This window comes from Rhea pennata, chromosome 1 (genome assembly GCF_028389875.1).
Source record: "Rhea pennata isolate bPtePen1 chromosome 1, bPtePen1.pri, whole genome shotgun sequence".
NCBI classification, from domain to species: domain Eukaryota; kingdom Metazoa; phylum Chordata; class Aves; order Rheiformes; family Rheidae; genus Rhea; species Rhea pennata.
In genome coordinates this window covers 116,971,941-117,548,656 of record NC_084663.1, presented here as the reverse complement: position 1 = coordinate 117,548,656, position 576,716 = coordinate 116,971,941, and the positions used below count along the sequence as shown (strand labels likewise).

Genomic DNA, 576,716 nt, shown 5'->3' with positions numbered 1-576,716 from the left:
ATGTAATTCAAATCATAATAACACTCAGAGAGGCTCTTGTTCTTACCAATTTATTTTCACAGTGCAATTAACTGGGAATTTTAGACCACAGCTGTTTTTAGAGTTCCCAGAGGTCAAGAGGAATGTCACGTGCACAAGTGATTATAATATCATGATTTATGATCATCTTCACAGTCACTGGCATCACTCATCTATAAGCGATTACTCAGTGCTAACGGAGGCTGTGGAGAAGCACAGACCTAGACAAGAAGAACTGCTGCACTTTTCAGTAGTGATTCATCTACCTAACACAGAAAGGTTTTGGAGAAACCCTCTGCAGCCTTCTTCACAAGAGGAAGGGCTCGCCTACCCGGCCTTGCTAGCCTGCTTGTTGGCGCCTCTTCCTTCCCTAGCCTCGGCCTTGGGCTGTCTGCAGGGAGGCCATCAGAACAGCTCGATTGACACAATGGACTGGGAACCTCATAAGTGGCTTTCTCAAAGCTGTCCAAACCCCTCATACCCACAGCATAACATGGCACCAGCCAAACCACAGTACCCTCAAACTGCTCCTTCTCCCGCCACAGACACTGTGTCTCCTCAGAGGTCTCACGTCATACCCACCCAGCACACCAGCACGGAGGCACCGGAGCAAGCCCCAGCACTAGAGATGAGTCCCACTCGCTACTTGTCCTCAGCAAAGACCATGCCTGCCGCTGGCCTGCAGCTGCCCTCCACCCACACTGCAGTCCTGGCAGCACCAGCCTGTCCCAGCAAGCTTCTCTAGCCACAGTGTGGCATGTCACCTTTTTGTCGCGTGCAAGGCAGTTGCTCCTAATCTTCCCTGTCCCAGCCAAGTCTTCTTCACACACCAGATCCTATGCAAATCAAAGGTCCTGCAAAGGTGCAAACCCAGCCAGCGCCACCTCAGCCCCAGTCAGACACTGGCTGGATCCATGTGGGAATGCATCACCTGCCACACATTGGGCAGTAGCTGTAGTAGTACTTCAAGCACAGCTTGGAGTAGTTGTGCAATCCCAGGTGGTGCCTTCGTGCCTTGGGGACAGAGAAGGAGTCACATGTGAAGATCCATGAAGCACTTCTGGCTCTAGCTTACCCATTTACCAGCTGTGATATCCCCAGTCTCTGCCACAAGTCACCTGCCCTCACCTCATTGTGATTTTCCACCTATATTTAAGGCTAATTCTCATAAGCAGTTCAGGCAGCTGAGGTGGTAGTCTCCATCTGGCAGGGCAGGTGCAGCCAGGCATGCATAAACAGAAGGTGATGGAGGAGTGCTCTTGGGGAAGAGGTGAAGGCAGCAGAGGAGGAAGGAGAAGGGCACACTCAGCACTAATGCTCTCTAACATCTCTACGCACTCCATAATCCCTATGGCATTTCAGAGGATCACAAAATGGGCCATAATTGTCAGCTCCAGTGCAGTCCACTCCTGCAGCATGCACCCAGCCTGATACAACCTCAGAACAACCCAAAGTATCTAACTGTACATTGAACAAATATGCACATATATTTTAAAGCCAAATCTTGTGCCCATTAATCAGCAATTCACAGTCCTTTTGCAATTCCATAACCGCAGAATAAAGTTTCCTTTAGCAGCATTGCAAATATCTCCCAATAGCTCTGCCAGTATACTCAGCCTGGGGAGGAAAACCCTTTGCAGCTGTGTCTCCTGATCCATTAAATCACTTTTCAGTGAAGCTTCACAAGGATGCCAGTCCAAGCCAGCAGTGATTTTGCCATGCGCTGGCAACAGGGACAGCACGTACCTTTCCGCACGTGGTCCAGCCATCAGATCAAAGTAGGGCCAACACTACTGACCTGGATGAAAGTCAGACTAGGAAATTCAGGGTGAAAGTCCCCATGAACAAGTAGCTGAATGTGACCCAACAAATCAATCTCCCACCTTCTAGCTCAGCATGCATCCTGCATAACAAATAAAGCTTCTGGGTCTGGACTTTCTTGAAAACTACTTTTCCAGCCCAATATTACGCAGATTTTCCTTCATGATGATAGTCGTCCTTTCTTTGGCAGGAATCCTAAGCTCTCCTAATGCAGCTCAGATGAATCTGACCAGCATCACGAGTGCATTGGTTGAATTTTCATTTCATTTATTTTTTCCCTTTTGGCTGGGCATCATTGTTATGTAAACTTTTTCATCAATATAGGGGACAGCATTATTTATAGGGGATTACAGGGATTACTAAAGCAAACCCTTTGCACTTTCCAGTGGCTGGTACAACTTGCAGTATCCTACCCTGCCTCATAGTTAGCAAGTTGGAGGATCAAACAATTTTGGTTTGATTCTCCTCCAGCATGCTGACACAGCACAAGTCTTTTGTCTACACTTTGAGCAAGCTGGGCACAGACCCACCAGCTGTTTCCAGCACTCGTCTGTGCAAACATACAGATTGTTTTCAGGGGGAGGGAGAGATGCGCTTTGGTTTCTCTCCCCAACATTCCTCCAGCCTCTGTGGCCTGCACTTCATCCCTTCGGCTTCTCCATGCAGACCCTTTGCTCCTTTGTCGCTCTCCTCCATCATACTTTTCGCCCATCATGGTCCGTTATGACCACGGCTTCAGCCGCTTACAACTGAATGACATATTCAACCCATTCACCCCCTCCTCTCCAGCGCTATCAATCCTAGCATTTCTAAGGTGCCTACCTCCTTGACATTTAAGGAGTGAGTGTATTTCTTTCACGACATTCCCACCCACTGAGCGAGAGAACGGGAAAGATGCCCATGCATTAATAACACAATAAACATCCTGCTCTTTACATTTTCCTCAGTCATATATCTCCCAGACACAAATGCATACAGACAGTACAGATTATATACGACATTTCCAGTCTACCTGTCACAAAAAACAGCAGAGCAGATGGCCTGAGAGAAAACTAAGCAAGCAGCTAAGCCTTCCTCAGCCTGCCTCACCCTACTGCTGCTTTTCAGGTAAATTACAGAGGGAGACTCAAAATTAAAGTCTTTTTTCTTCCTGTGTAATGTTCACATCAGCCCTTAGCAGAAAATTAAGCTAAACTTACTTCCTGACCACTACCAGCTCTGTGAGAGCCCTGCATATGCTAGACATTCCCCAAAGCACATCAACTAATCCACGCTCTGAAAAGCCATGTAAATCCTCCTCAACAAAAGTTCAGAAGACCTCTGCAAACTCTGCTAAGGTGGCTACAAGATTTCTCTTGGAAGACAGTAAATCATGATAGTAACTCACGATACATCTGTTGACATAAAAGTCAGTGAGAGGCCTCTCACTGATTCAGTGGAGCAAATATTCCCCCAAACTATGCCCAACATAAACGTGTCAAAGACTTTAATAAGCCAGATTTTCTATGTGAAAGTTACCACTCTCCAAACAAGGTTCACTTGGCAGCCTAAGCACAATACAAAAATAACAGGAATGGAAACTCTCCTAGGTTTACAGAGAATATTACTTCCCCTTAAAAATGCTTTTAAAGGCAACCTTGAATACTCCAAAACTGGAATCTGTCAGTGCATCACTCCCCCTCTTAACCAGCATTCAGTACGTGGTGACTCTCCCACTCCTCCACAGTATTGCACAAATAGGTTTTCAAAGAGAAGCGGCATTAGCCTAAGGTAGTCCAACAGCTGCAGCCTGCGTGTTTTTAAAGGTCTATTGAAGCAGCACTAAGAAACCGACACTTTACATAGATCTCAGAGACTAACACGTTTTCAGTCTTTCTTTCTTGCAGTTGGGAAAGTGCATGTTTTGGCTTCACATCAACTCTCGCTGTTAGGGTGTCTGAGCCTCAGAATTCTAGGAAAGGAGAAAATAATGATTCTCTTCTTAATTTCCCATATTCTATTTCAGTGGGTATAGGGATATAGCACCAGTCCTAACATATTTATCAAGAATATCATTCGCTATAGCTGTATTTTTCTGAAAGCTCTTCAGTTAGATCGTGTATGAAAATCATTACAGCAACAAAGTTTGAAAAAAGTGAATCACAAAAGCTCAAAATCTAAAAGGCCAATAAAAAGAGTATCACATCTTAAAGAGTACTCATAATTTTTAAGCCAATGATTATACTCCATGAGTTCAAAGCATCTGTGAGGGGAACTTGCCTCATCATTCTTGAATGTTTATTCTGGAGATACTGGCAGTGTTGAACAAAACCTAAGAGCCACTCTGAGAAGTAAGAAAATGTGAAAGAACATAAAGTCTTAAGAAACTTTCTATGAAATAGTATTCCAGCAGAATTGCTTTAAGTTTTGAAGTCTTCCTTCTCAACAGAGTAGCAACTTACTAAACAAAAGCAGATCTCATTAAGTGGCAGGTGATAGGTCTCAGTGATCAAAAACTAGTTTAAACAGTAAAAGACCATGACTCATTACAACTGTTACCATTCTAGTAATTCTTTGGGAGATTTTCAAAGCCATATAAAGAGTGTGCAGCTCTATGTGTTTGTTCTACCCAGCTCAACCTGCTGCTCCAACACTTTGCTCCTAAGCAGAAGTCAAGTTGAAAGATGGTTTTCGGACAGTCCCATTAAAACATTTACAGTGATAGAAATATTCTGCTGACACTGAGGATCTTGAAGGTCTTTAAGTTCACACTGTCAACAAATGGGATTTTGACAGACTATTCAGATGTAGCCAAGAGGCACTGACTCTGGCTCCATCAGAGCAAATCACTGCATGCACAAACTTCCAGGGGTCACATCAATGGCTGCATCACATGTTTTGCAGAGTGCTAAGTGCTTCGACAGTGCAGTGCCCTCAGTCTAGTGAAGAAACCTTCAGAGTGCAAGATTCAGTCAAGTGTGAGAGAGGAAGAAAAAGGAGGCGTTGAAGACATACCTAAGATCTTCCATCATAAAACCACTTGTGCTCATGTGTTTCCTGAAGTTAAGACAGAGAACAGAAAATTATCTGAGCAAGGGGAACTGCCAACTACTATTTTAATACTTACTCTCATCAGAGTATCTCCACAATCCTCAAACAAGTAAAATAAATTGGAGAATATAGGAATATAAATATTTCTCTTGCATGGTCGGGAATGTAACCCAAGGAGGGTAGAAGAGCTTCAGTATCAGCTTCTAAATGTATCTTAAAGTATAGGTATTCAAACTATTTAGGATTTTAGGAATGCCAACGGATTTTGACATTTTAGCTATTTGAGAAATCAACTGTCAACTATCGTAAAGGTGAACTGGACCCCAAATACATCTGAAAACAAATATTTCCCTTTCTCTGAAGGGGGCATCTATGACCATTCAGGCCATAGTTACTAGCTTACTTTCTTCCTTGGCATAATTCAGACTGTTTGCTCAAAACCAGAATTGCTCAGATCTTCTGATACAATCCAATGCCCATTCCAAAGTTTACAGTTATTGAAAGGGAATGTGCATACATGTGAAGTTTCCTGAAATAGCTAACTACTGGTCTGGGCAGCTGACTGGACTAAACAAATTGCAACCCAAGACTCTTTCTTATCCCCCCCACCACCCTACCCCCTATTAAAAAAAAATTATGTTCATATTAGAAACTATCAATTATGAAGAAAATAGTACTCACGGTTGTGAGCCAGCTATTCAGCAGACCTTTTATAAATAAATCCTGCTGCTGAGAAAGTATGAGTGCTTATGAAACCATGCACAAGTCCTCCAAATGTTTCTTTGCTTGTGGCCATTGGTTTCAGTGGTATTTCTATCCCAAAGGCAAAGAAGATTTTTAATCATCCCCCTTTTTATGTTCAATACTTCAGAATACACAACAGGATTGGCACCATCTCCTTATGTCTTGCATTGGGGCCGGCTTTCTCTCAGAGCTGGCACTGCTACATTTCTTCGGCACAAAATGAGGCTGCAAGAGTCTCACTATGGCAGAACCACTCTTTGGGTGAATTGGACTGAGGACTCCAAGTCTTCCTGCTCTTGAAATCCACAATCTTCTGTCAAGATCAAAAAGGAGCCCCACAGAAGAGAGAGGCCTCTAACAGACCTGAGATCCTAATTCGCAACAAATAATGTCATGTTTTTAACATTAAACGCCCATCTCTAATTAGCATGTAGGGTTTTTCTACAGAATGCAGGCCTCAAGCTAGAAATTAGAACACACTAGATGCAAGATTTATTACTACCCTATATTCTAGAATCAGGAATTGAATAAACATACATTTACATGTTTATAGCCTCTGCTGACATCTTCATTTTCTAAAGTTCAAAGCTTACATATTTTCCTTTCTATTCAAATGGAATTCAGGGCCTAAAGTCCTACACAGAAGTCAAGTGTTTTAAGCTACATGTGATAATTTTTTTTCAGAAAATGAAATACTAGAGTAACAAGCTGTACCATTTTTGGTCTCCTAAACCAAAAAAAAAAAAAAAAAAAAAAAGAAAAAAAAAGAAAGAAATAAAACTTTGAATAGCTTGCAACATTTGGTGATACGAAGGAGAATCTGCCTTGTTTTACATACAAAACATCAATGGTTTGTCTTTGTTGTGCAAATGCGTGGGTGACAAAAACTGCAGAAGCATGGTATCACAAGAGCCTGAAACCCTAAAGGAGGATGGGATTTTTGGTGAGACTCTAAACTATAGGCTTTTGTTCTATTTCAGAAAAGCTTCCAAGAAATTTCTGAGTAAAAGCACATTAAAATATTCCTATCCTTTCCTATTTGTAAGCCTTGTGCATTCTATGCTGTAAATCCGAGTTTTCAGCAGCCTATCAAAAAGGGCACTCAAGGACCCAACTCCATGACAAAGACTTAAAAACCTACAGCTCCCTCCTGGCTGAGCTCCCACCTGTACGGAAGGAAGATCTGTCTTACAAGCAAAAATCCTGGGCAAGAAAAGCTTTGCCTGGAGCTGACACTAGTGCACACACCAACCAAATGAACAAAATTGGCAGTAACTACAAAAAAGCACCTAATATAGATGCTTACTGAATAGCTTCAGTAAACACATAGTGTATTCTCTCTAGTCTTCCACTTGCTCTTCCAGAAAAAAAAGAACAAAATGTGACAATGTGACAGTCCTGCTCTTAAGAGGAACGGATTTAAAAAGATAGAAAATCTTGAAAAAAAAGATACACATTTATGTCTCCTGAATAAAGATAAGGAGAAAGAAAATTTCCTCCTTCACTCTTCTACATAATTCACCATTTCCTTTAGGAAAATGAGACACTCAGGAAAAGCTAGTTTTGTTTTGCCCTGTCAGATTTCTGTATCTAAGAAAAAAGGCAGCGCTCCTGAAAAAAAGACCCATCCTACCTCCAAGACAGACAGCAGACAAACTCATCACCAAACAGCACAGTAGAGAGCCGTGAGAGCAACAAGGCCTGTTAAAGCTCTTTGGGAATCTGATGTTGGTTTCTAGACTTGCCCTCCCTTTGGCAACCCATAATGCCAGAGAAGGAGATTTCCAGATGATGCTCATTCAGGTAAAACACACCCTCTTTGTTGTCAGTGTCAACCTATTTTTTCTAAATAAACTACTACACACACATGCTCTCCTTCGGTGGGAGAGATGGCAGGTGCATCCCTTCAGTAACTTGGGGGAAATACAGGGATCCTCTCAACACTGCTGAATTTATTTCACACCTGCAGGAGATTGTACAACATTAATAGTATCATTCATGCACTCCTGTTTCTTCTGTTGTTACAAGAGCAAAAGACAGACAAAATATATGTAAGACCTTTTTCCTGACATTCTTCTCTGTCAAAAATATCCACTTGAGTGCAGCTGATGATGAAACAAAGTATCTTTTATTCTTCTGTTCACACAGAAGCATGGTTTTTCTCTAGTCTGCCACTTGGAAATTTCTAGGTTTTTCTATACAGAATAACTTTTTATCTGTACTTTCACCAGAGTTCGGCAATTATCTTAAAGAAAGAAGTTTGACATGTCTTTTTTGCAGTATAAATTATTTTTTTCTTGTACCTTTTCTGGTCTTAAAAATGAGTCAAGTTTTATTTTTAATCACATTTTTTATTATCTTTTTCAAAAAAAGGCAAAAAAAAATCCTCAAACAAATCACATTATACTGCTATATTTACACTGTAGACTTAATCTCTTATGTAAATATACATATTCTGAAGTAAGCTTTCTTTGGAAAGAAGGCTATTTTTAACCTTCTGATGATGGATAAATCTTCATTATCAATGTAATGCTTTAAGACAGAAAATCCATTTCCAGAGTCATCAAGTATCAAGATAAGCATGCAGATAAAGTCTTTAAGTAGAAAAAGAAAACCCAAACGTTACAATAACTTAAGATAATGCACTGTACCACACACATCACATGGTAAAACCGATTATTTTTCATGAACATTAGTTATCACAATTGTATCCCAACGCAAGGCTAAAATTTTTTTTAATGTTTTGAACATGTTATTTGGAATATTCATTTCTTCTTGGCAGTTAGTTTATCTTCATAGTTGACTGGGATTATGCCACTGCATTCTTCTGTCTTTGATACTGGATGCTTTAAAAAAGTACGTCTAATTACATCAATGTCACGTCCTAAATGATCCATCATGGTCGATACAATCGAAGGTGGGCCCTCAAAGTCTACCAAAAAATACCTGCAATGAGAAACACACACACAATAAAACAAAAGACCTGCACTCCAAAAACTTTAATTCAAATCACTGTGTTGTGGGATTTCTTAAATGAAACTTTCTATTTTTTTTATTTTAGTATCCAAACTGCTTTTGAAGAAAAGCTCAGTATTATTCTGATTTCAAATATGAGTAGTTCGGTTGAAGCATGCTCAGCCTGAACTTTTCTTTGTTGTGTAGCATTGCTTACACGAAGAGGTGAAAAACAGCTTACTCTCTCCTTTTACCTACTCCATTCATTTATACACCTTGATTTGAACAGTTTAAAAAAAGTAAGGTGGCACATTCTTTTCATTTACAACATGCATTCTCCTTCTTTGAATTTACTGCATCTTTTGGGGGGGAACTTCACCATGTCACATTTGGAGGATAGAGCCAGGAACAGGTGTCACAGTGTAAACATCTCCAGTTTATATATGGGCACGTTTCTTCCTTTGAAATTCTGCTCCAGAGCTGAACAGGTATTAGAACACACACACACAAAGAGCAGAAGAAACAAGGAAGTAGAGTTAGGCAAAATTAGGCACATCTCCAATGTGAACATGGCTTAAATTTTCAAACTGCAAGCAGGTGCTGAAGCTGCATGCAAGAAATGCCAGCTTGTACAGTTGGCGCTTGAAGAGCACACTGTTTTGCTGACCTTGACAGGAGTGAAAAGGTCTTACTTCCACACATGCACAGCATGTACAAAATGCGCTGCTCCAGGTAAGCACTTAGCATCCATGACCTACTTGACAGCTATAAAGATAAAAGCTTACATGCAGCAAACAGTGTTGCTCCTGGTTAATATGAGGTCACTGAGGTTACTTCTCTAATAAATTCCTTTGTTGAAGAGCTGCACCTTGTTCATGAGCTCGATTTTAATTTTACAAGAAGCTTTCAAAACTTCAGCACACATGAGCAAGCGATAAGGCCTACTGTAGTTCATGAACAACAGAATCGCTCCATTTCAGACTAGGGACCATGACTATACGCCACACACTGGCTTACTCTCAAGATACATGAATTCACATCCTGTATCTTAATATGAGAGATAACTCATCTGCACCAATGCCTACTGTTCCTGCAAGTTCTCGGTGGCCGACTACCAGCCATTATATTCATGTGGAAAAATGAGTAAGCCCTGTCATTGTCTATCCCTCCTCCCCTGAAATCCTATGAACGAACTAGCATTCTTAATCGAACTGCAATCAAGAAAACTTTTTGATCACTCAGTCTGCATTTGGCATGGCACTAACTACAGTGTAGTTAGTAGACACTGCAACTGTTTCTCAGAAATCCTATCAAAGAGAACTAACAACTCACCTCGTTTCCAAGACCAGCAGCAGTACTACAGAGCTTCCTGTTCAGTTATTTCTTTTTAATCTTTATGAATCCTCTTACTAAAGCTCCCCTTTCCTCCTAGTCCACGCCAACACACCTACCCATGTTTAATAGAAGTGTCAGTATAACATGAAAGTGGCATTCCTTAATTTAAGTCGCATTACATTTGCAAAGAAACCCTACATTACATTTGCAAAGAAACCCACTCCTAAATCACTTGTACCCAAACAGCACCAGGCATCCCAGTTTGATTTAAAAGCTCTAAGAATAGGATTTTGTTCTACAAGAGGTACAGGCTCTTGTTAAGCCAAATACACGGTGAACATCACACCTCACAGTCCAGTTCACAATGGTAATCCTGGTGGTAAGCCCCAAGACCAGAAGCTGAATAGCGGTCAGAAGAGGAAATAGGGGAGATGAGGTCATCAATAGAACATGTTTTTCATGCTGCTCACCATGGACAGAGTTAACTCTCTTCCAACTAAGTGAGTTCAGCTAAGTAACATCAAAAGTATTACACACAGAGGAAAGCCATCAGGTCAGAAATGACTCAAGTAGTGCATGCTGGATTGCTGCACAGGGGTGGGACTTACACATGGAAAACACTGCAAAGAAGATTTTCAGTAGCGAGACATCCCAAATTCTGAAATTCTTGTGCAGGAGCCTACATTAATAGCCACAATTCAGCTCTGAAGTCTTTTTCAGGAAGACAGGATTGAAGCACTGAATTCTCGTATGTGGAAGGTCTGACAGCAAAAAATTTCCCTACAGACGGTACTGAAGCAACCAGTCCTCTAGCACAGATGCCCAGCTGGTGCGGGCTGTGGCAGAGAGTCACTGAAGCCAAGGGACCGCTGCCAGTTCACGTCAGCTAAGGTGCTGCTCCTCCGACTGCAATAAGACTATTGAGAGTTATGGAAATAACCCGCCTTAGGGAAGGTTTGGAGGTGCTATGGTCTGCTTAGTCCTCTGTGCAAATCCTCAAAGGCTTCAACGGGGAACATGACTAGGCTTAATGCATTTGAGAAACTGAGCTGCCTTCTGTTTCCTGGTCTCCAGAAAACAAGAGAAGTCACCCAGTTACAACTTTCGTGAGAAGAACAATTTTTAAGCTTGGACAATGTATTAGAAATACTGCATAGCAACTTCTCAAGGATGCATACCCTGTAAAAAGGAGAAGTCGTATTTTCTGTTAAAGCCATTGGTAAATTTAACAGATGCCACTTAAATCTTCTCTTTTGGAAGAACCCTTCCAAATCCTCTCACAGTTGCAGCTCATAAAACAGGGACAGGGAGGGGGGAGAAATTTTAATTGATAATACAGCAACACTTACCTGCCCCCTTCCCTTAGGGATCTGTCTGCAAGGACATTCGCTTGATATTGCAAATTGTGGCCTTTGCTGTATCATTTTAATCCCACTTCTCTAGAACTGCTCACAAGTTGTATGCTGCTTTTGATTGTGTTCCTAAAACGGCAATAATTTTTTTTTTTTTCTTTTTCTCAAAAGGCTGCTTTGCAACTTTGTGCTTTCTCTTACATTAGCAAACGGTGGAAATTTCCACTGACGCACTGTTGATAACTGAAGGAGAAGTGGGGGATGGGAGGATGAGCTGTTACAGCATATCTTTATGACTCCTCGCAGAATAGGTATTTTATCTGAGGATAAAAAACTGCAGTAATTGGGAACAATGCAATTTTTTTAAAAAAACGACCAGCATTCTTCAACACAACAAGCAATAATTGCCTTGCTCTGCCAAAAAAGAGAAAAGAAAAAGAGGGCCAGCATAAAAAATATATATATTTTCTCTCATTAAAGAAAAAGAGAAGAAACTAATGGCTGCAAAATAAACTACCAAAAGTGAAACTGCAATCTCTGAGGAGATCTAGAATATTCTCCCCCAGAATATATGTATTTAAATCAGATGTCATTAGGTTGTCGTATTTTTTTAAACCCACCTCTCAACAAGGCATGCAGCAACCTTAATTTAAGCCAACGAACTATGACCTGATACAAAATGTTGTTGCTACTGTTTGTCTAGTAAACAAAACCAAACCCCAGTGAGACCAATATGGGGAAAATACAGGAACGCAGGAGGGAAACCACCTCTTTCTTGCAAGCACAAATCAGACAGAGTTTAGGCTCTCTAGGAGTCAGCCGAGTCATCAGGGGAGAAATGCAGGAAAATTCCACTGATTCACTGTGAGACCACAGTTTTATTTTTGTCATTCTGCTCTACTGTAAATAGGAGGATGATTTAAATACAGGACAACGAGCTATCTATCTACTGAAACATCATATTAAAACACTGCATTAACGGAAAAAATAAGCAAAATTGTATGATTGCAAAAACGGAGGACTTGCCCTTGCATATGAAATAAAAATGCTAAACTTCTTTCACTCTTTTCAACGTATCCAAGCCAGAAATTGTTTGAACTTTGAGTCCTAAGAATACTCAAATAGTTTGCTTTCAAATGGACATTCTCTAACTTCAAAGAATCCTGAAAAGCACCTGGATCAAAACTCACTGTTAAATCCTCTTGGAATATGACTCTAAGACTGTGTGTAGTGTGCCTGGGGAGACAAGGCAACAGCATGCATATGGAGGACTTGGAGGAGGCTCTGCAATCCCACAGCTGTGCCCAGAAAATGTGTGTATGCTTAACCATGATAAGCTTGAACTCAGCTAGCTTGCTTTCAAATTTCTCCTGCACATACTGACAGTATGTCTAAGCAAGCTTCGCCAGTGGAGAAGTGGAAATATAAAGGAAAGAAAATGTTTTGATGAACAGGTAGAGCACCTAAGAATGAAACAGAAAACAGTCTGGAGGGAGGGAGGGGAAAAAAAAAAAGGTACTGGTATTCTTGCAAAAGTAGCTGGACATTCGTTCTCATTAAAGTAATCCTTTGTTATTGACATCATTTTGCTACCCGAATGATCACCACATCTTTGGGCCCTTTGCATTTACTCTGAAGAAAGGCACTTTGCTTTTCTTCTCAGCTCTTGTGGTAGCTACTCTTCCTCAGCGGGGCAAGCAGCCAAGTTTATGCTCAGAAAGATTTCTGATTTGTTGCTGGAAGGACTAGTTAACATTTTACTTTTAGCTTTCAGAAAACATATATGGAATAGATTAAGTTCCTTGAAAATTACCAGGACAGCAGCTGGCAAGTACCAGAACAACCCCAAAAGCTGTAGCCAGTAAGTAGGCTGTGCCACAGGAGTGATGCAAATAATCCATAATGAGCAAGTACTTTGGGGAAAATTATTTCTTGCTATCCAGAGTCTTCAGAAATTTCATTTGCCAAATCCTAGACATGGACGTCTGATATTAAGCAAATTAAATAATGGAAAGACATTTTGCAGCACTGCAGAAAAAAAATGTTATGCTGCAGAAGAGAAATCAGTCTGACCTATTCTGTGTATTTGAAAAGTCAATAGACACTTGGTTTTGGTCAGTTCTCGCTGGGGTAGCATCTGAAAAGTTTACAGCCCAGCTTGCAACGCTTTAGCAGTTACCCATGAAGTATTAATTCTGTGTGGGCCACATCTCTGCTTCTGCAGAATACATAGCTTAAAAAACCCAGAATTCCTATCACACTAAGATCATTATTTAAGAGTAATTACTGCATTTAATCAATGTGCTTGCACAAAGATGCTACAGAATTTAGTGCACAAAACTGATACTGGTGCCTTAACATCACACTGTGCCATTTCCTCTGAAATGTTCTGAAATTGTGCAAATTGCATTCCACGGATAAGGTGAAGAGAAGTCACTTCACGGCTCTGTTACCTGAGGCACATGCACGCTTACAATGGCATGTGCATGTGAACAAAAGCACTTCAAGGAAAAGTAATGGTTCGATTCATCAGTGAAGAAAGCCCCATCTAGTGGAAGATAATCAATTTAGCAAAAAATACTGCAAATGTGTCTAATACTCAAATATTCAAACGGATTTAGTTTTCATCCCACTACATTATGGAAACAACTCCTTTTTTGCTGATGCAGCTCCAGGTGCTCTAAAATCCGAGTAGAACAAACAAGACAGGTTGTGCATTAACTGTCAGTTTAATTTGGTAGTATTAAGAAGAGAGAGTTTTTGCCAGCTTTTTCACCTGCTTTTCTTTCTTCCTATTTGGCCTTGATCATTCAATAGCCATGAAAATCATAGAGACATTCTACCCGAGTGGAGCTGAGCATTTGCTACATTATCTGAAGGATGGAGTCCTTTAACTGTGTGATAGTTCGTGTTTTACTTGAGGGAAGGGGAAGGATTGTTAAAACTTGTAAAAGCGCCTGAGAAAAATTCTGATGGGCAACTATTATTTTACTCTTACAAATGAAAGAAATAAAGCTATATCCAGACTACGTGGGTTATTGGAATGGCTATTCAACATCTCTTGTCCATGTAGAATACCATTCTGCAACAAGCTGCTTGTTTAAAAATAAATTGTGTAAGTATAGTTCCTAACCTCAGATACTTAAAGATGAACAGTCTGAACACGTAAAATAATTTACATAGATGTGTTTCCAAAATGTTCAAATCTTTTAACATTACATTCAGTGACTGAAACGCTCCTCTTATTAACTGTCTGTACCTGCTATACTGGGACACTGAGGCACCAGAAATTAAACAGTAGCCAACCATGCCCTCTCGTTCCTGAGCGCTCATTTACACAAAGTGATTTTATGCCCTTCCAACATACAACAAAGGCAAAAACGTGATGGTCCTACAGGGCGACAAACTGCCTCAGACTCTGAAGTGGGAGTGATCTGAGAAACAGATAGGACAACCTCCAAGGGAAGCATTCAGCCCTCGCACCACAGTAGAGGGGAAAATTAAGGTACCAAAGCCTGATGAATTGCTCCCCACAGCCGGGGAATAATTGCAGAGCTGCAAAGCCTAAAACCAAGTTGAGCTGATCACACTGCATCTTTGGGAAAGGGCCTTGCTTTGCAAATTTTCCCCATCACACAAACAAGTCCAGGCGCAACTAAAATTGTGACCCAGATTTTGTGACTTGGTTCTATTAGACACTATATTATATACATATATATATATATATATATATATATATATATTCTGCACTTGTTGGTCTATCTGGCCATCACTAGGGTCCCTGTACACCCCCAGTAGAAAATTCCCCATGCACATGTTGAGATAAGCTCCTAAAATACAATTCAGCGAGAACAAAAGAAAGACCTGAGTTTGCTATTTCAGAGAACAAGTGGGCTGATAACTGGAATGAAGAGCAAAACAAAAAGATTAAGAGACAAGCAAGCAAATAACAAAAGAAAATTGCCATCTTTTCAAAATCAAATTTGAAAGAGAAAATAGAAAAGGCAAAAGAAACATGAAAACTATTATGAATAATCAGAATTACACACCGTTTAACCAGAAAACTCACAAATAAAGTAAATGCAACAGTCAGAAGTGCAGGGAGAAAAGTCTAAAAATTATTAAATTGCAGGTGGATTAAGTTGGGGGAAAGGAAACACATACACAGAACAAAGTAGAAGGCAGGCCACAAGCTCTATTGATTTATCAAATAAGTGAATCTGACAGTGACCAGGCTGATGTACAGCAGAGATAACCAAAATAAAAATAGCAGCAACATTTAAAAACAAAACAAAAACAATCCACTAACAATAAATCTCTAGAGGATAGCAAGGCATAAGGTATAAGGCAGTATTTAAAACTCAGTAAAATCTGATACCCTCTTCTCCCCAGAAAGCCAGCCATAGCGCCTTCCTCCAGTGCACTAGATCCCCGGTCCATAAAGAGTTTGAGCCACCTTCCCCAAGCAGTGCCTGAACCTTGTTTTTTAAAGATCTGTTTTGTAGACTTCCTTGCACCAGCTCCCCTGAAGTAAAAATATCCTATAAACCAAGCACCTCCCCCAAACCAGCTCCTTTGCCTGATGCCTTGAAGCATGAAGTGTCACAAGCATGAAATTAAGTCACAGCCTGGCAGGGCTGAAGACAACTCAGGTATGCCAGAAAGCCCAGTCTGACCCACAGATTGTACTACTGAGATCCAGCATTTTACAAGCAGTTGCTACGTTCTCCAGCATAACACTGACCAAACAGGTAGCAACAGCAGCGTAATTTCATCCAGCCCTTGTCTGAACACTTTATTTGAAAGCTGCTTTGAGGAATTCAGTCCTTTTGTATCATGTAAATAGCAAACAAATCTACAGTTTAACATTCTTTGAATTCAAATACTAATACACACCTTATTTAAATCACCTCTAAATGATTCACCTTTGCTTGTTTCAAAAATAAGCACCTACTGAAACATGTGACACAGTGTAAGAGAAAAAAAATGCATCACTGCATTGAGAATAATTTAAAAACAACTCATTTAAAATGATAAACAAGTAATGGCTAGAAAAACAAATACTCAGAGTAAATACTATTGGCTATTAGAATATAAAGTTGTAAAGTTGGGAATTCTTATTTACTCTTTATAATCTTTTTTTTTTTTGCCCCCTCCCCCTTTTTTTTTTTCACAGTGGCCATGGGCAATTCACTTGGGCTCAGTACCTCAAGTAAATTTACCTACCTAAACCGCACTGGAACCACGGTGTCTTTGTATCTCATTCTACTCATCCATAGGATAAGCAGTAATTACAATTTTGTGAGATGTCACAGAATCTACTTGAGCTATGATCCTAAATTCATTAAAAGGAAATATTAATGTTCTATAGTGATTAACATCATAAATGTAAATTAGTAGCTACTTCAACTTCAGTTTAAAGTATCAGTAAACCAATGATTTAAACGTTTTATTCTTCATATGCATCCACAATTCCTGAAACGTACAATTTTCATAATTACTTAAATTCAGAAGCTGTCAATATTGCATACTGTAAAAAATGAAGGTGTTTTCTGCTAAGAGATGCAATTAAGACAAAGACCTAGATCTGTTTTAATATACCTTCAATACACATGCACCACCTCCTCAGTGAATATTGTTTGCTGAGAAGGAACAAGTCAGTGAGACGTAGGATCTCAGGTCTTCAAAGCTGCCTGGGAGAGCAAAGCTCCCGTTCGCTCCAGCAACGGCCGCGGGCCTCAAGCCCTGATGGCAGGCTTTGAAAAAAATCTCAGCTTACACATCAATTGGCAGTAAAACTCTCACTCTCGGAGAAGTCTCCTGGATATTCCTAAACGTGTTACGCGCCTTTAATGCGGTAACAGCTTTCCATGATGGATGACGCTGAAGCACTGCAGGACTCCTACGGAAACAACTGACCCAGTTGACTTATGAATGTGCGTTTCCCAGCTTAATTCCTTACTATTCACGGAAGACACTACAATAAGCTGGCTAAGTGCACTGGTAGCTTTGCTGTGCACATTGCGCTGCTGTATTGTTTCTGCCAATCATTCGCTTTTACTATATGCTGCAAGTAAAGACTTGAAATGTATTTAAAGTGAAATTAATTAAAGAAACATACAGCAAAGGGTGGGGGGGTGGGCGGGAAGTGGCAGCTAGGCACACCACAGAGCGCATCCCAGCGGAAAATGCAAATAGTTGGCTGATGCCATACGGATGGCCCTCAAGTCAAGATAAGAGAAACAGACTGGGTAGCATTGGGAGAGTTTTATAAAGGAGCAAAACTAGATACTCTACACTATTTTAGATGATAAAATATCAATATATTTTCTGATTTGTTTTTTCCAGGTAAACACTCCACACAGTTGAGGGGATCCTATGCCATTAAGCGACAAGGAGATGGTTCATACAATGGTCACCAAGACAAAAGCTGTCTCTAAGAGGCAGATGCTATTAAGCTGTGACCCATGCTATGAAAGCTGTATTGCAGTAGTTTTCACACCATTTACCAGCCAGGAGGTCAAAGTAATAGATTCAGCATACATCCTAAGCCCAAAAGCATCTACACACTATCAGAAAATAAACTACCTGAAGCCCTGCTGAGAATCACAAAACTGAAAAAAGGAAAAAAGCAAAAAAAATTAAAAAAATAAAAAATTGGAGCACCCTCCTCACAGACACAGCATAACCTGCACTCACAGAAGCTGCTTCGGTTACTCCAGAAAAAAAAAAAAAAAAGAAAAAAAAGAAAACAGAAAACAGAATAATGAAAAGGTGACACATGCTGTACTATTTACATCAAGTTACTCTGTAACACTCTATACTACTCAAGACCAAATGGGTAAAAACAAGGAGGTGGCAAGAAAACGAGTCTTGACTTATTAAATAAGAGTTGGTAAGACAGGTGAGAAAGGAACAATATTAAAAATTCTCTATGAAAGAGGAAAGATCTTAGGATCTCTTAGTAAATACAGGTGCATATTCAACTTACAGAGATATTCTAAAAGCTTGTTTTTTGTTGGGTTTGGGAATATCTTTTTTTTTTTTAAAAAAAAGTCTTGTTAAAAAGATTACTTTTATAGATGCTGTAAAGTAGAACTGAGCAATTTTACAAGGTGGATAGAGAACTGACTTCACTTTCTACTACTAGACTGTCTTTAATATCCCAACTTACCCTCCCAACCTCATAAAATATCAGATGGTCTATCAGGAATCCACCACACTCACACTGCACTGTGATGTCCACAGTAAAATCTACACAAATACGCCCTCCCACATTATCAGATACTAAAACTGCCTGTTGCTTACCACTGCAGTATCTTTTTTCTCCTGAATTTGAGTTTCCAGTGGAAAATACAGACAACTACTCTCTCCAGTAGTACTCTGTGCTAATCAGCTTCTCCCTTTCAAGAAGTCAAGCAATTCAGAACACAGATCTGTCATATGCAAAAACAGAGGAGCTAAATCCAGGGCAAGCAGAATGACTGCTAAAGTGTTTAGAGAGAATTGAATTGGCAGGTGGAGGAGGAATAGCGATGGTGACATTAATTTGACAGCTTCATGCTTATGTATCAAGACATGATTGCAATTATTTTTACTAGAACTCTGCTTGATTCGGAATGCAAAATAAGCCTGCACTGAGGACTCTGCAAGGAGGAGCACTGCAGTCTGCAGATCTCTCCTCCTGCTTACTAAACAGGTAATCTGTTGTACTAAATGAGTTAAGCTGGCTTAGGCGTCTGAAAGATCCCCTGGAGAAATGGATTCCTTTCATCTCTGCTACATACCTCCTGCGATACCAGTTATTGTGTTCTCCCCTTTTCTGGTTTCACAGTTAAAGAACCTGAGACCTGATCTGCAGAAGTGCTGCCACCCAAGTCAAGTGAGAACTGTGATCCGGAGCAGTAACATGTTAGAGCATGTTAAGTGTTCTAGAAAAAAAATCTAGACTGTAGGAATCATAGCTTCAGCATCCAAAATTAATAGAACTTAATCCCTCTGCCTTGGCTCTCCAGCGTAAAACAAGTATAATACCAGATCCTTGTTCTGCTTAAGCAGTCTGAAAAGAATATAGCATTCATAAAATGTTTCTACACCAATAGAAGAATGAAGTGATTAATAATTCTGCCTTCAGAGAAGTCTTTCATTAGCTTCCATGTGTAGACAACAGGACTTCACGCTAAAACACAACTGTCAGAATCAAGAGATGTTTTGCAGGCAGGCAATTACAGTCACCATGAAGGAAGAGTGCATGAAAGTTACAGACATGACACCACATAGGTAAGAGGCACATCATGGAGATTTCTTCTTCTACTCTTTCCATCAGTCCACACTAACGAGCAGCTGTCACGACTCCTACTTCACAGGAGAATAAAGAGGTCTTTAGAAGAAGGAGTGAAGCTGTGAGTCAGCCCTGGGGAAAAGATCTAAGAACGGCTGCAAAGCCTGAAAGCACACTTTTGGAACCACCTTGCACTCACCGGTACCAACTGCATACCATGGAAGACAGCTCGCAAGTTGGCCATCAATCAGCTTTTGCGCGGTTATATTCAAAAGATTAGGAAAAGTGCGTATCTAATTGTTATTTTGATTATTGTGTGCAGCCTCTGTGCAGTCCCAGTTGCCTAGCAACATTTCTCAATCCTTGCTGAGAGCCAGCATTCAATTCAGAGGTAGTATTAAGGAGCAACAAAATACAAGGATGAAATCTACAGTACGTTCGTTCTCCATTTCAGGAGAAACCTGCTTGCTGATACGTTAATTCAGAATCTCAGTTCAGGATAAATGTACTCATTTATCCTCAGGGAAGCAGATCATACTCCCCACAAATGATGTGGTCATCATTAATAAAATCTGTACTATAAACATGCAAATTTTACAGGATATATGTGGTAATTAACATTTAGTTCAGATGCATTAGAGAAAAAGAATCAGTTTTGCCAGTTAGCAGCCAGCAGATTGACAGTAGATTAAATGAGACTTTTATCAGCAGACGTTATGACTGGCTTGGAAAATAGTTACGTAAAAATGGCATAACAGAATAATATTACCTATGGGGAAGGAAGTATTTATGAAGGCCTGAACTAAGACTATTCATAATATGACAACTAAAAACTGACAAAAAGCTAACACTACAAAAAATAAAACCCTAAAATACTTATAATAGCATATGCACATGAACAGCCACAGAACAAACTTATGCAGGTGATAAACATTACAAATATACTCCCAAATAGCACAGGGAAGACCGAACAATGAGAATTACATATGCATATTTTAAAGAAGAATTTGAAATATTTTCAGGAATAATGCATCGTGCATACCCTCCTCTTCTGTGACGCTGTTTGTGCTTGGAGATTTTATAAGGTAGAGACCTTTCTCCGAGGTTTTCTAGGTTCCTCACAACGGCTCCATTCTCCATAAGAGCCTCAACAGTGCGCTTCAGCACAGCTGCAGTCTCAGGCTTTAAGAGAAAAAAAAAAGAAAAAGAAGAAATGTACACAAATCTGGTTATTCCTACTATGCAGTTAGAATCAACACATGTATTTGCACAGCTAACTGCCGGAAAAGATCGTTTAATAATATGAGATGACAAAATGAAAGTACAAGCAGACTTCCCCCTAAAAATATAAGAATACTTTTAAAAACAAACAGCAGCTCCTCTAGGAATTAAGGCAACAGCAAAGCTTCCACTGATTTCCAAGTCATGCCACAACAACAGCAGCAGCAGCAGCAAAAGGAAATGACCAGTGAATTTAACTTACCTGGTATCACTCTGCTTGACCTAGTGCAGATGTAAGTAAATATATACATGGCAAAGAGTAATTATCAATCAGCAATAGTTTTAAGGTGTCTGGATCATTGATGCTAATTAATATTGCTCATTACAACAGTCGTTAACAATGCAGAGGGGAATAGTAATCTGTGGCTCAATACAGAGCCACAATTAGCACTACGTTCATTTTATATAGTCATATCAACTGCATGTAACACATATTTGGACTCTTGGCTAGATCATTGCACATTGTATTGCTTTTACATAGCCAATGTTGAAGTCTTTTTAAGAGTTAAGGAACTGAAATTGAGGGACAGGCAGCCAAAGACTAGTAGGTAAAATGGATGAGATGTTTTCTTGTTTACTGCATATCAGGGCTCTTTAGAGTGCTGAACTGTTCCAGTAACGACACTCGACAATATATATGAAAATGTTAATAAAATACAAATTAAAATATTTGGAAAACATCTGCAAATTTGCTACACTCTCAGCGACAAGAAGTATTTCAAGAAAACAAATCTCCTATAGAGAAAGGAAACTAAATGGATGTCCCACAAAACACAGAACACACTCTATGGCTTTCTTCCCTGCCCCTCCACATTTCACATCAAGATAGATTCCCAAGTCTACTTGTCTGGTGAGATGGCAACAACTGTAAACAGAAAAGTAATGGAAAGCTAGCTAATTTTCAGAGTAGTTGGTATTTTGTTAAATCAAGCCATTATAATGATTTTCACTATCTTTTCTCAGACACAAGCAAACTTGGGTAATCTTTCAATCACCTTATGTACAGAATGACTGAAAGTTAGTTGCCTAAGCCCTAGGCTAGAGATGCAAAACTTAGCTAGGAAAAAGAGCTGTTTAATGCCTAGAAAGCTTAATGGAAATCGGTGAAAAATGTGGTACCAGAATTTTACAATATGCAGCGCAGCCCATGCTCTGGCATGGGAAGTTCCTCTTTCGTATCACCTTGTATCCTCGGTAAAATGAAAGAGCCTCTAAATGCAGAGCAGAGACGCGTAGCATATGGCATCTTGCAAGGTTGCTTGCTCTTCGAAAGGCCTGAAGTACAGACCGTCTGAAATGTTTTCCTGTTCCTATGTGTTTATTGCCCTGTGACATTCAAGAGTCAGTCATGTGATGTATGTGAGGCATGTACTACTCCTCACTATCGGTAAGAAATTTTATTCGCCCCTTTTCCAGTTATGCAAACTCTTGGGAGAAATTATTTTCAACACAAAGTGCCTGATCAGTTACAAGGTGAGCAAAAATGCCTGTTCTTTCTTCAGTATACATGCAGACTGTGTGGTAAAACCATTATGGGGACCAGACAAACATGCTCACAGGTAAAGAGAGGTCGCTACCCTGCCAAAATTTTCCAGTGTATTTTAACTACTGTTTCTCAGAACAAATACTAAAGGTATCTCTATCTCGTCATAATGTGAGAAGTTAGGATGAAGGCATTATTAAGAGAGCTTATGGACTATACTGTAATAATTTAAATGATGTTTTAGCTGAAAATCAGAGATAACATTAGTTTCAGTTGACTGAGGTGGTTATGTCCATTACCACTCTTCCTAAGAAGCATCTTTTATGCTTAGGATCTCCTTCCCAAAAAAATTTGCAAATCTAATTCAGCCTCCTTAAATTCTTTTTGTCCTCCTGCCACAAAGCAAGTTATTCCCACGAATATTACAGGAATCTGATTTTCTGAGATTTCCACCCCTCTATTAGGTATCTACATGTTGATGCTACACCAGACTATACCAATCAACCCGTGAAGCTGATCTTGTTAATCCTTTCACTCCTCCCTTTAAATCCATCTCCCATCTCTCAAACACTTCTGCATTATATGGCTTTTGTTTGTTTTAAAGGATAAAACGTTTCTTTTTGGAGTAAGCACTGTCCAACACTCCAGAATTAGAATCTCAGAAACAATCACAACACAAATAACAAACTGGAAAAACAAAACGAACCACGAAGTAAGTTTGTTTTCCCAGGTTTCAGTTTTTTCCCTTACAAAAATGATCATGAGTCTCTTCTACATGAAGACATAATTTCTGGAACTCCACAGCATAAAAATTCCTAGTCATTATTCGTACCACATTTGTGCCTAGAGGTCTCTGGCACTATCAAGACCCTCCTGCGGGAGGATACATTCCACTTATTAACCTAAGTCTTAAAAGCAAGAGACTTCCTAAGGACACCTACAAAGACATTAAGAGAAGAATACATTCCATTGGATATAACTGGATCTGCAATTTTCTGCAATGGAAAAGGGCCGTTCACAGACACTACAGTTTTTCTTGAAAATGCTCACGGGTCTTTGCAATTCATTTGCCAAAGCAGAAGAGTCATGATATACCAAGTTGGAGGACTAAAATGGTCTATTCTTACGTTTTTACAACAAGAAAACTTTTTTTGTTGTTTTTTTCAGTTAGGAAAGAATATGCAGCACCTAATAAAATTCAATGTTTTTAACCGCCATGATTCAGAATACTCAATCTGAAATTAGTCAAGTAATGAGATAGAAGCTGTTAGTATACTGGAAAATAAGAAAACTCCTATACTGTTAAACAATGTTACATACTAAAATCAATTAAATATATATATGAGTTATACAGTATTTTAAAGTTAGTCCAACATAGTATTAAAAAAACAAAACAAAAAAAAACCCACAAATTAGTTTCTATTGGACCTGGCCTCAGAAAAGGTTGTGGATTTTAATATTTATTTTTTAAATTGAACTGATCAATACAATCATCATCACAAGAGTTTATTACTGCAATGATAACCCTCCAAAAAAATATCACTATGGAACATATGACTGTATTTCTACTCCAACTGTATTTCCAAAACTCTTTCCAGATCTGTTCAAATGATATATAAGCCTGGTCTAAGATAACTATGGCAGACTTGGCATAGATTTCTCTATGCTGTCATCAGGCATCACCCACACTGAGGCACAGGAACCAGTAACACCTTGGAGCAATGAGTTTCCAGAATGCATGGTAGAGTTGCATCCATTCTGTGTGAAGATTATTTTCAAATAATGTCATATTTGGGTGAAATGGCATATCTGATTCCCCTTAACACAGGTCCAATCCAACTCCCACTGAATTTGATGCAAAACTACTATTAACTTCCACAATCTTTTGACAGTGGTCCAGACTTCAGTACTATCAGCTAGCATTTGCGGATATCCTCCTCACCTCGCAGTTAGTAACTATGTAATATAATGATCCATGTGTGCATTTGGTATAAATGGGAGCACAGAGCAAAGACAAGCTCCCCCCCCTTCATCCTGTTGCACTGAAAAAAGGCAGGTAGGTCACAGGAGCACTCTTACTACTACAAAGGAATAAAACCTGGTTTCATGGGATAAGGGTTATGTACACCTGCACTGCCACCACCTATATGGACTACCATCCACACACACGAGTAGTTAAAAATACTGCATGCCCAATGTAGTGCTGAAAAGACAGAGCTTTTTGACTGCCTACATACCCAGTTTTTCAGATAGAATTTATAAGTTGTCTAAGTCTCCTTGATCTGAAGACTGCTTTTTAAAACACCTGTAAACATACACACCTTTGTAAGTGTGATTCCAGTACTTCACCTCGGAAGCCTAAGTTTAAAGCTGTTCTGTAACATTTATTAACAATACACACCGAGTTAGCTATTGGATGACCAACTGTATACTAGTCTAGAGGTCGATTACTTTATCTACCTGTAGATTGAATCTAGAGATCATAGATTTTACAGAGAACCACAAAAGAAATAACAGCTTTAAAAAAAAAAAAAAAAAAAAAAAAAACATATACACATTTTTTAAAAGCACTTTTTCTCTAAATGTTTTATTGAAACCAAATATTTTGGCTTTTTAAACAGCTGCCTAGTTCCTATTTTCACAATTGATTAGCGGCTCCAACGGAAGAAATGCAAGTGCTTGAACACAGTTTGACCAACTAGTCAACATGTAAGATATTGAAAGCCAAGTTCTGGTCCAAAAGCAGGGTACTTTCAGAATATTTCAGCAAAGTATTTCACCACATTAAGAAAAACAAAGGCTGGTATCATGATACCTAAAGCAGTGCAAAAAAAAAAAGCCAAAATAGGAACGTGGTTATAAGACAGCAGTGGGCAAATGCATTTATGGGTATGGGATTCCTACAAACAACCATCTGCCTTATCAATGCTTACTTCTGGATTGAAGGCTGGGAAAATTTTATTCTAAGATAAGAATTTTTTAGGAGTTAATAACAAAGTTCAGATTTCTTCTCTTCCCATGACAGCACCATTTCTTTTTAAAAGCCTTCAGCTCTAAAGCAGGTAGCAAACATTGTTCCTGTGTTGTCTCCTAGATTTATTGTTCATAAAGAATCACTAGCGTAAGCTCACTATAATTCATCAAATCAAATCCTAGAGAGTATCCCATCAACATAAGTATTTTCCTCCAAGACTAGATTCTTAAGTCTTCTCTATATGCTTATATTTTTAATTGTTCTCCCTCCTCTGGGGGATCACATATGCAGTCCCCCTTCTCCACAAACCCAAGGAAAGGAGGGACAAGCAAATACTACTGGGAAGAACTGGGAGGCAGCAGCTAAAGCTGCTCCGATTCCTCTCTCACTACCGCTTTGAACAATATTCAAGGTGTAGGAAGCATCACTGGGAAATCTGTTTCACAGGCCTGAAAGTGACAAACAGAATCAAGATGTATGTATTTTTATGTAATATACTCAATTTCATGATAGAAGCTTTGTAATAGCCCCAGCATCTGTGTTGCACAGACAAGCCAAAGTAGGATACAGAGTTGCCAGTGATATTCACAGTATCACGCTGTAAACACATACAAGAAATCTGTCCTGAATAAAGACGAAAAAACAAGTACTGCTTTTGTGAAACAGGCACCTTCTACCATCCAGAAGATTTTGCCCCTGAAATCAGATTCCGACACTGACTATTAGGATTTTACCTAGCTATGTTAATAATGGAAATAAGCAGTGTTGCCCTGCAGTGAATATTTTGTGCACTGCAATGCACCTGTAGTGCTTCCAACACTAGGCTGGAAAACACATTCTTGGAAAGCAATGGGATCTGCCATTCAAGCCTTCTCCCGCAGGGCCTGCTGTGTGTGGCTAGGTTGCAGGAGCTACCAAAGCACTCAGACATTTATCACAGGAGAAATCTCTCAGGCCAGTGAATAGAAATACTGTTAAGTTTACTGTTACAACTCGTTTTCTACTTGCATATAATATGCTGGATCCTTAAACAGAGCTCTATTCAAAAGGGACCTTAATTCACCACCTTTAGGCAAACAGCTGTATGTCCAGGTGCAGAGCTGTCTGGCATACCCCTTCTTCAGTCAATAGCTGTGCATATTTAAGTTAAATGTTACCGGAGAAGCTTATTCTATTACATCCCTCATACCCTCAGAAGATAGGTAAGCTGTTTGTCTCTTGTATACAGGCCAACAGATCAGCACCTTCCCTGACTGGCACCATGTCCAGCATGATGCGCTGTTTCTGAAGACAATGAAGTCTAAGATAAAGTCCCATATATTTAAAAACAAAACAAAACAAAATGAACAAGAAAAGAAAGCCACAGATTTCTACGTTAAAGATTGTAAAATATTACACTTCTTTGCAACCTCCCCATTTGTGGGAGTACTTTGAAAACATAAACTAATTGTTGGTTTTGAAAGCTTGTCACTGTAATCCCTCTCATTCCTCCTCTCCAAAAAAGATCATGGTTTATCATAGCTTGCCTAAAGCCATTGGCCAAACTATATATAGGCTAGCCTTTGCTAACCATAATATCCACAGACACAAGTTCCTTGGTTTGCCTCAGAGCCAGACCAGTTGAGGACATAGGAAATGGTATTGTCTGGCTCCCAACTCAGGAGCCACAACATTTTTTCCTGAACAGCCAGCAGTAATTCCACTACCACAAATGTGGGAAACAAAAAAAAAAAAAAAGAAAAAAAAAAAAGAAAAAAAAAAGTGGGAGGGGAAGAGGCTATGGAGAGAAAATGAACTTGGTGGCAGGATAGCCATGCTGGAGCGCAGCAAGCACTAAAGAGCAGACAAGTCCTGGTACGTAATTCTCGCTCTTGTTCCTCCTTCTGCGCGTGTAATCAAGCCAGAGCCCTTTCAGCTGGGTTCACCCTTGGCGAACTTAGTTCACTATCATTCAGGCAGGAGCAGTTGCCTCACTTCTCCGGAAGGTACAGCTTTATGCATCCTAACAAGCTATGGAAGAGGAAGGAAGTTGCTGCAGACCTTCCAAGCATTTTTGCTTGAAATGCTGCCTCCAGAAAGAGTAACTAAAGGACAACTATCTACAGATCAAAATTCCTCACTTCTCTACACCCTTCATTTTGTAAAATTGCAGTTGCCCAGAGCTTGTTGCCCAGAGAGTTGCCGAGAGTGTGTTAACTAGCACCTTTCCACAAAAAAATCTGGTTAAGTTTATTTAAAACCTCCACTATTCCCACATGCCCAGGAGTGATACAAAGCCCTGTATGTCACACCAACCACCATCTATGTATGCAACATACCAGCTATATGCACTTCCCTTACAGCTATGGCTTCTCCGTTTCTGTTCACTGGTCTGTCTTCAGTCCTTCCTAGGTAAGACGCAGTTACATCGAGGTGAGCAGAAAGCTTATTTAATGCACAGGTTTCATCAGCATCTCACCAACTTTGAAAAAGGGAAAACAGATGAGGGTACACAATCAAGCTTTATCACCCCAGGATCAAAGTTGCAAACGCACACCTGTAACCGGGAAGCAGTACAACACAGTTCCAACACCCTGTCTCTGACAGGAAATTACTATACACTACCAGCACAAGAATAAAAATTATAGCAGTTTTATCAGTCATACAAAACTCACATGGCAACCAGCAAGCATATTAGATAGGCATAGAGAAAAAATGGGGAATACTCTGATGGTGAAGAATTTCTTGGGGTACTGGAGGCCAAATGGACACAAGCTTGTCAGCCATGAGCTACAAAGAGGACCAGTAAGCCCCATATGCTATTACCCTAGCAGCTCGGAGACAGACCAAAGACTTGGCAACAGCTTGAAATACTGCTTTTATAAAGCTGATGCCTTCTAAAAATATGGAGCTATCCTCCCAATTCTAACAGAAGAGAGAGCTCTGTGGCTGGAATCAGAGCCATGTAAAAAGACCCTTCACTACTACTCAATTTTCAAACTAATTAGCTGGCCAGAGGTTACTCAAGAGAGGACAGAAGTTCAAAAAGACAGAGAAAGCACAATGCCTAAAAAAGAAGCCTTCTCAAGCTACCAGAGCTCCTCTGGAAAGAGTCCTCAGAGAGGCACATCTCCTTAGATTGTAAACAAAAAGAAAACCATCGTAATTAGCATGACAGTTTTCTAACTCCCTTCAATGTGATACTAGCAGTACAAAATTAGGTTTTCTTTTGGTTGTTAAACAGATACAAAGGTCCTTTTGAGATTAGGTTTTGAGAAGTGGAAATCAAAGAATGCAAAATCTATGTTCAGAAGAAAGCTCATGTCAAAAGCAGCAAAACTGTGGGGAAAAAACATCTTCGTCATCGTTGAATACCTAATTGAAGACTAAAAACTTATTACTGAAAATGACAGAAAAACATAACACTTTTTTGAACCTGCCAAGATCAACACTTGCGTAAGAAAGAGGAACTTTACAATAAGAAGCAAGGGGAAGCGGGGAGAGTCATTTAATTGTCACACCCTGTTTCAGTCCACAAGACAGCACACAGATGAAAAATAATCAATATACGAAGACCAGAGATTTCTGTGTCTAAGACAATATAATTTTCCAGATATAAAGGAACAAATGGGAGAATCCAAGTGTTCTTGAATGTGATAACCATTTCAGATTTCCATCAGTTACTGAACAAAAAGGCATGGTATTATTCTAGACGTGGATTTGGTAAATAATGAAAAAGCTAGAGAGGAAAAGTCATAAAAACGAAGTTTGGGGTACTGATCAAAACTGACTGAATTTTAAATAAATATAATACCTCATTCCCAAACCAGGTCTTTAAATAGGGTTCTGATTTTTAAAGGGGATAAACCAAGGAGTTAGTAACTTCACGTGAGGTGAATAGAAAGCCCAGGGACCTGGACACAGAGGAAGCAGCAATCTTTAACGCTAAAGAGCTGCTATTATCTTCACTGTCCCAAAAAACAAAATATTTTTTCAAATAATCTAAACTCCATGAAGTATCTTTTTATATATACATATATATAAAAAATATATTCAACATTTTAAATCATAGGAAATTGTCAAAACTAAGAAACTGAACCAAAACCAAAGCACTGCAAGCTTTAGTATCAAGTATGTACCAAGTCAGGGTTAAATTAGCATAGTACTCTCAACACTGAACCGAGCTAAATTTAATTCATGTTAGAGAGCAGCAACCCTTATAATTCTAAAAAGAATTTTAGACCGTCTGTCTAGTTATAAATCTGAGTTAAAGAGCTTTGCCAACTATAACCAAATCTCTGTGATTCAGAGCCATTTCAAACGTTTCTTATTAGAAAGAGTTAATATAACAATTGACTATAACTTTAGAACTAGTTAAGTACCTTCTTTAATATTCAATTAGAAGCTTATCATCATCTTTTCAACCACAATGCATTACTATATGGACTTCTGCATAACACTCCTAGTCAGCTGAAGTAGTTACTGGAAATTTTCCGAGACCAAATTTACCAGAAACTACAAGTTTTGCTCCTCTTATGACTTTTAGATACAGAATACACTTCATCAAGTTTATGTTAATTTTTTTTAAGCTTAAATAGTCTAAAACACAAAGAAAAAAAAAGTAACAGGGGGAGTTATTTTCAAACACCTTTTCTCCAAGATGTTTGAAATTGCACACACACTCTCACACGCAACTCCCATTGTCAAGTTTAAGATGAAAAAATAGAAGACCATCCAATGAATACACTAAAAAGATAAAGGCAGGAGCAGAAAAAAAAAAAGAAAATAGAAGAAAGGATGGTTTCTTCATTCACATGATACAGGAGCTGGTACTGCAGTCAAGAACCCAAAGCCTCTTTTACCATCTCAGTATTATCTCATGGGTTAACTTCTTCCTGACTACCTTAAGAACGGATGAACGGTTGCACAGTTTGCCAATTCAGGTCATCAGTTCTTCTCTCCAAAGCAATCAGCTGCAGGTTTTAAGAAAGCCTGAAACCATTTCTGACTTCATGGACTTTCCCTTTAATTACTCAAGTTTCAGTCTGCAAGTACCCAGCCTCACAGCTCCACCTTCAAAAGATCCTGAGATGAGCAAGATATAAAGCCTGACTCAACCGTGCAGCCTAGTCTAGTCAAGGTCTGTATCAAGTTATTCTTAGGCAAGTTAAGAAAAAAAGAAAGAAAGAAAGAAAAAACTATGTATGACAGTATTTTAGATGTATGTAGGATTTCAACCACCACAGCGAGCAGAATTTCTTTCTCTTTCCTCTTCCTCATCTTTCAAGACAACAGCTTACTACAAAAGCCCTCTTGAGAAAGCTGGTTATGACTGCTCTGGATAAAAGGTCCTTTAGTGTAATTTTACCTTTTACTAAGAGGGTTAATATAAAATATTATGGAAAAAAAAGTTGCTAAAGAAAAATAATACAACCAACCATTCACTCAATCCAGCAACAGAATTGATATATATTGGAAATTAAGTCTGGAAGCTTCTCTCTCAAGAATGTTACCTATATAATCAAGTTTCTCAAGGTGAGACTAATTTAAAATAAGAATTTTAATTCTGGATAAGACTTCTGCTCTCAGACAAGCTCTTTCTCTCAGTATCTTTCCTCTTACTCAGCCTTATTTTCCAGAGTGCGTATGTGTGCATCGTTTGCTCCCCTACTATTTTCTCTCATCCGTTTCCTTTTTCTCTTCGTTCGCATATTTAACACCAGCTTGGAAGACTCAGACATGAACAGAGGCGGTCCAAAAGAGATGGCTGCTACTCAGAGGTAAGGCGAAGCCAAAAGCATCCCCTTACCCCAGCTGTTTGAAAGGAAAAGGATGCCTGAATGCAGTTAGTCATTCCCCAGCTGCCCATGGCATCTATTTACCGGTTTCTGTTCCAAGTCGGGGAACGGACAGGAATCAAACCACTGCCACGCTGTTGCTGCCACTGCTTCGCTTCCTGAATGCTTCAGGGACAAAGGCAGTGGTATCACGGGCAAGCAGAAGGGCTTCACTGTGTTGCAAATGGCATGCAACATTACAAGAGTTTACCAATCCAAGCAGCGTTTCTGCTGCCCCCCGTCTGCCCTGGATGCACAGTACTGAGTCCAGTACTTTTCCCTGTAGGGAATAACTCCCTGTCTGTCTCTAACAAGGCACACACGTGGCAGCTCAAAACTGGCAGAGATTCTTTCAGTGTTATTGCTCTGGACACATTCAGCCCACTAGGTATTTTTCAAATCAGCTTTCACACTTTGTAACTGAGGGAAATCTGCTCAGCAGCAAGGAAACTGGCACTGTGCAGCTTCCAAAAAACAAACACTAGTTTGGTTCAGAGTCACAAGCTGCAGATGTTACATTTTAAATCCTCTGGGTCAGGGTCTTCCAGCCTTAGAGCTCTTAGCACTTTGGAGAATTATGTGCAACTGTCCACAGCATTCGCTATAGCAATCAAGTGTCAGGACTCTCTTGGAATATATCCCAAATACTCAAGACCAAGACTGTATCACAAGCACCATCTGGACTTGTTGAGGTCACTGAACAACTCCCCCTCTGTAAGAGAAATCTTCCTTTAAGGACTAGAACTAGAGATCTGGTTCCTAATACCGAACTGTTATAGCATCAAGCTCATCCTTACCGTTGTACAAAAACAAAAAAGCGAGGACTAGGAAAAAGCTGAATGGGATAAACAGCCAACTTTCCAAAGAGTGTTTGGGGACCATGGCCATAATTTTTAAAATCTCCTGCTTTTGGAGGAAATTAACTATCTTTGGCTCTGAATCAAACCAGCATTGGCGTGGAAGTCACGTTGGTCTGACCCATTGGTGTGCACCAGCAAAACTGAACCTTAACAATTTCCCAGTCAGCGTCTCCTGTACGCTAAAACACATACATAGAGATAATTCAAAGCTAACTTAGAAAATTAGTTTCACAGTCTAGATAAATATTGAACATGGTTGCTGACTAATTTAAGGGTTATAAGTATTACATAAAAATAAGGTCAAATTGTCATCTTATTCCTGTCAGTCCATGAAACTTGCAAAAAAAAATCCTCAGAAAGGCAAGTCACTAAGCACAACCTGATTAAATGTGCTTGCTAGACAGGCAGGAAAAAAAGCACAAAACCCAAACTTCCTGGCTTGTTCACTTTCCTGGCACAGGAACATGCCTAGTGCAAACTAGGACAACCACATCCAAGGAGGGAGAATTCACTTTGGAGCCAGTAGGCAAAGAGTACTTATTACCACCACCTCCTTGAGTTTTTCCAGCGAACCCTCAAAATAAATGCTGCTGTAGCGTTTATTGAACCTGCCCACAACCTTGTCAGGGCCAGGACTCCACACCCAGAAGACAGAAATGGTAAAGTCTCAAACATTTTTAAGTTGGGCATTGATGGAATGTTTATTAACTAACAAGAATGGAACCAGCAAGGCTTCCTCCACAGGGACAGAGGCCTCTCAAATCTCTTTTAGAAATCCAAGAAAAGGAAAGTTCTCACTGAATAGAGAATCACTTAATACACTAGTCAGCTAAGCAATTAACTAATAGCTAACTAATAGAAACATTGCATGAAGAAAATCTGTAAAACACAAATTCAAACAAAATCAGCAGACAGGAAGTTCTGCTCATCTGTCATCTCAAGTCCAAAACTTCCCCTCCAGTGGTGTTTTGCACCTATTCCTTCAAACAAGTAGCAAAGCTCCTACTTTCTCTAAAACACAGCAGCAGAAGAGGATATGAAAAATAATTTTGATGAATGCATTTTCCCTGTAGCTGAAAATCCAGGTTTAATGTCCTCTCCATAACTTATGGGAACATACTTCTCATCTCTAGCAGAGCATCTTCATTACCAACCCATAGGCGATTCTTACCAGGCCTGCTCCCCTCCTTGCTGAAGTAATGTCACTGGACAAGGGAGTCAGGATTCACATTGGGTTTCCATGGCTATTAGTTCAAATATTTCTGTATGGGGAACAGGTATGAGGGGGAGAAGGATGTGGAAGACTCGTGTTTGCTCTCTGCATTCAAAATGCTTTAATATTTTACTCTTCAAGTAAAAAATAACGAGCATATATTCCCTCCCCCTCGCCACCGCAAAGTCAAGCATCAAAGCAGTGACTACAACAAGCTCTAACTGCTTCCCACGAGGGCCAACTCAGCATCATGCTCAGCATTCGCAGAGCATTACTGTTCGTGTGGGCTCTTTGGAGGACTTGGGCTCTGGGATGGATTTCTGGATCCAAGCCAGAAACAGACAAAAGACATCATGACACACGGACAAGGCTGTCCCTGAGGCCCACCACAGCACAACTGTAGGCATTTAAGAATACTACAGAACCAGGCCCACCCAAAAACTGGTTAAGCAGCAGCTGAACGGGAGCATTAAAATTATACATATCCACACATAAAAAAATACGTACACATACACTATATACATACACACACATCCATATCACATCACAGTTATGGGCTCTACCAAGCAAGGCAGTACTGCTAAAATGACAGCTCAACCCTATTTGGTTTTGCATATAAGCTGCTGCTCTGCTTCTCTCCGCCCGTAATGTGACTCGGCCTTCAGTTTTGCAGCCAAACTCTACAATGATGTTTTGGATCCATAAGTTCTTCTTGCGGTTTTAAAGAATCTGTTTTTTTCTACTTCTCTAACTAAATGCCATTGAAATCACCATCATACTCCATTTCAAAAGGTCTGCCTTTTAATGTGTAGTGTAGAATAGGAGCTATTTATACACAGGGATGCAAGGCTTATTACAAATAAGAACATATGACATAATTATGTACAGGTTCTCCAAAATAGCTTCACAAATATCTGTTCTGTTTTTTTTCTCTATTTTTATTGAAACTTTGTACAGAAGTTTTAAACATTTCCATACAATACTTTTAGACAGGACAAAATGCCATGGTAAAGGAATGTAAACTGCAAGAAACACAGTCTGAAGTATCCAAATACTCTCTAATAAGAGTTTTAGTCTGAAGACTAATGCAGTAGGCAAAATAATATGCATACAGTATACAAAGAACAGTATACACAGGGCCAGCAATGCTAACTATGAAAAATTTGCATCAGATTTACTTCAAAGATTTATAGCAATATGATAATTCTACACACTAGACCAAAATTAATTTATCATACATTGTTTCTATGACAAAAAGCTTGTCATTATGGACAGTAGCAACTTACAAGTATAATTAAGCTGTATTAATCTCATTAACACTTCTAAATCTATATTCCTACTACAGTAATTTTTTCTGTATATTGTCTTATAAGATCTTAACTGACCTTCAAATAACACTTGACCAAGAGAGACCTGGACCCAGTTATAGTGATCTTATCTACATGCCCATTTGGCTTATTTCGAAAAAAGAAGGGACAAAGGAAAGGCAGGTTTCAAATGCTATATGATATCATTTGGTTTTGGTCTGAAATGTATTTTAGTTGAATAGTTAAAAAAAAAAAAAAAAAAAAAAAAGGCAGTCCATTAGCTTGTATTTTATATAAAATCTGCAGAAAAAATACAACAGCGACAAAAAAAACAAAAATACTTCACAGATATCTAAAAAACATCAGAGATACAAGGTAAAGCAGCATCACTCTGACACTGTGCTTTAAAAATAAGATGAATGAAGAGACTGCTCTAGTGATATTAGAAAATTTGCTTTCTTCTTGAAGAAGACTACTAACATTTTGCACAGCAACTATTTTTATAACCACCTCATTTAAAAACGTGTATTCATAGACACAGAGAATTGTCATATCATTACCATTTTTGCTCAAAGTGTCCAACTTTACACAGTGAAACTGATAATGCTAAGTGTCACCAGATGTCACTATACCATGAATTCAATATCAGAACAGAAGTGAAGCAAATGCCTTTAAACCAACACCATAAAAGAAATAATAGAAAGTGTTTTGTAAACAAAACAAACCACTTTGCAAAACAAGAGAGTTCAGAGATCTCACAGTGAAATCAGAAACCCTAATTATATATGTTTACATTCTAGGACTACTTTACCTTAGGCCAATTAAAGCACATTAAACCATTTAATTATATACATTTTCTTAAAAAAATTTAAAACATTGCACACAAGTTTGCTTTTAAACATCACATAACAAGGTTAGTTTTATTTTCAAAACAATTACATTTAAGGGCACAGAACATACAGAATATCAAATTAATAGATGAGTATTTTGCTTCTCTATACATGCTAAATCCAAAGATTTCCTCAAAAAAAGTTAGAGTTTAGTGACTCCAACTTCTTCCATGTATCCTGTTCTCTGAAAGGGAGCAACTCCCAACACCTCCTTTATCTTAGGATTTAAAAAAATATATGTATAAAAAAAATAAAGCTGTACGTTTTAAAGTTGTAAGCATCTTCTGCTTTAAGTGTTCATGCAGAGATCCTTTGATAGCTCTGCCTGCACCACTGTAACCTTGTGGGAATCCTTTACATGACTCAGTTACAGTACTTACATGACTTGCATCAGAAGTCTCATGCTGGCCTTTCTGGGAATAGGGTGAAAAGGGGTACACAGGACTGGAGAAGTAAAAAAAAATATATATATATATATATATATGTATATACACAAGGAGCATACTGAAAGCCATTTTGATTTCTTACAAACTCTCACCATTTCCTTTCAGGTATTAATAAAAGCTAAAAGAAAAAAAGTAACAACTTTGGCAGAGAAAAGCATCAAATCATTCCTTTAAAAAATTAAATAAGAATAGTCTCCCAGAACACACTATTAAGCTTTTAAAAAGCATTCTTCCTTTTTATTTTGCCCCCTTCTCCCCCCCCCCCCTTTTTTTTTTTTTTTTTTTTTTTTTTTTTTTTTTTTTTTAACAATAAAAGGCTCCTAACAAGTTTCTGGGAGAAAATTCAAATACTTTAACAAAAAAATAAGTTAAGGGGAAAAATAACAAAAAAAGACATCACTCCAAAATAAGTTTTTCAAGACTGTCATTCTAAGTTCAAGGCAATAAATAAACCAATCACTGCAGAGATAGAAGCAAGCATCTTTCTGGTTTCTGGGTCTATCTCTGTATGACTAGCTTGTCCCACTTAGGAGGAAGACAGCCATTAGATGTCATTGAACAGACTGTCCATTATGGGAGATGATTTATAGTTTTACAGAACCAAAAAGTTGATGTTTAAACCAAAACACATTAAGCTGGGTTCATATCTCTTCTGAAAAGATCACGATCAGAAAATTAGCAAAGGCATGTTTACGCTATAAAATACCCTGAAAAAGCTTTCTTTGCTATAGTCCGTAACACAGGCTAACGTACTTGCTAACCAACAGACAGTTTGCATGATGTGTTTTTTTTTTTTTTTCTTTTCTTTTTTTTTTTCCTGATAAAGGGCTTTTGTTAAGCAATTATTTGCAGCAAAGAACATTAGCAAGTTCTATGATCTCTAAGACATGGAAACAGTATGACTGAAGAGGCCAACATTAGGCAAAGGGTAGCATAGAAACACATTTTTAAGTGCCTGAAGAGAAAAAACACTGGAGAAATTTGCTTAAAAGCTTGTTCACAATAATAGTTCTAAAGATGGGAGATTTGTAAGTATTACTTTATTAAGGTTTTGACTGACTGCCAATTATTAGTATGGCAACTTGTTAATTTAACAAAAGTCAGAAGCACCTCAGATTCAAAGATTACACCACGCGTTTTCAAAGGATTATGGCTCCAGAGAATGCCCAAAAGATAATTTCATCATGGACCTGATTGCAATTATACTGAACTGGACACATACATCCTGTATATTAACTATTTAAAAAGAGTTCTGTTTAAACAGTAAATGACTTGGAGGGAGAGAAGAGGAAAAACAACCTGAGAAAGAGACATTATATAAGCAAACTACTATTCAGGCAGCAAAAATACCAGGCCTTCAGCTTCATAACCATGTAAGGCACCCTGGGGGAGGGGAACGGAAAGGAAAGGGAAAAGGGGAAAAAAAAAAAAAAAGGATGAAGCAACAGTAGCCAAGCAAAAGGGTCCCTGAGCTAACCTGACTTCACAGGTTTGATGGTAATGCATTCATTAATATTAGAGCAAAGAGGACTGGTCTGGAAACATCCAAGTATCAGCAACTGACAAAAAGACGTGCCAAGTTAGTAAGGGACAGTGCCTGGTATACAAGTCTCTCTTTCCCTGTGCCAAATCAGGCTTCTTAGCCAGATCACAGCCTTTAAGAAGATATCGTTGGTTTGAGACTTATTCTTACCCTCCATAGATTGTTACTCCTCATCCCACAGGGATCAGACATGTTTGGCCCTAGGTTACTTCATCCTGCATAGACAGTTAACTATTTTACATCTCTTTCTACTTACAGTATCATCCTTCCCTACATCACCCCACGGATGAATGAACTTCAGTTTCCATTATTATATTTCACAGACTAGAATTTGATCTTTAAAAAGGATTCAAAAATATTTTTCTGAATGAAGCAAGCCACACCAACTCTAAGAAAACATGTCTTTTCACACTGATATTAACATCAAGACTCAGGTATGGTAACTCTTCTCTCCTCTTCCACATGTATTTCAATACAGCCCCTACACTTATCACCATATTTCCAGCTACAGTATTCTGTTTTCCAGTGGCAACAACCAATAGAGAAAATGGGATATGCTGTCCTCTGTTTAAAATCTCAGAACTAACAGGATTCAATTGCTTAAAAAAAATCCCACAAACCCAGAAGTTGACCAGTTTATCTGATAATATGTACTACGTACCACACTACCAAAAGCTATTTAGACAGTTCATAGCTTACAAGACCACTATACTGGAGAACAAAATTTCTCCAGCAGTCAATGGCAGGATTTACCCAAATTTACTCTCCAGAGACCTAACTCACCCAAAAGGGTTTGGGTCTTGTATATATTAGTAAATTAGCGCTAAGGAAACACTGTTGTACTTCATTTTTTATGCTAATAAACTGTCAGCATGGTCCCTTGGACTGTTTTGGTCTCTCCAGTTATCATTCTCCCAAACAATTCCCAAGACAAGCTCAGGAGCTAAGACACCAGCAGGGATCTTTCTCAAAGGCAATCTGGATATGACCACTCTGTTTTGGAGGCTAAGAGAGTTTAACAGTGTCACCAGACTGCGTCAGCTGGCCTCAAGCCTCAAGACCAGAGAACAGGTCCTGTTTGGTTTGGTTTATGAAAACACATGTAGCCAGACAGAAGCATCAGTAAGTCAGGGCTACGCAGCTAAAAGTGCTGCTCAGTCCTACTAAGGGTGACTAGCATCCAGGATGGTGACACACTCCTCTATTTTATAAAGATAGACATGGAAGAGAAATTTGAAATTTGATTTAGGACCTAGTTCTGCAACCTTTCAGTCTGACAATTCCATCAGATATCTGCACACAGACGTCCTGCAGAATGGAAACCGTCTTGGGTAACCATCCTTTGGGAAAAAAGAACCTAATCTTCTGTGCATGTCTGGGAAAAGTTCATTTTTTTTTCTTTCCCTCAAAGAATCAGAAGAATAAACCTCAATCAGCAAAAACACAGATTACTACTATGTTCACTTTCTATCTCCTGACATGGAATCCCTCACCAGTCACTCCTAAAAGAGGTCTGATGGGGCAAGAGGGGAAGCATGAGAAGACATTAGGTAAAAGAACTCTGGAAAATAAGGAACACTTCCACCTTCTTTCCCCCTTTCGTCTTCTCACTTTTCCTCTCTTCACATAGACTCAGTCTGCAGTAGTGACAGGGTTGCAGAGTACTTCCTTTTAGCTACACATACCAGAGGGGAAAAGTAATTTTTCTGTTGTGTTTACCAAATCAAAGACATGCAAAGGCTAGCTTCACACATCTCTTTTTCTATGTGGTAGAACCTACGTGCAAGTTTTTCCCTAATAAGAAGCTAACCCTAATTATGTAAATGATAGAATATAGCTGAAGTTTTGGAGACTGAAGAAGGTGTTGGATATATATCCTTGTATTTGTATTTACTATAAAAATCAAAGTAAAGAGAGTACTCCTTTCCCCCCTCTCCCCAATTACCCATTTATCCTCTCCAGTCTTTTTCTTCTTTTTTTTTCTTAAATACAGCATTTTTTCTATAATGGCAATTACGGTGCATAAAATCAAAAGTCAGACAAACATTTCCTTATAGAGAAAAATGACAAAAAGCTACTAACAGATATCATGTTCTAAATACCACACAATGAGACAAAATATCATCCTGTTGTTCCCATAAGAGCTGAGAAACTAAAAAAAAAAAAAAAAAAAACTAAAAACAGTGAGCAAAATTAATAAGTAGTAAGTTGACCAAGATAATACAGCTATGTAACAAAACACCTGTACAATGATGTGCATCACAGTCCTGAATTTAAAGTCTTCCGACACAGCTTCAGTTGTTTAGATTTTACACTTACGTAAATGATTACTTTTTATCTTCTCCTTAATGCTGATTGAGCTTTATAACTGACTGACCTCAAACACAGCCACCTGCCTGCCTTTGGTATATATGCTTACATATATGCATACATGGAAAAACGAAAGGTTAGTACCGCAAATGAAGAGCGGGGGAAAAAACCTAAAGGGAAAAAAGAAAAAGAGACACCACACAATACATTCTGCCTTGAGCAGAGATAGCACTACACGTCTCAAATGGTCTATAAATTGGCTAAAGTTGATTTGACAATTATAGCGTAAACAATGCCTGGGTTGCGGTTATGTTATTTGGAAAGAAAAAAAAGAAAAAAAAAAGGAAAAAAAAAAACCTCCAGAGACCTGTATCAACTTCTGTATGTTTAGCCATACCCTTAAAAGTTCACTATTCACTCACAAAGAGAAATAGACAAACATGAATATTCCGAGCGAACAGACACAGACCAGTCCAGTATTTAGTAATAGTTTAACTTTTGGAGTCTCTTCCAGCATTTGTAAACAAACAGTCTCTTCCTCGATCTCCCGAATAACTCTCTTGTTCATGGTTTTACTTTTAAAGCCACAGAACCAATCTATGAATTTCAAGTGTCTCTCTCTATCATCAGTTTCTTCCTCGTGCTTTTTCTCACCCATCAAAGCCGCTTGTCCGTTCGAATAACAATCAACTGGTGTCTCGACTTCAGAGTGACTTACAGAAATCACCGGGTTGCTGTCATCTCTGCAAGTTACCAGAAGATTGATATCCTCAGGTTTAATATTTTTAAGATTTTCTTCAGATTTGCCATTTGGAATGATATGATTAGCGTTTTCATTGCATTTAAAGATGCTCTTTTCTTGTACTTTGTACAGCTCCCCCTTTACAGTATTCTCTTTTACGTTTCTGTTTTTCACAGCCCAAAAAGTGGTCGTTCGAACCTGCTCCTTTGTAGGCGGTGGTGTAAGGAGGCTCACTATAACGGTCACAATTCCAGTGATCCAGAACAGAGCGGTAGCAACATACATGTAATGGATATTTTTGATAAAGCTGGGCCTAGTATCCGGCTGGTTACACTCCGGAGCACGATAGATAAATGCCAGAACCAACCGTATCGCTCCCAGAGCGAATCCAGCCATTCCACCATAGAACGCCCCCTGTTCATTGCAACGCTTCCAAAAGATACCCATAAGAAACAGAGCAGCCACCGGTGGAGTCAAATAGTCTGCCACCTCTTGAATATACAGGTACATCTGACCTCCTTGCATTTCTACTATTATGGGAACCCAGGCAATGCTTATAACTACCATGAAAGCCACAAAGACTCTTCCTACAATCATCAGTTCTCTAGACGTCGCACTCTTCCGAATGAGCTTGTAGACATCAAGCGTAAATATGGTGCTGGCACTGTTGAATATAGAGTCCAAGTCACTCATCAGTGCAGCAATCATCACGGCCATCATAAGTCCCCGCAGACCAACTGGTACAAGTTTCATCACCAAACGTGGGTAGGCAATGTTAGAGCATCCAGCTCTGCTTCCGCAGACTTGAAAACAGTGTTCTGGATTAATACAGGCGATATCATCTGCAAACAGTATTCGTGAAATCATCCCTGGGACAACTATAATAAACATTGGCAGTAACTTTAAGAAGCCTGCCATCAGAGTGGATCCTTTGGCATGAGCAATGTTTTTTGCTGCTAAAACTCTCTGCACTATGACTTGATCAGCACACCAGTACCAGACAGAAGCTGGAGTCTGTCCCAACAGAAATCCAGGCCAGGGAATATCTTCATCTGTTGGCTCACGCAACATTTTAAGAGCATCAGGCTTTGGGTTGACATTGCAGGAATTGGTATTGGAAATGTTGTAGGTTAACAAGATAGATGTAATATTTGGTGATGCTAACATGTACCTTTTTTTAACTTCTTCAAACCCACCAACCTCCGTAATACTTATGATCATAAGTGTGAGGGCACCAATAATCATAAGCAGAGCTTGAAGTGTGTCTGTGTAGATGACAGCCACAAGACCTCCAGTCACAGTCAACAGTGCAGTCATTCCAATAAGGAGGATAACTGACAAATAGAGGTTCCAACCTAGCGATTCTTGAATAAAAAGCGCCCCCGAATACAAGTCAACCGAAAGTTTGGTGAAGATATAAAGAATTAGAGACAATGCTGCAAAATATATTTGAATTCTATGCCCTCCAAAACGCTTGGACAAGTATTCAGGCATGGTGTATACTCCTGACCGGATGTAGACAGGGACGAAGACCCATCCTAAAAGCTGCAAAAGCATTAAGGCGTTGAATTCCCATGCACCTACTGCAAATCCACTTGCCGCTCCAGATCCTGCGAGCCCAATGAAATGTTCACTTCCAATATTGCTCACAAATAAAGATGCACCAATAGCTACCCAGGTCATAGAACGCCCTGCCAAGAAGTAGCCACTTACGGTGCTTCGATTGTATTTCCACATGGCAAAAAAACCTATGCACATTACAAGCACGAAGTACAGTGCCACAATGGCAATGTCTGCTGTTTCCAAAGAAGCCCTCATTTTTGTAAACAAAATGACTTCGCACAGCTGATGTCCAGTTCTCGCCCCCCAGCAAACGTCTTTTAAGCAACACGTGAACCAGTTAACATTTATCAACACTGCGGATCAAATTCTTTGTCCCTTGGTTTGCTGTCCTGATGCTGGTGGTTGTGGTACATTTACTTTCTCCGCTTCTCAAATGGAAATTTGGAACTTAGCACGCACTTTTAATCCACATTCCACAAGAGCATCAGCCTTAACTCAGTTGATGTAGGAGAAATTCTTAGTTGCAGCTAAGTTTAGTGAGGCCTACTGTACCAACCCTGCAAGGCAGCAAAGACAAAAGACAAAGATTGAATTAGAGGAGAATTTCATGAAGTAATGAGAAAAAATTTGAAGTCTAGTAAAACAATGACCGAACACCACAGACTTTTCCCCTTATATTTCCTGCTATATTTATGCAATCCGTAATATACATAATTAAATATTCATAAAGCTAAGAAGTAATGCCTTTTGTAAGTCAACTTTAATGTCGTATACAAGTATATTAAAGGACGCAACAATTCTAGAGTATTAAGTGACCCATCTTCCCCACAACAAGGCAATCAACAGAAATGCATTTTAGTATTCTTTATTGTTGGCTCTTGCAGGATTCAAGCCTATTTCACAAGCCACTAAAAATGCCTTCCTCATTCAAACAACTATAGAAAAAAAAATCACTAAGCAATGTTAACCCGGCTAGTCATTTCCTGGTTTGCTCAAGCACTGCACCCCACAAATCTTAATAGATTCTGATGTCACATGCATGCACTTGAGACACCAGCTGGCTGCTATGACCAAAAAAAAAAAAAAAAAAAAAAAAAAAATCAAGTCATAATGTTGTCAAGAAACAATGCAAGTTTTTGACCAACTAGAGAATCAAGAATATACTGCAGGTTATAGACAAGTTTGCATCTGTCTGGGTTACAGATTATCACAAGGTTACATTTTACTCTGGAAGCTCTTCATAAGCATTCCACAATCTCAGCAAAGAAAAAGAGGCATTCATGCCAAATGACTAAAGCAAAGTTATTCCTGACATCTGGCTCTAGATTATTTCTGTCTGCACCTGCTGGGCTTCACAATTCTTCAGGAGCACTGTAGGGGTACCAGCAGGAAGAACCATACGGATTTTCCCAGCAGTCAGCTGCTAGGATGCCAGGAAGCACTATTCCCAGCATCACCCACTCAGACCCAAGCAAGAAGAGGATCCCATGAACGTCAAAAGGTTTGGAGGCAAAGCAGATCCTGTTGTTCTCCTGAACCCCCAAACCTTCCTAATTCTGCAAGCATTTCAGGAAGCATATGTGTTCATTTAAATAAGCAGGATTGAAGCGAGCTAAGTGAAGGGAAGGGGATCGTGAAGAGCTTCAGTGGCAGAGCAGGTAGCAATGGCAGGGGTACTGAAGAGCTGCGCAATGGCTCCTATCCCCTTTATTTCTGCCTTGAAAAATATCATTCATTGACACCCACACAAAACCATTTAATGAGCTTAGACAGTGCTGGGCACAAGATTTCTCTACTTTCTACACCAAACAGGCACAGCAAGGGAAGAAACATCCAAAGCAAAGAACAAGTTTAGTCTAAAGATCAGAATGCTAATCTTTGACTTTCAAGATTATTACAAAGGACTAAGGAACAGGGTTTGACTCCATTCCTCTTTCCCCACCTGTTGGCCAAAGTAATGTAAGCCTAAGAGTCACTGGTACCTGGTTCTGCCCATAAGATCTATTAGAAGTGCTACCAGCATCAGTTTTAGACATTTCCCTTCCATTCCATCTGCGGAAGCATGCCAGCACTGTGCTGGAGTGCACATTTCCCTATTAATTCATCTGTCAGCAATATCTATATAACCTATATAGATTCTATATAACACACATTAGTATTTGGTGATTTCCTGTTTAGCATCCTTGTAAGGAGTTTATTTTGTTTAAGGAAGAAAAAAGTAAATAAAAAGATTACAGGTTCTCAGATGGCCCAAAATAAACTGGAGCTAAGGTTGAAAATGCATATGCATACGCTCCCTGCCTTACTTCACGCCTTGCTGAAGTTAGCAAAGGTGCTCATTGAGAATGCATGTTTCTCATTAAGGCAGACACATTTTTAAAAAAAGCTTACAGCAAACCACAACTTCAACCTTAAGGAGAAATGCACAATCATGTTATTTGTACAAGCTGGCTGTTTTTCAGTAGTAGTTCAGATCAGAAAAAGATAATAAGGGTTCCCCACCATCACCACAAACCCACATGAGAATGTAGATGTTCATTCTGCTGGAGTTACAGCCAATAATGACAGGCTACGGAGACATGGCACAAAATGGACTGATTACAGTAGTGTGCTAAATTTATCATGTTCATAAGCCTCAAACCACAGATGTATTTTAAATTCTTCCATAAAAGAATTCGCATTGATCCCCACCCACAAAAGGGAGTAGAAGTTAAATGGTCTGTTCTATGGTTTGGTTTAATCCAACACAAAATTATAAACACTTAAGATTGTGTGATGCCATCAGCTACAAGTAATGCATTTTTCTTAGACGTAACTGCTTTTGTATAATATTTTTATAATATTGCAACTTCTATTATATTCCACTAAGAGCTGAAATGCAACTACATTCTAATGTTTATTCCAAAACCAAGTATTTTAAGGGAAGTGGAGGAAGAGATTTCACCGAGACACAGTGAAAAACAAAAAGAACTACTATACAGAAAGTTTAGAGTAATCAGTGAGCTAAAAAAAAAAGTAAAAATACCTGTATTCTCCCTTTCTTATTGTCCTCCTCTGTTACTGAAAAATTCTAGCCTTGAACTTAAGTTAAATTCCAAACTTTTTCCCTCCAAGTTAATTAATGACCTTGCAAAACTATACTATAAAATAACCTACATAAATCAAAACAGTATTCTATGACATAATTTGATATAAGAGGTACCCAGGGCATAGTATGAACATTACAAGTATATTCAATCCCTCTGAAAAGCATGTAAGTAGAAGATGCGGCTGCCCATGAATAAAAATTGCACATTTCTCAATTAGGACACTTTGCCAAACAACTACAGGCTCATTTTAACCAAAATAAACAATACATGAGCAACTTGAGCATTTTCCACCGGAGGGTACAGCCAAACCATTTAAAATAAGCAGTTGTATGGAGTCTTGAACAATCACCTTTGTAATCAACATCCAAAATTTGCAGGGTTCAGCTTGCTTAAGTAAGAAGGTGGAAAGTTTTCAGTCGCCGCTATAAATTTGCTGCACTGACACTAAATTACTGTACTGAAGTGGCCTCTTGTACCAGTTTCTTATTAGACCTAATTCTAAAATAATCCTAGAACTTTTTCATTACTAAAATGAGATTCATCCCTCTGAACTTTCAGCAAGTTATGACCTCAAGTCTTAAGAAGGACTTCTGAGGTGCCCCATGTGAGTTTAATCTCAAATTATTAGAACAGTGTACATTGTGGCACTGACAGGAAAAAAAAAAAAAAAAGACAGAAAGACAGCACTGTTGCCAAGGACTGTGAATTTTTTCCCTAAAACTGTTTTCTGGCTGGATGGTATCAAAGACACAAGACAGTATTTTTCCCTCTTGTCTGAGGATAGAAGGCTACAACTATGGTGAAACAACATGTATGTCTCTCCACCAGACACCTTGTCCTTTCAGAAAAAAAAGAAAGTTTCAAGGAATTCCCTGAAGAGAGATCAGATAATGTGAAACAGATTCAGGGTGGGATTTTTAGGAGGCATTTGTATGATTTTTTTTAAGGGGAAACTTTCTCCACAGTCCTTTTCTAATAGGATGAACCTTTAAATATGCCAGAATCAAACTCCTCTAGCTGCAAAACACTTAGGATGCTGCTTAAGATCTGAATTCTACTTAGCCTAGTTCTTTCTTGCAAATGGGAAGTTTCCCAGTTTACTTCTCTTTTCTCTTACCATTCAGAGTTGTAAGGAATACAACCATCCTTGAACCATCCTTGTTCAATAGCTCATTAACAGTGGAAGAGCAGCCTCCCTCAGCAACATCTAAGGGTTAATATGATGATGCAGGTAGCAACATCTATCACACATAGTCGCACTCACTGCCAACAAATTGAGTATATGCTTCACTTTGTTCACAGGTTAGTGGGTGGCTTTGAGGTCCTTTCTTAGAAACAAGACTTCTCCTCTCTGCTCCCACCTTCTTCATACAGGGGTACGTTAACTCGTACTAATAGCATGATCTATCGAACAAATCACTCGCATGACAGTCAGACTGCCCAGTTCAGTATCTTCTATACAGAAGATGTTAACTATCTCTCTCTCCCAGAAAATAAAGCAATAAAGATCCCAGTACCTCAAGCAGGACTGTACAACATTCAACCCCACAAGTAAGCTGTCTGGCCTGCTCACACTCTAGCCTACTTCCTACAGATACACAAATGAGTTCTTGCCTGTCTATTGCTCCACAATAACCACCTGTATACGGCTTGCTCCACAATAAACACAAGGTTATTTGAGGTCCCTACCTCCCAGGAAAAATAAGCTGCATTTCACTGACTGCAGCATGCTAGTATAGGAAAACATGAATACGCAAACGTTCTTCACAGAACAACTGATACACATCAGCTTATCCCTATGTAGTATGTGACCTTGTGAAAGCAGGGGCCTCCCCTTGCAGGCTGCTAAGCAGAACCCTGAACATTCAGCAACAGCTTCAGGATTTGCTCTTTTAAGGGAGGAACTGGGGCAGATGGGCCAGGGTGGACTCTTACTCAAGGCAAATAAGGTACATATAGCAAGAAGCAGTAAAGCTCAGGGGCATAAGTTCAGCTGTAGCATAGAATAAACAAAAAAGGTCTCAACAGGCTGGAGCAAAAGAGTACCACATTTAGGAGCTACCTGAATCAGCAGTGACTTCACTAACCCGCTGGCCACAGAACAGCACAGACCCACACATGCTCTGCTGCCCCAAAGTGGTGCTGCTTTAACACTTCCACCTGCCTTGGAGAACAAAGGCACCACAGAGACACTCTAAACCATCATTACCCTAGAAGTCTAATTATAGATGCACGCTGCAAAGTTCAAGTTAGTGAGCAGGTCTAATGTTATTATGAGAACGTGACACTTTTTGGTCTAGAGTTCCAGGAATCTCTCCAGTACTGTTCTTCATTTTACAGCACCATCAGAATAAACAGTTTGCTCCATAATACGTTCTTCTCAGTTCTTTTCCTAAAGGACTGCTCAAGAAGGCTTTACAGAGAGAAGTAACTTCACAGTACACAGTTCAGCAGGAGAAACAACCACAGAAAGCTACACTACATTCTGTCTGTTAGAAGTGTAAAGTTACTGTGGAGTATTACAGCAGCAGCAGCAACTGCAGTAACGTAAGGCCAAGCGAAGCTGAAGGACAATGTGTCTACCAGTGTTAGTACAGTGCTTCAAATCAGTTTTCTGCCACATTTCTTCCTCTCACCCCAAAGGTATACACCTATCCGAGGCAGAGGCCAAGTTAAATATTTTATTTAAGAGAATCAGCAGAAGGAAAATGTAGTTTTATTGTAGTGGTCATGCTACACTCTGAACCGAACAGAAGCTGCTGAAAAATCACAAAGCAAGAGGAAGATGGCTTATTTTCTGAAGACTACATTGCTAGCAGTGCCTCAGCAAGCCACTTCATGCCCAGTGCCTCTGGCTTTCGCATTCAGTTGGCTTCTTTCCCTGCAAGTCCCCAGCACTGTCAGGAATAGCAGAATATTTGCTTCCACAGTTCCCGCTAAACCCTTGAACATACAGGAGGAGGGCAAAAGGAACTGAAGAAAGAAGGTAGAAAAGCGTCTTGTTACTTACTAAGAGATACCTGAAATAAAGCCCATGTGCTTCCCACCTACCTGCACTTACTGTAGTCTGTTGATCAGGTCTTGAATTTGAGCTGATAGAGTATTCCTTTGTAAGCTAAACTGATTACTAGTTCAAAGAAAACGTGTAGGTAAGTATTTCCTTTTCCCCTTGCCAAGCCAAAAAAAAAATGATTTATGTCTACACTGGTGATAAATACCACCTAAATTCTCAAAGAGAGTAGAAAGTACCACTGCTCAGCACCACTGAGGAACTAGGACACTTTCCTCTGGCAAACAGGTCTTCATAGTAACTCAAGCAGATGATGACCAGAGACTCAGCTGCCCAGGAACACTATAAACAACTCTTCCCTCAGCAAGAAAACCTGGCTTTTTTGTGAATAGACAGATAGATTATCTTGGCAAATCTGCAGATTGAGTTTTTACTTCTATGAAGCAACTGAAAGTAACAGAGGAAGGAGACGGGGTACAGAGAAGTCATATTGTTTATGGTAATTAAATAAAAAGCACAGCAGGGCATACAGGAAGCTAGTAAGGCATTTTAATAGATGGGAAGGAGGGAGAGGCTGTCTCCTCCAGGTCACGGCAAAAGGTTTGGAAAGATGTCAACTGACATATACAGGCAGCTGCAGACAAACACTGAGCCTGGACACTCAAATTCCTTTTCAGAGACCACAAGGCCCAGATGCATGAACTTTTTTACTGCTACTGGCAAGTAGTATTTACCTGTGGAAAAGTTAGCTTAATGAAACACTTAGTCACTAAGAGCAACAGCAAGAGAATGAGTAAAGGAAGCACAAACATGTAATACTTTATTTCTTTAGAGGATTTGGGACCATGTAACTAAGATTCTGGGTGCAGAGGACAGATGCCATCACCATCAGCAGAACACAAAGTACCAACCTATCTATCAAAGTGGACTGTGTTCTTAGGGGATTTGAAGAGCAACCTCTTATAGGAAGAATCTGTCAGCCTCCTTCAGATGGTCCTCCTGGTCCCAGGAAGTTCACATACTCATTCTTCCTTCTGCAGATGCCACAAGCTTATGCAAGAGCTTTCCAGAATCCACTAGGTTTTTTCATGGCCACAGATAAGCCCTGAATCTGTAAGTCAGAGGTAGGTGTTTTACAAACTATTCATATCCCTAGTGTTAGGAGTGGTGTGGAATTTGGGGGGTATTTTTTGTTGTTTTTCTTTTGTTTTTTAAAGTAAATGTCCATGATTTGAATATTCCTTTCCCACTGTAAATGCTAGAAGCAAGTTTTACAATGAGAATGTTATCCTGTACTTGTTTTTTTCCCCTGAAGGACACTCAAGAGTGAAACTCATGCAATTCTTTGACGCAGCAACATGGATTTGGGAAATATTCATAGCGCTAAAGCAAGCAAGCTTTCAAGAGTCTCAAGTTTTGATAGTTAAAGCTGAAACTTAAGTAATTTTTTAAGTTGGAGTAACAAGCAGAAGTATCTATGTTTCAGCTTAACCAAAAGTAAAGGAAAGGAAAGTAGCTAGCATTTCTAAGGAATTGCGTAAGATATGAACCTTGATCTAGTTGGTGGTTATCACTGTTTACCAGTAGCTGATGCAACTTGCTTACTCTTAGCCTGGCAAAGAAAAATGTGTTGGTCCACTCCATTTGAACAGGATTTTGGCTAGCAGAGCACAGACTTCAAAAGCTATCTGAGGATGAAGAAAGGAGCAGTGGAAGTTGCAGCTTCCATGTGTAACTGGGAAGAACAACAAAGGAGAATATCCTTTCCAAAAATTTCTAGGAGGAGGAAAAAACATGTAATACACACTCTCACACTCATTAAGTTTATTCAGGACTTCAAGTTACCATCACTTTTGTGGCAGCCCACTATCCTTCAAAGAATGTAAAGCCTCACGGGTTTTATTGATTGGTGAGACAAAAGCTTCAGGACATATATAATCCTAGAATCTGAGTCAAAGGCCCTCCAAGCTTTAGTCTGTTAGGTGCTCTTTCAATATTTCAAATGTTTCTTGAGGATTTTAAGAAACCAAAATGAGGCTTAAATAAAATTATCAACATGCTTATGAAACACCTAGTGCTACTCTAATCAAACTTCACAGCTAACTAAGTTAGAAGCTACCACAGATGCATTTTTGTTAGTTTCAAGCACACTGACTGCACTGAACACGGCATCCTCATCCACCTCATGATCAGTACGTAATTGTTTTTAATTATTATTCCTTAGATGTTTGCATAGCTGAAGCACAAGGACTGGCTTGCAAGTTGACAACTCAGGACTAAAAATGGTATTGAGAACAGTAGTTACTTACATAGTTACTCAAATTTGTATTTCTTGGGCACACAACCCTTCTCCTATAGCATCTGCTGTCCAATGCTTATTTTCTCCCCTCTTCCCCACTACATGGGCTGTGTTTCTTAGCACATCATTTCCAGCATCAGTATTTGAACTAGTCTTTCCACAGTACAGGTCCTTAACTTGCACTAATTCTTGCCTTGCTTTTTGTATTTTCACTTCCCATCTTTCCCATCCCCTTTCTACGTAACTTACAGTATTTTGCTCATCTGCTTTGTTTGATTTTCCTCCCCCTTTTGCTTTCTTACTGGCTCTCCTACAGAATGGCTACACACCAGAGATCTTCCTGTTGGCTCCACTGGGCAGGAAGCTTACAAGACAACAATCTGCTCTGGGGGTGTCCCCCACTGCCACAGCTAGGCACTGCACAGGCAGGTACAAGCAACTGTTATCAGACAACTGCTTCCACATAAGCAGCTCTTACATTGCTGCAGATTCATGGTGGAAGAGGTCTGAGCAGCTGTGGCTCAAACAATTTGCAGCCTGCACTGGCTGAGTCTGACAAAAAGCAAGGCAAGTGACTTGATCAACAACCACAGAAGTAAATTTTCAGTGGAAGCTGCCAGTGTTATAGCTCTGAAACAAGGGAATTGGAGAAATCTGCTCCTGAAAGAATATGCAAGAAAGCAAGAACTTCTGTAGTTACAAAATCTGATGTGTATTCTGTACTAGAAAAAAGCAAGCATACACATGCATTCATACTTAAGTTAAAAGGATTATTCTAGGTGTTAAAGACATTTTACAATCAGTGACTCTTGACAGATTTTACAACAGTGGAGAGCAATGAAGTGGTTTGGTCAATACAACAGAGGTTCTCCTTGCTTCTATTTCAAAAGTTAAATGGTAGAATATACTCTCATGCTGAAGTAAACAAGCATCTCCCTGATCATCTACATGATGTGTCAATATGTATAGAAGCACTGCAGACAAATGAGGACACACAGCCAACACAGAACAGCACACTGCTAAACAGATGCAAAGGGGCAAAGGGGAGAAGTCTTATCTTAAAGGTTAAGTCGCATTTCTGCCCACTGAAGAGTTGCTAGCCAAATCCCACTGAAGTCATCCAGCATGGATGCAAGGGCCTGCCCACAGCCCCGCTTCTGTGAGAGTCCCTCAGTGCCCAGGCTTGCGGCTCTAAAGCTTAGGGAACAAGAGTTGCAGAGTTAACTAGTGCATCCCATTACATACATTTGATCAAGCACATTGCCTAATATACAAAAAAGTCTGTCTAAACCAAGAAACTTTTGTACAAAATGAGTACTAAGCTGACAGCAAGAATAAGACAGTCAACTTTGCCAAACTCATCTAACAACTATCTGCTATAAAAAGGTTTGGACCTTTTTCATAGAAGAGAATAATCCTCTACCTCCCCCATACCCAAACCAGGAACATATCCCACACTTGGCAGAAATTTAGAAGAGGCTATTCTCAGATCTTAAGATAAAATATGACAAACTTCAGCCAAGAATGTATTATTCCCAAATGCTATCTGTATCATGCTTCAAAATACAATTATTCTTATTGAAAAGCTTAAGGCAGAAAATAAAACGTTGACTCCTACAAGAAAGTCTACTGCAGACCTCATCATGTTCTGATCTCATTTTTTAGTTCCAATTCTTCAGCCTTATTTCCACCACCACCACCCTCCATATAAAAGTACCACTCCTACTACTTCCCCTTTCATGACACTATATTAAGAATAGCCTATTTCAACCTACCGAAAAAGTCAAAGAAAATAGAAAAAAAAAATGTCCAATTTCAACCTATGAGGCAGGGGGTGAAGGAAAGAAGACGTGTAGAATAGATAGGTTAACCAGAAAGGAATAAATATAAAAACAGTATCTGTCTGTTTACTGCACTCTTTACTTGTACCTCTTATTCCTGCCAACAAAGGTATCAAAAGCCCAATTGCTGCAGATGCCTACACAGCTATTAAGTGTAATAGTCAAGACATCAAGCAACACTGCTGCCCATTGCTTTGGCTCTTCCAAAACAGCTGAGTGATCTACACAGGAGGTAGTGAATTTTTGAAACATGGCAACCTGCTCAGAAGCACACAAATACAATTTGTAACCAAATGTAAGTTACACTATGTGAACAGGGAAGTCAAACTGGGACCAAGATTCACAGTAGGTATTTGCTGAAACAAGATAACTAAGTGTTACACTATAGTTCATCCTATGCATTTGTCCTTTGTTACAGGAGAAGTAGGGAGAGAAGAGCACACCAGTATCAAAATATCAGAATGCTTTCTCTCTTTTTCGGTAAAACACTCTCATCCGAAGTATTTTTGAACTGCCCATTCATTTCAGTTTCAGTTACAAAGTTATTTTGTTGAAGACAGGTATCCCAGCTCAAAAGAGTCGAGCAGTAACAAAAACAGCATGGGAATACCTACACCTCGTCTGTACTATGTGCCCCAGGCTGCCAATTTTCCTTGGAGGGTGTCTCATACTGCCGCCCTGTGGTCAGTCTGCAAAACAGCACAGAGCAATAGGAAGCCATTTCCAGCTCTCCCTTACCCTCCCCCTCCCTTCCTCAGCTCTCCAGAGACTTTACCAGCATCAGGAGGGAAGCAAGAGGGACCCTCCCCAAAGACTTCTCCTTTCCCCAGCAAGCAAAACCTCTTGCAGATTAACTAGAGGGTCACTACCCTTTCCTACTGAAGGTCCTGCTCTGCCATAATTCCCCTGCTGAAAGCCAGCTCTCCAGAGAAGAGGTTAGACATAATTAGCAATTCCCCAACTGCGGTGAATAGTGAAGTCTGGAGTATGAGGCCCGCCTGGATGCAACCCTGTGTAACGTGCTCTAGGTGACCCTGCTGAGTGGGGAGGTTGGACTAGATGATCTCCAGAGGTCCCTTCCAACCTTACTGATTCTATGATTCTGTGAACAACTATGTCATCAGTTTGTGCATCTACCTTCACAACAACTGTAGTCTTTGACTTAAGGCTAATGAGGGCAGGCAACGTGTCTTCATACGCATCTGTATGTTACTGGCAACAGTTAACCAAGTCTGCCATCAAACTTTCCAATCTCATCATATTATTTGTCAGTAGCATATTGAAGAAAGCCACATGAACTGGCAAAATCCATTATTTTCACTTTAAGTTACTGACATTTTACCTTACTGCCATCACACCTTTCTCTTCCTAAACCACCTCCTCCATGCATTCGCACAAGTAGTTATGCAATCCAACTCTCGCACTGCAGTTACTCTTCGGAGAGTACAGCAGTACCACAAAAAGAGTAGAGAAGCATTTTGGGGGGCTGGGAGATTTTTGGTGGCTTGATTAGTTTGGAGGTTTAAATCTTTCCTGCAAGCCACTGACTGGGGTCTATGCTAATTAAGGACTCTGTCCACGGACAATTTACAAAGCTGAATTGATACTTTTATCAAATACTTGTTCACACATGACCCACAAAAATATGAGAGAAGCTTTGACTTCAGAATAAAGTCGTGCTCTTTTGTGAAAAGTACATGAGGAAAACTTGGGATGAAGTTTGAAAACAGAGGTTTTCTCCCTCCACCCCCAAGATTTTGGTTACTGCATTTTAAGACATCAAAAGGAAAGTTGAAGGAACTTTGAGAAAAACTGCAGAGAATCAAAGGGACTCAAAGAGCATTAGGTAAGACAGAGGGGTCATGCTTTCCTACAGAGTCTCATCTAATCATCTACAGCCTATCTGGGTAATGAGAACACCAGCACACAAGGCAGAGTCCACAACTGCAAACAGAAGCCACATGCAAGGGAAGAATGAGAGATCCCCAACTCGAACACAGTTAGTGCTAGGGAGCAACAGAGACTGAAGAAAAAAAATATTTGGGGGGGGGGGTATTCTACCTAGATCTATGAAAATGTTGTAGTAACTATCAAAGTTATTGCTGGGGGGGGGGGGAACCCATACAGTCATGATGCTAGTCTCTAAAGAAAGAGCACTGAAAATCTGCAAGACTAGCTCTAAGAAGGTTTTCACTCAAGCTGCTAGGGAATCTGCAGGAGTTAGCAACAGCCCTAAAGCATAGGGAAGCCAGGCTGCAGGGGCTTATTTTTTGCAAGGCAAAGGGCTGTCAGAGGTGAGCAAGCATGCCAAGCAGACCAAGAGAAAAGCCAGCACTTGAGCAAGTCTCAAGAGTGAAGCAGCTGTTGCAGCATGCAGTTGTAGGGACAGGCATGGTAGCCTGGTGAATATCTAGCAGGGGTAGCTTTATCAGGAAGCAGGAGCATTAAGCAGCAGTGTAATTTATTCAGTACTCCATTAGATATACTAACAGTCCATCTTCTACAGGGAAGAGTTATATAGTCACCGCATAATTCCAGAACATTTCATTAGACTCAGATTCAGGTCTCCCTATTTTGGCTAATGCAAGTTAGCATTATGCTTGATAATGAGCATTGCTACAGGGGACATCAGAGCAACCCATTTGTCAGGATTCAGCAAAATCACTGAGTGTAATTGGTATACCAATGTTTTTGAAGTATTCTCATTACACAAGAAAGGCAACAGCATCAACTTATCTGTATACAAAAATAAGCACCAAACCTGCTGTACTGAAAAAAAAAAGTATCTAGAAATGAATTCTCTAAAATTTATAATTCTAAGGGTAGATTAAGAATAGCAGTATTCCTGAACCAAAATTCAGTATTTTACCATAACCATAGAGCTATTAAAAAAAAATACCTCAAGAAATACCTATTAGGAAATAGAGTCAAACTTCAACTCATAAAAGGTTGCAGATGTTAAGTCTTCTGAGTGTAACAATCAATACCAATGAGAAGCATTTTGCAGCTGAAAGCTTAACCCTGCATCTCAGGACTCAAATCCTAGGAATCAAAGATCCTTTTTCACCAGCACAGCACTCCATAGCATTCTTTAACTGTGGTTACTTTATTAGTGTCTCAGTATCATGTAAGGTTTGCTATACTTTCTCTCCTCTTCCACATTTTTAGTATTTGCACAGCATAAGGGAACTCCGACATTAACAGCAGGTAGGAAAAAAAGCATCTCATCACCTATGGCTTATACGTGGATGAGGGGGAGGGGAAGGGAGATCTCACTTAGACAACACAAGTACAATGAGAGAACAGTGTTTTCTCAGACTAAATGCTGCTCCATGAGGTGGTGCGGCAATGCCAATCTCCTCCCCCCCCCCCCCCATTGCTCTATTTCTCCACTAGGGGACTCACCTGAGAAGTCTACTAGAGCGCCTGCAGTTAAGCCAAGTTAAAAAAAAAAAAAAAAAAAAAAAAAAAAAAAAAAAAAAAGAGAGCCAATCCTGACATGTGGATGCTACATGTAAAATGAATGGAAATGTACTAGTATATGTAGTACATGCAATACATGAAGACATGCTCCAGTAACTATAAAAAAAAAGCAACACTTTAACTTCCTGCTATTCTATTACAAATATACATGTCACATAAACATAGGTTAAACATAAGAGCAAGCACGTTCACATTGGATAAGATCAAAAAGGTTGTAGAGCAACAGAAGTGCTGCTACATTTAGACACCAGCACTGCGTATTAAGCTGGAAAGTAGGAGATAAACAAAGGCCGTAGAAGGTACTAGAGAAGCACCAATATCAGTTATTACCTTCCATGTGAAGGGTCCCACCTACACAGGAATGTCTTTTTTTATTATTATTTTATTTTTTAAAGCACAGAAGCACCATGGGGGTGGGGGTGAGGGCTCTTTGCAATTTAAGAGCAAGCATCGGGGGGCCTCGTTCCGCACCCGCGGGCTATCTCCCCATGGCCAGGGAGAAGCCGCCCGCCGTGTCGGCACCGGGGCTCGAACCGCGGCCGCCCGGAGCCGCGGAAGGGGGCAGAGCGCAGCGGGGCTGCGGGGAAGGAGGGGGGTGAAGATGTAGCGTGGGAGCCGCTTACCTGTGCGCAAGAGGAGGAAAGGGGGTGGGGAGGAGGACACCGCGGCGCTGGGCGAGCAACAAACTCTTCCGAGGAAGAGGGAAGGAAAAGAAAAAAAAAGGGGGGGGGAAGGGAAGGGGAGAAGAGGACGGAGGAAGCCACGCGCGAGCCTGAAGCACGCTGCGCAACTCCCGTTTCAAAACACGGAGGGGAAGGCGATGGGGCCCGGAGGCGGAGGTGGGCGGGGAGGAGAGGGGCCGCGGCGGCGCCGCATGGCAGCGCCGAGGGCGAGCGGCGCCCGCGAGCGGGCAGGAGGCACCGGCGAGCGGGGGCGGAGAAAAGCGGAGACCCAGCGGCTGAAGCGGGGCGAGGAAAGGGTGCACGGGGGAAATGTCAGGTTCCCACCTGGCCGCCTCCCCTCCTGCCCTCCCTCCCGCCTCCCCTCCCGCACTCACCCTTTGCATGGCTTTCAGGATCAAAGCCAGTTCATAGCGGGGCATCTTAGAGCTGGCGGTGGCGGGAGGAGCAGGGAGGCGGCGGGGCAGAGGGTGGGGAGGGAGGGGGGTGGCGGCAGTGCCGGAGAGGGGCCACGGAGGAGGAGGAAGAGGAGGAGGCGGCGGCGAGGCGCGTCCCGCGGCGGCGCTGGCGGCGGCTGCCCGCGCGGCTCCCCGGCTGCACAGACGCCGAGGCGGGCGGGCGGGCGGCGCGGCTTAAAGGGCGCCGGCAGCTGCGCACGCTCCGCCGCGCCGCCCCCTGCCCGCGCCAGGCGCCGCCTCCGCCGCGGCGCGCCCGCTCGCCCGCCGGGCCCCCGCGGGCTGCCCCGCGGACCCGCACCCGGCCCCGGGGCGCTCCGGGGAGGGCGGTGGGGTGGGGGCGGGAGGGGGCGCCGCGGCGGAGCGGGGCTCGGCCTTCCCCCTGCGGCAGCTGCGGGCCTGCGCCCGCCTTCCCCCTTCCACCGCCGCGGCGGTGGCGGCGGCTGCTGCTGCCGCTGCTGTGGCTGCTGCAGGGAGTGGAAATTTCCACCGTGTCCGCCCCTCTCCTCCCCTCCCCCCCGCCGCCCTTCACACACCCCAGCTCGCACATGGCGGGGGAGGAAAGTCCCGGCGGCGCCGGGAGACCCTGCTCCCGAGCCGCGGCCGCGCCCGGGCTCCCGCCTGAAACAGGCCCGCGCGCCCGGCCCGGAGGCACGGCGAGCCGAACCGCCCTCCCCGGGGCGCGGCACGGCGCAGGCGCCCGGGTGGCTGCCAGCTGCGCACCTGGGGCCCACCCAGATGCCCCGGCGCCCTTCCAGAACCTTCCGGCCGCCCCGCAGCTGCCGGGGCCCCGCCGGCCCCCACCGCTGCGCTGTGCCCAGGCCCGGACCGCCGCAGAGCGGGACCCGCCAGCGCGGCTCGCCGGCACCGCCAAGTGTATGGTGCTGCGGGCACGTCCCGGAGGAAGTTGGCGGGTTTTCTTTGTGCCCCCCCGTTCGGTTAAGCTCAGTTTGCTTGCGGCCATCAAGGCCAGCGACGCTGCGGCTGTGGAGGTGCCCTCTTGTCAGCAAGGCGTCTGGCAGCAGCTTCCAGCCCGAGCTGTGCTGGGAACCGAGAGCCACCTGCATCCCAAGAGCAGGCACGTTTGAGGAGCCTTGTGGCAGCACGGGCTTGTTTCAGTCATTTTTCTCCGCAGCACAGCTAGGACCTTCCAGAGGGATCCCCTTTCCATATACACCTAATACCCTAGAATGTGCCGGAAATACCTACACATGAGCTTTCTTTAAAAAGAGAGCCCATGCCAAGCTTTTATTCTAGGTTTTGAAGTCCTCCTTGCCTGGCCCCGTCTGTGCTCCCCAGCTGGTTGTGATAGCGCATTTTGCCTTTTCTGTGTCAGTCCTGTCCCATAAACGGCAGCTCTGCCATTCCTAATGCAGCCCAACGGTACTTGAGGCCGTTGCAGGAGGCAAGCGCCTCGAGTGGGGTCCCTTTCCCTTCCTTTTGTCCTGCATGGTCCAACAGGCAAAGGGTAGCAGGGGTCAGGCCAGAAGTCTGCCTAGCCCGGCTGACTTAGCGTCAGTGCAGGGCGCTTTCTGTCTGCATGTGAGGTAACCTGCATCCTCCTCTGTACTGTGAGCTGCTAGCCCTCCATGAGCAAGGGAGCAGAAGAGCTGGGATGTGAGCATGGGGCAGAGGGCAAGGACAGAGAGCTGGGCAGGCAGACCTTGAAAGCAGACACTTGTGCCTGCTGCTGCTGCAAGGGAAGTAGGGGCACTGGAGACAGCAGCTGCTGCTTCTAGAAAGGTTCCTACAAACCAGCGCTTTGCTCAGCAGCACAAGCAAATCCAAACCTTTGTCAGACCACACAGGCCCAGGTCTGTTGCTCTGACAGAGCATGCTAAGCAAAAATCTGTTTCCCTGCCCCTGGGAAAATACACAGTTGTTTGGTCATTGCTGTGCTTCACTGGGGAAAAGCTACCAGTTTGCCAATGCCTAAACTCAACCATGAGCTTGAGAAAGGTAGGGGAAAAGAGCAGAGCCACCGTGCCAATGCTTAAGGTGAAGCAGGGAGAAATCTTGAGATTAAAAAAAAAAAAAATCATGAAATATCTAGGTGCCTTAGCACCCCAACTGCTTCCTGTGTACCTTTGCTCCTCAGAGTGAAACTACAACCTTGGGCTCTCTTCCTGCTAGAGCAAGCCCTTATTCTCTCCAAAATGTAATGCAAATCTTGTGCCCCAACCCACTTCTTGAATAGTGTTATTGCTTCTCCAGCCAGAACGTCAGCCTCTGTCTCATTCTTTCTTATATACCTCTTCCATCTCACCTTAAAACAGGATCTGAATTCATATCCCACAATTGGCATGTATTTTCACATATGTCCCCCAAAATCCTCAAATCCAGACTACTATCTACATGTTTTCTCTCTCTTACACACTCCTTACTTCTCAAAGAGGCTTCAGCTCCAAACCCATACTCACATCCTCCCACGCCATTATCCTGGAACCCCAGTCATGCCCACCTCCACCAGAAAAGTCATACTGTACCATCAACTCAGCATTGCTTGCTTTTGCTCTGCTTGCGCAGCGGTTGCGTAGTAGTAATGAACTGAATCCAAGATGCAAGTACTGCTAATTGGAAACTTTTTCCAGCACTTCCCATAATGACTCGCAGAACAGTCAGCAATGCTGTTGTTGCAGGTCTTCCCCTTCTTCAGCAAATTTGAGCTCTTGGTAGTTCCCTGCAGTTACTGTGCGGCCAAACAAGGCCTATGTGGGTGCTAGGAGCCATTTCTGTAGACTGGTGCAAATTATCAGCTGCTGTTCAGGGTGAATTGTCTATAAAGAAGTATTTAACATGCTCCCAAACTACGCCCCCCCCCAGCTCAGGTAAACACCTGTGCTTTGGCAGTAATTGTCAGTCAGCTGACAGGTGTAATTTGCTGCCTGTTTGTGCGTACCACTTTACTTTTATATGTTGCTGTCTGGAATGAGCTGCTTTCTTGTTCTGAACAGCTGCCTGGGCAGTGCAGAGGGAATCCAGATAACTTGTGAATGATGGTCCCCAGTGGGGGAGAGAATGCCCAGATATCCCTGCCTTGCTAATAAGAACTGACAGTAATTCCCACCCTCCAGATGTACCCTGCCAGTGATGACATAATCACAGATGAACCACACTGTTCTCTTTCCACAAAACAAAACCCCTACACCCTACTACTGTAGCAGCTACCTGCTTAAAACATTTGTGTTCCAGAAAAATGGAAACTCATTCACCCTTGTTCCTACAGGCTTTCTCTCTCACACACACACGAACAGAATTTTATGCGAATCCCCAAATCTGAAATTTCTAGCACTACTTTCAAATGCCAATATTTGATTATGCTTAAATTCATCATTCATACTAACTTCTCACTACACTCCCCATGCAAGCTCCATGAATATAGACTTGCACATGGCCAACAAACCCTCCCTTCCTTTTTTTCTGAATCCCACACCCACGCATACTTTAGTGCTGCACTTCAAGATCCCACAAACATGATTGAGCCTGAGTCCACTTGTATCTGGGCCTGAGTTTTGGTTATGCACATTGAAACACTTGTGTGTGAGATTTAATAAATTCACTCTTACATACATAGGCATTCCTATATATATATTCCCTGAATGAGGTCTATATGCTTGAGGGTTTCTCCTTACGCATATTAGCGACACAGATGCAGTGACTAGATCTACCTGTGTCTGAATGTCATACTTACATGGACATCGGGTCTCATGCATCCTGCCTGTGTATAGTTACATACACACACTCATGAACTGTCTACTGCATACATCTGCAACATCCTGTATCTTTGTGAAAGCTCCTAACACACTTTCTTGCATACTTATGTAATGTGTCTACCAGGTATGAGCAATCTTGAATCTCACAGGAGCACTAACCACAAGCAAAGACTTTAAGAAGCGCTTGCTTAACACGCTTGCAGAGGAAAACCTGAAAAAAATGGAGTGACCATTCCTTAAATGCTCAGAAAGCAATTATAAAGCCACCCTAATTTGTCATTTTCTTTTCATGCTTTGTCAAACTTAAAATGTTGAGAGGCCTGATTATGACTTTTTCATGCTGGAGGTTGGGGTGCTGCAAAGGCAAATGCTGCAGTCTATATCTTACTGTCTTTCATGTACATCCCTATGCCAGAGAGCAGCACATAGAACACTAATTAATAATGTCACTCTTTGCAATAGAGCACAAATTAAAAATATATCCTTATGCATTCTATAGGTATATACGCTGACTTTTCTGTGGAAAAGCTTTTGGAAATGTTTTAGGGAACTAAAAACGTGGTGCAAAATTTCATAGACAAGCTAGTCCAACATGATAGGATAAAAGGGGAGAAGAGAAAGAAAATTATTGTGCTTTTAAATCATTAATATTGTACTTAATAGTCTCTCTAAGCATAATTATATCACACTTTTATGATCTCTTTCTTATGATGGAAACTGCCCAGATTTGAAACAAGTATTCTATGCGCCATGGAAAAGCCAAATCTCTTCTCTTTCTGACAATAAAAGTTCTCATTTCTAGCTGTGTTAGATTATACAATATCAAACCTTAAATTTATCACAGATTTAGGACTAGGATATTGCCTATCTTGAACTTCAAATCAGGACAGATTTTCAGAGAGTTGTTAGCAGAAAACAGGAATTGTCTGCTGAAAGAAGAAGGGAATAGTAATTTAACTGCCAAGTGTATTTCTGTTTGTTTGCTTGTGTTGTTTGTCTACAGGCATAGACAAACATATAGAGAGATATATAGAGAGATACATACCTGTTCTCCCTAGTATGTGCCCACCTTGTTGGGTGGGTTTGTAGATGAACATTCAATGTAACAGGAGGTCAACTAGCTGGTACAAAGCCAGCCTGGAAACGTCTACATGTCTCTGCAATGATTGCAGTCTAGACAGACTCCAGAAAGGTGATTGCTGGAGGTAGATCAGAACATTGAAATGCTGGAAGTGGTCCCGTCCTGAGGGAGCAGATGAGTGAGCAAAGCTCAAAAGAAGGAGACAGTATCAATAGCGGTTTGATGTAAGCTTGTACATAGGACTCCTGAAGTACCTGGCTGGGAGTACAGCCCTTAGACAGACGGACAGTGGTGCCCCAGGAAGAAGGATTGAATGTCAACAGAGCTGAAGAGGAAATGAAGGAAAAGCAGGACTGGTCAGCATGAAGACTGTGACAAAGAGACAGAACATGGATGGCTGGGACAAGAGGGAGGGAATGTGGAGGGGACTGGGATTTGATGTTCTCAAACTGGGACAAGGATGTAATGAGAGAATATAAAATGGGGAGGTGGGAGGAAGCGTCACAGAATCACAGAATGATTGAGGTTGGAAGGGACCTCTGGAGATCTAGTCCAAGCCCCTTGCTCGAACAGAGTCACCTAGAGCATATTTCCAAATATTATATCCAGACATCTTTTGGGTATCTCCAAGGAGGGATACCCAAAACCTCCATAACATCTCTGGGTAACCTGTTCCAGTGCTCTGTTACCCTCACAGTGAAGGCTTTTCTCATGTTCAGACAGAATTTCTTGTGTTCCAGTTTGTGCCTTTTGCCTCTCATCATATCAGTGGGCACCACTGAAAAGAGTCTGGTCCTATCCTCTCTACACTCTCCCTTCAGATACTTACATACATTGATAACATCACCCCTTCTTCAGCTTTCTCTTCTCTGGGCTGAAGAGTCCCAGCTCTCAGTCTTTCCTTATGTGCTCCAGTGCCTTCATCATCTTAGCAGCCTTTTGCTGGACTGGCTATAGAAGCTCCATGTCTCTCTTGCATTAGAAAGCCCAGAACTGGACACAGCACTCCAGATGTAGCCTCACCAGAGCTGAGAGTTACCTTTCTTGACCTGCTGGCAAAGCTCTTTATAATGCAACCAACCCAAGATACCATTGGCCTTGGCCACAAGGGCACATTGCTGGTTCATGGTCAGCTTGTTGTCCACCAGGACCCCCAGGTCCTTCTCCACGGAGCTGCTCTCCAGCATATCAGCCCCAAGCCTGTACTAGTGCATGGGGTTATTCCTCCTGAGGTCCAGGACCCTGCACTTGCCTTTGTTGAGCTTCATGAGGTTCCTTTCTGCCCATCTCTCCAGCCTGTCCAAGTCTCTGAATGGCAGCACAGCCCTCTAGTGTATCAGCCACTCCTCCCAGCTTGGTATCATCAGCCAACTTGCTGAGGAGGCACTCTGTCCCTTCATCCAGGTCACTGATGAATAAGTTGAACAAGATGGACCCAGTACTGACCCCCGTGGGATACTGCTGGCTGCCAGCCTTCAACTAGACTCTGTGCCACTGTTCACAACACTCTGAGCTCTGTCTTTCAGCCAGTTCTCAATACACGTCACTGCTCATCTGTCCCACAATCCTGACCTTCCCGTGAGGATGTTATGAGAGATAGTGTTAAAAGCCTTGCTAAAGTTAAGTTAGACAACATCTCCATTTTCCTCTTATCTACCTGGCCAGTCATCCCATCGTCGAAGGCTGTCAGTCTGGCTAAGCATGATTGCCCCTTGGTGAATCCATGCTGACTCCTCCTAATCACCTTCTTACCCTTCACATACTTAGAGATGTCATCCAGAATAAGCTGGTCCATCATTTTTCCCAGGGATTGAGGTGAGGCTGATTGGCCCGTAGTTCTGCAGGTGGTCTTCTTGCCCTTTTTGAAAACTGGAGTGACATTAATCTTCTTTCAGTCCTCAGGCACTTCTTCTGTTTTCCATCTTCTTTCAAAGATGATTGAGAGTGGCCTAGCAATGACATCCGCCAGCTCCCTCAGCACTCATGGGTGCATTGCATCAAAGTCCATAGACTTGTGGATGTCCATTTTACCTGGTCATGCAAAATAAGTAAGGGTTCTGGGTCACACAAAGACCAACAAGAAGAAAGAATACTGATCCACAGAGTAAATGAATCCTGCCTATCCTGTGCAGGGAAAAGCAGTAATGACTACACAATCCTTACCACACCAAACAGAACTTCAAAAAAAGTGTCCTATGATCAGAACCAGCCCACTACTGATCTTCTCTAACTTGCAAGTGTAAAGGCCATGCCTAGACAGGCTCTTGACCTTAGTGTCTCCACCCAGGTCCTGGTCTGGACATACATTAGCCCCTGGCAATGAAATCCAGGAAGAATAAGTATGCAGTATGTGAGGTCCTTGTTGGGGGAATCCTTCAGGATGCAGGTAGGAAAACCTTTCGGAAGCATCTGGGGACTCATAGACAGGATGTACATGGAGACTCCTGAAGCAGTGGATGGCCTAGATGACACCATCTTCATGTCCCACCCCGACTAACCAGCTGCTGAGACAAAAAAGCACAGCCTGTCAGAGTAGTGACTGAGAAACCAATCAATGGGTGGGGGGAAAGGCCTCTCCCAAAACCATTGTGCCCAGAGATAACAAAAAGTAGAAATGGTTGGTGATTCCCTTCTAGAGGAAGGGGAGGAGTAAGCATCCTACTGCTCTTTACCCTCACATCCCAGGAAGTGTCCTGCCTACCAAAAACACAAATCAAGATACTGCAGTAAGGTTGCTATAACTCACCCGGCCCTCTCACTGAGCCCCTGTACTGCTTTTTTGCCATGTGTATTAGTAGCTCTGCCATGTAGGACCATGTCAAATAGTCAAATATGGTTGCATGGTGTTGAGAGTGAGAGTGAAGGGGCCAGGGGCTGTGACAGGGTCCTGTTCTTCCAGGTTAGGGTAAAGGTGCCAGCACTCTGTAAATTAATATGTGGTTAGGAAGCAGTCACCAGGAGAGCTTGGGTGAGTTTTCAAGAGCTACTGACTACAGCTGGCGTGTAGGTAAAAAAAGAAAAAGAGGGTTTAACTGTGTAAGGAAGGTTCTAAACTAGGAGCTAGGCAGGTCAGCAATAGGCGTCCAAAAGTAATTACAACAAATGTTAGTTCATGGGGAATACAAAGTTAGAAGAAAACAATCTATAAATATATGAGCAGTTAGAGGAAGACCCCAGAAGAGCTTCAGAGATGCAGCAGACACAAAATCATTTCCTGTGTGCTAGCTTGTAAGTAGCAACTTGTTTAAATCCCAATAACTGGCCCACTGGCCCTCCAGTGTCATGGTACGCTATGGAAAAACACTACAGCAAACTAAGGACAAAAATCAAAGAACAGCGTGAGGACATAGGGATAAAATCAGAAAGGCCAAGGCAAAATATAATTAGCAAAAGAGAGGGTAACAGGAAACACTTCTGTACATTAGAAGGTAGAGCAAGACAATGGCAAGAAATGATCTACCCTTCAACAGGGAAGGAAGGCTGTTAAGAGACAGCAAGAAAGCCAAAGTGATTAATGCCTTTTTCCTGCACACCTCAGTTTAAAAAAAGACTAACTGTGATCAGTTCACTAACCATAAACATCTCTCGCTAAATAACAGAGAAAGAACAGAATAGACTACTTATATAAGTCAGTTATTTTCCAGTCAGCCAGACCTGATGGAACTCATGTGAGAGCACACAGAAAACCGGCTGAAGCAGTCCCAGAGCCATTAGGGAGTCTTTGCCACAACACCTGGAGAACAGAAGACTGGACACAGGTGATTGCAGTACCCATTTTTGAAAAGGAAGAAAAAGCAGCTTCAGTACTAGACAGAGAAAATAGCCTAACTTGAATTCCTGGAAATATATTACAACAAGTAATTAAACAAATTTTTCATATGTGTATGGAAGATAATGAAATGATAAGCAGATGCCAGCTAAGTTTGCCAGGAACAAATCTTGATGAACCAAGCTGATTTCCTTCTTTGACAGGTAGCAGGCCTTGTGAACAGTAGATATGCTATATCTTGACTTGAACAAGCCTTTTAACAGTCTCTTGTGATTTCTTGTAAGCAAGCTGAAACAAAACTATTGTAATGTACTTGGAAAAAAAACATACTAGAAGAGTAATTATCACTGGTTCCCTGTTGACATGGAAGTATTATGAAATGCAGTTCCACTGAAGTCTGTCCTGGGACTACTACCACTCACTGTTTTCGTTAGTGGTTTGGAAGATGGCATACAGAATATGGTTATCAAATTTGTAGAAAAGGTTCTGCAGAGACCTAGGCAGGATTAAAATCTTGACATTGTATTAAGAGCAGACAAGAACTCTTACACTTAGGTAAGAATAAACCTCCAAATGGAGAACAGCTAGCAAGGCAACCATCCTGCACACAAGTGCTATGGGTATTTTGATAGATCCCAAGCTGAATATGAATTCACAATGTCATACTGGTGTGGAAAACCAAGTATTGCACTGAAACATAAGCTGGCCAAGTGAGATGTGTGAAATAAATTTCTCCACTCTATTGAGTACTAATAAGGTACAAGATGGAAGATGGGCTCAGTTTGGTCCCTGAACTCAGGGGAGGAATGGACAAATAGGGAAGTCGTGAGAGCGAGAAGAAGTACCAAAAGTCTAAAAAAAAAAATGACCCTGGAGAGGAATCTCAAAGAACTGGACTTGTTTAGTCTAGAAAAGAAACAACTGAGAAGAAACATGATAACAGTCTTCAAATATGTAAAAGGCAGCGGCTCAGAGGAAGGCAGTAAGGTGTTCTCAGTGCTTACAGAGGAATAATGAGCTTAAATAGTATCTAGAGTTACAGTTTCTTCTATCATCAAGAGAAATTTCCTAGCTACGAGGCTAAGAAAGTCTTGGTGTAAACTGCCAGTGGAGGTCATTGAGTCTCTAGCGCTGATGTTTTCAACACAGCTGAAACAGGTATCAGGAATGGTTTAGATGTTGTTGAATGTGGTTGGGAAGAGGGGCACAGACTAGGCCCAGAAGCAACACCTACGAGACAGGTGCACATAACAACTTATACACATTTTTGAAAGGCATACATAGTATCTGGAGCTCTAAGTCATGGCATGATGACAGTTATCACTGAAGGCAGCATCTCCTAGTTCCCACTAAGTTCTTCCCAGCAAATGTAACCTCTAATTAGGGAAAAAGAAATGGACTCTGATATACAAAGTTTGAAAGGTTGCTGGCCCCTAGATGATTTCTTGCGGTATAATTGTCACTATTGTATAATTGTCTCTAGACACAGGCTGTGCCAAAATGGTTAAATTACTGCTGCAGGGGCTTCCTATCACCAATGAAAAATAGGTGTTAAGCTTTCACTAGTAACTTATCCAGAAAACATTTTCTAGCCACATCATGTGCATTTCAGGCAAAAGGAGCTTGAAATCCCATCACCTGGGAGACAACCAAGTGCTAGCATTTTGCCTTTATGAGGAAACTGAAAGGTTTTGTCATGAACCTGAAAGACGGCTTTGTTCCACTACTCTGCAGACCCTGGGTAGGCGACAGTCCTGGGGGCCTAATACTCCGAATAATCATGCCAAGAAAACGGAGTGAGAAGCAGCAAAGGTACAAAGAGGAGGAAAAGACGTGACAGAAGCCCGAGAGAACATTTTTGGCCTAAGTAACAGTAAAAACAAGGTCGTTCTGGCATTCACACTGGCTCCATCCGTTCTCTTGCACTGCCCTCACACTGGAATAGTAACTGTTTCTCAACAGTTATGTTTCCTTTATAGAGAACTCGTGCGAAGGTTGTGGTGTGTTGGCAAGGGCTGCAGAGTGCATATATTGCTAAGGCATCTTTCTAGTGCCATGAAAACAATATGATCCCGTGCAATTAAAAAGATGCCTCCTACGTGCCTAATGCCCCTCCCTAGTTTTACAGCTGTTTACCATGTTCTATGTGAGGGCATTTGATGATAATAAATTACATTGTAGGAATGTCATATTATCAACAAGGAGATCTAAAATGATCCGATTCTTTAATCTAGTTTAAACCTACATTTTCTCAGAGGAATCCCTAACCCAGATTAATTTGGAGATGTGATGAGATTTAATCCCAACACATTATAAATTACACGTGCAAAAAATGTTATCTTGCTATTAATGGTGTCAGTGTGTATATTATATGTATATTGTGCTAATAATCTCATAAATATATGAGAAAAGAAAAAAAAAAAAAAAAAAAAAAAGCAAGCAAGTACAATTCTCTCCTGTTTCAGTGGACACCACCTGTCTCCTGGGGAGGAAGCCCTGTGGCATGGCTTCAGATTATGCTGTTCCTGACCTCCAGTTTATGAAAGGAAAGAATGTTTAGTCAGCCTTTTGCTTCTGCATCACTTATGATGACAATAACTTCTACACCAAGTTACTGTAGATAAAGATACTGTTACCAATGTCCAGTTACCCTGGACATTTGTTCTTTTCCCATGTAGAATTTTTTTCTGGGCAGAAATTGAAGAGTTGATACATTTCTCCAGGATTTTCAGATATCCAACAACCTGACTGCAATTGGGACTCTGAGCAAGACTGACAGATGCCCAGATATCCTTGACTAGCCTATCACACATCTGCAGACAACTCTATGCTTCATGCATGTTGAGGTCAATATTTCCAAGAAGTGTCAAGTCTATTATGTGTATATTGTAGAGTCAGTCAGCACCTGTGCAGGACTTCTGATGCAACAGGAATGTTTTGGATCTACTGTGCATTTGCAGGCCATCTAAACCATCCATACAGAACTAGTCTAATGATTTCAAAAGCCTCAGATTTAATACAGCTATTACTCAGAGTATGTACATATATTTTCGTCTTGGACAGGCCCATCAAAAAAATAGCATCCATAGGTCTCTGTGGACGTATGAGAAATATTAAAGAAACAAGAAAGACTTAAAGCTAACTCCTAATTTGTACTATGCTTTTTCTAAAGGAGGAGGGGAAAGAGCAGATGATAATCTGTTGAGAAAACGGGGATATTTGGGAGAAATGGTCAGCTTATGCCAAGTATGTTTAGCAGGTGAAGAGGCAAATCCACCTCTCCCCATAGGCTTCCTGCCTGGCAAATAAGCTAGCTGTGACATGTTTTACTCCCATTTGAGAAGTGATACATATCCCAGAACATTCAATCCACAAGATTAAGGAATTCTCTCTTGGCATGACATAAAGAGCATTTATCAGGCTGCTTCTCTGTTCTCTGTCATGCTGCCAGCCAGGGATAGATTGTCATGGGGAAAAAAGGCCTTGCTATTAGTCTTAGTTTCTTTATTATGGAACAACAATTTATAAATGTCTGTAACAAACAGGATCCTGTATTTTTTCCAGTATTAGCTTCAGCGTACAGAGTTCACTGAATTTAGTCCTAGCAATATTATATTAAGAAAGCTATTCCATGCAATATGAATAATTTTAAAATTACAGAATTCTAAATCTTTCAGATAATATAATTATTCATGTATGTGCAACCTACAATAGAAACTTACACTGTTAAAACCAGAAGTTTCTAGTTCAGTTTTTACAGATGACTAATGCAGTTGTTATTTCATGTATACAATTTACATTTATACAAATGTACTATCCCTTACAAAGGTCAGAACAGTTACAGGTGATTCATGCTACTGATATTGTCTACCTGGGAAATCAGATTTCTGCCAGGGAATTAGGTGTGTTTTAAGAATTTGATGATAGCATGTTTTCCAAAACTATTATGAAATTTCTGGTAATTCATATTTCAGTCTGGACTGGAAATTCATTAGCAAAATGCCTTTATGATAGTGTTTCAAAGCACCGTGCAATACTGAAACTTCCAAACAGAAAGTAAAAGCCAACATGTTTGTCTGAACTTCCCCAAGATATGGGATTCAGGAGTAAAACTAGATTCATGTCTGAATTTCCTTTTATTTTTCACAAAAGAAATCCCCAAGTCTTGGACAAGTTATGAGACAGCCTGGGATAAACCTCACTGGAATGACCTAGGGAATAACTTGACTGTTCCCTTCTCAACCAACACAGTTAATCGTGTTGGAGAAATGGTAGAAAGTTTATGAAAGTTAAGCAGGTGGGTAAGGACGACTCGGATACCTCATGCTGAAATCAGGCAAGGCCAACACTGTCAAGGTAGGAAAGGAAAAGCACTGCTAGAGGCCAGGCAGGCACACCAGCTTCTACCACCTTCATTTAGCAAGGAAGCAGGAAATCTCTCAGTGGAGTCACTTCTAATTCTGGCTTTTCTGAGAAATGGTTTCTCCAAGCTTCAGTTAAGAAACTATTCTGCTTCCAGCTAATGAACATGCAAGTATTTTTGATTCTCACACTTACCTCTGCATCATTAGAATAGTCTAACATAGTAAAATCAAGAGCAGAAAGTAGGGCTGCATCCTCGCCTGACTTCGATCTTTTTGCACTTCTCACGTCACACAAGAAAAATCAAAACCTGGCAAAAAAAAATTAGCTGAAGATGAAGGAATTCCTATGTACAAAATTGGAGTTTGTTTCTAAGGTCTTAAAGTTGTCGATACCTAATAAAATTTACAGATCACACAAATGCTATCTAGTGATGGACCAGGATTATCCACGACCTTTTAAAATTAAAACTACAACAAACTTCTGAGCCAATCCCTCTTCCACTCTCCTCTTTCTTGCAGATTCAGCTTTGCCAAAACAACTGACCCAGATCCTACAAAACAAAAATTGTTTATATTTTTATTTGTTTGTTTTTATCTTTCTCATTAATCAAGAAGAGTAAATACTGCAAAAGAGCTAGGAAATAGTGTGTCAGTGGGAAAAAAAATGATGACCAGAAATTGAAGTATTCCAGTTGTTAAATCATTTCAATGGATATAGGGGAAAACACAGTAGGGGATATTTTCACAATGCAAACACGCTAATACAGAAAGGAAAGTGAACCCACATTCTTTCTGTGCCTAGCATAAATTAATTTGGAATGACCTGCCAGTGCTCACCCAGATCCATTCCTTTCTTCCAGAAGGTTCATTTCCCAGTGAAACTTTCCAGCTAAACAATGAATATGCAACATAACAATATTATGTCTGTTCTTGGTACCACTTTGTTTTTACCTGTCCAGTTCAAGTGCAGATCTAATTTAAGTTCTCTTAAGACAAGAAGCTGTTACAATTTTGCTGAAGTTTTCATAGAATACAATACAATGAACACATATACTACCTAAGTAATCTACTGTCTTGCTTTTTATCATATTTTTTAAATTTACTCTAAAATACAGCAGTCTGTGAAAATATGTAGAGCAAGCAATACTATATATCTGCATGGCAAATATATTTAACTATATATCTAATACCCAGCAAAAACAATCAGTGCATGGATCAGGTGTAATTAAATCATAGGTGTATATTCAAACTGATCTGAATTAATAACTTAATGGCTCTGGAAGCTTGTAACAAATCTTCAGCATAACATATTTCAAGTTCCTCAGTGAATGAAGAAATAGAACAATACAATTCTGCATTAGGGAGAATTACAGACCAGTTTTGCATTCAAAACCATGAAATTTTGCATTAATCTGAACTTTTAGATGGGGTTCCACCATGGAAAAAAATGGCTAAAATAGTAATCAGAGCTCCTGTATTTTTGTCTCAATAATTTTTGCAGGAAAAGTGTTCTACCTACAAAAGAAAATATACTCCTTTTAACTTCCAGACCTGAAAGGAGCATGAGCTCTGAGGTTCAGCCTTTGGGTATTTTAGCAACATGAGCATTATTTCCAGTCATAAAGCTTGTCAGCCTCTTTATGCCCTTAACGGCATCTTAGCTATCCCGTTGCCTTCAGTGAGTCTGCAGATTTAACTCATTGTAGCCCAGTAAGCAGCCCTGTCTCATCTGTAAGAGAGAAGAAACTCCAGTCATCTTTTTATTCACAGTAAAGTAACAAAGAAAAAGCCTTGGAAAAAAACACTGCAAGCAAGGACATCTGAATGCGTAAATAGAGAAGATCAGCTATTTCTCCCATACTTAAAAGTAAAAATTCAACATCAATAACCTACAACCATAAAAAAAAAAAAAAGAAAAAAAAAATACAGCCAACAGCTGACAAACAGTTTGCAGCATCCTTTCTTATGGATACCAATCTGTATCCAAAATCTCAAACTTCTTCTTAGCTTTCCAGAAAATCAGTAAGATTTGTTTTCTATTTACAGTCCTGCTGGGTCTGTTCTGCAATTTAACACACAATTTAACAACAGCAAGCTTCGTAAGACCAAGAGTGTGCTACACCTCAGATTACTAAGCATGGCAAGTTGGAGCAAGCATGGAGCTTGGCAGCAATGCACATAGCCTTCACAAGAGCATGTGTGTGTGTATATGATACCACAGGTATCATCAACAGTGCATCCAGTTAAAACAAGAATTTTCAAACTTGCTTCAGCACCTACAAATGTCTGGGAAAAAATCACAACTTTTTTAAGCAGGAGGTGATCTGTCTCGTTTATTGGGACCTTCCACACTGGCAGAGCAATGCCAGTATTGACAATACTACCAAAAATGGGGTGACTCAGAACAGCCTTTTGCTTTCAGAACCGTATATTCTTTCAGTAAACCTGAGGGCTTATGTCACGAAGTTATGATTGGGTAAGTCATGGAACAATATTTTTACAAAATGTGTGTGAAAAAAGCAATATGCTGAAGAAATAGTTACACAAGTAACAGCTGCAAGAAAGTGAGAAGTCAAAGTAGCCACTTGCAGAAATGTTATGAAGCCTGATAAACAAAAAATTATTCTAGCAATTCCCACTTTAGCTGGTGAAATTAGACACAAAAAATGGACACCATGAAACAATGAACTGTATCATTGCTTTATGGGACATGGCATTGTCTGTATTGTGTAATAAGACGTTACAAGTCTGGGGCAGAACAACTTGTGCTATTCTCAGCAGAGTAACTCATGCCATAATAGCAACTCCTTTCCTTGTTTTTAGCAGTAAAGTCTGCATAGTTGTCTCCCTCACAAAATTGTATGGAGAATAAGATACAGTCAGTACTTCTCAAGATCACTTCTTTCAGCTGGCACTTCTTTAATGTTGTACATTCCCAGTTCTCATGGAAAAATCTAGATTCTAAGATACGAGGTACCAAACACCTACATCATGTTAATAGGGCAGTAATGCACATAATTACATCTAGTGCTTTACACCCGCTTCCCCTCCAGTATTGGCAAAGCAGTAGCTGACAATACTGGCTTGTTTCCATTGGCACCACCAACTACTCATGCTCAGCACTGTGCCAACATCCCCTGATGTAAAATTAGAGCAGTAACACCATATCTTGCCCTCCTTTGCTCTCCTATTTAGACAGCGGTCTCTGCTGAGCCTGAACCATCCACGCCTATGCACACAGAGAGAACCGAGCACAAAGGAACTGTGATGCCCAGTGTCCCACTACATGCTGCAATAACACGAACTGATACCAGTGGAGAGAACAAACTCTCCACAGGGGTCACATACCCCTACAGACATTGGTGATGCTCTGGGCCACATTCACGCTGGGGTTTTTCTTTGCAGGCAGAAAGCCCCTGTAACACTCCTTTGGTTTCGCTGCTGATAGAGTATGTGCCCCTGAAGGTAGAGCCTCAGCTGTAGCCAAAGCTTAAAGACGTGATGCTTTCATGGTACCAATACAATGATATTCCAGTGGTTCCTTCAGCTTCAATGGATACAAATACTAGCAATCATCATTTCTGGCTGTAATCATTTCCATGGTAATGTTGTTATTTCTCTAGCACTTTGTATGTGCCAGGCACTCTGTGAACAGAAACAAAGGCAAAGCCCAAACTATTTGCAGTCTGATGACCTGAGTTTGCAGCTTATCATAGCAGGAGTTGGGGGACTTGGTTAGTTTTTGGCAGGATCAAATCTCTGATTTGGCTTAATAAACCGTCAGATAAACACTTGTGCTGGCAAGCAGAGATGGGAGGAATTATCATGTGGAGAGGAAAGAACAGCAGAGGCAAGGTGGGACTACATTTTTAGTGGCAGTGTTAGCACTGATTGTGCAACTGCAGTACAAGATTCACTGTAATCCTTTTTGGTGGCTTAAACTCCTGTGGAACAATTGCATTACACCATATCTACATCTGCTGCAGGAATGTGAGCAGAACACTTACATAAACATTAGTCTAGGTGAGTGCAGGCTGCAAAACTGCGGGATGAATACACAACACAAACAAATGACAATGAAAGGAAAGCAAGAGAAACCTATACAAAACGGTAGCTCTGCCCTGTGTACTTTTTGTGGTGGAGCTTTTGACAGCCACTCTGGAAACATTAATAAATTGCACTTGGAAATACATAAGAAGGGACAAGTCTCCTTTAGCAGAGTGATAAGATGAAATTTGTCTTTCTTAACCTCAACTTCTTAGACTGTAAGCGTTCCTAAGTCTTGATGCTGAACGAACCCATTATCTGTACAAAAATGCCAAAGAAACTGGAATACTTTAACTTTTCTTTCTTTTCTATTTTTCAAAGGGAATGGAGAGGGGAGACTTTTATCACTTTATATTTAGGCTCTGGGTCAAATTGCTGCTGAAATAATTTGAGTTATAGTGATGAAATTGTCCCATATTATAAACAGTGGTCCCATATCTCATTTTTTATGTAGACGATGTATATCTATCCTTTTTATCCCATCTATCCCTTCTTTTGTCAAGAGAAATAGATCTAGCTGTATCTAGCTAGCTACTTCTCTATAGATATAAATATACATATAGATATCATAGAGCAAATGACTGTCAAAGCTCTTAACTGAATCTAATGAAGTTCTGAGATGTTCAGTTTTGGATTTTCCATAATGTCACCAGCCATCATTGTTTATTATCCATACCAGGATGTTCCAGTTTAAACTTTGCTTCATCACGCTCAGCAGGCTGTGTCCAAAATGTCTGGATGTGGAAAGGATCCAAGTAATAGGCTTTTCTTACTGCGTCACATCCACGGATCACTCTTCAGATAGGTGATCACTAAACAACACACCTTTCTAGGAAACTGTATGCTTTCTAATACTAGATCTTTGTCAACAGACCAGTTCAGCTGTTTTTCTATCTGAACTGCACCTGAGAGAACGATCCATTCGTTTTTTGCTCTCCAATTGCTCTTGCATCTGACAAACAGGTTTCTGTTCTGGACCCAGAAATAGAACAAGAAGAATTAATATATAATACATAATTTTGCCTTACATGCTTTGAAAGTCGTGTTTGGAAACAAGGAGAAAGTGAAAAAAACGGTATGTTCAGTGAAGTTTTCCTTCATGTATATATTTTATCTGCAGCTGCAATGTACTGAGGCCAAGTTATTAGAGGTGAACGGGAAACAAAGCAATAAAATGCCATTAACTTTAGTACTTTAGAAGTTAGGGATGGAAATGACCTGTAGGGCCTCTGCCAGAGAGAGACTGCTCTTTATAATAATATAATAAATACACCAAATAGGAAAGGGTAAAAAGCATATGCAAAGTACTTTAGCTCTGCCTTTCTGTGTGCTTGTCCATCCCCTGCATTTCACTTTGTTTCCCTCTCCCGTGTTGTAGGACATTGCAGCAGGCATTATTCTGATGTTGTCATTGCCCACCCACAAATTCTACTATAGCAGGAAGCCAGCTGTGAGGAGAAAAAAGGGGGTGGAAGATGGACCTTCAGCCTGCTGAAATTTCCTGAGTGCTTTCTAACAAATAAACAAATGTTATAGTACAAGAAAATGAGAGGCTTTTCCTCACTGAATATGGATGAGTTATTAAATAGGAAGAAAGTCTACTATCAGTATATAGTTGCCACATTTTCATAAGGATTTGTCCTTTAGATATGGATTATACAACTTTTCTTATTACAGGAATGTGAAGATTAAAGATCCCAAATGCTCTATATTTTAAATTGTTGTAATAAATGTGCCAGGAATCCGGGGAGATTTCCAAAACACATTTAAATCCATAGTAGGCCTGAAGATGTGCACCATAAGCAATTTTCACTGATACATGGAAGTAAATATAAATTACTGAAGAATCAGAAAATCCTGTTCCAGCTAGCTGCTCACAGAGTATTTCAATCATATACATTCTTTTGGAAGGAAGGAAGGAAGGAAAGAAGGTAAAAAAACCCTGTGATAAGCTACCACTTAATGACACATTTTCAAAAGCTAGATGTTAGTTTGTGGATAGAACAGCTTTTCCTGCATCTTCTAAACTGAACAAATAGCTTTTCCATATGCAAACCAACATCTGCTCTATGTACATACCTATATCCAGGATGGTGCATATGCAGAAGTAGATGTAAAAATTGAGGCTCATAATTTTAGAGGCCAAGCTGAGGTTCCTTTTAAAGTTAGTTTTCAGGTACTAATTTAAATACATAAAAGAGAAGAAACTGGGACCTAATCTTTATCCGCTCCCTACTCTAGACTTTTCTTACTGTGTGAGATATGAAAGGGTCTGAGAAGAAAGCATTACCGTAGCTAACACAGAGTCCAGGATCTGAGTCATACATCAGAGTGCTCCCTCCTGCGCGTGGACAGAGGGACTTGTAATACAAAAGGCTCCGTCCGAGGAGGAGGCACAGCCATTAACAGTACGGAGCTACTGGGAGGCTGGAGGTGGAGCTGGCTAGTGATAGCTAGATGAATTGTTTCCATCACATGGTTAATGACTCAGCATCATTATCCCAAAGGATTTTTTTTTTCATCTCTATCAGCTCATCCAGCACACTTGTGTGGAAAAGAATGAGGGGACCGGGTGCGGGGAAGTAAGCGTTCAAGTTTGCAGTCTTTGCATCAGGCATATTTTCCATGCTACTGCTTTGTGGTCTCTAGGGTTGTAACACTGCAAGTCTAACACCGTCAGACAGGTTCCCATTGACTTCAGTGAACCCTGGATCAGGGCTCAGGCACCCCTCAGTGAATGCACCCATTTCTTCCACAGCAGCAAGGAGTCTTAACCTGGTTGGTTGCGCACATGTTGGAAACATAGTTGGAAACCCATCATCTCTGCTGACAACACTGAGGGGTAAAGCAAATGTTGATTACCCAGTTCCTGCATTCTGCAAAATATCAAAAGAGTTATGTCTCTCCATAGCACTGACGACTGTTCGGTAGAAATGGCCATGACAGCAGCAGCAGTAATCAGTCTGTGTGTATTATACATAGCAGCCACAGCCCTTGTTTCCTTCAGGTGGTTCCTACAATGAGAAAGTGATAGCATGTGTAAGTTTATTTTAAGTAGGGCTAGAGCACACATACAGCTAGCTGGTCTGAATACAACCCCCTGCTAATGCTGCTTACTTGGTGTGATATATTATGTCACTACCGCCCCAAATGCCTCTCCTTTACAGACTTAATCGAACACAATATAACTTTTGCAAAACTGTAACACTTCCAATATCCTTTCTGGTATCAGTGGACTGCAGAAATGTTAATGTGGATTTTGGTGCTTATCTGTATTTACTGCTAGCCTGCTGGCTCTCTGTCACTAATGTTCATAAAGACACCCACAGCAACGAACAGTGGAGCCTTGCTAATGCCACCCACCAGCCAAATGGTATGCAGAGATTAAGGCTATAAGGTCACGTATTCCTTCCCTTTCTTTTTTATCCCCCATGCAGTAAAGAGCTGCTATGAAAGGGCACTCAGTTGCCAGTGTTTTTTGGATTGGAAGGTATTTTTCCAGCAGGCAGCAAACTCACTCCCTAGTCTTCAAAACGAAAACCAAAAAGCAAAAGAAGACGAGCCCAATCCTGCACACAAGTGTTTGGAAGAACTGATTGTTGTGGCTGAAGCGTTAGGGCCAGTCTTGTCAAAGCATTCAGGCCCCATTCAGCAAAGATCAGATATTGGTGACTCCAGCTGACTAACAGCACAGACACTGCAGGCCAGTTTGTTTCAGGCAGCCTGGTATCCTGGGCTGCTCCTTGCCTCTCTTTTTAGCACCAACTGATTGCACACAGTATCACAGCTGCCTGTGCTGCTGAGGACAACACATGCGTATGCTAAGAGAAGAAATGGCCCATTAGCTATTTTCTAGCATGTAAGAGCTACCTCAGCATGCAGTCTGCAACATGAGCAATATCTCCTAGTATAGAGAGATTTGGTGGTTGTATAGTCATACTGCATGCAAGGTCACTACTAAACAGAGTTTTATTACCATCTGTGCTTCTCTGCTCTCTTACTTATGGGGGGCAGCCAAAGGCAAAATCCATCTCTTAATTTAGACCCCAAATGTTATACAAAAGTTATTCATCCCAGATGGACTCAGTCCCAGAAGTCACTGTTAAAGCGACTTGTTAGACAGTCGCTTTTACAAATGAAGATGAATCAATATCTCCCCATACTATCTGTTCCTGTTTCTAGGGCTGTACCCTTTATACATCAAGTACACATTCAAGGAACAGAAAGAGCCACCCTGAACTTTATGAATAGGTAGTATTACCAAGTAAGAAAATGGTAGAGTTTGCGTTTCAATTTAAATTTGCCTTTTTGACTCGTTTGCTCATCTTGCATATTAAACAGAAACAGCCTAGTGAGGCTAGAAAGACCATGAGCCAAATTATTTCCTGATGAGGAATATTAATACTTGCATTAATTTCCAGGTAAGAAGAGTGAGATGGAAGCCAGCATTTTGAAAAGCAACACCCATTCTGCATGCCTAACACAAAGTATATTTGGGTCTGTATTTCTCCTGGCAACCACCATTCCCAGATGACACTTTAAGGCCCTCTTAGCTCTGAAAAACAAATCCCAGGTATCTCAAGTTGATAGCTTAGAAATAAAGAATCCTAAACTGTGAGACATTCTTGAAAATACAGATCTAAGTCGGGGCATGTTTAAGAAGTCTGAGAAAAACTGAGGGCAGGAATTTCACCTCCAAAGTCCTATACTGAAGTACCAGACTTACATGCAGACCTAATGGCATAGCACACACTTTGCTGCCTCATCGTTAGCTAGGTTACTAGCACTGGTAGAAATACATCTAATGGTCATATCCTAGCTTTTTACGGATAAAATCTTGGGAAGACAAAAGGGGGAACATATCAATTACATGAGCAAGTACGGTATTTGTCCTCCCTTTAACCTAATGTTCTGAAGCGTGTGAAAGATTAGCATTAAGGATTGCCACAGGCTATTTGCTGTAACCCTATCTAGACAACTTCCTGAAATAAAAGAATAAATTTCAGCTCTTAGGTAGAAGCCTTCAGGCACATGAGAATCTAACCAGAGAATAATTGACCACAAACCCAGGCTACATGTAGAAATGAGACAGATCAGGGGTTTGCCTGACTCAGGAAGAAAAGGTTCTGAAGGCAAACAAGTCTCCTAAAGTGCCTGCAATTGGCAAGTGTAACCTCACTAAGACATCTGAGGTCTCATGATTTTCCTCCCCTCAACATAAGAAAACATAGCGATTTTACTGATAACATTACATGATGGCTGTCGATAAAAGATGCCTTGCAAATACTGAACACCTTACCCAGCAGTACTCTTTCCTTTCTTTTCAGAGAATTAACTCTGGCCACAATAAATGAAAAAAGAATAAATGAAAAAAAGTTGCTTGAAAAAAAAAAACAAGCACAAACAAGCACAAGGCTGGAGCATACATTAATAAATCCCATGTACCTTGGTGAAGTGGGATGCCTACTAATACTCTTATTGTATCAGATACAACAGGTTGTAAGCTTCAGTAATACAGAATTTGTGAGCTGTTTCTCCTTTAAGTGGCCATTTTTACCGGTTTTAGTACCTCACTAATTTTGATTCTTCTCATTCATTTTTCTGAATTTCTAACCAGTCCATTTCCTACATATCTATTTGTTTAAATATTGTTACATTTAAAATTATTTAAGTGTAACAAATCCATCTTCACAGTGTTCATCATTCTTAATATACCTGGCATGGATTATGGGAGGTTAGTTCTCTGAATGCATAGGAACCAGAGGACTCTAGAGCATATCTGGGAGGTCGTCAGCTAATATTTAAAGTGATTATAGGTGACATCTTGATGCATAAGTGGCTTTTGTGGAGCTGAGACTTCATCCCATGTGTTTTCAGAGAATCATGAAAATAGAATTGGAAGGATCATTGCGAGTTCATCTCCCTTATGCCCTGCAGGCCAGTTCACATCATTACATGAAATTGTGAGCAGAATACCAGCCAGCTGCTCTGCAGCAAGTGGTAAAACTCCCAGTGACCTCAGCGAGACCTTTGTGCTTCATCTGTATATTGAATCTGTAATTCACTGGTAATCTGGCTGTGTAATTTCAGTGAGATTGCTCTACCTCGTTGCAGCTTCTCCATTGAGACTGTTGCCCAGCAGCAGGGCCTCCTCATGCAGTCTGCCTGCAGCACTGGTTAGCGGGACCCTGCAGCCCAGAAAGCCGTGAGCAAAGCCCTCTGCAGCAGAAAGGGAGTGAGAATGGGACCCCGCCACAGGAGGTGAGGGAGCAGACGTCGCAGAAGCAGTATGAGGTATAAGTGCAAAACCAGGAGCTGGAAATCTGGGACTCTCTGTTCCTCAGAGACATAAGGGGTTGGTTGAAACTGAGAAGAGCTGCAAGAGGGTTGACAGGGAGGGGAAGAAGAGCAGGAGTAGCAGTGGGAGGCAGAAGTGAACTGCGTGTGTACACTGCGGTTAAGTGCACACAGACTTGCACATCATGCATGGTAGCACATCTGTTTTTTACTTGCACAACTAGGTTTAGCCCAAAGGCAAAAAGCAGCAGTATATTTTTTTCCCCAGCTCTGGGCCTTCCACACTCTGAAAGGGAACAATGCATGTGTCAGTTATTGAAGACAAAAGGGTGAGATTTCATCTGCTGGATGATGACAATTCAGGTGCTCTGCAACAGGCAGAAGCCTGAGGGATAACCAAAGTGTCACTCAGAAAGAGGTGCCTGGAAGAGCTCTTGGCCCCCAAGACTCTCTGAGTATCACACATTGCAGAAGATCCTCCCTGAGCTGACCAGGACAAATTCTGCTAAGGAGCGTAACTATTTTTCCCTCTAATGGAGAAGTGAACCACAAGAGCTCTGTCATCTCCCCACACAGGAAGAATAAGACCAGGCTGATCCGTCTCCACTTCAGCAATGTCTTCAATGTTACTGTTATGTCTTCTCCCTACATCTGAGCTCCCTCTGTCATCCTGCTCCTCTTTGCTGGTTCCTGATTCTTAGAGACCTAGTGTGATGAAGCGTGTGGGGAGGATGTGTCCCATCGGCTGGACGTAGGAACCACATGCTTAAGTCAGGTTTGCACTGACAAGGCACAGGGACCTGCTCAGCCACACACACACACACCTATGTTCTGCAAAGCTGTCTGGTGTTGGCAGAGGGACTGTGAGGAGGGTCCGTGTTGCACTCCAGAGCTGCACAAGAGCTGGAGGATCACAGGGAAACTCTATGAAGAGGGCCTTGCCTCCCCTGGCAAACCTCACTGTTATTTCGGTCGTGCTAGTAACAGTGGCAGAGCAGATCAAACGCAGCGAGAGCATTTGAGGACCCTCCCCTTTTTTTTTAGTCCTGTGTCACAACGATAAAACCCTTTGAACGCTACTCACTGCACCATTTCCAACCCTGCCAGTAATGGCTACAGAACAGCAGGCAGAATTCCTCTCTGCAATTTATCTCTCCTGTGGGAAAGCAGCTGCTCTATCTACTAGAGCAAGTAGGCTTTGTTTTTGCATAAGATAAGAAATAATATATCAAAAAGTTTCTCTCAAATATAGGAGAATAAAACGTAACTAGTTTGGACTAGGGTTTACAGTGTAGAGCTGCTACACCATATATTCCTGGGTTACTTTCTATTTTAATGTCTTATGCTTCTTTTCTGTTGTTGTTGTTCATGTTACACTCGTCTCAGCTAGGGGAGGAAGACCCGGGCCTGTAATCTGAGACATTTCTGGTTCTGAGTCAAAAAACCTTCAACCAAGGCAAAGGCTAGAGCCTCTGGGATTTGCAGCTGTCTGATGATATTGACCCCAGGCCTTCCCAATGGCCAGCGAGCGTGTTTTGAGTTTAGTCAATACCTTACATTCACATCCAGGACAAATGGAGTTCAAATTCTTCCCAACAGACTAATTAGGCAAAATATTTAGAAATTCTGTAATTCCATTCATGCTTTTGCCATAACATTTAGAGAAACAACAATGCTTTTCACATTCGCTGGTACCAAAAGTGTCTAACAGCTTCTTTACACTGGAAAAATACATAGTCCCTGCAATACACACACAGTTATACCCACGTCTTCATAGTGTTTATGACAGAAATGCCTGCTGCCTGCTAGTTTACATCAGCAGCAGCACCTCTGCAGGGAAAATTTGTTCATATGAGCATACCTGAGAAGCTTTCGGTTGGATTCATAAGGGCTTGCATCTATTCAATAAAAGGGTAATATCATTTACAGCAGTAGCAGAGAGATCATCAGGCAGGTTTATTCTCTGCCAAAATGTGCAATGTATATTTACAAAGCTTTTCTCACTCCTTTGTTGTGCATTCTTTCCACACACCATTACAGAAAGATCATGTTAACAGTGGTGGCTGCTGTGTGGTGTCATATTGCCTTTTTAGTTTCTAAATCATTAAAAAAAAAAAGAAAAGAAAAGAAAGAAAAAGGAAAGGAAAGGAAATCCTGGAAATGTTTAACAAACAATTCTATTTTCATTCAGCTGCAACAAAACCGTTAAATACTCTTTTTTCTTTTTTCTTTTTTTTTTTTTTTTTTTTTTTGTGGGCGGGGGAGGGGTCGGTACAAATTGTCTCCATCCTTTCTTTTTTGGTTAGTACATGTCATGATGAAACCATCGCTGCGTCATGATCAGCATGTTTAAGAGTGCAGCCAGCCAGTTCCAAAAGGGTATAAAAGCTAATGCCCAAGAGTTTATAGAGTGACAGGGCCAATTCTAGTACTGATTTATTGAAACTCAAATTGGAGCACTTAGATTTCATTTCTGCCAAATGATGTCGTTGGAATGCCTAGTTATTTTCTCATGCGAATAACTGAAAATAAAAAAAAAAGAAAAAAGAAAAAGCACTGAAACTCTTAAAATTAAAGGCCTTCTCTCTTTTTGCTAGGCTGCAACAAACCCAACACATTTCCTGGCGCTTCTCTTCTGCCAATGCTTTTTAAACCATTAAGGTATTGTTTGTTTGCTTTTTTTTTAACCTAAACCCTGAATGGATCCCCTGGGTCCAGGTAAGCTGCACAGATCCATACAGGGAGACGTGTGCCCCTCCCTTGCCCTGCTCCACTCCTGTTCTCTCGCGCGTGCCTAATCCTGTAAACACCTTAAACAAGAGCTGGCTTCGGATTCGCCTATTTGTGCTATCAAGTGGGAAGGCATTTTATTTTTCTGAAATGAAAGAGCCAATTTATGCCCTTTTATGGACCATTTGAGAACTCGCAGCAGTGGAAACTTTTCTGCGAAAAAGGCTCCCTTGTTTATGAGGGCTTTGTGTTGGAAGTTGCAGTACCGCTCGCTACACTTAGGGAGCATCTTGCAAGTTCTGCTGAGGAAATCAGACCTTCTCATTCCTTCTCCCCAGGATCCAATACCAAAGCTGTCAGTAGTCTGCCATCAGTTTTTTGGTTTTCGGGCTTTTTTTAACAAGGCTGGTGAAAAACACCCGATTTAAACCTATCTTGTTCCACCCATGCCATTAAACAGTCTCCCGCTACATGAATAAGTGAGTATTTACGAAGTAAACAATCCTGGGGAGTCCACTACAGCAAAACATCTTTTATTCAAATATGAAGCCTCCACTTACCCAAAGTCTTGTCGTGTTCACTTAAGAACCACTTACTCCATCCATGTCCTGTTTATATGGTTCCCCATTTGTTCCCCAAAGCTCTGAGATTAAAAAAAAAAAAAAAAATATATATATCATTAACAGGATGAATTCTGCTCTCTGCTAAAACAAATTCTATAGGTATTGATACTGCAACAAAAAGCAGTCTTTATACATAAATGGGTCCTGCTGGAGGTATTCTTCTTGTTGCCTTTTCAGTTTTGAAATAGTATTTTTCTTTCCAATTTACAAAAAGCTTCCTTCACTGCTGAGTGAAAGACCAACCTGACATCCAAGAAAACAAGAAAAATTAGCTAACAGGCTCCATCATGATTACAATAAAAATACAAAACGTGCTTCTATCCACATAAAATTGAAAGAGAGGGAAAAAGATCAAAATATCTATTTTTATTTTAGAATCTCAAATACTACTTAGAACAGTGGTTTGTGGTAGTTACTATATTTAAATGTGAATGAAAATTTCAATATCAGTGATATTCTTTTGACAGTATTATTTAATCACAAAGGACAGAAAATAATCCACTAGAGGAGCTGAGGATCTCTTAATACCATTAAGCTATGAAGTTATAAAAGTGAAGGCAAAATAATTACTGTTGTGCTTCTTGAGTCATAGGAGCTAAACTCCATGTTTCCATGGATATACAGTTTCCGGTTTACAGTTGTGGTCTTTTCCTATTTAAAGATCAGCGCTGTGCTAAGGAGAAAGCAGGATACAATTCAACGTTTCTTTTAGCATCTCAACATCAACGCTTGCAAGTGCAGGGCATCTGAGCACCCATGTGCAAACTGGACTTGATCTGGACCCATGCTCAAATGGGGCAAAGTGACTGAAAAACAGCTTAGCCACCTGGAAGAGGAGTTCTGTTATATTCACAGAAATCCCACTCCCCTTACACTGAACCTCTAGGATCTCTTTATTCCATCCCTAAAACCCTGATATAGCAAGAGGTAGAGGTGGCTGGGCCAAGCCCCTTGGCTTTTGCAACCTTTTTGTCATTTTCTGCGGCTAGCCAGAGTGTGGCTTTGTGATCAGTGTGAGTCAGTCTTCTCTGGTGCACATTCTCACCTCCTCCTGTGTGCTAACAGCTAGCCCTTAGGTGGCCATGGGGATGCTGTGAATCATAGAATTGGTAAGGCTGGAAGGGACCTCTGGAGATCGTCTAGTCCAACCCCCAAGTGAGTGGCCCATACGGGGCATTGACATTATTAGCACCATGCTCTAACCAACTGAGCTAAACCGCAGGAGCACTGGCATGACCACAGAGAAATACAGAATCATAAAACTGTGTCCACAAGAGCTTGTGGGTTTGGATTTCTACTCGCCCAAGCAGCCCTAGAGATGGAGTTAAAGAACCTGATATTCACTTCTCTGTGCCTGTCCCTCAGTGGGCTGACAAAGTGGAGTAGCTCATACTAGACAAGCAAATACCAAGCTACTGCTGTTTTTTTCCATTCTAGGCTTACAAAATCAGCTGGCAATGGGTCAGTGAGGTTATTATTTATTAGTGTGCTTCACATTCAGAGCAACGTTCTGCTATTCAGTATAGAGTATAGAGGTGCCACCCCTACAAAGTCAACAGGGTGCTGGAGAACAACGTCTGTGTTAAAAGAATTACACCTTAGAGATACGTGTGCCCCAGACTGAAGAGCTGCCAGTGCTGCAACCATGACACCAGCAAAGGCAAACAGGTCAGGCAGGAGACTGCGAGAAACCAGCATGGAAGATTAGAACAGCGAGCACTTATGGAGTAAGTGGGCAAAACAGATTTTAAGATCTGGCACTTGATGGGTAGAAAATAGTGACATTTAATGGTGTATTCATTTGTTGGGGAGCAGTGGGTAGCTATAATGCACACATTTTTAACTGACCTAATTCCAGACTTTAGCTAGTGCTATAAGTGCAGTAGAGCAAGGCTATTCAATGCCAGTATCCATGAGTGTGAATAGGGATTGTGGTGTTTCCCAACACTTTCTGGTCCCCGTCTCCTGGCAGCCTGGGCTGTCTGTGTCCAAGTCCGTTTGGTGCCCTCTGTGCACTGCTGCTGTCTTTTCCCTTGCTCCATTCCCAGCCAGAGGGATTCATGAAAAATAGAAACTTTAAAGGAACTAAGCCAGTCAGTTGGACTGGAAGTCCTTGTTAAGATTGGTGGTGTAGATCCAGGGAAGCTGTTCGAGGATTAATGTTATCAGTAGCCATCATATAATCAAGGTCATAAGAGAAAAAGAGAAATGGTTTTATCAGCATGGAAGAGGCTGATCTTCAGCTGTGTAATAGAGAAGCAACCACTGTGCTTGGAAAACCCAGCAGGTGGGGTGACTAGACAGAGGTATTGCCAGCCTAATTTGCCTCCCACTCTTGATCACAATACGCAAGTCTCTGGGGTAGCAAAGGTTTCGCTTCAAGCTGTAAAACTACTTTTTGAATTCCATTATCACACATTCCTACATTTCTGAGCAATTCTCTGCTCCGGCTGAAGTTTCCTCACTTTGTATTAGAAAAGATTTCATTGGATCTTTTCAGCTGAATTTTTGCAAGAACGCAAAATACATCTGCGAAATGTGTGGAACCTCACAGTGCATCCCGTTTTATCACGGCACCAGGAGCACGCGTCTTCACAGCAATTCTCAGAAAGGCTGAGCGCCTGCAACTTCCCCCTCCCCAATCGCAGTAGGAAGTGCGTGGTGCTCAGCAACTTTGGAAAAAATCAGGCTATTTTCACAGAAATTAAGTCATCTTTTGGCTAAATCCTATCAAGTGCTGTTCAGCAGATGTAGAGGGCCTCTTTTTCCGGCCCATAGAGCTGATCAGGTTCCCCGCGCTCAAGAAAGTGCTAGCACAGAGGACCAGCTCACCATGTGGGCAAGCTCAAGCAACAGCTTACCAAGGCATGTGGTTTTGAAGAGTGGCTAGTTTTTTAGGTTTGTTAGCACAACAGCTGCCACTGGAGGAAGGCCTGGATGTGTTTTTGCTTCAAGAACATACTGCCTCAACCATCCCAACGAATCTCAGTTCAGCCAGGAGGAGCTCTGCAACTCAGGGCCTTCCAGCAGCATTTCCTCCTCCCTAATTTGGGCAGGATTTAGCTCTGCAAGAGCAGTGCTGCTGAACCTTGCGACTATTGTTTTTATTATTCTTAAATAAAGTATAATTACACACAGCGCACAGACTCGTGAATCAACCTGTTTCTGTTGTGACAAGTTTAGCTCTGGGTATGTGATCTGTCCTAGAGATCACACAATTTTTTGTTCTTATCCCTTTTAATAGTAAAGTACTCTTTCCTGCCCTCTTTTGCTTCTTATTTAATCATCAGCTATCAAAATGACATGGAGAATAATACCTCCATTTGCCCAAACTGTTCAGCCTGTCGTTTGACATCTTTCTCTCAAAACCACAAAACAGTTTCCTTGTTTACTCTCCACTCTGACATGAACCTTCTGGTTCCTTCTTTTCTTCTTCCTCCTTATGTGCACCTAACACCAGCTTGTTTATTGCTGTCCTGTTCTAGAACAAAAAGAAAGAAGAAAAAAAAATTAAAGACAACTATCAAAAATAGTATCGAAAGAGCCTTCTGTGGAAAAACAGGGGGCTGAACAATTGTTTATGTCTACAAATCAGCTGACAGTGGGCAGGCAGACAGTATGCCAACACCTCTAATCGTTAGGTTGATAAGCATCTTTTCACATCCCTTGGCTTGCTCCTTTTTTACTTCTCTTCTGCACCTGCTTTCTTGTCATATGAATAGATTGCCACCATAAGATCTTTGGGATAGGGACTCTTTTTATTGTTTCTGGTTGTGGCAGCCAGAATAGCAGGATTCTCAAAATGTAAGTGATAAATCGCTCTAATTTATATTGGCTTATAAGATGTTACGTGCAGGTTAATTTTCACTGTATTCCAGACCTAAGGTTCACATGCTCTCACAGGACTTCATCTCTCCAGTACTGATGTATGCCACATAATTCAGCATGCAATAATTGCCTTATGCCCTTGTAATTTTCTTTTTTAAAAATCAATAATACAGTTCTTTTAAAAGATTTTATGAGAGCAGGAATAAATACTGCAAGCTACTGGCGGTCTTCATCAGGCAGAATAAAAACTACTTTCCATCGTCACAAATATGAAAAGATCAGATGGCAGAAGACTGAGTAGTGTTAAAGAGATAGAAATGGAATTTGAATAACCCTATAGTGACCTTTACAGCTCCCTGAAGCAAAAAAAAAACCAACCTGGAGGATATGTAAAATGCCGCTGAGATGTACCTTGAAGAAAGAGACCATACTCCCAAAATGAAGTAAAAGCAAAGTAAGTTCCTGAAGCATTTTCAAAGGTGGAGCTGAAGTATGCCCTGCTGTCCTTGCTAGGCTGCAGCTATTACTACCTCGGAGCTGCAGAGGATGGAAAATCACTGGGTCTAGAAGCTGTCCCACCATTGATTTATTCTGAGGCATTCATTATTGAGCTAATCTCTGCCCTACAAAAAGACTGTCAATAATGCCCTTGGAAACAGATCTCTGCCTACACAGCGGGCACAAACCTATCACTTCTCCAGGTGGCTGGGAAGGAGGCTTAGGCCTGTCTCACCTCAAGTCACCCCATCTCACTGCCACCAGACTGGGCAGGGGTCTTGCTCCTGCATCCTCCACTTCTTCCTTCATTGCCCCAGACCATACCTCAGCACTTACTTGACCTCTTGATGAAGCAGTGCAGCTCACTAAACCATTAGGAAAATCTTTACTGGGTTTGTGTTCTGCTACTGCCTCTTGGCAGGGACACATCATCAGCCTAGCCAGTGTAAACTGGGTGCTGGGAGCAGGGCTGCGGGAGAAAACAGACAACCACCGTGTGGGACTGCCTGGAGTCAGTTAACTGAGCCGCTCTCATTGAACAGCACCCTCAGGCCTATGCCCACACTGGCAAGGCGACTTCTCAGGACTTCTCATTTGTACAACTGCATCTTTCACACCTTCCCCAGCCTTGTGCTCCACCTTGCTCCCCACCTCACTTGTCTGTTTATTTAGTGTTCGGTACTGGCACTCCAACTTGCAGCACTTACCTCTGCCTCCCAGGAGAAACCACCCCCCTCCTGCCAGTACACAATCAGGCCTGTAAAACCCAGGTGGCCAAACCTTCACAGGTGAGAGTGTGAAATGGGGACAGCCTACCCTTAGTCAGAGCACAGCGCTTAGCGCTTGGAGTTAGGTGCTGACTCGTCCACAAAGCTGGCAGCTGCCTTCCCCCCGGGCCACCCTGTGAGTGTGAGCTTCCCAGTTCGTGGCCTGTCTTTGTGCCTTGACATACTTCATTCTGGCTACCGATGTAAGTGACAAATTGGTGCAGTAAATTTTCATCATTACTCTCCTATTGCCTGTAGGTTGTTAATTATACATCACTAAAGTTATAAATTGCTGCAATAAATTGTCATCATCAAGTAATCACCTTTGGATTGTTCATCAGCTAACAGCATCCAAAGGGTAGTCAAAGTGACAAGGAGTAGGTTTTATGACTCCTCTGTTTATGGACACAGAGCAGACAGCATCTTTTCAGCAGCTCTGCACGTGCGGGCACATGCACACACAGGACCACCCAAGCCATTCAGCGAAGGAAAACCAGATGGAGAGGTAGCCTGGTGCATCCTGTCTGGGGACCGAGTGCACCACGGTGCAAAGCAGAGGGGAAAAGTATGGCAGGGTTGCACCTTTCCTTGCATTCTTTTGACTCGGTGCCACATACGAATCGCACGAGATCTGCTCTTGTTTATCAGTTGCACGGGTGCCAGACTAGCAAAGACAGCCAGGCCTCGCGATTCTTTCCACCTCTGCCATTGCCAGCAATCCTCCACCCTCCAGACGAAGGAACTGTCTCCTGTTCAAGGAAGTGCTGCTGGGTTTCCCCATCGCATGGAACAGAACGGCTGCCCTCTGGCAGAGCTGGGCTTTAAAAATAATAGCTACGCTACCATAAACTTTCATAAGGCAAATAAACGTGTCATCAAGACATCAAAAAGTGTCAAGGAACTGGTCTCCTGCTGCTTCTCTAACACTGAAATAAAGTCCTGCTACTCTGGATTTATCCCAGTATATTTGAGGCAAATTTTAGCCTCAGGTTTCCAAATCCTTTTGTTGAATTAAGGGCAGAATTCCTTGTTTCCAAAGTTTCACATCAACATGACAACACTGGAGCAAATAAGAATAGTCTATTTAAAAGCAGGCAAACATTTCATAGATGAAAGACAAACATTGTAGGTATTTGTAAAGGCCCTAATCCAACCAAATCTCTAATCCACTTAGCAAAAGAAAAAAGCTTCAAGCAACCATTTTCAAGACTCTCAAGAACTCCAAGGCATCTGAAATGCTTTACTTCATCTCCTTCCTCAAAAATTTCCATTTACTGAAAACTTCTTGAGTTTTCTGAATACTGCTGTGATGAAGGACCGCAGGACCATTTTCTGATTTTGCAGCATCACATACTTACAGAGTCTCCTTCCCTTTCAAATTCAGACTAGACTTGAAAAACTCCATGAGGTGTTAGGCTCAACATTGTATTGTGGAGTACTCCTGTCTAGACTTTTCCCCTCCTCGCAATGGCTTTTTTTTGTCCAAAAGACGTGGAAGCTGGTGGCCAAGAATGCCTAATTAATTTTTCTCCTAACGGAGTAGTTTTTTGAGGGACATCACCACAGCAAAGTAGTTTTGTCTGCAGGATGCTCCCCCCACACACATAACATGATTAAACATTTCTCTGCCTTTTCGTTTCCTCCTTGGGTTCTTTTTGCTACTACTGTTTTGGAGCTACTGCTCCTTTCTGGAGCAATATGGCAGCTAATGTGGCTTAAGGCTATTTGTTCCCAGCTGAGTCCTTCATTCCTGGTTTACCTCCCTCTAAGTATCTTCAGTTCTGTCTGTCTTCTTCAGACCAATCCAAAATGACTATCGTTAAATCTGAGTTCTGTTTCTGTGACGAAATACAACAAAGTATATGCTTCTGCATCTATTCTGAGAGCCTAGAAAACAGCTGTCCTCAATATAGTTGGTATGGTAAAGAATTTTATATAAAATTCAAAATTTTAATATTTCAGTGTTTCCTCCTAATGAATAATGAAATTTAAGTTTTAGGGAAAAAGCTGTTTGAAGAGCTGCCCAAAATATAAAGTTTTCTGGAATTGCCTTGTTTCCAAGAAGAAAAAGAACATTTGCCTGTTTTTAGATTAGCAGAGGAATAAATACAGATGATTAAATATATCATGAGTCTGAATTTATTTTTATTTTTCTGATGATCAAATGCTGTGCGACTGGCTTTGTTGTGCAAGGTTTTTCCCATTAGTTATTTTTAAGGGTTTTAGATTGTATTTTCCCCTAACTGGTGACATAATGTCTTGTTAGGACAATTGACCCAGATAAGACTATGCCAACTTCATCAGAATTGGTCTTATACATCTGGATTTTTGATATTTTGGTGGGTCACAGACCAATAGTCTCTGTGGCATGGAAAATATTTTATTTTTTTTTTTTTTTAGACTGCCAGCTTCAGCAAGACTCCTCCAAGTTGACACTACTTAACAGTGACCTAATTCAAGCTTGATCAGACAAAGATGCTTGGCCCTAAGGGAAATAGTAATACAACCCACGGAACTCAAGAGTGAGGCAGAAAAGTCTCATCTTAGGGGTCAGCATGCAATTTGAGAGGGTATTGCTGCTTCAGAATACCAACAGCTATCATTTGGGAAAAAGAAAGTCATTGCATCAACAAAAAAGCTCTTTCAGTAGTTGACTAATCAATCATCTTCCTCCTTGCTCCTGACTAAAATATATTTCCCTCCCAATGGAAAGCACTGTACCAACAAAACAGTACTACATCTGCTCTGCCCTTCCTCGTACCAGCTTCCTTGTATAGTCGCTACTATTCAGGGGTTCAGAAAACTGTGAGAACTGAAGAACTTGCACCGTCCTAATATTTTTAGCATCTTCTTACTTCTTCTTCTGTTCCTTTCCCTGGACACAAAACGAATGTAACTACATTGTTTGCCCAACTATTAGTTCTCATAAAAATACTGCATCTGACGGTCTGTTTCTGTGAAAACAGACTGAGAAGGGGAGGCTTCAAAGAGGTGAGAAGTTCCTACGTCTTCCTTTTAACCTGCTGATGGAGAGCACAGGCACCAGTGCTCACACAGGAGTGGGCCAGCAGATCCCGGCACCTCGGGCAAGCTGCGCCGCGCTGCCCGGCCCGCCGGCAAGCGCTCAGGGGATGGCCAGCCGGCCAGCACACCTACAGCCAGCCACTTGCCCAGCCAGACAGAAAGAGAATTTCAGGAACCGGTGGTTAAGAGAGAGGGCGCAAACCCGCAGGAGGCAAGGCTTCTCTCTTCCTTGATTTTTAAAATGTGGAAGTAAAAATATAGCAGTGTGCTTATCCTGCATACAACACAGATTTTAAAAATATACTCCTCATCAAAACAAGGGGGAGATCAAAATAACACGTTGGACTGAGAATGAATCCATTAAACATGTTCAAATTATTAAGTGCTTGGCGCAGTTATTTTAGCTGAGATTTATAGAAAAACTTCAAATTCCCCCTCCTAGATTTTAGTTCAGCATTGATTAGAGCTGGTATTCATTTGATGACTTAATTCCTACTCGGTATTAAGATTGATTTACTTTTTATTTAATAAAGTATTTTAATCCTGGATCCATGTAGTATTACTAATAAACACTTAATACTGATTGTGTGTGTTTCTTGGTTTTATTTACTTTTTTAAAGGGTTTTAATGGCATTTCTAAAATAGAAGCTGGTACTGAGTCATTTTTATTTTGGTATGTAACACAGGTCCAGAATATTTCAGGGCCTGCTGTGGAGATCAGGTTTCCATCTGACTAGTTCTGCTAATAATTCTAGGGGTTTTATACTGTTGTTATATTTTGTTCATACATTTAGAGTTGGCATTAAATTTCTGGGAGCCTTGGTCCCCTCCCTCCTTCCATTGACTCACTTGTTGACTTACATTGCTATCCAACCTCAGGCACAGCCTCCCTCTCCTCCTAGCTTTACTGCTCGCTCCCAAAACCAGGTTTCTATCTACTCATGCATTTATTAATGGGATTACATGATCATTCTTCAAGCAATGAGACTGTAGTTAGGGGGAGCACAAAGCCACTTTGATCCTGACAAGCAAGTACCCTTTTATCTTGATCACTGCAATTTAGCCCCAAAGTAATAGGATCTGTTGAACTCTTTGATTTAAACTCTAGCGATAGAGCAAATCAGAGTTATTATTTTGCATTGAGCCTCCAGAATGCTGGCAAAGTCCAGACCAGATTGCATTATTCATCCCCAGATGAATCCACTTTGAACTTGACTGGTGCTGGAATCCAGGTTCAATGTTAAGAATTAATGGCATTGAAGTATTTGAAATTTGAACTATTTTTGGACCTTGCTGATAGAATACCTGGCTGTAGGTAATGAAAGAAATCTGGGCAGGGCTGCAGTGCCAGTACAGACAAGTTGCACATGTCCAATTGCTCTAGCAACCCCAGTGTTTACTCTAACAAAATTAGTGTCTCCGGGTATCAAATCCAACCTGCTTCCTTTCTGTGGTTGGGAACAGCAATGAATGTAAACTAACTCTTAGATACCAACACTCCCAGGAGATGTACAGTTCATGACTGACCACTACAGCTAAGGTTGCAATGCAGAGTACAGCCCGAATTGCTGTGAGCAGGGGATAAAACCTTTAATACAAGGACAGGTAAACTGCATAAGTAACCTATGCTCATGACCTGCAGTCAAAGCAAATCAGCAATACACCGCTGGTATCTGCAGCTCACTTCCAATGTGATGGCTTGAGCACATTTTGCAACAAGTAGCTCTATTTTTGAAGCTGTGGTGGTGAGCATCCAGCTGATCAGGAAAAGATCAGCGATGTCGCTGCACCTTTCTGGATAAGGATGACTGTGCCACAGTGGCCATCAGTGAAGTTAGCGTGGCAGGTGCTTACAAGCCTATAGGCACCCTTTCTCACAGCATGTCAGTCAAAATGCTGCTGCAGAAGTTAACGCATCCTTTGCCTGGAATGCCTTTCCTGCTCACGCGTGCATTATTGCTGCTCTAAAGCCCTCTGCCCTGAAAAGATGTTCTGGCTCTAAATCATACACATTCAATTTCAGTAGCCTTCAACTTGACAATCTTGTTCCAACTGTTTTATATCATGTCTTATGTGGGCTACAGGAACATAAAATCACAGATCCAAAGCTAGCCAGCTAAGGAAAAGGTCCTTCTGAGGATTCAGAACGCAGGGTTTCCCCCCTCCGCCCCCCCCGCAAAGGGAAGCAATAACCAAGAAAACCTTATTAGTTAGTGTGTTATTTAACAATATAAAGGTATATTGGGCTGATGGAAGGATATCAAAAGGGAAGGGGAACATGATATAACTTTGTTTCAAATTGAGCTATTTACACTGTTGATTCTTCGCAGTTCAGGAAAAGTGTATGAGATTTTTTTTAAAAAATGCCCAGTTGGTACATGATAGAAATAACTAAGCTAACCGCTCAAAAATGAGTCTAGATGAAATATAGGGAGTGTTTACAAAATCTTTATCTTAAAATGGACAAAAGTTCAAGACTATCAGAAAGATTCTTCAAACTCAAAGCCAACAAAAAGCACTCTGAAGGCTCAGTAATGCCTTTCCAAAATTGATTTCCAAACTTTTTCTACATTTGAACTCTGCAGTGGTTTATCATCCCAATACTGTTAACCCTAATGCTAATGCATCCTTTACACACCAGTACAAAGTATGGTTTACAGTCATCCAGCTATTCCCAAGCCCTAAATGGGGTACCTTTACCACTGCAAGTGTTTTTTTGTCATGGTGTAACCGTATTCCCATTAATGATTATACTTTTATAACAGCAGCAAAACAAAACCATGAAAACCCACACTTCTAACTGAGGCAGTTATACTGGGCAAAAAAAATGTAAATGTAGGCCAGTCCTTAGCAATGATAATATTGAAACACTGGCAACTTTATGAACAGACAAATACTCTGTTGAAAAAACTGTGACTAAGAAGGCTGAAGATTAAAAGTATGGCTCAGTGGGATCTGGCTAGCACCCCATAAAACAACATCACACTTCCCTTATAAAAACCCTGCCACTGAAATAACACCCAAACATTACAGCACTTGGGAATGAGCAATGAGGGAATCAAACTGCTTCCCTCCTGCTGAGTATAATCCTTCATCACTCACTCCCACCTCATTATCTCAGTCATCTATGGCCATGCATGAACTGCTCTCTCCTAGATCACAGTTAGATCTTCCAATATCATCCGGTTCTTGGGAGATTATATGTATTTGCTCTTCAGTTCAACCCTGCTGCTCCTCCACTTCCCATCACATCGAGGACCTCCTCTTCGGGCCCACGCTGTTCTCTCAGCTGAGCTCTTTTTGCCTACATGCTCTTCACAGGTATCACCAATACTTTCACACTCTCCCAGCAAACATTTCCAGTTTCACCTTCCTTCCAGGAAGGACACTTAGCCCACACTGCCTGCAGTTCAATAGCTCAGACACTTCAGCTCTTTCAGTTTGCCCAAAGGCGGCTCCCCCTCAGTGCCCACGTTCCTCGTGCAATGCAATGCTCCCACCCAACGCATTCAAGCCCAGGTGGGACGATGGGCTTCTCCCAGCCGTAACTCCTACCTGTAGTAAAGGATTCTGGAACACTCACACTAGTAGTAAATGCTCTCTTTTGGAGAGATGTCATATTTGCTGAAATATTAATGAAATGCTTAGAAATATAAAAGTATTTGCCAGACTGATTTAAAATGTAGTATAGTTTTCTATGCAAAACATAAGTGCTTGTTGGAGGCAATGCTATGGACTGTTGAGATATGTCACCATTTCATTGACTGAGTTAATATATCAAGCCTTTTTAAGCGATGAACTGTGGTAAGTCTCTGTCTCGTTTGAAATTAGGAGAAACTATTTCCTCTGTCTTTCTAAACTCTACCTATATGTTATGTTTTAATATCCTGGTGATAGGCAGGATCTAATAACCCCTTACATGGCTCCACAAGGACCCATCTCACACACATGCTTAACATAATGTGAACAAATAATCTCTGAAGAAGACACAAGCTCATTCATATGACTCAGGTTACTAACTCCAGAAAGCCACTGCTCTTTCCAGGACTGAAAACTTGGTGTGAAGATTATTGCATGATAAAACAGTCTGAATATATCTGTACTAACCTTCTAACTGATGTTTAGAAATAGCTTGGGAATAAGCTGCTTTTAGCATAAAATATGATAGTATAAAGTCAGGGTAATCTACAGTTCAGTGCTGCCGTCTTTTAGTCTGTACGCAGCCCAACAAAAAGCTGAGGAGCCTCAAATTTACAAACACACAACACACAGAGTTCCTCAAAACAACCAGTCAGATCTTGTGAATTTAATCCAATCTTTCCAGAGCTGTCATCTGATATTTTATATACTCCCCTCTGTGTTAAACAAAACCCTCTTCTTAGTATCATGCCACACAGGCCATTAGTCTTTGCAACACCTTGTAAGGAATATGCAGAGCTGATCAAAATTATCACTTTCTAAAACATCTCTCTCTTCCCCATGGGTTCTTGGCCTGGAAAGGCATCCATCCTAATTTCCTGAGATCCTCCGCTCCTGGGCACAGCAAGGGGATAGGAGGGGAGGAACAAAGGTGGCTCCAAGCCACTTTCGTGTCTCATAATCCAGGCCAGGCCTGCTTAAGCTACGCTGGCTCATAGGCAGCCCCCCCAGGGGCCCTGATGTCAGCCGAGACTAACCAGTTGCAACACATCCTGGTTCCTCCCCGCCAGCTCTCCTTGGCTCTGCTTCGTGCCAGGGGCTACAACAGGGGGACAGCGGGGAATCACTCTGCCAGCCCAGGAGCTTTCCCTGCTGCTGCCTTCACTCTGAAGGCCGAGAGCAGCCAGGTTCCCTGCTTCTCTGCTAACCAGGAACAACGCAGAGGGGCCAAATCCTAGCAAAAAAATATGTGGCCCTGTGCAGCTGGAAAGCGGAAGGGGCAGAGCAATGTAGTAAACCTTGTTTTCCAGGGAAATTTTGCTCCAAATACTCATCTGAGGCAGATAAAAGTCCTGTTTCCATGACATAAAACATCACTGTCCCTTAACAGTGCTTATAAACAGGACACACAGTATTGCAAAATGATTTCCAGAGCTAATAAAGTGGAGGAATCACAAGGCTGAGATAAGAGAAGTACTGTTAGTCTCACTGGTCCCCATATTTAAGCCACTAGGTTGCTCCAGTGTCACCTAAAGCCATAGCTTGGATTAAGCTAGAAGCCTTGTTCTCTCAAAGAACTCAAAACATGAAAAAAATGCTAGCAATACATGGTTTCACTTTCTCCCTGCCCCTCTTCTACCTCTGTCTGTTTGCTTGGTAATGATCACTTCAGACATCCATGTTGAAAAAAGTCACCGGTTTGGCCTTTTTTAAAAAAAGAATTGTTTTGTTGGAAACTATGGGAACTTCCCTCCCCGTCCTAGCCTGGTGCTTGGAGACATGTGTTCATTTCCCTATCCTGCAACAGACTGCCCACATCACCTTGTCCAAATCATTTTTTCTGTGTGATTATATAGGAGGATTGCTTCATGTACTGTGAGGAAAGAGGACATAAACCAAGAAAGTAAATTCAATAAAGAAAACAAAATATTCCAGTACCTTACATAGATAGAAATGAGAGCAAATATAATACGATCATTAATTTTCTAGTCACTGGATTAGCACGCTGAATAGGCAGTGATAACGTTTTCTACAGCACCCCATTACCTGTATAATCAGAACTGGCACAGGAGGATTACAAAGCCTGCGACCAAGATTACAAAGACTCCTGATTTCTGGAAGCTTTAAATGTCACTGATAACACGAATCTTTGTTAAGCTTTTCTGGTTTATGTGGTAATGGTGTCAGTGTGGAGAGGAGGAGGGAGAAGAGAAGCTGGGGCACAGGATAGGGAGAGGAAGGGAGTGAGGAGATGGCAAAATGTGTTTCAGTCTCCTTTCTGTGCTGCGATACAGGCTGATCAGAGTTCATTGGAATAAATGGAAAGACTCCCACTGATTTCAGTGGACTTTGGACACAGCCCCAGAAGCTTCAAAATGTAAACAGACAGATATGGGTATGTGCCTGCCAGCATGACTTCCCCTAAATAAAACCACTTCAACAAGAGAAGAGCCCCTCAAACACATGTTGGTGGCAGGCAAGAATGGGGAATAAAAGCATGCCAGCCGGCTGCCACGTGTCACTAAATGCAGAACCGCAGGGAGAGGCAGGTCCCCAAGCTCTAAACAGGGAGCTTTACCATCAGGGAAGCGGTGTCACCCCTAAAGCCATGGTCTGTGCTCCCGTCCATGCCGGAGCTGTCACGAGCCACTTTCCCAGCCCTCGACTGCCCTTTCTCCCGCTGTGGATGTGATATGCACATCCTGCAATTCACTCTCTGGGTCCTGAGGGCACTGACAGGGCTTTGTGCTCCTGCCCACCATCCTCCCGGGACCTCCCTCACTCCTGTTTATGGCCCAGGGCTCCATTTCAGCCCAGCCAGCGAGGTCTGATAGTGCTCACGGGGCCCTGGCACTGCCTTCCCTTCTCTCCTCAAGTGCAAAGGTTTGGCTGTCTAGGAGGAAAGTATCATCTGGATGTGGCCAGCAATCTGAGCCCCTCCATCCTGGCCATTACCGCTGAAGCAACTCCTCTGTTGAATGTCAGCATGGCCTCGAGCCAAGCAGAAGGAAAGCTTAGTAGATGGGCTGGCTTGGCTCCAAATTGTCATCACAAGGTGTCCAATAAAGAGGGGAATATACAACATAAACTGTCATGTCAGAGGGAGGCCAGTACAGATGGACCAGACAGAAAAAGTGTGAATATAAGAATACCAGAGTCAGGCTGCAGTATCCCATTCCCCCTGAGCTTTAAGTGCAGCCAAAAACGCAGCCCTGAAGTGCAAGCTGCTGCTGGAGAGTATTGTATTATGTCCTGTTGTTTCCCTTCAACTGGGTCTAGCTTTCATGAGGCCATGCAAGGGGCAGATTGAGGAACTGATATAGCTGCAAATTAGCCCTGAAAAGCAGTCGAGACAGTCCCCTGATCACACAAATACTGGTAACAGCATGGGAAAGGGCAGACATAACTGGCCAGGGTCAGGCCTTGGAGCAGAAGCTATGGTCAAGCATGGTGGCATTGCACTTTCTGATGCAGAGAACAGCAGTCAGGGTCTAAGGCTGGGAAAGGATCTCTGCAACAGGACTCAGCGCATACCCTCCACAGCCTGAGGCCCTGAGTACCTGCTTCTCCAGACTCCGCAGAGCTGTTCAGAGCAGTCAACCCTACCAGAGCAATGCTTTGACCTCCCTGCTTATAGTGCCCAGGATGCTCTGCTTGCTCCAAAAAGCTAACAGCCTAGCCTAGCAAGAGGAAGGCCAGTGAATGTATTTATTTTAAATTTTTTTATCAGCAGCCTCCTGCAGTAGTGGATTCCTTCTCAGGTATGCTTGTACTTGTCCTCCCAGGAGTCTTGTGAGATCAGATAATACCCTACATTTTGTTCCTCCAGGAAGGGAAAGAGATGGAGATTAGGAGTTTGACCCTGCTCCCGGTGAGGCTAGTGGTCAGGCTGGGATTGCAGCCATTCCCCCAGAGTCCAGGTACTCCTTCTCAGAACCAGCGAGACTCTGAGGATTTGATTCCATGCCTGTACTAGAAAGGATATTTGAAATTGGTGTCAACACATTTATTGCTTCTCTGGCCATTTTGCACCTGTGCCTCATGAAGAGCAAACGACACTGGAGACTACCCAAGTGGTTTGGGAGGCCTGAGATTTGGTATGCAATTTTACCTCAAATCGCATAATTTCTTTAGGAATTTCACACTTGTTTTAGTTGGTCTATTAACTCTAAATATGATAATAATGAGTATAATAATAGCAACAGGAAAATAATTTTGACCTGGCATCAAAGACATAATGATTAATGTCTATATTTAGCTGTTCACAGTAAACATTTTTTTCCCTACTTCCGGAACAGGAAAGTATTTCAACACATACCAGGATTCATTGTAACATCATTAATCATGATAAATTACCCTAGTATTCATGGAGATGCAAAATATAATTCCACAGGAGTTTCTCTGTAGCTTAGCATTAATTTGTATTTACTCTGTAACACCCCTTCTCTTTCAACCCTTCCTTTTTGCCCTTCTCTCAGGTTTTCTTGCATAGTCACCAACTGCAACATTTCATTTATGTACCACTGCTTTCCTTAAGTTTGTATTATTTGTTTGTTTTTACTTTGTTGTTTTCACCTGCTCAGCAACTCACTCATTCCTGTTAGAAATTAACAGGCTATGGCGAAAGCAATACGTCCTCAGCTAAAGTGAGTCATAAATTCACCACAGTGTTTCGCTAAGGATACATGGCAACAGTACAATACCAGTCTCCTCTCTCTTTCCCAGCTCCCCTACTTTAAACACTCAATTTTCTATCCTCAGTCCTGCAAGTCTATGTTATACTTAAGCACTGCAAACCTGCTGTCTTCTGCTGGTACTCAGGGTGCCCAGCACTTCCCAAGGCAAGCACTACGAGTTACAATGCTGAATAAATTACGGAGCTTATCAGAGGACGGGAAATCCCCACTCTGGGATCAAATGAGGCCTCATCTTCACTCGGCACAGCCACATTGTCATTCTCTCCTCCCTCAATTTTAATATGGAAACCAGGAGAGAAGCCCTGGGAAATACCAAAAGACCCTTACAAAAGTTTGAGCTTTAACAAGGTGACCCAAGGCAACTGCTGAAGTAATCTGACAGGAAAGACCAAAAAGCAGGTTTGTATGAATTAATGCAAGGAAAAAAATAAAGAAAATTTCCTCCGCAGCCAAAAAAAAGAAGACTGCTAATACGTCCCAATGATTTGTCCTCCAACAATAGTTTTCGTGTATAACACAAAAAAGAAAATCTTTATTTGTCACAGGCTTAAATAATATACTTCAAAATATGTCCTTGGTGCATAGATGTGCATACAGAACATCTGATTAAGAAGTTCTTAGCCACAGGCACTGTCTGTTTTTCTCCATACGTCATCCTTTTTACGCAATTATATTGCGTATTGTACATTTTTGATGTGTGGAATATTTACGTGAGGAGATGCTAGCAAAAGCATAGTATCTGCCGTAACAGATGAGGCAGCTTGTCCATCAAATCCCACTATCTAGCCTGTAAGGAAAACATTCCCTACTGTTATAGTAGGAAAAATTATAATCCAAGAGAGACCAGAACCAGCATTCTGGATCTGAAACCACTCCAGTTTGGAGAGAAATAGGACCCATATCCAAAGCACTCATTTGGAGCCCTTCTCAGAAAGCCACAAATGCCAGTTCCAAGTCCCTCTGCTGTACCTGCTTAAAAATTAGGGAAGATTGGTTACAGCTTCAGGAAACTACCTAATGTTTGGCTCCTTGTGGCCAAAATAAATAATTAATAAATAATTTATTGTATTAGAAAAACAAAACACAGAACATAAAACACAGAAAACAACACAGAAACACAGAAAACAAAAACAGCACAGTCCAGTTACTATGTGAGCAGTGAAATGAATAAAAGCAGGTTTTCTGCAATTTGTTGTCCTTTATCCCCTATCCACTCGATTTACTGCGCCTTTGCATATGAGATTTCTATTGAACTGAAACAATATGGACTAGCAATATAGCTAGTCCAGAGTTACATATAGGCCAACCAGCCAGCAAAATACTTGCTACCAAACGGAACAGCTAATGCCTGCATTTTTCCTACCTTTCCTCAGTGGTAATGTTAATTTGACCTTCTCTCTCTCCAGATTTGGGTTTTCATGAGTTTGGTAGTAATTTAGAACCCCAATCTCTCTATCTAACATAGCTGAAATTAGCCAAAAGGGTCAAAAGTGGTAGGGAGAGGGAAGAAGAGTTTGACCATGTGACTGCACGAACCTCAATTCCTTAGGAAACCAAGAACGAAATCCAAGACCAGTGTCACTTCTGACCCATACAGGCATTGGCTTAACCAGGGTGTGACGAAGGGTCTTTGCCCTTCCTTTTCTCCTATTAGCAGAGTCCCGTGTTGCCCGTGCCATGTGACATTGCCGTGTGCCTGCACAGGCTGCCTCTTAGATAAGAGCTTATCTTCCCCAGCATATACAGATTGCATCATACGATGGCACTAGATTGCTCACTGTCAAACAGTAGCTCTTCAGCAATCCGTAAATCTTTAGTTACCCTTTTTATTACTCAAAATAGTGAGTAATTACTTAAATTTACTTTGTGACTCGCAACAAATTTGTTCATTGAGTGAATAACCCCCCCCTTGTTTATTATCAGATACAAATTCACTCATGTATAGCGTTTCATTTTGTCCAGACCCATCTCCCACCATACACATAGATATTTGAGATAACCTGTAGAATTTATCTATATACAACTTATGAAATATGAGGTTGTTACTGTTGCATGGTTGTGGAACTCAGCATTTGCTGACAGGGACTATATTAGCTTCTGCAAGACACGGGAACAAGGCTGGTAGTTAAATCCTAACAGTTTATCTACTCAGGCAAGGGCTAGGTAAAGCAAATATTCTCCTGCACTAGAATGGCACTAAATGGCAGATCCATAGGAAAGGAAACAAGATACTGACACTAATCTTCAAACTCCTCTAGGAAGGCAAGTGGGGAGACTCCCAGATCCACTGGGAAGAAGAGAGAAATAGAGTCAACATTCACATGGTCTGGGTTACTTCAGACCATCCAAAGTTAGAGAAAGCCAATCAAGATGAGCTGCACAGTGCTGAGAAGAAGCATGAAGCTGCAGAAAAAGCATCGTGAACTCCTACAGATAAAAAAATCCTTCAGAAAACTGAGGCAGGAAAAATGTATAGCATCGTATGCTTTGGGTTTGTTTGTTTGTTTGGGATTTAGGGGTTTTTGTTTTTTTTTGTTGTTGTTTTTTAAGTAGGTCAGTGTATTTCCAGTGCTATCAAAATAAAAAGCAGTTCTTTTTAGAGCCTGACCAAAGTCTGTTATCTCTGTTATGAGCTGCACCTAACACATGACCTTGAAAAACTATACTGTAACCAGAACAGTGCTATATTGTTGCTCTGAAGGAACACCTGCTTTTGGTAGGAGGTGGGGGTGGGAGATGAATGCTATCTGTATAAAGGGCTGAAAAAGAGGGAGCCTCTGCACTGAAAATGGGCTGGAGGACCTAGCCAAAGTGTTAATGATATCATGGGACATGGAGTGGAAACAAGTGGAAAGTATTTTACTCTCTTGCCAGTGTTTTCTTGACTCAGTCAATTGAGTAAGGATGATTTGTGAGACTTAAAATTGGTTCAACCTTCAAAGACTGCAGAGGACCTAGCAAGAAAAATAACTCAGATTGCGAGCTGCTTCTCTGATTAAAACCAACAAGGCCAATGCCCATCACTGCTGTCATCAAATAATTCCCAAAAGACAAGATAAAGGCACATGCCATGCCACACACCACTTTGCTAAACTTTGAGCTTCCACATCCCCAAGCGGAAGGCATCACGAGGCCCTGATCTGATATCACAGTATTGACAGGAGGTGAATGTTCTCACAGCAACAGCAGCCAAGGGGCAAAGTCTTCCTTCTTAAAGATAACATCACCCAAAACATCTCTATTTTTTTTTAATAGACTAACGGGCCACTCTATCTGGGTGGATAGCATGATTTTTGTATGAGCCATTTAAATTTTATTCAATTATTACTGCATTAAGACAAACTGTTAATGAAGCCAGTGGGAATTTAACCTGAAAGGGGAGTGGGGAGAGGAGTAGGAAAATCATTTATCCCCTGGCCATTTAGAAATAAGAATTTCAGTTTTATAATATGGCAGTCCATAAGCCCTTCTTAAAAGCAGTCAATTTCCATGAGCAGAAAGACTGCCAAATTCTGCAGATGTTTTCATATATGCTTAATTTTACACAGGAGTATAACTGGAGTCAAGTTTAAAAGCTACATGATGGCCTAGTCACATTTTATATTTAGACCTATTTTTGCAAGATTGTGTACGCTGCTTGTTTGGCACTAAAGCATAGAATAAATCCACATTTTACCTTTAGTCTTCATTTTTTTAGGGTAACTATCTCTTGCAGTAGTGTAATAATATTATAATGCAACTTTAAAAAGGTCCAGTTCTGCTTGCCCAACAGTGGCTGGCTTTACTTTGCTATGAGAGGAAGAACTGATCTTAGCTCTACTTGATCAAAAGTGATCATTTTTTTAAAGTAAATTTTAAAGGTCAGATGAACTAAAGAGCTTCAAATAATTGCAAAAGCAGCTGGCATAATAAATAGTTAACTCATATGATTTCTCCAGCACACTGGTAAGCTGGACAAATTGGCAGAATGCTTATAAGCTACACCTCTTCAGTAACAGAGTGTCCAAAACAAGCAAACTCTGCACGGTTTTGTTTGTGTTATTCTTGTTTAATCTGGAGCAAAAAAGGACTGACCAGTGCCCAGCAAGATACTGTGATTAAAAAAAAAAAAAAAAAGAAAAAAAGCGCCAACTTCCCTCCTGATGTCATTTTACTGATTTCAATAGAACACCACCAGGAATGCTGGTGACCTTCAGTAAGTACTTGCCAACAAACTCTGATCAATGTACTACTAAGATAATAAAAATAATAACAAAAACAAATAGAGTGAAATTGGCCTCTTTCCTGCTCCCAGTGAAGTCAGAGTAAAGACATGCTATTTGCTTGGAACAGAGTCAGCATGGATGATAGGAATGAGTGCTAATTAAAGCAGCCATTGGTTTCCTCTTTCATTTTTGTAGTTTGATGATATGAACAACCACTTTTATCTTTCAGGCTTCTCAACAAAATATTCCATTATTTTCACTTGAAAAGCAGTGTGGGCCAGATTGTGCTGCCTCTCACCAATTTTACAGTGTTTGCAGTGAAATTATCCTGTGTTTACACTGGCAGAAATGTAAGGGAGTAGTAAAGCCCTACCTGTAAAGATACACACTAGTATTCATTTACTAGTGGATACTTAAAAGCTACTTACAACTCCTTGGAACATATGCCAGTGTTAAATGATTTGCTGCTGGCCTCTTCAGAAACCCTTTTCCACTTCTCTGTTCTCCCACCTAGTGTGAGGCAAACTGGAGCAATGACTAGGACATCACAGTTGATTCCAGAGACCAAGCTCCCAGCTCAACTATGGACTTTGAGCACAACCTTAATTTTAGTTACCTCCATCTGTAAAACAGAAATAATGAAATACCCTCTCCCAAATAAAGCATTTGAGAGCTACAAAGGAAAGCGATGCCTATAAGAAGTATTCCATGCAAATAGTAATCTAAATAATTTAAACAACTATGTTCTCACACAGTCATAGCTGCTTTCAGAGAGGACAAGAACCAGAAACACTTGAGTCAGCTATGATTTGCTGACCTTGGAGGAGGAACAAAAAGTGATTATCCTGTTTCTTTTGGCATTTATGAAAGACATGATACCATATATAAGAAGGAAGAAATGAAAGAAAATGAAGCACCCATATCTTGATTAAAGGTCGACCGGGCTAAAATTGGATAGTTGATTTCAGTGTGATCAAAAGTGGCTCAACCATTTTGAAACACCAAGTATCTGTTGTTTCCTCTTCTTCCAGGAAGCCAATGAAGAGCTGAGGTGCAAGACCTTTGCTGGAATTAATGACCAGCTGGAGCTGATGAACTGAGAAACAGTGGAAGCCCATTAACCCTAGCCTGTCATTATTGCCAGGAGATTCCCTGCATAGAGGCTGCTATAGTAGTCTGAAAGTGAGAAGGGAAAAACATAATAAGAGATGTGTGCTTTTCTTTTATAAATGATGTAGTTTTCAGTCAGAGTATACTGATCCGTATCTCAAAAATCAGTGTCCTGCAATCACCTGAATCCCTTGAACCATTTTACACTATTTCTTCTATGTTTCATACAACGAATATTTGGGCAGGAAAGTAACAGAAGTGCACTTTGAGGTATATGTATATATATGTGTTTACATATATATGTTGTGTGTGTAAATGTAAAGCATATATATATAACCCTCATATGTAACTCTCTTTGGAATAAGCAGAAGAGAGAACTGAGTCAAACAGCATCAAATTGAGCCTAATTCTGGGCCAAGAAAGGAATTCTGCAAACAGGCACAGTAAACTCTGCCACATCAGTCCACCCTAGCATTTAGCACATTAACTCAGTTCTACTTTGGCCATATTTTTAAGATTTTCCGGTCTGCATCTCTAGAAATTTTCCAGTGGAGCTGCAGACCTCTCAATAGTGATTTGAGTGCAGGGCTACTTTCCTTAAACATCTTCCAAAGAGTACACAGAAACAGCTGCAGACCAACAAGAAGCTCCCAAACTGCAGGTTAACAGCTGCTATCTGCATATATGGAGACAAATATTCAGTGGTGATTTATGCACCTGTTCTTTGTTCAGGTTCATGAAAAGACCCATATTCATTATTTTTTACTTGCACATCCACCTCAGGCTCCTATTCTTCCATCTGGGAAATCTCAACACAATGAGCTCCTACAGTGCTGGATTGTGCTGCAGACACAAGGATGAATCCTGCAGCCTAAGAGCAGGAGGTTCAGATCATCCCAGACGTGCTGGACTCATTGCACAGCCTTTGTACAATTTATTCTATACAGGCACGGTTGCTGTTTCTATGGGACTTCGGATATCCTGGCTATGGCACGTGTAAAGGCAGCTAAGTCACAGCTATGATTGTGAGCGGGCTGCACAGTAGCTAGAAATCCAAGGCAGATGTTTACTTTCCTTCTTCTCTGCCAGCACAGAATTTCTGGGTAGAAAAAAAAAAGAGATATCTGGACATGTCCTGCTTTTGGATGGGATGTTCCATATGCAGGAACAATGGCAAATTTTAACTTATGTTTCTCCTGAAAATAAACAGATTCTCTTTAACCTACATTTCCTTGTTTTGCCCATATATTAGCAGTTATTCAGTCCTTTTTCTCTATATCAGTTTGCACCTAATTAACACTTGAACAGTTGCAGTTGTTGACCACCATCACTGTTCCACTATATTCTACAATTCTGCAGCTGTAGAATTTGTCCCTGCAAAGACTTTGAATGATGAAAAAAGAAAAAAAAAAAAAAAAAAAAGAGAGAGAGAGAGACGGAAACTCACAGAATATTTCCCCCCTCCTAATAAGTAATTACAAATCTGAAATTTGGAAGCTTTCTTCTGTCCAGTCCTTCAAACATCAAACAACATAAAAATATTTACTGAGATCTGGATCCTGAGAAAATTTATTTTATAGGCTTAACTTTAAGCAAATAGACACTTACATTCTTAAACCTGGAGTTAGTTTTATGTAGAAAGAGGTGTCAGATTGCCAATACATATGGCCAGAAACATTTATCTGATTGAGAAATACCTGGGTTTTGGGGAGGCGCTTTGCTTTCTTTTTTTTTTCCTGGAAAAAGATATGCCATACTAGAACTTTCTGTTCCCCTAATTAACCCCATTTAAATATAAATACTGGAAAAAATGCTCACAGAAACGGGCTTCCTTCATTGCATTAAAAGCTTGGCCAGCAATTTTACATCTTCTGTATCAATTTTCCTTTTCTGATATCTTCCAACAGGGCTGCAAAGCTCAGAGAACACTAGCTAAGCTCAAGGGTATTCACAGTGTTTATTGCAATAGATACCTCCTCAGCAGGAAATCACACAGGAATTTTTAATCTGGCCAGTCAGAACAAGCCAGTTAAACACTGACTGGAAAAATCACTTGACAATATCCTATACAGAAGCATCTAAGCACTGACAGGGGCTGATGAGTAAATAGATTTTCCCAACCCTGTTTGCTGGGCTTTGCTCTTCACAGCTATTTGGTGAATTATAATCTACAACCCATAACTGTTTATTTTTACTTACATTTTTTTGCCATTATATTGATTTGGAAGACACTTTAAAGATAAGTGAAATGAGAGTCCTCCAAAGGAGAGGTTATTTTTCATCAGATAAAAAGTGAAGTTATGGGAGAAGATGAAAATATCTGAGAAGTAGGAATGAATGGCTACATGCTGGTCAATGCAATGACTAACTCTTGAAATTTGAAGATGAAAAAGAGTCCTTCAGACCTAAAAGTCAAATTTAACATTGGTTTTAGTGGATTGTCAAGGCTGGAAACAGGACTGCAAAACCCATCAAGAAGAGATTTAGAGAGAGGAGAAGTCAGTGTAACAAAAGACAATTACAAACTCTAGGCTCTCTGTGCAACAAGGAAGTTAGGCGAGGAGCTGGAAGCTACTGTTACCCTGTTTAAGGGAGTAGGAGTGGAATAACAGCATCCAAGGTGAGTGGAATTGTGGAAGATCCACTGCTATGTAAATTAAATCACAAGTTAATTTTTCAAGACTTTCATGTGCTTTAGAGCAACACAACTCCGATGGTTCTGACAAAATTACCTGTGATTTTCATGGGGCTGAAATCAGAATGAAGCTCTCTATTTTCCCAAATGAAAAAAAGACTACATAACTTGTATTACAGGGATTAAAACTTGCTAGAGTAAGGGGCACAGTGACATGCTGATTAAAACATAGGGTGGCGTTGCTTTCATTGACGCACTATCAACAGTGGGCTCACATTACACCTGAACACCAATGTTACTACGCTGAACAGTAGAATATGAAAAGCTAGATCACGTTACTTATCAAGATGGAAACAACAGATTTATTGAGAGAGAGTAAACTGGCTGTAGTAGTATTGCTATTATTCCCGATCAGTAGAGCTACATTCACTAACCAGAAGGATTTCTGAAACTTTTCCAAAAACTGAGATTGCCAGTGAATTGTTAGTTATTAACAATGGCATGGTTTTATACTGTGAGATGGCAGCAACCCTAACACCATTTTAAGAAAAAAATAAAATGGCCCCAAAATCTATGAATTAGCAATCAGTAGCCTCCCATGTATCAGAAAAATATCCAGGAGGGTGTTGCTGTCACTGATCCAGGATCAGAGCAAAAAAATGCATGCTTAGATATTTCTGTAATGCATTTCTGTAACCTTCCAAACCAGTTTTCAGAACTTTGGTATTAAAAATGACTGAATAAAGGAGGGAGTTACACTATTTTCATTTTAATTTTCCTCTCATTAAAAAAATACCTCTTGAAATACCTACATCGACAAAAATCTTGAGTTTCTTTTTCTTCTTTGCTCAGAAAGGGAGAGTATTTCTTCAAGAAAAAGAAAAAACACAAAATTTTTTGTTCATTTTTCAATTCATTGCAAATTGAAATTTCATCACAAATATGAGACAATTTCCAGAAATATTTAAAATTAACTTTGATACAAAGCCTACGTGCACATAATTGTATGTAAGCCAGCATTGACTACCTAGCAACATCAATTCAAAAGCACAAGGCAAAATATATGTAATACATTTAAAATCACAACAGTCACACATGTTGTAGCTCAAACAGAAGTTAGGGGGTTCTATGGTCTGAATTTTGCAGGAAGTCTGATGAAATGATCATGATAGTCCAGATAAGTTTAATTAGCTAGTTAGCACATTTGTATTATTATATCCGTTTAGTAAAAAATCAAATATTCTTTTATATTGGGGACATCTGCTCCATTCAGCGCTCAGTACTGACAGCAGTCAATTAAAAAACAAGTTGACTTTTTCATTTTTATCTTCAATTCAGTTAGTTTGTGGCTTAGAATCATAGAATCAGTAAGGTTGGAAGGGACCTCTGGAGATCATCTAGTCCAACCCCTCTGCTCAAGCAGGGTCACCTACAGCATGTTAGACAGGGTTGCATCCAGGCAGGCCTTGAAGATCTCCAGAGAAGGAGACTCCACAACCTCTCTGGGCAACCTGTGCCAGGGCTCCGTCGCTCTCACAGGGAAGAAATTCCCCCTCACGGTCAGGCAGAACTTCCTGTGCTTCACTTTCTGCCCATTGCCTCTTGTCCTGTCACATGGGACAACTGAAGAGTTTGTCCCTGTCCCCTGGACACCCTCCCTTCAGGTACTTGTACACATTGATAAGATCCCCCCTCAGTCTCCTCTTCCCCAGGCTGAAGAGGCCCAGCCCTCGCAGCCATTAGGCTTCTGCATTATATTCTGCATATACAGTCCCAGTCCTTCACAGAATCCAAACTACCAGGTTTCTTGAAGGCATTTCTGTCATATATTCACCCTAACAGAGAGGTGGCTCATAAACACCATTCGATAGTCAGCACCCACTCTAGGTCCTGGGTGAGGTGGGTATTCTGTGAACAAAATAGCAGATGATTGTTTAATTAAAAGTTTGTCCTAATACACATGTGCAGAGGGCCCAAAGGAACTGGCTAGCCTCTTCCTGTCATTTATCAGCTCTTAGGGTTGGGCTTGTAACTTCAATACTGTTTTTTAAAGTATTCCAGGTAACGAAGGAGACCAACAGCCACACAAGCATATACACATTCTATTTGACTTCTCTTAATAAAATGTGCTGGTTTTCACTCTTTTCTTTTTCAATTATATTTGTTCTCCTTTTCAGGAGTTCTTCCAGGTACAAGTAGCTGACATATAACCCTTCTGACATATCACAGTTTCATCCACATCTTCCTTTAAGAGCACTTCTGCTTCTGAACATAACTGCATGTCATCCCTTATACACATGTGCTACAGTTAAAGACAAATATAAAGAAAAAAGAAACCTATACGTAACTTTTGGAACATAATTGCACTGGATTTAGTTCCTGTGGATTTATCTGCAAAAACCTTTTTTTGTTAGAGTTGTTTTTCAGATTACATCGACCTTGAGTCATTTGGAGAGAGAGATGGCTGTGACGTGTCTTGTGACATAAAGCAAACAGACAGACCTTATTTCTTGCAAATCAATCAAAGAAGGGGGAAAAATGAAGTTCAAATGATCAGTTTAAGGGAGTAAAAGGGGGGTCTTTCTCTAAAAAAAAAAAGAGAGAGAGAGAGAGAAAAAGAAAGAAGTAGTTTCACAATAACTATAGCAGAGCTTGTAGCAGCCTCCTTCCTTCGTTCATCTCAGGAGATGTCTACAAAACTCAGTTACTGGATCCTCTCTTCAAGCCAGGTGGTAATGAAATGATGATACAATATTTCCAGCTGTTAGCACAACCTGTAATTTGTAAAATGCTGAGATGCACCCAGAAAATACAGACAAAAGTAGGTCAGACTACTACTTAATAGTAGTCATAGTAGTAAGACATTAATGATACTGAAAACTGTGTATTTACCACGAAACTGAGCAAGAAAAAGCCCTTCAGCTATTTTCTTTTCCTAGTTCATAGAGATATGCCTGTTTCTTTTTTCACCCTTGCCCAGTACAACACACTTCTGCTTTCTCCCAGGCTTAGACACTTGCATGTGCTGTATTTGGCACTGTTTTGTGGTAAAGATGTGGTTTATCTTTTAACTTATACTGTGATAACTCTCAGCCCTCAAGCGGGGTAAGAACTGAGCCACATTCTCATTTATACTAAGACTTTGAAGAGGTCTTGCAGCAGGTGTAAATGACATTTATGTTCATTATAAAGTACCTTCCTATTGCTGAAGTCCCGGTGTTGGCAGGAACAGGGCATGGCCTGCTTGCTGTCCTAGACATGTGCTGGATCTAGCATTCCTCTACCAGTCACTGGTCTCCTTCTGTAACAATCCACTTTTGTGCTTGAATAACAAGGGGAAGCCTTGGGACATTCATTTCCTTGAGATGTCAGTGAATGTGCACAGCTATAGGCCTTATATTTTTTTTCCTTTGGTCTTCATTCACCAGAAGTAAAACAGCTCAATCGCTTGTCAAATACTTAAGCTGAGAAGATTTGTGAAGTGACGGAAAGAGCAGTAAAAGTATGGTGAAAATCTTCAAATTTTTGATACAATTAAATTATTCTGTGATTGCTGTTAATGTTTATTGAAGCATATTATTGAAAAAATATCTTGGTAAAAAAAAAGTAATAAAAACTGGACAGTCATTCTAATTGAAATCCCTCAAGCTACAAAAAGACAGATGTTAAAATTTCCTTTTTATCTTACCCAACAAAAAACACTGCAAAACCAGAACAAGCTTCTAGATGACACTCATACCTAAAGCACAGCTATGGGAAGGATGATATTTTATTTGTCCATAAAAGTGCTTTCCACTCCAAAGTGTTAGGTCTCAATTCTACTCTCAGCGCAAACTTTGAGTATCTTCTCCTAGGATTAAATTCACCTTTGTGCAAACAAAGACTGAGAAGCTGAACCTTAGGTACTGAATTCATTTCAGTCTACCATGATTTGGGAAAAAACATGAAATGGAAGTGCTGTTACTGCCTTTGTTCTGCTGTTGGACCAATGCCACAGAACACCGTAAGAACAGTTTCTGTATCAAACTGCTGTACTCTTCCTGTAGTGCAAAGACATATCGTTCTACCTTAGAAAAACATGATTTGTCTGGTTCCACCATATCCATGCTGTAAGTTAGGCATATAATAGGATGGATTAACCTAAAAACTAAATTTAGGCTCTCCTGAAAAATAGTTGTAGGACAAAATGCTGTTTTGCTAACTCCATCAGTGTTATCATATGTATAAACGCAGATGAAGTGTAATGCAGCTCTTCATCTCACAAACCTCTGTGTATTTTGACAGTATGGTTTTTCCCCTCTTGTTTCCCTCTTTGCTTGGCTTAAACAATCAATCTATCCACAGCTGTACAAAAGAAAAAGCAGTGTCCAGATGCCAGAAACAATCTGCTGCCTTTTACCAGCTTATTACCATCTCTCCATTCTTGCCACCTGGTAGCAGTATCAGTAACAATATATCCCCAAAAATGAACATTTTAGATCCAAAGGTTTCAGAACTATTCAAAACTGCCCTGTACAAAACCTTCACAAAGGACCCTTTTGTCCTAAGACAAGATAGCTCCTAGTTCTGGGTCTGCACACCTGAAATGAGCTGTAGATACCACCTTCTCTGTAGTTCAGGGGATCAAGTCTCTGTTGTGTATCTTCTGTAACAACACCTCACCTTCTTACAGAACAGCATTGGTTTTCCTCTTTTGTGCATGCAACAGCTGGGTTACACAACCATTTTGGGGAAGGGGCTCAGCAAGCAGTCTCTATTGAAATCACACTCATCAGGAACACATCTGAAAAATCATCAATAGTGTTTGTGATATGAGCTCTCGTGCACAATGCTGTGGTATAGAGGAACCTCAAAAACATTCAAAGTAACAAGTAAATGTCCCCATCTTTGTGTACACGTACATGTGCTCATCACATCAGGATATGTTTACAGGAGTCAAAGAAAAAAAAGAGATGGGAGGTGAGGACTTTTTTACATGTATTTTTATGCCTGTCACACACTTCACTGCTTCTTTATTTATTTATTTATATTAAAGCCAACCTCTACTCCATCTCAGGCACAGAAAGTGTTTGTGTCTCAGGAATCACACTCACTTTTTACTGAGAGGTCAGCTCAGCATGAGGCTACTTGTGATTCCCATTACAGTCAACAGGAGCTGCACCTGTTCACCCGAGAGGGTAGGTCCCTCAACCTCCTGGTGCTGTGTCTATTTGCAAGCAGAAAATTAATATTTTATAGCAGGGCAAAATAACTGAAACCAGCCCCACTACAACATAGTAGCCAGCTCTGTGCATGATGTATAGCATGCTGCCTAGCAATGTTGCTAGGCAACACAGCACCATCCAAGAAAATCCTGCATTAGCTTGTAGTGGCTGGTGGGGTTGGTTAGACGTGACACTTTGCACACAGAGCTATGCAAAGAGAGGTGTACATTGCTCAAGAATATTATAGTAGTCTGTTTATTAATACATCTCCTTTATTATTCTTTCTGCACTGATGAACTACGTTATGATGCAGTGTGCACTACAACAATTTTCCACTGAACCCCCCCCCCCTTCCTGTTTCTTAATTCTCTTCAAACCTGATTTAGAGGGTAGTGGAATTTTACAGCTACATCCCATGATGCTCTCGCTCGCTCTCTCTCAATCCCATGGCCTGGCTCATACCTCAGCCTAACCGTAAAGTCAGATCACAATGATGTGACTCACTATTATAACTAAAGATAGATCTTGTCAACGCAGTCATGAGCTCTGGATGCTGGAGGTTGTTTTTTCAGAGGCAGTGGGTTTTTTTTTCCCCGGCTGTGTGACTTTTGACATTTGGAGGTCTATCCCATGTTACTGAGTGGGTGAGCAGGCAGGTACAGTGCATGCTTTTGCTGATCTGAAGAAAACCATATAGGGCTGCACAGAAGCCTAGCTGAGGGAAGAGTTTAGCATCAAACAGGTACCAAGGGAGAGTTTCAGGGCAACAAGGGCTAGGGATTCCCAAACACCAGGTTGGCACAGGGCAGGACAGCCAGAGACAGAAGGGAGAAACATTTATAAGAGGGGCTGCTTCTAAGACTAACAAACTTTTTTTTTTTTTTTTTAATGTTTACATACTAGCTCTTTCCAAGCATCTGCATTTATCTAGAGTGTAAGACCCATACAGAACAAAGTCGCACTGCTGCAGGAGACCAGAAAGTGAAACAACCTGGGCAGCAACATAGAAACAAGGTCCTCTTGCCTGACTAGCAGCTCCTGCCAATGCTGCAGAACTGCTCAGCATCAGATAGGAGCAGGGAAATGGCCAGATAGGCAAGACTTGCTTTGTTAACAAGCTGCCATTATCCACCCTGGATACAGCAGTGGACAGTGGCCAGGCAGTGGGGACATGCAGCAGGGACATGCAGCTTACAGGCTCCCATGAAGCTCCATTGGCACATCTCTAACAGCTCTGCAGCAGAAACACACCAGATGCCTCAGGAGAAGTTGTCTTGAAGGAGAGCTGCTCCTGCTGGTGCAAAGCAATATGAATTCCACCAGCCTCAGCTGCCCAAACACAGTAAAGGGATCAACTTTAATTATGCTATATACATAGATACAGAAATGGCAAGTGAGGGGGACTGAAATAGTTCTTTGTTTGAACGTACAGGATCTATTTCAGCCTTGTATAATTCCATTAGTCTCAAAGCCATTACATCAGGGATAAAACCAACCCATTATTTTTAACCTGGCCATTTCCTTTTATGCCCCTGATTCAGGAAATCCCTATGCAAGTGCATGTTTTCAGTCATGTGAATATTCTCACTGCAGGCAATGTGACTGCTCATGTACTTAGAGTTAAATACATGCATAGGTACATGCAGGACTGGGATCTAAAACAGTATTGGAGGGAGAGGAGAAACAAAGCCAGTATGGGAGCACCTGAAGAGCAATGTCCTTTAAGGGTCTGTGAAAGGTGTCTGCCCACATGAGGATATCATTATTATATATTATTAAAATCTTTTAGACTTTAGGAAATCTTTAGGAACATTTTAAGGGAATTGCAGGAGGGAAGCAAAGCATCAAAAAATAAAATCATTAAATGTTCCCAAAGTATTTCTAAAAACTTTAACAAAGAAGCTATTTATGCAAAGGTCCTTTGGGGACTGCAATCTACGTCTGTGACTTTCATAACCTTGCCCTGATTCCCTCTCCTGCACTTGCAGGAAACACCCTAGGGGTCTTCAAAGGAAGTCTCAACATATGTGTTTTCCCACATTGCTTCTGGCTTCATATTTTTGCTGTCCCTCAAAAAAAAAAAATAAAAAATAAAAAATAAACACACACACACACGCGCCAAGTCATAACTTACAAACACCAAGAATGATGATGCTGTCCAACCAGTGTCACATGCCAGCAGTGCTCTACAGAAGTCTTCTGAACTGTGAATCTCATATTTATATCTTGCAGCAATCCAGATAGACCAGGAAAGACAGACCAGGAAAACATCAACTAAAGAAATTTCATGGATGAATCCCTGTCCAGCTTGTGTTTATACCCAGACTATTTTTAAAATCTCCATTTGCAAAAACACAGTATTCACCATTTTAGGTGACCTTTTTGAAAAGGTTATGTGCATGTTATAATATCTGGCTGCAAAATGAAACATAATGAAAAAGCTCGACCCATCAGATTTAAGCCTTTAGCATGTGATCTGAACAAGGGTGACTTTCACAGATATCATACCACAAGATAAGTGACTCAATGAGGTTCCTAAAATCAGCAGAGTTACTCTGGTTTACAGTTGAGTAAGCAAGATCAGGACTGTCATAATAAATGAATCCATATGAAGGTGTTCATATACATTGCAAAACAGGCTGAAGAACAAGAGTCAGAGGACTTGCTGAACTCATTTGTCTATGACTCCTCAAATATCTTATTTTTTCATGCTCAGTCAAATAAGGGGAAAACACTATTTTACCATGTGCTATGCCTACCAAATTTCCTCTTGTCTGCATGCAGACTGTTAAAATTTGCTATGAAAACAACCAACTTAGTTCCATCTCAACTTTCAGTTTCAGGTTTATGTATGCCATTCAAGTGAGCCAGGCAAATCCATGAAATTCATTTCACAGGGCATTGAGCAAATGGAATGTGGAATAATGTTCTTTGATTTCTGACATAGAATCAAATGCAAATATGCTACAAGGAAGGAGAAGGAGACACGCAACAGACTTGAAATGGATAAAAACCTCACTACACTAACCCTCGTTAATATATGAACAAAATTATATTGTTAGTATTGGCTTCCCTCTTGTGGTAATGAGCATGCTACACTCTTAATAGCTAACCAAAATCTGCTAAGACACTTGTCTAACACAAAAAGCTGCAATATGCTCATTCAGCAAGATCCTTGCATCCCTGCACAAGACAGTTAAATTCAGTTCAAGGCAGATACAAAGACCTAAACACAGCAAGTGGTTGAAAGGCTGGAGTCTCAGTCTGCCAAAATATCCACTGACATAGATATTTCAGAGATTTACACTGCTGTGACTCAGGCTAGTATCTGGCCCAGGTTTAAACCGAAGAAAGAGGGGTTTTCCACATTTTTCACTTTCACAAAACGTGAAGGCACATTTTCAGTGATGAAAAAGGTTAGATTTCCAGCAGGTGCAGCATAGCAACAACAATGCAATTTATTCTGCCAGGGTGCTTCATCCGGGACACCGACTAGCTACCTGACTGATGGTGGTTCACGTACCAGGCCTGTTCAGTCAATGATCTTTGCTGAGTCTACCAGCTTAGTGGGTACTTCTGTGACAGACCTCCAGTTCCCTGCATATGTTGCCACTCTGACTCCAGAAATGGGACTAGGTTAAAGTCTATTTTCCATGGCAGTGATAGAGCAGGTACGATAGTCCTCCTCCTCTTTATTTTCTCCACAGCCACTTGTATATTACCATAATTTCACTGACATTTGTGAATTTGCTTTTTTTTTTCCCCAGCAACGTGTGAGAAGCTATCACTACTATTAATAAAGTATGTTTTATCAACAGAACTTAAAGCTGTTTATAAAGGATATTGGTCTCATTCTTGCTTTTTTAAAAGGGGGAACTGAGGCACAAAATAATTAGGAGCAAATCAGCAGGCCCAAAGCAGAGCTGAAAACAGATAAATCTCCTGTGTCTCAGTGCAATGCTCTAACTGCTAATCTGCCATTGTGCAAAGCAGTAAAGCACAACTACTAGTACTACCTACCCCAAAGCACATCTATGTTTATTATTCACATACTTTCCAAAAACATTTTATTAGTATAAGACCTTGCTAATAAATACTTATTTTACCAACATATTAAGATCATTTCACAATTCACCCTTAAATTAATTTAGTAGGCTTTACTAGTTTGGCTTAAAAGAGAAACAGCGTTAGCACTTTTGTCAAGGAAGCCACAAGCTCCTAGCTGTGCTCCTCCCTGCCCCTACCAGCCTTTTAAAACAGATTACTGTGATAGCATGGAAAATAAACCAGAACAGCAGGAGCACCTCAGACGTACAGGCTGTACAATAAAATTCTAATTATGTACCATATAAGACTAGATTGAGACCTCTCTTGGATGGCAAGAAAATACAGGCATAGGTGTCTCTTTTCTGCAAGCATCCTGATAAAGAGCTTGTAGTACAGTAGTCTGATGCTAAGGTTGGTGAGTTCAGCCTAACTCATTTAAAAGGTTTTCTGCTCCTTCTCTGAATTCCCCTAACAACTTTTTGTGGTTTTACAATCATTATTTCTGGCTTGGAAGAGGAAAAAAAAAGTGTTTTCCATCCCGTTACTGAACAAAAAACCCTTTAGTTAACAGGAAAATGAGTCAGGTCTTCCTTGGGCAGCTAAATTGTAGTAGGTGGGTCACCATGCCTGTGAAGGCTTGTCTCTGGGAGTTGGTGTGACAGAGCACTTGAACTTACCTGCCCAAGCAGAACAGCTTATGGAGTAGAAGTATGGAAAACAACCAGATGAATTAGATTCAGCAAGAGTCCCAACTGTCTCTGGGGAAGAAAAGGGCAGCCCCCTAGAAGCAAACAAGACTTCCTTCAGCAGCTGCAGGAACAAAAAACACAGCAGCAATAGAGAGCAGAGAAACAGGCTAGAGCTGCCCTGCATCACATAACCTAAAACTGATTCAAGAACCATAAGAGGAAACTCCTCCACTTCTTGTAAATAACATTAACTTTTTACAGAGGTCAGGAAGTTGTTTGCAGCTACACCCTGACTGCTATGGGACCCTCCCATGCTGAGGCTGGGAATTCCAGGCTCAGCCAAGGGGAAACAGCTGGGTGCAATTACTGACTAGCAGGTGCAGAGGAGCCTTCAAAACAGGGTGCGAGCCACTGTTTCAGGTGAGTTTCAAGGAGGGGGAGAAAAGAATTTAGCATCTTTAACATAACTTAACATTTTTGAATCACTGGTATAATTACATTTGTTTTGTTTTGTGTTTTTTAAGGAGGGGAAAGCTTAGCATGTTTTGTGGCACTGACCTGTTATGCACTCATCATTATGAGGACACCTGATGTGCTGTTGACAAACTTCATTTGATTTTACCTCTATATGCTGTTTAGTTGTTTATGGAATGACCTAGGTCTTGCTGTGAGTTTTATGACACCTCACACAGTTGGTCGGTGATTGAAACATCCCTAACACTACTACAGTAGAATCATCACAGTCTTTCTAGAGACATAAAGATGCTGATTACAGACAAATCTGTTGCTGTTATGCCTGTGTGAAGTCCACTTCTTCAATAAGCTCAAAGGTCTGTCTAAATGAATCTAAAGTCAGACCAGTTATTATCAGGCTTTCTCAAAAAAAATAGGAGGGAGGATATATTTTGCAAAATTTCAGTTCTATTCTGTCTTTACAGTGAAAAAAAAAGTGATGTTTATAATATCATTATATTCCGTAGGAACAAGTACTTTAAGATTACAATCCTCTAAACACCGACTTCCATTTAAAGAGGTAGACCCACAAGTGGAGATGTTCATCCAGGTGTTTCTCATAGAAGAGTATGTAAATGGAGTATGTGTTTGAATGCATACAGGTATGGATCTCAGTGATTAAATTGAAACAAGGGAACTAGTCAAATATCAGATGATGAGAGATGCCAGTATGGAGAGTTTAATTATTTTTAGGATTAAAAAATAATAAAAAAAAAACATTAAAACTCGCATACTATTATATTGATGGAGGAATTATTACAGGTATCCATCTACAAGAATAAGCTTCATCAGGATTTAAATTTTCCTTCCAGTGTAAGGTTTAAACTGTTTATCACTTGTGGGATTTTGTATGTCTAAAAATAACCTGAGGGAAGTGCTCTGATTTTAATTCTGGAAAGCATTTTCAGGATCTGACCCAATCCCAAGTTCATTAAAGCATCCTCAGCTCTCAGTTATTTGGCTGGCCTCAATAAGCCAGATTTTCTTATGTATAAAAATGCTACAATATCATATAGTGTTTCAGAATGACACTAATAAAATTTTGGATACATAGCCTTCGTTCAAATAAATCCATGGGTCATGGATCCATGTGCAAATTCATGTGCATTATTTCGAAACATCCATGCATGCACATTATCACAAAAATTAGGCAGAATATGCTCTTTTTCTTAAAGAAAAACAAAGATTTTTCTACATTTTAGATATGCACTTCTTAGTACCATAGATATTAAAATTATTGGGTGTCATGTCAGGCTTTAATCTGTCATGGACTATATATACCTGTATATCTTTGAAAGTCACGACAGCAAGCATAGCTAAAGACAAAAGGAGGAACCGAATTCCAACATCTAGAATAAAGCATATTGGTGATCTTGTTTTATCTCTAGTGGGATGGTAGTGCAGCTTTTTTATTAAGACACTGTTTCCTGCAGAGCATGGTTATAATTCCCTAGGTTTGATTTAGCCAGAGTGATCACAAGTGAGCAGTAGTCTTTCAATTTGTAGCAAGAGCAACATCTAGTGTTTAAAACTCTGCGCTGCATACTGATGTAGCATGCTTGTCATTAATGCAATGCTTTGTATTTCAATAGCACCTCCATTCTGAGCTAGTCATACCACAGAAATAATTACTCAAATTTTGTAACAGCTCTATGAAGCAGTCAATCATTTTACCTCTACTTGTAGAAAAGATGGAAGAATTAAGGACAGAGTTTAATCATTCAAGATAGTGCAGTGGTATGCAGGACCTGAGTGAGCTGTTCAAGGTCACCATGACAAAGTCAGAGCTAAAATTCAGATTGCCTGCCCTGTGCTTTACCTAGAAGATTGTTGCTTTGCCCCAGGAGACATTTGGATCTAGTTTATCCAAGGGGAGGAAATAGCTCACTGTATTTCAGAGAGAGTTTCACTGTGCTAGAGGATACCAGAGATGTACGAGAAAAGCACAGCTGAGATTTTCTCTTTTGAAGAACTTTTACATGGAGATTTTTCTTGGTGCCTCTGAATGGAGGGAAATGTGTTTGTGTGAATTACAGGAACCTCACAGGAACATGGGACTGGACATTGGACACCAAGTCAAATGTCACTTCACTATACTATAATTGCAAGCCCCCCAAGTGATCCCTGTGGCACAGATGACATTTCCCTTCCCTTAGCCCCTCCACCTGCAAAGATGCAAATAATCAGACTGCAGCGACCCAACTGCAAAACACGTTGCAACTGTTCATCTAAGACAGTCGCATACTGCATTTGGGCCTGCAAGGAAAGCAATTGCTGTGGTTACTGTCATCACCTCCAGAGCCACATTCCTATGACTCTTTCTGAGAAAGTTGATTTTCAGCAACACAAGACAGCATGTGGGAAAGGGGACAAGGATGGGGATTTTTCATCTTGAGTTTCACGACACAGGGTGTTCCAGTTACAGCTCCAGCACCTGGAGGCCAGGGATGCCAGAGGCACCTCTGCTTTCCTCTCCTTCACCTTGGGGCCAGGCACAAACCACCACGGCCGAAAAAAAAGGGGGGGGGGGCTCCCACGGGATGAGCGCCGCGGCCGCGCTCCCGCACCTGCGTGCGGCCATCCTTGCCTCACCCCTCGGGCTCCACAGGGCCCTGACTCATGGCTTCTCCCCTCCAACTCCCAGCCAAAAGCGGCTCGGAGGGGCTCGGGGAACGGCGGGCGCGATGGCGCCAGGTGCCGCCGGGCCGTTGGGCGCGCGCGCGCGCCGCCCCCCACCCCCGTGAGGAGCTCCGCCTCCTCTGGGAGGCTATAACTGCCTCTCCCAGGCAGTTATAACAGCTATAACTGCCTCTCCCAGGGTGCCCCGCGGCAAGAAGCACCGCGGGGAGGGAAGGGGGCGGGGCGGCTGCCGGCCGTGGCGCGTGCGCGTGGCGTCACCGGCGGCCGGAGAAGATGGCGGCGGCGGCGGCGGGGCTGCGCGTGAAGGTGAAGGGCGGGGAGGGCGCGGGGCGCCCGCGGCGGGCACGAGGAGGCGGGGCTGCGTGTCGCGCGTGCGGGGTCTCCCGTGTCCGTGCGGGGTGCCGCGCCCCTCCCTCCCCCCTCAAACCCCGTGCGCGCGCCCGCGGCCCCGAGGCGGCGGTTGCGCGGCGATGCTAGCCGTTATCATGCGCCCCGCAGGTGCGGCACCTGAGTACGTCCGCGGCGAGGCCCGTCTCCAAGCTGGTCAAGGTGAGGGGGGCCGGGGGGAGGAAGGGGATCGCCGGCGAGCCGCGAGCTCCCTGGGCGGCTCTCAGCGCCTGCCTGCTCTCTCGCCCCAGCCCCCCATCCAGGTGTACGGGCTGGAGGGCCGCTATGCCACCGCGCTGTACTCTGCCGCCTCCAAGCAGAAGAAGCTGGACCAGGTAGAGAGGGAGCTGAGCCGAGTCTGGGTAAGGCCTAAGTTCTCACAACGATTTGGGGGCTGTGGGGCTTCCCTTTGGTTTCTCATTAGGGGGATGGATTCAGCTCTTAAATACTGTGAGCCTGCCCCTTTCAACCAGCATGGTTTGTCTGCTGTCTGTACCTGAAGTCTGTTTTTGTGCTGTTCCTTTGTGCCTCCAGTGCTGCTTCTCAGCCTGTTAAGCTGTTTAGCAGTGATACAGCATCAGCTGTGAAAGGAACATACTGTAAACATGCAACACTAAAGCTGTTATCTCATTTTCTAGCTGCTTACTTCTGACCTCCCTTTATTCTTGCTCAGCTAATGACCTTGTTGCCCACCCTGAATAGTCCAGCTTGGCCTCGTAACACCTACAAAATTCCTGGCTTTTGTGTTGTTTGTGTATCCTTATAGACTCTTATGAAGGATCCCAAACTATCCAGTGTTGTTATGAACCCTCATACCAAGAGCACAGTTAAACAAAAAGCTGTAAGTGATGCTTTAGCAAAAGAGAAGATGTCCCCTATTACTGTCAACCTGATGAGTAAGTAAGCATTTGAATGTTGAAAAACATCTACGGCTAATTGTTATTACCAGTAGCTAACCAAAACTACTTCTTTTGGGTGTTTTAAACCCTCTCAATACATCCACTTTTTCCAGACTTGCTTGCTGAAAACGGTCGCTTGCGTTACACTCCAGATATTGTTTCTGCATTTGGGAAGATCATGAGCGCATACCGAGGAGAAGTGCTGTGCACAGTTACCACTGCCCAGGTGAGTTAGAATAATCTAAGTTGTGCTTAACAAGTAATAGCATAAAAGGCAAACTTCAGTTTAATTTTGCTCACTGTTCATATAACAAGCTGCTTATGCTACAGAGAGGAAAAATCTCCCCTCTACAAAGATGAAATTCTCTCTCGAACTGGCTTTTTGGTATCCAGTGGTTATTGGTTGGAGCTGTCATCAAGATCATACTGAGCAGGTCAGAGTTAATAGATCAGGTGTCAGGCAGAGCAAGGCAGTTACCTGACTGAAGTAAGAATGCCTGTTGTGCCTGCTACTGTACCTCACAGAGAGTGAATACCTAGCGCAGTAATTCCTCAGTGCCGTAATCAGGATAAATGGCTAACTCTGAAACCATGTAGCCTTTGGGTAGGGCTATAGTGAGCTACCTACCTGGACTAAATAAGTCTCACACATTTCAGGTTGCACGGCTGGCTGTAGCCCACAAGCATGGTCTAGCTGATGACCTTCAGGAATATGTGAAAAGGTTTTCATAGGTTCATGAGTTTTCCCAAATACTTTGTATGTAAAGGTACTTTCCTAGATGTAAAGGTACTTTCCTACAACCTTTTTTTTTTGTTTGTTTGTTTGTTTTTTTGGCTCTCAAACTGTTAGTTGTATCTATTAAAGCTATTTAATAGCTAGCTAAATAAGTTTAAATAATGCCAAAATAAAGGCATTACTGTTCTGTGAAGTCTGTTTCTCTTTCTGGTTCCTGGTCACAGTAATATCTGAGCAACTCATAGGGAAGGCAGAAATAAATTCTCGGTGTCCTTCTCACAGGAATGTCGAATTCTCTATGCCTAAGAGAGTTACCTACCTGATAGTGTGCTGGCAACTGTGTGCCTGTGTCCTGAGTCGCTGTCTAGCACTTTATGTGAAACCATCTTTCTACTTAAACTAATAATCCAAATTGTTAGGAGCAGCAAAATTAATCTTTCTCCACATAGCCTAAACACTGCTGCGAAGTAGATCTCAAGGTTCCTTGTCCAGTGCTTGCCTTTGCAAAAGTGTGGATTCTTGCCATGTGCTGCTTAAGATGGTAACATGAAACTGTTGCTGGGAATATGTTAGAAGTGGTACAGTGTTTAATGAAATTAAATGAAATGACAGCAGCACAAAGTGACTGCTCTTTCTGTACTGGCCCTTTGTTATTGCTATCCAAGAAGAGTGCTGACTCTGCTTTCCTGCAAGCATCTTTCTTCAGTGTTGTGTTTTTTCTTTGAAGATTAATCTAAAGATAACAAGAATCAGTATTTTCTATCACTTGATTTCTTTCTTTATTTATTTATTTATTTTTTGGGGGGGGGGAATCCTTCATTTTCTTTGGCTTCTGTTCACAATTTTTTTTTCCAGCCTTTGGATGATGCTAGCCTTACTGAGCTAAGAAGTGCTTTGAATGGATTCTTGGCTAAAGGAGAGGTCTTAAAGCTGGAGACCAAGGTATGGATTTTTGACTTATAAATAGAATTCATCAAGTTAATGTTAAGCAGGCTTTGGTCTCTGTTCTTTTTTTAAAATTTGTTTTTAAGGTTTTTTTGGGGGGGTTAGTGACTGAATTCAGTAAAATGAATATGTGGAATGTTATATATTTCTATATTTGTAGACTTGATGCTGCAGTTACTAAAATCTTAACTTTGGAATATAGTGCCTGCAGAATAATATTAAACAAGGGTGTTTTAAAAGCTTTTTCTTCACTAGTGTAAACATTGAATACTAGAATATTAGGCTAACAAATCTTTGCTTTGGATTTTTAGAATCTATTCTATATATGTGTGTGTGTGTGTGTAATATATATATATATATGTATATTTTTTTTTCTTCCTTAGACTGATCCATCAATCCTTGGTGGAATGATTGTCAATATTGGGGAGAAGTATGTGGATATGTCAACAAAGTCAAAGATCCAGAAACTCACCAAAATCATGAGAGAGACTGTCTAGCAAGCTGTCCTGAGCATTCATGATGCAACCTGTCAGATGAATATAATAAAATTACTACTTCTTGAGTAGACTGTTTATGTTTCTGAATCATCAAGATACTTTAATACTGAGAAAGATGGGTTGTGAAGCTGTAGGGAGTTTCATTTAGTCCTCAATGACATTTTGTGACCGTTTAAAAATCTAACTTGCCATGGATGCGGGTGAATGTTGCACTGAAGGAAATGGGGAATATTTATATAAGAACTGATGAACGTGGTCACACTGCCAATGAGTTGCTGTCAGCCTCAAGAGAAGACTTTGACATAGGGTATGGTCAGGACTTCCGTTGTTCTACTTGTTACTTCTAATTATAGTCACAGTTTAAGTGCTAATTCCTTCTACTTGCTTTGCAGTTGTGACTGACTATTAAGTAGGCTTGTCATCAGTGCATTCTCAAACGCAAAAGTAAATCAGACTGACTTAAGTTTTAGAGCCCAAATTCACAATTCTGCGTTTGTATAGTTTAATGAAGATTTGTGTATGCTTTACACTAAAATTACTCTCTAAAAGGTTACTAGTAAGAGGTTAAGATGTTTGTAACTTAAGATTACTTACAGAAATGTTTGGAATTAGACTGGTTTACAGCTAGCTAGGACTAAGGCGATGGCAGGTTGTATGTGACTTGGGGTTTTCACTTGGACACCAACTTAGAGTTGTCTTTCAAATGTGTCTCGAAAGTGATGTGCCTCTGTTTTCCATTTAGAGAATCTCAAATAGATTTGAGAAGCATTGTAAAGAACCTGCTTTTTTTCCTGTCAATTCTTAGCAAGAATCATATCTGATAGTCTTATTTCACCAAGGGAGGTGAAGGAGTGTTGACCTGGAAGTGTTAACCTGAATTCATTTCAGTTATGTTATTGTTGAAGCCTGTTAACTAATCACCATCTGTATTTTACCTTTCTAATAAGTAGTCTCTGCATTAGAGAGACTGGTTAGCCCTCCTGTTTTTCTGGTGCTGATTGGCTGCTGTAGTTGTCTATATGCTAGAACTACATTTTCCATCACGGGAAAATGTATGGGCCATTCATCCTGTATGGAAGAGATGTAGGATAAATTCCGTTCAGCATTCAGCCAGTTTTCTGGGAGGAAAGGGGGCCCGGTACAGTGAGCAGAAATGTGGCCGGGAAGGGCCCAAAGAGCCCCAGGGGCAAAGCAAAGTGGTGTTACCTGAGGCAGGGGGGAGCAGCAGGGCCCCTGTAGCTGGAGGCTGCGTTCAGGCAGGGGACAGGAGCGCCGAGGCTCCGGGAGAGGAGCAGGCTCAGTGCGCGAGCTTACTTACACCTTAATGAAGACTTAACGAAGGGTCTCGTGCAAGCTGCCTTCAGCTCACAGTGCTGCTCCGTAGTGGCAGTATCGTATACACGAGGAGCTACGTCTTTCGGGAGCTCAGCACCGCATGGAGGAGATGCAGATGCGTCCTTTCAAGAACTGATGCCAGCCAGCACTCAGCTGGATTAATGAGGCCCGGACAAACTGGCTCTAAATGGGTCAGACCTTTCCAACATGTCCCATCGCATTTATGTTACGTTGCCTGAGATTCCCAGGCTACTGCGGGACAAAACTTAGGCTGCAGTGTTGTCCCGTTGTATTAACCCAGCCCGAAACAGGTGGGAAAAAGTGTGTCCCCACGGTACAGAGATTAGTTGGTTTGGGGCTAGACAAAGAGACGTGCTGCTTAAAGTGCTGATCGTCGCTGTTGTGTGCCCAGGCATATCAGCCTGGGGTGAACCGGCCAAATTCACTAAATATTAACAAAAACTAGGAGAGAGGCCAAAGGGGGACTGCCCTCAAGCAGCTAGCAACGGAGCCACAGGCAACCTCTGAGAAGCTGGATCGACGCTGTAGAGAAAGCACACGTTTATAAACCAGAGCCCACGCAAATTAGTAATACACACACAGCAGTGACACCTGTGTCAGTAAGCAATCTTTTTTTTTTTTCTTTTTTTTTCTCCTTTGCTGCCTCACTGTAGCAGCTTCTCTCAATTTTCCTCTCTGAAAAATGCGAACAATAAGCCACTTCATCTCTGTAACGTATGTCAGGCATTAAATGGTAGTAATTTATTTCCCTGTTGCTGGATCTATCACTTTGCTCATGTCCTAGCTATGCAAGGCCTTTTGTCAAAAATACTAATCTGAAGATTTATTCGATACATCTCTGACACCTTAATACCACTCTTATTCAATGCTTCTCAAGAACATAAGAATACACAGTTAAGCTTTTTAAAAAAAAAAAAAACAGGATTTATTCTTGCATAATTTCACTTGCACAACTACAGTCTCATCTGTGTCAAACATTACACAGAATAAAATCTTATTTCAGTATCAACCTTGGTGAATGCAGTCTGGGAAGTGGGCGTAACTCCTTGAGCAGATGGACACGTTTTAAGGACTTTCATTCAATTTGACGGTTATCTGTAAATAGAATTACATAACCAAGCGTGGCAGAGGAAACAACACAGTCAAAGCAACCAAAGCACAACTGAAATTGTCCTAAGAGAAACAGCGGTGTCTGATTCATAATTCTCCATAATACCTATTACAAATGCTTTAAAAAAAAAAAAAAAAAAAAAAAAAAAAAAAAACTTCACAGTATAGATGTATTACTGTAGAATCGCTGGATATGATTGAAATTAACAATACAGGTAAACTTTATATTCGCTTAAAAAATATTTCTTCTGTCTGGCCAGATCTTAAGACAAAAACAGATAACAGTTATTTTATAATGCCTCCGTAATTTTTAGGATCTTAAGAATACCACATACAGTACAATACTTGCTTTCTTAAGACAAAAAAAAAAAAGGAAACTAGTTGATAACCATTTGTTTGGCAACAAAAAGTGCACTAAAGAGTAACACCACCACCATCGGGGAGCAGTCCCCAAGTCTAAGGATTAACATTGAAAAAATACTACAGCGATCCTTCCCCGCCCAGCGATTTCCCAGTGCTAAGTAAAAAGTTCCCGTTATAAAGTCTGCGAAGGCTATCAGGCGCTAAATACCTTTTTTTTCAGTAGTGTCAGCAGCGAACCGGCGGCGCTGAAACCACCGCGTGCCCCCTCCACCATCACCACCACCCCGACGAAACGCAGCCGGTCCCGGGGCAGGGCGCTCTCCCGACGGCCTCGCGCCACAGCCCGGGTCTCGCACGGGGATGCGCCGGGGGGCAGAGGCGACCCGGCGCGGCCAAGCGTGCCGGGAAGGCCCTGCCGGCGCCGGCCGGGCTGCGGGACGCCAAGCTCGCCCTTCTGCCCCTTTCCCCCCTACTCGCGCGCACCCAGATCACCCGGTTTTGGTTCGCACTCGCGGCAACATTCAACAGCTGCTTTCTGCTCTAAGGTCACAGCCGAAGTAACAATTATTATTTCCTTTACCTCCATGACATTTTTTTTTTTAAGATTCCCGGAATCAAATGCTACATCCAGGGTTAGCAACAAGGAATTCACCTACGGTCACAGCAGGACCTTCTCTGACAACTACATCAAGCGACTAGGCTACTTTAACATCACGCTACTGCAATTTTTTAATACATTTAAATCAGGTCCTAAATATATCCTCATATGTACAGAAAAATAATCTCCCAAGGATGGTCCCTATTTTAAAATATTTAAATGAATAAACAAAATTGTGAGCCTATAAAGGTTTTCTTTCTGTTAGATTTACTCAGTATTTGACAACAACAGTGGTGTTTTTATAACATATATACAAATAATCATATATATCTCTCTCTATATATAAGCTTATATTTACCTATAGATACATTGATATGCATGAGGCCATCATAGGGCATTTGGGCAAACAAACCACCGGGATATATGTGGAATGTACACATGGAGCAAAGCCCTCGAAGCTAAGCTGATTTAACCCGGTTCCCAGCTTTTCTGTGTTTCAAGGGTTTTGACCGCTGCATTATTATATTAACTGAAGGTCCGCAGTGGCGACCAGAGCATTATGAAAGTAGACAGCACTGCTGCAGCAAAAGCTTGGCCTTGTGACAGCTTAGTTTTGAAAAATGTATTTACTTCTTAATAATATTATAAAAACTTCATTATCCACAATGTCGTCTCCCCCCCCCAAGTAACAAAAAAAAGTGATTTTTTTTTTTTAAGGGTAAAAAAATTGTAAAATGAACATTTAAAAAGTTCCCTCACAAAAACTCATATTGAGAAAATATATATAATAATTAAGTGCATCTAGAAAAGCGTCCTGTAATCTACCGGTCGCTGGGCTTAGCGGCAGCTCAGTGACGTGCTCTGGCTTTGGAGGTGCCCAACCGCACGCAGCCTCCCCGGGCTTTACAGACCGGCTCTCCACCAGCACTGCGCTTGGCAAGGTACCGGGTAGGTCTGAGGCCAAGGTCAACAGACTGGTTTACGTTTTACAGTGTTTCCCAAGGTGTTGCAATCCGTAAGTATATGAATTATTATGTGCCCAGTAAGCACAATTCTGGAAAGTTCAGTGGCTGTAACCCAACGCCCAGTCACTTTTGGGAAAGCAAGGAGGAAAACAGATCCAACTGCAGAGAAAATGAACTACTGCGATATTTTATCTTAAGCTTTTTTCTTTCTTTCGCTTTTTATTTGTTTATTTGTTTGATGCTCTGGTTACATCTGGCTCAATGTTCCAACCCTTTTAAAGAGTTCAAAGCAACATCATGATGTTGGCTCCAAACTACCGAAGCGCCCCCCCCGAGCTTTCCGACTCGGCCCCAACCGGCCGGCAAAGCAGCCGGGGGTACGGCCAGCTTTTTAGCTGCGCCTGCGGAGGGCTGCGACCCCGGCCCGGGCGCCTGCCCGAGGCTTTCCGAGGCTTGCAACACCGCGGAGCCAAGCACCGCAGAGCTACAGCTCAGAAGGGAATTGCTGGGAAGGGGAGTAGCAGAGCTGTTCAAAACACCCGAAAGCCCAACTTCTGTAAAGGGGTACATGCAAATTCCTGCATAACTACAGAGCTGCGCTAAATCCTGCCTGGCTTTACCTGTAAGGCCTTCCCGGCTAAGAACAAGCGCATAGTTCATTATTAATCATCACTGTTATTGTTGTTGTTAATATTATTATGGGTTCTTACAGTCCTGGAAAATTGAAGTTCTGCTGTGATACTGTGGATCTGATTTTAAACTAATTTTAAAAAAAAAAAAAAAAAAAAAACTTTCCCTTTCCTTAGATATCCTATCCTGTCTGCAACACAACCGTGCTGACCTTCTGCCTGTCCCCAGCTACCTCCATTTTCCAGCAGTCATTCTAATCATTTCTAAAAATGTTGTTGTTCCCTTCCAGTTTGTGACCCACTAAATCGGTTCTGCTACAAGACTTCTTAGAATCAAGGAAGCGCTAGACAGAAACATCATTCTCCTTGTTAAAATTAATATATATGGTGGGAGAATAAAATTTCCAGAACCACAGTTTGGAAAGCAAGCTACCAGTGCATTTTTTTTCCATTGCATGTTTTCTCATGGCCACAGATTTTGCCGTTTCTTTTCCTGGGCTTTTTTTCTCCTGGTTTATCGAAAGCAAGATCACAGTTTCCATGAAGGTAGCAAATGCATTAGGAAAGTCTCAGAAATATATTTAGAAAGGCTTCAACACCAGCCAAGGAGTTTGATGCTGAAGAAAAACTTCTCAGCAAATGTTCCTCTCCGCTAAAGCACAGCCTGCTAAAAGGTGGACGCTCGCTGTCCGGAGAGCCCGTCCAACGGCCCACGTGCCCGTTCAGCCCCGTCAGCGCCTCACTTCGAGAGCTCTCGGTGGAGGGACCTCGTGCTCCCCCTCTGCACCGGCACAAATTTTACCCACAGGAGAACGGAGGCAGATCGAGAGAGCCAGTCCCCCAGCTCTGCAACACGCACATTTACAAGCCTCTGCAATTTTAATGGCAGATGCTTACCCAAATGGATTTCTAACGGCTCTTTCAAGTCAAAATATAGTCAAACATTACCTTGGGCTTAGAGTTTTGCTGCTGCTGCTATTTGTTATGGCTTTGGGAAAAGTTTACGCACATCTGGATGGGGCTGGAAAGGGGGTCGTGCTCTAAGGAGCGTGATTTTACCGATACAGTCAGAGACGCGTAACCAAGAGTCTGAACTGCAGGGTCTACCCAAATACGGCTATTAAGACAGCAGCAGCACAGACCAGCAGGGTTTGGCCTGGCAGCCCGAGGAGGACGCTCGGCAGAGCACAGCTCGACCTCCCCCCGGTTCTCGTAACGCCAGCTGACTTTGACCAAAAGATACCGAACTGCCTAACGCACTTGCTGCTGAACGGCTCTCGCTCCCCCAGACCCAAGAGAACTGGGTCGTATTTTAACGGGCCCACGGGAGCACGCTGCTTTCTGCACCAAAGCACGAGTGCAGCTAACGAATCCCCCTCTCTCTCCTGTAAGGGACTTTCGGAGCACAAAGTCCCAGATGCCTGTGAGATCTCTGCAGCTCTGGTGGGCAGGACAGCAGGTGACTGCCCTCAGGGCAGCCACGGAGTCAATGCAAAACGGCGTGCAAGACCCTAAGAGCCCCGAACAGGGAGAAACATGCTGGTGAAACGGTACCTTAAAAGTGATGCTACTTTTGAAGCACTGAAAGGAATGGTCACCATGTTTACAGCTACTGAGTAAAATTACGACAGCAATAAAAGGTTAGACAATGACATTTAATGTTACTCCATTAATAGATTTTATCACTTTTTATCCTACCACAACAATGTGTATTTTCATATACATTATATTTAATAAAATGGGTTATGGGATATGGAATTAGGAAAGCATGGGTTTAGTACTATTTACATATTTTAATCAAAACAATTTTCTTAACAACATTGAAAAATAGAAACTTAAAGTTCTCTTAATTGTGTTTTTAGCCAGTTAGTGGTAAACAAATGCATGCCTTGGAAGTTAAACTCCCTCTAAAATGCGTCAGTTGAAAGTTTCTAACTAAAGTGTGTATCTCTGTTTTGTTCAAAAAATACATAAGTATGTCTGTCATTTCTGATACAAAATTCTACACTATCTTCAATAAATAAATAATAAAGCGATTCTGAAAAGTATGAAATGTAAACTTTGTTGTCCCTCCAACATACATTTTTTTCCAATTGCTTGAAACATTATAGTGGTCTTGTAGGAAATTATGATACAGACACTTCCCAGCACAGTTTACACTTATCACCATACTGTATCTAGCTATCCGTTATGAAGATATCCTAATTTCCTAATGGAAATCAATAAGACTTGTAGTGTTAGAGAACACCGCCTCTACAGGAAAGGTGGCAATCAGTACTGAAAGGACATGCAAGGAACATCAAAACCTAACAACAGGCTCCACAAGAACATTCACATGCTCATGAAACAGGTTGATACCTCCCATTTGGAAAGAAAGTCATTACAAAAATACCAGTGTATGCATGATAGGTAATGAGCAAAATGAACCCAAGCAGAACAAAGATGAATTTTACTCTTAGGGATCTACTCTTAGGTCCAGACTCAGCAAAGCACTTGCACATGTGCTTAAGGGAAACCAAGACGTTAGTGCACACTCAAAGCTGGGTGCCTTTACAAACAGGGAAAGTTTGCCGGATGTGGGCCTATATGTGCTTGTGTGTGTGCGTGTATATGTGCACACGTGTACGCACACCCAGAGTTAAATGCATACATAAATCCCAGCATTCCCCAAGGTGACAAGGCTTTTACTTTGGGGTTACCCACTCTGCACAATCACAGCAGTTCTCTCTCTGGTCACATCTGATATTATAGGCACCAAACCGATGATCAACCTGGCTTGCAACAAACACCTTTGTGAGCTACAGTGTGCTACTGCCCTGAAATCAATAACATGATGTCAAATACACTTAGGCACAGTACAATTTAATAACTGACCACCACTGATTGCTCTGCAAACTGGATACATTGGGGTAGAAATTAGCTTCCTGAGCTAGAGCCATGATTTTTTTTCTTCCCCATTGCAGGTGACAGATCATTCATCTGCATTCACACAGTTAAGCAGCAGTAGTAAAAGAAGTACTGAAGTGGTATAGCGCAACATTCAGCAGGGCTCTATATTCATCTTCACTTACTGTGCAAACATTTACAATCCTATAGAAAATAGAAATTTCCAAAGGTACCAAGTGGGGGGACTCTTCTAGAGTGCAATTCATCTCTGTGCAGAAGGCCTGTACATAGTTTATTTTCAGGGGCAAAGTGAGTCATGAAGTGGTATGCTAATAGAATCTTCTCTGTTTATAGATATAGATTATTATTTATTTTCTAAGTCTTTTCAGTACCGCCATAAAGGTCTTCAGAAGGTCAGTCAAAGATCTTCTTACCGCATAACTGCTCATTCAATTCACATAACATTTACACACTACTTTGCCAAGCAATAGGCACAAAATTCCTATGGGGCAAAATCTGCAGAAAGTATCCAAACATACCAACATTGCCCTCTTCATGTAAATTAAAGAGTAGGGTAACTGGAGCAAGCACAGCAACCTATGTGGTCTATCAGCCTTTCAGCCTGGAGCACAACGAACAACTAGGTTATTTCACAAACCCAGGAAACTAATGGTAAGTTCCACATAGAAACTGAGGGAGGTTTCCTCACAAAATTGGGATTCATTTTCCATCGAGAATTATCAAGGCACAAAGATGCTCCTGTTTGCTTTGATAACCCTCTTATGTGTGAAGGGCAAGCAGTAGTTTCATACCAAATGAATAACGACTTCGCGACAGCTTCTGCAGACGTCTATTGCAGTGAACTCAGACTAAAATAAAACATCGGTCCCTTTCCCTCTAAGGCTCATCAAACAATTGCAGGTCCAGTCGTACGACTATCTCTCCTGTTGGGACTTCATGCAGAAGGAGACACTTTGTAACTGGTCCCTTCGAACCCTGATCCTTCTTTATGTCTGCCACACGGATCTCTGTTCTGCCCAAAAAGTCTGAAATGCAAAAAGACAGAATGCTTAGAAATGAAACAACTGTTTTATATTGCAATAAAGTGCTAATTTGTGGAAGGAAGTAAGCTTCCATCTACACACAATAAAAGGAGATAACAAGTCTTCAGTCCACAGTATTTTTACAGTTGAAGCAGGCCACTGGCTGCCTATCTGCACGGAAGAGGATTTTATCTGGACCATATTAGGTGGCAGCAGCATTAGAAATAACTGACCCCCAAAGCAGAATAATCCACTACATATTTCACAGATGCCTTGCTTAAGTGGCTTGTTTATCTTGTGATATGTGGGGAAAAAGGCAAAAGGCTGCTCCACAGTTCAAACGGTGTAAGTCCTCTGGAGATGATAAAGCGAACAAGTGTATTACACTAGTGAGTATGTCAATGGGACAATTGGCACTGGCCACATGAATGAAAGTCTTAGAAAACAGTTCCTAAGAGATTAGGTCCCCAGTATATACTCTCTAATGCTCTGTATGTCTCCCCAAGGTTATCAAATCAGAAAAAGTCAGGAATTGTGAGTTCATTCCTGCCACTGTCATCACCTGCTACAGGGACCTGAAGACATTTCTCTTCCTCCTGCATTAATTTATCCATTTGCAAACAGTATCCTGAGTCCAATCTACAGACTTAGCAGAACTGCAAAGCACGCTTCCAGTATCATGAAGTTGCACGCAAAAAAACCCTCCAAAACCCAAAGGGAGCTTGATTCTCCTCGTCCTGATACAGGCATGACTGCACTGGGGAGGAAGGATGAGTCAGACCCTGGCTACGCAAAGGTGTTCACTACCCCAGCAGGCATGTGCATCATAGAAGGGAGATCCGAGAACAGCTTTGGAAGCGTAGCAGTCTCCTACTTACCATCTGGGGAGAACTGGTCCCTTTCGAACACTGTAATGCAGAGTACGTCCTGCTCGAGGTCTTTGATAAAGAATTGGCAGTTGGAGTTCCACTTCGGATTGAGGGTGTCCTGTATTGTCTTGGTAATGTGGCACTGAGAGCCCATGGTCACCTCACAGTACGGGTTACTCTTTCCTGGGAAGAAGGAAGCAAATAAAAGAGAGTAACCATGCTTTTAGGTGTGTGAATACCCTCTTGGCTCCTATTGTCAGCTAACGAAGGAAAGGTTGTGGCCTCTTTGCCATTTTAATAAACAGGGACACAACTCTGCAAGGTGCAGAGCACCTTCCACTACCATGATTTTAGGACTTTGTGGCTTTCTCCATGGTGGAAACTAAGCTTGCTTGAAACAAGTGCACGACAACTGTATGACTGCTGCTGAACTGCACAAAATCACCTCTATATATTTTAAGGTCATTAAAACTGCTTCATTAAGCAAAATCCATGTTTTGGACAGAGTTTCCCTTAAAATTAGTTTAACAAACGTGAATGTCTTCTTTATAGTGCATATTACGAAAAACCCAAGGCTCTTACCATGGGATCTGCAAGGTTTTAGTTCAATGCCTTCAACAACATTCACCATCAATCTCCCAATGCCTGTTGCTCTTTGTGAGCGAACTGTGGTTAAACAGAAGAAGAGAGACAAAAGTCACTATCATATATTCCTGCCCAGGGGCATTCTCACAAAAGAGGAGAATCCCTGCATCCCACGCTGTACCTAAGTAGGCCTTTTCCCTCTTCTTCTTTTCGGTCTCTATGTAAAGTTCTGAAGCAGCTTTAATTTTCTGAACCCAGGCAGTCCTTCAGAAGGAAAAGAAAAAAAATGTTGCAAAATACCATTTCCATTATGATCCCATTTTTCCTCATTAGAGTATAGCAGAAAAAACAAAACCAGCCTTCTTTCCACAACACTTGCAGTCTAAAGCTCTGACCCCATCCCAGGATCTGCTTTGCTCAAGCTCCCTGCTTAGAAGAGATCTTACTGAAATTCTTGGTACCTGCAGAGATTTAAACATCCCAAGCTAACAGATCTCATCACATCAAGAAAGCTCAAGAGAACCACAAACAGGTAAGGACTTGGGGAGAAATCAAATGGTGGAGATAACAGGCTTGTTCTTGCCAAGTCTTTTGCTTTACTACAATAAGCTAATTTATTGTAACTAGTAGAAAAAAGCCAGAGCATCTTCATTGCAGCGGTGGCTGGTTTTCTTGAACCTAGAGGTTTCATACCAGTGCCCTTCTGAGCCTCAAGACACATTAAGCATAACTCAGGGTGGAGTTTACAAGTGATGAGCGGTTTCCCTACTGATCCCTCAGCTCCCTTACAGGATGGGATCAGACTGTCACATACCCAGATCCTGGCTTCAGCAGCCACTCCTGGCCTGCTGGGTCCTACCGGGCCTCAAGCATTTAGAAGAGCGGCTGCAACACGCAGGAGAGCCTGAGGCATGGGTCAGGGTAAAACGAAAGCAGCTAGAAGTCGTGAATGCATTTTAACATCCCAGTGAGAGAGCTGCTGTTGCACAGTGAGCTGCAGCTCTTTGCACTGGCCTAGACTGGCATTTAAACACTCATCTGCACAGACAGCTTTTTGAGAAAACAAAACACTCAGGGGCAATTCTGTCTTCCAGGCCAACCCTAAAGTTAAGTAAATGGCAGCTTTGGAAGTGTATTAAGGACCAAATTTAGCCTATGATTAAATGGGCAAATTAATCATTCATTGATGCTAATTTTTTGTTTCTGATGTCGTTAATTAAAAGCAAGTAAATGACAAAAGCCTAGAGGTATCTCTCACCTGAAATTCTGCACTTATTTAGCAAGCAGTTCTGTTACAAATCAAAATCAATGGTTGTAAAGTCGTTTGACTGAAGTGCGTAAATTAGGAGAGCCGTCCTGGCCTCCTCTCTGTGGTGAATGGAGAGAGAGGCAGGCACCTCCAGAGGGCGTTCAGGACGTGAAGATCTAGCTGCCTCTTCCACTGATGGTATATAGTGCAGCCTGCCAAAGCTCCCACTGCAGGCACCTCACTGAACAGCCTCAAGGTAGCTGGGAGGAATGTGGTGCTGAGTTCAGACGTTTCTGATTACTGCAGTGGATGGCCTGACACAGAACATCTGATTATTGCAATAGTATGATCTGTGCAACAGATCCGAAGTTTAAAAGGCAATAGAGCTATGCCGATGTTCATCACCAAGGGTCTAAGCACTATGCTTGTTCATTCTGCGGCACAGAGGTGGAAAGAGCACCCCAAAGGATGAGTGGTATCCACTAAAGTACGATCTTTTGCAAGAGAAGTTACATGTACATAAAAAATAATGAAGTAAAATTCCACATCCTGCCAGGCAGGCAGGGAGCAAGGATGTCTTATACTTTTTTTATGCATTAGAATCGATAGGTGTAACACATTTACAAGCCAGCAAAATATTATACCTAAACTATGTTATATATACCTATATCCATATATAACTATGTTATATATGGGCACTTCTCTAATGGTTTCATTAGCTTTTGCTGGACTTGGAGTTTTCATTTTTTAACAAGTTATCTTTCAAGATTTTTATTTGTGCAGAGAAATCTTTTCAACATAAGTCAGTGTAATCCTGTCTTTCTAAGCTTGCCAGAGACAAAAATCACAAGGTGAAGTTTCAGGCTTGTCACTCTTTTGACTGTTTCAGTCTAAACTGACCAAGGTTAGTTTTAACCTTGTTTTCTCTGTTTAACCAGGTTTTCTCTGCTAGGTTTTTGCTTCAAGTTTTAAATTTGACCTGTTCCCGAATCTCATTCAACATATTGCCACACAAATGCTTGCACTGGCACAAAAACAGATGGCTGTTAACAGGGGAAGATAGGATTGCATCTTTTGGCTTCCTTATGACAGTATAAAATGTTCCATAAACATCAGCCCTCTTAACTATTTCACTATTGCTCTTACTAGAATCTGGGAAACATCATTATTTCTCCCTCCTTTTCATACAACAAATATCACAGTATTCTCAGGCACAGGGGATTCTCCAGATAGTCTTGTGACGAACTGCTTTGTAAAGGTTTCCATGGAGATCACTATGCATCTGTGTATCACATACATTTGCATCAGACTTCTCAATTCAGTACTAACATGGCCTGTGCAGGTACTTACCTCTCATTAATGCTTTCAGCCCGAAGTGTATAGACTCTGTCAATGTGGGAGATATGGAAGATGGGCTCATCTCCAGAGGGGTCTGTGGGTAATTTTACTAGTACCTCATTTAGAAAAATGGGCTGTAAAACATTAGGCAAAACCACAGTTCTATAGCACAAAATCTGAACAGTTACATTCAACACAGAGTAAATACAACAGTTTTCCTTTGTGCCTACTGTATCTTTTCTCTATTCTTCCTGCTTCCCATCTTTCTTCAGATCTGTCATTTTTTGAACTTGTTTATTACCAAAGACACAGGTGTCTCCAGAGCCTGGGAACACATTTTCGGAAGTAAGAGGGCAGCTTTACGGCGCATCCCAATCTCCCCTTTCCTGCAGGGGGCAGCAAACACTACTCCCTGCATCACTCCCGGATTGAAGAGGTTGTTTTGGAAGAGCTTCAAAAGAATGTTTTCTTATCTAGCTAAAGCTAACAACTAGTTTGTTCACTATCAGTCCCCGGAATCTCAAGCATATACCAAACCTTTCCTACTTCTTTTTATATGAAGGCTATTGACCACAGCACCAGTGCGGGAGCTGCTGCCTCCTGTACCAAGGTTAGAATACAGGTCACCATGTAAGGGTGATACTTACAGTTTTGTACATTTTATACTGAAGATTAGATTTGGGGCTGAAGACCTTGTCTGTGCCAGAAGAGCCAAGAGGTTTAATGATCTGAGTCAGAAGGAGGAAATCGTTGAACAGAAAGCCATACAGTTCCTTGTTACTCTTGGCTTTATAGAGTTTCCCACTGTGCAGAAACTTGCGCGGTCCCAAGCAGTTTGTAACAGAATTAAATACGAGTTGCTGCGAAAAGTAGAAGAAGAACAACAACGCACTGTATAAAGTAAAACAATCGAGGTTCCCCTGAAAGAGATCAAATATAGTTTTGAGTCCTAACATTGGCTTTAATTTGTGTCACAGGGATGATGAGCAATATGTCTCTCTTGCATATGATAAGCAGTGCAAGTCATAGGAAAGCTATACAAAATTAACTGTAAGGCAGCCCATCAGTTGCACTGGGCAAGTCCTGGACAATCAAAGAGAAGCCAAAAGCATCTGTGCCTCCTTTTGAATTTCTCTGCCACAAACAGGCATTCCCCTGAGTGAGAAATGAGGTGCCGATGACTTGTCCTAGATTAGCAGTAGTTATGCAAATGGCTTCTCCAAATACTCAAGCTTTCTCAACATGGACTACATGAATTAGCAAGTGCTTTTGCTCCCAGTATCCGAATTTAACCCATGAAAACATACTACAGGACTCCCAGATAACCTGTCTTTGTGTGCTCCAATACCTGGGTTTAGAGGACAGCTGCCAATCAGTGGCTGGGGTGGGAAGAATTTATGACTCATCTAGAGGTTGTTATCAGATAAGTAGCAGGCTTACCCTTCGATAGGTTTAATTTTTAGGCTTTTTTCCACTGGTCAGGGTTGCATGGTTCTTGCCATCCTAGCTGGCTGAGCAGGTAGATCTGGAGTGGTTCCTTTTACAGATTAGAAACATCTAAGCCAGAAGACTGGTGTAAGGCTTAACCACTCCATGCCACAGATGCAAGGCTGTTACTGACATTATCATGAAAGCAGCTGGTTCAAACAATATTTTTGGTGTTCCAGGGTCAGATATCATGTACAGAAGACAAATGAACCTGAATCTCTCTCACTTTGGATAGTAGTTATGCTTAAAAGATAGCTCCCAGTGACTTTCACTCTTCTGAAATTGTCATACATGTTTTTTTTCCTTGAAATGTTTAGACTCCATAAGATAAAAAAAGCATTTTTCCCAGTTTTTCCAGTATAAAGCAACCAATGCTTTTTTTTTTTTAACTTCTAGAACCAAAAACAATTTAAAATCAAGTTATGTTCTGTCTGCTTCTATTAGCATCACCAATAATAGGGAGGCCATCAAAAAGTCCTCTGTCCTCTTGTAGGACATACCAACATGATAATTCTTTTGCATTCTCACTAGAGAAGCTTGCCATGGTACCTTTCAAAATAATATGCAGTGGTAGACAAAATGACTTCTAAAGTCTAACAGTAAAGTCTAAAGATACACTTGGTCAGCATTTTTGAGCTTTCAATGCAAAGTCTTATCACAAAAAAATATTTTCTGTGATGAGCTTTAAAGCATCCCAGGATGGTCAGGTATAGCTTCAGGATGAGGTAACAGCAGTACAACAAACACTGTATTGTACAGAGCTACGAAGCTGGAAAGTTGCATTTAAAAATTGCAGCATTTAATCTGGCATTTGTCCAACGGCAGGAAACAAAAGCAGTGTTTATCAAATAGAAAGCAGTAACATGAGCCGCAAAAAGGATAACATGCATGAATGAAAGATAGCCAAAGAAAGATGGAAACATTGAAGATTAAAACATTAATGATTAAAGATTACATTATTTGATTACACTGTTTGTCCCTTGATGCAATGCTGCATGTGAGTCATGGTTTCTTCCTGACTGGTGGAGAAGCACACCCACATTTTGCATTTCTCTAGACAGTACACTGTTTACCTCAGACAGGCCTTCACATTGAACATGAGCCTGGATCCACTCCAGCCTATCTGAATTTTCCTTTTCCCGCACTCCTTCATTTACTTGAGAACATAATTCTTCTGCTTTCTCGAGAGCATGCTTCAAATGACTGTGGTCAGGGTGGTTTTCAGGAGTGTTTTCTATTATCTGCAGATAAATAAAATACATTAGCCTCTTCTGTTAGCTGTAGTTAAAAACATATTCATCTTTTCAGCCCTGTACTTTATTTCTTTATCAGAGATGGCCAATATGTTCCAAATTTCCCCTCTCCCCTTCCCCCCCCCCCCCCCCCCCCGCCTTGAAATACATGAAAAATAGGAGACAAACTCACGGCTTGGCTGTGAACAGCTGAAAAGAATGCCTGTCCGCAGAGCCTTTACCTCAGGACAGAGCTCACTCTTCTGACATAAGCATGCAAATTCTGGTCATACACAGAAATACATCCACGACTGATAAAGGAACCTCTGCACGCCAACATCCAATTTATAATTGGATGCTCTCCAGTTGGGCCAAGTTCACTAACATTATTCAGTACGCGTTAGACAGCAAATGAAAGTTAGCAAAGGGCTGTAAGTTATCCAGTAATGTAAGTTGCGTAGTAACATAACTTGCAACAATTTGGCATTCAGGGTTGCACGCTGAATGTCATTTACAAGACTAGGGGAAGGATTGGCACTGGGGAAAAAGGCAAAGACAGACGAGTGCAAGATTAACCCGTTACTCCTGTTTTCTCAATTCTGAACTTTCCATCGGGCTTTGACTACCTGCTGGTTCTTTCTGTGCAAGTCTCACTTCCGTTTGTAACAGAAATCCGGAGTCATTTTGTTGAAGCCTGATGAGTTACTGCTGATTTGCTCCAACATGATCGAGATAAAAGGACAGCCCCCATTCCCGCATCAGAAACCTGACACTGGCAAAGCTTGACACAGATAGGAAACTACTCTAATTAAGCTACAAGCAAAGCAGCATCAAAACCAGCATCTTTGCAAAAGAACGTACATTTTTAATTATTAGTGGGTATCTTGTTACCCGTTGCATAGGCTTTAGTAGAAAACTTGATAGTGGCATTCCTTTACAGCGAGGATCCATTGCTAACCTCTGAAACATTAGAGAGGTAAAATGGTGTTAGTTAGTTTGTTTAAAACACTGCAAAATAAGCTCCTCTAAGAAGGGAAAAGGTAAGACAACAAATGCTTCAGCTAAACTTATTCTTAGATCACAAACAACGTCAGAGTAGTAGAATTTCTTGCATTTTTCACACGTATTCTTCTCCTGTCTTGCCAGTACAGCATAAAGGCCTCTTCTTATTATTTATTAGTATGGGTACCAGCATGTTACTGCAAATGAAATATTTTATGGCACTATTGTACCTTGAAAAAATGTAGTCCTTCAATAAGTGCTTAAGTTCAAAAGTTCTTCATTCTAGCCCAACATCCAGCACTATTCTAAGACCGTGCTTTGGAAATCAACAAAATGATGATCTAAATGTACTGTGTATAAAATTCATGGTGATTGTTCCTTCTCTTACTTTAACAAACTCCTTGAACTCCGGGACTTCATCTGTCTTCTGCTGGATGAGGGCTGCCCCATTGAGCTGGCAGCTACAGAACCGAATGTAAGGCTGCATGTGGGGCAGCTGAGCCGTCAGGATGTCACCAATCATTTTCACTGGCATCTTTTCTCCAGACATCTTCTTACGCACACGCAATGCCCTAAACAAGAAAAGGTCATGTGTGTTTCACGAGTAACTAGACCACTTATGAATGATTCCCGATTTACAAAATAAATTATTTGATTCTTATTTGTTACTGAAACAAAGAGAGCCCTGAATAATAGAAGATCAGCCACAAGATTAACTCCGTATTGTACCAACATAATAATCAGGACTGCCCTCTCAGCCAACCTCATTTTTCCCTCTTGTGCTCAAAGTATTTTTTGAAATTAACTTGATGCAAAGCCAGATTAAAATGTCAGATCCTTGTTCATTCATTTAGAAAGAGAATACAGGTATGCTCTTGAATCAGGGATGGAAACCTTACTTCTATTTCATGTCCAAAGTTCTTCTAAGTTTTCAGCCTGGTTTCCTAAGGAAAGGGGATTTATTGTCATTGAGCTGGCTATGATTGCCTTGTCTCTGTTATAACTTCTGAACTCGTGGGTCATTTTCAAGCACATTTTATAAAAGAAGAGATATTTCAAAGCTATAAAATCTTTAAAAGTTCTGTGAAAATTAGCAGCTTTTCACCATTTAATGCAGGGGAGGGGGAATAGGAACTTTATTAATCCTGTTGCTTATGAACATGCAAGTTTTACTCGATTCTTATTCATTTCGTCTGGGCAGTCGCCAGATGAGCAATCTGTGTGCATGTACCTCCAGACCAGCCCCAGCATTTACTGTTTCTTGCTGAAGCAGCAGGAATGAGCGAGAAAGGTGTAAGCGGGAGGAGAGGATCCATCAGAAGCCACAGAGGATGGAGGGAGAAATAAGGGTACTTGCACTGTGTGGAGTTTCATAGTAGAGAGTTGGGGACAGTTGGAGATTGTGGTGCGGGGTACACCGGACACAAATCCATAGGAAACCAGGCTTTGTCGGTGCCACTTCTCACAAAACAGCTCATTCAGACGCGATAAGCCTACAATAACTAAAGGAATACATCAGCTAACTCGGAACAAGTGAGACAGAGATTACTATGCTTTGTTTTGCATTCACAGATAACTGGAACTGGGTATGGGCTGTGGCAGAGACAGAGCAAGTAAAAGAATATGAAAGGCTGTAGGTAGCCTTGACGGGCACCGCTCTTCAGGAGAGGCTGATCTTACTTTCAGGAGCACAAGTACACCAAGAGCAAAGAAAGTGCAAATACTGACTCACAAACAACTACTGGATTTTTCTCGACAACAAATAATTCCTAGTAAAGATCGTTAATATTTTGCTTTTTCCAACAAGGAAAAATGCATGGTGTTTTCAGCTACTATTTTCATAGGTGGCAAATATTCTCATGCAGCTAAAAGGAGAAGTGAAGGGAGAGACCCATGATTTTGTTATTGCTAAGTAGGGGGGGGAAACTTACTTCAGTAGTTTAATATTGCACATAATCAGCTCCTTCCAATTAACAAAAATCATAGCAACTTCTTTTTCTGTTAGCAGCTCAGATTCCATTAGTGGTTTCTGGAAGATCTACAGATTCAGAAAATTAAGCAATTTAGAAAGTATATGTTAAGTATATTCAAAGTGACTAAGATTGATGCTCACTTTCTTAGCCTGAAGGTGTGGAAATTTTACAACAAAGTAGTACCAGATACTCACTGGAACAGACTTTAAACATGCACTGCACCCTAGAGATCCATAGCATTTCCTAATAATGCATTTGTGAGCAGGATATTGCTTTAAAAGAGCAGGATCTAAATTTGTGTTCGTAGTGCCACTTATGGCAGGGATAATCTGTTTTAACCATGGGTATTTTATTCAGAGGTCTCCTGCAAAATATCCCAGGTCTACTCTGATAATACAACTGAAAGTACATTTTAGTTTGGACTCCTTTATGGTAGTTCTAATTTATCTGTTAGTGTCTCATTTGACTGTTTTGCCCCCCCCCCAAAAAAAAAAAAAAAAGAGAGAGAAAGAAAAGCGCCTTGCCCGCTGTTGAAGGGATTATCCATTCAGTTGCCTGTATGCATTCCTTTTTTTTTCCACTTAAGAGATGCACTTTATAACATTAAAAAAATAATAATAAGAAGAAAAAATGAATAACTGGGTGTCACTGTGAAACTGGCACAAAATGTGCTTTAAGTTTTAAGAAGTTACACGTGAGAAATAAACATTCAAATTCAGGAGCGGAAAGTTTGCCAGGATAATTTAAACATTGGTGTTTCAGTAACATATGGGCTTATTAGTTACACCCACACCCAGACACATACACACACACACATAAAAATATATATATATATATATATCAACTGAATGCAGATCCTTCCTAGGCAGTCAAACATGGCAGTGATACCAAAGAAAGAATCCCTTCGCACAGTGAAGTTATTGCTCTAATTTACTTTTAGAAGATGAGTGAATAAAACCTGACCCTAAAGCTGCTGTGCGTGCTTACCTCCGTCACCAGCTGCAGATCATTTACGTAGTTCTCTTCCGTGACGATGAGTTCATGGATGTATCCCTGCCTTTTTCTTTCGGTAGGTGTCAGCATATCCAGAAGATGCAAGTCTGCACACCCTGGAAAACACAAAAGGATTGTAGATTTTACTTATAGCCATTTGCAAATCCATACAGATCTGCCGTAGTTCAAATAATGTTTACTGAACAGTAACTACTGCCTCTTCATTTAACTAATAATTCACATGTAATAGCACAAAGCTATTAAAAAAAAAAAAAAAAAAAAAAAAAGAACAAGGCCTTTCTAAATGATGATTTATTATTAAAGCAAGTGAATGAGGATCTCATTTTAATGAAAGCGTGTGGTCTGGAAGCGACTATGTTAGACTTCTCTGTGACACTGGCAGGACTGCTAAAAGAGTGTTTTCTTTGGTGGCAAAGCTTAAAAGTCTCCTTTCACAGAATGATAGAATCAGTAAGGTTGGAAGGGAGCTCTGGAGATCATCTAGTCCAACCTCCCTGCTCAGCAGGGTCACCTACAGCATGTTGGACAGGGTTGCATCCAGACAGGCCTTGAAGATCTCCAGAGAAGGAGACTCCACAACCTCTCTGGGCAACCTGGTCCAGTTCTTTGCATACGAAGGTAATAGTTTGAAAATACTTCCTCTATTTTTCCCCTTCCTGAATGCAATTCAGGAGGTGATTCTTCACTGTGCCACTAGCGAGGTCTGCATGTATCAGTGCTGAGTCGTTCATGAACATGCTTTGGGATGCCCTGCTTCGACTAATCTGTGCTCCAGAAAAAGTAATGGTAATTTGGGGGAAAGGAAGGGAGGAAAAAAAAAAAAAGAGAGAGAGAGAGAGAGAGAGAGAGATATGCCTAGACAGTCACGATAGCTTCCACTGTACTTAAAAAGCTGAAAACAAAACAGATCAGAAGTCTAAGCACACTGGGATGCTCCTTTGAGGTCCTATATATTGCAGTTCTTTCAAAGAGGCACTCTACACTTTTTTTTTTTTTTGAAATAAAAAGGTAGAGTCTGAGAATTATCAACTAAAATGACCCCTATTTAACGCCAAAATAATCAAAAAGTTGCGCACCTTCCAAAACCTTCAATTCTGCTTAATAAATGAGCACTTTCAAAGCCTTTTCTTAGTTATCACATAAAGTAAATCAAGTCTAAACCAGACTTGGCTTTCTCTGTGCACTGTCAACTTCATTAAAAATGAACAAAGTGCTTAACTATTTTTTCTCTAGAGCCTGGGGAAGTTTACTCTTCAAAGATGCTGATGATCTTGGTTTGAAGTCTTATTTCCAACCACCGACATTTTAGAGGAAGCATTTAACATTTTCAATTATAATATTTTACTGGCTACTTTGACAAAAAGTCAATTGGGATTTAAATGAGCTACTCTGAATTTTAATAAATTATGTCTTCTCACACTAAATATTTGATAAAATAACCTACCAGAGCAGAATATGTAGCAGAGACTTTTCTAATACTGGATTTTTTTTTCCACTAGGTGAAGAAGTAGCAAGATTTTTCCCCTTTTTATATAAGAAACAAACAAACAAAAAAATCCTGCATTCTTCTTCAAGTCGAACTGTGAGGCCAAAGGGCTCTAACTATTTTTTCAGGGAAGCCAAAGTACTGTGTAAAGTACTTTTATAAATGTCTAAATTCCACTCACAGCTGTAATAATATCATTGACGAATTCAACTTAGCTATAAGAGACTCCTAGAAGGGAGTATAAAACGCCCTTGATATCAGACGTTTGCACTGACAAATGAAAAGTTCTGTTATAGATAAAGTAGAGGACCTCACTTCAGGACCTCAATTGCAAACATTCCTAATTTAAAGCACACAGTCCCTCACGTATACAGCTATTCAGGTACATAAAATTAGGCACTGGATTTTGTCTTTTTAGTTGATAGAGTGCCCCATTTGCTTTCATATTTTCTCTCCTACTCTGAAAAGGACGGTGTTGGATTCTATCTGAAAGGTTGGAGAAGCTGAATTTGAGCCCTTAACTACAAAATAGCGAGTAAATTCAGAATAGAATGGGGAAATCACAATAGCCAATCCAATGTATTCACAGTGCAGTGAATATTCAAATTTCTGTCCTCTGACTGCATGTATGAATCCAAGCAGAGGTGCTCACATACGCTCACCAGACTGGGCATTTACTCTCTCGGCACCTACAGAGCCACCTTACAAACACTGTAACTAGAAATCTGTGCCAATCTGTTTGGACCAAACTGGAGAAATGTAAAACAAACAAACAAACAAAAAAACTAAAAAATTAATGTCTTGTTCCTTTTCCTTCAGGACCCTGAAAACATGGGTACATGGGTCATTCTAAACGAATCAGTAAGCTTGAAAGCAATAGGCAAGTGGTTCTGCTTCGATGGAAGGAGCTCTGCCATGGGACCCAGTGGTTCAGTATGTGGGCACCACTTTTAACGCCTTCTCCTCCGCGGAGGCTGTTCCTGAACATCGCCGTCGGGGTGCTGAGAACACTCCATTCTAAACACCCCGACAGCCAGATTTCACAGCAAACTTCACACTGGCCCAGGCTGCAACGGCAACGTTGCAGCAGACAAGAAGCGGTTCCGTTACAGGTAACCAGAAGCAGTACAGAAGTATTTCACAGGTTTCCCCCGAATCACGAAGCAGGGAAAATAGCCCTCCTGGCCTGACAACCGTGTCCCTCCGCTCAGAATAATTACAGCGTCTCACCAGGCTCCTCCTTCTTGGCTTATCAGCTAACTTCAGACACAACTATCAATTTCCAGAAAACATCCTGTGGGATACATCCACTGCTGGAAGCCTATTTCAAGCCTTCGCTGAGGACAACTTGTACTCTAGTGATCAAACTGATCTTTCCATCTCTAGCTTCTGTGATGCCAAATCCCATTTCACACCTATTTTCAACAATTTCAGCCTATTTAGAATATCTTAACTGGACCAGTATGCCCATTATCAGTAGAATACAGCACTCCCTCTATAGTTGCTCACAATTTTTTGTTCTGGAAAGGAGGGAAGTAGGATCTAGGAACAAGTCTGGGAAGCCCCACTTGCAAAATATTACATGTTACTTTGTTTTGCCAAAGCAAGTCACTAGCAACACATCTCCTCCCTGTCACATCAATCAGCTCTTATCAGACCCCTGCCAATCCAGACGAGCCAAACAACAGATCTAGGATCGTTTTTAGCAGTTTTCTTTTTCCTTTTTTTCTTTTTCTTTTTATCCTAGAACACACCTAAGTGTCAAAGACTAGCCTCGCAGTATTCAACAATATACACTTGTGATACATTACCATCATCTTCATTTTGCAATAGCAAAATCTTTCTGCAGTGCTTTAGGTAAATACTTTTACCTACCCTGAAACAATATGTTTTAGTATTATAACAAGGGAAGAAGAGGAAGAGGAGAGGCGAGGTGGTAGAGAAGGAAACCAACTAAATCCTTTTAGAAATAAACCGAACATGTCTAGCACTCCCTTTTCAGAATCTACTAGGACAAGAATAAAATCATACGTGTGAGGGCAGGGATGCATCTAAAAATGTAAATTAGCAGAGTTTACAGATTCCTGGATTGTTTTATAGCACATCAGGAAACTTTAAATTTCACTCGAGTTACGGCCCAGGACTTATCTTGAACCTTTGAGCGCCGTATAGTAGTAACAGATCGGTCAAAGCATCAGCCACAGATCCAAGCTGAACCAAATGCACAACCTAACCTTGCGTTGTCTTCAGAAAAAATAAAGATGTTGTATAGGTACTTCCCATGGAGTCAGAAATGTGGCAACTCTTATTCTAAAAGTTCAAACCATTTAACAAGAAAAATTTTACTGATTTTTCACTTCCTTAGCCAGACCTCTAGCCACTGTCTTTCCTGGCTTCAAGTCTTCCCCTAGAAAAGAGTTTAAGGTGAAGGAATCAATCCAGATCGATTGAAACCACTCATCTGGATCCAAAATTACTCCAACGTATGAAAAAGCTCAGCACAGGAAACTACACGTGGCAGAGATAAATGTGAATTAGGTTTCAGCCAACTAGGCCAGGGCACAGACAACCTTTGTCTGCGACACCGGTTTGAGCCAGGGTCAGACTAGTTGCTGTCAGTGCTGGCACGAGGCCACGGCTCTATCCTGGTGGGCATGAGCTGGACCAGCAGCATCGGTTCAGTACTCTGTGGGGACAAACTGGTACTTCGACAGGCTAACACAGAAGTCAGAAAGGGAACAAAATACAAGCCTAGAGCTTCCTTCTTGCTGCCAGGTACAGCTATTGCCCAGGGGGCAGAAGGCAAAAAGGTAGGAAGGATGAGAAGAAAGAAATGGGAAATTTTAGGCTAGAAAACAGAGCCAAACCCTGTGATCAAGCGGCACAATGAGGCTAACGGGAATCCTACGCCTCCTCAAAGCGACATTCACTTGCTGTAGAACAGCTGCGCAACACAAACTTCTTGACATGTCAACAACCAAACAACTAGCTTTTCCATGAAATAGTTAATCTAAATAATTCCACAAGATTAAACCTTTTCTAAAATATGACTTCTACTTCTGTGTTGCTCCATAGGGTTAATAAAAATTTCAGAAGAAGAGTTACAGGTTTGATTGGAGTTAGTTTCAGGCTCTACAAGACTTCACGATCCAAATTTTTGTGCTGAAGAGAAGCATTACAGGACAACAGAGTTTTGTTTGTCTTTTAAGAAGTTTCCAAATTAAGATGAGGGGAGGCAACAATCAGTTATGAAACTTATTTTCACTGGAGAAATTTGTTGCCTATATCAAAATTACGCTTACATATGTTGTTAACACTACCAGGTCAAGCCAGGCAGTTAAGGGAACTCACAATTTCTACTCATGTGAACAACAAAATAAATCCTTATTCAGAGTAAAATATTTCCTTTGCAAGCTATCAAAGGACAGGTAGAAAAGCCCATAAAAATCTATATCCAGGGAATAAAGTCTTCATGAAAAAAATCTGCATATCTAACTGCATCCAAGACAACCTTCTGAAACCATTCTTTCAGGTTTTAGAATCAAAAGATCATCTTAGCTTCTCTTTTTAGTTGAGTAGCAGCTTGTTATCCAGTTGTCTGTGTAAATACACTTAGCTTGTAATAGGGTAATTCAACTTACTTCACACTGATTAGATACCATTCGAGATACGTTGTTCCTGGACTTACTGAGGTTGTCTAAAAAACTTAAAATAATAACATATTATAGTTATAGAACTCTATATACAGAGCTATTTATCAAGAAGTTAAATAGTTAGAAATAAGAATCCTGGTAAATTAAACCAGACTGCTTTAAAAAAACAGATCAAAACCAAAACATGCAGTTACTTTGTTGCCTTACAGTAAGGTTATGGCAATAGACTGCTTAAAAATGAGCTGAACTCAGGGGGAATGAAGGAGATACCACTGAACCACCAAAGAGTTGAAACTATTAAGTAAAATGGATTCAGAATATTAAACAAACCATTTCTGATCATTTTTGAAAACATCTTAGATTCAGAGTTTTCTCTGACAGATTTAAAGTATTAACAACCCCCCTGAAAGCACATGGGTAGAAATTCTTCCTCAGCAGCTGAATAAAGAGGAAATTCTTCTTAAGATAAATAGAAAAAAGATTGTGAAGAAAAAAACCCACCACCACTTACAGTGGTCTCTAAATCCAGTCTCCTCTATATCCCTCAAGTGACAGCTCCTTTTCTTGATCTCCTGGTCCAAAGGCAAAAGATACTTAGCAAATCAGGATTAATATAAAGAATGCACTCAACTGATCGGGCAGCAGTGAGATTGCTCTCTTTTCTAAATGCTGACTTAAAATATAAATAAAATTAAAAATCAGCCAAGAGGTTTCTTATCTGTGTTTACGTAACTCTTCTTTCAGTCTGATTAGTGCCTTTTGGCTTTGCAGCCACAAATCCAGGCACCCAAGAAATAAGAGTGCGGGTGCATTTCCATCACAGGAGACAAGAGTTTCTTTTGTTTTGTTTTGTTTTTAATACATTTGATTGCTGCAGTAAAGATGTGTGGCTTTGGGATGGGACTATGTGGCTTTGGAGGTTAAAAACTTTTCAGGTGAACCAGTAAGGAGAAGAGGAAGTCAAAACTGGATTGAGATACTACCCTGACAAACTATTCTTTTTGATGGAAATAATCTATTTTCTTTATTAAAGAATTGCTTTCATATTCCTTTTCTCATATACAAAAGAAATCCCCACAGGTAACAATGAATATGTGCAATATTTTGTTCTTACATGCTACTCAAGGCAAGTAACTGTTATGAGGCACATTAAACATTACTATGCTGATCATTTATGCAGTACATTTGAGAACTTCGATATTGAAGTAAACAAGCATTATAGGTACTTCAACAATGTATTTCAAGATAAACTGCAATGGTTTGAATACCTTTATCCAGGACATTTTAAATGTGTTTTGCATTTTTTGTGAGTCAACTGTTCTCAACAATAGACTGATTTATAAAGCTGCTGCTGTGCTGAGTAACGCACAATACTCTTCTGTATGAGAGCTCTTGGCAAAGCATATACCAGTGTGTGTGTCTACAGAAGGATAACTTCAGACTGGTCTTTCAGTTCAATGGTAAACTGACCCCAGGAACTTTTAGGGCACTGTGACTTTGAAAATCTTTTATGAGACAACATTCTCCACATTTGTAAGAAGCATGTTAGAAAACATGTAGCCTGCAGATATTATAATAGTTTTATTTTTCTTCTCATTTAAAGTAATGCAAAAAAGAAAAAAGAAAAAGTAGCATCTGAATTCCCTATATCCAAGTTATTATTATTCCCAAGTTATTGCCAATATTTAGAGCAAATGTGTTTCTGGCCTGAAGGCCTAAAAAAATAAACTATCCCTTAGGGCAAATGCTTTTAGTCAAGTTATAAATCTTTTAACACAACCATTCATTACGGTAATGCAGAGATATCCCTTCATTAAAATAACATTTTAATGCACGAAATATTGAAATAGTGGAATAAAGTAACAATGGTGGAATGAAATTTGGCTACATTGTTCTCAGCAAACAAAACAACAGGCACTGAAAATTACAAGTATTAAGTTCTGTTCAACTTCTGTCAGATTCTAGGCAGCATATTCTTCAGCAAGTGGTTATGGTGAAGAAGAAATTTTTTTTATGGCAGAGCAATAAAGAAAAAGATTGTGTGTTAAGTACTACCCTAAAAATAATTAAAAAAAAAAAAAATCTGTGCAAGTGTGCATGTTTTAAGACCAGAGCACTGGCATAAAACACAGAGCCTAAGTCAGTGTAAACCCCTAGTAAAACAACAAGCTATACTTACTTAATCTACCAGCATAATGACAAAAATATCAACTGATTTGCAACATGTAGAAAGCACTGAACAGAAAAAGAAAGGTGCAAAAGGTTGCAGTTAAGCATGATCAATCTGAGCAATTATATTCAAAAAATATCCAAAAAAACAATACAAGTGTCATTCTGAAATTAAATAGGTGGGCTTCAGGCTATTCTGGTGGCTAATTCACTACATGCACTAATGCCACTTGAAGAATTCTGTGTGTACACAGCAACAAGACAACAAACACATTTTAGTCTAGTTTTATATGAAGAATTTAATTATCTATACATGTAACTAATTTTAAAGGCTGTATTACAGTTGTTAAAGCTGCAGGTTTTTATATATTTATATATTTTACATTCATATCGATGAAATACTGAAGTGCAATTGAATAAGGAGCTTCACTCGTTCTTTGCACCGGATGATAGGTGGGAAGGAGGGAGATGAGGGAGGATTAGGAACTCTACAACACTGCCAGCATGAAATTTAGAAATAATGAAATACAAAAAACAGAACAGAACTAAATGCTGAAGTAATTAGTAGAACTACTATATTGTGCTTGAGGCATTGAGAAGAGAGGTTTCTGCACTGACAGCACCAGGCATTTCATCAAGAGCTTGTAACTAATGTTGGAAAGACAAACATGGCTTAGTTACAGCACAGCTACTACATAAACTCGACTGTAAGCTCCATTTAATATTAATTTGTATAAATTCCACAGTCTAGTTAAAAAATGTAAACATTGGAAATTAATTGCAGGGAGATATTTCTATACATTCTTTCTTGTCAAGATAATTACTTGTTCAAAATATGTTGTTCCATAGTCATGAAAAGTAAAAATGAGAAATCAAACTTCATGTAGCCAAGATGGAGGAAAAAAAAAGTTAATTCTCAAATCTCACATGAATGTAGCAGTCTATTGATTTCTGATACGAAAACAGAAAAAACGAAACATCTGAGACAAACACAAAACAGGATGTTTTCTAACGGTATGCAGCTACAAGTAATGTGCAAAATAAAATTAACATAACTGGGATAACAACATTATGCAAGGTTAACACCTCTTGCATTGGAAGGAAGTTAATTCTTCTCTCCACTGTGTATTACACACTCAACAAGGAACACCTGATACATACAGTACAATAACTATAACAAAATACCTTATCTGCAACTGGGCACATATAAAGTTCCTTAAAACTGATTTAACTCCTTCTGTTCTTTTGCAATAAAAATAATAAAAAACAGACATATTGACAACACTGGACAAGTGAACAATAAAAAAGAATGATACATAAAGTCTCAAATTTATGGACATCTGGAACAATTTTAATAGCACATGCAGCATTCCTTGATAGTGGGTCTTTTTGCACAAACAAAATTGCAGTGAAGAAACTTAATTTATACTTTTCCTTTAAAAGGCTAAGATATATATTTAAAAATAATTTTAAGACTACTGAAAGCACCTGTGCAAAGGTGGAAAAATTAGTTTGGTAACTATGAAAGCCACAAAAGGACCCACTATCCTCTGTTTTTGTTGTTGTTGTTCTTTTTGTTTGTTTGTTTGTTTCATTTTAATTTTGCGTCTATGTCTGCAGGTAATTAACTCAAACATTGCGGTTCCGTGCAACTAATGTAAAATGAGGTAAACTGCTCTGCAGTGTGTTCTTCTACTCAGAAGGCAGTAGATGATCATGCTGGAAGTCACATGATCAAGGCTGCATCTCCCATCATCCCTCTGGGCAGTGATATGGGATAGTGGGTCTCTTTGAGGACTTTCAAGCCTGAGTGGGGGATGGACAACATATGATTCCTAGAAAAAGGAGGAAAACAACACATAAGCAAAACAAAACAATGAGCAAATTCAAGCTAGGAAAATGAGTCAGGCATGTAAACAGCATGGTGCCAAAATGGTAAAGGGTAACATGCTACAAAGGGGATGGGAACTAAAAATAAACATAAAATAAGGTTCGCATTACAGAAGGTCTTCAAAGAGACTCTGACAAATGCAGCAGTGGGTGAAGCTTTGAGTTCTGCAAACCACAGCAGAATCACAGCAATGCTGCATGTTTCATCTTAAAGTACTGCACACAAAAATCACAGCACGGCAGCAGAGAGGGTCACTTACATTGCTGGCTTGGGTCCATGTCTGTTGTTAGCTTCACATAGTTGGATGGGAAGAGACCCACTTGTCCGTTCACCTCCCCTTTCCACCAGTCTGGGTCTTCCTTATTGAGGACGTTTATAATCTGGCCTTTATTGAACGCCAGCTCATCGTCATTTTGCGCAGTGTAGTCATACATGCCAATTACTTGGCACACTGGAAGATAAAAGAACAGGTCTGTAGCAGTGGTAATGTGTCACCAAAACGCAAGCCATGCATAAACCTGCTCCAGTCACCGCAGATGCTTTGTATGGCTCCGCGACAGTATACGCTGGTCCAAACCCACACTGCCGTGGTCCTGCCCCTTTCTTCCGGGCCCCTGTACTAGTGCATATCAGAGTCCTCAACAAATTGGCCCAAGGTGATTTAAAAAAAAGTTAAAACTTTTCTAGCAGTTTTGCACTCTCAGTTGGCTTTTTGAGGGGTCAGATTCATACTAGGAAGGGCACTGCATAACAGTGCAAGCTTAGAACAGTGTAACCTGTCTGGAACTGTACCCTAGATATTTTTGTCAGGAAACAGGAGAAGAAAGAAAAGTTTTAAATTTTATCAAAAAGTCAAACACTTTAAAGAGGTTAGCATTCTATTGCCACATCCCTTCAGCTTTATGTAAATTTTGGCCCCAAAAAGCATCATGTTTGTTTTATGTTTATGGAAATTGCATTTTCCATCCTCAACAACCTATTCTAAGCCTATGCTTTCCAATAGACACAGCCAATGGACAGTAAAGTCTGGGAAACATTTTAATTTCCATTATCAGAGCTCATTTCTAATTAGAACAGGACCGGCTCAACTCAGCTCTGTAACTCAAAAGCAAGCCAATGGTGACTGCCACTGAGACGTTAGGAACACAAAAACACTAGAAAGATGAGAAAAATAAAATATACTAAGCCATTTAAGCTACTCTTTTGGCACTGTGAGGCTGCTTTCAACAATGTATTTTCTATTTTCTTACCATGAAACTGGTTCTCAGGACACAGTGGTCTCTGTTCAATTATAATAGAGCATTTTTCTCTCCTTAATTCTCTAAAGCAGCAGGATTGTTTGTTTAAATACATAGTTTCCCCTGCCTTTCTGGTGTGTTCTGCATGCCAAGTTCCAGGGTTTCTGGTATTTTGCCTTAAGACACAAACCTACTATCTAATTAGCCCTGCTGCCAGGTTCTCTATTATATTCAGCCTATATTTTTCTTTTATTTTCATTCTTGTACTCAGTCGGCAGATTATTTACAGTTGTCAAATGGCACTTCTCCCTTTTTGGGATTTTTATTTTTGAAATCATTATTTGTTTTAACTCCTTTTAGTTAATACTTTGTCCTTTTTCACAGACATCATAATCAAACTTCGCATTTAACAAGACCTCCATATTTGGCTTCATTACTTGCAAAAGGGCAAAAAGCTACATAACTGTCAATCACTGTCGCTTCAACTAGCCAAAGTATATATTTGCTTGGCATGTTGAAGATAAACCAGCATTTCTAAAGAAATGTATACTATAGTGTACCTCTGTTTTAGGTAATTTTGCGCTAACACAAGATCAAATATGTGAACTCTACTGATGCTCATATTTCACTTTAAAGGATCTGTGAATCTGTTTTACAGCAGTCTTGTTACAGGTTTATAGGATATTATTAATATAAAGAATGGGAAATGCTAAAGCTACACTATACTAGAATATAGTATCTATATTAACACATTGGTAACCTCTTTCAGAAATTTTTCATTTACATTGTTCTCTACTTCAAAGACTTTTGTGAAATTTGGTGTTGTCCAGCAGTATTATCAGAATACCTAAACAGTCCAACAGGATTCCAAGAATGGGGAGGTAATTTAAGAGAATTCTTGAAGAGATGGGTCTCCTCAGTAGAGTTTAAAGCAGTAACCTTATCTTGATCTTATTTAAGCCTGGTCACAAAGCTCAGAATACACTTTAGTCCAATACAGGAAGATCTTAGAGTTGCCCCAGCAAAAAAGTTTTTCACTCATTTTAAACTCCTAACAGTACCAGCTCCCAAAGCGACGCAGGCAGAGGCAGGCTATAGCCTATCTGCTCTGAGCTTCAGTGGTTTTTTTGTTTGTTTGTTTGTTTTGTTTTGTTTTTTAGTTGTTTCCCCTTTAGAAAGATTGTCCATTGATTAGTACTAGTCCTACAGTAGTGGCAGAGAAGCCAGGTCCTCATGCAAAACCCATGATCAATATAAGCAATGAATGTACAAGAAAAGTCTAAGTACAAGTAAAAATGTAAGGAATTAATGTTTTCATGTTGTAATAATGGCTAGAGACATGTTTCCCAGTATTTGTAATATAATGTATTCCTTACATCTGGCTATCTACAAGCAGCAGTGACAGGCTGCTCAAAACCAAGAAGGATACATTCATTCTGCAAGTTTAAAAGGGAACAGATAGTAGAAGAACAGCAGTAGGAAATTAAGAAAACCTCAAAGTATAATAAAACAAAAGCATCCATGCAAGATATTCTTTTTAAAGTCATGCAGTCAGCATTACAATATGACACACACAAAGCATATATATCAAAACAAACAAAATGACAAAAGAAACAGAAGTTTTGATGATCCTAGTTTCTGATGGATCCCCTACCTTCAACACCCAGACTGTGCAAGTGAGGGCCCACTCTCTGATCTTTTGCAATACACTGCCTTCGGTGCTGTTCTACCCTTATGCATGGTTTCCTTCAGAGCTGCCATGCCTTTTTCACATAGCAAGCCTTCCTGCTAACATAATTCCTCCACGAAGATGCCTCTCAAAAGTCAACCTCCTGCATAAACCCCATAAACAAGTGAGGTCACCTATCATAACAGAAAGACAGGATGGTCCTATTTCTTCTTTTCACTCTCCAAAACATACGTTCTACAATAAAGTCGAATTTGGTAAGAATGAGCGCCATTACAATTTCAATGATCTGCTGGCAATGAAAAAAGTGCTAGAAAGTTTATTTTGTAAAAGTTTTGTTAGCATGTGTATGAAGTCTCAGACTGTCAGACCTGAAATAAAAAAAAAAATAAAAATAATAATAAAAAAAAACCCTCTTCACACTGCCTTGTAAAAATGTGTGTGAATGCTGAACTATAATTTTAACTGCAGGATCCAAACTCATGCATCTTTACAGAAGCTTGACTTTCTGCATCTTTAAGACTATCCCTAAAGGAGCCAGTTTGCACCATTTGTAATACTTGGCTTCTCTTATACAGTGAGTGTGTGTGTGTGTATACATATATATTTTAATAACAATGACTTACAAAACAAACTATATGACTATCTTTATACACATTTAAAGGAGAAAGCTATGTTCATGATCATTTTTTTTTACAACATTATCTATTAAATTCAAATGAATGTTTATGATAGAGCTTAAAAAATGGCCTGGGAAATGTCCCTCCCAATTCAAATCCAAATCCAACCAGTGCAAAAGACAATCATCACCTCAAGTCTTTTTTGTTGGCTTATGAAAGAGAGCACATCTATTCTACACATTTTTGATTGACAAGAGTCCTCTTCACCTGGTACCACACCAACTCACAAGCCCCAGAAGATTAAAGACTGAAGCAGTCACAAGAATTTTTTTTTTCCCTCGTTTTTCAGCCTGGCTTTATGTCTTGCAGGTGACTGGCAGGACTGTTGCATATTGCCTACAGTAAAGCTGTAATGTGTAGCCTTCAAAAAGTACAATGCTCTATCACTCCTGTATGCTCTTATAAACCCTAAAATAAGCAGCTAGGTAGGACAAAAGGCTACATCATCATTTGAGTAGTTTTCTCACACTTAACGTTTGGAAAAACAAAATGTTCTAAATGACAAATATCTCAACTGCTAAGCCAGAGATCATCATGAAACTTTAAAAATTCTCTCATGGACAAATTAGTGCAAATAAATAGGACTGAAAATTTTAATAAATTTTACCCTTTGAGATGTAAAACTACACAACTTTTTTTTTTAATCACTCAATAGATCACACCTGAAGGACCAACACAATAAATATACAAATTAATTGTATACTTATTTGTATGGTTTTTTTTTTTTAATTAAGAGTTTTACTGAATGGCTAATGTGACATACTCTAATATCCATCGTTATTTTTAAAAATCCTGTTGTAAATGGCATACATTACAAAAAGCAGTTTTGTTAATACTAGCACATTGCTTACCTGAAGGTAATGCTGTTGATTTAGGTAGCTCGGTTGGTGTAGTTTTACTGGTACCAGGGCTCAGAAGTTTTACATAATTAGCAGGAAACCATCCTATTTGCCGTTTTTTCCCTCGTGCCTAGTAAGAAAACAGTTCTTTTAAGAGGATTAAGTACATCAATAGATCCTTAGGTGAGGCAATTCAGTCAACATTTTAATTACTTGCTGGCACACTGACTAGAGTATGAAAAAAGTTATTTTATGAGGAAATGATCAGCTATTTTTGTGGTGGTAGTTTAGTATTACTATACTTCCCACAACATGAAGTGGCTTGTATGAAATTTAAACCATTCTGTACTACTAATCTGAGCCATTTTTCACGTAACAGTTTTTCTACATTGTGTTCTTTATAATTAATACTACAAATCTGTTCCTTCTGAAAGATTTCTCCATGTTTTATTTTGGTTTATACCATAATTATAGAATATTAGGCTACCTGTTGTGGTAATGAATAGTAGCACTGAAATGCTATTTCATTATGCAAAGAACTGTATTTAAATCAACACCTGAACTGTGATCGTTTAAGAAAGATTAAGAATCTCCTCCTATTTTTTTAAAAAAGGAATGGTACCTAAAGTTTGTGACAGGCATCTGTTTTAGTCTCTCCTGCCCAAACAACAGACACAGCATTACAAACATATGTTGCACTAAGCGCTAAAAAAACCCCAAACAAATAACAACAAGAACAAAATCAGCAAAACAATGTCAGGAAAAAACAGATAAAGTTTGGATTCAAATAAGAAATTCTAAAGCCATATTCCAACGAAACAAAAATTAAGCTTTGGAAACTATAAATACGTACGGATAGAGACTACACAAGTTATCCTACTTTAAAAAATACTAACATTTTTGAAGGTATATTAGGTATTCTCACGTCTATCTAATCAGCAAGCATCCATATGAGAACGTGGTGCACACACACGAGTATGCACGTGGTCCAAGTGCACCAGCTCAGGGAGAAGCAGCTTGTCATACACCTGACCTACAGCAGGGCTCTAAGTTTCTAATGCAGGGGCAACCAGTCACTATGGGAGACGGGATATTGGGGCAGCTGGACTGCAGCCCCAATCCAGCATGACAAAGCCCACACTACCAAAGCAGGACAGGAGTTTCACATCCTGTCCTGCATCCTGTTGCTTTGACAATTACATTTTTTCATTCCAAATAAAATTAGAAGAAAAAAAAATCTGAATGTAAGAAGGATTATTCTAAAACTTCTAAGCAAATCTCAGCTTCCATATTGATGAAATCTATGCTAAGATTTATTTTACCTATTTATTCTTTTTTGCAGTTGGAATATAGTTAAAATTTTGAGCATGTAGAATATAGCCCTTATAAACAAAAAGAATATTAATTTTAGAGAAAGAAGCCATCTAACGGAAGTATCCTTCAACTACTTCCTTCCCTCTTTTTTTTCTCTCTACTAAAAGAAAAAAAAAAATCTGAGCTAATGTGTCTAGATTATTCATTTTTAAGATATTCTGGAAGACTGCACTAAAGTCAGCAATGTAATACCTAACACGTTTGCCTCATTTTGTATTAACTTTGTTATGTTCTCTGAGAAAAGTATGAACCAAACTTACCTTAGGTCAAAACTGACCTGTACAGATACTTTTAAAATATTTGCTACTTTGAAATTAAGTGTATAAAGAATTTATGAATATCCTTCTCCAGAACCAGTTGTCATTTTACAACTGCTCTTAAAAAAAAAAATAAATAAATTCCTCTACCCATTTCACCATATTTCTGTATAAACCTTTGTATTCACATAACAAAGGAGTCAGGAATTTGCATTAACTGCAATAGGCACAATAGGAGAGTAAAGAGAATAGGAAGGGGTCTGTTAATGAAAACAATACTTGTCAAACTACCCTTGATATAGTATGGTACCAAAGCTACAGATGAATATTTTCACAATAAAAAGTTACACTTTTTTTTCCTTTAAAATTATTTTGCTCATTGGCAGCTAACTGGTAACTTTGAAAACTCTTGCCCAGTGAAGTTTATTTAATGTCTTAAAATAAATTTTAATGTGAGACTTTCAGGTTACAAAACAATAACAACATAGAGGTTACTGAGATCGAAGACCAAAGTAATCCTAGAAGACAGTTTCTTCACAGAGGAAATGGAAAAAATGTCATCAGGAAAAAAGGGCAGGTACTGACGTCAAAAAAATATTTAAGTTTGAATTAGTTCAAACATCCACTTTATAAAAATAGCTTAAACTCTTTCATATAGCGCCCATACTTAAAAAAGAACAAACTTTCTTTCCATGGTATGAAGCACGGCTGAAAAAACACAAGCTTTGCCACTGAAAGTCATTGAGAATGAAAGTTTCAGAATTGTCAAGTTCTACACTAAAAAAAGGGGGGGGGAATTAAAATATTTTATTAAATTCCTATTACAACTTACCTGCTTGCAACAGACACCATTCTTTTTACTTTGCTACATTAAAAATTGAGCCCTTGCTGAGATAGGCCCATCAGAGTTGTAATTCCTATTGTTACATTCTTTAACTTGAGAAAGTGGTGGCCATCTCAAAAACCAGTGGTGTATAATACCTTCAAAATTTTCCAGCAAAAGGGGCAGCCAACTTTCGGTTGAAGCAATGCAGAAATCTTTTTAAGAAGGTCTTCAAGGATCACATGTTCCAGTATCTCTCCCCCTTTCACAGACATACATGCATCATACGATCACAAGCAGGTCCTGCCACTTAACCCAGCAGTCCCACACGCCTCTGTTGCATGACTGCCTTTGCCTCAGCGCCTGATATGATGACTGCTTTTTTGTTCATGTGGCAAATACTTCCAGACACAAGACTGGGAGGATGGATAAGTAGCCAAAATAGTAAGTAAGTAAAATCCACCACCTTCTTATGTCTGAAGGGCCTGTAGAAAATGTACAAAGGAGTGGATTGTAGGCTGGGTCTGATTTGTGAGGTGGGTATCCTGGACTTAAAATAAATCCAAATGGCTTGCTCTTGCTGTCCTCCAAAGTTACCTCAAAGAATTGGATTGTATGTAGATTTTTGTAAGGGAGTTTTATTTCTAATAGCTTAGTTACAGAACCACCTTTTTCAAAATTATTTAGCACTGATGGATTAATCACTTCGAGTGGTAAAAAAAACCAAGATTTTTTATATATAATTTTATTTAAAAAGAAATAGTAACTAACTTGGAGCTCTCCTTCCCACCAGCCACCTGGATTCTTCTTTCTGATAAGAATCAGCTGACCAGGAGCAAGGGTAAGCTGTTCTGGACCCGTTGCTGTGTAAGAGGCAATAACTTGGGCAATTTCTGTTAAAGAAAACAAATGTTAATCTGGAAAAAAAACTGAATACTTTTTGTACAATATTTACTCTGTCATTATCAGTTGCATAGTAAATCCATTTTGCATTTCTTTCCACAAAATTGTTTTGTATTTATGTAGTTTCACAAAAACAAATGGCGATTATATAACAAATTAGGAGTCCATCCTTAAAAAGTTCACAGCAATATACAAATAAACAGCACAGGAGTGCAGCAGCTCTGAAGGTACATATAAGTGAATATTTGAAATACAGAAGAATAATGTCCACCATTAGAGCTACACGGCTATTAAACAAAATCATAGCACTGTTTTCTAATAAATATTTTTTATACCATCAGTTTGGACTAAGCTCATTAGAAAGAGGAGATACCTACTGATGACAGAGTAAGGGAGAAGTTGCAGTAACAAAAGTGCAAACTAACAAACACATGCAGAAAACTTCTCACCGGATTAGATAAGAAACAAATGTTTTAGAAAAGCCACAGGTATGATTCATTTTAAAATCTTAATTATATGAACATTTATTAAAAAATGCTGCCTTTTTTGATCCCTATCAGCATGAATCTGACTCTGTCTGTGGGCACCCAATTACCTGTCTGACACATTAGCCAAAGCAGACAATGCAGTTTACACCATATTTTACAGCAGTTGTGGAAAGACAGGTAATAATCACCACGAAGTCTGGCAGGATTAACCCATTTTTAAACAAATTTGAATCAACAGAAGCTTATAAGCAGAGGCAGGCTTTTTTCATGTCCTGTTGAGAGCTTCTAAGCCAGGTTTAGCTTGTCATTAAACCATGTTTAGAGGGATGGATTTTATGTTTAATATCACTATTATTGGGAACCTTTGGAAATCATAAGACAGTAGATCTGAAAACTGTGTAGGTTTTGATAAGCTAAAGTTTTAATTAAGGATGCTACACTTGAGTAGTCCTTTATTAATCTAAAGGGTTAGGAGGAATCTATGGTGATTTTTTTTTAGCCTTCATTCAGCTGTAAAGTGTCTCAGGCTTCCAAAGAAGCACAAAAGAAGTGTTGTTACTGATGAAAGCTCCACTTTAGGATCACAATACACGGTCATTCATCACTCAAGTATTCTCCTTAACAGAATGATTGGGGGGAAGGAATGGGAATTTGTGGGTTTTTGGTTTTAAGAAAAACCTTTCCCGGAATAGTAAATTCTGGTCCTGTGGCTACGACAAAGGAGATTTTTACTTGGTCATGCCTCAGATAAAATTGAGAACTTTAAAGCAGCTAATCTGGGCATTGAGTCTGGCTGGTTATGGTTGCGGTCTAGAATAAACCCATAGCAGAACAACTAGTCCAGATCACAGCAACATTTCTCAACTGTTTCAGTGCAAGTCAGCCAGCTTAATTTAAAACCTCAGCAACTGTCTGATCACAGCTCAAAACACTGCCTGAGATTTTACCTTTTATTTGAAAATCTTGATTAAAAAAATCTGTGTATCAATTGATTTTCATTTATGTTTGCGTGTAATTTTAGTCTTGGCTATCCTAAACAACTCTTCACCAAACTGGCACTGGAAGACAAAGCAGAAAAAGGTCAGGCCTGCAGCCAGTTTGTTCCTTCATAAGGCAGCAGAAAGCAATGCAACCACGAACGTGAGGTGGGCTAATAGGCAACACTACAGAGACAGCAGAAGGGACTAAAGCTGAAGAGAGCAAACACACAGAAACGGTCTCCAGCTTTCTTCTGGGCAATTATACTAGGAAAAGTAACACAGTGCTGTGCACCATCCTACTTATCCCTCTACATCAACAAGCATCAAACTTCAGTCTCAAGCATCAAACTGCAGCCAAGAGAAACAGCAAAGGCACTTGGTAACAACATATCACCCACAGGCTGGGAAAGGAGGGGGGAGTCTGCTGGTAATGCATAGGAAGGGAGTAATCATTGAAAAAGTAGTTGTAGGCAAAGGAAACCAAAAAGGCGACTCATTTGAAACAGAGGGAGGTTTCCTTCCAAGAAATACAGAACCAAATGTGTTGAAGACAGCAAGGAAAATGACCTGATAGTTTACTTAAATTTTAATAGGAAAGGGTGACTACAGAAAATTAGAAGTGGTCAGCAGAGAAGTATGTAAATGAACAGCATAAGAAGGGTGAAGAGACAGACAGAGGAGCAATCTGAGTTTGCTGCAAATGATCACATACGCAGAATTAACTACAGAGTAATCTCCTTCGTGAGGGGGGAGAAGAGGCACCCAACCATAGGCACAAGGGGCAAGAAAGGAGAGAATCAAATGAGTGATGGGAAGGCTAGTGGCTGAGAGTTAGCAAGATGCTTTAAACTGGGTTCTGGGACTTATACAGTTCGTGTAAAGTCTGAAGACTGAAGAAAATTTTAACTTGATAAAATACATTTCATGATGATAGCAGATCAGAAAGGTTTACACAGAGAAAAGCCAGCAGCAGCAGCACAGTCTGCCCTGTATAATGGCAAGGACAGCAAGCTATTTGTCAAGAAACATAGCCATATTTCTAGGAAGTCTGCAAGCTCCCTGTAGTTGTAGGCATTTCTTCCCTCTATGCCATTCAGAAGGCAAGAACACAAGCAAAGAAACTAGATGTAGCACTTACTGAAAGGAATTTTATATTCGGCCAAAACCTCTCTCATTATCATGACAATTACAATATCAGTTATATCATTTTTATATCATAAGTTGAGAGACCAAAAATCTTGTACTTTTCCTCTCTCTAAGAAAAAGAAATTTCTCATTTTTCCCTGTAAGATGGTGTTCTGCAAGGCCCCAAATACTAGATATCTCCTTTCACCGACCAGCATGAAGAATTTCTATTGGGGACTATGCACTCATTAAATTACAATATGAATTATCAGTTTGACATTGAGCTCTCATGTGCCACTGAGAAACAGGAAGTTACAGAAAACTCTCAGCAAAAAGGTTAAAAAAGACTGAAATAGCTTTCCTTCCAGTAAGGATTTTTAAATTTTGATTTATTTAGATGTGTAATTACTAAGAAGAAATCCAATCCATTTATCCAGAACAAAGGAATGTGGCCTCTACCAAAACAGGTCATATTTAGAAGGAAGAAATAAGGCCTTCTCACAGCTAGAAGTTCATGTTGCTTTTTAAATTTCAAAAGATAGCTGTTTCTTTTTCCTTGCCCTTCAACACACACTGTTAAGAACACCCACTCTTCCTGCTGCTCCTGGAACAAACTGGAAAATTTCACCTCATTTATTAGAATTTTACTTCTATTGGCTGAGTATTTGCAGCTTCTTCTTCTTTTTTTTTTAGTCAAGATACCCATGAATCTCCTTGCTGAAAAGCATTCAGGGCTGTTCTCAACTGTTCTCAAACTCCAAAAGTAGCCTCCATTTTTGCACAAGCAGATTTTTATTCTCCAGCTATCTGCTACTTACATATTATAGTGACTCACAGATTGCACACTATTTTAATATAGACAACAAGTTTTCTTTGGTGCAAATTATTAGAGGACAACATATTTGATAATATCTACAAAAAAGACTAAGAGTAAACATAATACATTTTAATGGAAAAGACTTTATTCCCATTGAAATTTCTCACTGAAAAATAATACTTTAAACAGATATAAGGTGCTGTCACAATGTATGACTCACCAGGTTTCTTCCCTAAGCTTCCCGTTTTTCCAGCTGCTCCAGGAGCCTTGAAATAGAAATTAAGATACAAATTTAGCACTCATATGTTTGTTTCACCTGCACATGAAAACAGTTTTGTTCTGCTTCACTGCACACACTAAACAAGGATCTGAGTAAATAACGCTCTCAGGAAAATGATATCCTTGCAGGATTCCTAATTTTTGAGATGACAATTAATATATAGGAAAAAGTAACAAGCCATGTATGGAAGCAGACAACCTTAATTATATAAAGGTGCAGATGTCTGTCTTATAGAATCATAGAATGGTAAGGCTGGAACGGACCTCTGGAGAGCCCTCAGCGCAGCCCATACGGGGACTGAACCCACAACCTTGGCATTAACAGCACCACGCTCTAACCAACTGAGCTAAATTCTTCCTGCCTTTCATGGATGCAAATACCAATATAATCCCAAATTATATGGCATTTGATTTGTAAATCTGTGTATCTATCAAAATATGCATTCCAAGTTGAGTCAGAACAAGAGTATCAGTTTTCAACTCTACAAATAGTTTGGACTGCAAGTATGTCCAAAAATTAACTAATTATTTCATTATTGTCTTTATTGTGGTTCTAAAATTTTTTATATGGCAACTTAGCACATCTTTACATCTTTAAGATGAGTTATCTGAACTTCGTAGGTGGCAGGTGGCACTTGTCACTAGGACCAAAAGTCCTACAACCATGTTTGTGCCCAGCTGAGTAAACAGGGCACTGAATGTCAAGGTGCTGCCTTTCTCGACAAAGGTAGCTATTCTTCTGAACCTAGATGAGGTGAGATGAGGGATCAATGGTATTGTCCAGGGTAAGAAAAGCCTTTGTGAGCAGCCACGAGAAATCCAGCGAGCAGTGGATTTATTGCAGTTCAGTTATGTAGAGGAAAACAGCGATACTAAAATATGAAGTTAATGTGAAAAGCTTTCATAATTCACTCAACAGAACTCAAAGAAGCATTGCTGGGAAAAAAAAAAAAAAAAAAAAAAAAAAACTTCCCATGAGGTCACTAATTACTTGAAAAGAGCTTTTTTTGTTGTTTCATTTACATGGGTTTTTTTTTAAATGTACACTACGGGTACTGATGTACAAGCAATCAGAGTATTCAAAACATTGTGTGGTCTAAACTACATCTTGCACACCCCTTCATTATCCCCTCTGTCATCTTGCCAACTCTTTTGGTCAACAGACAGTCTGCGACATATCTTCCCCTTAATTGATTACCTCAGTTTGTTCCCATTACACGGCCAGCCTTATCTTCTGCAATAAGAGTCTGATATGGATAACGGCAAAACAACCAATCTCAACTACGCTTTGTTCAGCAACGTTAAATAGCCATAAAAATCCTCCTGTCTTCAAGCAAGGCTCTCAACACTTCCACTCCCTAAATTTCTCCTTTAGGATCCTCCTCACTACTTTGGAGACTGCATCAAACATGCTGAGGGCTTTCAGAACCCTTATTCCCTTATAATAAAGAACATTTTCACCTTCAAAATTCTCTGGATTAAATTTAAAAAATTGGGGATTCTGATAAAGAAACTAATATAAGCAGCAACTAAAAAAAATTAAATAACTAAGAAAAAAGTTCCACTGTAAAAGTATTTATTGGTTTGGGATATCTGTATAGCAATAGATTATTAGGAAAATTCCTCTAATTTAGGATTAAGTATCTGCTTTTTTGACATATTTTGTACATTTTTCAGTAAAGCTATTAAAGAAGCTTGACCTTTCAGGCTGTATTAGTCAACTCAATCACATCTAATACAGGCAACACAGCAGAGTTGGTATTGCCTGCTACATAACTGATAACTGGTAACCAGTAACTGGAAGAGAAGAGTGGGGAGGGGAAAGACTTTTATTTATTTATTTATTTATTTATTTATATGATTTGGCACAAAAAGTACCTTATGTGCATCTAATATACACTGTTTCTCCTTGATTTTTTGCAAATTAAGTTTTGTAAAGGATTGTGGGAAGTTTAGTTTAATTACACTTTAATTTTAATCTAAATGGCACTTGGATACCACAGTCTTGGTGCTTTTCTTGTCACTGTAAAAGACTGATTATAGTTACTTTCTGCAAGGCAACCAAATCTTCCCTTCTTCCCTAGGTTCCCTTCTTTCTCCTCTCCCTCCATCTTTCTCTACAGCCACTGTGACCTGTAATAATAAAATGGTGAAACAGGAGAGCATCATGTAGAGATTAGATAAGACTGAGGTTAGGTCTGGGGAAGAGGAGATGGTCCAGACAGAGATGGTCCAGACAAAGTGACTGGGAGTCCCTCAACAGTTCCATGTAGAGAGACTAAAGGGTCTGGAACCAAAGGTGGCAACTGGAACTGTTATGCTAGTATCATTAACTTATTCTGTTTTGCAAAATGTTTCTGGTAGAAACTTCTCCCCACATAAAGGAGACTTGTTTGGGCCAAAGAACACACACTTTCAAAACATCACTTAGCTAATAACCATGTTATTGTATCTGGGGTATCTGGACAGAGAAAGCAGATCTTAGCTGTGTTGTTGTATCTTTACATTTTACTGGTAAACATATGGAGAATATTTTAAGAGAGAAGTTTCAAAATCACCTTGACCAGGCTGAGTCTTAATTCTGCTTGAGGAATCCCTGAATCCTTGGTAAAAATGAAAGCAAAGAAATATATAGAAAAGTTCTGAAGTACTTCAATAAATAACAAAGTTAATAAATAATGCACTTAAAAAGGACCCAAACTTCTGACCCACTCCGCAGAAGGAAAAATATTTTATATTCTTTTTGTTGGCAAAAACATAGTGGAGAGGACATAGCACATTCTAGTTCCTTTTTGTATACCTGAGACGCTACATTCAGAGATATTTTGCAACAAATGATAAAGTCTTTTGAAACAGTAGAGAGGACTTGCCTAATTTAATAAGACATAGCTGTAGAATTGCCAGTTGTGTTGTATAGTAAGTCCTGTAGAACCCAGGAGATTACCTCTCTCAGACTGTCATTATTTTCAGAATATTTATGTAAAGTCTCATAACTTGAGGTGTCTATTTTTTTTTTCTAAAGTCCTCTATGAGCTTCACATCCTAATGCAAAGGCAATTATCACCAGTTTCAGAGAAAGGCAAGAGAGAAAAAAAACAAACTCATTACAGATTTGCATCCATCTGTATCAATTTAATGAAAATACTGAGAACAGAACATGAACCAGTATTATTGCTTACTTGAACATAAGGACTTCACTTTTGTTGCGAAAACTTCAAGGGATAGGATATTGTGCAATTTAGCAGGTCAAGGCAAATGGATGGATTGGGGCCAAATAGAAAGGAGCAGATTCAAAAATTTTTATTCTAGTGTATAAATCTTTCATGTTTTTAGGCTTAAAACCATTCCTATGAGCTCTGTCTTTGCTATTTAAAGATCAATATTGCCATACTCTATCTTCAGGTCTTGTTAAGTCAACAGTGCAGAAAACATCACATTGATTTACTTTTTTAGTAAGATTTTCCACAATCAGCCAGCTGTCCAAGCACGGCAGCACATTATAAAGTTGACAGACAGCCACTATTGTGAAATCCTCTGTAAAAACTGGCTCTAGAAACAAGCTGAATAGCAAAACACTGTACGTGTTATGGCAATCATCCATCTGGAATTAGAAATATCTCCTGTGGGGCATATGAATCATTCTGTGAAAATAAGCATCCTGGATATCAAGATCTCCATGAGCTCTCTGTGTTCTTTTCTCCCATTCTCACCAAGATTTTATCTGAAGATATGATTTTACCAGCAAAAAGAGTAGTCAGAATTGGGATCAGAGAAACATCAAATTGACCTCTTTCATAAAAACACGTTTCTGTAAAAAAGGTCTACTTGAGTACTTTACAGAGATGCTTTGCCAACAAGTGCGCCCTTTCCCTCTTCAGACAGAACAAGCGTCTGTAAGCCCAGTCCTTAAAGACATACAAAAAACAACTCTCCATACCTGAAAAAATTCCCCAGGCTTTGAGACTAAACTCTACTTAGAATATCTCTAGGTAAAATAGAAACAGTTCCTTCACAAAAGTTCAAAGCCAACTTAATTGCAGCTATATTTTTGTTAGTTAGTGGTAAGTAAATACTTAGAAGCTATTACTATTTACATATGAAATAGAGGTCTCTCAGTACTTTAGAAGGCTGATAGTTCAACCTCCCACTTGCCAACTATACTATGAATTTACAGGTAATACTTAGGGCAATTTCATGACAACTGTATCTTCCATAGGTTAGGGAATTATCTGTACACTTATATCTATTCTTCCAAGCCTTTTCTTTTCCTGTTTTTTTTTTTTTTTCCCTTGATGTACAGCAAAAATCACTGGCAGGGCTCTAGTGTAATCCAGACCCTGAACTTCAGAAGCAGTTCTTTTTTTAACCAGGTAAATTCCCTAAGCTAGCTCACTCCACAGGCTCAGAAAGGCTGTGCTGCTGCAGCTGAAAGGACTGAAGGCGCTCAGAGCAGGCTGAAGATGCTAGCCTTGCGGGCAGACAGTTCACAGTTTCTTGTTTCAAGGGACATCTGGCCTCTCATCGAGCACTGTCCTCAGGATAAACCCATACCCTGCATAGCGAAGGGACACCACAAGTTGCTAGCGTGGAAGAATTTGAACATAGGCTAACTTGTTCTACTTGCCAAAAGGATATGCTAGCCTGCTGTGATGGGCTCTGCAGTGCTACAACCAGGATGCTTCCACTAAGTGCACTAGTGAGGCACTCCTGGTCTAGTCTGAGACCTGATCCAGCTTCATCTACAGCTCCCATTACTAGATTTGACGCAGCTGAAGGGGCAGGAATGAGCACAGACCTATCCAAAACTGAATACCAAACAGAAGGCATGACATTTCACTTCTAAAACAAAGTGAACTGCTTAACACAAATGCCAGCCAGGAGTGCAGTTCAAAACCAGCTCAAGCTAATCTAAGCCGATGCTGTGGTGATCTTGCCTACTCTTCCTCCCTCTCTTCCTCCCTCCCTGATACCAGCACTGACATTTTGCTAAGCCTTGGTGAGCCGATTCAGGGTAGTGCTTAGAAGTACATATATTTTTTGCTAGAATAGTTTTCTGCCCTGCTTAATGTCCTGGACTGGCTTATTAATGGGCCAAATGAAAGACACTGGAGGCAAACAGGAGACTGCCAGGTGGGTATCTGTGCTAGCTTAGAATGGTTTGTATGATCAAGAAATTGCAGTCTTAATTGTGCACAGAGAAGTGTATCACATCACATAAACAACTAACCAAAATCTGGGACTGAACTTATCCCTCATGAAATTAATTAGTTTTCAAACTACCAGTGCTAGAGGTATAACAAAATAGTTACATGATGTGAAATATAGATAAGAAAGTTTTCTAAAGTCTTGCTGAAAACAGTATCATAGTATGATTTTCCCAAAGAACTGCAATGTTAAATATCATTAACTACAAAAATTTTTTTGAATCTTATCTGAGAGGCTGTTACTAAAATTTCTCTTTTATCTAGAAATTTGTTATATTAAAGCCTTTCTACAGCTATACATTTCACTGTTGATTTCATTCTTCATTTTTTTTTAACTAATAGAGATAACTAAGGAGGGACTTTTCTCGAGCCCTATATTGTAGATGTAGTCTATCATAAAGTTGTGCCCCATAACATAAGTCAAGACTTATTAAAAAAAAAAAAAAAAAAAGAAAGAAAACCCCTCTTGATTTCTAAAAATCCAATTAAGAATTTATAGAAGTCTAAATTTATTCTTTTTAAACATACAATTATTACAGACACAAACAAGAATTCTTTCTCACCAAGAGATTAGTAATGTGTTCAGTTATGACCCTAAGCTAATTCCTAATGGGAGGTAAGAATTACCCTCTCAAATAGATGGGGTACATAAGCAAGAAGAAAAGTCTTTTCTAAGAATGCCTAAAAAGAGAGAAAACAATTTTAATATGGATGTGTTCTATCAGATAATTCCAGGATAACATTGTAGGGCAGATGAGATAGAACTTCTATAATTTAATCAATTCTGTAATCAAATGTAGTAGCTAGCTAAGATGTTTTTGCCAAATTTGTTTCCCTGGATTGCAAGGAAACTGCAATAGAAAAAAAGTTGATATTAGACTTAAATATTTTCCTTTATATTTTTTTCTAAAGAGAATGGCAGTAAGATATGACTCAGCCATTAAAAATTTACCAAGAAATCAAAGTAGCCATACCTATTCTGATAATAATTGACAGTTTTGTAGAGATATAAGTTATTCAACAGTCACTTTAATGCATGCTCCACAAAGTTATTTAAGAATTTATTTTATAAACTGCAACTATTGTCATTTTCCCTACCCAACCTCACATTCAGCAAAATTGTAAAAGACCTTTTGCTCCCCTTATGATTCTTATGATTCAATGACTTGCAACTATCACTCTGACACCAAATAAAGTACATCTCCCCCAGCTCAATTTTACAATGCTTCAGTGTCTCTACCTCAGAATCTTTAAGTCTCACATAATTAGATGGGAAAACGCCTGATTTATCACCCAGTGTTCCCGTCCACCAGTCGCCGTCTTTCTTTGTCACAAGAATCATATCACCTTGCTGAAAGGTCAGGTCTCCTTGTTCAGAGCTCTCGTAAGTGTACATAGCAACATACTCTGGAAGAGGGAAATAAATACAGAACATCGGAAAACACTTGATAAACTGTTCAGTTATCATTTGCCAAACCTACCTAATATAATGTAGTGAATCCACAGGCTAGATAGAAGACAACTATATTAATTACTTTCTATAAATAGAAAGCTCAATATTTAACACACAGAATGAAGTGCATCTTCTTCAGGACTGAATACAATATATCAAAAGGCTGTTTCTGAGGGAATCTTTTCTGGTGCAATAATTTGCTTGTATGATTAAAATGAACATAACTTTATATCACTTTATACCACTACTTGAAGAACGTATTTCCCAATGGCTTCCATTCTGTGCTGATCACTAGCATTTTCAGTCTTGGAGACAGAAAATCTCAGTATCTGAACATCTGTAGATAGTCTTCATCTTACGTACTCTGTTTGCCTCTCATGTACAATGAATTCTTTCATTACTTGAAGCTTTGCATGAAGGGTGCACATCTCATTGTATCTTATACAACAGATGGCTGGGAAATGTTAAGACAAAGGCAGAATGTGTTCTGTTCTGTTAAAACATGGTCGACTACTTAGTATTCAAGTGCAAAAAGCACTAACATAGACTGATGTTGAAAAATGCAATGCCTAATTTAATTATAAACTACATGAAAAATTTTTACTTCAAGGACTAAAAATATGATTTCAAACAATTCTGTAACATCTTCTATATGGTTTGATATGTTCTTATTTAACTGAGCATTATCACACTTTATATAGGCATAAAATAGTTTTCTGAAGATTATATCCTCTGCTTCTGGTATTAGCTCTGGACACAGGAGTGGTTCACAATGTTTCAGCCAGACTTTCCTGCATATGTAACAAAAGCATTCAAGATTTCCACTGCAGCTGGCAATTGTTGTATTTGTGTGAACACCAAATCTGACCCAAAAAGCTTAGCGCAGTTGCTAAAGTTCAGCAAGAATTCAAACCACAATTATCATCCTTAACAAAAGCTAAGACATGCTTTATCTGACAACTGCAGTTGAAGAATACAAAAACGTTTGCACACACACGGTGTCATAACCTATACTATGTAGGCATCATTTTTCTTAAATTCCTTAACTATAATAGAAAATGTTAAATCTATAATGTTAAATCTATATTTTATTATTTCTTAGATATAGTTTCTTTGAACTGTTCTACAAAAGTCATGTTCCTTTTTTCATACAAACATATAACCTGAGATATCTCAGACTTTACAAAATAAGACTTAGCATTTCTTCATTTACTTTTTCTCAAATACATAGTTAGCAAAACCAGCTGTATTTTGCAATAATTATCTCCTTTTCCATGGTGAATGGATCTTTAACACTCTCTTAATTTCTGTAGTACCAATGCCAGTGGCAAATTAAATACATCAGCAACCAAATTGACTTTTCCACTTAAAATCATATTTAGAATTGTAGTTAAAAAAAATAAAAAGTAGTGTTCCATAGAGATTATATGAAAAAATTCATTTTTAAATTATATTTAGATTCACTGATTTACTCTGACTGTGATTTAAATTAACCTAGCTGACACTGCGTTGAAGTGGATTAAAAGTGCCCAGACAGTTAACATAGCCTTGCGCAGTGGTATTGATCTCTAGCTGAAGGGCAGTGGCAACCAGGAATGCAAGTTTTTAAAAATCTTTCAGAAGCCTGATAAATACCTGTCTGTGCCCCAAGCTCCATCTTTAAAAATGAGGGCTAGCTTTGAGCATGAGAGTTACAATACTCAATTCAGAAAATTACTATTAGTTATAGAGAGCTTTAAAGAAACACTGCAAAGGAGTTTAGAGGGGAATTTAGACCGTTAAAAATTCTTGCCATAATGAAGTACACATATACTTATGCTTATTTGACACTATGTAAAAGAATTTTTGACCAAGTATTTTACTAAAATATTTATACACGGAACAATATAAACTACAAGAGATATTTAAATGGTATAAATTATTTGTTCTATACACCAAACATATTCAAATTATTACTACAATCATTTTAGACCCTTCTACAGACAAATTAGATTTGTGCTCCAAATTTAACTGGTCTGATCTTAAAATACTAAAATCTGATTCCAGATCAGATCCAGAACAAATTTGTTTGTTTCTAATATTAAACAAATCTATTTCATTGAATTAAACAGTAAAATACTATTAATGCCACTCAGTTTGAATACTTACCTTCACCTGACATAGCCTGTTTTGTTGCTGGTGATGCTACCCTTTTCAGACTAGCTGGACTATCTGAAGAACCAGAATCCATGCTTTAGAAGAGAATAAAAGTTATTTAAGAAATATCTCTTCAGAAAATGTGTATTATATTTTAAAACAAAAAATGCATATCCATAAGCTATTCTCTAAATTTAAAAGAAGAGATGGTAAACATGCAAATTAAAGCTTTTAAGCATCACAGAATAGTAATGGCTAAAATTAGGTAACAGCATTAAATGCACAAGTTGCTACATTTCCTCTTCTCTCTTAGAAAAATATTTAAAATTCATTGTCATTTGTATTATTAATGTTAATGATGTTTTCGCATTACATAGAATCAAATTTCAATTGCTACATCTTCCAAAAATAATGATAATTGGTTAAGTTTTGAGTTATATCTTTTTATTCTGGGGAAAAATAAGCTAAGACTGTAATTCATAAAATCCAGAAAGATTAATTTTTCAGTTGCAAGTCACATGACATTAAGGTATGTACAAGCTTCATTTATCAGCCTGCAATATCTCCACTCTCCACATCTTCTCCATACTTTCAGTAAACATGTTCCAGATCTACAAGTGTAGATTTAAGTGTAGCTACAGGCAACTATAATGCATTTGCATCTCTGATCATATTTTCCCTTTCATTTTAGTTCTATTCTCTTATTTACATTTGATCTATAACTTTCATTCTTCTAGCAACATTTTTTCTGCATTATCTACATTAAACAGACCACCTTAATCAGTTATTCTGTTCCTTAAGAGCAAAAACAGTTTGTATGTTTAAACTTACCTTACCAACCTAAATAAGAAATTGCTAATTAGCTTTATTTACGTTTACCTAAATAGCTGCAAGAGAACAAGTCAGACTTTATTATCATTTATTAATCAGTAGAATTGTTTATCGAGCTCGAGATCTTTTGTCAGGGATGCATGGCCCAGGGAGAACTGATTGGCTTTCATATTCTCAAACTGAATTTTTAGGGTTGAAAATCAACCCCCCCAACACAAAATAAACAAAATAATTCTGCAGAGTAAATTTTAAACTTTAAAATTCAAGTATGCAACTCTTCTTATTTAAGCATCACAGTATAGAAGTAAAGTAAAAGCCAATAAAATACCTTGTTGACTTCCTAATGGGGCCTGAAATAAGTTTCACATACGATTTAGGAAACCATCCTTTTTGTCCTTGAACCTCTCCAAACCACCACATATCTTGCTGCTCCAAAACTGTGATGATATCATTTTTGTTGAAATTAAGGTGGTTGTCTTTCTTTGCTCTCCAAGGATACAAAGCCTGTGCTTGAAGCCCCTCCACTTTCTCACCCTAAAGCAATTTTTTTTTTAAAAAAGAGGGAGAAGTCAGTCATGTACCACCTTTCATAAAGGAGGCTGCTTAAGGAATTTTGTTCTTACACTATGCACTATATAGACACAAAATACAGAGACTTCTTTCTCAAATATATAAAGCCAATTATATCAATTAAAAATAAAAAGTTAAATGAGCAGTGTTTACAGACTTTTTAATGAATTTTTATTCATTAACAGGTAAGTAATGCAATGCCAGATTATCTTTTTTAAAAAGAAAACAAGTTAAATATAGTTTTACAATCAGTTTGACATATATATATAACCAAACTTGATGAAGGCATTTTGGTAGGGCTTAAAGGAGATTTATGGAAAATTACACTTTTACCACAAGTTATTCATTCTACATTCCATTTTTTTTGTTTTGTTCCAAAACACTAAGGTATTTAGCACTTTTTAAAACAACACATTAGCTTACAAGAACTATATATTGTTCAACTGAGGAAAAGAGAATGCCTTAACAGATGGGCTGAATCCATCTGACCTGAAGCTTTGCCAATGCTATGTCACTTAATCCCATAAGCGCCACTGCTCAATTCACTTTGGATTACAGGTTGTTGTCACAGGATTCAGTAAAGCCCCAAGAAAGTGACCCAGAACTGGTATCCTGCTGAAACACTGAGAAGACTATGCCACCCTAGTCTAAACAAGCCAGCACAGAATAGCAGAAGAACAGAAAATTCTTCATGTTAATATCCGTCACAGGTTTTCCAAATGGTCGTAACCCCAGCTTTTCATCAATCCAAAGTGAAATAATTTACCTGTCCTAGGGGGGCTATTTTAAGGAATGGTCAACATTCACATTGCATTTAGCAGAAGTTAATTCCGGATCAGAACAGTTTAATAAACATAGCTGCTCACCTGACCCAAGACAGGAGAGGGAGATGATCCTGTAACGGTGGCAGGAGTAAATGCTGATCTCTGCCGCAGCTGCCCTGCGCTGGGGACAGTCAAAGATGGCTGGGCTGCCCAGGCATCCCAGTTATCAGTCTCTGGTTTCTCACTAGTATTTGTTGGCCATCTGAAAATAACAGAACAACAAGTATTCTTACTGTCTTGAAGTGAATAAAAATAATACTTGTATGGAAAGACTGTGCAGAAAAAAACTCTACATTCCAAGCTAATTTCCCCTAATTGAATATTCTATGAGTTATTACTATCTTATCTCTTAGGTGAAAGTAGTGTAATCAAATATGGAGTTACAATAGTTTTATCTTAAAAAGGCAAATTCTAAATACAGCTGCTAGTCCTTGCTTATTAAGGCCATCTGTTCCTGTAATTTAATTTCATCCTTTAATTGTGCCCCAATTCAATAAAACTAAAACTAGTGCAGTCTATACTATGCTCAGTGAAAACAGGTAACTAAAAAAAAAAAAATCACTATGTTCCTGCTGCTTCTCATTTTCACTATTCAAATCTACACATTTTCTTTTGCTTGAAATTATTTCAAGCTTCTTTTAACCTTTTGAGATTCATGCTACCTCTTATTCTTTGTATGTTTATTTCTTGTCCTTTACAATGCCTAATAAATCTCACAATCCTCATCTTTGCCTCAAAATACTCATTTAAATTTTTAAAAATCCCCCAAGTTCTAGGAGTGTAAACAAAGCACCTCTCTTAAATCTATGTTTCCTCTGCCTGCTTGACACCTCATCAGTTGTAATAATCAATTGTCGCCCACTGGGAACGCAAGAGTGCCCAAACGCCACAACCAGCCCTGAGCCCTGTCATTCCAAGCCATTGTAATTAATATAAATGTTCTGAGATTCACTTCATATTGAAACTGAATAGCAATTTTTATCAAAAGCATGAAAGCATGTATTATGTACATTGGGCAAAAACAGCTTTACCATAAGTCTGTTTATTCAAAACAACAAACCCATTAAGTACCAGTCCTCTCCAGGTAGCTCAAGATTTAGTTTTATTCCTCCATCCCCATTGCCCAAGAAAAAGTACTGTTTGTAGTCAAACAGAACAAGTTTAAATGACTGGTAGAGCTATTGCAACATATTTGATGAAAACTTTAAAACAGAACATATTATATGTATTCTACATATGTACTGTAATATTGCAATAAGATCTTTAGGTTTTTATTTCTAAACACATATCACACGACTAAAGAGGCAATTACGTACCCAACCGCATCTCCTTAGGGTTGATTGATCCTGTATAGAGCATTAACCTGAGTTAAAAAGTTATCTGGGAAGTTTACTATGTGTCTGCTTGCATCACTCTTATTAATGTTGAGAAAGGAAATTAATAAAGCATCTTTAACTGCCACTATCATTTACATAAACCAAGTTGGAAACCCTCGATAAGAGTTGGTATCAACTAATCTAAGAGAAGGAAGGTGAACATCTAAGGATTTCCACCATAATGTCACTATTTTCAGTTAGGGATATCTGCCATTTGTGAAGTTTCCCTCTAAATTGCTAAGGAGGATATAATGGAAGTATGGTTCAAATTCTACAAAACTGCAATTTTAAGTGTTTACTACAAAAAAAAATTTTATGTCAAACACGGTATTTTTATTTTGCAACCTTCATACACTTGCCAGCTTCTTATCTCAAAAGAGGAGTACATAGAATAAACTTTAACCACAGACAAACTGATTATAAAAGACTTCACCACATTTAAGGTGATAATCACCACCCAAACATACGTTGAACTGAAGTCTGCCCAGTTATTGGCAGTTGCAGTACAATCTGTAGAAGTAGGAGTTGCTAGTGATGTGGCGGTTTCATGCACAGAAACTTTAGGTGCAGCAGCAGCCTCAACTGCTGGTTTTACAGAAGCTGGAACTTCATTTTCAGGTATTTTCTCTGCATAGTTTGCAGGGAACCATCCAGTTTTTCCTTTCAATTCTCCACCAAGCCACCCTGGTTCTCCAGTCTGGCTTTCATCCACCTGTAGATGCAGTAAGTTACAAGGTTTAAAAAACATAACATATAAATGGAATTTTTACTTTAAAACCCATCTCACTCACAGTATTTAACTTTCTCTAGTCACAGAGAAATTGCACCATTCTAATAAATACAAAATCCATGTGGGTAGAATTTTGTTATTACTATTAAATTTGTCTTTGGAAGATTATGCTGTGGGCAATTCCTGCTATAGCATATTATAGGTTGAGAGAAAATTTTGCAGCACAATGCTGCTTTTTCAATTCATTCTTTTTTTCAAACCAAAGATCTTCTTGATGCAGAAGAAAAAATTTTAAGTTAAATTATGCGTTAAGTCTTAACGCATAAGCCAAGAATGGGTATTTAAACAGTTGCTGTCATAGTGCAGCAGACTTGGAGATACTAGTTCTCAAGAAATCCACTAAATATTGATATTTCTGGTTTAATGCAAAGTACAGTTTTTAAATAAGTTTTCCTAGATTTCCTTTTGCAGAAAAATAGAACAAAAAGCACAGTGTATTAAGATCAACACCCACAGAACAAATCCAAACAAAATTCACATATATGCTAACATACTTACACAAAACAATTCTATGGTAAGTTTTTGTATGTAAGTTTGCAGACCTCTGTGTTTCTACCTCTTACCCTCACTCTAATACTTTGACAAGCCATAAATGACAAAATGAAGCAGTTATTTTTGCTGTTGTATTTTAATTCCTGCATGTTGATTAACATGAGCTTGATAAACTATGATTTTGCAAATTTCTTATTTACTCATTTGCCTCTTAAACATTTCACACATTTGTTCTCCCACCCAGCTCTACTGACAGTCTACGGCCTGAGTTTGTAAGTCACAAAAGTGACACAGTAACATTCCTGCATCCAGCAGGAATTGCAGAAGAAAAAATAATTCACTGTTGCTATGCCTTGTGACTTGTGAATCAATATGGTGTCTAAATACTGAAAAGGCCACACCTGAAAGTTGCAAAAGCTTTTGAAAAGAAAAAAGGCATTAATTGCTTTACATAATAATTATGGTAAGTTCTGTGGCAAGCTGTTTTATCTACTTACCCCACCTTATCTAATCTCTTTGATACTCCAAAAGAAACTGAGTTTTCAAGCAAGCCCTTTATACATTGATAAAGCTTGCATCTTTGACTTACAAATAATACATACTCTGTACAGGAGTCTGCTGCGCATGCCTGTAGATTGGCTGTATATTTCCCAGCACTGTTCAAGACAGCAGTAAAACCAGGCCAGCAATGATAAGCCACAGTGGTCAGTCTGTCAAAAATCTCTCTCTCATTAATTTAGGCCAGTAGCAGTTGGCATTTAAAAATATGTAAGAGCTTCAAATGACAGCATAACTCAAGAGCTGATTGCTGCAGATAACAGCAGTCAGTAAGAAATGCTTAATTTTAAAATTTGAAATTGCCTGACACTATTTCATTAAAATCACTTATCAGCACAGAGACTTGTTGGTAACTGTGTGCTTAATAAGATAAGGAACTGGAAATAGTGTCCTTTTCAGCCGTGGGAGGTTTCAGCGTATAACATTATACAGCAATAGCATACAGTAGTGTCTTGAAACTACTGTTTTCACAGTTGTAAACACACCTATGAACTCATTCGATCAATTTTCACAAAATATAATCTGATCAGCTGCTCACTTGGAGGAAAAAAAAATGCAGTAAAAAAAATCATCTGTGGCTATGCTGCAACCCAGTTGTTCTGGAGTAAGGCTGGGAACAGTCTTTTGCACAGGAGCGACCCATCCTGAAGCAGTAAAGCTTCTGCCTCTGTCCCTGGGCTGCTCAGTGGAACTGCAGGCAGACTGCGCTGCCGCCTTTGGCCCTTTCACTGCCTACTACAGCCTACCTTTGGCGCAAAGAAATCCATTATTTCTGCTTTTTGTTCACTCTATCTTCTGTCTCTGTCCCTATTAAATCCAAGCAAAACAGAAATAAATGGACTGCATGCTTGACCAGTTCAATGTGGTTTTACTGCAGTGCAGAGCAAAATTTCCACTGCAGCACTGAATGGGACTGTTAAAGAAGCAGTATGAGCGATGGAAGGTCACAGCAGAGGGTGAATCTTGGGGCAGAGAAGGAAAAATGGAGTATCAGCACCTGACTTAAAGTTGAATAATCAAAACCTATTCACATAGTTTTTTTTTGTTTTGTTTTGTTTTTGTTTTTTTTTTTTTTTTTTAACTCTCATTAAGCTGCTCAGGTAGTAACTAGAATCACTAACATACAAAACAGCAGCACTAGAAGGTCAAAAACCTGTTACTGTGATGTTCTGGAAAGGATCTCTTTGAAATGAATCCCAATAATACAAGAACAACTGATTTTTTAGAAGAAATTTTTTCTACAAACAGATAAAAAAAAATCCACCAAGGAGATTTTTTAAAATAACAATTAATGTCTCCTTAGAAGACATTCCTATGTTTATGGATGTCCTAAAACAGCAAATTAGGCTGATGAAATTTATGCTTCTTCAAATTACTTTTTCTAGAAACACCCTATAATCATGAAAAGACTTTTTAAAATACTAATTTCATAGTTAATTAATTTTGTTTCTCAGTTATTCACATAAAATATGATTTATATATTTTTGTAGGAGAGTACCAGAACCATACATAAGTTCCTTTGAACCTTTGTAAAATTCATTTGTTCTAATTTTTGCTTTTTACATGTCTAATTTTCTTATTTCTTACATGTTAAAAAAAATAATAAAAAAAATCAATACTTCTCCAGTGTCCCTATGAGAAACATTTTCCCAGATTATTTTTTCCAAACCACAGCTAGCCATTAAAATGTCTAAAACCCAAACTACAGTGTGTGTGCTTCCTTTTGTTTATTCAACCTTACTTTAGAGCTGCAGCTTACACATTTACTTCTAGCAGCAGGACGCAACAAGTGACATCAGCGCAACAGCAATACAACTCTTAACTGCACCTACTGCTGCCGCTGCCAGCACCTCTGCTGACAGAGATGTTGGCTTTGCAGAGGCCTATTCCTGGCTTGTGTATCACTAGTAGTGCAAGTACATAGAAAGAGCAGCTCTGTTTTACAGTAAAAATTTGTTCTCCTTGTAAAGACAAACACTAATACTCTCAGAAAAGTATTTAATCAAGGCTAAACGGAGTACCACAGTTCTCTTTTGTTCAACTATCTATCCATTAAATCATCATTTTAATTCTATTTTATTTTTGATCTAGATATTCTGAGACTCCTGGAATTCCTATTGCCGTGCTGAATATAAGCTCCCCGGCAAGCCAGAGGCCATATGTTGTTTACGCCTACGCAGAATCCAACACAACAAGGCTTTCTATGTGCCTAATACAAAGAACAGTAATTCTAACTTTCACAATCAACAACCAACAAAACTGACAACAAACTGTCATTATGAAATTGTTTTAGACCTCTCACTTAAGCTTCTTTTATGAACTCCCCGTTTAAGTGATGTTCTGCTACCAGAGTCAGTACAGTTCCCTAATTCAATAATTCAATTGCAGTTCACTGACTTACTCTATCTAAACAAGCTGAATTATATAAAAAGCTGTTTAGTAACAACAGAATCCATTCAGTTACTTCAAGATGGAGCTTAACAGCAGCAAATGCCAGTAGGACTCGTTTTGTAAGAGAACCATCCAAAGGAAAAGAATCCCATACACTGTACACATATATTCATACACATAATAGAAACTTAAGTTCTTGAATGGTCAGAGCTCTGGACCAGGCATGGCTTTCTTGGCTCAGAGTATTTTGGTTCGCACGCAAAAGTTTGGTTAAGTTATAGTTGGGGTTATAAATCAATCCGGCTCACAGGGAGAGAACTTTAAAGTACAAGCAAAGGCAAGAAAAACAGAAAGTAGAAATTCAAGTTAAGATAAAATATAAAAAAAATCCTTTACTTAAAAAAAGCAGAACTAAAAAAAAAGTACAGCCCATGCCACATACACTCTCTAACCACTATCCAAAATACTTAAAAAACCACATTTATCTGAAAGTAAAGCAGAAGAAAGCCATCCTCATGTATACTTTTACAAATACTTTTCCTTCCTAAATAAACCTCATCCTCCCTCCCGTCTCCATCAAGATGGTCCTCAAGATTAATGCACAGTGTAAAACTTTATCACTCCATTGACAAAAACTATTTACAAGCTATACAGCTATTAAGGCACAAGTCCTTCCAACATCATGAATTTTGCAGTCCTATTTAAATCCAAGATTTAGGCCTGGGTTTACACATACGCAATGGATTTGTTTTTCAACTGGATCCTCTACTGATAGCAGTTACAGCTTGGGTAGTATCTCCTTTATAGCTATATGATTACAGAATAGGTTTTCACAAGCCTCTATGGACAAAGCCATGTAACAGTGTTAAAATGCACAAGCACTAAATTTACCGATGTTGGAACACAGTTATGCTAAAAAATATTTATTTTGCTGCACATTGTAAACTCCTAACTGTACAGATCAGCTTAACTAGAGTTGCATTTATGTCATAAATGAGAAATTAGATATATAGTTTTAACATGTAAGCTTGCAAATAATTATTTTTCAAAAAACGTAACTGACTTGCACCTTTCAGAAGCACATGACAAGACAAACATTTAAGGACAGGTAAGAGTTTAGAAGTCCAAATACTCATTATCAAAAGTAAGTTCTTGTCTGTTCCACTTAAATTACTTTTGACAATGTAAGTTCGTTAAGTTTACCCTAGGTAAATTCAAAAACAAACTACATGGTAACAAAATCTGTATTTATAAAAATGAATAGGTTGCATAGACTTCCTAACAGTCATATAGCACACTTACCCATTCCCTTTTAACCTCCATCAGGAAAGCAATGATTTAAAGCAAGGCAGAATTACAACACATTTCACAAAAGTGTCTTACTTATGTTAGCTTTTCTAAGAGTAGCCCATTTAAGTTATTACTACAGACAAGGAGATAAAGCCCACAAAAATCAGTCATCAGGTTTAATTATGGTCAAAAAGTAAGTTAAATAAATTAAAAAAAAATGAGAGCCAGGGAATATTTTTTTCTAGTGTTAACTTAAACTAAAGTCCAAACTAACATACAGGAAGACTTGGATGAACTTTATTTAAAATGCATCAAGCGCTCCTTAAAATCATGTATTTTTGTCAAAAAAAATTTTGTTGTTTCCTTGCGAGTGTACTTCATGGTGATCGCTCTTCCTCAAAAAAATCAATGTTTACTTATATAACTAGCCTACAATCTATTCTCTAAGAAAACAAGATACAGAACTTTTCAATAGCCTAAGGAGACCAATGTGCCTATATCCTCTCTAATTTAACAGACGACCGACCAATACTATTTCCTGACGAAGAGTAACAACACATTTTATTAATCAGGATGGGATTGGGCCTTTTCCTGAGTCATTCAGTGGTGCTACTAATCCAAAATTCACTTTATTATTTTCACAAGCAGATTCTAATGCCACAAACACTTTGTTGTGACACAGCCAATTTAATAATAATAATAAAATAATATTTTTAAAAAGGCTGAGAGATGTAAGCTCCCCCAGAAAACATGCTGCTTGTTTTTTCTCCTTTTTTTTTGAATAGATTCCATTAAAAGTTATGATAGGCTACAAAGTGTATTTTTTCTAAAATCCATCCTCAGTAAATTTTGTCTAAACTCATTAAACTGCAAAAGCTCATAAAATATATTTTGTTGAGTAGAACACTACAATGAATAAACTTTTCCACAAGAGAACAGGATAACATTTCATATTTACACTAGGAATTTTTATTATGAAAAGACTTATGAATGTTAAGAGCATGCTAGCAACTTATTAATATTAAAAATACATTCAATAACTGCAGTCATTAACATCAGAAGCTATAATTTTAGAGATATTTAGGCACAAAAGAAAAATAGCTTTAGAGAATTTGAAGATTAACACAACGCATTAGATAGACATCTCCCAGTAACATCATCTATTAAAAAAGAAGGAAAATGCTTCTCAATGCTTCTCCAGCAGCACATCTACAGCCAAATTTTTAGGTTCTCAAGTTTCCATTTTTAGGAAATGACATTTTCTCTACTTTATCTCCTCTTTTAAAATAAATGGAAAACTACCTCACAAAAGAGCTGGCTGTTTTTAAGTAGTTAAAAAAGGAAAATAACAAGAACAGAACAAATTATCATGCAAACAATTCAAAGTTACAATTATACTAGCTCATTAAGTCAAAAACTGTCACAAAAAATTGTAAAAATTTCTAACACTAATGGAGAAGTATCACCACAATACAAAGACTATGTTAATGCTTATGTGATCTGACAAAAGTGTAGCCATCTCCTAGTTTAGCGTAATTATTTCATGTGGTATTACACTAGATATCACATTCTCTTAATAATAGCAATTTTCAAAATTAAATGTTTTTCAAAAATAAAAATTAAAACACTGCTCCCACATTACTGTTATAAAAAGTTAAATTTGTTATAAAAACATATTTTATTTATCAAAGCCAGCTTTTAATTTAACACATAGCAGCCACTCTCTTATTAAAACATAACAGTAACAATATCCCCTAGCTACTTTGAAGGACAAAAACTCTCTCATTGAGATAATTTTTGTTTAGGAATCTTTGCAAACACCATATACCTCAGAGAGGCACACAACTCATTATATTAAAACTGACACAACCTGCTCATAGATGATGTTTAAACTTTACAATATGGTGAACTCTAAAAAGCTATCCATTATTATAACATTAATATGTTATATCACATCCTGTGTGTTTCAGTATATATTGAAATATTTTTCACAAGTTTGTAAAAAATACTTGCCATATGTAATTTCAACTGCACAAGTGTAAAAGCCTAAGTAATTTTTTCCAAGTAATATCACAATCCCTTCTTACCATGACTATGTCGCCAGGCTGAATAGTGATTTCATCATGGCTTCTTGATTCAAAAGGATACAATGCTCTATAATACACTATTTTTACATCCTCCTGAGCAGAAATGCTTAAAGGAGCTTTTTCTGAGCAAAGAAAAAAAAAACACATATACAAAAAAAATATCAAAACATAATATTTATAAATGCTGGAAAAATGATGTGAAAAACAAAAACAAAAAATAACCCTTATATTGCCCATAAGATGTGCATTATCCCCCATCACACGAGGTGAAATATGCAAATGAATGACTTAAAACAGAATTTTCTTATTATTTTTTCTTCTAAACATCACCTATATAAAATACTACTATATTTTAAATTTCATGATACATACAAATATTTTGGTAGAAATATTCTTGTACTTATGATGCAGCATATATAGTTTTTCAAATATTTCAGCAATTTTGTAGGTTACGTCTGATCAATAAGCCACAGATTCAATTCAAGTAGTGATGTTTTTGCATATTTCAAAGGTATCCTCAAAACTTTTACAGCCTGCTTATATAGCTGCTTCATTTGCAGCCATACTATACTTCCAAAACAGAGGCTTCAAAACATCCTAATACACGGATTAGCTGAAAAGAGGTCACTTACAGATGGTGTTTTAAAAATCACATGCTTGGGTTAAAGACATGTTACTAGTGAAAAGAATACAGGAAAAAAAGAAAAGAAAAAGAAAAAAAAAGATATAAGCTAAATAGCACTGTATAACGTACTTGCTATTTTGCCTGTTCCATCAGAAAAGTGCCCTCTGCTACTCTGCACAAGTAAAACATAGCAAGGAGATATAATAGAGTAAGTCACCTCTAGACTAGCGCTAAAGAGATAAAAGATCATTTCTCCTTTATGTAATCCTTCGACTATGTAAGCAAACGTTACATTCCCAGTCAGTTACTTCTTATGTACGTATCCAAGTCACTTAAGAAGGAACCATGACTCAGTTACTTCCAGTGAGGACAAAAAATCAGGTCATAATGCAGAAGAGAAGCTGTCAGCTGAAAGTGATCGTGTGCACAGAAGAAAGGAGATTAAATCATAGACTTCATGTCATTTGTTCAGTAAACATGCATGGTGAAGGGAGAGAGGGAAAGAGTAACTAAATGACACACTGCTACTACTCTAAAGAAACCCAAAGCATGTATTGCAAAACAGCATAATTGCAATTAGAAGCACCTAAGTAATTTTTGACATCTTACATTAAGATCTTACACTATCTTACAGCTAATATTTTCTCTTCAGCTTGCACTATGATTCTCATCAACTATGCTTTACTCCCTCTGCTGAATACTATATTTTCAGAAAGAATAATGAAACCTAAAAGAGATCAGCTGTTTGGAGTCTAGAACTTAAACATTAAACATCTGATTTACTTCAGTAAAACTACCACTCCACTTTTGAAACATAACACATTTTTGAATTAAATAAAAAGGCAAAGTAGAGGAAAGATTTGTTCAAGAGGCACATGCAGCTGCATTTCCTGACTTTTTCCTCTACCTGCATTTGACCAAGGAGCATGGACAGCTGGCTTGATTGGCTCTTGATGTGGTTGGAAAAGCTTACTCAGTTTTTCTTGCATTTCCTGTTTCCCCTTATCCTCACTTTCCTTCTTCTTGGTTATTTCTTCCCTTTTTTGCTTTTCATCTTCCTGAGTTTTTTTTTGCCGCTGAAGCTCCTCTTCTTGTTGCACTCTATCAAGCCGCTGTTTATCCCTCTCCTGGATTCGCCTGTTGGACAATTAATTTCTTTTTTAAAGCCAGTCAAACAAAAGACCATTAAAATTAGCTGCCTTGTGTATGATCCACAGCATGCAATATACTCTCCAAAACTTCTGTCATATAGTGAGTTATCAACCACCCTGTAGCATTTTCTTAAGAAAAAATCCTTAAGAAATCTTTCTTGATAAATACAGATTCTTACAGGTGTCTTCAGAAATCTGTAAGTGATCTTTGTTCTTTTATAGAACAAAGCAGAAACGTTCTGAAATATCTGCTACAACTGCATAGGTATTCATAAAGAGCAGTGATTCTCAGACAAGTGAGAGAATGATACTACTGTGTAATCTGCTACTAGGTGCAGGACTCTTACCTTGAGTTGCTTTATCTGTACATTTAAATACTATCTCTAAAATTATTCTAAACTGACATAGGAAGTCTGTGCCTTTACAGTAAGATTCCACAGAACTCTAAAAGAGCTGCCTAGCATAAAGAAAAGAATAATACACTAGTTATGTTTTGGGGGTGACTTTAAGAGGAGAAAAACATCTAACACTATTTTGTAGGACAAGGAGTAAACATTTATCAGCATCCTCACAGAACTATTCAAGAACTATTCACATTCCCAACTGTAAAATTTAACAAGTCCCTTCTCCCCACAGAAGAGGAGAAGGAAGAAAAAAAGAATAAGGATACTCTTCAAGAAACATTTTGTACCTAAAGACAGTCTACAGATGTAGAGTACATGTCTACCATTTTGTTCCATGACCTGTTCCACATCCATACTCTTTTCATACTTTCAAAATAAGCGAAGAACACATGACAAGCCAGTCAGTACAGACTTGGCCTACTGAATAGCACATATTTTCTTCAAGGACAATAAAGATTCCTGGCCAAAAAATGGTGTGAAGAAACCCTAAATTCCCTAAGGACAAAAATGCACTTTCCAAACACTGCACTGGCACCAGACAGCAAAGTCTCATCTTCTGCCAGTGTAAGTTTTCAGTTCACAGGAATATTTCCTAGGAGATCTGAAGGTACCCAGTAACAATGGCTGGGTAAGATGGCAGCTGCTTATAAACTCAAAAACTCTTTGGTCTTAAATAAAATCACTGATACCATTTAAATATTGTGCACCAGTACACCATGAATACAGGCAAAGACACTAATGAGTGGGAACGATATTACCTCCTTCTCTATGAATTATTGATAGACTTTTTGGCCTTCAGTGTAAAGTCATTTAAATTAATTTAATAAATTCTCTGCTCTGCCAGCCTCTTCTTTCAAACACTGAATTTGTCCTTTATGTGTTCACTTGCAAAATATTCAGAGCCAATTATTCAGCAGTTTTGTTGTAACACTGAGGCTGCATCAAATGCATATGCACAGCTCAAATTCTCTTGACTTTAGCAGTGTCTTACATTGCTGAGTTCGCTCAGACAGGCTTTAGAGGGTAAGTTGAGTTTTTAATTATGTTTCCAGGAGAATGATTAAGTCTTCCCACATGACAAGCCAAGTTAGCCAACTGCTGGAGTGAGAAGAGCAGATGAAATGTATTAGGTTTTATTGGATGGGGTGAGGGGAGGCATTCTTCCATGCAAGCTGTAGAATTTTCTTCATTGACTGTTATACAAGCTAATATTACATACAGCTGAAGTTGAAGATGAGGAAGGGAATAAGAAGAGACAGAAGCTGAAAAAACAAAAGCCTAGTTGTGAGCTCTGCAGCTTGGGGGTAGGAACAGGAGACTTGAGAGTCTTTTCATTATTTTAAGACTTCTGAAGTGGTAATTATTGTGGACTATGACCTCTAATCTGGGATTTACCTATATTTGTTTCCACTTTTTTAACTTCCTTTTTTCTTTCACCAGCCACATCAAACCACTCAAGCAGTTCTTATCTCAAAGACTGAGAGGAAGCTCATTTTACTCAAATGTTATTCTTTTTCCTATGGATTTCCGACTCCCCCAACCACACAACTCTGCACGATTTAAGATGTTCAAAAAGACCTCAATGGTTCTCAAATATGTAAATATATATATTTGCTTCCTCAATTAAGTTACATGCACAACTCAATACATAACTACCAATAAAATATTGTTTATATGGTTCTCAGTATAAACTAAATATGTCTATTCTTTAAACCAAAAGTTAAAGTGCACATGTTTATAATTTTAGATTATTTTTTTTCTTTCCTGTTACCAGAAATATTAAAATACAGTATATTTTCATAAGTATTACAGGGCAATATTGAGGTTATGAGGTATTACTCATTTACCTGGTTCATTTAGGTGGCTATTAGAAATCAGTAAGATTAGTAGACTGCTCATTATCAAGTATGGCAATTACAGTCACCTAGAAGCTTGAACATCTGGGCTGCATGAAGTTTTGCATTACTAATGATGTCTGAATGCTCATCTAGCACAAAAAGTCAGACATGAAATTTTCCATGGCAGAAAAGTGTTCTTTGAATCCTTTTTGGAAGAAAATAGAGTATTTTAAAATATTCTGACATGGAGTATTTTAATGTTCCTATTCCCAGTACCCAGCAGCCTTCTCAGTTTTGTGGAAAGTTCCAACATAATTATCATATTCAGTGTAGTCCTTCCTTCATCACAGAAAGGTGCTTTTGTTGCTAGGAATTTTTCTGAAGCTGATGTTTAAGAATTTTAGAGGCATAGACTTTACACAAAATTTATCTAAACTTACCTACTTTCTAGGTGTAAGATTTCTGTTTGAAGATAAGGTTTTCATTGAGATGCTTGTTCTGGTTTTGCTTGAAATGTAAAAATTTGACTCAGAAAGTAATTATATCAATTTGCTTGAGATCATAGTCTATGTAATGCTGTAACCAGCAATTTAAGACCCTTGGTTCAAGGGCCTTTGTTTTCATCTACAGGCTAGATGAGGAGACAGTGAAGTAGACTGTAAACTGTCTGAATAGCAGACCTTAGAGGGTTGTGATCAGTGACACAAAGTCTAGTTGGAAGCCTGTAGACAATGCTGCCCCACAGGGGTCAGTACTAAGTCCAGTCTTGTTCAACTTATTCATCAATGGCCTGGATGAGGAGACAGAGTGCCTCCTCAGCAAGTTTGCTGACGATACCAAACAGGGAGGAGTGGCTGATACACCCGAGGGCTGTGCTATCACTCAGAGGGACCTGGACAGGCTGGAGAGATGGGCAGAGAGTAACCTCATGAAGTTCAACAAAGGCAAATGAAGGGTCCTAGATCCAGGAGGAATAACCCCATGCACCAGTACAAGTTGAGGGCTGACCTGCTGGAGAGCAGCTCTGTGGAGAAGGACTTGGGGGTCCTGGTGGACAACAAGCTGACCATGAACCAACAATGTGCCCTTGTGGCCAAGGCCGATGGTATCCTGGGTTGGTTGCATTAGAAAGAGCTTTGCCAGCAGGTCACAGGGAGAAACTCTAACTTTCTATTCAGCTCCGGTGAAACCAGATCTGGGGTGCTGTGTCCAGTTCTGGGCTCCCCAGTATAAGAGACAGGGACACACTGCAGTGAGTCCAGTGAAGGGCCAAAAAGATAGTGAAAGAACAAGAGCATCTCACATATGAGGAAAGACAGAGAGCTGGGACTGTTCAGTCCGGAAAAGAGAAGACTTAGAGGGGATTTGATCCATATGTTTAAATATCTGAAGGGAGAGTGTAAACTGAATAGGGCCAGATTCTTTCCAGTTGTGCCCAGTGACAGGACGAGAAGCAACAGGCACAAACTGAAACACAGGAAGCTCTGTCTGAATGTAAGGACAAACTTCTTCACTGTGAGAGTAACAGAGCATTGGAACTGCTTGCCCAAAGAGGCTGTGGAGTCTCCATGCTTGCAGATGCACAAAAGCCATCTGGACAAGATCCTGGGCAAAGTGCTATAGCTGACCCTGCTTGAGCAGGGGACTGGACTAGATTATCTCCAGACGTCCCGTCCAACCTCAACTGTTCTGTGATTCTGTGACCAAACATTTGTCCAGATCAAGAGTATAAAAACACCACAACTTTACAACTTTACTTAAAGCAAAAAGCTACAGCTAAATGATATCAGAAGAACTAATTGCTAGCCTACATGCCATTCATATCTTACAACAAAATTTCTTATAATAAATATACACCTGAAAAATAAATTCCCCAATGTGTAGCAAAAAACATGTCAGCTCTGTATTTTGCTTTAATATAAAAAGATAGTACATGCTACTCTGTTCAAGAACATCTCTAGGTTTAGAAGCAGACTATGCATTCAGGTAGCTCTGCTGAAATTTGTAAGCGTCTGTGCACATCATTGATGGTGGAGATTGCAGAAAGATGTCCACAACACACTTTTCACTCAAAGATAAATCAAGAGATTCCTCCAATTTCAAAAGAGGTCATCTGCACTAAACTGAACCCGGTCCCGGTCTTAGATATTCTTCTCATTTAGTGACATATTATTTGAGATCAGATTATGTTTCTGGGAATGCAACATATTATACTTGCTTGCAAAACACTTTGCACTCCAGTACCTCCAAAAAGACAGCTTAAACTAGAGTAGTTTGTTACCTTTGAGCTTCTTTTTGCTTTTCCAGTTCTACTGTCTTCCTTTCTTGTTCCTTCTGCTTCAGTCTCTCAGCTTCCAAATTTTTTTGTTTCTGTAGTTGTTGTTTGTTATGTATTTCTCTCAGCTCCTAGATAAAAAAAGTAAAATACTTGTAACCATATACTACCTGAATCATAACAAATGGCCCCTTTTATTTCATCGTGAAATAATAAAACTCACAAATGCTTGGAAATCTCTGTTCAAATTTTCAATATTACAAAATGCTAGAGCAGATACTTAAGACAGATTTTAAAGCTCTCTAAACCACTTACTGTGTACCTATTTCTACTCATATTACTTGAAAGGTTAATGACTTAAGAAACAAGTAAGACTTTTTAAAATACGACTTTCTTTTAAAGTTTGACAAAATTTCATTTGAAAAGCCACTTAATTTTATTTTGTTTCCTGCCTTCTTGAATTCACTTATTAAATTCTGTTAAAAAAAAAAAAAAAAAAAAGAACATAGCCTCAGAGCTGCTCATATTAGCAACTCTTTTTATTGTTTTTATTTTGAAGTTAATGGCAGTTTTCTTGTCAAATAAACTGCAAAAGAATCTTCAAGATTGTTTTATACTCAGAAGATTGAACTTCTTAAGTAATGTCTTTGGGATGAATTTGTTGCACAGACAGCATTCATCCATACAAAAGTTCTAGTTTTGCTCTAATTAGCTTGAAATACTTAGAACATAAAAATATAATAAAAATACTACCTTTTCTCATGATTTTTTCCAAAAGAATACCAAATATTAACATAAATATAAACTTTATCCTGAATATTCTTGTATAACCTAGAATTTTGAGTCTAAACTCCTTAATGTTTTAAGAAAAAAAAGGATAATTTACTTAAAATTCAAATTTTTCATTGAAAAGAGCCCCCCCCACAAGAGTTTGATGAAAATATTGTGCACGCAAAAATATTCAGTAAAAGTCTGTAGCAGGAATTTGTGACCAAATTCATATCTTAGTAACAACTAATTTTATTGAAATATATTATGAGATAATACCAGATAGGTTTTATTTAGATAAACATTAAGAAAAAATCCATCTTAATTCACTCAGGTATTGAAATAGTTAATCTTTTAAGTATTATTCATACATTACAATACTTTCTTGGAAACTCGTTATCTGGTAAATTTGCCAGATAAAATTTTCATACAACCATTGTCATGCATTGATCAAAACAAAGAAAACTGCATAACAGCAACAAAGAGAACTAAATAGTAAAAGTGATTCAGGGGGCAAAATGAGAAAAGTTTTAATAAGCTAATTTGACAACATTATTAGTAACTTTTTAGCTATAGTTTTGTAAGAGTTATAATTTAATTTCTTTTTAATTACAGATTGGATTTGCATGTATCTGAAAATTTTTGTTAGTGAAATATATGCATGCATTAGTGCTTCAAACTGCACACCAGGCAACACTAGATTTTAAGCTAATGTCAAAATAGCTACATAATGAAGAGTAGTAGCACATGACCTTTGCATGTGTTAAAAACACAGATAAATGGATGGAATTTTAGAAAAAGTTAAATTGAACCTACTGTCCTAGCTCTCAGTCTTCTTTTACTAACGATTATCAATTTTATCTTTAATGAAAACTAAATTCAACATTGCTACAGAGATAATCAGTTTTTATATAAGTTTTTCCTATTACTACTTTGCTAAGAACTACAAAGCTCACTGAAATATTGAGATAATTTGGGCAATACCACATTTTATGACCGTAGTTATTTTCCAGAGTCACATTCAAGCTTAGCAGATTCTTAGAATTTCGAATAGGTATTACAGAATGTAAAATAAACGTTTTTTTGCAAAACCTCCATAATTATGCAGGCAGGATAGTGCCTTTGGGAAAATTTTCAAACCCTGAGTACACATGGTTATGAACATTCATGCATAACCTGATTTTGGACTAGGGAAAAGGATTACTTAAAAAGAAAAAAAAAAGGAAAAAAAAAGTGTTAGCAATCTTCAACATCTTCAACATCATGGGTTCTTAGCCCGTAAAAAACACTGAGAACAAGGTTTCAGGAGACTACAGTGAACACAGCTGATCAACTGCATCTAGAGCTAGAGGCAGCCTATGGTTAAACTCTACATTGCCGTAGCCCTAACTGAGGTGGCCCTTTTCAATAGCTCTATATAACTAATTCATTTTTTTTTAATGTTGTCACCCTTGTAATGTATTGAGGCACAAAGAACTTGACCCTCATTTCAAATGAACTTCTCTGTGGGAATCCAAACACAACCTTCCCTAAATGATCACCCGAATTCTTATTTGTATCAAAATATACACGCAGGTGCAAAGGAGAAATATATCCATACAACCATAAAAACATCAGCAATACAATAATTTACAAGCATTCACCTAAAAGGACAGAGATTAGAAAATGGCACAAATGAAAGCAGATTCCCACCTGGCCAACAGTGTGATGAATTTCTGTAGCTTAAAAAGATCTCCAAATGCACAAAATTAAGCATGTGCAAAGCTCCTGAAGCTCAAAATACTACCGCTGTGAAACACCAAATATCTTGAGTAGTATTAACCATTTTAATAAGTTGTTTCTCTTTTCTGAGTAAAAACACTGCCATTCAAAGCACTGGTGAATTTTTGACTCCTAAATTCAGTTAAGCTTTAGTGCTGGCTTCAACTTACCCATCCTTTGTTGCTCTGCCTTCTCTACTTTTCCTTCATATTCATTCCCTCTTCTATCATTTAATTTTGTATGCCACAAGGCCTAAGTTTCTGAGCAATATCTTAAGTTCTAGCCTATGAGACAAAAGCAAACTGCAGTTGCTATTAAACAGAAAGATCTGAGATAGTCAGGTATTTTTAATAAGGGAACATCAAAAATAATTTGTTGCTACTTGCAAAATTCTAAGCTATTTAGATAACAGTGCTTTCCAGGTGTGCACTTTTTCTTCCCCTTTACATTTCTATCCCATTCATTCCAGCATTTGAGTAGTTAAATAGGAATAATCTCTAGGCAAAGAAAGTGGAACTAAAATCCTCAAGAGTATTAAGGCCATCAGAATTAAAACAAGCAAAAACCCAAAATATGGCAAAACTCCAAAAGCTTTAAATAAGACAAGCCAAATGCAAGTATCTGAGGTTAGATTACAAATTTCTTATTAAAGAGTAATCTGTAGAAAGAAAGATCAGTTCTTCCATACTCAGACTCAGGAGGACTCTAACTTCAAATATTGTTTTTTTCCTCTTCACAAAACCATCCCTAATTCTCAAATCCATAAAAGCAAGTCAAAACTTGCAAGACATCTGTGCACCAAACATTATTTTACTTCCACTAAAAGTCCAACTCCAAGGCTAGTCCAGACTTTACATTTTAATTACAGCTTAGACATCTCGCTGCTAAGCAGAAGACGTATGCCACTTTCACCCCCAAAATACACAGCGGTGGATGTTCTAGCTATGAGCACTGTTTCCATGCCTGTCTGAAGAAAGCAGCTTTGCATACTGAGCATATGCAGCCTGATTATTAACTGCTGCATCACAGTCGCCAACATTTGAAGCTGTCCAAACAGCTAAACAGTTTTGTTTGCTTATTTTGCACCATTATCCATATGTTAAGTTTAGGACATCAAGGGGACAATTTTATAATTAATAAAGTTTTCCATAGACATTTCAGTACATTACTTCCTCCCCACTAAGCCAACGTGCTAGTTCCTTATTTTATGAGGAGATTTTGCAGAGTGACATACCTAAAACAGTTCAGAAAATCCAAGCTAGTTTATACAGCTAGCACTGGATGGAATAGTTTTGGAGGTAAAAATGGAATAGACACCCTTCTTTGTATCAGCTATGAGGGAAAAAAAAAAGATCTGATCAGCATTCTGCAACAGATCTCTGTTCCTTTGCCAGCTACCAGTGAGAGGATGAGGGAGAGAAAAGGATCTCCCACAGTGCTATAGGACACCAGTTGAACAAAATTATAGTAACACTTCAACAGTCAACAGAATGAAACTCAGCACAATCCTATGCTCACCTGTTACAAAGACAAGCAACTCAAAGTTGTACATTTGCAAATTGTGTATTTTAACTCCAAAGACATAACAACACTTTGTTAATTTGTGGTGTACGGGACAAGGCACATCTTACCCCAAAAGCAGAAAAAAACTATTACCTTTCTACTTCATTCAAACAGACCAATAAGTACAAAAGTAATTTTTAGGTATTATAATAGCCACATTTAGGCACTCACAAAGTATTTAATACGAATTAAAACATGGATTTCATATAGCAGAGTAATATTCACCTCATACAGCCAAGTCATACTGCTATGAAAACTTGGACTTGTTGTAATATAATGGTTAAACACAGATTTTGCCTTTTGACCAGAAGATGAGAGAGTTTAGGACACTATTCAAGAATTACATCCCAGGGTTTCCATCATCAGTTCTCCTCTTGAGGTAAACCAAAGCATTTGATTCCAGGGAAAAGAACCCTACAGTTCTGTGCTCACTGAGGCTTTCCCGCAGCAATGCTCTTCTAACTCACTCCTCAACTCTCAAAGTCCCTGTTTGGTCCTTGACAGGGTCAGTTCCTCCTCTCACCCCATATTACAGTTGATTTGATCCAGTTTGGGATTTGATAAGGGAATGTATTGCCATCTCTCTCATACCCAGAATCACAAATTTGCACTGCTCTGTAGGAATACTTAATATAAAAATGTTTTCTGTTTAAAAATTCTGAACATCATGACTAAAAATAGGCAATTAACTTAAAATCTTAACATGTCAGATACGCAAAAGAAGTTACTAACTACTACCTTGCCGAGGTTGTAATTCAAGCCATGCTCCTCATCTACGCATTAAGGATTAGACAAAGAATCAAATTACATACTCTTATCTTTGCTATGTTTTAGTGCTAGCACCTCTTACTAAATACTAACTTAGTTAAACACTGCACACTCATCTGTTTATGGTAAAGTGAAGCACATAACTGGAGGAGGTTCATCACTCAGATTGATAGTGGTGTACTGCCTGAGTATGGCATGGAGACCTTTAGAAAGGAGTCTAAGTAGTTGACGCAGCCCAGGAGAACTGCCAGGCACTGCAGCATTGCATCTTCCATTGCCACTGACTGGAAGAAAGAAATGCTCAAATGTAAACAGGCATTCATATGCAAGACTTGTCCAGTGCACACTGACCAGACAGGGACTGACAACAACTGCAACATGACACAAAATGTAAAACATTTTTAAGAACTTGAATCTGGATGTTCACCACTTCTTCCAAGCACTGAGAATAGCTTCTCAGCAACATTAACATGTTTCTGCTACCGCACTTCAGTGGTTTTCTCCTGCGCATTAACACAAATAAGCCCTAAATATGTGATTCTTCTACGTAATATTAAATGGTTATTTGATCTTTGGAGACAAGAACTGTATTATTTTAATTGCTTTATCTGACATAGTTTAATGGCTGATCTTTGTAAAACTTAAATGTAAATTTAAACTGAATTTAGAAAGAATTTATAAAGCTAAATTATAGTAGAATTACACAAATAGAAAATCTAATACAAAAATTGCTATTTCAAAAAATTATTTTATGAAGCAAAGGAAATAAACAAGAGTCTATTACATTTTACTAATATCTGTATCAATATTGAGTTAGATTTCTAGGCTAGGATTTTTAAAGAATATCTAAATCTAGACTCGTTGAACCAAATTTAAGCATAAAAATAAGTGGCTGATTTTCAACCTTGTTAAAGACTTGGTCACTTATTCTATAGCCAAACACAGCACAATCCACAACACTACTACTTTCTTTGATAAAATGTCTCAATCTGATTTAAAAGGATGTCTGCCCAGTTGGAAGCTAGCCAGAATATGTGTTTCTTTGCCAAAAAGTACACTTTTCCAATAAAGCACTTTAGCTTTAAGCTAAAGGCATAGTGGTGTTTGACGGCAACATCCTACCAGTTTCTCCCTCAACCCATGTGGTTGTAGCTCTACAGACATTCAATAAAGAAATCTGCATCTTATGCAAAAATGAACACTAGATACTAGTGAAATTGCTCATTTTATCTTGTACTGAAAGTTATCTCAGCATAGTTTTGTATCTACTATCAGTAGATCAAGTGCAGTCTGTTTCAAGAGAAACAATTAGAAATCTAGTTCTGCAAAATTAAAGGCAACAGATGTTTATAGTCAAAAGGATACAGGATAAACCTCAATATTGATGATCAAATGTTATCATTTAATGTTGCTGTCAGTTTGGCTGTGTTTTAAGAATTTCATGAAAACTAGTAAAATACTTTGGCATATACCTTGTGGTCAGAGAGCAGAGGCTTATATATTTGCAATTTTAGTTTTATTTTCTATTAAAATACGCATTTTAGCTAATTAAATATGTATTTCTCTCCCAGTAGGAAATATTTGCAAAATGCTACAAGATGATACGTACATAAAACAGTATTTAGACATGCTTCTTTTTCTGGCAATTCTCAAACAGTAGCTGTGCCACATCATTCTGCCTCTAGTTCAGACATTATGTTATAAAAAATGAGGCAACTTGACATTTGACAGTGTACGAAAGCTGCACGAGGCAGTGCTAAATAGGGTGCTGCTGTCCTAAAAGTCACCTCACCAAATACATATCTCTCTTAGTGTACTAGAGCACAAAGGAAGAGTAGCTCATCACAGAAAAAGCCAATCAGTTTTAAACCTCCAAGCCAAATTAGGAAGTGCATCGATTAAAAATGGAGTTTTAACCGTACTGAAAGAATAAAATCAGATTTTAAAAAAATATATGTAAGTTTTCACATAATCCCCATCTTTACAAGATAACAAGCATTTATAATATTTAAAATTCAGACATGGTAGTAATTTTGATACATTTATTTGAAAAAGTTTTCTATTTAATTGTCAACATCATAGAGTTGACTTATAATTATATAAATTGAAAAGTATTGTAGCATAAAAAGAACCTGCTGCATTTACATTACGTAACTGGTGACTATGTTACCAGTTACTAATAAACAAACAAAAAATTCCTCTGTCAACTAGGGAAATTATTTATTTGGCAATTCTATATAAGCAATTGTCTATCAAATTCAAATATCGGAGCCATCTTTCCACTGGCAACTGCCAGTGACAACCAAAAAGTTGTCAAAGACTTTTGACTGTTTAGGTTAAAACATTCTGAGAACTATTCAGGTTCAGACCACTTTGACTTGAGCAGTATCACTATATAAGAAACAGGAGTGTTCTGACTTAGTACGAAAATAGAGCTTCCACTGCACACAAAACCCTAAAGACTAAGAGGACCTCCAGAAAACTTTCAACTTGTTCTGTGCGTAAGATCTCACATTCAGGGTGTTCCGAGAGCTCCCTCCACAAGAACGAAGGCCATCAAATCACTGCTGCATACAAAACATCTAAGCGGTTTCTCTGCTAGCGAGAGTACTAGAACAATTCTATTAGTATGTTGAATCCAAGAAAAGGCAGCAAGTTGACATTTAAGTCTAATAAGAAAAAAAATCAGGTCCCCCACCAAATACATCTTGCAAGTCTAGTGAAGTTGTAGAAAGAAGTTACAAGTCTTGCTGAATTAAGCTCCCATCTCTGTTTCTATAGTGCAATTGTCCCATTAACTTGCTTTTCCTCTTCTTAAGCTCATCTCTTCCAGCAAGCAAGAAAGCTGCAGCAAGGCAGAAACACTAACATACGGCATCACAAAGTGATCCTCCTATTAAGCACTTCTTCTACTACACACTATGAAATCAAGATTCAGTATCTGGGGTCTGAGAAAGTCTGCTGAAGCCTTCCTCAAAAAAAGTTCACATAACAAATTTTTATCATTTTAAGTGATAATTCTAAAAACTAAAATTTTAACATTTCAACTGAAAAATAGTTTACAGCTAGACAATGTATTCTTGGATGGATAACAGCTACTTCAATAAACCAATGTTTTTGCTTAATTTGAATTTTCATTTTTTAATTATCATTAGCTTGTTAAGTTGAGCTGTTCAATATCTAAATAACTGAATTTGAATTATTTTCCTTAGTATCGTGGGACTAAGATTATTCACTCCCTAACCATTTATAAACTGCTTAGGTCACTCATGATCAAATCAAGCACTGACACTGATTTTAAAATCAATGTGCTTTGATCATATTTATCTGCAAAGCACTTCAAAAGGATTCACTCAAAAAAGTCACCCCAAAAGCACGACATTTAAAGATGTGTCCAAAGATCACATGTAATTGAGTAAATTGTTCTGTTTCCTTAAAGTGAAAAAAACATGTTTTTATCTCTTATGATTCTCCCTTTTCCACCTCCCTGCCTAAAATTACAAGAGTATCTCTAAATTGGCATGGAAACTGCTAGTGGTATGGTCTACAGCTTTTAGTTTATTCCAAACTTATTAGTAATTTTAATATTAATTGTTGCTTAACTCAAAAACACTCCTTTCACTCTATAGCATATAATGTAACCATAGCTGATATGATTTTGAAACAACTATGGAAATATTAACGTATTGATTATTGCTCTTTTCCTTTTACATACTTGTAAGCACAAATTATTACATCTTGCATTAAATTGAATATTTTTCTATCCAGCTTTCAGGAGAAACCATTGGTTAACTTAACAGACAGAGCACTTCAAGTATCACATTAAGAAAAAAAGAAAATATGACTGCTATTAAAAATTTGGAATTGAAGAGTGGTTTGGAACTCCTCTCTGAAGGATACTCTTCCTCTACTGACTTTTGCAAATTCTGTAGTTTTATTATGCAAAAATAAACAAATCACACAGTTTCAACAGCAGACTGATCAATAAAGCATGAAACCACAAACAAGACACAACTACGTTTAGGAACAAGTATGAGTTTATAAAGACGAGATAAAAATTCTGCAAATAAGCAGAAAAATCATGTCACAACTATTTGAATTTGAAGCACTGATTCCAGCATATTCCCTGATCTACTATAGCCTTGCCCTCCTTTGATGCAAAAGGGCAGAAATTGGCAATTTTACATGTCATCTCAGATCTAGAATCAGAGCTCAAATTTATTCTTAAGCAGATTCTGTTGATTAAGTTGATTCAAACTCTTAGATTAGATGCCCAGCAGTACTTTCTTTAAACAAAGGAAAGAGCGATTTCAGAATGTGCCTAATACTAACATTCTGAATCAATCATTTTAGCTCAATGTAGTTTCCCAAGATCAAGGTAGAAAGCGATTAATTGAACATTTAGAAGAGCGGGATAAAGACTCTACAATTACCTTCAGTTGATTATTGAAAATATCAATTTCTTGAAGTTTAGACCTAGTTTCTTTTTCTACTTCATCTAGCTGGTCTCGAAGCTGTTGACGGGCTAGTTCCTTGGCTTCTAAGGCTCGTTTGATAGTAAGAAGAGAATCTCCTGTTTGTAAACATATTGTCAAATAGGTATTTTCTTACAGAGAGAATTTCAGGTCACAGAAATTACCATTTTTCAACATGCATCTTGCAAGATTAAAAAAAAATACATTACGTGGTATGTTGTGCAATGTAAGAGCGTATGCTACACAAACTGACTTGGACATATATAAAAATATACTTACTATGCAAACTGTTCTGTTGAACTTGCTTTAATTGGTCATTGAGTAATTGCTTTTCTGGAATCAACCTTCCAAGCATCTGCTGAGATTCCTGAACAAAAAATAACAGAAGAGGGAAAAATGAGAAACAAGGGAAAAAGTGACTGATGACCTTTGTTGTACAACTTATTATTATCGAATTATTAGATTACTATTATTATCTAAGCACTATCTGTGTGGTAACACCACTCAGAAATAGTTGTCTGCCAATTTGCCCTAGCTTCTGCTTTTTTAAAAAACAAAACAAAAAAGTGAGCATACCAAATTCAAGCATATTACTTCAGAATTAATCCCTACTCAATATGTACATTGCTTTAGAACTAGTTGAAATTTAGAGCAAAAAAGAGAAGGATAGATTTCAGAAAATGTTAAAGCAAGCACTTGCTAACAGTCTTGTTCTCTCTTTAATAAGTAAATATTAACTTTGATCAGGAATAGAATGACAAATATTTTCAGTTTATTTTTAAAAAAGAGAAAGAAAATAAAAACTCTCACATAAAAAAAAAGACCTTATGACAAAAAGCTACGCAACACAAACCCTGTTAGATGAGAATACTTGAGTTCCAGATCTGTTTACTACTCTTGAAAGAAATCAGGGTCTCTCTCAATTTCAACATGCATTCATCAGACTGTGCACCAACAGATTATAGGAGACCTTGCAGATGAGGAGGTCCTCCTTTGGTGGATCGCATGTAATCCTTGCTCTTTCTGGAGGACAAAGTTCTACTTCATACATCTTTCAAAATCCTTGACCTCCAACTTGAGATTGTCAGAACAAGTTATAGAAGCCTGATATGAAGCAGTTTAATTTATAAAAACTGTCAGAATGTCAACATCTCATCTTCTCAGACAAACTAAGTAATTTATTTCAGCGGCTGTCTTGACTTGAAGTCTTTTGAGGAACCGACAATCTGGCAATTTCAATTTGTCACGAAGGGCTGGGAAAGGCATAATACAACCCTAGGAGTAATTGTTATCTAAATGCCTAATTCCAGAGTGAATTCCATGACACTTTTTATTTTTTTTTTACAAGAACACAAAGCTCCCTGCACTGAAATGACTTCAGAGTTGCCTCACTTCACTCATGGCTGGTTTTGATCAGGCCATAACTGTGCTTGTCTCAGGTTTTAAGATTATGCAATAACCGCAGACTACTGTAACTTCTTTCATTCCAACAGGCACACTTCGGTCTGCAGCAGAATCAAGAACTTTGAATTCACAAAGTATCAAAACTAAGATAAACTATGTATTTGACTACCAGGAGTTACACATGAAGTTCACTGTTCAGCTGCATTGCCTATAACATGAGTAGATCTTTTTCAGCCCTTCAAGGATGTCAAGAAAGACAGAATAAGATATCGTATTGCTATCACAGGACTACCAGTCCTTACCTAGAACCAAATGAGAAACAGCAATATATAAGGCAGCATTTTCCAAACTATTTGCCAAAGGATCTGCCTCCTTCCCAACAACCTCAATTAGTGTGATGTTAAAAACACATGCAAAATACTGTGTCTTGTGTTCAGCACTTGCACCTTCTACCACCTCCCCAACCCAAATACCTGCATATCCTACGTCAAAGTTTGGGATGCAAATTTTAAATAGTGTTACTAAATTAGTTTAGCACACAGGCATCATGGAAATGAAGTTTTCAAGTAGTATGACCCAAGAAATCAGCTTTCAAAACACAGGGTATCAAAATCCTACCTTTTCACTTTAAGAAGCAGTTAGATAAGACAAAGACAAATAGCAGAACAAATCTCTTAACTGAGAAGGAGTTTACACATAAATTACCATTCTTGAAGCATAAAAGCCAGTATAAGGCAATATTTCAGGGTGAAGTGTAATCCTAGACTGTTTTTTTTTAAAAGGCAGAATACATCTAAGTTTAAGACTAATGAATTTTAATACACAGAATATTTTGGAGATTTTGTAGGAACAGAAGATGCCAAGGGATCACAAGGGTGAAGTTCTGTTCCCTTTAATCCTAGATAACCCTACAATAAATACCTAGTCAAAAAACTATCAGCAACACACTAGTTCTGCTTTCTGCACCCTTTAATTCAACTGAAGACACACACAGATCTATCAGACACTGGAGCATAAGAAACTAATGGCATCGTTAACACTATATTTTTATGCAACGACAAGAATTGAGTGATGTCCCATGTAACAGCAGAAAGCAAACAAAGCAATTAAAACCCAGTTTTTTTCAATCTAATGGGAGAAAACTCTGCTCTGACCCTAAACTCTGAGCAAGAGGCATCTCAAAACTGAGATATTACTAGATACCAGGACTCTCTGCCACATACCTCATCTCCAGTGCTTCAGAAGAAAGCCAAAGTACTTGAGAGCCAAACCGTGTATTGAAGGAGGCAAATATTCCTTGCAGATAACCAGCAGAAACCAGTAGAAGCACTCAATATATTATAAACATGGCTCAAACATATACACTTAACAAATGGGAAACTTGTGTCCTTCCAGCCACCGCTGGTAATATTATTCTACCTGATACCACTGACTCCTATAACTAGCACAAATTTTCATCACCCACAATTCTCCCATTATATAATTTCTTCCACAACTTTAATCAAGTTCCATCTTGAAACTAATTACTAAGTTGAAGAATAATTACTTGTTTTAATTATCTCATCTTTCCATAACAAGTGTCAGATGTATTAAACCAAAGTATTTCCAGATAAAAGACAACACCCTACAAAGAATTGTCAATATTTTTTAAACAATATAGAGTTTAGAGCATGAAAAATCTCCTTTTAGAACAGTTATATATGCCTTTATTTTTTCCTCTACAAATTAAATAGTAAACTTTAGAGCATATTTGAAAAAACTGACCATTAAGGCAAAAAGGATACATTCAATGTCATCATAATTTCTCAATCTGCTCTTTTAGGTTCTCCCCAAATAAAATTTGGCCTTTTCTACTAATTAGTGACACTACTGGGCTTATGTTGCCACTGTGATAGATCCCTTGAGCAACAACAATTGAAATATTACTGGTGAAGGTCAGTGATCACCTGAGAGCCACAGCTACAACGGAACTTTCAATATGAAAAAAAACTCCTCCCCTGCCCCCAGCCAAAAATCCAACAAACCAACCACCAAGAAAGGCAAGCATGGCTTTCATTACTGTGGAACATTCCTTGTGAATAAAGCAATTTAGAAAGCAAATAGTGAAAAGTGTATTAACTAGGCTGCTGGATACATACTGTCCAGCACCACTTACAATGACTAGGGATGGTTAAAAATCACTACAAATATAGTAATGATTCCAAAACAAGTGTAAAATTTAGATAACTGTGCAAAATTCACTCTGCTTGACCTGGATGTTTCAGTAAAATTTCAGTGCAGTAAACTAATTAGTCTTCTTCATAGACAAAAAGCAATTGTATGTTGAACAGAAAACAGACAAACAAAAAAGCTATCTGCTTTTCTACCATTGTGATTTGGCAATGAGTGGCACAAGCCAAATATTAGAGAGCTGAAGAATCCTTCTACCCTCCTTCACTTTTTCCTTTCATGATTACACAGTTAAACCCAACACATGAAAGAATTAGGTAAAGAAGGCAGATCTACAGTCTGCCAAGCAGATGATTAAAGAAACTAGAAAATGCTAAAGAGAGAGTCTGTAGAGAACACCGACACTGCCATTTGTTTATCTAGCACTTTTTAATAAGCTACTTAAACACATCTCCTTGTAGATGGATGACCTCTCATATTACTTGTTTCCGAACAGTTAGTTTCATATTTTTTTTCCTCCCCTGTACCTTCTTTCATTTATTCCAACTATGAAATCTCATTCTAAATTCTTTATAACAGCAGCTGTATTTTCCTACAGATTGGTACAATGTCTGTCATAGTACAGTCTCAACTGTGGGATACTGACCTTTACTATTACATAAATGACTTAACACTTTTTGCCATGATGTATCATTGTTTCCTGTTAATTTGTTATATTATGACAAAAGCAAAGGAGATGCTTTCTATTCTCACTGGAGTTGCCAATGGAAAAAAAAATGCCAGCAGTTAACAGAAATGATACAAAAAAAAAAGAAATGGATTTGATTCAATTTGTTGAAAAATGCAAGGGTTAGAATAGCATTTACCTTCTTGTGAAAGGTGCAACAGTGCACGCAGAACTTCAATAGAAGTGTAAGATGTTTTAAGAAACAAGGAAACCAGAAAATAGTCCCCAAAATTCTCATGCATATAATAAAAAATCTGAATATTTGAGTGCAGGTTTTGTTCACATGAATGAACTATATTAATTAGGCTTAGAAATTTGAAATGGAATAGTAGGTTTAGATTTTAAGACAGGTTTTTTCTTAAGCCCTCATAACAGAAGTGTCAGATCCTCTTTGATAGAATAGAGACATACAGAGTGCCTGCAATACTGGCCAGAAATTTATTTCAGGAAACATAAAATACATAATAAAAATAACATCCCTAAATCAAATATTATAACTTATCTAGAAACCTTTAACAAGTGTAAAGAATACTCTTTCATTCAAAGCAGACTTCAATTCAGTCCTATCTATCTCTAACTCGGCAGAGAACTTTACATAAATAGAAGGAAAGACAGTTGCCAGGATTAGACCAGGAATTACTGCATGGTTTAACTACTTCCAATTTTGAAATGTCATTACTGCCTAATAAAAAAAAAAAAAAAAAAGCAAGTCACCTTACTGAAGTCATTACTTTCTTTAAACACAGAAACAGCAATCACTGCAATAAAAATATATGCCACAACATTTTGTTCTCTTCATCACAAAAAAATCCTCTTAACTTCCTCAGCTAAATAATTTATTTACCACTCCCCACAAAAAGATTCCACAAAGTGATAACTGCAGCTATATCTTCAAGTGAAGAAGCAACTCCTATAGGCGTCTGAAGAATCAGTACAGAATTTTTCTTTTTTTCTCTTTGAAAAAGAGAAAGAGAGACAAACTATCAACAACAACAATTGCTCAAGAAAAAGAAACAACACATTATATTTGGTATCAAATTTACTTAGCACACTGATGCAGGTGAGGAAGACAAAACATAAGCCTAAAACCAAAATTAGAGAAAACATTTCCTCACCTGTAGCTGCTGTTGCAAATGGGTAATTTCTGCAATTCTCAGTTCTCTAGATTTGTTTGTACTCTCAATTTCTTGTCTTTGGGTAGACAGCCGACACCTGATATCTTGAAGCTTTCCCTCCAACTGATTTTTTTTATCATTCTTCAGGAAAAAAAAAATTTTTTTGTTTTACCAAAATGGTTTGCCATGCAAATCAGGATTTTGTATATTTCTGAAAACTAAAAAGTACTTTTATTTTATACTTATAAAATTATAGACAGTATACCTGATTATATCACAGTCATTACCGTGCTCATGTGTTTTATCTGCAACGCAATCACTTACTAGAGCCTCCAGCTCAAATTCTAAGGTCTTCTTTTTTGCCTTCAGAACAACTATGTCCTCTTGCTCTTTGTTTCTTTGATTTAGTAGTTCTTGCCGACGATTACGTTCCCACTCAAGTTGTCTTTGCCTTTCAAGCTCCCTTTTTGCAGCCTTTAGCATTTAACCAAAAGAATGAAAGAAGAAACATATGAAAGATCTATTTTGAGAAACTACTTTAATCACTAATATTCCAATGTGCAGTTAGAACATTACATACACACTCTGCAAAACTGTGGTCTAAGTATATATCAATATTTTAGCAGAGGAATTATCCAATTATTCAAATCCTTATTTGAAAGCACTAGTGAAATGGGGCTTCACTCTCTAGCTGATAACGTGATCAACCATAATATTCTTCAATTTTAAAACACTTCTCAAGATTCAATTTTCTTATTTAATAAACTTTCATATTAAGACTTCAAGGACTCTCCAGGAGAGCATCAAATCTTCCTCCAAGATTAAGCATTCTGCAGCTTTGCAAAGAACAGTCAAATGCCCGATTCATTCATTTTGCATGAGAAGTGCAGGAAGGGATGACCAATTCTTTCCTTACCTTCAAAAAATCCAGAAATTTAAGTTTGTTCTTTAAACGCTTGTCTACTAAAAATACAGAGGGTAAAGTACGTAATGTGTACTTTCTATTTTGTTCTAATCAAATATATCTGCTTTCTGTAACATAACCACCTTCTCTACATATCATTACCTCTCGTCTTTCTATTTCTTTCCTCCTTTCCTCTTCTCTCTGCCGTTCCAATTCCCGTTGTTTTTCCAATTGCTTCTCTAGTTCCAGTTGTCTTTTACGTTCTTGCTCCTGTCGCTCACGTTCTTTCCTTTCCTGCTCTGCCCGTTCCAGTTGCGCTAGACGCTCTTGTTCTTTGCGTTGCTGTTCCAGGAGAGCCTGCCTCCGTTTTTCAAGTTCTAGATTGCCACGTTCAAAGTTCTCACGTTTTTTATCTTCAAATGTGACTTCAAAACATGGGAACAAATGGCAAAGGAGAATTAAACTTTGCTACTGACTTAAAAATCCATGAATGCTTAATCAAAATAGTCTGCAAAGTGAAATAATCTTCCAACACTACTACAAGCTGTTCTCAACTACTAATAATGTAGCTCTATGGGTAGTTCTAGGTTTTCTCATCAGCATTTATACTGTAGCTTCCTTTAAACCCGTACCCTTAGGAAACTAAGGCAGGAATTTCAGGTTCAGCTCCAAGTTCCTCTGTGAAGCTCAGCAAGGTGGGTATAATTTAGACAATCAAATCCTGTGTACGGACACAGGGCCTGGAATTCCACCGTACATTTGGTGATAACAAGGGTAGAAGAATCAACATCTCAATTTTAAATCCCACAAGTAATGCATAAAATTCAGCTGAAGATATTATCAAAAAGCAAATGCACATGACCAGAATGTACTTAAACTTTGTACTTTCATAAGATTACTCACTACTGCCAAGAAAAGGAATGACTAACGTAAATTCTGGTGCAGCAGAACTCCTAAACTCTGGATTCCCATACGTTCACACCCTCTATCAACTCTTCCCTCAGCACTGGGTCCCTGACGTTCCTCTGCAATGTAACAGATTATCCTCCCCCTGATCCATGTTCCCAGGCCCTCTCTTACAGTTCCTCCATTTCTCCAAAATCACTCCCTCTGCATCACCTTCTTTTTCTTTTCATATCCTCTATGTCCCATTTCCACCATCCATATTCTATATTTTGCTCCTTTCATGCCCATCTCATATTTTTGGCATGCAGATCAAAGAGAGATTCTATCTCAAAGAGATGTACTAGCTATCAAAGAGATAGTACATGTTTACTTCAAAGCATGAATGCACCATTGTTTGACATGTTGACCCAACATCTGCTGAACCACCTGAATTCTCCCTGTCTTTTCCTGAATTTGGGCCTCTTCCCTATATCCAACCACCACATTTAATGAAACTTCAAGAAATTTAATCTTTTTGAGATCTTTGACTCTGTCAGGTCCCATTCAAATTAGGCACTGGGTTCAAAGGACATTCTGATATTGACTGATACAGAATATGATCATAATACCTAATGATCTAAGAAGGTTGGAAGAAGAGAGAAAGCGAGAGAGAGAGAAAGCGACAGAGAGAGATGTGTGTAAATAAAGCCAATCAGTTAAAAGGAATAGCCAGGACAAAATGCTGACAAGCAGCATTGACATTGCTTAAGATATCTCATTAAAGGCTCAGATAAAAGATGTAACACCTAGAAGCAACACCAAGGTCTAAGAGGAGAGCCCAACAAGCTAGAGTAGTTACTCAGCAAAAAAAGGTAGCTATTAGAGCTAAGAAAACAAAGCATATCCAAAATACAAAAATAGAAGAGATTATAGCACATTAAATGAAATACACAGTTACTGGCCTGTGTTAATGTGTCTAAGGGAAAGCTACTAAAAACTCATAAAAGCCAACTTTCAGATGACTCAAAAGAAAAAATACAGCTAGATTTAGTAAAACCAATGAAGAAGGAAAAAAACATTTACTCTATGAGAAATCTTTATAGTGGAAAATCTACACATTAGGTATAGTGAAATGTTGATATATTCTAGTTCTTCTAAAACTGGGAACAGAAATGGCTTTAAAACAAAAGCAAAAACAAAACCAATAAAATGAAGAGCAACAAGCTGCCAAACCCAGACAGTGCTAACTCATAGCTCAAATACAAAATTCATGAACTACTAGCTGTGCCATGCAATCCATCCTTTAATCAACCTCAGTGTTGCAAGACAAAGATGACAAATACAAAAGCAGTCCTTAAGACAGAACAATGATCCTGGAAGCCACAGACCTACTGTAACAAGTCTACTCCCATACTGGGGAAAGCAGCAGAGAATTCTTGCTATTAACTATACATGACTAAATATAATACAATGTGGAAGAACCAGTGGAGAAAAGAGCTGCCTCTCAAGTCTAAAACAGAGCTGGGCTCTCCCCCGACCCCTTTCTATCAATAAGCAGGTTGACAGAGATCAGGTCAACAGAACAATCCTTGAGTGTTTTTAAAGCCTATTAAAGAAACTAAGCCAAGGCAGTGATGAGCCTTCCTGACACTACCAATTACATAGCCAAATCCTCAAAGTCCAGAGACACAAGACATGGTGCCTCAAACAGCCTATGCAGGAGTGTGGTATCTCACCTGTGACCAAACATTTCACTGTCAGACAAGACTAGGCAGAACATGCAGATGCCCCTTAGCAAGGTCCACTTCAGCAGCCCCTGCAACCTCACTCCCTCCTGCAGCCAGGAATTACCCAGCAGACTGCCAGTGGCAGTTAAGTGCTAAAATATAAATCAAAGACAAGAGTCATATTTGAATTGCTCACATGTAGATTCAAGAGCCCCCTGAATAAGCTGACACAGGAAGAGACAGAAGTCCCTGGGAATTACTAAACTGTTGAGGGGGGAAAAATGAATTAAAGGGCGAAATTAATTACCGATTTTCACAACACTAGAAAGATTCTCAGTAGCTTCCTTCAAAGATCTCTATAGAAATTATGCTATCTAACATACTCAACAATAACTTGGAATAGAGTGGGAAGTAATGTCTGGAGATGATACTAGATATGCAAGGTTTTAAAACAAAAAGCTGACTGGAAAGACCTTTAAAATCTCAAGACTAAGTGATCTGGCAATGAAGCAGCAGAGGAAATTCAAATATTAATGATTATAAAATAGTGCATACAGAGAATAAATAGTAATCCTAACTATAGAGTCGTGAGATTTAAAACGGTTATTATTGTGGAAGGATGTTGGCATTACTGTAGATAGTCTACTGAAACATCAGATCAATCTAAGCTGTGATCAAAGGGGCTAGGATTTTAGAATAAAACATAAAAGCATCATTATCCTCTTGTATAAATCCATCATGTTGCCACATCTTTTACTGCGCAAGATTCTGGTCACCTTATTTCACTGCAAAATACAGCAAAACACCACACAGAGAAGAGTGGATGATCAGAAGGAAGAGTGGATGATCAGAAGTATAAGAAAATTTCCTAAGAGGAAAGACTGGGGGGAGGGGGATACAAACCCAGAACAAAACAAATAAAAGAAACCTTCTATGACCCAAGCTTCTAAATAGCTCTATTTCAGTTGAGGAGAAAAAAAAAATCAAAAAAACAGAACAGAATATGAGTTAGAAGAAGTATCACTTAGCTTTCTAGATAGTAGTGCTCATAAGGTAAAATGGGAATGATTAATTATCTTTCCTCTTATTACAGCTTTAAGGTACAACCTCAGTGCTACCTTACAGTAGTTTTAAAAACAAAAATACCTTCCATGTAAAATGGACAGTCACAGGGTCAAATAGGTTCTAAACAACTTGATAAATTCATGGGGGTTAGGTCCACTAGTAATTAAACCCAAATTTCAGTGTGGATACAGCCTCTGGTTCAGAGGTGTCTGTCTTGCAGATTAATAAAAGTTCAAAGGATGAAGTAAACATCTGCTACCAGCCATTATTGAAAACTACATGCTAAGCAAAATTAACTTTAGTTTGATCTACTACAGCAATGCTTAAGATATTTAATATTAAATATCTCAAATTTATTTATATAAATAAAATATTTAAAACTTTGAATCTTTAACGAACATTTGATAGCGTTAAGCATTAATGTATTAACTTTGACACATGCTAAAACATTTTAAGAGCAATTTAATTCCACTTTAAATGTACTCCATGACCTCAAAATTTTGTTGCCATTCAGGCAAGATACAGTAGGGACTGACTATAACCCACATGTTCCATTTTGTTTTGGTCACAGGTAGCTCAGACTTCGAGAATTACAGAACTTTTTCAATTCCAACATTAGCAATGCCTTGTGTAAGTACTGCAAATGAAATATATTCAGGTGAGCATAGTGCACAGGCCTGCTATTCCTGCTGCCCCCATCTGTCTGGTGCCAAAGAGAGAGAAACACCAACAGTAAAATTTCTGAGCAGAGCAATGAGCAGTAGTTTCAGTGTCCTGAGACAGAATAAAAATTGTTTTGTTCCTCTAACAGAACTAGAAACATGCTCTAAGAACCAAAGGTTTGTCTCAGATTGCTGCTAGCTCTTATTACTCTTTTCTAACAGCTGAGGATGGAGTCATTTAGCATCTAGGACGCTTTACACCTTTTTTTTTAAAAGCAAAGCTGATATAAGTTGTACAAAAAGAGTATACTGGTACACAGACTGCAGTAATACAGGTCTTTGTATGCATGCTGTGATCTTGTATGAAAGGCAAACTATACTCCATCTAAGTTAGAAGGTGGAGGTGGTAAAAGGTTTTTTCCTTATAATAGGACCGTTTAGTTAAGAGTACACAAGAAAAGTAGCCTGAAAGCTGTTCAGGCTACTTGAGCAGTATCTCATACGTCATGTCAAAAGCATGATATGCACAGCATATAACCTGACAATAATACCTCTCCGATAACAGCACACAATACATCCCCATTTCTGCTTGCTCACCTGGCAATTTCTTTTCCAGTTGCTGCTGTTCTTCTTCTAAAGCTGGTTCTTCTGGTAACCTTTGGTCTACAGATACTGAACTTACAGCTGTTATGCCACTACCAGAGCGTACTCTTCTGTCAATAGAAGGATAATTCCAAGCTGCTTAAAAGCACCTATGCTTGTCAGGTTTACTTATGATTTAATGATGAAACCATAAATTAAATACAATGATGTAACGTTTAATCATTTTCCTCAGTGTTCCCCTTAGCACTTTACTCTGCCATCTCAGTTAAAGTAACAGTCCGCTCCAGAGAGCGGACACTCATGTGCTCAGCAACCTAGTTCAAAGTTGACAGCACCACACAGCTTCCTGATGTGTTCACCCTGTCTCCAAGACCTTTAAATTTATGGCCAGCCTGTAGTTTGGAAAAATGGTGACTTAACCAAGAGCAAAAGTTGCAAAGGCAGAGAAAGAGTTCAGTAGTGAAGCTAAAAAAAAAAGACACTATATGGAATAAACAAAAGATTGTTATCTTCAGGAGTATACTCAAAGAACACAAAGCTATGACTTTATGCAAGGATTTGTCTCCATTACTGTTCCTGTCTTCCCACCCATTCCTCCACAAAAAAGTGAAATGGAGAAACAGAAGTTATGACTCAGCTCTGATTCACAGACACAATTGTATCCTCCCCCCCCCCCAAAAAAAGAGAAAAAAGAAAATGCTACAATGCAAATTCAGTGTGTTTTGAATTCTACTACATCCCATTTGCTGTACAGAAGGATGTACAGAAGGATTCACATAGCCAGACTGAATAAGTTTTCAAAAGGTATGGTAGCATAAAACATTGACAAGAACTGTATTCTTACAAGGACTTCTTGTGACACCTATTTTCAGTATCCAGTATTTTTAAGAAAACCAAAAGCCAAACAAGTATCTCCCAATTACAATCATTCTGTGACACCAATATAAAGATAAGGAGGGATATTTTTCACCCTTTTGTTCTTTACATTCACAGGACAGGTCACAGGTTTCCCAAATGAAACAAAAAATTAGGAGTGAGATTACAGAATCATAACCATTTACCTAAATGAAGGTGGAATATACTCTGGAGGCAGTACAGGTGGCAATGGCTGACCAGACATAGCTACATCAATTAAGTGCATAGCCAGAATAAACTCTTCTGCGGTAAGTTTTCCATCCTGATCGATATCTGAAAGATTCCTTTTAAAGGAAAGATGCAAAGTAAAGATTAAAAACCACTCTTAGAAAGCGCAATTTTGACATATTCAGGTCCTAATTAATTCATTTTTTTCACTGATTTTCTCATACTACTTTATTTCTTTAACATAAATTTAAGAAACAGTAAAAAATATATCATTCCATTTCCCACATTCCTGTGTGTGCCTCTGCTAGTGTACATCCTTGGCAATATCATTTCAGTCATGGCTTCTACTTTGCTTATTCTTTGTGTACTACCCATATCACAAGCAGTGTAAGTGAAGTTTATCAGTGGAATTTTCTTGCACGCCTCATGAACATCCGCTACACAATATCATTCAAAAAAGGATTGGTTCAAATGTTCTACAGAAATTTTTGGTTTGGCCTCTTGCTTCCCTGGAGGCTCCTATCTCAACTGCAGAATAAACATTTGCATTAAAATCAAAGCCATTAATGTTCTAGCGTTGACAAGGCACAAAAACAATTTAGCATTTTGTACATACAAAAATGATGCAGGAAGGTTTCTGGACGGCCTAAACCTGACAGAGGCATGAAATGTCTTTATTCATATTAAGGTGATATCCAAAGCATAACAGTGTAAGCATCAGCTTTGTTCCCTAAGACGCTGCTGAATCCTATCATACAGGTAAACCTTCTACAATACTGTGAAAATCCGTGAACAACTGAGATATTCTTTTGCTATCTCAAAGGTACAGGACTCTGCACCTTTAAGCTTGGCAGACTGTTACAGACCCATCTGATCCATGCCTGTGATATTGAGCACTTCAGGCTGGGGCACAGGAACAAGATACCAGAACAAAAAGCTAGCATGCAAGCATACAACTGATCAGCTACCCTAACTGTCTGGGTCCAACATCTTCATCAGGGAAATACTGAAATGGCCGCTACTGAATAGCTGGCTTGCTGTACATCTATACTTCACCTTATGTGCCTATAGTGAGTCAGTGAGTCTACTCTCAATACAGACCAACAAATCTTACCCTACAGTACAGGAACAGTGATCCCACTGCCACAACTAAGAATCAGGAAAAGAAGAAATATTCAGGCTGCAGAAGCTGTAAAATCCATTCCTTATTACAGTAGAGTTGGCAGTTTTGAGTGTCAAAAATTAAAACAGTTATGTTTAGAACTGGAGTATGCTAACGTCATTTCCCTGCCCACACAACCTACTTCAAGCACTGGGAGCAAGCACAGTATTTTTTGGCTGATCATCTGCTGGATGACTGAGTTGCTATTTTTTCCTTATAGTAGCTTTGTTAGGAAACAAAGAAGGAGACAGTGCTTTTGAAGAGATAAGAAAAACATTAGTGTTTAGCAAAGAAAACAAGTGCAACTGAACCACTAGATTAGAGCTACAACACAACTGACAGCCTCACACAGCATAAGTCAGGTGGGTTAGTGAGCTGACAATGGTTTTCAAGTAAGTATTTCCGCAGTTAATTAGAAATAACTTGCATGGGGACTCCAGAAATTAAAAATATACAGAAATGGTATGAAGGCCATTTGAGAAGCTACCAAAGGTAACCATAAACCAAGAGTAATCAAATACTACCACTACTATAATAAAGTAGAAACACTACACAGTACAGAGAAGGTATAAGCTTCCAAAGTAAAAAGGAGAGAGGCCAATCCATGTTATGATAAAGGAACAAAACAATCTTTGGCAAACAAGAACTTGGAAAGGAAATGAGAAACCAAGACAAATCCTCCTTTTAAAATCAGTGATTTATACGAGATAACACCAGCCCCTTGGAAATAAACTCTTAGAAATTCGCATACAATCAGTGCAGATTCTTTGGGGCAGATGAGCCCCAAAGAAAATATGGTTCTGCAATAAGTTTCCTTTTTGTACTACCTGTGGACACAAATGCTATGCCATATCACACATGAGACAATACACTACTGTTATATCACATATGGCAGGGAAGACAGAAAAGGGAGAAGGCTGAATATGTGCTCTGTCTAAAAACCCCATAATTAATATCCAGCATACAAACTATCTATGTCCACAACAAAAGATATGTTTTTTTGTAGGCTAGAGTAATATCAATATATGGACAAGACTGTAGATTTTGTTTTATAAAGTTATGCATTAAAAACAGCAAAGCTTAATTATCAGTAGAGGGAGAGAGAAAAGGAAGAAAAAACACAGTATGTAGCATAGAGGTGTAAGTACAGCTTTTAGTTTGGTAGAAATCAATAGGTTCATCTTTACCATATTGTAGCCAACTGAGCCTGGGGTAAACTTGATTGCATAAGGATAGTTCTTGCTTGTGGACCTAGCAAATTAGAACAAGAGTTAACAAATAAAAGAAACTTCTTTCTTCTCATGCCTTACCAGACAGTTATTCCACAAGCAGAGTTTAGTTTTGAACAGGTAACACTGAACAGAGGAGTTTTCTGCACGAGCAGACTATACCTACCGTTACCCCTAAGCTCACCCAACAGGAACATACTAAAATAAATTAAATAACCCTTCACTCCTCCACAACATTCACTTAAAGAAAAACAAAACAAAACTATCCAACAGAAAGAGCTGATCCCAGAACTAGTAAAATGAAGCCACTACTCTATTTTCTTTTGGAAACTGGGCAGGCACTGTTACCAGTGCGTGAGCTGAATATTGTAAATGGCTGCTAATTTCACATAATCCAATATATCCTTTCCAGGAATCTGTTTCCCACAGCCAACTTACTTGGTCAAAAAATGAAGGAAAGAAAGTGAGGAAAGGATCCCAACCATGATGAGTGTTCCACCCCAAGATAAATATGTTCTCACTAGCAAAAAGGAGACCAACTGACCAAAAAACATAACAGACCAACATAACCTTTCCAAAAGGAAAATCCATTGATGGCCTGCTATTGGAACATTCATATTTTCCAGTAGTGAAACATTTTCACCCCAGTAAATTCCACCATATAGATAACAGGTTGTCAATCAAGAGAGGAAGAAAATTTTCCATTAGAGTTTTCTCCTCTCTGTGCATGTTCAAGAAATCTGTGTGGCTGTAAAAGCAGGTGACAGATAAGTCAGGCCCTTGTCTTCAGAGAAATAAAAAAAGAAACAATCCAGCCCCTTAAAGTAGAAGCTGTCTGTGGTCAGAAGCCCAGGGTCCAATAGCCTACCGATTTTACAGTTCCAATAGAGAGATAAACACAAACATATAATGTAATGAGGGGGGGTGGAGAGAAGAGAGGGGGAGAGAGAAAGAAGAAGAAATTATGCAGAATCAAGTTTTTTACTCATGGGTTGTTCCTATCCTTTACATATTTGGTTGATGTGTTTCTTGAATACTAGACTCTTGCCTACAACTGATTTTTAGTACCAGCAGTATTCAATCACAAAATTACAAAACTGGACAAAAATTTGAAAGATTTCACCATATGAATGCTCACCATGTGAACTCTCTTTATAAAGCAAGACCTGTCATGCAGTCTACTTCATGAAAGCTTTCAGTTTTGTTGCTTGCTAATAAAGGTCAAAGAAAATAATTGTGTGAATAAGATGAAAAAGAAAACTGAAAGGGTGAAGGAGGAATGAAAACAAGTTACACGAAATTTCGGGTATCTATTTCGGGTGTTTGGTAATCCAGCCCTACATCCAGATGGCTGCAGGGTCCCTCTCCCAATCCTCTCCTATTTTTAAAAAAACAGCAACCATTCATAAATGACTATTTTCTCCTAAACAAGATCATGAAGCAGCTGGAAAATTTTAACAAAAAAAACCAGTCTAACAAAAAACAGAGAGGCGACAGTCTCTTACAAAGGCAAGTTATTTTCTAAATGCTGCTTTAATCAGTCTTTTACAGTTAAAACTGATACACACACAAAAAAATTCAATACCTGTTAAATGTCCACTCATTGTTTTATCATGGCTATTGAACAGTTGTCTGTATTTCAGTCTTGATGACTGAGGTACAGCCCATTCTGCCACAGGAGGCACACTAGAATTAGAAAAGGGGTAGAGAGGAGAGAAGATACATAATTTTAAATTTTATCACATGAAGCTACAGGTACAACATGATGAAGTGCTGCACAGAATTTTATGCCTAGAATTGTCCTTTTCTTTTTAACAATTATTCCCTTCTTTTCCTGAAAACGTAGCACCTTATACTTCTTGTTTGAAAACATTCATCATGGTTCAGTGTCTTAAGAAATGGCTTTCTGTAAAGATGACAGGCCTTACAGTTTTGCTTTTTTCTTTACTAGAAGATAATTAAATAACCCAAATAGCTTAGAGGAACTAAAAGCTTTTATCTAAATATATGGTAGGAAATGCCTCACTGTAGTCAGCAGAAGTAATATCTCATCTTACTCAATCATTAACTGGTTGTCTTAGCCAAATCACTCATAAGCTGATTTAGGAAAACAAAAATGTAAAGCATGCTGAAAACGCGTGCGAAAAAAAAATATAAACACTTAAAAGCAATCAAAGTATCTGTGAAAGGCACTCAACTGACAAATATAATATTCCCAGTTCTAATTCATCTACATAACAGGTTGAGTGCTGCTATTTGTATATATCCCTTCCCATGCTTGAAGGCTAACAAGTTGTCATACTGAAAACCAGTGAGTAAGGTTTTTCCATCTTTACACACATTCAGACTTTGTCCTTCTTCGTGAGGGTGGCACACACAAAAAAGTCAGACTATATGTTTTTGTGATAGGGTGCACTTGTGATAGAGTGCCAAATTACGGTAAAAATTGGACCAAAACAGTCAAATTCCCTTTCCCTGGTTAACTTAGCAGATAGCATAGTATGACCTTTCAATGTTGAGCTGAAACAATTACATGAAAAACCTAATTCACCTTATATTCTATTTTCATGTTACAACAGCTAAAACAGTTAATACCTCTACTTCTACTCCTTTCCAAACACTGTTTTAAGATGTTTTTTCATGAAAACAAAATAAAAACATTCCTCTTGAATAATGAAAATTAGAAACTTTTATTTATATTTTATCTGTATGAATCCCTTTCTCATTAGTTTTGCTAGACGTAGAATTTTTACATGCTTTACTTTTTATTTTACATATATATGTGGCTTGACCTGTGAGATAAGGTTATTATATGTAAGTAATGAAACTCTTCTTCATGGATACTCAAATGGTAGCTGGGTGCAAAAAATTCTGGAAGACAACGCAGTTGACTCACGTCACCCAAAAATTATGTATGCCAAGAGTTTGTTCCTGATGTCTTGGGAGACAGAGTGATTAAAAGCACCGCAACTAGAATTTTGGAGTTCATCTTTTTCAAATCCAAAGAATATCTGAGCTTGGAAAAAAGCATGACTTTGACTTTGTTCTAACTCCAATATAATAGACTTAGCTCTTCTTCCTGTTCCATAAACGCTGTAGATCAATTGCCTTGCTATCTGTTTTCTCCAAAATAATACTTGAAGACACATGCCAGATGTCTGCATTATCAGCAGTCTGTCAAGGAATACCTCCTTCACTGCTGGTAGACAATTCAGAGTTACTGAAGAAATTATGATCGAGCTAAGGAAACTCCAAGCCAGGCCCAAACCTAGTCAGAGAATCAAATCATGTAATTTCATCTGTGAAAATAAGTCATCTCATCTAGCGTTCAGGCCACTATGGGCAATAAAAGTGACCAGAAAGATTCAAATATAGTTAACCCCAAAACAATGACAGCCCTCTTATGGAATATCTGGAAGCTGTTACAGCTGAAGCTTCTTGAGCATCACTCATTGTAGATACTGAGTGTTACTGTGGACAGACTGGATAACTTCTACCTGTGGGAATTACACCAGAGCGTCACTGCTATGTTCCTAGCAGTACTAGGTTTCAAACAGAAGCAAAATTGCTTGTTTTGAAAGATTCTTAATCCTCATTGTCAATAGTCAGCAGTGCCACTATCTACTACTAAGGCACAAGAAAAAAAAATCTGCAGCATATAAATTAAAATAGGTGACTAAATATCTTCTCAACTCCTTTCTTGGTAAAAAATCTTTAGTATAGATCTGTAAGAAAGTTTTCATTAATAAACGCTTTGGAAAAATTACTACCCTACCTCCTACTAAAAAAGTTTTATTTTCTTAGATAAATTTCTTCAGACTATAGTAAAATACATTTTGCCTAATGGTACATTTTCCTAGCCCTTATAAATCTAAAACTGTAAAATCTTGTAAATCTTTTAGGCAGTTTGTAATGCAGAACTTCAAGAACATAAAAGAAACAGTTATGTGGTCTGCATTTGAAATGACAGCACTATTAAATATATTACTTTCAAAAATAAGCCTAGAATTGCTGATTTTTAAGCATACTACTTCTTATGTCTCCACACTGCCAGGAGTGCCCATACAATATAAAATAAACCAGATAATGTTTACAGAAGCACATTTTTCTAAAAAATGAGTTTTAGAGTGTGCATAAATAATATCAACACACACTGCAGTAGTTAATTACTATATTGCAATGAATCATTTCTCATGAAGCATTCCATATTAAACCACAGCATCCTATGAAATTCTGAAGTAGTATCTCAGCAGGAACTGATTTCTGCAAGTAAATAACATTTCAAATAATATCTTTATTAAAGAAAGGCAGTTCTGTTAACTTTGGGGAATTAAATACACACATATGTTCATTCCATACCAACTTACCTAGCCACATCAAATGATTGGGCCTTTTGCAGTTTTGTGTTTAACTGCGATCCTGGACCAGATCTACTAAAGGAAGAGCTCTTTGGCAATGTGGCTGTAAATAAGGCAATACACATTTTTTCAGTATTAGCATTTTGAACTGTAAACTTTCCATAATACTCAATTATTTCCCAACATCACAAACAAGCATTACAGTTCTCCTAATAGCTTCCCTTTTAAAAATCTTGAAATAACAGTGTCTAACAAAATAGGTCAAAATATATGGGTATTTCTCTCATGCCTTTCTGTATTTGCAATTTTACGTCATTTAATGCAATTTTACGTATATGCAATTTAATGTCAAATTGTACTGTGAGTAATGTTAAAACACATATATATTTTAATATTTTAAAGTTATCCCAACAAACAGCAGTACTTCAATAGTTACAAATAGGTGTGAGAGGATTAATTTCTAGGCCTCAGTATACGGGCAAGCTAGATTTATTACACTGTTATAACAGGGTTAATATTTTGCTCAAGATGATTGACAGTTACAGTGTGCTATGTCCATGTTTCTTTTAACCTTTATACAAGTTGGCTAATAAATTACATCAGGCTAATCCAAAACACTGCCCTTACACAAAGCCATTCTCTAAAGTAAGTTAAAATGGCTAACGTGGAATCTACTGTTCCCTGGATCTAAAGAAAATGGCAAAACAATTTGTTAATAGCAAGAGAGTAAACAGTCTCAGTGTGTAGCATACCAGGATGAGCGAAAGCAGGCAGCGGCTGTATAACAGCAGGAGCTCCGTTAGCCAAGGGGGGCACTGCTGCTGCAGGAACAGAAGATACTAACGGTGGAGACATTCCTACTACTGGAATGGATGCCATTGGTACTGGGGCAACAGCTGAAAGAGATGGCATGCTGGCAATGCCCCCAATACCTACGAGCAAGAAAAGGAGACATTTTTTCTGTCTGAGAGGCTCCTAGTAGGATAGCACAGTTTGTTTAACTGCAGCCTGGAATCCATCAGTAAACATGGAATCAAACAGCCAACTGAAATGGAAACTTTCACACATCCCTTTAATGAACTCTTACAGTATGCTGCACCATTAGCACGGTAGGGGAGCATAAAACAATGTAGAGGGAACAACATACCATTTTATAATGTATGTATATAAGATCACACTAGATGCAACACTGACCAAAAAAAAATCCATTAGCATTTGCTGAAGAAAAGAATTGTTTGCCTTGAACTGAATGAAGAGCAGCACTGTCAACTTCCAGTGAGTAATGAGCCCAAAGTCCACATTTAGCCACAGCTGAAAAGAACAAGCTTCAGGAAAACTGCTTGCAGCCTATTGTCAGGATGAAACAGTGCAAAGCTAATAGGGTGAAGCACAGTAATGAAGTATTTTAGGTGTAAGCACAGTTGCATGGATAATAGGAAGTTAAGGAGGTCCAGTTATGCCAATGGGAAGAATGAGCCTCTGTGCAAGCAGCTGAGATCAAGTTTACAGGAGATGATAAAAAAGAAAACTCTGGATTTTGCTAGATTTCGGGGGGGGGGGAAGAAAGGGGGAACTGACTTTGTTATGACTTCTCACTTAAATCTGGTATTTGCTCTGTTCAATTTCACTGATTTCTTACGGTCGGAAATAAAAATTCAGTTTGTAAAATCTGAGAAAAAGACAACTGATCATGCAATAGTGTTGCATGCAGTTTATCAAATGTGCTACTCCCTTTCCTTAACAACAGCGGTGATTTTCAGGCACTAACCAACTTGAGTCACTGCAACTACTAAAACAGAAAGATAAAGAAAGATATAGAGTGGGGCAGAACATCAAGATGCCAAACATAAGGCTTCATTAATTTATTTTCAGCATCCTCTTACTATCCAATTTTACCTACTCCTTTCCTTGAAAATACAGTGACTTTTGCAGTAGGTCAGCTATGAGTACTGAAGTGGTATTTGTTCTAGCTATCATTAGCATAACTCTGCTCACAAAATAAAAGTGGAGGGGTGTATTACTATCTTACTTTGTAAAAAAGTCAGAAAAAACACAGTTACTATTGCCAAAACAGGATATCCCTTAGTAGAAAGTAAAGATGAACAGCAATAGGGTAGTTTATTTAAAGCTTCATTATTTCAGAATGCACCAGCTCTTCTGCCTGGATGATCCTTTTTCCCCACAGATACTTTGTAGGTTGGAACATATGGGGAATCGTGTAAGACCCGAGGCAAACAGGATGTCAGCTTAAGCTATTCACTGTGGTTGGATGCTAAAAGTAAAGTTTATGGAGAATTTTCTTTTGGAGAGTGTGCATGCATGTGCATGCATTTGTTTTCGACAAATTCTTTTAGAAACTGCAAAATGAAAATCAAATTAAACTTAGGTTGCTGCAGTACAAGCTAGCAAGGAGGAAAACAAAGAGCTTACCAAACCCTGGCGCACTAGGCAGAGCAATAGGTGGTTGCTTCATGACAGGAGGCAGCGCAGATGGGAGTTGATAACCTTGTAATTTTAGTTTGATAAGTTTCATAGCTATTGAAAACTCCAACTGATCCATCCTCCCATCATTGTTCATGTCAGCTAGAGCCCTACAAAATAAGCAAATAGCAATTTTCACATTTATAGTCTTAACTAAGAACTTTAAGAACTGACCTAGAACTGTTCACACACAGGCATATATATTCAAGACTATTTCCACTCAAAACAATTATGCCAAGCTAAAAATGGTGATCAAACAAGACACTGTTTAACCTGAGAATTTCTTTATTCTTCTTTGGATGATTAATTATTTTTTTTAAAGTCACTTTTCACCTCTTAGAGGAATTATAGTACAGCAACCTCAAAGAAAGGATTAATACAGTGCCAAAAATTTGCAAAAATCACACAAGAAAAATTACATGGTATTACAAACAGCACTGCAGGGATTCAAATGAGTTAGTCTGCAAATTTGTACCTTAGCTACTCTTATAATAAAACACTCTTTAAATTTGTGCACTGTCATAAATAGTTATACGTACAAGCATACAAATGTGTTCTCAGTTAGACAACAGTACTCAAGGATAAAATATTGAGGCTAGATTTTTGAATAGCCTTTCATGTAGAGTAGCCTGACTTAACAGTACATCAGAGGAAGAAACAAAAAGATGACTGTTTAAGAAAACCATGCTCAGCAGGGAACGGTGTTTGTGGGAGAGCTGAAGCAGGAAGAAGAAAGTTCTTGCAATTGAGAACCCCCAAAATAGAATAAATATTAATAATGTAATCAGTTGTAAGCTTTTTTTTGCATTATATTTATTTGCACGCACTTGAAGAATTAAGTACATATTTCAGTATTATTTTAATAATACACATTAAGTTCATGTATATGTTTACATGTTGCAGACATGACAACAGAAAGGAGCCAACCAGTCAAGTTAAACTAGAAGTTTATTTCTGATGAAGTCCCTGTCAAGGAAAGCTTCCATGCAAAAAATGTCAGAAGCTGTCAAAAAGTACTGCAATCAATTAAAATCAGTATCTATTATGAAATCATTCATAATAGATACTTTAAATAAGTATACAGTCAGGCAAGTATGGTGGCAAAGCATTTAGAAAATGACAAGCCTCCCATACCTCAGCTAGAAAAACCCAAAGAAAATCCACAGAAAGATAGATCCCAACAGGGGCTGCCATAGGTCAACCACACATATTACAAATTTCCTCTGGTTTAGACTATCAACAGCATTTCCCCAAAATGGGGACACTTCAACCCATTCTAACATTCACAAGATCATATTTTGAGCAGTGTAGCTGTCTTACTCTACCAACTCCCATGTCACAAGGCTAAACAACACTACTGTGAATCTAGTAGCAGCATTTAGAGAAGGAGAAAGCCTAGTCACAGGACAGTATATTCTAAGGCTTACAGTTAGGAAAAGAAAGCATGCATCGCATCACTCCATGAAAGGTATTGGACTGCTACGTACATGTCTTTGGAAAGCAGATTTTGGCTGTGAGAACTTGTAGCTGTTGTTTTCTGAAGCTTCATATCACAGGGCAGTTTAATTTATAGATGAAAACTGTCTAGTCTTCAGTAACTTCAAACTTTATTCTAATCCCTCTACTGTCTAGTCTTTGGAGGTCTAAATTTGTAGTCAAACTGATTCTGCAAACCCAGGCAGCATAATGTGTTTTGGATGCAAGTTTCAGTTGCTATCACTTCGGATGTGGTTTATTTGACAAGTAAACAGTTAAGAAGATGCTGCGGTAGAGGTCAGACTGCCTACCTGGTGATGCAGCCAGCAGAGGGAAGAGGGAAGATCAGCATGGCCAACCTGAACCAAGGGAAGTAAGCACACCTTTGGAACAGGGACCTCCCTTCTCGGGCAAAATGCCATCACCGTCAAGACTCAGCTTCTGACCACTGCTCCAGGGAGAGCAGGCATAACGCTGGTACCTCCTGATGTACGGGCATGCTAAGCTAAAACGCAAAATGTTCTGAAGCAACTTGCACAAATGAGAAAATTCTAACAAAGGCAGAAGAGCCTTTCTCCCAAAAGTTTCAAGCAATAGTAAGGATAGATTTCAGTAATTATTAATAAAAATGGATCTTTTTGAAGTGAAAGGTATAGTTACTTCTAGAAAATAGTGGGTTTGGGTTTTTTTTTTAAGACAATCTAGGCTTCTCACATCTTGTTATTATCTATGTTCTGTTAATTCTGACATGTCACAGCTTTCTCTGGACATAAAAATACTGAAAGCTTACTAGATTCCAGCAAATCTTTCTGTCCAGTGGGTATGTATGTATATATGCAACAACACACCAGGTACAACCTTCATACAGAGTTTATCTTTTCCTCCTATGCAATGAAATGGATATAAATCTCAAAAGTACATGTTTGCGTATCTCTAACATATTTTTCCATCAGAAATGTTTCTATCAACTTAAAATTTCTGTAAGAAGCTCAAAGTTGCTTTGAAGAAATTCATAGTTTAACTATGACAAAAACAACAAAAAAAAAAAGTCAAGGTAGATACTGCTTATGACAGTAACATAAAAATGCTCCCACAGCAGGCTGAGTAATTTTTGCTGTCCCAAATCATCACTCAGGCTTACAGAACAGCATTACTCAGTAAATTTTAATTTTGCTCCTCACACTTCTAACTTTTTAGAACAGAAACATTTCAAATAATGCACATTAGTCACAACATTTAAACAGTCACGTTAGATTTCTAATGGTCTTAGAATAAACTTATGCTGCAGGTCTAACAAGTCTGAAACATTCATAGGTACAATGAAGCAAAAGGCATCAGAAGTGTTAGAATTTCAGAAACTGAATGGCTAATTGTCCTTTCTGAAGTACTCCCTTACACGGGTTTTGCACTAGAAAGAAGACCACCATATAGTAAATAAATACTGAGGTAAGATAGCCTCATTAGAAAAATTAGAGTATTAAGAACAACGGAAAGAGGGAGCAGATAGTTAGCTTCATTTATTTGATACTTACAAACAGAATCACACCTTTAAAGGCAACTAGAGACAATTCAAAAGTACCCAACAGGGAATATGTGATGCTTTTACGAAGGTTTAGTCCAATGCTTGCTTAGCCTTTCTCTTCTCAGATCCCTGGTGGAAATGAAGAGCAAAAGCCAGGCCTATTTATCTAGCCATCTGAGGAGATATATATATGTGTGTGTATATATGTATATGTATACACACACACACACACACAATGTCAGAGAATGAGATCTGGAGAAACATATTTCAGCAGATTTTTGATTGCTTTCCAAACAGTCAGTGGTCTTCCCAAAGAAAAGACTCTTTCCTCAACATACGGAGAAGTCAGTCAGCTCCACCGTGGCCAACTGGCACTGTCAATTCAAACAAATAAATAGTTGCAATGCTCCTTGTATCTCCGCATTTAAGCAAAGTAATTAGGCAAGATGCATTTATAACAGTGTTATTTGCTCAATTCAAGTGGCTTCTACACCTGCAACTACTTTGATTTATAAAACTGAATGCTTCCTATTGCTAAAGCAGATGCAGAATCCCTCAATCTGTAAAGTGCTTTCCAATGAAAATGCAGCAAGTGTAAATATCACCCTGTAGGTGACCTTGGTTCTCCAGACACTACTTAAAGAGAGCGTACTGCTAGAACACAGCAAGTGTTTGAATTCTACATGAGAAAATATTAATTGCCCACTAATAAGAAACTTTGATGTGCAGCAGTCTCATTGCTTTCACTGAACTCCTATCCACTTAATCAGCAGTAGCTTTTAATTTAGTTTAATGTCTGACCTTCTGTTCAACTCATTTGCTCTACATCAATGGTTTTGTTATTTACATTGACAACACAAATTTCAGCGAGAAAAATTATGTACACACTGCAAAATTTATATGTTTTTATAGCACACTAACAAAAAGAATCAGCTTTTGTCTGTCAAAATCTGTAGTGCATAAATAAGACAACTTCCATTTCTAATTATTTTTAAAGAATCTAGTCTCCCACTATTAGATTGCAGTGCTACTTTTGAATAAACATCACCTTAAATGTGGCAAGCGGCCGACAGTAAACAATACCTAATTTCACTGTTCTGTTTCTAATGAAACTTGAAAGAATCTAATGTCCTTTAATTCATTTCAGTTAAGGCCTGGCCGGAAGCCAGTGCAGAGAAGTAAATGGATTAAACATTGATTATAGTTCACAGAACATGCCTGTGTTTGTAATAGGAGTTTCCTAATGAGAGTAATTGCAGGGGGCTGCATCATAATGCTAGACATCAAGTTCTGACAAAACTCTCCCCCTAGAGATCCCTTCCCTCTTCCTTCTCTCCTTTCTTCTGCAGAACACAAAGACAATTGGTAATTTCTTCATCTCTAAAAAACAGAAACTGAGCATGCAAGATTTTTTTTCTTCAAATATCCTTATTATTAGGCTACAAAGTATCTCTGTGAAAATAACAGAGTTATTAAAATACAGACACCACACTGCAGTTCAAAAATCTGGACTTATTTAGCTTTACATCCCCATATTAGATTACACAGTCCCATATTGCATTATAAAAGTCAGGCATAATAGGAAAAATTAGATCTTTAGTGTCAGTCACTTAATTCACGTACAGTAGAAAAGTTAAAACTTATAGCATTGCCACCCTTTCCTTTCCACACTTTACACAAATTTAAGAAAGTTGCGAGGGAAGCATGTATCAGAAAAGGGTAAATCAAGTATTAGTTTTAATTTTTACAGAAAAAAAACTGAGCAACTTGAAATGTAAAAAACAGCTGGCATCGATTTTAGTTCCCATTTGAAACCAGAGAGACAGGGTCTCAATGGAAGATGCTTTTCGAGGCCACCACCTATGAGAGCTTTAGAAGAAAGCCAGATTATTGCCTACTTAAAAACAGTTATCTTCTGAGCCATTGCAGTCTTCAATTCAAAGCCTGCTTAGAGGCTTCTTAATAGATTACCAGCTTGGCAGACTACAAAGCTTGTAAAAGGTAGAACAGTAAATAAGTTGTCATGCTGGACCATAACAATTCTACTGATTTGCTCCATTGAGCTCCCAGAAATCCTTTCTTCCTTAAATGAATGCTGAGTAGAAGGGACACAGGAAATCTTAATGATAAAAAAGCATGCAGCTACTGTTTTTAGGGAACATAAATTCTAAGTAACGTTTGATTAATAGCAGAAATTAAAATAAAATATACTCTTAAGAATATAACCTTAGAAAAAATTTACACCAACTGCAGAATATTTTCAAAGCAGCTCTTAGGCAGAAGACAGTTACTGATATCTCAGCTAGTTTGCATTTCAGGTTTTAGTGAAAACTTCTTTCTGTGATGAAAAATAGCGATTCAATTTTACTTAAAAAAAATAAAACAGAAGATAGCTATTATCCTTACACACAGTATGAACTGCTGACTTATGTAAATTAAGTTCTATCATTCTTGAGACAGTACATTTGGCAATTCACTAGAGGGCTTGCTCTTTCTGCAGGAAGCTCTGAAAGCAGTATGGCCAACCACTCATTTGGCCGATTCTCTTGCAATTCATTTCTCAGTTGTGTTTTCCTAGACAAGAAATTTCACAGTCAATAAAACAGATGAAACTTTGTATTAGGATGGGCTTGTCTGTACCACTATAGGCTAGCCTTCCTGAAACAAACATTGGGCTCCGGTCTGGCAAACAGATTCATATAAGCAACTGTATTCAAATCAGTAAACTCATTAAGAATGGGAAAACAATTCCAACACACATGTGCAGACTTCTGTATTTCCAGAATCAGAAACTTAACCTGAAGATTGCAGGAAGCTGCTCTAACTGAAAAGAACAACTTTGTTTCCTTAAAGGCTGCTACACCTCCTCTTCTCTTCTGCTAATAATCAAAAACTTTAATCTATTCAGGAAATAAAGTACAAAAAACGAGTTTTATGTGGCTCTTTTCTCCCACAAAAACTCTAGGCCTATTACTCTAGAACACCCTCTGTGTTAAAGTACTCATGGATTCATATCAATGTTACTAAAGATTTAGACAGTCAGATGATGTCTAGAATAAGGCTATTAGCTGTTCAATCCACGAAGCAAGGGTGCCACTTAGAGATCTGACCCCTGAGAACCAGGGTAAACAATGATTAACATTTTTCAGTGCAGCCTGGAACATATTGTTATGCCCTCTGAAGGCTGCAAAGCGCTTCTTGCCACTGAACAGTCTAACTTTCGTTGTTTCTTTGGAACAGCAGTAATACGCAGTAGGCTGCATACAAACGTTCCCTGATTCATCAAGAGTTAAATCATTTGAGTTGTGGGAAAAAAAGTTTTTTGGGTTATTTGTTTTTTTGTTTTGTTTTGTTTCAGCGGTCTCTTATTCCTACCACTATGTGATTATTTTCTTACTTGGTTATTTCAACTGGGAAAATACACAAGCTGATCTAATTTACTTCTCTTAATTCAGAGATGATCCAAAAAGGAAGAGAGACAGACAGTGAGAGTGAGAGAGATGTCTACATGCTTTTTTATGATTTATAAAGGCAGCATGAAAAGTTTTAGTTCAGCTTTATTTTAAAAAAAAGTGCAAGTTCAGGTCTTGTCTCTATGACAACTACAGAACTAGTGCAATGATTCTCTCCCTCTCAAGAGACTGAAAAACTGAATAATTCAGAGAGGAAGAGATTTCTAGTCAGACTATTTACAACTGTTTAGTTTTGTTAACACCTATTTAAAGCTAATGCCTAGGGAACATTCATAGAGAAAGGATGTCTTGTTTAAGACAAAACTTGTTTTGCTCTTTAATTAAGAGGCAAGCAAAGTTCCAAAGGGACATCTGAACTTTCAATGAATCTTCCAGCAAATAAGATAACCAAATCAGATTTGATATTTGTAAGCCAAAGAGAAATAATTGAAAGAAAACGAACTATTTAAAACAAAAGTCATGTAATCCAGCCCCTCTTTAAGGCATGTACATTTCTAAATCAATTCTTTTCTGGCAGTAAACTAACTCTTCTCTTTCTCCAGCCAGAGAAAGATTCTGCCTTTAGAATACCTTACTAAAACTAAAAGTTGTCATATCTGCAATAAACTACTCTCCCTCCAACAATTAATGTTGGAGGAAAAGTTTACAGATTAAGTCCAAAGTCATCCACATACACTCTCTGCCACTTTTTCCAATCTAGAAGGAAAAATAGTAAATCTATTTCATTCTGTCCAGCATAAAAAAGTTTTAGTAGTGATGCAATTAATGCATATTCCAAATGATCTATGCAGGTTAGCACTTCTGAATCCTGAAGGATCATATAACTTGGAACAGAAACAACTGCAGTCCTGCATGAAAAAAAAAAAAAACAGTAGATTCCAGAAAGGTTTGCGTTGTTGTATTGTACATATCACAGATTTTATTTGTCTAAGCTCACCAACAGATAGTAAAAACAGATCCTCTTTTAAGCTGTATCGCTAACTACAATGGAAATATTCTATGCTAGTCTTCATAACAAATTTTGCAAGTCTTATACAGGCTGTCCCAATAGAAAGATTTTTAATATTAATTACTGTGCCTAATGATTGTATTAGTGTTGTTCTTAACAAAGTTGAACGCATTCTGGTAGTCTGAAGTGAGTGATACAAATCACCAACATTAAAACACCACTTTGCAGAAGGATGGCTATGTCCAATAACTGAACTAATAACTTAAAAGTTCAGCTGTATCATACCATAAAGCATATTTGCCTTTTAAACTTCTGGAGAGCTAGGTGAATAAAACGATGGTTTTAAGCCCCAGATTGTGAAATATAATTACTATACAAGTCTATTCCAGTAAACTTCATGCTCATACAACTGCAATTTCCCCCCTTCCATATACTCACCATATCTGTGCTAACACCGGCTGAGGTAACCCAGATTGAAAAAAAAAGTTTCTAGCTTGATCACCTATAAAATAAATAGGATATAATTTCAAAAAATGCTAAAAATATCAGTAAGAAAAAAGAGGAAATCATGAGTCAAGATGTCTAAAACAGAAGCAACAGTAAAAGCATAAATACTTAATGCTAAGCATATGTAATAGAGTATAAGGTTTAAACTCATTTTGCCACTAGAGAACCTACATACTTCCAACATGCACATACTGTTTAAATCTCCAATTAAACCAGCTGGATATGAAAACTTTGGACAATGGGAAACTCATGGTTCCCAGTTCCTAACCTTTATCAACAGCTCCCTCTGCAAGAATTACATACCTTGTAAGAACAAGATTTTTTTTTTTTCCAGAGAAAGTATGTATCAATATAAACGCTATTCTAGCTTTTTTGCAAATACAATGCCAATTAGCTGACATAAACTAAATAAACTTCACGTGATCCTGATGTGAACCTAACAAGCCACCATTAAAGAAAGTAATAGTAAATTTCAAAGTCATTTTCCAATAGTCAATTCAAAGCAAGTCTAGCAAAGCAGTTACTAGAGGATTAGGCACTAGGAATTCTTGTACACTCTATCGAAAAACTGTAAATAGACTAGAAATAGCATTAAATATTTAAGAAGGTCAATAAAAGCAATGCCAGCTTACAAAGAGAGCTACTGCAGATTTTGTATCATGTCCATCATGTAACAGGAGCAGAAACAGAAGCAATCTAATTGTGCACCTAAAGGCACACATGGCTGTGATGACACTGTTAAGAATCTGGTTCTGATTCCACAACAGGATTCCCATTCCTCTTGTTGGGAAAGACAGCAAGGAAGGTAAAACACCTCTATACCTTTTATTTCAACTGAGTAAGGACTGACTTTAGATAGCATTAAAGAGAATTAAACGCACTTTCCCCATCAAGAAGTAGGCTTCATATTGCCTTTAAAGTAAATTAGTGGTGTTTAATGAAAATTCAGTGGAAACAGTGCAATGCCCCTACTTCTTGTCTTGCTTTCCACAACTTAAATCAAATTTTGCCAATTACTAGATTTTTTTAAAAAGGTCAACAAACAGTTTCTAAAACATATTCTAGTTAAATCTGCATTTCTTTATTTAAACAGATTTCTCTGTCAGATTAATCTAATACAGTGTAACATTTCAGTGAGGACATTAAAGCACTACAACATTACCAGATATCAGGGGGATTCCACGTCCTGACTTCTAATTCTGAAGTTTAGGAGTATCAACACAACACAACTGCTTTATAGAGCCACAATCATATACAATTTTAATCCTACTTAGAGTAAAATCAAGTGGCATAAACCAGGGATATAGCTTACAGTAAGATATTGGAAAAGATGGGATTGACATGGCAAGGTATATGAAAGATGAGATATAAAATGAAAAAGAATTTTTCAAATTCTTACGCTCAAATTTCTCCCAGGCCACTCAGTACATTTGATTTAGTACATTTGCATAATTGATTTAATTAAATGAAATTGGAAATATAAACTATTTAATTACCAGTGATAAATCCAGATGTTGGTTTCAGACTATGGAACTGTTGATCATGTTTAGCTCTCTCCTCCACAGTAATAGCCCAGATATCCAGGTTGCCTAGTTTTAAAAAAAATGGAGAAATAGAATTAAGAAATGTTATATAAATATTCCACTATTTTCATTTGAGTATGTTATGTCATATCTATGATATGGTATGGGACTACAAAAATAATATACTAGATACACATAGAAGCCATTAATGCAAAGTCTATAGCTGAAAACTCCATGAGTCCTTAAAAAGTTAGTTAATAGTTACGATAATACTAGACCGAGGTGTCAAACTAAGATGACTGCTGAGCACTTTCCGGCTCCTAAGAATCTTATATTACAGCTAAACTACTCAAAGTGCAATCAAACTTACATAAAGGCTGTTAAAAGACAACTACATAACAGAAGGCAAAATGAAACTTTATCCCGTTAGATGTTTAAGGGGGTCAACTGCCTTCCACAGCACATACAATCATGCTCCTTTAACTGAAAAGGTACCTGAACTCATCAGTTGTGTACTACATAGCTTTTACACTATCATAAGAAAAGATCTACTTATCTGTCTAGAAAAAGCATGAACTCATCAGTTGTGTACTACATAGCTTTTACACTATCATAAGAAAAGATCTACTTATCTGTCTAGAAAAAGCATGAACATGCAAACAGATAGTAAACATTTTTCATGGGCAACGATAGCCCAATTCAGGAAAGCATGCTCATTATTATTCTGAAAATGACAAATCTGAGCCAGAGAATGTTACACAGACTAGACTCTTCATACCATACTCAGAAATTGGAAGTCAATATTTACTTCATGGTGAGATTTACTACTCTTTTACAATGCTGTGCTTCCACAATGCTTTCTCCAGTTCTACCTTCATTTTCCCAGTAGTTCTTTCTCTCCTCCTCCAAACATTTCACTTTCATCCTGCAGATTATTTGTACTCAGAGAAAACATTTCACCTTCTGTTTGAGACCTTCTAATGAATTGTCTAACATTATTTTTCAGGCTAATCTCAATTTTTAGACTAGTAATACAACAACATGATTTCAACATTTGTAGAAGTACACAATCCCGCTGTAATTTCTGTTAACTCCTACTGCATAGGCACATAATGATCTGAAGGCATCTATGTCAACGAAATCACAATTCTGTTGAACAAATATTAGAAGACAAAATGTAGACCAGTAGAAAAATAAAAGGGAGTTCTAGCATTTACTAGTAAATTCTCAGAGATTAAATTTCAGGTAACAAGGCCTACAAATATTCATAGCAAGTATTCAAATTGCTTGCCGTTCAAGGCAAAAATCAGATTCAGCAGTTATGGACAACATGAGAATTTCCTGCCTCCTAAATTTCTTCTATTAAAAATCTACTTTTATATGGCAAGGTATACTGTGTATGGAGAGAAGAAGAATTAGAGAAGGAGAAGAGAGCATCCCTTTAAATGGCAAGTTCCACCTAATGAAAGAAAAGCCACATTCTTGGTTAAAAAAACCTATCTATTTTGGATAATCTATATATTTCTGGGAAAAGGTAGATTCATAATACTTATAAACTCATTCATCAAAGAAAGGACATTTTTCGACAAGTCCAAAGAAAGAGAATTTTAGTGAACAAGTTCAAAGAGACACTGTAAAGAGGTTTTATAGCTGTGTTCCCCATGGAGATGTAAGATGACACTTCTTGGAATATGAACATCCCAAAATGCTACGGTTGACATAAGTAATTATATCCTCCATTTTCTCAAGAACTCTTGACAGGAGAAAAGAAATGGTGTTGATTAAGACTTTGTGACTAATATTCAGAAATAGGCAAATTAACAGCAGATGAAAATCTCCCTGTGTTGGAAAATGACTACTCTGCCCTACGATGCTAAGGCTGGATGTGGAAGCTTACATACAGAAGGAATACTTCTTGAATATAACGTGGAGGAGAAGAAAAATCGCCATGGCATTTGTAATGTCTCTCTGACTCCCTCTCTCAGTTTGAGCTATAAATGCCTTACCACAAAAACTCCCAGCTCTTCCCATGCTCTCTGAAAGAAGGGAATAAAATCCAAAATTAAAACCTGTAATGGCATGAGACAACCAAAAACGTACTCTATTAACCATTTTAAAATGAAATCTGTTTCTTCTCTGGAGTCTCTGAAACTGGAACAAACGATCATCAGTATTTACTCTTCTAGACAGAATTTTGGTTGTATTGAAACAGTACGTCACCTTTGTGGGATATGAGTATCAAAAGAGCCAGTGTTAACACAAGCAAGCCACTGGGCTTTCAGCTTCATTGGTCAGAAAAAGTATGAATACCATTTCCAGCGTTGCCTCATTTCCCTCTTTTATTATTTAGGGAACAATGAGACCTATGGGAGAGCATGAAGTAGGATCTTACTCAGCACTGAGACATCATTCAGGACTTCAGACCCTGGATCCCAACTCGGAGGCTGTGGGGCCTTTCAATACATTTGAACGCAAAGCAGTCAGTCACCAAACCACAGAACTGACTCATAAGAAAAGTATTCTTGAATACAGCAGCAAGCCCTACAACCATCTTTTCTTACACAAAGTTTGACAATCATCTCATCTGGAACAGTGAAAGTGTGTGCTCTCATATTTGAATTGGACAATATCTTCTCCTGGACAAACAGAACAAAAGGTCGAGCAGACCACACTCTTCTTAACAATTATACAAATTCTTTCACGCATATTCATTCTAATCCTTAAAATGAGCAGTGTTATGAAACATCAGTAAGTCACCCGATTTACATGGTGGGTTGTGTTCTCTTCTTGGTACCCATATCCCAAGCTGACATTGGAAGATTCTTTAAAAACAAAAAAGAACATAAACATAATTCTTTGTATTTAGATGCAGAGGAATGTGGATGGATAAAAAAGGATAGATAATACATATTTGCAGTGGGGACATTCCCAAGAAGGAGACTTCATAAATCACTACTGAATCTTGTTCAGTGATCACAGGTAACAAAGCAATGTTGCACTCTTGAAAGGAAGACCAAGCTTTCCCATAAGGTTTGAAATTGTTTTTACAACACTGTTTCCTTTCATGACAATCTTAGACTTTTACTGTCATTATTCTAAGAGAAGGTATGACAGCACTGGGTAGACTTGGTTCAAGGAAGGATATTCTAAAAGACTTGCCTGACATCATGCTTCAAAACAGAGATATTCCAGAAACTACGTTAATCATGAACTTATTTCACCTTCCTCTCTGTGCGAAGACCAGAAAATTTGTTTGAGAAGAAATAGTGAATTCCTTCCTTCCTAAAGCCATGTACTACAGTTAACAGGATCCTGGAAAACACATGCAAAATCAAATGGTAATTATACAAAGCTGAAAAATGAAAGCTGCTATCCATCTCTAATGCAATAAGAACTCTCTGAAGATAGTAGAAGAGAATGCTTTGAAGACAAAATTTTCATTAAGAATGTATACATGTCTAAATATTGGTACATGCAAATTACAGCCCCAAAAATGTGCTAGTCTGAACCAGAAGATTTCCTTCACATCATGATTTCTTTTAGGTTGTGAAAATCAGGATGAAACAAAAAGTTATTCACAACTTTTTATACCACCTAGATGATGCAATTCCAGGGGGGTGGACTTAAAGATAACCAAGATAAAAAACAGTAGCTTCCAATTACACACTTGTTCTCATTACCACTTGTGAAGAGAAGTTTCTTTTGTTGTGCTTCACAGACATTTTCATACTGTCAAAGGCTGTATCCAATCAATCATATTAAACAAGAACTGGGTTTCTCTAACAACATACTCTGAATTACATGATTTTTTTCTCAAAGTCTCTCATTGAAACACTAAATATAAGTCTAATTTCTAGTTCAGATGTCAAAAACTAGAATCCCATATATATATAATGCATATATACCCACAGATACACAATCAGAATCACATCTGCGTATCCAGAGGAAAGCCCTTTAAATATGCAACATTCAATCTAAGTGGAGCCAAGCTTGTAATGCTATCCACTCATTTAGCACTGTCTGTCCCAAAAACTCAAATATCTGTTTGTTCTTGCTGACCTGATATTATCTGAAGGCTCTGTGCCCAAATGAACTAAAATGCTGCCAGTCTGGGTTTTATCTTCTGAAAAAAGATGCCTGTAAAAAGTTTCCTTTCAACAACTCTTAGTCATCCTACCCCTGTGGAAACTACTGAATCCATGACTATTGTCTCTCTTTGGTAGCAAAAAGAGATTGAAATTTTACCACTGTACATTGAGGAATGCTCTGGGTCAATAAAAGGCCAAGGTAGTGGGAAATGCAAGTCCCTTACTTGCTGCTGATTTCTACAAACCTGAACAAGCTAAACATTGTGGTAACTGGTTACTTATTTTCAGCATTAATATCCATCTTTGTAATCTTTCTTCAGACTGGCTGCAAAAATGGCACACAGGTTGCTCAAAAAAAAAATAATAATAATGCATCTCACATGGATTGCAAGACATATGTCTCCACTGCACTAACAGGGAACTTTCTGTGCCTTTTGAAAAGAGTGAAGTTCAAGATGCTCTACCTTCCACTGTTACAAATGGAGGGTTAAAAAAAGCCAGCATTTCTGCAGAATCTAAACACAGGCTGTGGAATGACACAAAGAAAAGGTGAAGTGACAGCATCCAAACATATCCACTGTCCTTTTTGACACTGAAAATGTCCACGAGTCCCAAAAGAAAAAATGAATCCCCTTCTCTGCCACAGCTAATGCTCATTAAGCAAGAATTCATAATATTTAAGCGGCATTTTAGAATTCTCTTTGGGGAAAAAAATGGAAAAGGGAAGCAAGATTGTTTTGCGAAACTTAAGACAGGCAGATAAAACCGGATAACTGCAGAATGAGGCTATGCCCTATTGCCAGTGACTGAGCAGCCTGGATCTGTCCTACAGTTACCAAAAAACTGTAGGACTTCGATGGACCAATGCACAAAAAGGGATTTTGCTCAACTCTTCTGAGATGTCTGTGCAAGATTCGTAGTGTTTTCTACTGGCTCTACAGAAGCGTCCCAAGTCAGATAAAAATATCACCTCCGAAAGATACACGTTCACAAATACACACTCCAAATATATTTGGAAAGCAATGTATTTACACAAAATTTTGGCTTATAGCAATAGTTCAGAGTAAGCTATCAACAACTTACCCCCAAAAGGTGTTGGAAACTGAGCCATGGTTCAGTCACTTTTTGCTTGTTAATAGGTGCCTAAAAAAGAAAAGGAAAGCAGATATTCACAAACAATTACAATATTTTCCATTTTCAGTATATTTTCTTTACCACTATATAAATGATTTGGATGGGAAAAATAAGGGCAATGAAGAAGCAGTCTCATATAAATATTAGCTACAAAAACTGTTACTTACAGGAAAACTAAAGAGCTCATTTTTGCAGTACTCTGTACATCCATAGGTGTGTTTCCATACTAGGAAACAGCTACCTTTCAATTTTGTTTCAAGAAATCCTCAAAAGCTATCCTTATTTAAAAATAATCCGTGATGTAGTAAAGAACAGAGTTAAGTCAGCCACAACACACAGTATCTCAGTGACAGCAAAGCAAGTGTTGCTCAAAGCTGCATTACTTTACTGGGTGTAACAGCTCTACTCCTATTTAAGGGCAAAATTGACCCTGCTTCCAGCTGCTGAAAACATATATTGTCAGTAATTCATTTTTAACTCCTGACAAAAAGAAGTTTATGAAATGCACTGTCTTACTTACTTAGTCACCTTTTATGTTCAGCAGAAGCACATAAAAAAAAAAAAAAAAAAAAAAAGAATCTAGATTGCCAGACTCCTTTACCTCAGTTATTACCCAGCAAACTTAACAAGCCCATCCAAATTAACAGAGTGTTAAAGGTGACATCGCAAGCAGAAACATATTAGTTGGTGGTAGACACTCTTAATTTAACACTGCTTACTTTGCAAATAAAAGCAAACTCCAGAGTCTAGAAATTTAATTTTAAAAGAAAAAAAGAAAGAAAAACATTTTTCTTTCTTCACATAAAGAGTGACATGAACTGCCTGAGTCAAGAAGACAATACCGGCAATAGAGCTACAAACAATGAAAGAGCAGCCTCTTGTCCTGCTAGATTCCACTCATGTTTTCCAGGCAACAGAAGAAAAGCAAAAGAAAACAGAATCAGAAAGAGAATAATTTAGACCGCTTGAACAGTGACAGAAATTTATCAATATCATTAAGAAAAGGCATTAACTTGCATCAACAATTTCCTTTTGTCTGAATTTCTTGTTTGCCCCCCGCCCCTATCCCCCCTTCCGCACTTCCCACATACTCTCCTGACTTCCAACTTAGGAATCTACTATATGTATATGCTTGACAGATGCCACTGCAAAAAACCACATCACTTTTGTAAGTCAGTCTCCCCATCAGTTGTAATTTAGAAAACTAGTGGGGAAAAATGAAATTTTGCACATAATTTGGCAGAGCAATCAAGTGTAGCACATGACTCAGAAACCTTCTTCCAAATACCAGGTGACACAGCTCATAGCAATTTCATGCAAAGAAAGCTTTATCTCAAAAGCTCAAATTCACATATATACTGACAAAGTATTATCAGAATAGATTTTAAATAAATAGCATGATTCTTTCAAAAGCATTTCCAACTTAAACTAATACACTCTTCAACCTTTGCTTATGTTTTCCTACTGTACGCTGCTGTAGTCAATATCTCTATTATTTTGCTTCTGATTTTTAAAACTCCAATCAAATCCAAGAAAAAAACAAGTTCTCCAAACGTCCAGCTCCACAGCTATACTACTGAATCTTAGGGCACAGACAGCTGTACGCTCATTCAGAGCATTAAAAAGGTAACAGGAGAGAGACCAGTAGAGCACAGATTCTCTTCCTAGTTCAGTTTCCCATAGCGTGCAGGACAGGAAAAGCACTGGGGGCAGCCAGGGGAGGACAGAAGCAGAAAGACAGAAAGATGAAACACTCACTTGAAAAGGAAGAGAACTAGAGGCTCTTGAGGCTTTGGGGGTCTGGGGGTGGGGGAAGGTACAAGGGAGGGATTCACTCAATTTGCAAGCTAAGAAAACTTAGATATTGTAAATATCAGGAAAGAAGAGTGTAAGTAAAGGATCAAAGAAGTTCAGCCACTTAAGGGAAAACATGCTTATCTAATTTACTAGTATTCCAAAGCAACTGGTAGCTTATTCCTCCCCTACCTTGAACAAATCAGAGGCAGGGGAGAAGATAGGGAGGGAGGATGAGGGAAGAAATCCTGAGACTAACCCTGGGCTGGATGTCAAAGAAATCATAAAACTGTTCTGAAGAATAAAAAGATTTCTAAAAGAAAGAGGGAGTTGGCCAAAAGCAAATTAAATAGTGGTGGTATAAACAGAGAAAAAGAGCACAAAGTTATGTTTAAACTTGAGACACTGGAAAAAACAAAATAAACTAGACTGCAGACAGACATACAACAGGAAGCAAACAGAGGGAAAGATCAACATACTCCAGTAAAACATAGTAATTTAAATTTGCTGCTTATTGCCAGTGTAAAACTTATCTTTCATAACCAGGGGTTTGATTTTATATACCTGAGGTGATGCCAAGGGCCCTAGTTTTGCAGGAATCAAATTTTGCTACTATGGACAGTTAATTCCAACAGCTCAGGGTTCTTTAGGTATGAAAGTGTTTTTAAGAAATTTGAAAGAGGAATTTCACAGCATTGTAAAGTTGAGTGACTTGGTAATTTTTTGTTTACATGGGTTTTTTGTGTTGAAGCTCTTTGGGATACAGACAGGGTATTATTTACCTGAAAACCACCTAGCATAGTCATTATGTTATACATTTATTATAACTATGTAATTGTTTGTAATGGAAATGCAGGCATTCACATTTCAGTTTGTAACATTCCTTTAAAAGAGTAACAATTTGTTCCATGAATAGTAGCATTAATTGAATCCAGTTTCCTCTAGATCTTTGCATCCTTTGATATTAATCTTTACCAGTCTCACAACAGTCTTAACTCCTCCACCTTCTTTGTCCTTTCTGACAGCTCTCTGATAAGAATGAACGCATAGTGTGGCAAAACAAAAATTCTGTAGGAACCAACTGACCAGCAAGCTGGCAGAAAAACAGAATGGGTAATCTGAACTCTGTGCCTTTCCCTTCAGGAAAGTAATAATTTTCTCTCTCTAACTGCTGCTTTCCGTGATATTTGCAGGAACTTAGTTATCTTGGCAGCGTTTAACTCTCCAGTAAATTCAATTGGAATCGGCCAACAGTTCAGAAGTCATTCAAAAGAAGGGGGAAGAAGGAGAAACAAGATGGGGAACCACAACGGCATCATCAGTCAGTTTTAAGCACTGTTTCCTTAGAAAATCAGGCTAAAACTCTTGCCATAAACACAATTTCACTAGCAATGAGTTCTTCAATAACATTCCAAATGTTGAGTCTATTTTGGAGACTCAAGAATCAAAAGATGCATCAGCTATTTGTGTTGCTTTTAGAAAGGGCAATAAAGAACATTGGGCCACTTGCCTTCACTTGTCCATAAAAAGCTTAAGCCATCACTGCACTGACACTTGAAAAGAAAGAGATCCCTCAGTTAAATACTTTCTTCTAACGTACATCTCAATCTATAAACAACAGAGGGATATACATCTAATCCGCATACAACATAAACCACTAAATTTTAAGATCATTCACAAATTCTGTACTTCACTCCCAAAAAGGTACACATGCCAGCTTTCGAGTTCACAGCGCGGTGCCCACACTAAGCATAGCATGTGCCCTCACCCTGCAAAGCTCTGCGCACAACCAGGACGCACAGGTCTTCTCAGGCCCGTGAAAGAGGCATAACGAAAAAAGCAACAGCCCAAGAGACCAATGACCTGCAAGTGCCAATCTGTTAATTTACTTCTGCTCTCTGTAATCGATGAGGAGTCTGCTAGAAGCTTGGTTGCCCAAAGATTTGATTTCTTTTCCACTCATGGTTATCGTACTAGGTTGTTACGAGTAAGTAACGGTCTTCTTTTGGGACAGTCCTACCAGAATAAATAAAATCCTCCCATCCATGATTTCTCACAGACCTAGAGAAGGGCACAAGAAGGTTTTTCCCACGGATGAGTGTGGGGACTGATGAGGTGTCATGCTGGCGTATGGATGTGAACTAGGACACAGGCATTCAGCAAGATGAAAAGAAAGGATGATCAAACTTTTGTGTTCTATACGATTACTCGGACATATGCATAGAGCATTAAAATACACACGTGAAATGCATACATTAATTTTCAAGAAAAACTGGCTTGCATCCAAGGTTGAGGGAGGAAGACATGAGGAAATGCCCAGCCATCTCAGATGTTAATGCTCTCCTCAATTGTCAACTTACACCTTTCTAGATAAGCCCAGTAATACTTTTTATTTCACTTCCCTCACTCTAAATGATTCATTCTTTTCTCATAAACCAACCCTCTTCTCTATATACAAAAAGTACTCTTCCAAAATTCTGCTCCTCTATGCATTTAAAAAGCCTTAAATTTAAAAGTAGAGCTTTCTTAACTAAAAGTTATTCATTCTAAAATTTAAACTTAGAGACTAATTCCATATGTAGATAAGCCCAAATTATATCTAAATTTAATTACTGATGTATGTCTTATCTATGTTTTTCCCTTGGAAAGTGGTCAGATTGAGAATAACTATACCATGAACACCCACACATAAAAGTCAGACATGTATGAAAACTCCCTTCACTGCTAATTATATATGGACATTAACAGTGTGACTCAAAACTTTGTTCTGGTTTCTTTTTAAAGATGCCTGCACTCTCCTAGGGACAAGTTTCATAGAAAACTGCAATAAAGCCATAGGAGATATAAATTAAGAGTGATTTAGCTATTTCTGTGCTGTGTGTCTTTATATGGACACATCTGATTTGGGGCAGGGGGGAGGGGAAGAGCTATTTTTATTTTGCTTAAAATGCAGCACAACATTTCTATTCCTAAGGAATCATCCACAAGATAGCTTGGGCATACAATCCAAAAAGTAGTCCTTGAGGCAATTTATCAGTCATGTTTCTCCTCCCACAGGAAAAAAAAACAGATTAAAAATACATCCTTTTAAAGAAATCCAAATTCTTACAGATACCTCAAGCAGGATGTCATGTGAGAATATTACAGACTAACAATAGATTTTGTTGTTTTCCCCATGTTACCTTACCTTGGAATATCTTTTAATTTCTGCTAATAAAAGGACTCCAACAGTTTCAGTAAAGCCTGATTATATTAGATAGATATCCAAAACCAAAAATAATCTAAGATATTAAGAAATTAAGATACAGGGAGTCTGATTCTTGCTCTTTGGAGATAAGATGACTAATACAGTCACCAGTTGCAGCCAAACTTTTCAGTGCTTCAGCTCTTTACAGTTACAGGGAAAAAAATAATATATATATATATATGTATGTATGTATAAAAAAATGTAAACACGCTCACAAATGTTAAGAATTTCTAGTGTTTCTTTTACTTTTTGCCAAGGACCAGAAGGAGCTTAACAAGGCTTGTCACTATTGCAAATGCTTTTCAAATTCTTGTGGCAGCATTCAAACCGCTGAGAGGATCACTTTCATACTCATAGTATCTATCTTCTGCTATGGAAAGCAGAAAGAATAAGCTGACAACAACAACAAAAAAAAAAGACTAAAAAACCTCAGCAAACAGATGTAGTACCAAAGCATTCTTCCCTTTCCTGTGTTCAGGACAACTCAAGGGACAAACAGATTTAAAAAACCAACCTTCTTTCTTAATGAGAACATGAGAAATGGAGACTTTTATCAACCTGATGTCAATAGTTGTGGTATAAGCCACAGACTAAGGACAAGAACGGTACTTGCGTGTACAATGAACTTGCAAGCAGTTAAGAACACTGCTTATTTTCTTGCTGTATCGCTTTATCTTTCTTAGTGATCCTTTAAATGCTTTTGTAGGGAGGTCCTCCACAACTGCTTGCAGGAACTATCAGATTTTTGTCTCCTTTTGCTGAAATACTGTATTAGGAACATTGTCCAAAGCACATTTTATTACTTCAGAACCCCAGAGTCAAACTTCAAGAGAAAGGTTACGAAGGACATTCTTGGTCAAATTAGACCTCTTCAAGGCTCCCAGCGTTCCCAGACAAGTTTTCTTAAGACCTATATACTAGACTTTTTCTTTTTTTTGCCATCCAGACTAATCACTGGCTTGCTTTTTTCCAGAATTTGTCTTTCATCAAAACATTATTCAGTTTTCCAGGCTATATTAACCTACATGCTTCTAGATGAAGGTATTTCTCATTTGTGGAACTGACCTGTACACATTCATATTAGTATCTGTTAATTTAACCAGTAAGCAAGGAGCTCTGTTTTCTGTTTAATAAAAACACAAGACTATTTTTTCAGCGCTTTAATCTCCAGAAATTATTTAGTAATTTAAAAAAGAAAAAGTGTCAATTACATAACTTTATTAGCATTAATACCATCCTTCAAAAGCAAATGAGAAAAATCCTCATTTCAAAGCTGAGAAAGCTATGGGAGAAAAGCATCATATTCAAGGTAAAATTCAAACGTGTAACTTGAAACAGAAATCTAATTCAGTCTGATCATTAATGACCAGAATATATTTTGCACATAGATATTACAAGTAGCACAGAAGCCAAATGATAACATTGGAAACGATATGTTAAAGAACCATATATCTTTTCATATGATTACCTCCTGCTTCTATTCCCATGCAAGAAAAGTTGATTACTACCTATTACCAGCAGTACTCAAATCCCTCCCACGCTCTACAGTTAAAATACTTCAGGATAGTAAGGGATATATATGCAAACCAAAAGTCTCTCTTTTAAGGTGTTCCAAATCTAATCAAATGGAATTAGTATCAGAAGGAAGGCAAGCAGAGGCCACAATGATAAGATCATTCAAATGGTCTAGCTAGCACAATTTGAATAGCTTTCTACTCTTGCACATACATATATTTATTTTTTTTAATCAGGATGGCATTTCATCCAGTAATTCTAGTAAATTGCAACTGAATTACAGTATCTTTTTAAAGAGATTACTGACTTCAATTTAAAAAGATTTTAAGTGATGGAAAATCCAGTACGTAATAAGGATTTTAGAACCAATTGAGTTAAGAAGTAGAATAAAAATAGTGTTTTATTTTCACTTTAACGCTTGCTGACTTTATTCTCAAACACCAGATCTTGTAGGATAAGAATTCTGATTTACTTTTTTCCTTTTTAAAATGAGCTTTTTGTAGTTTCTTAGCATTTACACCTTTTTTTTTGGGGGGGGTAGTCTTTGCTTATGGAGATGTAACAAGTTGCTTCCTTTTTTTTTAATGTTGTTTTATTAACACAATTACAGTTGTCAAGTTCTGACTTTCCTCCTATCAAAACTTGTCTGCTATACTAAAAAAAAAAATCTGAAACATAAGAATTAAGTTAGGAATACATGCCACACCTGCAAGATAGCCTTAATGTTAGCCCGGCATTAACTTCAAGAAAATTCAGTAAGGAGGACGAGGAAACGCATGACATAACTGCTAGATATGAAGCTATCATGTTCTCTTAGACCTTCCAAGTTTATTTTGTTTCACAAACATGAACTTTAGCAGTTACCTCAACTGCCAGTAAGTACTGGTTTACAGTTATACTGAACGGTGACAGAATCAGCTAAAGAAGATTGGTTCTGCTATTTGCATAACACAAAATGAGACAGCCCTGTTTCATTTCAGAACCGTTGTTTTAATAGTAGTACATCGGTATCTCCTCACTATGTATATTGTCACTACGATGACATACATATATCTGGTAGTCTCAATGGGTCAATGATCACTAAGCAATGACCTTGTCTTAGAAGTTAGAAGAAAAGAGAAAGTAGCCAAAGTCTGGAGTCCAGCCTTAGCCAAAGGAAAGTACAAGTAGTCCAACAAAGCCTGAGTGCTCTGTATCATCCAGGTGTTAGCTTTTATGTTATTTGTGTATTAGAATATCATTCTAAGAAGAGACTGACATTCTCCATTCACACTGACTTTCTCCATCTCTGCCCCAAAGCAACAGTTACACTGGGGGAATGGTAAGAAGGAAGGAAAAGAAAAGCCTGTTGTTTCTTCTCAGTTCCTGGAATCAGCATAAACATAAGTTGAGAGTGTTCAGGATCTATGTGTCCGTTCCCAGCCCTCCCACCCCGTGCCAAACCATAACATAAAAAGACTTATTGGATCAGAGTTGGGCAAGAGTTGGTGATATAAGAGAAGGCACAAAGAAGGTTTTTAAAACAGTGCTTTATTAGGGAAAGTTATTCAGTGTCTATCAGAGCATATCTGCATCTCCCTAGTTGTGTCAACCCACATAGCTATTTGGCTGAAGTAGCCAACATCTCATGTTCCTTCTGTTCAGAATCTCTTCATATCTCCACCACTACAACTCTTTGGAAAGACATTAGGAGCACTTTCAGATGCAGGAACAAACATTTATTATGTCTCAGAGGCAAACATTGCTGTTATTTGCCTTTCTTCTGGTCACTCTTGATTCTGCTGTTCAGACAGAGGTTGACAGCAGTCATTCTCAATGGCATAGTCCTTCATTTTTCTTCTTCTAATTAATCATAGTGATTTCCTTGATAATGTCAATTTAAGCACATCGACTCCAAGGCAAAACTCTCAGAAAGAGACACTGCAAAGTCATATAAGCATTCCTTGAACCTGCCCTGAAGATATCAGCAAAGTAGGTCAGAAGCATCCACCGAGCTCCTAAGTAACTTTCCTGCACCTTGCTGAAAGCCTGTCTCCTCAGTGGAACTAGAAGTATCCTGCTTAAGGTCTAGTAGCAGATAGCAAAGATCAGTTAAAAGCATCGGGGCCATAACTGCATATAAAGATCACGAGAAACAGGATGTTTTGAAACCTTTTGAGCTTTTATGTTTGTTCTCAGCTGCATCTGAAGTCTCATTTTTATTTCAAACACAGCAAGGCTTGAAAGATGTAGATTCTACAGTAGTCATACAACACACTAAACTTGCAATCCTAGAGCACACCACCACCTAAAATAAAACGATGTATTCTACTCTTTTCCTTTGTTTAATGTTACAATTCTGACAAGGCCATACATTAAAAACAGTTCTCAGGTTACTTCAGATCTCTCTTCCACCTTTTCATTTGCTAACTGCCAACATCATCCCTTCCAGAAATTCAAAGCAGCATTAATGAAACAAAATGGACAAATTTACAGACAGAAGAGATCCAAAAATCAGTGAAGGTGAAGAGCAAAGACTTGCTCTCCTTTTTGTTTGTTTTTGTTTTGTTTTGTTTTTGAAAAGCAAAGGGAAATCACTTATCAGTGAATTCCCGAACACTACTGAGCAGAATGTTCTGAGAAAAAGCTTGTTCTCTGGGGCAAGAATAAAGCAGGTAGCAAACCAAACCCTAGAGAGTTGGAGAGCTTCCAAGAGAAAGGGGGCACAGAAATACATTGTAAAAAGTTATAACCACTGTTGTAGGGTTATACTGACTAAGCAAGCACTTGACAAAGTTCTCAAGAGTTGGTGAAAAGACTTATATTGAGCTAAAAGATTTTATTGTCCTATAAAGCCACTGACGCAGAACAGGCCAGCAAATCCTCAGCCCTATGCAGCCAATATACACATACAGTCTCCAAAGCTGCAAGAATGGCATTCACCAGAGTTATCTGGCCATTATGACTTCATGAAAAGCAATATATATTATTTATATGTATTATTTTATAGCTTTTTACGTTTAGTACAAACTATATATATACTTCATATATGTCTATATGTTGGTATATCTACAACAGAGTGCACAGTCACTTACCATAAAACAGTAAGGATAAATCCTTGTTATAAGGATCAGTGTAAACAGTTAAACTGCTGAACGCTAACTATAAGGAAACCAGCATGATGTCTGTAGATAATCCTGACCCTTTAGGAAATACTAGTCTATACAAAAAGCTACATATGAAATGACACAGAACTATAACAAGCACGAACAGCGAAAACTGTTCTGAATTATGAAATTAACTGCAGTTGTTGAATAAAAGTATTTGTCAATTGACTCTCACAAAGATTACCAAATTTTGGCTCCTACTCATCTGGCACACAATAGGCTTTAAAAGGCTCAGCCAAAGTACTCTGAAAAGGTAACAGAGTGAACGAATTACCAAGGCTACATTTTAGTCAAGGAAACTGACAAACTGAGCTTAAAAAAAGAGACTAAAGAAGAGGATAGTGCCTCTTTTCTACTTCCAGGTATGACACCCACACAATAAGCAGTACATGTTACACGGGATTCAGTAATCCTCTTTAATCTCTCTCAGATTGAAGAGCACCTGGAGACAGACCCCTCCAGTAGAATATTTAGAGAACTTTAGCCATAAAACAATACAAATAGTATTTTCCAAGGGAATACAGAGAATACACTCGAGCCTGAAGCTATCAACTTACCCAAGGAATGAGTTATTGAAGCTTCATTTCTTTTAAGAAGCAGACCATTTAATTTACTTAGCACAGTATATTTTCCTCTTTGTTCTAAGATTTGGAACTCTTTCCTTGCTATGAGCAAGATCAACGGATCTCAGCTTTACGGAAAGTATGCAAAGTGAAATATTTTCTTTTAAAACCAGCTCAACTAAAGCAATGCTATGCTGTTTGACACATAAGCCTTCTGGAAGGAAGGCAGGGCGGGGCGGGGGGGGAAGTTTCTTCCAATGACAAATCTGATGCTACTTAAGGACAGTAATATACCACTTAACATAAATACGCTTCCAAAGACCTAGCTGACAATGAAAGATAAAATAGCACTTTAAATAGCAGTTTTATTAGGAAAAAAATGCAAGTGCTGGATGAACAGATACAAAAACTTCCTGTGCTGTTTTTCACATAGTGTTAAACAGATTCTCAAAGCAGCACAGACCCTTGGGCATTTGTAAAATTAAGATATTATCTTATACTGGAAAGGTTGTTTATCAGACATTACATAGTGGAAGAAAAAGGCATCTCCTACAATGCCAGGTAAACAAAAACTGCATAAAGCTTAAACAAGGAATTAAAGGTGTTAAAAACTGAATTGCTAGTGGTAATGTCTCCTATTTAAAATATGTTTAAGAACTCACTAATGAACTGAAAGAAAAGGGGCCCAACTGCATAAGGCAGGCTATTATCTCAAAATAAACTTCTATTTTTCCTGTTTGCTTGGTCCAGCAAGGATACCTATTCTCCTCCAAAGTACCCAGTACCAAAGTACCCCTCATAAAAGAGCAAAAACATTTCAAATGTGTCCACAAAACTAGGCAATTGTTATATGCAATAAAGAAATGGCAAGACAAAATATTTTGCAAGATGAAATAGTAAAGGTTTCCCTTTTAGAAGAACATAAGCATGCATTCCATCAACTCCACATAAATCAGCCTCCTTCATCTCATATAACCCCCCCACACATCCTACCAAAAAATATAAGCCCCAAAAGTTTCAGTCCTTGGTAGGGGTGAAAGATTATTCAAATGTTAAGATAGGAGCACAGGAATCATCTTACTGAATATATTGGCAGTGGTAGTCAAAAGTTTAAAGGCAAAGAAAATTATTAAATGACAAAAAATTAAAGCTTTCCATATTTTTCACTAGAGCAGAAGTACAAGTATCTGTGCAACTCAGACTCCCTCAAAACATGCACTGAACGAAGTTGCCTAAGGTTTTCCTTACTACAAAAAGAAGTCTCACAGGTGGAAGTAAGTTTTTATTGGAACAGATTTCAGTTTTTGTCAAAACAAGCTGGATATTGGAGACACTATCCCACAGCAGCACTTTCTAACCTCCAAGCAGTTAAGGAGCAATAAGGATCATTCAAACATAGTGCCAAAGTACCAGGCTACAAACCATCTGCATTTCTGCCAAGGATGGAGAATTATTTCAAGCCTATGCATAAGAAGGACACACATAAACCCCCTTCTCCGCCCCCCCCCCCCAAAAAAAAAATCAGTAGATACAGAAGATAGAACACTTTTAAAAAAGATACATATCTCAAGCAGTTAGAGTAGATGTACTCACTATTAGTGCATACATATTCTTTAGCTAACAACATGTCTTCTCTTAAAAACGGAGATGTTAAAGGGAAAGGACAGCATATGCAGTAACCGGCATTTTTCATACTTAATTTGGAGAGCAGGCTACTTTGTTATGCTTATTTTGTACATGACGAAGTTTGTACAGTTAATCCTGAAAAGAGTGATTTTGCTGGACTTAAATCTTTTAATACCTCTTTCCAGGATAAAAATTCCTTTCATTAAAGAGGCTAAGAACATTAACATTATTGTTAGTACTAATGGTTTATTTACTGCAGGTTACAAATCGGCAGTATGGTCAGGTTTATTCACTGTAGATTACAAAACTTCTCCCATATGGATATTTCAGAAGTCATCTGTTTTTCAGTACTTAGTAATCAGGAAAATGCTTTACAAGGCGCATTAAGGTTGCAGTGCTCTCTTCAGCTAGCAAGAAATCAAATTGAAAACTTGTCATAAAACACTAATTTCACAACATAATAGATCTGCAAAAAAAAAAGGACTTTTGAGTTGAGTCAAAAGGAAAGTGAAGATGGCTATGAAAACAAGCCTACTGGACTCCTTAAAACCCCTCGCATTTGCAAGTTTTTAAATATGCTAACTACTTATCAGTGCCCAGTTATACATGCAAGTACAATTCTGTTGGTTTGTAGTAGTATAATCCTTACTCAGTAAAATTGTGAGGTGGCAGCAGACTGACTACTACGAAGAGAAACTCTGAACTCTATGACCTCAGGAGACTTGTTTTCTCAAGAAAGATAAGGTAGGGGAAAGAAAAAAAAAAAAGAAGAAGAAGTAGTGAAGAGATGAAGAGATTTGTAAGGAGGGTAGTAAAGAAAAGGCACAAAGGGGAGTACCAACAGAGAACAAAGCAAGACAGCGTGATAAAAGCACAGGAAGGACACGATTCTGCTGCAGACCTAAGGTTCATCCAACTCAGTCAAAACACAGTTCATCAAAACACAGTTCATCCCATTCTTCCATCAAATTCTCATAGCTCTTGCAGCACACTCACATAAAAGCTTACAAAGATTAGTCTCTCCAAGTTTCACACTTGGAGAGTGCTACAAAGAGACCACTCAAATACACTCAGAAGATGATGTCATATCTATCTATCATCCACTGACGACCCAATAAAATGATCTGGAGATAGAACTATGTTCTAGGATCTGGTTTGCCTAGATACTAAGTTTTCTAGAGTTTTTTTGTTTGTTTGTTTGTTTTTGTTTTTTAAGGAAAAAAAGGGGGGAGTCATCTGTATCTGAAGACCTTCTTTTTCACCTTTCCTCATAACAGAAGTCTCGAAGTTCTTGCAGGACACAGGCATCGAAGAACTGAAGGATGACTTTAGTTTCCTGTTTCTACTTTAAACTCCAATCCTCTTGTAAGACACAGGAACCTTAAACAAGTTTCTATAGAAGTCATCAGCACTTACATCTCACCAAGTCAGCAGTTTTCTATTTTTCTGTTAGTTACCATGACACTACTTTGGTTCACTGAAAGTGTCTAATCAAGAAACTTAGTTTCTGCCAGGATGAAGCAAAGATTTGCAGGGAATGAAACACAGTAGTCACCTCTAGTATCAATTACCAAGTGAAATCATGGGATCAAATCAAGACATTTATAACATCTTCACTAACATGAGACTGTACAAATTTGTATTTATAGACGGAGAAAAGAAGAAATAATCACATTAATCAAGGAACTTGTAGTGTTTAGGTCATATCATTACAAAGACTACGAAGCACCCTAACTTCTCCCCATTTTTAATCTTGCCATCACTAATAAAATAAGAGAAATTGCAGTATTTTATTTTCAGTGCTTTGGTAACAGTTCTAGCTCAACTTCCTGAAAAGCTGGTTAAACTTGTGCATCTTCAGTATATTACTTTCTTTTATGGTTTCAAGTTGGATAAGATAAAAGACATACACTGATAGTGGTCAATATACTGATGTGCCTCCCTAAACCAGAAAAATGTTTAGTCCTTACACTGAACCTCAAAATAGTTCTTCCTTTTTATCCTGTTTTCAACTTTAGGATAAAGTAACACGCCCAAAGCACAAATATTTAAAGTAAACAGCTCACATACTACATATATGTACATATATGTAGTAAGATTTGAAGAACATTTGACTACACGTGACAGAAGGGATGCTAACCATACACTACCATAATGGAGATATGTTAGTAAATATAATTCACCTGAAGCAAAGACTATATTCCAATTTGCTCAAATTTTAATAATTCTGAAATATAAGCAAGTGAATTTAAGAAATTCCAATTTTTTTGTAAGGCAGTTTGTTGCACGTTTGTTGACCAATTTTGAGTTGCTCCTAAAATGGAATTTACACATAGGATTCTCATTTTTTCTAGCTGTTCAGGTGACTGTAATCTACTAATCTAATTTGACTAAATAGTTCTCATAGGTCAATAAGTTTCCAGCCCAAAGAGCACAGTACTTGTGACAGACATACATTATACTTAATTCAGCTATCACTTCTCACAAATTGCAAACAGTATCCTAATCCTGTGAATAGATTTATTCTAAAAGATACAAAGAAAGCAACACCATTTTTTTCAAGATTCTCCACATTTTGGCCTTTTAAACAGGCACTTCATGTTAACAGAGCAATAAAATAACATTCACACAGATCAAAAACAGCTTGGAGAATGAGGAACCTCTTTTTATTGGAAGAATAAGAAGCTACTTTACTTGGCCAACTCGATCACATTTATAGCTCATAAATCAAGTTTATGTATACATATTTATACATGGGGAATATATAGCAGGTTTAAGATCACAGACTGTATTTATTGCTACATACAAGTATTTGAACACATCTTCATGTGAGAATAATAGATATGAAAGTTTGCCCAATTTATAGTACAGGAGGATGCATACAAGTTTGCACAATTTATAGTTCACACTTACAGTAACAAATTAAAACCTGACAGCTAAAATGATTACTATCTCCATTCATTCAACCTGTTCCTCCAGAAGCTATTGCAACTTTTAAGATGTTTTCATTCTTGAATCAGTTTTATTACCCAACCCAGCATTTTAAAAATAGGGACAAGTTTACCTCGGAAATTGAGCCTCATGTGACTCAAACAGAAGATAGTTTGAAGGCCATGCTCTGTAGCAGGGACATCATCAAAAGAGGCTTGAAGACAGCTGTGAAGGAAGCTCAAAAGAGCAGAGGCCAGCATAATTGGCAGTGCATTCAGCAGTCATACAAAGTAATTTCTCAACTCACACTGGCTGGCACAGCATACTGTAAGTGTTGCCAATCAGCAAGATTTTAAAAATACACACTGGAGACTAAAAATATATTTCTGATTATTTACCTTCTGAGTTAAGACTTGCAAAAGAAATGCGAGAGAGTATTGAAGCTTCCTCTCCTCCAGTCATTTGAGTTACAAGTTACCTCCTAAAATGGCAAACAATATTTTCTTGCAGTCACTTCTCCATAAGAGAATTTGCTTAAGATAGTTGTCAATATTTCAGTTATTCAAAAACTGCATGTACCTAAGCACTTAAAAATCAAACCTCCCCCACATGAAAGAGCCTTGGATCTCAAAAACTCTACCACTTTGTTCTAAACTCTCCTGAAACGCACACACGGCATTTACTGAAAGGTAAAAGGCAAAAAGTGAACTTACTGAAAAGAAGAGTTGACTGTTTGCAGAGGATAGAACACGAACTTTTGCCTCAAAATTAACTTTTCCCCTCTGGGGGGAATAATACTCAACAACCATTTGACATCAGAACAATGCACACATGCCTAATCAAGAATCCGAGTGGTATTTAACCAGTGGAGGCACCAAATATGCCAAGTATGACATATGGCATTTTCTATTAGAAATGTTCTGTTTCAGAGCTGGGAACTGTCATAACAGGTCTCACAGAGCAGTAAATCAAATCATAATAGATGTGGGACAAAAAGTACTAGTGAAAATAACTGATTTTCCTAAAGCTACAGTATTATTTTCTATCACTTTAGAAATCTGTGCGTCTTGATGCCTTAAAGTAGCACTTGTACAAATAACATAAGTCAAACCGAGTTTACTTTCTCACATAAATGAGCAAGAAAGTACCCACAGAGAAAAAACAACCTGAACATTTCAGTTCTCATCTGCTTAAATACAGAGGTTAACAGTTTCAGAATCCCAAGTACTGAAGTACTCCTTTAAATGTGCAGCTATTCTATTGCCACTCTTACGCAGGAGAACTCAAATTATGCAGGAAAAAAATCCAGTGTATGTGCTCAAAAAAAAAAAAAAAAAAGTAACAAGTAATCCTCAATAAAGCCTGTCAGCAAGCATTGCCAAGAGATGTACCACTGACATCCGAGACTGAATAGGCCATTTACTTGCACCTTTGTTTTTTTGTTTTGTTTTTGTTTTGTTTTGTTTTAATTCTCTAGTGAATGTCAGTGACAACTGCATTGAGCTTCAGGAGTTCTACTATATAGCAGCAGTTATGTTCTTACTTTAAAACCTGCTGAAAAATCTTACTAGGTATTTTGATTACATGTTCTTAAATTCTAAACACATGATGTCAATTGAGAGAATAATACAAGTACCCAGGATATAAGTTTCTCTATGGCTCTTTGCCTGTACAGCTGAGAATTGTAATACTTGGAGGCAAAAAGGTGCCTCTAGCTCATTCAAGATGTGAACAAAAGAGAAATAGAATTTTGAATTAGGGCCTGCAGAAAGATCAGCAGCTTCCAACTCTGCAATCATTACTTCAGCCTTCTGAAAAGTTCCTGTTGGTTTAACAGCCCAGAAATGAAATCTCAACAGAGGCCTCAAGAAATCTGACTGCCAGTAGCCAGTACGTTGTCAAAGCACACAGTGTTAAAAACCCTCAGAGCTGAAGGTGCAAAATGAAGAATCAAGTTGAAATGGAGACAAAGGACTTGGGTAACAATGCAAATATATTAGACTAATACGAAAATGTAATACCTCAGGACGCTGCGTATTATTTAGTTGTTGGGAAATACTAGGAAGAAACCTACTGTCTATCAACAGCAGTAAGAGAGAGAGAAACTTGCCTGAAACCCTGACCAGTGTGTCAAAAGCTAAAGTTAGAAGTGACAGCTGTGTCCAACATCAGGCTATGCAACAGAGAAATAAGCAGGTTTTCTATTGTACTCAACTATTCCCTTATATCAACTTTCTCTGAAGTTTGGGTAGTCCTGCACAGCACTTCCTGGGAATTTCATTTTATCACTGACAATCAGGAAACCTCTTGGACTGCTTCTAAACTAAGAATGTCAAGACAAGGAGCCAAACGTATACCTGCCTGAACACATGTGAGCAATACACAAACATTAGACCAACACGTGTGCAAGTTGCTTTTGAGAGACTGCTCAAGCCAATGCTAGAGAGAAGGCCACACTCTAGAAATACTAAGGGGATAAAGACAAAATGCATGGACTATCCTGCCAGTAACCTATGCTTCAGACTGATTTATTTCTGAACACTAAAAACAGCTTCGATTACATATACAAATTCTTAAGAGATGATCTTCTAGATGCCTACGTACTGGCAATTTAATTGGACCTGGGAAAATACTCTCTCTGTGACAAAAGAATCGGTTTGCTTTGAAAGACAACTTTTCCAGACTATCAAGCCCCAGCAATACGCCTGAATCATTCGTGAATTGAGCACTACGCAAAAAAAAAAAAAAAAACCTAAAAAAAAAAAGGGGGGGGGGGGGATAATCATAGCTGTTCCAAGTGATATCTAACATTTACAAAACAGATGTAATTTTGGTTTTAGTGCAAAGTTAAGTGTTGCAGACTTAGAACAGAGACTCAGTTCAACCTCATTTTTAAATGCGTATCTCTAAAATGGCACATCATTTCAGTTCATGTATCAACTGAACTGAAATTGATATACAAAGATGCAAGACAAAATGAGCCACAACATTAAAATGCTACAGCCTGGCCAAAAATATGAGTAACCAGAAACACAATGCCAAAGGTCACAACATCCACCAACAGCACTGCACATGCAAGCCATTGAAAAACAGTAATAAAAAAAGTCCTACAGAGAGGCAGTAAGCCAGCATCACCCCAAGAGAGAAAGAACTTAACACATTTTTCAGTTACCTTGCCAATAACCTCCCCACTGTATCCAACCCACTAAACATTAAAATCTGGAAGAGATATAATGATTCTATAGCAACCAGCTGCTGAGATATTTTTCAAACAGAATAAACTGAATACAACTGCCAAATACTTTCTCAACACATTTAGCCTATTCCTAGTGGGAAGAGAAAAGTATGTTAGCCTCTGCAACTGAAGAGACAGTGCAACTCTGAGGTCATTACAAAACCAGGGCAATTTAAAATAAGTCAAGATACCAAGGAATAGGCAAATACACAAAAACACAAATCCTAGGAATGCAAGTTCCTACTACTTAGCAAGGACTGATATATCACACAAGAAGCCCCTCCTCTGCAGCAGTACCTCTGTGAGACTTTTTTTCACACTGGTTACTCCAACACTACCTCACTAGAAGACCCATTTTACTAATACTTCCGTATTTCACTCTAATACTTATAGAGTCTATGAAGGAGTCTTCTAGAGATTTAGAAATAAGCATATTAATGTAAACACACGCCAGCTCCACAGTGGAAGTTCCCTGTGGCTGTAATTTACTTTCTAAACTCTCAGAATAAGGAAGTAATTTGGACATAACTGCTCCTGCTATAGGCTTGCTGAGGTACGTATCTGTAATAAGGTACACCCACTCTACTGTACACCTACAAGCACATCAGCTATAGCATTTTTCTCAGCAAAATTTGAACCAGAGACCATTAGAATTTTAGAGAATGCCTCCCCTTAGTTTGTATACAAGACAATGGAAATTTCAGATACCTTGCAAAAATAATTAAGAAAAATCAAGGCTAATACTAGGTTTATACATGTTGTCCCAAGTATGTAGCCCCTGTAGAAGACTTTTAGGAATATATAAATCAAAAGAAAGGTGGAAGCCAACTAACTAGACAATCTCTCTCTCTTTTCCATTTATTGCAGTTTTGTTTTTATTTCAGTCTTCACAGAATAAAGTCTTTAACCTTTTATGACAGACAATGCCAATTTAATATGAGATGGAGATACTGGTGGACTATTTTAATCTTGTTTCATTAAATAGTACAGGGACCACAACTGAACTCAACAGGTAAGTGTCTAAAATATCCTATTTAAGATAGATGCCCATTTTTCCTCTTCAGATAATTTTCCTTCAAGATAGTTACTTTGGCCTAGTGTTTCTCTACCTCTCTTCTCCAACTGTAAAGCATGGCTTGTCATAAACATTTAAGCTACTTCAGAATGATACCTGAGGGCTGCCAGAAAAGTCAAGAGTTTCCTCTTGTGTTTGGCCTGGTACAGATCTAAATATGACTACTGCTGCCACCTTCAAAAATAATAATCAAAGCAAACTAAGTTTGGAAATCTGCAGACTGGCCATTCTCTGTTATCTGTAGCCTTTTGCCACCTGCTCCCCTATGTTTTCCATCTTTTTAAAATCACTCTAGCTATGAAGTACCATGAGTGGAGAGTAATCATATGCATTGTTCTCTCTGGAGAATTCAATTAAATATATATATACTTACTTATGTTTTCTGAACTTGGGAAAGGAAAAAATCAGCACAATAAACCTCCACAGAGAAGGAAGTCAAGTTTCACAAGAATTTCAATATATGCAGGCTTCCTAGGTTTCATTTCAACACAAACAGTTTAGCTATGTCAGCATTTCAGATTCATAATGCTTGCAGGGTTTTTTGTTTTCAAAAAGACAACTAAGGACTAGTCCTAAGTTTCGTGCACTGTTTTGACCTTCCTAATAAGAATGCCCTATTTTAGTTTCAAATATAACAATGCTAGAGACCTAAGTACACTCAGGAAAGCTATTTTAATGCAATTATTTCCCTGTCTCAACTAGCCTGTAGGTTGCTTTTCCCAACAAACCCCAAGTGCTTGAAATCAGGATCGGATAAAGGTAATCCAGGAAATGCAGGAACTTGGCACTGCCAAAACAATTAAATCCCAGAAACTCTAGGACAACTTCGGCAGAGAATCCTATTTTCCTTGGAGCTATGGTTTTCCTGTTTGAAGCATGCATAGCAGAAAAAGGCAAAATGATTTCTCCAACTTCATGTGATTTCTGGTCATAGAAACCTTATTACTTACCAAAACCACCTCCAGTTAGGGAGGAGGAAGAATCCTCCCTCTTACTTATAAAAAGTCCTGAAAATCCCATGGAAAAAAAAAAATAGACAGATTTATTATTCAAGTATCAATGGGGCCTACTAAGTATGCAGAAACAACAGCCAGCTGAAAAGACTACAGTTACAGGTGCTGAGATTTCAGCTACTGTCATCTCTGGACCACATTCAATTCCTCAAACCAACAACCAGTAAGAGCCACCAGTACAGAGCACCAAAAAGTCAAAGCTCCATTTCTCTTATCCTAACCTCCCAGTACGTGGTAAGACTAAGAAAAAAAACCACAATTCTACATATTCTTACTCTTTTTAGACCTACACTTCTCCTCCTTTCTCAATAAGAACTCTAAAGCCTCCATCATCACACAAGCAGCAAAGTACAACTAGCTCAGATCCTCTCAGCTTCTTATCTGGTCATGAAATTCTGACTTCTAATGCTGCAACCTAAATATTTCTGCTGCAGTGTGACAAAGAAGCAACAGCAGAAACAAACAGTGATGCATAAAGTCTCAAAGAAACCACACCACATTAAATTCGGTTATTGCTGTACAAAGACTGTCTTTAAATGAAGTGCTAGACACTAGAATCAGATGATGTTCACATGGAAAAGGCTTGTCTTCATCTACCTTAAAAAAAAGAAAAAAAGTAAAGTTTCATCAAATACATTCAAGCTTTTCTATAGTTCTACTACAACACCTGTTGTTCTTATCTGGGGACACTAATACTATCTGATACTAAGAAGGTTAGTCAGATAGCCTGTACACAGATACACACAGACACAGTGGCTTTTATTAAGCTAATATTCCTTTATTTCTTTCCTATTGATACAGTATGTCAAAGACTACTATCTTATTCTGTACTACAAGTTTCTAATGAAAATGTGGCTATTTAATCCCATTGAACTGCCCATACAAATGATACCATCAATGAATCCACAGTCTTCATCAGGATCTTCCTCATCAACATTCTTCAAAAAGTCTTATGACATTACAAAGAGAATAAAATAATACTTGAGCAGGGAAGGCAAGAATAGGTAGGAGCACCAAAGTATCAAGCTGTTACATAAGCTTGTAGAACACATCAAATCAGTTCATGCAGGAGTATTTTATTTATTTAGAAGACAAGTTTTACTCAGGGATACTTCAGGGTTGTTACATAAGTACTCATGTTTTTATCTGTAATTTGCTTTGAAATAAAAGCAGTTTAAACTCACTGGGTTATACTAACTCAACTATTTAATACAAATAATCGGTCTATTTTTTAAAAAAAGTCATGTAATAGTGTTTGTCAGTAGTCTGGAGTCATGAAAGAGCACTTTACTCAGAAAGACCCTTTTTTTTCCTCCTCCCCCAAAAAACCTTAACAAGAGAAACTGTTTTGCTTGCATCATCTACAGATAGCATAACTTCCAAGCAATTCCACCCAATTAAAACATCAAGTTTAAATAGTAGCACCAAATGTACCTCTGGGACAGATTTAAGGAATCAATTCTTTACTGCACTTGACATGCTAAAGTCAGCACTGAGCCTGGAGTATTTCACATTTCTATTGCAGAAGAGCAGATTCCAATTATGTTGCAGAGCCAGATGACTTAAGGTTCACCCATAATTTCTGGTTGTGCAAAAAGGATGACTGACTAATCAAAAAAGCATAATACCGTTAAAATGAAACTGCTGCACAAGCTTCAACTTCACTCAGACTATTCTGATAAGAACTGCGGTTTCAAGTCAGATCAGAGCATGGATAATATCCCTGGCCAATTCATATCAGCAGATCTGGTTCAGAAATGATAAAAGCATGAGGTTCAACTCAGCTAGATGTAAACACTGACATTTATTTTATGCTGGACTCTAGTCACTCTTTACAGACATGAATCAGAATGGCTAGGAAGCAATTGGGACAAGATCTCAGCAAGCAACAGCATTAGCCAACCAGGAAGAACAGCTGGATTACTGAAGACTCCCAGAGAGCATATCCGAAGTGCACAAATGTGAAAATGCAAAAAATAAAAGATTCTGATGCTTTCATCGTGGAGAATATTCAAAGAAAAAGGATGGGAAAACGTTTTTACAAACTATTATTTTGGGAAAATAGAGCACACAAGGGAGGCTGGAGACAGATTATTGAGAAGAGTCCAAAAAGTGCAAATGAAAGAGTCTCTCCCTAACACACTCCCTCATCTTAAATGCCTAGTCATCAGGCATTGATAAGGTCTACCAGCATTTTATAGAGAGGTTAAAATTTTATTTCTCAGCTACTATCTTACAACTAACCAACTGCAACGGGAAGAGCAGAAGGTAGCACCACTTTGAACCAACTATTTGAGTCCTGTGTCAACTGAAGATTTCTCCTGTGAAAGTCCTAGATCACTCACTTTGTATTACTAGTGCCATACGGAGAGATCTTAACAAACAGTTTTCAACACTAAGACACAGATGCGAACCAAGCCACTGACTTCTCCTCAGGAGGAGGCTTGACTTCACAGTCAAATCTTACCAATAATTCCAACATTATATCTAGCTAAATACTGTACCACACAAAAAAAATGAAATTGTATTTGTCTTCTTCCCTTGCCCATATTATCCTGTAGGTTGCCAACACTTTCTTGAAGCAATACCATTCCTCAGCAAAACACTATCAGGCACACTTTGCTTCTATCATGTTTCTAAAAAATAATGTATTACGTGTGTAATACTAGATTGCTGTTTATTCTTTTATAAGCATAATATTATGTACGCTTTGGTTTTAAGTACAGTAAGTAAGGAGAAACAGAAAATGCAGAAGTATCTAAGTAGGATAATGGATGCTTTCAAACCATCATTAAACATCTCCAAAATCCATGATGTCTGACCATCAGTTTTTCAGACAATCTTGCCAAGTGAAAATATATCTTAACATTTTAATGTTTTGGACTTTTTTCTGAATTTAACTTTACAAACTAGAAATGGAAGAGACAACCATATAGAACAATTGGAAAAGGATGGGGGGGAAGTCCTGCTATACATCTTTTTTCTAAACGTGGTATTTGTTTGAATATCTGCATCAATTTACTTCCACACTACTTCACATCAGCAAAAAAAACCTTCCCTTCTTCTATTTGTTGTTGATTATGCTACCTATTTTGCAATTCAAACACACATACTGAAGAATAGAGGTATTAAAATAGAATGCCTCTCCATGAGAAAATTTTTTAAAGTATTTCAGACAGCTCTACAAACTATTTCCAGTAGTTCACCTCACACAACCTTTCCTCATTCAGATTGGCTCTTATGGACATCAACAGAAGATCTGGGAGAATATTCAAAGTATGCTATTTAGCTTTCTTTAATTTTATCAAAAAGTACATTAAAAAGATCAACCAGTTGCCCTGTAAGGTTTCAAAGAGAAATTAAAGAACTGCAGCCTTTTCTTTCCCGAATATGTTAAAAGTAGTTAACAAGGTAATATCTATTTATTTTAAGTAATATCTAAGAACCTCAGTCATTATAGAGAACCTTCTTTCACTTCTACACAAAAATAAAGAAAAGAATGACCTTAACAGATCTAAGCTAAGAAGCAATGCATGGACAGAATCCTGAGGGACAGAATCCTGAGGGGCAAAACAAACAGGCATACCAGTGCCAGAGGAGTACATAATAAATATTAAGCACTGAAGGAGGATCTCCACAGCAGGAAAGTGCTTACTTGGACAGCATATAGAAACGCTTCAAAAAGTACAGAGCTTAGATGGGAAAGAACACCTTTCAGCCTTCAGATAACAGCAAGACACGTAGGACAATAAAAGTAAAGAAATATAGACACAAGAGAAAAAAGAACGAGTAAAAACAATGTTGACTAGTGAAAGCACTAATTTAGGAAAGCAATCATTGCAGTAGCATTGGCAATAGATGTACAAAAGGATCTGGTTACAGAACTGCTATTTAAAAAGCCAATTACGCTGCGCTGGATGCTCATACAAAACAAAAAAAAAACACACCTCGGAGTATCACAGAAATCCATCTACTGCAGAATAAAACAAAGTTCGAAAGTTCATGCAACTGGAATCCACCCATGATTTCTGAAAAGTCATTATTTCTCTTTCCAGAAATAAAAACCACCTCCTTTTGTTTTGGTACAAAATTAGATTACTGGCATTTTATTACAAAATACAGCTCTGAAACTGGCAGTTTTATTTCATGACCATTCTCTGTGAGGAAGAAAGACTCTCACTTCCTCAAAATACTCTGAGGACTTACTGAAGTTAATCGAACCTCCATAGTGAAAACCAAACTGGATGTCAACTTACCTCTCCTCTACCTAAATCATACTGTTGCTCTTCTCTCTTCCTTAGTCCACAAGGAGCTTGCTACAATCCTACAGCATAGTCACCCTCTGTATCTATTTGAATTGCTCTGTGAAAATATTTTTATTACAGAGAATTTTACTTTTATTACACAGAATTATAAATTAGCTGAAAAATACCATTTTCAGAATTTGCTCTTTGCAATTCTTCACCCAAAATTAAAGTATCTTATAAATCCCCATTTAACTTATAGGTGCAAGAATACACCTGAAAGTTCATCAGACCTAGAAATCTACCAACATATGACAAAATTAGAAGAAAAAAATAAGTACTAGAAAAAAATCAGACAGGCAGTATGGGCAATTTTAAGAGTCTCTTTCCTGCAGAGAGTAGCATGAAACAAGGACAGATTTCTCCAGCGGATCCTACTGACATCCCTTCCTCAAAACAAAAGTAGGCAATTGAATTTTTGTCTAAACCATAGAAAATTGTACAGAACCTGTACAGGGCTGAAGGCCTTGCCTGCAAGGAACTCTTCACACATGCATCTATGTACTGTGACAGAGCCCCATCAATGGTCAGTTTGGTATGGCTGTGAGCACATGTTCGTACAGAACAGCTTGCAGGATCAGGGATTAACAATGTGAAGCTAATGTCTAAACATAGCGTAACATAACTGGAACCGGGCAACTGAACAGATCTTCTCAGTCTTTTATCTTCTTTTATTGTAGGATTGGCCAGGGGAGGAGAAAAAAAAAGTAAGTTTTCACTGGTTCTGCCATGACCTGTTAAAAATATTTTTAAAAATATATTAAATATGATACCTCATAATTAGGTTACTGTACAGCCCATATTGTTGTGCTCATGAAACTCAAATTGTTATATATAGCCACAACAGAATACCTGAAAATTCTGTTTTTAGTTACTTGCAATAAAAGGCCTATTTTTAATATAGAAATGGTAACCCCAAAACACAAAATTAACTTGACTGTATCTTTAGTCTTCAGATCAGGTAATATGAACACGTAATATACAAGTGCTACGCTTCCAAAACATAGCTGTAGGGATTCAGTTGTAATATAATACGAAAATAGAAATCATTGATAAGTGTCAGAGTGTACCTACATAAACTGAGTTTGACCTTTGAAAATAATATATGCAGCTGACTGCATAGCTTCTTCAGCTAAATGAACACACACACACACACACAATTAGCTTCCTAGGATTCAGTATTTGATTTCTCCTTTACAGTTCAAATGGCAGGCCAGCTAACAAAAAAGATGTATACTTTGTAAAATAGTAAAATTAAAGAACTATGCTGTACTGACAACAGGTAACTTGTTTGTTTTGAGCTGTATGATTGCATTCTTAAACGCACAACTAGACATCATTATAATAGTTTTTTTCATATACTGTTTTTGGATACTCACACTGAGACATTTAAAATCCTATCAAAAATGGGTATGAGTTCTTACTTATCCAATGCAACTCCCACACGGATATGATTGGTTCTCAGCTGGCCTGCAGAATCACATAAGAAATGCAACAATTTGATTTGCACATCTATTACATTTATTGACACACTGATTACTTTATAAAATGTTGCAAAACTGTAATTAATTGCTTAAAACAATTACTATCTTATTTAAAAGTTCACATATGGTCTTTAACTCAATTGTAACGTGGTTCTACAGATCACTCTGATCAGAGGGCAAGGGCAAAGCAGATGACAGCTGCCTGTTGGTAAGCTAATACAGTGGTGGTCTCCAAAACCTAATAAAGTTATCAGTACAGAAATTCCTGACGTCAGATTTGAGAAAATAGAAATCTGTGCTCTGCATTAGATGTCACTCAGTACCTTCAGTAAGCTTTCTAATATATACAGCTTTAATTTTAAAGCAGATTATTTTAGTCCTGCAAGTCTTAAAAATTCAAAATATATGTGGGTAGTTAACGCAATGAAGGTGATTTAGTTATCCCTAGCATACTGTTCAGTAAAAATATACACAGATCATAAAAACAAACAGTGATGCAGAAATTGCCTACTTCTTTCTTTAAGAAATGGGGGACCAGAACCAGAAGTTTTTACTATGAAGTGTATGATCAGCTAAAAGTTTCACTTTAATTTGATTTATTTTCAGTTATAAAATCTAGAAATTACTTTTGGAAAGCATCTTTGGAAAGTAGAACAGCTAACTAGCAAACCGATTCAATGATACTACTTAGTTTTATTATATATGGTTTGAGTTAGGAATTTTCTAAACACTAAATAAAGCCCTTTGATGTAACTCATGAATGATTTTATAGGTACAGTTAACTGTTGCAATATTACTTACAGTTATGTAAGAAGGAACAGAAGACACTGTGCTACAAGGGAGTTCACTCTGGTGAAGACCTTACTATTTTAGGTGGCTCCCATAAATATTCTTTGAGGAGCCCCAGATTTAAACTCAGCTGTACTGTGTATTTTTAAGAAATATTAGTAACTATAACCTACAAGTTGTATATTTATATGGAGCCTATAAAACTGTACCTTAAGATGATGCAAAGATAAACTACTGTCCAGTTGTTTACAGTGAACTAGTGATCTTCAGGAATAGATCCATAAAAGATGTTTAGGTAATGAATCCTCATGAAAATCAGAAGCAGCTAGACATCAAAATACAAACAAAAACCTTGACTTCTGAGTCAGTAGGTCTTTGCTGAAGTTATTTTAATAGTATTATCAAGGCTTGCTTGACATACCATATTAATACTGAGAACCATAGGTAACACACTTTCAAACCCAGGATTTTCAAGTATAGCCATCACACAAAAACTTACTCATGTAACTCAACAGTATTTTGATTTCAACTGTCAAAACCATGACAACCATGAATTTCCTGTGGACACACACAACCATGAAGGGGAAGGAGGATGAGACTGGTAACTACTGCAGAAGAGAAATACACCTCAGGGATTTAGGCCATTAATTACATGCTCATTTTTAAATTCTAAATACGCATTTAACACATACAAATCTGATGACAAGTTGATTTTACAGAGAAAAGGAATGACAACTACTAAAATGAAATTGATATTAATTCAATCATCTCAGAAACAATACATGAAAAAGCCAAATACCTAAGTATGCTTAATAAATTTCAGAAGAGAAAAAACAAACATGCAAGTTTTTCTGAATTTTTATTGATCACAATGAAGAAAATATCATAAAAATGCAAAAATTACTCACTTATTTTTGTTGTATCATCTAGTCATAGTGTTGTTAGGACACGCTAAACTGAATGCAACATCCAAGACTGAGAAGAATATTACCCTTTTTAGATTCATTCAGTAAAATTGACTGACACTGCCAAGGTCACTCAGGGAGCTCTTGGCAGATCTTTAATTAAAAAGCTCTCCTCATTCTTGTGCTTCTTTATACCAGGAAGAAAATCACTATTATTACTCTGCTAACATTATTAAGTAACCCCTAATAATAGTAAAAAACACAAGACAGACTGCTTTGAAAGTTTCTAGAGATTCTTGTAACTGTTCTAAGCAGTCTGTCTTGAACTGTTCTAATTCCACATTAAACACCCCACAAGGGGATGCTGCACTTCAGTGAAGAGTTCCTCTTGGAAAGGGGTTCACAATGACTTCTAAATAGGTTTTCACAGTGGAGATTTTTCCACCTCATTTATGCAGGCTTTCAGATCTACAGAGCAGCTTACTTATCATGTTCAAGGAAAGTAGTAAAGACAAAAACTACCCATGTTAAGAAAATTGCTGCAGAGATACAAGAGGAAAATTTTTCCCACGGTAAGGTAGCTAGAAAGCATAAAAATATATCAGAAATAACAGAAAAATAAACCTTTATTTAGAGAAAAACATAGGGTACTTTTCTTCACTCCTCCCATGGAAAATTATTTCATGTCCAGTCATTTTCTATTCTGGCCAAGAAGTTATTCTTCTGATGCACTGAGCTAGGTAGATAAATTCCTATTTCAAATGAAGGAAAAGTCTTTAAGATCAGTGATTAACAATCATGCATAACTAATCTTTCCTATATATACAGTGCATACTCTTATTAAAAACTTGACTACCTCTACCCTTTCCACACACATAGCTATCTAGGCAGCTGATTAACTAGGCATCTACATGCATACTCCAAAACTATACAGTTTGTTATTATGTTTTATGAAGGATTTTGAGTGGCAAATTCAATTATAGATATGCAATCTGTAATTAAAATATTAAACATTTTGACACATCTGGAGTAACAGTGTCACCAGAAGTCAGTGGAACCTATTGTATTCCTTTTTTATTTTAGAAAGTGTACTTTTAAAGGGAGGATAAGTACTTTTGGCACATATCATACAGAAGTTTTGGCATTCCATACTCAGGTTTTAAGTATACAAATGATATATCACTCGCACTAGCCCAGACATCTAATTGTCTACCATACAACCCATTGTCATACTATGCAAGGAAAAAGAAAAGCAGCTTACTGTATAGGGACCACTTCAAGTTCAGCAGCTATATTAAATGCAATAAGCATTCAAAATTTCTAGTAGACAACAGGATCAAAAGCAACTATCTTTTTTGGTAACAGTGAAACACCCCCAACCAAAACACATACAGCAAACAAATCTTTGTGCTTATGATTTATTCTACTCTATCTATTACTAAAGACAGCATAAACAATGTTAATAGTTGACAATTGTCCATGATGATCTTCTCAGATTTCTTCAGGCTGTTGCTGACATTATGCTCAACTTTATTTTCCTCTTTATTCTACAAACAGAACTCTCACATTCCTATTTCCCCTGCATTATCCTACTGAAAACTAAAATTACAATCTGTGATTAAAGTACAAAGATTAAAATACCAGAAAAAGCTATTCATCATCATCATTTAGAATGATTTTATCGCTAGATGTATCTTTCTTGAATCCAAATCCAAACTAATTGCATGATTAGAGGTATTAATGAAAGGGCGCACACACTTTCCACCAAGCAGCTAACAGTAGTGAGAGAACAGGCACAGCAGATCATTGGTTTGTTCTGAGATAACAGTTCTCACTTTACTACATCTTAGTAGTTATCCCACTGAATCAAGTCATAACAGAGAACTCTTTAAGAAAATACAACTACTCTGAAAAGGATCTTATGTGGAATTAAAAGCAGTGGGATATTATACAGGGAACATTAGAACTGAAAGAATTAAATGAAGTTTCTGAAGCAGCAAGTGGAAACCATGGCCTGCCCAGCTCAAAAGAAGTTCAAGCCTAACACACTGGAGAAAATTTTCAGAAACAGTTCATCTGTACGAAACCCCTGTAAAGCTGCCAAAATCAGTGAGAGCATACAAGTGCTAATCACGCAAGCTAAAAAGGGCCAGAGATGCTTTGACTTACATGCATGCCTAAACCTACACAACAACACATCTTAAAGTATAAGTTAACAAAAGTAATGCAATTGTTTACCTGTATTTCTATACAGTACACCTCCTCATCATCCACAAGCAAATACAGCCTTCACTTCCGTACTTGCAATTCTGAATACAACTGACATATAAGATTCCTCCTTCCACATCTCATCCCTTCAGTAGAACTTTGAAGATGTAGTGCAAGGATTTTATAATGGAAAGAAGAATTTAGTAATCAATTCATTAGTATGTTAAAAACTATACTGCATAAAACCTTCACCAGTATACATTCATCAACAAAGTTATTGGTAACAAGGAAAAAAAGGCAAAATAAAGAAAGATTGTTTAAGATTGAGTGTGGAATAACATTGCAAAAGCTAACACTTTCCAGAGCTATTAGTGCCTAAATACACCGCTTCTCTTTGATTTGGGTAAAGAATGCATGCACTTGAATGTTTACTTCAAATATTGTTAAAATACGCAGCCACCACCTTAAACATATGTTGCAGTACAAGCTCTAAACAAAAAGTATACCTTACAAACAGCAGAGGAGGAGAGAAAGTGCCAGCAGAAAACAGACTGATTCTTGCTTTAATGAATACCAAATTATCACATCTGGAATGCTAGTTATTTTACTACCAAGATGTATTTACTAAACAAAACTCTCTAACAATCTATGGAAGTGTTTTCCCTATCATGATATCCACACCCTACTGAAAGGCAGAGTTCACAGGAAGAAAATGTTTCCTAAAAGCAGAAACAGCATTTCTTTCAGTATAAAGAAGCAACTGAATAAGAACAAAAGATGCCCCTAGGAAATATTATCTATAAAGTCGTCTGCTAATCTAAGGTAAATAGAAATGAAGGGACAAGAAAACGACCATATACCGGTTTCCTTTTCCTGAAGCCTTAACAACATTCCCTTTTTCAATTGGTGGTGTGCCCTCTTCAAGCCATAAGGGATGGCATTCCTCCTTCCCTTCGCACCAGGGCGGACTGTATATGTCGAGGGGGAAGGGAGCAAAGAGGACGGAGGCAGCAGGAATAATCGTTATTTAACGCGGTGAAGGGAAACCCGCTACCGCGGCCGCACCAGCCATCGCTTCCAGTCTACGTCCGAGGTCCCCCGGAGGACACAGGCGGCTGGGGCACAGCTCCCTCCGGGAGCGATGGCTGTCTAGTGACGGCGAGGGCCGCGCTATCAGCGGGCCAGCGCACAGGAGCCGTGGCGCTCCCCCCGCCGCATTGCCCCGCTTCCCTCTACCCACCAAACCGCAGCAGCCAGAACGGCACGCACGAAACCCGCCCGGCGAGGCACAAATAAAAGCAGTAACTAGAAAAGCCGAGTCCAAGCAAAGCAAGCAGCAGCGCCCGCGCCGGCGCGCGGCAGCCGGGGCGCACACACCGCCCGCCGGGGCCGGACCCGCACCCGCCGGAGGAGGCGGAGGGGAGGTACCCCGCGGGCGCCCGCCTCACGGCTCCGCGCCCCCCCCCCCCCCAGCCGCCCGCAGCGGCGGCGGCCACGACAGCGAGAGGGAAAGCGAGCAGCAGGAGTAGCGAGGCGCCTCGCTCCGCGCCGGGCACCCCGAGCCTGTCACCGGGGCCAGGCCCCGAGACACGCCCGCCGGTACCGGGCAGAGCGGGGGGGGGGGGGGGGGGGAAACGAGGCGCCGCGGGGCCGCGCGCGCGCCGGCAGCCGTTGGCCCGGGGTGAACGGTCGCCCTTCCCGCGGGGGTGGGGGGTTGCCTTCCCCCCCCCCCCCCGCCTTCGCCCGCTCCCGTCGCCCAGCCGTACCTCATATCTGCGCGGGCCGGGGGGCCCTGCTCACACCCATGGCGACAGCGGCGGGGATGGAGGAGCCGGAGCGGCGTCCGCCACCGCCTCCGCCAGACACACCATCCCCTCCCGCTGCCTCCTCAGCCACCGTCTGGCGGGGGGGGGGGGGGGGAGTGGAGGAGGGCGGAGGGAGGAGCCCTGCCTCGCGCTCGCCCTCAGAGCCGCCGTACTGACGCGCGGCAGCTCCCCTGCCTCCCGCCCTCCCCTCGAGACCGGCAGGCGCCCGCCACCAATCGGAGCCCGGCAACGCCGCGGGCACCCGGCTCCCTCTGGCCAATCAACGCTCCGCCACGCCCCGCCCCCCCTCTTTTCCTCCTCCTCCTCCTCATCGGCCGCGGGACGTAGAGGGGCAGGAGGCCTCTGCGGGGGCGGGGCACGGCCGTGAAGCGAATCAGCCCGGCCCGCTCCAGCGCGAGGCGGGGCGGGGCCGCGACTGGGTGTGGCCTCGGCTAGTTTGCATCAAGGTAATTTAACCTCGCTGTCGCAGCCGCCGCCACCGCCCTCGGCGGTCACGTAAGGCAGGTGCTGAGCGCTGCATCCCGGGCACTGTAGTCCCTTCGGCGCCGCAAAGCCTCCTGGGCCTCGTAGTCCGTTGCGCGACCTGGGCTCGCCGCTCAGCCAATCCGGCCCCGCACTCCTGCGCTGAGCGACAGCCGCCTTAGCCAATCGTGAGCCGGCTCCCGGCCTCCCGGCAGTCAGGTTGGGCGCGGGGGGCGGAGCGTGCGCTCGCCGCAGGGCACGGCGGTGGGAGCGCGGCGGAAGTAACGGTTCGTCATGGCAACCGCGCGGGCGGCGGGCGCCGCTTCGCTGGGGCCGCGGGGCGGAGGAGGTCGGAGGCGGTTGCTCTTGTATTTCCCATCGCCTCGAGCGGAAGCGGGCTTGGAGCCCCTCGAGTTGCCGCCGCGCGAGCTCCCTCCGCGCCTCACCCGCGGTGCGGGCGGGGGTTTCACGGGTGGGCGAGGGCGGGGGAGGGCGGCGAAGGGCTGCTCTCCTCCCCCGCCGCGCCTGCCTCTTGCACCAAGCTGATAGCGGTGGCGAGGCCGCGGCGGCCTCCCGCAGCCAAAGGAGCGGGCCGCCCTGAAACGGGCGCAGCTGCCCTCACGCCGCGCCTCGGGAAGCGGGCCGGGCGCCGCCGCGCTCAGGCGCCCTGGTGCGCGCAGCCGGCTCGGGGCTGCGCCTTGCCGCGGGGCTGCCGTGCCTCTCCGAAAGGAGAGGGGCTTCGGAGCCGTGCCTTCGGGCTCGAGGGCCCCTGCGCGGTGACGAGAGGGGGCCACGAAGCGCTGTTAATGTCAGCCTTGTTTCCTGCAGTCTGCCCGGTGCTTTCCTTATTCTTGTAACTTGAAGAAATGCTCTTGCATTAAAAAAAAAAAATCTTTTTGCTCAGGGCGATATATGCCAGACAAGTGCAGTGGGAGAACAGAAAACTTGGGCTGTGATTCTTAGTTCAGTCATGTGTAAGGCTCCATGTGTACCTGCACTGGTTTTATTGTCCTTTAGACTAACTTTGAGCAAGTCAAACTGTGTGCCTTTTGGACTGGGTGGCAAATTTCTTGTCTGCACTGGGTCACTAACTGATAAATCATGTGTATCGTTGACTTTTGCTGTACTTCAGCAGTTCCTAATTTTTGCTGTCTTATAGTCAATACTGATGTAGTAACCTGTTGCAGGTAACATTGTATCTTGCTCTCCTTGTTGATCTGCTCTAAAACTAATGTGTTGGGATGATTCTTAGGCCCTATGTTCCCATCCTGTGGCTTGCAAACAATTGCTACTCAGCTTTAAAAGTACCTTAAAGCTTTAGTTACTTGTTTGTTCTACAGATGTTGCATATGTCAGTTTGCTTGCTCTTTTTTCAGATCAATATGAAAGCCCTGTATTGTCAGCAGAATTCACCTGGAGAGGAAATGACATTTGTCTTCCAGGAAAGAGTGAGTTCCAATCATAATAGAGCTATTAATCATTCTGTGGAAGAAGGAAGTGTGACTGAATGCTGCAAGGGTATTAAAACACCTAACTATTCTGAAAACTTAGAAAAAGGAGCCTGTATAACCTTTGGACATACAGGCAGATAAATGAAGATAGAGTAGAAATGTTTTACTGTCATTATGCAGCACTTGGCCAGGCCAGTCATTTTGGTATCCATATTTTAAAAAGTAGTTGTGCTCACAAAACAAATGAACACTGGTTTCATACAGATTAGCATCGTATGGTTGGATTTTCTGGACACTCAAAGTAAAATGTTGCTTGAATTTTACCATATTTGCAATGTTCCTAATATTTTTCTTTCTTCTTTCAAGGTCTTTGCTTTATAGAATTGACCTCTCAGAACAGCCTTTTTCTCAAAGGCAATGATAGTCTTCTCTGTTTAACTACCTATCTTTCTGAAACTTACAGGAACAGCAATATCTGGAAGACCACTACTGTTCTGTAAAATTTGGTTAAAACTATTGTGCTAAAAAACCTCTGTCAGTTTGAGGTAAACACTAATTGGACAAGTGTGCACACACATCTGAGGCATAAGGCTAAAAAAGGATGTTGAAAAGTGCACATCAGTATGAGTGTCTGAACAGAAGTAAAACGCTTAAATTGTTTTGTGGTTGCAAACCTTTTTAATGAACCTGTTACATATATGAAATATTAATATAGATAATATAACTCAATGAGCTGTGCATCAAAATGAAACAGTGTAATATTGGTATGGATCTCCAGGTTGTAAAGGTGCAGTAATAAAACATACTGGATGAATTACCTGAAAAGAAGGGTACGTAAGAAGGTTTATTATGATATAGCCAAGATGAATATTCAGGGTGCAATCTTAGGTCAACTTAAATTGATTGTGAAACTGCTTCTGCTGAGAAAGTTTGTTCCTGTCTCAAGTGCACACTTTTACCCTCTTCCCTGTAATAGTTTTAGCAATTGTTCCGTTATAAGATGTGATAAATCAACTTATTTATCCAGGTGAAAACTACTAATTCTTTTATGAATTAGTTTAATCTGCATGGTGGCTCCATGACTGCTAGCCTCAATCCAAAGGAGAGGATAGGGATGAGTAGCTACTGGCAACAGGTGAGCAAGAGGCTCTGGCATGGTCTTAGATAAGCTTACATAGATCTTGAAATTGCATGCCTGTATGTATTCTTTGTCTGTCTACTGGCCTATTTTGAGCTCTTCAGACATGGAACTGATTCTACAGGTGTTTGTATAATGACCAGCTCTGTGGAATCCTAATCTTAACAAGAAATAAATATTGAAAAAAATGGGGAAGAGGAAAGCCTGTTGGCTAAGGAGATTTTAATAGATGGGAGAATGGATAAGTCAGTAGCTTGGATGAAGAATTTCCATCACAGATCTGCTTTGTAGGATTACATGCTCAATTAATAATACTGATATACTTAAATAATGAAGGCAGGAACAAGTTAACAGCACAAAAGTTTGATTGTCTCTTACTGTTTTTAAGACATGTATTCTAGATCTTTATGAAAACAGTTTTATTTGCATTGTAGCCATACTTGGTTCATTGAACTATGCATACCTAAAGGACAGTTCCAAAATATAACGTACTTCTAAATAAAATTGTTTCTTACATCAAACCCCTAGATTATAGCTTCCTCTTTTTTTTTTAAACTAGAGACACAATATTCATCTAGTTACAACAGTCTAATGGCTTGACAGTGTTTTGTGGAACAAAGAGGGAGAGAACCTACTTTGGTTTGTTGGAGGAGCAGGAGGTCAGTCCGACTGGCAAAAAGCCTTGCAGTTTTAAAGGAGCAGCATGTGTTTAACTCAGCTGGAGTAGGAAAAGGTTCAGCTCAGTATTTCTCAGATAGAAGTTACTCTTCATGTTGCTAAGCCTAGGAGAAAAGCAACAGCTGTTTGTTGGAAAAGTTTTAAATAAAAGCTTAAACACTTAGCAAGATATTGTACCTATCATAACTTCAGAAGGAAAAACAAAGCTTTCTGACTTTGAGGAATTTCACTTTTTTTTTTTCCTCCGTTTGATTAAAAGAATGCAGACTACAGTGTAACATGGAAATACATGATTTTGTCACCAGTACCTGAATTAGCTCTTTAAAAGCTGTGTGGAGAGAGCAGTCCAAAACTCAGCTTGGCTGATTAAGTGCTCTCAAGTAGCACTACTTAGTTACTTAAAATCAGGTCATATATTGATGCTGAAAACCAAAGTCAGAATAGCAAGGGGAGATGTTTAGTAATAGAGCTTTATTGTGTATAAGGTGCCCATCGTTTATGGGACTCAACATCAATCCTTGTCAGTACAATTTCTTTTGTGTTATCTACTTGAATATTCACCTTGTTTTGATGTGATTATCTGAGTTCATTCTTAAAATTCTTCATCACCCCTGTTGTATTATAAACTCCTGTCTCCTTCCATTTGTTAGTACGTAATTAACCCTTAGCATCTGTCTAAACTTGCTTCAGATAAGGGTGTGAAATTTAAATTGGGAGAAAAAAACAAAACAGAAAAATAACTTTCTAATATCTTTTGAGGTTTAGGAAAGTCTAGTGCTCAGTTTGTAACAGTAATATGCATATACTTAAAATATACGTTGTAAATCCATTGTGTTAGCGGTTTCATTTTCATTGAAAAGTGTTTTGTAGCTGGAGTACTACAATCAAGAAAATTTAATAAAGACTCTCTGGAAAAGTGCTTTCAAGATCTGTAGAGAATTCTATTAGCCTATTCATGTTGTGTTGTGTAACAGAATGCCTTGTAAATTTGTCCTAGGAAAACCTCCCTCCTACAGGAGATAATGATGTGAAAATACAAGTTAGAGCCTGTGCACTGAGCTGGATAGATACAAAGGTATTTACTTAATTTTTATAAAAGCTAGAGGTGTTTACATTTTCTTTTCAAGGTTCTGAGCCAGGGCATTAGGGGGTAATTGGCACAATTCCCTTTATGCCATATGAGGCCATGGCCTTACTGCTGAGAAGGAGGGCACAAGATTGATATGGTATTCCCGCATATCTCTTTAAATACACAGCACCTGTAATTTAGTTCTTAATTTATAGAGAAAGATCAGTTGTCATTTTGAGTTCTCCTACAGTAAAAACCCTTTTATCACTCTGCATGCTGACTTTAGTCCCAGTTTGGTTTGGCAGTTGATGATTCCCTCTGGGTTTATTTTTTGTTTTGTATGCTTCTAAATTAAAATATAGAAAAACATTTCAAAGGCTCTAACATTAAATGAGGAATGTGTGTGTATTTCCCCCCCCCCCCCCCCCCCCCCCAGATAAAATTTTGGTAATGGCCCAATTTTATGCGTGTGTCAAATGCTGTAAGATGATGATAAACATGCAAAAGTTGAGCCTTGGTAAGAAAGTTATAACCACTATTTTCATTTAGCTTTTGTCAGAAATGAAATTGGAGAAGGAACTCTTACCTGTAGGTCGAGAAATTTCTGGAATTGTGCTGGAAGGTAAGTCAGTAAAATTGTCCTATGAGGGTTAAGAGCAGAATTCAAGTCTGCTAATCTAGGACATGTAAATTGTCTTTGTATGGTATAACTTTAATAGCAGGAGCTAGTATTTGCTTTCCTGATGAAGCATCAGTAATGATATTCAAGTTAAAAGTAGAAAAGGGACTGAGCTGTAATGCCTGCATATTTGCTCAGGGTAAAAAGGCCATGCACAGCAGCTAAATAAAATATAATAAGCCTTACCTGCTTATCTGTTATAACAGCCTGTCATTTATTTGTGTAAAATATTTCTTGGAATAGTGAAGACAAAATAATGTTCAGGAATTCAGGCAATCTTTCACTTGCATATCTACCTTAGACATGTTGTTTAAACCTTAAATCTTTCAAACACATATTTGTGTACTAGCATATACTGTTTGTAGACATAACATAGACAAAATAAGCAGAAGACCAGTTTTCAGTATATAAATGTTTAATAGAAAAAATACATTTTTTACTAGCAGAGTGTGTTTAGTTGTAAGCTAGTGATACAGAGTATACTCAAATGCATGTTCATTGTCACCTATAAATATTTAAATATTCATTCCTTCTTTCCTAATATGCATACATCCTTCATAAGTTGGAAGGAAAGTGTCCTTTTTTCAGCCAGATGATGAAGTAGTGGGTAAGTTACTGCTTGTTTGTCTGATCAACTCATATAATTAGTAATATTTTTTATAGTGAATGGCTCAGGTTATAATTATTACTGAAGCTACAATTAGACATATATTCTTAGTTTCAGCTAGTGTCACATGAATAAACTCCTGTAAATGAGAATTCTATTTTTAAAATGTTCTCTTAAGGAATTTTTTGAATATAAGAGCCAGGCGCCTGGCTATTGTAATCTGTCATATTACATTCACTGAATTCTTGAGAATATACACCAGCGTACAATTAGCTGTGCAAAGTGAATGTTTTAAACACAATGTTTGAATAAATACACAATAACTTGTATCTGTAGCACCAATGTAATTAATACAGATTTTCGTGTTTTCTGTGGATGAACAAAGTTCAGGTTTATTTACAGTTGTCTTGAGGGATTAAAAAATATACAGTTAGCTTCTAGAGGTGAGTATCTTCAAATACAGAGAAGACAGTTCACTTTATTCTAAGGCATGTCAATTCCTAATTCAGTGAAGAAATAGTAGCAACTTAAACATGCAAGTAGCTTCATCACTTTCAGTGGATTTTGAATAGCTGAAAGCAGTGCACGTACTTAGGCATTTTGCTAAATACAGGACACATTTAAAAAGAAACACTGATTCAAGTTCCTCTTTAAGTAGAATCTTTATTGTTATTGCACTTTAGAATGAAACATTTATTACACGTAGTTTTTTTTTTTTAACCCACTTATGAAAGTGGACCTTCTCTCCCACCCCTCAGTTCTAACCACAGAGAACCTTTCTTCATGATTTGTGATCCTACTATGAGGCTATCTCAGAAGGGCAAGTAGTAATCACTGATTTGGGGTCTTTTATTTGTTTACTTATTTTTTATTGTTCAAAACAGATTTCCAAGTCTAAACCATGTGCAAAGTGTTCTGTGTTTTTCTGTTTCGGGAAGATCTTTGGTAGCTTTTTATATTGTTAGCTCCAAATTCAATGGAATAGGATGTATGGTTATTGATTCACTGTACAAAGTGTAATCCTTACAGTTTGGAATTAGTATTCCATTTTACAGAGTGTAAAAAATCACTTAGTCTGATAAAGTAGAACAGTTCAGGAGTTCTTAGATTTTGCAGATAGCACATGAATACCTTCAAGATAGAATTTGTATGATTGTGAATGCTTTTGCTCATTTAAATATCTTTCATATCTATCTGAGATAGGCTGCATCTGTTGAAATTACAAATACTTGAAAATATTCAATCACCTTCTCCTATAGCTTAAGGAACACAGCTTCAGTAAGTAGCTAAGGGAAAAAATCTGAAAATCTACTAATAGACCTGGAAAAGCTAAATGACATTCTAAGTGACTGTTGGAGACTTGAGATTTGGGGGAGAATTAAGGCTTGATTCCATTGTTGATTCAAATATTGATTAAATCAGTCTGAATCAACTGAGCTACTTCAGTCTAAATCTGAAATTAAAGGAGTGGAATCCGTCATGGAGCTGGGATCTGGATGGCGAAAGAAGCAGATTCCTTTTGTCTTTGAGACTTCTGTTGTATGGGTTTTTATTATTCTGTATTGAATGTTTGCAAATCCAAGCTCAGAAGAATCAGGATTACACTTAGGGAAAACTGGGCAAGAGAAAGACAAAGGCATTAAATATTTTTAGCTCTAAAAGAAAGAAAACTCAAGTTCTCCTTTTTAAATTCCTAAACCTCTCAGCATTCCCTTTCAAAACAGCTGTTCATTCTCACAAATCTGATATTGATACTCCAAAGATAGAAGACAAGAGTGAAATATTCTCTGTATAATGTTTTTCTCTTCAGTAAATCTTTCCTAACAAATACACTTCTAAGTTGCTGTGTGTTCATACTTAGTTAACAAATGGCAGATCTAAAATAAAATAGCTATTGCCAAAGGGCTTGGTTGTTCATGTGCTTAATTATGCATTGTGGGACAGTTTAATATTATTGTCAGAAATACTTCCACTTGAATTGCACAAAAAAGCTTACCCTTCTGTCAAAGAGTATAATCCTCCTATATACCCCTTACCCTATACTGAGCTGAACAGTAATAATTTGGAAATAGAATTATTATTTATAAATCTACTCTTATTCATGTTAAAAACAATACTGCAGTTACTGGAACTACTGGATTTTTTTAATCTCTAATCTGCACCTAAAATTACATGAAGAACTCCTTTTTTCACTTTCAGCATTTCTATGATCCTTCTTTAAGGAGGATGTTGTTCAGATGGCTATTTTTCTTTGTCTGTAAAATGTATTCTCTTATGAGTAATCTTTTCTTTAGCTAAGAAAAGCGTAGTTGAAAAATGTCAGGCTAGCCAAAAATCTCTTAAAGAAAGAGATATTCTTGATTTCCTTTCAAAGCTACAGTCAGTTTTATTTGTTGCTTTCCAAATCTCTTAGCAATCAGTTATGCTGTGTTTCTCACTAAAATAAAGGCAGGGAATAATACTTAGCTAAATTTGCCATAAATACTTGGAGACATGAACTTAAATATACAATTTACCTGCTTAGGTTTTGACTTTTAGCCAGCTTGGGTGTTGGTTCTTGCACATGTGCTGTTACTGAACAAATAATCAGTGAAGGAAAACCTTATGTTATGTGGAGTATTTTTCACAAATAAAGTGAAAAATCTTTTGTGTGAAATGCATGGTAGGTATAGCATGAATAAAGCTCTGCACTTAATGTGGGAGCTTCTGGTGACGTTATGAGGTATACTGACTTAGGGGCGCAATTCTTTAAGATGCTCTATGTCCTTAGTTCCTTCCCTCGTATATAGGGATCATATTTTTCTGAATGTTTTCGGAGACTGAAATCAATGCGAGTTGACAGCAATGTCTAATGGCTCCTGGGAGACTGTAACATACTGAAGTCTTTAGTGTTATAAGACGGTATGACTTGCACCTGAACTTCTGCATCTCTTTGTCAAGAAAAGGAAATGTCATCTTGTATGATTCATTGTGTTTTGCTGTTTTCTAGAGTATAATGTTAAATGCAAACTTTTAGATGTCAAGGCTATTTTAGTTTAAGGATATTTGAGTCTTTCTTTGTATTTAGAATATGATATTGTATTAATCATCAATTTGAATAATGCTTTAGAGGATTTATATTTGTAAATCAAATTTCTTCTTTCATATGTTTGTATGTTGTTTAATAAAGAAGATGACTTAATTAGGGAAGTCAGAAGTGATAAGAAAGTGTTCTGTTCAGAGATTCTTTTCCTCTACATTATCTCCCAATTACACAGTAACTACTGTAGATAGCATTTCTAGATTATGTAAATAAACCCTTGAGTAAGTTGCAGATACATATGAGCACTGTAGGAAAACCTTGTTGAATGGGAGTTTTGAAGGACTGGCAGAAGTGGTAGCCAAACTTGCTGAGGTTATTAAGCCAAAGCCCCTGTTCTTGCCTAATAGGCTATAAATTTTGAGTGGGCAAAGGAAACAAATATTACAGTTTTTATCCAGGAAAGTGTACCCCTTGAACCTTTTCTCTCCCCCTCTCCACCTGCCTTTAAAACACCCTTTCACTACTTCCACCTTCCTGTGTTTTATTTGTTTCTACTGGGTCTTACATATATTCAAAGCCTAGTCAGAGGATAGAATCTACTCTGCATGAATCTCATTGTTTGGTCAGTAAAGGGGGGGGAAAAAAAAGCACTGTTATGATCAGGTTGGATTTTTTTCTCCTCTCTATTCTGTTTGTTTTGTTTTCTGTGCTTTTTCTTTAATTTCCTTTTATTCCAGTTTTTATAAACCTACGCTTACTTATTCTTGCTTGTTCTTTCTTTCCTTCTTTCTGCTCCTTTTTTTGTTACCCTTTTCAACAACACTTACCTCTTGTCTTCCATCCTGGTGTCCCGTATTTGCATCGTTGGCTTGGTTTGTGGCCATCTGCAATATGAGAGCTCAGTTTTCTTCCTTGCTAGCCTTGCTCCATAGCAGGAAGAGGAGCACTCATCAGAGATCACTGTGAAATGAGTTCAAACATGATCTGACAAAGATTAAGCAGAAATGCAGATAGTATTGTCCCCCTTTTTTACTGCCCTACCTCTAAAACACTGTTTGGATCACCTGTGGCACCATCTCATGCACTGCAGGAACAGATTACAGGCTTTTGCCCTGAAGAATTGACCTGTCATAAGCCTGATGAAAGCAACTGAACCACGGACAAAGTGGGACTAACAGTTTAATTGGAAGCATCTGTCTTGTTTTACTTACAATATATGCTGCTTTGGAATTAGAGACTTAAAGTTTGTTTGTTTGTTTGTTTTTTCCTTCAGGAATTTTGCCCCTGGATTCTGAAGAGTCTGGTCTTTGTGAAGTTATTCTAGTTCATGAGCATTATTTGGGTGCGTAGTCTATGTATTTTGGTAATATTCACAAATACTGTATCTTTATAGTTCAATTTGGCTTTTCTAATAGGCAGCAATTAACTAGGACTTTCAAACAAACTTGGGTTCTGTAGTAGCATTCAAACTTTCTGTGTACTCCACCTATTCACAGAAGCTTTCAATATTGTATACTCTCAAACTTTTTTCTTTGGTGTTATCACTTAATGGGTTAATATTTTCCCTAAACAAAAAAGCTGACTCTTTTATTTTATTTCCTTCTAACTTCCCTTTTTGTTGCTTCATTTTCTCATTCTACTGTATCACCTCATCTGTTACAGAATTAAATGTTTTAGAAGATAGTTGGTGGGGTTGTTTCTCCTCCTCCTCCTTCCCCTCCCCCATTTTGACCCAATTCAGAACCATAATCATTTCTGACCAGACTAACAATTGGAATAAAACCAGCAGACTAGGAGCTGGAGAAAGCAATTTTCGGGGAACAATGACCAGGAAAACAAAAGCTAGGAGACTCTACTGCCTTCTAATTATATACAGAGGCAGAAAACAGTTTTTACTTTTTTTCCCCTTGAATAGTTTAGTTTACTTTGTGCTAAGTAGCATGTAATGGCACACAAAGTGATGAGAATCCTAATTCTTTTGCAGTACACTAATAAATGATCCCAAGTGATCACTTATGTTGTTGTATAGCTCTCTTGATTCAGTCCAGATTGTCAATCCTTATGTTTAAAGGAGCAGACCAAACTTCTGCTGTCTTTCCTAATGCCTCAGGAGGATAGGGCTTACTCATTTAGTTCTATCTCAGACTTTCAGCTGGGCTGTGATGGTTTTCTAGCTCAGGATTAAGCTGTCCGCTAAGTCATGTAAATTGTCCACATTTTTTTTTTTTTTTTTAAGTTACTAAAGTACTAGGAATCTTATCTCCTGAGGCTTTAAGCCTGGGATAGAATGGGAAAACTCTTAGCAGTCTTGGAGGTAGAGACAGCAGAAAACAGATGACAAGTAATAGTTTATTGACTTTTCTTTCTGGAAAAACCTCCAGAAGCTATTTATTTCCATGGCTTACGAAGGGCAATGTTTTTGACCTGTAGAGAGAGAATTACAAATTCACGAGTTGGATCTCATGTTGTCTAGCCTCAGTGTCAGAATCCTCATTATGAAGAGGAGAGGTGGCCTCCTTAGATCCCTTCTATTAGAAGGTTATGATAGAAATAGGGTGTCTTTTTTCTTTTTTTTTCTTTCCTTCCCTGTTTGTATTTGAGTTAGCTCACAGGAGTGCTGCAGAAGCAATCTGTTTTCAGAATAGCCAGTGCCTTTCTCCATTTTGACTCAGCCTAGCTGCTGTGTTTTATAATTTGATGTATTATATATTCTTTATGTATGTATACACACATATAATTTTATAATTTATAATAATTCATTATTGCTGTTAGCTACTGCCTTTGTGAAGTGGATCATAATGATACTTGTAGCTGACTTGATTCTTACGATCTTTCATGTTTTAGACATTGATTAAAATCTAAAAACTATTTTTAGTGAAATGTTAGGGACTCGGTCCTCTTTTTTTAACCCCACCTGTTCTTTTGTTTTTTTTTTTTCCTGAAATAGTTCGTAAACCAGAAAAAGTTTGTTGGGTTGAAGCAGCAGGGACTGTTCGTGATGGTGTCCGAGCGTATACAGCCTTACACTACCTTTCCCAAGTCTCGCCTGGAAAATCTGTACTTATAATGGATGGAGCAAGTGTAGGTAACAACTGTGCAATAACACCACTATTTTGGAACAGATTACCTCTGCCATAAACAATGATCTTATCACCAGAAATATTGGATTTGTTATGACATACTGAGCTTATCAAGCCTGGCATTCTATTCCTGTATTGCTCTTAACTTAATGAGCTAGTAGGAAGGGCCTTCCATGCAAGATAGTGAGCCAAGAATACTGTCCTTTATATGTTGTGTGGGTAGTAAAGAGGTAGTTCTTTTTGCTGTTTTATGCTAAGCTCTCAGGTACAACCAGAGAAAAAGTACCTTAATTTTTTTTCTTCTCTTTCCCTCCACTGCTTTTTAACTTCTCTCAGGTAGAAATAATTTCATTTGAATTCCTGAAATCTTTAATGCTAATAAAGATACTAAATTTGTGACAGTAAAGATTAGTTATGTAAATGAGACTGGAGCTTCTTTCTTGGTAGCGTTTCATCTTTAACAGTCAAGTAGGCCCACAGCTAGAAATTACATCTACAGTTACAGTACTTGCATTACTTGGAGTATAGTCTGAGCTATATTGTTGAATAAAAGAACTAGTTAATCTCCTGAAAGTTAGATCAGAACTTCCCAGTCAATGAAGACTTTCTTTGGCTTCAGTTGGAACAGAAGCAGATCCCTGAATACTTAAATACTTGGTTCTGATGTATTTTATGAAAGGACTAAGTTTATTTCTGGATACTCCCTGACTTCTCCTGACCTCCCTTTGCAATATAATCTTTTTCAACTGTATCACATTGCTGCTGTAGATGAACTGTTCTATTTTTTTCTTTTTTCCTGCAGCCATTTGGTACAATAGCTATTCAGTTAGCACAGCATAGAGGAGCTAAAGTAATCTCTACTGCACAGAGTCTTGAAGATAAGCAGTACCTGGAGAGGCTTAGACCTCCTGTGGGTGAGTGTTATTCTTAATTGTGAAAGTTTGCCAAAGGAGAGTTTCTTGGGTTTTGTTTTTGTTTTCCCCTCTAGGTTAGAGTCTTACTTCAGCTGAAATCTAAAATACAGATTTACAAATAGTCTAATTAAACAATGTAAATGTTTATTCTGTAGATACACATTCCATTCATTAGGTATTTAAGCTATGTTTTGTGTTTAATGTCATTTTATTCTTAATTTAAATTGTGATGGCTGTCTTGTAGCACTTTTCTTTTAGCAAAATAGTGCTTTAATGCTGGCTCTTGGCCTAACTACTCGAGCAATCTTTTCACTTTCAAATAAAATGTTGCTTGTGAGCAAAAAAAAAAAAGCATTACTAAATTACCACTATCACAGCATGTAATCATAGAATGGTAAGGTTGGAAGGGATCTCTGGAGATCATCTAGTCCAACCCTCAGCATAGCCCCATACCGGGATTGAACCCATGACCGTGGCATTAGCAGCACCACATGCTAACCAACTGAGTAATCTACCTAGCTAAATCAGCATTTTGGGATGTAATCATGTACTTGAGATACAGTATTTACTAGGCTTATCTCTAATGGTATTTTATCAAGCTGTGTGACAGCACAGCTTCAGGCACTGTCATAACTGTAAAACAATGTTTTACTGTAGGTAGCTGCTTGATGACTTTTTCTATATTCTGAATGAGTTTTGCATTAGGCTCCTTATACGCATTCATCTATAACTTTAGCTTCAACTTCATGATGTTTTAAGTTTTTGGGGTTTTTTTCTCTCAAAATAATGGTATTGTTTGGAATGTGGGAGAAGACTCTGGAAAAGCTATTACCATCTTTTCCTATCAAACTTATTTTTCTAGTTTTGATGCTTTAGAGTAGAGGGAAATAGGAAGCTTCTTTATTAAAGAGATTTTCCTTAAATGAAGGAGGCTATTGCTAAGTCCATAGTCACGGCAGTCTCTGATCTTTGTTGTATCAGTAGCTGATGCTTCTTCCTCCTCAAATTGCAAGGTCTGCTACAGAAAGTATAACCACCTAGTTGAAGTATTCCTCATGTGTGGTTCTTGCTGTCATTCAAAGAAGTATATGTAACAGTAACTGTGGCTGTTGCGAGAATGCCCCTGAGGACAGAAGTGTTGGGTAGTCAGTTATCCTGTCTGCATCTATTACAATTGCATCAGTTGAAACATGTGTAAGTTAAAGTACAATCTGATTGAAAAGATGACCTCAGGATTAACTGTCCCTAACTGTCTCCTTTCTCCTTTGTTTTGCCTAGTAGTATTGTTTTTCAATCTTGACTTCCCAAATGGAGAATTACAGCAATTTTTAAATCTCATCTCTTAGTCTGGCTGACTCACTAACAACGAGCATTGCTGATATGCAGGTGCACATAGTATTGTCCTTGTGTTCTCCCTGCTGGCTCAAGAATAGTAAACTAGCAGAGGGATGAAATAAGCCAGAGAGCTGCTCTTTAGATGCTGAGAGAACGGAGTTCTTGTCAATTTTAATTCCTTTCTGGCTCCCAAGAGCAGAACTGGCAGTGGAAGCACAGAGACAACATAGTGTGAATGTGCATTCTGGGGCTGCACGTTCACACACATCTGCAGTGTTGGGGAGTGATTCACTTCCAGCCTACCAAGTGAGCATTTAGCTCTTCCACTAGTCATTTTGGAGTGCTGATAATGCAGCAGGAAGCAGAGTGCTTTGCAGAGGTTATTACACAATAGGAGGGAGAAAGACATTTTTGCTTTCTGACCTTAATAATCTTCAACAGGGAATTGCAAAGTTTTGTGCTGGGAATGTAGCTGTTTCTTCCAAGACCCCACAGACTTATGCCTAGATTTTTATATTGCCTCTCTTTTTGCAACTTGCCAAGAGGAGCTATTTTTTTCCCTATTATTTTCTTCAGAGATCTGTTTTCAGGGGCTTTGTTTTTGTTTTTGTTTTTGCTGTAATAATAGGTAGTATAGATATCACAATATAAAACATTTTTGTGGATGGAATTGATGCTTAGGGGTTTCTGATGCCAGCTGTTACAGGATAAAAAGTAAATAGAAAAGGCCTTCTAAAATTTTGCATTGTAATATTCTATGGGTATATTTTGCTAATGATATGATAACTTTAAAGGACTTTACATATGGAAAACTAATTGTAAAGGTAACTTATTTTATTATCCTAGTCTTGTTATGTATGAGTGACTTTCAGTTGTTTGGTATATTTAATTTTATACTGATGGTTTTAGATTTTATGAATGTTAACATAAAAGTAATCTAAGCAAACCAAGTATTGCTAGATACATCCAAGTTGGCTTGCTTTTAACATCTCTGGGTGGAGTTTTTTTCAGTTGGGGTTTGTTTAGAGAGCTTTTTGTATTGTTTTTAAGTATGAATCTGTCAGTTGTCACTGAGCAGTAGCTTGTGTTAATAGTATATAGCATAAGCAACTGCTTCATAAAATGGCCGAAATAACCATTTCTGCAGTAAAAAGGCTGTTGTATCTGTTGTTCAAGTAAGTGTTTGGTTTACATCAATAGGAGTTTAGCAGTCTTATAAATATTTGTGAAACAAATATTGAGGAAAAAATACTAATTCCAACTTCATTTCAAATAAGAATGTAACCTGACTACAATATTCAAAAGATAGAGTTTGAGTGTAGGAGCAAAAGAAATCCTGTTTGTTTTTTTAGTAACAATATGAATCCAATGGCTGAAGTACAAGTTTCTGTTAATGTTTAAGGATTCATATTTAGACTAACAGCAGGAGTCTTCACAAATGCCTTTGGTAATCTCTGGAGTGAATATAATAGCAATATGGAGGAGGGGATTATAATCAGTTTAGAAATGCTAATGTTCATATTGCAGACTGGAGGCAGAATATGAAATAAGTACAAATGTGATGCGTTCCTATTAAAGAACAGCGGAAAAATGCCATATAGGTTATGCTTTTTGTTTGCTTTATTTGTTTGTTTTTAAATTAATCCGATATCAAGATTTCAATGGACACATTCCGAGTAAGAACTCATTTGTGGTTTATGGGTCTCTTGAGCCTATTCAATAAACTAAGCAGCAGATCTTGTGTGGCCGTTCTCAAGCTCTGTAATAAAAGTTGCTGGGTAAAGGTAAACTGATGTAGCAAGCTGGGTAAATACTGATACTTCTGCTGCTTACTCATACTAAAAGAGAAACTGAAGCCTATTTTCTGGGCTAACATTCTTCTGACAGGCAGAACTTGTACAAGTCACAGAAGGAGGAACTGAACTAATTTACAAATGTTTCATGAAAAATTTTACGTAAATTACAAAGAAGATTACACGGTTGATAGTATTAATTGCTTCTTAGCCATTTTCACAACAGAGAGAAATTGTTAGAGCATTTTGCTGGGAAGAAAATTGAACAAAATTTTGAAATCTGAACAGAATCTTTTAAATACTAAGTTGTCTTGAATAGCAAAATTTTAAGTTTTGACTAAACAGATATAAGGAAATAGTCAAACTGATTAAACATTGCCTTTCATTTGAATAGTCATTTTTGAGGCTATTAAGTCAAAATTATTCTCAAGAAGTGAAAGTGTATTTGCAGAAATTACATTTATACCATGTCAAATTGCCTTGTTGAGAAAAGTAATCTTAACTTCTGACCTGAAGAAACTAATAGGAAAACAAAGTTACTGGTTCTTATTTGCATATAGTCACATGAATGCATGTGACTCTCATATTATTAACATGACCCTGAGTAGCCTACTGTAGCTCACCCTGCTTTGAGCAGGGATGGTTGCACTAGATGATCTCCAAAAGGTCCCTTTCAATCTCAACTGTTCTGTGATTTGATGAGGAAAAAACAGTAACTTTTGAGTTTTTCTTAGTATTCTTATTCTTCAGATGACCAGTGTCTTGTTATTTTCTGTTCTCTCCCTTCCCTTTCCCCTCTCCTGTGCTTAAATTGAAGAAGGTATGCGGCAGCCTTTAGTAGGTAAGTATACTTTGCAAATTTAAGTTCAGTTCATTATATTTTGGAAACATGCCTCCAAAATTATTTGCCATTATTTCAATTATCATTTTCAAGTGAGACGTCTTTTGGCTGTTCAGTTTCTGAATGTTTGTTCTACCTCATAATTTAAAAACAAAACTGAAACCCTTAGCTGCTACTTGTCTGCTTAAGCTACTCGTGATGCTTTGGTTTAGCTTTATAGTCATCTATAAAAATGGTATCATAGATGTAGGAGAAGAAAATATATTACTGATTTCTTTTTTGGCTCAGAAAAATTGAGATGTAAAAACTTGTATCTAAATATTTACTTACTACCACTGAGAGCCATTTAGAGGTTAAACATTGTGCAAAAATTATATAGTAATCTATGCTGTGAGATAACAAGCAGTTACTAAAAAATATTTTAAATATAAGAATTGCAAGATGAAAAGGCTTGCTGGAATTAGAAATGTCAAGTCAGGGGCTCATTAGAGACTAAAATTTATTTATTTTTTACATGCTTAACTAACTTGCACAATTCTAAAATAATCTTTTGTCTTAAGTGTTCTTAGCTGACTTGTATTCAGAGATAGGGCTCCATGTGAGGAAGAAGCAGATTTGTTTCCTCCTGTGATGTGGAAGCAAGAGAAGGGCTCTGCAAGGAATTGGCAGAAAGTGGTAGTGATTTGTGGAGAGTAAGGGAAGAAAACTGTGTTTAGAAAGCTTCTCGAAAGCATTACTGCTATGGTTAATCTTCTGGCAGATAATCAGGAAGCTTTAGACATGAAAATAAGGTACTTTCTTATCTTAAGGCCAGTCTATATTGCTTCAATAACATGGCTAAGTCATTCCAGATCTTATGCTTTTGGAGAGGCTTCTGGGGCAGGGGGAGGGGGGAAGATAGCAAAGAATGAACTTTCAAGAGGATTTTTATTTCTTACAATAGAATACATTATCCTCTCTGTTCTGTGTATCTGTGAGTTTATATTGTGAGTTTTACTTCTGAATTAAGCTAATACATATTTTTGGTGTTGATCTTGCATTGTATTGGAAAGTTAAAAATATTGGATAGTTCTTTAGCTTAGCTTTAGCTTAGCTGCAAAGTTGCTCATGGTGCTTTCAAAAACAAGAAACTCTTCTGCTCTGAATCTAAACTCTACACTTTTATTGTAATTCACCAAACATTGCTCTGTGTAGCTCGAGTGATTGATGTGTCAAATGGAAAAATCGATGTGGCAGAAAGCTGCTTGGAAGAAACAGGTGGCCTAGGGGTGGATATTGTTCTAGATGCTGGAGGTATGTAACTGCTGAAAACTTGGTCTTCTGAGTAGCATTAAGTAATTTTTTGGTTTGGTTTTAATTGCCAAGTATTGTAAGTGACAATTACACCACCTCAAAAGATTACATGTAGATTCCTTGTTCTCATGTAAACTTACGTAAACTTTTGCTCAAGAGAACTCCTTAAGCATTTTTGATTATATCGCCCTCTAGTGGAAGCATCTACTTCTACATCTACAGTCATCTTTCAAATTTACATTAAATTTTCCTCTATTTAAAACTGGAAAAAGTCATCTAAAGAGTAGTTTTGTGACGTTGTTTATGTTGCCTTATTTAATACAAAAATTAGAGCATAGGTAGCTAGTACTGTCAACGTAGAACCTGTATTTTAAAAAGAACTTACAGTAGTTCTCAAGTCTAAAGTTACTCTATTTAGCTGAATAATTGAAGAACTTAGTTCCAGTGAAAATGTGTATTAAAAGGAAAACATTAAACCTCCTAAATGCTCTGCTTTCCAAGGTGTTTTCATGAGACATGCATAACTTTAATTATAGTGCTGTTCTAGAGAGCCATCTCTATTTTTATTTGAATGCATATTTTTCAGACTCATTCCTGTATCTTGAAACAGGACTGCAGGGAATCCCAAGATTTGTAATTTTCAATACAGGAAAAGATAGACATTTCATTCCAAACAGTAATTATATTTTCTTCTGAGCTCAAGTGAATTTGTTCTCTTCTTCAGTGAGATTATATAGCAATGAAGATGAATTAACATTAAAAGCACAGTTGCTGCCTCATAAGCACGATATCATTACACTTCTGGGTGTTGGGGGACACTGGATAACTACAGAAAAAAATCTTCAGGTAAGGATAATGTGTCAGCAAGTTAGTTTGTACCAAAATGTGTATGTATGTGGAAGTGTATGTGGGACTCATGGCTGAATGGTCTCCACTGTTAAATAACATCATTTTTTCACTTATCTTTCACATCCAGGACATGGGAAGCATTCATCCCCTAACAGTATTAATAAATGTTTTTATTTTCTTTTGCTACAATTTTGGGACTGTCTTGTACAGGAAGCAGTTGGATAGAAAGCTATTTTAATAGCTTGGCTATACTGATGAATTCTAAAGGATCTACTTACACTCAGAATATTAAACTGTTTGTCTTGACATAAAAATACCATTTTAAACTAAATACTACAAGCTTGAAACTTTTGAGAATGAGCAAGGAGTTGGGTTTTTTAACCTTTTTTTTAACCAGTAAGTATAAAATAACTGTCTAGCTTTAATTTTTGTGAAAGTAATAATCTTCATTTTGTTTAAGCTGGATCCTCCAGATAGCCATTCCCTGTTTCTTAAAGGAGCCACAGTCTCTTTTCTGAATGATGAGGTATGGAACTTGTCAAATATACAGCAAGGGAAGTATCTTTATATCCTTTGGTCATTTTGCATACTAATGAGTAATTCAAGTGGGTGGAAATATAACAGAAACCAATGTAAGAATACAGTGCAACCATACTATAACATAGTTTCTTGTTTTAAGCTAGTCTCTATTCCTTCTACATGTGTTTTTAAAATACCTTATTGAAAGTAATGGTGAAAAATAACTTATGAAGAAATAGTGTTTTGGTTCAAGATTGAACTGATCAACTGACGATTTAGTCCTACAGGTTTTTATGATGCATATAACACTTCAGAATTATTTTTTCTTTATTTTTTAGAGCAGTAGATACAGCATCTATGCATGAATCTTCTACAGTTAAATGGCTTGCATTAAAATATTTTGGTTTTGTAAGCTTTTCTTTATTTGCAGCTCCTTTATTGAGCAAAGGTGATACATGTGTGGGAAGAGGAATGACTCATGCATTATCTACGTTTGGTCTTAAACAGCTGTACTCTGAACTTCTTAACTAGCGTGATGATTTTCAGTGGATCACTTCACGTAATGGAAGGATTGTCTACATTTATGGCTTTAAGGATGCTCCCTGTTTTGTACTGCAGTGCAGATCGTGATCTGCTGAATCACTTTTGTAGTTTAGCAGATTTACAGAAGCAGATGTGGATTAAGTCATTGTATTTGTGAAAAGACTGGCTACACTGCAGGGAAGTCCTCCCTTCCTCCACTGAATTGTAAAGTAGATTAAGTAAGGTCAGGTATATTAAGAAGGTATCTATGAGATACAAAATACAAAAACAATATAAAAGTATAAAAGTGTGATAATTTGTATTTGACTACTTAGTAGCTATCCACATACAAAGTAAACTGACTAAACAGATTCCTTCTGTTGCTTCTTAGGGTATCTTTATAATCACAGCAACAACATTTTATCATATGCAGGTAAAAAGTTGAAAGAAAAATCTACTTTTTTGATCTGTCTTCTGTGAAATTTTTGAGCTAAAGGCATTAATAACATCTGAAAAAATCAAAGTGATCTCTTAATGATATGAATTTCAATTGTTAATCAAATTCTCAGACAATGAAGGGAGGTATATTGTTTTTCAGAGTTTCATATACAGACTAAGTAAAACCTTGTGTACTGCTTTGACACGAATGCTACATGAAATGAGCAAATCGACTCAAAGGTTTATTTAAAAAGTACATGTCATTGCTCCAGTAACTTATGAACTCTGCTCTTTTCCCAGCCTTATTTTGATTTTTACCTCAGATATCTGCATGGATGATGGGGATAATTAACTTACACCAAAATCTGTCATCTTCACTCTCCAGGAAAAATGTAATTACCCTTCTGATAAGTTACAGTTGTACTTATTACAGGTTGCATTTGTCAGCCTTATTCCTTTGTCTGCCTTATTTTTGTTTAAATGTTCTGGTTTACATTTTTCACATATTATTCCAGGAACGGGTATTTGTGATCTATAAATAAGTGTGTAAATCCAATACAAAGATTGGGATTAACCTTAACTTTCATTTTTGCCCTAACCTTGCTGGTCTTGTATGAGTACAGGGCTCTTGCCCAAACACTTCTTTGTAGAAAGATCAGTAGTCTGTACATATGTTGTTACCTTGACAGTCCTCTTAGATACGCATCTTAGAAGATATAATGGAAAAATTATCAAGTAACATTTTCAGGTGAGATGCATGGTTTTATTATTATTATTCAGCATTAGCAGCAAGGAGCTCTTGCTAGTATTGCAGCATCCCAATATCAATTTGCAGTGCAAAAGTCTTGTAGTTTATATGAAATGGTTTATGGTCTATTTCTGTTGGCAGTACAGCAGGCTAAGCCCAAAGAAATTTGGTTAAAACTCCAGATTTCAATAAAATTCCTGTTTTCTCTGTGGTCGTATACTAAGTCAGCATTTAATAGGCAGCACATTCTTTACTTGATCAGGAGGGAGAGCATATATTTAGCTGCTCAGCTGTGTATATGGGAAATGATGTTGGCTGTACAAAAAGTTAGGGCTGCCTAATCTTTCTCTGTAAAGAGTGGCTGCTTCACTAGATGTAAAGACTGTCACGATGAAGGGGAAATGGAAGGTGCTTATTCTCCACGCACAATAACAATATTCCTGCCGAGCAAAAGCCTTCCCTTCCCCCCCCCCCCCCCCCCCCAAGAAGGATCTCTTTAATTGAACTTCTGTTTCCTGATTGCTTTATGGCTCATCCTTGCTTCTGTGGATCCAGGCAAAGCTATAAAACTTTCATTCTGTTTAAGGAGTAAAGTTGACATAGTAGAAGTAAAGTCTATAGCAGTAGTCCTGGAATGTTCTTATTGATCTGAGCATGCCCACAAGACATTTCTGGCATTGTTCTGTTTTAGGCCTCAGCTGGATGAACCAATCCCATTGTATGAAGCCAAAGTTTCTATGGAAATGGTTCAGAAGAATCAAGCAAGAAAAAGACAAGTCATCCAGTTCTGACACACAATTTCCTGATTTCTAAGCCTGTTGAAGATGAAGAAACAATGTGTTTGAAAAGTAAATTACTGTACATTTTCAAATAACTCTGTTTACAGAACTTTTAAATCTTTTGTACATCTGCACAAAGGGTCTGTGAAGCTTCTGAGACTTCGGTGTTTCCATCAGCAACTTCTAAGGAGACAGTCTTGACAAAATCTTGTGTGTCCCTGGCCCCATGACAAATACCGGTAGTATCTTAAGGCAACCTCAGTCGCTGATCATCCACAAAAAGAAATTAAAGGAAAAATAATTTGGTGTTGCTTATTAGTTCTCCCTTCTCTATCCCCCTGACAGGTAGCTGCCTCTACTCACTCTTTGAGGCTGAGCCTTTAGTATACTACAAAGTCTTTATTCTGCTTTTTTTGTTGTTGTTGTTTTTAATTGTTTTTGTTAATTGAGAAACAGGGTGACAAAGCCATCATAGACAGCAAGGATGCTGGAAGGGAAGGATATGGCACTGACATTAAGGGGTTTCCCCTCCATCACTGATTTTTTTTTTTTTTTCCTCCTCTTCCTTTTAGCAAGGAGATGTGGTAAACCTGACTTAGTATCTATAGTCCATAAGTTGATGCAATCATGCCTTTTAAATATATCTTCATTAGGACAGTCATGAATAAACCCTGAATGACACCTGACTTTTATCATGTTTGATGCACTTTATATAATTTGTTACTGTGATGTGTGTGGTCTCTTTCCAGTTAGACCTTTGTATTCTGTGTGCTTTTTACCTCCCCTCTTTTAACCTGTCCAGTACCTAGCATAGCTCAACTCTGTCTATCCAGCATCCTGCTCTTACCACGCACCACCTGAAAATCAGTACGAGGAAAGAAAATGCTGTTTTCCAGCAGGTCGGACCTGTGCTATTCATTGTTACTTCTGCGGGGCCCTTTGAGCCAGTGAACAGGTTAGAAACAAATCCATACATTTGAGCTAAAATGGAGTATCTATAACCACAGTATGTATTTTCTTTCAATCACTGGGCTTGAAGTAGGTTCTTAGTAAATGGTGCAAGGTTTATAACAATCAGAAGAAATCGTATTTTACTGTTACTATAATGCACTTTGAGAATAAGTAGTGCTTTTATTTTATATATATAGGTATAAAGTGACACGTGAAACCTCTTATTTTGATGTACAGGAGCCTGCTTATTTTTCCTTTCCTGATGTTGTTAATGTTTGCACAAAAAGTAGATCAGAGGAAGAAAGGGTAGAGAAACACGGTCTAAAACGACGGGAGAAAAGGAAAAAGCCACAACAGTGAAGTATTTCTGTGATAGGTAACCCTTCTCGCGTGTCTCTCTGCCCACGCGGGCGATGCCCTGAGGCTGGGCCGGCCGCCGCCGCGCTCCCCGCGGGCGTTCAGCGCGGCCCGGGCGCCTCCGGCGGCCCGCGGGGACGGCGGCGCCCGGCGGGGGCCGCCCAACATGGCGGCGGGCGCGGCCCCGCCCCCAGGGCGGAGCTCGCCGCTTTTGGCGCCAGGCTGCGACGGCCGCTCCCGCCGCGCCGCTCATGGCCGCCGCCGCCGCCGCCGTGCCCGGCTACTCGCCCGGCTTCAAGAAGCCGCCGGCGACGCTGCGGCTGAAGCGGAAGCGGCAGCGGCAGAGCGAGCCCCCCGCCGCCGCCGCGGCTCCTCCGCCCTGCGGCGCGGCCCCGCGGCCGCTGCCGCCCGCCCGCCGCAACCCCTTCTCCTGCCTGGACAACGCGCCGCGGGCGGCCGGGCCGCGGGAGCGGGGCCGCCGGGGGCAGGGGGCGGGCGGCCCCCCGGCAGCGCCCTTCTGGCAGGTACGGCCGGGCCGGGGCGACGGGAGGGGAGGGGAGGGGAGGGGAGAAGCGCCCGGCGGGGCCTGAGCCGCGGAGCGGGGCCGGGCCGCTGCAAGGGTCGCTTTTTAAATTGCAGACCTAGGTCTGTATTTCTGCACCCGTGCTGCTTTTACCTTATTTTCCCCCCTTTCTTTCCATCTTTTCTCCTTCAGCTGTTCGAGCCTGCTGCAAAGGACCGGCCCTGCGGGGCGGCGGAGCGCGCCGCGGAGCCCCGTGTGCTGCCGCTGAGCAATGTAGGCGGGTTGACCTGCTGGCTTAACCATTCACCGCCCTCCCCCCAACCCAGGGTGCGCTAAAATTTAGGCACTGGCGTGCCGCGAAACTGTTTAAACGGCCTTGGTGCTCGCTGCGCGGGTGCGCTGAAGTCCAGGCCTCTCCCTGGCTTTGCCAGCGTTGTTACCGGTGGAGGCTGCTGCCACCTGCCCCATTTATTCACCCTGCGCTTCTAGTAATGCTCCTGTTCCTCAGTTTTATTTTCTGTTGAGATAAAGTGGTGCCCCCTGTCGTCTTTTATTCAGTAACAGAGAAGAAATACAGTTAAGTAACTGTATTTTCACCAGGCAGATAGGAAGGCAATAATTCCCCCCAAAACTGGTCTTAGAGTTTCAAGCCAATGTTGCATTATGCTGTTAGAGGTTCAGAATCTTCCCTCAAAACTTAGCAAGATCGAGGAACAAGCCCTCAAAGAGAGAAAGCCATCCTACAGCCTCCCCAACCCCCCGGGGGGTTTTTGCATCATCTAAGAAGCATCTAGCATCAGTCACTTTTTTTTTTTAATCCTCCATTATTAATCTTCAGTTAATATTCTCCTAGTTTAGGACTTTTTGGAAGATTCCTATGATCTAAAACCTTCTGCTTTTTGTAACCCATGTAACGCAGTCTTTCTATTAGAAATTTGTTGGTGGCTAAACCCTGGCGTAATTTAGAATATGGGATGTTGGTTGGTCTGTAGTTCAGGAGTTGCATGTTAATAACCACAGTCCTGTCTAGTCCAGTATCTGGACTGGCTGCCAGTACAGGCGTACTAAGTCAAGATCAGAGCCTCACCATGCTCAGGTATAAATAGGAAGGTATGCAGATTTGTAATATTGTCCTTAGGCTAACTGACGTTATTTCTGTTTTCCAAGGACCTTCATTTACCTATTCTCATACCTGATGTTCCCTCCTCACCAAGAAATGAATTTCCTGCAGACTGGAGTATTAAAACGCGACTTCTGTTTATGTCTTCCCAACCTTTTACCTGGGCAGAACATTTAAAAGCGCAAGAAGAAGCTCAAGGATTTGCCCAGCACTGCAGAGCCACAGAAACAAACTTGCCGCAGTGCGTACAGGTAATACGTGAGGGGGAGCCTTAGAGTCAAGCTTTAGATGGGAAAAATGTAACTTTGCACCTTTCCTTAAGCTTGCTTGCAGGGCTGGCAGCCAAGGTCTGACTGTTTTTATTTGTTTAGGTCTCATTTAGCTTAAGGTTAAGGCTTATTTAGACTACTAATCTGACTCCATCCATTGTTTGTACCCCAAAATACAACCAGTGGCAAACAGCAATAAGTGAGTGTGAGTTTCCGCTTCAGCTGTGGTGCACTTCCCAGTTGTTGCCTGTCATTTCTTTGATCCAGTTTATTCACAAAAATCTTTCTAGCATCGTGTGGTGGTCTTTTTTCTTTTGTCTTGTTTATCCATCTGTTGCACGCTACCTTCTTTTAAATAGAGACTTAAGCAGCATCACCTTCACGGTACAATATTGTTTGAAATCTAGGAACCAAAAATGTCCACAGAACTCCGCTGTGCCTTTCAGCAAAGTCTCATTTACTGGCTTCACCCATCACTGCCGTGGCTGCAGCTGTTCCCTCGCATTGGAGCAGACAGAAAAATAGCGGGAAAGGCTAGTCCTTGGTCACAGGATGAAGCCTTGCAGCAGGTGCTAATGAGTGAATGGTAAGTGGAACCAAGGAACTTTTTTATTTAGCAAGATTAAGACTGGAATATTAATTTATGCACAAGTTTTTCCTATTTCTGTAAGAAAATATTTCTTTTTTTTCACCAAGAATATGTGCTGTTTTGAGGACTAGTAAGTCTGAAGCCACCTTCTTTTGTTAAATGTCCTTCTCCAATCCTGATTACTGATTAGGAAAGACTTCTGAAAATCCTGTTATCAAGTTGCCTTTAATGTTTCATGTAGACCATGTGCTTGAAAGCAGAGTTACTGGAAAGCTCAGTACTCGTAAACAGGCTGCATTTCAGAAGAGTGCAGCTTGCTAGATGCTGAACGCGTTTGCAAATATGATCTTCACTTTTCAATATACTCTCAAAACTGTTCAGAATAGACATTGATAATACCCAGCAAATAATCAAAATCTGGTTTTGTGTTGTGTCAACAATTTACTTCAATAACAGAACTGTTTTATTCTAATTTGCAGGTCTGTCAGCTTTACTTCTCTGTACAATCTGCTCAAAGCCAAACTATGTCCCTACTTCTATGTATGTACCTACCAGTTTACTGTCCTGTTCCGTGCAGCTGGTCTGGCAGGAAGCGATGTGATCACAGCTGTCATTTCTCCCACAACTAGAGGTTTAAGGGAAGCCATGAGAAATGAAGGTAAGATTAAACCAGTGCAACTAAGATATGAATAACTAATAAAGTACATTAGCTGGGTGTTTAAAAAACATTCATTGCTTTCTTTCCTCTTCTGTTTAAGGCATAGAATTTTCTTTACCTTTGGTAGAAGAAAGCAGAATGAGAAAACAGAAAAACTCTGAAGTGAATGTGGAAACAGAAGTTGTTCACAGCCCTGAAGTGGGCAAAAGCATCGAGGATGAAGAGTATGAAATTGAATTCTAGACATTTTCCAAGATCTAAGGCACCTACAGCCTCCTACGTATTTAATTTAGAAAACATTAGCAGGAAGTATTGCCTTTCTAATGCCTGATTCTGTGTTTCCTAGGGAACCTGCTCCAAGTGATGATGATGATGAAAGTTTCTCTTGGCTTGAGGAGATGGGAGTCCAAGACAAGGTTAAAAAGCCAGATGCTATTTCTATTAAGCTGTATCCTTTATTTGCTTGTCGTGATCTATTACAGCAAAAAAACTTTGTGGAGTTTATCATCTCTAGGGTATAGATTTAAGTTTTTATAAAAGCTTTTGAGGAAATATTTCCAAATATTAATCCACAAGTTACCACACTGCTTTGTCTCTTTCAGTTAATGACAAGTTTCTTCTATGACAAGAATTTCTAAAAATTTCTGTCCTTAAAGGAAAAGCCACAATGAATGGTTAATGCAGACATAAGATCCAGCCAGTAGGCTGCAAACTATTTGAATGTGTCACCTCACGTGGAAAAACTTTTTCACTGGAAAGTCTTCATTAAAGAAAGGGTGACTGTTCATGTAGGGTAGGGCTACATTTGCAGGTAGCGTGGCACAACAGGGACAAGTCTGTAGAAACGGTGGGTGCTGAGAAAGTGTTACAGAGAAGGGATTGCCTTCATCCTACTCTGGTCCCCTTTGCAGCCAGAGCACCTTAGGTGTGCTCCTGAGTGCAGCTTCCCATCACTTTCATCCAGGAATCTGAGCCTGCCCCACATCACTGCACTGTAGTAAGCAGGATTCGCTTTGAAAGCAGACGCCCCAGCTGAACTAAAGCGCGCATATTTTAATGTTTGCTTTGACATAATTATGTAGGAGTTGTTCACTGCATAGGTATTTACTGAAAATGAGCCTGCCAGTTATGACTTTCTGGATCTGTTTTTTTTTTTTTTTTTTTTTTTTTTTTTTTTTTTTTTTTTAAAAAAACTCATAACTTCAATGAAGTCAGAGTTCAGATTTAAGTTTGAAGAACTTCAAGCTTAAAGAACAAGCTCAAATCAGTGTAGGTTTAGGTCTCTGTGTGTGTGTGTGTGTGTGTGGTTCGTGTGGTTTGGGTTTTTGTTTATTTTGGGGGGTTTTGTTTGTTTTCTATAACATGTTTGTGCAGGGGTGGGGTATCTCCTAGTGTTGCACTGCTGTGATTCGTGCTTTGGTGCATTAAAGCTTTTCAGCTTTCTGTGGTTTCCCTTTGACTCCGATCAATATAGCCGTAAAGAGAAAAATGAAGTGCAAATGGATCACAAGCCTGAATCTGTTGCATTAGTGAAGGGAACAAACACATTCACATTGCTGAACTTCTTGATAAACTGTAAGAGTTTGGTGGCTGCTGCAGGTCCACAAGCAGGGCTTCCACCAACTTTGTTGTCCCCCATTGCTTTTCGAGGTGCAACAATGCAGACGCTCAAAGTAAGTAACAACAGCACCCTTTCTGCTTTTCCAGTAAAGAAGGCTGTTTCTTTGTTCAGCAGTAGATTAGACACTGTATAGTTACCCTATCTATCTCCTTCAGGTACAGCAGAGAAATTTTTGTTGCCGTAGCTTGACTTAGTTCATACTGCAGTCAAAATGCTATGTCCTAAATCATCTTTATCTGGGTAGATCTGTGCCACTAAACTGAAATCCCACTACTTCCATCCTCCACGTTCTGATATATAGAAGGTTAAGTAGACTTCCCAGCTACTAAAATGGCTGTTAAGTGAGTCCCTTTTGAATACTAGCTCTGTACTGATATCTTACAAGGTCTCAAACTACTATGGCTGCATACATGAGGAACCCTCCAAAGCACATCTCGCCATCTGTTAATACAAGGAGGTGGCAGATCCTAAAAAGCTGTTAACAGGGGCAGCAGTCCTGTTTCATCAGAGGCAATTCATATTATGTGCATCTAAGTTCTTCAGTTACTTTCCTAATGCTGTATAGCATTCTTGCATATTATAGTTTGTACATCTTAAGGAGTTGTTACAAAGACAATAAAACCATCTTAATACTCAGATCTATTGACTGCTAAGTTGACAATAACTAAAAGTATTTTGAAAACTTTCAATAGGATTATAGTACTATAAACTAAATTGGAACTTTAATTGGCATGTCAAGAACTATTCGTACATGGTCTTGTCTTCAGGCTCGAAGTATAAGTGCAAAAGCAAGGGCGCGCTTGTCATACGAAGATGTATTCAGTTTGGAGATCGTAGGCCCCGTCATGCCGCATTCTCTGCATTCGTTGACAATGCTGCTCAAACCTGCACAGAGAGGAGCTTTCTCAGCAATATTATATACACATGAGCCAACAGCTGTGTTCAACATTGGTCTTGATGATGCAAGCACTGCCTTAAATAAGGTAAGGAAACCAGCAGAGACAATCTTTCCTGATAGGTTTAGTATCTTTATTAGAAACCATACAGCACTGAGTGCAACAAAACTGTTTATTCCTTTATACATGGGTTGACACCCAGTTACTTTGATCACGACTTGGCAGCCCCTGTGGCTTCGCATTCCATCAGAAATGGAAGCATCCGAAAACTAACATTTCAAAAGTTCCTCGGAGGTACATAAACAAACACTTAAAAGTTACGGTTGTTTCAAACAGAAGTATGTATTACATGTCTCTTAATCTGAACTTTCTCAGGAAGCTGTAAGCAAAGATCTGTCCAAGTGCGGCCTGCATCCTAAAACTTTGGATCAACTGAGTCAATTTTCAACTCTGAGAAAATCTTCTATCCGATTCCTAGAAATGAAGGATTATGCTTATACCTGGAAGTCCTAGATATGCCGTTTCAATTTAATGAAATGGAATACTTGCTAGTATGCAGTTGCTGTATTTACATGGATGGCCTACACCAACGGCACCTATGCAGTACCAGGAGGAATATGATTTAACTGAACGTTACTGATAAGAACTATTGCACATCACTCACCATGAAATACTTCAAAACACTCTCAAAGAAAACTAAGGAAAAGGCCTTGGACATCTCCTGTTTTTAGAAAGTGTTTTTAAATAAAATCTTATAAAATATCATTATCTATTGTCGTGGTCTGAATAAATCTGGAAGGCCTATATTCTTCATGCCCATGCAACTTCTCTTCTAAAGTACAGGACACCATCTCTGCCTATTGTTTTGTGCAACTGTCATCTTTGCTGTTACAAAACTTGTTACAGTGATCTAAAATTCTAGTTCTTATGGGTGAAATTCTAGGCATAACACCTTCCATTTGAGAGTGCTTACAGCACCTTGCTAGAAGCTTGATACCTAAGTAAGTAGGTTTTGCTTTTTGGTTCAGAATAAGCTGTGAACTCCAGAAGACTAGATAAAAGTCAGCTGGCAGACACAAACATGAGGTTCTGGCTGTAGCTCTATCAGAATAAAAGGTTAAATTTTTTTTTTTTTAGAACTCCTGCTGTAACTGTGATAGTCCCATATCCATTGTATTAAAACAAGCTTGAGTTTTAAAGAGTAATTTGTATAAATATATCCCCAGCCAGAAAAGTTTGACAACTGTATTATTTTGTTGCTCTTCTGCTTAAAGGAGGAAAAAAAATGCGAGGCAGGATGGGGATGCTGATCTTTGTGCATAGCACTAGCAGACTGATCGGTTTAATGCAGTCTGTTACACTTTCAGGTGCACAGACAATCAAGACAATTACTGGGAGAGCTGTATAGTACCATTCATCACACAGCTATCAGGTGAGCTGACTCCTGCAGCAGAGACCACTGCTCTGAAGAGCAGTTGTGTAGAACTCTTGGTGGTCATCCTGATGCACCCAAGCAAGATTTCTCATTCGATTCAACTAACGTTTTGCACAGAAACTAATGCCACGCACATGGCACACCACACGATCAGCTGCTCTGCTCGTTACTACTCTGTCGTTCTAGTCACTATCTCAGAATCCGTGCATGATTCTGAAACATCGACATTAGCCTCCAGTAGGAGTCAGGTTTGTTTGAGGTTTAAGTAGGCAGGCATGTAACTGAACTACTGCAGCCTGAGTATGCTGAAGGCTTGCTGGGTATCTCAGTTACACGTACACCACTTGAGCTATCCTACCCCAGGGAAAGAACATGTACGATCACATTGGAATTGTCCTTGTTTATACTGTTTCTTTACAGTAACCTATCACCATACTCTCAGAAAAGGAGAAAAAAAAAAAGTGAGAAAAAAAAGTATCTCTTACAATGGAACAAAAAAAAAAAAAAAAACCACCCTAGATTATTTAGTACTTTGATAACGTTAACTATTCTGTTTCTGCCGGGGGGGGGGGGGGGGGGGAGGGGGAGGGAGGGAGGTTTGCATAGTACAATCTGACAAATTTTCACATTACTTCTCCCTAATTAATTTGGAAATGAAGTACTCAGCTTTTTCCTTTGATTAACTTCAGACACCAAAGGTAAAAACCTAGTGTTAATTGGGTCTTGCAGGAGATACTTGAAGACTAGGTTGCGAAAGGTGCGACTGCGGTGAACTACATTTCCTGTTTAGTCACTTTTCAAGGAAGTACACTTGTTACCTCAGTACCTTTTTGATCTTGTTTAGCTGACACCACCAGCAATATAGGGTTTTGCAGTCTGCTGTAAGCCAGCTTTTTTAGTCCACTGCTGTAGCTTATTAACAGCAGTTCTTGTAGCTGCTGGAGTCTGGTACTCTTGAACGAGATGTTCAGCTTCCTCTGCTGTTGCATGTGAGGAACCTTCCAAGTGCTGCCTCAACCGGGCAGCAACAGCTTCTGAGCGTGCACCTGAGCGACAGGCCTACTCGGACTTGCACGTAAAACAAGGTACTGAAAAGTAGTATGGATCAGTATTCTGCAGCTGCCTGTATGGGAAAGCAATTCAACTTTAATCAACTTGATAACCATTTTGAGATGTGGATCTGAGACAGCCTCTTTCAGGCAAAGACAGCTATCAGCGTGCAGGTCAGGTTCAGTTTGTATTTTCACACCTAGCTTGTCAGACTAATATCAAATAATGGCTTGCAGTCATTAAACCCATAAAAATTCTAATTTCTACTATAATGAACATTAAACTGAAAATACAGTCTTGGAGTCTAGAGCTGTGTAACTCCGAAAATTTACCAGTGAAATTCTTCATCATATACTTTGCACCCTTAGCTGAAAGCAAGGCTCCTCCTCATACTATATAAAGGATATGTTGGTTTTAAGTCACAGCCTTGCCTCTAATTTCAGAAGCACGTTCCAGTTGCTTACAGCTCTGCGGTTAAGTGCTGACGCTGCACCGTACTGGGACTCCTCTGTACTACACTGTAACACTAGCGCCAGTCTGCTGCTCTTCCAAACACTGAAGTCTTTTTTCAATAAATACTACCATTGTTCCAGTCACTCTTTAGAGCAGTAAGATTTATTTATCTACTCTACCCAAACAGGTGAGTTTCCAATACAACGATGATTTTGTTTGAGAGAACTAGAGACTTTAGCTGTTGGTTAAAACAGCGTGTAGCCTTTGCACTTGAAGAGGCAATTTCTAATCTTTGGAGGCACAGGAACTTTTCCTTCCTACCTGTCCAGTCCTGTCTATTTAAACAGTACAAATGAGAAGGCTGCCAAGAAAGCGTTTTGGTACAAGCTGGAAAACATCTGTTTCAAAATGGTCTTCTTCACCACAAACAAGTTGGAAACACTTTCAGTGAAAGACTACTTCTAGAGAAGTAAATCCGTAGCAAAAAGCTCATCCAACAGTTAAGCAGATCACGGCTTCCCCTAGGAGGACTCCCAAACTATTTCCCTTTAAGACAGCTAAAATGCTGCATAAATAACCAGGTTCCAAGAGAGTGTTTCCTAGTTGTTCTTTTTAATATATGACTACTTGTCTATTCCCACATGCAAAAGATACTCAAACCAATTCAAATTTACAAACTTAACAGAAGCACATCTCTGCACTACCTTTAAATTCATTTAACATTCTAAACAATGGGAATGAAACTAGAACAGAAACCTCAAAATTAAAGTCATAATTAAGGTATTACAGATCTCAATTCTTTTTTTTCCTCTTCTTTTTTGGTATATCTTCCTTAAGAACAGGTGTTACATCTATGCACAGTACCATGTCTTTAAGGCATGAAATCCAGTACTTGCCTTTTTTTTTTTTTTTTTTTTTTTTTTTTTTTAATGGAGTCTTCTGTCAGATTGAATTCATCTGCTTCTCGCTTCTGTGAGGTAACATATATATCTTTACATTATACATGGGGAATACGGACAAAAAAAGACCATAATTAACAAGTACAAGAGAAGACTGTATGTTCCCAGATTTGATATCATGCAGCCAGAGCTTACATGGACAGCATAGACTAAACAATGATCAACATCTCTGATGTTTCAGGTGTATCAAAATCAGACAGTAACAAAAGCCTGATTAACAGCTGCCTCCCACATCCTGAGCTAATTACACTTAGCTGTACATTACATTGAGCCAGATTTCAGCTAAGACAGGTGTAACATCCAGTTCTCCCAGAGTATGCCCTTCCATTGCTTACCATCTTATTTACATTTATTACACACTTTCCAACTATTTCAGCAAGGAAGGAAAGGAGACCTAAGAACAACAATTTTACTCAGAGACCGAAGGCAAAAAGACAAACAGAAAAGAAGTTTAATTAAAGACAACTACGTCCACAAAAGTTATGATTAATCCAGGCATTTCTAGAGTGCTTTGATAGACTAAGGGGTCTTATTCTTGGAAATGTGTGATAGAGAATTCAGAACATTTCTCTGTCCCTCCCTTATGCCATGTGCAAAATGAGACACTGTTGCTTGTCCCTTTAGGGCAGAGAAAGAGGCTTTGCTCAGTAACGGTTGAGAGAACACACAAATAACTTTACTTCATGGAAGAAGAGATACTAGTAATTCCTCATCTCCAAGCTCCTACTGCCACTGCAAGGGTCATTCACTGTAGGCCAGAGCACAGCGTACTATGTGCAAACTATGTTTTGTTCCTTCCCCAGATGAAGCTCTGGTCAGTAGATGTCATCAGAAACAACCTTAGAAAGACTTTTCAGAAACAAACATCTGGACTACTAAAGGCCATAAATCCTGGCAATCTGCTCATAACAGACAAATCTGCAAAAGATGTACAATGCCCCTTGCAGTCAAAACTTTCAAATTCAAAGTGTGCATAGCTAAAGTACTAATATTTCTTAAATCTTTTTTCTTTTTTTTTTTTTTTAAAAAAAGTCTTTTTGCATCCTCTCCATTATCAAACAGCCAAAGCTCTGGACCAGACTGTCTCCTTGAGGGCAGAGTACCATTACAGAAAATTAAAGCCCAAGGAGTTAATTTGGTAATATTCTAGAACAACTGCAAATAACTAGAATGGATTCCGCAGCCCTTAACAGCTGTTGCTATTCTTCAGAATACTTACTTTTATACTGTGCGTATTTTCAAAAAGTTGTTTTGGCATGGATTTTAATTACTGTTTACTGACCAGTGATTAAGATTATGAACTTGTGCTGCTTTATTGACCAAGTTGGGTACAACAATTGAAGCATCATTCTATCCCCTCCCTCCCCCTCCCACCCCGCAAATCCAGTTGTAGATTTGTTAGAGTTTAAAATTCACATTAACCACAAATTCATACAATCAACATCAGGCAGTGTGTTAATTTGTTTGGAACAGACAACTCCATTATCTCCCTTCTTAGAACATGCAGGGAGAGACACTTTTATATTGCAAGTCTCATCAGTTCCATCGCTGGACCATCTGCCCTCCCATTTAAAGCAAGTCTTTTGCTTAATCGTGTATGTCCTAGAATATTGGCTGTACGGCCAGTTGCGGTGCACCACTGAGTTAAACCCCAAACAAAAATCAAAGAGAAGCCACAGCGGTAACACTGTACAACAGGGCTACCATTGCTTGCTTTCTCACAGGGGTAACAGTACTGGCCCAGTATCTGTCCAGCAGTACACGCCAGCCCCAACTAGACTAAGGTAAGCTGCATGGCCTTTTACCAGCTGTAGGCAAAAGTACAAGAGTAGCTTTACCAAGACCAGGGAAAACTGCAGCATAGTACAAAACAGTATGAAAGTGTTAACATTCCATATTGAAGAGAAATTGCATGAGTTTTAAAACAAGGGTTTAGATTACTGATGCCTCCAGAGTCTGTTGTCTGATTTTAGTCATTTAAGAAATAATTACATCACTAATGTAAACAATATAAACATACCAAAAACTAAGTATGATTTAAATACATTTTGATGGTACAAAAGAAAAACCTGAAGGTGTCTGTACAGTTTTTACAATGTGGGAATTGCCAATGTATTTACAACATGAAAGGGCAAATACCATTTTTGTGCAGAGTAAAATTATCTGAAATAATGTCAATATAAAAAACAATATCTAGCGGTGTGAGGCACTCCTAAACATGGTGGTAGTAGCCATGCTTTCCTTTGGTACAAGTCCCATCGCTTGGAGAGCCGCAGTTGCTGCTGTGGCTTTAGCATGCTTCTTATTAAGGCTGGCAAAAGTAGGCCTATATTCATTTCCATTGACTCTCACCTGTTTAGCAGAGGGTTAAAAAAAAAATCGTTAGTTCTCCTTTTTTTCTATTTCAGGAGCAGCATCACATATAGCTCTTTTTAGCACATTCTGTATATAATTCTTCTTGGGGTAGACAAAATCTGCTTCTAGTCTGTAAGTACCAATAACCATTTCCAAATGATAACTATTAATGCAAGATATTACATGAGAAAAGAAAGCCCATATTCTAAGGTATCTAAAGGAAAAAAATAGCTAAATCTTGTTACCAGCTTTACAACAATAAAGCCCAACAACAAACCTGCAAGTAAGAAACAAGAATATGATTCAACATAGGTTAATAAGAAGTGAAGTAACATCACAATTTCTTTACACTTTACATGCCTGAGAGATCTCATTTAGTTTGTAATTCTACAGAAACAGGACTGAAATTCAGTGTTCAGCACACCCCAGCTGCTACTGAAATACATGAAGATAAATTTAATATCATGTTTTAATAGAGAAATGTACAGCAAACAAGGAATTTCAAACTCACCTTAAAAATAAAATGTTTGCGATGATCAGGCCCACTATCATCCACCAACACAAATTCAGGTGGTGTCCATCTTCTTTTGTTACAGATCTCCATCAATGCAGAAACTGGATGTTTACCTTAAGGATTAAATGTATGTGAAATTTCAGTGTTTCTATCAAAGCAATCATTTTAAATGAGGGGGGGTAGGTTTGGTTTGTTTTTTGGGGGAACAAGAAGAAATTTTACCTGAAAGATCTTTCATCACACTATAATGGCCAGATCTCTTTTGTGCCTTCTCTCCCACAGCAACAAGCCCTAAACAAAATATGAATAAGTTAATATTTAAGATTCTCACCTGATTTGTGTATTCTCATAAGAAAAGCATTAACATGGAAAAAGACAACCATCTTTTTAAAAGCTTTTCAAACCTTCCTTCCTTTCAGCACTCTCCCCCTCCACACCCTTCCATGACCTCCTTTCTTCTCATCTTCTCTATTAAGACAGCTAGCTAGCTAGCTAGCATAGTTTTATGCAAGTCACTAGCCACCTGTTTTTCTATTCCTGCTTTGGGGAAACATGGAAGAGAAACTAAACTAAACTAATTCTCATCCAGTATTTACCTGTGCTGTGTAACTCAAAAGCTATCCACTATCTAACAGTTTGCCTCTAACATACTGAAAATTTGAAGCATTTCCCTTAAATAGAAAAAAGGGCAACTAGTACATCCTTTTATCATAAGAAAAACACTGTGGTTAATACTTCCTATAACATGTGCTCTCTTTATTTTACAATATTCAATTATTTTTCCTTTATGTCCAAGTTTACAGTGTAATTATAGTGATTTCAATCACTCTGAATATAAAGTAGCTATAAAACATGCAGTTGGACCCCAAAGTAATATAACGAATACAAGCTCTAGTGAAAGTCTCTGTGAAACACAAAGTAGGCTTTTCTTTTTCTTTTTTAAATCTTACAGGAGTAAAGGGTAAAATGTATAAACATTGCATTGTTATTGGCAATTGATAAAGTGACTCAAGTTTCTTCCAATTCACTTTCTGCTCTTACCTTAACCACACGTAAACAAAATATCTGACTTGCTGTTCAGAACGTTCTGACTTCAATCCTTACATGTTATTTTGTTTCTTACCTCAATTTGTTTCTGTTCCTGGCTTTGGTGAATTAACAGAGGAAGGTAAGCATTTGTTTCCAGTTTCCTCCTATTCCTTCAGCTTTTTAGTTGTTGGCTGGTTTTGCTTTAAAAGAAAACCCTTCCTTCCTCACCACACTTTCATCCTAAGACTCATACACCCCTTAAGCAAAGCCTTTGCAAGTGGCATTAAACCTCCAAAGATACCAATCAAAACAAAATTAATTTCTTCTCCTTTCTTACTGAAAGTATTTGTATCCAAAAATACACAGACTTCCTCTAAAGAAAGGCCTCTGTCAGCATTTGTCTGCATCTCCCTCACTCATACAACAGTGCCACACTCACTGACACTTACGCTCCATATCTGGGTCCGGGCAGCTCAGGAGGCACTCTCAAAAAAATTGCAACAAACTGATAAGCTCTGCTTATTGCTAGAGGAGCTAATTGACTGAGCTTCTTTGAGTAGAGACAACCAACAACTTAACAGCTCACAGCAAACCTCAAGAAGAGTTCAGTTTCAACGCCAAAATGCTTTGGCTGTAAGAGGACTACACACCTGATCCAGTATCCAGAAAAAAGCAGGGTCTGATGGAAAACCATAGCAAAGGTTAATAACCTTTTGGTTCATGTCTTGTAACAGTCTACTGACAAACTCTTTAGCAAACTCCTCATTCCCGTATCTTTTTTTTTTTTTTTTTTTTTTTTTTTGGGGGGGGGGGGGGGGGAGGGACACAAGTTCTGAAATGTGTTTTAAAAAACAGTAATTGGTATTGGGGTTTGGAGGGTATTTTTAATAGAATAGATCCCTTTTAGATAAAAATTCAGCCCAATTTTCATTGGCATACACATGTTGCTAGTAACTATTTCCCAGCCCTTCATTTCAATACTCCAGTTGACTGTTACCAACTTCTGTCCTCTGCCTGATACTAATCAAGCCAAACTGAAGGAACTCTTACCAGCAGTGAGGGCTATACAAGACAGCCCTAGAAAGATCACAGTAACTAAGTAACAATGAAAACATTTTCCAAATAAAGCTTTCTTGCCAGTCACTGTTACGAGGTTATGTCAATTATTTTGAGAGGTTTCATTGGAGAAATGAACAGCTGTAAAGCAATTTTGGTCACTGTATAAAATCAAAGTGCCTATACTAGGTACTTGGAGACTGCTGCGCTTCTCTATTTATAAAACAAGGCTAATTAGTAGGTTTTCAAAATTTAGAAAGCAGTGGATTTTTTAATAACTTGGGTAAGATTTCTCATTTTCTACCTCTTTGCACTTAATATTCAAATTGTTTAAATTAATTTTTCATTGCTATTGAGCAGTCAGCAGAACAATACAGAGTTATCTCTCTAATGAGAACTAATAATTTTGGCCTCCCAAGGATTTCTCTGACTGGCTGAGTCTCCGCAAATAAACTTCAAACATTTGTGTTTATATAGCTTTTTTTTCCCCTGAATTCAGCTACGAGCATTGACAGAAGTTAATAAAACCCCGTAACTCGAAGCATTTCACACTTTAATATGATCTATTTAATATACTAAAGGTTCCCCCAGTTTTGTTTTGGCTTTTTTTTAAAAACATTTGGGACACCACCAGTAAGTATTTGTCTTCCTGCAGCCAGTGCTGAAGTGTTTGTTTTGGTAACATGCAGAACAATTACGGGCAAAATCATGAAATATGGCAGCTTACATTTAAAACATTTAGAATTTGTATATGTATTTCAGATGGAAAATTTTCGTCAACACGCACTGTGAAAACAACTCCTGCTGAACACGCTAGGAAGATGGCCAATCATATAAACCATGCTGCCCGCTAAATAAAAAGCTGAATCTCTTAAATCAAATGAGGTAAATTCAACAGTTCTCCACCTGGGGCCATGAATTATATACAGAAAGGAAGGAAAGATTGCCAAAGAAGCTACTTTCTAGAAACAAGCAGGGAAATACCACTGTAACTGAGCAGAGGTATTTGAGGCAGAATCAAATTACAAGATGAAAGAGTGGTAAGAACAGATAGATTTAAAAAGCAAATAAAATCCATTTGGAAGACCTAAAAATCTGTATTCTGTCTATTCATGTCAAAACTTCAGGTGAAAGGCACTAGTAACTCAGCTCAGCAGCTCCCAGCTGTTATTTCTGTTCTTTCCCCCAGTTTAAAGCTGATTAAATGCTCCATCTTCTGCCCTGCCTCATTCCTGCTTCAGACACCTTCTCTAGAACCAACAAGAATGGAGAGTTTCACAATTCATTTCCCTGTCCTTTCTTCTCCATACAGCCAACTGAAGCATATCCCTCACTTAAAAAGTGCTTCTCAGTGGTTCTTAAGGCGGAAGAAGGATAGGAAAAGTTTAAGAACTTCTGGAAGAGTTTGCAGGCATAAAGACAAACCCACATATAAATCAACCAGGTCTTGAAAAACCAGTATCAAAACCATTTATGTCATTCTGTTTATTTTTATGGTGAAACTGTATCTAAGTAAAACTACTTTCAAGTGGTAAACTTCTTCTATCTTCAAAAAAAGACAGAAGTGTGTTCATACCATAAAATGTTTACAGAAGGGCTTACCTTTTCGATCCGTCTTAAAATCAACCATAATAGGCTCAACGCTGCCTTCTTTGTTTTTTCCCAGGCCTTCTCCTTCTCTCCAGCCCATTTTTCTCATCAGTTCAGCTCCCATTCCTCCAGTTACAGGGGCTGCTCTTAAGAACTGATCCTATCCAGAAAAAGAAAAGTAAAACAAGTCCTAAAGTTAGCACTGGGATTTAAAAAAGTCAGTCGGAGCTTCCAAAAACATTTCTAACAATGTTTCACAGATTCAGTTCAAATGAATACACCTTAGCTTTATATACATTAACATCTTGTATAAACCAGAATTCACGCAGACACACAAGACACAAATCAATAGTTTCAAAAAAGAACAACTTAAAATTTTAATGCAATCCTTTAATTCAAAAGCGGCAAGTGACCCATTGCAGACGTACGTAATTAATAAAATGATAACCGTTTATGTTTAAACACACTACTTTGGTTCCAATGTCTCTCTTCTCATCTTGTGAAAGGAGGCAGTGTTAACTGTTTAACTGGCAACATTTGTGCCAAGTGTACCTAGTTATTGAACAAAATACAAGCACATTTAGTAATGACATTCAAATAGTGTTTAGGCGTATTTTAAATATATTAAAAAAAAAGTTTCCCACTTTATTATACAGCAGTTGCACATTCAAGTTTTACTCTGAAATTCCACACGAAACAGATACAGGTTTTTCTTTTCTTTTTTTAAGGAAAAAAGGCGCTTAGCCACACAGTTTAGCAGCAGTAGTCGTCACATTGTTTCATATCATTAACATAATAGTTGTTAAATGTTGAAAGCTTATAAACAGAAATTTTAAAAATCTGTTTTGATGTAAAGAACTTTAAAAACTCCTTAAATGTTTACGTACCTAGGCCTCGATGGCCGCAGTGTTGTGAATAGTAGGGCTGGCATTGACCGTGGCAAGAAGGCAGCTACAAGGATTTGACCCTGAAACAAGTTTCCATATAGAGGGGTGAAAGTTCACAGGTTATTCTGTGAACTATCATCTCTCTTCTGCCCCACCCACTGACCCAAGTAAGTAAGTCAATCATTTCCATCACAGCAAAAAATTGCTTGTCTTAAAATACACAAGTTTACACACCGGCACTGGTAAGTCCGTCAGTTATTCTGCATAGTAGATCAGATGATATAATGCCTAATATTTTGTAGAAATTTTACTTACTACCAAAACAAATTAATAGACCACTTTTCCTTTATTTTATTTTGAGTTGTGCTTGCAAAAGTAAGCATTTCCAAGATCTGGAAAAAAACTGATAGTTCCTTGGTTTCGATTCATATGTAAACAAAAACAGAAGTCTTACTTTTGCAGAAACTGCAGATAATAAATTTTTAAGGGGATTAACTTTTCAGTATCAGTGACTGACACACACTAACGGTGTGTGTATGTGCATGTGTGCGTAATCCCCAGTATTCATGGCGTTAAATGAAAAAAAAAATCCTAAAAATTGTGACAAGACTTCTCCAAATATTTACCTATTAAACAATAAAGTACCTATCAATCATGCAACTGGATGCTGCGTTTAGTAACAAGGTGCTCTGATGGAAGAGTAGAGGCTAAGCCCACCTCTCCAGTTCAACTTTTTTTTTTTTTTTTTTTGGACTGGTGCAGACCATGCAGTTTGTGTGTACACAGAGACAATCAGTTTGTTTGATATGAACTGCCTCTCAATCTATACACCTAGAATGGCTTTTACTTACTTCCATTTTCATCCTCCCCTCTCTTTTCCAGGAACCTCTCATAAGAATAGGGCAACCATGCCGAGAATGATACAAACCCCAGTCAATGTCACCCTGGGTTCCGATTCCTCTTTTGCACCTGCTTTGCAATGATAGAATTTTCAATATCAACATCTGCTTCATTATCACCAATGTGCATTCAGTTCACAAATGAAATACAGTGCAATTTCTTGATGAGGTCACTTTAATACTACACAGCTTTCTCATTACATCTGCAATATACTAGCTTTAGTGGTGAGAGGTGGTATAGCAAGAGGAAGGAGAACAGAATCAAAATACTGCTACTCATAGTTTAAAATCAAAGCACTGAGTTCCTATAAAGGAATTATCAGAGTCTGAACAAATTCCAAATCTAGGAAATAAAAAATTCTAAATTCTGAAGTGTATTTATTAAAAAAATAAAAATCATGTGTGAACTCAAAATCTTATCTGATAAATTTAGTATTGTTTTGTTTTTTTCCAGACTATGCTGATTCTTAGACATGCAGAACAGAACTGAGACAAGAAAGAATTAGAATGGAATTACTGTTGTTTCATCACAGAAGTGGCAGTTGTACTTTGTCTCATCTTTAGTGTGAGGCACAAGTAATTCTGGTACCAGCATGAAAGGAGCCTACACAAGTCTACTTTGATTCAAGCTACTAACAAAGCAGGAAAAAAAAAAGGGCCAGCAGCAGACTTCAACTTGTTACTGTGAATAAGACAAATAGGAATCTCTAATGCCATGAGTACTATTATATTCCCTTTTCCTTTTTTTATTTTTTTCTCATTTGAATTATAGTAAAATTTACTTGCCCATTGTCTAATGGGATACAGGTAAAAATTAGCCTCATGTTTATAATGAAATTTCAAAATATAAAAATACTAGAAATACTAACAAGAACACAGAAGTAAAATAAATTTATTTTCTATTTTTAGAAAGCATAAAAGGCTGAGTCTCACAAAGTTATTTAACAGCATACGTATCCTTGCAGATCTGGCCCATCAGGAAGATAACAGACTGACTTGTATTTAACACAGTAAACACTAGGTTTCTCAGTATTTGGTTACTGTTATCAGAGTGAATTAATTCCTGACAAAGAAACTGTTATCTTTCATTCTGTAATCCAAATTTGAGTAAGTTAGTATTAAGATTTAATGTCATTTTTCTCATCTTCTGATCTCTACATTCCATGAAAGATAAGCCAAATAAAGCACACTTTCATTCTGCCAGCAGGTGGAGACAACTATTAAGCCATGTTTTTTGGCCAACAGCTTATCTTTAAAAAGAAGGCTACAGATAGTAAAACCCAACTACTTAAGAGGGCAATCAGTATTTTTAAGCAAAACTATTCCTCTTTAAGGAATGAAGCAAATTTGGAGGAGGAAAAAAAGAGTCAGCATCAATATCAAAAGAAATCTACAATGCCTGGATTTAAGGGCTTAAACAAAAAAAGGCACCTCAAAGATGATTTTACAGCTTTCTGCTGAAAGACAGCACAAGTGAGACCATCACCATTATTTAACTGCAACAGCTATCTCTGCAGCAAAGATAACATGCCATATTGAGTAGAGCTATCAAAAAACACTTGCAATGTCAAAAATATTAAAGCCATAATTGTTTGAGAGATTCTTAAATACATAGACAATTGTTGCCCTTTGAAAATAAAATATCAATTATTTCCCACAAGATTGACATGGCATTAAAAAGTTAAGTTTTGACAAAAAGCAAGTTTCTTTGTTGTCATTTGCTAAATGAAACACTTCTGAAAAGAAAGTCTTAAAGGCTGCCAGGTGAACAGTGTCAGCTGTAGTTCAATGGGCTGTCTTAAAGACTGCTTCAAGACTGACTCCAAAACTCTGATTTGAGAACCAGCAACGTGCATCTTTATTTGGTGAAACTTTTAGCAAAGCAGTTAAGTTTTGCATTAAACTGTGGTACTTTTAGCAGCAGCCATATACACTCCCTAATACAAAACTGAGAAGAATTCTCCGAAGGAACCCATCAAATGCCTTATGTTTGCTAACAGCTTCAGGATTTTTGTTCACAGTTTTTGCATTGGATCAGTGGAAAGTTAGAGGTAAAGCAAGCTGAGGGACAGCTGAAGTATAGATAGCCCCTTTTGAGGGCCGAAGAGGGAACCAGTCTAATATAACCAATGTGTGGTTGATTTGCCTTGCCACCCGGCCTTCTTTTCCAAATACGGCTCACCGTATCACGTAAGGCAACAAGCACAGGAGCAATCTGACAGGCTGCCTCGTCACATCAGCTTGGCAAGACACAGGCCAGTCCTTGTGGAAGTAACCACAGTAGGGCTTAGCTTTACCTCTGTTGCTGGTGCGAGTTTTACTGACCTGCCATGGCTAGACTGTGGAAGAATGGAGATTTATCTTTTCAGAACTTGCCACACAAAACACAGTATTGTAAAGGCCACTGTAAAACTATATGCCGTGCTTTAGCACAACTAAATGAAGCAAAGAAATCTCAAACATTATCCTGTGTATCTAAAATGCTGTAAAAATGTTGTTTTGGAAAGTAAGCTTGGGCTATAGTACTTAAGCTGATCCATATAGAAAAAAGTGATGATTCTGGAAAAGCCTGCATAAGTAGACCTCAACAGAATTTGCTTGAAAAAAAATGCTTGACCATTTCCTCATTTATTTACAGCAGCAGAACGTATTGGTAACAAGGAAAAAGAAAAAAAAGAAAAAAAAAAAGAAAAAAGTCTTCAGGACAAATAAATCTTATTTGTGAACTGATTACACCACTGATGATAAACTGAAACAGAAACCACTTTTCAGAAGAAAACGATAATATTGGTCATAGATCTATTTTAATGGAAACCTAACATGTTATTTAAGAATACTGCTTATAACCCTATGCAAAAATATAATAAATCAGCACATTAACTTTAAAAGCAAACAAACAAACCATACTTCTAACTGGTGTATGAATTATTCAAATCTGTCACATTAATCCACATCCATAACTGAATCCCTCAAAACTTTATTGAGATGAAGTAGAACCTGCAGGCGTGTTTTGGTTTGAGTACATATTACCTCTCCAGAAAGCTTCTTTAGAAAGTTAAAATAAAAAAAAATAAAAAAGTCCAGGAAATGCAAAGCAAGACTGCACTCAAACAAGCTCCCTAAGTACTTCCATCATATTCCCTTCTTGCCAATGCTCTTAAACTTTGTTATATCAGTATCTCTGTCAAGTCCAAGGTCCGTATACACAGATGTTCTAATTCTATGTTAACTGATATTCAAATACCTAGTCCAGATTTAGTCTGTTTCTGCTGAAAAGTGCAACTCAAAAGTTCTCTGTAGAGCTTATGGCAATATCCTAAGCAAAACACCTCCGGTAAACTGCATTTTCAGTCAAAGTGTGCATTAATTTACACATACTACACACTCCCCAAAACTTCACGGTCCTACTAGGGAATTATTGTTTTATTTATTTATTTATTTTTAAGTAAGAGCAAGATAAACTATTTTCTTAGGATGAAAAAGGTAGCGCAAGTCTGATTTCTCACTGCTGTTTGTCACGTAATTGACTGGAACAAAGTTGAACTACTCAAGTGCCTGAGAAATACAACTTGTACTTTGCATTTCGTGGTTGGTATGTATTCTTGTTGCTGGGAAAGATAACATGCATTCATAACCCATTATTCCTACTCCTTTTTTTTTTTTTTTTTTTTTTGTGAAATCATTCTCAAAGCACAGGATGTGATTCCACATTAAGTTCAACCCTAAGTTTTGTGAAGGCTTTCACAGGCCCCATCAATCCTAAACAGAGGAAGAGTCTTGTATAGTCCCTAACACATTTTGTAGAGGGTGCACAACTGTAACTACTTGTTATCCCATGAGTTTGATGGCAATGTGCGTGCAAATATGGAACCTGGAAAGAGCAAAAGAAGTCAAGCTGAGGAATATCAGAGCAGGAAAGAGGACTGTGCCCCCATCTTCTTCAAACAACTCTTCTGCTGTTTACAGTAGCAGTCTCCTTTCTGAAAAAATACACCATACTTGCTAGGGAGGACATCTACTACTGCAAACCACTACATATTTACAGCCATGGGAAGGACGGAAGTGCTTATGCTGGCTCATGTTCATTTTTAGATTCACCAAAATATCCAAACACTTCTATTCCTCAACAGTTATGTCCACAAACCAGACAGACTCTTCTCTCATTTTTCTCCCTATGAAGCATTTTAGGGGAGCAGATCACAACAGAGGATAAAATTAGAAGACTGAGGGAAAACACACTTGCCTTCTCCACTCAGTGTATTTTGTTAGCAGATGGTCCTGTTACTGCAAGGCACAGAAGACCATCAGAGAACCTCAAGGAAGAAAAGCTGGATGAGAAGAGGGGGCTTGGGAAAGAGATGATCACAGGGACGTTCTCCTTTTCCTTCATCTTCGAAACCATTTGAAGCATGCCGAAAGGGAGAACCCCCAAACAGACCCCACATTAGAGTTCACTGATCTCTTTCACAAGCCTCTTGGTGGAAAAGTTCTCCTTTTCTCACCAATACCTACCCCTGCTAAGTACTTTACACTTCTAAGTTCCTCTGCCAAAGACAATTATTATAACCACTGCATCCAATATTTTGTTGCAAACTCAAAAGTTAGTAATTGTTAAAATCAGACTTCATAATAAAAATACGTTCTATGATCAATACGAACACTTAAAAAGCCCAAAAGGCCCACATCTACCAAGTAATATGGATCTTGGCTATAAAGTGGAAAAACAAGTTAGTCAATCTTGGTACATATTTCTGGTTTTAGGATGTCATAATTGCAGACTTATTTGTTCAGTTTACATCAGATTTTGTGGAAAGTTTTACCTATGCCTCAAATCTAACCTGCTGGTTTTGAGGGCTGTCTTACCACTGGATTCTGTAAGCAAAAACACACACAGCTTGTACTCGGCTACATTACTGGTGAGAACAATCACTGCAACCCATTATTCTTTTGCCCAGAAGAGGGCTATTGCTTGAATTCCTCAGTTCTACTTCTTGAAAGAGAACCAGTTCAGCACTCATTTTCAAAGATGAAGCATGAATTATTAAACTTATAAAAAACGTATGCATGTATGACGCATCACACCCTGATAAAAAGCCAGTACTACTCTTCAGGAAGAGGTAATTATTTCAGTGCACGATGACATTAAACTTATTGACCCAACTGCAACTCCTGTTTTAATACTCGAAATACCTGGCTCCCAGAAAACACTGGTGATGCAAACAGAAGCAAAGTAGTAACTGGATAGAATCAAGTCAAAACAGAATGGCAGTATGGGACTTAGTTCACTGAAGCTAATGCCAAAAAATCATCAACTTCGACGACATCAGGATCAAATCTTGCCTGATCTGTCCCGATCCCGTAAAAGTAGTGATGGACCTACCACTGCAGCCATACGATAGAGAATGTCATTTCAGTGCAAGATAACAGTAAGTACAAACCATCTTACTCAAGTATCAGACGCACATCTTATTTCTGTACTCTGGATATTAAGATTTGAAATGTCATGGTCAACACCTTAACGCACAACAAAATGAACACAGCAGCAGCAAATATCTAAACTGAACAAAGACATTGATTTAACACTGCACCTGCTGTATTTGACACATGCGTTGCCACAGGTTATTATTGTTTAAGGCGCATTTTCTGAATTTTCCAATATTTTCACTGGTATTTAATACAATATATTTAGACAAATATGTCTGCATAACTTCTACCTTTCTAATCCATGCTTGGGGACCACTGTTGGTCAATTCATCTGAGGACAGTATCTGTGCTCCTGTACTTCCTGTGAACTGACCAGGTATGGAGTTTGACTGAGCCCAGGCGTCGATCTACAAAACAAAAATCATTTCAAGATCTAAATTAAAAATTGGATATTCTTCCTCTCAAATCTCCGTTGTTTCTCAGTAATACCCATTTGATCTCTCATCTATTTTTAGTGTCATGTCCATTAACACTCATTTGTAAACAGATGCTCAGAAAAGCAAAGCATGTTAATCTTAAGTCTGTGCTTTTTGGCCCCCCCTAAATTAGTATTATGAAGTGTAAATTAAAGGTAGAATTAAGTGTGCCCATTAACGGAGCTTCCAAAAAACTACAAAAATTTAAGAAAATCAGTTGGTTTAGAGGGAAAAAACTTACTCTCAACTTCATCAAAATGTCAATTAAAAAAGCAAACATACCTGTTCCTGTGCACGATTTAACATGCACATGGCCTCTAAATCAAATGTATTCTCATTAAGCCTTTTCTGAGCCACTGCTCGATCATTCATAGCTGTAGTTATGTCCACACCCTAGGAAGAAAAAGATTATTTTAAAAAATATATCACACTACAGTAATATCCATTTGATCTGGAAAAAGCTGTTGTAGAATAAATGCTACAAATACTAAGAAGTTCTTTTACATAACGTATTGTTAGTTGGAAATATAAATAGGTAATGCGAAAAAAAAATCTTTAGACTACTTATCAAATATATACAATCTGGGCTTTCCCGAGCAAACAGAACACCTGAAGTATAGTATCCTGGTAATTTAGTATCAAATGTACAGATAAAGTATCAGAAGATTTATTTTCAAATAATTAATGTTTTAGTCACAAAAAGTTCTGCTCTATAAAACTTAGAGGAGCATGTCATAGTTCAGTGGAATGTTATTAACCAACAGAATTTAATGAGAATTAAGAATCATTACATTAAGAATCACATGTATTCCATAAACTGCTACTTGAAACTTTCGACTAAAACAGACTTACAGAAAAGTATAATCAGACTGTTAACTGAAAAAAATAACTGTTTTGGAAAAGATTTTACATCTGTGCTGCTGAACTAGAATAAAATTTAAAGAACTGGAAATCATCTCCCACAGTCAAACTGATTCTCAACCAATCAGAAACACTTCGGTAAAAGTATGGGGCAACAGAAGAAGCTCAATGCAAACTTCTGCTTCATGTACAAAAGCCATCAAGAGAGAAAAAAAAATCTGAAGGTATAAAGATGCAACAAATTATGGCTAGTATAAAGCTTATATGAAATTACTTGTGCCTCTTTCTTCAAAGAACGTGCATTTTATGGATCATCCTATTTTTAAGGTAGAAAAAGAATACTGTTCAGAGATGAGTCAAAATTACTTGGAGATAAGCAGGTGAAGGAGACAGAAAGGGCTGGGATTGTTCAATGCACAGAAGAAACAATCAAAAAAGCAAGAGATATATAAATAAAAGTTGAGCATTACTGCGTAACATTACATTTGTTCTAAATTACATTTCTTAAAATTTACAAGAATTCTTTTTGTTTTATGAAAGACTTGAATCTTTGGTTAGTGACCACCTCATAATCTTGGCCTCTCACATTACGTTAGAATTAAGGGCCAGTAGAAGAAACTGAAACTAATTTAAACTTGATTCTCCTAAACACAAACATACAGTCAATCCTCAAATTCCCTGTCACAGAAGATAGCTCAGGAACTTAGTAAATATTAAAGGATTGTAAAAGACAGAAAAGAAGGTCCACAATTGCATTAAAAAATATTTTTTAATACTCTAACTATTAAATCTTAGCATTTCAGAATGGGAAGGGGGGGGGGGAAGGTTTTTTAACTGCTTAGGACAAAAAGGTATTTTCCTCCAGGAAGATTATTCCAAACCAGGTTGCTGAAGCATCTTGCATTGGCCAAAACAAGACTCATAATCACAGAAGTCTTACATTTATATGAAATTGACTTCAATGTTAACTTATTGTCCCAGCTGATGAAAATGCAGATTATAAACAAGGCACAAGAACAATTTTAAAATTTTAATAATCACCTAATGTGACAATAACATATATAAAAGAATGTCTGTCTACAATATACACTTTCTTGTGTTAACAAGCTCCCTTTACACAGAATAATTTATATTATTTTTTAATGTTTTGTTTGTAAAACTGGTTCAGGAGATAAATAAAAGTTATTCTACTCACCAAAAGCTTCAATCCAGCAATACACATAGGCATGCAAGTAGTCCATTGAAATCACATTGGGACCACTCACATACTTAAACATACATGTGTACTTAAGTGCTTTACCGGACTGGGGCCTATTAGTAGATACCCTGGTTAGTTAGAATTCCCACACACTTTCCCCACACATGGTCAGTCACCATTTTGGAGACCATCATGGCTTTGTATTATGTCAAGACACTCGATGGCAGCTTTGGATCTTGAAAAAAAAATCTCTGCTTGAAGTATGAAAAGTTGTTATTATTTAATCAAATAAACAGTTCAAGTTCAGCATGCTATTCCCTGTAAAAGTTTTGCCTTTCCAATCCTGAATAACATTTTCCCCACAGAGACAGCACAAATATGGAAGCAAGGAGGACTAGGTGACAATAGAAAGTAGGCACTTTTTCACATGCTTTGTAGGTCCAATGTATGTTAGATGCATTTACTGCATTTTTCGATCAAGAAGGCTTCTCTATATAAAATAGTCACCACCATGTATTTCAAATTTAAATACATTTTAATTCAGTACTTTCAGACTTTCAAATATAGCCTTTCTCATAGGTTTCCCAGGCTTCTAGAGACATGCTGATACTTCAAATTACTAAAAGGCATGACTTTTTCCTTCCTCTCCTAATATCACAAGTAACTATGTTAACAGCAATATGTTTTAATAAAACAATCAGTAATAAATTAACTGGGCCACTTTAGACCACTTATTCTGTAACTAATTCCATGACCTGAATAAAAACAGAACACCACCAAATTATGTATGACTTTTTAATGTCAGTACAGACTTGCATCTGAATTATCACAACTAGATTTCAAAGTTTGCAATCAAATAAAATGAATGGAGGTAAAACATATGTCAAACTTCCTGAGGATCCAAGCACGCTCCCCCACTACCCTGCTACTGTTGCAAGGGAGCTTACCTGGCTTATGTTGCTCAATAGAAGCCATTTCTTCCCCAAGGTCCTCATAACCAGTTTTAAAATTAGTTATAAAATTAAGCAGAGAAGCACCCTGTTACCTTTCAGACTCCCTGGAGAAGCATACAGGGATTCTGTCACTACAAGAATATTCCTGTATTTCAAGATTAAGGATTGCCACACCCACGGGGACAGTATGCTCCACTATCAGCTAACGACCCTTGAAATCACCCTTAACACAAACCAAGTTAAGGTAAATGCAAATAAAAATATTTATTTACAAAATGTAAAAACAGACAACATGTTTACAATCATTTATAAAGATACAAGTGACAGAAAGAAAAGAAAGTTCTGTTGAATATATTTATTCCAATGTCAAATTTTTAAGGCCTCTTCTATATACCCAATACACAAGCTATCAGTGCTTACCTAACCTGTTTGACAAAGAATCAGGCCTAGTGTCTCTGGCAACCTGGATGCAGACATCTACAGAGCTTGCCTGCACTATGAGCAAATCATTAACCATTTGAAGGACAAAAGACTTTTTACCACCTGGTAAAAACATGGCCAAACGTTAGTATAAAAAGTTTCCGTATTCTGGACTTTGCATATATATATATATATATATACACACACACACACACACACACTCATAAACTGGGAATTATAGTCTGCACCAACATTTAAGAATGTTTGGCTCATTACTGGCTCTTGACAAAGACCAGTCAGACAAGTTACCATCTGCACTGAGACTGCAGTGAGTTCAATGCCTGACCTTCAAACTCTATCTTTGAGGTACACCATGAAAATCCCTCTGTTAAATGAGCTATATTTCAGCCACTGTGCCTTTTGTGCTACAAAAGCCACAGAGGAAATATCAACTGTGCTTCAGGGAATAAAGCATACAGTCTTAGAATATTACTGAAAGACAAAATGCACCAAGTTGGAAAAAATGATTTCATAAGAAATTGAAGCCAAGGCTTTTATTTGTTTTGAAAGATATGAGAACAATTCTTTAGATGGAATGAGGTGACATCAACTTGAAAAAAAAAAGTAACATCTCCATCTTAAATATTTAAATTAATTATAGAAAACCCACAAAATATTTTTAAGACATCTCAAGGGGAAAAACATTTCCTTTTTTTTTCCTCCATTCTACTTTGCATACAATTAGGCTTTCTTTTAGAAGGTTATATGGAAGACAACTGTATAAGAAAATGTGATTGTAAAACTAAAAAATGAGTAGATACATCCAGATGAAATGGCAGTTTTTAAAACTACTTTCAAACCTATTTTTAAATGGATTACATTTCAATTCAGCGTTATTGCTCTAACATTGGTAGGACAATTTTAATTACTATTTCAATTATTATGAAAGTCTTGGGGTATTAATCTTGGCAAAAAACACGACAAGAAGTTTGGGTTTTTTAATCTTCAAGCAAAAGCTTAAATTCTGTTGACACAAAGAAATTACTAGTTGACAAAAGCACACACGATGGGTACAGGTTGCTTTTATCATTGCTCACACAAACATTGTGAGCAAATTTGAAGATTATAGCAGTTCAGATAAGTAGCTTACTGAAGTGTCAGATACTACCTATGTAAGCGATTCTTTTTTTTCACAGATTGCAACTTGGTACCAGACTGACTGGGTAACACTTTTTTTTTTCTTATGGTATATGCTTTCCTTCCCTTCCTTACCTCAATGGCTGGTTTGGGGAAAACATCATCCTTGCTTTCTTCTTTGCCTTTTTCAACTGGTACCCACTCTCCATAGACACTATCTGCTTCTTTTTTCCTATGCTGAGACCCAGATGAGACAGGAAATTCCTTTGACAGGCTGACCTGATTTTTTGGTTGTGGTGGTGGTGCTGGTTTTATACTTGGAGTCTTAAAGAAAAAAAGTTAGAAAAAAATTAAGACTTGAAATTGCACAATATTCATCAACATGTTTTTGAGAAGCAACTCATTGCATACATGTAGTATTAAGTTTTCACAAAACAGTCATCCTCTCTAACTAGTACCAATCCAAAAGCCTTTAAAACAAGTTGTTTTAGTTGCTTAGTTGTAGCATGGCCTTGGAAACATGCAAGAGCAGCGAACTGCAGCATAAGAGAAAAACAGCCAGATGTTGAAATCTCCTTAACTAGCTTTGGCAGACAAAAATAAGGAAAACCTCACCCTTAAAAACTGACTTCCTTCTCTTTTTCCATCCCACCATAGGAAGGAGAAAGATCTTATCTGCCACATGTGTATTTTGTAATGCAAAACCCCAAAACAAAATTTCAGGCAGCAAAAAATGTTGGCTATGATATCCATACATGGTGAAAGCCTTACATTACTAAAAATACAGAAAGCAATTTTCAAAATTCTCAGTTTCTAGTTTAAAATATTTTTGGGTACCAGGATGAATCCCAATTTAACTCAAGTTCATGAGACTGCCTTCCTTAGAAAATTTTCCCAGTTATCTTAAAGGAATACACAGAAATCTCTGAAAAGCTCTTCTGACAAGCAGAGCCAAAACAGCTCGAGATATTGGGGAAATCTCTACTACCAAAGGAACACAGATGAGAATATGAACAGGACTAGAATCGAGAAAGAATGGAAAGGATGATGCAACAAGAGTCACATCTTGGAACAGGCAGAGCAGCCCATATGCACTAAAGAGCATCCCTCTTCAGAACCTGTACAGAATCCCTTGAGTTTCATGGTACAGTACAAAGTATAAACTTGTTTTCACCTTATAGCTTATTAATGCTTATTTTGTGTATGCTACAAGCAATATATATTTTAGACATACGTATATGCATATGTATATAAATGCCATGTATGTTTTCACTTAGTGTAATGTTTTTATACAACCTTTATACTTTGCAAAATCCAAATAGACTTTCATAGGCACAAAAGAACCCTGCATATAACTGACCAAACTGACTACAACTGACTGAACAAATTCTAATCTATGTTTCAAAGCACGCAAATATCAGATATATTTTAAGAAAAGCTCTCTAGTTTCATTCTTTTCAACATGCTTCTCACAACCCAGAAAACATCAATACAATCCAATGCAGCTCAAAGCAGCCACCGAAAATGGGTGAGGGGAGTTCATAATGCTTTTAGAATGTGGTACCTTTCTAAAAATCAATGCATTTTCAAAAGCAATTTCCATTGCTGTTTGCAAATTCATACTAATACTTTTGTTATGAGAATGTAAAGCAAAACTGATCCTCTTTTTGTTATTAAACTGAACACATGCAAAAAAACGTAATTAAAAGTAGTTTCAATCCAACTGTGGAAACTTAACCATAATTTCATGAGCTGCAGATTTAGGTTTCCTATTGTGGCAAGAGCATTTCAAAAGTTACCAAACTTTTAACAACATTCTACTGTAATTTCATCAAGATGACAGACCACTGTTTAATTTCTGCTTGCAAAGTTTTGACAGAATTTAAAAATAACCAAAATGTAAAATATTGTAAATTACAGAAGTACTCACACTTAAATTGAAAAAAATGGGTTTTGGTTCATTGAGCTTAAAGGGGTGATTATAGAAAGGACGTTCTTCCTCCTCTTCATCAGAAACATGAGGTTTGTTCACTATCACATCATCTGTACTTTGAGCAATCTTCTTGCATTTCTAGAATTAAAAAGAGGGAGGGGAGAAGGACACAGTTCTAAATAAACCCTTGACCTTTCAACAGAAAACGACAAAAAATATTTTTTATTAACTTTTTTGTATTACTATTAAGGCCTCCCAAAAGGTATAATCTGAGAAAATCTTCTAGACATGTACTCAAATATGTACCTCTAACATTTTACACACATACCAAGCACCTACTAAACTTTTTCTAGCTCGCATACTTAGGCACTCAGGCTGTACCTAATGTCATGTGCGTACAAGCTCTCAGATCAGTTGTGCTGTAAAACTGCGCTATACAGTGCTAGCTGCAGAACGTTTGTCTAAGGCTGCAAACACATCTGAGTAGGAACTAACTGGTGGTTTGGCATCCCACATCACGTCCCATTTGATAGGGACTATAGTATAAATATTGGCCTATAAACTCACAAAACAACTACATATGAAAATGTAAGAATTATAAATAGTTTCCAATTTCCACTGGTAGTTAGAGCATTCAGCCAGCAGCAATGGCTCTAAAAAACTTCAGATTTCCTCTGAAATATTTTATGAGGCTAGCCAAGTAAACAAGACATTGTCATTTTATATGCAATGGAGGTCTGACCTAAAAACATACAGGTGCTATAGAGATACTGCATCCAAATTATGGAAAGAGAACTCCCAGAAAAAAAAATCTGGCCAGGTTGGACTTTTATGATGAAAAATGCTTTACTGGTTATACTTACCCATGCTGTTTGTTTACCAGTAGCAACTGTAACCAAATAAGTCTGAAGCAAGTTTAAAAACACTATGCCTAGAATTGTGTTTCTATTATGTTCCTACTAACGACAGATGTACTTGTGATATCTTAGAGGACAAAGTGATACTGGTGAAATAGCAAGCCAACGGAAATCAGAATTGTTTATTGACTCAATTGGTGGCATACAAACAGCAAAGACGCAGCCCTGTCACTAAAAATAATACTTCGATGGCACCATTCTTGTCAATCCCTATAAAAAAAATCCTGTGCTCCTGTGTGTCAAGCCTCCTTCAAACAATGACTGAAGTACGTTCTTTAGGCAACCGGAAAAAAGCCTCCATTATTCACAAAGGTAATCAACAAAATGTACTGTCTATAATCAGCTTCCAATTAAGTGAAAACAGTTTGTCCATTTTGCAGATTACATTGCAGAGAGGAAAGACACTGAAGCTTGCCTCATGAGAAGCCAACTATGCTCTGGAAGGGTTCTTCACTTGGGTAAAATACCACAAGATGATGCCCACAACTGCTTCTGTAGCCAGCTTTGATTCAACAGAGCATGGAACAGCAATATCACCTAACAGATTACCACAGCTGGAAATAGCAAAGGGGCATATTTTGTGGCTCCAGATTAGTGTTACCTGCATTAGATCCTGGTCAGGTACATGCAAAATCACCAAACACATCTGCCCAGTATATCTGCACTATCTCAACTTACTAGTAGAAAGTGCTTCTGCTTTCGCTATTCCACACACACTTGTGAGATTGCTCTTCAGCAACTTGATAGTGCTTAATTCAATGTTTTTTATTTATTTATTTCCATAAATAAACTTCTAAGGGCTGTCACTTTGAAGATACAAATTTTATTTGTACAGTTCAATTTTTCTTTCATTTCTGGTAGAAATCTTATAGTATCAGTGAATTGAACAAGGTGACATTTTTACAGTAAGAGAACAAGTCATTTTTCCCCACAATCAGATCAAAACCCTTCTATTTGTAAATGCAACAGGATAGAATTGCAACAAAAACTCTTTTAAAATATCACAGAAGTCATAAAAAGCACAGAAGTATGTGAAACAGGTCCTGTATTTTAATCCAGAGATAAAATTTTGCAGCCTGAACTCATTAAAAAAATAGCTAAAAATATTAAGACAAGGACTAGAACTCAAAGCTTTGGTTTTTATTAACAAGACTGCAAGGACAACTACCAATTCTAACAAAATTAGAACAGAATTAAAACAAAAGAGCACAAGAACCGCATCTCACACATTTCCATGAATTAAAAAGCCTGTTTTCACAACAAAAAAAAATATACAGAATAAAGGTTCAAACCATAAGCCAACTTTCACACAGATTAAGCACAGAGAATTACATTTTGACTAGGAGTTACAAAAATTAGCTTGCTTATTTGCAGGTTTAATTCAATATTATTGTTCTCACTTACCTCAGTGAGCTCCTTTAGAGTATCTCTTGACGACTTATTGGCTTTGTCGTCTTTCTTTTGAGCTAACATAGGCATCAGGCTTGGTGGTAAGGGTACACCAGACTTAGCACACATGGCAGCTGCATTAGCTTTGGCTATTTCAAGTAGCTGGGCCTTGTCTAAAAAATTTTAAGAAAGATTGTGATTTTTTTTTTTTTTTTTTTTTTTTTTTACAAATTCTGGTTTCATACTAAATTAGCACTCCTAGCTGACTGAACAAAAGTAAAATCACAAGATTTTACCCACATTGTGGATTTTTACAATCTGTGAAAACATCTAAAGTTTTCATTACTTCCCCCAGGCCTTTTCTTTTAAATCTGGGGCCTAACTAACAACCAAGTGAAATTACATACTTAACACAAAACACAGAAATCCAAATTTCAGAAACTGAAATCCACAAATCTCTATTTAAGTTCTATTTAGTACTCCTGACATCTATTTTACTTCGTTGACTCATTCTAATTTTAGAATTAATGGGTTATAGTCACACAGCTTGAATTCTAAAGTCTCCTTTTTAGCTATCTCTGAAGAGCATTCAAAGGTCCTGAGGAAGTCCCCAGCATGAAATCTACTTACGACCAACTAACAGAAAACATAAGCATTGAGACTTGTATAAAATACAATTACAGACAAAAATGTTAATAAAAGAATATTTCGCTTCATCAAGGGAAAAAAGTATACGTGACCATAGCACAAAAATAGGGAATGAAAACAAAGCATGTTGTGTGTGTCCTGGCTGATCTCACAGTTTGCAAATGCATTACCAGTCTCCTTACCACTCTCTGTAACCACATAGGTCTACCAAAATCCTAAATAAAGTTATATACCTACAATTTGTTGAGTAATCAAACGAAGATTCAAAGCTGCCCATTAATTCTCAAGTCTTGCACAAAAATACTTCTGGTAGAGGAGCCTTGGTAACTTCATGAGAGAGAATTTAAAGAAACAGAATCTAAGCTCCACAAAAGGAGGCCCATTCCCACATTATACATATAAGGCCTCAACAGGAACCTCATTTCTCATGAAAGTTAGTATCTAAGAAAACCACAAGGCCTCTCCTTTCCCCATTCACAGTAGACAGATGCAATTCATTAGAATTTTCACTTTCATTTCCAAATCGGCTGGTTTGGGGATTTTTTTCAGAAACAAGTGTCCCTGCTCCTAAGTTATTAGTATAAGTCTACCTTAACATCTGCAGGCATAACTGACATGCACATGACCACAGCAAAGAGCAAAGTCTAAAGCCAAGTGGAAAATGAAGCACATAAAACAAGAAACAAAGACAAAAGGTATTCCAGACTGGGCAGAGCACACAAAAAAATAGGAGTGTTCCTAACTTCCATTATCTAGCTACTTTTCTAATTTTCCCTGAGTTTCCTCAGTCACAGGCCAGGTATCTGAAGAACACTATCCCTGTTGCCAGTTTATGGTCCTACCTCCAGCAGAGTTTGAATGTTCCACATTCCTATGTAGCACAAAATGAGAGCTGAAAAGTCTTGATCTAAAATGCATTTCCATGCTCTCCAGCATTTGGCCTATGCCAGCAGCCTGAAGCCTTGCCTGCAAATAAACCTCAACCTACAAATCCCCATAGGACAGTTGTTATTGACACAGTGAATCTGTATTAAATCAAGGTAGCTACATCCGTGTTATTATTAATTGACTGAAGTTAGCACACTTTTTATTCTTAACCAATCAATACTGTGGAGTTAAAATACTATTATTCTAATAGCCAATACTATTATTCAGTATTGGCTGGGAGTCTCTGAAAACCTAAGGATTCTAGGATACAATGGTAGAAAAAGCAATCTTTTTCAAGAACACAGCATAGCCCATAAATCATCTATATCACATCTTTAACAGCTCAACAATGCCGCTCTTCATATAGCAAAGCTTTGAGTAGCAAAAATAACAGTGGAAAAGAGGCAAGATAGTTGAGAGAAATAGATAAAACAAGCATTATAGTTGACAAAAGAACTAAGAAATCCCCCCTACTGGCTTTTACTTTTGCATGCTCTTTCATGTCCGGTCTGTTCTCAGTAAAAACAAACTAGTAATTCGTAACTCTTACAGAGAGCATTTGGGACTTTTTTAAACATTACAGTGAGCAGTACTCCTCAGGACTACAGCAGACTTCCTTTATATAAAAGCTTTAAAACCAAGATCTCTCTCTGCTTTAAATGCAATTTTCATCCAAATGGTAAGCATAGGTTCAGTTCCAACATAAAAGTTGTCTTATTAAAAGTCATCGCCTAAAAGCAATTCAAGAAATCCCTTATGAACGCTAAGGAGATGTGTTAAAACAAGGTTGCATTTAAACCAATCAGTACTACCTGACCATGGAGTTAATGAAGTTAAAATTATTACTCACCCAAGTCTGTAAGACGTTTAGGTGATCTGCTTGAAAATTCAGATGACCTGGATCTTCGACGATCAGGTGATCTGCTGTAACATCTTCTTCTCCCTGAAGATCTTGATCTCCGCAGTCGAATTGGTGACCTACTAGAGCTCCGTCTTCTTCCTCTCGACCTTGATCGCCTTTGACGAATAGGTGTTCGACTCCTGCTACGTAACCTGAGCGATATTCTACGATCTCTTGAATCTGATCTTCTCCTTCTTCTATCAGTAGATCTTGATCTATTTCTCTGAGATCTTTTACGTCTATCTCTTGATAAAGAACGTCGTCTTCTTGATGCTGATCTCGACCTACTCCTCCTTCTGTGCCTTGAACGAGACAGCGAACTAGATCGAGAGCGACGATTAGATTTTGATCTTGACGCTCTTCTGCGTGTTACTGATCTGGAGCGATTCCGTCTAGAGCGAGACTCTGTATCATACCTCTGGGATCTGCGTTGAGAAGACCTGGAGCGTCTACTTCTAGATCTTCGCGAAGACTCTTTGTCAGCTGTTTTATCAATGGACTTCGACCGACTCCTTTGGCGAGCAGTAGACCTGGAGCGTCTACGTCTAGATCTCCGTGAAGACTCTTTGTCAGCTGTTTTTTCAACAGATGTTGATCGACTCCTTTGGCGAGCAGTGGACCTGGAGCGTCTACGTCTAGATCTCCGTGAAGACTCTTTGTCTGTTGTTTTTTCAACAGATGTGGATTTACTCTTTTGGCGAGCAGTGGATCTGGAGCGTCTACGTCTAGATCTTCGTGAAGACTCTTTGTCTGCTGTTTTTTCAATGGATGTCGATCGACTCTTCGGGCGAGTAAGAGATTTTGAGCGTCTACTTCTAGATCTTCGTGATGACTCTTTGTCAGACGCTTTTTCAACAGATCTGGATCTAGATCTCTCGCATTCAGAAGACTCAGAATGCCTACTTTCAGGCATAAAGGAATCCTGTCCCTCCAGCTTTTCAAGGGGCATGGAAAGTGACTCCTGGTGTTCATGTTCGGCTGTCAAAGAGGGCTCCACATCCTCTACCTCCTCACCAGTGGTGGACCTCGACTCGTGTTCGTCAGAGGACGTGGAGTGTCTACGCTCAGCTGTCAAGGAGGGCTCCCTGTCCTCTACTTCTTCACCAGTGGTAGACCTTGATTCACGTCCATCAGGGGATGTGGAGCGTCTGTGTTCAGCAGTCAAACATGGCTCCATATCCTCTGCTTCTTCAGCAGTGGTAGACCTCGACTCCTGTTCATCAGAGGATGTGGAGTGTCTACGTTCAGCTGTCAAGGAGCGCTCTACATCCTCTACTTCTTCACCAGTGGTAGACCTTGACTCACGCTCGTCAGAGGACGTGGAGTGTCTACGTTCAGCTGTCAAGGAGGGCTCCCTGTCCTCTACTTCTTCACCAGTGGTAGACCTCGACTCACGTCCATCAGGAGACACAGAACGTCCACGTTCAGCTGTAAAAGAGTGCTCTGCATCCTCTATATCTTCACCAGTGGTAGACCTTGATTCATGCTCATCAGAGGATGTGGAGTGTCTGCGTTCTGTTGTCAAAGAAGGCTCCACATCCTCCACCTCCTCACCAGTGGTAGACCTTGACTCACGCTCATCAGAGGATGTGGAGTGTCTACGTTCAGCTGTCAAGGAGGGCTCCACATCCTCTATTTCTTCACCAGTGGTAGACCTCGACTCATGACCATCAGAAGACACGGAGCATCTACGTTCAACTGCCAAAGGTGGCTCCGGGTACTCTGCTTCTTCACCAATGGTAGATCTTGATTCATGCTCATCAGGAGATGGGGAATGTCTATGTTCAGATGTTAAAGAGGGCTCCGTATCTTCTACCTCTTCATCCACAGTAGATTTCAGGTCATGACCATCAGGAGACATGGATCTTCTATGTTCATAAGTGAAAGAGGACTCTAGACACTCTTCCTCCACGGGAGACTTCAGCTCATGGCTATCATGATCAGGGGATGTAGAATGTCTACGTTCAGCTATCAAAGAGGGCTCTAGATCCCCTATTTCTTCACCAGGGGCAGATTTCACACTGTAGCCATCAGGGGACACAAAGCATCCACTTTCAGACATTAAAGAAGGCATTCCATCCTCCATTTTTTCAACAGCAATAGATTTCAAGTCACTGCCATCAGTATCATTTAATGCCAAAGAAGGTTCCAGATCACCTACATTTTCAACAATGGGGGATCTCAACTCCTGGCCATCAGGGGATGCTGAACGTTCACTTTCAGGTGTCAGAGAACGCTCTTGCATGTCTGCTTTCTGAACAGGGGTGAATCTTAACTCCTGACTCTCAAAAGACAAATGATCATTTTCAGATGTTAAAGAAGAATCCATATCCTCTACTTTCTCATCATGGGTCAATCTTGATTCACAGCCTTCAGGGGACAGCGCATGTTCGTTTTCAGATGTCAGTGAAGGTTCCTTAGCTTCAGCTTTTTCAGCAGGGCTAGACTGCAACTCCTGACCTTCAGGGGACAGTGCACATTCACCTTCAGACATCAGAGACAGCTCCTGCACCTCTGTTTTTTCAACAAGAGTAGACTGCAACTCCTGGCTATCACTGGACATTGAACTTTCACTTTCAGATGTTTCAGAAGGTTCCTCTGATTCTTCTTTTTCAATTGGGCTGGACGTCAAATCACGGCCTTCAGGGGATAAAACATACTCATTTTCAGACAGCAGAGAACAATCCTGTACCTCTGCTTTTTCTGGAAGGGTACAGAGCAACTCCTGACCTTCCGGGGATGCAGCAAATTCACTGTCAGATACTAGAGAAGGCTCCTGCACCACTGTTTTTTCCACAAGGGTAGACTGTAATTCCTGGCCTTCAGGGAACATGGCATATTCCTTATCAGATGTCAAAGAAGGTTCCTGCACCTCTACTTTTTCAGCAGAGCTGCCTCTCAACTCCTGGCCCTCAGAGGATATGGCATATTCATTTCCAGATAGCAAAGAACATTCCTGTACCTCTGTTTTTTCAGTAAGGGAAGATAGCAATTCCTGATCTTCAGTGGATACAGCATATTCATTGTCAGGTATTACGCACGACTCCTGCATCTTTACTTTTTCAAGAGAGCTAGATCTCAACTCCTGGCCCTCCCAGGATACAGTATATGCATTTTCAGATGTGGAAGACTCTTGCACCTCTACCTTTTCAACAGAGGATGACAGCAACTCCTGGCTTGGAGGGGAGACTGAACATCTTCCTTCGGGTGTCAGATAAAGTTCCTGTACCTCTGGTTTTTCAGTAGGGGATGATCTCAATTCCTGGCCATCAACGGATATTGTGTATTCATTTTCAGGTATTTGAGAAGACTCCTCCACCTCAACTCTCTCTGCAGCAGTGGATGTCAACTCATGACCATCAGAGGAAACAGAGCATCTACTTTCCAACAACAGAGATGGTTCCTGCACCTGTGTTTCTTCAGAGGCAGATCTCAACTTGTAGCCATCAGGCGATACAGTGCACACAAGTTCAGATGCCAAATATGACTTCTGCACCTCCACTTTTTCAGCAGGGATAGGTCTCAACTCATGACTATCAGGCAAGAGGAAGAGCCCACCTTCAGATGTCAGAGAAGGCATCTGGGACTCTATTTTTTCATTAAGAGGGCTTACTGATTCACAAACATCAGTGGATTCAGAGGATCCACTTACTAGTGGAAGAGGAGACTTTTGCGTATCTAACTTTTCAACTGCAGCAGATCTCAATTCATGGCCTTCCGGAAATACAGAATACCTAAGTTCAGGTGCCACTGACAGTCCTGCACCTTCTACTTTCTCAGAAAAACTGTATTTTGACTCATGGCCATCATGGCACAAGGGAAATCCACTTTTAGATGTCGAAAAAGATTCTATATTCTCTATTTTTTCAGTTGGCAGGGATCCACAAATTCCAGAAGATTCAGAGCAGCCAATTTCAAGTACCTGTGAAGATTCCACACTGCTTGTATCTTTGTCAACAGACGATCTGGACTCATGAACTTCGTAAGACTCGTAGCTTTCCCCTACAGCTGCTGTAACAACCTCCTCCACTTTTTCAAAAGATGACGCTGACATGAGGTCATCTGAGACATCAATAGGAGCATGTCTGACTGACAGAGAAGCATCTGGAGCCTTTACTTTTTCTGCTGCTACGGATCCTAATTCATGTCCATCAGGTGACTTGAAGGACCTACCTTCCAACATCAATGAAACCTCATCTGTTTTTGTAGCAAAGCTGGATCCTGACTGATGTCTATTAGGAGACTTAGAGTATTCACTGTCAGAAGCCAGAGAAGGCTCCTGCATCCTGCCTTTTTCAATAGGCAAGAAGGTTGACTCTTGGACATCAGGGAACGTGGAGCATGTAAGTTTGGTGTCCTGAACCACTGCTGTTTCGAAAGAGAGTGACCTTGACTCAGGGCTGTCAGCCAATTTAGAAGATCCACTTTCAGGCATTGGCAAACACGTCTGAAGCTCTGTTTTTTCAGAAGGGGCGGGTCTCAATTCATGACCATCAGTGAAGTCAGACACCACACTTTCAGACATCAGAGAAGATCCCTGAACCTCTGTTTTTTCCAAGGACAAGACTGAGTTGTAATCATCAGAAGATACAGAGCATCCACTTTTAAATGCCAGGAGAGGATCTGGACCCTGTATTTCTCTGAGAGAAGCGGACCTCAACTCATTTTCAGCAGATGCGGAGAACTGAGAATCTGGTATTAGAGAAGGTTGTGGATCTCCTCTTTTTTCAACAGATGACGATCTTGATTTGGATGTAGAGCATGGAAGTTCAGGTAGTGATGAAGATTCCAGAACTACTGCTTTTTCAGCTGTCATGGATTCAGTCTCACAGTCAGAAAGGGTGGTAGAACACCCATTTTCAACTGTTAGAGAAAGCTCCGAAACCTGTGTTTTTTCCACAGGCATAGATCTCAATTCCTGGTCATCTGGGGCTTTGGAGCTTTCAAGTTCAGACATCACAGAAGGCTGCAGATCCTCTGTTTTTTCAACAGATGAGGATCTTGTTTCAAGGCTATCTGAAGTTTTCGAAAATCTGCTTTCAGCTGTCAATGGTAGCTCTGGACCATTTACTTTTTCAGTAGACAGAGTTATTGACACAGGACCATCAGAGGATTTTGACAAGCTGCCTTCAGAAGTCAAAGAAGGTTCAGGACCATCCATTTTTTCAGGAGATTTGGTTCTTGTCTCCTGATGTTCAGAAGACTCAACATGCTTACTACTGCACTTTACTGCAGATACCTTGCTCTCTCTTTTTTCCACAGATTTGGACCTTGACTTAACACTGTCAGAGGACTTGGATCGTTTCCGTTTGGATTTCTTTGAAGATTCTTTGCGCTTTTTTTCAACAGACCTTGACCTAGACTTATACCGTTCAGAAGACTTTGAGCGACGACGCTTAGATTTTCGTGAAGACTCCTTCTTTTTTTCTACTGATTTAGATCTAGACTTGTAGCGGTCAGAGGACTTTGAGCGCTGACGTTTAGACTTCCGTGATGATTGCTTCCGATCTCTTTTTTCTACTGATCTGGATCTAGACTTGTAACGGTCAGAGGACTTTGAGCGCTGACGTTTAGATCGCCGCAGAGATGCCTTCCGACCTCTCTTCTCAACAGATCTAGACCTAGATTTTGAACGATCAGAGGAACCAGACCCTCTGTTTCTGAACCTCCAGGAATATTCTTTGCCCCCCCTCTTTTCTGAGGACCTGGATCTAGATTTAGAACGGTCAGAGGATCTGGAATGTCTGCGTCGGGACCTCCAAGATGACAGTCTCTTTTCTGCTGACCTGGATTTAGACCTGTAGCGGTCAGAAGACCTCGAACGCCTGCGCCCAGACCTTCGGGAGGACAGTCTTTTTTCTACTGATCTGGATTTAGACCTGTAGCGGTCAGAAGACCTTGATCGCCTGCGCCCAGACCTTCGGGATGACAGTCGTTTTTCCACTGATCTGGATTTAGACCTGTAGCGGTCTGAAGACCTCGAACGCCTGCGCCTGGACCTTCTAGAGGATAGTCTGCTCTTTTCCACTGATCTGGATTTAGATCTGTAGCGGTCAGAAGACCTCGAACATCTGCGCCCAGATCTTCGAGAGGAGAGTGTTTTTTCCACTGATCTGGATTTAGATCTGTAGCGGTCTGAAGATCTAGATCGTCTGCGTCTGGACCTTCTAGAGGACAGTCTGCTCTTTTCCACTGACCTGGATTTGGACCTGTAGCGGTCAGAAGACCTGGAACGTCTGCGTCCAGACCTTCGGGAGGAGAGTGTTTTTTCCACTGATCTGGATTTAGATCTGTAGCGGTCAGAAGACCTAGATCGTCTGCGTCTGGACCTCCGGGAAGACACTCTCCTCTCTCTCTTCTCCACAGACCGGGATCTGGATTTGGAATGCTTTTTTCTCGAATCTGAATAGTTTCTGCTCCTAGAACGTGCTCTTTTAGAGGTCAGACGCCTGGAAGTAGAACTTGACCTTGATTTTTTTTTCCTCTTCTTAGACCTGGAATGAGACTTAGAGCGACTTCTTTTTTGTTTCTTTGCATCATGTTTTTTATCACTTCTGTGGCTTTTTTCAAAAACTTTTTCAAGTCTCATTAGAGTCTCTCTCATTCGTGCTGCCACATCAGGCTGCACATCAGATGTTTCTGAATCTCTTGCTTCTTCTGCCTGTCCAGCTTCCTTTACAGCCTCAGCCTGTGGACTTTCTTCCAACTCTCCTGGCTCTGCCACCAGCACTGAAACTTCTTCCATAACAGTTTCAGGTCTCAGAGCTGCTTCCAAATCTTTTGTCTCTGCCTCTGTCCCTGCAGCTGCTTCTGAATCTTTCGGCTCTACAACAGCATCACGTATTGGAGCTGCTTCCAAATCTTTCGTCTCTGCCACATCAGCTGGACTGGCTTCCAAGTGTTTTAGGTTTCCAATGATTTCAGATTCAGGAGTTGCTGCTGAGTCTTTTTCATCTGATGCATGTAAAGAACTAAAAGCTGTTTCTGGACCTGCCACAGATGCTGGAGTAGTCTGCCTACCACTTACTTCTATTAAAGGCTCAGATTGTATAGTTTGTTCAGTATCTTTCTTCTCAACATGTAGCTCACATTCCTGAGTTTGTTCTGCAACTCTCACATCCTCCAGTTGCTGATACTGTGCCACTTTTGGATATGGTACTTCCGCTGCTACTTCATGTTCTAGCATTGTTTCCACATCTTTCACATCCCCCATTTTTGGAACTGCTTCAGAAGATTTCATTTCAGCAGCACTCAAGATTTCTGGAGACTCTTCTGTACTTTTCCATTCTGCAGCAGGTTTGGCATCTGAAACTATTTGCACGTGTTCTGGCTTTTCAGTGTGCAAAGCCTTTGAAACAGATTCTGAATGTTGTTTTGTGAATGTTTCTGAAGCATCCTGTAGAACATTCATCACCCCTGCTTCTTCAGATTTTTGAGATGTTTCCAAATCTGGGGTATTCATGCATACCTCAGGCTCCATGACTCTTTCAGAATCTTTCCTTTCTACTAGTGCAGGTTCTTTCCTACTTTCAAAAAAACTCGTTTCTCCAGCTTCTGATGCTGCCTCCAAATATTTTACTTTCATTCCTTTCTCATTTCCTGAAGCTTCTTCCAAATCTTTTAAACTGATCATATGTGAAGACTCAACTTTTTTTGTACCTGTCCTCCTTGTTGCAATTATATATTCTACAGTGGGTCCCTGATTTCTTACATCTGTTGAAATCTTAGATTCCAAACTTCCTTTCAAGTTTCTCACTTCTGTCACTACTTCTGATGCCACCATTTTTTCTTCCACTCTGGGCAAAGATTCTAACAGTGCTTCTGAATCGCCCATCGTTGCTGTACACAGAGATTCTGGAGCTGTTTGGGAATATTCTACTGCCTTGATAGTCTTGGATTCTATTACTGTTTCATTTTTTTCTGGCTTACTTCCAGTCTTGTATTCCACAGTTGTCTCCAACTCTTCTGCATGCAAAGATTTGGAATTTTCTTCCAAAGTTTCCACCATTACTGTTTGCACAGGTTCCAGTACTGCTTCTTTGTTCTTCACTTTTGCTTTGTTTAGATCTTCCGTAGCTACGCCATAATGTTTTACTTCTCCAGTCATCTCAGATTCTAAGGTCGTTCCCAAGTCTTGTGTTAGTGACTTTGTTTTAGATTCCACAACCATTTCCAAATTTTTCACTTCTGTTAAGTGTAAAGTTTTTGAACTTGCTTCCACATCTTTTACCTCTAAAACTGCCTCAACTTCTGGCAAGTTGTCTAAATTTATCACTTTTACAGATCTAGTAGCAATTTCAGAATCCATCTCTCTTGTTACCTCAGTTTGTGAGGTTATCCCCAACTCTCTATTTGTCATGCTGTCAGACTGTGAAACAATCAAACTCTTTGTTCTGCTTGTAACAAGAGGTTCGACTATAGTTTCCATACCTTCTGGTTCTCTCTGTGCTGCAGTTTTCAAATGTGTCACTTCTGCCAGTACCTCAGACTCTTTAACTGGCTCCATGCTTACGCATGCAAACATAGATTCAGTAGTTCTTCCTGAACTTCCTAAGTCCAGAAGTCCTGGACTTTCTCCAAAAACTTGGGTGCCAATTTTGGCTTCAGAACACACATTTTCTCCTACACTCTTTGCCCCTACAAGGGGCACAGGTTGAAAGACCGCTTCCAAAGCTTTCGTCTTTGCCATACCCAAAGATTCTGGATCTCCTTCTAAATCTTTAATCTGCAGATGTGATGAAGATATTTCACCCTTGGCTCTGCCAAGCACTGCTTCTGAATCTTTCCCTTCTGTCTCCACTAGAGGTACTAATGTTGTTTCCAGACTTTTCACTGTTTTCACAGAACTTATGCTTCTTTCCAGATGTTTTTCACCTCCAATTTTCATAGCAGGAAAAGCAGCATCTGAGGCTGCTTCTGCTCCTGTCATACAAGCCAGATTTGTTTCTGAACCTTTTGACTCCACTGCTGAACCTAGTCCTGCTGCTAAACCTGGTCTTATGAGTCCTCCCAGACCTTTCACATCTTCCTTCTGCAAAGATAGGGGAGCTACTTCCAAACTTTTCACATTTGACTCACTCTCAGATCTTGATTCTCTCAACTCCTCTACTTGTCTCAATAATGAAGTTCCCTCTGAATCTTTCGCCTCTGTTATGGCTACAGGCTTTGGAGTTGCTTCTGGAATTTTCAAAGCATTATTTTCCACTTGCAGAGCAGCTTGATTTGTTCCTGCACTTTTTATTCCTGCTATTGCCACAACTTCCACAGTTGCTTGCGGACCTTTATAACCTTCTGACATCTGAATTTCTGGAGCTGGTTTGGGGACAAATGCCTGTACAACTGCTACATGTTCTGAAATTGCTTTTAAACCTTTTGCCTCTGAGGGCACATATTTTAGGGCTCCTGCAATTTTAGTTTGCTGAGGCTCTTGGCTCACTGTTGCTTTTAATTCTGTGGCAGCTACAGCTTGAAAAGTTGTTTCCAAATCATTAGCCTCTTGGATTTTTTTCACACCTCCCATTTGTAGAGATGCTTGAGCCACATTCACGTTTGATACTTCTACTGGAATTGCAAAATCCAAAGTTCTTGTTTCTGTCACTGAACGCTCTGAGACCACTTCTGAAGCATTTAACACTGTTGCAGAATCAGTGGTTCCTTCCAAATCTTTGATAACCTCAACTTCCAGATGTTCTCGAGTTGCTCTGACATCTTTTGCTCCCATCATATCCACAGGTTTCACAATTGTTTCCAAAGCTTTTTTCTTTGCCACAGCAACTGGTTCTAGGGCTTCTTCAAAAGCTTTCACATTTTCTGTCTGTACAGAGCCTCTAGTTGGTTCAACATCTTTAACCTTTGTTACAGCCCCTGGTTCTAGGGGTATTTTGGCACTTTTCACTTCCACCTGGGTTAAAGCCATTGCTACAGGTATTACATGTTGCAAAGTCACACCTGGGTCTGTTTCTTTATCTTCCATGTCCCCCATCACAGCTACATGTTGGAAGACATTCACACTCTCAACAGGGCTGACCTGTGCCACTCTTAAATGACCAGCTACAGTTAGGGGCTTTAGAGCTGGCTCTGAAGTTCCAGTCACACCTCCCAGTTCCAAAGATCTTTCTACACTTTTCACATTTCCCATATGCAAAGATTCTTCAGTTGCTTCTGGAATTTTCACTTCTTCCATGGCGACAGACATGTGAGCTAACTTCACAGTTTTCAAATCTGCTTGACTTGCAGATTTAGGGATTGCTGTTGAATCACTTGCCAAAGACACAGATTCTGAGTTTATTTCTACTTCTTTTGTTCCCATCTGTGCTACAGATTTTAGAGCTGCTTCTGAGTACTTCAGCACTTCCCTGGTCTCATATTCAAGAGCTGCACCAAAAGCTTCCCCAGTGCTTTTAGACTTAAGAACATCTTCTGAACCTTTTAGTGCTTCTACTACCTTTGAAGTTGCTTCTGGATATTTCTGAAGTTCAGATTTATCGGCAACTCCAGATGGGACGGTAGACAACGTATCATTTCCAGTATCAACATGAAATTCACCCTTTCCACTGATACTAACAGCTACAGGATAAACACCTTCATGAAATTCTTTAATTTGTTCTTCTCTAGTGCAAATTTTAGTTTGAGTTATACTAATGTGTTCTTGGATTTCAGATCTGCTGCTTTCTAAATTAAATTGAGGATCTGCTGCACACAAATTCCTCTGCTCACTTCCGAGATCTTCCTTAGGTGGCTGAGAATCAGCTCTCAAATGAGAAGCAAGTCCTAAAGCTTGTCTATCAAGCTCCTCACTTACTTTTAAGCACGGTTCTTCTGGCTGCATGTGAACAGCCAGATTTGAATCTCCAGATCCTCCATGCTGTACACTCAGTTTGGAGCTTGAATTTTCTGGCATCAAGTGAGATGCAGGCTGCAATTCTGCATGTTCTCCATGACGTGCACTCAGTTTTGACTCTTTTGGCTGTTTTTTATGCTTTTTCTCTTTCTTCCTTTTCTTCTTCTTTTTCTTCTTCTTCTTGCTTTTGTGTTTCTTGTTCTTCTTTGCTTTTTTCCTAGGAATTTCATCTTGAACTCCATCAGTAGGACTTCTTTTTATAGACTTGGAACTATTTTTCACAGTACCTTTGTCTACATCTAGAAGAAAATGAAATTTTCCTTGTAAATGTTATTGATAGAGCCTTTAAAACGTGGTTTTGAACTAGTAAACAAGTATATGGACAGAAGTACAAAAAATTGTAATCTGAAACCTGCACCTTGCTTAAACCATCACAACTGACACACACTCCCAGCTTTGCTCTCTTTCTTATGCTTTCTCCCAGTAATCACTTTGAGAAAAAAAAGTAACTAGTTTTGCTTTCAAGAAGTTAATTAAGTCTTCTTGGTCAGTGACACAGTTTCAGTGGGAACACAATCCCTTCCAAGAAGTACTTGGATATATTTTTATCAACATTCAACTGGGTAGTACATTCTCCTGGAAGGCTGAAGATGTGGTTTTAAACTATATCAAACTGCATACGTAACTAAAATAAGATCTCATATCTTTCAGGAAAATCATCTAACTGGTATGCCTACTGTATAAAATCTGGCCAGCAGAACCATGAGCTCCTGCTACGCTTTAAAAAGTCTTTATCACCACATCTTGTCAGAGAGTCAAATCTGGCTAATGCACTAAGAATGATCTAAACTTACTAAGTTCCTCACTTACCGATGTAGTTCTTCAAACATCTTTCGGGAAACAGCCTCCTAGCAGGCTTTAAGGGGTAGCAAGCAAGCAACTGCTCAGACTGACTGTGTTTGCCATGAGCAAACACAGAACTACAACCATTTAAAAAGCTTTTGCATCAAACAGGAAATTACTCTATGACTTCAGGTGACTGCAGGGATAGGCAACTGCTGAGCAGGAAGAAGACAACTCAAGTTTGAGTTTTGTTTCTGTTTTCTTTTAACTCTGTACCTCCATTCTCCCTCCTCCTCCTTCTTTGGATCTAGTACCATGTTTTCATGAAACAGGCACTCCCATTATAGTAACATGTTAAAATCTTGACTAAATATGAACTATATGTTCAAGTCTGCCTGCATGCTATTCTCACCATGATCATTTATACTGGCCAGTGCAGCCACATGGATTTTCCAACTATAATCTGGCTGTAATTAGGAAGTGTAATGTTTGAATAAAAGCTACCAAAAAAAATCTTCAAAAAATGTCGGTAACTGCAATACTATTAAATAAACATGACTAAGATCTCATTCTCATAGACATTTGTGTATCTCAGGTAGCTTTAAACAAACACACACATAAGAAACAACCAAAAAAAAGTGTTTCCATCAACATTCCCTTGAATGCTATAAAAGGGAACAATGAGTCAAATGACCTTGTCTACACACAGCATTTTCAGATAATCCCAACTTTGCCTAACAACCCTAACTCCTTTCTAGATATAAACAGTGGCAACACGTATCATAGGCTAACTTTATTTACCACCACACTAATATGTCTCACTATCGTATTACTTGTCTCGTTCTTCTCAGACAGAAGCAGACACACACACACGAGGCTAGCCTAAGTGCTGTTTATACAACATATCCAAAGAAAGAGTGTTGAAAATGCTCAGGGTAAATAAGCCACTGTGCATAAAAGAAAGGAGAATCCCAGAAACTTGCATAAAAATTTTCTGAACCAAACAATTCCTGTCACAATCTTCTATGCTGCCCTTTACAAATCACTTTGAAACTATACTTACCAAATACACAGCAGCCACCTACTTCTGAACTTCAAAAAATTAAAAATGCAATGATCAGAGCCTCCATTTTGCTAACTCTAATGATTCGGGGATTTTATAGAAGGGACTAGTCCTACGAGAAAGGATATTTGTATGCAATTTTTTGGTATGATAAATTGTGTAATTTATTGATATTATGAGAATATTACACATATCTTTCATCACCTTTGAAAGACTTCAATCTGAATACCTACATTTTTAAAGCACAGGCATTATTCACTATTATAAAATAACACTTTAGGATTACTTTGCCAGACAGTTAATCATACAATTCTGAATTCTAATAGATGATTTAAAAAAAAACAATCTTACAAACCAAAACAAAAAAAAATTGCTACAAATAAAGCTTCTACCTGTAACAGTACCAACTTTGCAAATTAAAACTCTGTATCGAGGCCATTAAGTAGGTATATACAAAAAGCATAAGTCTTTAGATGTACCAACATATAAGGTCTGCAAGTATTGTATATACCTGTTAACATTATTGTAACTGAGAAAGATCAGAAGTAACTTTTTTTCACACTAAGTAACACTTCTGTATATCAACCAGTTTCAATTTTTAGGTTACTCATTTCCTTGTCAATCTACGGCTGTAAACGACAGTAAACAAAAAAATACTTAATAAACATTACAATAAATATACAGCTTTTCAGATGAAGCTCAGTGAGAGAAGCAGTACTGGAAAGTACTCTTTCATCTCTGTAAAAATGATTAGGCGTTAGGAACTATGACAATCTTCTTAAATAAAAACATATTTGCCAAATGTGTTTTCATTTACCTGATTTGCACTGCAGCTCTGTATCAAGGGCTCCAGAGAGCACTTCCTCTATTTTCTGCACTATCTGATCATTCTGACGACTCCCAGCACCAGCAACAGTGTCATCTGAAGGATTGGCTTGCTCAGCTGGGATTGTGTCACCATTGGGCTGGCCTTCTACCTTTCCACTAACCAAGAAAAATATCAACATAATACAGGCAATTTTGAGTTTTTCTTACCCTTATTTTTAAATTCACAAGCATTTACTATAGTTAACTACTCAAAGAACTTTTTAGTCTCCTGAAGAAGCCATGGTTTTGGTGAAACAGCTACCTTCTGCTTCACTTTCACTTATTCGAACACAGTTACGGACGACTGAAAATTGGGCAGAAGGGAAGCAAACATTTTTGCGAATGAGCAAGTCCCCGTGCTTTATGTAAAAACGTGTAGAGACTCAATTCTCTTCGCAAAATAAACACCTATCACACAACCCTCTTCAGATTTTACTCGTTTTGGGAGAAAAGGCTGTGAAAAACTCGGCGAGCTTAGATATAATAGTAACAATAAAACAACCGAGCAAACAGATCCTCGCCTTCCCCCTGTCGCCCCTAAAAAGGGACAAAAACTGAAAACCTGTGAGTGAAAACGGGAGCGCGTTCGCCAGGAGACAACGCGTGCATCCGCCCGTCCCTCCCCTCCCCCACCCCCGCCGTGTTTTCGCTCAAGGCGCTCGCAAGGGCGCGAGCCCCCGGGCCCCGCCATGTTTACGCAGAAATGATCCGCAAGAGCCCCGGGCCCCAGCCCGTCTCCCTCCACCCCGGCGGGAGCCCGTGCCCTACAGCCCCCCCCCCCCCCCGGCATACCCCTCCTCTCCCGTCGCGCTAGGCCTAGGCCCGGACGCGGCTACGTCTCTTCCCCGCCGCCCGAGCACCCCGCCAGCCCGGGCAGGCTCGTTACCCGCCATGCTGTTGCTGCTGCTCCTGCTCTTCCTGGATCTCCCGGAATTTGCTAACCACAAAGGACCGAAAGATCTGCTCGATATTAGTCGCCATGACAGCCCTACCGCACCGGGCACCCCCCCCACACACTTCGCTTTCCTTCCTGCCCAGACGCGAGGCCTCCGATATCCCACAAGGCACCGCCGCAACTGGAGGCCGCAAGTCCTTGCTGACGTGCTCCCTTTATGCCCTCTCCCAATTGGCTGCCCGCTAACGGAATGACGTCAAGGCCCGCGGAAAAGGCAGGATGCGCCTCCGGATGACCGCTCTAGCGCTGGGCAAAAACCATAGAGCGCCAGCGGCCCCCCCCGCCCCCCCCCCGGTCTAGTTTCCGGGGGGGGGCGACTCGTGTCTCGCAGAAGTTCGCGGCTCCCCTTCCCCCACCCTCCGCGCGCAGCAGCGCGCCGCGCCGCCATGTTGTTGCACTTACCGCCACCTTCCCCCCCCCCCCCCTCCGCCCCTCAACCCCTTACCGGCCGCGCGCCCCCCCCACCTCCCCCCCTCCACCAGCAACGGGCAAAGCCCCGCCGGGCTGCCCCCCCACACCCCCACCAACCGCCATAACGGCTGAAACCGTAACTGTCGCTCTACCCCCAACGCGCCCCTCCTTTACCCTCCGTAAACCGAAAAGCTGCGCCTCAACCCCAGAGAGAACGGGAGGGGAGCAGGGGAGGAACGGAAAGGGGGGAGCTGATGGAGGGCAGCACGGTGGCCGGCGCCCGCCGGTCCCTTCGGCCCCGTCCGCCCGCCACATACACACGCCCCGCTCCCGCCGTCGCGATCGCGGCCCCCTCCGACGGCCGCGGAGGCTCGGAGCCGGGCGGGCCTCCGCGGAGCAGCCCGGAGGCCGGCACTCACCTCGCCGAGGGCCGGAGCGGCGGCGGCGGCGCCGGCGCCGGGGCCATGGTGGGCTGAAGCGTGCGGCTGTGTGTGCCGGCGGGCTCGGGGCCCGTGGGGGTGGGTGGGAGCGATGCCATTGGTCTCCATGGAGCGGGGCCAAGCCCCGCGCCTCCGCCGCCCCGTGTGGAGAGCGCAGGCAGCGCCTAGCAGGGGGGCCTGCCCGCACGCCACTGCTGCATCACAGGGCCCGGCGCTGCGCTGCCCTCACTTACCGAGCGACTCCATGCGAGAGGCGCCCTCCCCCTCCGCCGGCGGAGCAGTCAGCCGGGCGGTGACACGCACATGTGCTCCGGGGGGCCGTCCGGCGGCACGGGCGGCCACGCCGCCAGCAGGAGGGGGGGGGGTCGAAACGAAGCCACAACAGTAGCAGAATTAGAAAAGCCCAAACACCCGCCGACGGGGATAAAATAACCGCGCGAGTGTCTCCAAGCTGGCCCTGGCCTGCCTGGCAAAGCGATGCTTTGTCTGAGGTGTTTTTTTTGGGGGGATACCAGGCTAAGATGGGTTTTCCAGACGCCAGACACTCTGGGGATCCCCTTCGTGCTGTCCTCAAAGCAGTTCCCAACTATGTACAGGTCCGAATCTGTTTTTATCTTCCTCAGACTTGTAACATTGAATAAATCCTATAGCTGGAGGACGCTAACCATTCCCCCTCCCTTCGCCATATATTTTGCTAACTTTTATGCCCCAGTCAATTTATTATAATAGAAAGGCAGCAGCTGTATTTTAATAGGCACTTTTGCAAATCATGCCATGCCAATATTCATGTATTTTAGATGTTACTAATAGAATACATAATTTCTGGTATTCACTGAGCTACAGAGTGAAAATGTTTCAGCTGAACAATTTTAGAGATATTTAGATTCCTCTCATTAGATGGTCTTCCCTAGACCAGGCATTATTTTACCCATGGACAAGTACTGATACAGTACACAGCCAAAATGTTGCTAGTATGGATATTACCGTAACAACAAAGCTGCAAAGGCTTTCAGCACAGTATAATTGCAACTTCCCCATTCCGATCAAAACCAGCTGTACTTACAGAACAGCATGTTTGACTGGCATAATTTAGTCTGTATTAGGGACTTCTGACCAAAAAGCTGTGCTGGGCAGGGATCACATACCTCTGATGTGGGCCAACAGAAATCCACAGCATAGACTTGTCCTCAGAAAGGGATCCTTTTCAACTAAGTTAATTCATTCAAAGTAACTTAACTACACTGATAACCTAATCCCTGTGGGCCTAAACCTATACAGGAAGATCATGAAGAAAGAAAGGTACAAAATAGCCAGGAAATAATTTTAGTGCACACTGCACACTGGCTCCCTGAAAATGAACAGAGCCACAGTAGTGACAAAAGTCACTATCCAAAAAAATAAAGATCCAAAGCTCCATAGGAATGTCACTGACGATATAGCTCTCCTTTCAGGTCTCTCATTTTGCTGTAGATAAACCTCTAGTTAAAGACCTTATTCAGCTAGGTGTTACGTAGTTTTCAGATGAATGGACTTAAATAAAAAATTTCATCATGACCAGGGTGATTGTTTATGATATACTTAGCGTTCAATGTGAAAACGCAGTAGTACATAGCTTTTGTAATAGCAATTCTGCTGCAATCATCATTACTTTATTCATGTGACTTCCTTTTTAGAGAGTCAAACGTGTGCAGAATATTTGAACAGTATATTAAACCTATGTTTCATAAGCTCAATTTCAAGGGACAGTGGATTTTTCACTTTGTAACTCTTGGGAAACAGAGCAAAAATAGGGATCAAATCTGGCTTTATTAACGGCATTTTCGCAGCATTGTAATGCTAAATTTGACTAAATGTTGCCCAGTTTCAAAAACAAGGCAGTTCAGTATAATACAGGCTGAAAGAGTTGCTCCCATTCAGTACAAAACAATTTGTAGGAACACTCCACCGGAGAAGATACAAAAGCAAGACTAACCTTCGCAAGACACTATCCAGATAACTTACTGCCCTCTCACCTTTGCACTCTGGTGTTCTATTTCCTAAATTACACCGTAAAACCATTAGTCAACAAATGGCGAGGGGCTTTATTTTATTTTTTATATTTAAGCTGGAGCTATCACCTTCCAGCGAAGGCCGCTGCATCCTCCCTCGTGCCTCCCCACCACCACCACCACCTCCCCGCCTGGGCGAGCCCGGGGGCGGCCCCTCACAGGCCCCGCTCAGCCCATTCCCCAGGCGGCAGCGCACTGAAGCCACAAAAAGCCACAAATCTGTAAGTTGTACGAATCTGAAGCGAATCGCTCTACCGTCCGCGGGGCTTCAACGCGCAAACCCGCACGGCGGTTGCGGCTAGGCCGCGGGCCCCGGGCCGCGGGCGGTGCCGCCCCGCCGCGCCCGGGCGCGGGCACGGCCGCCATGCCGCGGGGCCTCCTGGGTACTGTAGTTTTGAGCGGCGCGGCGGGAGGATGCCTTCCCGCATCTTAAAATCTCCCTGCAGGAAAGTAAGTTTTTTCTCTCGCTCGCTGGAAGCGCGTGCTCCGCGGCCGCCGTGCGCGCCTCGCCCCCGGGCTCGTAGGCGCTGCTTGGCCTCCCGCGGCCAGGCGTCCCCACCGGAGGGGCGAGCAGCAGGCGGCGGCGGGGCCATGTGCTCCGCGCTACCGGCGCGGGTAAAATGGCGGGGGCTGCCGCCGCGGGGGGCATGGCGGCCTCGCCTCGCCTCGCCTCGCCGCGGCCGGCGGGCCCGGGCGACGGAGCGCGGCCCCGTCGTGTAAACGCTCTGGCGTCTTTATTTGAACTCGACTACTGCATCTCCGCTCGCTCACTGCCATAAGCATGGTGTGGAGGGGGTTTCCCCCCCCACCACCACCACCGACCGCTTCCCACCTCCTGCCAACGGTCCTCTGACTTTTGCTAGCCGCGTGTCTCTTGTTCAGATTTACTCTTGGGGAGCTTAAAACGCAACGCTTTCAAAAAAAAAAAAAAAAAAAAATCCAGATTAAAGTATTTTAAAACGCACATAGCCCTTATTTATGCATTTTCCTCTGCTCAGTAGGGCTTTGAAGAAGTGGTGGAATATTTGCTTTAAAGTAAATATTAAACTTCGGACATTTCTTGCTTTGGACTTTGGCCTGCTTTGATTCTTTCTTCGCTGTTTGCAAAGTTGGGAGCTTACCAATATTGACTCTCTATTTATATATATATTTTTTTAACTTACCCAGTGGAAACTTAATGAGCACAAATAATACTTTAAAGTATATATTTCATTTCAGTATGTGTGTATATAATTGAAATACTAACACATGATATTCTCCCCTCCCGCTGTTCATTCTGGTTGTTATCTAGTAGTCTTTATACAGGCTTTGATGGTGAAAGCCCCCCTCGAATACTTTCAGCTCTTCCTAAATAGAGATTGAATCGTCAGGATTCAGTACTTCTGGGGAGATAAAACTTGAGGCTCCTACTTATTTTTAGTAATGAAATTTGTGGCAACATTTTGCCTAAGAAACACACAGTTCAGCTATTTGAAGGATAAAGTTGGCACCTGGTGTAACCACTATGATAGAATTACCTACTTCTCCTAACAGTCCAGACCTCTGGTACTGCAGAAGTCCATTTTCTCAAATCCTGATTTTCTGGAAGGCAAGACTCCTGTCTTATAGGTTCTCGGTTGTATCAGGGTATCAGAGAGCTTTACTGTATTTTCAGTTCTAATTCTGGCATTTAGAGTGATGCTCCAGTGAAACCCAGATAATGAGGAAGTCTTACTGATTTGTAAAGCTGTCTAAAGCATCTGATACACACGATGTTGGCAGGTGAGAGCCAGGAATTAATCCTAAATAAAAGATATGGGCAAAAGTAATTTCTTAAATCCAAAGCTATAATTAAAAAAAGAAAATAAGTGCTGCCTGATCCTGGAAGCATCTGAACTCCTTAAGCAGTTCTTTATGGGATTTAAATGAGAGGAAATTAAAATTTCTCCAAGGTTCCATTGTTTTCATTCTGCATGGGTCTCATATTACCCTAGCTTAAAGCAGCAGCTCTGATTCTTCTTTGGCAATTGTACCAGTTTAGGCACTATGGCTACTTATTCCTGTACCTTGCATTGCACCACCATAGCTGCCTGCACAACTGTCGTGGTGAACCAACCCAGGTAACTGATCCATTTGGAAAAAAACGTTTGGAGAGAAACATGCCTCTTTCCCCCTTCTCATCCCTCAGTCAGTTCTCTGATATGATTCGATGACTATGCACACGGTGGGGCAAGAGGTGGGAACAAGCAGTTAGAGGAGAAGGTAAGTTGTAGAGCAGTGTTTGCCACTGACTGTGATAAAGTTTTTTGAACAGTCAAGGGAGATCTGAGGGTGGTGTTCACAGGACAGCTTTGCTGATTAACAGCCTGCTGCTATATAAAGGACCTCTTTCAACACTTTCCAACTACCTTCATCTGCTGTTTCCTTTCTACTGGCTCTAGGGATTGCTTGCAATTGCTTGATCCTTCAGTGAGTTGCTTGAGTTCACAAAACTGACAGAAAATAATTTCATTTTTCTTATTTTACTGAGTTGATTTTCTGGTAGATTGGTAAACCGAATGAGTTAACTCTGAAGTCAAAGGAGGTCAATGTGGAGAGCATTGAGTTCTGCAACTGAGAAAGAGGAAGAACTGGACTATTCCCTCCCAACAGGAGAAAATAGGCTATGTCTGTTGAATACCCCAAGCTTCAAAAAGACAGCCTAGCCAAAGTCCCTATGCTGCTAGAAGTGGTCCTGTCTTCTGCCTCCACTCCTAGTTGCATGTTTCCAGCCCTTTCATTGTGATATGGTGCAATCTTTGATGTTGTAGGGCAGGTCAGAGGACTTCTCTAACTTTAAAATTTTGTTTATTGCTGTAATTCATTTTATTATAATTATTGTAGTGTTTTCCAGTATTACTGGCTTCCTGATCCAGATGACTGCACGAATTTTGCCTGTGGGTGGGAGAGGGAATGAGAGGCAGGAGGTGGAGAAGAGTGTGGGACCAATGGGAAGCTGCACCTGCAAAGATTAGTTTAAACCAACTGTGAAACAACATTTGGTGAAATTGTAGCCTGCATGTTTCATCTTCTGTTTCTTGTCCAAGCTTGAACAAGGTTTCAGAAGTTGGCAAAGGCTCTCTGAGGAGGCCAACTGAGAGCTCACCTAACATGTACTGAAATGTTTGGGCATCTCGTAACATGCAATGAACTCTACTTTTAAGAAACAACCGCCAGAGAGATCAAACAGGCTGCTGATTAGAGTGTTAATTCAGAAAATGGAAGAGCTGGATTCAGTCTGAGAGAATTTTGAACTGCATCTCCTACCTGGCTGCTGATAAATTTGGCGACTGAGTAAAGGATGGGAAGGGGGTATGGCAGTAACACAGCTGTTGAAGCACTCAGCTGGGAGGAAGAAGTCCTGAGTTTTAGCTTCTCCTGCAAGTCATTCTTAAAATATTTAATCCCATTACTGTTCTGTGAAAAAATGCATAAATAGTTCTGTCTTCTAGGATTAGAACCTAAGACAACATTACTTGGAGTTTTGTGGGAACTGAGTTGCAGAGCCTTCTCCATTTTGTGTTCTTTCTCTGTCCCAAGAGTCTAAAAGTCTTTTCTTCTCTTGTCTAACTTCAAGAGAAAATGTTCCTTCTCATTTAGCCTAAAACCAAGTGCTAAAAGATCTTTTCCAGGCATGGGGAGGTGAGGGTTTGAGCCTTCTTAGTGACATTCGGCTTGGATTCCCTGTGTTTGGGGTAAATGAAGTAACTGTTATGTCATTTTATAGCCTCAGCTCTAGGAAAGGTGGGAGTTAAGATACTCAGACACAGGCCATACCTTCTGAGTAAAGAAAGCTGAATGCCTATGGCTAGTTAGGGACACCCAGTGTTGAGAAGTTAAGGTTTCGCAACTTTTAATTAGGAGGTGGCTGAAGTTATATGTTACATGTGAACGCATCCAGCAGATTGTTGCTGCCTAAGTTCTTCCTGCCCTGCTGTGTCGCCCCATCTCTTCCCAGGTAGTGGATCAAGGCCTTGGCTGACTGCACAGTAAGCCAATTCAGCTAGCAGAAAACTTAAATTTGGGGTCAGGTTGGTTTTCTGGCAGTTTAGCAAACTGACTATGCTTGAATGAGCACCAGAGCCGGTGCAAGGAAAGGACTGGGAAAGCATGGCTGGGTTCAGGACATCCTCTTTCAGTGGCAACAGGTACATGAATGAGTCCAGCTGTATTATGAAACACCATCCTCTGTCCTTATGGGCTGAAGCCTGGCATTGTGCTGCACGCCAACTTTAATTTGCCTCCCCCCCACTCCCCCAGGATTCTAAATACAAAGCCTTAAGCAAGAAAATTGAAAGTTTCTAAGCCTATATTCATTTTCACGTACATAACTATACTGTTTTTCTTTCCATGAAGGTGGTTAGAATCCTGAAACTGAATTAATTTAACTGTGAGTTATTTAGTTATCACTGATTCTGAAAAATGACCCTATTGATTTCAGAGACTAATTATGCATGTGGCATTAAACGTACGTGTAAATTTTCACAGCAGAGTGTAAACCTCCTTGGGCAGCAGAGGTCTTTCTGAAGGGCTGAAGCGCTTTGGATGCTGCACAGTGCAACGTTGTAATTATACCTGTTACTGTTGTCCCTGCAGTTTTGTTGAAACTAAGATACTAATAAAAATATCTTTTAAGTTACTTTGTTTTGTGACAGTTTTTTTACACGGGTTTTCAAGATTTGGTTTATTTCTCTCACAAAAAACAGAACACACTCCACCCATCTCTATCAGTCAAGGAGGATGGGGAAACTCATCAGCATTGGAACTTAACTTAAAAAAAAGATCTGAAGCAGTGACCTGCCACCAGTAATGCCCCTTGCTGCTTGTGCTAAATTGCGTAGATCTTATTTTAATTACACCTTTTTAGTGCTTTAGTTGGGGTGAAGTAAGAAGATAATGCTGGTATATTAGGAAGCTCCACCCAGCTGAGATAAATATTTAGGTAACTTGCACCACCTACTTATGACATGAAACTAAAACTTGGGAAGAAATTGCTTCAGAAGTTTATGTTTTCTTACACTTCTACAGTTATCTTTGTAATCTTTGTATTAATGCAATCTAGGTAGCTCAGTTTAATCCGCAAGTCTATGTGCAGAGGATCAGTTTTAGGAAGAGTCTGTGGCTCATGTCTCTTTCCTCTTAATAGATACTGAGAAGGGGCAGCAGCTGAATTAGTAACCTTCTCTCCCTTCTTCCTGTACTTGAAGTCTCACCATGCCTTCTGGAGGAGTTGAAATGGGGAAAACTCTCAGTTACTGTTTCTCTTTGCCTTCCTCACTTTATTTTCTCTGCTCTGCAGGCCCTGACCTAGTGGAGGAGTTGCCCAGCTTCTTAGTGAGCCCCACCCTTGCGGAGGATAAAGGTCTCTAGGCCGATGCTCGTCCCTGCTGAATTACTACTGGCAACCTCAGGGACAGGCTTTGGAAATCAACTTGTCTTCACCTTATCCTCATGTCCCCTTCTCTCGGATATGCAGAGTGATGAGCTTTTTTCTATTTTCCTATTCCTATTTTATATAAGGACCGAGTAATAGACCCTTACCTGAAATGCTACCTGACTTTATTTTAAAATGTCTTTTAAACAAACACATCTCTCCTCTTTACGATAGCAGACAATGGTTATTTAAGGTAATTATGTGCTGTGTTTTGGAATCTTCTTGGCTTGTGCTTGTTACAAGAATTTCATGTAGTATTCCCCAAAAGCTTTGTGTGTGATAATTCTTGCAGAAGAAATCACCTACCTTATGAATGTCTTTTACTCTTTTGAGAACAATTTTTTTACTGCTGAACTAGGGACAAAATAAAAAGAAGTCTTGACCCTTCAGAATTTTCACTTTTAATATAAGAAATGGCTGGGCAGCAGAGAGCCCACATAGCACCTTTCTATGTCAGTGTTGCAGGAGTGAGAAAAAAAAAGGCTGCCAATACTAGTTTTGGCCTCCTAAACTGCATTCACTGCCAGAAGTTATTGTCAAGCTACATCCCTAAACAAAAGTTGCTAGGATACCATTTGTAGGATGCACAAATAACATTGGGTTTTTGAAGCTAAAAAAAGGTACGAAACATACTTTTACTTAAATTTTATTATATAAAAAAATAATTTTTATTTGAACATATGATCTGTGGCCTGTTCTCTCTACCTCTCCCAATTAAGTTTTATATTTATATATTTTTATATATTTATATATTATTTATAGTATATTATATATATTTATTTATTTATATATATATTTTTTCCCCACATACACACTTGACAAGAGTTCCCTTTTGGAAAAAAGGAAATGATGCTTTGACTGAGTTGCCAGTATGGTGAGTTACTTTGGCTGGCAACAACGTCACTGGATCTTCAGGTCCCTCCTTCTACTGCTTTTAAGCAGTAGGCTTAATAGAACATTAGTGTCATGCACTGTGTTCTTCTATACTGCTGATATGCTTGGGACTATGCATAGCTGCATGTTTAAATAAACAGAGCATGTTTACAATCTGATTAGTGAACGCTTTTTAACAGTAAAAAATAACTGGGATGAGACAGAATTTGTTTTGCATCTTTAAAAATGACAGGGTGGGTGTTTTCTGCTCTGTGAGGTTTTTGCTTCTCATTCCTAGACTGTTAGTGTGCGAGTCTGTTCTCTCTTCCTAGCTGAAATGGCTGAAGTTTCCCGCTCATTGGTTAGCCGCGCAGTGTCGTCAACGGGGCAGTAATATTGGGACAGGGGTGCTTCATTTTAACTGGAGGCTGCTTTTCTCCTTTCTCTTTGCACATCTGAACTCTTGAGTATTGCATACAGCACGTAAGATAGAGTAAGTATATTCTCTGCTCTGTTTGAGTTTCTCCGTTCATTTCCAATGTAGCTGTAAGAAGAAGCTGTAAAGCATATATTTCAGCTATTATTGATAAACTCAGTCCTAACTTTTATTATTTAATGATGAATGTTTGCGGACTGGAATGGAAGCATGCTTGTTGGGTTTAACTTAAGTGTAGGAGGCACATGTTGCTACGTGATGAATATCTATTAGTATTCTTTTATATATTTTTTTGTCCTAGGTTGTTATCTGTATCTAACAGATCCCTTTACTGTAGTCCTCCCCTTCTTCCTTTTTTTTTCTTGAATTTTTGTACCAAGGAGGTTTATCATATCTTGACATACCAAATACGTATACCATAACTAATAATTTTTTATTCCAATATACATTTTGTTAATCACAGGGAATCTAGGCGGTTTATAATCAAAATGTTTGTGTAAATTTGCAATGTGTGTATTTTGTCAAACACAATTGAGTAAAAAGTTATTGACCGTCCCCACCTGAAATACATTATGTTTTAGCTGCAATGTATTTAATTCATAGTAAACAAATCAGGATCAGTTTTCTGTATTTTATCTTTGTATTCATGTTTATTTCATCTTTTTCTTTTATTAATGTTTTTTGACTTGATGTTTTGCTTGAAAGGGTTGCTCTCTGAGCAAATCATTTCTTCAACAAGGGGTTAAAGATACGTTAGCAAATGTCACTGCAATACCTTCTAAAACATGTACTGGCTCTTGCTGTTTAAAGTTTATTGCAGAGGACTCGGATTTAGAAGTTAGGCTCACCATATGCATTGAATAGCACCCTCCAAGTAGAAGCTGTTTCCTACGCAGCCAAGCTCCTCAGGAAAGACAGGTTTCTCCAGGCTCTATCGAAGCAGCTCTCCATGGGAGGCAGCTCTTGTGTAAGGAGCCAGTGGTTAATGATGTGAATCAAGTTGTAGCAGCTGACATGGGGTTGAGGCACATGCCCAGCCTCATCAATCAGCTGAAAATCTGCTTTCTGTCATGCCCGTGGTGAGGTCGCTTTTCCCTTAGAAACCATTTTTTTTTTTTCTTTTTTCCTTTTGTTTAAGATAATCCAAGGAGTTCTGCCTAGCAGCACTTTGGAAAGGGAGCAGATCCTCCTGTGGGCATTCAAATCGCAGGCAGGTTTATGGGAGCCTGCCTTGGAAGGCGCTGTGCACACTGGTCAGCGCGGGTCAACGACCAGCCGCTTAATGGAAGAAACACGGGGAGTGACCACGGGTTAAATGTTAGGTTTGCTAGGGTTACAACACAGAGACCAGTTGTTCCATTTGACTGAGGTTCTTATCTGGACTGTGTTCCTCCCCCTCATGGACATGAGACGCTTGGTACAGCAGCGACCCGAGACCTCTTCACTGGGCATGCGAAAGTCCTGAAAGTAGAAAAATCATTCTGCTTTCTGCACAAACCTGTTTTGGTTTATTCCCATTCCTTAAAATGCTTTAAAGCAGTTTTTATAGGTTTTGAACATTATTTTGTGTATGCTATGATTCAAAGCTTTTATTTTTTTTCGTAAAAGTCACACGCGCTCCACTTGGGCTTAGGACCACTTTCTGCTTCACTGAATAGCTTCATCAGCTTATTCACTTCTTCTGTGAATAAAACTCTCACCAGTTTAGTGCCATCATGTATGTGTGTAATTTATATATAGCTGGATGAACATGAGTATTTCAGCTTATTCTTTGAATAGCTTAGGAAGCTAGATATTTACTAATTTCTGAATTTTGATGGTGGTTTGTTTTTATTTTCAGCTTACGTGAACTATTCTATTTCCTGGCTAGTTGGTGTGGTGTCATTTTTGGGATGATAAGTCTGAGATGGTATACATCAGTAAATATATATAGAATGCATATAGAAATAAACAAGTAGGTCTTAAAAAGCAAAGGTTAACTTTCCAAACTAGACAAAGAAAAAGCTGTAATATTCACATTAGTAGAACATGCGTAAGGTATGTGCACACACGCAGAATGGCATTGACAGGGTGAAACTGAGAGAGTTTGTTTTATTTTTGTGACCAGTTTGTGTTCATACTGCTAAAAAACATTAAATTTGCCTTCTGAGATGCTGAACAGCTTCAATCTTGTTCAATCCCAAGGGACATTAGTTTTAGGTTTCGGCTTCTTTGTTTCATTAAGAGTGGCTTGCTACCAAAAAACTAACTTAGGTGTGGGGTCGTTTTTTTCCCCCTTTTCACCAGCTCCAGAACCACCTCTTAGTGCAGCAGCGTAAGTGCTAACAACGGTGTAAGAGAAGGGGTAAAAATGCACAGCTGAGAAAAGGAGGCAGGCCGTCCCCCTGGGAGACCACCAGGACCATCCAGTGGCAGGCAGTGCTTACATCAGGTCGTAAGGAAATTGCTGCCTTCATTCATGGCCATTAAATCTACCTCCTACAGAAGCCAAAGAGAGTGCTAATGTTTTTTTAAAACTCAGTGGAGTGAGAAGAGTGAATGTGGTTCAGTACCTTGCCAGGCAGAGCTCTTTCTGTTTATGACCCATGGTCTTCCCTGTTGTTGGTCTCATGCTTATTCTTTCCTAAGAAGAATCAGAGCTGGAAATTCATTTCTTTATTTCCCTGCTCTTAAGCTTTGCTTTTCATGAAGGAAAAGGAAACATTATGAAGTGTCTGAAGTATTTAGTACGTTTATATGAAGTATCTTATGAAGTCTATGAAGTATTTAGTGATCTTTCAGGTATTGTTTCTAAGAAGTCCTGAGTCGCACTATTTAGCTCCCTAATGCTGTAATGCAGAGCAATTGGTTCTTCATTAGAACCTCTTTGCAGCCTTAGGTTCTCAAGGAGCTTATAGAGGTTACAAGTTACACTCGGGTCACTCGGGAGGATTTTTTTTTTTTTTCCTACGTCATACACTTCTGTAGTGATTTGGAATAGTTGCCAATCTGATAAAAGGAAAACCAGGATTACCCTGTGGTTACATTAGTGTTCTGAAGAGGTTCAGCGTTTGACATTTATATCACACCTGACTAAGCCAGTGCTATCCATTTTCACATACAACATTTCTTTTTTAACCAACAGAACTCTTATAGGAAAATCATGGCCTGAAACAAAGTAACGTTCATGCCTGTTGGAAATGCCGTCCGTGAAGTTCTTGGTGTCTTAATCTCACTCCTCTAATGCTGACTGTTTTGCTTCTGTTCTGGGTTTACACAGGCTAATGGCTGATCGAGTGCTTGTGATTGGCAGTGGAGGGAGAGAGCATGCTCTGGCCTGGAAATTGGCCCAGTCCCCACACGTAAAACAAGTGTTTGTCGCTCCAGGAAATGCAGGAACAGCTGACAATGGAAAAATTTCAAATTCAGGTAAAATATATATATATATTATTTTAAAATATTATAATTAAACTTGTAAATTATTCCATTAATTAATTTTAAATCTTAGCTGTTAATGTGAAGGGATTTTTTTTACCTTTAAAGTTTTGGTCATGTAAAATAGATCTTATAGTGGGAAGAGGTTAAGAAGAAAAAATGTCTGAGCAAAGCCTTGTGCAACCTCTGCTGATTTTATGAGCTCAGTTGCAGTGGCTAATTCTTTGGATTTGGGGGTGGAGGACGCAGTCAAAACTCCATCTGTCTATGTTGCAGATTCCTCTGGGGAGTAGCTTGGGCCAGCTGTAGTGATTCCTACCTCCCAGTAAGCTAACCAGGAAGGGGTGATGGTTCAGCTTGGTACGCACTGTGGTTCAGCTACTGTTTGGTGAACAGCTGAAAAGTGCCTGCAGTAAATGCAGGCACCTCTTGGAGAGTGGCAGAGCAGACTGCTTTGAATAGGAACCACTACTGAATTATTTTCACACATGCGTTGAAGCCCTGTGATTCCTCAAACCTGTGATGAGTATTTTTTCACCTAAAATATTCCAGTTTAGGAAAATGTTCATTTTTTGGTGTGTTTATGATGTTTAGACATTAGGATTGTTTTTAATAATAATCTTAATGCTAACCTCCTGTTCTGAGTTTCTAACTTCATATATTAAGCTCTGAGTGGTGTAGTTGAAAGTATTTGTATTCACCGAGTTTGAAAAATGAAGCTTAAAGTATTTCAAATTGAGCATCTGAAATTAGATGCTGTATTTAAAAATACTTGTCTAAGGTGCTTGCCTGGAGGCACACAGCGAATGAATATGAAACACAAGATAATTACTCAGAAATTCCTGTCTCATGTCCTTTATATACCAGTTCCTGGAAGGATACTTTAAACAACTGACTTAAGTTTCAGCTTAAAACATGTGTTTATGTGCAGAGCTAAAATTAATACAGCATGCATGTGAACATGAATTGTATGTGTCTGTTTCTGCATTTATATTTGTATGTGAGTAAAATCTCTTTTTATTACCATCTCATGCAGGAACATGAGTCCTATCAGACTTTTGTATAGCAGATATATTATCATATTTAATTCCATTTGAATGCTTAATTACTAGCAGTTTAAATATATTTAATTCCAGTTGAATGCTTAATTACTAGCAGTTTAAATATCTTTGTTCAGACGTTCTTTAAATATTCACAGCACCATAAGGAGTTGTTTGTTCTGTTTGATCTCTGAGGACACAGCAGGAGGAAGAGCATCTCAGGAAAGTCAGATGTTTCCCTGTTATCCAAAGGGTCAAACCCTTTGTCCTTGTGTTAAATTGGGTCAATGCCAGTTTATACAGCCTGCAGAATGTTAATTTCAGTATTTTCTTGCAAGCAGTGCCTTTTAAAAACTCCTGAGCTTTTTCTCTCGCCTTGTTATGCCGTAAAAAATACTGCATCCTCAGAGTGCAAAATATTTGAGCATGCGCATAATAATGCTTGAGCTAGGTCCATGAAATCTATAACATGTGCTGAAATCCTTTTTTCTGGGCTATGGCCTCACAGGCGCTGTAGGAGAGAAATCCACAGCCAACTGGGAGGAGAGCCGAATCTAGATTTTGTGAAGAGGTTAATTTATATATATATATATATATATATATATATGCTCAGATGTTTTAGTGCTAGCACTGAGGTCTAGATTTTTGCTCATGGAAGAAAATGGAAAGATAGTTTTAAAGAACTCTATTACACCATGTAAAGCTTGTGAACCAACACCTGTGAAATTGCTACCATTTTTTTTTGGTTTTCAGTGTAATCAAGACTTGGCTCTGAAAGTTGATCTTCTTCTATGGTTCATGAGATTTCCTTTAACAAGTGTTGAAACTCTGATTCTCAAGTGATTTCCAAAACATATAAAGGCCAACTTAAAATTATAAATAATTTTTTATTATATAAACCTTGCCTGTATCTCTGTCAAAAAAAAAGTTTCATAGTTAATCAGCCATGGATTCTGTTAGTAAAGACAGATTTGGGTTGAGTGGCTAAATATAGTTTTATATTTAATTTATACTTAATTAATAGGGCTGATTTTTTGTCACAAGTGTGTAGAATGGTTTGCTGAATCCTGCCTGTGGACATATACATGTCTGTGAATGGACATTAGCGTTCTGACATCTTTTTCCATTCCACTTTAGTTCTACATATAACTAATACTCATAACTTCAAGCTCTAGCTCTGAAAAACCTGGACCAATTTCCTTCTGTCTGGTTTGGAAGGAATATTTAGCTGTCTTTTTGAGAAATAAAGCACTACTACAAAGAACCTCCCCATTCAGTCCAAATACTGAGAAAAATAGTGTTTGAGGGGAAAATTACAATTATATATTAACAATGTGACTTATTCCATTTTATTTGTTACTAGGACTTTTCTACCTAATGTAAATCTTGTGCCATATTCACTGTTCCGTGCCTCTTGTAGTTAAGCTGTACAGGAAGACAATTCGGATGAAAAGCAGAGTCACCTTTCAGGGGTCTTTCCTTTCCCTTCTCCCTCTCCTATGGATTAATTTTGCAGGGAACGGGGATGGCCCCTCTTTTGTTGCCCAGCAAAATCCCATTCTATTCAGTCAGGATCTGCTGTTCTTAACTGCTTTCACAACAGCCCCAGGGGACTGAAAGACAAACCTCTTCAATATTGACCTTTATTTTAATCAGAAGTTTAAAGCCAAATGTGTTATGCTTTTGTTTTTTCTCTCCTGTGAGCCAGAAGTAAATTTGTGCGAGTTGCACACAGAAGTCAAAGGTCTTTACTTTTCCTTACTTGCTTATGTTGGTGAAAAAGCATAACTGAACTGTTAAATTGGTATCAAGGAGGTAATTTTTATTAGTGTTCAGTCACAGAATCACAGAATGGTTGAGATTGGAAGGGACCTCTGGAGATCATCTAGTCCAGCCACCTGCTCAGCAGGGTCACCTACAGCATGTTAGGCAGGGTTGCATCCAGGCGGGCCTTGAATATCTCCAGGGAAGGAGACTTCACAATCTCTCTGAGCAACCTGGTCCAGTGCTCCGTCACTCTCACGGTGAAGAAATTCCCCCTCACGGTCAGGCAGAACTTTCTGTGGTTCAGTTTGTGCCTGTTGCCTCTTGTCCTGTCTCATGGCACTGCTGAAGAGTCTGGCCCCATCCCCGAACACCCTCCCTTCAGGTACTTATCGATAAGATCTGTTAGTCCCCTCATTCTAGCCAAACAGGGTAAGTCTGTAATCAAAATACAGGTTTCAGATAGCTTTTTTGGTGTTATTTAGAGATAACCGCTACTCTTACGGAAGCAGGGAATTTATTAGTACAGGGTGGCAGAAGTGAAGAGGGTACCAGGACAAAACTGTAAATTTGTCTAATAGCAGATGCTTTATCATTGCAGTTGGGACAGCAAACTCAAATGCTTTAATCATTTGCCTGACACATTGACTCTCTTTTCTCTCCCTTCTCTTCCTCAGAAGCTAGCTGCAATAGAGAATCAACTTTAAATGTGGCTGCCAATATTATTACTAACACTACATCACAGAAATGGAGGAAAACTTAAAGCAAAGGAGTCCAGCTCCCAAGGAGGATCTGTACTTTATTTCAGTTGCCAAATTCCTACTCTGCCATGTCAGTCCCCTCCCCGTAGAGGCAGCCAATCTGCACCAAGCTGTACTCACAGCTTTTTTGGCAGAGTCTGTGAAGTTCACGTTGCAGTCCCCGCTAGACCTTGGCTTTATTTATTCTTGATAAAAGCAGTGTAATTGCATTGCCTTTGCGTAAATTTTCGTCAAGAGACTTGATGTTATTGTCCTTCTTGTGAGGTTTTTTCTTTTGTATTCACATTTTCTGGCCTTCCAAGTATTATCCTGTTAAATGCTTGTGTATAGAAAGATAACTGTCCCAGTAATCCAAGATCGTATATCCTTACCCATAATTAACAGCACCTTCCTTTATTAAGTTCAGCCTAATGTAAGAAGTGTTCAGGTCTCCCTTTGTTTCAGTAAGTTCATAGATTAGTGTGGCACTTTTAAGCTAACACTACAGAAAAAGAAGGAAATAAAAAAGAAAAACCAAAGAAAGCATCCCATCCCAAGCTGCTTATTTCTGCCCCCTACATCATGCTGGTACAAGTATGTGTACAGCTTCATGGTGAACCTAATCAGAGGAGATTGGCTGAAAAATTATCTTTTTTACTTGTCAGTTATTTTTCACTTGGATCTGTTACCATCCTTATGCTAGCAAATGAGATATGCCCAGAGATGCCAGAAAGGAACAATTTATGTATGTGGTGTAGAGGAACTGAAATTTTTGTTCTCTTCTGCAAAAATAAGGTGGATTTAAAATGCATGTTGAACTATGGTTTATGGTTAGGGGTAATATTTTTTTGTTTTAGGGTGTATTGTTTTTTATAGACACACAAAATTCTCACATGTAAGTCTATATAGTAATGTAGGCCTCACTCTTCCAGATGTACAGTAACCTGTCATTCAAGAATGTGTGACTTCAGTATTATATGATAAATAAATGCCAAGTGACAGTAATGAACTGCAGTCTTACCACCTTTTGTATCTTTGACAGCTGTTTCAGTCAGCAATCATGCTGCACTTGCCCAGTTCTGCAGAGATCAGGAGATCAGGCTGGTCGTGGTTGGTCCAGAGGTTCCTCTTGCTGCTGGTAAGAAAAAGCCAGCTAAAAATCATAACCCCTGTATTTTAACAAGAAAACTAAATCTTAGTCCCAGTCATGTGCCCATCACAGTTTATCCAAGTGTCTTCAATAGGAATGGAAGCCCATCCACTGTGTTAGTTTCCCTTGAATTCAGGATTGTGTTGTGATGAAAATGAAAATTTCTGAAGTGTATTGTGTGAGCGATGTAACAGTTATGGTATCCTGAACTGTTTGATATTTTTATAAGTGCTTTGGTTTAATAAAAGAGGTGTCACAGTATTTCTGTTTAGGAACCTTAACAAGGGGTTTTATTTTCCTATGGAGGTTTAATTCTTTGAAATAATAACCATTTGGGACATAGTAAACAAGGACTTATAAATATGTTCGTATTTTTTTCTGTTTTATCCTTTTATATGATCAAGAATTGTTATCTCCTGTTGTCTTACTGAAATAACTGATGTGGACTTTTTTGGCTAAAAACTATAATAAAAAAAGGGAAGACTGTTGCCTCTTACCAAATGCAACAGATCAATTTAAAACATTACAGGATTACCTACTGCTGATTACAGTAAAGACTGCATCTTAAGGTCCATCTGGTAAAATAGCAGCTGGATAGATGGCTTATCATTCCTGACATACCGTTCCATCAAGCTGGTGCACATGTGGATTTGGACAATGCATAGTTCTTATAAATCAGCTGGTAATTTGAATAACTTTTCTTTCTTGTTGTTATTAGGAATTGTTGATGACTTGACAGCAGCTGGAGTGAGATGTTTTGGACCAACAGCAAAGGCAGCTCAGCTGGAGTCCAGTAAAAGCTTTACTAAAGCTTTCTTGGATCGTCATGAGATCCCAACTGCAAGATGGAAATCTTTTACTGATCCTAAAGCAGCATGTAGCTTTATTAATAGGTAAAAATCTCTTTATAATAGAAATCTTTTTATTAATGTGTAGTGTACTAGTATCCAAAACAAATAAATGAGTATTAATATACCAATACTTCTGGCAGGGATACAATGTCTATAAAGGTTTTAAAGAACAATCTGACATAACCCTATCACACTTCAATAAGGTTGATAATTAAGCTCCGTATTTTTTGGCCCTTAATGAAAATTAAATTCAAAGTTCAATTTAGAGGTAATATGGGACTTCATGACCCACCCCTCCCTCCCCCGAATTGCCCAGCATGGAAATCCAGCTTGGGGTGTGATAGTCATAGTGTATTCTGTCTGGTTCATGCCTTATCTCCAGGAATACAAATTCTGCATCTGAGGTTTACTTGGCAAATGATGATCTGATTATCAGAATACAATCCAGCTCATTCAAAAATGATGTGGTAGTAAATTGTTAAAACCAAAGCAACCTTTCAGACAGTACTGAAATTTAATGACAAGGAAGAAACACAAAGTGGAAGTCCTCTACAGGCATAGCAAAACAAGAGAATGCTGGATTTTGTGTGTGTGTTACTCAATAATGCAAGGCTGTTGCTATGAAAACTGATGATCATTTTTATCTTTCATCTATTTAACATTCACAATTCCTACAAAATATATTTGGAATACAGAGTGTTTATTATTGAATCCCTCTCTTCCTCTTCAAAGTGCAAACTTCCCTGCTCTAGTTGTAAAAGCTAGTGGCCTGGCAGCTGGCAAAGGAGTAATTGTGGCTTCGAATAAGGAAGGAGCCTGCAAAGCTGTTGCTGAAATCATGCAGGTGAGCAGAAATGTCATGCATTAACTGATAGAGTTCTCACACAGAATAGGTTGATAACCATGACAGAGTCTCAAAGACATCCTTGTTTTATTTACATATAATAGGAATTTAGCTAATACAAGTGAAATACTTTACCCATTATTTGGATGGCTGTGAAGCTGTATCATATTTATTTCTTGAGATAGAATACTCTTTCTAGGCACAGTTCCTGTAGGGTTAAATAAAAACTTTCTTAACTAAGACCTATACTTATATCCATCTAGATTTTCTTTTTTTCCCATCATTTTGAGACCTTGCTGTTGTAAAATAATATTAATACTAGTATTAAGATGGATCTTGACAGGCAACCTCAACTTTAGGCCTTGAGTCACACAGCACTTAAATGTGTAGCTAAATTTCAGTAGATTTACTTTAACTTAAATATATATTTAGGTAGCATGATGAACAAATATATCAGGATCATCAAAAAATTTTTTTTTTTCCTTAAAGAGAAGCAAAATGAAGTAAGTCTCTCTGAATGGTTGGAAACATAGAGCTGGAAGAAAAGACATAGGTCAAATCCTTAGCTGATGTCAGCAGCACAGCATCTTACAATTGAGTGGAGCTATGCTGATTCATAGAAGATGATTATCTGACACATTTGTTGTAATTCAAGGGTCAGAATATAGAGTCCACACTTGTATTTTGTGTGTGTGTGTGTCTGGTTATTGGACAAAGATAGAGCTTAACATGTGGCTCACTTGTTCAGCCTTGAACAAAACACCTTCCTTTTTCTGTCTTACAGGGCCACAGAATTATCTTGTCAATGTGCTGTGGTGGTTCTGTATTGCATAAATATATAGTCAGTGTTCAAATATGGCATTGCAATGTGAGAATATTGCTCCCCTATGATGTATTCTATATAATTGTACTTTCTGATAAAGTTCAGATTAGAGACTTGACAGTAATTGCTGTAACCTTCAGTATCATGAGTACAAACTTTAGAAAGTAGAGCATGAGGAATTGCTTAATAAGTCACAAGTGTCATCTGCAATTTTTAAATATTTGAACTAAAATCTGCATTTATTTAAGAAAAAGCAAAAAAGATAAGCAAAGACTACCATTGCTGATGTATCCAGAATGGAGAACAGACCCTTAGTGTCAAAATTGTATTGTACTTTTTCTTGCTCTATCAAAAATGTATTTTCTTGTTGCACTTTGGATGTTTTAAAATAACTGAAACACAGAACTAAAGAGATTTTATTTTTAATATAGGATAAGACTTTTGGCATGGCTGGGGAAACTGTTGTTGTTGAAGAACTTCTTGAAGGAGAAGAAGTTTCTGTAAGTGCATCTCTCATTGTAAGACTTTGATTATATCTATTATTCCAAGTTTTTTAGGAAACACCATATAAGTGCCTACAGCAGGGATATGTAAGATTTTATTATTTAAATTAAGAACAGTTATCTGTTTATAAATAAATTTGTATTAATTAAAGCTGTAAATAAAGCAGCTGTGATAAAGAGCAAATTTCCTGCAAACTGTTAAAATAATTCAAAGTATAAATAAAAATAACTCAAGCAGTAATCACATGTTACCACGTGGAAAAAAAAATAGTCAAACTATACAATTTTTTAAGTGTCATTAAGAGTGCAGTTCTGTGTTATAGTTTCTCTGGCAGCAAAGACAGTATAAGATGTCCCTTCCCTTCCTTTCCCTATTTCTCCACTGTTGTTTGATACTGACTCGGTTGTACTGTTTTAATTGTTCATGGGACTGCAGCCTAAAGGCCCTTCCCCTGCGCCTCCCCCCCCCAAAAAAAAAAAAAAAAAACAAAAAAAAAAAAAAACCAAAAAAACCTCACAGCAACAACTTGCAGTTTTCTGTGTTCTGTTTTGGAGCCCAGTCTCCGCTGAATCATTACAAGTAACTGGATGGCAAAATGCAAGTGCAGGCAATGCAGGGTGCAAGGCAGAATGGAAACTCTCAGATTTGCCACGGAAGGGGATATAACGTTGAACTATACCATGAAGTAAACTCCTCTGGAGCATGGGAACAAGCAACTGAAGACAGGTGCAGGCAAGATCCTCTTTAATCAGCTTTACTGCCAGAAAAATTGTCATGTAGAATTGCACCTGGGGATGAAGGACCTGGAACCAGAGGCTATTGAATGTTTTGACATCCTCAATATACTTCACGAATGTAGAGCAAATATTTTTGCCATTTTAAGCTAATTCAGCTCCTTCAGTTAAAAAAGTAAAACTAATTATATCAGCAGAATGTAAAAGAAAAAAGAAGAATTAGAGCCTAGGTTTTGAGAAGGTGGCAAGGGAACTTGACACTGGCATCGCACAAACTAGACCAGCCAAGTACCATCTCAGGTTTCTCAGTCCCAGAGCTGAAACTGGCTTATGCTAGATTCTACGAACATTCACTTGGAGGTGGTGATATTTATAAAGTAAGCAGCCATCTCCAACTCTTACCATTCTTTGCATAGTCTAATTTCCTGCCCAGTATAAAGAAATTAGAACTTCAGATATTGGTCATCCTTATTGCTTCTTGGTTAGCTTGAACTTGTAAGGAGCTAAGGGATTAGCCAGATCTTGATTCTCTGATGAAAACTGTGTAATTCTCTTAATTAGTCCTTAGGATATTAGTGGAATTCTTGTGATAAAATACAAGAACATAAACATGCAGTTTAATTATTTTTTCCTAAGGTGACTGATAATAGTGAATTTAAAATAATGCTTGTCTTGCCTGTCAAAATAATTCACCTGACACAATTGGCTGTAGTTTTTCATATAGTAATATTTTGGCATTTTGAGGCTTTGTAGCGGAATCTTTGCTTGTCTTTTAATTAGAATTATTGAATGTTTTTATGAGTACTCATAAAAACTTGGAAGTTTGGAGTACTTTAGCAGTACTCCAAACAGCGATCATCATCATCTAGTTTACCAGTGATGCTGGCAGAGGTGTTATTATGAAGATACTGATCATAAAAGCATCTAGTAGATAAAATATTTATCTGATAGAAAGATATTTTGAAAGTTAATGAAGTTTTATGAACAAGGAGAAGGAAATTTTGAAAGGAATATAATGCTTCATTTCTTTAGGAAGGAAAAGATGCTTCCACCTTGGGATGTCTTAACAATTTTTTAAAAGCTTTTGAGTACTCCTTCTCAGCACAAATCTTAATGTTATATTGTAATTTTTATACATTATATAATGGGTGATCTCTGTAAGAAGGTCTTAGAAACTGAGGCAATGCTTTCTGAGGGAAAAGGGCAGTGTTTAGAATACTGTAGTTTCTATTATTAGGGAAACAGAATTTATAGTTTTAGTACCCATTCTGCAACACTGAAAATCAAATATATTTGCACTTTATGCAATTTGAGTCATATACTTGGCTTTTAATTATTTTCCTTGTTTTGTAGTGCTTGTGTTTCACTGATGGCGTCACAGTTGCTCCTATGCCTCCAGCCCAGGACCACAAGCGATTAATGGATGGAGATGAAGGCCCTAATACTGGAGGGATGGGAGCTTATTCTCCAGCACCTCAGGTAAAAATGTATCGATAAGCAGATATTTCAACAGAACTCTAGTACTGAAAGCATGTGTGAATTTTCAGCTTCACTGTGATGAAGGGGAGAATGAAGAGTATGCTGTCATGGGTGGGAGGGTTTATGTAAAGCAAACCCAGTCTAGAAAGCCTGCAACTTGTTAAAGGAGGATATTTCTACAGAATTAGCTTTTCTAATTTCTACTGAATTAGCTACTATTAATTATACAGATGGGAGACTTTTTTTTTTCCCTGCAACCTTGGGTTGGGTTTTTTGTTTGTTTATTTGTTTTTAAGTATTATAAAATACTGATTGTTAGAACTAAGTGTTTAAAATCCATTTTTATCTTGTGCTGAACCAAGCTAAGATGAACCTTTGCTGTGGTTCAATACAGTTGAATGTCTGTCTGGCAATAAACTTTTATTTGCAGAAGGATTTACTTTGTTTTATGTTAACCTATGTCCTGACCAGTGTTGGTTTTTTTTGTGTGTTTGTTTTTTTATTAATATATTATTTTTGGTCCTCTATAAAGCTATTAATTTTGTTTATTGAATGAAACTTGGTCACTGACCACTATACTTTGTTATTTGTCTAATGGGGCACTATTTAAATAGAGATATTGGCATGTATCTGTGTAAATAGTTTGTTCCAGTGAAACCAGTGGGATTACTTGCGCATTTAGATCATCAAGTATGTAAAAGTTTTTGAAGAAATGCAACATGTTGTCATAATACTGCGATATGTTGTCTGAAGATAGAGAAAGATATTAGCTTTTCTGTTGTTTGAAGCACGTGTTGGAGTGAGCAAGAGACCATCCAAGTATTCTGCTTGGCTCTCGAAAGTGCTAGCCACCGCAGTAGTAAAAAGGATACTCTCTGTTTTTACAAACACTCTCATACTGTTTTATTAGATTTCTAAAGATTTACTGCTGAAAATAAGAGATACTGTTCTTCAGAAAGCTGTTGACGGCATGAAGAAAGAAGGTGTCCCCTATCTTGGTAGGTACAAAAATTTATTTTTTTATCTTAAGGAGAAGGACAACTTTTTTACTTTGTTCTCTTTATAAGCCTAAGCAAATTCACATTGTAAATTAAAGAAGATATTTGGATTTCTTTGAAAACTAGATTTGGCTTTATATAAAGTCAATTGAAATCCATGAATATCTTGCGTTAACAGTGAATAATCATGAAACAGGAAGAACAGAAAGGACAACATTCGAAAATAAGTTTCAAAATTGTAACCACAACTACTTTTGCCTGCTATATTTTTAACTTTTCTCAAAAAGTGTTAACATTCTAGCTTTAACTGAATACAGGTGGCATCCTTTATAATAATATGAATAGATTCAAAACAACTGACTTGTACTGCTACTTAGATAGCTTTTAACACAACTTTTGATTATAGGTGTGCTTTATGCTGGATTAATGCTTACCCAGGATGGACCTAAAGTTCTAGAGTTTAACTGCAGATTTGGTGACCCAGAATGTCAGGTGAGTGATTTGTAACCAGATATAGTTTGTTATTACAGGAGGAAAAAAGTCTGTTGCTGTCTATTCATTATTCTTAACAAACTATCTGATGAACAATTAGCTAATTGCTTTGAGATTTAAAATACTTGTTCTGTTTCTTCAAGACAGACACTGTTACGAGCTTAGCAACAGTTATTCTACCATATTAATTACTTGTTTCATTCCAGAGAATATTTTAGCAGGTTATACTCAAATATAGGTGTTACAAGGGTAAGCTTGAGTGAAACTCAATACTTTCCTACCTTTTCTAGAATGGAGTGGGATTTTTTTCACTTTAATGAAGAAGTGAATCCTTCCTTTCTCCACTCCCTGCTGACAGGTGGAGCAAACCCCTTCATTTCTGTTGTTCAGAGCAGGATAAAGATTCTTGGCCTCTACTTACTCCCCTCCATCTGTAGCAGTTATTTTATGCATAGGGATTGTTATCTTCTGGGAAGAGTATTTGCAAAGGTATATAGATTATATGCAAAATAAAAACATGTGTGAAAAAGTAGCATATGAAATCACTTATGTTATTTTTATAGCTGTAGTAGCCTTTTAACAAGCTCAATAAATAAAATGTAAAAACATGTGTTGTTTTCTTTAATTTGCTAATCTATATTTTTGCAGGTAATTCTTCCACTGCTGAAAAGTGATTTGTATGAAGTTATGCAAGCAGTCGTCAATAAAAAGTTGTCTAGTTCCATGCCTGTTTGGTTTGAAGATAGTGCAGCTGTGACTGTGGTCATGGCTAGTGAAGGGTATCCGGGAACATATCCCAAGGGTTTGGAAATAACAGGTAAATATAGCAGGAGAAGCTGCAGAAGTCTCATTCTTCTCCTGAAGTCTTTGCATTTTCTCCTTTGCAGATAAAGCTGAATCTGTCTAATCCAGATTCTTAGAAACTTTAGATGCTATGGTTCTAAGACAGAAAGAGGCAACTGGATTTTCACACCAAGTTAGTTTGTATTGCAGCTATAGTGTTTTCAAATCTCCACATTTATATTGTTTACTTCTGAAGCATTTCCTTAATGTGTCTATAGGGAAGTAGTTCTCAGCTGATCACTGATTTTTACATAATCTTGATGCTGATACGCTTTGTTGTCTCTGTATCAATGAAGTATAAAATCCATCTGGAAGTAAATGTTGTTTGCAGGTGTTTCAGCTAAATACCTCGTTCCATACCTCTAAACATATAAACAGCAGACTGGTCTCTCCACAAAATGTACTTCTAAAAAATCGTTCTGATTTCCCAGAATGATCACAGTGAATGTAACTGAGGTTTCTGGACATAGTTAATAAATGATGAATATTTATTCATTTGTATTTTAACAGTGAAATGTTCTAATGAACTGCTTTTTTTTCTGCATGTGTTTTATTGAACAGGACTTTCTAAGGCTAAACAACTAGGATTGGAGGTCTTCCATGCTGGCACGGCCCTAAGAGATGGCAGAGTAGTGACTAACGGAGGGAGAGTCCTTACAGTAACTGCTATTAAAGAGGATCTAATGACAGCACTGCAAGAAGCCAACAAAGGAGTAGCAGCCATACATTTCAAGGGTGCCATTTATAGAAAGGACATTGGTTATCGGGCTATAGCTTTCCTGAGACATTCCAGGTAGATATTTGAAATGCTTGAAATAGGAATAAGTAGTGACTGAAAGACATCAGTAGTTTACCTTAACGCTTAAAATGGTGTTGATATCATGCATAACTCTAGACAAATTATAACTGGCCTCTTTGGGAGTAATCTAAGCAAGACCAGGCAAGGAAGGAACAGGCTTTTTGATGGTTCTTTCATCAATGATCTGATTCTCCCAAGACGGAGCTAAACTACAGTGACAAGCATGTATGAGTAACTTGTGCAGTTGCTGTCTATATTAGGTCTGTTTTGGGGAAGGAGAAGTTCTGATTCTTGAACTCTAGACCATAATCCTTGCTTTGAATTCAGATTGTCCATAAGGCTAATAACAATATCATGAAATGTATGTATGAACAAACTTTGAGCTTTTTGGGAGGTTCATTTTAGGGTCTTTAAGAGGGTTTTGAAACACCTACCTCACTGAGATATGCATTATAATGGAATAGCTGGCTAGCAGCCTGGGTAGAATTTATTATTCCTTTTTATCATTATTCCTTTTATTTTCATAGTATAGGTTTCAATATTCTTGACCGGGCTCGGGTTTTTTCTATGCAGTGTGTCTACTGTTTCTCTATGTTTTTGAGAGCTTTTGCAAGTTTTTAAACTTAATTTTACCTAATATAAAACATGTCTGTTTGCCTTTTCTCCAATCAGTTCAAAACACAACTTTTGATAATAGGTTATTTTGCAGTCTGTGAAGCGTATTAGTAAGAGTTTCAGCTTTGCTGACAGTTATACTGATTAGTATATTGCAAAGCCATAATCAATAAACTTACTAAATGAACAAGAGTGTTGATATGTAGTCTTTTTTCTCTTTCAAGTACTGTGCATCTTTTGAGAGGTGTATGTGAAAATGTATAATTGGTATTTGTACTGTAGCAGAAAAGATCAAGTCACTGTGTGAGGCAGGAGAAGAAGGTACTTTAATGAAGAGTGACGCTTGGTTCTCTAAAGCACTGAATTCACAAGACATGAATTTCTTGACTGGAGTGCTGTATGCTGGGATGATCCATAGGGTTTGAAGGACACTCCTGGGAGTCATTTACAGTCAGTGCCCATTTCACTGTCCCTGAGGTTGTATCAGCTTTTGCTCAGATATATCCTAACATTGGAAAAACAGACAGTCAGGCATGCTTCGCTTTGGACTCTGTATTGCACACAGTTTGGGAAGGTTGATGGCTGGCTCTGTAAACCTGGGGACGTGCCTTCTCTTGGCAACTTTGCAGGATTAAATCCTGTGATTTGACTTCTTGAAAATATCTAGAATATTTATTTAAGAAAAAATATTTAAGAACAATACTTTCCTTTTGAAGAATTAATGAGAATATGTTGAATATTAATCACATTCAGACTGAAATGGCCTGACTCCAGCCTTTTGCTTTCACAGGCTAACATTTCTTCAAGTCTTGTTCACAGACTGACCAGCTGCTTCTTAAAATTTTCTTCTTGTGAATTTTTGAGCAGTAATATAATGTGTGTGCAGATATCTTTGTACTTTCCTGATAGTGTAGCTCTTTGGCCAGTTGTTTTGTTGTACCTGTCCTTGTTAATGTGTACTTCACCCTTAGAATTAAAACTAATACTGAATTACATCAGTAAGAGAGCTAAAATAGTTGTAATGTAGCTTGGTTTATGCATTGACAATATAGAAATGACTGCTTAACTGGAATCAGGTACATTTAATACAACTGAGAATTAAAAGTCACTAAATTCACTATCTCAGAAGTGAAAAGACCTCTCTGTGAATTTGGGGTGATACTTTTTGTCCCCAGGCAGTTGCATGAACACACTTACAATACAAATTATATCTGCAAGTTTGCTGGTGTGTTTTCTGTTTTGTATAACTATGCAGAAACAAATCAGAGCTCTTGGACATTTTTTTTTAGTTTGCTACATTGGACCTTAGAAATTGACATTTTTAAATATTGAGTTTTTGAAAGTATTTTAGCAGAAAGTAAATTTAAATAAAAATAAGTACAATGGGTGTTGTAGTGCTATTCAAGGTGATAAGGAGAGGCAAGTTTTAAGCTACAGTTTTAAAACTTTTTAAGTATCATAGAGGAATATTGAGTACTGTGATACTTTTGTTTTGAAAAGCTAATTTGAGCTTGATCCTGCAAGGTGTGAGATGTTCTGATTTAGCTCTGTGTACATTTAATTTTGAATAAAGGAACAATACTGGTGAGGTGCTGGTATCCAGAGGAGATATTAAAATCTTGCAGAATCAAACCCATTATTTTGCCTGTTTCACATGAAAGTTGCTTTTATGTTTGTATTTAAATGAATAGCCAGAACTGTGATGCTGATGCTCTTACAGTGTGTTTGAGATATCTGAAAATACTTGACTACTGCTTATGGCACACTCTCTGTGGTCATGTGGCCATGAAGTTTTGTTTCTTCAGGATAGTACTCCCTATCTTTGGGTCTATGTGTGAGGTCAGGTTCTAAGGAGCAAAAAGGTTCATTGATCTTTGAGTCCCTGAGCCTGCCTGAAATGTGGGATTTTTCTGATTTATGGATTTTTATTATTAATCACTATGATGTAATGCTTGTACAGTATTCCAACCATTAGAAATAATTTTATATAAGCAAAGGTACTGTACAAGCAGGCAAATAACGGTCTTGAAAAGCTTTGTGGATAGCAGAATAGAATTCTGAATGTTTATCCCCTTAGATATGCAAGAAAATAAATATTATTTTAAAATATACATTTATGTATTCAGTAATCAATTGCCATAACATTTTTAATCTTCCAGAGGCCTGACTTACAAAAACAGCGGAGTAGACATTGCAGCAGGGAATACTTTGGTTCAGAAAATTAAACCCTTAGCTGCAGCCACATCAAGGTCAGGTAAGATTTGTACCTTTTATTCCTGTTTCAGTCAGTTCATGTCAAGCAGGCTTATCATTTAATCTTTATGTTGATATAAATGCTTATATCTACATGCTCTGCCCATTTCCAGATTATGCAAGAATTTTCTGGGTTAAGCAAACACCCTTGATTTCTTCAAAATGCAGTTCCTTAAATTTACAGAGTTGCCTGTCAGAATGGCTTTAAAATATATCTCCTGAATTCAATGTGCATTAAAGACTAGAGAACATGGTTCAGCACCCTAGGAGGATAAATACAAGGAAAAATCCTACTGGTTACTGCTACTTTTAATTACATGGGCTGTCAATTCATGCATAGATTGAGCTATGCAATCTTTGTACGTAAATGTTTAAAAAGCTGTAGAAGATGTAGAATTCCTCAGAAATATTATCAGGAATTACTTGAGCTAGGCACAGAAGACACATCTTTTGCTTGGATAAAGCAGGACCAGCCCTTCCTCTTTTGCTGTGGTCTGCACTTCATATTGCCCTAGCAAGTTCTTGTAATTCTTATGACAGACTTGGAGAACAGCAGTCATTTATCAAATAGCCCTTTTGCTTCAGATTAACTGAGAACCTTCAAATAACTTCAGCTTTAAGTAGAGAGAGAAATACATATTGATAATGACACACTGTAGCACCGCTAATCATTTCTTAACATTCATTGTATTTTCCAGTTGTATTTGTTTCATTCTTAGGATCTAACCAATTTTAGTTTTAAGATCAACATACTTAAATATTAAATCTTAAGAACAGGAGTCTAAATAAACCTTAAGTAGCAATATTAACAGAGAGAAAGAATTTCAGTAGGAAAATTCTAGTTACCATCTTTCTCTAGAAAGCAGAGTGCTTCAAAGTATTAGAACAATTCCTCATCTGTTTTTCAGAAAAATATTAAGTGCAAGGGTGAAATATATCAATCACAGTAAATATTAAATGTTCAATCACAAAGCTTTGGATTTTTAGCCTTAGATAATAGTAAGAAAAAAAGAACAGATGAGAGGATTAGGAACTCCTTTGATTCTGTGATGAGGCTCCAAATGTCACAGAAAAATTTCCTGATGACAAAGTAAAGTAATTGTGACAGAGTTCAGAGATAATTTCACTGGTGTTTTGGAGATCCCAGAGAAACCCATGAAAGTAGAAGTTTAGTACTTGCTTTTTTTTCCCCGGCTGGCAGGCTGCAATGCGGAACTTGGAGGATTTGCTGGCCTCTTTGATTTGAAAGCAGCTGGTTACAAAGATCCTATCTTGGTATCTGGAACTGATGGTGTTGGCACAAAACTCAAGGTAATCTGAAAACCTATGTAAAGCAAGAAATGTAGCAGAGAAGCAAATATACTTAATCACTTTGATGCCTATGTTATTAATAGAAGAAAATTCAAAATAATTGTGTTAAAAAATACTCGGTAGTATTTCAAAAAGGAGAATAAAAAATGAGATTACCCTCCTTCAGGTGTCAGTTCAGCAAAATAGTTATATATATGTTTAACTTTTAGCTTGCAAATATTTCTATTTTAAATTATGTTTAAAATTATTCATAATCAGGAACTCTAGTTCAGTGAGGTAGAACCTCTGTCCTCAAAAAGATTACTCATGGGGAAAACATGAAATTATACAATTGCTACTGTGTTTCTGCAGACTGTAATGAAATCCCTTCCAGTTCATTCTCCTTCTATAAATGGCCTTTTGCCCTTGCCAGTTAAGAAGGTAACAATTCCTAAAGCGAAATTTTAGGTCAGGCTCATAGAGATGATGATAACTGAGGATGCTCCTCAGAAAGCACCTAAAGCAACAGCGTGATTTTGATGCCGTTCCCCGGCAGACTGTCTGCATTCGTGTTCGTGTTCCTCAAAGCTAACAGACGAGTTCTCTTGCTGTGTTTTGCAGATCGCACAAGTGTGTAAGAAACATGACACCATAGGTCAGGACCTGGTTGCCATGTGTGTCAACGACATCCTGGCTCAAGGAGCAGAGCCGCTCTTCTTCCTTGACTATTTTGCCTGCGGTAAACTTGATGTTGAAGTGGCGCAGGGTGTCATTGCAGGAATAGCTGAAGCTTGCAAAAAGGCAGGATGTGCTCTTTTAGGTATGAACACTCTCCTTCTTTGAACAATGTGAAAAATCAGATGCAGCCTCTTTATAGCTAGTTTTAATGTATTTGTCTTCCTACTTTTTCTTTTATTATTTGTCTGAGAATCTCTAAATAAAGTGTATTTTTTGCCTTCAGAGAAAGTAGTCGCAACCCACTGTCAGAAGGCAATACTTTACAGATGTTGTCATTAGGTCAGGAATCTGCATATTACTTTTCTTATTCGTATATTTTCATTTAACTTTGTAAACATTACAACTACCCAGAAAACTAATAATTCATGTGTTCTAATTCTTTGTATTTTTCAAGTAATTTTGAAAACATTCCAAAAGATTTGTTTATCTGTTAGCCTGAAGGAAATCCTAAAGCTTTCCTCTAGAAACAAGATTTATATGTGTCCCTGTGTATGCGTGTGTCCCTGTGTATATGCATATTATCTTTTAAACTTCTTGGCTGATTTTAACCAAATTTGACAAGGAAGGTAAAGATCTCATAGATATTATGTTCGCACAAGTTTTATGAAACTAGACAGCCAAGGAATGTCCTTATGAATGCAGGAAAAGCTTAATTTGGAGCTTGCTTCTTCTCTAGACATAAAAGGTAACCACAAGACAGAAATGTAAATGAAACTAGGTTTCATTAGTTACAGTCCTAGCAAAACTATTTATCTGATGAAGAATTACCATGATTTTTCAAATAAGGCTTTCCATCCAAGAGTGAAAATGACAGTTTTTGCTCTCTAGGTACCAGTTTAAAATTCGTATAACTTTGTCTTCCTTTTTTTCTACTTGTTCAGGAAGTTTAGTAACAAACTCTCTTCTAAATGGAAATGTGTTATTTTGACAAAGTTTTCAAGATTTGAACAAGAGGCAACGTACATTCAGTTTTAATTTTTTCCTGAATGAACTGTATGTCAGCTTTATATTTACTCACTGAGAGTGTTCTCTCAGTTTATCGAATATAATCAGACCATTCATACTTTAACATAAGTAAATTTTATTTGAAATCTTACTATGAAATTACTTACTGAAATTTAAAAGTTTTATTTCTCTCATTGGAAAACTTTAAAACTACAAAGAACTTCAGATATTTGTAAACTCATTACAGGAGAGTCATTTCTCTAAGTTTTAAATGGGTTAGTAAATGTCTTTGTGTGCTAATACAAAAAGGAGTCAGAATTCATAAATAAAGCAACTGCAATTTGTTCTTCAAATTTATGGCATTCCTGGAAAGGAACAAAGATGATGCAATAACTCTAGACCTAAGGAGATTTTTTTTTTTTTTTTTTTTTGGTAATCTGGAGTATTAAAATAGATTTCAGTTTGGTTTCCAGTTTAATGCATTAATTTCAATGTGAGTGCACTTAGGATGCACATGCACTGTCTTTGTATAGTATCATCTCATCAAAGTCTTGTTTGAAGCATGCTCCTGAATTCATCTTGTATATTTGCAGTAGCAGAATATTCAGCTCGATCAACATAAGCTCACACTGTTTAATAGTGAGGTACTGAAAGGCTTATCTACATGCTTGGTTTTGCACTAGTGTGACTGAATACAGTTTTAAACCAATGTATCTGAGCAAATGCCAGCTTTTAGTATGAACTTTGATTTTAAAATTGGTTATAGCGGTGTAACGTAGAAACCTGGAAAAGGTTCCAAAGAATTGATCTTCACTCTAGCCCTGAGCACAAAAGCAGCTTCCAAGATTACTCAGGTAAATTTTCAGCCTCTCCAAGGATCCATTTTTTGAAATAGATTAGTTCTGTATTGAGTGAAGCCTGGTGAGTGGAAAGGGAAAGGGGAAAGTGGGAAGGGGAGGGGAACGTGGGAAGGGGAGGAAAAACAAGGCAGAACTATCTAAGTCAGCGTGTTAGGCAGAGGGTCATAACATAATGGCAATTTATTCATTGTCAAGTTGTTTCTTGTAGGCACCATGACCAGTGGGGAATTTGAAGAATAATGATGTGGCTTTGAGGATGTCAGGGGAGGGTTCCTCATGAGTATAAAGGGAAACTGTGAAGATATCTGTCTGAAAAACTTCAGAGCGAGCAATAAATACTAATTTCACTTGCCAAACACAGCAAGTTCCCCTCTGCAGACTGAGACATGAGAGGTAGACCAGAGGTCTTAAAAGTGAAGACCATCAGCTTATACCTGCTAAGATAGAGGAATGGAGCCAGTGCTGGGTGCACAGAGAGAGATAATGCTGTCTGAGCAATGTTACAGATTCCTGCGCAAACTAGGAAAATGATCATTTCAAACTACATTCTGAAGGAAGTCAGCAGGACAAAACATGTTTTTCAGGACAAAACAAGTTGATGTCGTAATAATCAAGATATAAGATGGTAGCCTAGACAACAGGTTCAGCTGAATGGATGGGTAGGAAAGGCCCTCTAATTTCAGAGGTGATCTATCAAAACAGTCTATATACCTTAGATGTTGAGACCTGAGGCAATAATGATGCCCAGGTCATGGACCTGAGTAGCAGGCAGAATAGTAGTATATACAAAATCTTTATGAAGACAACTGAGACTATGATTTCATTTCTCTGATGTCCTTGGATGAGTTTCTTTTATATTGTTGGTTTCTTGTGGAGAATATTAAGCTTGGTAGAAATTTGAAAATATAAAGCACTACCTAAATGCTTTTATTTTAAAGGCATGAATCATGGTTACCTCCTGAGCACAGAGTTTCAGGGCAGTCTTCAGGCTCAGATATTTCTAGGGCAGAAACCATAATATTTAATCAATATCAAAGTCCTTCCAAAAAATTCTATGTGTAAAACTTGGATGCACAGTAATTTGATACTGATTGTCACAGAGAGGGAGGAAACGTTCTTTCCCAATTTGCTATTGCCTGTTCGCTTGAAGGACATGTGACAGATGTGTGTTTTTAATTATTTTTAGTGTTTGCATATCTAATAAAAAAATCCAGTCCATTAACTCCTTACGAGTCTGAAACTTTGAAAAATCACATGCACATTAACCCCAATGGTTTTCCAACATCTCCTTACCCTTTTTTTTTTTGTTTCTCACAGGAGGAGAAACTGCTGAAATGCCAGGCATGTATCCTCCTGGAGAATACGACTTGGCTGGCTTTGCGGTTGGCGCAGTGGAGCGAGGGCAGATGCTGCCCCAGCTGGACAGAATTGCTGATGGGGACGTGGTTATCGGAATAGCTTCTTCCGGGGTTCACAGCAATGGATTTAGCCTCGTAAGAAAGATTGTTGAAAAGTCATCATTAGATTTCTCTTCTCCAGTTGGCATCTCTGGTGATCAGACTTTAGGTACCACTTCTAATACAGTTTCTTCCCTCAAACTTCTCAGCAGGTGGATGTCACACTATTGTTTTGTCTGTTCTTTTGTTTTTGAAAGTCTTTTAAAGCACTAAAAAGTCATTCCATTCTTGAATATGTTCTCATCTTCCCTTTTCCCTTGAATCAAATATGCCAGGAGGAAATTAAGGAGAATAAATGACTAATTGTATGCTACAAGAGGTAGAATGTTGTCTTTTTCTCTGTAATACAATGCTTGCCGATTTTTTATCCAGTAAATTAGCATTTTGAGATTTCCTTGATTTAATATTGATTAACATTTCTTTGTGTTGTAACTGGTCTTTTTTTTTTTTTTTTCATCCTCTTTCATCTACAGGAGAGCTCTTGCTAACCCCAACTAGGATCTACAGTAAGACTCTGTTGCCTGTCCTTCGCTCGGGCCATGTGAAAGCCTATGCCCACATCACTGGAGGGGGCTTGCTGGAAAACATCCCCAGAGTTCTGCCGGAGTCATTTGGTGTCATTTTAGGTGAGATACAGAAAGGGATGCTGTACAAACATCCACACATTAGTGGGGGTGGATATGGAAGTCTGTATACATCATGCCATATTAACTGACTTAACGCTGTAAGAGTTAGACTTGCCTGTCTATAAATCGGTTTGTTTTTTACTTCATTATTATTGAAATTGTCCTTGTGCCTGAAACAGATCTAGTCAAAACATTTTATAGTCACTTCCTCTGATGATATTTTGGTTGGATTTGTCAGGAAACTGTATAGTACTTTCAAAACTAAAACAAAGAAAAATAGTACTATTTGCAATCTCCTGCAAGATTATTGCTATTCAAATCACTCTCATGAAGTCTTTGATTGGCATTCAGATATGGTTAATACCTCACAAGTTATGAGGGTATCAAGATATTTTGCATACTTTAATTAATCTTCACCACAACCTCATCAGGTAGGTTAAAAATATTATTTCTCAAGAAGTGTAAATGTGGAAAGGTAAGGGATGTACTATAGGTTATACGGTGTTCATTGGGTTGTAGAATAAAATACAGGAACTTCTGTCAAATTGTGTTTCAAGCTGTCAGTTAGACAGGAGTCCATAGTAGGTACTTGTATATAAAATTGAGACTAATACTACAAGAAAGAAGTTACTGTCTTTGGAGTTCCATTACAGTGGCTTATCCTAAAGTACTTCTCATGCTGCTTTAGGTCATCCTTACCTTGCTAAAATTGGAAGAAATGCTCTATATTATGAGAATTAAGGCTGTGCTTTTTATACAATAGTTTCTCTACAGCAGAGCTATCAGCTTCAGGAAAAAGATTTTCCAAAGACAGCTTCAGAGCCCATTTTGGATTACTCCTTAATGGACTGCAGTGGAGCAATATGATTAATTTCTTCTGTGAGTGGCACTTCTTTCTACTCCCAAGTCTTATCTAGTATGGAAGGAAAGACCTCTTGTTTTCATGCATGGAAGCAGGTTTCACTGAACCTGCAGCCTGTGTTTACATCCAGATCTTTTCTCTCGACACTCTGGTAATTTTAGTATTTGTACATAGATAGTGATTTTCACTCTTTACTTGTGTTTTCAATTCTCCTCAGATGCTCTTAGTTGGAAGATTCCTGAAATCTTTAGCTGGCTCCATAAAGAAGGGAACCTCTCTGAGGAAGAGATGACACGGACATTTAATTGTGGGATTGGTGCAGTCTTGGTGGTGCAGAAGGAGCTGGCTCAGCAGATCCTCAAGGACATACAGAGACACGAGACGGCCTGGCTAATTGGGAAAGTTGTCTCACTACAAAAAGGTTACTAGAATTTTATTTTCCTTAATTGGTGAGTCTCCAGTACTGGCACCTCCATGGCTCTGTGCATAGGATGTTAAAAGGACAGTCCTGGAGACTTCTGTCTCAGTTTATAGAATATGTCAGATGTCACATGATGATAAGTAAATAACAAGAAGTAAGGCAGTGCCACTAGTCTGTCTTTTCGTGAGTACTTTTCTGTCCTCTCTCTTTCTCCCTTTATTTAAATGTGGAGGATTTTTTTTTTGTCTTTTATGCATTCAGGCTCTGCCCATGTTAAAGTCCATAATCTGCTACAAGCCTTGCAAGCAAATAGGTCGCTGACTGTGCATAGCCATATTCAAGGCAAAATCCAAACAAACAAAGTGAAGGTTGCTGTTCTTATCTCTGGAACAGGTGAGAGTTTGTATTCATTACTACAGTGTACAACATAGACTATTGAAAATGGAGCTTCAACTCAGAATCAAAATCTCTTAAATCCTTGCAAATCTCCACAGAGACTTTGATAAACTTCCTACAGGCTTTTAGTGCTCAGTAGCAGGCAGAATAGATTTTCCCCTTGGGTTAATTTCAATCAGAAACAGAATGATCTTTACCTTGTGCTGTAAACTGACTATGAATTGCATCTATGTTCTTTTTAACTACTGTATTCTGCATGTCTCGAGGTTCAAGCAACCACTGTGTTGGATTATAGGGACAGCAGAGTTGTCTTACTAAAAGACCAGAATTTCCTCTTGCTGTATAGTCACTCTCAGAATTTCCAACAGTCTTTCTTGTAAGAAAGAGACCATAATTTCTATTCCAGAAATTACAGTTTACAAATGTAATTGCTTGTAAAAGCCCTGTAGCTCTCACAGAGCCCCCAGGTGTCAAATACAGTTTTCAGAAAGATCAGTGAAAAAGGATTATTGTTGTTACAGCATTTTTTGGATTGGTTCTCACCTACATTGCTTCTTACTTAAAACCTCTTCTGGTTGTTAACTATATTTATTTTCCAGAAATGAATTCATGATTTATTTTTTCACTTATAGGTACAAACCTGGAAGCCCTCATAAATAGCACAAAGAAGCCCACCAGTTTTGCACAAATAGTTCTTGTTGTTTCTAACAAAGCTGGTGTGGAAGGGCTAAGGAAAGCTGAAAGAGCTGGTATTCCTACAAGGGTAAGTATTTCTCACCTTCCAGAAAATTAGCCTTCATTAGTTCCGATTACAGCAGTAAGGTATTGTGACGTTGTAAGAGTTACTAGGGTAAGAGATGATTTGAAAAGAGGTCTTACTGGTGTTTTCTTTTTTGGTCTGCCATGAGCTTTGTGTCCTTGGGCAAGCTACTTAACATGAAAACAAAGTAAGTACTTCCTTTTTTTTCCCCTCAAAGATGTTACTTGGAATCGTAATGGTTTTAGGATCAGTCATTATATTAAACCAACTGCAAAATTTTTACAGTTAGTTTAAAATTTGTCATTTATTTAAATATAGTGCATTTGTACTAAAGTAATGATATGCTTTATCTGAATTGAAATTTAAAATTACATGCTAAAAATATACAGTAGATCTTTTGAATGAAATACAGAGGTCAGGTACTGCACTTCAAACTCATCTCTCCAGGATTCATTCATGGCAAACGATGTTTCCCTTAATGTCACTGGGTCTAGTCTGATGTTGCTATGTCCTCTGTGTAGCTATTTGTATTGCAGACATGAAATGCTACTGTTCTGACTTAGGATCATTTTATACTCGCTTTCCACGGATAACTAAAAATGATGTGGAAGATTTGGCCCAATACAAGCTTTGTTATTAATTGAAATAGCAGCAGTATCTGACTGTTAGCACTTCTCCCTGTTGTTTCTGGAGCATACAAAGAGCTCAGCTAAACATATCTGTGGAATGCTGGTGAACTACGAACGTATAATGAGAAAAAAAATCCCAGTCTTGGAGAGGTGACAATCTCAATGATTGAGAGGGAGTGTGAGTGGTGAAACAGAGGCACCAAGTAGTGAAAAGCCTTGTAGTAGTCCGTAGCAGAGTAGCTCTTAGGAGAGTTCAGCCCAGTGTTGAGCTAGGCTATATTTCCAGTGCCTTCTGTCATGTTTTCTGCTGACTCCATTTTTCTAAAACTGCTTTGTGGTATTTGAGTGAGGCCAACATGGTAAACCTTGCAGAGATTAACAAATACTTTTATTTAAAGGCTATGCATGTTTAAAGTAAGTAGCACTACCTTATTCCTGTTTAAAATCAGGAAAGTATGCTGGATGGGGAATATATAAGTTGCTTAAATTGACTTTGCACAGATGGGGCTGTTTTATAATTTAAATTTAAGCAAGGTTCAAACTATTTAAAACAGTCAGAGGCCTTAAATTGAGTGAAATCCTTCTAAGTCTTTATGTTGTCTTAACAGCTTCTTGTATTTGTGGATTGTTCAGTTGTGTCCAAATGCTTGGACCTTGGGCTCAGTCAGATAAAACTCTTAATTTATTCTGGTAATTTTTCTGTGTTAATATGAATAAAAACTGCAGGTTTGTCTGTTAGTGCATGCATTTAGGAACTGCTCAGTTTGTTATGTGTGTGCACCCCATTCTAGCCACATGTGCAGATATAGTTGTTTCTTGCTTATTACTCTAGTGTACCATCTCATTGTCTTCATAAGGCCTTGAGATTAAATTTACTGCTATCCATATTTCTTCCTTTTTTGGATTATCACAGGTTATTGACCATAAATTGTATGAAAGCCGCACTGAGTTTGACAATGCAGTTGACAAAGTCCTTGAAGAATTCTCAGTGGAACTGATCTGTCTTGCTGGATTTATGCGAATACTGTCTGGTCCTTTTGTCAAAAAATGGGATGGTAAGTTCAGCCATATTAGTGCATGCATAAAAAAATATTATTATAACTTACTCTCAGGAAAAAAAAATAGGACTATTATATAGAATAGGAACTGTATTAATTCTGGATTTGCAGGAAACTAAACTCTTCCCATGCTGCCAGGAAAGGGATGAGAAAAGAAAATACAGTATTTTTTCCCATTCCTTTATCGGAAAGCCAAGGGCAAAAGCAGTTCTTGTAATCTTTGATTTATTAGAAAACATTGTAAAGTAGGGCTCTGAAAACGTCTGACCTCTACAAATATGCAGGGTGAATTGTTATCTGAGCAGTAAATGCTGGTAGTGAGCAGGTGAGCATCCAGCCACTGAGAAATCCTTCCTCTAACAGGTGAACTACATTGGCTGCATGTAAAAGTGCAAAACTAGGCAGTGATAAGCAGTTGCTGTTAACAAGACCGCCCCAGTCTTTTCGTTAGATGTCCTGGGAGCTCTGTGAAGCTGGGGGTGCCGTATTTCACCGGCAATTCAGCTCTGGTTTGTCTGAAGTGTCCACAGGGTCTCCATTCCGGTCACCCTGTATGATTTTTCCAGTTCTTTGTTAGAGGCTGTAACACCTCTGCCTATTTGAGTGGTTGCTTTTCCTCCCCATCACTGTTAAATTTCTTATCTCCTTGTTTAGGGAGTTTTGAATCGCACAGAAGCAGCTGTTCTTCTCACTGTTCGCTTTACTTTGAGTTCAGTTATGGTTACTTATGCTCGTTCTTGCTCTTACCGATTACAGGCTGGCCAGCCTATTCGTTGCAGCTCTCCGGGCAGCCTTTATTGTTCACACTGTGACTTTTGTGTTACCCTGGGTATGTCACAGACCTTTTACACCTGAGCTAGTTTTCTAACCTTTCTTTATAACCAGTGGAGCAAAGCAGGCATTCCTAGGAGGCAATTCATTTTACACTAGAGCTGTCAACCAAAACAAGTCAGATGAATTTTGCTCGTTTCATTACGGAGTCCAGAAGACTGAAATGTAAATGCTTTTGTTGCAGACAGCTGTAGTTAGGAGAGAGCAATCTCCTACTACGTGAGCAGTCTTTTGGGTGGAGTATCTATCTATGCAAAGGGTGGAGGAGAATTTTCTCTATGGCAGAAATCTTGTGCAAAATAAAGAATGAGTTTGGTTTCCTCTGATTTATGGACAAAATCAGTGTGAGAGTCCAGCTCTGATGCAACACAGTGCCAGGCTTGTGTTACACACATGGCCTGAGGGCAAGAGAGAGCACTCTCTTCCAATGCAGCATTATCAGCACTGGTTCATTTAAAAATATTCAGCACCAAATCAAATTTGAAAACAGATACCTACCTTAGCTTTGACCAAGAATATCCCAGAGTAAAGTTAGTTGTGAAACTCTCTCTCTTGCTCTGTGGCCCTGAAATGTTAATTCTGAATCCTAATATAAAGGATAGATTGCACTAAAGGCAAATGGATGTTTTAGTTTCTGATGGTACTGTAATGAGGAACTAGGGAAATGCAGACAGAGATACAGAGCGTCATTTTTACCTCACTGTCTTCAATACTTTTTTTTGTTTTACTGAATCAGCAAGCAGGGATATGCTGATGTTTTAAAAGAGGTATTTTGGGCCAAAACACAGTAGAGAGATTGTTGAAGATCGGCTGAGACATTTGCCTCTCTAAGCTGCGCAGGTCGGTGTCTGCCTGTGTTACTGCAGTGGAAGTACAGGCTACGCGCTGTGCTCTCCGACCTGCCCTTCATTTCACATTACAAAATCATCTGCCTCTATTTCAGTACACTGCTGCCTCCGCCAGCACACACCAGCTCAGCCTCACTGCTTGGCATTTAAATGGTGTTCAGTGAATCCTGATGACATATAGCCTCCCCCAACAGGAGGCACACAGAGACAGTGTGGGTGCACCATACTGTGGTATAAATAGTACCCATAGTCACTTTATTTATTTATTTTTAATCCCATAAGGGTTTATACTGAAACTAAACGACGATCTAGCACTGCTAAGCACCTTTACTTCACTGACTTCAGTCTGGTCCAGAATTTCCAGGTTGAGTTGTCCCAGACATACCAGCAGCAGATAGGGGAAGTATACCAGAAGAAGAAAGCGTCCTGGTGGTGTAACTATAGCACTGCTATAACGGTGAGATCCTGAGGTTATCGATAGCCACTCTCTCCTACTTTAAAGCTAGCTAGGAATTACAGATAACTTTTCTTTACAGGCTTCTCAGGGTTATAACTGTCCCACCTGGCTGAGCATTAAAGGTAACATTATCAATTTCAGGATCTCCCAGCCAACTTTTCACATGGAAGGAAGTAGTGGTAGGCAGGTGTTTTGGAGAAGGGCTCCTATATGAGCAGCTGTTGTCTTTTATTAAGCCAAAACAGGTGTGGAGGAAAAGTCAAGGAAGAATTTTTGCCTTCTTGCAGGAGTCTGTTACATCATTTGAAACTGCACTAAAAAGTGCTCCTGGGTTTTGAGTCTCGTAAGAAAGTAGGTTGTGCTTCTGATCAAAAAAAGAGAAGAAAAGATTCTGAGGAAAAGGACTACATTTTAAAAAAGATGTAATTAGTCATGGGATAAATATGCTTTAACCATGCAATTAATTGTAATTGAATGAAACAGTGAGAAATTCTGACATGCTTTGGTCTGGTTATCTGTCAGTAACATTAACTGACTTTCACATAAGATTACTTTCTTCTGTTAAAAAAAATCACAAATATATTTTATTCTCTGATGATTAGAATACTTTGAACACTGCTAAGGCTGAGTGCTAAAAGACAGTGACCCTATTTATTCTTTTCTAGGGAAAATACTGAATATCCACCCATCTCTACTGCCTTCTTTTAAGGGAGCAAATGCCCACAAATTGGTGTTACAAGCTGGAGTCCGAGTCACTGGCTGTACTGTACACTTTGTAGCTGTAAGTATTTCTTTTCCTCTCTCTTCAGAGTCAACCAGTCTTAAAAATGCTCACCTCAAAGCTTGTTTGGAACACCTTATGCTATCATGCTTCGTATATTTTCTCCTTTGTCTACAAAATGATAAGGTTCACCTTGACAACATGGTGCTCTAGTTTGCTGTCCTTGCAGAGAGATCTGCAAATGAATAGTCTAGACAGGCATTTAAGTTTTACCACAGTTAACTTCTTCCCTAAAATATCCCACTGCTGCCATTCCACCAGTTGTAGGGAGTACTAGTTTATGCAAGTCCTTGGGTAACCCCAAAATCTTTATTACTACACAACACCAACTTCTTAGGGTCATACATCTTTTCTTCCGTATTTGTTGCACTAGAAATGGCACAAGCAGCTTAGCGTTCATTAAGGACTAATCTCATGTTTGTGGGAACAGAGGAAGCCTTAACAATTCACATAAGAAGTCAGAACTGAGAAAACAGAAGCCAGGGATCTCTCAGCTTGGAAAAAAAATGCATTTTTATCAGTTTAGGGAGCACTTTGTTTCCATGTTGTTCACTTCTCAGAATTTAAGTAACTAGTGCTCCCATCCTCAACTCCATTCTTGAGATTATCCCCTCTTCCCCCATTTACACTGCTTCTGAAATCTGTTCCCAAGACTTTTGCTTTCTCTTGGAAAAAGAAAACTGTATTATTCAAGATAGAAAAATTACATTCCTTCCTCCATAATATGACTGAGGGTTTCTTCACTGTGTGGCAATGTATTGAGAAACACTAACTAAACAGCAGGGATCTGCCTCATTAGCATAGAAAAGAAAGATTTACTGGGTCCTCTAGCCCAGCTCTGTGCCAAAGCTGGCTAATCCACTGTGCTGAATTGAAATGTCAGCATTTTGTCCAGTTTAGCCCAACACATTCCCAGTTAACATAGCTTTTGTTGTTTTCTACAGCAGAAATGTTAGCCTCACGGGCGTTCTGCCTGACTCCTCCTTTCCTTGCTAATTCACACTTCCATTAATTCTTCACAGGCCAGTGAGACTCCCGGTGTCTTTTCTGCATTCTTCACATTAACCCAACTTCCTATTCCATGTAATAATGGACGGGGAAACAGATCCCTTAGGCAGCTGGATTACATTAGCTGCCGTGTATCCCATCTCACTCCTCTTTTCAACCATGCAGACTTTCTGGCTATTGCTTTTACAGGAGGAAGTTGATGCCGGAGCGATCATTTTCCAAGAGGCCGTTCCAGTGAAGATTGGTGACACAGTGGAGACCCTGTCAGAAAGGGTGAAGGAGGCCGAGCACCGAGCCTTCCCAGCTGCCCTGCAGCTTGTGGCCAGTGGGGCCGTCCGGGTGGGGGAAGCTGGCAAGATCTGCTGGAAGTAGGAGCAGCACCCCTGCGAGGGTCTTCAGGTGCGACAAGTGGCGTGCATTAATTGATCGAAACAGAGGTCACAACCTAACACGCACACTGCGTTCTCTTCACAGTGTTTTAAATGTAGAATTTACCATGTCCTGATCTTGTTCAAATGCTTAAAACCTAGAGAAAAGCTACATGTGGGGGGAAGCAGGCAGGGAACCGTGCTCAGTGCTTTCAGCTATGGCTCCGTTAGCAACTTCCTAATTATAATCACTTTCTTTGCCAACATTTCAGTTCTCAGTCATTTTAACAAACAATCTCTTCAGCTGGTTGCAGAGAGATCTAAGCATCCTTGAGATTAACTTTGGAACATCAGTATTACTCTCTAAATTGACTATACAAATTGTACCAGGGGACGCTGTTGTCACGTGCTGTGAAGTGTTGGTAAGGGAACTAGTAAAATGGAGGTGGCAGCCATAGGCTTTCTTACGAGCCATTCTTCACAAACTCTGCGGAAGTTAGGTGCCTGTATTCTGGGAAAAGTATTTTCCCCTGGAAACCCATGAAATGTAATAATTCTGAAACAATTATTTAATCTTTTTTCACAACTGAACTTGTGTCAAAAAACATTTTTCTTTTAATGTTTTGGCATAGCTGCGAAAACATTTTAATGCATTTACTAAAATAATCACGTTGCCCCATACAAACCAGAAGCATGTTAATGAAGCTGATCATACATGTTTTAGAAGTCCAGTTAATAAAGAGAAAGCTGATTTGTACACTGTCTGATGGACGTATATTTCTGTATTGCAGTAACCTCAAACTGGATTTGAAATAAAGTCTAATAAAGTTAAAAACTTTAAAAATGTACAGTAATATTTCCTTGGAATTCCTGCACTAAGGGTATAAGGTGAAGAAGTTTGTGAAACAGAATGTAACTTCAGCTGCAGTGCCACAACTGTAGATCAGTTTATGAGGTTAGAGACACATGCAGTCCTGCTCAGTTAGTTGTAATTCAGAGAGTGTGGTGACCTTATCCTTTCAGTGGCCAGGTGGTCTGTGATGAAGAAACTTGCTGACAGAATATTCCTGTCATAATTTGTCACTGAGGATAAAGCTTATGTGAACATAGAGTTATATATGACTTGGTCAAATTTCATTTGCTTATAAAGGGCAAAGAATAAAAGCTAAATCTTCAGCACAGTGTTTCTCTTTACAAACTTACTTAACTTCCTACAGAAGGGCCTCCCCTCCAAGGCTTGAAATCCCGTCCGTCTTGGTGAGAATGTAAAAGAGACAAGAAGCGTCCAGCTCTGACAGGGGTTCAGTCTGCATGACTTCAGTATGCTAGCTCACCTTTTACAAATCATACTTGATATATCATATATATATACATATATAAGTGTGTGTGTGTATATATATATATATATACACACACATATATATATATATACATACACATACACATATAATGTAGCTCACATATCGGAAGAAGTAACACTGCCAAGGGCAAAAATCACTACATGTGCAGTTAACAAGTAAAACATTATTGATAAAAGCAGTTTAATCACTTCCAGGAAGGCCAACCACAGAGGACACGGGAGCCCCAAATCCAACACCCCACTCTGTCACAGACACCTTGAGCAAGACTCAGGTATTTTGCCATTGGTAAATAAGACCCATGGTAAATATGACTTAAATAACTATGTACATTTCTACAAAACCACAAGAGAAATTTCATTCCAAACTGGACCTTAGACTGCTTTACCTCACTATCAGTCTGTAATAAGAGTAAGTAGATAAAAGAGTTTCACCACACCCAATTTCAGAGGGTTGATAGGAACACAGTTAATAAGAGTTGTTTGATGCCATGGTGATAGTCTGGAGACCTATCAGAGCACAATAACTAGCACCCTGTTCACTTTTAACCTTTTATTTGTTAGATTGGAAACAATTGCGCTATGCAATTCAAAGCATATACAACACAAAGTTACTGTACAGTTACAACAGATCAAGAGCAAAAGCAGTAATGTTTCTTATAGATGTTGTCCAAACATTTGTTAATCTGTCCTTGTGACAGTTCCTCCTATTCCTCTGAGATCTTTGTGAAAATACACGTTCTTTGCTGCAGTCACTGTAGCGCAAAAGACAAATACAGATTTCTGTATGTGAATGGCAGAGCTGATGGGAGGGAACACATTTTTTTCCCCCCTCCTGAACTAGTAAAACACTTAGCCGTATCCACATGTAAAAACAAGAGAATTTTAAGCTTTTTATTAGAGTTGACACATGCTTTCAAAGAGCCTGATATTGCCATGAGCCAGATATACAGTATGCCTCTTACTAGTACAGTACTTGTAATTCAATTCCAAAACAAGAATACATTTTGTTCACTACATCTAATGGCTATTAGTGAACCATCCCCTGGAAAATTCAGCTCCAGTTACTTCTCTAGTTTGTTCAAACAGCTTCTTAGCTGCTTTTTTCCCCTGACTTATGTTACTTGCCTGCATGTTATTATTCTAGCAGATATAAAATAAGCCTCCCACAAAATAAAGGTTTTATTTAAAAGCTCTCTGGGTTAGGCAATCATATGGTCAACACAGAGAAAATGGAAATTTTTCTGCCACTGCAGGTCAAGCTGGGTCTGTCTTGTTCTGCTGATTTCAAGGATGAAGGAAGGAAAATGCCTGTAATCCAGTAAGAGTCTTCCTAGTCCCTCTAATCATTTCTTCCCCAAGATCCAAAAGTTTTAACATTAAATTCTGGGACTCTTGCCTGCTCCCCACTTTCAAGGAATAGGGGAAAGTGCTTGGAGTGACCATCAGTATTCAATGATACAACAACTGACAAATAATCCTCGCAGGGGAGTTTGGTTTGTTTTGCCTTCTAAAAGTTGTCTGCCATTGTTCACCTTTGGATCTTCTGCTTGGCAGCTCACTAGACATCTATACTTGTTAAAAAGACCTACAAAGAGATTTTATTCAAACAGTATCTTCCCTGCCCGCTTTTGTCTATTTGAGAGCACCACGCCAGATCAAAGTGCCAGTAAGAGCAATTTTGGAGTTTGGCAGTCAACGGGAGTTAAACATTTTAAGCGAGGGTTGAATTGATTAACGTCACATACTCCACATTACTCTGCCACAAACACCCCGTGGGTGAAAGCAGTCTGGTGTAGCTTGAATAAGCATGACTCTGGTCACAAACACCAGAAAATATCACTAATATTCAGTGCTACTGTTTGGCTTTTAGCTGCCTCAGACCTTCTGTACATGTCCTGCAAGCAGCTGGGGCCCCAAACATTTGTTACTCTGCCTCTCCTGGAGGTTACGGTTGCCCCCTCAAAGCCTCGGGAACCAGGAAGCATTCCTCGTCCACTCCAGGGCGACAGCTGAGCGGCAGCCGGAGGCTCCCTGTACTAACCCCACTGAGTTCACACAAATACTCTAGCTCAGAGGAGTTGGTGGTGATGCCAAAGCATCAGGGAGCAAAAGGACATCTTCAGTGGTTCCAGTCAGGCCTGAGGGTTGTGCCACCAGTCAGCCACCAAATATTGATCCTTCAAAATAATTAATTTCCCTCTGAAGCATCAGGCCATCTTCCCAACAACTTAACTCCCCACCACCCTCTTTGATTTACAGCACAGTATCTTCTTTATAGATCAAAAAATGGAACAAAAAAATTCAAAATCCGAAATGACAATCTGGCTTCCCCAGACAATTTCATAAAAGAAGTGTAACTAAACCCATAACCCATGGGAAACAGATCACAGCTCAGAATGGAAATGCGTGACACTGACACACCTGAAGTCAGAGAAAAGCACATCCAAGGGAAGGAAGAAGGAGGGAAAGATGAGAAGAAAGCAAACCTCTCCCTAACCTGGCTACAACGCATTGTCATCTCGTGGCTCCACAGTCACAGATGAGGAAGCACAGCCTCTCTTCTCTTCCTGAAGACACGAACTTTGGTCCCCTTGTTTCCAGCAGGTTCTACCATCAGCTCCTAACTTCACTGCTCCACTGGCCACCAGCTGCAGGGCAATGGGAAATGCCCGACACTCGGCTTCTTTAACCCTTTCTGACAGTGTCTCCTCAGTGTCATCTGCCTTCACAGACACAGGCTCCTGGTGGATGACTGCTTTTGGACTAGATTCCTCCTAAAATGGAGATATTGAAAGTCTCTTAGGAAAGGCTAGATAATGGTGCCAGGAAGGTTACAGATGATGTGGACTGTGCAGAGAAGGTCCCATGAGGTGTATCAGTGAGAGCATCTACAGTTGTGTTCAGGAGGCTGAGAATAAGCAGCCACATTGAGAGTTGCCACCCACAAATTAGGGGATAGAGTGGGAAGAGAGATATGGGCTAGCAGATGCAGAGGGCATTTTGCTGAGGGTAGGAGAGACTGAAGAAAGCTGGCAGCACGAGAGAAGAAGAGAGGACCTTGGGAAGCCACAAGCAAAGGGGCAACAAGTTAGAAACAAGACAAACAAAATGACACAGAGTAAAGCCTCAGAGGGCTCCCCAGTGCTGCTATATTGGCCTGATGTTTGGCCACTCCAGTCCCAAGTTGTCTTTCCAAATGAAGTACAACTCCCACACCTTCCTGTTTCTACTAGTAACTTCACCAGGATTTTCACACTCTCTTTTTACCTCTTCCTGCTTCTGCCTTCAGAAAGGAAAGGAAAAAACTCAAACCTTTTCCCATAACTTACATACCAGTAGGCAAGAGGACACTTACTAAGACAAAATGCACTGTGCAGCCTGTGACTTTGAGGCCTGTTTGCAGGGCTTGCTGATTGGCATTTCCATCTTTGTTTGGTGGGAAAAGTGATGGGGAAGCATTCAAAATTTTCCCTAGGCATCAGTTTGGGAGGAGAAAAAAAAAACAAATTTTAACTGAATTTCCTTTAAAAATAAAAGTGAGATGTTATCATCAATTCAAAACAATAGCATCTTTTACCACTCAAGAGCTTAAATGGTCTCAACAGCATTCAGAGAAAACAGACCATGTTCAGCTTAAAAAGCAAAACTACAACTGGTGTTAAGATCTCTGAGCAAATGTGAGGAAGTATTACTCTGATCTGAGGAGGTATTACTTTTCCAGGGACACGAATGACAGCATACAGGCTTCGGCGCTGGGCAGGCAAACACGTTTCTGTTAATGCCAAAGACATCATCTGCTTTTACAGCAGCAAATGGGCAGCTGGAATCATAAGGCTCTCTCCCTTCCCTGGTGACCAGCCCTAGAGCTGCAGATGAGGGGCTTGGAAGCTGAGGACTTCATACTCTGCAGCCTCATGCTCAGCCACTGCACAGGTGGAAATCATTTTCACAGGAAACATAATTCACAAAGGAGCCTGTCCAAGCGCAATCTGAATAGCGAGTGAGTAACTTCTGAGCAAGGCTGCAACACTGACTCAGCGCCCAGAGCCAAGATGCAACGGGAGCGTGGCCCTCCTCTGTTGGCCCAGAGCACGCGCAAGGGAACACAGCAGAGCTATGCTTATTCAGGGTCTCTCATAGTGTTATTTCCTGCACGCAGTATGGAGTAGTGCTGTGCTGTGCTCTTATGGCAACACAGGAGGGAGATGCACTAAGAAAATCAGCCTCCCTCTCACTTTTCTGAATAATAACTGCAGAGAACAACTTCTGCACAGCTCCTTGGCAAACGACACAATTATGCTGCCCATCACGCCAATGCCGACAGAATCAAACCTATACCTGCTCCACGGGCATTTCTCCTTTCCAGTAGGAAGACAGAGAGACCAATTCCATGACAATGATTTTCCCCCTGTTACTCACTATGCCAGCACAGAGTGTTTCTTTACTATTGCACAGTCAGACTCCTAGCACAGTCCCGCTGACTGGAATGAATAAAAGCATATTGTAGCCCCACCAAGCTACTTGCAATCAGACGCAGAGAAGACTTACTCAGTGTCAGCAAGGCTGTGGAAGATTTATCCAAAAGATGAAGAAATACTGCTGTGTATTTCTGGCAAGACCAAGCGTCTGTATTTTCATTTTTCCTTTACAGAATTATAAGGAAATTATAATTTACCTTTCCATTTTCTGAGAAAAGGACTGGACAAAATTCTCATAAATCCTGAAAGGCATATCAGTTCAACAGAGAATTCTTCAAGAACTCGGTCAATTGTGCTGTCAAATTCAGAGCGGCTCCCATACAACTTATGATCAATCACCTAAAACATTAAAACACAACAAAAGCCCTATCAAGGAAAGTAACTTTATACAAATAGCAGCAGCTACATGGGCTACAAAGAGAAAAAAAACGTTAGTTCTAGGACACTTAAGGATTTCAAGAGCTGTAAGTTTGTATGTTATTCATAAAACATACACATAAATTCACATAGCATTTATGTAAATATTGCTGGGAACACTAAATTGCTTGGTAGCTAAGAAAGGCTGTTCTGCACAGGATGTTTTCCAGTATGTGTAGAACATCTGCATGAAGAGAAGTCAAGTATGAAAAGAGAAACACACAGGTAGTGTAGTATCATGAGTGGGGGGAAATAAGAGGGATCGCATCAGAAGATATTGACCTCTCACTTCAGATTGTCTGACCAAAGACTAACGTAAAACAGTAATTACTCAACAACATGGCCACCAGCCTTTCTACAGTTGCTTACTGAAATTCATGAAATTTAAGAAAAACCACAAAATTTCATGAATTTAAATCTAAAAAGACAACAAACTGACCAGACGCTTTGTATAATGGCAGGAGTTGAGTCTTGTTTCATTTCTACTTCTCTCCTTAGCTCAGGCACCCACGATAAATATCGATTCCTGACTCTGTTCACAAAGACATTCAAATAAGGGGATAACAAAACTCTCACATTATTACCTGCGAAAAATGTGAACGAATTTTGACATAACCTAACTTTTTTTTCCAAGATGAGTCTTCACACTGTCAGAAAAAATCTACCATGTATGCAGCTCAGCTGTTACGGAAGCCTGCTGAAAACTTTTCAATGCCTAGAAAGCCTCTAACAGCATTTATTCCCATCTGAACAGAGCTGTACAAGTGAAAACTGTTCAAAATCTGAAGTGTCAGAAGGATGAGCTCTACATGTTCCACGCTATGCCAAATACAATGACATAATGTGATTCTCTTTCTGCGGCTTTGTTTTACAAAACAAACCAGTGAAAGTTTCCATAACAAAGTGCTATGTTCCTGACGAAAGGTAGGAGAATGAGACTTATTTGGTGCCACTGAAAGTGACTGAGCACAACATAAGACAAATCTTTCTAAGAAGGATCAGTCAAGGAGACAACGTGCTTACGTGTTTCACACCAATTTTTGTTAAAATTGTAATCTGCATGGGCTACAGTCTCAGTTCCAAATCAGCAAAGCACTTGTAAAAGTAGAATGTAGGCATATTGATTTCAGAGAGATTTAAGCACATCGCTAAATGTAGACACATGCTCTTTTAAGTGCTTTCCTAAATCTGGACTATAAGGCTCACTGAGGAGAAGGGAAAGATGCTCACTAACTCCAGTGAGCACTGTGTTAGGACCCTGCAGCTCTATCTCTATTGACAGCTTTGACAACATAATGCTAAATCCTCTTACAACATGAAAATGTAAAACATGAATTCATATCAACCATTTTATTAAGATCTACAGATTCAGTATGTGTGAGTTGATAATAAAAAAGGAAAGGAAATGGGTGCCTTTACCCTCGTGGGAATTCCAGCCCGGGCTGCGTTTCGTAGTTCTTCTACTCCAGACTTGTTGGAGATGACAAGAACAACTTCAGCAAAACTGCCTGGTTCTTTTGCATAACTGATGAGTGCTGCAAGGTTTGTGCCTCAAATAAAGAGAGAATAAACATTCATTAAATAGATGAGTGTTTACATCACAGAGAAGTGGCTCTCAGTTCTGTTTATATCACAAAAATCTTGTTTTCAACAACTGAGCAAACAGAAGAGGACTAAGGAATTTGTGTACTAATAATGCTCATCTGTTAGCTTCTAGACTTCTGGTCCAAATGCAGCCCTGGTTCTAGACAGTTCCATAGATTCCACTGGAAAAAAAGTGAAGGTGGATGCACCTACATCAGGGCTGAATTCAACCTCTCCTTTGTAGGAGTATTTTCCTGTACGATGATAAACGCAAGCTCACCTGTTCCAGAGATGAGAACAGCTACCTTAGCTTTGCTCTTTCTGGGCTGGTGTGGACTCTCTACATCAGCATGATTCAGCAAACGCTGGGGGCTGCTCAGCTGTAGAGCTTCAAGAAGATTCTTGACTTTGACGCGAGAACCTCCTTCAAACACGTGAGGAAAGTGTTACAAGTAAAATACCTCAGATTTTATTTTCCCAGCAAAATCTACATTGTATAGTTCAATAATGAGAAGTTTCAATGCAAATTATGCAAATGCTAACTCACCACAGAAACATTTACTACTCAAACCAACTCACACAAGTAGTTGTGCTAACCTCTTCTGTAATACTCACTTGCAGAATCATCTGCAAGGACCTATGTATAGCAAAATCTTTCAAAGGCTTCCCCCCATCTTTTACACTTGCCTTCCTTCTTCTCTCACACTGCATATTCAAACTAAAATGACGCTGAGAGAGCTGAGGTTTCCTTTTGGCTGCCCAAACAGCACCCCAAACTGCTCCGGGACCAGAGGGATTTTCCCTTATGTCTTGCTGAACATCAGTCAGTGGACATACCAGAGCAAACACTTACTATCATATATGACTATAGACAACTATGGCCTAGCCTTTATCTTTACGCAGGATCCATGTGAGTTGGAGGTTTTCAGACCTCTGGAAAGGAGGTGAGTTGATTACAGTGATTGTGGTAGAATATAATCCAATAAATAATGTAAGTCCTGTATACAGACTCTAGTCTCAAGCAGACCTAGATAACACACTATTCAAGTAACATTAGTCTGGTAACAATTTATTCACTTCTCACTCTATTTAAGAATGAAATCTGCATGTGATGGGTGCCAAGTAGTTTCCACCCTAGTGAATGTCAGGGAAAAGATTTGAACTACACAAACCTTGCAATAAAGGGACTCCTCAGGTTGTCCTCCTACAAAATTGAGCACAACCGGCACCTCCCAAGAAATGGTCAGCACCTTATACAATCACACTCTAAAACAACTTACCCTGTATTGACATACAAATTAAACTGCATCCCTAAAGGCCCAGTGAAAATCCCTCTGAAGACGGTAACAGGAGAATGAAGCCATGTATCACTGACATTTTTTTGTCTTCATTTCCAGTTAGAACTCCTGCTAACCTGTGTGACAAGGGGCAACAACTTTCCCAATCAGCCAGGCTTCCTCATGCCTCTGTATATCCTTTAGAACATGTTCAGCCAGCTCCTTCTGCACAACCAAGACTGCACCGATCCCACAATTAAATGTCTGAGCCATCTCCTCCTCAGAGAGGTTTCCCTCTTTGTAAAGCCAGCAAAATATGTCAGCAATCTTCCAGCTGAGAGCATCTGAAAAGATTAAAATTCGTACAGGGTCAGTAAAACTCTCTGTTATCCACTTTTTATCATATACATTGACAGCAGTATCATATAGGAGCTGATAGAGACTAACTCTTTGTTTTAAGAGTATTGCCCAAGGAGGACACTAGCCAATTTCCACTCAAGTTTATGGGTGCTGTTTAGCTAGAGGTTTCTAGATATAATTTACACAAGCTAAGACTTCACTAGGCTTTGTCATGAGAGCATGTAGGAAATGATGGTGAACTAAAATGCACTCATTCCTGATCAGTCAGAAGGACCAAGTAACAGATCACCAGCACCTCTTCCATAAGACATAAAGTTGCTGTGGGACAAATAATCTCTGGCTTCTTTGAACTCTTTAGGCAGTTCCTGCTTTTCTGTTTCAAAGAATCAATAGTTAGTGCAAGGGTGTGTACTCCAGTCTGCCCATCAACACACCTGAGAACCTCAACTCAGTGGCTGAGTGGGAGCAAATCTGACTGCAGACCTGGAACTTCACCAGAGGCCTTTGAGGCTGTGCTAGGTTGCAGAATGCAAGGGGACAGAGTGATCTACACATGGATGGGAGGCAAGAAGGGGATTTTACAGTGACCCTGCTCATGCAGGAATGGCCTTAGGTTGTCTGTGGAAAGCCTGATGCCACATATTTGCCATCTTGATTTCATTTTAGAAAATTCTAACAATAGAACTTGGTATCTTGTCTGTGGTTGCAGGCACTAGTAAGCTGAGCAACACTTTAGTAACCTGGGTTTATTTTACCCCTTTTCTAATTTCTTTCTAGTGAAAGACGGACACACACCCTCCTTCACCTGCAAGATCTAGACCTCTGACAAACACATTTGTTTTTACTATTTTGAACTTATGAATGCTTTTTCCAATTTCAATTGCAACAGAATTTTCTACCCTAGCTAACAATGTCAGATGGTAATCTGTTGCTTGAGACCTGATTTTTGTAGATCTGGGGATGCTAAACAAATCAAGTTTCTCAAAGAAACCAGGATGAAAGTTTTAGCATTGGGGAAGCTCTCTCCTACCATAAAATCCCATTAAATGACTCACACTGTGACTTTTACAGAGGCAGTTCTTATCTGTAAGCTATCAGTGCAATGGTTTGTATGTGGAGCAGATTTTTTTTCTGTCTTCTCTTCTGTCACTGCTTCTTATCTTTTTGGTTTGTCTTTAGCTTTTCTGCTTCTGTTTTTTTTTTTTTTTTTTTTTTTTTTTTTTTTTTTTTTTTTTTTTTGGCTCAGCTATTCAGTAGCAGAGGCAAAATTACTGTTAGCTCTGGCTGAGAGAAATTACAGCATAGAGAGATGTTTATTTTTTCCACAGTTAAGTTTGATGCAAGATCTTTACCACTGCAAGCCTGATTTTGAAACCCACACTTTGTCCAGCTGAAATCAATCCACCTGAAATTGCACAGGCAAGCTGCTACATCAGACCACAATTTTCCTGGAAAACTTGACTGATATTAGGCAAAACATTTGGGAGATATAGACACATTTAAAGAAGTGGAGTGATAGCACTTTCTGAACAATTTCCTAATGTTTATTTTAAAGAAAAGTCATGACTCAAAACTGTCTTGACAAGGAATTCATTTTGTCCTAGAGGAGCTACTTAGCACAGAATCATAGAATCGGTAAGGCTGGAAGGGACCTCTGGAGATCATCTAGTCCAACCCTCCTGCTCAGCAGGGTCACCAAGAGCATGTTAGACAGGGTTGCATCCAGGCGGGCCTTGAAGATCTCCAGAGAAGGAGACTCCACAACCTCTCTGAGCAACTTGTGCCAGGGCTCCATCACTCTTGCAGAGAAGAAATTCCCCCTCATGGTCAGGAACCACAGAACTTCCTGCGGTTCAGTTTTTGCCCATTACCTCTTGTCCTATCACATGGGACAACTGAAAAGAGTTTGTCCCCATCCTCTTGACACCCTCCCTTCAGGTACTTATAGACATTGGTAAGATTCCCCCCCCCCCCAGTCTTCTCTTCCCCAGGCTGAAGAGGTCCAGCTCTCGCAGCCGTTCCTCATAGGACAGATGCTCCAGCCCTCGGATCATCTTCGTAGCCCTACGCTGGACTCTCTGCAGTAGCTCCATGTCTCTCTTGGACTAGGGAGCCCAGAACTGGACACAGTACTTGAGATGAGGCCTCCCCAGGGCTGAGTAGAGGGGCAGGATCACCTCCCTCGACCTGCTGGCAACACTCTTCCTAATGCACCCCAGGAGACCATTGGCCTTCCTGGCCACAAGGGCACATTGCTGGCTCATACTGAATTTGTCCTCAAATTTCCTTTCTCCAACAAGGAAGTGATACTTCTCAGCTAATACTTACTTAAAATAGGAATGTTTGGGGTATACTGCTTGGAAAGGCATTAACTTTGGGTCATTCAGTCTCCAACTCTATAGACATACACTTTTAAGTGCCTTTATAACCGAATTGAAAAATCAAGTCCATGCTATATATAAATGTTGTCAAACAGAAACGTTCATGTTTGATACTTACCAAGGACTGCACTGACATGTTCTGGCAGGATTCTGGGGATGCCCTCCAGCAACCCCTCCTCAGCAATAAAGGCAAAAGCCTTCACGTGCCCTGAGCGAAGGACAGGAAGCAGAGATTGACTGTACATTTTTGCTGGAGTCAGCAGTATTTCTCCTGCAAATGTAAGCAATAATGCAATCAATTTGCTTAAAAGACTGTATGTGTTTAGTGGGAGTGCTTCTCTGAGCAGGTTCCCGTCTGCTTTCTGAGGCAGACGGCCCTAGGAAGTGGCAAACACTGCTGATCCACTCTTCCGAAACTGAGGAAGTAAGACTATATACCTACCCAGAAAACTGACTAATATAACCAACAGTGAAACAAGCAACCCTTGGCAGTCCCTGCTTATGAAAATGTCTCAACGCAATTCACTTACAGGTTTACTTTTAAGAAAGATATTATACCTAGAGTCTTGCCACTACATCCGCCAGGAGCTGGAGAGGAGTAGCGTAAGGAGGACATTAGGAGAATCTTTCTTATGATGCTAAAGCCACGGCCATGAACCCCAGAGGAAGCTAGTCCAATAAGCACATCCTCCTCATCAGCTCTCTGCAGTCCCAAGTACATCTGCCCTCGCTCCACTGCACCAACAACAAAGCCAGCCAGATCGTACTCTCCAGAAGAATACATGCCAGTTATCTCAGCCACCTCCCTGCCTAAGTGGAGAGAGAAAGCAGTCAGTACGGACTATAAATGTGTTTTCTATTAACTTTAAATCTACGGCATCTTGTAAAATAAGTAATATATCCAGGACTGCTGCAGAGATGCGTAACCAAGCAAATTCAGACACCTTTTAAAAATATTTCTTGGTTTCTTACTTAAAGGCTTCAGCAAAACAAAGCTTCGTGAAGTTACCAAAACTTCTTTTTTTTTTTTTTTTTAATTTAATGTTACTTATCTGATAGCTCTCTGCTATGAGCAAACATCAGAGAGGGAGTGAAAAATATTAGCACTTTAAGAATATGAGGCTCTCCTTTGTACAAGGGTAAGCATGGAGGAGTAAGGATCCAAATACGTGAATGGCAAAAATTATCCATTTTTCCCTGCTGACCCATTTTAAAGATGAAGGAGAGTTTGAACCTAAAGGCTTGCCTGCTTTTCCTAAATACAAACCAATCAGTTTAATGCCACATACTGCTTCTGCCCACAATTTTTATTTCACTAACATCAGAAACTTAGAAACTCAAAGGAAAGGAGGAGTGTTCATACCCAAAAAAGCACATCCAGCATTTTTGCAAGCCTCAGCAATTCCTCCTTTGATTGTTTGAGTCACTTCAACATCAAGTTTGCCACAGGCGAAATAGCTGAGAAAGAAGAGCGGCTCTGCTCCTTGAGCCAGGATGTCATTGACACACATGGCAACCAGGTCCTGACCTATGGTGTCATGTTTCTTACATGCTTGTGCAATCTGAAAAACATGGAGGAAACCAGCAGAGGTGACAAAAGATATGCAAAAATCAGACTCTTTATCAAATAAACATCGGTCAGTCATTTAAGCAGGAATCTTCTTTTCCCTGCTAAGAATCACAACAGAAAATACAAACAAAAGATAGTTAGTAGATCATCTAGTTTAAATGTAGATAAACCAACTTATTTTTTTGCAGAGAAAAAAACCTCTTTTTTGAAACATTAATTCAAATATTAGCTCCACTTACCCAGAAATTCTCATTTTGTGTTGTTTGCTTGTTTTTTGGAATATTATGTCAATCTGGAATGAGATGTCTAAAAGCAATTGGAAATTCCTGGGGCATACAACCTACAATACATCCTAGCAATTTCCAAAATTAAGGCCAGGTTGCTCATCACTGTGTGTTTGCTGTACTTTTAATTACTAATTTCACTGGGCTACACAGCAAAACTCGAAGAATATCATTAAGTAGTTTTCTTCTTCAAGTTCATAAGGTAGGTAATTCTCCAGTCTCATCCTCCTCAAGGAGTCTTTTGACCCTAAGCATCTCATGTTGTAGAAGGTAATGTAGGCCTGGCCTGTAAGCTCCCTTGAAAGACAGGTCTTCCACAATGCAATATCCTATTTCCCTCAGGAAGGCTGCTATTGAGTTTTAGAAAAAGTTACCAGGGTGTTTGCAGCCTACCAATAATGAAACCTGATCCAGATGTTATTGAAGGTTTCTCTAAAGTAGTGACACTTACACAACTGTAATAGAGGTTTTCACACTGCCAGGGATACACCAGAGTAGTTCTGTTTGTGCCAACTGCTGATGTAGATACACTGCCACACAACTTGCACAGTGCAGTTTATCACTGTTAGCTACCATAGGACAAAGATTGTATATGTACAGATAAATTCCCTGGGTAGCTACCTTTTACCGATACAATTCCTTCAGCACAGTTAAACTAGCACAGAAAGGTTCAGTACATATAAATGGGCAGAGAAAAAAATGCAGATAAAGACTTCATCAGATTCAAAATGGCAACATATTAGTACCTAAACAAAGTCTGAGTTTGCTTTACAAGCCTGATTTCTTTCACGGGCTCGTGGATTTAGAAGCACTATGGAAACCGGTCATCCCACATCTTTTATTGTATTGTAACATCTATCTCCCACTGATCCAGTAACAATTCAGACAGGCACCAGCCAACTTTTTCTTGGCTGAGGAAGGGTCTTGGGAAGAGTCTGTGTAAACACAGTTGGGAACAGCTCTCTGCCAAGCCTAAGGAACAACAACTCCAAAGAGCCAGTAACAATCAGTTTGTCATGCTCAGAGGCGTTCAAGAACGTAAACCTGGAAAAGACCTTCCGGATTATTATGTGCACTCTCCTACTGCTGCAGGAAGCCACACCACATCATCTCGCTTCTACATGCATAAACACCAGCTTGAAAGAAGTTAAGTTGCTGTGCTTGACTAGTGAAAGGCAGCTTCATATATCCCATTCTCTGATAGCTGAAAGCCTCCTTCTATTTTCCATTACAAATATGTTCTTGGCTCGACTTGTCCTGTGTGTTCTTGTATAATCAGCATCCTTTAGCTATTGGTTTCCACTCCCCTTCATTGTCTCCTTCCCCCATCCTTCCCCCCTGTGCCATGACAGAGGCAATCATACTGCCTCTCTGCATACAATTTATTAAGCTCAGCCTGATGGTAATCATCTTAGCGCTTCTCTGTACCAACTCCTCTCTGAACTCGCCTTTCTCAAAGCCAATGGATCCTCTGTTTCATAGCAGAAATTCTGGTTCTTAGTTCCTCAATGCCTCGCTAAATATATTATTATCATTCCATCATGAAATATCCAGAACCTCCACATTATCAATGACATAAGCACAGGACTTGCCTAAATACCATCTACAAAGTTCAAATGGTGATGGACCAATGTGGTGAACCTGTACTGTCTTTCTAATGTTCACAAGGGTGCAGCATTTAAAACAGTCTCAGAAGCTAACGTCAGCTTTGCTACAGTCAAGTCGCGAGTTACCTGCAGTTTAGGTCCAAGGCCTTTAGTTCGAGATACCAAGATAGGATCATCATAACCAGATGCTTTCAAGTCAAAGAAACCAGCAAATCCTCTTACTTCTGAATGACAGCCTGCCAAGCACAAACACATGAGGGATCATTCTTAAAGGAAACAAACAAACAACAAAAAAACCCGAAACACTCACCAAGGCAAATACTACAAATCATGATTGCCTGAGGAAGACACCACTGTGCCCACTGACAGTACTGTGCCCACTGACAGAAACACATGGCTTTACAAAGCATAGACCTCAAAATCACGTATTTCATGATGTTCTAACTAGATCTTTATTGCTCTGTATTTCTGACCTATTGATTGTATATAGCAAAGGTTAAAGCATTCACCAAACTGTTAACAGCTCGTCTTTTTTATGTAGTTCATTTTTCAAAGGAGAAAAAAAAAGTAAGAAATTTTCCTCAGTGGATCATTGCTGAGAGTAAAGGCCACAATCTGAAGAGCAAATTACAAGTTCAGTGACTGTTAGCCACACTCTGACAACTGCTTGGATATTATACACATATATACAACTGGTAGGACCACTTCTGTCCAGTGATGTACAAAACCACTCCATTAATCCATGAGTTACTCTGCTCATTGGATTTCTCTTGGACAACTGCAATAACCCCTCCGTAAAGCCAACTGCTTTAATTAAGCAAAGGAAGAAGGATAACAAAGAAACAACAAGAGCTTGCTTTTTTAGTGGTGACTCCAGCCCATTTTCTCAAGCTCTGCTTCATTGCTAGGAGATCATCTGAAAAATCCTAAAAAAGAAAGTCCTGTTTCATTCAGTATACTGAGAAAATTCAAAGACCATTTCTAATCTTACCTGATCTGGTACCACTTGCAACTGATGTGGCTGGCTGATGAATCAAAGCATCACTGGTTATAGCTTCCACACATCTCTCCTTGTATATCAGACCTCTGCAGAGAGGAAATGGCATGCTGGCAGTAATAGTAACATTTTCTGCACAGATCATCATCCAGCACGCAAATACAAACAATATACATAAAACTTCGGACTAGCATCTATTTCTGCTAGTGCCTTTGCTTACATACAGAGACTGTTTGAGAAGCCGTATACCCCGATGGCCGATGTCCTTCCTGTAAGTGGCACCCTTGAAACGTATGGCTGCTACTCCCCTGTTGGCTTCTCCCAGGGCTTTCATCAGATCCTCCTTAACAGCAGTGATAGAGAGGACTCTGCCACCACTTGTCACCACTCTGCCGTCCTTCAGCGTTGTGCCAGCATGGAACACCTGCAGCCCTAACTCTTTGGCTTGAAGCAGCCCTACAGAAGCAAAGGGAGCTCTCTGAATACTTTGAATTGCATATAATGTTGGTAAAGCAGTGAAGATTCAAGTCCTTTCTTCACTCAAGGGACAAGAAAAATGAAGTTTTCCACCTTCCCCTGAGAAACACTACCCAGGGAAGGGTATCCCAGTTCACTGGCCCAGAGCCTATCTTCTGAGATAGCCATCCAGGACACAGATCACACACGAACAGAAATAGGGAATCAAAGAGGCAAAATTGTGCTGAATATTATGAGTAATTTGTGCAAGGTTTTCCTGTGTGAGATCAGTCATCAGTTCATAAGAATTTACTACTCGGAGTCTCTCTTCTCCTGGATATTAAATCATTAGTGTTCACGTTATATCAGCATCGCTCAAAGTGTCCTGCTGTGCCCACGCCACACAATTCCCCACCACATTTGCAATTGATTCTCTGCAAATACTTGCAGGTAGTTGTCTGATGGCTAAAACTAATGACATATTTTGTTCTTTTAATTTCTATTTCCATGTACTTTCTTGTTACAGGAAAGCAAAAGTGCTCATGGTTTTGGCTGTTTTTGATTCATATTTTAAGATGATAAGGGGAAGGGAGGAACTGCTCCAATCCCTGGAAAAAAAGTACAGTTTTCCCCTTGCTATCAGCTAGACAGATTTTACGAATTAAGAAAAGGAACCTTCATACTTGCTGAAGGTACTGTGTGTTGCATTACTGTATCACTGCCCTGACAAGGTCAAAGTTGAGCCTTAACTGGCCTTGCTGCAATGTAAACCTAACTCCTTCCCATCATGTTTTAATGAATACTGCAGAATAAAATGACTGTTAACCTATTGAAATGGGGTGGAATTTTTTCACAAGGTGAAAAAACAGAAATAAATGAAAACCTCCTACAATTCTAGGGGCCAGAAGTATAATAATGAAAGAGTGGACTGAATTTCATTGTTTTAACCATCTTTTTTGGTGGTTAACAAGCAAGGGAGTCTTTATCATCTCACTCCTAAAGGTAGCAATGCCAACTTGAAAGAAGCTAAATTCCTGAGTGTTACTAGCGAAAGGTAGCTCACTGAGGGAGGAGCTGAATTAGTTATAGGGGGAGGGCTTTAGTTACAGAAGTGCACAATTTCCCAGATTATCACTGACAAAACAAACTACAGTCAGTGACTGAAGTAGAAGAGGAGGATGGAGGAAAAAAAAATGACAGCAGAAAACTTCACAAAGGGAAAAATAATGTAATATGACTTCCTGTCTGGCTGATATAGGGCAACTGGAGTTCTGAAAAAAAATAAAGTGGTCTTGATAAAAGACCAGCTCTCTGGGATGTTTTGCACAATTGCATAGGGTTGGACTGGCAAGGCAGAAACTAAGGAGAGAAGTAAATAGCTCTGCAACAATTCCCTCTATTTTTTAAACCAGCTCATTAAAAAAAAAATCCTGATGATGTATCAAAACACAAGAACTTAATTTTAACCCAAAAATAAATTTAAATCTAAGGTCCATATGCCCACCTTCCCAAAAGCTCTTCAGACCCTATACATTGGAGGTCCTGTAAGGGTTCCCTGTCTTTTACATGTGTTACACAGCAGCACATGCTTTTGTCTGCCCACCATCTAACAGCCCTGGCTGGCCAGCACAAGGGAAGAAACCAAGATGATGGAAGAAGCACACATCACTCCTACTAAAAAAGCCATAGGTTCCCAAGTCTCATCCTTATCACCTTGCCAAGCACTAGCTAAGATAAGCTGACCTCATGAGGAAACAAAGCTAGTGAAAAGTTATGAGCATACAATGCTGTGGTCTATGTTTCCAGTACAGTTCGTGGAAGAATTCCATATGAACTCACCAGATTTTTTCTAGGAGGATATAATGTTCCACCACCTTCTTATCTCAGCAACAAGCTACAACCTGATCTTCTTGGAATGATGCAATTTTAAACATCTAGACCCGGTGCTACTTTGGTCAGGCATGCACTTCAGTTAAATGATATTAACAGCTACTGCTTCCACAAGGATAAAAAATGATGGATGAAGGCAGATTCTGATGACTGTGTGAAGGGGGATGGAGGAAAACAATATAGCTTTCTGGGAGAAGAGGTAAATGCCAACTTATTGATGTGCTAGGCTGAAATTAAATAGTAAACACCTACTGAGGTTACCTGTTACCTCCATGCCTTTGTCATAGTCTCCTGGGTATCCTGTACTTGCCATGACCACACACACAGCTGTACTATTTTCTGACCAGGCAGGCATGAAGCTACAGAGCTTGCCATCAATTGTTGCTTGAATCACTTCATAAAAATCATTTTTAAGCAGTGGAAGAATTACCTGAAAGCAATTTGGAGAGTGATAGGATTTAATTCTTATTTTGCTAACTTGTCCAAATTCAACTTAGAGAAGTTACTTAAAGAAAACAGTATACAGAGAAGATCTGCATCTGTCAAACGGAATATGCTGTATTTTCCTGTATCTGTAGATTTGGAAAATATCAGTGAGCATTAATTTGCAGCAATTCCTTGCAACAGGTGGAAATTCATAACACAACATGGGAGATTATGTAGAAGGAATATGAATCTAGCCCCCCCCCTCAGTCTGTTTCCGTCCAGAAAAATAAAATCTTAGCAACAGCTTAACTTAAGTTAAATTCTTTAATTAATTCACAGAAGCTGACTAGCTAAAACTTTAAGTTACCATGTACATAGTCTAAGACATTCCCATTCAGATCTGCATGTGGAGGAGACAGAAGACATAAATCCAAACAGATTACTCACCTTCTTTAGTAGTAAACTATAATAGTCAGAGGCAAAAAATGAAGCATCTTTAAGTTTCCAGGATCTCTCACTCACCTGGCACTGAGGGTCACCAAACTGACATTTAAAGTTTAAAATTTTCACACCATCTTTGGTAAGCATTAAGCCTGTTTGCAGCACACCTGAACAGAAAGAATACAGCCAAGCAAATGAATTTAAACACTTATTTTTCAATAATTCCTTAACATGGAACAAAGTATCTTGGAATGTTGGATGCATTTCTGCAAACCATAAAGAATTAGCAGTAGGGATTCCGAAAGTAGTTGTAATCAACCCATAGTAATTCCACACTAGCCAACAAAGTGGCTAGCAGTAACATGAAGAGTATTGTATCACATTTTAGACTAAATTCAATGGAAAGCAATCTTTCTGCATCAGAAAGCAAGTTCTGCCTTCTGCTACAGCCTTTTAAGTTCAGATATTCAGAAATCAAAATGAATTGAAAGGATTTAAAAAAAAGTTCCCATTATGCAGGTCTTACTTTTGTGTTGGTTTGGTGTTTTTTTTTACCTTAAAGTGCTCTATTGTTATGTATAAATATTTCTGAATTTCAGGCAGAAGTACCAAACCAAAATTCACCTCATATACTAACAATCAAAAACAACCAAAGCTTACTGAAGTTGGTATTTTGTAATTTCTGCTGCAATACACATATCTGATAATCTAAAACAGGCCTTTCATTGTATATTCAGGAAACTAATCCTCAGATAATGACAAGTGTTAAATATTAAACCCTACAAAGCGTCATGTCCGCCAACATCATCTTGAAAATGCTCAATACTCACTAATTTCTTACTGATGATCCAAGAATTGTTAAAAAAATGTTACCAAATAGCAGAGGATACCTGGCACCTTTTGAGACTAGAACCCAGCTCTGCATGTATGTTGTATTTTTCATTACCAAAAGCAGTCACTTGCATGAAATGACAGCTGTGAGCATCAGCTCCCTTTTTCAAAATAGTCTTAAGACAAAATCTTAAGAAAATTTTTATTACTTTATATAGGAGTGAACAGTACAACCAAATTTAAGTATAAATTATACCTTGAACTACAAAGGATCTGGTTGCAACTATTTTAAAAATAAAAATTATTTAATAAAAAATACAGTATGTTTTATAGTTCAAGATTACACATTGAGTGTCTTCTCGCTACTGGAATTCATTTCTTTTTGAAAGTAACAGTCATAGCAATCAAATGCAGGCTCCCATTGGTTAATGCTGTTTACAGATTTCCTACATTCCAGCTGAGGTTTCTGTTTTATAGTTAATAGCCTATCCCTCCCGTTTCTGCACATTACAAAAAGGAAAAAAAAAAAAAAAAAAGAAAAGAAAACAGATGTGATAAATCTTCTAACATGCATGCCATGTGGAAGAAAAGTGAAAGTTCTTCTCTCCAAAGGAAGAGCTATAAACCAAACCATCAGGCTTAACACTGCATGAAAAAAATGAACTTTTTTTTTTTTTTTTTTTTTTTTTTACAAATATTATTTGGGATTCAAATGTAACAATGAAATGTACCTTGATATGACTTTACCTTGTTTTTCAATTGAATGCTTACTTACCTACATATGCTGTTCCTTCTTGTCTCATACTATCAATAACATGCTGCAGGATAGCATCAGTGATTTTCTCTAGAAGAACGTCTGGAACCTGACAATCAACATCAAACTGATTGAGACAGGGATGACATTTGCTGGACTAGCCCACAGGATCTGGAATTACTGGAGTAAGTAATTAGCTATGTTTCCTGCTGTCCCACCCCTGTCTGGCATGGTCCTTGTGTCAGGGTGCTGTTGCCTTACTGATAGACACACCAATGCTGTGCCTCCTAACACTTTTCATTTTTTACCTGGTTCTTTCTTTCAATAATAACACCTACATCTTCTTTAGAGGGTCAACTTTAAGGAGATTTAAAGACACTGGCAACCTGGGCTGTACACAGTAAGACTGTTTTGATTCTATACCTGCAGAAAAGCATAGTAATAATGCAATTGATCAGCCCATTTAGAACAATGCAGTTGGCTTTAAGAATCAACAACAAACCTAAGTTTATGTTCAAGATACAAAAATGCCAGGTCTGCCGGGAATTTTGCAGAGATATTTCAAGTAATGCTAACAGGAACAGAGAAACACCAAATTTGAAAGTAATGGAAAAGATAAGAGAGACTGTTGCTCAGAAGACAGCTTCATGAAATCTTAAAGAATGACTACAACATTTGAGCCCTGTGTTGACATATGCAAGCAAAGCACCAATCAACATCCAGAAGAAATTCCATCTATATCATAGAAACAGAATTGGGTCCTAAAGGGGAGACACTAACCACCAGCATAATCACATTTAATGCATGCTGAGGTGTCAGGACTGCTATACCTGAGGCACTGGGCAATAAGCTCCCATCCCTCCAGTGTTTGGACCCTGGTCGCCATCCAGTAACCGCTTGTGGGCCTGGGCTGGGGGCATTGAGGCAACAGTGACACCATCCGTGAAGCACAGGCACTGTTAAGAGATGCACACAACACAGAAAGCACAGTGACAGTGTCCCGTCCAAAGGGAAGTTAACACTGCAGGTCACAGACTGAGACTCTCCTGCCAGTAAAATATAGGAATCAAAGGTAGAAAGCAATGGGATCCATTTATGATGCTGCAAATCCACTGACCTGAAGGACTGACTGAACCTTTTTTCCTTTTTTTAATTGATCGAGAAAAATGATGGCCCTCCTTTTGGGTGAACTGGCATCTTGACTTAGCAGTCATTTGGAGGTTTGCAGCTTGACAGAAATACTCCTATGTTTGAAGTTAAACATCTGTGTTTGCAGGACTGGGACCTGAATGAGTGTGGGGTATTCTCATTGTAGAATAAACCTTGCACAAAGAATTCATATTCAGTTTTCACATAGCATATAGCCCCCTGACGTATATGCTTCAGTTTTATCCTGTCACTGAGTAATAACCTATAGCAAGAAAGCACTAAAGTAGGCACTAAGTATTGGCATAAAACTAATGATGTAACAAGAATTATGAAGGTAATAGTCCATGCAAGCATGTTTTAGGTCACCCTAGAAAAAAGATTAATTTATATCCAAAAAGAACAGCTGTATTGCCAGTTTATGGCTAGTTTATATAGAAGAAAATTCTACTCACAACTTATATTAATTAATATGAGATAAAACTGCTTAGCTTGCACATTTATGTAAGTGTCAAATAAAACATGAAAGCTATTTGAAATATTAAATTTTTGTGTTTATGCATACAGAGTAGCAATAATACCAAGGAATAAAAGCACATGACCATACTGTTAAACCAAAATTGAACACATACAGAAAGTTCCTCCCCTTGAAGAAGTTCTTCAATGACAACCATCTCTCCAAACATTCTGTCCTGTACAGAAAAAAAAAACTTCAGTTGCTAAACATGACATCTACTAGCTAAATCCTCTCTTCTCTTTCTTCTAACAGAAAAAAATGTATATAAGGTCAGCCTACTTGAACTCTTGTATGTTGAGCAAAACTAACAGATCTCTCTCAAATATGAGGGAGGCACATTGAAACACACCTTATTTGACTCCAGAAGCCAAAGTAAAATGGAAAAGCTGTAGGGGCAGGAAAACGGGACCCAGTGTTGCAATGAGAGAGCAGACACAAACTCCACAGAGCCCAGCTCAGTGCCCACTGTCCGGGACAAACGTGAGGAATTTGAGGATGCTACCTAGAGAAACTCCTCAGTACCCGTAAGGACAAGGAACAAGGAGAAAGTCCCACAGTGATTGAATCTGACAGACTTGCAGACTGAGGTATGTCTAGAAAATACATATAGCAAGACAGCAGCAAAGCAAATTTTGGTGCTTGATGGATTCAGTTTCCAAGTCCATCCTGCTCTTAGCCAAATGGGTGAGTTTGTCCTATGGCTGAGCTCACAAATTCATTCTGCACAGGGCACAGAACATCAAGAATAGGATTCCCATTGTTTAAATAAAGGGCTCTCCACCTGCATAATCTCTTGGACAGCTCTGCAGGCTTCCTCTTTGCTGGCTGCAATAGTCACTTCTTTTCTAGCAGCAGGCCCCCTTGCCCGTACAACTTGTGCAGGAAAGTCTGTGCTTTAAAAGAAAGCAAAAGTGAGATTCTGGTATTCCTACTGCATCCAGTGAAATGCACATTTTTACAGCGAATACCTTTCATATTCTTCTCTTTTACAGAACAGCCAAGGAATAACACATTCATCACAGGAGCCTGGGCTGGAAATACAGGAATTCTATCGTTGGCTCTGACACTAACTCAGCGTATATGCTTGGACCACTCACTTAACTGACACCAACTCAGTGTATACACTTGGACTACACACTCAACTTCAACACCTCATACTTTCTTTTCCCTCCCTAGAGTTTGGACACTATTTTATTCCTGCTGTAGGACTGGAAAGATGAACTCACAAATGATGTATAGGCTTATAACACCAGACTTTCAGTACATAATCCTATATACCGCCACGGAAGCCTGTATTATGGTTCTGAGGCTAAGGCTGAGTTAGCTCTCGCTCATAAAGCACGGTTTAAAACTAGCATATTAGCAGTGTATCCCCAGAATTGTTCCACTTATGCTTGAATACAACTAAACTTGGAGAGGAGAGGGGGAAAAAAAAAAGGACTACAAGGTGACATTTTAACTATACTTTATCTATTCACTGCTCTCCAGTTTGTGGATAGTCAAATGAAATGCCCCTGTTGAAGAGCTGATTCATCACATTACTAGACTATTATCTGACACAGTATCTCATTCCTTTCTCCTTTCCACACTATGATTTACTTTAGGATCAATCTCAACTTCAGATTTTACAAGTAGCCAGAGCTGCTCACACAGAGTTCCCTTACTCCACAGCTTGGTATGCCCACCTGAAATACAGCATTTCTTTTTGAATCTTAGGCATGCTTAAAGAAATACAAATTGTCGGCATGTTTCTGCATATGGCAATAACACAGACTAAATGTTCTTACAGAACAAGTCTCAACAAACTTGGAGGTAGGGCTGTTTTTTTGTTAAGAAGTTCCACCAAATTACACCACGATATATGTAATAGCAAAGACAAGTAGCCTATGAAACTAATAGACAGTCACAGACTAGTGTAGATGTAGCTAAGCACAGCAGCTGCTTTGTTCTGTGGCATTGGATTATCACTGCTCTGGACCAAAAGAGCCACAGCAGTAAATTACCGTACCAAAGCACTCCCAATGACTCCAGAAGCATTACTGTTCAAAACAAGTGCAGAGATACGCAGTTATGTTTCTCTCCATATGTAGGAGAGATGCTGTCTAGCCCTGAATAGATAAGAATGTGATCCTAACACTTTTGAGTATTTGATCAGTTCTCCCCACACCACACCACAGATATATTTTGCTATTTGTGTGAAAACGATCCTTGCCCTTACAGAATACAGTTACAGAATGATTTTTTTTTCTTTTAAATGGCTAAACAGTACCCTCAAGAAGCTGATCAAAAGGAAAAAGTTGTGATCTGTGAACAGAAAAATCAATCAGCTCAGGTGCCATGCACCTTGACCACCCTGTCTCTGATTAAAAATCTAATTCAATAATAATCAGTAGCCACTTGAAAAGTTCAACGTTTGAAAAGAAAATACTTCCTCACCAGTTCTGGGAAATTATGATGGGTGAAGGTCAAACATATAGATAACTTGACAGAGAAGGAATTTCTAGTGTCAAAATATATTTACCTGGTAATAAACCTACAAGCTTCTTGAGGATTGGTGAAAGCTTTCCATCTTGCTGTTGGGATCCCATGTCGATCCAGAAAAGCTTTGGCAAAACTGGTGTTGGACTCCAGCTGGGCTGCTTTTGCAGATGGCCCAAAACATCTAACTCCAGCTGCTCTCAAGTCATCAACGATCCCTAATTATCAAAAATAACGAAAGAACGAAGTCATCTGTTCAGAAACATCCAAGTCATTTCAGCAACCTGTTACACTCTCCGTTGTCTTAAACAGCTAATTCCTCTTTAAAACAATGTCCTGAACATCCAATGATCTGTTTTACCACTTAGTTTTAAGAGGTCTTCATTTTAGTAAGTACTGTCGCTACAACCACCCCGTGACTACAGGTGTCCAGTACTTCTGTTCACTACTTAAGTTGTGAAGATCTTACTGTAATACATTATAATCAATGCTAGTAAAGATCGGTGTAGGGTTGCACAGAGCAACAATCTTAGGACTATCGAAGAAAAACTCTGTGTAAAGGAAAGCACAGCAAAACACACAAGAATAGTTGTAATCATTACAGATTCTTGATTCTGCATAATTTCCCCTGACAATTTCTGTTGTATAAAAAGCAGCATAGAGCTATCAAGCCAAAAGTTTAAGGTGATTACAGCCTACATTTACAAAATACTATAAACCTCCTTCTTGCATTTTTCAGTTTAATTATGGCAATATGCAGCTTATGATCTTAATAAGAATAATAAGTAGAATTCAAGGTCCAGATTTTTACCATCAAGTTAATTTATTTCAGCCTTACCAGCTGCCAAAAGAGCTTCTTGTCCAACTAACACAAGTCCAATGTTATGATCTTTGCAGAACTGGGTAACAATAGTATGATTGCTGACTAACACAGCTGAAAAAGGAAAAGGATATATAATTTACTGTACAGTACAAAGCTTAAACAACAGATGTAAGATGAGAATGTCTTGATTCCATCACCCTAAGTCGTATGATTAAAATATTGGAATAGGCTACAGCCCATGAAAGGCAAAGTAAAACAAGCAATATATTAATAAGAGTCCAGAATGCACAGTGAACATTTCCAATCTGCACTGATGTTTTTAATATACAATCACTAACTTATTAACTATATTCTATTTGCTATATGTAATCAATACATAACTACATTATGATAAGCAGCTTTTAAAAGCTGCTTATCATAATAAACTAACACCTTTAAAAATGAAATCATAAATTCATACAGAAACTGAGTTCAAAATTTGAGCAAAGATTTATTCAATGCCAAAGGATGATGTAGCTAAAATTAGCTGAGCAGCCTGGGCAGAGACCAGAGAAGTTTCTATCTGGAACTTAGTATCTCTTTGAGACCTCTACTTCTCTATTAAGTTTGGCTGAAATTGGTCAGTTAATTCAAGCATGATAGTGGGAGGAAAGAGACAAAACAAAAATATACAGTCTCATATAAGCCTCACTTTCTTAAGAAGCTAACCTAAAAATAAATACAGCATGATTTTTTACCAGGCAGTTCTACAGTCAAAATCATCAAAAACCAAACATCCAGAAAAAATAAATGTCTTAAATAATTTGTGGTACCAGTAAAAGAAAAGAACTATTGTTACCCTCTACTGACTCAACGCAAATATGTTGAGTTTTGCACCTGTATTACTGATTGCTTGCAGAATACTTTTTTCCCTGTTTACCTGAATTTGAAATTTTTCCATTGTCAGCTGTTCCTGCATTTCCTGGAGCGACAAACACTTGTTTCACGTGTGGGGACTGGGCCAATTTCCAGGCCAGAGCATGCTCTCTCCCTCCACTGCCAATCACAAGCACTCGATCAGCCATTAGCCTGTGTAAACCCAGAATTGTTAGACATAGTACTATATGCTTATTTCACGGAAAAATAAGAAAAAATATAGAAACGATACCTCTCTCAGCCACTTATAATTGGTAAGTAAGCTCAATCCAGTTCTTATCAGAAAGGTAAGACAGACTTCAGAACAGAACGACTACACTAGAAGTGTCACTGGATGCACAGAGCATTCACATTTTGGGTTACACAGATACTAGTTAAAACAATGAGAATTCTTCTTTCCACTTGTTTCAGCACTGTAAGGATTTCCTTTCTTAAGTATCCACGCTGACATAACCTTGTCTAGTTCTCATCCAGTTCTTCACACGAGTGCTATAGAGTACTGACTGGACAGGACAGAAAGTTTCATACAAATGCTCCAGGTAACTCACAATAGAAGCATATTTTGCACTGAAGACTTCAGTCAACCCAGGAACTTTTATGAGGAGACACATTTTCAATATTAAATAGCAAAAACAGTTTTAAAAGCAGCAGATTTTACACTTTGACAGGGTAACTGCAACAGAACAGCACGCTCAATAAAAGAACAACTGTTAATTTCACTAGTACACTGACATTTAAAACAGTTCCTCAATAATATTTCTGGGTAAATTAATTTTGAATTATTTCAGAAACATTATCATATCCAATGCTGTTCACATCTGCAAACTTAATTTTTCTGTACGTGTTGAACACAGACAAATGTCAGAAAGAAAAACAATCTCAGAACATGACCTTTAACAAAGATGCTAATAGCATAAACCAGTCCTTACCCACGAAATACCTAATGAATTAAAGATATCATAAAACACCAGCTCTGCAGGCAACATGTCATCAGTCTTTTCTCAGGAAATCATGACGATTGGTTTGAGTTCATTATATAGCTTCCAAAGAAAAAGAGAAGCTAAATGTGTAACACTGAGGTATAGTATTTTAGAAAAGATGCTAACAGAACTGTGATTATATCAATAACCATGTTTTTACTCCTGAAACAGTAATAAGATGTCTTAAACTAATATCAGCAAAACAAAATACGATTATTTATATTTTCATAATTACTAAATTGTCCAAACACAATCTAAATATTTCAAATACCCATCCCAGAGGATTACAGCCTGCAATAGATTATCTGATAGATTAGTCTTTTCCGACAGAAATTTTTAGTTTTAGGTACTATGCTCTATCTATGTAAATAGCAAGACTGATTTCCTTGTAAAAAACTTTTCTCATTTTTTTTCTTTTAAACTATGTAACTGTCTCATACATCAGACTTTGCCCTTCCTTCTGTCACTGCTGGACAAATAATTTTGGGTCACCACAAAGTCACTGTGAACGATCCTTGTAAGTAACAACTTACAACTGCTGTATTTCTAACAAATACATTAAGATGCTCTCTCCAAAGCTTCTTTAGGCACTACAGTCAAATTAATAAAAAGCAATTTTTTTTTTTATAGGAGAAAGTCATTTTGCTTTTAAGTGATCAATTCTCAGTCTCACCACATATAATTTCACAACTCAGTCGAGTTTTCTATGGCAGAATAAATTAAAGTTCCTGAATGGGAACACAATGAAATGAAGCAGTGGCTCCCATCCTTTGGAAAAAAAATGCAAGTTTCCATTCCATCCCACAGAGAGGGCACAACAGACATTTTCTGCAAAGAGACTTAAAAGCCTGCTGTACAGATTAGAAAGCTCACAAGAGGGACAGTCCTAGAGGAAAGGCTGTAGAGAGGGATGTCTCACTTGAAGCATTTTCCCTTACCGTGCCGGGCAGCGCTGTTACCTTTGTTCATGCAAAGGGATAAGGAGTGTTCCTTTGAGTGAGCCGTACTCAAGTTCTACCTGCTGCTCCTGCTTCAGACTGAAAATGACTGCTGATCTCTTAAGGCCAGCGATACAGGCAAAGGGGTGAGCACAGCGGGCAGAGCTGCGTGCTGCCCTGTGTTCTTTTTATCTTCGTGTCTGATGGCAGCTCAGCAGAATCCCCTTGATGCTGTCTGTCCTTCAAAACAGACCTCCCCAAAGACACAGGCAGGGCGTATCATTCTCTTCACATTTTTGCTTAGCTCACAACAGAAGCAACCCCCCTGCCAAGGCCAGTTCTACATCAACAGTATGCAACCCTAAAAAAGGGTGCAATGTATACCAAAATGCTAAGATCATAGCTCAATTCCCAGGTTAACAGCAATTTTACATCCTCTTACAAGTAAAGACTCAAAAAGGCAATTCCTGTAAGAACAAAACATAGTTCTCATAGTCTAAAACTGAACAGAAACACTCCAGTTACAACCTGCATGCATAATTTCCACATAGCTATTCTCTGTAATACAACAAGCCTTAGATTTACTTTTAAAGGCTATTTTAGTATTTAGCATGTACTTTAACTTCACTCTCCTCAGAAAAAAAGGGAAATTTAATACAAGCAGTAACAGAAATGTAAAGATATAATAAGCTTTATTTTATTCGCAGTTGATTCCTACACCATCCTCTTCAACATCCAAAACCTTCTAAGATAGTGTCATTTGGTTAACGCTTAACAAGCTTGCAATGCTACCTCTCATTTCTGTGAACAAAATTAACGTATGCCAATATAAAACTGAGCAGTACCTGTGTACCTTAGATAACGAGAAAGAAAAGATATATTAACAGAAACACAAACCATCTCTTCCATATCACAATAAATAAATAAAAAGCAACTCTGTAAGATTTGTTTAAAAATCCCAGACCAGTAACAGCTTGTGTGCTGTTGGACAGATGCCACGCTTGAACCTCCCAGTGCAAGGAACTATGCATGTTAAAATAACATTATTTACCAAGTATTTGTAGGGTTTTTCCTTAGATTTTCTATATTTTCTTTGAGTGAAAACTACTACAATAAAAGATTCCTATTATCAGATGAAATAAGCATAAAATTATTCCAGAAATCTCTTTTGAACTCTCCTCACAAGGTTGCGACAATTTAGGTCAAAACTAGAATTCCTGTGGTCCTCATCTACCTCTTTCCTACATGACATGAGAAGCCAATCTACGCTTGCATCTTCAGAGCTATTCAACCCACACTGCAATTATTTGGTCATATAATTTTGTCAGGTGAAAAAGTAGGTATGCAGCAAATAAAGACAATATACACAAAAACTTCTGGGTCAAAATCTGACTCTTGGAGAAAGCAAAGGTGAAGTAAGTGTTTTTCTACAGTTTTTACCTAAAGAATGTTAGGGGAGAAAATCACTGTATTTTAGTATTATTTATTCACCAGGACAGCATTCTGCCAAGGTTGTATTAGTCAAAGCAATCAGTGTATACTGTAAGTTTTAAAATGAAGCAGACTGCCCTGTATGTTTGTCACTTCTTTTCAGATTTTAACACTCCCACTTCACTGGCTGGATATGCAACACGCTCAGCCATACCCCATCAAATACCAGTAATAAAAGTAACATTAAAAAAGAAATTAATAATATGCCCCGATATTGAGTAAAAAGCCACTATTTGTCTTGCTTCCTGTGCCTTTAGTATGCACGCCTGGGCCACCATTTCCAAGCATTAGGACCAAAACCATTTCTTGGTTTGGGGTTTCTTTCACTGAAGATAGGCTTCCCTCGTCGCAAGCCAGCACCCAGACCACAGACCGCAGGAGAAATCCCCACAAGCTGTTTGCCCACAGCAATGGCAGGGAGCTCCACTACCAAGGGGGAGCGCAAAGCGTGCCAGCCCGTCAGCACCACTTACCCCACCACTAGCACGACTGCTCGGACACCTGCACTGCATTTTGAAAACGGTACTACGGGCAAAGAGGAGAACGCTGCTAAAGGCAAGCATTAGTAGCGTAACTGCTGCAGGGAAGCTGCTTCCCAACTCCAGCACGCAGGGAGACATTGGAGCTCAGCATCCACTAACGAGGAATTAGTTCAGGAGAGGGTGGACCAGAAAGGGGTTATGTTGTGCACACGCAAGTGTACATAAACACCCGTAAAAGCGGCGCTTCCCACGCGCCGCCGGCCGCAGCCGTTGGCGCACCACCCCGCCTCGCTCGCCGCCGCGCACCACACGCAACGGCCGAGCCCTCCGCCGCCGCACCGCGCATGCGCGGCGACACCGCACCGCCGCGATTTCGCAACCTGCCCGCCACCGAGTCATGTGCTTCTCTCCCCTCCCCCTCCCCACGGGACGTCCCGCGGTAAGCGGGGGCGCGCGCAGCCCTCGCACTGCTTTTGCGGGCCGGGGCGGGGCGGGAAACAGCCCCGAGCGCCGGGTACCAGGCGCTACCTCCGCCCCTTCCCCCTTCTCCTCCGTAGCCGGCGGTTGCCGCCCGGCGCGCGCCCGCCCCGCCCCCTGGGGCATGCGCCGTGGTGCGGGAGGGGGGAGGGGCGGGCGGCAGCCCCGGGACCAGGTGAGGAAGGACGGGGCTGCCGGGCACGATGGGGCGGGGGAGGGCGAGGGTGAAGAGATCGCCTCTGCCTGGCTCCTAACGTGCCCTTAACCGCCTCCCTGGGCCCCGTTGCTTGGCGGCGGCGAGACACCGTCCCGGGGCGGTCACCCTCACAGCCCCTGCGGGGCGCGGGGCGGCGGCGGTTGGGGGGCGCCGTTGGGGCTCTGACGTCAGCGGGGGCGGGGCGGCGCCTCGGTGTCGTGTCCTCTCGTGTAGCCCGGCAGGGAAATGGAGGCTACCGAAAACGGCAGGGGGATAAAATTCCCTCCGCCTTCAGTGGCGTGAGGCGGTCGGAATAGCTTTCTTGGAAAATCCTCCTTTAGAGAAGCGTAACCGCCCCTCTGATGTACGCTACAGGATTGAGGCCAAAATCAGCGTCAGTTGCGCTGTAGGGTTTTACTCCCTATAGAGGGAGTATTAGGGCATAAAAGATACAGCTTTGCCTGCATACCGTACGTTAAGCAACATGCATTGCTATTCTGCAGTATTTCTATTTGATACACATCCTGAGCGTAAAACTTACGGATCGTAGTTGTGTTTTCTGATGGATACAATCTGAAACATAAAGCATTTTCTGCCCAGATTATTTGTGTCTAAGCAACTTGATAGTCCATGAACCCAAAAGCCATTTAAACTTTATAGTTTCTAAAACATAAATATATTAAAATCAAATCTGCAAAGGTATGAGAAAGTCTGTCTCTGATAAACATACTGAATTTCCAGAAGGTATGCATTCATTATTTCTTTTCATTTAAGCAGTAGTTATGTGAGTTTTATGGCCATATGGAACTATAATAGCGATCTTTGCCTACAGTCTAAAAGAGAAATCACTAATCTCTATTATAAATTAAAACAATATGTTATGTTAATAAAATCCCTTAGAATAACTGCAAGCTGATGGTTTGATCCCTTACCTGGATCAAAACATGTTAAAAACATTCAGGGTAGATTCAACCTTTCATCCAGTCCCAAGTGCCTCACTTTCCCTTCTCTTTTCAGAAGGGTTAGTGCAGAAAGGCAATTTTTTGCATGCAGGAGATAGAAACTATTAATTCCTTTGACCTACTAATTTTCTGTTTTGAAAGGAATTAAACAACAGATCTGAAAAAGAGCCTTTTTAGCACAGTTTATATGGCATTTCTTAAAATTTTCATTAATAGAAATTCCCTTTATCTTTCTACCTGATTTTTGTGTGAAGACTTACTTCTTATATTGCTTTTGTCTGAAGTTGTTCTTTTTGCTGTTTCCCAAAATAATTCAGAAGCACCTGCTTTCCTGACAAAACGAGATGCTGTCTGCTGTTGATCTCTTCTGAATTCCAGATTTATTACCTTAGCTGACACGAATGAAGGAGATTGACTGCTAGGATATATGAGCCCTACTAGGATACAGTAATTTATATTAAAAAAATAGATAATCTGAACGCTACCTCAGTTGTTGCTGCAAAATACCAAATGGATACTTTAATGCCTTTCCGAAAGCACAATGCTATAGATCTTGAGTCATTCATATTTGTGGCTAGAAGATCAGCTGATGGCTGAATGTAGTTGTATGAAGGAAAGGGGAGAGAATCCCATTTACATTGGCCTGAATTTGAAGAAAGGCAATAAAGCTTTGTGCTTTTGAAATTTTGCAGTGCAAAACAAACCTATGCTGCTATTGCTATGCCAGGAGAAAGCTATGTTGTGAATTAGTTTTCATTTAACTTGTAATATTGCTATTTTGATAGCATAGGGCATTATGCTATCAAATTATAAGATACGCAGGACTTGAAAATAGTCTCTAAAAGAAAAGAGTATTATATGTTCTGATTTTTTGTAGGGATTTTGCTTAAATGGAAGAATGTAACAAGTTAAAGACTAATGAATCATACTAGTCCTTCTAAAAACATATTTAACACAATCTTTTAAAAATATGTTTATAGGTGATTATTAAGTATGTAGCTACGTCTGAAGAAATATAAAGTGGCTTTGCGTCATGTTGACTAACAAGATAGGGCATCATTTAATGTTACATCAAGCAATGATTCCAAGACACCTGAAACTGTTTCCCTGTATTCATGGCAATAGACTGTTATCAGGTTACAAACCTAAAAGCAATGTGAAGGACTCCTACAGAATTCTTGAGCTGCAGGAAGGATGTTCCCTTGATGATATCAGGAATTCATACCGAAATCTTGCCAAAAAATATCATCCAGACAGCGGTTCCATCACGGCTGATTCTGAAGCATTTATGAAAGTGGAAGAAGCTTACAGAGTTGTGCTCAGTGATGTGGCAAACAAAAAGAAATCCAGTGAGGATGGAGAGGAAGACCAGTTCAAATCAAAAGCACTACAGCATAGACACTACTTGAGTTTTGAAGGTGTTGGTTTTGGAATGCCAAGCCAAAGAGAAAGGCAATACATGCAATTTCGAGTAGACCGTGCTGCTGAACAAGTGTTGGAATACCGGAAGCAGAGGCTTGAAGGGCAGTGTGCTGTGACTGACCTAATGAAAGCCAAAGATGTGAGACAGAGCAAAAAGGTGAAAATAACGCAAGCAATTGAACGGTTGGTTGAGGACCTCATCCAGGAGTCAATGGCTAAAGGAGACTTTGACAATCTCAGCGGTAAAGGAAAGCCATTGCAGAAATTTTCAGACTGTCCACATATTGATCCTATGACTCACAATCTGAACAGAATTCTGATAGACAACGGATACCAGCCGGAATGGATCCTGATGCAGAAAGAAATACGTGAAACGATAGAGCAATTAAGAAAGGGGATAGTGGCATCTAGGAATAAGCTTGGAGGGCCAATGACGCCGTATAGACAGAAGCAATGGAACCGTGTTTGTGAGCAATTCATAGAAGATATCAGGAAATTAAACAAAAGAATTGACAACTTCAATTTAGTTGTTCCTATTCTAAGCAGGCAAATGGTGCACTTTAATGCAGACAAAGAAATTGTACGAGCACAAAAGACTTACGAAGCTTTGATGGAAAAAGGGGAAGCTTCTAATTCAGACATGAAGGAAATTGAACAGGAAAATGTTAAAAGGTTTGGGTTGAAGTCTTCTTTATTTAACTGGTTAAATCTTATCTTGAAATAAGATAATATTGATCCATCTGTCTTGTCAAGGTTTTGAATGCACTTTATTACTAAAACACGTAGCATTAGAAAGAGAAATTTCAGGTATACTGAAAATATGAATTCCACCTGTCTGTTGTTACTATTAGTTGTCTGATGTGCATTTGCAGGTGCTTAATAGATTTCTGTGTGCGTACAGTAAGGAGCAAATAAATTCTCTCCGTTACACTCTTTCAGCTTATTTTACTTTTATTTCAGTCAAAAATAATACTTTACTTTTGTAGCACCGAGTATAATCACTTTTACAGTAATGTTATCCCTTCTTTCCATAGAAAAATGGGAAACTCAGGCGTAACAAAAACATACTAAGGAAAAAGTAGGAACAGATGTCTTGCTGTGCTGTTTGTTTGATGACTTTTCCCCGTTTCATTTAAATGCTCAGAGCTGATAAAAGATTGCCAGGTTTCATGCATTTTTTAAAATTACACATACTAATCTCATCAAGATTAAGCTAAATGGGAAGTGGGGGAGGTTTGGATGTCAGTTTGGAGTGACTGAATTCTGCTGAAGTATATTTTTAGATCTGGCCTTTAACATGCAAGTTCTGTTCTCAGAAAGCATCCTAGCAAATAAGGAAGACTGACCAAAGCTGTAATGTAGTCACATGTTTTTTGGGGGAAGGTGAAAGGGGAAGGGAGGATATTAGTTTTTGAGAGCAATTCAAATACTCTGTATCATTTGTTTTAAAGTATATATGATGGAATATACTAATACAGTTTCTGGGCAGTGGCTTGGGGGTTTGTATGAGAAATTCTCCTTGTGCTGAAGTTTTCTTTATCCTTATTAACCTGCATGCTCCCCTTCCAGACAGTCTGATTTTGCTGGAGGAGTCTACCTTTGAAAAGGTATCACTGCGTGGGCCCCCTTCTGCACTCATGTGCCTAGGATCCAAACTGTCACCCCTGCAGGAGTTGTGCAGTGCCCTGCCACTGGTGGGAAGGAGTCCCACAGGCATTCATGTGCCACCAAGGGGGGACTTTTGATGTCAGAGGTTCAGAAATTGAAGGTAGGTGATAATCCCAACTATTACCCCTTTGGCAGGTGCTCCAGCAACAACAGAGCCTGAGTTACTGTGTTTGCTTTTAGGCAGGTAACTCTGCATGTGCTTCTTCTGGTCTTTGTGCTCTCGGTCATTTAGAGTAAGGTCTTAATATGCAGACAGAATATTATTTATGTTTATTATTAAAATTAGTTAACTGGAGCGTCATTTACTACAGAGTATATATATACATTCAAGATATATAATTAAATATATATTTCTTGCTAAACATTGTATGGGTCTTTAAAGCCTTGTCATAGGCAAAAATATGACTGACAAACTGCTTGCCTTGTGCATTTTAGAAAGTAGGACTCATCTCAGCTTCCTTTAATATGCCTTTTTCAGGAATTAAGGTGGCAAAAGAATGGCATTATATGCACATTGCTCTGCTGTCAGTAGGTCATGCCACTGAGATGCTTGGGCTTTGGCATGCCTTAGTGTTAGTTAGAAGTATCAGATCAGGGCTATTTAGTTCCTTTCTGCTGAGATTCAATTAGCAGGCAGTGATACGCTAGCAGTGCGCAGATCAGTTGGGCCAGACAGTAATTGATGTACTCTTCGCACTTCAGTAGCTCTCTACAGCTGCTTGCAGAGTTTGGGAAGATGATAAAAGATAAAGGATATCTTGCAGATATCTGAGTTAAGTCTGGGGTATTGGTGAAGTGGATGCAAAACATGAGTATGGTCTGAATATGAGTCTTCTGTGTGAGTAGCCCTGATCTAAACTTTCAGAAAGAAAAACCCGGTTAAATGGCAGTCCTCTCACTTTTGGGGTATTCACTAATCTGTTGAAATTGGTATCTTTTCCTTTTTTTGTATGAATGTGATTTACTGAGATCACAGTGTTAGACCAGGTTATACCAAGAGGCTGTGGTCTCACAAGCCAGTGACTTACTTTAGTGGCTGCGTGTATGACTGTCTGCTTATTTTACTTAGACTCATCTGCAGATTCTTTTAATAAAAACCTTAAATTAAGCATACTTTAATGGAAGTAATTTGGCTTAGTAGCCTTTAAAAGATCAGGTTCTGATTCTAATGATGATCTACAGGTACTGGATCTGAATTGCTGTTTAAAGTAATTCACTGGCAGATTTAAAATGAGCTAATTGCAAAATGAATTCATTGCACAAGACTAAATAGAAACTAGATGCCAGTAAATCCAGCTTTGATGGAATTTATATTTGCTCACAATGAAGATAATTTCCGCAGCTTAAATATTTAAGTTTCTATAATGGATGAGTCAGCATGATGACTATGTTCCTTTTAAAACTAGTTGGTTTTAAATGGAGTAGATGTGAGCTGACTCCCATCACTTTAAATCACCCTTACAATGTTTTCATGAAAAATGACACAAAATTGTTGTGCACAAAGTAGCACAAAAATGGCACAAAATCCAGTTCTTCAACACTGTGATAGCGATGAAAAAATAATTAAAATTTTAACTTGCCTCAGGTGTATATACTCAGGGAGTATATTTTTGCAAGGTTGGTCTAATTTGCTGTTGCTCTGAATCTACAAAATCTTAAAAGCAGTATATAATCAGGACTTCTAGAACCCATGATATCAGGTACTGCAGGTGAATTGTAACAATTATAAAGAGAAGATGGCCATCAAAAGCTATGTTTCTGTCTGATGCTGGATTCTTAGTTTGAATTTGACAGCAGTTTTCTTACTACTGCCCTCAAAAGAAAATGATGAGATCACTGCAGAGTCCAGATACAAGTATTTTGCTTATTCCCAGAACTCCTTATGTGTTGATGAAATTATCATATGGAAAGTACCTTGAAGGACTCATTTAGGTGTCATCCTAACGTGCAGAGAGAACATTACTCATATTTGCTGTTAGAATACAGTAATTGGGGTGTGTGTGTGTCCCCCCCAGCCCAGAGTGAGGAATCTGTTTCTTGCCCATCACTCTATGGATCTCTTGAGCACTATTAACAAGCTCTACATTTGTACGTATTAGTGCTGTACAGCAAAAGCAAAAAGCATACTACTGTAGGCTATCTGAAATAAAATTTCAGGCAGTCCTATAAATTGAAGATTTCCTACATATGCTGTAAAGTTTGAGGCATAAATACCTCATTCTGGAGCAAAAATGGATTTCAGGTTGCGTACTGAGTTGCAGAGAGCACTGAGAAGGAATAAAAGGTATGAGAGGCGTGAGCAGGGCATACTATAAGAAAGCAGGATGTGCAGAAATCATCTTTTCGGTAGATCCTGTGCATTCATTAGACTTTCCTGTGGGAATGGGGGAGGGCCTATCCAAGGACATCCCGGCCATAGAAAAGTGGACGGTAAGTGTGTTTAACACAAAGAAAAAAGGCTGAGAGCAGGTGGCTTTGGGTACAGTTTTCACATTTGGGTGGGATTTCATGGGGTCAGAGCTGAACCATTTTTTATTAAGAACCTGAATATTGCCATTTTGTTTGTGTCTTTATAGGTGTTTGTCACAGGGCTTGTTTCCATGCCGAGTTCCCCATATTCTTGTTCTTCGCTCTTGAGTAATACCCTTGAGATGGCTTCCTCGTTTTGTTTATCTTGTTCCTCTCTCTCATTTCTACTTCTCCCTTTTCAGATCGAATCTGTACTTGCTCTTTCATCTGAAGGTGAGTTTTCAGGACGTGTCACTTGCCTAACTAACTTGAATGCTGGAGTTAATTCAGCAGTAATATTTTGCCTTTGTGTCTCCAAAACCGTGGCATTAGATCTTTGTAATAGGCAGTTTTAGGTATTTTATGAGAAGATGGTTCTTTCTTTAGGGACCTTTGGAAGAAACAGACCGGCGAGCTTCTGCGCACGGGAAGTCCGAGGGGAACGAGCTAGGACGGCGTTTGGGGTCGTGCTGGCCGTCGGTCCGCTTTGCACGCGTTCACGTAGCGGGCGTGCAAGCGGACGCCTTGCTGCTAGCACACGCTCCGTGTAACAGAAACGCGTCGAAACGCTCCGTGCCCTCCCCCGCCGGCTCCGGCGTGGCGAAGTGCGCGCTCCGGCGACAGCCGCGGCCGGTGCGGCCCCGTGCGCCTCTCCACCCCCCCGGCCCGCCCGGCGCCGGCGCTAGGGCCCGGGGCGCGGCGCGGCCTCTCGGCCTCCACCGCCCAGGCGGAAAGGGGGCGGGGCTTGCGCGGCCCGCTCCTGCCATTGGTCCTCCGGCCGCTCCGACTTCGGCGCCGCCCTGTCGCGGCGCTGCCTGCTCACCCAGCCTCCGCTGACGCGCCGCGCTCGCTCCCCATTGGCGGGTGCGCGCGTCGCTCGCCGCTGGGTCGCCGCCCGCCCGCCCGCCCCCTCGCTCCGGCCGGCGGAAGAGTGTCGCCCAGGACGGGGGGTGCGTACGGCCGCCGTTTCCCTGCCGCTGTCCTCGCGCGCGCGCGGGGGGCGGGGGGGCGCGGCGCGGCGGGGAGCGGCCGTTGGTGGGACACCCCTCCCCTCCCCACACCCCCACCCCCCGGCCGCAGGCACCGCGGGGCGCTTGTGCTCCGCGGCAGCGCGCACCCGCTCCCCCCGGCAACGGCTTAGGGGCCAACGGCCGTGCGCGGGGCGGGGGCGAGGGGGCTCCCCTCAGGCTCGGGGGAGGGGAGCGTCGTGACAGCCCGTCCGTCTGTCCGTCCAGCGCCGAGGCCTTGACCTTTTCGCTGTAGCGCAGCCTCTAGGGGGGCAAGTCACGGGCCCGGAGAGGCCGTTGGGGGAAGCGGGGGGGCTGCTGGGCGCTGCGGGCCGCTCTGCCGCAAGGCTGCGGGCACGGCGTGCTCTGGTTTGTGTTTTCCGCATCCGCGGAAGGAGGCGGCGATCTTGAGCAGAAAGTTTGAGGTCCATAGATGACTTCATTATTACTACTATCATTTTTTTAAATGGCGTTACCTGCAGTGTAATAACTTCAGTCTGGACTTTGCGGCTTTGGTGTTCCGCCTCGTATTGCTCTGTCATGGCCTGAGCCCATTAAAGAACTATCGATGGACATTACGTACTTTTATGAGCAAAGATAGGCAAGTAGATAAGTGCAGAATTGATCTTTTTTCTGCCTTTCCAAAGTCCTCAAACTTAGATAGCTCTCTTGAACGCTTGCTGTAAAGAGCAGTCATGTTACTCTAGGACTGAGCATCACTCTCAGATTCTTGTAAGAAGATTACTTGTTTAATAATTTTGCTGTGCAGCCTTGATTTTATAGGTGGTGACTTAAAAGTTCCTCTCTTTCCTTCTTCCTTCATTTTGTAATGCTGGCAAACTATATAATAATAGCATTGTGCTACAGTGTAGGGGGAAAGTGAAAGTGAAACTGCATGTAATTACAGAAATGGGCAAGTGGTCTAAAGAGCCCCCTTAAAAAAAAAAAAAAGAAAAAGGGACTTGATAAGAAATATTCTTGCTCACGTATGGGTCTTCACAGACCCATATGCCAAATATCTTTTCATAGTAGATGCACATGGGAAAAGTAAAACATTCTAAACTTGGTTGGTTTTAGAAGGTGCTTCCTTTCTTGAAGAAGAAAAAGAATCGGGTTGCCTTCATAATTTCTACTCTGCCTCCTGTCTTTTCCTTCCTCCTCTGGAAATATTTTTTTTTTACACTGTTGTACAGCATAAGGTGGGGGGTTTTTTTGTGCATACTTCTTGCATTTTCTCGTGACAGCTTTTATTATTTTGTTCAAGTGGAATCAATTAATTTGGGGTTGGGAAGCTGATTTTCAGATTAAAATTTTAGGCTCCAGCTCTTGTGTAGTGTGTTTTCAATTAACTTCATTCATCTGAATAATCTGCTAGTTGTTTTAACCCTGGATGCTCTTGTGGACTGAGTATTACTTTTGCAATGAGTATAACTCTCCTTTCTATTTGTTAAGTCATCAGTTTGTTCTTGCCAGTGTTCTTATGTTTCTCTTTAATGGACATGAGTGCAGAATGTTTCTTGGAAACTGTGGGAGAGAGCCTCTGCCCTTGAAATGGGAGAGGAGACAGATTGTAGAAAGGACATTGAAGGACAGCTAATGCAAGGCTTTTCCACCCGTTTCCTTACTGTGAAGTATGTGGATTCCAGTAAAAGTTTAAATGAGGAGAGTGAGTCTTTGACCTTTATTCGAGTAAGAAAGCCCAAATGCAAGCATCTATTATATATATAAATATATATTTTCTGTTTATATTATAGGATATATTTGGGCTAAAACCTATGTATGTGTTCACATTAATCCATGTGAGTATAACCCATGGCATTGCTGTTGTGATCTTGGTGGAAACTTACCTTCACAGTGTTGCTAGCCTTTTATGGATGAAACATAGCTTATTATTTTCTTCTTCCTTTGCTTGTGTTGTTGAGAAGTATACACATACGGAGCTTTGGAAACATAGTACTGTATAATAGCTAACTGTCTATTTAGTAAATTGTGAGAGGGAGGCCAACTTGTTGCATTTGGGTTACGTCTGTCAGTCCTCTCAGTAAATCTAATCAGTTCTTTGCTTCTCTTTTATTTGAACGCACCTCAAGGCATGGGAAGGTGGATGATTGGACTTCAGACTGGATGAATTATTCTGGCATCCTGCAGTCTGCTTCCTCCCATTCTTTTTTCTAAGAACTCTATAGCCCTTACTTGTCATGTCTTCTACACGTGAGTGCCCTCAGTTAGGCATGCATTTGATCAGAGATGGCATCATCCTCTCCCAAAGAGAGGAATACCTGTATGTTGGTCACAGAACTTGGGGGCATTCAGTAACGTGATGGGAAGAGGTGGTGTATCACCACTTTTTAGTGGTGCATATGTATGAAATTTATACATATATGGAGCTTTATAAATAATGATTTTTTTGAATGTTAGATGGGGCTCTGTTGAAATTCTTTTATCAAAGCCTACATTGCAGAACTCTGGATGACATCAGTAAATACTTAGATCATATTGGAAAAACTGCAGTGGAATTGGCTCCTCTGCCGATTTTACTGCTGATCTAAAGTGCTAGAGAGAGCATGAAAGGTTAAGCTTCCTTTGTGAAATCAAAGCTAGTTTGTAGCATTAGGCTCATTTAGAGGTAATTCGAGACTTCTTGTCTGTGTTCTCTTGCAGCTTCTCTGTACCTTGTTTCTCCATATTGTCCAGTAAAACAGGAAATTTGTGTTGTCAGTTACGCATCATTGTTGTAGACAGTTGCCAGCAGATAGTGATTATCTGATCTATTCACTTTATATGGGGTACTTCTCTTCTAAGCAAAAAGATGAGGTTGAAGCAAAATGCAAATTTGAGTGTCAGACACCAAAAATACAGTTTCTAGTAAAGAAAATAATGTGCTTTTCTACAGTGTTGCCCTGTATCTTAAATGTAAAAAGGTCATCAACTTTTTATTAGTTCCTCTAGCTTCACTTGTTTGTCACTAGTACAGTTGTGAAAACTGCATTTCTTACCTGAGACAGTTAACTGGAAAGGTTGAGAGAGGTTTTGCGTCAGGTTTCTAGAGTGAGCAGAACAGCTCTGATTTGTCACTTAAGGTTTAAAAAATGCTTAATAATTGAGACAGTTTTTGTATAATGTATGATATCTATAATGTTTATTGTTACTGACTCCAGAGAGTTGAAAGGGTTTTACTAGAACAACGGTAGTCAGGTTTTGGTTTGGAATTTGGCTTAATTATATTAGTTGGCAACATGAACTATATAGCCCCTTTAAATCATAAAAGGTAGAGAATTTTTGCCCTTCACATTAGCCTTTTGAACTGGAGCATTTTTGTAGGGGTAAAAAGACTTCATTTGTGAAGTCATCTGCAAATTTGACTGGCAACTTTTAAAGTAGAGGATGAAAAATAATTTCTATTGTTACTTGAAATCATTTTCTCCAATATCTTGTCCTGACCCTTGCTTTCTGAGTTACAATATAATTTTACGTTATGCTTGAATATTGTTATTTAGACATGTTAATACTTTTAAAATTGTTCATTGTGGGAAAAAAATCAGAGGAAACTATACTTTTGGTGGTTTATTTTCATTCTGAAGGTGCCTAAAAGCATATTTACACACAAGGAGATAACTAGACTTGACATGACCTTCTTTGTGTTCTGTGGGAAATATTAGTGCAGTCTGTTTGTGTATTTACTCCTATTTGTTGCTAGTCACAGGGTAGCATGGGGTGAGAGACCTCTAGTCTGTGGCGAAGACAGCAGTGGGAATCACAAGCTGTGTTCCAGTAAGGGGTCAGGGAAGCTGGGAGGGGAAGAAGGGGCTTACTGCAGGCTGAGGAAGAGAGGTACCTTCTGGGGCTGAAGGGTAGCAAACAAATTACATACTGACCATTTTAAGAGTGGAAAAGAAGGAAGTGCTATAGGAGCAGTCATGAGACCTGTGATAAGGAAGTACTACAACTTCATGTGAAAAGTTCTAGAAATAATAGGAAAGTTTGAAAATGTCTAGGTGAAAGTATAAATATGAAATTATATAGTTGAGTCTAGATATTTCAAAGAAGTAAATAATTTTTGAATCAATTGCTTTTAATGCTTTAAGATAGAAATCCAACCATAGTTACAATCCTAGTACTGGACTCAGGAGCACCGTTTTTTTTTTATCTTATTTATGGGAAGTGACCATTGTTCATGGTATAAATGAATGCTATATTCTGTTTTTCTTTTGACTTCTTCTGGTTAACAACAGTATTTAAAAGTTCATAGTAAGATGTTTCACACCAGTTTTCCCTGTAACATAATCATTATGGACATTTTGTATTTTCTTAGCATTTAAGAAGTATCTGTAAGTTATTTGTGGCAGATTAGGAAAATACAGAAATGTACAGTATTAAACCAAAATTAAATGGCAGTAAGAGTGGCTATGAGTCACTGCTAACAAAAAAAGTTGTAAATAGTCTAGTTTCTGACACATAACCTATATAGGCAAGCTGTGTTACAGCCTGAGAACAGATGAGGTGTAGTACCGAATATTTTATAGCCGCTAGTGTCTCACCAGAGTGTTTGAGAACCATGTCTAAGCAGTCACTTTGTAACTTTCGTATTTAACTTTACTTTTGTCTTCCTATATTTAAAGTTATATGTGACTGATCTTCTGACTGTGAAGCAAGGTTTTCTATCCTTATTACTAGTTGATTCAGAGTTGATCCCGTTTTCCCTGTGTTAGAGGGGCATGATATAATCTGTCTTATTTGGAGACTGGAAATAAAGGTATCTCATCCAAGATTGCTTGGCCTGACTCAAAGATACAAGTTCTTCTCTGTATATGAAGTTCTACTGTATGTATATTACCTCCTTAATGGCTAATGCTAGAGAAAGGGTTATGGTTTGAGGGTGAAATACATATTGAAATGTTTGCTTTTTTATTTGTACGTTTTTGCTTGCTTTCAATTTTGGGTTTCTATATGTTTGAACAAACAGTATCTTCTATTTCATTTCTCTTTGATTTCAGTATGATGCTTTATACATAATCTTTAAATTTTAGATTGTGTGATCACTTTATTTTGCAATTCTGTCAGTAAGCTTTTTTAAAAAACAAAATTAAATATAGCTCAATATAGAATCCATAGAATTTATAGTGAGCTATTTAATTCTGTAAAAACACACTTTAAAGTTTGTCAAACATGTCAAAATGTTACTTTTTCTGTATTAAATTTTTGGCTATGTTTCAGGTATTTAGGACATAGCTGTTAATGGAAAATTCATGAGTACAGAATAAGGAAGGCACTCTAAGGAAATGGCGGGATTTTTAGACAACTTCCGATGGCCAGAATGTGAATGTATTGACTGGAGTGAAAGAAGAAATGCAGTTGCTTCAATAGTCGCAGGTGTATTGGTGAGTCTTGAGAGGAGGTGATTGTAACTGTGTTGACAAGTTGGGAAGGATGACAGACAGTTCAAATTTTTATTTAAAATGTTGTGACATTTCTCTTCTAATTGCCCCTCAATCCGGTGTATTTCTTGAGGTTTTTTTCAGTGTACTTGTTAGCCAACATTTTATAAGTCATGAGAATCTGCATGATGTCCAGTAATGATATTCCAGTTATGCTGTCTTAAAAAAAAAAAAAAAAAAAAAAAAGTTTGAAAAACAGTGGATTTTTGGCATAATTAGATATGTTATAGCGTTCATGTTTTATATAATTTGTATCTTGTGTATGTTTAAAATCTGGATTCTTGTTCTTGAAGCAGTAGAAGGAATTTAGCTGTTCTCTGATATGTAATTTTAATAGAAAATGTGATAAATTCCCAAATACTATTTTGAAAACATCAACATTAAAGTTTATTCAAGCTATCACAGAACTTGCACACCAAAAGGGTTTAAAACCTGACCTGAAGCTAGTAGCTGTCTAAAATAGTTTATACTTGTTAAACTCGTGTGCACATGACCACTTGCCATGTTTTGTCTGTCTGTCTCTGTACCCTTCCAGCCTTGTAAATACTGGTTTAATTTTGTTTCACAGTTTTTCACAGGTTGGTGGATAATGATAGATGCTGCAGTAGTTTACCCAAAGCCTGAACAAATGAACCATGCATTCCATACCTGTGGCGTATTTTCAACACTAGCTTTTTTCATGTAAGTCTTTTTATAAAAAGTGTTCTTTATTTAGAAAAAAAAAAACACAGTTTTTACTAAGTGATATGCTATGTGATAAAAATTTGAATTACTTTGTTATAAATTACTTTTGACTAATTTTGCAGTACCTTATTGCATGGGAATGTAAAAGTTTTTGTTTGTTTGTTTGCTAATATCTGTGGCCTTTGTTTCTAATAATAGTTCGTTCATTCATTGTTCCTTCTTCCCCTATCCTCTTTTTAAGGTGTTTAAGGTAAATTGCTTTTCCTACACACTTTGATTGAATGTACGAAAACAGACCTTCCTTTATGCAAGTGGCCTTTTAAAATCAGTACTCCAGTTCTTGAATCGAAAATTCTGTAATGTCCAATTGCTTAGCTGAATTTACAAACGTTAGACTGCATCTATTGCTGCTTTTAAATAATTTCTGCAGCTGTTTCTCTGGTCCAAAACCTCTTCAAATGGTAGAGGTAGTAGTAGTACATCCATGTTATAATCTAAACATGTAAATGTGGCAAGATTTCAGGAAAAATAATAACTTTGACTAAATCACATGACACTGGAGGAAAAAAGACTCTTGGATATGCAAGGCCTTATTAGCACTTGGTATCTGAAAGCTTTTGGGTTTTTTTTTCAGCCACATAACTTATTTTAAGAAAACGTATTGTCTCTCCTTACAGAGCATGTCTCACTTTATCTATGGTGCTCACTCTGAAGGAGAGGAATGAAAAAGTACCTTGTATCGTGATCAAAATAGCTCTCTGTTAGTGGCTATAATTATTCCTCTGAAGTGGCTTTAGATGTTTTAAGAACTTAGATAGCCAAAAAGTGACTGGGAATAATTCAGTCACTAAAAAAGGCAATAAAGATCTTTCAGCTTGCATATTTGTTAATCTAAAAATTTAAGTGAAACTTATGTAAGGATGTGGGGGCTTATTTGAAATCCTTCCATTAAGGGATGTGCTGTTATACAAGGAAGACTTGCTAAGTAATTTTCCCAGAATTTGTCATATCTTAAAAAATGCTAGCTTTTTACTTTGAATTGATTTTCTAATAACTTGAAGTGTATACACATTCTTTTATTAATAGGATAAATGCTGTATCAAATGCACAGGTGAGAGGAGACAGCTACAGTGACGGATGTTTAGGAAGGACAGGTAAATTAATTCACTTTAAAATCTTACTGATTTGCAAGATTGATTATTTAAGTGTTGCTTAAATAAATAATAATCAGAAGCTAAGGATTAGGAGAGAATTTCTGTGAAGTTAATTTCTTTACAAATTTAATACTTGGATGTAAAGTCTGAATTCTTTAAAAAAGTGAACTTAGGAAAACTAGACTTCTCTATAGGTTGAATACCTAAACTTTCCTCTGCATGTCTCTATAGCTGTTGAGAGAATGTATCACAGAAATGCTGTTCTTTTCTGTATGTCACCCATTTTATGGTGTCTATGGACCTATTCTCTTTCCACTTCCATTCGTAATTCCCTCACTATTATTTTCCCGTGTGGATCCTAGCGTCTGTTTTCATACTATCTGCAGAATGCTCATCTGTAAATCTGGCACAATTTACTGATTCTGAGCTGGATTGTGATGCTGTCGTACACTTCATTCATAAATCTGTATGGAGAGAACCTTTGCATAAAAATTATTTTACTTTCCTGTGAGTAAGCAGGTTGGTTATTCTCAATGTTGTCACCTTCCTTTTGCAGAAGGCAATGTCTGAGTATGGTGACTGTCACCTGTCTTGAAGATACCTCTCTAAAGTAAACACAGGAAGGGTTTGGGTTTTGTACCCTGTTGAAACGCTGTCCTTACTTCAGAAATGATACAGTTTGGAGTCCCTTGTAGTTAGTCCGCTTCAAGTTTTGTTAAATGGTGGAAATTAGAGCTTGTGCCGTAGCTCTTCATTACAGATGAATGGAAATATCTGGGAATTTTTTTGCTCCCTAAAATACAGGGAAATGAGCTACTCCCTGTTGTATTAAAGGAGGCAGAATTTGGTTTATCTTGTCCTTGATGCATGCTTTAATCCTTTCCATTTGGACCTTCAGAGAGGTAACATTGCACTGTAATAGAGTACCCTGGATTGTCTGTTACTGTGGATAATATGCTACAGGGGTCTCAGTGGTTTTAATATTTCCTGCAGGTGCTCGTGTCTGGCTCTTTATTGGCTTTATGTTGATGTTTGGTTCACTCATTGCTTCAATGTGGATTCTTTTTGGAGCATATGTTACACAGAGTAAGTTTCCTTCTTGATTAGTTTTAGTGAAGAGATGGGTTTTGCTGCTGTTCTGGTCGTCACATGTGGTGCAAAGTATTCTGCTCCAATTTGATATCTATCCTGTGATACGGCAGCCTGTTTAGGAGCTGTTTTTCATTTTTTACTTTACAATGTGAATCTGAAAATCTAGAGGGCCATTCCTAGTTGCTTTTTCTATGGATTTTAGTGAATGATGCTTGAGGGGATTGAAATGAGGAACTACCACTATGAACTGCTTCAAACAATTCAAGTACAGATTTTATGTCTATTTCTGTCTAGGTATACACAAAAACATTTTTACATGTATATCTATAATATATGTGTAATACGTATATTTTATATATTAAAAACTAAACATATGAGTAGATAACTGTGACTAATTCAGGAATTATTACTAAGCTGTGAAAATGTGTAACCTGGAATTTTCTTGCTTTTTTTTTTTTTTAATGACATATTTAAATAAAATTGAAAGAGACTTCACTGAAGTCTAAAATCATTAAAAAATATTATGGACTCTGTTTGGTTTTAAGGTTTATTTTTACATGTAGAAAAATATTTTTGTTATAAACTGGGAGGCAGAAGACTCAAAAGAATGGAAATGTGGTCTGTTCTTGTCAGAGCAATACCATCTAGTTTTGTAGTCTGTGAGACTGAGAGTGATACTAAGAATAATGTTTTGAAATAGTTTTTCTAGTACAAAAGAACTTAATATTTCCTGTATTATTTACCTTGCAGACACTAATGTTTACCCTGGATTAGCAGTGTTTTTCCAAAATGCATTGATATTTTTCAGGTAAGTAATCTGGGGAAATTTCCCTCCTTCCAAGTGAGCGTTACACTTAGTTCTTTATGTACACTTAGGTACCCATAGAAAATAAGTTTTAAAAGCCAGAGGCTGACACCACGCTTGATCTTAAACAATGTGGAGATTGCTACTTTCAGTGCAGGACCCCCTGGGGTTTCAGTGTTACCCACCCTGAGCTTTCCTCCATGAGGAGAATGGCACACAAGACAGACACTTCTAATATCACTGAGTTAACTGATATTGTACAGGGAACTGATGTGATGTTATTCACTTCATGAACTAATCCAACTATTTCTTAAAAACTACTTTTCTTACTCTACTGCTTTTTTTCACCATTGTTTGCTCCAGTACTTAAAAACAATTCTTCATTTATCACCTCTTATCCTGTGAGAGGCTCTTTCTTCCCCTCACGTCCCCATTAGTGCAGCTCTTTCTGATCCAATTGAATTTACGGCTCCAGAACATGGATGACCAAGGGGGCAGACAGTATTCCAGGTGAGATATTATCAATGTTCAGGATACTGGCAATAATGTTTTCATCTGCGTACGTCAAGTACATTGCTGTGCATCCTGGGAGCACAGTTATGGTTCCTGGAGGGACATTGATTTGTGCTGTAGACAGTTTAAGATTCTAATGTTCCTATTCAAATGACCTTTTGCATCTTATGTATGGCATTATTTATTTATGCATCTATTTATTTTTCTTTAGTACTCTGATCTACAAGTTTGGAAGAACAGAAGAATTATGGGGATGAGAGATCAAGGATAGCATTGTCTATTCCATAGCGGCTATGTTGTACTCTGTATGTAGATATATTTACATTTATTCGTTCTCGTTTTGCTTTCTAAATCATATGAACTAAGACAAATTACTGTTTCAGTAAGAAGCTCCCTCTTTTCATAGGAAAGTTTTGTGAATATGTACATATGACTGTATATATCTTAAAAAGGGAAAGTCAGGCTTTCTTTCTGAAATCTTCAGGTTTATTTCTTCAAATACATGGCTTTCCATCAACCCTTAAAGACTTCCAGATTTTCACATGTGAGAGAGACTTCAGTGGAACTACAAATGAATGAGCAGGATAAAGCCTGTACCCTGTAAAAGTATTTGACTTTTATGCATGGGTAAGCTGTAGCTCATTTTACAAGGGTAGACAGCAGGGGCTAATTGTATACCTGAAGCAGTAGAGAGCTTATGGAAGTAGCCCAGCTAAGCCTGTAATGAGGGTGAATTCTATTGTAGGAGGTAAAAGTTGATTTCAAGAATTTTATAGAACTGCTCAGAAAAAGTAGATTTTTTTTTAATTATTTTTTGTAAACAGCAATGAAATTTTTAACAAGGTTCTGTATTAAGCAGATTCTGCATGGCAAATGGAATTGTTCTTGACTGCTGACTGCTGTAGCACAAATGAAATTTGGTAGCAGCATGGCCCTTGTAGAATTATCTCATGCTGTTCCGTATAATAGACACTAATAACCACTTACTGTATTTACTAATACTAAAGTAAAAAAAGAACTCTGAAACTGATGCCAGTCATCCTTAAGGAACATAAAGAACAAATGAAAGTCAGACTAATATCTTCAACATTATGTCAGCATACATTTTCTTCAAAGAAAGATTAAATGTACGGTTATCCTGCTACCTATTACTTTTTGAATAGAAATAGTGAGCATTTCAAATGGGGATATAATAGAAATGTATTTATTGCTGTAGTATTTCTAAAAAGCTAATGATCGTACTATTCTTAGTTTTAGGACTGCCTCTTGCCCCAGTTAAAAATTATTTATTTCCTAAATTTGCTGGACACTTTATGGAAATGCCTCCATTGTTGAAATCCAGTTTCTTCTAGCAGCAGTATACAGAAAGGGAGAACATTAATGTTTTATAGCTTTGGATTGATCTTGTGTATATACCTCTTGCTATTGGTGACTTCCTTATCTTATGAGTTTTATGTGTTCCTAAAGCAGTTAACTCTACCTTGTGTCTAAAAGCTTTTATAATTTTCCATATATCAAGATAGCTGATCATATGGTATTAAACTTAAGAATGTAACTTATGTGCGTGGTTATGTATACTGTTAGTCATCTAATTACTCCCTTGTGGGAATCTTTCCAGTGGACAGAATATGAAGCAAATACTGCAGCTGAAATTGTTCTACTGGCTAGACTAACTTCTATCCTGATTTCACCATTCTGCAGTGAGTTACGATATATTCACTGGTGTTTATCATAGCATTGTACATAAGTTGTCTGTTTGGCTGTAATTCCAGAAAATGGCAATAAACTTTACCTTATGTTCTCAAAATAAGCGTATAAATGTCACAAGATAATTTTGCAATCGTATTCTATTTAATAGCTCCAATAATACTGGCCTTGAAGCAAGTCTTACACCAGCTAATAATTAAATGTAGTTGTTCTTGTTTTCCTGCCTGTCAGCTTCTCGTTACTGAGCTTGTGAATGTATACATTGGCTTGTTTACTAAGTGACAAACAAGTGTAGCTTAGTACTAGTCCATTTACAGTATCTTACAGCTGACACTTGAACAGCATAAGCAGAGGTAAGTGTTTAACACTGGAGGAATGCTTCCAGAGTGCTTTAATAGAAGCTTCCACTTAAAACAGTTTTCTTAATAGCACTGGCAGGGAAGGAGCTCCTTTCTGAGGTTATCTGCATTTCCCATCAAAGCTTGCTTGCTTCTGATTATTTCTTGACTATCTCTTCCAGTTTTAGAGAATTGGTATGGTTATGCTTGCTTATTATACAGCAACTAAGCAGAAAAAAGGCACAACTTATTTTGAGGATGTAGCTTTTGCAGCCTCTTAAGCTCCAAACAGGCATGGTGCAACAACCATCCAGACTTTATTTGGAGTCACAGAATCACAGAATGGTTGAGGTTGGAAGGGACTGCTGGAGATCATCCAGTCCAACGCCCCTGCTCAAGCAGGGTCACCTAGAGCATGGTAGACAGGGTTGCATCCAGGCAGGCCTTGAAGATCTCCAGAGAAGGAGACTCCACAGCCTCTCTGGGCAACCTGTGCCAGTGATCCATCACTCTCACAGTGAAGAAATTCCCCCTCATGGTCAGGCAGAACTTCCTGTGCTTCAATTTCTGCCCATTGCCTCTTGTCCTGTCACACGGGACAACTGAAAAGAGTTTGTCCCTGTCCCCTGGACACCCTCCCTTCAGGTACTTATACACATTGATAAGATCCCCCCTCAGGCTTCTCTTCCCCAGGCTGAAGAGGCCCAGCTCTCGCAGCCATTCCTCATAGGGCAGGTGCTCCAGCCCTCGGATCATCCTTGTAGCCCTACACTGGACTCTCTCCAGTAGCTCCATGTCTTTCTTGTCCTGGGGAGCCCAGAACTGGACACAGTACTCAAGATGAGGCCTCCCCAGGGCTGAGCAGAGGGGCAGGATCACCTCCCTCAACCTGCTGGCAACACTCTTCCTAATGCACCCCAGGAGACCATTGGCCTTCCTGGCCACAAGGGCACATTGCTGGCTCATGGTCAACTTGTCATCCACCAGCCCTCCCCAGGTCCTTCTCTGCAGAGCTGCTCTCCAGCAGGTCAGCCCCCAGCTTGTACTGGTGCCTTGGGTTATTTCTCCCTAGGTGCAGGACCCTTCACTTGCCCTTGTTGAACCTCAGGAGTGTCATAAATTTCACTCAATCAGTGTAGCCAATATAAGAATTTTATTAATTACAGCAAGCAAGATATAGGCAAATATCAGCGCTGGGCGACAGGGGAGTCTCCGCTCTGCCAACTGCCGCACCGGGTGGGTCCCAGCTCCTCTTTTTATATCATTCCGTCTTCCTATCCTGCACATGTGTGTCCTGTTGCTAGGGTTCTAGTTTCTTCTCATTCGTTAGGGGTCGACCGTTGACCTTTTATGGTATAGCCAAGTGATTGGCCAAAGTTCCTGCAACCTTTAAACTGGTTAGGACTAGATTCTGTTGTTTTGCAAAATGAAACAGGACACATACTCGGTTCTACTACAATTCCCCCATTTCTCTTATCCTGATCCATTTTGCTCATTATATTGGCGTAATTCTTCCGCAGCTAGTTCTAACATTTGCAAATTCTCTGCAGCAGGCAGGTGGTTATATCTGGCTGTAATAAGCATGAGATGTGCTGCTTCCAAGCGACTTCTAATTATAGCAAGCAATTTATTGAATATACAAGGCCCGAAGGTGAGTCCAAGTACCAACAAAATCACTGGTCCAGCTATGGTTGAAAGTAAAGTGGTTAACCAGGGAGATCGGCTAAACCAGGTCTCATACCAACTCTGGTGTGCTTCTCTTTCTTTCCTTCGTTGCTCTATCTGTTTGCGTAACTCATTCATGGTATTAACTACCACTCCAGTATGATCTGCATACATACAACACTCTTCTTTTAATGCTATGCAGAGACCCCCCTGTTGCAAGAATAGTAGATCTAAGCCCCTGCGGTTCTGCAAGACAACCTCAGATAGGGATCGAACAGATTTTACTAACCCATCAATTGCCTGCTCAATCTTAGCCAAATCTTCATCTACTGATACTCGAAGAGCCAAGAATTCCTTTCCTTGTCGTATGAGTGAGGCTATACCTGTCCCGGCTCCTACCCCTCCTATGGTCAAGAGAGTTGCGATAGTAAAGGCAGAGATAGGTTCCCTTTTTTTAAGGTAATGCTCCGAGATAACGTTCTGGGTAGAGACATAGTCTTTTGAATGGTATATAATCCTTGGCATAATAATGACCTGAATACAGAAGTCTTGGGAATGATTAAAGATTTTCAGAGACAAACACGGAGTAACCCCGATACTCTTACAGACCCATCAGGTATTATTGGCTGGGAGGAGCCAGTCAGCCCCCCATTGGGTTTTTGGGTCTTGCACCGTAATGTTACATAAATGTTTTTTATGACGTGGAACAGTTCCAACACAGCGCCCTTTCCCCGTAACATGAGAGAGAGTTATTCCCTGGATATTCTCTTTGGTGCGTCACCAATTGCATTCAAGGGGATTACTGGCATTGCTCAGTCCGCCTTCATCTGATATTCCAAAAGCCTCATAAAACGGAGGTCGGACGTTGTAACAGAGCCAACAACCCTCCGTCAAATTAGGGTATGTTTTGTTTACGAGGGAATAACTGGCATTTATGACTTGCCATAGGGCACTATGGGCGTTAGAATCAGCTATCTCTGGCCCAGAATCAAGTGTGGTCCCATTCCCGTAATCATAGAGGCTAGCATCAATCTCTGTTTCTGAGTAATTTGACGAGGGGATATGGTCCTGGAGACTTGAATTAGGCCCGACAAGCTCTCCATTCTGCAGGATTACTTCCTTTTTGATAAGGAAATGTCCGCCGCGATCTGCACCTGTTTCATACAGTCGAGCCCCCCAAGTTTTTCCTGACATCCATGCAGGATCCTCAGGCTTGGAAATATTGATATAAATCCAGGAGCAAACCCCCTTTGGGAGCTGCCCAGTGTAAGAAGTAATATAGGGGGAAGTCTTAACCCGTCCACTCCATTTTGTCGGCGGCTCGCATCCCTGAGGACCCCATTGTACCTGCAGGTACGCGTCCTTGTGGTGAACATTCCAGTCAGATGCGACAGTCTCACAACCCCAGTACCCGCAATAATAGTGTCCAGGGTAATTGCAGTACCCTCTTCCAGGGTTGGAGCTCGGACAAAAGTAGAATCCATAAATCAATGGACAGACTTGGCCATATGAGGACAGCTGACATGGGGTACTATTAAAACTAGGGGCTCCCGGGGTCGTACTAGTTGCAAGGACTTTTTGGTCTTCCCACCTTATTAAAGACCACTTAAATGGCTGGTGAGATGTGGACCCAACAGCACCCGTTAATTGTACAATCAACACAAGAATTTGCAGAGTTAAGGGGGAAGCCCTGCGTTGAAGGAGGGAGCGCGCTTCGGTGGATTTACAGGGGGTACCAATTCCAGTCCCTTTCACGGGGCTGTATCCTGAACATCCTGCGGGTGTCCGAATCCGGAGGTTTCGTTCTCCACTAGCTGTTACCCCTCTGCCTTGCTCGTCGACCCGGTTGCTTCGAGCCACGAGGTGAACCATCTTCTCGGCAGCAAGGATATTCTTCAGGAGCCCTCCTAGACAACACCCGCAGTTCTGTATATAAATTTTAGTTCTGGTGGTCAATCAAGGCGGAACCGCACGGGATATCTCTCAGGTAAGTTCCCTAGATATAAGCGATTCCGCCAGTTTTCTTGCCAGGAATTTTCTAGCCACAATGGGCTTACCACTTGCCTCTGCGAATTTTTACAAAGGAAAAAAAAATTCAATCATGGGTACCTCATACATTCCCTCCTCCCGAGTGGAGATTCAGGTCCTCTGGGCATTTGATGTTTGAGTTCTGCTAGTCCCTTTCCTCTGTATTTTTAACTTCAATCCTCCAGGACTTCCAATCACTTGCCACTCAGAAGTTGATTCGAATTCGGGGCCAGGATCTTGGATTTTCACTGGTCCCTTAATTCTGCTGGCATGAGTCCATCCTTTTTCTGCCGTCCGAACTGCAGTTTCTGTAGTCAATAACACAAGGTAAGGCCCCTCCCATTGTGGGGTTAAGGTCGCTTCCTTCCATGTTTTGATCATCACCCAGTCACCCGGTTGTACACGGTGCAACTTCAGGTCTAACGGGGGTCTCTGCGCTAAAATTCCTTTTTTCCATAGCTCTTCCCTATATTTCATTAATTGAATAACATAATTGGCCGTGATCTGATCTCTGACTATTGGGTGATCCTGCGGTTCTCCCATATTGTAAGGCATTCCATACAACATTTCGAATGGGGAGATCCCCATGTCCGTTCTGGGTTGTGTCCTAACATTTAGTAGAGCTAACGGCAAGCATTTTATCCATGACAGTTTGGTCTCAATTATGAGCTTTGTTAACTGTTTTTTTATTTCCCCATTCATTCTTTCTACTCGCCCTGAACTTTGGGGATGCCAGGGGGTATGATGGTCCCATCTAACCCCTAATGCAGTCATAGTGTCGGTCACAATTCTAGACGCGAAATGGGGGCCCCGATCAGAATCAATAGTCTCTGTAATCCCATAGCGGGGGATAAATTGTTCTAAGAGGATTTTGACTACCACCTGAGCAGTAGCTCTTGCTGTGGGAAAAGCCTCCACATAATGGGTCAGATGGTCCACCATTACTAATAGGTATTTATACCTTCCAATCTTTGGCAGTTCAGTAAAATCTACCTGAATATGTGCAAATGGCCGCCGCGCTGCCGGTCGTCCCCCTCGCACGGGGTGCCGTAGATGGGCCTTGTTTACCTTCAAGCAGGTGACACATCCTCGTACCACCTGTTTTGCTAGGTCGTCGGCCCCAAAACACATGTATTGCATAGTAAATTGATCCACTAGCGCCTGCGCCCCCCAATGTGTCCGACCATGTATCCTCCTCATAATTTCCATAGCTACTGATTTTGGTAATACTATTCTGTTTTCCCCCGGAAGTCTCCACCACCCCTGGGAGTCTCGCCTCAGCCCCATCTTTTCTAGCCTTTCCTGCTCACGCGTGGTAAAACTGTACACTCTCCAAGGTGGGTCATGGACCGATTCTTCAGGCCTCCGATCCTTACAGATGCAATCCGTCACAAGCAACTTCCCATTTTCTCGATAAACATGGCAAGGAGGTTGCAGATATATTCTCCCACAAATCTGACATTGTGTTCCCTGGGAGATACGCAAAGTTAATAGTGCGGCCCTCTTTGCTTCTTGGTCTGCGGCATTATTCCCTCTACTTCTGAAATCTTTTCCTCTCTGGTGCCCTTTCAAATGTACCACAGCAATTTCCTTAGGCCCCCTCAGAGCTAACAATACTCTTCTGATCAAATTCTGATGTATCAGGCTCTTGCCCTGGGAGTTCATCAGTCCCCTCTCTTCCCAGATCTTGCCAAAAGTATGCACAACCCCATATGCATATTTCGAGTCGGTATATATAGTACCTATTTTACCTTGCAGTATCTGCAGGGCTCGTAGTAAAGCATAAAGCTTGCAGGCCTGTGCCGACCAAGACTTGTGCAGTGGCCCCGACTCGAGGACTGTTAACTCCTTTCCTGAAATTATTGCATATCCAGACACCCTTTCACCATTAACAACCCTAGAGGACCCGTCCACAAATAGTCTGTCTCCCACCTCTAATTCTTCTTCTTCCAAATCTGGCAGTATCTTTGTTTGCTCTTCTATGACTGCCAAACAGTCATGCGTCAAATTGTTCTCATTTGGTTCTCCATATAAAAATTGAGCTAGGTTCTGCATGCTAGCTATCTCTAAGGATAATTTTGGGGAGTCTAATAGAATGCCTTCATATCTTAAAAGTCGGGCATCTGTTATCCACTTTTCGGCCTTTTGTTGTAATACTCCCCGGATATTATGAGGGGATAACACATGCAGCTGCCCGGTAAGGGTGATCTTGTTGGCCTCTTCAACGAGTAACGCAGAGGCTACTATAGCCTGTAGACAAGTAGGCCATCCCCGACTTACTGGATCTAGCAATTTGGACAGATATCCTACGGGCTTCTTTTTACCCGCCCATTCTTGCGTCAATACTCCATAAGCCGTACCGTCATCTGTGTTGATGAACAGATAAAAGGGTCTCTTAACGTCAGGAAGGCTCAGCACCGGGGCATTGACTAAGTCATGTCGCAATTCCTTTAAGCGTTCCTCATCGTCATTGCTCCATTTTAATAGTCCCTCCTGGCTCAATTTGTCATACAGGAATTTGACTTTCGTGCTATAGTTTTCTGTCCATTGTCGGCAATACCCGACAAGTCCTAAAAGTTGGCGTATTTGTTTCTTATTCCTAGGAGGTGGCAGCGATAAGATCCCACTTACCCTTTCGGGGTCTATTCTCTTCTCTCCCTTCCGAAGATAGTGCCCCAGGTATTTTACCTCTTCCTCAACGAATTGTAGCTTAGCTTTTGACACTTTTAGCCCTTTTTCGTTGAGGAAGTTCAGGAGCTTAATGCTTTCTTCACGGACTCTATCTTCAGTCTCACCTGCGATTAAGAGGTCATCCACATATTGGATGAGGGTGATTCCTTCCCCCGTCTGATACTCCTGCAAATTTTGTTCTAGAGCTTGTCCAGATAAATTTGGGGATTCTGTAAATCCCTGGGGAAGTACCGTCCACCTCAACTGTTGTCTTCTATGCGTGTCTGGGTCTTCCCACTCAAATGCAAAATAGTCTGTACTCTGTTCGTCCAGAGGACATGCCCAGAATGCATCTTTGAGATCTATCACACTATAGTATTGTTTTTCAGGCCCCAATCTACTCAATATAGTATAGGGGTTTGCCACTACCGGAAAGCGGGCCACAGTTCTTTTATTAATTTCCCTTAGATCGTGCACTAGTCGATATGACCCGTCTACCTTTCTCACGGGCAAAATAGGGGTGTTGAAAGGAGACATACAAGGTTCGAGGAGACCTCTCTCCAGTAACCTCTTTATCTCAGGTTGCAGTCCTTTCCTGCCCTCAAGGGAGATGGGATATTGTTTAATTCTTACAGGTATCTCTGGGTTTCTAATAATAACTGAGAAAGGCGCTATATCAAGTTTCCCAACACTGTTAGGAGTGTACCAAACTTCGGGGTTAATCTGTCCTTCATCTTCCACCCTTAAAGGGCAGAGTTTAATCCTTATTTCTTTGTCTATTACTTCCATATTAATACCTAATTCCGTAATCAAATCCCTCCCTAATAGGTTAAAATCTGCCTCTGGGACTAATAGCAGGTTCCCCAGTCCCATTTTAGATTCTGTTTCAATTAATACATTCTTAATTGTGGGGACCTCAAAGGGTTCCCCTTTGGCTCCCACTACTTGAGCTATTTCTCTAGATATCTTACATCCCTTTGGGATTTTCTGAACAGTCGATCGTTCGGCTCTGGTATCTACCAGAAACTCGACCTCCTGCTGTTGGGGACCTACTTTTAACTTTATCAAGGGCTCTTGATGTTTCCTTGTCCCCAGCAGATAGAGCCCCTGACCCCTCTAATCTTCAATAAAGGCCTTTTCATCTCTCAATCTCTTCCTACATTCTCTTTTGAAATGTCCTTTATTCCCACAGTAAAAACACACACCTACCTCCCTCTTTTCTATTCGGGGAGGTACGCCCCCATTCCTCTGAGTTCTTGTCCTTATTCTGGGAGGGGCGTTAAGTTTTCCAACCTCCCTTACAGTCGTTATCATCATCTTTACTTGTTTCCGATGACTCTCTTCATCCCTTCTCACATATACCTTCTGGGCTTCTCTTAGTAATTCATCTAAATCTTTATCCTGCCAATTTTCTATCTTTTCCAATTTTTTCCGGATGTCCTCCCATGATTTTGCCACAAACTGTGTTTTTAACAAGGCCTGTCCCATCGGGGTCTCAGGATCCAATCCTGAATACATCTGTAGATTCTTCCTTAGCCGCTCCAACCACTCCGTAGGTGATTCATCCCTCTTCTGGCTATCATTAAAGGCCTTATTGATATTCTGCCCCCTTGGAGCTGCTTCTCTAATGCCCTGTATAATAATTACCCTTAAATCTTGCATGTTCGTTCGGTGATCCTGCTGTTGATGATTCCAGTTGGGGTTTTGAAGTGGCCATTTGGTGTCCGCTAAAGGCCCCTGAGCGTGTTGGTTATCCCAAATCCGCATTCCTGCCCTTCTAATCATATTCCTCTCCTCGGCTGTGAATAGGATATTCATTATAGCCTGCAACTCCTCCCAGGTATAAATGCTGGGTCCCAAAAATTGATCTAATCTTTCCGATACTCCTAGTGGGTCCTCCAGAAGGTTCCCCATTTCTTTCTTAAAGTCTCGCACATCTCCAGAACTCAATGGGACGGAGATGAATCCTATGACTGGGTTTGGACCCCGGCCTCCAATGGGCATTTCCCAGAGCGGATATAGATTCTGTTGCTGCGTCCGCTCTGGAGTTATGAGATCTTGACTTAGTTCATAGACCCTAGAGGGATCTTGCGATGCATTAGGAAGGGGATCGTCTTGGGGTGGTACATAAGGGGGGGGGGAACTATTGGTATTTTTTCTTTTCTCCTGTTCTCCTTTTCCCTCAAGGAAAGGACGGCATCTACGCCCGGTCTAGTCACCCATACGTCAGCATACTCGCTCTCCTCCTTACTGAAGGGGATTTTACTTTTCACCCAAAGATTCAACTTCTGCCTAACCCAATCCTCAGATGATCCGAATATTGGCCAGAAAACATTACGGGAGATCTCCCTTCCTCCCCATACTACCATACAATAATGAATCATCTTTGTCTTATCTTTATCCTTTGTAGTAAGGTAGTGTTTCCAATTGTCTAACATAAACCCCAGTGGACTATCCCTGGGTATCCGAGGGAATTTTATGGAACTCGGGGGCTTGCTTTTCCCCTGTCCCATCTTCTGGAGCGCCTTCTATCGTGAATGTATCCACTCGCTTCCCCTGGTTCGTGGCTCACGCCCTCGCGGGCAATGAGAACCGCACTACTGAGGGTCCGCACTCGCTTGGGGAATCCGGACTACCAGTCCCCCTCTCACGCATACATTCGCTGCGCCTCCAGGATCCCTGACCCAGACCGAACGGATCTCCTTTTTCACAAAATACTCAGGCGTCCCGCGTCTTCGTCCGGACCTTCGTGCACAAAGTTTATAGGGTCTGCCAGCCTCCTTTGCCTAGTATCTTGAAATTTGGGTTCGTCGGTGCAACCGGGACAGGAAATTGGACTGCCAAGGCCGCCTATTGATAGGCGGGGCGCCTCCCTGGTAGGCCAAAGAAGATCCCGTCTCACAGGTTACATCCGAGTCACGGCACCAAATTGTCATAAATTTTACTCAATCAGTGTAGCCAATATAAGAATTTTATTAATTACAGCAAGCAAGATATAGGCAAATATCAGCGCTGGGCGACAGGGGAGTCTCCGCTCTGCCAACTGCCGCACCGGGTGGGTCCCGGCTCCTCTTTTTATATCATTCCATCTTCCTATCCTGCACATGTGTGTCCTGTTGCTAGGGTTCTAGTTTCTTCTCATTCGTTAGGGGTCGACCGTTGACCTTTTATGGTATAGCCAAGTGATTGGCCAAAGTTCCTGCAACCTTTAAACTGGTTAGGACTAGATTCTGTTGTTTTGCAAAATGAAACAGGACACATACTCGGTTCTACTACAAGGAGGTTCCTCTCTGCCCAGCTCTCCAGCCTGTCCAGGTCTCTGAATGGCAGCACAGGCCTCTGGTGTGTCAGCCACAGTGACCCTATGCTTACTTTTACACCATAAGTAGTTCTACCACAGACCAAGATTGCTAGGGATTGCTCATTTTAGCTAATGCTTTGACTTCCTGTGAGTGGTAATTGTGGAGACAGATAGATAACCTCTGAATTACATTTAACGGAAGTTTTTTTTGTTGTTTTTTAACTTTGGCCTTTTTGTGCAACTGTAAGAAATATTAAATATAATCATTTCAGAAGTCTACTACATTTTTTTTACTTAGTAGGCCAGGCTTAATCTGCAAATCGTATGTTGTATTGGTAAATGTTTGCAGGTATTTTAAAACGGCTTTATTTTGAAAGCTGATACTTAGAACTTCTGTTGTGCACATAGGCTGCTCCTCTCAGGAGTCTGTGGTTCTTCATTTGTTTACATCATAGTATTGAAAAAAAATATGGGCGAACTAAGAGCAAGTGGATAGTATGCAGCTTCTGGCCAACTTACAAATTCTTGTCAGACTTAAATTATGCCCAAGTCTTCAGATAACTCGCTGCCTTGGCATGTTGCCAGATCACAGGTGATGAGAGGAGTACTTCTTCAAGGAAATAACTTCATTAAAAATGTTACTGATTTTCATGTGTCTGTTGTATATTCCCAGAAGGGGTGGAACAGCTTTAGCTCAGATGAGTGAAAGCTATGGCATGTCTGTTTACAGCTGCCTCAAAATAAGTTGAACAAATCACTTGCAAATAATTAAGCATAATTATTTTATTTCATTTTTAAATAAACAGAGTTAGTGGAATAAAAACAAATTTTATTGTGTAAGAAGTGGTAAGTTCTTTTTCTTTGATTTTTTCTATTAGCAGATATTTTCCAGACTCCCACTGGGAGGTGGAAAGGTTTCACCTTCCTGTCCATTCCTTAGCCAGTTGTGCGGTAGCCTGCATTAAGTCTTACTGCTTCTGCTTCATGGGACTCAAAACAAAAGTTCAACTTTCCTTTTGTAGCACTAGTACAAAAACTACTACTACTTTTTACTACTAGTACTAGTAGTTTTTGTAGCACAAAAACTCTTAGTGTCTGGTAATTGTTCATACATTTCATACAAATGCTAAGCAAACTGTATTTTGAAGTTCATTCTTGCCATGAAGAACACTGTTATTTCTCCGCAGGAGCAAAAGATTAATGCTTCTTATGAATGCATTAGGAGGCAGTTATCAAGGGTGGAAGGAGTGAACTGTCCGGTGCCCTTCTTGGAGTAGTTCTTTGCACAAGTTCACTCTGAGGAAGGTAAAGTACAGTCAGATTCTTTTTAGACTGTCATTTTTATCTGGAGGGAAGAAGTAAAAGCCACAGAAGACCAAGTACTTAAACTGATTCAAAAAAGGATACTGGGGTAGATATAACACTTGGTGCTAAGACAGAATTCACAAATAAGGCAAATAAAAAAAAAAAAAAGCTACTATAAAAAGTAATTCATGGTGCAAACAATTCCAGGTTGTATTACATCCTACCATAAAGTGCCATATTTCTCAAAGCTTTATTATAGCTTGGGAAAAAAGTTTTATTACGACAATGTCAATGTAACTGTTTCCATCATGTCTTCTTTGTTATATGGCTATTTAGTGTTCATTTCACCTTTGTGTTCCACCTTCTATATTCCTCCTGGAGAATGTAGTTGCTACTGTAGTACAGCAGAAACCATTTAAACGAAGCCTGAGGTTCCACAGTATTCTCAGGAAGCAAAATCTTGCTCAAGATTCAGCAAGGACAGTGCTTCGTCCATAGTTTGGTCTGCTATCAGTAGCTGGGGAGTGCCACTTAGTGGCAGGAGGTGCTGCAAGACTGAGTACAGGTGTCTCACTGGAATACCATTTAAGTTAGTTCACTTTCACCGGAGCCGCTGGGGGGATGAGCTTTACCCTCTGCACTGCCATCACATTCCTGGCTTCTTTCTCCATTACACACAACAAATAAGGAATCACAGGGATCTTCCTCGATGCAATTCTCCAATGCCTCTAAAACAGGCATGCTGGGATCTTTCAAATACTGGAAGAAGCCAGAAACAACAGCTTAGGTTCCATCCAGCAGATATACTAGAACTTACAGAGACAGGTACCACCTGTCCACCACCATTTTCACTACCTACAGGCAAGTTGCTTTAGACCTGAATTCTCAAAGATGGCTGCTAAATGTGTATTTCATCTTTGTCTTCCCTGAAACTACACTGAAAAAGTTAATAATACCTGCAAAGCTACCTTCTTCTTCCTGTGAAAAAAAAAGAACATGCAAACATCCATTTAAGTGAGTTAAAGCTACCCAGCATTTCCTAAATTTTATAATTTAATCTTTGGATAATACTCTCTTTCACATCAGTTTAAGCAAATGCCTACTAGATAAGAACAAACCACACACGTGAACTATGCTGCTGGGGACATATGCTAGAAATGCAAGCTATTAGTTGCTCAGGTCCTTGTAACTAGTCTGAAACAGCAGTGGGACAAATAAGGTACAACATTAGGCTCTGTGCAGTGTAAGGCAGCTCAGATGTGCATCTTTTAGTAGTACCAGAGAACTCTACTGGAATTATTTTTTTTTGCTTTGTTGCACCCTCCCCCTCCCAAGTCATCAGCTTTACACTGCATATATAATTGTTTTGAGCAAAGGAAGGAAGGTTAGAAAAAAGATGCAGACCAGAGAAAATATTTCCTATTCCTCTTGACACTCCATATAATCTCTTTATTACTAAAATCAGTCTGTGTTTCAAGGGGAATTAAAGCTATTCACCTCTTCATATGCTAAACCAGAAAAACTTAGTATTAAATGTTTTTCCCTGATTAAAAAAAGTGTCCAGAATACAGACACTTTCACATTATTACATCACAGCATTTTAATTTTACCCAAAAGCTTGTTCCCTGCTGTAGGACTGGCTGAGACAGGGCTGCAGCTCCGATCATGCATGTCACGGGACAAAATTAGCCCAGGTTTCAATTAGGACATCACCGTTTCATCACAGCAGGGATGATGAGCAACAGAATTATCAGGTGACTTAAAAACATTTCATACAGAAGCCTCAAACACATATTCAGGACATAAGTGAACTGTGATTTGGCTTTCTGTGAAGGTGTTTCTGTGTTACAACTGTTTCCTGTAACTCAGATGCTGAAAACTTGGTTCTTTCTTTTACAGAAGCATCTATGTGTTTTCTGAAAATCTAGAATAGCATATAAGAAACTGCCTTACAATAATTGGTATTTTTTACTAATGGAAGTTACTTTAAGAGGAGAAGCCCCAGACCAGCTGATCCCATTTAAAAATATTTAGAAAATCGTATATATTTGCTGATTTTCTTTCTTTTGTTATCGGTATTTTGCCTGAAGCCAGGCTCACCACTGCTCAAGCGTATCTACTTCTGCTGTGTTTTTTCCAAATTAATTATTCCAGAACACGTGATTATAAACTCTAATGGGAAAGAAATAAGAGAGTAGATGAATTAATTCTTGCAGTCCTTTGCATAAAGTGTGCACTGTTTTAGTGCACTGTACAAGGACTTTTTTTTTCCTACATAAGATATACTTTGCTTGGCATATGACATGGCTGTGTTCACTGAAGTCCTGATAAACTGGAAACAGAGGTAAGCATGAAGAGAGAAAATGATTTGCTCAAGGTTCTGCAGAAAGACTAGGTTCATTCACTCATATTTTTATTAAAATCCAGCGTGATACAAAGGATTACGCTGATACGTAGATATATACGGCCAAAGAAATAAACCTCAAAAAAACCCCACAAGTACAAACTTTTTTTTAAATATGAAAAATATGCCGAACAACAACTTTTAAATATAAAAACCCTTTCCTTAAAGGCTACTTCCTGTTTAAGTACTAAAAAGAGGAACAGGACTGAAACAACATCGTTTAGTGCAGAAATGTGTGAGCTGCACAGATAAGAAGTCCCAGTTTTGTATCTGAGAATTACATAAAGCTACAGGGAAAAAAAAAAAAAAAAATTTCCTTAGACAGTCTTCATTCTTCAAATTAGTCCTTGCTCTTAAAATGATCAGTGTTCACTTTTCAATATTTTATTTCTAATCAGAGACCTAAATCCTAAGTACACGTTCTGTAGCACACAAACCCTTTGCTTGAAGTGAACAACTGTTTCAGACCTGATTCATTAGAGAAGCGAATACACAAGGAACAGAATCTTACTCCAGTTTCGTAACGAGAATATAGCAGTATTTGTATCTTAGTACGACAAATAAAAATTACAGTTAAGTAAAAGAGGAATAAAGTGGAATATCACGTATTAGAAAAGTAGTATTTCATACTAAATCAGCAATTGACTATATCTAAACAGAAAGGCTGAAGAAAGACTTCTGTTAAGCTACAACTAGTTTTATTTACATTTAGTCCAAGCTCATCACTGCCTTGTGCAGGGGGGAAGAGTAGGGGGAAAATAAGTCTACACATACCTCTTCAAAGTGTGATGGGATTTTGAAAGGTGGCTGAGACCAATATTTAATTGTGTTGTGGTATCTCCACATAAGAAACAAGCCAACTATCACAAGAATTACAAGAAATAAGATTAACAGAAATATTAGTATAATATATCCATTTCTGGTTGCCTCTGAAAAAAAGGAAAAAAAAAAGTTAGGTTCATATTTACACATCACACGTGTAGCAAATTTCAGCTTATTACACAATGCTTGACAAGCTAATAAAGTAGAATTTCTAAGGTTGAGATCACAGCCCTACTATATAGAAGAAATCTAAATACCCATGTTCAGGAGTTGTTTGTTCTGTGACTATGCATGGAAATAACCAGCTGCAATGAGCTGCTCCCCCTTACCCGCAAGCCTAAGGCCACCTTCTCCAGGCCTTGCCAGCAAGGCAAAGGCAGAGCTGGAGGAATCGCAGCTGCTGGGCAGAGGGCAGGCAGGGAGTGCAACCCGCTCCTTGCCCGCAACTTTGTCAGCAAGGTGCCACTAACACCAGGGGCTTTTCTTCTGCAACAGGCAAAGCAAGCATCTCTGTCTCCAGCGGCACAGAGCACGGGCTGGCACTCAGGTACTTTTGAGGTCAGCTCCTTCTGGGTAACAGCAATTGTTTTCACCTACGCATCTTTGGGCATGTTCAAAGCATGCTAAAGATGCAGCTCACCTGTGTGCCAGTGGTCAGAGGGATTTGAGAGAGGGAGAAATTCTTATTTTGTAGCTGCCTCCTCTTTCCCACACCCCATCTTATATCTAGTACAAACACACAAAGCTCAAAAATGTCAGAGAAGGGGAAACAGGCCAAAGACGAGAAGGATGTGCCTGTCTTGCAGGAAGAAGCCACTGAGGGACTGAGGATTTCTCAAGAATAACACTGTCTCTTTCACCCATATTTTCACCTAAACACCAAATATTTGTTTTTGTTTTACAGGTATTACTTCCTACAGAAAAAAAAAAGGTCTTTGACTAACCTAAAGTATTTCTAAAGCAAAGACAAAGGGAAAAGTAAAACACAGACCTTAAATTATTGATTAAAGCCTCATTATTATTTTGCTATTAATGACAACTGTGAGCTACTATCAGTGGTACCCTCTTAGCCCTCCTGGCAAATATGCTCATATAACTGACTAGTTGTACCATCCAAGACTCATGTCCTCCACCCATTCCATTATGTATAAAAAAAAAATATTAACAAAATCAGATTTATACCACTGACTGTAGTTCTGTAACACTCTGGGACACTTGGTAGTCCAAGTTTCTGGAGATTTGGCTGTATCATAAATTCTACATGCACTTCAAAACAATATAGTGTCAATTCCTTTAGATTTTGAATTTTGAACAGCGTATTGCTCATCTTCATCTCCTGTTTAAAAAAAAAAAAAGCAAGTATTACTGTAAAACCCACAGAGCTGCGTTCAATACAATTCCCTTCCGCATACCTAAGTTTCCTATGCAAAAAACCCACAGATTTTATTTTCATAATTCAGCGTTCCCTAACATGTCAAGAGAGCAGTGGAATATATTTGAACTTTCCTATTTTAATGGATTTGAAATTTTCATTGTTTTTAAATGAAATGAAGTCTGACCATTTAAAACCATCTGCAAGGACACAAACAGCAAAGGCATGAAAACTGCTGCAAGGTCTCATTTGATGCACAATATCCCACTAGGTACTTTATACACTGCTTCTCTAACACCTCAGGCAGTGAAAGCAATATAGGAAGGTAGAGGGAAAAACAAATCATGAGAAGTGTCTCCACCTTCAGAGGTGGCTGATGGAACCCTAGTTCAGCAAAGTCTCATCTCTTCCTACCGACTAGGAAAAGAGCTGATGGACAGAACAAATTCAGTCTCAACATGGCCCCCACAGTGTTTTTTGTGAATTTTTACCTTTAAGGGGCTAGGATAACAAGCTCAGTGAAGCCTGAATAACCATTCAAGAGAGACCTCTTCTCTGAATGCCAAACATGAAAGTTTTTTATATATGTCAGGAAAACATACATTTTTGCGAGAGAGGAAGGAAGTGGGGGCTTTTCAGATTTAGCAAGATCCTTTGAAACAAGAAGTTTTAAAAATAAAAATAAATAATTAAACTTTTTCTGCTTCTGGTTTTTAAATTTTGTAATGCTGTTCTTTTAATTCTCTCTTTTTTTTTTTTTTTTTTTTTTTAATGTAACTTATTTTCTACCCCACAAGGCCAGTCAGTCTAGACCACGTTCACCCGTTCCCAAGGACATCAAAATAAGCACACAGTGACACAGGACAAAGTTTCAGATTGATCAGGGACAGCTGCTCATCCCAGCTGTATCCAACACATTTCTAATAGCTCTTGCCTTTCTCTACCCTATGAGCACAGTCAACATTAGACCCAAGCAGACAGTTAATGAAGCTGCTGGAACAAACAAGCCCAGCACAGGAAAGGTGGGAGGGTATTTCAGAATCTTCCAAATTGCTCAAACTTTGGAATCTAAACGCCATTTTAAAACCAACTTTGCACTTTGTGGACTCTCCCCTTTAATCTGCAAAGATGTGGTTTAACCTTGACTTCATATGGAGGAAAAAAAATGTTTTTTAAAGTTTAGTAATACATGCAATACTTGAGACAAGACCAGATTAACTTCTGTTCAAGTCACCAACTGCTGACCTTTGCTGTTACAAAAAAGAAATCACATTACAGCTTGCTTCCTCCATTTCTGCTGTTTTGCCAAGAGACACTGACTCATCTCTCTCAGGCACAGAGACATTAAGAACAAAATAAATTAGAATTCTTACTTTTTTAGTGGTACTTGTTGCATTCTCCCAGTAGAACACATGATACTGAAGAAAGTCACCTAGTTCAGATCCAAAAGGGGGTATAACACTAATGAGAAGCGAGTCAGAGCTTACAATCACACTGTTCACTTTAGGGGGTCCTATAATAGCTGAAAACAAACACAGAAAGAGCAGTGAACCACTGGGATGCTAAACACCTCACTGCAGCTGTGTCCAGCTTTATTTTGGTACACTCCGCAAACCTGCTGAATATCTATTTTCTTGAGGAATGGGTATACAGTATTTGCTTATCTACTTAACGCATTTAAAACATCTAATATATTAGAAACCTTAAGAAAAAGGCTTGAAAGCATGCATGAAATTAGATAATTGAAAGAACCATTTCCAGTTAACTTTCCCTGGAAATTAAGTAAATATCCACGAGAACGTAGCTGAATCTCTTTGTACTTAATGGTGATATAGTTTTGTTTAATTTTTCCTCAAATAGCTAATTCAGCCACATAATTCCAGGTTCTCTAATAACATCTATTTGGGTCTAATTAGACTGGAACAGGAATCACTAGTTTTCTTCCCCCTGCTTTGATTTCTCCATTTGTCCTATAGGGTAATGGACAACGACTTCCTTTTGTGAAGTGCTCTGACATCTAAATCGTGAAAAATATTGTGCAAGTTATTATTATTCCTAATTCTACAAGAGACTTTTTATGTGATCACAAGTAATTTAACCTTTTAATCTTGATTTCTTTCAATGGTTAGGCTTACCAGTGTTTGTAAAACAGTCCAGTATCTCAGAACAAAACACTTGCCCTTTGCATACCGGAGAGGGGAGAATATTAACGACAAAAATCAGTTAATTCTTACATGTAATCACTACTTCTTTTGCCTTGTTAAAAAAAAAAAAAAAAAAAAAAAAAAACAGCAGATCCTGCTCTGTCTACTCTTGGAGAAAAACAGCCCTGTGATTTTTATGTTGGTACAGAAACTTCCGCTTCTTTCTACTTCCTGTCTCTGTACAACTGCAAACACTTTCTTGGGTGAGACATGAGTCTCCTCCATGGGGTACTACTGCAGGACAAGCACCCTTTCCTTCTCCAAGAGAACTGATCTAAGCAACAAATAGCCCAAGTAGCCCAAAGTCTTGGCCTCTACAAATTGATCTTGAGGCTGGTCACACAAGAAGAAACATCCAGTGCTTCTCTCGCTCCTTTGAGAAGAGATGCACAAACACCACTCTCCCCTATCAAACCTGTCCTTGGTCTTATATTCCCATTCACACAATGCCTTTCTAACCCCCTCAAGGATCCTACTCCCCCTACACAAGCAATTCTGCATCACAAGGTAGCGATACATCAGTTGTAGCCTTTAACTCAAGATTCAGGCAATTCCTCATCCCCACATTCTTTACTACTGGAGAAAATTCAAGAATTAGAACTGAAGTCACCAGGGAAAGTATCATGCTATTCACAGGATGTACCACCATTGCTCCTCACAAGGTAAGGCAGAATCTGAACTAAAGAGTTAGTAACACCTTTCCTCAGCTTTGTTATTATTTCAGAGGCATTTTTAACTCAACGTTTATCTCCTCCTAGTCCTGAAAGTAGCCACAATCACACAAAGAGCAAATCTTCATAAAGAAGAACCGTACACTTGTTCACACAGACATCAAATTAATTCCTAGTTTACCAGTATGTTACAAGTTCCTCTTCCTGTTGAAAGGAGAGATGCTAACACCACTACAGAGGAAGCAAGTGCACAGAGACCTTGTTATCTTTGTTAACCAACACCCACAGTTCTCTCACTTGGCTTCTGTACACAATAGAGTCAAAAAAGCCTAGAACAGACAAGAAACATTTTTCAGAGAAATCTCCTTAGAGAGACTCAGTGAAACCATAGAGAACACTTACTGTTTCTCTCCGCCACAAATGGATCTGATTCCACCCAGTCAGAAACCATTTGCCCTAACTCAGCCCTCACACGCAAAGTAATAGTCCAACGCCGTTCATTAAGTAACAGGGGGAAGTTGCATTCAGTCTGAGTAATACGGGTGCAGTTCATCTCATCCCACTGGTTAAAGGCCCCTCTGCAATACAAAACAAATCACAAACAAAGCATCAGCAAAACAGTGCAACTGTCAAAGCTCCAAAATACAATCCTTCCCACCTAGCCAACTTCTGTTAAAAATAATGTTACAAGACTACCACTTTTCACGCAGGTTTATTCCACAGCCCTTTCAACACCTGCAACTCTTCAGTAGCTAGGAAGACTAAAATTTTTTAGAGAGAATTCAGTAAGGCTAGAATTATACAGGAAACTATGCAACATTACTGTGTGCTCTTGGCATCCTCTTTGATCTGGATGAAAAGGCTCCATCATCTTGAGATTTAAAGTATAAAAAAAACATTAAGAGCAGTTCACATCAGCATCAGAAAAAAGTTCAAACACTGTGTTTAGAGCAAAGTTTAAAACAAGCCAGAATATCCAATGGAATCCATGAAAAATACCAACTGAATTGCCTCAGGGAAAAAAAATGAAATAAAGTCTTAACTCTTTTTCTTAGTTCAGTGGGAATACAACAGGCTAAAGGATTCTCAGTCTTGAGAAACTCTCTCCACATATACATAAGAACAGCTGCAATAAGTCATTTTTTCCATTTGTATGCTTGTTCATTTTTAGCATTCTTTTTAAATACTAATTCTGTTACTGGATTAGAACAAAAATCAACTTGTTATTTTAGAACTATTTACTTACGTTTTAAAGTGGACTGTATAAAACACTGGACCTCTATCCACTTTAACAGGAGACCACCTCAATGAGCTGTGAAAGTTATAGGAATAAACCATCACACCTTGTGGTGCTGGTAAATGGAAAGATTCTAAAATAAGAGAAACAAAAATAATTACTAAAACATTCAAGTACAGAGTCTCCAAATTCTATTACCATGTATTACATTTTAGCTGCTTTGCAGGCAGTGACATTCCTCCGCCTTATTCCATTTCTAAGTGCACTAATACCAGTATATTTAAATCCCTACTATCCACAAAACACTGAACTGCAACTTACAGCTTTTATTTATTCTGTTCAGGCTATGGCACAGAAAGTACCTAGTCCAGCACTTCAAAGGAAGGCTGAGAAGTTATAGGCAAAAAACCCAAGGAATTCACCTCCCAAGCCCCATAAAAATCTCCTATGAAGCTGTAAATTATGGTCCACAGCCATTAAAAAAAAACTCATCTATTTTGTGCCTGTCTCTCTTACACTTTTCCTGACACCTGCCTCTTGATAACTTGTTTGAACAAGCTGACGTCACTTTGTTGAAACTTGCCTAGAAACAGGTGTGGAGAGGGCCTTAAATATTTACATATACACAGTGCATCCATTCCACTTTCAAACACTGACACAACTTAGAGTTTGTAACAGATTTCACAGTGCGAAGGACAGGAATCTCTGTTAGAGGCGTACTTTCTATTAGCGATAGAAATTCCCACCCAAATTTGGCCACAGGATAAGCTACTGGAGGTGAGGGAAGACTAAGACCACACGTGCTCTCAAACAGCTTTGCAGGAAGTGAGCAACATGGAAGCTGAGTGCAAAGAGAAGGTCCTCTAGGACTGGAGACTACCCACTTCTCTGCTGACCAGAGCAGTGTGGAGGAGCAAGCTGTCTGTTTTGACTATAGCATGGCCAAAGGCCAGGCATTGGCAGGGGAGGGGGGAGGAGGAAGAAGTCAGAGGGAGCCAGGATGGACCGGCAAAAGGAGAGAATCGGGACTCGGAAAATCAAGTAAGGAAGCCAACTGAGAAGTAAGATAGAGGAGAGCTGGAGAGAGACGTTAGCTGGCAAAGAGGGAAAACAGTAGGCTGGAATACCAAAAACACAAACTATAACAAGGGGACTGATGACAAGGAATTGGGAGAACCGAAAGAGAGAGACTAAGATTACAACAAGCAGCCTAGGGTGAAAAAGAGGAGAATACAGTCATCAAATGTCTTTTAAAGCCAGATGAACCTCACACCTGGAATCACAGAATCCCTCAGGTGGGAATGGCCCCCACGAGGTCTCTAGCCTGACCTCCTGCCTAAAGCAGAGCCAGCTCTGGGACCAGACCGGGCTGCTCATGGCTGGGTCCCAGTGGATCTTGAAAAGCTCCAAGGATGGAGCCTGTGCATCCCTTCTGGGTAACCTCCTCCACTGCCTGCCTGTCCTCACGGTGAAACAGCTTCTCCTTCTACACTTAACTGGTCCTCGCCCATCTGGTGATCAGTTATTCCATTGAGCAAGGTGAGTCTACAGGTGCTAACCTCAACAACAACCATGACATTATAAATATGATCCCAGGTGATGGGATCCATTTTTTTTTCTTCAGACAATATTCTCTTAAGACATTGTTTATTTTGACATAAGTAAGTTCAGAAGATCAAGCACTCAAGGCAAATTCTAGCTGAGCCTTCTGTGGAAATATGGAGATAACTGTAAAAAGTTTTTTCCTTTTTTACTTCTGAGTCTGATCTTTTTGCAGAGTACTAGGCAGCACACTGATGTTGATGGTGCTGTCTTTCAGAACAGAATTAATGCTGGGCTTTAACATCCCCCACATTCAGGAAACAAACTACAAGACTTTTCATAAAGTTGCATTAAACCTGGTGTCCCCAATACAAAATAACTAGTTACATTCTCAAAATTTTAATTAGATATTTTGTTAGTTTCTTAGCCTCCACTTTTAAATGATGCTGCTAAACAAACACATATTATATTACAGCATAGATGGATTATTCAGTTTGGTACTTGTGTTTGAGATCCTTTACAGTTAAAATATTACAGAAGCTATTAATCTCTCATGTATATTTTTAAGGCTACTTTAAGGCTTTCTTCAATCAAGATAAGTTTTTGCTTTCTAGTCAAGCAGATCCTTTCTTGCAGTCTCACTCCTGGTCTGGCATGTGGCAAGATATCTCACACCATCAGTAATCTGTGTAGTCAGACATCCGATACAACTGATTTTGCAGAATTCAAGGATGCTGTCAAAACAAAACGTGAGTATCAGCATTTCGTTGTTTGCTCTTTAAGAGGGAGGAAGAAGGAAGAGGGCAGCTGGTCTATTTTCCCCTCTATCAGGATTGCATGCTGATGAATTTGTTTGATATTGCAATTCAGAAATAGATCATTTCCCTTACTAGCTTCAGAAACACTGAAAGAGGTACCAACCCTACAATTCTGTAGCTGAGAATCAACTGCTGTGTGCCACAGCAAAAATTACTGCATTCAGGACTTGTTTCATGGCACACTAAGGGAAAACATTCATATTGCAATTAGCGATCTCAACCTGACAGCAAAATTACTTAAATTTATGAAATCACACAATGAATTCCATGAAGATCATTATTTTGTATGATCCAAAGTAACAAAATGCATGCTTTGGAATAAAGCACCTAGATTTGCAAATATCCTAGAAATGGAGTATGAGACCCCAACATTCAAACTACTTTATCCAGGAAAAGCCAAGAATGCCCTGTCTTCACTTATGTTTCAAATGTAGTCTCAGTGAACAGGCTCTTTTAAAGCATTGGTCAAGCAATTCTCAGATTCTTGTTTCCTGATACAGAAACTTCTCAGTTCTTCAAGATACAAGTCAATGTTTTCATATAGCAGAGTGTGAAGCTGTAAGTTACAGAGAGGGAAATCAGGTCAGCGTAGCCTACTCATTGCTTTCACAGCTCCCACGCCTTTTCCTGAGTGATCCCTGATCTCTTCCCTTCACCAGCCTTAAAACACAGTGTTTTGCAAAACTGGCAGAAAGGAAATCCATTTATTTTCCCCTATGCTTTTTTTTTCCTGTTCTGGTGTACTGAACTGGCTTCTCATATTTTCAGACAAACATAAGAGCCTGCAAAGGTGACCAGAAGTATGTGGTCAGGTATGAAGGAGTGATACCAGCTGCAACACACTTATTTTGGCCCACATTGTAATGTGTAACATCTCCCTTAGCAACAAAAGAAACACGCACAGCTACTGAAGACCCAGCGGGGAAGGAAGCTGCACTCACCAGCTGAACACCAGAACAATTCCCTGAAAAATCCGATTGCTGCACTTTGGGACAGAACCGGGCAGCACTGACTACAGCAGCTCCCCTAGTCGCCTTAACCCACCGATGGATATTTGGATGCCAGAATCTGGCCAAGTACCACAGGCCTAGAAAAGCAGCCGCTCCCAAACTGCTGCAAAGCCCCACACGGCTCACCAATCACAGAGTGGCCAGCCCCACCTAAACGGATGCAACAAAACATGTGGGAGCTGACATACTGAACCCAGGGAGATCGCTGCCTTCCTGAATACGGGCCATGCTGTGTGCAGCCATTTCTTCTGCTCAGCCTCCATTAGCACTCTCTGCAACGTTCAGCTTCCTATTCAGACGCCCTTACTGCTATTAGGATAACTTGCACGCACAAGACACTATCAATGCTCCTGAAAGAGCTGGTAAGCAAAAATGAAGAACTGCTCTAATTTCAGAGAATGTTTTGCCAGTTTGATTTGATGAACTGCTTGAGATTGTGAAAAACATAACTGCAAATTCAAGGCTGATAAATTTCCTAGTAAATCAGGTAAGAGTCTGCTAGTCTTTGGAAGGGTAACAGGGAGAGGCACTGAAATGTAATTAAAGCAGACATCTGACTGTACCAAAGAATGCAACAGAAAAGATTATCAAGAGGAGGACAAACATCTTGAAGGGCCCCTTTCAACACAGGCATCCAGATACACTACTCATGAGGACGATCTGCTTCAGAAACGAACGCCTCAAAGTTACAAACTGACTACTTCCTTGATGCATGTTGACATTTCCCACTTCTTCCAAATCTTCTATTAATTTGAACACTGGTATGAAACTTTCTTTCATTTCAAAGGTTATTCAGCAAGTACTGTAGCCCAGCATCCACTTACTCTCCTGGTCTACTCGTGTTAGACTGATAAAACCATAACTCAAAAAACACATTGCAGCAGCTCTTTTGACCTTGCTGAGATAAACAGTGGAGCCAGAATTAATATTCAACCACAGTCAGGCAGCTCTAGCCCAATCTGAACATCAAAGAAAAAAAATCTTAATTGAGCCAAATAAGACCTCTGAAACAGCACTGCCGAGAGGTTAACTAACAGGCCTTGCATGCCTAGAAGAAACAGCAAAGCATTTACATGCAAGTCTAAATCCAACCCAACCTTCGGAAGCTAAACTGTCGTCTCACAAGGCTAAACCGAGGAGACCCACCCGCAGCAGGAGAGTGGGTGCTGCATCACCAGCGACAGCGGCACCAGCAGTTCATACAGTCACGCTCACGGCTGAGACCGTGCGGGTTTTCACCTCTCCCTAGCAGACCCGGCCGGTCTGCAGCCGCGGAGCCGGCTGATTCTTTGGGAAGAGCCCCCCGGAGAGAGCGGGGCAGGGGGGCCTTGCCCTCTTCGGGAGGAGGAGGGCGAAGCGGGGCGAGGGAAGAGGCAAACCCCTGACACACCGCGCGGCGCCGGGACCCGCCGGGGCGCCACCGCCGCCCGCGCTCCCGCGCTCTCGGCCTTCCTCCCCGCGCCCGAAGCACGCCGCTGCGCAGGGACCCCGCGGCCGCCGCAAGCGCCCCGCCACGCACCTGCAGCCGCGGCCCAGCCCGGGCCGAGGAGGAGGAGGAGGAAGAGGCGCAGCGCCCGGCGCGGCATGGTCCGTCCGGCAGCGCCCGGCCCCGGCGGCCCGCCGCGCCGCGCCGGCCCCGCTCGCCTGCAGAGACTGTGGCGCGGCTCCCCGGCCCCCGAGGAGCGGGGCAGGCCGGCCTGCGGGGCCGCCTCACGCCCGCGGCCCGGCTGTGGCTGCCGCAGCGGGGCCGGCGCAGCGGCTACGTGCCAGCCGCGCTGCTCCGCCCTCGCTTCCTCCCCACACGGCGGCGCGGCAGAGCGCGGCCCCGCCTGAAGAGCCGCGGCGGCCGGCAGCGGCCCCTGGGCGGCGGCGGGGGCTCACTCACCCCCAGGCTACCTTAGGGTCATCAGAGGTTAGGGCCTCAGCGGCCCTAACGGTTCCCGCGGCCCGCGCGCTTCCAACGGCTCTAACGGTTCCTGCGGCCCGCGCGCTTCCAACGGCCCTAACGGTTCCCGCGGCCCGCCCAGGCGTGCCGGGGGCTCGCGGGAGCAAGGCACGGAGGGGCCAGGGTAACCCCGGCCGCGGAAACCCCAGCCGTGTGTGTATGTGGGGCGGGGAGTTCAGGAAAAAATAAAAATAATAATAAAAAACGACGAACACAAACCGCCAAGCCCCTCCCGGGGCCCTGCAGCCCGGCGAAGGGGCTGCCCCCGCGACGAGGTGAAGTCGCGGCTCCGCCCAGGCCACGCGGGTTTGCTTGGTGCTCCCCGGAAAGGGCATCCTTCATCTGGGTTGGAGCACGGATAATCTTCCCAGGGAGCGGCAAAACGCCTCGCTGGTGTCCTGAAATCTCTGCGCCGGCACCCGTGGAGAGCAAGCTGCTCGGTCCTGTTTCATAAAATGTGAAAAATATATAGGGTGAAGGTAGACAACTTCCTCCCTCCCAGGTCTGCGCAGCACAGAAATCCCACTGAGGTAAGCGGCTCCCACTGCTGTACAACGGGTAGCTGCAGCCTGCTCTGGCCCTGGGATGGGCTGTGTGTGTCCCAGATGGCCATGAAGTTACCCCAAAAATCAGGCTTCACCCTGCTACCCTAAATGCAGGAGGCCAAAGATGCAAAGTAAAAATCATGAACCTGGCCGCATACCTCTGTGTCAGTCCATTTAAAATATTTACAGTCATGACTGCACGTGGTATAAATGCACTTAGAAGCGCAAAGTATTGTTTGCATATTTACGGCATGTGGTTTATGTGAGAAAGTCTTGCATGAAGTGGTTAAAGTTCCTTAGCTTCCTCTGGCTGTAAGTAGCATAACACCAACACGTGGTTAAGTCTAACCACATACCTTTAACTGATGTTATTGACTGTACAATATTGAGATTCAAAAATCTGTAGGTGATATCAGAAGGCAATGTTTCTCCCAAATGTTTACTGTTTTAGTAGAATGATTACTATTTTAAAATAATTCACTAGGTAGGGATCCTTTGCTTTAAAGAGCCTTAACACTGTTTCCATTCAGTTTACTTTAAAAGCACAGTAAAGTGGAGGAGTCTTTCTTATGTCCCTGAGCAAAGTCAAAATACTCTCTTTTGAGCACTTCAAACAGAAAATACATGTTTTGAGTAAAAATTTGAGATTTCAACAGAACTATGACCAGCAGGACTACCAAAAAAAGTAAACTACATGGAGTTAGGATACTTAAAACATCTGTAATTTTAAGAAGGTATTAATAAAACTGATGTGCAGCTGCCTGAAGAATCTCCATACCAAACCCAGAAAGGTTCACACCATTGTGATCGGATTTTCAACATAAGGAAATGGGCAAAAAAGACAAGATTATCTTGTGTTGAAAGCACTAGGTAAGAGTTGAGCACCTTTGACTTGTGAGCAACCTCAGATGAATCACTTAGTTTCTCTGCAGTTCCATTCTTCCTCATTGAAAAGATAAAGGTAATCCTCCCTTTCTCTTTCCCTTTACAGCCAGTGTACGTCAACTGCCTGCTTTTCAGGGCTAAGATCCTCCTCCTACAAGGAGGTACAGTAATAAAATGGGTCAGAATCATAGCTGAAGCCTTTCAACCATAACACAAATACTAACGGCAAGAAAAGGATTTAACAGTAGGAAAAAAAGTAGTGAAAAGCAGACTTACTGGTTCGTTTGTTGTGAAAAGATGGGCTAGAAAGGGATGGTGGAGATTAAAGTCATTCAGTTATAAATTCAGCTATGCACTGAACTTGTCTGACTTGTTTTTGAACCCTTCTCAGAAAAGTGACTCACGCATTGCTCACTTGAGCAGTAATGTTTGAGTGACACTATTCACTCTATAAGCTTCACTCTGGGATTTCCCCAATGCTAGGCCTATGTTAAAAGATCTGTATCTTAGCAATCATGTCTGAAACCAGCAAGGGAATTTTGGTCATGCAATGTTAGCATGCCTTGTGGCGTATTCAGGCCACGTGTAGCCAGGCGGGTAGCTGGGAAAGTTGTTGGCAGTTTAGAAGAGTGAAATTTAAATAGCAAAACTGCTGGGCAGAGCATGCCCTGAAAGCAAGTTAATCTTGGTGACATCTCTAGTTCATACATTAATGACATTTTGATGCACAGAAGAAACTTATGTATATTAAAAAGCAGCTGAAAATACAAATTTTGAAGGAGAGTTTCCCTCCACCCTTGCTCTGAAAGATGCGTGTTTACTGTAATTGTTGGAGAAATCCCGCAACTAATCATGTGTGTTTTCCCTTCATCAAACCAGACAGGAAACTTTGCAGCCTTCTAGATTTGTTCCAGCTGATCTTTTTCTTACCTTGAAATTCCTATTAACTCAAAGCCCGGGAATTTCCTCTTACAGGCTAAAAGGCTGCTAGGAAGAAAGTCAAAATGACGGGTGTGTTTTCATGAATAAGGTTAATTAAATATGTAATTTTCACCAGCAGAGGAGAAAGGGTGAATCCTAAAGCTGGTATCTTAAGGAGAGATGAACAGAGAGAGGAGTGAATTGAAAATAAATAGTGATTTAATTAAGATAAAGGGAGAGAACTGGAGACAGTATATCTGATCCTTTCCTTAAGTCCAAAAGCAAAAAATATTAATTAACTCAGTAAAACTTCATAACTTATAAGAGTTCAGAGGCAAATATATATATTGACTACTTTTCTTAGAGTTTATGGAGCAAAAAAAATGTCAGTCAGAACATAAAGGATAAATTCATCTTTTCTTGCTGGTTCCCTTCCCTCACTAAAAGCTATCTGCATGAGAAAGTGCAGAATAGCAAACAAAGGTAGAAGGAAATGCATTTCAGAGGAAAAATAGCTCCATCCATCACTGCAAATTACAGGCTCTTAAAAGGAAAATTACTGAGAAGTCTTACATGTAGGAAAAAAAAGAAGTCATTATGGCTCATAACAGCAGTAGATTGACATATTAAGTAACTTTGGGCATATATCCTCTATGCAGCAATTTTCTACTCTAAGGTCCCAGCTTTGCAAGTTATTCTGTGTGGATGCCTGGGTCCATTCTTGTAACACTGAAAGCACTCATCAATAAAAAGATATTTATTCAAAATCAAGGCAATCATTTTCCTGCCGCCAAGTTTCCAGTGCAGAATCTTGACCTCCTCCCCCCAAAAAGTCCACAAAAGATAAGGAATCTTTCCAAAAATAACACATTTCATTTTTACATTTGAGATACAGAAGTGAAATGCATCAGTTATAAAACTTGGGGATGCCTTATGCATCAAGTAGTAAGTGATAGGTGAACAGTTTTGGAACCACAGGGGAGTAAGAGGGAAATCACACACCTTTCCCTTATTCCTTCATTAACCTTCTTCAAGGGATCTAATGTGAAGAACCAAGGTTAACTCAGCTAAGAAACCAAAGAAAGGATGATTAAAAAAAAAAAAAAAAGATACCCCTTTCGCTCTGCAATGACCCAAAATTATTGACAAGCTTTGGAATTCAGATACAGTATTTCCTCTGTCATTGTTTAGAGTAATGTGAACTTACAGCTGTTTCCAAAATATGTCACTAATGTACAAGAAACAACACAGATGTACCAAACAGGAGACTGAAGTAGAATAGAAATAAGTAACCCCACTCCTATTCAAACAATACTTCAGCAAGCCTTAAGCATGTGAATGACTTTGACAATAGCTATCTCTTCAAACTCTTACCCCTTTACCTCCACTTCAGAGTATTCACTGCTACTATTTTTAAGCCTCTTCGTGGAAGATAAATATGATTGAATGGTTTGTTATTGACCTATATGCAAAAAAATAGCTTAGAGGAAAACCACAGTGCTCTATTTAGATGTAAAGCCTCACCTTGCAGAATTTGCCATGACAGCTCCACTAACCTGTGGGAAAAAGTTGGAATGATCTGGACGTTCTACAGCAATTAGGAGATTTTGTTTTTACTGGCAGCTAGGCCATTTTGGAGATAGATGAAAAAGTATATAGGCATTTAAAGGTGCATCCCCACTTCAGGAAGATATCTTGGTACTTTTAAAAGTCCCACCAGGATTTCATTAGCTAAAGTACTCTGGTTCCCAGCACCTGCAGATTCCATCTGTTCACAAAGTTGTTTTGATGGCAGCAGCATTGCGTAACAAACGAAAGACAGAGAATGAGCATCATATTGCCTCACAAATCCATAGATACAGGTGATTTGGGATAGTGCTGCAGAGCTTTTGTGACTGTTTATCCTCTGTCATCCCTTGGCACAACCACCTAGAACTTGCTCCTCTTTGCCTCACCTTTGGGGCAGCTGTCTTCCCTACTGATTGTCCCTTGGCACCTGGATCTGTTCTACTCTCCCAACTGCACCTATGCTCTTTCAGCTGCCACGGGATATATTTCTCTCACTTTCTCTTGTAAAAGGTGGGCAAGAGCAGAAGCAAAAGGTATCCAGTACTGAAAAAGAGGAGCCTGTAAAGCAACAGGGAGAAAAGCATACCTAAACTACTGCACAGACACCAGGAATCATGAACCACTGGCAGTTAGGCTGCATGCAGCGATCTCTGCATTCAGAAGGAAAATCAGGATAAAATGGTCTTCACCCTGCAAGGAGCTAAGAGTGTCTCTACCCTGCCCTGATGTCAAGAAGTATTAGAAATACCTAATTTTGCATGCTGCCATGCAAACTCAATATTCATTCTGGTGACCTTAGCAGTGGGGGCTTGATAAGGCCCATGCTGAGGCTATGCACATGAACAGAGGTTTTTAAAGGCCAGCCTCTTCAGGACCTGAGTTCCCACCAACTCTCTCATGATCTGAGACTCTTCAGCATCTCCCAGAAGTTAAAGCTTCAGTCAGTAAGCTAGATGCACGCTAGTTCTGGAAAACACATTTCAGGAACTCATTAGTTTAATACCATCATTGAGAAAGCATTGAGACTGACGGGAATTCCCGTGGTGTTACACAATCAGAAACGTCTGAGTCTCATGATGTGAGGTTTTAAAGATCGGCATTCCCCTCATAGAAAAAACATTATTATTATAGTATGTTCAATACATTTCTCTAGGCTGTTTTGGGGTAAATTCAAGTGAAAGAGTGAGTTAAGGCAGTTGTGTCGCACTGCTAAACACAGAGATCTGCTTCACACTTAGCTAGTTTTTGAGTTGGAAAGGTGATTCTGTCATGCTTTCATTTTTGATTTTTATAACCATTGGCATGTGGAAATGTTGTTTTTCCTTATAGGAGGTATCAATTAGTACTTATCATCATGCATAAAGGTGGGGAATCCTTTTATTTGTTTAGTATTTACAGAAAGGGGTTACAGCAGGAGCTTAGTCATGCTAAACTCTGCAGGGTGTCTTCTTACACTGGGTAGGCACAGCAGCAAGTTGTACTCGCATGAGGCTCAGATTACACTGTTTGTGCCTGTGAAGAGGGAAGAAGAGGAAGAGAACAGGAAGAAAGAAGGACAACCCCCCACCTTGATTTTGTTTGCGTATCCTGGAGTAGAGCATTTAGGATATTTATTGGTGAATTGAGGAACTAGAATGGACTTTCCTAGGGGAATATATATGTAAGCCCTTTGTGGCATGTGTATTTCAGTACATTGTGCTGATTAAATAAATTTTAAAAAGTAAGCTTTAGTGATTAATTTGCGATTACTATCTGATGAAATAAAGCCTCCCAGAAACACGAGGAAGTATAATTACTTAGTCATGGCATGCTTACCTAGAGTAGCTTTCATAAGCAGCAAAAACAGACATGTGCGGAAGTATATAGAAAAACATCCTATGTGTGCTCCAGATAAACTCGTCTTCTAGTTCATTATTTCTGGGACAAGGCATGAAATGAATGCCTTGATATCTGAACCGTGATCATTAATTTAAGATATGTGGGCATATTGTTGATAGTAAATGGTTGTATTAAAAAAAAAAAAAAAAAAAGAAAGATAATAGTGTCAGAAAAGTCTTGTTCAAATTTATATGCAGAACTGTTTAGAAGATAGGATTCTCAGTGTGGGAGTTTTCAAGGTGGCAGAAATGGGAGATTGAATCTGATTGATTCTGTAAGTCGTTCTTCACTGAAGAGCGCACCCTAAAGCAAATTAGCTAAACAAATACTATTTCTGGGAATGGGAGGCTTGCCAGACATCTGCCTTTGCCCCTGGTAAGACAATGCCTAACAGAAACTGGTGTGTGCTTTGTTTCCTTTGGTTAAAAAAAATAATAAGGGAGGGATGTTGGCAAGCTGCTTGCCACTGCCAGTGACTTGTATTCAACCTCCTCACCCTAATGTCTAGTCTGTGGCAGCACCTGGCATCTATCTCCGCACTCCCCACCCCCATCTTTTAAACATATATAACTTTACAATTACGGTTTTAAGCACTTAAAGCCCTTTCATCCACTTGAATGTGACATCAAACAATATGGAATTAAAGCCTAACAAAACCTTTATGGAGTATCTTGACTTAAGAGAGCACAGATAGTTTTGCAGGCAGGAAAACACATACAGTTGTCAAGGTGAAATAGTTATTTCCCCAAATAAGTCAGGAAGAACTTCAGTTGAACTTCCCTTTCACATACTCTAAATCTAGTAGATCTTACCTCCTAGCTGCAGGGCAAGCAATTGTAGAACAGCAAGCTTGACTCCTGTAAACATAATAACTTCTGTTTAACCAGGCATCAACTGTAGTTAAGCAGTATTAACTGTATTTATGAATCATATTAAATAATTGAAAGTGTGACATTTCCTTCTTAGGGAAGAGAGGTAAAAAAGAGACAGAAACTGTCAAAGCTAACGGTGAACTACGCATATGAAATGTTTTACCCTATACAGAAATTTAATCTCCTTTTGTCATACTCCTTGATGCACACTGCAAATCATTTCACAAACAATACTAGGAAACGTTTTTGGAACTGGACCTCTTTCTTTCTGAATTCTTACTAAATTTTAAAATACAAATCTTTTATCCTGAGTTTTATGCAGAAATGCTGATCAGAAGAAAAAAAAGATTTTAAAACAGTAATAGAAAAATACTGATAGCAAGCTGTTTTTCTTTCCAAGATCTCTTAGAATTCTATAAATAAAATGCAAATAAAGCTGGAACACACCAAAAAAGTTCACTGTCTTTGTAGATCTTACATGAGTCTTTATAGGACAAAGAAATTACTCCTGAAGTTGATGGTTTAATCATTGAATGCTTTTCTTCCACCTTTTCTTGATCCTAAAAACTAACTTAAGAATTCCTCCTATACATGTAAAATAGTCTGAAAACTGTCTGGATTACTGAAATCACAAAATAGATATCCTTCAGGAAAAAACTAACACTTCCAATTAGACAGTTGTTCCTGCTGAAATAGAAAGCAGCAGCCCTCCTAACATTGAGGACATACTGTCCCACTTTATAGGCCCAATGTGATGGGATAAATAAAATAATTAAATTCCTTATTAAGATGGTGGTCAGAAACTACATTGGAAGGGAGTTGGAGTCTCTCCAAATGCCAAATAATGTACAGGAATCAGGACTACTCTTGCTGGAAGCAATAGCCGTAAGAAATGCCACCTTCATAGAGATGCAACCCCAAACTAGTCACAAGGTGTTCATGAAGTGAGCTCATGAAGGTTCTCAGTACACCACCAAAATTTCAGTGTAGCACATGGTCTTTGGAGGACTAAAAGCTGCGAGAAAGAGCATTCAGCTCTAGGCGGATACACCAGTGTTAGTCATCTGCCACAGCCACGGACTCCTTCAGCTTCCCCATGCAACGTGTGGGAAAGACCCCTGCCCTGTTCCCCAAGAGCCTGGCTCACCTGGCACATTCTTAATACTGAGGGGTCCTAGCAGGGGAGCAGAACGGCGTTAACAAGAGTCTGTTAGCTTCTGGTCTACAGGCTGGCTGGGACAATAGGTCCGGATCCAAATAAACCAAACCACCTGGTGAGCTCTAAGCATATGTCTTCTGAGAGCTGATAAGATAAAATAGGAAATACCTGAGAGCGGGCATGAGAAATTGCTCATAGGGACAAAGGAGCTGAGAGGAAGAATTTTTTCAGTGAAGGAAAGAATTTAAAAATCTAGTCAAGAGGTAGAATATGCTACAAGGTTTTGGTTCATTCTGAAATTACTAGCTTGATGGGAACAGAAAAAACAAAACCAAACTTCACATGTAGTCCAAATGGGTTTTGAGATGGGAGAGTCTTCCCATGCAAGTCTGAATGTATGGATTATTCAGAGCTGTAAGATACATTTCACAGAAGCCAGAGATGGCAGGGATGACAAAGGAAATCACAATGCTGAGACAAAAGGGTAAGAATTCTTTATAAATATAAAATATAATATGGATACACACATATACTGGAGTCCTAAGTGGATATCCCCAAATAAACAATGTTGAAAGAACTATTAATGAGTCAAAAGTCTTCATTTTCAGTATGCGAACTGGCAACATAGGCCTAAACAGTCACATAATCTTCAAAAAACAGATAAATAGCCATGGCCGTCTCTCCATTTGTTACTATAAATTAAAGAATATCCATTATGAGGCCTCGAGTACTGTGTCCAGTTCTGGGCTCCCCAGCGCAAGAGAGACATGGAGCTACTGCAGAGAGTCCAGCGTAGGGCTAGGAAGATGATCCGAGGGCTGGAGCACCTGCCCTATGAGGAACGGCTGCGAGAGCTGGGCCTCTTCAGCCTGGGGAAGAGAAGCCTGAGGGGGGATCTTATCAGTGTGTACAAGTACCTGAAGGGAGGGTGTCCAGGGGACGGGGACAAACTCTTTCCAGTTGTCCCGTGCAACAGAACAAGAGGCAATGGGCAAAAACTGAACCACAGGGAAGTTCCGCCTGACCGTGAGGAGGAATTTCTTCACTGTGAGAGTGATGGAGCACTGGACCAGGTTGCCCAGAGAGGCTGTGGAGTCTCCTCTAGAGCTCTTCAAGGCCTACCTGGATGCAACCCTGTCTAACATGCTCTAGGTGACCCTGCTGAGCGGGGAGGTTAGACTAGATGATCTCCAGAGGTCCCTTCCAACCTTACTGATTCTATGATTCTGTGATTGATACACTGTTTTCTGACTCCTCCATTAATAGAATTACAGGGCATCAAATTGATTTATTAGGAGCCACATTCAAAACAAGAGCCTCTTCAGGCAGTGGGACCAGTGGGTGTCTTAGCCAAAAGAAATTGTAGGTGCAAAACCAGTTATTTGAATCAATGACATGCTCATGGAAGAGAATTCCCCCTGCCTTTGTTGGACTCTCTCCAGTAGCTCCATGTCTCTCTTGTACTGTGGAACCCAGCACTGGGCACAGCACTTGAGGCATGGCCCCAGCAGGGCTGAGTAAAGGGGGAGGATCACCTCCCTCAGCCTGTTCTTCCTAAATCAACCAAGCCAGGATACCACTGGCCTTCTTTGCCACAAGGGCATGCTGGTGGCTCACGATCAACTTGTCCACCAGCCCTCCCAGGTCCTTGTCTGCAGAGCTGCACCACAGCAGGTCAGCCCCCAGCCTGTACTGGTGCATGGGGTTGTTCCTCCCTAGGTACAGGACTCTGCATTTGCCTTTGTTGAACCTCAGGAGGTTCCTCTCCACCCAACTCTCCAACCTGTCAACCTCTCTCTGAATGGCAGCACAGCCCTCAGGGGTATCAGCCACTCCTCCCAGCTTGGTATCATCAGCCAACTTGCTGAGCAGGCACTCTGTCCCCTCATCCAGGTCATTGATGAATAAGCTGAACAAGTCTGGACCCAGTACTGAGCTCCGGGGGACGCTAGTTACAGGCCTGCTGCTAGACTCTGCCCCACTGATGATGACCCTCTGAGCTCTGCCTTTCAGCCAGTTCTCAATCCACCTCACTGTCCACTCGTCTAACCCACACTTCCTGAGCTTCTCTAGGAGGATGTTATGGGAGACAGTGTCAAAAGCCTTGCTGAAGTCAAGGTACACAACGTCCACTGCTCTCCCCTCATCTACCCAGCCAGCCATGCCATCATAGAAGGCTATCAGATTGGTTAAGCAGGATTTCCCCTTGGTGAATCCATGCTGGCTACTCCTGGAAGGTTAGAGATGATCCATCACTCCTCCCCATATCAAGTCTTAAAAATCGATTATATTCCAAGTATTCCACAGTATCAACATTGGTAACAATGTTCACTTCAAACACACCGGATTCAATTAATTTGCTTGCAATTTCTACAGTCAATACTGACAAATCCAACTCTATGCTGCCCAATTGAAAATACTCAATTTTTAATAAGGCTGTGTCTGAGTATCAAATATAGTTCCTCATCAACCTCTTCCATATGAAATAAATATCTTCTTTTGTTAAAAATATTTTGGGCAAGGAAAAAGAAAAACATCTTCGGGGTCTCAATCTTTGGATAGACTTTAGAAACTGGAACAATGTTCCTTTATGCATTGTAATGACCAGATCTTAGAAGGTGAACTATGAAAGTTTTGTCAAATTATTTTCCTAATATCATTTCTGGATACATCCGTAGCATACATTACAATAAGACTGCAGCAGGTTTTTAAGAACTTATTTTTCTTGCTTAAGTGATAGACAAAATATAGACAGAATGATTATTTGCATCTTAAGATCCTGTTTTTGCTTCTTCTGGCAATCCTAAAAAGAGCTGATAGAAGGTTTGCTGTAACCCATCTTACAACTAAGCTTTTTAAAAAGTAGTATTTCCTCAAACCTTATTGCAGAAGTAGGTCACAACTAAGAAAAACAATCTGAAATTGAAGTTGTCAGGAAAAAAAAAACCCCAAACTCTTTTCAGCATAAAGCACTAAAAGGAACAGTTGCACATACAGCTCTCATTGCTGCAGTGGAACAGAGAACATGGACTTATATCGAAGAGACCACATAAATGCAGTAGACTTCATACTGTCTTTCGTAACTATCTTGCAACAATTCACAAAATATTTACCAAAGACCACAATGACTGGAATGCTCACATTCAGCACTCTCATTGGAAGGCCTAGTTCAGAATATGGATCAACACTTCTTTCATATTTCTAAATCATGCAACAATCCTTTGTAAACCCTAATTAAATTTACATGCGGTATTCTTCAGTGCTTTTCACGAAGGACAATAACTGAAGACACATGGAGACTTCCTAAATATCTGTAATACAGCTTTGGTATCACTATATCCAAAAAAATACAGAATCAAGAAGGGAATAAATACATAAATGTGCAAAATTTATTATGTTCTCCAAAGAACACAAGGATATTTATAAAATTATATCACATATTTGAAATTAAAAAAAATTAAACATCAACAAGAACTAAAAGCTGCTTGTTACAATAAAAAAATCCATACGAAACTCAAAAAACTCAGCTTACTCTAAATCAATTTCTTCATAAAAAATAAACCATTAAAAATTAGGATAAAAAAAGAAAGTGATATGCAAATGGAAAAATGTTATTGCAGCATATTCTGGTATTTTGTAGAAAGAAAAGTCTGTTAATAAAATGAGACCAAATTGAGAAAGTTTTGAATGACAAATATCCTCACCACTCTGTTAGGATATATTCTTAATGCAACTTGAGTCCTTCTAATTACAGAAATCAGTTCCTTCTTTGTTAAGAGAGAGTCACGTTTCTAAATAAAACTCATTAAGAAGTAAATATTTTACACTTCTGGGTATCTAACCACAAAACAAAAAAGAAGCAAAATTAAGAATATGCCTCTTAACATGCCTTGTCATTAAATTAATAATATGTTTTCTTCCTGAAGTGTACACATGGCTTGGACATTCATTGTTGTCCTACATGTGGTGCAAAATAATTTGGTCAAACGAGCTTCCACTGTTACAACTTTTCTTCATAGTTAAGCAGAGTGAACCTCCTTCCTGCTCCGTCCCCCCACCCATACTCGCCCAGATCACTGAGCACTGTGTGAGGAGAGCACCCTGATGCAGGGACACAGATATATGAGCAGGAGAGCAGGCACCAGGAGCATCCCGCAGCATCGGCCACAAGGAACTCTACGAGTAGGCTCAGAGGAGGCACCTCGCTGAGGCTATTGCTCTCTTTATATCCTTTGCTGTGGACCCATCGAGCTAAAAAACACTGCCCCAAGGGGGCTGGGAGAAGAGGTCAGAGAAGTTCTTAAAATCCTATTAGGCAACGATTTCCTCCTGCTTGTGTGAATACACAAAAATTCAACACTGGATTTTGATGCTTCAGTCTCCTAAATAGTGAGAAACTTTTTGCAGAACGTCAGTAGAGTCTCATCGATGTTACCAGGTTCAAGTATACAAAGCGTACAGATCTGCTCCTTTGTTCAAATGGCACTCTTTTTATCATAAGCAGAAAATTCCGTCAAAATGGCCTAAGTTACTAGAAGTCAATTGTGCTTTGATTTGAGTCCTCTTGCAGCAGAGAAGGAATGTAACTTTCTAACTTTCCATTAGCAAATTTCAGATTTGGGAGCTTCAGCACCCAGAACCCAAAGTCATCCTGTCTTCATTAGCTCGAGACCTTCATAATAAAAAAGTTTAAGTGCTTGATATACTGCAAGTCCAACATTTGAGTTTTATTTTCTTAAGTTATACTATTTCCTTTTCTAGCACTTCTTCTGACACTTTGCTCCCTGAAGTGTCATCATCATTAGAATAATTTCCTGAATCTCGACTGCTCTGTTTAGAATGTTTGTAGTCTTTAAAATCAATTTGATTTGTTTCTTCTGTGATGATACTTTCAATTATGGAAAACTTTTCTGTTGGCTCTTCTTCAGTTAACATGTATGGACTGCTGAAAGGTAGTCCTCCAAGATCCTGCAAAAAGAGAAGCAGAAGAGAAATAATCATATATAATACCTAAATAATGGTCCCGTTCTACACAGCAGCTGCAGAAATCTGCTTTATTGTATTCTGTAGCATTGTTGGGTTTTCTACCTTTAATACACAATTTGTTTCCCCAACAAACTGGAAGTTAGAATGAAGTTTAGCTGCATTAATATATTAAAGAACTACAGGATGACTATAACACTTTAATGCCAACTTTTTTTTTGCTATTTTTGTGGTTGTCAATCCTCTATATAATTATAGTATTTCATTGATCCTAGCCTTAGGAAGCTAGACTCGAGAACTAAAGAAAAATCCCAATTTAGAACATTCTCAAAGAACACATGATAGCAAGCGGGTGATGGGTATCTGTTTGCAAAGTCTACAAATGATGATTAGTTGAAAAGTAAAGTTTGAAGGAAACATGAGAAAGCGAGCTGTTGGGTACAGTAGGACACCAAGTCTTTTAAGGCTCTAGAAATAACTGTATCCTATACATCTTAACAGCTTCAGTAAGAAGAAGATACATGTTAAGAAGGCCATACACTGCTCGAATCAATGTTCAGAGTGACATCAAAGAAAGCTCAGGGAAGAGCAGTTCTCGCTACATTTCAAAATGCACCACACTTGTGTCACTCCGTTCATTCCACAATGAGATCACTAGTAAGCAGTGCACTGTGCCAAGCAGAGCTGGAAACGGAACATATGCCCTTTTCAAGGAATTTAACCATCCAGACCACCAGAGCTCAGGTAACAGTGGAAGCATCTACTGCCTGCTACAGCAAACTTCCTCTAAAGATTGGGCTTGCATTTTTTCCTCCTCCAAGTTTACAGGACAGGTAATAAAAACACTTTTTGAACCATGTGGCCTCTCAGGCAATGCAAATACATGGAAGGAGGGTAAAAGACGCAATATGAACTTCACAGATAGCAAAAGGATGGAAGCACAATCCCAGCTTCCAATTCTTCAGCTTCCAAATGTAGATTCTTTTAATTTAGTGACCCTTCAGGGGAATTCTCTTCCATGAGCATGTCATTGATTCAAATAACTGGTTTTGCACCTACAATTTCTTTTGGCTAAGACACCCACTGGTCCCACTGCCTGAAGAGGCTCTTGTTTTGAATGTGGCTCCTAATAAATCAATTTGATGCCCTGTAATTCTATTAATGGAGGAGTCAGAAAACAGTGTATCAATCACAGAATCATAGAATCAGTAAGGTTGGAAGGGACCTCTGGAGATCATCTAGTCTAACCTCCCCGCTCAGCAGGGTCACCTAGAGCATGTTAGACAGGGTTGCATCCAGGTAGGCCTTGAAGAGCTCTAGAGGAGACTCCACAGCCTCTCTGGGCAACCTGGTCCAGTGCTCCATCACTCTCACAGTGAAGAAATTCCTCCTCACGGTCAGGCGGAACTTCCCTGTGGTTCAGTTTTTGCCCATTGCCTCTTGTTCTGTTGCACGGGACAACTGGAAAGAGTTTGTCCCCGTCCCCTGGACACCCTCCCTTCAGGTACTTGTACACACTGATAAGATCCCCCCTCAGGCTTCTCTTCCCCAGGCTGAAGAGGCCCAGCTCTCGCAGCCATTCCTCATAGGGCAGGTGCTCCAGCCCTTGGATCATCTTCCTAGCCCTACGCTGGACTCTCTGCAGTAGCTCCATGTCTCTCTTGCGCTGGGGAGCCCAGAACTGGACACAGTCCTCGAGACGAGGCCTCCCCAGGGCTGAGTAGAGGGGCAGGATCACCTCCCTCAACCTGCTGGCAACACTCCTCCTAATGCACCCCAGGAGACCATTGGCCTTCTTCGCCACAAGGGCATGCTGGTGGCTCACGATCAACTTGTCATCCACCAGCACTCCCAGGTCTTTCTCTGCAGAGCTGCTCTCCAGCAGGTCAGCCCCCAGCCTGTACTGGTGCATGGGGTTGTTCCTCCCTAGGTACAGGACTCTGCACTTGCCCTTGTCAAACGTCAGGAGGTTCCTCTCTGCCCAGCTCTCCAGCCTGTCCAGGTCTCTCTGAATGGCAGCACAGCCCTCAGGGGTATCAGCCACTCCTCCCAGCTTGGTATCATCAGCCAACTTGCTGAGGAGGCACTCTGTCCCCTCGTCCAGGTCACTGATGAATAAGCTGAACAAGTCTGGACCCAGTACTGAGCCCTGGGGAACTCCACTAGCCACAGGCCTGCTGCTAGACTCTGCCCCACTGATGACAACCCTCTGAGCTCTGCCTTTCAGTCAGTTCTCAATCCACCTCACTGTCCACTCGTCTAACCCACACTTCCTGAGCTTCTCTAGGAGGATGTTATGGGAGACAGTGTCAAAAGCCTTGCTGAAGTCAAGGTACACAACGTCCACTGCTCTCCCCTCATCTACCCAGCCAGTCATTCCATCATAGAAGGCTATCAGATTGGTTAAGCAGGATTTCCCCTTGGTGAATCCATGCTGGCTACTCCTGATCACCTTCTTTTCCTCCATATGTCTGGAGATGACATCCAGGATGAGCTGTTCCATCACCTTTCCAGGGATGGAGGTGAGGCTGACTGGTCTATAGTTGCCTGGATCCTCCTTCTTGCCCTTCTGGAAGACTGGAGTGACATTGGCTTTCTTCCAGTCCTCAGGCACCTCCCCAGTTCTCTAGGACCTTTCAAAGATGATGGAGGGCAGCTTGGCAATAACATCCACCAGCTCCCTCAGCACCCATGGGTGCATTCCATCAGGGCCCGTGGATTTGTGGATGTCTAGCCTGCCCAGAAGGTCTCTAATCCTATCCTTTTCAACCAAAGGAAAGTCTTCCCTTCTCTGGACTTTCTCCCTTGCCTCCAGGCTCTGGGATTCCTGAGGGCTGCCCTTAGTAGTGAAGACTGAAGCAAAGAAGGCATTCAGTAATTCTGCCTTCTCTGTATCCCTTGTCACCAGGGCCCCTGCCCCATTCAGTAGCGGGTCCACATTTTCCCTAGTCCTCCTCTTGCTGCTGATGTATTTGAAGAAGCCTTTCCTGTTGTCCTTGACCCTTGCAACACTCAATTCCAAATGGGCCTTAGCCTTCCTCGCAGCATCTCTACATACTCTGACTGCATTCCTATAATTCTCCCAAGTAGCCTGTCCCCTCTTCCACATTCTGTGTATTTTCTTCTTCTGTCTGAATTTGGCCAAGAGCTCCTTGCTCACCCATGCAGGTCTCAACATCTGGAGATCATCTAGTCCAACCCCCACCATAGCCCGTACGGGGATTGAACACACGACCTTGGCATTAGCAGCACCACGCTGTAACCAACTGAGCTAATCCCCCTGATTAAAACAAATCATAGAATGGTAAGGTTGTAAGAGACCTCTGGAGATCATCTAGTCCAACCCTCAGTGCAGCCCATATGGGGATTGAACCCTCAACCTTGGCATTAGCAACACCACGTTCTAACCAACTGAGCTAAACCTGCCCCCAATCCCTAGTCATCTCTCCACACTATTCATGACTTCCCTACTTCCCTCTAAGGAAGCCTTCAAAGAAACACTGAGTTCTAATGCAGCAAATTAAAAAAAAAAACAAAAAAAACGGGGGGGTGGGGGGGGGCAGAGATAAACGCTATTAGTGAGAAAAAATTATCAAGCTGGCAGTCCAGAAGAAGTGAAAAAGTGAGTAAGACACTGCTCCCTTTTAGTGCCATGCACTAAAAGGGAAAAGGCAAAAGGCTGAAGCATGCTCTCTCAGATAACACTACAGGAAAACATTTCTGGTCTCATACAGCAGACCACAAGTACATTCTCACATTGGAGAAATGCATGTACTCTCTGAAATAAAGTATCTTTAGTAATAGTTTTACATGGACCAAAGAAAAAACCCCAATATTAAATCTTTGCTTATCATAGAATTTGAGAAATTAACACCATCCATTTTTCCCCCTTATAGGAAATTCTGTACTTTATTGTTAAAACCTATGAAGTTAATCTTGGTAAATACCTGTAATGCCATAGAATATACAGAGAAAAACTTTTTCATGTTTTTTTCAGTTTATTTTTCTAAAAATACATCTGCCCAATGAATGAGAAAACAAATCTCATCTTACCTCTATGTTTGAAGGAGGATGACACGAAGGAAAGAACACATACTTGATCCGATTATATGCTTGATATAGGACAAAAATGATGAGCATTGCCCCAAGCAAGACAGCAATCAAAGCACTTACGAATGTTATTAAAATGATCAGAGGTACCACTTTATCTAAAAAAGGTAAATTAAAAATATTAAATTCAGGCATTCATAAACTAGGAAAATTAAAGAATAGATCTTCAAATCTGTTAAAGTATTTATCATAAAATTTCATATTTGTAATGCTATACCCATGGATGACAACCATTACAAACATGATACCACTCTAATACCTTAGATCATTATTTTAAAAATAAATTACTATTTAAAATTACTAATCAAATATAAGAACATAGGCATTTGTATATTAGAGCAGAACCACAATCCAATTATTTGACAGCAAGAAAAAATGGCTGCACCTACATAGTTATCACGGAGCACCTGATGCATGGAAATCTACGACTACTTCTTGCGTACAGGTTCATAATTTGAGGCTGCTTGCTCCTTTGAAAAGGTGGAGATAGAGAAATAAGAATTCCTATGGGCTATGAAATGAGAACAAGCAATGAACCAACAGGGAAGAAATCCAATCCTACAGATATTCCACATATCCTCTATATTGGTGGTCTAGACACCAGTTCAGTGGTAGTTTTTGCACTGAAGGTGCACAAAGGTGAGATGCATTTCACTTCAGCACTCAGATGGGGTTCTGCCCTCCTGAATTAACCCAGGAACTGTGGAAAGCCTTCTAACAGGCTAGGTTCAACTCCAGAACTTAAGTTTGAGACCCTCTAATAGATGGAGTACAAATAACAGAATCCAGCTTTTGACAGCAAAATATTTTAGTAATCAAAGAAAACTTTCATTTGAACAGTTGTAAGTTGTTCAGCGCTTAAGTTGCAGAGTCTTGCAAGTTTCCTCTTCCCTTCCCCTATTCTACTTTGCAACACAGTATCTGGCATTAACTGTTTAAAAATACTACACCCATAATAAGTCTGATGATTTGTCTCCTCGCTTTTCAGCATAGGATTTCTTTTTGAATTAAATTCATTCACAGAAAAATTAAGACAACAAAATAATCCTGAAAATGAAGCATTTAGTATTTCCTTGTATCCCCCTAAAAATATCATAAAAACAATGAAATTAAAGCTTGCCCATTGAAAACTAACTGTACAGAACTAAGTTTAATTCATACTCATTACTTTTTTTTTTTTTTTTTTTTATAAAATCTACGTAGAGTACATCTTCCCAATAATATCTGTGTGTTTATAGCTATTAATCTGAGATAACTGATTCTAAACCAAGGTGTAACAGGTCCCAAATTCTTCCTACCTCCAGGTGTTCTGATGCATTCATCCTTGCTGAAATGACTGCTTTTGTTGTAAGTTTCTGAGAATGCTTGTACTTTTACACAATACAAAGTTGAGGGTGCTAGATCAGAAACTGTCCCTATTGTCTGTTTTATCACTTTCGTTTTCATTTCCTCCTGAAAAAAAAAGAAAGGAAGCAAAAAAGAAGGAAAAAAAGATGCACATAAATAATGTAAGAATCATTCAGCCAGATTAGAGTTTTGGTCTCTGCTGAACTGAAGAAGTAATTCTGTAAGAAGTTAACCACTTCTAACTGATATTTCAGTTAGATATTTTAGATATTTTGCTATCAGAAGAGTTTAAATGATACAGAAAGATGCATTAAAATGTGAACTATAGCATGTAAGACTTCATTAACATATCTCTTAACACATACAGTTAAGAAACTGCAAATACAAAAAGAAAAGAACTAGCTAGCCAAGCCTGAAACCACAGTAATTAAGACAGCATACACAGTCATACCCTAAGACAGACAACATCACAAGAACCCTACAGCCACAGTTCAAAAGTGAGCCATCCATAGGCTTGTCCACAGGATCAAATTCTGCAAAATCACACTACATACAGCAACAGAATAAGATTAAAATCTCTTGACTACTTTGTGATAAGTCTTTTTAATCAGATTTTTAGAAGAAACTTTTAGAAAAATATCTACATGAATTTCACGATTGATACACCATGTATCTGCCTCTTTTGAAAATAGACTTCTTGAGGAAAACTTGTGCAGTATTTAAGTCATAACAAGTTTCATATACTGTTTTTAAGTATTTAGACACTTCATACCTCATTATTTGAAGAATTCTTCCAATACAGAATCCGGTAAGATAAGTTATAATGGTCTCTCCAGGCCTTAGTTTCAGATCCTCCCAGAGGAGAGATCTGGATATGGAGCAAAACATCACTGATGTCCAGTTTTACAATGGGAGGGCCGATTTCATCTTAAGACATTTTTTTAAAAGGTAAAAAATTAGATTGAAAGAATACAAGTAAAAATATCACATAAAATGCTGCAATTTAAATTTACAACAATTTTTAGAAGGTTGTAGCCTGACTTTACTAATAGCTTTATTTAGAATGTCAAGTGCTGAGAAAATAAAAGCTTTAATTCTTCTTCTTCCACATTCATATTTTGCTTGCGCAAGTTTCAGTAATGTGAAATACACTTAATGGTTAGATTGTATCTGTGCAAGTCAAACTGAAACTACTGAATATGTCACCTAACACTGTACTATTTTGTTGATATTCTAATTTAAGAGAATGAATTAACCCCCCCCCCCAAAAAAAGAGAGAGAATTGATATTATCAAGATATAATTTATGTTATAGTAAGAAACGCTCAGTAGTGCCATTAAATAGCTTTTTTTCATTAATGAAAACACATTCTCCATTCTCCGAGGAAACATTATGTGTTTGTGTCGTGTGTTTTGCAAGAGCTGCAAACAGGATGTCGCTCTCAGTGTTATTCTCTGTAAATGAAGGAAAGCATTAGGGAGGTGGTGCTCCCTTAGAAGCAGGCACAATTTTTAAGTCACATTTCTTGAAAGAGGACTTGCCTGCTTGATGTTTGAAGTTGGTTTTGTTTAATACTAATGTCTTAAATATTTCATATTCCATTTCACTCAGTTTCTCCCCAATACAAACTTGTAGTAGATGCTTGTGCCTTACAACTCAATGCAGTGGGAGGAAGTAACAAATTACAAGCAACAGGATAGTCTCAAATGCTTCTTAATCTGATCAGACAGGCCCCAGTTTTTTTTGCATATCTCTTCTTCCACAGAGTTATAATTAAAGAGAGAATCATCATTAAGATTTTTGCTCTCTTTTCCAAAATTGTTTACTTAGGTCACTGTTCATCTTACTAAAGGATTATCTAGTTTTCAAAAGCTTCAATGACAAAGGAAAGCTGACATAGAAAATACCTACTGATTCAGTCTTCAATATAGAGGGAAACGATGCCACTCCACACATTAGATGTTTCTCAACTTCGCAAATTGGTAACTCATTTGAAGTCAACTGTAAAAGCTTACTAAAATGTTTACCACAAAAGCTTTTACAGTTATCACAAAATTAAAAGTGCAACAGTGATAAAAATGACTAATTTCACTTTAGAGGCAGTAACATTTTTGACTTAGAAGAAAGATGTCTAAGACAATGCTTTTTCATGAAACTCTTCAGGGTTGCAACTCAGTGTTTGTATAATACTGATTCAGCACAAATATCAAAGGTGCCCTGTGGCAGGACAGAGAAAAAGGAAGAGACAAGGGTAGAAGCAAGGAAAATGGAGGCAGTGAATAGCAAAAGTCAAATTAGGTTTACTTGTAGTACAGTCTCACAAGATGATCAATGCAGCAGACAATGAGACTATAAAATGCCATATAGTGCTTTGCCTTAATTTACTACAGCAAATGATGTGTTTCTAAATAGTGAAATATTGCCTGTGCTGAATTAGAAAAGACTTTCGAAAAACTCCCACTGAATTTGATGAGGCCATGATTCCAACCAGAGTTTCTGTACAGAAACTATGTATTCAATTTCATTAATCTGACAAGTTTATTTTTGCAAATACAAGCATTACCAACAAGTTGGTTGAGAAATAAAAATATTTAAGAAAACACATCTGCTTACTTGTTACCAGAGGATCTACTTTCACTTCATCAGACAAGCACGATCTATTATATTCATTCACTGCCTGTACACGGAGATAATAAAATCCGCGAGTAATAGTGATGATAGATGAGAAGTTGCATTTTGTATTAGTGATGTTTTCACATCCAGGCACATGGAGCCACTTTGCAGAGTAATCACCATGAAGCTTCTTCAAATACCCCCTAGAACAGATATGTTTTAACATTTTTTGATATGAGGTCTACAGACTCTAGAAAAAAACACGCTCTCATGTGCCTCATACTTTTCTTCCTTTTTGGAAGAATGGTCTTTAAAATTTTACTTACCTATATAATGATTAATTATTATTATTATTTGTTTATAATTGAAATAATGAATGTTAGGAGCCTATTTGGAGCAGGATATTGAAATTACCGCTTTAGTCACCCCCCTCAATAGAAAAGTTATATGTTGGTTTTTAAATATTCTGAAAATTCAAATTACGATTTTTCATACAATTCTACTAAATTGATTATTTGTCTGACAATGCCCTAAAAAAAGGGGAGCTCTCTCCCCTCTATTAGTATAAAACACAGAAAAACTAAATGCAAGTCAAGAAATCAGAAAACATCCAGATGATGCCCACAGTATTTGTGCTACAACTAGACATTAAGATACAGGTTTGCAAACGGATTTTCTTTTCTTTTCACTATCTGACCAGAAGTAACCAAATATGCTGATATTTGAAACCTTTAACACTTGTATTTTGTTCAATTAGTTGTCCAATTTCTTCATATCTTAAAAAAAACCATTAAGTAATGCAAACTTTACATCTCACAGAAATGTTATTTAGTATATATTTAGAATTCCATATCATCAAGTATTTAACACTCTCAAAAGAAACCAAGCATCCTGAAATTCTAGGTTATCTGCAATCCCTTTAAGAGCCACACTGTGCCCAGATGAGGTATCAAATGCTTCAAAATGTATTAAGGCACTTTTGCAAGTATTGCACTTCTATTTCTAGTAACAGTTTCTAAAATACAATAAATTGTTTAAAATGACAGAATCTGTTTACACAAACATATAGAAACTGTTTAACTCACAGGAGATACTGTACAGTATAGCTCACATGCTGTTTGTACTGACTATTCCAGTGAAGATGAAACATCATGTCCAAAGCAAAAATTCTCACATGTGTTGGACAAAGTAGGTCTTTTGCTGCACAAAATAAAAAGAAAAGGAAGCCTACAGTCACTAAAAAGCTTTACATTATGTACCTCAATTTCTCACTATATTAAACGGGCACGGCAGTTTTCATGTGACTAACAAATTTATAATAGTCTGTTTTCATTATTAAGATGGCAAATTCAAGTCCATGATATATGAAGCTTATTAAGTCACTGCTAAAAAGGGTATCAGTTAAAAATCAGTACAGGAAAAAAAGCAAGCACAGACATATTAAAATTAGTGGAAATAAAGAACTGGCATTAGTAAGGACTTGACTGAAAGAAAATGTAAAATATACACGTCAACTTAAAGTTATTTTCTTGATGATCATGTTTATTAGTTATAAGAATACCACGATAAACTTAAAGTCCTCTCCCTAGCTTTATCTGCAGTGTCCATTCAAACATTCAAAGCTTGAACTGCAGCACCTCTTTGACAGTGTACAAAATAGATATTGAAAACAAGGTGAGCAATAAAAATACACGTTTGATAAGAGTTTATGAACTTCTTAAGAGCTTATGAACTCCAAACTTATGAAGTTTAAGTTGTTTATGGATTTCTCAACTATCACATATCACAATCCATCACACAAGTACACTTTAAACGACCAAAATTTTAATTGCCACACAGATTGTTTACACTACTAACTTGGCTTAGACAAATAAGAATTTTTTGGATGCAATCATCTCCAATTGCCTTATACTAGTTCAGATCCTTATGTGGTTTTGACATATGTGAACTGATTTCTATCAAAGGAAAGTGACCTGAAAGCCTGTGGAGATCTAAAGACCTGAATCTATCCACATACAGGGTCTACCATAACAGATTATTCCAGTGGGTCTCTGGCATTATGCCACACTCTCAGAAGCTTGCACACCATATAGAGCCCAAGTAGCAGCCTTGTCTTTTTTTTTTTTTTAATCTATCTTTGACTACTAGTTCCCTACAAGCCTTAAAAAAAAAAAAAAAAAAAAAAAAAAAAAAAAAAAAAACACCCACCTCATCTCCTGCCCTTACATAAGCTTGTTCTCTGTCTGCTCCTGCTTATCCTACTTCTTTACTCCAGATCCTCTTAAGCCTTCCTGCTTTTCCTTTCCTTTCTTCCTCAACATCTATCAGCCCTGTTTTCCCATGTGATTTTTGGACAATATCAAGCTCTGTCTCAGCAGAAATACCAGGGAGCCATATCCCAGGGCCCTCAAAACAGCAAAACTTGAATAGCTGACAAAAATTCCTGGGGTCAAAATCACCCTGCTTTCCATCATTGCCAGTGTCCACATCCTTCGCTGTAGCACTGTTAGCAATCCTAATTTCAATGCATGAAAGGACATTTCTTGCAATGTATGGCTCAAGGCAGAGATAGGCAAGTACTTCTGGCACAGAAAGAGACGAGGACCCCTAACTCTGGGGAACTGATGTATAATAGAACCTCTTCTTTGAGGTTCTGAAAGTCAAGACAACACAGAACCACTTGCCAAGTCCCCAACCTTTTAGACTACCTAGCTCAGGCTGAGCTGTTAAGCGGGCCATTTCACATGCACAAGGCCTCTTTCCTGCCACCCCTTAGCGTGGATGGGCAGCGTGCAGCATATTTGCAGCAAACACTGATAAGATGTCTCTTCTACTCTCAGAGGTCTTGTACAGTAGCCACAAACTATCTGAAGCAACAAAACGTTCTTGACCCACTCACTGCTCAGTGCAGGCACACAGTGAGGGATCTAAGGCAAAAGATACAAGTAAACATTTTACTTAAATTCTGATTCTGTGGCAAATGTTTTAAAAACTAAAACCCACTTGTTACTGTAGGATAGGAGGGAAGTCTCCTCAGGAGCAAGTAACCTGATACTCCCTCATAAGAAAGCTTCTGATCTATCCTCTTATGTACTGCATACTGATGGTGGGAAAAAAAAAAACCACTAGAGTTGATGTACCACCTGTTGAAACTAATGCCTGACATTCTGCATTCCCACTGTAATTTTTTTTCCTAAAACAAACATTGAAAAGTTCTTAAACAGGCCTCTGAGCAGTACATAAATGAACTTTAATGTACACATGCAAAACAAGTCATTAGTTAAAAGCAAACTTGCACTAAGCTGCTCTTCAGAATCTGCAAGAATAAAGAAGTCAAGGCTCATAAAAAATTAAAATAAAGCTTGGCTCAACTTTTTATGCATTCATATTTTAAATAGAAAAATCTAAATAACTATTAAGATTGCTTTTATATCAAGATGAGTAAGAAGTTGGTACTTCTGCATATTTCTATTGTTTTAGGACAATTCACTTTCTAGCAGTTCTAGCCCAAGTAACCATATTTTAAAATAAAATGACCTTTCTTTGTACCTTTACGGGTAGTTTTTATGCAATGAATGGGACTGAATAAGCCTTCTTGAAAATCCAAAGGACGGGTTGCTTGAACTTTCAAACAGTAGATAGTTTCTGGTGCAAGATCGTTAATTGTATCAGTAGGAAATATACTTTGTTTTCTGAACTGCAAGAAACAATTGTGAGCAGCATATGAAGACAACTGTTCTTCCTGATAAGCTTACTTTTTAAACTATTTGCCCCCCCCCCCAGGTTTCAGCTCATTTATTTAATATAGCCTCAAAAATGCTAAAATAGGTCACGAAGCATAACAGACGAGCTGAAGGCAATTTTCCAGCTTAGCCACGTGAACAAATGGGAGGAAGATGCTGCACTCCTTTATATGTGTAAGCAAGAAGGGACTGCAGGGCCCTTCTACATGAAGCTTAACTCACAGCACACACTCAGACACATATTCAGAGGAGCAATAGCGCACTTGCATCCCTCAGCTGATAATGAGTATTCTCTCCTCTCCCCAATGCTCCCACCCTGCTTGGCTGACCAGATGTCTCAGCGATCAGTACACAGCTTGCACTTAGCTTCACGCTTTTTTCTCTTTAACATCTGAGACTAGGTCTTCTAGCTGAACATAGGTATCTCTTCAATTGCTATCCTAATCTAACTGGCACATCCCCAAACATAGAAAAAACATAGAATTTCTACTTTGATCTCTAGAGAATAGTTACATTCTGTTGCATGAGACATACATGAAAGCTAGAAGACTAATTTACTGCAGTTCTACGACCTCTAAAGCATCCCTAACTCTCCCCCCCCCCCAATTTACAGTATGAAAACAAAATGACACAGGACAGTGTATTCAGAGCTGCAGTCATGCTATATGGACTCATCAAGATTAAGCAAGCATCTTATCTCTCCTCTCCCCATGCCTTATTATAAATGTTTCTTCCTACTGCCTTGATCTCTTATCTCTCCCCGTTCCTACTGGCCAAGTCTGCCTCCTGTTCCAATATATCTGAAATGGCTACATCTCCTTCCTCATGCATTGGCAGCTGGTTCCAGTATTTATATTTACAGAAATAAAAAGCTCATTTATAAAATATCTAATACAATTCTCTAGTTAAAAAAAAGTCGTGTAGCTTAAGCTATACATAGTTACATAACAAAGCAATTATATTATTATAGCAATTATATAAAAATCAAAACATGATTATACCTCTGCATTTGATGAGTTTTCCCAGATAACTAAGTTATATTTAAAACTCAGATCATCTATCCACATTTTCTGGACCTGATTTGCTTCTGGAGGAGAAACCTTAATTTTTATTACTCCATTTGTAGACTGCAACTCTATTTCTGGTGGACCAATCTCAGCTGTAAATATTAAAAGAAAAAAAAAAAGGTAGTCAAGCAAAACTGCTTAAAGAAAAATTACCGCAAAGGCATTCATATTAATAAAATGGTACTTGCATATTCTATCTTATTTTTAATTCTTATCTAGCAGTAACTAATAGAAATCTAACCTAATAAACTACCAGTGTTACCTGGTTCTGAAAAGAGTGAGGTTAAAATGCAGTATTACTAATTAATGTTCTCCAGACTCTGTAATGAAAATCAGTACAATTTCTTTTAAAAGAGTAAGGAAGGAAGACTGGCCCAAACAAACAAAGGAATATTGAGGGGAGGCTTCAATATTATACAGATGCTAACTAACAAAAAGTTGCAAGGCCGGAAGATGACTTCCAAAAAAGTCATTTTTCAGGAAGATTTCCCCTCACTCCAGAGAAGTACAGAAAAATTCTGACAGAAAATTCTGTCAGAAAAGCAGAACCATTTTGATTATTTTCCCCTCTCTACGAAGACGGAATTGTAGCACTGCATGACCTGAATCTTTTATTACTTCAAGGTTGGGAAAGTCACTAGCCCATGTTATAAAAAATGGAAATCACACATCTTTTTCACAATAATGTGTTAAAGGATTTAACTAAAAACATTACACTATATATGGAGCTCATACCTATATAATACGGAATCATTTCAAAAATACTAGACCATGGAGATTTGTCTTCTCTTGTTTCAGCCCTTAAACGCACATGATGTTTAACATAATATTCAGTTATTGCTGAGGAAAAGTCACATTCAGTGTGAGTGACATTTTGACACCCGGGCAAATCTTTCCATTCTGTTTCATTTGTCTCAAAGTCTTCAAACCTTTAAGGAAAAAAGAAAAAACAAAAAACAAATAGAACAACACAATTCAAGTTTGTATTTTCTTCTTACTTTTCCTCTTAATGCTAACAGAACAACTAAGCAATTTCTGGCATTTATTGCCAGCACCAATGTAAGCAGCGTTTTCTATTTAGTTACCCTGGAATTCACAGATCTACTATTTGATTTATACTACTTTATTAGCCAAAGTTAAGCATAATCTACAAGGTTTGATACCAATTTGCTTTGTTCACCATTTAAACACACAGAAAAGAACATCAAAGAACTGTCAAAACCCAGAATTTAATCCTCAGTGCATGATCCCAGTCTGGCATTTATTTTATAATCCCTTGGAAGAAACTTAAAAATACTGATGGCAGAAAAAAATCAAAGAAACAAAGAAAACTGAGAGCCCAGAGAAATGTCAAAGCACAAAAGATAAAAACTGGAGTTCACCAATAAGACAAAAGAAAACATTGGAATACAGTAATCAGCTTCCCAGAAGCTCTGTTTCCTGTGAGTTAACAGACAATCATTTCTGACTTCAGAGAGACACTCAGAAATCATGAAGTGATGATCTGACCAAAAAGAGGCACAGACCTGAAGAAGTAATTTTATCCCCCCCCCCCGGGAGTGCTGGTGGATGACAAGTTGACCATGAGCCAGCAATGTGCCCTTGTGGCGAAGAAGGCCAATGGTCTCCTGGGGTGCATTAGGAAGACTGTTGCCAGCAGGTTGAGGAAGGCGATCCTGCCCCTCTACTCAGCCCTGGGGAGGCCTCGTCTCGAGGACTGTGTCCAGTTCTGGGCTCCCCAGCGCAAGAGAGACATGGAGCTACTGCAGAGAGTCCAGCGTAGGGCTAGGAAGATGATCCGAGGGCTGGAGCACCTGCCCTTTGAGGAACGGCTGCGAGAGCTGGGCCTCTTCAGCCTGGGGAAGAGAAGCCTGAGGGGGGATCTTATCAGTGTGTACAAGTACCTGAAGGGAGGGTGTCAAGGGGACGGGGACAAACTCTTTCCAGTGGTCCCGTGTGACAGGACAAGAGGCAATGGGCACAAACTGAACCACAGGGAAGTTCCGCCTGACCGTGAGGAGGAATTTCTTCCCTGTGAGAGTGACGGAGCACTGGAACAGGTTGCCCAGAGAGGCTGTGGAGTCTCCTTCTCTGGAGATATTCAAGGCCCGTCTGGATGCAACATGCTCTAGGTGACCCTGCTGAGCAGGGAGGTTGGACTAGATGATCTCCAGAGGTCCCTTCCAACCTTACTGATTCTATGATTCTGCAATTCTATCTTTATCTTACCTCTGACAGACCAGTATTACGTTTTTGAAATAAGCCTGCATTTTCAGAGCAACAGTTTGTCATCTACACATTAAGGAAGAAGTAGCCCAGCATTTTGTGTTTTTTTTTTTAATCCAAAATCATTTACTAGGAAATCCTAAAATAAAAAACTTAAGTTACTTTATCTCAGAAGTGTTTTGGAGTATCTACTTTTCAGGAAAGTTCTACAAAATACCAAATGTACTGCTATACATATGTATTAATATATAAAGCAGTCGAGAAAAAACAATTAAACATTTAAGAACAAAAATTAAATTCCTTCATCTGGTGACTAAAATTTGCAGATCAGAAATCCAGTCCATAAACACTCATATTTTTTTCAAAATCTATGCTACAAATTCTCTCAATCTCTGCGTGTACTCATTGGAGGAGGGGCTGACAAAACGTAGCTCAATTAAACAAAAAAAAATAGACAAGAATACAGGAATCTAAATGCTAGTTTCAAGGGTAGCAGTGTATCCATTTCAATATGGAGCATTACTACTAAATGTGCTCTGCATTTATAACATACCACTATCAGCAAATAATCTAATTTCACATATAAATTAGACAGGTGATCCCTGTAGGATCACACCTCAGTTCAAGATTTAATTTCCTGTCATCTACTTCATGGATTTCAGAATGGCTAATGAGAGCACCAACCACCATAGTAATTAATTTGTTCCTCTAACACAAATAAGTGTCAGACTTATCTATCTCAGCTTGAAGTTACCACTTACCAGCGATATTGAGCTGAAAACGTTATGTGGGTATCATCCTCAGTGTAGTTCCACCTCAGAGTGAAGTTTGTATTTACAACGTAGATCTGAATATCTTGAGGACTCTTCAGATTAGTTAGACCTACCAGGAAGTTATGCAAAAATTGGGATAAGTGATATGTAAACAATTGAGGGGTGATCTACTTCTCTGGAAAATAGGAGAGAGTTAGAGTGAAACTAAATAACAACAAACATAAGAGTTAATCCCCCCCCCCCCCCCCCGCTATTCAAATGGCACTTCAATATACAGTCTAAGGAGCTGTGCATCAGGTACTCCCCTTTGCCCATATTGACTAGGCATTTCTCTCCTCAGTACAAAAAATCTTCCTCTCCCCTTTTAAAATCAAAACAGTTGTAAGATTCAATGCCTGTAGTTCATCGTTACAGATGGATTATAAGCAGTCTGAATGCATTTAAATCAGTATTTTTTTTCCTGAATCCAACACCTGTATCTCAGCTACAAACTCCTAGAGACTGACCTAATTCTGTCACTTCACATTTGCAGAACAATCTGACATTTCAGACTTGTTTTATGTCACATGCTACTGCCATACATTCTATGTATGGCCTAGAACAATACAAACCGCTTTCAACAAGGCCTCCCCCTAGAGTAGGCTCTTGTAACTCAGTCATGGTGAACCCATGTTTTCTTTTACACAAAGAACAGTGCGTAAAATGACTTATGGAAGACAAGGGTTAAGTCTCAGGACATGTATAAGAATGACCAAAATATCAAAGACCAGACCAGGAAGGATGCATGCTAGACCCATCTGCTGAACAGCTCTCTCCTCTTTTTATTATTAAAAAAAAAACGAACTGCATCATAAATGATTCATATGCTGTTTTCTACAGAATACTTATTTATCATTAACTTGATCTGAGACATGCAGAATCCTAGGTGTTCAATTTAGGATACAATTTAGCTATTACAGGATCAAGGGGAGAAACAATGCTATGGAAGAAGGAATTACTTTCTGATACTTATGATAACTGAAATTTATCTGGCTACTTGTAAGGTACCTTTTGCTTTGAATTATCTGATACCACTCTATGACAATGCTTGAAAACAGTGAGGCTACATAATTACAATAGCACCAACACTTGGTTGGAAAGTTTTCTGGTAATATAAGCTAAAAAATAAAACAAAAGTGCATCTCACAGGAAAAAAAAAGGTGAAGGGGCTGGGTGTACATGTAAACCAAGAAAAAGCTCAGGTGAGAGTCACTAAAATAATAACAAAGACATCAATTAAGCAGTTACAGATTGTTACAGAGCTTAAATTTCACCTAAGGCATTCTGCCTAGTACCTCGTATTAGACATCCTTGAAAGCCCAGGATACGTGTACCTTAGGCAGTGGACACCTGTGCTCTTCTCACTAAACATAAAACTTCATAGACCTTATTGTGGTAGTTCCACCAGGCATGAATTTGTTACTCCTCCCAGCTGAGGGACTAATATATGCTCAAAGAATGAAAACTATACTGGATCATCACAAAGCAAGCAAAGGAAATAACTTGCTTTGTTAGATATTCATCTTACAGATGGCTGCATTATCAGCCAGAGTAGTAAAAATGACAAAGAAAGCCAGAAAGCAGGAAATATTCTAAAGGCCAGAAAGAAAAGGCTTGAAAAAGAAACCTATTGCAGATGTTGGCAAAAAACAGTAACTTAGAATATTTCTGTCCCTTCACAAAGAAAATACTCATTTCAAGGGAAGATGTCACTTCCCCTTATTTGACTGAGAATGTTTGTATTAGTTTTAACCAAAACATTTGTATGTAAGCTGCACTATTTTAAAGCAGATCACAAGATGGTTTAGAAAAACATTCAACATTTCAACAGTGTTCTAAATCCTAAAGCATTTAAATTGTATACATATAAAAACATTTTTAAAGATGACATATGATTCTGTTTGTGAAAAAAACACTATTTGGAGAGTTTTTTTTGTTAATATTCATGAGACTTTATGAGGTTGAACAAAACTTCAAACAAAAACCCGTCTGAATGCACACACTAATTTTATTCGTACATTTTAGTTGTGCTAGAATGTATACAAGTAAAAGAGAAACAGGTACATATTGTGCTGTCAAATAAACTGATAGATTTATTGGCGAAGGGAAACTTCTACCAGCTTTTAATAAAGAAAATAAATTCTGCTATTATTATAGAGCACACAAACTTGTCAGAGATGCACATTTGGAAAAAAAAAAGCAAGAGTTAATTGTTTATTTAAAGGTTACTACTACTTACTATATGATGGAGGTAGAGAGCACAAGCAAGACGGAGGGAGGGAAAAAGTGCAAGTAGGGAGGGAGGGAGAGGGTGCACAGAAGACTGAGGAGGAGAGAGAATGTGGGAGAGGGAGCCTGTGCATTAGAGAGAGCAAGAACACGTGCACAGAAATAACCAAATCAGGCTCTTAATTTCATAGAGTTGCCCTCAGAATAATTTCATAGTAAGTATTATAAGGTCTCCTTACTAGAAAATATTAGAGCCACATTAACATCAAGAAAAATACACTTCAGGCAACTGAATTATGTTTTGTTTAGGATACAAAAAGTTTTCATGTGCTTGCTTTAAGTCTCTCCAAGTTCACAGCCAATCATCCTAGAAAAAATAATATGTTTTCTTTCATGAAGAAGATGCTAAGTATAATATGTCTAATACATGTGTGCCACTAAATTCAGAGAAAATTCCTTCCCATAAGCTCCTTCTCTGTTGGTGTATGATATGTATGCTACTTCATAAATGTCTACCCTTTCAATAATGCCCAGAGAACTTCAATTTCCTTTCTTCTCAGTGACATAGCAATGTATCTAAGTAGTAGTCCTATTCTTATTAAAAAAAATGCTAATATATATTTAAGCAGATTGTTAGGAATTTCTTCTAAACTCAAGAAGGTACTTTATTATCTTGCTTTGTAACATTCAGTGCTTTATAATCCAGCAGAAAATTATTTAAGGGTTGTGATTCAGAGTAATATTTTTCTATGTTAGCCCTACAGAAACATTAACAGATTGATGTCTTTCACATTAAACACAGAGTGCTTTTCTCTGTAAACTTGCAGAGATTAAAAAAATCTTTCATACATTCAATCTCCGTTCAAATATTTATTCGTAATAAAGATTTTACTAGACAGTTTTACTGAAAACCTGTTTCAGACCATTTCTTTTTAGAACATAATTCAACCACTGTCTTTTAAAAAGCTTCCTAAAGCAGATAGAAACTGATAGTTTCCTAAATTCTCTAGCACCATCATACACACTAGGTTTAAAAACCTGACACTGGAGTACTGAAGAGAAGTCTTTATAACAGGAGAGTCCTGAGGTAGGTTCTTTACATTTAACAACATCAAGTCTTGAAGTAAACTGTAAGAAGACAGGATTAGTTAACATGATATTAGCTGAGATCCACACCGCACCTACAGAGCTCTAAAACTAATAAAAAATGAAAAGTTACTCTCCGCTAAGACCGTTGGTTTTGTTGTCTTAGGTGTATATATATATATATATAAAAAAAAATCCACAGCACTTCCATAGCATCTTTTGTGTGCTTTCAAATCCTTATATCATACACAGTTATCAAGCTTTACAATAAGAATTAAAACTAAAGGATAGGTGGGGAAGTTGAAGTCTGGAAATAGAATTGTTTCAAGATTTATATTCTAACTAGTAAATACACTTTCTCCCCAGGTCACACCCCTGCAAAAAAAAAAATCAAAAAACCAAAAAAACCCACATACTGAATCAGACTTCCAAGTAATGTTTTAAGCTATTTGCCAACTGTTTCAAAAGCTGGCAAATATCACAGCAAATGATCATATCCTGCCTTTGAACATAAACACTATTGTAAAGACACAGCTCTGGATTCTGACATTTCCTCTTGATTTTCCAAATGAATCTGTAAAACCTTGGGATATTTAAGAAGGAATTAAAGTGCTGAGATTAAAATCAGGAAATATCATGGAATATGAATTTCAATTCAATCATTAAAGTTAATGTTTCAAAGGTGCAGGTGGGTGAGGTAAGGGGAAAGTAAGCTCCCACCCACTAAGCCTACTTTATAAACATCATCTGTCTGAAGCCTTTCAATGAAATTATGAGTTTTCTGTCCAAGCATTCCCAAGGAAAGGAGCCAACACAGATACCTCTGAAAATCACACAAAACATTATAACCATCAAGATACTTCTTAAATACTCTTACAAAACAACCAGTAAAAATTCATATACTTATTTCTCCTCAATTCATTTATGAAACGAAAACCTTTAAATTTGACTACTACTGGGGCAGGTGTGGGAGGCACAGATGAACAAGGAAGGGAACAGCTGTAAACTTGATATTTACAGTTCAATAGGCTGTATACTATCTTTATATTAAATCTACTGAGTAGTATGTTTTTCCTCCATCTAAACATTAAATATAAGAGCACTAGACATATTCAGTAGTTCTATAAGAGATCAAAATTTATTTTCCCTTCTTAGCTGGACAAAAGGCATCAAAAGCATCTCTTTCACGAGCTGCAAAGAGAAGAAGGAAACCACTAGTAATCTCACCAGAAGGAATATAAAAGGTAGCTTATGAACTTTCAAGTTTTATTGTAAAGGAAATTAAGTTCATCCAACACTATTCCAGCCACAACACAGACTATTTTTGCAATGAAGTGTAATGTTAGTTGCCATGGAAAAGTATGAAACTTTTCAGGAAATTAATTGAAGACTAATACAGGAGACATTAGTCTCCTGTCAGGAGATTTGTAATAGTTCCACAATATTTGTGTGAATGTACACTTTGAGGCTTATCTGGCTAATAAACTAGTTAGCAGCAGAGTAACATAAAAATAAGAACCATTCTTGTATAAATCCTCTAATTCCATATTAGAGGTACCTTACAATGCATTTTGTCACAACCATTTTGGATGAAGAGGTAGTATTTCAACGCTGGAATAAGAGCACTCACAGCAAATTAGGAGTGATTTATTTCAGAACAGCTTTAGTAATAGGACCAAAAAGAAGACTACCATAAGTCTCTGATATGACTATCTCTTTCTCTGACTACTTCATTGGGCAAGTTTAAATGACACCACATTTTTAATCCTCCTTACAAATTGCTGAAACCAAGCATTAAGAGCTGTTTCTGGTTGCACAAGATAGCCTTTCCAGAACACAGATAAACAGAAATACGCTAGTCAGAGATATTACCTGTTACTTTAACTCAAGATCCATTACAAGTTTAAAAGTAACTTGCATTAACCATTCAAGGAAGATCTTATATCTTTAACAGAATTTTCAGAAAGTACAATTTCCATGATCAGCAGCAATTAAGAAAGCAGGAAAAAAAATGATACAGAATTAAGAGGGAAAGAAAAGAAATATGGAAAGATCAATGTTGTTATATAAATTCATGAAGTACTTTTACCTTCAACACTGTGTGCTGCTTTAGAGCGTTCACCTCCCATAAAATAGTAGATGATAGAATGAGAAAAGGTAGAGAAGGGTGACAAAGAAAACCCAAGGTACAGAACAGCTTCTGTCCCAGAGGAAATCGCACTATGATTCTCCAGCCTGAAAAGCAGGCTAAGGAAAGGATAGGACAGACTACAGGCAAGTTATGAGTGACAACTGAAAGGCAAACATGAAAAGATTGTTTGCAGTCTCTTTAACATAGAGCAGGAAGCATCAAAACAAGTATCACTAACTCTCAGATGAACTGCTACTTCATTCAATGCCGCGTTAAGCTGTCGAACTCGAACTCTTTTCCTTTGGATTCAATGAGTGCTAAACACTCTACCTGGCTCTGCTCAGAAAAAAAAATCCCTAGAGTGCTATTAAATACAAAGTCTCGAAGTTACAGAGCCTATAACAGAAAGCTGTGAAGTGCACTTTGTATTTACTTGTATATTCTTTCTTACTCCACTAAAAGCCACTAAAGAGAAAGTGCTGGATGAGAGAACTTTTTGGCTCAATCAGGTATGAAACATAAAAACAAACAAAAACACAGAAAAACCACAACACACTCCTTACAGATCTATCCTGAATTTGAGTAGGTACGTTCCTCCTTGCCCTTGCCACTTCAAAAAGATCTCCCAGTCTTGACTGACAATCCTGATAATCCAAACAGCTATCCTCACTAGGACATCAAATTTCTTCCCCAAATCCAAATAACTACTTACTGAAGGTTTCAGGTCCCAAATACACTGCTTTCATCTGTTCACTCCACCTCCTGTTGCAGGTAAGGAAAACTGATATGATCATAGAGCTAACTATAAATTCATAATTCAAGGAATATCCTTGGCTGAATTCTGTTAAAAGGTAATGATTAATGATTCACATTTTAACAGTTTCTAGTAATCTATTCACACAGTGGAAGCACAGAAACTGAGTTGAAAGAAACCTTGAAAAATCACCTACATTTCACATTGGAAAAAGTAGCTGGCCAATTCTACCTACATCATCAGATGTTTATGCAGAGAAGTTTTGTGGTCTCCATCACTGCATCATCTATTTTTACAGGTCTCCAATCTACCGAAATATTTCACTATCTTTACCATTAGAGATTAGGAAAAGCTTTCTGTAAATAAAAAAGTAAAGCACTCCCAAATCAGATTTCACAATATTTTCTATTGGAAGTCTGGATCTCTGCAGAACAGATCTAAGTTTCCTCACAAGGATGCTTGCTTGGTTATTTTTTCATGGTCCATGGACAACAAAGGGTCTACAGACTGCTAAACCAGAAGTCTAATCTAGATCTCCTCTAGGCACATTAATATCATAGAGGAAAACTACATGGGTTTAAAACACACTACTTCAGACTTCTATTTATTTGAAGACCAGGTTAAATACAAGAAAAGAAAGAAGAGAAAACTGAATGGAAGTAACAATTCCTTTAGTTTTCCTTGGTAAGTCATTTTTTCTTGCTCTCTGAATGATTTTCATTTTTCTCTTTTGCATTCTCTGCAAATGGCTGAATTCTCTTGAAAAAGAATACTCCAAAAAGTCACAATGCTCCAGCTGAGATTTATAAATGGAAGTCTAGTTTAAAAGATACATGACCCAACCTTTTCACTCTAATTAGCACTGCTACACTTCAATACTTTGGGGACTTTCTACAGCACGGCACTAGAGCTTTTGAACAGAAGTTATGAGACAGTAGCTCTGGATCTTTGCTTGGCAGAACTACTATTTAGACCATCCCTTCTCATTCTGTATTTGCCTAAACATAGAGCCTTGCACATGTGCTTATTCGAGATCTTTGTACTTTTTCCAGATTGTTTCTCCAGTTTGTCAAGATACTTCCCAATTCTATTCCTGCTTTTCAGAACAACTGTAAGCTCCTTCCGCTCATATGCGGATTTAATAAGCATTTACTATTGTATCACATAGATCATTAACAGATCCCCACTTAATATATCTTTCCATTTTGACAGTGAACTGCAACTACTTTTAATAAGCTGGAAAATCATACTGAAATAGTTTAATTAAGTGTTAAAAATATAAATGCCTACTATAATTGTAGTGCTTACATAGATGTGTGAAGCACGATCTTATGATGAGCAAAAAGGATAGCCAAAATTCAGATAAACCTAGTATTTTAGATATTTAGACGATTAGAGTCAAAATTTTCATAAATAAACAAATGAAAATCAGATTAAAGTTAGCAAGACTTCTTGCTGACTTATTTTACTCTTGATTAAAGGCAGTCACATTTAAGATCAATTCATGTTTCCTGATGCAAAGCATCACAACACTTTGGTAGTGAATACTATTATAAGAGATTAGATTGTCATAAAAAGAGATTAAAGACAAAAAATTTGAGCAAGATTTTCTGTCTTCCTTCTCATCATATTTTAATAAACTTGAGTAAATAAAAATTTGTTCTAATATCATAGATTAGTGATATTCAAAGAATAAATGGAAATTTATTAATTCTACTGAATATTTTCAATAAGTGATGGTTGAAAATAATGAAGATTATGTAACATGGCAGCCTAACAAAAGAGCATCTAATGACAGAAGACACTAGTTTTAGCAAGACAAATATACCCCTTCAGGAGAGAGCAAAGTAGAGCATCTTGTTAAGTGCGTGGGTGGAACCAATGGAAACTTTAACTCAACTTTTAGCATACAAAGGAAAGGAGATCTATTATATGTGATACTAAAACAAAACAAAAAATAACAACCAAACCGGTACCTGAGACAATCAAACTGCTTTGGCTCCATTCTCTACAGAACCAAGGCCACTGCAAGAACTTTCAACCAGGAGTGGCAGAAAGGAACGGCTGTTTTTAGCAAGGCAGAAGAGGTCACTGTGGCAAGACAGTTTCTTCTAATCCTTGTGGTATGTGGCATGTTACTCATTTTCTACAAATGTGTGGGTTAATCAAAGTAGCCACATGTATCACAATACTTCCAATTTGGGACTGGAAATTTGAGGTGATGCACTAAGTGCTCATTTACAAAACAGAGGATACCAAAAAGCTGAAAGGAAGAAAAAGAAGAGGTCCCAAAACTGCTTATTTGCTTGAATCCTACCACAAAATATGGACCCCAGAAAATGGCCTCTAGCCTTCTTTTAGGTATACCAAACAGGAACAACGCAATCTTACACAGACGTATTGGAACTCAGGCTAGCCCAGTTTCAGAAGCACACACACGCGCTAGCCCATAGCTGAAACACCTCCGTTATTCAAACTAGCTACACCCAAATATGCTCTGCTGCATTTTGCTGTGTACTGTAAATATGCGGGAAGGTAATCTAAGGCTTATCTGGAATGTTTGACACCTCTCTCAAAAAAGTCGGTTCTGAGCAACATATGGTTTCCTTCTGCTTAAAGATGTAACAAAAGGCACATGTTGCTATCACATGAGGTAAAATCCTCAATTCTTGCAATCTCACTTCTCTTATTTCCTTATTTATACTCTATGCTCTACCAAGCTAAGCAGGGATGCCTTTCAAGCAAATCAGTACAATTCCAAAACCTGTTTGCAACACACTTACAGTCACTACTTTTCATATGTATCAGGCAAACTCAACACAAATCGGATTGCGACCACTACCTGAATGTATCCTCTACAGTAAAACCCAAAACACCGTGTGGCTAATTTATACCAGGCCCTGCTCACTCAAGAAGAGGCACTCAGTTCAGACCCAAGGCCCCGAGCTGCTTTTACACCCTCTGAGCTGTGCCTACACCGCAGCCCCCGTACTGCCGGCAGGCTATGCACACGCGCAGCCCACGCACAAAACACGACCCACGGCTACGGGTAGCGGCGGCTTCCGCGGCGCCGCCAGGGGCCACACGGCTGAGAGAGGGCTGGGCACGCCCCCACCCCCCCCTTCGCCAACGGCCGCGGCGCGAGCCCCGACCCCGCTTGGCCAACGGCCGCGGCGCGAGCCCCGACCCGGCTTCGCCAACTGCCGCGGCGGCGAGCCCTGAGGCGCCCCCCCCTGCCCCCGCCACGGCGCGGCGCGGCGCGGCGCCCTGCCCTCCCGAGCCCACCTGCGCAGCGGAGGGGCAGTGCGACCAGGAGGCACGAAAGGAAGCACGAAAGCAGCCCCGCCGCGGCCATATCCCCGGCGCCGCCACCCTCTCCGGCTCCCGGCACCGCGGGCGCCCGCGCCGCTCCCGGAAGCCTCGGGCGGCCGCGCATGCGCAAACAGCCTTCGCGCCCCTCGGCGGCGGCGGCGGGAGGTGGGGTGGGGAGGCAGGGGGAAATGGCGGTGGATGTCGAGGGGGTGTCGGCGGGCGTGTCGTGGTAAGACAGCGAGAAATGTCGTCCTGGGGGCAATTAACAGTCTGTCTGGGGGCTTGCCTGCAGCAGTGGTAGTAGGAGATGTTATATAAGGAGAACGAGTGGGTTTGGATGTTCTGTAGTGCATTTCCGGAGAAAACCCAAATAACTGTGCCTCTTCTGGCAGCGAGGAGCTTGGCTTTGCGGTAAATTACTCCTCAGCGGCCTTTCCGGTGCTCACGTTTGCATCCAGGTCCTCTCTGTATTGTCTGGTAGCTCGCTCTTCCCCCCAAACCTATAGATGCTGACAGAACCCATTCACACAACTCTGAGGGAAAAGGGCCTTTTGGACAGTGTGTCCCATTATACATAATCAAAAAACCAAACCAAAACAACCCCCCACAGGATAGACTGAGTCACAGAGGAGGAAATGTCATCCCTTGAGTTCAGTAGTTAGGGCACTTGTTTGGAAAGGAGAAGATCTGGTCTGGTGTGCCCTGCTCCTTGAACGTCTGAGGAATGCTGCAGCGAGTGTTGAGTGCGGCATGTGTGCTGCTGCCCTTGAAGTGGCGTTTGGACCTCAGCTCGCTCGCTTCACAGGCCGGAGTCCTAGTTTCTTGGCTGCAGAGTTCACCTTCCCTTTTTCTGTTTCATATTTTTTGTAAGATTGTCCAGCTGCAATTAGGGGAAAAATGAGACGTTACCTTTCACTTCCTACCCCCTGAAAACAACCTGCTCCTAAGTGGGCATAACAGTGTACTCAAAGGTGAGGATCTGAAACTCTAGCAGGTGAAGGCCTGTATTTTCTACGTCTTAGGCGCTATGAACATTATTTGTTCCGTAAGGAAGCAGCAGTGCTTCCAGACATACTTCTGGATAAACATGGTAGTAGCTGCTGCTGTCGCCCTTTCTGCTGTGGGGTATTCAATATACTTAGAGCACATCTACTAAGCCTAGACTCTCCAGGAACACAGGCAGGGGACACACAAGATATGCATAATTGGAGCCTAAATTCTTTTGGTCTATAAATCTTACGAAATGCTTGAAGACCACTCAAGCAAGATATAAAAATCAGCAAAATCAGTTTTATTCTGAGATAGAGGTGTAGGGACCCTGCTCTGCACATGAAGCAGTTAAGTCATCAGTACCATCTGAGATGACAAAATTTGAGCCAGACAAATAATTTTTATGGTCTGCATCATCTTCTTTTTCATGTGATAACCTTTCTATGAGTTGCTTTTCTAGGGTGATCATCAACATGGGAACAGGTAACCACAATGTCAGTACTATTTGTACATCTGTTGCTGCTGCTCCTATTTGCCTGACATTGATGATTGCTTTTTTTTTTTAATCTGCAATTAGAAAGAATTTGTATTGTAATTAGAATGGTAAGTGTTATGTCCTCAGGGACCAAGAAGAGAAATGCTAGTGTGCATCCTTTTGATCAGTCACTGAAGACATCAATCAGTAACAAAGCTTCAGAAGATCCTAGTGCCAATGTAGTTCCACTGGAAGTCAGTCATTAAATATCCTTTAGAGAGTTGTCTGTATCTCAGTCATATTCCATTTCTAGGTGCTCCTAAATATGTGAATGAAGGTGAAATACTATGGATCCAGTATTGTCAGAAATGTAACAATTATGTTCATAATAAACTGGGCTTGTGAAATGTAGATGCTATTAGTTCCTGCAAATGAATGAATGAACTCTCTTAGCCCACTCAGGGAGTCAAAAGCTGCAAACCTGTATTATCAAAAAGACTGATGATTAAGAGGAGACTAATACCATTTTGTTGAAGAATTATAAGAGACTGTGGGTAATGATGTCCTCTGAAACATCCAGTGTCTATTGTTATCTAGCATGTTACAGGTGCCTGTACTTAGCACAAGTTCTTTAAGAAAAAAGTAGTATATGGAGTTTTAAAACAATGAATATAACTTTACTTTCTAATTTCTATTATTAATCTCTTTTGATCAATAGATATACAATGCAATAAGTTTATAATGCAGAGGTTTATTTATTGTGTTATAGAATTGAGTAAGTGAATAATAGAACTGTTATGCTACTGAGTATCAATAATTTTGGGCTATCATGTCTATCAGGATCATCATATGATGTAGTCAACAGACAATCAGTGAGGAAAAGCAGTGTTGTGGTGAAAGCAAAACAAGTAGGGCATAATCTGTTTGTGAAATATTGTCAGCTTCACCACAACTTCCTGTGTGTTTTTTTTGTGTAAACCAGTTGTTCTTTAAAACAAAGGCAATTACTTATTTGCTTTATGAAGCTGTTAAAAAGATGTTGTTATATTAGTATCATTGAAGCATCTTTGAAATCTTAACATGACGATTTCAAAGCAACATTAAATGTAGCTATTATACTGCCACAGGCAGTACACATCTAACCTTTTAGCAGTAAGCACTCTCTAATAAATTAAGTGAAATAATAACTCTGCTCTATCGTGTTATGAATGCCATTTTTAAGAGACAAACTTTTCAGTGGCAGCCAGTTTTCTATTAGTCCTTTGTGGATAATTGTTTGGTAATATTGACATTGACTGGCCGCACTCCTGACACCTGTATGACTCTCCAGATGGGTGGTTTCCCTACTAAGAAACCCAAATGGCATATTGTTTTGCCAAGGGCTTCTACAAAACAGGCCTTCACATTGTGTGTCAGTGATACCACAGTCCTCCACCTGAGGAAGACTCACCCTGTCCTATAGGGTCAAACCAGGCCGGTACTATGCAGCTCTTTCCCATCATAAGATGGGTTATATTGCACATGAAGGGTAGACTTGTCCCTGAGGGGTGCTCCACCCCTTCCCAAAAGTGCTAGGGTTACTGTACACGTGCAAATTGTGTATGTGGCAGATACCTAAAAGTTTCAGTATTTCCTGGAAGTGTGGTCTTTTCTGACGTATGTGAACTTACAGACACATTCACACTGATAAGAAACACGATGTGTTTCTTACACAAAAGACATGTATTACATTATTATACATGTAGATATGTATATTCAGCATGTATGTTGTGCCTGCAGCCTGTAGCTGCATGGATCTGAGGACCATGCAGGAAGACGGCCACATAGGATGAGGGAACTGCTCTAAGAGCAGTTCATACAGCCTCGCTTGACTCCTCACACACCCAACTGCTCCTGAAATCAGGCTATGGGCTCTGGTGGCAGCACTTACTACATGATCAGAGGAGGGCTTTGGACAACGGAAAATGCTGGTGCCTGAGAGTGTGACTGCCAGGTCTTGGCTAGTGTTTCCACCTTGCAAGTCACTTTCAAGAGGCTCCTAGGAAAAGACTACTGAGAAGGAGCTGTGGACTGGATGAATTGTTCTACACAGCTGTAGACTTAACAGCCCAGTATAGACAGTCAGGAAGTGCTAAAAGTCAAGAGAGGTACTTAGCACATTTCTTTCAAGTCTAGAAGGAAGAAAACTAAATCCTTTAAAGTTAGGAGTTGGCTGCCAGAATTATGCAAGATATATAATTGCAGAATGGAGGGTACTCAGATATTAAAGAGGTGAGGTTGGTTAAAAGCATATTATGAGGCTGAGTTGCTCAGTTATGAAAGCATCACCAGAAAAAAAAAAATACTCTGCGCTTCAAGAGTGGACTGTTACTGAAACAAGTGATGTATTATGATGGAGCTTGTTACTGAAACAAGTGATGCATTATGATGGAGCTTGTAGAAGATAAATGAGTGACTATAACATGTCTCAGGAGAATGTATTGTTGCAGGGCATTTCTCACCATGAGCCAAATTTATTCTATGATAATTTGTTACCTCAAACATTGCACAGCAAAGCATTTTTACAGCAAGTTATTTATGTGAATCACATTTCACAACAACCATTTTGCAATCTGATCATGAAATGAACTCCACCTAACTTGCTAGTTTATTACTGGTAGAAATAATTATAAATCTCATAAATATACCACCATGCTTACAGTTCGTATTCCTGTAAAATGGACACAACTTCCTCACTGGTATTATAGAAGAAAGAGACAAAAACGTGAGTCGGCACACTCTGGTGGAAGAGAGGCTATATCTACGATAGACAGACAACCCAACACAGGGTAAGACAATATGTTCTCCTGTGATTATCACTGTCAATACTGAAATATTGTGTTGTGTACTGTGTAATGGCAGCAGCTAAGCCATGCAGGCTTCACTGGATTTATTTTTGTTGGCTAACAGACAAAGAAGAAATCTTTTGCTTGTTTCTTCTCCTGTGAACTGTGGAGCACAATAAAAGAAGCAAGTAAAGTATTTTATCTTTTTAGAAAAACATAGAAAATTCGTGCCAGAAAGGAAGGACCTTAGGAGGTCCAGTAGTTCATTGTACAGCCCCAAGGCAGGACCGGTCGTTTTTGTCCCCTTTCATTTGTTTTTAGATTTTTATGCCACCTCCAAGGCAGTATCTTCAATATCTTTTCTGTTGTCATCATTAGAAAGTTTTTCTTAATAGGACTGCTTGTTGCAGTCTTGTAACTCCTTCCCTGCCTATCGTGGACATATGAAATAGATTAGTCATTTCCTGTTTTCAGCAGCGTTTTACATATTTGAAGGCTATTATATCCCCATCAGGCTTCTCTTTGTCAGCCCATAATACCAGCTTTTTAATTTTCCTTCATAGAGCATGTTTTGTTGTCCTTCTCCAGACTTTTCCCAGCAATGGATAGCTTATGTGGCCAGTTATATAGCTAGTGGATAGCCTTCCACATGGATAGCTTACCTACATAGTTTGGGAAGCTGAAAACATTGCAATAAGTATGCATTCAAAAAACAAACAAACAAACAAACAAAAAAACCCACCAACAACAGCAACCTCCCCTCTGCTGCTTCCTTCCCAGCATTGTGTCACACGAAACCCCACTGACTTCTTCACAAATGGAGATTTTTTCCCTCCCCCTTCGAAAGAAAATGGTATGAACTACAATATGTTTCTAGTTTAGGGATTTTCCACAAAAGGGCTGCAACAGAGAGAACTTTTGTCCATGTAAACAGATCTGTATCTGTATCCTTCAAACATCACATTACAAGGAATTTGCTTCTGAGATTTTCCTGTTGTTGGAACCAGGGTATTTCACACCAGGACTGGCTACATAATAGCAGTGTAAGTTTTCCAAAATATTTCAATATTCCTTCTCATACTATTTTGCACTTCAGCTTGACCAGCTGCTTGGTGACTTTTATGTTGCATATCCCCTGCTGGGGTGTTATACCCTTTTTTCTGATCCTAATTTCTGAATCTTTGTAGATTTGTCCCCTAGTGGGAATTTCTCCCTGACTTTTGCAGGTGTTGTCCAGGACGCAGCTATAATTTGAGAAGAAAATAGTCAGCTACATTAAACCTTCCAGGTAGCGCTTGTCCTCTACTTTCCAATCCCTGCTGCTTTTTCTGCTGGTGCTGTGTAAGAGATAAAGTGATCTAAGTGTCTGGTGAAGGCTTCAGATGCTAAGGTAGTATAGGATCCTGTGAGTCTTCTGGAGTAAGGGGAACAGACCTGGCATCAGTCATAATATTATAAGTTGCTCTAGCAAACTGCACTTTTTCTTTAGGGAAAAGGTGGGCATGGTCATGTTGCCAGGAGGAGCTCCCAGGGTTTGGAGAGCAGCTCTTGCTGCATGGGAATCAGATGGCCCCATCCCTGCTTCTGCGGAAGGCTCCAATGCAGTTGAAGCCAAGAGCTGAAGTTGCCTGTTTCTCGCAGCTGCTCCCATGCTTGTGCTGAGATGGCACACCTTGTACCTGCTCTCTGTGCCCTTCTTGCCTGGTCTTTGCTGCAGCCCTGATTAGTGTAAATTAGATATCAGTCAGAGACTCTTGGAGACATGTTTTTGATTTCCCTCACATTTAGTGATGATCATCTCCACCAGAATCTCCTTGAACATGTAATGTCACGCTTCTTTAAAAGCCCTTGAGGCTTTTCTGATTAAAATCAGCGAGGTCTCATTGAGTAAAACTGGTTTTTTTTTGTCTGCTATTACCCTTCTTATAGATTACATACAGTGGTGGCGCCCGCACAGATCTTGGTCTTTGTTTTGTCTTCTACTGGACATCCTGCACTGCAGGCACCAGTGCTGAATGTTAGCTGTTCTTCAGAAAAGAGCAGGGAGCAATGCCCAATGGTAGGCTCAGAGCTGGAGGGATGAATGTGGTAGGGGACTCCCTAGTGTTACACTACAGGACTTCGTTATTAAGTGCATTTCAGAGGATATTATTTCCTGCACCAGTGTTGCATTCTCACACTTACAGAGCTCTGCAAGGCCTCTCATGACCAGCTCTTGCCCTCCTCTCCTTTTGATCCTCCTCACATGCTAGGGTTTAAGAGTTATTTTTGGTACATATATCATTCTGAATATCAGAAATATTTTTAGCCGTGAGAGGACTGAATGTTTTCAGCACATAAGAAATCTCAGGTGAAAAAAAACATGGATATCTGGTCAGAATGGCACATTAGGCTTTGAAGGACAGAGGGATTAGAATTTACTCAAATTTAATGTAACTTGCGGAACATGGACAGTCTGCTGACAACCTCTGTCTTTTTGCAGCTTGATAAGAGCTAGCTAGTATCTTCAAAATACCTAACTGTAATTCCTCTACAATGTTTGTCTTTATAGATACCTCATTATCTCATTACAAAGTTCTGGAAGTTCTGCTTGGGTTGAGTGTATTTCAGAGCTTCATGGTACCAGCTGTTATGTCAGCATGTCTGACAACATCACCCACGTGCAAACTCCCAGTTGTGACTTCCATAATCTTTGTAACTACATTACTCGCATAGTCTGGTAAAGAATAAACAATATCTGAAATTCTAGTGCCAGGTACCTCCCTGACAAAACTGCCATGGAGTTCACAAGGACCAGGATTGTGCCCGGGGCTTATAGGGCTGAAAGTCTCTCTCTCATGGACATTGCAATCTACTTTTTAAAAGTATGATATAAACAATGGCAGCTGAAAGAAGGGAGCAGATGTATCAGTTATATGATGTCAAAGTCAATTGGAAAATGCAAGAGCTGAAAGCTATTAAACAGATTCTTTGGTTTGGTGCTTTCTCCAGGGCAAATCCTAGCAATAGTGAATGCACATTAATGTGGCTGGAGCCAGGATCTCCTCTATGGTATTTCCCCAGTGGTATCTCATTTGTCTTTTTGACATCGTTATTGTTCCATGCCTTCACTCTTTTACAGTAATTGCTTGAAAGCATGCAAAAGTTACTTAAGGAAATCCAATTTGTGAGGAAGAAATAAGAGAGGGCTCTGTATTAGGAAGTACAAGTGAGTAATTTCCAGTATATTACATGCAGACAGTCAGCTGAGCCTGTTGATTATTCACAGTACTTTTTATAAATTAAAAGTAGCTAATTTCACCTTCCTTTTTCATGACAGTGCAATGTCAAGGAAGGGAGCACAGCCTCTCACAGACACTTTGTAACCACTCATTCAATAACAGATGACTACTGGAAAACTGCATTTTGCTAAGTAATTCTGTTATTTCCCAATCTGCTTCAGAAAGATTTGAGGAACTTAAACCCAGAAATTCTTACAGTATATTTCTCATTAAGAGGCTGTTTGCAAGCTTTTTGTACAGTTTGTCATGGACGTAGAGTTTCTGAAAGCCATTTGTGCCCTTCCAGGCTATTTTGTTCAGCAAACAAAATGGGCTCTTTCTGGCCAGCCCATAGATGAAGACTTGCGCTGCAGAGCCAGACAACCTTCTCTGATGCCTCCAGGCCATGTAGAGGAGGGAAATGTCTGAAGATCCCAGCATGGAGAAGGAAGAAGAAAACCTGGAGCTGATGGATGATCTCGTCCCTAGTCCCTTGCTTGGCCATAGGCTCCAATGTCCCCCTTTCGCTAAAAGCCTCACTCCACTCCCATGGACCTTCTAAACTCCTGCTCCTTCTCTTACTGCCTTATCTTAGTGCCCTTTTCAACAATCCTTCTTGTTCACTGCAGGCCTCGGCTGTTCCCCCTCTTTTCTCTCCACTTCACTGTTCTTTAATCCTCTTGCTCTTGCTAGCATTTCATATGTAAAATAATTTTCCAGTGACACCCAGGCCTTCAGGATAGCTGTTTTACTCAGATTACTTCACCAAAAACCCGTCAGACTATGCCAGAATTAGCAACACACTCCTGTACGTTGTACTCCTGCATTTTTTAGTCATAACACCTAGGTTTGAGGTTTGGCTATTTTATTCATTCATTTTTATTATAGTCTCCACAAGCTTAGTTCAAGGTCAACTCTTCTCTAAATTACTGTTTCTCCAAAGGGGCAGTGGATGTGTGGGCTACTGCTCATGGAGAGCTACGGCTTGCCCCCCAGGCCTGTTCAGTCAATCTGAAAGAAAAAAACAAAGAAAAAAAGAAAATCTGAACGGGTTTTAAGAGCTCTTAGAAAAAGCTGACCTCTAAAAAGAAAAAGAAAAAGAAAAAGTCAGCCTTAACTACTCCTGAGTGCCACGGCTATACCTGGCTGTAGCCATGTCTGGCTCAATGCCAGTCACAACCCGCTGCCTAACTTCTTTGCAGAGAAAAGGAGTTCAAGCTGTCTGAGAGGTATCAGTATGGTCTAGCCTTGCTGAAGAGGAAAAAAATCATCTAGTTCCCTCTGCAATCAGCAAAGAAAGAGAGGTTCTTCTAGAGAAGGGTCCCAGACAGCTGCCTTCTGCAGGATATGACTTGGGGGATCCCCAGGGATTGGCGTGATGAGGCCAGAATTAGAGTTTCTGATTATATCACCTCCTGTCATGAAGCCCTTTGGTCTAACTGGAACTCGTTTAGCAGCCCGTAGTCCATCACCTAACAAAACACTGGAAAAAAACGGATATCCCCAGGAACAGCTGCTTAGCAAAGCATGGGTAAAAGCTGCAGGCAGTGCAAGTCTGGCTTGGTTTAGACAATTTAGTAAGAAACAAGGTGAACAGAAAGTGTCTGAGGTGAAGAGTTAAAGTGAAAAGTGAGCCAGGGCTGTCCCTGGGTGAAGGTCAGCACACCAGCTTGATCACAAATTGTTTGTATTTACTGCTTTTATAGGGAAGAAGGTAACGGTGTCTTCCTAATAGATGTATTTGATGATCACCGGATGAGCATAATTGGTACTGGTAATAATCTTGTTTAAATTAGGACAATTTTGTACTGGCTCTATGGTAGAAACAGAACAGGTCTCTTGTGAGTTAGTGTTCCTTTGACGTTGTCTTCACGTGGAAGGTTCCTTCTGCAGATTTCCTAGGATCTTCTTTAAAACTTAGTTTCTAAGCGTGGGTAAGATCTTCCTCTCTGCTAATGTGACTACTCATTGGAGAATGCCAAGGTTAAGTGTAATACTTTTTTTTTTCTCATTATCCATGTAATCAGAATTTCATAGTGCTGTGAATTCTTCAGATCTTTATTGCAGTTCTTTGTATTTGCTCTTTGTGTCGACGTGTCTGAATTTTAAGTATCATTCTTTATGTGCATATGGGAAGAACCTAGCTTGTTTATGGCAGGCTCACTGCGATATCGTGGATCGTGCCTGGAGACCAACATCCTCCACGTTTACAGCAAGGCAGTCTTCAATGAGCACTACACGCAAGTGCTCTGAAATTCAGTTTATTATAATAGTCTTTCTAGTCACAAACCAGGTTCTGGTGTCAGAATAGCCAAATTTCATACATAGCAAAGAAAATAGGAGCCATCCAAGAAATCTCTTATCTGCCTGAGCAAGCTAAATTTTAACAATCATTAAAAATACACAGCCTTGCCTATTTTCACTCTTTGTTGAACTCCGTTGTTGACATTTCTTGGGTACTATCTGCACTTGCTTTGGGCCTTACCCCTCTCCGGCTTCCTCTGTCAGTACACGCATTACGCCTGCCTCTCTACTTTGGGGGCCTCTCTCCTGTCCCTGTCATATCTGCATACCATAATCTTCATGTAAGAGCCGTGTGAATCAGTGTAAGGATAACGTGGCTGAGTGATTTCACCAGAGGTGAGACGTCAGCAGTGAAGCGTTAATCATTGTCCTCCACAAGGTCAAATCGCTATTTAACATCACTTCAGAAGTCCTTTACAAACAGCAACACAAACGCCGCTTTGCTACGCTGCGCAAACCTAAATGCTGGATGTTTAGAGGACTGAACAGAGAGCAGACAAGTGAGCAGCTGTCAGTGTTAGGAGCTACCCTGACTACCAGACTGGCTCTAGAGGAAATAAGAATTTAGGCATCAGATAAGCTAATCTGAATTTCACAGAACATCTCCCTAACCTTTCAGAATGATCTTTATTAAATATATTCTGCTCTGGACTCTTCATTTCTGTTCTGCATGGCATACGATTGCCTTCCTCTATTTACCAAGACATCTATATTAGCACAATGCTAGCAATGTTAGAGTCCAACAGTTGTGTCTGGAAAATTACCATCCTCAGACAACTGGAACATGCTAAGATTATGGTTATACGTTTGTAAGGATTATATGGGTTTCTGGACTTTCTGGAAACTTCAATGACCTATTGAGCAGCAGAGCTGGGGAATGCCTTCCTATTTCATGCTAGTTGTGGTACAGTTGGAATATCATGGTATAATTTTAATTTTGGAATTCGCTAGATAAAGATTGTTGATAGTGATACAGCCAGTAAATTAAAGATGGGCTCACATGAACTTAAACCAGCTATGGTTCTTTAGAGATAGTAGGTCCCTATCAAAGGAAAGTTAAGAGTAAAACAAAGCTGTCAGGACAAATCCTCGCTTTGCCCACATCTGAAGATGTTGAAAGAGGAAGAAACATTCTGAGAAATGTTTCTTTCCCTCTCCTCCTACATGATTCTGCAACAACCAGTATCAGCAAAAATCACGAAGGGAAACGGTTCCTCTTTTCACATGGGGAAACCAGCATCCTAAAATATCAGCGATGTATTGCTGTACACACTCCTCCTGCTTTGGTCTGAAGACTGTATCCTCAAATTGCCAAGAGTATAATGAGTATTAATGTTAGTCCCCCTGCCCGCAGTTTGGCTTACTAATTAATTTGTAGTAACATAGCACAGCACAGAGCACTGCCTTATCTGTGCCCTCATCGTAACCTTTGAACTTACTGACCAATTTCAGCCACATTTGATAGAGAATAAATTCCAACTCGTCCATAAAAATTAGCAGCCAAGTAGACAAAAGTAGCTCTGTTAAAAGAGTGAGGAAAAGAGGTTGGGAAATCTCAACCCTCATCTCTTCTGCCTGACAGCAGCTGACCAGCCAGCTAGCACAAGCGTAAGCCCTATTAGCTATGCTGTGTGTTCCTTGTCTTCATTCAGGCTAAAAAAGGAAAAAGAAAGAAAAAAAAATTGCAGCACTCAAAGGGTTACAGCACAGTGCAAAGGCCGTACAATATGCCCTGATACTGGTGTGGCCATAGCCTCGACTGGAATGAGCAGGACTAGGCAGGTGTGCGTTACGCAGCACGAGCGTTACGCCTGCCTGTGTTCGCTTTTCTTCAATCGAGACCGAACATCAACAGATAAAGGAAATGATCCTACCTTTTAACTCCTGCTTTAGCTGCAAAATTTTTCACAGACTTCAGTGGATTAGGCAAGATTTAATTACAGAAATCACAGAAACAACAGCGCAGATGCTCAGGGGACTGACAGCGGTACCGGAACCGAGAGGGCTATCTGGCAGCGTACTGCTTATTGTCCGTGGCGATGAAGTACGAATAACACCTTGCAATGCAAAACACTGAGTATTTGTGTTTGGTTTATTAAGATGGTACATAACTTGTTGTGAGTAACTTTGTATTTGAGCATCAGGTAAAAATCCAACAGAAAGATTATGCCAATAGAGATATCTTAGGAAATACACACCATTTCTCATTAAAAAAATGTAAGATCAGCTCTTTCCTTGCAAAATATGATCTTCCTTTACAAATCTTATACAGTAGGCCATTTTGATTAGCTTTTTCAATAAATAGTACATCAAAGTTAACTAGTATTATATATTATGATATTAATTTAAAAAACAAATGGAGTCGTAGGTATTGTGATAACTTAAGAATGAGACACCAAAAATGGTGGCAAAAATTTACATATCATTTAATTCCTCATGTATAGCCATGTTTCTTGTACTTTAAAAATTAGTATGATTCTGTGAAAAGTCTATGTACAAAATCTTGCATATGAATTTTTACTCTTAAATATGCAGTATGCAGAAGTTAAACATAGTAGTCTATTTGCTTTTCTTTCAGTCTGAGTGAAGTATGAGGAGTGCATTTAGTCCCCTTCTGAAGCTGGTACTACTTTTACATTAGAAAATTCTTGTTCAGAGTCCTGAAGCTGCTCTGTTGTATTGCTGGCCTCATCCATAATCTCCTCACTTTGATTTTGGGATTTTTCTGAAATAACCGTTAACTTGTCACAAAGAAGATGCTCTTCTTGGGGGACTGGAGAAAAGAACTGCGAACCATTAGAAGGCTTGCTCAAAAACTGTGAAGGGAAGAGGAAACAAGAATTAGGTGGCACCATACCATATCTGCCTAGAAATTTGTTTTCTAATGTTTTCTACCTATTAGTTGGCTTTACCAATCCTTGGAAATTTTGGATTGGTGATAACGTAACGATTTCTCTGCTCACTTTAACATGTTATGAAGTGCCTGTATTTATAAGAATATATCCCTGAGATCAGTGCTTTCTTTGGAATATAAACTTCGTTTTAAAAAATAAAGTACCTAGGTTTTGTTTGGAAGGAAAGACTAAAAATGGTGAATTGACTGTAGGCAAAGGAGTCATCCACGGAGAGATTTGTAGAACAGCTCCATGAGATGTGAATTGTTCCTGCCTTCTCAGAAAGTTGTTAGCTTAGACATCAAGTAGCTTTAAATGTCAACATAAACCATGACCGTTAATGCAAGTAAAGGAGATGGAGGGCAATTTGCAGAGCTAGGTAGTTCAGTGAGAAAGATGACTTAATTTTGGTACTAAAATGTCACAACTTTCCTCCCATGCCCTTTTCTCTTATTAAAATGGAACCAGACTCAAGAATCTCCTTGGACTTCACAGGACATCATGACTGTATTTTGAATACCAGCACAAAAGCAGCACACCAACTTAACCTAGCAATAATAGGGCAACCATTCATTTTGGCAGCTCACATGGGAGTTCATTTATTTGGTGGCAGCTGGATGTGTACAACTGGATTTTCTTCCTATGACCTGACTCTTCAGTTTTAATATACCGTACATAAGAAAGTAAGCGGCTCTATCAACAGTTCTGTTCATTGTAATTAAAAAAAATACTAGTATTATTACTACTAGCCTTAGTCTCTTAAACTGTGATTTGAAATGCTCTCTCACTAATCAGCAATCTCAAATGTAGTGAAACTATTGCCTTTGATAATATCAGTTTAGTTAAGCGTGGCTGAGCTTTATTAGACAATTTGCTGTGATTAACCAATTCCACTTGATAGCCCAAAATGAAGATGTTTCCCTTTCTAGTGAGAAATGTGAGAGTAAAAATTAAGTTCTACCTTATCCTGTATTAATCAAAACAATTTTGGCTTCTCAGCAGCTGAGTTCCAGGTTCAGCAAGAGCAACTACTGCTGTGTGCGCTCAACTTAAAGCGCAAGATTTGTGCTAAATCAATTATAAAGCTCAAGTCTGCTGAACTCTAAATGAGTCAGAACGATAGATCCAAGAGGAAGTGCATAAAACTTGGACTAGTATAGCATGATAACTTTACCAATGTAGTATTCTGTATAGTCCTATTTCTTGGAGGAGATTCTGATACAGCATTTAAGTTGCTAGTTGGGTAACAAGGGTCAGTGGTATTCCTCAACAGCTAATGTTCATTGCTCTCGTTTTATCTTGAATTTTCAGACCTTGCCAAATTCTTTGCTGAAGTTGACTTTTATTATATTGGGGAAAAAGCTTTGTTTCAGGAGAGGAATGTGCAATTGTAACTCTAAAACAAGATCATGGAGACAGATCTCAGTTGTTCACTGTCTAAAAAGAGGAACTGCATGTTAACACCTGTTATTCTCCCACTTTAGAATGAAAAAAACTTCCTGTTTCCAAGCCATATAAGGCTTCATATTACAAATCATGCAACTGTTTTAGGAATAAAACTCTTAGCTTTTTAATATTTTGGAGTGTTCTGTGCGTAAGAATTCAGAAAGACAGTATTTTAGTGTGTTGTACACACTAAAGTCTGATTTCATGGCTCTTTCCTTGTATCTGTGTAGTGCCACAGAACTTGATGAAAACATAAGGAAATCGAGGTAACATTCACGCAAAGTTTATGACCTTGTAACAACAGAAATTAATCATTAAATGAACTAACTTCCACCACCCTTCTCACATTGAAAAGCACCTTACTCTCTCACCTTTTTACACCAAAGTTCATGACATTATCTTTTCTACTTATTGGAATGACTTTTCTGTTTAGTCCAAATTGCTTGGCAGAAGAGCAAATTTTATCACACACAATTCTTTACTATATAAAAGCAGATAATAGAATGGGTTCCTCTAGCCTCCATACCAATAACCAGCATTGTCCCCATATACTCTCTAAAACCCCTCAGAATAGCCTGCATTTTACATTTGACTAACGATCAGCTGCATATGCAAGAAAGCGAAATGAAAGAAGCTGTAAAAGTTTTGGCACAGAGAGAGCCTTTGGGAGGCAGGCAGCTCTATTGAAAAAGCTGATTTTAACTCTGTTAGGTAGAACACAAATAAACAAACCTCTTTGAGGTGTTGTGGGAAATAATATGAAGGGCAGAAAACATGTTTGATCAGTCGATACAGAAACAAAAAGGAAAAGAAGCAAATGGGAACAAATATTATAACAGCCAACATGGGTCCAAAAAGAACAGTGACAATTATCCATGCAGGGGTTACACCTGCAAAGAAACAGAAGAAAAATATTAAAACTGTTGTTATTAATTTCTAAGCATATTATTTTCAAAATATCACTTTTCCTAAGGAATTAAACAACCTTTATTAAGTCTACAAAATTTTAACTGCAAACATAGGTCATTTTGTTTACAGACACAAAGAAACAGAATTACAGACCGGTTGAGGCTGGAAGCACCTGAGATCTCTGGGGATCATCTGGTCCAACTTCCCTGCTCAAACTTGTTCACCTACAGGAGGTTGCCCAGGACAGTGCCCAGATGGGTTTCAATTATCTCCAAGAAAGGAGACTCCATAGCCTCTCATACTTACTCACAGAATGGCTGAGGTTGGAAGGGACCTCTGGAGATCATCTAGTCCAACTGCCCTGCTCAAGCAGAGTCACCTAGAACATGTTGCCCATGCCCAGAAGGATGGGCATCCTTCCATCCTTGGAATATCTCCAGGGATGGAGACTCCACAACCTCTCTGGGCAACCTGCTCCAGTGCTTGGCCACCCTCACAGTAAAAAACTGTTTTCTTGTGCTGAAGTGGAATTTCCCGTGTTCAGTTTGTGCCCGTTGCCTCTCCTCCTGTCACTGGGCACTACTAAGACGAGTTTGGCCCTGCCTTCTTTGCATCTTTTCAGCAGATACTTATATATATTGATAAAATCCTTCCTGAGCCTTCTCTTCTCCAGGCCAACAGCCCAGCTTTCTCAGCCTTTCCTCATAAGGGATGCTGCAATCCCTAATCATCTTCATAGCCCTCTGCTGGACTCTTTCCAGTAGCTCCATGTCTCTCTTGTACTGGGAGCCCAGAACTGGACCCAGCACCCCAAATGTGTCTCACCAGGGCTGAGTAGACAGGTAGGATCACCTCCCTTGACCTGCTGGCAACACTCTTCCCAATGCAGCTCAGGATACTTCTGGCCTCCTTTGCCACAAGAACACATTGCTGGTTCATGGTCAACTTGTTGTTCACCAGGATCCCCAGGTCCCTCTCTGCAAAGCTGCTCTACAGCTGATTTTCCCTCAACCTCTGCCTTAGCTCTTCATGTGTCCTAGCTCTTAAGTTTTTAGCCTGAGCAGGCTGAGGAGACTCTCAATAAAATGAACTTGTAACCATCATTATTAGACATTTACAGTAACACATACTAGTGATTCTACATGCAATCATGTGCAATATTAGGCACATGATTAAAGAAAAAAGACCAACACAACCACCCACAAGGTGGTGTCATGTGAAGAGCTTACATTTACGCTCTTTGGTGTTTCTGGAGCATAGGAACTAAAAGTTAACACTATCAGGAGTATAGGCTTCCATTTTCTCTCTTTAAAAAATTGTAATAATGGCAAGAAATTGAAGACAGCAGAGAACAAAAACCTGCAAACTTCTAAACTACTGAGCCTTTTAAAAATTCTTGTCACGCATAAGGGTTTTGCAATAGGTAACAAGAACACAGATGCAATGCATCACTGTATAAATGTTTTAAACCAGTCTACGGTTGCTAAGCACTGGCCTAGCCATAAATTAACAAGAAACACCACCACCACCAATATCCACTGGCAGATAACACATGTGTAGGAAAAGTATATGAGGAAAAAACATACAAGGAAAAGCTTAGCCCTATAGCATCCCCACACTTCCCACAGATGGCTTCCTCTCCACGATAACTTGTGTAAACTCGGGGGCAGAGACACCAGCTGTCTGAGCACGTAAGTTACATGAAGCATCTATTATGCACGTGAATACATATTGTGCAAATCAAGAGATTGCTCCTGCCCCGAAGCAAGCTATCGTGTGATCGGTGACATATAGCCTGTAGCTTTCGTTCCGCTTCTAAAAACTCCCGTTTTAAAGGTGCGTGTGCACAGAGAGCCAAACACTGCCAGAGGAAGGCACACCGGCTTTTCCGAAAGGTTTACACGCTGCGCTGAGGCTCCTTTTGAACGCCTGCTTTCCCAGTTCGCGGCCCCGTCTCTACCGCTCTGCCGCATCAGATCCTACTTGCCATTGTGGGTTGTCTGGTCGCAAAGCTCTTGACTCAGTTCCCCGGTTTTGTTCCACTCGGGAATAACCGCTTGTACTTGAATACAATACATTGTCCATGGCTCCAGCTGAGACAATATTTCAGAGTTATGTTTGGTATCTATGCGAATGACCTAGCAACACAGAAGAACACACAAAATTTGAAAATGAGGAGTCTGATGGAGTGACTAGCTAAATGATTAGTATTCCATTCAGCGGTACAAGCCTCAGCAGTTACAGCTGCAACACGGATAAAGTTTTTAAAGGCAGAATGAAACACCCTATCTATGCAAAATAATTGCTAACTATATGTTCATTTCACCTGTAGCTAGTATGTGAGACCTTAAGGGATGATTCTAGATGCATTAATGAAGTATTAGGCTAAAGAACATGACAGAGGCACGATTAATGAGATCTGCTTGCAGACAGAAGCAACTATCCAGCCAAAGGAGATCAGCTAAGAGTGCTGCTTACGGACAAAGATAATTTAATTTGAGGCACAGCATGTGGGATGGAAGATCTAGACAAAGCAAAAAGGACTGTGGAAGCTATTAGGTGGACTGAGAGCAAATGCAGCTTGCTGTTTAGAGGCATGATTGGTTATGTGCCTGCAGTTATATGGTGGCTGCACATTACAGCAATCCCCACAACATGCTCCATTATATAATAAGACTCTTTCTCAGACATGTAGCTAGTGATGTTTCAATGTTTTAAGCAACCACTCACTTAAAAAAAAAAAAAAAAAAAAAAGGCAGAAGTTCTGTCATCTGGCCCGTTTGATCTTTTCCATTTTCGGGAAATGAGGATCCCTTATCTCCTGGAGTTGAATGCCAAGGATTTTTGCAGGATAACAAATACATATCAGAATAATATGCACTAAAGCCCTGCAGTATGAAAATTGTACTGATGTACAAAGCACTAATTATGCAGTGATTGATATCTTTTGCTAAAGTGCTTCTTTTTTTTTTTATGTAATAGTCTTTATGACCCTGTAATTAATATATTATTTATGATCTTTCTCCATGCATCCTATAAGGAGAAATCTGTTGAGCTGAGGGACACATCTGTCAAGGGAAAAAGAAGAAAGTGAATTACAACTCGTAGAAAATGAAGAGGTGAAAAGCTGCAGGAAGGCGACCACAGGAAATGTAAGGCACCAACCATGGTAATATTCAGAGCTCAGAGTTCTTCAAAAACTGCTGTGGCACAAATACCCAAGCGATACGAGATTTGGATTTAGGTCAGCTTATTGCTGTATTCTCGGACACTGCCGACGTCACAGCTTCTAAGTTTACCCTTGCTTTTGTGTGTGAGCTACACAGATTGAGTGTGGAAAACAGCACTGTGTACTCCTGCAAAAATAAATGCACTGCCAAACTGAGCGAGTAAACTCTCATAACATAGCAATTATTTTTGATTATGGAAAGGGCAAATTACATCCATGCTACTGTTTAACGACATGATCATCTGCCATTCCGCTCTAAATACCAGCAGTAATGACTTTACTTCATTGTAATTTGTAGAGAGAGATGTTTTATTTCACTACTGCTAGCTTTCAGAAACTTGTCAGTACAGCATTTTACCCAGAAGAGCATATATATCAAAGTCAGGCCTGGAAAATGTAGTCAGAATAACAACTGAGCAGAAGTTACCTCCTTTTTGCTGCCTTTCTTCCAGTATAGTATTCTGTAATTCCATGAGCCATAATACTGCTTTAAGGACCACTTGTCAGGTTTATGTTCAGCAATAGGGCCTATGAAGTCCACGTGCAAAGACCCAGATTCTGACTTCATTTTTACATCAGGTGGCCCAATGATGGCTATGTATGAGAATGGTGGAAAAAAAGAAACAACAGAACTCAGTCTCACACAGTTCTCAATTTGACATTTTTATGCACCTTGTGACACTTCATGTTTTATGCGTCAAACCTTTTTATGTACTTGAAGAGAGTAATTTCCTCTCACAGGTGAAAGACAATTAAACCTTTTCCTTACAAAACTGGTCATCAGAGGAATTTATTTTTACAGTTAAGTAACAGATATTTTTACAGACTACATTTCCCATACACTAAATTTACTCAGTTCTCCCTTGCCAGCTGCTGTCACTCCTGGAAGAAGTAAGACCATTTGCATAGGGTGTTATTGCTCACTTCCTCTTCTGAGATGAACTGTTGCCACACCAGTCTTTCCTGAGGAAACACTCTGGTGAAGTGTGTTTTAATGTTTCGTTCACTGTGATTGCTTTGAAAAACTGAAACATCTGAATTTTTGTACACGGCTCACTGGTCTTACTGATTGAGGTCCTTAGACTGAATATTATATTTTCATATTTTGAAAATGGCTTTTCTCTCCTATGCTTTTGTGCCACTACCTGAATTACTGCAAGAGTAGCTGGGTCACCAGCGAAGCTGCATCTGCAGTGACCTCTCCATTGAAGTCTCCTGTTATTCCAACAGGACAACTCTGCCTTAGGTGCCTCTAATAAAGGTCTGCCTTGCTAGAGCCCCACTAAAAAGTGTCTAAGAGAGGAAGAGCTCGCTTTACAGACAATTGTGTATTCCTCCCAAAATAGGTGCTTTTCAATTTGAGAAAATCTGCTTGTTGGATCATAGACTGATGTCACATGCGCATCAGACTCATGAATATTGTTTTGAACTTTTGAAAAATTATGTATATCTGGTCTCTTATGCTGTTGCGATAATACTACAGTGTGGGATTCTTTTAAGAAACAAAACACATCCGCAGAGAGCATTGCAAGGGAAGCAATACTAGATATTTTTTATCATGATGCCCTGCTCAGATAAGCTCTCTAAGACTACATCAAAAATCCCTAGGTCCTCCTCAGAGATTCAGCCAGTACTACCAGGTCTTTCTTTCCAGTGAGTTTTACTACATCCTGCTTTTCTCAGCTCACGAATTGGCTGCCTTTTCAAAGCCCAGCCTGCTCAGAAGGCTACATTCTCTTTCAGATGTATGTCAAACTAACTCCATTAATGATTTACAAGTTTGCTTGCTCTGGAAATCCATACTTTATATTACTCTTTCTTTTGGCTTAACCTTATACTGACAATGCGGCAATTTTTTTCCTTCTTTGCAATGTTGCGCTTCAGTGCTTCTGTTCTAGCCAGATTAAACAATTTCAACACTCTGCTTTGGGAGAGGGAAACGCAATAGAAGTATATTGACAAATGAGGCTATAAACTGTAAAATTACACTCCAAAATCCAAGGAACTGAATGACGAAACTCAAGCAAACGAAGGCTGAGAGAGAGAGGAAGAATTCTGAGAAGCGTTTCTGGAAGACAAGGTGTAGCAGAAGCCTCCTGCATGGTTTCCCATTAAAAGTTACGAGGAGAAAAAAACGAAACAAACCACACCACCCTGGCTAACATTAATTACATAAGCAAAACCAAATTATTTTAGACTATAAGCAGAGTAAGAATGAACGAAGTCGAGGATGTGCACTGGCAAGGACCAGTCCCCAACTCCCAGGCTCAGGTGACAGCAACGCGGCTAATGCCTCCGTTACTAACACACGGCAGTGCCAGTGTGCAAACTGCTTCTCACACAGCGCTGCAAAGCCTCACTGGAACAACAGTCTTGTGCACTGAAGACTGTTTATTGACTCAAACCTGAGCTTTCCATGTCCAACTGTTGTATTTTTTAATAAAAAACAGAAATATAAAGCCTTTTGCCTAACACAGCATTGAAGAAGAAAGTAACTCAGAAAAGTGTTCCAACTAGAATTTTATAGTTCAACGTTAAGTATATTTACAATGATCTGCATGTTACAGATTTTTGTAGGGAGCTGAATAGTAAAGGTGCATTTATAGAAAACAATATTGTAGTGGAAGATTAGAAAAATCCTTACTGTCATCCATCGGCTTAAATCTGATGATGGCCCAGTCTGACTGTTCATTTTTTGACTCCGCTCTGACGCGTAAAATATAGTCTCCATATGCAGACAGGGAAGAGACATCGCACTCTGTGAGTCCCGTGTTTGTGCTCAAGTTTTCAAATGTGCTTTTAGGGAGACTGCTGCTGTATGGAAGACGAGGGAGGAAAAAAGTATCTGATGCATAAGTTATATATGATGAAATACCTTTCCTCCCAATTAACTGGAAAAGCAGCAGATCTATTTGTTAACACAACCAACTATGACTTACGAATGTGAGAGATTAGATCAAATGCACATGAATCATTATTAGTGGTATGCACATGCACATTGTGCATTTTACCCTTATCTATAAATATATTGTTTTGTGAAGTTAGTGATTAAGATTATGATTCAGAAAATAAACACCCTTTTCTTGATAGTGATTACAAAACCTGATTCAACAAGACGTTAGGTATTAGACATTTAGATGCAATTCTGACTTTCCTCGAAACCATCCCTAGCTTCCCCTTACGTGAGCGAGAGCCGCCTGGGAAGCACGCGGCACAGGATAACGGTCTTTTTGTTTTGCATCAGATGTCTACCCAGGGATGTGGCGGTCGATAGGTGATTGCTGGCAGCACTCAGGAAAACCTCCTTTCAACTCCGGCGGCCTGCACCCGTGCCAGCTGGAAGCGCTCTGGAGATTTCTCCTCAGCAGACACCCACCTGCGGGTGTTTCCTTCTCAGCTTTACTTCCTGTCCCTGTTTTCCCCCAAAGAATTCAACCTTTTGCAGGACTGTGAGACCTTTGACTCAACGTATGCGTTTTTTTTTTTCCAAGCACCGAAGCAGGTAGGGACTCCAGCTCCGGGCTAGGGAATTTGCATCACATCCGCATATAAACCTTTTCCTACAGGAAAAGATTGACTTGGAAGGATGCAGCGGCAAAGCCAAATCCAAATTAAAGCAACCCGCCAGACCTTGGAAAAACGCGTGCTAAGCGTAGAGGCACTCAGCCGAAAAGCCGCCTGGCTGCAGTTCATCAGAAATTTCTACTAAGGGCAGAGACAAGCAGCCGGCCCTGGTGGCAGTGGCCAAGGCAGGGCAAAACGCCGGAGCCGGTGCTGACCAAGGGCTAGGCAATGTAAACACGCTCAGCAGGACTAAGTCTGCTGAACGGCAGATAACAACTCCTGGACAGACAAAAACATGCGCATAGTTAAAACAGCCAATATTAAAATGCGCTTCCAGCTCCCGGAAAGTACGTACAAACCAGCTCTGGAGGTAGAAGGCGTGCAAGCTGCCTCTGCCCTGATGGTTAGCTCAGAAGAGAAGCCTTTCAAGGGCAAAGATACAGCTCCCCACCTTCTTGCAAAGGAGGGAACACGAGCACGTGCAGCTGTAAAATGAGAATTTCTGAGACAGCTTACAAATAAATACATAAATAAAAAAAAAAAAAAGAGAGAGAAAAGGTACCACTCCTCCAGACTTACCTCTTAAACTGGGCAGTGTAAGTTAGATTTCCTTTGTGAAACCTAGGTGGATCCCACTGTAAAACGCTATGAAGGTTAACTGAAATAATTCTTGCATTTTGGGGCTTTGGCACTATTCCAAATGCTATAGAAGCAATCAAAAAACAAACAAAAAAACAAAAAACATTTTAGTGTGTGTGTTCTCCAGTGACTTCTTAGTAATCCAAAACGTAAACAAAGTTGTCTTTCCCTTTCCTGCTTCACCCTCTCCCTTAGTAGTAGTATTAATTTTTACAGAATTTAATATGGGCTGAGTACAATCTAGCAATTAAGTTAAATCCTCAATGCCTGTCATTCATCCTGAGCTTACGCAATGGAAAAAAAAAAAAAAAAAAAAACAGCTAACGCCGATCATTTCCAGTAAGCGCTCTCTTTATAACAGCATCGTTTATTAGGAATGACTTGCTATTGCCTAAGACTGAGCGACTATCAGGGCGCGTACGTGAACTTTGAGATTGTCAAAACAGCATTTTTTGCGAGCAGGTGCTCCAGCAGCGCTACCGAAACGACACGGACGTGTGGATCGGTTAGCTGCGGAACGTGATCGTGAAGCGTGTTTCTACGCAGACCTCAGTGTAGGATTGAAAGATTAAAAAAAAAAAATCTGTATCTATATATGCAATATTTATTATCATGCTGCGTTACGGCACGGCTTAGCATTGAGATTTATTGGCATTTAAAATGCCTTTGCTGCTCATTCCGTTTAACGAGCACCACTTAAAAAACATATAGAGAGAAGCCCGAGATGTTTCCGGAGGTGAGAGCTCTACCAAGCGCACCGTGCAGGTACGCGTACCCTTCACCGGCGGGAAAAAATCCGACCGCAGCTCGCCAGCCCCGGCCGAGGCCCCGCGGCAGGGCTGCGCGCTGCCCCGCCGGCGGCTCCCCGCGCGACAAGGCCCCTGCGCGGCGGGGCCGCTGGCGCGGGCGCGGCCCCGCGGAGCCTCCCGCGCCTCCGCCCCCCTTCTCCCCGCGCGGCGCGGCTCCCGCTCACCGCACAGCAGCAGGCAGCCGCAGAGGGCGCCCCGCAGCCCGGCGCCCCGCAGCCCGGCGCGCATGGCGGCTCCGCGCCGCCCTCGGCCGCCGCCGCTCCATGGCGCCGGGCGCGGCGCCGGCTGCGGGGCGGAGCGGGCTGCCCCGCCGGGCCGCCCCTCCTCCTCCTCCTCCTCCTCCTCCTCCGCCGCCGCCGCCCGCCTCCGAGCGCCGCTCCCACGGCCAGCCCGCGGGGCCGGGCCCGAGGCAAGGCCGCGAGGCCCCGGTCCGGGGCGCAGCCGGCAGCGGCTGGAACGCGGGGGCCACTTCTGCCGCGGTGTTCTGCATCCCTCATCAAAAATCTTTTATTCACCCGCTAACCGTTCTCAAACTGTTACTTAAACACCCATTTTTTTTTTTTTTCCAGGCTTAATGCATTTGTTTCTGGCCCATTTACCCCTTCCTAGTTATTGAACGAGGCTCCGAGGTAATTCCTGCTTCCCCTGGGGTGAGCTTGGCGCCGCTCACTCGCCTACGAGCACCTCCACTGGCTCCCGCACCATTGCGCAGAGGCTCGCGCAGACTTACTGCTCCAGAGGCAGCACACCATCACAGGGTCCCCAAGAGCGAAGTTTTCATCCACTAACTCTATAGCTGACGTGCAAATCTGCAAACGTTTACTTTGTAACGATCCAAGGTGTCAGGTACTTGCATCTATTTAGTTCTTAGAAGTAGTACAATAGATAGAAATCACTCTCGGCTATCCAGATGAAACGATGACTGCCAGCCGTGTCAGCCAGAAACAACCCGTGGGCAGGAAAGTAACATCTAAGCAGAGCTTCAGAGGGTGCAAAGAGCCGGTTTCTTGGCTACCTGTCATCTAAAAGCCTTACCGTAAGGAATAACTTCTCAGTAGGCTAACTCTGGTAGCTTTTCCAAGGTATGCAGAAGCCAAAGTCAAAGGAAAATTCACATCACATAGGCTACAGGTTTTTCATACCTTTGTCTATGAATTTTCACAAAGCACAAGTGTTATAGAATAACTTTACACTGCAGTAACTGTTTCTTAAAATACCTTTATGTCATTAAAAAATGTAGTATACATTAACTGTACAAAATTATAAAAACTTTAAAAAAAGGTTTATATAATGCCTTGATTCCTATTCAGGACAATCTTTTTGTAAGCATCTGAGTATTTTTACCTTCCTCTCTGCGATTTCAGATCAGCTTTCTCTGCACACACTCATGCAGAAATCACTTTGTTGACTTGAATACAGTCAATACATACCTTGATGTCTACAGTCCATCTGGCAAAACAGATTTCACCCCCCCCCCCAAAAAAAAAAAAGCTAAGAATTAACAGCAGAGATTCCTTCTATATTACTGTTCTTTCTAACACAGATAGTCAGAAGGTCTGGTTAAGAGACCAGCCACTCACCTCTTCCTATACTATAAACTCCTCGTAAGCACTATCAAACGCAAAATACAATAACTGCTCTGTATCTCTGCCACATCTCTGCATCTGAACAGTCATCTGGGTTTCTCTCCAGATTATACAACCTGGACCATACCTGAAGATACCACAGTAATATTTGTTAAAAGTGAGTTTCACTTATTTTCAATATACAGACATATACTTTCAAGAATGTTAAAAAAAAAAAAAAAAGAAAGAGAAAGATCAAATCTGTATTCAGTCTAGAAACAGACAGAGAGGACAATATATATTTGTATGCTATAAAATAGTGGTTCTCACTTATTCATCTTCTTATGTATTCAGTTTTTTGGTCCGTATCTGAGTCTGACGAATCACTTTCATCAGAACCAGAAGAATGTTGCCATTCACGAGAGATGTTATGACAGAGTGGTTTCTGCATGGTTCCTGTGTCATCAAGGAGTTTTGATTCAAAAGCATCGGAATCTTGCCAGTCAACTTTATCTTTCTCGGAAGAGAGGAGAGCAGTAGAACTATCTATGTTCTCTTCAGAGGTTCCCAGCAGCACAGTTTTTAAGTTTATGGTAAAGCAAGCACTATTCCTTGATCCAGAAGAGGTACAATTTACCTCAGAGAAAGGATTTAGTAACTCTGTACTTGCACCTTTACCTTCTTCAATGTTCATTTCTTCCTCTTTGAAATCTTCTAGGTCAGTGTCTAGATTTTGACTTGCCTGACTGCTGCTGTCTTCACAAGTACTGTCCGTAGAGCACTGCAGAAATGCATTTGACGTGTCAGAGGAAAAAGGCGCTCGACTGAAGATATCACGCCTTGCATAGTCATGATTACTCCCGGTATCGCTTCCACTGTCATCGTCGTCATCTTCATCACTGCCATAGCCACTATGTTCCTTTGCCTTTTTTTTAACCTCTTTAAAAGTTACCTCTACAAAGGTTATTTCTTCAGATTCAAATGTAAAGGGTGAATAGGCAAATGTATTGGTGAATACCTAAAAGAACAAGGCGAATTAAAAAAAGAAACAAATTTACATGCACATCAAACTATGAAAAAGTACCTATAAACGTGAGGTTATCAAACAAATGGTTCTCTGTACCATGTTTTTGGCCTTTTCTGCAAAGCTCAAAGCATCTAGAGTTATTCTGTCTTCTCTATTCCTGTAAACATAAAACCCTGCACTATAAATCAAGGCGCACGCACACAGAAGTGACTGCTAGTACCAAGCAGCATCAGACACAAAGTGTTTTAATTCTCACTTTTGAGATACCTGAGACTAAAAGCTCATTTCATAAATACATCTTGGACTTGAGGTGAATCTTGCAATTCTCTACTACCTCTTATAATTACCATGCCAAAGAAGAGGAGCCTTACATGAGTAAAGATTTCAATGTCCATTAGAAAGTTACCATTTGAAGCAATGACCTGGGTAACATCCTAAAACCCATTTTCTTTGTTTTACTGGCCACTTGTCTGATGATTACTGACAGCTGAAGCACTGGACAAAAATAATGCTGAAAATTAAAGATTAACCTTAGAAGCAACTTGGCAGAGTCACACTGAGCACTCTTAGGGATAGCAAGGTAAATTTAAGAACAGAGGGGGGAAAAAAAAGTCTTAGAAAAAGTTGACACCAATCTGCTCTAGCTGTGTTTGTAGAAAATGGTAAAGGCTTATGTAAAAAACAAGGAAACAAAAAAACTCAAAGAACAAAATGCGAGAGAAATCACAGACTATAGAGAAAGAAGAAGAAAGCCAAGAAGTGGATAGAAATGAGACCCCAGGCATCATATTCTTGCCTGAAATTAATTGGAAATTAACTTCAGTAAATAATGACTTCTTCAAGTGTTAAAACATGACACACTCACAGAACAAATTATTTTATTCAAAATACCAGAAAAAAAAAGAGATTTGTTACCATTATCTTCCTTTCTTCATTAACTTAACTGTTCTTCCCTAATCATGCACTTTAGCCAATCACTACACCTGACCAAATAGTACAGCAATTAGAACGTATTCTAAATCTGAAGGTACCTTCCAAATGCCACTGCTCACCTTGTGTATGTGACCCCCCCACAAGTAACTGTTCTTCCAAAGCTAGATTGTTTCTTTTCTTCTGTCTTTTGTTTTTACCCAGCTTCAATATTCAAGTATATTATGACAGCCTGATCACAATCCTGAGAAACTACATTACCTCTATATTCCTGTAGAGATAATTTGCATATAAATTTCCTTTTTTTTTTTCCTGTTAAAGTTTTCCATTACCTCCTGTTCACAATAAAATACAGTAAGAAATTATAACTGAGCCTGGAGAAGGAAGCTGGCCATTAGGCCACACAGAGGAGTGGTGCTCAACTCCACTGCGTAACGTTTCTTGAAGTAACAAATACGATAACTTGCCTGCCAGAAAAATATCTGCAGATAACTGTACCCCAATCTATAACATGAGGTACATGTGAAGCTTAACAAGTTGGGGACCTCCTAGGTATATCTGTTTTCACTAAAGAGGATGGTTCCTTTGACTCAAAAGCTACTGCTGATGTTTACAAAGTAGACAGGCTTCCTGAGAAAGTGTTTGAAGATTGCTTCCTCAAAGCAAAATCTCATCTCTACAGGAGTCTTTGATGATCTGTCCTTTGTCTCCTTGTCAATGTGAACTGAGAGTAAGTTCTTACATGCTGCATGTGGGACCATTTCCAACAACTTCTTTGCAAACATCATCCAAATCTTGCTTTCTTACCAGGCTACTGAACTGTTATTTTAGTACTTTTCAGATGCTCTCCTTGTCTCCTTTTGTGGACAATAAGCAAGAAGCATAGCTCCAGAAGAAATACCTTAGACCACTTATACTGGCTCTTTGTTTCTCCAGATCTGCTTAAGTTACTGAACCATCTTTTGCAAATTCATGAGCCTCACAGGCCAAACATCTCAGTTCTAGGCCATATTTATGCTTCTCTACAGGATTAGTTGCTCAAACAGACTGGGACTTAAAGGTACTTTGTCTTTTTAGCATAGTGTCCTAAGGAAATGTGGTGAAGAAAAAACCTTGAGGCAAATTTAAAATATTTGCTTTCAGTTACAGGAACTCTTAAATGCCTTTCTATAACTCCAGCACTCAGGGGACTAGTTAAACTATCCTCAGATCTTCAGGGAATGATCTGGTTCTTGGTGTAATAAATGGAAAGTTTTATTCAGTCATGGCGGGGACCAGATTTGTTCCTAGAGCGGAGCACAATGCTGCAAGATGAAGTAAAGCTATGCTGGGCAAAATGAACCAGAAACCACTTTGCTAAGGAGCGGCCAACATCAAGTTTTCAGAGTACCTTTAGCAACGCTGTTAGTGATTAGGTTTTCTCCCTATGTACTTCACCCAAGAACTGGAATGGTTTTGATTTGGAATTATTGCTCTGGCTCAGATAGTGGAAGACATCTGTCCTCTGTGGCAAGGATTGACATATAAGCTAATTTTCAAAGAAGGGGTCAGTTATTCCATGTTGGATACTCTGCTGTGGGGTCTAGCCTGCATTTGGCTGCTGTAAAGAGTTCTTTTAAAGTTAGGCTGGGGAGTCTCCCTGTCACTACAACTTACACACTAACTTATTCCAGAAGTAGCAAAAATGTTTTTGAAAAAGATCAAATATTTACACTGCATAATACACAAGATTCAGTAATCCACAGATTATCTTTGAAAGCGGTTAACTCCAAATTTGTTATTATATGCACTTGTTTAACTTTTAAATATGAACATTAATACATACCAAGGTATGTGGAAGTGATTTTTTTTGAAGAAAAAAACCTCCTGCATACATACAGCTGATGACGACAACAACGACCATCAATGAAAAACATACAGCACCTGTGATTGTAGCTATACTATAATCTGCAAGATGAAAAAAATCATGAATGAAGTTTCTAATGATCACATTTCATATTATACATTCAGCGTAGCTATTTAGAATTGCAGAATAATTTTGGTTAGAAAGGATATCTAGAGGTCCTGATCCAAACCAAGATGAAACAAGATGAAAACAAGATGAAATTCAAGGTTAGATTCAAGAATTAAAATAAATAAATATATCATCTTTGATAACGATTTATGCAGTCAGTGTAGATACATACACTTAGCAGAATTAACAATAGATGCATAGCCCCCAATGGAAGGGTTTTCATATTTTACTTACAAATCCCCCAGATGCTTTTCACTTGGAAAATATTTTCTCTCTTACTATTTTCAGAATTAATTGACTTGTATATCTTGCTACATAAAAACAAAACGCTTGCACAAAATCAAGTCATACAATCCATTCTGGATCATAGAACAATTACCTTGTTGAGTTACAGAGCCTGCAGTTACACATTTCCAGGGTGACGAGATGGAAAGTTTATTTAGAGATGCAGAGACCATAACGGACACACAATAATTTCTATTTGGATACAAATCTTCAATGATCGTACTAAAAATTTCTGAAGTCGTTTTTTCACGTGGCCTCTGCCATGAAAGACAATGTTTTAAAGTCAGCTATTTGCCTAAGAGAGATCCCCAATCCTTGATAAGACATTACAGCTATTTCAGTGAAATAATGCAGTAGTTAGCACTGACTTAATGAAACTTCTTACAAATCAAATTTCACTTGAGGGTATTAGCTCTTTGAAATGGAACAGTTTTGTTTGCAAGAAAGAAAATCTATAAGGATTTCCAGTAGTTTTGCCCTGGATTCAGCAAACCAAAGCATTCCCAAAGAGGGGAATGCTTTTTCATATTTTTCTAGCCTTGAAGTATTCACGCAAACATTCATTTCATCAAGCAGTTGCAGGATCTGGAGGGCGTTTGCTTCATGGAGATATGCAGTAACATTTTAAAATTTAGAAGTACCATGAAATTGCTAGTTTTCTTACACTCTTCAAACATATTCATCTTCACTGATTATTAGGCACTTGATTCAAAACCTTGGAAAGGAACTACTTTTAGTATTTTAATTGTTTTTTATCATGTATTACATCTCAGCTCATAAGCTTAACTAAGTGGGCTGGGTTAATAATTCTCACACTACAGAAGACAATATTAAATCTTTCCTATTTTAGCAATTAGATACTGCTGAAAAGTACTCAGTGCACAGGCTGACTGACAGAAAGGCTTGCTCTAACGCAATATTGCTGGGGGGAGATGAAACTAATGGAGAGTATAGGGAAATTTTTAAATGTTTCAGCATCAAATTGTTGTTAACATGTGAAACTGCAAAAACTGACATTTCATAGGAAGGTTTACCTAGCCAAGAGTTTCATCTCTAGTTTTAGCTGATGTTAAGATGCCCACCATATGCCTATTTGTGAAACATCATATAATCAAAGATTAAAAAAGAGCAGAATTTCCTTCCGTCTCCAGATGTTGGTCATCATATGCCTCCTTGAAGCAGTCTTACACAGATTCTACACGTATGAAACTGCCAATGATATTCCAATTCAAAAACCAGGGGAAAAACTCTATATTAGGCAAGCTGTGTGACAAGCTCTGTAACTCATAGCAAAACGAGCTAGAGTGATTAAAGTACTAATCTGTCTGACCTGCTGTTCAAAATTGCCAGTACAGGCAGTCTGCCCTCTGGTTAGGCATTTTATTCCAGTGCTTTGCCAGTGCCAGTATTAATCTCTCTTGATGCTTAACTTAAAACCTTCACTGCTGCAATTTCAGTTTGCTGGGTTTTGTCCCAGAGTGAAGGTTTAGTCAGTCAGGTTTATTTCTTCTTTCTTTGCAGTCAATGTTTACATCAAGAGACTTGGGCCTCTCAACATGCTTTGCTTGTTTACACTAAGCAGCTCCCTATACTTCCAGTATTTCCTGGTGAGCCATGGTTCAGGATCTCCCCCTCCCCCCAAGTCCTCACTGTTCCTTTTAGGATCCCACACAATCAGTCTGTGCCTTTTTTGAACCTTGGAATGGACACAGTGTTGCAGGTGAGCTTTACAAGCACTAAGAATGTGAAGAAAAGACTTCCTGTAGGTTCTCTATGGTATCTTTCCACATCCACTATGACGTGGTCTCCATTTTTTGGCAACATTTGACTCACGTCTAGCTTGTAACATTGCAGAATGTGCTCATCCTTTCTGGCAAAACTGCTGCCTATTTAGTTGTTTCCACTCTACTCACTGCGTAGCTCACTATTCTTAAGCGTTCTGCCTTGCATTGTTCCTTACTGAATTATCTGCTATTATTTTAAGATGATTTCTCAATTCTGTAAAGATTGTATCAAGTAATAATCCTGCCTATCTAACTCTATTGTTCAATACTCAAACCAAGAGTAAAAATCAAGATTGCTTGACTTCTGTAAAGATACAGGGCAAACAGCATTCTTTTTCTAGACTACTTCCCTGGTGCATAAGGAACCCAAGTTTGCTCTTGACAGATTATGTTGGCTCTCTCTTTGTTTTCTAAGTACTTTCTATTCATGTATTATTCGCTTCTGTGAGCCTGCTAACTACTAGGGCCATTTTATACTTTGTTTTCCTTTCTTCTCTGAAGTACAAATAAAACCAGAAGTTCTTTACCTTATGCTGTCCATCACGTGTTTTCAGTGTTATCTCATAATCGAGCTCTTTGTATATATCGATTAAAGACAGCAGCTTTTCATTTTTTCTCAAGTGAGATGTTGGCAGCTTTACAGTGATATTCATGCAGTTTGTACAGGAACTTATATTAACTTCTGGTGGTCCTAGGAATGCTATTAAAAAAAAAAAAAAAAAAGAGAAGTGTGTGTGGGGAAGAACATATGTTTTGCATTTAGTACCGATTTTGTTTCTGTGATGGGTATACAGAATCTAGAGCATGTCGCTGTTGAATGTCCAGAAGGCCTTGAAGCATATAAGTTCCAGGGTCAAACTATATTTTCCCAAGTGAATAGGTTTTAAAAACAAAAAGAAGCAGTCATTCAGCAGTGGAGGGGAGGGAAAAAAAAAAAGGATATAGCTGACAGAGGCAATCACTTTGTCTTGGGTCCTACAGAAATCTGAGCTTTTTATCTTTTTGAGAGGAAAGCTGAGGTTAATGTACAGAAAAAGATAACTACTTTCTGAACAGTCATCATCATATAGTCATTCTCTGGAAGGGATCTCTGTAGAAGTTCATTAGTGTGCGGCCCAATTCATATGGTTGCAAGAAAGGCTACATGTTGCAACACTTTGACAGCTGAGCTCCAAAGACTAAAAACTAGTAAGAGCAGGACAGAGAACCTAATTAAATGCCACCACACTTCTGTGCGATTGCCTTTGACTTCAAAATAAAGTTCAGTTCCTCAGAACATCCATGTTTTGGGGAAGCCATACACACTCTTTATCTCCTTTTTCCAAAACTATAGAGTCATCAAGATCAGAGAAACTACCATACTGGATCAAGCCTACAGTCTTCTTTCCTCCAACAGAGGAAAGAATTAGGAGTTCAAAATATTACAGGAACAAACTACCTCCAGAACCATATATTTCTTCATAGCACAGTTGGGGGAGGGAAGATAAAAACACCCTTGGACACTTTAAATTTACATTTCACTTCCATTTTCCCAGAAGCACCTGAGTTTTGATCAAGGTGGAGACTGATTCACCAAGCTCTGCAAAATTCAAAGAGTAACATACATTGGGTAATTATTTCTGTTCATAAAACTGGGTAGGAAGGGAAGAGGTTTCACCTGGATTTTTTTTTTTTAAAAAAAAAAGCTTCATATCTACAAAAAATGCAAGTTTTCATCAAACCTCAAACAGAAAAGCATATATTGTTCAATACAGTTCCAAACTAACTACTTCCTTTCAATACTAGCTTGAACTTGGTTGCAATTGTTATCCTGACTCTCTCTGGAAAACATATCTTTTTGCTCAAATCCATTTCTCAACAGGACTAAATCCACTCTCACTATTTTAAAGCAGATGTGAACTACTCCCCATAGGAAATAACTCAGGATAGTCTCCTACCTATTCAGTCATTATGAAACAAAAAAAGACTACTGGGTTCATGACGTCCCATGTCCTAAAAAACACGTTACAGAACTTGACTCAGTTGCTTATGATTTGACCTAGAGAACTTCCAGAAAAGCATCCCACTTTAAGTTTACAAATTGTCATTGATGGAGAACCAGCCAGATCACCTGGTATTTTGTTCCACTGGTCAACTCAAAACACGTCTCTTGTTTCTACCTCAAATTTGTCTAGCTTCCAGTCAGGATACGCTGTTATGCCTTGTTTGCTAGACTGAAAAAGCCTGCTAGCACATTAACCAGAGGCCAAGGCACTTTCTGATCCTTTTCTTTATTAAACTAATTGTTGAAGGACTTCCACCTCTGACAGATGTTTACAAATCCTTTAGGGTTTTGGGGGGGCTATTCTCCTAATTCTCTCCATTTTTTTTCCAACATTTTTGGGATCAGAGGTGGATATAATGGTAGCTACCACTGTTGAATTAAGACATAACAAACTCGCTATTTCTCCCCTGTAGTCCACCAATTGGAGAGTACACCCATTACCTTCAATGGAAGTTACTTCTCTAACTTTTTCAAACCAAGTGAGCTGGATTGGTATAAAGCTACAGAAACCGTCTATTATCAGTAGCTTTAGTCTCAGCACACCACTAACTACTGAGCTCTCCAAAGAGACATTCCTTTATCTTTTTTTAATCTTACTTCAAATCTGAATTCCAGAAGCAGAGCTTCAGGTTGAGGCCACCTCTGGCATGAAAAGACGTAAGCATCTTCTTGTAGAAGCAAATAAAAGGAAAAAAGTAAACTGATGAACAAGCGGATAAACCTCTTCCCCCAACATCTAGTATGGACATATTTTAATTCCTAACACTGACTACTTGAAGACACAGAATCTTAAATAATAATAAAAAATACTGCTTTAAACATCTTACACAATTAGTGACTTTTACTTTGTGCTTGTGAATGCTCAACATGATACTATTTCCTACATACGTACATGCACATACATTTTTTCATACATATATAAGCATATATGTTGTTTTTTGTTTTTTCCCCAAACCAAGAATGTTGCCCATTTATCAGAACCACTTTAGCCACACATTTCAGAAAGCTGTCTGTATATCTTATGTTCTGTTATGCACTAGATGATATATCAACTCACATTCTCTCACATAAAGGAATAAAGATAGCAACCATATTACCTTGGAGTGTCTTACTGTAAAGTTCGCAGAGTATCATTTATAAGTAAGTAGAAATAAAAACTACCAAAATGAACAAACGCAGACAGATAACTTACTCTCAGTAGATGGTCCAAAATCAAGTAAAGAAGAATTGAATACTTCAGTTCCTACGAAGCTCTGAACTACTGTAAAGTACCGAAGGTCAACATCTTTAAAATCCTCTGTCAGATCGCACAAGAGCTGTGTAATATTTGAACATCTTTTAGCAGTATTCCAGTTCCTTTAAATTGAAATAAAAATCAAAATAACCTATTACCTGCTTTAAGAAAGCATTTCTGAAGAAAACAAAAATTGACAGATGTGCTGGATCAAAAGATCAGTGTTCTTGCTCAATGTATAAGCAAAAAATAAGATCTGAATTATTTTTGATTGTACTCATTCTAGGAAAGCAAGAAAGATTATTTCAATGAAGACCTTAAAAATAGCAAAATCGAACTCAGCTGATCAAGAGGTATAAGGGGAGCAGAGGGAGAATGTGTAGGTGGTACCTGTCTGGTTCTGTTCCCAGGGCAACCTAAGTCACCACTGTCATTCCTACTGGAGGACCAGAACACGAGCAGTATTGCTTCCTGCTTTGCACATTCTGTAATGATAAACTTGAAGGATGCAACCTCAAGACAGCCCCTCCACCAATAGCTAATAACATCTGAAGCTCTTTCAAATGCTGGGTCATTCGAACACCCATCTGCTCATCCACATTTACACTACAAGGCTAACTTTGCTTGATTTGTTGTTAGTCTTTTGTTTTCTTTATTTCAATGGCATACTTGTTTAGTCAGCGGCTGTATCAGTGTGTTTTTAGACGGCATTGCATGAAGGGGTCCTAATTCAAATTGGAGTTCCTAGATTCTACTACCATTAATTAAAAAAAGAAAAAAAAAACAAACAAAAAACCCCCTCAAACCCAGGATAATCTTTCTACTGACAATATATTTGAAAGTTACTTCTGATACAAGTTGTTTTACATGCCTCAGACTAGTCACACACAAAACAGCATTTGACCCATAACCTCAAACATGATTATTTTTCAGGCCTTTCTTTTCCAGCTTGCAGTTGTGTCATAAAGACCCAGAACAGTTATGTACGTAAGGAAGACGTACAGCATTAAGGAAACTGCCTATAAAGATTTTGGATAAATGACACTGAAATCAAATATACTAATAAGATAAATTGGTTCTATATCAAATGGCCAGTCTCCTTAGCCTACATTCCCAAATCTTCATATGTCCAAGAGTCACAAAACCACATCCTTCAGGAAGACAAAAGCAGGGTAAGCTCCGGGAATGGCGGTGATATAGGGGGGAAATGGCTCCCCAAAACCCCATCACTCCATGTCAGCTAGAACATGCAGGTGAGTACCAGGGCAACCAGCAGGGCTGACCTCAGCAGCCTCAGTGGCTCATTTACTCCTATAACCAGCACTCCTGGTTACCTTGCAAGTCTCCAGGAGCTCAGCCCTAAAAGCTAGCCACATGTCATATCTACAAACAAAAGAGCTACTCTTGAACAATTTTGTAGCTACAAAACATCTACCAGCCACCTTTACAACTAGACACCTTGGCAAAACTCTGTTTCCAAAAGAACAGTTCAGCTGAGCAAAGGTCAGTCAGTTCTTAGTGCTCCTGAAGACTCCTCCAGTAGACCTAGTGCAATCTATTTGTTAAGGTACAGTCATTTCAAATGATGACAAAGAACAGAGTGCAAAAAGAAGTAAAGAAGTTATTAATAAATCTGAGTGCAAATGTCTCTGGATTTTTTTGCAATTGCTTCTTTTCAATGACACAATTTGCTACAGCGTGAATATGCAGCAAGCTTAAGTGAGGTATAGCTAATTATACAGTAAAATCAGACATACCTGCGGTCTGCAGTGTACAGGACACGATAATGTATTGGTACAGTTAGATTAGTTCCTGCCTGCCAGGACAAAATGTGCTGGAAATTTTGAGATTTCATTTGTAGATTGTGAGGTGGTCCTCTCACAAATCTTTCTAAACAGAAAAAAAGTTAAACATATGACATGAAGAGGAATGACAAGCAAATGCAAGAATGCATCAATTCTAATCAATAAATCCCACTAAAGCAGCCTATTATCAGCCCCAAAATAAAGCAACTACAGAATAGCATTGAGTTCAGCACAATAGCAACCAATGCAAAGACTATCCTGTTCTGCTTTATCTGTACGAAGTTCTTCCTTCAAAAGGCAAAAAGTTTTAAAACGATGCCTGATAAGCACATGCAAATCTTTTTATAAAGCATTAGGAAATATATTTGAAACACAGTAAGAACTCTTACCAGGCAAGCTGTAACAAGCTGTAGACAGAATGCTGATGCACACTGGAAAATGAAACTATGTATTAGTGCACTGTATGTCTACAATATCTGACTCATGAGACATACTAATTTATTACTGGCAATATTAATTTGCAACAGTTAGAGACAATACTAACTATTCTCTCAATGGAAGTGCTTCTGTAGCCCCTTAACTTTGTGTGTGGCTGGGTTCTCTCTTTAACGTCTTCCTCCTTTTCTCTGCTCTTTCTTCCATTCTCCAGAGCGTGGATGTCCCTCTCCAATCAGTTGTCGGATCACGCCCCCCTAGCGGCCAGTTCTTTGATAACTGCACTGTTTTTCAGGCTCATGCTGATCCCTAGTATAAGAGGCTGAAGTCTCAGTTTGAACAAACTTAATTAAGAAGTACTTATCAAATATTATCTTAAGAGAGTTCTAACCGCATCTCAGGTAGCTTACTCTGCTATTAAACACCATGTTAAGTCAGGACAAGAATCTTAAAACTGATCTGGAAAAAGATAAATATCACAGCTTAAGAATATGACAATCATTTTCACAGATGTCCTTTGCTGAATGTGGGGAATCTTCAGTGCAGTAGCTTAAGAACTTCAGGATATAATTCACTGTTTTCAGTCAACTAACTCTTAACACTCTCTATTCCAGTTGCCTCTCCTTTCCAAGGTAAAGTTCATGACCCATTTCTGTAACATTCCCCCATTCCCCTGTGGGTGCTTCTAACTTTCTTCCACTCTATTCTCTGCCTGTAAAAGAAACAAAAACAAATGGACACTGTGACACTCTCACACTTCTTGTGTTAATGGCCACAATTAAGGCCACGTTCAGCCTGTCAGTCAGGCCTACAGTCTGAGCATCCTCTTGATCTCAGTCTTCTCTCAGATCCTGACATCTAGAGTCCTTCCCTCACCCCCACCCTTTTTTATACACACACACACATATATATATATATATATAAAACACTCATAAGAGACTAGCTTTTCATCCAGATTCTCACTTCATCCTTTTTCACTGGGCTTGACTAATCCAGTCTTGTGTTATTCATGTCTGTTCAGTGTTGTTTCAAGTCATTCTTTTAACTATTGTTTTGACCATTCTAAGTTTTTCTTGAGGTACTCTGGTTTACTTCCCACCGCTGAGCATGACAAATACAAACTTCTGGTTTTCATTTTCAAGGTTTTGTGGCCTATCCTTTGTCTCTGTTCTTGCTGATGAGATACTAACTCCTACCCTCAGTGGACCAGAGAAGTCATTAGTTTAACTGCAAACAAGCATGCCTTCTCATGCCTTCTGGTCACAACAACTAACCCTCTATCCCAATAATAAGAAAATATCCACAACACTGCTGACCTGATGCCACTGTTGACTTTTTTTTTTTTTTTTTTTTTTTTTAATTATTCTCCTGATCTTGGCTAGAATGGTAGCTCCTGTACCTCAGGGAATGTCTTTCAGATTTTACATTTGTGCAGCAACTAGCACAATAGCACTAGTAGTGGTCCATGACCAAGGCTCTTGGGTGCCACACAACTACTCTTTCCTGCATCAATAAGATGTGCCACAATAAGAAAGATCCTGAAAAGATAAAAGAAGTCCGAGACTTAAAAAAAAAACAAAAAACAAAAAACAAAACAAAAACAAACAAACAAAAAAAACCCCACACCACAAACGCCAGACCTTTCTGGAAATCTACAAATAATGGCTGGGAGCATGTGAAACATGGCACAATACACTTTCTTGCTAAATTAGAGGGTATTCAGAACAGTTGTGGGTCAGACATCCCAGGTGTTCTGCTCCAGACACACAGGGAGAATTTTCCTAACGCATAAAAGCAGTTATTTTGAATTCGTTCTCTATTTTTGTAAAGAACTGGAAGACAAGAGGAAGCATTTCTTATTTATTTAAATAAATATCTTCACTTAAATAAATATTGTTATGGCTGCAGAGAAGTGTCTTAAAAATCCTGACTCGTTAATTAGCAGTGGGCACACACAGAAGCATATATAAATGCACCTAACTTTGTTGAAACCATTTGGATTTTGCAAACCAAGTGCCTCTTACAAATCTAGCTCTCAGGACATTAGTCTCACAAGTATTAAACTATGCTCCCAGCATCCAGAGATTAACCAACTCAAATGAGTTGTACATGCAGCAAACATATGTTCACACAGATGACACACTGAGGCTTGAGAGATGAGTTATTTAAACCACAGATATCCTCTTGCATGTCTTCTGTTCCTCTACATTATTATCAAATAATAAATACACCCTTACAGAAGTACAGTTAACAGAAGTGGAACAATCTATTTCTTCCGTGATAGTAACAGATCACCTGTCTAGAAAAAAAGGCCTAGGCAGAATGAAAAACACAGCACTGTACTGTAACAGTTATTATTCTTCACCTGAACACAAGCTCAGCTTTATAGTCATGATGGTAGGAATTCTCCCTTTTCCTCAACAGGCACACAGCCTCTAGCACATCAAAGATATTACCATTATACAAATAAACATTGTCAGTGTACAGACTCTACTAATGATACACTTCCTTAGAGCAAACTCTTTGGTTTAGAAGGAGCATTTTTTGCTGTTCTCTTTTAACCCAGCTACCTTGCCAGTCGTCAGCTGTCTTGTTGAAGGAATTCCTGTTCACAAGATCTTATCTCTCCTCCTTTGTGAATTTTAAATACTTCTCCCTTTCAAAATCAAGTTTAGTTCATTTAGAGTTCAAAATAGTTCAGTAACTTTGTTTCAACAAATAAGGCTAACAAGAACAGTTGGAGTTGTAAAAACTGAGTAAGTCAGACTCTTACATAAGGAACACAAGCAGAAAGAAGAAACACTATAGACCAAATAACTGTGGGAAACAATGGACTGGAGGAAAAAAAAAGATTGTAAACTAAACAGGGAAGTCTTTTGTCCTTTTTACAGAATTAAATAGTTCTATCAGGATAATTTCCCACTAAGTTTGTTGTTTCAGCTGTAATCTATGTTTGTTGTGCCTATTAATCTGGAAACCAGAGTGTCCGGGGGAGGGGAACACACATACCCAAGAAATGAAAAACAAAATATCCAACTGAAAGTCTACTGGAAATGTAGGGAAAGTAGTAAGTTGTTTTAAAGCATTCTTTTTCTGAAGGGAAAACGGGTTTATTTATAGGTCAGAATATATAGAATACAGTGGAATCTTGATTCGATAAAATATTCCAGGGACAGCTGTATAATAGCATGCTAGAATCACAGTTCAGTAACTCAGAAAAGGCAATAATGAAAAATCAGCAATAGTACTTTTCTTACAATATAAAATTACAAGTAACTTACCAAGTTCATAGAAGTGCAGTGGTCCACTCATCAGTGTTGCCATTATGATTAAGAAATATAACCTACTTGTTATGAAATACACATTTTGCTTCTATACCTGCAAATACATTAAACAACAACAATCAGATTCAGCAAATTGTATTAGTGAACAACTTGCAAGTGAAATGAGGTCTATATACAAAGAGTTATTTTCACCGCTTCAGCATGCGTGCGTGTGGGGACAACAGCACTGAAAGGGTACTGAACAGCACTGTTACTGCCATTACATTACAGGGCAGCCAGTTTAGACACGTAATTTTATGATAATAGCATTTTTCCTTTTTTTCACGTGGAAAGCACTGTTATCGTTTCAAATAAATGCACAAAACATTTCCTGATTATTTGTACTGATTTTGCATGAAGACAGCATCTGAAAACTCTATGCCACTGAATCCAACATGATAAATACAATAAAAAAATAATGACTATTTGGCTTTATTTGAGCTGGAAAGTGATTACGTCACCAATTTTAACTAAATATTTAATCAAGCCCACTTAGTTCTGGCACTAGTGAATGAGACAGAAAAAAAATGACTTTCTTATTTAGGTGAAGCATACAGATTACAAAAAAAAAAGGAATGAAAAAAAATCCCTTTTTACTCTCTACAAGGTAGCAAGCTTTGTTCAGAAGCCACATAGAAAACTAAAGCCTTACAGTATTATTTTCATAGTCACTTTAAAAAGCAGAGTTATACTTGTAGGATCTGATCCTTCAGGCTGTTCAAAATGATCTCTCCGTGGCGAAAACTTTGAGGTTCCTGAATTCACTTCACAAAATATTTTTCTGCTTAAAATCTTGCAATTAACTCCAAGATATATCAAACTACTCCATATATAGTACCATAGGTATCTGCCCATGTTAGTTCCTTCCTGTAGGATTTGAAGCATTCCTGTATGACTAACTACTGAGCGGCGCACGTACGTACCTCAAAATGATCTATCACTGAAACAAGCAGATGGCATGTTTATTTATAGAAATCTGCTTATTTGAATACCTTTCGAGAAGCAGCAAGACTGCAAGAAACGTTTCAGGTAGAGAAGTCAGTGGAGGAACGTACTAAATCTGCACAGGTAACGGGATGTATGGGTTAGCTTTACTGCTGAAGCAGTGTGAACCAGAGGATCACGCAGCGGATTGCAAGGTTACACCTGCGCTCTGTTCCTGGCTTTGCAGCGGGACTTGGGCTAAGTCAGTTCTAAGGATCCCGAAATTATTTAGTCTTAAAAAAAAAAAAAAAAAAAAAAAAAAAAAAAAAAGCCAAGTTACCTCCGTTAACCACAAATCCGTTTCCCAAACGGAGCCAGCAGTGAGCTGGACAGGGCCCTGGAGGTACCACTGCCGGATACGCAGCGTTAAAAGGTACCAACAGGCTGCTCAACTACTTTGTGCCTCCCCAGCACGGCAGTGGGCTCAGCGAAAAAGCACTTAAACCTAACGACGAAAAGCTCTGCCAGAGCGCACTGGGGTGTGCTTTTCCTCACGGATTTGAGCCAATACATCTCCCCGCACCCAAGCTCGCCACAACGCGCCTCAGGGCCGATTCCGACAGTCAGCTCCGCGCTCGCTCATACAACCCTCCTCCAGCGCCCGGTTTCAGCGCGCCCCGGCCGCCTCCGGCCGAAAGCCCGCCCCGGGAAGGCGGCCGGCCCTCCGCACCAAGCCGCTCGCCGCTACCCAACGCGTCCTGCCCGTACGGAGACCTCGACCTCCGCGCGGCGCGCAGCGGGGCGCTCCGAGAGGACGGGGGCTCGCCAGGAAGCCCCTCCCGGCTGCCTGGCGCCCCCGGAGACCGCCCCTCGCCGCGGAGAGGGGGCAGCACACCGCGGCTGCCCGCTCAGCTCGGCCACCCCACCGGCCCCGGCAGCTGCCCCGAGCCCTGGGGCCGCCTGTGGCGCACAAAACCGCCGTCCTCCCCCCCCCACCCGTGGCAACCGCCTCCGCCCCGGCTGCCCGGAGGCAGCCGCTCCACCGCCCCGCCGCAACCGCGCCGGACAGCACGTCTCCCCGGCCGTACCTAGCTGCAGGCAGCGGCTCCGCGCCGCAGACGCGGCTCCCCGCAGCCCCTCCATCAGACCCGAGCCGCAGCCACCGCCCAGCAGCGCCAGCCAAGCCAAAATGGCCGAGGGGGCGCTGTGGGGCCAGGCGGGCGCCAGGCCCCGCCCCCTTCCTTACCCTCCCTTCCCCCCCCCCCTGCCGGAAGCCGGCAGCGCGGCGGGGGGCCGTTGCGGGGAGCCGTTAGGGCGGTTGGGGGCGCCCGTTAGGGCGGTTGGAGGCGCGGCGGGGGGCAGCGGCAGCCCCCGGGGTCGGGGTCGGGGTAGGTGGCGGGCGGTGGCAGGCGGAGCTGCCCCCGCACACGCGGATTTGGTGTTTGTTTAGGTTCGCCGCCCCGCGGCCGTGGTGGTTTTTCTCGTAGGGGGACGTTCTCTCTTCGTATGCGTGTGAAGTGTGCTACCGCTGATACACTGTTTGATAAGTGTTTTCCATAACGATGTACTTTCTGGTGGCTAAAATAAAGTGAGGGATGTTCCATAGAGGATTTTGGTACCTATCTGAGGCACTAACCAGGCCTGGTGAGCGGTCGTGTCCCATCCCACCTGCAGCCTCCCCAGGGAAACCTGCCAGTGCCTTGGTCTCTGCTCACGGTGACGCTTGCAATTTTGAGCGTTACTTGGTGGCCCAGAAGAGGTCGTTCTCCATCTCCTTCAGCTACATAAGGTAAAGCGAATCTGAGATTTCCAAACGCTGTCTTTTAAGGCTTGTTCAAACTTTCTGAATAGGATATATACTTGGCTTTAACCCATGGCTTAGAAGTAGTCGGGGCAGCTTTTCTCTGTCTTACTTCACACAGAAATAATCTTGGATCCAAGATGCAAACTGTCAGGACACTGTGCAAGCCAGAGGCTCCGGGGTGGTTGGGGGCTGCTGGTGGGGCCTCTCTAGGGTGCCGGTCCCCAGAGACAGCCCCAGCCCTGGGGGTGTCACACTGCTGCCTGGTTGGGGTTGTGGGGCTGGGCTGTGGCGGGGCTGGAGCTGGCCCCACTGTGGGGTCCTGAGCAGGGCTGAGATAGGGCTGGGGCTGGGCAGGGTTATGTACAGGGGTCCCAGATGAGTGTGGGCAGGGCCAGCAAGGCCTGCTTGTTACCATAAATCGGCAAATCAAACTCTCTAACACTCGATTTTGGAGTGGTAGAAAGCAGGCATTCTTTATTGTGATGGCGCCGGACACACAGGGGATCTCTTCACCTTATGTGTGTGCTGAGGCATCTAGCTTTCGAGATTAAATACAGCTAATGCATACATATTCATCATTTTTCCAGGAATTCATCAACATATTCATTACTTATCCAAGAACTTCATTAGCATATGTAAATGTCTTTGATACATGTGCATTCCCGCCCTCAGGTGGTCTTCTGGGTCCTCTGGTGGTCGTCGATAGTCTTCCTCACCATGTCCTTTAGTTGAACTTATTTCTTACACCTGCTTTATTTGCTCTTGGCCTGGTTCCACAATACTTAATTGTATGAGAAAGGTTATGGCCAGCAGAAATTCCTGTATCTATTCTACTCAAGGCCAGAATAAAATGAACTTCCTTTATCTTGACGAACTCAACATGGTTATCAGCACTGCCTTCACACAGGAGGAACCATCCTGCTCCTTCAGGCTTGGTGTCATACTGGGGTTCTGACACAAACTGGAAAAGTTCCAGTTTCTGACTAGATGCTACAAAAGGGTTAAATTCACTGTATGTTTCCAGATGAGTTTGTCTGAGAGGGCCAGTATTACATATGGCATCTTTATTTCTGTTCCTTGGTTTCTTGTTTTGAAGGGCCCTCAGATATGCAAAGCTGGAAAATCTCAGTTCTAAAGGAATTCTTTGAAGGACAGCGTGTTTACCTGGAAGCACAGTCTGGAATGAAAATTGGAATGAGAATCTGAATTACAATCAGGTCAGTTCGGCTGCAGTAGTAGTAGTAGTACTGTGCCCTTAGCTTCATACATCTCCGAACATAAAAGTCTTCTAAACTCTAATTTCTGTTTTGTTGTTGCTTCACTTACCCCTTAGCGTTCATTTTTTTCCCTCAGGACTGTTTTACCTGTGACCTCTTTCCCTTCTTTTTTTTTTTTTTTTTTTTACTGTTAACTGCTTTTTTTTCAGCATTATTTTTAGTGAACCCTCTTTCTAGTTTCCTGCCATCTTTGCAGAAGTTCCACAAGTCTGTTGTCCTTCCCTGCATATTAGATGACTTTCACTCTTCTCATGGTCTCTCAGCAATTTGTGCTGAAGACTGAAATTTAGCTGCTCACTTTACATTTTTTTTCTCTTCACCCATTTCCTCCTCCCTTTTTTTCTGATAACTGTGTGCCTTTTCACTTCTTTAAAACTATAAATATAACAAAAAGTAAGATCCTCAACTTTTTACCCCAGCCAGTGGTAATGCTGTTACTTGGTCAGTGACAATAAACATTTTGTCTGGCCTAGGTACAGGACGGTTGAAGCTAATAAGTCACTGGTTTATTGTATGGAGAAAGAGAGTTGTGAGGAGGAAAAAAATGATGTGTGCAAAAGGAGAGGAAACAGTTCATAAGCTATAGTTCACCCAGAGGTCAGCATTTTTACTTTTATAACTTCAGATACAGGTACTAATTCACCTTCTTGCCTACCTATCTTGTAGTGAGAAAACCAGCAAAAAGGAAATTATAGTATAGAAGATTATTTTTTGCTAATATTTGTAAAGGAAAGGAGAGAAAAAATTTGCAGAGAGGAGTAACATTGGCCATGGAGTGCTCTGCTAATTTTGCCTTGATCATAGTATCAGCAGGTGGCTTGGGGAAAAAGTAAAATGTAAGATTGTTCCAGTTTAGCATGGTAGAAGCCCTAAGAGGTAAGAACTTGTGTGGCATAATAGCTAAAGTCTAGCCACAGAGGTGAAACATATGGGAATAGGTGACAAATAGGGCCTTTGTGAAAGGACCAGACCTCTCCCTGCCCCTGAGGGATTTCCAAGAAAAACATGTAAACCTTGAAAGGTTTTGCAAGAAAGCCTTTGGATAAAGGTGTAGTGGCAGCTCCAGTGGGCCAGGTTCCATGTTTACACATCCCCAGCTAGTGGCTACAAGGAACTGTTTACATCCATGCACTGGATGCTGAGAATGCTTGGCTTTAGATTTGTTATAATAAAATTGCAGCCTGCTCTATCAGTCTTCTGGTGATACCTGTGTTATCCTTTGCCCATGATCAGAGTCAACTCTATGATCTCCCTTGTCACTGATTTTTTTAACTTTAGGAGATGATTTTTTTTCTTCGCCTTTGCTTTTTCCTTTCCATGGCTACTGGTTTATTCTTTTCACTAAGACTAACAAAAAGTACCTAGAACTGAATTGTTCTCTTGGGTGATAGCTATCCTTGCACTGCAGTGTTGCTGAATTACCTGAAGAACAGTCGATCCTTTCCTTAAGTTAAAACGTGGAATCTGTTAATGTGTGTGTTCTGCTCTCTTCCTCCTTGCAGGGTGTTTTTTCTTTCTTACTTGCCTCAGAATCGTTCTTCATTGTTGGGATTATGTCTCTCTTGCAGAAAACAGTTGTTTATTTTGTAATAAGGAAACTATTTCCTTATTTGAACCCCAAAGCTTACTGTATGTATCTAAACCCATTATTTTTGCGTTTGTCAGCACTCTAAAAAAAAATCTATGTTTTTTACTGATTTTAGTGCTGCATAAAGACTTGTATTTGGTTAATACTGTTTCCTTTCTTCCCATTCCTTTACCTGTCTTTACGTAAAGTGAGTATTAAATCTTTCAGGACAGGGAACACTGTTTTGAAAAAAGTCTGCAGAATGCTACATAAAGTTGTGATGTTAAGTAATATGCTAAAAAATGTCTTACTATCATTATTATTGTTTCTACCTGAGTGAGTGTATGTACATATATATAGATGTGTGTGTATGTTTGTGTGTGTATATATATATGTATGTATGTATGTGTGTACACATATGCCTCCTATAATGATCTCTCTGTGATTAGGGTAAGCGTGCCCTAAGGTGCTGAAATATTAGTTCTACTCCCAGCTATTCCTGAGGTCTAGGGGAACTCAGCAAAGTGCTTTCTCTTAGGTATTGACCTGATGCAGATGGGGGAGCAGGTGCAGTTACAAACAAGGAAGAGCAAGGATTTGGCTACTGTAAAGTATAAAGCCTCTCCATTTCTGGCAGTTCAGGTATTTTTATCTTTAATTTCCCATGCAGATAAAATTGTGCTAAAGCTACAGGCATGCTTAGCATGCGAGGAATACCAGGAATGAAATTCTCACTGAGAACTCCAGTAGCTGTTTTTATGTAGAGAATGGCTCCCTCTGTTGTACTTCATGTGAAATTCGTCTGTAAGATTGATCAGAAATGAAGTGGAGAACCTGGCCTCCTGTTCTGACGTTAGTATTATGCTAATCTTTCAAGAAATGAGGGAAGAAATTGCACACACCAAATATGCTGGTATCCCAGGTAATGATTTTGTTGGTTCTGTTAATGTTTGTGTACACATGTGTGTTTATAGATATATTTGTGTTTATATGCATGTATATATATAACTGGTTGATCAACTGACCAACTACTCTCTAAAAGCTAATCTGATACATTATTTGTACAAGATCAACTCTGAACGAAGAGCAATCAGTTATGTGAGGATCATGCTGTGTAAAAGTGATATTGAGGAGGAAGGAAGGCATCTTGAGGAAGTAGCTGAAATGCTGAGTTTTCCATTCACTGAAGGCATCTGCCCTCTCTATTACTCAGTTCTCTTGTTGCACCCGGTATAGGGTTACATAAAGTTATCTGCAGAGTTCACAGTGATTCTCCTGTTACAATGAATCAATTTATAGTAAAAGTATTCCCTAGTGCTAAATGTGCCTCTCTGAACTCCTGAAATACCTGATTGTTTACAGAGCAGGGAGTTTTAAAACTAGATTCGAAACTAACAAAAAAAAAAAAAAAAAAAAAAAAAAAGCAAAGCTAGCAAAAACGTCACTGTTGTTCATTTGTTCAGTTGTGGGCAGGGAGTGACTCTTTCATTGCTCTTTCATTAGGGCAATGATTGTAAATAACATTTCCTTTTTTATTTTAACACTTGATATCTGAACTTGAAGCAAATACTCAAACATATGACATCTAGGTTAAAAGTTGGATTTTAACACTGGCAGAATAAGTGCCTATTTTCAATTGTCATTTTAGGGTGCATTTTTTTGTGTGCAGGGCTGTCTGGAAGAAAAACAGCATCAATATAAAGAAGATCAGGCAGTCATTGGTTGCATAGGCCAGAATATCTGGAGAATGTTCAGAGGTCATAAGTTTTCTAAGTATATCACAATAATCCAGCCTGGGACATGACAAAAAGATCATCCTGTCACTCTATTGAGTGACTCTGGTGTCTAGAAAGGAAAAGAATGCCAGTTATGGGCAGCTTTGTGGATGAAATCACCATTGCAGAAAAAAGTAAGCAGAGCAGTCTTACTGCATGTCTTAGGCAGTAGGCACAGCAGTCTTATGCATGGCAGTCTCCATGCTATGCTACATAAAATGGTAGTTCTCAACCTTTTTGGAATAACAGACCTTCTTTCCTATGGATCATCAACTTCATTACACTCCTCGGCTTTTTATCATATGAGATGATCATGTGTGTGTATCATACCACAGGGACCAGCAGTGGCATGCAAACAATTCAAACTATCATTTCAAGATAGCTCAACAAGCTGATTTTTATTCTGAAGTTTTGCATTGGCTTGTCAGCTTTTTTTTTTTTCTGGTTATGAAAGAAATTCTTAATGTGTAGGTAGGTCTTGTCTGACTTGATTTAATTTCTGTTGATAGTTTCCTCCACTTGCACATTCCGAAACATCCTGTTTTCCATTGTTATGTGCTATATTGGCCTTTCTGACTGTATCGTCATTACTGGCGAGCTTCAGGAGGCAAAATAATTCCAGTGGCAAAATAATTCCAGTGGTGGTTGCTACTGATGGTACAGCTGTGGTTTACGGCTACTGATAGCTTTATGGGTCAAGCTGCCCCATTACAAAGGGAGAACAAGGGACATGAATTATGTACTCTTATTTTTTCTGTGAATTCATGAAACACTCATTTTATCTATCCAATTGAGATATCCTCAACTTTTCCATATACTCTGTTATTTCATTTCCAGTCCTTCCTTATATCTTATTACTCTCCTTACACTAAGTAACTAAATTAAGCTTCCCGCTGCTGATACCTCTATACAGGCAGGGTTTCACTGAGTATAGAAATGTTGGGAACTAATCAAAACTAGTAAAAAGTGCTGTGAGACTGTCTTCCACCTGCTGGACTTAGCATCAGTATTAGTACTGGTGAGTTTGATTTAGTGGTTGTATTAGGGAGGTTATTGTTCTATAAATGCCAGGTGTAGACACCTTTGTATAACTTTCCATACTTATTTACTTCTCACACAAGTTTATACTTATTAGATTTTATTTCTGTTCTTTTTTTTTTCTATCTTTATTCTGTTATGACTCCAACTACGCAGACTGTTCTGAAACTTTAATGGAGCCAAAACTAAGAGAGACTCCCTTTAAAAAAAATGAGTAGAACCCTATAAAAGCTTTTTGCATGTTTACATTTTGTAAGTTGGGATCAGGAAGGAATAAAAAAAATGCAAGATTTTGGGAAATAATTTTTAAATCTTCCCTGACTAAAGAAATTGGAATGTGATCTTTTGTGGCCTGAAGGTGATGCTGTTTCTCTAGGAAAAAGTATTGGAAAAGATACATTGAAGAGGAATACTTTGGAAGTCTTACAGAAAGTGCTTGCATTAAAATTAGATATGCTACTATTTATGCTCTTGCACTTTGTGTTAATAAGTTTCTACAGCTGTGATTCACAAACACTTTGAAGGCTAAGACTTCCCTTAGAGGAATTCAAATATGGTTTACTAAACCTTCCAGCCTACTATGGGTTGTCTACCAACAAACTAAAAATTGGAACTATTTCAATTATTTTTTTAATTATTCATTCATATATTTAACAGTCTTCTTGGGTTGGTCATATGGAATCATACCCTTCAAACTGCTGTCAAATTTGGTGGTGGGAGAGATGTGTTGTTTCTGTGCAAGTGCTCAGAAAATATATTTCTGCTTATTCATTTTGAAAGATCTCACTGGGCAAAACACAAAGGCAGAGTGGGTTGCTGGTATTACTTTTGAATTTTTACCACCTCTGCATTTTGATTCAAATTCTCATATAGGGCAAACTTCTGAATTTTGGCTAAACCCCATTACCCTTCACAGGCATATTCCTCTTTATAGGCTTGTCAAACCAGTAAAACCCATTTTCTTTTTACTGAATAATCTTTGTTTCTGGAAAGATTGTTTAAGAACCTGTGCCCAGTCTCAGATGTCTCCAGGATGTGGCCTGTCACCTTTGGGTGTCACTTGACAAATCCTGTGTCTCAGATTGGAGGTCAGTTATTCCTGGTGAGGGGAGAACTTGCCTCATCCTCAACATAGACCAGAGGGCAAAGATGTCTCCTACTGCCTTTGGTGGCGGGGCCTTTTATTCCTGGGGTAGTGACAAGCACAATCCTTGGTTATTTTTGCAGAGGGAGGGAAGGTAGGGCTCTAAGGTATGTTGGGCAGTGAGTGTGAGATCTTTTTTTTCCACATAGGCATGTGAGGTGGGTCTGCACTGTTCAACATGTTCAGTAGTGATCAGGAAAAGTGAGCAGGCTGATAAAGATTATTGCTAATATGAATTATTCAGGGTAGAAATATTTTGCAACTTCCTAGCCCTCACTGGAGTATTGAATAGATTTAAATGGCAGATCAAGTTAAATATTCAGTATACTCTTGACCCATTTTTCCTATGTCTCTGCTACTAGCTGCTGTTTGAGACAGGACACAGGTATAGCTGAATTTTGAGTATGATGTGGTCTGAGTTTATATCCTTATGGCTGCAGAATCCAGAGGAAGTAAATAGACTCTGAATGCAGGACATCCAAGCCATGCGTGCATAGGGATAACAGTGTTTTGTAACCACAGGCTTTCCCAACACCAGCTCACAGAGGTTCACTCTGGAGTTTCAGGTATGGTGAAGGCTCCAAACTCCCTGTGAACCTAATAGGCAGAAGAGCTCCAAGAATATGGTTGAATTTCTACATGCCACTGCCATATAGGTTAAATAAAACCCATAGATATGTAAGGGTGTGTGAAACTCATATTATCCAGACCTGGTGGGTTTTCAGCTGCACAGAGAGAGATTCTCTTTTGTATTTATTGGAAAAGAGTTGTCCATTAGATCTTTTCCTTTCTGTGCTTTAGATACAGCTGTTTGCAAGCCAGGTGCACAGATAAGTACTTCAGATCCATTCTTTTATAATAGTTGTAACTGTAATTTAAAATCGTGTTAATGTTTTGTTAGGTGATTGAATACAAGGTGCCCTTTTCTATCCTATTAATTAAATACTTGCTCCTGGGCAGGAGGCTTTTATGATACAAATAAAAAAGTCTTAAGATAAAAAAATGACATTTATTGATTTTTTTCTTGCATTTAGAATTTCCACTATAATGCTTACATCCAGCAACTAAACAGAGTACTGTATCATCACATAACATCACTGAGTGTAATGACAGCAGCCAAGGGAACCTTTATACTAAGCCCCAGTGGAATATCCATTTCTATCTTGGGCATAAGCCATGGATGAAATTGTTGCACAGTTTAAATACAGATCATATGTAAAAATATAATTTTTAGAACATTCTAATCGGAAAATGGATTGTTGAGAATTAATTTGCCAGTATAATATTACTAACAAAATGCCATCTTTATTAAAATGATTCTGCTAACCTTTGATGCCTTGGTATGTCGTATAATTGAGTCAGGATCTGATATGGTATTGCTCTGACACTGAATGTGGTATATGGCCCATAGTTTTCATTGCCTGTAGTACAATGACTAAAGCAATATAGGTAAGACTTCTTTAGGCAAGTTCTGCACAAATTCTTGTTACCTCAGCGACGTCAGTTAACTTAGTAGGGTGTAACTGGTGCAGAATTTGTTCCCTGGTGGTTTATATTCATTAAAAACTTGGAGTGTTTTGCTGAATAAATAACACTGAGGTAGAAGACTAACAAATGCTTTCCATGGCTGCTGAACTGTCAGAGATGGTTCAATTTTTGCAAAACACTCAGTTTAGGAGAGCTTTAATCAATCCATTGAATAGCACGTGGCAGGTGTACAGAGCTGCAGAAACTGCACAGTCCTGGAGCATATGATAACATATTATCCCCAGTGTGGGAGCATTAGTTACACAGTTTTCTCAGATAAATATAAACATAGGAACATGTAATAAGGGTTACTGAAAGCACAGCATGCATCAGCTGGGATTTCACTGTCTGCAGGTTTTAAATTCAGTGGCCTTGGTCCCCAAGGGCCAATCAGTATTGATGGCAATTATTCTTAGTCCACATAGCAAATGAAATGAACATTTATCTTCTTCCTCTTTTGCTTTGTCTCTTGCTTAAGATGTGATACAGAAATATCAAAACAGTAAAAAGATTGTGTTGGAACTGCAGCAAGCTGACAGAGTAGTTACATTTATTCTGTGTCAGGTATTGTTGATTAGCTGTCTTCATTTCCTCAGCCTTAGAGAGAAGGATAATGTGTAGAGCTCTTCTCTGTGCAAAATAATTAACAATTCCTACAACCTTGATTTAAGGAATGTGTTAAGACTGGTATCACAGGATTTTTATTTCTGTTTTTCCTTTTGTAAACTTTAGCCTCTGGAAAGCTGGGAATTTAGATCCCTAGGAAGTTTTTCTCAGTGTCTAGTAGGCACTATATCTGATAGGAAATGTCTGCATATCACAGTATGCTTGCCAAATAGAGGTAATGAAACTTAGATGTTACTGTAGCCCTGCAAAAATTTACATATATGCTTGGTTTTACTTCTGCAAATTGGCTCAGTAAATTACATGAGATTATTAATCTCTACAGAAGTATGTGTGAGTAAAGAGCCTTAAAATAAAAGGATATTAAATCTTCCATTGCCCAGTAATGGGGTTTTCCATTTAATCAGCATATAGAAACTGTTAGGATCTGGACATTTTGTTTGTCAAATGGCTGGCCTACATGCTAATCTGATGCAAAGACTTCCCCTCTCCCTCTGTTTTTGACCTACTCCTTTCAAATTTTGATTCAGATAAGAATTCATTTTTGCCTCATACAAGTGTTTGAGTAGACAGGAAAAGGGAAAGTGAACGGAGTTAGAAATTTCACAACTGGTGAAGGGCTCCAGCCCCTCCATGCAAAATGTGGTGGACCTGGAAAGTAGGTTTCACAGATGTGGGGAGAGATTTCTGTTTCTGTAGGTATTTCGTGAGAGTGCAACTCCTGTGGTCTCGAAGATTGAGCCCCACTGTTCTAATGTTTTCCTTCCCTTAATGCTTTCCTTCTTGCAAATAATCACTTAATGGTAAGTCAGAGCCTAGGAAAATCATTGTTAATATTATAATAATGTAATTTGCAGCTCAGCTGGCAGTAAGCAACTGTAGACTAGGTTTCTACATGTGATGATAATTATTGGCTCACCATGAAGATACATTTATGTTAGCTCTGTAATGGGAAGCCCAGAAAAGAGCAGAGTTAAAATAGCAGCTGGAGTAGAAGTGTGACACCAGACAGTCTCAATACAGAGATGAGGTTAGTTAATGTGACAGCTTAGCAGTTTCTCCTGCTTGCAAATCCAGTGCACCCTCAGTTTAGTAAACAGCAGTGAACTTAAAATCCTGAGTAGTTGGATTTAAATTGTATCCTGGGATGTGTCTGACTGAGTGGATACTCTTGGAATACTGCAGGATTTGGTTCTGTGGCATTCCTGAACCACAGGGCTGGAGGGAAGAGCTGCAGAGGAGTGCATTTCCCCTCTGGCTCTGCCTGCTCCAGAGGTTTTGGCAGGAAGGCTGTGGGCAATGCTTTTTGCTGCAGCTGAATAGTCCTTCCTTTCACAAAAATTTGAGTTCTTTTCCAACACTTTTAAGATGTGTAACCTCCCATGCTTGTGGAGAACAGTACAAGTACCATCTCAGCAAGACTCAGGAGTGTGTATCCATTTCCCTTGCATGGCTTTTTGCTAGAGCGAGCACTTTCTTGAATATGGTAAGCAGAGTTTTGTCCCATTTCACCAAAAAACCCCACAGATTTGGCCATTGGGCACTCAGTGGTCACAACAGAATGGAGAAATACCTAGGAATTTGATTTTTCTTTATTTTTTTGGCAAATTACAGGACCAGGTGATACAGCCATTGTGTGTAAAATGAACAGTGTTCATTCTGATTCTTTAGTAGTAGTGATCTTTATCTTTGGAAAATAATGTGTAGGTTTGCCAGCAAATGACAATTGGAAACACTTGTTGTAAAGCTCCATTTACAATTTGGAACGACTTGTAATAAAGGAACCGGGTTTGTATCAGGGATGTGTTGTTAATTATCATAGACCTCTGGTTTTGATTAATGCTGCTAATTAGTTTCTGTCCTTGACTTTTTCCAATTAAGGAGTAGATGCCTTGATGCTAAACACCTGGGCAGATTATCTAATTAGATGAAAGAAACATGGACTCTCTGTGTAGGTAATTATTTTAACTTCAGCAGTTGTTTTGTACTAAACAGAGGTAGTTTTTCTGTCTCTCTGAATGACTGAACAGGAAACTACAGAATGTTTTACTGAAGAAACATTGCAGACTGAGCAGGGTAGTGAGTGCAAGCCATTTCCTGCCAAAAATTTTCACAACTTGTGCATATGACAAATGATCGATCTTCTGGTAGACACAGGGCTCCAGAAGGAGGAAACAAAGCAAAATTAAAAACACAGGCAGGAAATGTAAGACCCTACAGTTCAGATCTTAAAACCGAGGTGGGGCCAAACTTGCATCACTTTCAGAAGAAGTTGGCACCTCTGTTGTCATGTCCAGTTGGCATGTCTAAGGGCCTGATATGGTGTGGCTGATGTAGGTATTTGGAAACTCTGTATTTTCCTCTGTTTGGATGCCGGTAGAAGCAGACCCCTCATACAAGCCCAGGAGCACCTCAAGCAAAGGAAAAGGGTCAACCTTGGGGAACCAGTCTGCTGTCCTTCAGCTGCACCTCTCCCTGGCTTCCTTCCTGAAGGAGCTGCCCAAATCCAGCTGAGCTTGACTTCTGCCTGAGAAACCCAACAAAAGCGTCAGGTGGATCTGGCTGGTTTTCTTTGGCCACAGCAGACCCTTTATGTGGCTCGGTGCTCCCTTGCTCTCCTTTGTGGGATGGGTTATACACAGTTCCTGTTACTCTCTTGTTTGCGGTGCTGCCCGTACTCTCCGAAAATCTCTCCCTTTCTCAGGGAGCGGGCAACCTTTTACTTGTGGGCTTTACTGAGAACTGAAACCAGCTGGTAAACTCCATCTATTGCTCCCTAGCTTTGAATCCTGAAAGCTTTACAAGCACAAGACTGTCAGAGCAGAGGACAAAAGACATATTTTGAAGATCCTGCCTGGGACTGAGCCTGTGCAATGCAGAGAGTGTGTAACACAGGGGCATCCCACAGCCTGCATCTCCAGACAAGCATCCCACCCACTGTGTTAGAAACACTAACGGGCAGTTTCAGACCCAAAGAGCTTTTTATCTAACCTGACAAAACAGGGGCTACCATATCTGAACAAAGGGAACATGGTTTGTGCGTATTCAAGTCTTCTAAAAAAAAAGAAAAGAAAAGAAAAAAAAAGAGAAAGTTGTAAGTAAGTTTTGCATGTGTTGGTGAGGGCAGGGAGGAGACTCACAGATGTCAAGAAGGGATGGTGGGGATGTGGAGAGAGAACTGTGGCACAGAGGGACAGAGATTGAGGAGGCTCTGAGGAGCATTAATGCTGGCATGTTACATTTCAGTGACTGAAGGGCTGACTGATATCTGCAGGAGGGAAGGCAGAGGCATTTTAGTGTTTTCTGTGGTGACGTTTTCCGCTGTGCGGTTTCTAAAGCAGAAAAAACAGGGTAGGCAATGATGGTAAGAGAAGTGAAGAGCCCAATACGGTGTCCTTTTTCTTGGAGCCATGACATCTTTATCTCAGGGATAAGGTGCTTCTACAACTGTGTCGGGTGTGCAAGATGGAGGAATTAAATTACTTTTTATTCCATTAGCACAGATCCAAAACCATATATATATATATATATATATGAACAGGAATTGAATGACTGCACAGAAAACTATCAAATGCTCTCAGAAATGCATTCCTTTGCCAGTACAATGATATACAAACCTATGTCACAGGGATCGCAGCTGGTCACTCTTCAGTTTTCCTGATGAGTTGCAGTTGCCATTGCAGTGCCCAAGTGACCCCCTGCAGGGGTCGATGTGCAGATCCTTTTTGAACTAGCTCTCTTACGCTTGTTTTATATAGAGCACTTTTTACAGTGGGTACTCATGTCCTAGTGGAAGTCAATGGGAGTCAGGTACCTTACTATCTCAAACATATTTGAAAATCTCCGCTTCTGTTCCTCCTTTCTCTTCTGAAATACATGATGGGGCTTCCTAAGCCTCATTGATAATGCTTTGTTGTTTCCTTACAACAAATGGTAACTGCTTCACAAAGACAAGGTAGTAACTCTCCAGCCAGAGACTTTTGCCAAAATAATAGCATCCATCTGCTGTGCCAGGGACAAGAGATGGGTAGCTGTAGGGTAACAGGAGTGCTCCTGTGCAGCTCACCACAGACACTGGCTTGGGCAATACGGCTCCAGTGTGTAGATGGGCTGCAGAGCTAACTGGCACTTCCCCAGCTATGAGGCAAATGTTCAGTGATCAAAAGAAACAAGGGTTTCTTAATTCTGAAAAGAAACAACAAACAAGAAGCCTATTGGGCATTTTTTTTTTTGGATTGATGGCCTGGGAGAAGCAGATGTATGTCAAATCTCTGCTTAACTGAAGGTACATAAGACGCTAGCAGGAACTAATGGTGCATTTAGACCTCTAGCAAGACAACCCTTAATTGTGGTCTTTCTTTACATAATCCACTGAGCTATGGGAACATCTGTAAAGTTGTAACATGCAGGGAGCTGCAGGGGAGTGCTATACAATTAAATGTTGATTTGCATATAGCATTTGTTCAAAAACAACAGTTTTTGAACCAATTAGAATTATAAAGTACTCACATTAAGTTAAATATGGTATATTTAACTGAGAGCAGTTGAAAGATTGCAGAAACATATTTTTTGCTGATTTGACAATATAAATTTGAATGAAAAAAGTAGCAATTTCTTCAAAGCACTTTGAATTCCTTGTATGGAAGCCATTATAAAAGTGCAAAGTATTATCATGCTAATAATGTATTGTAGTGGAATGCCATGATTCTGCATATAAAATCAGAAAACTATCATTTTCCTTGTTTGCATAAACAACTCACTTTACACTGCTAAATAATGGATGGAAATCCAGAGAGGATTAAAAGAAATGAAGGAACAGATCATTTTCAAAGGCTAAAGCTTTACAGCTCCTGGAGTTAGAAAAGAATGAACTAAACACATTTGCTAAACTTTATTTAAGAGAAACCTTAATATCCATTTTCTTTGAAAATAAAATTTTCTCTAATCTACATTTACACTTGCAAACATGCTTCATCCCACAAAGTAGTCAGTCCTCATTATCCCTTTGTAAAGTTGTACAAATTATCCTTGTTTTACTGTTGATAAAACATACAGGAGTTGTAAAGGGATTCCTGGAAGTTTGAGAGACGGGAAATGTGCTTATCTGAGATTTCTTGGATTTGGTATAGTAATGGTTAGCCCAATGTCCTGTCCTTGGGCTAGGGAGACCTTGGGTCTAGACCGTTATCTTAATTTGCTTGTTGATCCTCACTTACCCGTGCCTCAGTTTGCTTTTGCTGTGATATAAAAATAATGATACTGACTTTCAAAAAGAAATCTGTTTTTATCCTCCATTTGATCCAAGTTATTGTTTCTAAATAATTTTTACAGCTATTCCATGAAGTGAGGTCAGCCCTAAAATGTGCGATTTGATAAAAATACATAAACATCACTAATACTTCTTTGGGATGAAAGTATTTCACAGTGTCTGTGTGAAAGTTACCCTCTCTCATAAACATCTATTGGTAATTGAGGTGGGTTTTTTTTTTATCATCTATTTCTTTCTAATCTTCTCCACATCCATCACATGAGTAAGTAGTTCATATCAGTGTGGCTTCCTGTTTTCCTTAAAACACAGGAACTTTCTCTCTTATTAGTATTTATTTGATCACTGAAAATGTTAGAGTATATTGTGAAAGAGTAGTTTCAAAACAGTGTACCCCATGCTTTTTGAGAAAATCAATGTGATTTTCTCACACAGCCTTTTTATTTGAAATACTTCATCATATTCGAGAAAAACAGCGCTTTGTCTTTTTGAAAAAATGCATTAGTTTCACCTGTTGTGTTCTGTTTCCATGTCTTTTTCTGGGATGAGATGGTATGTCTTTCTTGGAGGGAAATACACTTTTGGATAATAAAGAAAGAAATAATATTCACTCTAACTTCTTCCTGCTTTTTGTGCTATAACTGTTTGAACACATCATGCCCAAGTAGAGTCTGTGATTTCTTCAGAATGATCACCTGCTTGAACCTAGAGGTAGGTTAAAATATGTTTACTCTGTAGAAATAAACCTTATCAATGCCTTATTATGTTTTATGTTGATAAATCTAATACTCTGTGTTAGCTATAGTACCATGAATTTATCAGAGGCATTTGATGCAATTGATCTCACATGCTTAATGACAAATTCCTCATATTTGGGATTTAACAATGGGCCCTGCAGCAGTTCTTTCCAGCAGTTCTTCTTTCTCTGAGCATTAATTTCATGCTATTGGTTTAATGAGTTTAGTTTAACAGTTGGTGTGTAATAAGTACACTTCAGGACAATCAGTGTGTATGACTCCTTAATCAAATAAGTTCGATTTAGTGTGTGTGTGTGTATATATATATATTTATAAAACTCAGATTTATCTTTTCTGAGGATATTTTTCTTATTGGTTTTCCTTTTCAGCAACTATTTCCGCAAAATTTATGATGCCTCAAGTCATTGTATAGTATCTCCTTATAACTTCTGCTAAATTCTGCCTCCAGCTTGCCTGTGGTAAAGTCCATATTTCTAATGTTATGCCTTCCTTGAATAGGGGTGAAAGATGGGGAATAGAAATGCTTATGTCATTAAGTGAAATTACTACTTATTGTGGTACTTACTAGATATTTAGAGTTCGATTGTCAAGTGAAATGAAATGTTGTTTTCTTTCTCTGTGCTACAAATCATTTGAAAGAAATGATACATATTTTTTCCTCAAAGATTGCCACATTTCACTTTATTTTTTTGCTATGTGCATTGTGCGTTTGTCTGTGGCATTGATAATAGACAATAACTTTGGATTTTGTTCCAAGGCAGCTCTGAGGCGCAATGAGAGCTGTTCGTGTATGTGTGTGAAACAGGTCCCTCCAGAAAAAATGCCATTAGCTTTAACCCAAAACAGATTTTCAGTGAGTCATGTCTAGGATCATGGAAGAATTTAGCAATCTTGAAATGCAGTGACAGCTTCCTCTTTCTCAAACAGGCAGGAACACATATGAGGTGCTTCATGGCCCAAGGATGCCATCATCTTCCATACACAGTTGACTAGAGGCTGACAGTTCCTATTTACGGTAGCAATTCTGGCCTCAAAATTTTTCATTCCAATGTACAGAAAAACCTCCATCTTTGTATCTTTGCAGAAGTGTAGCTGTCTTAAATGTCTACTTTTTTTCAGCCAAAATCAGAACTTTGTAGTTTGAGATTTGTGAAATAGCTGTGAATCATATTGTGATTAGGCTATTGGGCTAGTCCCCAGGTCTCCATGCTCTTTAAATGAGACTTTTCTACTACAAGGTACAGTGGAGCAGCCAGAGTAGAACATCCCTTTCCCAGGGCTGGAGTCGCTCTGCTGTGGAGGATGAGCATCTTTCAGTGTTCTTCTCCTTTCCTCCTGAAAATTCAATAGAAGGCCATTCCCTGGTAGAAAAGTCTTCTAGCTTTGGCAAAAAAAAGCATAATTGAGTGCAGTTTCACTTGAGAAAACACAATCTGACCAACTGTAGCTCTGGCCACATGTTAAAATTCACATGCTGCAAATGATTTTTCAAGGGCAAAGTCTTTTAGCCATTGGTAGCTGGGGAAGAAGTTTGTAGGGCCCAGGCCCAGGACAGTTTCTGTACCACCTCTCCCTAACTGGACACAAACCCACCACAAAGAGACTCAGTGCACTGGTTAATGTGCTGTGTGTTAAGCGTGCCTGTTTGGTCAGTTGGGATATTGCTAACATCATTACTATAAGGTTTGGGCTGGTTTGTCCTGGATCAAAGGGATCCTGTCCCGCAGCCCATCTCCATGTACGGGCCCCAGGGGCACATGAATGTTCCTACAAGTTCTTTTTGAAAAGTGTGGAAAATGCATAGTTTTCATTGGTTCGTGCTCCAGCTCTTGAGTGTAATGATGAAGCAGGTGAATTAGAGATAACCGATGATCACATAGGCAGGAACATTGTTGCTCATCCCCCAGCTAACTCAACCAGTGCAACGTAATCTGCCACAGATTTGGTGTTCGAACAGAGGATTTGCAAAAGCAACAGAACAACTTGCTACCTTACTTTCCATTTGGTTAGTTACTGCTGTCAGCCTCAGCTGGTGTTACAGACCATGAAAAAGTCTGTGAACACACACAGGAGGCAAATTTCTAGAGCTTTCTTTTCTAGGCTGTTTAAAGTGGGGACTCTGATAATTCACTCAAGCCCACAGACCACTAGCTAGTGGCAAGGAAAGAGAAAAGGAAAAAATTTAGAACAAGGCAAGCAGCTAAGGATCCTTCCCCTGAAATGCCTTCTCTGTTTCCTGCAATTTGCAGTTTAGAGATTCATTGTGCCATTCCATTTTAAACTTACTGTCTGACAAAAGGAGCTTAATAGAATTATTGGATGCCTATTTCAATAGTTTTTATATTCTCAAAAGCAATGGCTAAGCTTTCTCTTTTCTCCAACCCCATAATGTTGTTTGTGATTTTATAGTTTTATCATGTTGTAATTATACTGGAAAGAGAAGGGAACTTCAATTAGCTAGTTTCCCCTGAAGTCTGGAGTGAGTAGACAAAATGCTGATCTTCATTTCTGAATAGAAGCAGTTCCTGGGCTTTGCAGTGCATGTGAAATTTGCACAGTACTTTGAAAATGTGTTCTATACATGCCTGTGATGTCCAGGTTTCTAATGCATTGTGTTCCCATGGTTATGGAAAGTCCTTTCTAGTTTTAGTAGGTTGACTGTCATGCAAGGGCTCTTTTTTTGGTGTATGTCTTGAATCCATCGCACAAGCAACGTACAACTAGGCCTGGAGGCTTCCCTTTGTGACCAGGCACAGGACTACCACTATCCCTGAAGGTGTCCTTTGGTAGCATGCAAAACATTATTCTAGTTGGATTATATCTCCTTTACTATTTCTCCTGCTTAGGAATTCCTCAGCTGCAGACAGACTTTCGCCTTTGTCCTACCAACTAAAGCCAACCAGTTACCCGATCAATGACTGACAATGACATAAAACGTATATTCTGTTAAGTTGTTTGGGTTACCAGCCATAGAAATGATAGTGCATTGCACTCTCATTACCATACACCATGGAATTAAATGTATATTTCCAAAGAGGAGTAAGCAGAAGTTTGTGCACAAATCCCTATGAACAATGCTGGGGGATTTGGGCAACCCTCTGAAACTGTCCCCCTTAGTGTATGTGAGAGCATTAACTCTTCATGGATGAATGTGTTATTGACTCTGAGTAAACAGCTCTTTATAAAGGCTCTACAAAGTGTTATTGGCCAATAATGCACAGTAAATATACAAAGGGTTACACAGTGACAGTTAGAACAAAAGAGAGAGAGAGAGGGGTACAGATAATGAATCATTAATGATCATGAGTTGTGTGTTGCTTTTTAAGAGTTGCCTGAGGGAGGTAAGTGGGAGGGCTAAAACTCCACCATGTGGTAAGGACATCACGCTGTGCCGAAGGCTAAAATAAGGTTTCCTTTAAGCGTCAGAGCCAACTGTGGCTCTGTTCTGATATTGCCAGGCCTGGACTGAACAAAGGTCCCAACCATAGTCTTATGCTAAAAACTTATTTGAAGTGTAAGGCTAGTAGTAGAGATTTGAGGAAACAAAATGGTCCCGGAAATAATACATTCTCCTTTCCTGGAAGTTTTCTTAATATTTTTGGCTGATCACAGCCTCCCAGAATGTATTTGGCCTTCAAGTACCGTGCTTGAGCTGATTAGTTCAGGAGGAAAAGTGTCTTCCCTTTGCCCTGCTGTTTGTTCATAGTGTAAAAGAGAGAGCTCTGCTAGACTGTATCCAACAAAGAAGAAGAGGGAATATTCTGGATTTTTTAACTGCTATGAACAAGTAAAAGTTAATTAAATTTCACTTAAGTTATTAGAAATCTTCTGATCTGCTTCAGCAAAAAAAAATATCAGACATTCAAAGCCTGTTGACAATTTCTTAATTGCAAAGGTTAGCTTGAAAATTGATCATCTGATTTCCTTAAAAAAAAAGTCCTCAACCAACTGATTACCCAGCTGGTACTATAACTGAGACGTCCATAATAAACATTCTGAGATTACTGCATTCATATATCACACAAATTAATCCAATAATCATGGAAACTAGAATACCTACTCTTAGTTTTGCTTTGGCTGTATGGATGCAAGCTTTTCAGATTGCTAAATATAGTCTATAGAAAAAGATGTACTTTGACAATTATTGTTCTGGGAACAATGGTTTCCTGCTGCTTTTAAAGGTTCCACATCAAAAGGAATGTGACCCGTCAAATGTAACCAGACGTGGCACAGAGAAATAGCCTCCACTGAGATAAACATATGGCACTTGCAGAACAACTGCACATGGTAGGGTAGAGATGAAGAATCACACTTATTATCTGGATTGTGTGTAACCCTGCACTGCAGTGTAGTGCTTCACTGGCCGAATATACAGAGTAATCTAAGTCTGATCTGCAGTGTATTTCTGATGATTTTCTAAAACTCTTTAAAAATGTGGAGAGGGAATATGGGGACGGTGGAAAAGTGGGGACCTCAGTCTCTCTATGTATTTGAATATACATGGCTAGATAGACATGTATATATAGAAATACATGTAAGAGATCAAATTGTCTTATTTGTGAAACAAATGAAAACAGGTCTCCTGTCTTTAAGCTACAGTTGCTCTTGAGCTGTAGTTCCCAATAGCAGACTCAACAAGAGCTTATGTAACGCCCAACAGGGTCCCATACATATATTTCATTATTTACAATTTCACTCTGTGTACTGGCTCTACAATTTTAAATCTAATTGGTCAGAGTTGTGTGCAGAAAAGGATTATGTGCCACAACTTTGAAGGTAAAATTACACTAGTTTTCTCTGGGAGTTCAGACATCTAAGGAATGCTTTTTCAGGTGCTCCTTAAAACAATTTATTTTTAAGCTGAGAAGGAGTAAGGAAAAGAATATGTGAGTGTGAAAGCCAGGTGATGCACAGTCTGAAATGGAGGCACTATCTCAGCCATGTCTAAAAACCAGAAGCATTTACTCGTATGAGAGGGGCACATGGGGACTCACTAATGGTTCTTTAGGCTGATGGGAAGAGACTTAGAGGAAGAGGCATGTATGGGCTGGAAAATGAAGAGAAAATCATTAATTAGTCAAGCAAGAAAGCTTTCACAAACATCAGGGGTTTTAAAACTAAAGCAATTCCTTTGTTTTTGTTCCCTCTTCCCTTCCCCGCCTGCCTTTGAGCAGCTCCAAATTAACTTTGTAACTCTTAACTTCTGATGAAACTGAGAAAATAGGTGGCACAAGGCACCACAGGTGACCTCTTTTGAGAAGCCGAGGAGGGCGCATTTTGCTGGCAGGCTTTCAGGGCTGGTGCGTGGGGTTCACGCTGCAGCGTGCCACTTCCCCTCCGTGTCCTGAAAGGCAATGTCCTTGGCCTTTTGGGTTGCTGCCTCTTCTCCAGAGCACCGGCCCCAGACTGTGGTGTCAGCAGCATGATATGGAGCAGCAGCAGGGAGAGCGAAGAACAAGTGACATTTTTGACTTGCCTGCTCCCCCCGTGCTGCTGTGCTGAGTCCAGGGCTTTTCCTGGCTCTGCGCTTCACTGGCCGTGCTATTGCCGTGTGCCGCTCCTGCGAGGCCTCTGGAATGTGCCTCGGCCCGAGGCTGTTAAGTTGTCTTGTTGGTTAATTAAGGCTGGCTGCCTAGGAAGGCCCATCTGTTCCCAGGTAAATTGTATTGCTATTTTTCCCTTTGGCAGGCGTACAAAAAGCTCCCATCAGTCCTTCTAAAGGATGGACGGGCAGTCTCATGTGCCAGTGTTTGCATTCCTTCTCTCTCTTCCTGGAGTCACAACAGCCAACATGGAGTCACACCGAGTTTGCCATGTGTTGGTATAAAAGACAAGGTAACACCCTCTCCTATGTCTGCAGGCTGAACACTTGCAAAACACCTGCTCCTCTTGCTCTACTTCTAGCAGCCCCTGTATCCTTTGCTGTCCCTGATGTCTTTTCTAGCTGCAGCTGTAAGGATGCCTCCATGTTTTAACCCTGGTCTCTCATCCGTCCTACTTCTCAGATAATCCTCTGCTTAGTGCTCCAGACTGAAAGGGAAATATGTACTTAGTGTGTAAGTATAATAGTGAGCCTAGCACATCATGTGTATTCACACAGGTTCTTGCTGCCGCAAGCGTTCATCTTTGCAGCCTTCACCCCAGTGTGGGAGGGAATTGCTGTCTTCTCCATTTCAGAGGCTTGAAACTGAGGCACCAAGAAAGCAGATAAACAACTTGCTCCAAATCTGTAGCATGTGATCTGATTCTTCCCAAAGCCTAGAAAAATGCGCTAGTTCCCAGCCTTTGCTGTTGCTTCTCTTCTATGATGAGGACATTGAAGGAGATAATTGTCAGGGGTGTCTGAGCATTTGTTAGCTGCCCTTTAAGAGAGCCTTGGCAACATGTCTGTGTTTTACTTCTTAGTCCCTTTCTCTCATCCTAGCTATGGCTGGTGGGAGCAGCAGTTACTAGTGAAGAAGAGGGGCCTGAAGGAGAAACAGTTTGAGGATGTGGTGATACTAAGTAATGATTTCAATGCAACAAATCCTTATTTAAAATTTGACTTTATGACACATATATAGACATGTGAGCCTGTTCCAAAAGTAAATAAACCAAAATAATGAGAAGAAGATAAGGAGAACAGATATAAGTCATAGAGAAGTTGGATAGAATACAGCAGTAGAGTAGAGTAGATAGTATTTCCCTTCTCCAGTACAAGGTAGGGATTCTGGAACAGAGATAGTTGCCCTGTGAAAGTGGCCACCCCAGGACTGTGGGTCTGCAAAAGAAGTTTTAATATTCTGAAATGAGTTAGCTTTATTTCGTCCTGTCTTTGACAGTCTTGCCTCGGATTTGTCTAGCCTACAGCTGGCAATGCAGCTGCTGGCCAAAATGCCTAAGAGTAAGCTAGAATGGGAGGAGGTTTTGTTCTTTTTTAAATCAATTTTTATTGTGAATAAAAGGTAGTATAAAATATGGAGATGAGAAGTTTCTCACAGAACCCAAGCACATCAAAGGAGCAAAATTAAAAGAATTCCACCAGCACTACTGAACAGGGAATACCAAAAACAGAGGAAAATGTGATACAATTATTGCATGGAAGGAATAAGTATTTGGCACTATTCTTATGCAGCTAAAAGAAAGAAATTATTTCCATTCTAAAAATTTAAGCAGCGCTAGCAGGTGACCTGCCTAGTATGAGTAATGCTTTGCAAAGCTGCTGGGACTGTGTTCTGAATTAACCAGATCTTGTTGCACGTATAGCTAGAAACCTCAACCTGAGCTCAGTGTCAGAATAACTCTTTCTCTAGACAGAGGTCTTCCTACGAAGCTGACACAGAGCTACATTTCTGTAGCAGTGTCAAGCAGACTGTGTGTGTGGAAACAAGGTCCAACTAGTCTGGGCTTGCTCTCTGTGGTTAAACTAATTCAAAGTGCAAGGGCTTACACAGGCCTTAAAGCTTGTAGCTTCCTTTGGCTAGATTTCTTGTGATACCAACTCCGTTAGCTTTTAAAGCGTATCTTCTAAACCCAAACCATTTATCTCTACAACGCATCAAAGGGCCTTCTAGAAGATCTGTAAAAGCACAACAACCTTGTATGCTTTTCTTTGCATGTATCTCCAACTTGCTCTTCAGAAAGGGAGCCATTGCTTTGCTCTGTCTTGTACAGCACCTAATACAGGGAGCCTGGGATTGGAGGTGCTGCTTAGGTCCTGATAAAAGGTCTGCAGTGGGGAGGCCCTCTTGCAGGAATGGGGTAGGAATGGGGTGAATCTAGCCTGAGCCCCAGTCAGGCTCCAATGGGATGATGCAGGGATAAGAGTGTGGAGGTACAGGTCCACACCTTACCCCAAGGTTGCCCTGTCTTCAAGAGGCATGAACAATAACTGGCCTCATCTGCCAGTTCAGCCATGAAATCTCCGCTTTGTGCCTGCCCTTACCCATACCACACTTCCCTGTGAACTGTGCTGTTACAGCCTCATTTCTTGGTCCTGCCAGCTACTTTAGGAGTGGATGGAGGCATATGGGAAGGAGGAATGTGATTCTATCTTTCCAAAAATCCCCTTTTATATCCACCTACACTAATAGCTGCTCCTCAAGGAGCAAGTAAGAGCTGGCTGCTGGATCCTCTCCTCTTCTGTGTGAGAATAGTAGTAATAATCTTGCTAGGAAATGTCCAGATGTGAGCTGACACACTCTATGTTGCAGCTGGACCAGGTAAGGATTTACATGCTGAGAGTGAGGAAAGTAGTTGGCCTGACCTGTGGTAAGTTGGTAAGCCACTCTAAGAGTACTACAACTAACTATGTGCCATATTCCTTTCAGAAAGACATAGATGTTCTTCTGGACAAAGCAGTTCTGGTCCACGGTGTCATAACAAAATTCAAGTAAGTAACAGGAGGTAGAGAGCTTAAGTGAACAGAGAAAGATCTATTGAGAAGTATAGATCAACAAGTTAATGCACTTGCACAATACAAAATTGCACAACTTCAAGCCCTCATATACTGCCCTCTTTAGGTACAGGGTTGCACTGAATTTTCTCCACAATTATTGTGACGCCAACTTTGTGGTCTTGCTGTGTGGTGGACTAGGTGGATTACGCTCAGAAGGGAATGGTTAAGTTTTATGTTGCTGACACATTTAGAAAAATAATGGGGAGCTTCATATTATGCTTTCTGTAAAGATATTTTGCTTTTGTGAGCTATGTCCACTGTCTCAGTGTCCTCACTTGTGTCCTGGCAACCCAGTTGTGAGCTTAGGTTTGCAGTTTCCTAGTCTTTTCTCCCTCTAAAAGATAAGCTCTTTGCTTGAAAAGTATCTCCTCTGATACACAGCATGTCAAAGAATAATGAGCAGAAGAGGTATTAAGCTGAGATGGGAGCTAGTAACACAAGACATGGCAAGTCTAGTTAGGAAAGATTTGAATCTGAAATGCACTTGCTTAGAAATAAAACAATTGATTAAGTAAAAAAAGAAAGAGAATCTGGGAGAGCACAGTTTTAAGGCTAATGTAGTTCACCGTTTTCTGTGAGTGGTTTCCTTCTCCCTATAAATAGACTGGAACTGAAAGACAACCCGTTCTGCTGGAGGTGTTCAGATCACACTGGTAACAATCAGCACATGTTCTGAATGAATAAAATAAGGACATTCTTGCCAAGTAGTTTCACAAATGCTCAAATATAGTCAAACAAAGACTTAATCTGGGCTCAAAGACACGTATCTCAGCAGATGTGTGTAAACTAAATCAAATCCCCTGGGAACAGTACTTAGGAGTTATTCTTAGGCATTGGAAGGACAACGATGGTCCATCTGTGAATTTATTACGGGAGATGAGAAGCATCATATGAAAGTCATTGCTGGACTGTAGGACAGCATGGCTGATTTTTCAGGAATTTTAGAGGTCATTCCTAAAATCTGTGTTTAACTAAAAGTGAATCCCTAAAAATCAGAACTGAATCTAACTTTCATTTCCTGAGGAATGGCTGGTACCAGGAAGACAGAGGTATTTTGCCATTTTGGATTCAGTGGGGCCAGCATTTTGCAGAGTGCTTTGAAGGTTTTAGAAGTTTTTACTGACTCTTTTGACATTTCTTTTCTTGTCAGAATAAACCTCTTCAATTGGCAGGAGCATAAGTATTTTAGGAATGCATGATTTAAAATTGTATGAGAGGATACTGGTGCAGAGTTACCAGTTAAATGGCTGCTTATTACTGTTACACAACATTAATAAAGCCAAACAGAAACAGTCAGTCCTTAAAAAGCATAGTACAGCCCATTAGCTTAACTATACAGAAGAACACAGCTCCACAAGGCCTTAGCTCCCTTCTCCTTATAGCTGATCTTACTCAAGCAGACTGGCTCTACTTTTTGAAGAATTCAAAATTGTGAGACTGATTAGTGAGAGAAGCAGATACCAAAGCTAAGGGGCCCTTCCTGGTGGTTCCAGTTTAAATGATACAGCAGATTGCAGCTGGAGTAACATAGCCTGGATAAAGCAGACTTCTATGGAAATATCTCTTAGACTGCAAACAAGCCTTCCCTTCAATCACCAAACGTTCCCTTCAATCAGCTTCATTCTCAAAAAATTTTGGAGGTAGTACCTTGATGTGGATACTGCGGCAGTTTGATTTTGGAGCAGACAGATTAAAAGATTTGGGGTTGCTTCTTTGCAGAGATTTTGGTTTTAGCATTAGAACAACTCTACACTGATTTGAGAGCTCAGTGGTGCAGACCTCTCAGATTGTTTGAGAGATTTTTTTTTCGTGCAAGGTATAAGAGTGAAAATGAACTATGAAAATACCTGGAATAATAGGATGTAGCAGTTAAAAATCCTCTTTGACCTGAAGCTTTCTTAGCAGCATCAGGAAAAAACAGAGAAACTTGGAATAGTGCTTCCTTCTGCATCTACAAACCATGAGTACCTGGGAGAAGGCAGGAACAATAAAATGCATTACATACATTGGAGGAGTTGTGCCCAGCACTGAAACAGGAAATATAAATAATTTTAATCCAATTACAAAGAAAAAGTGAAAATGTTTCTGTTGATTTACAGCTGAAAAACCTGTGTGTTAGTTTTTGGAGGCTGAATTAGTGATAAGATTCAAGATTGAGATCTGGTCAAAGAAATGAAAACAAAAGATCCAACCCAAACAGACTGACCAAACAACCATCCCCACCCACAGATACTGACAACCGAAATACAGTTTCTGTCCACAATTATGTGGACAGAAGGCATTTGATTTGCAAAAGTGAGACCCACAAGAAGCTTTAAGTGTTGCAGCAAGCAGCAAAAGTTTAAGCAATGGCTGGCAATTGGAAATAAGATGCACAGACCCCGGAGAGGCAAACATAGCAGTGTGCAAGAGAGTGCAGTCATCAGCAGGGCATGCACAACCTGAACAATAGCTCTGAACACACAGGTTAATTCTCCTCTGGGAAAATGAATGATGTTACTATTGAAGATGAATGAATCACTAGTGTGAGAGCAAACAGAGTAGTGGCTCATTCAAAGTTGGAATTTGGTGCTCACTCACTCATCAGTGTGAGTGAGTGAGTGAAATTTGTCTCATACTAGTGAGTTTCTTGTTGTGAAGAGAGTACATGAACTGACTTTGAAGAGCCATGATATCCTGTAACTCTAACTATACTCAGTCTGAACAGAAGATCTGTTCCCTAGTTAAAAAGAGGGACTAAAACTAATTTGCATATTAAGTTAAATGTCACCTCCAAATTGCTAGGATAACTCTCGAGACACCTATTTGTCTGTTTATTTGCTTCTAGGAAATGTTTTCATAGAGTATTTCAAATGATTTGATTTCCATCCTCAAAATACATGCCAGGTAGCTTTCACATTTCTTCACTCCTTGTTGCTAAAGAGCAGTGATTTCTGGAAACTCAGTTTTTACGTGCACAAAGAAGCTAGAAGGCAGTTGCAGGTGGAAAGAACAGAAACATCATGAAAAGGAAGCAGGAAGTCACTGTGCACCCTCTCCCAGAGCCCAGCAGTTTAGGTCTAATCCTCAGAAGTTTTCAGCATCTTCCCCTCTTGCTGTCCTTGGAGGTGTAAGAACTTAACAGCTTTGGAAGTGAGGCTGTGGCTGAATCTCTGCTAGCTTCTGTGCCATGGGGTGGCCAGGGATGCCATTTCTGTCCTTCCTGAGATTTTAGGTTGTGAATATTTTTATTTTTTTCCAATACGACCTTTGAGCAGAAAGAACTGCTGATTCTCCATTCTTTTTCTTCACCTGGAGTTTAAGGTTAGCTAGAAGAGAGGGCGAAAGTTATCTTCCATGTTTGAAATCAGTGGTTGAATTTAGTTGCCAAAGTTCAGCCTTTCCTATCCCTCTGGAAGCTGTATCATCACTGCAAAACGTGGACTGGTCTTTCTATATATCAGGAAGCACTAGCATCCTTTTCTGTAATACCTAATTTCTTTTAATGCATGCTACTACTTAGCTTTTGTGTGACAATTGTGAATGGATGACCTAATGAGTTTGTAAATATTTTAAAAGTGAATATTCATAGCCATATTCTCAAGGGAATAATGCCAGTTTATATCAGTTGAGATTCTATCCCCTCTAGAAGACATCTGAATGACACACTGCAATAATCACACAAAGAATACAAGCAAAGCTTTCAACAAAGCTGAAAGAACACTTACAATAGAACCAATACAAAAACAATCAAGCAAACAAAAAAAAGCCTGGACACCTTTTGCTCTAAAAAGTACTTGATGAGGAAGGTGAAGCAAGGTCTTCAAATTACCTGTTTCCATACTTAACTTTTTTCCTTCTCTACAAGATCTCTTTGCAATTCTGTTATAAGAACACCTGACAACTGTGGATACTTGCCATATTCATAAGTGTCCATAGGCTAAAGGGCAGTCTGAGTAGAGAGTAGGGAGTTTGTGCCACCAAGGCTTGGATGCTGGTTGCCCCTATAGGCCTCCCTAAACTCATAGTTTTAGACAGTTGTGATGCTGCCTAACTTTGGAGTTGCCTAAATGTCAGTCTAGAAGTATCTCTCACATTACTCTGGCCCTGGTAGTGCTGACCCAAAATCTTTGTGCTTGCTTTGACATGTTGAGTGGAGATTCATGAATCAGTCGTGCTCTGCCAACCTTGCTTCCTAGCCATTGTTCACCTGGCTTCCTCAAATCATAGCTACTATTTCCCTTTCAGATACCGTTTTCTGGTAGCCAGAAAACTCACCAATGAAAGGTGGAGCAATTTGGTTTAAGTTTCACTCATGCCCAAAGGGATTTGTACCTTTCACCACTGTGATGAATGCCTCAGGACTCTACTGTAAGGCCTTCCAGACCTTCTAAGACCAGGGCTAGAGAAGCAAGCAGGAAAATGGACACTTTGTTAAAGAAAAGGCTGGCAATTCTTTAAATATGTATTCTGGTGGAAACAAATATCTGAATCTCTGTTTCGTTTTGTGAAAAATGCTCAGTGCATGAACTCCGTGAATATGGTCCCCTAAAAATAATAGGAATACAATGACTTGGTGGGCCACATGCAGAGCATCTGCTGCACCTTCTTAAAGATCAGACCAGGGCATTTTGGGGAGGAAAATGAATAATATAAAATACTTAAAGATGAAGTAGAGTAGGCAGAGTCCTCTCCCCCAAGTGCTCTAGCTACTCCAAGAAAGCCATTTGTCCTTCTGCCAGGGACTATGTGAATGTGCTGCACAGAACAGAAAATCTTCCACATCAAGTGCTGAGAGGACTCTGCGTGGGACATGGAAGAGCCTGGTGATTTGAGCCTTCACTGGGTGAGTGGAAGAGGTGCAATCGCATCCCACCTGCTAGTGCCAGGAGCTGTTTCAGGGTATCCCAGATTTGGAGGGACTGTTCTGCATAGGATGTCATCACTGCTGTCCTTGGCTTTATCTTTGGGTGAGCTCTAATTCTGGGAGGTGCATCTGGGAGCATGTATGAACATCGGTGTAGGATAGTTGTCCTCCCTCTACACTGACAGTGACCTGTTAACTTGTGAGGGACAGGGCTATGGTCATGTCTTTCCTTCATATGTCCTCCTGACTGACTTCAGAGCTGTGAACAGGATTTCTAGTCACTACTCTGCCTATAATATGTTTGAAACTGTTTAGGTACTCAGCTGCCATTTGCCTTCTTATTGACAGCCTACTTAATTGTATCTTCAGCATGGGAACAGGTGGCATTTACCTTAAACATCTATTATGCTGGTGAATTACCAGCAAAGGACAAAAATAAGCACCTCCTTGATCAAACTTCCTGTTCTTTGTATGTTCTGCCTAGCTATGGAGCACAGGAATTTGGCGCAGGGTCACCTAAGCATTTTTAGGTTGCTGTTCTCAATAAGCTAGCAGCAGGAAGAAGCAAAAATGTATCTTTTATTTCAGCATACTTGATTCTGATTGCTCTTAATTTTATTTCTTCAGCATTAGAATAATTTTTAATTGAGAAATGATAGGGAAGGGGGGGGAGGAGCCCACAGGAATAGTTAATTTATATTGAAAGACGTATTTTTGTATTTAAAAATATAAAGATTACTGTCAAAGGATCTCCAAACTGTCAGCAATCTTTTACTCTCAGGGATATCCATTAATCATGACCGGGACAGAAATTTTGTTGTCATGAATAAAGAGGAAGTGTACTGCTTGAAGGAAGCTCTGCTATACTGGTATGTTTTGTGATTTTTTCCCTTTCTGTTTAGGCAAAAGCACCAATCAAGACTAATTAACCTTTTCTCAAAGGCAGGGGCTTTGGAGTCAATGCTGCCTGCAGCCAAGCAGAGGGGACTGAGTTTATGTGTTGCAAAGCTATTTTTCTAAGGACTGGGCTAGTTACACATCTGATAGAAATTCTTGGCTGAGCCCAGGGATATGCAAAGGTCACTGACCCACAGGCAGTATTGGTACCTGCCTCTGAGCAGATTTGTCCCTTGTCCTTCCCTTTAGTGCTCCTGTGCCACTTCTATTACTGGTGTGAAACTCTCAGTGTTGAAGATAGAAGTATTTCCTCTCAAAGGGACTCCTGCCGTGACTTGTCTTTAAAGGATGAACTGAAAATGTTGTGTCATGGCAGTATACAGCAAGAGCATGTTTGAAGGGTGGTCACTTTGTTTTCTCAGCAGCTGGAAAGATAACTTGGTCTGATCTTGCAAATTCTTCTTGTGTTTATGAAACTCTTTGCAGGAGTTCAGGATTGGGCCCTCTCTGCTCCTCTCCAGACAGGTGGAGGGGAGGTGTTCATGGTGCATCTTCTCAAGGCTTCCTGTCCTGCTGTAGTCGTGCACATATACCTGCTCTGTGGGTAGCAGGTTTGAAGGAAATGGTCTTAGCTACTGTGATTTGTAGGATGTGCATGCAGTTCATCTGAGCTGATTAAGAGCATGCTGTAACAGATCTGCACAGATTTCTTTTTAAGAAAACGCCAGGTTTTCAGTTCAACATCTTTAGCAGCTCTTTCTGCACCTCCTTGCTTTTCACTTGCATACTGGCACAGTTCTTTTTTGCTGGGCTTCCCCCCACCCTGTGAAAAGAGGCTGCTGGCTACGATGACTCGCCAGCCTTGTTTTGCTGTGCGGGCCAAGCAGTCCCTCTCAGTGCCTTTGCTGGGCACCCGGCATCCTGCAGCGCCGCAGCTCGTGCGAGCCGACATCTGAAGGCCCGCGGTGGAATAGGAGCCTGCGGCTCGCCGCAGCCTGGCCAGAAGGCTGTGAGGGGCCGAGCGTAAACAGAGGCAGCTGGTCACACAGCATGGTGTGGCGGGCCCACGAAACGTGGCAGATGCAGCTTCAGCTGTTATCGGGGACAGAGCATCAGTCTCCGAGCCTGGGTCACATGAAGGACCCGCTTGAACGGTGACAGTCCAGTGTCAAACTGCCACTCTCGTTTTTTTGAAGTCTGCCAGATCTTTGGAACGGCGAAGCCCCAGCCTCCAGTTCACAGGCCAGGGGACGAAAAGATCATGGAGAGCAAGGATTATGCCTTTCCACTACGCTCTGCAGTGGCAGGAGAGATCTGCTGTTCAAGTCTAAGGCTTCGCTCAGAGCCGTTAAAAAGATTCCACTACAGGATAAGTAGGTGTAAAGCACTGCTTATTTTTATTAATATGGGCACTGCAATTTAACAGAAAAGAGGAAATCAGAATTCTCTACAGCTAGCACTGTCTTTTTTACATCAGCACTTTAGTTTAAAGAAAAAAAGACAAATTCTGTCAGGCAATCAAAATATTTTTCAGGAACTGTTATGTTTTGAAAAATCTGCCCAAATTTTAAGGCAAAGGAATTTGGCTAATAAGAAATCACACTGTTTTCTGTGCTACCTATTACAGTGGGAGATTTTGTGCTGTTAATTTCCTTTTTCACGCTGCTGTGACTTGCAAAAGCAAAAAGTGAGGTAAAACTCTGTGGCTATCAGGATAATAGTTCAAGATTCAAATTTGCTGTGAAATAAAGCATAAGTATTTATCATTTTGTGATGTACAGGATATGCAGCTTGCTCATACAGATTTAGAAAATGCCTTGAGTTGCTTACTGCTGTATCTCAGCATCATGTTATGAAGAGTTAACCTTTCTAGGAAAATCTTGGAGCTAACAAAAACAGATTTTGGCTTCAACACTTTAAAACTTTCTCTTGTGGAAGTCAATCAAGAGGCTTAAAAAACACCCCAGTAGTGTCTTTTTGATGCTGCATTTGCACCAGAGGATAGTATACTGTAAGTATATTATTCTTCGGGCACAAAATATTACATCAATTCTTATACTAAAAAAGAAAAGTTTCTAAAAAAAATCTTTCTTTTCCTTTGTCAGGATAATCTTTAACTGTGTAAACAGAACTACAAAAGGAAAATAAAGAGAAATCCTAGGCAAGGCATCAAGAAAAAGCATTGTGATGGGCCAGCTTTAGGTCTGCAACTTAAAAGGCAATTTTTTTTAGATCTTCTGCATTCAAGGGACTGTGGGTCTATTTACTGAGGGATCAGTGGTAGGCATTTGTGAATCAGTATGAATTGAAGCCTGAAGCAGCATTGCTTCATTGCTGGTATGGGTGTCTATAGAAACAGATGTAAAAAGAAAAAGGAAAAAGGGCGAATATGGTATGATGCTCAAAGACTATCCAGTAAGAGATGTTCTTGTGCAGTCCTGAGCTTTCCTGAAAACCTGGGCTCACATGAGCTGGGGAAACTTGCACTTTGACTGTACAGCTGAGATCTGTCACAGGGATTATTTCTTAATCCTGGGTACACAAAATTAAGCGCTGAAATTGCTTATATTTTGATGCTTAAAAAGCTCTCTTATTTTTCAAGGTGGGGGGAACTTACATAATGCTCCCTTTTGTCTTAGCCCCTCTGGAAATCAAACTAGTGTTTTATATTGCTGTCACAGTTCACTTTTACTTAAATATTCTGTTTTAAGCAACTGTGTCAACTAGAGCAATGATTTAAGAGCATCAACCCTACTGTGCAGATCATATTCTTGATTCTTTTAGTTTTATTCCCTGATTATGTTCTAAGAAGTATGCTTTTTTGTTAGCAAAATGAGCTGTCAGAGTTGATTTTTAGAATTCGTCTGCACTTCTCCATTGCAAAAGAAAACAGCAAGAAATAAAACTTGTGAGAGTGCCCAAGCACGATGTTTAAAATCCCTTGCATTTTTTATTTTGCTGAACTTTCACTCCAAGCTAGTTGCATATACTGGTTGATGTATTCTTGGAAAAAGGCCAACTCTGCCATCCCATTCTAAGGTAGGTGCTAGAGATGTGTGGAGCAGATCACTCACTGGCAGCTCTTCTTGTGAAGGACTCTGGACAAATAGAGTCTACACAGACATTAAATGTTCAAGCAGCTGAAGTAAGCTGAGATGCCTTCATCTTTAGAAATGCCAGCCCTGCTGATACCCATGCAGGTATCTGGCTGAGGTAAAGGTGCCCTCAGCTATGCTAATGTTCCTGGTCCTCTGGAGTGTGTCCCAAGCTGCTCCAAGGCCCTAAGCAATGCATGGAGGAAGCTCCTAAAGAGAAGGAATTTTCTCAATTTGTTTGTGGGGTTCTGGCAAAAGGGCAAGGGAAAGAGCATCCCCAGGACAACTGCGGCAGTGTGATTTAATCTGTTATGCCTTCCCCATAAACTTATGGTCTAAGCTGACCTGAAGACAGCTTGGTGGCGACAGTGCTTTCCTGGACATACTAAAGGGAATCCCAGTCTTTTCCCTTTGAGGTGGTTTTGTGTGTGGTGTGGCATCTCAGAGAGGGACATTGGGTCTGTGTGCTCCTGACGGAGTCTTGGAAGGAGGTGAGGAGTGCCTGAGCAGCCTGAAGGAAACACAGCATCTCCTTGTTGAGTAAACCTGACATCTGAAATCATGCCTAGCCTCCCTTTTACTTGGGGGTCCCAGACCCTGTTTCTTCTTGTGACTTGGAGCTCCTGGCTGGAGGATGCAGCAAATGCTGAAAGTTCTCCCTGGAGGCAGCACTCACTGATGAGGTACCATGGCCCTTTCCAGGTGAAAAGCCCTTGCTCAAAATAGCTTTTTGCCCTTGCATCCTCCACTGAATTGAATACAGGAGGCCTACCTGGCTTGTAATGCCTTGGGTAGATTTTATCATAACATCTTACAGGTTGGAAGGGACTTCGGTAGGCTTCTGGTCCAGTCTCCTGCCCAAGCAGGACCAGCTCTGGATCAGACCAAGTTGCTCTGGGCTTTGCTCAGTTGGGTCTTGAGAACTTCCAAGGATGGAGCCTGCACAATCTTACTGGGCAATGGCTTAACTGAGAGAAAGATGACCAAGGGGAGAAAAGGCCTTGTGGAAAGGGAGTGAGATACACTGAAATCTGCAGGCAGCACCCAGGAGAGGGGAGCAGCGACTTGGGAAAAAGAGTCTGAAGGAGAAAGTTGTATTGCAGGGTGTACTGGCACAGGAAGGTTATTCCTGCGAGAGCAATTGTCTTGCCATTGTTTCACCAGCTGTTTTGCGGGAGAATTCCCTTGTTCTCCAAGCTGCAGGCTCTCCATGGAGAAGTCTGGATGTGGATCCAGAGAAAACCCTGAGCATGGGCATGAGCACAGCAGGAGCTGGTGGAGAGAAATTGATCCCAATGGGCACAGGGGATATTGCTGAATCTTTATTGGGGAGTCTCAATTTTAGGGCATGCAGGAGTGATTCCAAAGCCAGACTATATGCTGCAACTGTGTTTCAGAAGGCAGATTTTATCAAAAATTAAATCAGATTTTTGCCTATCAAAATATACTGTCTTGCATTTACAGATGTAGCTCAGAGAGAGTCTAAGCTTTACAGTATCTGTGTATTCTTAAAAAAATAAATAAATCATAGGACACATTCAAAGAATATTTGTAAATATTATACCAAGCTGTGTCTTTTACAACTCATGCCACTAATGTGCTGTGAATGGAAGAACTCATAAACCTTGTTTTTAATTTGTTCACTATCTCTGTGTTTCTTCTCAGCATTATTTACTACTATAATTTATTTGCTCTTTTAAGACCACTCATCCTCCAAACGACAATCTGTTTTGCAATGTGTGGACATCCTACATGTTTAAAAGGCCTTTGAAAATGTGCAGTTTCTCTCTTACACTGTCTGCTCCTCCAAGATTAAAGATCTCATCCGTTTTATATTTGTTCAAAATAAAATGCCCAGCAGCACTGGTTTCTACATAAAACGGAGATGTCAAAAACGCAGTCGGCCAATTTGTCCACTCCCTATCGTAGGCCTGTCCCTCTGGAATACCTTTTTTTAGTGCTTTGTCCTGTCTAGCGATGGCAAGTGATGGGACTTCTGCTGTGGGATTTATGCTGTAGATTAATGAGCTGCAAAACTTCACATATGTTTAAATCATTGTACTTGCTCCCCCCCCATTTATATCTCGGGTGTCAAAAAGATGGGAGAGAGGCCAGCGTGCAGCCACTTATCAAGGAGCCTTGTAAGCAAGAGGCAGCCAGACTTAACACCTGACGCGACGGTAGGCATCAAGGCGTCAGCACCTGATGGTAGCGCAAGGTGCCTTTCCTCTCCAAACATCTGGTCCCTTGATAAATTGTTCTGCTCGCTCGCCGCACCGCGGCTCCCCGGCTTATTGCTGAGCCCCGGCCGGCGCGTGCTGCTCAGGGTCTGTTCTCAAGTTGTTGCGGTGCGCCGGCCGTATGATGGCAATTAGAAGCAGTTAGCGCCCAGATGAGACTCGCGAGTGGCAGGTGGCGAGAACGGGGCTCAATTAAGCAACACGCGCCAAAGCCTCCGCTAATGAGGCTGGGCCACCCCGGACGAGCGAGAAAGCATGTGGCCCTGACAGCAACAGAGGATTTGAAATGGCGCGGCACAGAAATTGGTCAACAGGTATCACCGGCAAGCAAATAAGACTTTCTGCCTTGCTGCCACCACATGAGGTGGCAGATTTGTGTTTGCATGCTGAAGGTGGGTGAATGAGGCAGCCGTTTGCTGGAGAACGGGGAAGAGTTTCGTCTGCCCTGTCTTTTAAATCTGCTGCCTTCTTTCCTCTTCCCTTTTACTTCTGCCCTCCTTCTTCCCTTTCTAGGCTAACCTGCTCTTTCGTGAGAGCTGGGGCAATGACTGAATGAGCAATGTGCATTTAAATATCATCTGTGGTGCCAAAATGCTGTTGTGAAAGGCAGTGAAGGTCATAAAAATAATTCATTTACTTGGCTGTCAAATGAGATCATGTTAAGACAATGCAAAAGCTGTGTTTGAGATCTGTTACTTAGCCCCTGGCCATTTTATACCATGAATTCTGTTATCCTTTGCCTTTCTATATTAAATAGCAGTTTACATTTAG

The 576,716-nt window shown here is 39.5% G+C and overlaps 15 protein-coding genes, 1 long non-coding RNA gene and 1 pseudogene across 44 annotated transcripts; 7 read left to right on the top strand and 10 right to left on the bottom strand.

Annotated features, from left to right (window-relative positions):
* Positions 1-8,331: 8,331 nt before the first annotated feature.
* Positions 8,332-56,989, bottom strand: MRPS6 (mitochondrial ribosomal protein S6). The gene is made up of 3 exons (XM_062598718.1): positions 56,744-56,989; positions 20,579-20,718; positions 8,332-8,559 (listed from the first exon to the last, which is right to left on the bottom strand). The coding sequence occupies exons 1-3, from the start codon at positions 56,786-56,788 to the stop codon at positions 8,379-8,381; spliced, it is 366 nt and encodes a 121-aa protein (XP_062454702.1). The 5' UTR covers positions 56,789-56,989; the 3' UTR covers positions 8,332-8,378.
* SLC5A3 (solute carrier family 5 member 3) lies at positions 39,538-50,702 on the bottom strand. 2 transcript variants are annotated; one of them, XM_062598701.1, is made up of 3 exons: positions 49,614-50,702; positions 48,975-49,174; positions 39,538-42,521 (listed from the first exon to the last, which is right to left on the bottom strand). In XM_062598701.1, exon 3 carries the CDS (start codon positions 42,217-42,219, stop codon positions 40,078-40,080), a length of 2,142 nt encoding a protein of 713 aa, XP_062454685.1. In that variant the 5' UTR covers positions 42,220-42,521; positions 48,975-49,174; positions 49,614-50,702; the 3' UTR covers positions 39,538-40,077. The 2 variants fall into 2 exon arrangements, with proteins under 2 accessions (XP_062454685.1, XP_062454691.1); XM_062598707.1 differs by having other exon boundaries at positions 49,645-50,702.
* A 64,152-nt stretch (positions 56,990-121,141) lies between the features above and the next one.
* On the top strand, positions 121,142-124,470 carry ATP5PO (ATP synthase peripheral stalk subunit OSCP). The gene is made up of 7 exons (XM_062573460.1): positions 121,142-121,247; positions 121,440-121,490; positions 121,580-121,690; positions 122,095-122,224; positions 122,341-122,453; positions 123,819-123,905; positions 124,292-124,470. Exons 1-7 carry the CDS (start codon positions 121,215-121,217, stop codon positions 124,403-124,405), a joined length of 639 nt encoding a protein of 212 aa, XP_062429444.1. The 5' UTR covers positions 121,142-121,214; the 3' UTR covers positions 124,406-124,470.
* A 6,608-nt stretch (positions 124,471-131,078) lies between these two features.
* On the bottom strand, positions 131,079-268,399 carry ITSN1 (intersectin 1). 5 transcript variants are annotated; one of them, XM_062598647.1, is made up of 39 exons: positions 268,272-268,399; positions 236,620-236,679; positions 231,422-231,514; positions 229,857-229,920; positions 221,948-222,108; positions 220,270-220,449; positions 219,527-219,620; positions 216,745-216,845; positions 215,118-215,181; positions 212,747-212,884; positions 211,680-211,795; positions 206,906-207,168; positions 206,164-206,313; positions 205,840-205,980; positions 200,704-200,791; positions 200,383-200,522; positions 191,096-191,220; positions 186,329-186,558; positions 184,797-184,918; positions 177,656-177,900; positions 175,855-176,014; positions 174,747-174,952; positions 173,600-173,682; positions 171,239-171,405; positions 164,736-164,781; positions 160,974-161,095; positions 157,761-157,878; positions 153,564-153,755; positions 144,079-144,200; positions 143,050-143,156; positions 141,507-141,690; positions 140,978-141,076; positions 139,958-140,125; positions 138,044-138,256; positions 137,409-137,530; positions 134,991-135,073; positions 134,807-134,890; positions 134,234-134,407; positions 131,079-133,358 (listed from the first exon to the last, which is right to left on the bottom strand). In XM_062598647.1, exons 2-39 carry the CDS (start codon positions 236,645-236,647, stop codon positions 133,210-133,212), a joined length of 5,142 nt encoding a protein of 1,713 aa, XP_062454631.1. In that variant the 5' UTR covers positions 236,648-236,679; positions 268,272-268,399; the 3' UTR covers positions 131,079-133,209. The 5 variants fall into 5 exon arrangements, with proteins under 5 accessions (XP_062454631.1, XP_062454642.1, XP_062454652.1 ...); XM_062598658.1 differs by having other exon boundaries at positions 186,395-186,558; XM_062598668.1 differs by lacking the exon at positions 220,270-220,449.
* Positions 268,400-268,557: 158 nt separating this feature from the next.
* Positions 268,558-291,723, top strand: CRYZL1 (crystallin zeta like 1). Of its 8 annotated transcripts, none has more exons than XM_062598634.1 (14): positions 268,558-268,777; positions 270,170-270,241; positions 273,058-273,135; positions 273,679-273,751; positions 274,371-274,415; positions 278,711-278,779; positions 280,385-280,518; positions 281,320-281,431; positions 285,377-285,400; positions 286,595-286,693; positions 287,418-287,539; positions 288,003-288,108; positions 289,724-289,769; positions 290,461-291,723. In XM_062598634.1, the coding sequence occupies exons 2-14, from the start codon at positions 270,176-270,178 to the stop codon at positions 290,558-290,560; spliced, it is 1,074 nt and encodes a 357-aa protein (XP_062454618.1). In that variant the 5' UTR covers positions 268,558-268,777; positions 270,170-270,175; the 3' UTR covers positions 290,561-291,723. The 8 variants fall into 8 exon arrangements, with proteins under 8 accessions (XP_062454618.1, XP_062454609.1, XP_062454601.1 ...); XM_062598625.1 differs by lacking the exon at positions 268,558-268,777 and adding an exon at positions 269,004-269,080; XM_062598617.1 differs by lacking the exon at positions 268,558-268,777 and adding an exon at positions 269,095-269,767.
* On the top strand, positions 290,775-298,338 carry DONSON (DNA replication fork stabilization factor DONSON). The gene is made up of 11 exons (XM_062575723.1): positions 290,775-290,787; positions 292,328-292,380; positions 292,572-292,652; positions 293,547-293,750; positions 294,176-294,354; positions 294,837-295,015; positions 295,116-295,239; positions 295,362-295,463; positions 296,490-296,688; positions 297,404-297,619; positions 297,908-298,338. Exons 1-11 carry the CDS (start codon positions 290,775-290,777, stop codon positions 298,043-298,045), a joined length of 1,488 nt encoding a protein of 495 aa, XP_062431707.1. The 3' UTR covers positions 298,046-298,338.
* A 2,727-nt stretch (positions 298,339-301,065) lies between these two features.
* Positions 301,066-342,660, bottom strand: SON (SON DNA and RNA binding protein). Of its 4 annotated transcripts, none has more exons than XM_062598555.1 (12): positions 342,342-342,659; positions 340,507-340,673; positions 326,893-338,082; positions 324,483-324,640; positions 322,159-322,299; positions 320,364-320,552; positions 315,942-316,052; positions 315,474-315,590; positions 307,986-308,133; positions 304,521-304,589; positions 304,296-304,411; positions 301,066-303,781 (listed from the first exon to the last, which is right to left on the bottom strand). In XM_062598555.1, exons 1-12 carry the CDS (start codon positions 342,458-342,460, stop codon positions 303,623-303,625), a joined length of 12,684 nt encoding a protein of 4,227 aa, XP_062454539.1. In that variant the 5' UTR covers positions 342,461-342,659; the 3' UTR covers positions 301,066-303,622. The 4 variants fall into 4 exon arrangements, with proteins under 4 accessions (XP_062454539.1, XP_062454567.1, XP_062454548.1 ...); XM_062598583.1 differs by having other exon boundaries at positions 342,596-342,623; XM_062598564.1 differs by lacking the exon at positions 342,342-342,659 and adding an exon at positions 341,443-341,626.
* A 2,147-nt stretch (positions 342,661-344,807) lies between these two features.
* Positions 344,808-385,606, top strand: GART (phosphoribosylglycinamide formyltransferase, phosphoribosylglycinamide synthetase, phosphoribosylaminoimidazole synthetase). 3 transcript variants are annotated; one of them, XM_062573448.1, is made up of 22 exons: positions 344,808-344,860; positions 354,431-354,579; positions 359,172-359,267; positions 359,998-360,172; positions 360,863-360,974; positions 362,229-362,297; positions 364,389-364,514; positions 365,470-365,512; positions 365,919-366,004; positions 366,653-366,821; positions 367,409-367,640; positions 370,421-370,515; positions 371,716-371,825; positions 372,426-372,624; positions 375,665-375,913; positions 376,278-376,430; positions 377,510-377,713; positions 377,975-378,106; positions 378,742-378,872; positions 380,412-380,553; positions 383,358-383,473; positions 384,671-385,606. In XM_062573448.1, exons 2-22 carry the CDS (start codon positions 354,435-354,437, stop codon positions 384,851-384,853), a joined length of 2,967 nt encoding a protein of 988 aa, XP_062429432.1. In that variant the 5' UTR covers positions 344,808-344,860; positions 354,431-354,434; the 3' UTR covers positions 384,854-385,606. The 3 variants fall into 3 exon arrangements, with proteins under 3 accessions (XP_062429432.1, XP_062429415.1, XP_062429424.1); XM_062573431.1 differs by having other exon boundaries at positions 365,425-365,512; XM_062573440.1 differs by lacking the exon at positions 344,808-344,860 and adding an exon at positions 351,206-351,228 and having other exon boundaries at positions 365,425-365,512.
* Positions 385,607-386,762: 1,156 nt separating this feature from the next.
* Positions 386,763-413,786, bottom strand: LOC134139061 (trifunctional purine biosynthetic protein adenosine-3-like). Of its 2 annotated transcripts, XM_062573419.1 has the most exons (23): positions 413,760-413,786; positions 411,846-411,994; positions 410,942-411,037; positions 410,147-410,321; positions 408,407-408,518; positions 407,741-407,800; positions 406,793-406,918; positions 405,984-406,071; positions 404,459-404,544; positions 403,772-403,940; positions 401,389-401,620; positions 401,159-401,253; positions 400,294-400,403; positions 398,070-398,268; positions 397,265-397,516; positions 396,825-396,977; positions 394,103-394,309; positions 392,969-393,112; positions 392,524-392,654; positions 390,885-391,026; positions 389,565-389,680; positions 388,707-388,983; positions 386,763-386,961 (listed from the first exon to the last, which is right to left on the bottom strand). In XM_062573419.1, the coding sequence occupies exons 2-22, from the start codon at positions 411,988-411,990 to the stop codon at positions 388,711-388,713; spliced, it is 3,111 nt and encodes a 1,036-aa protein (XP_062429403.1). In that variant the 5' UTR covers positions 411,991-411,994; positions 413,760-413,786; the 3' UTR covers positions 386,763-386,961; positions 388,707-388,710. The 2 variants fall into 2 exon arrangements, with proteins under 2 accessions (XP_062429403.1, XP_062429394.1); XM_062573410.1 differs by having other exon boundaries at positions 386,763-388,983.
* A 2,560-nt stretch (positions 413,787-416,346) lies between these two features.
* On the top strand, positions 416,347-419,724 carry DNAJC28 (DnaJ heat shock protein family (Hsp40) member C28). Its single transcript, XM_062573397.1, has 2 exons — positions 416,347-416,384; positions 418,348-419,724. Exon 2 carries the CDS (start codon positions 418,401-418,403, stop codon positions 419,511-419,513), a length of 1,113 nt encoding a protein of 370 aa, XP_062429381.1. The 5' UTR covers positions 416,347-416,384; positions 418,348-418,400; the 3' UTR covers positions 419,514-419,724.
* Positions 419,725-423,856: 4,132 nt separating this feature from the next.
* TMEM50B (transmembrane protein 50B) lies at positions 423,857-435,465 on the top strand. Of its 4 annotated transcripts, XM_062573365.1 has the most exons (9): positions 423,857-423,915; positions 429,187-429,350; positions 429,976-430,088; positions 431,178-431,245; positions 432,239-432,331; positions 433,088-433,145; positions 433,551-433,652; positions 433,867-433,960; positions 435,274-435,465. In XM_062573365.1, the coding sequence occupies exons 2-8, from the start codon at positions 429,252-429,254 to the stop codon at positions 433,910-433,912; spliced, it is 579 nt and encodes a 192-aa protein (XP_062429349.1). In that variant the 5' UTR covers positions 423,857-423,915; positions 429,187-429,251; the 3' UTR covers positions 433,913-433,960; positions 435,274-435,465. The 4 variants fall into 4 exon arrangements, with proteins under 4 accessions (XP_062429349.1, XP_062429340.1, XP_062429368.1 ...); XM_062573356.1 differs by having other exon boundaries at positions 433,867-435,465; XM_062573384.1 differs by lacking the exon at positions 433,551-433,652 and having other exon boundaries at positions 433,867-435,465.
* Positions 435,466-437,173: 1,708 nt separating this feature from the next.
* LOC134140414 (MLV-related proviral Env polyprotein-like) lies at positions 437,174-439,237 on the bottom strand (annotated as a pseudogene).
* Positions 439,238-446,127: 6,890 nt separating this feature from the next.
* IFNGR2 (interferon gamma receptor 2) lies at positions 446,128-460,477 on the bottom strand. The gene is made up of 7 exons (XM_062573342.1): positions 460,269-460,477; positions 455,389-455,512; positions 454,545-454,720; positions 452,641-452,789; positions 451,078-451,231; positions 449,848-450,002; positions 446,128-447,428 (listed from the first exon to the last, which is right to left on the bottom strand). The coding sequence occupies exons 1-7, from the start codon at positions 460,333-460,335 to the stop codon at positions 447,255-447,257; spliced, it is 999 nt and encodes a 332-aa protein (XP_062429326.1). The 5' UTR covers positions 460,336-460,477; the 3' UTR covers positions 446,128-447,254.
* An 11,641-nt stretch (positions 460,478-472,118) lies between these two features.
* IFNAR1 (interferon alpha and beta receptor subunit 1) lies at positions 472,119-499,020 on the bottom strand. Its single transcript, XM_062573330.1, has 11 exons — positions 498,910-499,020; positions 489,374-489,494; positions 487,122-487,315; positions 486,321-486,478; positions 485,126-485,273; positions 482,662-482,776; positions 481,577-481,779; positions 479,736-479,890; positions 478,915-479,068; positions 477,560-477,714; positions 472,119-473,491 (listed from the first exon to the last, which is right to left on the bottom strand). Exons 1-11 carry the CDS (start codon positions 498,977-498,979, stop codon positions 473,264-473,266), a joined length of 1,701 nt encoding a protein of 566 aa, XP_062429314.1. The 5' UTR covers positions 498,980-499,020; the 3' UTR covers positions 472,119-473,263.
* Positions 499,021-499,118: 98 nt separating this feature from the next.
* On the top strand, positions 499,119-518,041 carry LOC134152851 (uncharacterized). The gene is made up of 3 exons (XR_009961083.1): positions 499,119-499,165; positions 503,103-503,229; positions 517,080-518,041. It is a non-coding gene; the product is annotated as an uncharacterized LOC134152851 (long non-coding RNA).
* Positions 510,865-522,544, bottom strand: IL10RB (interleukin 10 receptor subunit beta). 6 transcript variants are annotated; one of them, XM_062598495.1, is made up of 8 exons: positions 522,445-522,544; positions 521,412-521,535; positions 521,188-521,334; positions 519,913-520,082; positions 517,696-517,862; positions 516,027-516,177; positions 513,863-514,020; positions 510,865-511,606 (listed from the first exon to the last, which is right to left on the bottom strand). In XM_062598495.1, exons 1-8 carry the CDS (start codon positions 522,506-522,508, stop codon positions 511,394-511,396), a joined length of 1,194 nt encoding a protein of 397 aa, XP_062454479.1. In that variant the 5' UTR covers positions 522,509-522,544; the 3' UTR covers positions 510,865-511,393. The 6 variants fall into 6 exon arrangements, with proteins under 6 accessions (XP_062454479.1, XP_062454486.1, XP_062454496.1 ...); XM_062598502.1 differs by having other exon boundaries at positions 519,913-520,079; XM_062598512.1 differs by lacking the exon at positions 521,188-521,334.
* Positions 522,545-523,478: 934 nt separating this feature from the next.
* IFNAR2 (interferon alpha and beta receptor subunit 2) lies at positions 523,479-540,838 on the bottom strand. Of its 3 annotated transcripts, none has more exons than XM_062598465.1 (9): positions 540,739-540,838; positions 538,685-538,781; positions 535,358-535,399; positions 534,921-535,053; positions 533,122-533,285; positions 530,413-530,585; positions 528,196-528,358; positions 527,628-527,749; positions 523,479-524,863 (listed from the first exon to the last, which is right to left on the bottom strand). In XM_062598465.1, the coding sequence occupies exons 2-9, from the start codon at positions 538,725-538,727 to the stop codon at positions 524,180-524,182; spliced, it is 1,524 nt and encodes a 507-aa protein (XP_062454449.1). In that variant the 5' UTR covers positions 538,728-538,781; positions 540,739-540,838; the 3' UTR covers positions 523,479-524,179. The 3 variants fall into 3 exon arrangements, with proteins under 3 accessions (XP_062454449.1, XP_062454457.1, XP_062454465.1); XM_062598473.1 differs by lacking the exon at positions 540,739-540,838 and adding an exon at positions 535,513-535,712 and having other exon boundaries at positions 538,685-538,724; XM_062598481.1 differs by lacking the exons at positions 538,685-538,781; positions 540,739-540,838 and having other exon boundaries at positions 534,921-535,049.
* Positions 540,839-576,716: the final 35,878 nt, after the last annotated feature.

Coding starts and splice junctions, on each gene's coding strand:
- SLC5A3 (XM_062598701.1), bottom strand. CDS start 42,219: ATGAGGGCTTCTTTGGAAACAGCAGACATTGCCATTGTGGCACTGTAC.
- MRPS6 (XM_062598718.1), bottom strand. CDS start 56,788: ATGCCCCGCTATGAACTGGCTTTGATCCTGAAAGCCATGCAAAGG. Junction 20,719..56,743: donor TCCTGAAAGCCATGCAAAGG/GTGAGTGCGGGA, acceptor TTTCTCTTAAAG/CCTGAGACTGCAGCTGTGCT. Junction 8,560..20,578: donor CAGCGTCACAGAAGAGGAGG/GTATGCACGATG, acceptor TTCTCATTGCAG/GTATTTTTTGGTAGACTTTG.
- ATP5PO (XM_062573460.1), top strand. CDS start 121,215: ATGGCGGCGGCGGCGGCGGGGCTGCGCGTGAAG. Junction 121,491..121,579: donor CCGTCTCCAAGCTGGTCAAG/GTGAGGGGGGCC, acceptor CTCTCGCCCCAG/CCCCCCATCCAGGTGTACGG. Junction 123,906..124,291: donor TCTTAAAGCTGGAGACCAAG/GTATGGATTTTT, acceptor TTTCTTCCTTAG/ACTGATCCATCAATCCTTGG.
- ITSN1 (XM_062598647.1), bottom strand. CDS start 236,647: ATGGCTCAGTTTCCAACACCTTTTGGGG. Junction 141,077..141,506: donor AGTTCAAGGAGTTTGTTAAA/GTAAGAGAAGGA, acceptor CTAATGTTTCAG/AGGTTAGCAATGGATCCTCG. Junction 135,074..137,408: donor GCTGAAAGCATTAATGAGAG/GTAAGTACCTGC, acceptor TTCCTTCTGAAG/GACTGCCTGGGTTCAGAAAA.
- CRYZL1 (XM_062598597.1), top strand. CDS start 270,134: ATGTTGCATATGTCAGTTTGCTTGCTCTTTTTTCAGATCAATATGAAA. Junction 280,519..281,319: donor TTATAATGGATGGAGCAAGT/GTAGGTAACAAC, acceptor TTTTTCCTGCAG/CCATTTGGTACAATAGCTAT. Junction 285,401..286,594: donor TATGCGGCAGCCTTTAGTAG/GTAAGTATACTT, acceptor TGCTCTGTGTAG/CTCGAGTGATTGATGTGTCA.
- DONSON (XM_062575723.1), top strand. Junction 295,016..295,115: donor GGAAGCCATGAGAAATGAAG/GTAAGATTAAAC, acceptor CTTCTGTTTAAG/GCATAGAATTTTCTTTACCT. Junction 295,464..296,489: donor GATGCTATTTCTATTAAGCT/GTATCCTTTATT, acceptor CGATCAATATAG/CCGTAAAGAGAAAAATGAAG.
- SON (XM_062598555.1), bottom strand. CDS start 342,460: ATGGCATCGCTCCCACCCACCCCCACGGGCCCCGAGCCCGCCGGCACA. Junction 340,674..342,341: donor CCGCTCCGGCCCTCGGCGAG/GTGAGTGCCGGC, acceptor TTTCTTGGTTAG/TGGAAAGGTAGAAGGCCAGC. Junction 324,641..326,892: donor TAAACGTCTTACAGACTTGG/GTGAGTAATAAT, acceptor AAAATTTTTTAG/ACAAGGCCCAGCTACTTGAA.
- GART (XM_062573431.1), top strand. CDS start 354,435: ATGGCTGATCGAGTGCTTGTGATTGGCAGTGGAGGGAGAGAGCATGCT. Junction 354,580..359,171: donor TGGAAAAATTTCAAATTCAG/GTAAAATATATA, acceptor TATCTTTGACAG/CTGTTTCAGTCAGCAATCAT. Junction 366,005..366,652: donor TTGGTGACCCAGAATGTCAG/GTGAGTGATTTG, acceptor ATATTTTTGCAG/GTAATTCTTCCACTGCTGAA.
- LOC134139061 (XM_062573410.1), bottom strand. CDS start 411,990: ATGGCTGATCGAGTGCTTGTGATTGGCAGTGGAGGGAGAGAGCATGCT. Junction 406,072..406,792: donor CTTATTGCCCAGTGCCTCAG/GTATAGCAGTCC, acceptor GTTGATTGTCAG/GTTCCAGACGTTCTTCTAGA. Junction 397,517..398,069: donor TGCTGGATGTGCTTTTTTGG/GTATGAACACTC, acceptor CTCTCCACTTAG/GCAGGGAGGTGGCTGAGATA.
- DNAJC28 (XM_062573397.1), top strand. CDS start 418,401: ATGTTGACTAACAAGATAGGGCATCATTTAATGTTACATCAAGCAATG.
- TMEM50B (XM_062573365.1), top strand. CDS start 429,252: ATGGCGGGATTTTTAGACAACTTCCGATGGCCAGAATGTGAATGTATT. Junction 431,246..432,238: donor CGGATGTTTAGGAAGGACAG/GTAAATTAATTC, acceptor TATTTCCTGCAG/GTGCTCGTGTCTGGCTCTTT. Junction 432,332..433,087: donor TGGAGCATATGTTACACAGA/GTAAGTTTCCTT, acceptor TTTACCTTGCAG/ACACTAATGTTTACCCTGGA.
- IFNGR2 (XM_062573342.1), bottom strand. CDS start 460,335: ATGCCGCGCCGGGCGCTGCGCCTCTTCCTCCTCCTCCTCCTCGGCCCG. Junction 454,721..455,388: donor TATACAGTCCACTTTAAAAC/GTAAGTAAATAG, acceptor TTTGTATTGCAG/AGGGGCCTTTAACCAGTGGG. Junction 450,003..451,077: donor TTACAGAACTACAGTCAGTG/GTATAAATCTGA, acceptor CCTTTTTTTCAG/AGGCAACCAGAAATGGATAT.
- IFNAR1 (XM_062573330.1), bottom strand. CDS start 498,979: ATGGCCGCGGCGGGGCTGCTTTCGTGCTTCCTTTCGTGCCTCCTGGTC. Junction 485,274..486,320: donor AAAACTCATCAAATGCAGAG/GTATAATCATGT, acceptor TGTTTCTTGCAG/TTCAGAAAACAAAGTATATT. Junction 477,715..478,914: donor ATGCATCAGAACACCTGGAG/GTAGGAAGAATT, acceptor TACCTTTTTTAG/ATAAAGTGGTACCTCTGATC.
- IL10RB (XM_062598495.1), bottom strand. CDS start 522,508: ATGCGCGCCGGGCTGCGGGGCGCCGGGCTGCGGGGCGCCCTCTGCGGC. Junction 521,335..521,411: donor TACACTGCCCAGTTTAAGAG/GTAAGTCTGGAG, acceptor AAGCTGTCTCAG/AAATTCTCATTTTACAGCTG. Junction 514,021..516,026: donor CGACCAGACAACCCACAATG/GCAAGTAGGATC, acceptor GTTTCTTTGCAG/GTGTAACCCCTGCATGGATA.
- IFNAR2 (XM_062598465.1), bottom strand. CDS start 538,727: ATGGCAACACTGATGAGTGGACCACTGCACTTCTATGAACTTG. Junction 535,400..538,684: donor ACTGCACTTCTATGAACTTG/GTAAGTTACTTG, acceptor TTCATTTTCCAG/TGTGCATCAGCATTCTGTCT. Junction 530,586..533,121: donor TTTTGGACCATCTACTGAGA/GTAAGTTATCTG, acceptor TTTTTTTAATAG/CATTCCTAGGACCACCAGAA.